The 576,716-nt window shown below is 40.4% G+C and overlaps 1 protein-coding gene, 1 long non-coding RNA gene, 1 other non-coding gene and 1 pseudogene across 15 annotated transcripts; 2 read left to right on the top strand and 2 right to left on the bottom strand.

Moving 5' to 3' along the window:
• Positions 1-65,638: 65,638 nt before the first annotated feature.
• Positions 65,639-65,711, top strand: TRNAS-GGA. Its single transcript has one exon. It is a non-coding gene; the product is annotated as a tRNA-Ser (tRNA).
• A 59,986-nt stretch (positions 65,712-125,697) lies between these two features.
• Positions 125,698-502,272, bottom strand: NEBL (nebulette). Of its 13 annotated transcripts, none has more exons than XM_044928163.2 (30): positions 293,495-294,610; positions 289,050-289,203; positions 244,379-244,533; positions 241,889-241,960; positions 233,662-233,766; positions 231,347-231,457; positions 225,249-225,359; positions 213,344-213,445; positions 212,314-212,415; positions 202,440-202,553; positions 200,542-200,643; positions 196,669-196,773; positions 194,822-194,929; positions 192,092-192,202; positions 189,338-189,448; positions 186,422-186,532; positions 179,299-179,409; positions 179,021-179,131; positions 174,734-174,838; positions 172,739-172,831; positions 169,625-169,717; positions 166,474-166,566; positions 165,278-165,370; positions 163,496-163,588; positions 162,180-162,284; positions 161,028-161,199; positions 159,545-159,637; positions 158,196-158,345; positions 132,813-132,919; positions 125,698-131,042 (listed from the first exon to the last, which is right to left on the bottom strand). In XM_044928163.2, the coding sequence occupies exons 4-30, from the start codon at positions 241,925-241,927 to the stop codon at positions 130,866-130,868; spliced, it is 2,928 nt and encodes a 975-aa protein (XP_044784098.2). In that variant the 5' UTR covers positions 241,928-241,960; positions 244,379-244,533; positions 289,050-289,203; positions 293,495-294,610; the 3' UTR covers positions 125,698-130,865. The 13 variants fall into 13 exon arrangements, with proteins under 13 accessions (XP_044784098.2, XP_025120218.3, XP_006058706.3 ...); XM_025264433.3 differs by having other exon boundaries at positions 244,432-244,533; XM_006058644.4 differs by lacking the exons at positions 244,379-244,533; positions 289,050-289,203; positions 293,495-294,610 and adding an exon at positions 242,050-242,253.
• Positions 153,582-154,177, top strand: LOC102389872 (annotated as a pseudogene).
• Positions 502,273-519,673: 17,401 nt separating the features above from the next.
• Positions 519,674-523,266, bottom strand: LOC123329090. Its single transcript, XR_006544237.2, has 3 exons — positions 523,180-523,266; positions 520,582-520,790; positions 519,674-520,499 (listed from the first exon to the last, which is right to left on the bottom strand). It is a non-coding gene; the product is annotated as an uncharacterized LOC123329090 (long non-coding RNA).
• Positions 523,267-576,716: the final 53,450 nt, after the last annotated feature.

Genomic DNA, 576,716 nt, shown 5'->3' with positions numbered 1-576,716 from the left:
AATATGAATATTCATGTTTTCTTCAATTTACAGGAAGTTTTCTTAAATATCAGATTAAAATACGTAATTCAAAAGTTCTCTTTTCATGCTATACTGCTAATCTGTATTTTATATTCAAATTATAACTCATTGGCAGAATTTAATATTTGGGAATGCTAAATTGTATGACATGAAATTAAAAGACACTTACTCCTTGGAAGGAAAGTTATGACCAACCTAGACAGCATATTGAAAAGCAGAGACATTACTTTGCCAACAAAGGTCTGTCTAGTCAAGGTTATGTTTTTTCCAGTGGTCATGTATGGATGTGAGAGTTGGACTGTGAAGAAAGCTGAGCGCCAAAGAATTGATGCTTTTGAACTGTGCTGTTGGAGAAGACTCTTGAGAGTCCCTTGGACTCCAAGGAGATCCAACCAGTCCATCCTAAAGGAGATCAGTCCTGGGTGTTCTTTGGAAGGACTGATGCTGAAACTCCAATACTTTGGCCACCTCATGCAAAGAGTTGAGTCATTGGAAAAGACTGTGATGCTGGGAGGGATTGGGGGCAGGAGGAGAAGGGGACGACAGAGGATGAGATGGCTGGATGGCATCACTGACTCGATGGACGTGAGTCTGAGTGAACTCCGGGAGTTGGTGATGGACAAGGAGGCCTGGAGTTCTGTGATTCATGGGGTCACAAAGAGTCGGACACGACTGAGCGACTGAACTGGACTGACTGATATTGTATGAGGTTTTGTCCAAGCTGTTTACATATGCTATTATATGAACATATATGTTACCTATTTGTAAGCCCATGACATAGGCATTAACATTCCCATTTTTATAGATGATGACTAAGATTCAGAACTAGTAAGTGTCAGAACTGGGACTTGAATCATGTCTTTTCCTTCTGCAAACCATATATTTTCCTGTACATCATCATCACAGACAAAACAAGGGCATACACAAATTACATAATCACGTGGAAAGGAATACACATATATCTATGTTTAGATATTCGCTTATCTGAATTCAAAGCAATTTGTGAAAAAATGTTAAATGGCCAGTCTAAACAAGCTTTTTTCTTAATAGTAACCTACAAAGTTCTCTCCTAGGTAACCTATTTGTTGGCCTTTAGTAAAAACTTATTTTAAAAAAAGAAAGATGCAACAAGATGAAGTTCTAGATATATCTGAGTCAGAAAAAAAAAAAAAAAAAATTTACACTTAGCTAGTTCTGATAGCTTACAGTGAATGATGTCAGATTTGTGATCTCCGAAGAAGATTTAGCTTCGGTACCAGGGACCAGGCTTGATTACTCAAGAGCTTTTGTGTAGCAGAGTTTTATTAAAGTAAAAAAGGGACAGAGAAAGCATCTGACAGAAGGGGTCAGAGAGTGCCCCTCTCGCTAGTCTTAGCAAGGGAGCTGTATACTTTTTAAATTGGTTATTACAATAAATCAAAAGAATGTCTGAAGGTTGTAAAGATCTTACCAGATCCACTTCCACAATTTACATTTTAAGATGACAGAATTAAAACTAACAATAGAAAGATCTTATCAGACGTACTCCCATATATACATTTTAAGATAACAGGATTAACCAGAAGGTTCTCAAGCAGGAGAAACTGTCCTCAAGCAGGAAACATTGTTGTTATATAATCCTTAGTACAGATTTTAAGGTAAGTTGTTTTGTTGTGTGATTATCAGCTCCAGGATTAAAGAAAAAAGTTTTATGTGACTAAGACTAAGGAATGTAGAGAAAAAAAATAAAGACCTTTGTCCTTTTCTCCTCCTTGAGAATTCCAGACCCCTCTATTCTCCTGGTGGGGGGTGCGGGGGGAGGGAGACCCCAGGCTTCTTATCAACCTGCCTAGGAATTGACTCTCTCATTTCTGTCTCCTGATTCCACAGATGAGAAAAACCAAGACCCAGGGAGCTGAAGGCAGGTGTCCAAGATGATTTAACAGCCTGTTAAATTTGGAGCTGGAGCTTCTTAGAGATTTGAAATCATCTCTAATAGGAGAAGTTGTTGTTTAGTGGCTGAGTCCTGTCCGACTCTTTTTCAACCCCATGGACTGTAGCCCATTAGGCTCTTCTCTCCATGGGATTTCCCAGGCAAGAATACTGGAATGGGTTGCCACTTGCTTCTCCAGAGGATATACCTGACCCAGGGATTGAACCCATGCCTCCCGCACTGGCAGGCAGATTCTTTACTACTGAGGCACCAGGGAAGCCTCTAGAGGAGGAGAGACAGGTACTAAGAGGAGTTTGGCATAATTTGGAACTATTCTCACCTTACAAGAAAATTTGCCTTCTTCAATGAATTTTGATCCTCAAGAATTATATAGAGTAGAGGAACGTGTAGTACCTGCCAAACTTTTCATGTTTATTGTTTTAATGAAACTTTTTAGTGCTTGAAAGACTCCTACCTCTATCTTTTATAGAGATGAAAGCAATGATGTCTACAAAGCTACCCTGCACAGTTCACTCATGGGTGTCTGGGTGGTTTGTTCGGACCATCACACAGTCCCTTTATTGTGCTGTATCACACTGTCCCTTTATTCATGGTGGGGGGGGGGGGGGGTGGGTAACTGTAATATCATACACAACCAGACAGAACAAACCATATTATGGCAGCAGGCGCTGAGGCACTGGAGAATCTGAACACTAATAGAATGAGATGCAGTTTATTTAATATTAGCAAACAAATGTTATACTATGTGCTTCTCTTAGGAAGTCATATGTCTTCTCATTGGGGGATAGTTCGATATACATCCCTTATATATATATTATTTATTTATTTACTGCTTTTGAAGCACTGGTTTCTAACCCTTTTTTTCATAGTATCTAAGGGGAAGCTTATACTATATAGTCTTCTCAATTCAGTCTAGTATGAAATGAAATTGCTGCTTCCATGTTTGGACATACCACAGACATTTTTTAGTCTCTTTGTGTATGACTCAGACTTGCAGTACTTATCTAGGTTTAGACTAGGGTGATGGCAAAATAGAGAAATGAAAAATCACCGATTTCTTTTAAAATGAGGTAACTGTCAGTTCAGTTCAGTTGCACAGTTGTGTCTGACTCTTTGCGACACCATGAATAGCAGCACGCCAGACTTCCTGTCCATCACCAACTCGCGGAGCCCACCTAAACCCATGTCCGTCGAGTCAGTGATACCATCCAGCCATCTCATCCTCTGTCGTCCCTTCTCCTCCTGCCGCCAATCCTTCCCAGCATCCGGGTCTTTTCCAATGAGTCAGCCCTTCACATGAGGTGGCCAAAGTATTGGAGTTTCAGCTTCAACATCAGTCCTTCCAATGAACACCCAGGACTGGTCTCCTTTAGAATGGACCGCTTGGATCTTCATGCAGTCCAATGGACTCTCAAGAGTCTTCTCCAACGCCACATTTCAAAAGCATCAATTCTTCGGTGCTCAGCTTTCTTTACAGTGCAACTCTCACATCCATACATGACCACTAAAAAAACCATAGCCTTGACTAGACGGACCTTTGTTGGCAAAGTAATGTCTCTGTTTTTCAATATGCTGTCTAGGTTGGTCATAACTTTCCTTCCAGGGAGTAAGCGTCTTTTAATTTCATGGCTGCAGTCACCATCTGCAGTGATTTTGGAGCCTCAAAAAATAAAAAGTCTGACACTGTTTCCCCATCTATTTGCCATGAAGTGATGGGACCAGATGCCATGATCTTAGTTTTCTGAATGTTGAGCTTTAAGCCAATCAAGAGGCTTTTTAGTTCCTCTTCACTTTCTGCCATAAGGGTGGTATCATCTGCATATCTGAGGTTATTGATATTTCTCCCAGCAATCTTGATTCCAGCTTGTGCTTCTTCAAGCCCAGTGTTTCTCATGATGTACTCTGCGTAGAAGTTAAATAAGCAGGGTGACAATATACAGCCTTGACGTACTCCTTTTCCTATTTGGAACCAGTCTGTTGTTCCATGTCCAGTTCTAACTGTTGCTTCCTGACCTGCATCCAGGTTTCTCAAGAGGCAGATCAGGTGGTCTGGTATTCCCATCTCTTTCAGAATTTTCCACAGTTTATTGTGATCCACACAGTCAAAGGCTTTGACATAGTCAACAAAGCAGAAATAGATGTTTTTCTGGAACTCTCTTGCTTTTTCAATGATCCAGCAGATGTTGGCAATTTGATCTCTGGTTCCTCTGCTTTTTCTAAAACCAGCTTGAACATCTGGAAGTTCACAATTCATGTACTGCTGAAGCCTGGCTTGGAGAATTTTGAGCATTACTTTACTAGGGTGTAAAATTGTGTGGTAGTTTGAGCATTCTTTGGCATTGCCTTTCTTTGGGATTGGAATGAAACTGACTTTTTCCAGTCCTGTGGCCACTACTGAGTTTTCCAAATTTGCTGGCATATTGAGTGCAGCACTTTCACAGCATCATCTTTCAGGAATTGAAATAGCTCAACAGGAATTCCATCACCTCCACTAGCTTTGTTCGTAGTGATGCTTTCTAAGGCCCACTTGACTTCACATTCCAGGATGTCTGACTCTAGGTCAGTGATCATACCATCGTGATTATCTGGGTCGTGAAGATCTTTTTTGTACAATTCTTCTGTGTATTCTTGCCACCTCTTCTTAATATCTTCTGCTTCTGTTAGGTCCATACCATTTCTGTCCTTTATTGAGCCCATCTTTGCATGACATGTTCCCTTGGTAACTCTAGTTTTCTTGAAGAGATCTCTAGTCTTTCCCATTCTGTTGTTTTCCTCTATTTCTTTGCACTGATTGCTGAGGAAGGCTTTCTTATCTCTCCTTGCTATTCTTTGGAACTCTGCATTCAAGTGGGTATATCTTTCCTTTTCTCTTTGCTTTTTGCTTCTCTTCTTTCCACAACTATTTGTAAGGCCTCCTCAGACAGCCATTTTGCTTTTTTGCATTTCTTTTTCATGGGGATGGTCTTGATCCCTGTCTCCTGTACAATGTCACGAACCTCCATCCATAGTTCATCAGGCACTCTGTCTATCAGATCTAGTCCCTTAAATCTATTTCTCACTTCCACTGTAGAATCATAAGGGATTTGATTTAGGTCATACCTGAATGGTCTAGTGGTTTTCCCTACTTTCTTCAATTGAGTCTGAATTTGGCAATAAAGAGTTCATGGTCTGAGCCACAGTCAGCTCCCAGTCTTGTTTGTGTGGACTGTATATAGCTTCTCCATCTTTGGCTGCAAAGAATATAATCAATCTGATTTTGGTGTTGACCATCTGGTGATGTCCATGTGTAGAGTCTTCTCTTGTGTTGTTGGAAGAGGGTGTTTGCTATGACCAATGTGTTCTCTTGGCAAAACTCTATTAGCCTTTGCCCTGCTTCATTCTGTACTCCAAGGCCAAATTTGCCTGTTACTCCAGGTGTTTCCTGACTTCCTACTTGGAGCTACCGAGAGGAGCTACCCCACATCCAAGAAGCCTCGGCTACGCCAGTGCAGAAAGGCCAAGAGGAGCCACTCCACATTCAAGGTCAGGAAGGGTGGCCTTGAGAAGATACCCCTCATCCAAGGTAAGGAGCAGAGGCTGCGCTTTGCTGGAACAGCCATGAAGAGATAACCCACAACCAAGCTAAGAGAAACCCAAGTAAGACGGTAGGTGTTGTGAGCGGGCATCAGAGGGCAAACACACTGAAACCATAACCACAGAAAACTAGCCTATCTGATCACATGGACCACAGCCTTGTCTAACTCAATGAAACTAAGCCATGCCATGTGGGGCCACCCAAGATGGACGGGTCATGGTGGAGAGGTCTGACAGAATGTGGTCCACTGGAGAAGGGAATGGCAAACCACTTCAGTATTCTTGTCTTGAGAACCCCATGAACAGTATGAAAAGGCAAAATGATAGGATGCTGAAAGAGGAACTCCCCAGGTCGGTAGGTGCCCAATATGCTACTGGAGGTCAGTGGAGAAATAACTCCAGAAAGAATGAAAGGATGGAGCCAAAGCAAAAACAATACCCAGTTGTGGATGTGACTGGTGATAGAAGCAAGGTCTGATGCTGTAAAGAACAATATTGCATAGGAACCTGGAAGGAATAAAGGCAATTAGAAGTGGTCAAACAGGAGATGGCAAGAGTGAACGTCGACGTTCTAGGAATCAGCAAACTAAGATGGACTGGAATGGGTGAATTTAACTCAGATGACCATTATATCCACTACTGTGGGCAGGAATCCCTTAGAAGAAATGGAGTAGCCATCGTGGTCAACAAAAGAGTCCAAAATGCAGTACTTGGATGCAATCTCAAAAACGACAGAATAATCTCTGTTCGTTTCCAAGGCAAACCATTCAATATCACGGTAATCCAAGTCCATGCCCCAACCAGTAATGCTGAAGAAGCTGAAGTTGAATGGTTCTATGAAGACCTACAAGACCTTTTAGAACTAACACCCAAAAAAGATGACCTTTTCATTATAGGAGAGGTAACTATAGAGCCCATTAATTCATTGGTGAAGTAAAGAAAATAAAAGATAATACCTAGCCTTCCAGCTTGAGCAATTTGGTAGATAGTAATGAATTTTACTATGACAGAACTAGAATAAAAGTATTTTGGTACAAGAGAAATGTCAAGGATTTCATTTGGGGCTCATTAAGTTTAAAGACATCTACATGAAAATATTGGGAGGCAGTGGCAAGGGAAGTTTCAACTGGGAATAAATTTGGGAGACTTTAACATATAAATGATATTTGAAGCCAAGGAGAATGGCTATAATGAACAAGTAAAAGTAATGAATTTGGTCTAAATTTTACATACCACCTGGTGCCAAGGTCTTTATCCTTTTATAATGTTGATTTGCTTTTCAAATGTCTTCCTTGGTGGCAACTAACTGGGGGATTTACCATTTCTTCATTTCACTTATGCTACATACTTTAGACAACAAATCTCTTAATAAATGGGTTATTCCTCATTTTTCTAATGCCAGTGGTTTATCATTTTCTTTTTTCTTCAGTGAAGAATATATGGTTTATTTTATATTTCATTAAATAACAATCCTAACATGAATTCTCTATTGCAGCATTGTTGTAAGAGCTTTATAATTTATTCATTTATTTAATTTTTGTTTTTGTCCAGGCTGCATGGCATGGGGGAGATACACACAATCTTAGTTCCCCAACCAGCCCCCTGCAGTGGAAGTGTAGAGTCTAAACCACTGGACTGCCAGGGAAGTCTCTCTCTGTATATTTATTCACTAAATTCTCACAGCAATTCTTAAAGATGGAAACAATTACTATTCCCAGTTTATAGATGAAGAAACTTAGGCTTACAAAAGGTTGTATAACCTGCCCAAGATCTAATTGCTTAGAAGTGCTAAAGCCAGAACCCACTTATAGAACCAGTGACTTTTACATGTTTTTTTTAACTAGGGGAATTATTTTTAATATTGTATCAAGTAGCACTCCACAGTCACAAAAGAAAGAAGAGGCCAAGCTTAGAGACTCCATGACTCAGCACCTTTCTTCTCCCATCTGTTTCCCCTCTCCCTCCCTCTCTCCCCTGAGGCAGAATCTGAGGACCTTCCATGGAAACCTAGAGTTCATTGACCTAACATTTAAATGTCATTCCTGTTCATGTAATCACATTTAATCTTTTGATTTCTGTTTCACAATCACATCATATCCAATTTAGCATGAATTCTTTCTAATCCAAATATCTTATATTTGTAATTGTCCCTGGCCATCTCTGTGCAACGTTAAGTATTTTTCAAAATGTCTGCATTCTGATTTTTTTCTACATTCTTAGTAGGACTGAGATGAAAACTAATTTTAAAGAAAATTGCTCAGAATTAGTCATTTCCTCTTCTAGTAAGCAGTATTTACCAGAGCTTGTAGATTTCTTTTCTAAACAAAACATATTTACCTCTCTCTCTCATTTTATAATTATCATATTGTCATCACAATATATAATAGTAAAAGCAATTTCAGAATTACAAGATTCTTTATAAAGATTTTATTGAGTATATTTTGCTGTTGTTGGGCTTCCCTGGTGACTCAAGTGGTAAAGAATCCACGTGTCAATGCAGGAGACTGGGTTCAATTCCTGGTCCTGGAAGATCCCACAACTAAGTCCGTGTATGACAATTACTGAGCCTATGCTCTAGAGCTGGAGAAGGCGATGGCACCCCACTCCAGTACTCTTGCCTGGAAAATCCCATGGACGGAGGAGCCTGGTAGGCTGCAGTCCATGGGGTTGCTACGAGTCCGACACGACTGAGAGACTTCACTTTCACTTTTCACTTTCATGCATTGGAGAAGGAAATGGCAGCCCACTCCAGTGTTCTTGCCTGGAGAATCCCAGGGACGGGGGAGCCTGGTGGGCTGCCATCTATGGGGTCGCACAGAGTCAGACACGACTGAAGTAACTTAGCAGAGTAGCAGATGCTCTAGAGCCCATGCTCTGCAACAAAAGAGGAGATAGTTGCTTAGTCATGTCCGACTCTTTGCGACTCCTCTGTCCATGTAATTCTCCAGGAAAGAACACTGGAGTGGATTGCCATTCCCTTCTCCAGGGGATCTTCCTGACCAATAGATCAAACCTGGATCTCCTGCATTGTGGGCAGATTCTTTACCTAATGAGCCACCAGGGAAGCTGTAATGAGAAGCCTGCACACTGAAAATAGAGAGTAGTCCCTGCTCACTGCAACTAGAGAAAGTTTGAGTGCAGCAATGAAGACCCAGTGTAGCCATAAACAAATAAATCTTTATTTTGCTGTTGTTGGTCAGAGGGGAGTATTGAAAATTTTTACTGAGAAATTATTTTTCAGTGAAATGAATTATTGTTACTGTTTCTGTAAGAAGAGAAAAGCAAACATGTAGAAACCCAGCCAAAGAGGATAATATAGTTTAAAAGTAGAGGATATGTTGATGAATGGCAAAAACCACCACAATATTGTAAAGTAATCAGCCTCCAATTAAAATAAATTAACTAATTTTTAAAAATAGTAGAGGATATGTTAAAGTATATATATTCTTAATTTCTTATCCTCGGAGAAATTTCTTATCCTCGGAGATAACCAAAGAATGGCTGGAGTCATGTACTTACCTCATACTCTTACTGCTTCTCAGACCAGCAGTGTGTATGGTGAACTTAGACATTAGAAATTTACTGAACATAGGGTCACACAAACAGATTGAAGCGGGGAAGAGAATCAGTCAGCCAAATAAATGCAAAAATTGCAACACTGCCTTGAATATCTTGACCCTTTCAACAAAGTTGGACTTTCACCAAAAGAATTCCAGCAATAATTACAAGCCTCCCTCTGATTTGAATATTTACATACAAGATTCTGATAAGAGCTAATTATACTTCATTGGTATGAAACAAAATAGAAGGAACATATTGCTTTGACTTAAAGACAGTCTAGGAATTCCCTGGTGGTCCAGTGGTTAGGACTCAGTGCTTCCACTTTAGGGGGCACGGGTTTGATCCCTGGTCAGTGAATAAAGTACCACAGGCCTCCCAGCTCGGCCAAAAAAAAAAAAGAAGGCACTCTAATGTCTAGAGGAATTTACTGAACCATTTTGTCATATCAGTAAGAAGTAATACAACTAACAAGGCAGCCTCTCAGAGTACTAGCTTATTTTTTCTTTCTTGGGGCTGAGCTTATTCAAATTCTTTAAACCAGGCTGATTTACTTTAAAGGGGACCCTCTTTGCTCACCTGTGATGAAGACTGTTGATTTCACCTTTCCAGGCTTGTCTTTATTCTGAGCACCAATAACCATGCTGGTTAATGTATCAATAAAACTTCCTAATAGTTAGGATTACTCCTAGAAGTTTATCTATGAGAGGAAAACAGTTCTTTATATGACTTAATTCAACCTATTTCCCCGAGATCTCACAGAAGATGCAGTCATGTAAAGGGGCAAAAAATGTGAATCAATTATCCAGTGCACATGCAACTCTGTCAGAAGCAGCAGTCAGCAAGTTTATTAGCTGCTCCTCACACACAATTGTATTGCCTTAGTTTTGTTAGCAGCTTGGGGGTAAAGAGGGATATTCAGGCAGTCATGAAAGTGAAAGTGAAAGTCGCTCAGTCATACCCGACTCTTTGTGACCCCACGGACTATACAGTCCATGGAATTCTCCAGGCCAGAATACTGGAGTGGGTAACCATTCCCTTCTCCAGGGGATCTTCCCAACCCAGAGATCAAACCCAAATCTTCCACAATGCAGGTGGGTTCTTATCAGCTACCCATGACAAGAGGCAGTCATGGGTCAAAGCAAATTTGATAAGCTGAGTTTTAATCTCTTATCTGTGCAGTTCTCAGGCTTCCCAGGTGGCACTAGTGGTAAAGAGCCTGCTTGAAAATGTAGGAGACTTAAGAGATGCAGGTTAGATCCCTGGTTCAGGAAGATCCCCTGGAGAAGGGCATGGCAACCTTGCCAGTATTCTTGCCTGGAGAATCCCATGGACAGAGGAGCTTTGTGGGCTACAGTCCATAGGGTCGCAAAGAGTTGGACAGGACTGAAGCGACTTAGTAAGCATGCATGCATGAGCAATTCTCTCACAATTTCCTGAAGACCTGCTGCTGTTGCTGCTGCTTAGTCACTTCAGTGGTGTCTGACTCTGTTCAACACTATGGACTGCAGCCTGCCAGGCTCCTCTGTCCATCAAATTCTCCAGGCAAGAATACTGGAGTGGGTTGCTATGCCCTCCTCCAGGGCATTGTCCTGACCTGGGGATCGAACCCGGGTCTCCTGCACTGCACACAGATTCTTTACTGACTGAGCCACCAGGGAAGTCCTCTAAAGACCTAGGACAAATATTAATTTATCCTTTAGTATTTGAGGAAAGTTGCTTGTTGCTTTTTTAAAATTTTTATTTATTTATTTTAATTGAAGACTAATTACTTTATAATATTGTAGTGGTTTTTGCCATACATTGACATGAATCAGCCATGGCTGTATACATGTTCCCCATCCTGAACCCCCCTCCCACCGCCCTCCCCATCCCCTCCCTCTGGGTCATCCCAGTGCATCAGCCCTGAGTACCCTGTCTCATGCATTGAACATGGACTGGCGATCTGTTTCACATATGTTAATATACATGTTTCAGTGCTGTTCTCTCAAATCATCCCACCCTTGCCTTCTCCCACAGAGTCCAAAAGACTGTTCTATACATCTGTGTCTCTTTTGATGTCTCGCATATAGGATCATCATTACCATCTTTCTAAATTCCATATATATGCATTAGTATACTGTATTGGTGTTTTTCTTTCTGACTTACTTCACTGTGTATAATAGGCTCCAGTTTCATCCACCTCATCAGAACTGATTCAAATGCATTCTTTTTAATGGCTGAGTAATATTCCATTGTGTATATGTACCACAGTTTTCTTATCCATTCATCTGCTGATGGACATCTAGGTTGCTTCCATGTCCTGCCTATTGTAAACAGTGCTGCGATGAATACTGGGGTACACGTGTCTCTTTCAATTTTGGTTTCCTTGGTGTGTATGCCCAGCAGTGGGATTGCTGGGTCATATGGCAGTTTTATTTCCAGTTTTTTTGCTTTTCTTTTGTATTTACTCTACTAATTGAAGTATGATATGCATGCCTCCTCAACTATGTCCTCCTCAACTTTGCAATCCCATGGATTGCAGCCCTCAAGTCTCCTCTGTCCATGGGTTTCTCCAGGCAAGAACACTGGAGTGGGTTGCCATTTCCTTTTCCAGGGGATCTTCCCGATCCAGGGATCAAACCCAGGTCTCTTGCACTGCAGGCAGATTCTTTCCCGCCGAGCCACCAGAGTGAAAGCGTTAGTTACTCAGTTGTGCCTGACTCTTTGCGACCCCATGGACTGCAGTCTGCCAGGCTCCTCTGTCCTCGGGTTTCTCAAGGCAAGAATACTGGAGTGGGTTGCCATTTCCTTCTCCAGGGGATCTTCCTGACCCAGGGATGGAAACTGCCTCTCTTGTATCTCCTGCCTTGTAGGCAGATTCTTTACCAACACTCACCACCTGGGAAGTCAATTGAGGTAACATGCTATCTAAAATAAAATAAAGCAGACCCTGAATTTTTATTCCCACCTTAGGTACATTTTTAATTAAAATGTTGCCCTTTTTTCATAAGGCTTTGGTAATTAGTCATTCCCTTTGTAAAAGAAAGGAAATAGTTTCAGATATCTCAGATGTCAAAATAAGAGATTATGCTTCAACTAATTCTCCAGCAAATTCTCCTGTTCTCCTGCAAAGTGAACTATGCATCTCCTGACTATGCATTGACAAGATATCCTTAGGGATACTCCAGGTGACTGGAATATAGGTTCAAGGCCACACTGAAGTAATAGGAATAGGAATTTAGGAGTGTGCTCACTTATGAAGACTCTAGCCCCAGAACTCTGACCTGAGGGAGCTTCCCAGGAATGTCTAAGAGGAATGGAAAACCCCTGGTCACTAGAGCTACAGAAATATGTGGAAATAGCCAGGTACATAAGCAAAGCTCTTAGGCTGATTGAACAAAGAAGAAAATATTTTATATAAACTCTTCATTCATTCATTCATTCATTCCCTCATTCAACAAATATTTGTTAAGACGTTGCTAGATAGCAAGTTTTTTTAAAAAAAAAAACTTCAATTTTTTAAAAAAAAGTTTATGTCTCTATTGTCAAATGCTTTCAAGTGTATTTATGAGTCTGTGCACTGGGAGATGTTCCACGGGACAATATGTACCAATATCTCTTTCTTTTCCACTGCAAGAAAAAATACACAGAAGGACTCTTTCATGGCTTCTGGCCAGCACAGCAGATCTGCTATTGCCCATTATAGAACTCAAAGACAACAAAGAGAGGTATTGTTTTTTTTCTGAAATGAGGGTATATCAGGGTGTGCTGCCCCAGAGGGAAAGCCAAGTGCTGACTCTGTTGGTAGCACTGCAGGGTAGGCTATCGGAATGGATATTGTCAACCCTGAAAAGATAAGGAATGTCCCCCAGATAACACCATTGTGCGTTTAACAAAATATATTTTGCTAGATAGGAACTCGATGTAAACTATGATTCTGGAACTGACAGAAAAATTCTCCTACTGTTTCTCATGTTGTCATATATAATTTGTCAATAATGAAATTATTTCACTGTGACTTTGATGTTCATGTATCATCTCTGATTTTACAGTCCACTTAAGAAGTTCCTTTAAATCACCAATACAGGAGGTTGGCAAATTCAGAAAGGGTCTTAAAGCATAAGTCCCAGATGATGTGTGAAAGCTTCCCCCAACCCCCTAAACTTTTCTCTGGATTCATTTCTGTCCTTTCAACTTCTCTCCTGTGATCATGGAATCCTTATGCCATGTTCATGGTCCTGATTAAGGAATTTCTGAACAAACCTCCATAACTGTGAAAATCAACCATTGCAACTTGAAAATGTTTTCCATTTGCATCACTCCAGTGTAGCTAGTGAAAGTCCTTATACCTCTTGTTCCAAGTCACCTTGGGCCCAAAAGAAACTCTGATTTGAAGGCAAACACCAGAGTTGGCTAGATCTCACTAGAGATTTAAGGACAGCAGCCTCACTCAGGCTTTTCATCTTCTTTCTCCTGCCCAAGAGAGTGCCTGCCTTCCCCAGAGGGCAAAAATCATTCAAATCAAGAAATATGAACACAGATGTCAGCACTTGAATTTTCCTTCAGCCTTCATTACAAATAACCAAGGATTAGTAAAATGAGCCATTTAAATGGAAAATGTAGGTTTTGAAGCAAAGCCAAAAATATTATTCTCTTTGCGGATGTGTTCTGTTGGTTGTTAAAATTATTTCCCTCACTCCCACAGGGCTTCCCCCATAGCTCAGCTGGTAAAGAGTCTGTCTGCAATGCAGGAGACCCTGGTTTGATTCCTGGGTCAGGAAGTTCCCTGGAGAAGGGATAGTCTATCCACTCCAGCATTCTTAGGCTTGGAGAATTCCATGGTGTCACAAAGAATCAGACACGACTGAGCAACTTTCACTTCACTTCACTCACATCCACAAACTCTCTCTAATGTAAGGAGACTGCCACATGGGATTAAATGTTAGAGTGATATGTCTGACAGAAAATTCTTCCAGGAGATAAGGGATACAAGTGTCATCAGAACAAAATAAGAAGGAGAAAAAGAGTTAGCTTCACCGGGAACACCAGCAAAAACATTGTAAACACACATCATATGGCCTCTGCTCTTCCCTGCTTGTCTCCCCAGGGGTACTGGTTGGACTGGGCAGTGGAGTTTTTAAGTGTCTGGTGTTAGGAATGAGGAAGGTGTATGCTCACATTTTAAGACTCTTGACAAAATATAAATTTTTAATTATTAGGAGATATAAATGTATATAGGCAAAGACTTCCCTGGTGGTTAAAACTTTAAGTTAAAAACTTCCAGTGGTTAAAACTTTGGCTTCCAATGCAGGGGGTGGGTTCGATTCCTGATCAGAGAGTTAAGAACCTGCATGCCCCTTGAGCAGACCACCAAAACATAAAGCAGAAACAACACTGTAACAATTTCAATAAAGACTTTTAAAATGGTCCACATCAAAAAATAAAGTATTTTTTAAAAATTACATATCAGAAAAAGGATATAGACAAATACGTCATTATTTAGCTTGAGCACTGAATTTTCACAGCGTCATAGCACGTAATACATTTGTCATTGTAGCTACAGATATCTGTTAAAAATAAACTTTCAAAATTCCATTTGAATTCACACAATTGACAAAAACAGTGACTTCTGGAAGAAAAATCTGCTCCCACATTTAATAAATACTTGATTTTGAACTGGTTAAATAACATTGTAAGTCTCAGTGTCCTCATTTGTAAAAAGGAAATAACAGTGCCCATATCAGAGCATTATTTTGTGTGTTATATGTGCTACTCTGAAAAATAAATCTGTAGCTGGATGTCTAACAAAACAAGCCCTCGAGAATATTAGCACTACCTGAGAAAAGCATTAGTGACCAAACAAAATAGCCTGGAGGTGGAAGAATGAGAGAAGAGGTCCTGCTTTAGAAAGATGAACATCAAATATTTAAAATCTGGGTCAACATCAACTCAGAAGGGACATAACACAATTCATAAAAGTATACCCCAAAGAAGTGTAGACTGAAAATATGTTGGTAAAATGTATCAAAATGACAAATTTATGCACTCGAAATATATAATAGTCTCTTAGAGAAAAACAGGGATGCTTTGAGGCCTATGCATATTTATTTTCAGAGATTGTTAATGGACAAAAAAAATATGACCCCTTCTTAAATTCTTTTCCAGAACTAATGTTGGGAGTTGAGAGCTCACTGAATGCACAAGAGCAGCATTTTTTGGTTCACTGATAAGAAATTGCATGAGGCAGAATTTCAGTGGAGAAAAGTTATAGTCATTTATTCATTAGGTCAGCTGCCATTTACTGAGTGCTGTCTGTGCTTGCACTCACTGAAAGACACAGAAAATTGAAATACAAACAAACCAAAAAAGCCCCCAAATCAGTGAACATAAGCAAATATGGCTCACTTGTTTCCATATGTTGGAATCACCCTTATCAGTAGTTATTTAGTAAACATGTGTTTGCAGATATCATTTCAAGATACTAATTTCAATTCTTTTGGATATGTACAAAGGACTGGGATTGCTAGATCATAGAATACTTCTATTTTTAATTTTTGGAGAAATCTCCATACTGTTTAAAGACTTACCTGGTGGTCCAATGGTTAAGACTCTGAACTCCCAATGCAGGGGGCCTGGGTTTGATCCCTGGTGAGGAAACTAAATCCCACCTGCCACAGCTAAGACTCAGTGTTAAAAAGCAGAGACATTACTTTGCCAACAAAGTCTGTATAGTCAAAGCTATGATTCTCCACTAGTCATATAGGGACATAAGAGCGGGACCATAAAGAAGGCTACTGAGTACCGAAGAATTGATGCTTTTGAACTGTGGCGTTGGAGAAGACTCTTGAGAGTCCTTTGGACTGCAAAGAGATCAAACCAGTCAATCCTAAAGTAAATCAATCCTGAATATTCACTGGAAGGACTGATGCTGACTCCAATACTTTGACCACCCGATGTGAAGAGCTGACTCATTAGAAAAGACCCTGATGCTGGGAAAGATTGAAGGCGGGAGGAGAAGGGGCCAACAGAGGATAAGATGGTTGGATGGCATCACCAACTCAATGGACATGAGTTTGAGCAAGCTCCGGGAGTTGGTAAAGGACAGGGAAGCCTGGCATGCTGCAGTCCATGGGGTAGCAAAGAGTCGGACACGACTGAGCAACTGAACAGCAACAACCATATTTTTTCCCACAGTGGCAGCACCAACAGTGTGAAAGAGTTCCAATTCTCCATGTGCTGACCAACATTGATTTTCTTTTCTTTTTGTATAATAGCCATCTTAACAGATGTGAGGTGATATCTCATTGTGGTTTGATCTGCATTTCCCTGACAATCAGTGATGGAGAGCATCTTTGCATATACTTGTCAGCCATTTGCCTATCTTCACTGAAGAAATGTCTATTCAACATAGAGAAACAGAGAGTAGGATGGTGGTTGCCAAGTGACTGGGAGGAGGGGGAGATGGGCAGTTGTTCAAGGGGAATAAGTTCCATTTCAGCAAGATGAGTGAGTTCCAGATATCTACTGCACAACCTTGTGCCTATAGTTAAGCTGCACACTTAAAAGTTTGTTATGGGGATAAACCTCAAGTTAAATGAAAAAAATAAATAAAATGAATAAGATTGATTGTGGTAAAAGTCATGATGTCAAAGGACTGACAAATAAATGATAGGCAAGAAAGTAGAGTGAGGAATGTGGTCAAAGGTTCTGAGATGTTTTGATGAAAAGAGAGAATAAATATTAGAGGATTGAGAGTTGGGATGAAGTGGCTACAGATCAAGGAGTTTGAGGTGGTTGTTACTTTCAGGTGTTTTAAGCAAAAGGCGCTGAAATGGAGAAAGTGAGCAGGAGTCAGGATTCAAGTACAATTCAGTTACTATATAAACTGGGTGAAAGTGAAAGTCACTCAGTCATGTCTGATCTTTGCGGTCCTGAATTCTCCAGGCCAGAATACTGGAGTGAGTAGCCGTTCCCTTCTCCAGGGGGATCTTCCCAAACCCAGGGATTGAACCCAGGTCTCCTACATTGCAGGCAGATTCTTTACCATCTGAGCCACAAGAGAAGCCCAAGAATACTGGAGTGGGTAGCCTATCCCTTCTCCAGTGGATCTTTCCAACCCAGGAATCAAACCAGGGTCTCCTGCATTGTAGGCTTCTTTACCAGCTGAGCTACCAGGGAAGCCCCCATAAACTGAGTCAGTTCAGTTCAGTCGCTCAGTCGTGTCCGACTCTTTGCGACCCCATGAATCGCAGCACACCAGGCCTCCCTGTCCATCACCAACTCCCGGAGTTCACTCAAACTCATGTCCATCGAGTCGGTGATGCCATCCAGCCATCTCATCCTCTGTCGTCCCCTTCTCCTCCTGCCCCCAATCCCTCCCAGCGTCAGCGTCTTTTCCAATGAGTCAACTCTTCACATGAGGTGGCCAAAGTATTGGAAGAGTAAAATCATTCAATTCCTTAAGAACTGATTCACTTTCTAAATTTCTGTAATGAACTATATGTCCTTCTAGTCTTCTCTTAGAAAGGGTCGTTGTTAAAAAAAATTTTTTTAATTAAAAAAAAAAAGGGTCATTGTTCATTTCAGGGGAATCTGGGGTAGCCATTTGGTGTCTGCCTCCAATGAAGGGGACCTGGGTTTGGTCCCTGATCTGGGAATTAAGATCTAGCCTGCCACTGAGGGCATGGCCAAAAAATAAACAAAAATAAATATGTATGTTTCTATCCAGGCTGAGTAATGAGAGTGAACACAGCTCAGGGTTAACTCTGTGAGACTGAGCTAAAACCTTTGCCCAAGGCTCCAGAAAACCCATTTCTGGAAGATAATCATATCCAAATAACTATTTCTCAGGGTGAAAAAAATGTAATTTTTCTCCTCTTGGGAGTAGGCATTTTTGCCTATTCATTCTTTTTCCTAATTATGGGTTTCATTACATTTCATCAATTTGCAGGCTTATCTCTGGTTGAAATATGTCTGTTTGTCAGAGATCCAATTTACTGCGTCTGGGATTTATCCTGGGTTTGCTGACCTCTGGCAAAGCTCTGCCAGGACTGGGTTCCCTCCTTCTCACTAAGTCTGCCTTGACAGATTGCCTTAACTGAGGGATCTCATAAGCATGGAGGATGTCCTTGCTCTGGGAGGTTTCTATTTACTTTTGGTCTTAGCGCTGGGTCCCATTCTCTCAGATTCCCTGGAGCCTTCGTCTTTTTATGTCCTCATGGTTACACCTTGGTTACCAGCCGACCCTTTGTCCCAACTGCTATTTACTTAGAGAGTTTAAAGATTTATCAAATGACCTAGATAAAGGATTTCAGCTAATATCATCTGTTTGTTGTCTAAGAAAAGTATGACTTGTTTCTGACCTAACATGACTACAGATCACGATTATGAATGTATCATCTTGGAAGTGTTTGAAGATGACTTTAAAAAGAAAGAAGTGTTAGAGGTCAGTAAAGAACAGACCATTGTTGACAGAGAGACAAGGTAATTGGAATGTTCTGGAAGGTTCAAATCACCAAAAATGAGCTGAGTTTGACTTTAAAAAGATAAAATAAAGATGAATATGCTGTCAGCCACGTGCTCTAAAGGTAACCCCACAGCATTGTGAATGGAGATAAATGACAACCATGGTCAGATCATTCTCAAATAATAAGCAATTTTTGGTTAACAGGCTCTAGAAATTACATTTATTTGTTGTTCTAGGTTAAAAAGAGGCAAAGCTTCAGTCCCCTTTGAGCTTACATTCTAGTAGGGAAAGATTGGCAATAAAATAAGCAAGGGAATGTTTTATGTGTCGAGCGGTGATACAGATAAAAGTCAGGGAAGGGAGGTTGGTAGAGAGGGGAGTGTGGTGGGGGAACACCTCAATGAGAGAACATTCTGGCAGAAATGTGAGAGAGGGAAGGGACTGGCCATGCTGGTATCTGGGGTAAGGACATTTCAGGCAGAAAGGTCAGCAAGTGCAAAGGACAAGCACAGGCAATGAGGATCTGGCGTGTCTGAGGAAAAGAATGAGTGAGGAAAGAGATAGGAAATGGTTTGAGAATCTAGAATAAATGTTTAATCAAGTATCTTGGTACCACAGCCCAGCCAAGTTGTTTCATAAAAGTAACCATTGAGGCCATCCCAGGAGACTGTTGTGAAGAAAAGGAGGAGGTGGAGGGGGACACGGAGCCTAGAGATGAGTTTTTTGGATAAGAGGACTACTAACATGTTTTTAGACTAACAGAAATGAAAATGTGGAGATGGGGGAAATGACATGCAGAAGAGAGAGAGGAGAAACGTAGGAACACATTTGTCCTTAAACGCGTGAGGAGAATGGTTCCCATGCACAAATGGAAGGATCGACCTTTGAGGGGAGCCACGAGTCACCCCCGTCCCAGGAAAAGGTCTGGGGCTGAGACTCAGGTACAGGCAGTAAGTCGATGCAATAGTGGAGCTTATAAAGGTTGTCTTCTGAACTCTCCTATTTTCTCAGTGAAACAAGAAACAAGGTCACCAGTGAAAGGTGAGAACAGAGAAAGTGTTAGAGGCTTGAAGATCCAGGGAAAGATATAAAACACTCTTCAAGAAGAATATGAGATTGAATCTCTAAGGAATCTGAATAGGATTTTCAGATTGCACTCAGGATTCATTTAAAGTTAAGTGTCCTGAATTGAAGGTGTGATCAGCCTGCACAGCTGTGTTTTTCTGCAACCATGCTCAGCAGAACCATGGCAGGTGATGGGCAGGCTAAGAGCTGGAATTGATCAGACCACAGGAATTTGCCTGGTGAGTGCAATGAAAGGAGAAAGGGGCAAGGGAGTAGACAGTTCACATGGGGGAGTGAATATGATGATAAATCACAGAGTCTAAGCTCCATAAGACAGCAAGTACAGATGTGAGGGTGATGAAGGACAGCAAAATTAATGTAGGATCAGTGGATGACTTGTTAGGGGCAAGGAATTGCTGATATTGGGATCCTGGAGGGAGTGAGCAGGGAAACACAGGGAGGGGACTGGGAGAATAAAATATTGGAGTTACAGAGAGGCCAGAGGGGTCAGTTCTTGAAAACGGCAACTGATATGGTGTGCTTGGCTGAGGACCGTGTCATCGGAGGAGAGGAGACCAAAAAACTCAAAGGCCAAGGTACAATACTTCAGAGTTGACCTCTATGGATATTGAAATAACCATAAACACCAGGACACCATTGGAGAGAGTGACAGGGAGTCAGGGGCTGAAATCAAGGAATGAGGGAGGTGGCTTGGGGGTTGGTGATGACTAGCATGAAAGGATCATGGGTTGAACAGCCTGAGGATCTGGTCACCATGGGCAGGAACACAGCTGGGCCTAAAGCTCTGCTGAGGGGTTTTAGGAGGAGAGGCAGAGCATAATCTGCAAATGACATAGAAGCAAGGAGTCAAGTTCTCTCATTTCTAGACCTCCTGGGAGGAGGGCTGTGGGAAGGGAAATGGCCATGACTCAAAGCGACTGCTGGGGCAGACACAGTGTTCAGGGAGCTAGGCCTGGTCTCAGGTAGAGTGAGCAAGTGATGGTAGGTGTCAGCAGAAAGGCTGAGGATGGAGGCCACAGAGCAGGTGATGTCAGGAAGGGGGCAGGCAGGTGAAGTGAGGGGAAAAAATGATGGGTGATGATCAAAGTCTAGGGGTTCGAATTCCATGCTTCCTGTGGGGTCTGACAGGAGTAAACATAAAGAGTATAATGAGAAGAGTCTTGATGTTCTCAAGGCAGACAGTTCATGTGGCTCATTTGCATTGTTAGGAAGGCGTGGATGCTACTGTTAACTGGCAGGATTTATACTGGGGAACTGAGTCTGGGCAAGGGGACAGAGCCTCAGGCCCTGTTTCCACTCCTATCTCTGGTGACATGTTGGTGGGAGGGATATCTTATCTGATCTGAACATGGTGAATTCCTGGTCCCTCCTGGCTTGCTCGGGAGCATCCAGAGCTCTCCAGGCCAGTCGATTTATTGATTAGGTTTTTTTCTCCTCAGTCCATGGGCTGGGTCTCTTAACCCAATTTGACTTGGACTCAGTGCCAAAGGCTTCCATGAACAGTCTGGGTAATAGTCAATGTCCTTAACTTTGCCAGAACAAATCTGTCTCTCTCAGCAGAACTTCTTCCAAGACTCCTGTTGTGTCTTCATTTGCCCTGAGTTAAAATGCCAGAGTCAGGACAGCCTGGAGCCACAGCCCTAGACCGTGGGAGGAAACCTGGGCTCCAGTCCTGCCTTTGCCTCTCGGGGACCCTAGACCTGTCGAGTTTGAGTCCTTGGCTGTTAAAGGAAAGCATGGAACTGTGAGAATGGATTCAGCTCACACATTTTCTAATGATCCCTCTGCTCAACGTGGCAGGCACACTGAATGATCATTTCTCAAAAGCCTGTTCAAGAATGAAGGAAACTAGAGGAATGAAGGTAATTTTTTTCAGTGATGTGCATCAAAAGAAGAATGTCAGGTACTTTTGAGATGGTCCTTCCCATGGACTGGGCAGGTCAGAGATATAAGGTCTTCCAACCCAGGATCATTAGGAATGGTCTGGAGATTGAGAGAAACACTGTGGACCTGGTCACTGAGAAATGGGAACCAATTTGAATGCCTATTGAGACCTAGAAGGAAGTAGAAGTAAGTATCATGGGCCAACTAGAATACAATAGGGCATAGTGGGGACTGTGATAAAATAGAATGAGTACTAGCTTTAAGGAAAGCCATTAATTCGCTGCAGCTGATTGTTTTCTTCCAGGAGCACAGGTCTTGTACTGTCAGACCTTGTTTTTTTGAAGCAGCCAGAATCTTGATTTTATATGAAATTTCCTTATTTTTCAAAATTTTCAACTAAATCAAAACATTAAAACTATTCCATGGTGGTGGTGGTTTAGTCACCAAGTCATGTCTGACTCTTATGACTTCATGGACTCGAGCCCACCAGGCTCCTCCATTCATGGGATTTCTCAGGCAAGAATACTAGAATGGGTTGTCGTTTCCTTCTCCAGGGGATCTTCCTGACTCAAGGATTGAACCTATGCTTCCTGTGTCTCCTGCATTGCAGACAGATTCTTTACCCACTGAGCCATTGTGGAAGTCCCCGGGGTGGGAACTTATAGGCAGATTTGACATTCAGCATAACAAGGTACAAAGAGTATTCTAAGATTATCCAGTAAGTCCCCTATATAGGAACCCTTAGGTTGTAAACTTTCAGAGATATGAATGTGCCCCTCTGTTGTGCTGTATTACTGAATGCCAGCTGTTGTGCTGTGTTACTGTACTTTTCAAGATACTATACTGTAAGATTAAAACTTTTATTTATTGTGTTTGTTTTTTCATTTATTATTTGTGTGAAAAGTATTATAAACCTATAGTGCTGTATCGGCAGTACTATATAGCCAATTGTGTTAGATGGGTCCCTAGGCTAACTTTGTTGGACTTATGAACAAATCAGACTTGCAAACAATGCTCTTGGAATGGAACTCCTTCATATGTGGGGGACTTACTGTACATGGGAGAAGGTCAAGTTTAATCAAGGCATCTGGAAGACTGTAAAGTTCTCCAACGTCTCTAGTCACAGGGTTAGTGAATCATGCAATCCTTGGCACAGAGTAGGTTCTCCTTAAATATTTCTTGAGTGAATAAACATACAGTCAAAGAACTACAGCCACTGCTGAGTCCAGTCATTTTCAAATGTCTTCTGGCTTCTATGCTCTAGTCAGTTTTTCTAGGAAACCAACTCTCTGATGGAGACTTGGCTACAACCACTTCAATAAGAAGATGCTGTCAGGAGCAACACCTTCCTGGGATTGAGGGAAGCAGGAGGAGGGGGTGGAGGGAAGTTGGGAAGCAGTCATGACACAGACCCAGCCCATCCTCTGAGTTCTGAAGCTGGATTGGAACTTCTATGAGCTCCCCACTAAGGCTGGGGGCTGGGTCTTGGTCATCAGACATGAGCTGCCCCTATGATTGGGCAGGAGAGGGCATCAGCTCTGAGCTGTCATCAGCCAACACCCTGGCGGCTGGGACAGTGACTGCCTGGCCCTAAATCGAGCATCTGGGCAGTGCACGGTGGCATCCACCGCACTTCCCAACTGTTGGGTATATAAAATCGCACACAGAAATGTAATGCAAAGCAAAGTCAAGCAGAGTCGCTCTGGTTGTAAATGGGATGCAGACTCTTACCTCACCGTGGCCTTTCCTCTCCCCATTTCCTTCCTCCATGGTGACTCTAAGAACGCAGCTTCATCTCTGACTATGGAAATAGCCCTTAGAAGTTACTCACTTAATTCTCAAGAATCCCTTAATCTGAGACCCTAAAGAAGCCCCTTTGGGGGACCAGCCCCACCTCCCAACTAGAGCCCAGCCCTGCTCCCCTTTTACATCCCACCTGGGCTCTCAGCACCCCAGCTCATCTCCTGGGGGGAGCCACACGACCTCAGGAGAACCTCTTAAATAGCGCACATTGCCTTCTTAGGGAATATTCTCTGATAGGAGTGAAATGATCTGAAAATCATGATCAAGGCTTTCTTTCACTGCAAGTGATTCATCCCTGTGGAGATTGCTCAGGTTTTCTTTTTCAGAGAAGTCTCCCCAGTATACTTGGCTTCCTCTTTGAAGAACAATATAATTATAGAAAAGAACAAAGAACGCCATGCAGATTAAAATGACAGGTTCTTAGGCCTTACAGACACCCCGGTGCTGATGGAACAGCACAAATGTCCCCAAGCTCACCTTTTAAAGAGCGCTTTTTCAGAACTGGAAACTTTTTCAAACGAAGCCTGCTTGCTGACTGATTTCTCTTTTCTTTCACTTAACCACTTACCTTCCTCACCTCATGCTAAAGAGCTCATTAAACTGCCTCAGACCTGTTTATTTTCCCCAGAAATTGCCTCTCTCTTAGTCCCTCCACTGAGTTCCTTTGATATCTTTGTTTGGATGGAGAATAATGCATTTGAGTTGCCGCTGTGACATTTTTAAAAAGTGCTGCTGGCTGCTCAGAGCGGTCTCTCCACCACATCCGTCACTTACAAGGTCTTTCCGCAAAATGAGGTCTAGTTTGCATGCACGATGCCTCTCTTTTCTCTTTCCCTGGCCATCATTTCACCTCTCCTCACCCTCACCCTCACGCACTCAACCACACACCCTCCACTCACTCAGGGCAATCTTAGAGCAGAATACCTGCCTCCTTGTCCCAGCAATGGACCAGATTCTTGCTCATTATCCATAACAGTGCATTTGGCTGGGTGCCTATTTATTCCCTCTGCTTACTCAGCTAAAATATGTTGTCTGGAACGATTTCAACCATCAAATTCAAGAAAGCAATCTGAGGGTGGTGTTTGAAGACGGAGACATATTATTGACACATGCTACAAATCCACAGTTCACATCGTTCCCATGAGTCTTGTGCCAGTTTCTCTCTCATCAGGCACCAAGATAAGAAAAGATGACACCCCACAGCACAAAAGCAGCCCATCAAACAACCAAGACGCTGACATGCTCAGCAGGACTACAGGAAAGCTGCCATCTCACCTGTCAGATGTAACCTTTTCTTCTCTGTCCTGGGCTTTTCTGAAAAGGTAGGGAATGCCTGCTTACGTTTGTGAGGTTGGTGCATTAAAAACTCTGGAAAATAGCTCACAAAGCATTTGATGGCTTAAGTGGGACCTTTTTTTATCTTAATAACACAGGCTCCTTTCCCCCTACAGAATACACCTCCCTACCAAGGCCATCTTCAATCTCTACAGAAGTCCCCAACTCCACCACCTCTTCATGTGGTCACTGCATGGGCACCTTCCATGCCTGCTCTTTAGTACAAAGGTCTACACACAGCTGATTCCCTCCCCACAGAGGCCAACACTTTTGATTTCATCAATAAATCATTTGTAATCAAGACATTCAAGCTCAGGCTCAAACAGGCCAGAAGTTCAGCTTCTGGAATTGACAGGAATAAATTTGTCAGATGTAGATTCATACAGATAAACAGTAGAAAATAAGGACCTCAGGAGTTTTTTAAAAACTGGAAATTTGACCCAGGAAATGAAATTAAAGTTGAAAGCTTATTAAGGATTCACTCTTCCCTTTCTCAGCCCCTATACCTCCAGCTTCTGTTTCTACCATAATCTGAAACATATAATCTTGAGAGTGATAGCCATCTGTCTAGTCCAATTGGTGTAACTTAATTGGAAGAAGAGAAACTTCTCTCTATATTCCATCAACCACATAATCAAATTAACTTCAGAAGTCTCATGTAGAAGAGAGTGGTTACTTATACCCGAGTTCATAAACACATGTCACCTAGAAACTCTTACAGAGACACATGTACTCTGACAGTCACCAGGTCCAACCAAAGGAAACACAAGAGAGGTGCTTTCTTTGTGTTTTCAAAAACAACAGTTGATGCTTTTACCTACACTAAAAAATCATGAAATAAGATGGTCTGTTTATAAAATGCATTATGTGTAAGCATGGTCTGAGTGGTGTTTATAAACCAACCCATTTTGAAAAGGCCAAAAATGAAAGACATTTCGAACTGGAAGGGATTATATAGCTGAATCCCTTAAGCTACAGAGGGAATGTCTACCTCTACTTCCAAATAAAAGTCACAAGCCCCCTAGGTAACAGGGGGCTCCATCCACCTACTTGAACTGAAATTTGTCAAGCGAGCATGACCAGCCTCAGCCAATGAAGAGTCAAAAGTGCAGCGACAGGCCACACCAGGATGAAAACTTTCCTCTGCTTTCCTCACTCTACCTCCAGGGAGTTTCTCTAGTATGCTGCTCTCTTAAGAAGGAAAGGTATTTGTTTTTCATAATATAATATAAAATATTCTGCTTGGTAAATGAGCAGGAACGTGACAGATACAGATTATTAAATTACCAACAAGAGAATGCTTACTTGGAGACCTGAGCTGGTCAGAGAATTCTCATATCCTGTGGTCTGATGGTAATCACTTCTTTTAACACAAGGATTGAATATCAGTTTGGAAGAATCAGAAAGCCAGATCCAGACTGTTTTTTGTGTGTTTTGTTTTGTTTTGTTTTAAAGCAGAGACAATGGTAAAGTGCTCTCCTATTTTTAAGATGCATTAACTGAATCTATATAGCTTATATTTATTTTATAGTTAAATAGCCACTGTAATTCTCATGTCTTCTAGCAATTTTCTTTTGCTTTTTATAGATTAGGCTTAACAACAAAGCCACCTAAATAACGATGTTGTGATTTTTCTATTTAAGAGTTTGCCCAGATCTAGGTTGTTTAGAAATATGAGGTTTCCTAAGTAGGGTGAGAGTCTGAAATTAGTAAGTCCACTATTTAACATGAATGGAATCTTGAAATCAGTACTCTAGGTGGGGAAATACCTTCTTGCTGGTGTGACTTCCTTATCACAATTATTGAAGGATTAATACTACTGATTGTTATTTAAATGACTTTTTTAGGATTAGAAAATGAATAGAAAAGTAAAAAATGAACTTCAGCTTGTCTCATGCAAAAAGTGAATATAAAAATATGATATGCATTCAGGGATCCGCTGATCACTGGCATCTGAAATTATGTCAATGAAATGTAGAAAATGTTGTGAGTCCCTCAAATTGTCAAGACCCAGCCGGAAATATTATTGTTCAAAAACCAAGAGTAGGATGGAAGGTGCCAGGTCAATTAAATTTGACAGCAGGTTTAGGAGTTGATGGACAGTTCTGGCCACTGTCTCTTTTGGCTTTTGCCAGATTTTTTGCAAAGTTTTAAAATAAAACAAGGCTATGGATATAAGGGCAAAGGGAAACTATAAGGAGAAACCATAAAAACTAAAATTTATAAAAACTGAACTTATAGCCTATAAAAGACAGTTCAGGAGAAATTTCATTCTTGTATATAAAGTCTTAACTGGCCTAGTGAATGCTAAACTCAGTTACTATTTCTTCAAAAGACAGATATGAAAGCTTCATGCATGACTGCAAAATAAAGAAAAATAAATTTGAAACAGATGTCATAAAATCACACCCAACTCTTGTTTTAATTATAGAAAACTCATGAGTTTGTATATACAAAAGCTTACTGGAAAAAGATAGCAAAACATGAACATTGGGAGATCCTTTAAGAAATAATTACTGTAACCAGAGTCCTGAGGGGAATGGAATATTAAAAGAAGATAAATCTTAGTGGACTGCATAGGCTTCCATTAGTCCCTGAGATTTTTTTAATTTTCCTAAACCTTAAAGGAAGTACAGTAGAAAATGATAAATTAGAAGGGCCCAGGATGAGGATGAGATGGTTGGAAAGCATCACCAATTCAATGGAGATGAACTTGAGCCAACTCCAGGAGATAGTGAAGGACAGAGAAGACTGGCATGCTCAAGCCCATGGGGTCATGAGTGACAGTGACTGAACAACAGCAGGCAAGTTAAGTGTTTTTTTTTTTCTCTCTAAAACTTGATTCCTACTGAAAAACCAGTGTTCAAATCTCTGTACTTTTAAAATGTTTGAAAGGATTGAACTCCCCCCACCTCCAGGAAAATCCAATGGCCCCAACTCTTGCCTAAGTTTCTTTCAGCTGCTCCTAATAGCTTTTTAGTATTGGTTTCATAGCTTAAGATACCCAGAATATTTCCAGGGAAAAAAAAATCAGTAAATGTGCAAATCCTCACTATAAAATAAGGAGAAAAGTGTCTAGGACAAAATGTTCCATCTATGTACTAAATTTCCAAGCAGTAGGTTTTGATATCAATATTTTGCTTCTGACGGTTTAAGTGTTTCAGACAAAAATTTACTAAGTTAGATTTTATTTCCCACGTGGAAATTCTTTAGTTAATAAGATTTACTTCTTTGTTTTGGTAAAGTTTTTTGGTGAAGTTTAAATTAAAAATTACATTTAATGACTGAATAGAGGGTTAGATAGATGAGCAACAAATCAAGTAGGATAATGGTAGAAGCCAGGCTGTAGAAAATGAGTGTTCACTGTATACTTCATTTCAAGTTTACTGTGTATTTGAAAAATGTTATAGTTAAATGCTGGGAGAAAAGAGTCATAGTTGAGAAGGAACGACCTTTCTCAACTCCACCACTACCACCACCAACAAAAGATTTGTTTTCACCAGCTGCAAGTCAAACGAAACAGCAACAAACTTTCAAGTGAGTCCATGACCGATGATTAGTTCATATCCTGTAGAGAGCTAATCACCAGAGGGTTGAGTCCAACTTAAAGACGCAGTTAGCAGATATTCTAGGTCAGCAAAAAGTTTGAATGTGTATGTGGACTGAATATTATTAATTTTAGAAAAAGTCTTAGCCTATCTGCAAAGCCCATAACCCTAGAGATTGGGCACTCAGAGGACCTCAAGGTGTCTTAGACAAGAGCAGACAGGTCTAGACAAATTAGGACCACAGGAGTCTAGAACTTCTCTCAGCTGCCCAAGTACCTGTGTTTCCAAACCTAGTTCTCTTCCCTCTTTTCCCATGGTTAGCAAAGTCTCTACCAGTTGAGACATCCACCAAGCGCCACAGGCTTTGGCAGCTACAAGAAAAGGCCTGAGGCCAGCAGGAGCCCAGATGGGGTCTGCGGGTAGGGAGCATCAGGTTCCTCAGTGGGTCCAGATACATGGACACCCTGCAGCCCCGGTGAGCCAGGAGAAGCATCACAAGCAAACAGCCTTGTGCCTCCCAATTCTAGGGCTGGCTTCCAGCCTCAGATTTTGTCATTTAGTCATCTGGGGGGTGGGGCAGATGAGAGATTTTAGGTATGCTTTTTCAGGTAGAGAAAAGGCAAGTCCCGTAGTTCAGTGATTCTAGGTTACCATGGAGCAGCAGTTCCCACTGTTTTTGACCTCAGGAACCCTTTATAACGTTTAAAAATTATGAGAGCCTCCAAAGAGTTTTTGTTTATGAGGGTCATCTATCAATATTTACAACACTCAAAATTAAAAGGGGGGATTTCTTAGATATTTATTTATTACATGATAATAAATTTATTACACATTAATGTAAATAGCATCTTAATGTGACATGTAGCCTCTGGAAAACTCTATTGCTATTCACTCTTGAAAGAAATAGAAGGGAAAAAAAATTAGGAATATCTTAGCATAGTTATTAAAATAGTTTTGACCTTGTGGTTTGCCTGAGAGAGTCTTGGCACACCCCCTCCAAGTAGTCCCTGGAACACACTTGGAGAACCACTGACATAGAGGTGATGGCTAAGACTTTGAGGGTTCCTGACAGTAACTGCCATTGTAAAAGCTGCCCCCAGAATGGTAATGGTAGTTTACACACATACACACACACATGCAAACACAACTTTGTAGTAGTAAAGGAGAGATGAATGACCTACGTACTTTGTACAGGCTCCCAAAATGGCTTAAATAACTTTGACATCATAGGCAGACTATCCTCCAAATTTTAATTCTTCAAGAGGTTTTGCTTTCTTCCCCTTCTGAGCCTTTAAAGTTGTTTATTTTTTTAAGCAATTTAGCAGCTTGGAAACAGTTACAAGTGATTTCCTCATGTTATTACCCCCATTATATGGGCAAAGAAATTGACTAAACCCAACACAGATCATCAGGGGCTGGAAGGTTGGTTTTTTCTTTTTTTTTTTTTTTTTTTTGGCTGCATGTGGGATCTTAATTCCCAGACCAGGAATAGAACCCGTGCACCCTGCATTGGAAGTGCAGGGTCGTAAACCACTGGACCACTAGGAAGTCCCTGGAAGACTGGTCTTTCCCTCTGATGGGCATCTAGGCATTGCTTGTAGGTCTCCATGCAGGTCTCACTGAGCCCGCATGAGCTCTGCAGATGCATCAGGAACCAGCTCCTTTGCTCATACCCTTTGGGTAGCAAGCTCCAACTTGTTCTGAAGGCCAACCAAAATTGTTTTTGGCAATCTATTAGTCCTTCTCACTTAACACCTCAGAAATTCTAAGTCCTGTTTTTAAGAAAAAACAAACTGAGCCACAAGGAGGAATCTCCCAGGATCCCATATAATTAATTGGCCCAGACAAGAGTAATAGACAGATCGTCTTTGATTATCACCATCCACAATCCAATTAATAGTCTCCTATGCCTCTCTGCAAAGTAGACTATGTTCCTGACTCAATAAGTCAAATGTGCTTGTATTTCACGTTAAAACTAGAAGGGCAGTTATTTATGTTATACTTCTCTTCTGTACTTCACTAAAACAATGCCAAGTTCTGTAATGATGAACACAATTTGTGTTTAAATCTGAACCAGAAAGTTGTTCAAGAGAGAAGGAGACATTCCTTCAGTGTCTCTTCTGTGCATTTACACAGTGCTCTCTCCTCAGTGACTCCTCAAGAGGTAAACACTATGCTTCTTCCCCTCTACAGAGTTAACTATTTAATTTCAGCACTATTTGTCTCATTCATTCATTTAGCCAACAAATACTTATTAGACATCAATCATATGTGTTAAGCGCTGGGGATACACGGCTTCCATGTGTCTTTCTTACAAGGTTATTCGCACCCGAGGGGAATTCCAGAAACCTGTGTGATCTTGGTAACACCATTGTGCCTTCTAAACCTAAAGCCTCGCCACCACTATCTCCTGAGAGACCAATAGAAGAGCCCTGCCTGGTTTGCTTCACTCACCCAGATGCCTGCTTCCTTCTGTACAAGCCTCGTTCACTAGCTGCCTCCCATCTCCATCTCCTGAAGTGTTAGTGCTAGTCCTCAGTTGTATCCAACTCTTTGCGACCCCGTGGACTGTAGCCTGCCAGGCTCTCTGTCCATGGCATTCTCCAAGCAAGAACATTGGAGTGGGTAGCCATTCCCTTCTCCAAGGGATCATCCTGACCCAGAAATCAAATCTGGGTATCCTACATTGCAGGCGGATTCTTTACCAACTGAGCCACAAGGAAGCCTTCTTCATCTCCTGAAACCTTTCCAAATCCAAAATCCAAATCCAGCATGCCGTTGTACAAAGTCTGGTTGCTTTTTCCTAACCTAAAGGTAGAGTAAAGGCTGTCCTTTCCTGGAAGGATCTCTCCTCTGCCCAACGTGCTCCCAAAACAGAAACTGGTTGCAGGACTTCCCTGGTGGTCCACTGTTAAGACTCCACCTTGAAATTCAGGGAACACAAATTCAGTCCCTGGTCTGGAAACTAACATCCCACATGCCATGGAGCAACTAAGCCCCAAGCTCCAGTGCCACAACTAGAGAGCCCGTGTACCAAAACAAAAGATCCCGCATAATGCAGTGAAGATTTTGTGTACCCCAACTAAGACCTGATGCAGCCAAATAAATACATAAATAAAACTTTTTAATAAAATATTTTTAAAAATTGGTTGCATTTATGAAAGTATCTTCTGTCTCTTACTCATCCAAGAAGCCCTCGTCTTTGGGAAATTCAATTCTTTCACACGTATTTGAGTCCATCGCTATTCCATGGTTTTAAAGAAAAATATGACTGGGGGTGGGGGGAGATTTCATCTAAAAATGTCTTGTTGTTTCAGCAGAAATAAAGGTACTCCTAACTTGTAGCTAGAAGTGGAAACTAATACTTCTTAATGATGGTTTAAAATGTAACATAAGGAAGATGATGCACAATTTACTTCTGGTAGCCTCATAAAATGACCAAGCGTGCTACAGGAACATTGGCTATTTCCCCAAAGGGAGAATAATGACATATGGTACTCCTTCAAGAAAAATAAAAAGGAATAAATGCTGCCTTGCATTCTAGTAATTGAAAAATAGCTTCATTGCTATTGCTGACACTGGAAATTTCATAGCATCTGTCTAAAGTAGAGACCTCTATTGTTAGGTATTAAAATAACCTTTACTATAAATGGAGTTGGTTATAGGCAGTAACTGTTTGTAATCAAACTTCCATAAAGATTTTTGGTCAGTGAGCAGAAAATAACCACAGCTACACAATGAATGGGACAGACTCTAAAGCTTTATGATCTGTTTTGGTCAAAGCTCTCCTTACTCAGCTAGCATTAGCATCATGGATTCTAATAACAATGCAGTATTGTTATAAGTCTATCAATATGTTTTACAAATAGTTCTGAATATTTAATGGTTTAGAAATCATCTTCCAAGAAGGTGTCATCTGTAGTCATTTGCAGCTGCTACAACAAAGTACTCCCTCCCCTAAGCTGGATGGAGCTCCACAGAACTGGTTTTCTCTGTGACTTGGAATACTAGATTAGACCATGTAAACATTTTAAAGTATCCTGAGTCTTAGAGTCTGCTCTCTTGCCTTGAGTGTCCAGAGCCAATCAATCATGTAGTCTTCCTCAGCAAGGAAAAATGGAGTTTTCATTTTTAAGCTTTTTATTTCTCACTTTTTTTCAGCTGCACTGCATGACATGGTTCCCCAATCAGGGACTGAATTTGTGCCTCCTGCATTGGAAGTCTAGAGTCTTAACCACTGGAGCACCAAGGAAGTCCCTGGAATTTCAAATCATTGTTACAGATGAAGACTTCTTCCTATGACTCCTGTGTGTACTTTATGAATTACTCATAATTATTTCTGTGAATTTGTTTGAGAAAAGTTCTAATTTTATAGGAATATTGATCTAGGAATAAGTGCTAGGCAGAAGATCATTTTAAAGAATATACCTGCAATGCTGGAGACAAAGGAGATGCGGGTTCGATCCCTAGGATGGGAAGATTCCCTGCAGGAGGGCATGGGAACCCACTCTGGTATTCTTGCCCAGGAAATCCCATGGACAGAGGAGCCTGGCAAGCTACAGTCCACATAGTTGCAAAGAGTCGGACATGACTGAGCACACTTGCAAGAACTATCATTCTGCTGGGCAAACACATGGAGGAAACCAGAATTGAAAGAGACATGTGTACCCCTATGTTTATCACAGCACTGTTTACAATAGCCAGGACATGGAAGCAACCTAGATGTCCATTGGCAGACAAATGGATAAGAAAACTGTGGTACATATACACAATGGAATACTACTCAGCTATTAAAAAGAATGCATTTGAATCAGTTCTAATGAGGTGGATGAAACTGGAGCCTATTATACAGGGTGAAGTAAGTCAGAAAGAAAAACACCGATACAGTATATTAACACATATATATGGAATTTAGAAAGATGGGAATGATGACCCTATATGCAAGACAGCGAAAGAGATACAGATGTAAAGAACAGACTTTTGGACTCTGTGGGAGAATGCGAGGGTGGGATGATTTGAGAGAATAGCATTGAAACATGTATATTAATATATGTGAAATAGATCGCCAGTACTGGTTTGATGCATGAGACAAGGTGCTCAGGGCTGGTGCACTGGGATGACCCTGAGGGATTGGATGGAGAGGGAGGTTCAGGATGGGGAACACATGTACACCCATGGCCGATTCATGTGAATGTATGGCAAAAATCGCCACAATTTTATAAAGTAATTAGCCTCCAATGAAAATAAAATAAAATAAAAAGAAGTCATCATTTTAAACAGAAATTCTTGCTCTGTGATCCAAAAAGAAAACAAAACAAGTTGTTAAAAAATTCTCTTATCTCTTATGTTGCTTATCAAACTGGAGTCCTTTACCCTAATTACTTATCTCCCACTTTGCCAGCCCAACACCAGTGCTCACACACATTTGATCTCAGCACCCTGACCTGGCAGGTCCCAGTTGGGCAATACTGACACCACTAACCCAAATGAGAAATGTCTGAATTAAGTGAGATCATCTCCCTGTTTCCCTCACCACACTCTTCACTCTATCGTTATAGTATTTAGTAACAGAGGAGTAGTACGAAATTGAGGAATCAGCTTGGATTTTTTCCTAAATAAAGGTCAACACACATTTAAATAAAGGTTGTTGCCCTGAAAGATATCATCACATGAGCCTTTGTTCCTGCCATGCCAAGATTTTTTGAAACTTCTCATTATGGTTATTATTATTTTGGCCATTCTGAGCAGCGTGTGACACCTTAATTTCCCCAACCAGGGATTGAATTAGCATCTCCTGCAGTGGAAGAGTGGCATCTTAACCTCCAGACCACCGAGGAAGTCCCTGAGAACAGCTTTTAAAGTCCATGCCACCATAGCAGCATTGGTGGAGCACAGTTTTCCACGAATAGTGGATTTGGTTTTTGAGAATCAATGTAACAGGACGATGTCATTTGTTTTGGAAAATACCTTGCTAGAACACTTGTGAGTGGAAAGAAGCTTTATACTGCATAGCCTGCAGCAGTGGAGTAAAACGCCCTTCACAATAGGATGAAATCTACAGAAAAATTCCACTTCACCATGAGCAATGCACTTGGGTATTTCCTATTTGATTACATTTTCTTAAAATGCTTATTTCCCCTTACAGAATGGATTTCTCAGCCCAATAACTGGTCACAACCTGCAGCTGAGAAAAGAATTATTAAAACACAGAGAAAGCTAATCTACTTTGAATAAAAAATTCACAGGAGTTTGGAGGCAAAAGGGAGGAGTGGGGAAAAGAAAGGCAGTGAAGACCGAGGAACATGGAAAGAGGTTGGAAACTGGTGAAACTGGCCAAGGAGAAACGCCCAGTGACAAAATGCACGACGACTTGTAAGTTGAGGGTTAATTATCTGTGTTAAAGCATCTAGGGACAGCAAGGTAATTAACCATCCTATTGCTACAAAACGTCATTAAAATTGTGCTGCATTTTACAGTTTTGTGTTTGAGAGAGGTCAATGAGAATGACATGTGCATAAGGCAGAACAAGAAAAGCTTGGAAAACATAGCAAGATCACTCAGAGACTGATGTGGTTCAATGAAGTTAAGCTCAGAGCCAGTAGAGACCACATAAAACAACTTTCTAGCTCCCCTAACTGTCCACTGCAAAAATAGATAAATACAGCAACCAAAAACACAGAGATATTTCAAGGACACTGGACAGCTTAGGACTTGTACAGTGGTGTGTGCTCAGCCACTCAGTCGTGGTCCAACTCTTTGCGACCCAAAGGACTGTAGACCGCCAGCCTCCTCTGTCCATAGGATTTCTCAGGCAAGAATACTGGACTGGGATGCCATTTCCTTCTCCAGGGGATCTTTGTGACCCAAGGATCAAACCTGCATCTCCTGCATCTTCGGCATTGGTGGGTGGATTCTTTATCACTGAGCCACCGGGGGAAGCCCCTTTGTAGAGTGGAAATAGTTTTTATCTGAGTCTCAAAGGCTAGGATGATTGCAGGTGGGATCAAGGTTGCACACCCACAATTTTATTCAGAGTCAAGTCAGGTGATTAAGGAAAATTGCCAAGCTGGATATTTCTATCTGAAAGAAAGAATCTCACAGGAAGCATGCTGTCTGTTGAACACTGTTGCAGTGAAAACATCAAATATGGGGACTTTGCCTTGGCATAGATCTTCTTAAATACTTCAGAACCTGATGCCCAGTCTGCCCTTGTGAAGACAAACTCTGCAAAGTCTCTGAGCTCAAAGAAGCAAAACAACCCTGTCTTCACTTGTTTTAACATATGGACTTACTCAGATGTCAGATATTTGGCTTTGATATTTGGTTTCTTGATCAGAGTGAAAAGAATCTGTTATATTCAGTATTTATTCTTGCCTTCCCTGGCCCCTGCTGTAGTTTAACCCAGCCCGATGGCAAGTTCCTAAATCAGTCTTGACCGAAGTAGGCCAGAGATCAGTAGGCTTTCATGGACCAATCGGTGCCACCTGAAACTGCTCTCACTGCAAATAAATAAGAGCCCAGGGAGACTGCTGTGAGCCCAGGTCATCTGCCTGCTTACTGCACACGGGCCGTCAGGTGACTTTCACTCTTTGTCCAAGTCCATCTGACAGGGCTTCTGCTAAATTCTTAGGGAAACCTTATCAGCTTGACTTGGCCCTATGCCTCTCTCTAGTCACTGAATCCTTTCGCTTGTATTCCTAGCGCTGCAGGCAGGAACCCTAATAAATTGTGTGGATACACACAGACCCAACTGACACTGACTGACACTCAGCCTAAGACCCTGGACCCGCAGGAACGGACCTTCTTAAAGACCAACATTGATCCAGGTCAGATCTAGACAATCCTCTTCTGCCCATCCGCCCATTCCCAGCCTCCTCCAGGCTGGCCCAGGACTCCCGTGTGTCTCACTCCCCGCCCCTCCTCCTCTCACTCTCCCAAGCAGGAGCCTCATGACACCCAGCCTGTGTCATGAGGTCAACATTAAGTCAGCAGAGATGACTCAACATTAAGTCAGGTCAACCTGTGTTTGGAAAAGAACAGAGATTTTTAGACCTTTTCTGTTTCTCTCCCAAGATATGGCCGGATCTTCAGAGAAATGTTTTTTGCGTTCATCATTTTCTTTCAGACCAAATCTGCTTACCTGACTCTTCAACAATTTGAAGACCATCTATCAGAGAAAGCCAAGTCTCCAAATCCAGGAAAGCCACCTCATGCCTCAACATAGACGTCTGCCCTTCCCCCCATGAAACCCCTCAGTCATCAGAAGCTCTTGCTCTTGGCTTTGCAATTGTTCCTTCTACCTAGTCACGGTACTACTCAGATGTATTTTATGCACTTTAATGAACATTCTTTGCTCTAAAGAATGGTGATTTATTTTTATGCAGACATGAAATAACATATATAAACAAACATAGCATAAGATTGGCCAATGGGCTTTTCTAGTGGCTCAGACAGTATCTACCTGCCAACTCAGGAGACCCATGTTCAATCCCTGGGTCAGGAAGATCCCCTGGAGAAGGGAACAGCAACCCACTCAGGTATTCTTGCCTGGAGAATGCCATGGAGATTCTGGAGAGCCTGAAGCCCTGGAGAAACCCTGGAGAGCCTGGGGTGCTACAGTCCCTGGGGTCAACACTGCGAACCAAAGCATGCACTGCCCACCTATGACATGATTTATACTCCTCTGGTGGGAGGAGTCACTTACCTCTCTCTCTAATTCACACTTTATATATCTTGAAATTCAAGTATATTTAAATTAATTTTTATCTAAGAAATTTAATACCCTCTAATACCCTTGGCGGAGAAGGCAATGGCACCCCACTCCAGTATTCTTGCCTAGAAAATCCCATGGACAGAGGAGCCTGGTGGGCTGCAGTCCATGGGGTTGCTGAGGGTCAGACACGACTGAGCGACTTCACTTTCACTTTTCACTTTCATACATTGGAGAAGGAAATGGCAACCCACTCCAGTGGTCTTGCCTGGAGAATCCCAGGGACAGGGGAGCCTGGTGGGCTGCTGTCTCTGGGGTTGCACAGAGTCAGACACAACTGAAGTGACTTAGCAGCAGCAGCAATACCCTTGGAGATGACTGGTAATGCCTTAGAGCAAAACTATACGGTAGGACACGACAATTTTCTCTCAACCATGTTACCAGCTCACAGAGACCCAAGTCCAAATGTTAATAGAGTAAATACTTCAGAATCACAGACCTGTCTATATTTCAGATGCCACAGATAAGTTGGCATTCACGGGACCCTTTGTCTTCACAGAAATTCCTCACCAGTTTTAAAGAGGCAATAATTCTGTTTTTGTTTGAAGGCAAAGTTGTGAATTCATTTTTTTTTAAATTCCTTAAGGAAAAGGAATATCACTGATATTTTCAAATTTCTTTTTTAAATGGAGAAGAAAGTTAAACAGCATATGTGATGGTGAAACAGAAGCTTCTCTCAAAAATTCCTTACAAAATTAAAGAGGTACCTTACTGTCAAATTTCATTTTAATTTTCTTCCATAACAGCATAATAGTTCTCAAATATATTTTTGTTGGAGCCCCTGCTGTTTGCCGAGTCTCCTTATTGCAGCAGGCGCGTCTGGGTGACGGCGGCAGAATTAGTGCAAAGAAACATTTGAAAAACAGCAAGCAGCAGAATCTTCCCCCACCGCCCCCACCCTGCTCCTGTTGACTGCAATTCACCTGTCAAACTCACTTTACTTTCCTGATCTGTGTGCTGTTGACTTTAGGAAAATTAGTCTAAGTAATTTTAAAAATTATTCCTGGATTTCAAGAACAAGTGACAGAATTTGATATGAATGTTAAGATGACTTTGGGGAATTCCAAAGCCATCATGGGTTGAGAGTTTATTTGTTTTTCTCTTGAAGGAAATTCTGAAGCTCAGGAAACCTGACCTAAAACAAGAGAGAGCGAGACAGTAGCACATACAGGAAACTATGCTCACCACACCCCACCCCATCCCGCTCTCCTATAGAGAAGTCTAGATGAAGATTTCTCCCTAATTGCTGCCAGAGAGAGGCAGGTGATGCAAAGGAGTGAATGTTCCTCCCCTCTATTCAAATAAACCACAGCAAGATACAGGTTAAAATTGCTATCTGGAGAGAGTTTAACAAGTTTCAAATGTTATGGCTGGCTGCTCAGAGCGTTCCCACAAGGTTGCAATTACCTTGATGAGGTCACTACGGCCCAAGGACTGGTCTCAGGCTAGCAGGTTAGGAAACCTGATTTCCCTGAGCCCTTTCAAAGTAGCTCTGCCACCCCTCAGAGGTAAGCTTGCCTTAATCAGGTTCATGGAGTCTGAATGCCTGTTTATGGTTATCTAATGAGAAGCAAGCATATGGGAGACTGAGTTATTAGAGGGTTTCATGGCAAGCACAGAGGCAGAACTCAGGAGCGAAGAGGATCTTAAAATGAGTCTCACAGTGAATAATGTCTCAGACTCTCTTACCAGCCACAGGAATAGCTCTGCCAATGAATCCATATGTCAATGGGCTGAAGTCTCCTCCTCCCTGGATGGTGTTTGAACATCACGGCATTGATTTGGGGGAGAAATATCTTTTGTCTCAGCTATCAGAGTGACCAACCCTTTGGGCTCAAACATTTGTTGATAATACTTTGGTTTCCATTCAGTCACAACCACAAGCAAGCCCACCCACTGTGTTTGACTCCCAAGCCCTTGAGAGAGCAGGATAGATGCCTCTGGTGCATAGGGCTTACCTGCTATGGTTCCCATGCACTCACAGCAGCAATTAGGTCAATTAATAAGCCCACTGATAATTAATGAGTACCTACTATGTTCCAGGAATTCTACTGATAGGATGGTGTACAAGACAGGTAAGTGTCTCCAGTCCCCAAATCCTTTTGTCTGTCTCTGGAGAGCAAACTACTCCATGTAAAAATAATTTAAACCATAAATGGCTGTTACAGACCATACATGCAAAAAGAGTTTTAAATATGGAGGAATTATCGTTGAGTTAAAATAGGAGTGGCTTCCTAGAAAAAGTAGGACAGAGCTAGAATCTGAAAGCTGAATGGAAAAAATAATAGAAAGTGATTTTCCAAATTGGAAAAGTAGCATTAACAAAGGAAATAATATGGAAATTAGTACAAAAGTCTGGAAAGTATTGGAACATAGTAGGCACTCAGAAATATATATTCAATAAATGAATGTAGTTAAGGGTGCATAGTTAAAACACCACAAGAAATAAGATCATTTAGTAATCTGGGAAAAAGTAGACCAAGTCTTGAAAGCCAGGAAGAGAAATATATGCAGACTTGATATCTTATTAGATATAAAAAATACTGGAGATTCACCTAGAAAAATTACTTTCCAAGTTTCTTTTTTTTTCTTTCCCAATTAAAAAGCCAGCATTTTTATCATGGCATAATTCCATTTGCAGAAGTGCTACTCAAAACTCACAGTGCTTAGAATGAAATTTCCAGACAAATTACAGGTAATGATCCAAGTAGATAGTTTATATAATAACCATTCGCCTACCATGTTCTCTATAATTCTTTTTAAAATCAAAAGCTTTTCTCAACTTTAAAATTATGAGGGTGGGGAAGACCCATTTATCCTCATTTTTCTCTTTCTTTCCCCCTTCTTTCTACATGTCTCATTCATTTATCCATTCAACAAATATTTAGTGCTTATGATTTTCCAGGCTTGTGCGAAGAACACAGTATGTGCTCAAAGAGAAAATTGACAAGATGCTCACCTCGTGGAGAAAATTGACAGGAAGAAGTAAGGAAAGAAGGAAGACTCCACAGCAAAACTGTGATGAGCAAGTTGTGTGTGTGAGTGTGTGTGTGCAAACCTCTGTGCACGCACACATGTGCGTGCTGGCAGGGCATGGTGGTGAGAGCCTAGTGTTCCAGGCAGAAGGCCCTGAGACAGAGAAGTCCTCCACAGGCTTGAAGACCCATGAGGAGAGCAGTTTGCCTGGCGTGTGTTGGCGTGGAGGACAGAAGATGTGGGACCCCAGGCACAGCCCATGAAGCACCTCACAGGCTGAGTTTAGAGTTTAGTCAAAGGGTGAGCAGGCCCAGGACTGTTCCCACAAATGATGACCCAGGTTTCTAGGTAGAGGTCTAAAGGACAGAGAGTAGAAGCAGAGGAGTGGAAGGAAGGGCTGGTGCAGGATCATGGTGAGGGCGAGGCGGCTCGGCCTGAGAAGGGCAGGTAGAGAGGAGTGCACAGACTTCAGGAAGAGTTGGAGGCAGGAAAGATGAGGCTTAGTGATGGACTGGAGTTCAAGAGGGAGGAAAAGGAGAAAACAGGATATCTGCTTCTCTCTCCCCACCTCCTTCTCGTATAAATCCCACAGTCTCGTCATGAATATTTTATGGTACATATTTCTTGGTGTCCCCCTTCCTGCCTTAGGTCAAATGAGGGTTGAACGGCAGTCAGCCCCAAACAAATAAGCATTCTTATTTTAGACAGTGCTAGAAACAAGTGGAAATATCTGGAATACCACTCTCAAATGACACCTTTAATTGTATCAGAAAGAAGCATAGGAATGATGGCATCATCAAATGAGAAACCATTATCTTTCACTGGGAATCAGTCAGAGAGACCACAATTAAAGTTACAACCTCTGCTGTGGATTTAATTAACAGGAGAGAGATTTAATCATATAAACCCATGTAATGTGAAGGAGTCCCTATACATACCATCTATGAGTGGAAGTTTAGTCACTGAATCCCATGACAGTAAATGCTTAACAAATGAAGCTGAGTAAATGGGGGAAGGGAGGGCGTGTGTCATGGAGTGCAGCCCCCAAATCACAACTCACAAGGCCCTGGCCCAACCTCCTTACAGCACCAAACTCAGCTCCCACGTGAAGGCTTGTCCATCTCCAAACTGCCAGGCACGATACAAAGTGATTATAAGGAAGTCCCCCCTTTGAATACACAGACTGGCTTATGAGTAGGAGTTGTTAAGCATTTTCTCAAAACCACCCTTAGAAGCAGACGTCTCCCCCCACCTTGTAGCAAGGTGAAAAATTAAGTTACAGCAAGTTGAAAAATTAAGTCTGCAAGTTCCTTCATCTCCTGAGTCCTTGCCTTGACACAGTCAATACTGGAAAGACTTGTTCAAGTCTGATCATTAAGTGAGCAGTGACTTAAACAATTGTGCATGGGAGGTTTGTCCATTTCAAGCAGTAGAACACAGAGCTCCCTAACATCCTGTTAGGATTCTAAATCATAATTGTGGCCAAAATACATGCTAGTCCAAGCCCAAAAATCCTTCTCATACTTGCAGTTCTGAATTAAAAGTGTCTGTCTGAATGCTATTTGGTTTATGAATATATCCGTAGTAACACAAGTAAAACTTCCTTTAAAAGAAAATTGTTTCTGGGCTTCCCTAGTGGCTTAGTGGTAAAATATCCACTTGCCAATGCAGGAGACACAGATTCAATCCCTGGTCCAGGAAGATGCCACATGCCATGGAGCAACTAAGCCCATGCAGCACAACTACTGAACCTGGGCTCTAAAGCCTGTGCTCTGCAACAACAAAAGTCACCACGTTGAGAAGCCTGCACACCGCAGCTAGAGAGTAGACCCCGCTCTGTGCAGCTAGAGAAAAGCCCACACAGCAACAAAGATCCAGCACAGCCAATAAATAAATTTTTTTTAAGTTGTTTCTGTGTTATTTTCCTCTCATTTTTAACTAGCACTATTCTCATGCGAAGAGTTGACTCATTGGAAAAGACTCGGATGCTGGGAGGGATTAGGGGAAGGAGGAGAAGGGGACGACAGAGGATGAGATGGCTGGATGGCATCACTGACTCGATGGATGTGAGTCTGAGTGAACTCCGGGAGTTGGTGATGGACGGGGAGGCCTGGCGTGCTGCGATTCATGGGGTCACGAAGAGTCAGACACGACTGAGCGACTGAATTGAACTGAACTGAACTGATGAGGTTAGTTACCGTCAGACAGTCCCTTACTGGCACACCACATGTATCTTAAAGTTCTATTTTTTGTTCAGGAACCATATTTATCTTGGAGAGAAATGTCAGAAATTCAGAATCTCTGCAAAGAACATCTAGGTCATGTCTACATAAAACACACAATAGTACTTTGGTCCCAGCCGTGGTAGGAGCTGTATCTTAGTCTGACTTCCAGTTTAAACTGGTTCCACATCCAGGCATAAAGCAGAAAGAAGACTTGAATTATGCCCTCCCCCAAATGCTTACGTGACCTGCTGACCTCCAGTGCCTTAGATGTGACCTCATTTGGAAGGGGAGTCATCACAGGTCTAACTGCTTAACATGAGGTCATAATGGAGTAGGCCCCTGATCCAGTATAACCAGTGTCCTTATATTGATAAAAGCAATTCACTGCCGTATAAGGTGTCACAAACAGCCCATGAGAATCCGAATAGACTGTATGCATTTTATCTGTTTATTATACATGCATACATATTACATAAACATAAATACATAAATAAAATCAATTTGTTCAAAATTTTAAAAAGCCATGCTCACAGGGTGAATGCCCTGTGAAGGTGAGAGTTATGCTGACAAGAGCTGAGGAACTCCCAGAAGCTAGGAGGTAGGGCTAGAAGCTAAGGAGGCTTCCTTAGAGTCTTCAGAGGGACCACGTGGTGCTTTGCTACGGTGGCCCTGGAAATCTAATACACAGGGACCTCAGAAGTATCCCATGGCATTACCTTCCTTATGAACTGCTGTGTTCTCTACTGAAAAGATCCCTTTCTTTCCATACTATGCTTTTTTTCCTTCCTCACCAAAACCTCACCCAATTCCGAAGTACCTCCTTGCCTAACACAGGGCTTCTCCATTCTGAGCACACATTAGAAAGTCCTGGGGGATTCCTGGGTTCAGTCTGGGTGGACATCACCATACATCTTCCCAAAGACTTGAAGAGTCAACTTCAAGTGACCAGGCAGGCAGAATTCAGGTAGGAAATGCCCTGGGCAAAGCCACTGACACGTGGTGGAGCCCAGGGTTCCAGGAGAAAAAGAGGGGTGGAACTCATGGGGTAATCTGGGTGGAGCTGCCCAAGAAGGATTTCTAGATTAACTTATGTTCACCTCAGGATTTCGGAATGACAGCAGAATGGTTGGGATAAAATCCTCGGAAGATCATTTATCAGATGAAGCAAAAATTATCCTGAGGTTAATGGGGAGAAGGGAGAATCGTATCAGGAAAGTTAAGTAATGTATGTTTGGTAATAGAAGAGTCAGGCTTCCCTGATAGCTCAGCAGTAAAGAATCTTCCTGCAATACAGGAAACATGGGTTCGATCCCTGGGTTGGGAAGATTCCCCTGGGAGAAGAGAATGGCTACCCACTCCAGTATTCTGGCCTAGGAAATCCCATGCACAGAGGAGCCTGGTGGGCTACACAGTCCATGGGGTCGGAAAGAGTCGGACACAACTAAGCAACTAAACAACAGCAGAAGAGTGGCCTCGAGTTGAAAAAGACCATCCCAAGCACAGTAAAGTTGTCTTATCTATGAGCCTTCCAGCCTCTCACCCATGGATTCATGGGGAAAAGTATAAAACAATAAAGTGTTTTATAAATATAAATAAAAGTATAAAACAAAAGTATAAAACAGGAATACAAATCAAAACATCGATAGCACCAAAAGTTCAAGTCCCAACAGCATCAGTGCCCAGCAGTCAGGCAGGAGATCCCACACTCCTTGGAGGAGACAGCATCCTGACACTGGACACAGAGAGCATTCTGAAGTCTTCTAGAAGCTGTATCTGCAGCAACCAGTTAGCTACACCCCCAGGAAGCATCAGGGGATCCCACAATGAAGGGCAGACCACAGTGCCACAGAGCAAGAGGAATCGTGCTCATAACACATCTGAAACATCATTTAGGAACTAACTCAGCTTCTCTGGAGGAACTTAAGGAGGGGCTATGGGCAGGGCAGGGCTATAAGGGAGGAGCCAGAAAAAATATATGTATTTATGATTCTTCTTGCGGTCCTGATTTTATTCCCAGGAAAGGGCTACAGCTTTCTTTTTCATCACTGCTGACATTAATGGAGAGGCAGATCTGAGCACGTGTCAGTCACAATAAACCCAGACTGAACTGGGAGGACTCATGAGAGCTCTGATGATCTGGGACACTTTACCTAGTGAGTTCATACCATTATTATTTAAAAATCAATTTCATGAATGAGTGCCTATTTGCTAACACTCTCACCTAATCAAGGTAGAAAAGATATGAATATATGATTGATATGCTTCAGTTCAAATTATTGCAGGAAAGAATAGCACAGAAGAGGAGAGATGCAACTGGAAAGAAATGGAAAGAAAGTTACAGGTAGTTCTGAAAGGAAAGATGGTGAGATGCCATCAAGACCAATAGACCCAACCAGTAAAACCAGTAAAAAAAAAAAAAAAAAAAAAAAAAACTTAAAAAAAAAGTCTAAAAGCCACACGAGAGACTTCCAATTTCTCTAACAAAGAGAGCAATTTCCCTTTTTATTAAGAAGTGCTCCAGCTATGATTCCGGGAAAATTGAATCTCAAAGGAAGTTGTACAAAATCAAATAAATTATTTTAAAAAACCATAAAAAGATGCAAAAACTCTGAAATTCCATCTGGTCCCTCACTCTAGTCAAAACACTAAGCTTTTGATTTTGTTTGCAATACTCCCCCTGACCCTGAACCATAAAAATTCTCTAAAAGCATGACAAGGGCATCAAATAGCCCTCCCTCCTATGTGAAGGAATCTTCCTTCCTTAGCCCCAAGGACTTTGAATTTTCCCTCATATTACCCATCATAAATTCTGTCACTATCTGTCACAGATGCCCTACTTATGAGGCTAAATGCTGAACTGTTGGCTTAAGGTCTTCTGACTGAAAAATGGGTGTGTGCTTCTCACTTCTGACCTGCTGGGTTTGGACACAGCTTCCCTATGAGGAAATGCTGGCCACCATACTTTCACAGCTGCTAAGGGTGTGGGACCCAGGCTGGCCACGGGCAGAAAGGGGCAGGGGAAGGAATGCCACCTGGAGCAAGCATGGGGATGTTCCCAGTTCCATGTAAGGTGCAGGTGGAAGGGGAAATGCTGCTCAGGAAAGCATAGAACACTTGAAACAATGCATATGGAGGGTGAACAGAACCCTGAGGATTACATTAGAGTCAAACCTACACTGACCAATCAGAACATCAGTCCAGGAGATGGGATACAGAGAAGGAATGTGCGACAAACTAACCATTCTGTCTTCCTTAAACAAGAAAGGAAGGAAGGAAGGAAGGGGGAAAGAAAGAAGAAAGGAAGAAAAGAAGTAAAGAAGGAAGGAGGGAAGGAGGAAGAAAAGAGGAGGAAAGAAAAGAAAAAAAGAGCCCTTACTGTGTATCTTCTCTTTACCAGCCTAGAAGCTTTGTGTCACATTTTACTTTCTGTAGTGGGTATTATTAAAACACAGGCATATAAAAAAAATCCACTATGAATACCACCTCCTCCTCCATGCCAGCGTATTCTTCTCTGTTGGGAATCTCACTCTCATATTTAGAGAAGAAAAGAGTAGGCATTTCTGGGGTGTGATGTTGCTCACTTAGCGAAGGTATGAAATGAGCGAGAGGAGGAAGCATCTTCACGAAGTGCTATGTCACATGGGAGGTGGGGAATGCAAAATGACTTCCTGCATCACAGAGAATGTTTTCAGCTCAGTCCCAAAGTTCAAGTTACTCTTCCCAACAGAAGAAGAAAAACTAAGAACACAGTTCCCATCTCTGCTAAGTGCCTGGATCAAAGATGCCATGCAGCAAGAGACCAAGATAAAGAGAGAAAAGCGTGATACCAGGACATCAGGGGCCACACCGTTGCTGGGGTGATAAGTAACAGCAGTGGGTGTTTTTGCAGAATTCTGGATGGAGAAGAAACCACCTGGAAAGCAATGGTCAAATCTTTCTATTTTGGGTGATCTTCGAGATTTTTGGCGTAAGTTCAGACTAAGTCTTCTGAATTTTTTAAAGCTTAAATATAGTTAGTTATATCTCTCTGCATATGTCCATTCAGATCAGATCAGATCAGATCAGTCGCTCAGTCGTGTCCGACTCTTTGCGACCCCATGAATCGCAGCACACCAGGCCTCCCTGTCCATCACCAACTCCCGGAGTTCACTCAGACTCACGTCCATCGAGTCAGTGATGCCATCCAGCCATCTCATCCTCTGTCGTCCCCTTCTCCTCTTGCCCCCAATCCCTCCCAGCATCAGAGTCTTTTCCAATGAGTCAACTCTTCGCATGAGGTGGCCAAAGTACTGGAGTTTCAGCCTTAGCATCATTCCTTCCAAAGAAATCCCAGGGCTGATCTCCTTCAGAATGGACTGGTTGGATCTCCTTGCAGTCCAAGGGACTCTCAAGAGTCTTCTCCAACACCACAGTTCAAAAGCATCAATTCTTCGGTGCTCAGGCTTCTTCACAGTCCAACTCTCACATCCATACATGACCACAGGAAAAACCATAGCCTTGACTAGATGGACCTTTGTTGGCAAAGTAATGTCTCTGCTTTTGAATATGCTATCTAGGTTGGTCATAACTTTCCTTCCAAGGAGTAAGCGTCTTTTAATTTCATGGCTGCAGTCACCATCTGCAGTGATTTTGGAGCCCAGAAAAATAAAGTCTGACACTGTTTCCACCGTTTCCCCATCTATTTCCCATGAAGTGATGGGACCGGATGCCATGATCTTCGTTTTCTGAATGTTGAGCTTTAAGCCAACTTTTTCACTCTCTACTTTCACTTTCATCAAGAGGCTTTTGAGTTCCTCTTCACTTTCTGCCATAAGGGTGGTGTCATCTGCATATCTGAGGTTATTGATATTTCTCCCAGCAATCTTGATTCCAGCTTGTGTTTCTTCCAGTCCAGCGTTTCTCATGATGTACTCTGCATATAAGTTAAATAAGCAGGGTGACAATATACAGCCTTGACGTACTCCTTTTCCTATTTGGAACCAGTCTGTTGTTCCATGTCCAGTTCTAACTGTTGCTTCCTGACCTGCATACAAATTTCTCAAGAGGCAGATCAGGTGGTCTGGTATTCCCATCTCTTTCAGAATTCTCCACAGTTTATTGTGATCCACACAGTCCATTAGTCAGTTTCAATTCAGAATGACACAAGTCGAGTCTGGCGCAGGACTTTCCAAACAGAATCAGCAGAACATGAATCATATAAGTTGAAATAAGAGAATTCCCCAGATCTACTTGGCTGATGATGCCATCAATTTCTATTGAGGAAGAATGGAAAGCTTAGAAGATTTTATCAGAACACCAATGTGTATTACATCTGGTTCACAGCATAATTGTACTTTAGTTAACTGTATGGTGAACCATTATTCTCATTCCATAGTTAATTCTGTTTCAAATAAGTTTATTGGAAACTTTTTATGGACCATTAAGTATGTTAGGTAGGCCTTGGAGATATGAAAAGTCTGAGTCCAATCATTCTCAAAATCCTTTTATCTTTGTACAACTCCTAGTTAAATCCTCCTCCAAATATTGCCATAACAAGCCAGATGGAGCCCAAAAGGCCAGACACAACTCCAATGGGCAGAGAAGGTGTATAAAGTAGGTCATCATCCCAGCTGAAGAATTCTGCCTTGAATCTTTTATCCAAGTTGGGGTACTACATGTCAAAAATGCATTTGCTTTATTCCTGATTGAATATGTCTATGAACTACTTTTCTGGCTGTTTGTGGTAACCATACAATCCACTAAAATGGAATTTTAAACGTTCAAAGGAACTTTTGAAATCAGATACTTCAAGTACATTTTGGACCTTCTGAAATGTTCAGGTGGATATTTTTGAATTGTACTCACTAATGCACGCTCCTCCACTAAAAACAGAGCAGTCGTGATTGAAGTAATGTTTAAATGATCTAATGACCCAGAAACCTAGAGTTTTATAACACCTTGCTTTCATCTCTGGGCAAAATGATAAGCATTCATTAAAATAAAAATCTAACTTAAATAGCTCAGACAATTTCAAGCTGTGAACATCAGCCATATGTGCCAACCTGGGCAAGTTCCATCTCTGTGGGATTTTGTGAGTGGAAGGAGGAAATGGATTATCAGACAACCAGACAGAGGTTCAAAAAGATCCTGACATGGCAAGGCAGCCTGCATCCATTTCAGCTTCCTTAGAGACAAACAGAAAGAACAAACAAAAGCTTAGAGGTAAGGCAAAGAAAGCACATTGCAGGCTGAATGGTATATCAACTCAAAGACAAGATTCAGTTAATAGCAAAACACATTTTTTTCCCCTTAGGAACAAAAACACTCATTGAGAAAAGAAGTAAAAGTATGGTGTTGGTACCTCGTAAATGTGTAACCACCACAAAGGGTTTGAACCCAGGACAATTTCTCACATCTATACATTGCAGTTGATATAAAAACAAAAGGATAAGACAATCCACATGGATCAGGGGTAACTTTTCCTTTGTCTTTGGCCTCCAAAGAAATGTTTCAGATAACGTTTACTTCTGCTTTCAATGACTCACAAACACCAACATAGGAATTGATCTATGAAAAGGGTCTGAGGAAGGCTGCATGGAAACTTGAGAAGAAAGTGACAGAAAATCTTAGAGTCTTATTATGTGTTACTCTGTAGGGAATCTTGTTCATTGGGTTTCCTTACTCTGGGCATGAGAATCATGACTGTACGAAATCCATAGGGCTCACAGTGGGTTTAATTCATTAGAAAAGTGGCTTCCATGACACTTTCAGTAACATCATTAAACTCCCCTAGGTACCAAGTGGATACAACTATTTCCACCTGTCTTCTTGGGGTCCACACTTTTAGCTCTTCAAACCCAATCAAGTAACTTACACAGTGATAGGTATTGATAGAGGAGAAGCTGAAGCTGCTTTTGACTAATCCTCATCACTGACTGGTGAGAAATCATTTTTTTAAAAATGTATTTTACCAAACTGTGTGGTTGCTTTCTTTACACAAGGTATCTTGTTCTAGGACCTCCTTTAAAGGTGTTGGCCAAACACCTTTCTTTGCTTTGACTTGAATCTACTTCCAAATATATGTTTTGCCAAAATAAATGCTTATAAAGTCGGTTGTCAGCTAAGAAATACAGGCTGAATTAATGAGGTTTTCCTGTTTCCCTGCTTCCCCAGTTGAGTGTTTATCTGTTTCTCAATTTCCTAAAAGGCGTCATTATAGATTCTTCAATAAGTTAGAGATTCTCTGCAGCTTTTCATTGACCTAAGTGCATTTCACATTAAAAGTAATGAAATAACATGAATACTTACATTCACACAAAAATCTGCACATGAATATTTAGAGAAGTTTCATTCATAATTGCTAAAAACTAAGGACTATCACAAAGGTCTTTCACCTGCTGAGTGGATAAACACATACATACAATGGAGTACTACTCAGCAGGAACCTTTTATCACTACTGAACCCTGTGAAAACATGGATAAGCCTACTATGCATTATGCTATGAGAAACAATCAGACTCAAAAGGCTATATACTCTATGATTCAATTTCCTCTGAAAATGCAAAATCACAGGCACAGAAAACAAAATCAGTGATTGCCAGAGGCTGGAAAAGGGTTGAATACAAAGAAACAAAGGAACCCAGGGGAATTTAAGGGATAGGCAATGGCACCCCACTCCAGTACTTTGCCTGGAAAATCCCATGGATGGAGGAGCCTGGTAGGCTGCAGTCCATGGAGTCGCTAAGAGTTGGACACGACTGAGCGACTTCCCTTTCACTTTTCACTTTCATGCATTGGAGAAGGAAATGGCAACCCACTCCAGTGTTCTTGCCTGGAGAATCCCAGGGACGGGGGAGCCTGGTGGCTGCCATCTATGGGGTCACACAGAGTCGGACACGACTGAAGTGACTTAGCAGCAGCAGCAGCAGAGCTATTCTTTGATTATGTTGATTATACAACTGTATGCAATTGTCAAAGGATGAGATTTTACTATATGTAAATTATATACATCCCTCAATGTTTGCTCCCCATCAGCACCTGCTCATGGCTTGTCTTCTTAAGATAGGACTTGTATAGGGACATGAGTTGCTCCAGAGACCCCTTCCAAAAACTGTTGTAAATGGAAGGTATGGTGCCATACAAAGTGTTACAACTAGAAAGTGAGTTTCTAGGCAGGCCTTCAAACTTTGCCTACCTACAAAGTAGGTCAATAATGGAACTCTTGGTTCCATTCTTCATTCCATATGCTAGTCAGAATATGGAAATAAGTGGCCAAGAAGCATGTGCAAAAGGAGATGGTAGATCTGGATCAACTCTTTCCTTCCTCGCTGCAGGGCCAGTCCTAGACCAACTTTTGAAATCAATGACTTGAGTCTCTGGCCTGCTACTCTTTCCATATTTCTTTCCCAGTCTCCTTGCCCCTTGTCTCAGGTAACTATTGTCTTCAAGAGATAAAGGGACCATGCTCAGGTCTGCCCTCCTTGCCAGCTCCACCAGCTGGGTTTTAGGAGAGAAAAGACTTCATAAAATTGCTTCACATTAAAGTATAAACAACAAAAAGAATCTTTTGATCCTTCCAAGTGATTTATAATTAAAAAGAAATGCATCACTGAGTCACAAGGCAAACTGGTAATTTATCTAGCTTAACACAGCTTATTTTACATAAATAAATTTTAGCCTAATATAAAGTTTCTCACCCAAGACAGGAATCTTTTTAGCTCAAGTAAATCACAAATTTATAACAAAGTAAAAGAAAAAGCTAGTAAAAGAAGCAAGATTTTATGTTCTACATATGTAAACAAAATTAACTATTTGAACCTAATTAATTCTTGTTGTCGCAAGTTGAATCATTTGTAATTTTTTCTATTCTTGTTATCCATCCTACTATCTTGGCATAAAAATGTGGAAGGGTTTACATATATAAATTCTTAACACTTACACATGAACCCATGAGACAAAAATCCAGCTTTGCTGCAACAAGTCCAGTCTAAGTGCAGTCCTATCCAAATACTTATGCTAATGGCATAGCATAACGGTTAGAGTGTATAACCAAACCACAAAACCACATAACCAGCATTCAGTTGGAAACACTTCTGTCTATTAGCTGGAAATTAGAGATTCTTTCTAAACCCCAGTAATATTATATATAAAATAAGGGTATAATAGCATTTACCTCATTTGTGGTGACAATTATATGAAGTAATAATGCGTACAAAGTGCTCATTCTGCACAGCCTGAGCACATGCTAATTATTCAATTAATGTTGGCAATAATTATGATGATTGATAGTGATGTCAGTTACTAGACTATAATTGTTGGGAGAATATCAGAAACACTAATTTTTGGAATACCCCAGAATCCAAAAATTTCAAAATGATAATGCAGATCATTCCATAAAGATCCTTACCCAATGTCCTCATCTGTTGGAGGAAGAAGTTGAGTGCTTGATGGACTGGGTGTCACAGAAGACCACCTTGAAGTGTCTGTGGTTCTCATTATCAATGGCACTCAAAATCAAAGAGCTTTGCTGAACTCTTAAATTAGATACAACCTCATAGAAGTCCTCTTTCCTGAAAACAAAGCACAAGCAAATGAATGGTTTCCTAGCTGATTCTAGTTTTCCATCAATCCCTTCAAATGTCAAAGTTAAATCCTCAGTAGGAGGATTTAATCACACTGAGGGTGGAAACAGAGAATGTGGCAACAATCCTGCTTCTATTAAGCATAATAAAGTCGTTTTTAGGAGTGAATTCTATTGAAATGCCACTGATTTTTACTCCCCCACCTGGCCAAGTAAATAAATGAAATTAAGTTTTATAACTAGCTTTATAAGTCCTAGCACAGAGTTCTTCTGATTTTCAAAATTTAGACACATTCCAAAAATCCAGAGGAAATAGTCAGAATAAATACTCTTAAAGAAAAGGAGAAAACTAAAAATAATAAAATATATCTATTGCTTTAAATTGTATTAACTCTCTATTCTTAAAATAATCATTCATAAATTATAAGGTAATTCTTAGTGCTTCCCTTTTTTCCCTGGCTTCAGGAAGTCAGGATTGAGCCCAGTACTAAATGTGACACAAAGGTTTAGCAATATCATGACCCTGGGTCTCTGGTTTGATTTGTTACACATACATTTCTTCTCTTTCCTTCCTTCTTTCTGATCACCTTATTCTCCATGACCTTTGATCTTGTACTGTTTCATTTATTCAAATATTAATTGAGAGTCTACTTAAGAATGAGATGTTGGTGAAGTGAAATGGAAAGCTGTTATCGGCTGAACTGTGCCTTCCCCAAATTCACACATGCAAGTCCTAACCCCCAGGGCCTCAGAATGTGACCCCATTTGGAGACAGAGACTCTACAGTGGTCATTAAGGTAAAACAGCACCATTTAGTTGGGTCCTAATCCAATACAACTGGTGTCCTTACAAGAAGAGATCAAGATACAGAGAAGATGGCTATCTACAAGAGACCTGCTGCTGCTGCTAAGTCACTTCAGTTGTGTCCAACTCTGTGTGACCCCAAAGACGTCAGCCCACCAGGTTCTCCTGCACCTGGGATTCTCCAGGCAAGAACACTGGAGTGGGTTGCCATTTCCTTCTCCAATGCATGAAAGTGAAAAAGTGAAAGTGAAGTCACTCAGTCGTGTCCAACTCTTAGCGACCCCATGGACTGCAGCCCACCAGTCTCCTCCATCCATGGGATTTTCCAGGCAAGAGTGCTGGAGTGGGGTTACAAGAGACCTAGAAGAAACCAAATCCACCAACACTTTGATCTTGGACTTCTAGCCACCACAACTGTGAGGAGAATAAATTTCTGTGTTTAAGTCACCCAGTCTGTGGAATTTGCTACATCAGTTGTAACAGGCTAATACAAAGGCACAATTCCTACATCAGCGAGCTCACGATTTAGAGAGACGGACAGGTAAGAAACAGCCAATTGCAGTGTGGTAATTGCTGTGACACAAGGAAGCATGAGAGAAAAAAGTGATGCCCATATTGAAGGTGGAGGACATCAGAGACTTCTTGGAGGAGGAGAAAAGGAGCTACCAGGCATTCTAGAACAAAGGAACAGCATGTGCTAAGACAGTAACAGAGCTATAACAGAGAAAGTTTGAGAAAATGAACACTCTGTTATACTACAAGGTGGGTAGAAAATGGGTGAGGAAAGTAATGGAAGAGACTGGAGACATAGGAAAGGGTCAGATCAGAAGAGGCACGATTGCCTCGCTGAGGAGGTTAACCTTGTGAGAGCAGAGAAGAGCCACTGAGGAATTGAAGCAGGCAAGACAGTGGATTATAGAGAAGTGATCCTGAAGACAAAACAATCTGCTAAAGGGTAGTTCAACAAACCTAGGGGCCAAATAATGAAGATCTGTTCACTAAAGGGACAAGATGCCTCCACCAGTTGAAGGTCATCAGAGACAGTCTCCAGGTTTATGGCCTGGGTGATGGGGCACCGTTGACAGAACAGGAATAGTCTGGAAGGTTAGGGTCAGTTATCCAGACCAAGCAGGAGAAGGCATAGGTTAGGCAATGAAGCAGATGGTTGGAGAAGCAGGTCTTGAGTTGAGAGCACACATTGAAAAGATCGGGCTAAGTGCTAAACCAGATGCAAAAAACCCACTTAGGCCACTCAGGCTGCTATTACAGAAATACCATAAGCTTGGCAGCTTATAAGAAATAAACATTTACTTCTCAGAGTTCTGGGAAGTCCAAGATCAAGGCGCCAGCAGATTCAGTATGTGGTGAGAGCCCACTTCCTAGATGGTAGCCTTGTGACTATAACCTCACTTGGCAGCAGGAATGTGCGAGGTCTGTGGGATTTCTGAGGACTCCACTCTTGTGACCTAATCACTCCCAAAGGCTCCACCTCCAAATGCCATCACATTAGGATTTCAGCATATGAATTCTGAGGGGGCACAAACACTCAGACCAGAGCAGTCACATTGTATTATTCCATTTTCATGAAATTTCCAAAACAGGCAAATCTATCAAGACACAGAGTAGTTAGTGACTGCTAAGGATTTGGGGAGAAGAGATTGATTGTTAATATGTACAGGACTTCTTTTAGGGGTGATAAAAATGTTTTGAAGTTAAATAGTGGTAAAATGGCAACCCACTTCAGTATTCTTGCCTGGAATATTCCATGGACAGAGGAGCCTGGTGGGCTATTGTCCCTGGGGTCCCAAAGAATCAGACATAACTGAGTGACTGAGCACAATGGTTACACAGGGCTTCCCAGGTAGCTAATTGGTAAAGAATCCACCTGCCAATGCAGGAAACATGGGTTCAGTCCCTGGGTGGGGAAGATCTCCTGGAGAAGGAAATGGCAACCCACTCCAACTTGCCTGGGAAATCCCATGGACAGAGGAGCCTGGAGGGCTACCTTCCTGAGATCTCGAATGAGTCCAGACACAACTCTGAGACTAAGAACAAACAAAAACAACAGTTATACAACCTTGTAAATAAAATATACTAGAAACTACTAAATGATACTTGTTTAAAGTGTACAATTTGTGTTTGTGAACTTATATAGAATTTATACTATGTGAATATACTTCAATTAAAAAAATTGGGACATAGGAAAAAAAAGTATCCATCATAACATATAAGTGATTGTTGACGTCATGGGTATGAATGAGTTTTCCCAGGAAGACTAGGAGAAGAACAAGTTATAAATTATGCTTTTATTATAAAAATGCTAAGTCTTTTTCGAAAGTGGCCAAAACAAACAAGTAAGCATGAGGCTTCCCTTATCTTTGGGGGAAGCTGAACTCTTTCAAAGTATATGTGAATTCTTCATGCTGCTAAGTCGCTTCAGTCGTGTCCGACTCTGTGCGACCCCATAGACGGCAGCCCACCAGGCTCCCTTGTCCCTGGGATTCTCCAGGCAAGAACACTGGAGTGGGTTGCCATTTCCTTCTCCAATGCATGAAAGTGAAAAGTGAAAGGGAAGTCGCTCAGTCGTGTCTGACTCTTAGCGACCCCATGGACTGCAGCCTACCAGGCTCCTCCATCCTTGGGATTTTCCAGGCAAGAGTACTGGAGTAGGGTGCCATTGCCTTCTCCGTGAATTCTTCATAATTTATTTTAAAACTTGGGATAAAATGTGAGTGACAGCAGCATATAAAACCAAGGCTTGGGGTGTCCAATCCCTGCCTGGCCATGAGCTTTGTCCCAGTATTTGCTGAAATGTGCTGTTCATTTCATGGCAAATGTCCTCTCCAAGTGACAAATCTGAATACAAAGCTATAGTGTAATTTTAATATAATATTTTATTCATTTAGCTATTGGTCTGTATCCCCACTAATGGTGGGTTAGTCACTCAGTGGTGTCCTACTCTTTGCGATCCCATGGTCTGTAACCCATCAGGTTCCTCCATCCATGGGATTTCTCAGGCAAGAATACTGGAGTGGATTGCTATTTCCTTCTCCAGAGGATCTTCCTGACACAGGGACCGAATTTGCCTCTCCTGCTTTGCAGACAGATTCTTTACCAACTGAGCTGCCAGGGAAGCAGAGAGTCTTCAAAACCGTGATTGTTCAGTATTATTTATTGTTTTGAATTAGCTTCTAGATAAATGTTTGCTATGTAAAGAAAGATGGTGGATGATGGTTAATTGCACAGCTATGTAACCTGTGGAGGTAAATTTCTTAATGTCTTTAGGGCTGTAATTCTATTTAGTGAATATTTGTTGAGGGCAGTATGTTTTAAAGCTGTGGATTTTGCTCACCTGCCACCCATGATATTTAGCAGTGTCCAGAGACATATTTGATTGTCAAGTCTTGACCAGGGGTGGAGATGGGAGTTCCTATTCTGTTTAGTGCTAGAGGCTAGAGATGCTGCTAAATATCCCATAATGCACAGGACAGTCCTGATAATAACAATTATCCAGCCCAATATGTCAGTAGCTCCCAAGTTGAGACACTCTGCCTTAAAGTAACACGGACATATAATGGCCATAAAATTAACAGGAGACTATCTATGTTCCAGGATCATATGAGTCAATTCAGTATAATAATTTGTTGTAATGAGACCAGATTGAGGCAGAACTTTTGTAAACTCTTACCAATATTTTTAAAACTTCTGCATAAAAAAGCAATGGCCACAGGGCATTTCAGAACACACATATTATACATTTCATCCTCACATTATTTCCATCCATATCACAGACTGAAAATCAGTGAGAAACTACACAGACATGACAGTATCACTTTCTCATAGACCTACAGAGATCCTCTAGTTGGGCAGACTAATTTGCACTGAGAACACAGAAGTTTGATCTTTTTCTCCATTCATTTAAATTAGCAAATAAAGAAGCTAGTAAAACAAGTTTATGCCCTGCTCAAAGTTCAGCACTGTTTTGAAAGTTTCACCTCCTTATGAGGGCTTCATAAAAACATGAAATCAGCTTAATTAATCTTGACCGTGAGAACTATAAAAATTATTCCCAACAGGAGTTCCCATAAGCCCTGGGGGATATGCAAGGTTAATTTAACTATTTAACTACCTTCCTCCTGGTCCAGAACCCTGAGACTTTCTAGCTATTTCCTCTTTCCTAATAATGAAGGGGACAATGAGCACTGCAGATAATGTGTGAGTATAAATAGACAGGTGACAGAAACTTGTACTGTTTTATGTTTGACAAAGATAATTCATCACTCACAGTTTCAGCTCCTTGGGAATGAAGCAATCTGTCTGCTTTCCAGTCTCAGGGCCCAGGAGGATGTGAAAATATTTCTTCTCCAATTTTCTGTCAACTGAGATAAGCCCGAGTGTGAATGTTGACAGTTTGGAGAATGAAGACAAAGCCTTTTTCCATGAAGGAACTACTTTCCTTAGTCTCCCTTCCCCTCTAGAATCCATTAGGCTGGAGTCTGCTAGCCTTCAGGACAGAGAGACAGGATTATCTGAGGTTCAGGTTACAGTAAATTCCCTACATGCAAACCCTCAAAGATAGGAACATGCATTCATCTGTCCAATCCCTTGTTGGTTTATGTGTCTATGAGATTACTTAGTGTAAGATTAAAAATGGTTTCTTTATTTATTGTGTTTGTTTTATGCTTTATTTCTGTGAATTTTTACAGTACAGTTCTATATAGCCAACTGTGTTTATTGAGTCCCTGGGCTAACGTTGTTGAATAAATTGGACTCATGGACACACTCTTGGAATGGAACTCATTTGTATAAAAGGGACTTACTGTATTTCCACAGGAAAAAAAAGGGTTTTATGGGTCTTAGACCCAAATTTTTAATCACTCTGTTTTTTTATTTCTGATTTATCATGACCAGATGATCACTGACTATAGGACACACTTTATGTGTTTTATGAATATAAACATGAATAATAGAACAAAGAATTGATGATTCAACTCACAACTGACTATGACAACTGCCCAAAGTAACTGGAAGCCAACTGCTTACACAAAGAAAAGAAAGTTACTTGATAAATGAGCTTAACGGTAAATCCAAACTGCCTCTGTCAGTCTATTAAAATGAAACAAATGACTAAGCATTCTATAGATGAGAAAAAAATGATACAATTTCATTCACTGATTAATTTTAAACAATCCTAGGAAATTTGCTCTCTGCAAAATGTTTTTGTAAACTGTAGTGAACACAAAGATGAAACAAAGGTAGGCTCTGTCCGTGAGGAAGATATAGTCCAGTTTGGATATTACACATATAAACATGTAATTATGAAGTAAGGTAGAGAAAGATGAAAACTGAGACAAAAACCTTTCAGCTACATTCAGACCTTGCAGAATGAAGTCCAAACTCCACTGTTCATCAAACAAAACCCTCTATGGTTTGGCTTCCGGATACATTTCTTGCCTCTTTTCCTGATGTTTCTCTATATGCTATGGTTACTTCCACCAGAATGAACTGCTAGCACCAGGCCTTCACACGTGACTTTTGTCTCTAGCTGGAATATGCCTGCCACTTCCCTTTTTGTCTAATCAACACTTTGCCTTCAAAATTCAAAGCAAGCATCATCTGGCAGGAAATCTTTCATGAAGACTCTTCTACATGACCCCTGAGGTCTATGCTTCCCTCGCTGTACTCACCCCTGCAACACAGTAAACACACTATTTGTCTGTCCAGCTAATTCCTGGAGTGCCAAACGCAGACCCTGAGCAGTGAGAGAACTTAAGATAAGGAGATTAAGAGAGATTTTCTTAGCACATAAGTTGTACCTAAAAGAAGGTAGGGTTCAGATACTCATAGGTCAGAAATGTATATTACACCCAGATTGATGTAATGAAGATAAGAGAAAACTTGTGCATGAGACACATGCAAGTGTGGAAGCCATCCTGCCTTTACAGAGCCTTCACTAGGTGCAAAGAGTATACAAGTTGCTTTATTAATCTCATTTCATCTTTACAGTGGCAAGTAGCAAGCACTATGTCTAGAGCATAGTATTCACCTATTGGAATAATGGGAAATAAGTAGGAAAGGTAGACCCGGGCCATACTCTGAAAAAGTCGTTCTGAGCAGGAATATTATCAACTCCTGAGGAGCATGTGGACCTGTCTGGTTGTCAGAGTAACAGGAAGACCATGCATGCTGAACATGCTGTGATGCATAGGGCAGCCCCTCCCAATGAAGGATGGTCTTGTTGAAATGTCACTATGGACCAATGGAACAAGCTCAGAGATTTTATAAGCCAGACTAAGGAGTTGGAACATTATTGGTAGCTAAGGGGAAGTGGCTGAAGGCCTTCTAGCAGCACAAAAATTCTGAAAATAAGACTTTGACCACTTGCACCTCCCTGTGAAGCTCTGGTCACATCCCAGAGGAAACCCAAGGAGGACTGACTGTGAAAACAGAATTACTCACTTCTCCTTCTCAAGTGTAGGTGGAGATCAAAGCCTCCTGGCCAAGAGTTCACTTGGAAATCTGCACCATGATATTCCTCCTGTTCCAGATGTGCTGAATGAAAAAAACTGAAACCCCCCAGGAATAGTTCTGGAGCCTATGCAAGCTTTTCAGAGAGATTTAAGCTTGGTTTTTTTTGGGGGGGGAAAGTTTGATTCTGAGTTGAGATTGAAAGGGAAAGATATTTTTATAGTTTTTGGAAGAGACTTCAAATGAGCAACTTTTCAAAAAGAATGCATCACTAAACAGATCTTAGAAGTCAAACCCCGATCCAGAGGTGTCACAACGATGATGGTTTAATTCTACCATTGGTCCCAAGAGGCCCTTCCAGAAGAGATAGCTATTAGCCTTTAAGTACAAAACATATTACCATCCCAGGCCTCTCATATGAGAAGCACAGGGCCTGAGCAGTGTTTCTAAAGTAATTAGGGACCACATTTTGGAAGGAGATACAGTCCTGAGTACCTAAGGTCTGGACGCTTAACAGTGGAGAGTTCAAAAATAATAGCTGTGCTCTCCTAACTTAGGACTCAGAAAATTGGGCTGAATATGGGGATCAGGAGGATAATTTAGTCATCTGACATCTTGGTAGACAAATTTACATCTCTGAGTGGCCCTGATGGCCCATTTACAAAGACACTCTGGGCTAGTACAAACCTCACCTATCTGTACTCTGCAGATATAAAACACCCCACCTGAGGGACAACAATGTATGGACTATGTTCTAGAATTCCATGCTGCAGTCTAGATTTTGCATTTTATATCTGCCAGAATGTTGAGGTTCTGTCTGTTTTCAACTCTTTTCCTTGGTTCTTTGCATCACCTGCTGCTACATATTTACTTACCTGGGCTTACAAAAGCACTCGGATACAAAAATTGAAATGTCACTCTATTCCTACCCAGATCCTGGGAACAACAGCTGGCTCAGTCAGCTGCAAAATACCAGGTGCTAATGACTGTAGTGAAGGTGAACAGAAGATTATGGATGTGAACTGCTGTGGCTAAGAAGTCAGATTTCCTCTTTTGTGTATTTTTTAAGAGTTCTGCCTCTATCTGCAAGTGCTCTTGTTGTTGTTGTTGTTCAGTCACTAAGTCATGTCTGACTCTCTGTGACTCCAAGGGCTGCAGCACACCAGGCTTCTCTGTCCCTCACCATCTTCCAGATGAGTTTGTTCAAACTCATACTCATTGAGCCAGTGATGCCATCCAGCCCTCTTGTCCTCTGTTGAGGGACTTTCCTGGTGGTCCAGTGGTTAAGACTTCGCCTTCTAATGCAGGGGGTGCGGGTTTGATCCCTGGTCAAGAAGCTAACATCCCATATGCCTTATGGCCAAAAAAACAAAACATAAAACAGAAGCAGTATTGTAAAAAATTCAATAAAGACTTTAAAAATGGTCCACATTAAAAAAAAAAAACAAAAAAAAAAAAACACCTTTAAAATATAAGGAAAATTGTTTAGCAGAAACATTCATTCAATTCCCAAATTTCAAAATGTTGAAAGGGAGCAGTGATGCCCTTCTTAACCACAAAGGCATAATGTTTTTAAATGTGTATTTAGCTTTGAGGTAAGTTGGGGTGTCTGTATTTGAACAATAGTGCACTCTGATGTTCTAGGAATTCACGTCACTAAAAGCTGTTGTAGGGCCACTGGAGGAACTAAATGCTTATCCATCTTCCTCCAATCTCTGCTTCCTTCCCCATTTAGTCATCCCTGCAACAAGAACAGGCTTTTTCTCAGACTAATGGAAAGTAGAGATCAAAGCAGGAAGATACATGTTCTCCAGTCTTTCCAGAATTACAGTTGTTCTTAAGCTTCAAATAGGAGTCTTTCCTTATTAGACTCTGCGCTCAAAGTAGATAGTATACAGTTTGCCTTCAACCAGGACACAGTGCAAAAATCATTGGTATGAATTTGTAAGGAAAAAAATTTTAATGGTACACTACGGGTATATTGAAATGTCAGTATATTGTGAAAATGAAGTGTTAACTTTGATCTTAGTGGTAAACCAAGTAGCTGTATGCCACTAAAAAGAGCATAGGAAAAAATTCCATCATCTACCAGAAAGTTGATGTGTCTCCTATCTCATTGTGTGCCTACTGGGTCATGAAGATAAGCACAAGACAGCATGTGTGAAAACCACCCAATGTAGGAAAGCAAGATTTGCCACCTGGAATGTCTCTTTGGCATGTGGATTATTTCAAGCTGAAAACAATCCAGACCCAAAAGACTCAGGGAGAAATTTTGACCTTACCCCTAACTGCCTAAAAGAATTTAGATTGAGAACCTGTTCCTAGAATACAGCTATAACCAGACATGTCTGCAAAGATTCTGGGCTGACATTTTCACCATTACTATTCAACATAGTTTTGGAAGTTTTGGCCACAGCAATCAGAGCAGAAAAAGAAATAAAAGGAATCCAAATTGGAAAAGAAGAAGTAAAACTCTCACTGTTTGCAGATGACATGATCCTCTACATAGAAAACCCTAAAGACTCCACCAGAAAATCACTAGAACTAATCAATGAATATAGTAAAGTTGCAGGATATAAAATCAACACACAGAAATCCCTTGCATTTCTATACACTAATAATGAGAAAACAGAAAGAGAAATTAAGGAAACAATTCCATTCACCATTGCAACGAAAAGAATAAAATACTTAGGAATATATCTACCTAAAGAAACTAAAGGCTTACATATAGAAAACTATAAAACACTGGTGAAAGAAATCAAAGAGGACACTAATAGATGGAGAAATATACCATGTTCATGGATTGGAAGAATCAATACAGTGAAAATGAGTATATTACCCAAAGCAATTTATAGATTCAATGCAATCCCTATCAAGCTACCAATGGTATTCTTCACAGAGCTAGAACAAATAATTTCACAACTTGTATGGAAATACAAAAAAACCTCAAATAGCCAAAGCAATCTTGAGAAAGAAGAATGGAACGGGAGGAATCAACCTGCCTGACTTCAGGCTCTACTACAAAGTCACAGTCATCAAGACAGTATGATACTGGCACAAAGACAGAAATATAGATCAATGGAACAGAATAGAAAGCCCAGAGATAAACCCACGCACCTATGGTCACCTTATCTTGACAAAGGAGGTGAGAATATACAATGGATTAAAGACAATCTCTTTAACAAGTGGTGCTGAGAAAATTGGTCAACCACTTGTAAAAGAATGAAACTAGAACACTTTCTAACACCATACACAAAAATAAACTCAAAATGGATTAAAGATCTAAATGTAAGACCAGAAACTATAAAACTCCTAGAGAAGAACATAGGCAAAACACTCTCTAACATACATCATAGCAGGATCCTCTATGACCCACCTCCCAGAATATTGGAAATAAAAGCAAAAATAAACAAATGGGACCTAATTAAACTTAAAAGCTTCTGCACAACAAAGGAAACTATAAGCAAGGTGAAAAGACAGCCTTCAGAATGGGAGAAAATAATAACAAATGAAGCAACTGACAAACAACTAATCCCAAAAATATACAAGCAACTCCTACAGCTCAATTCCAGAAAAATAAATGACCCAATCAAAAAATGGGCCAAAGAACTAAATAGACATTTCTCCAAAGAAGACATACAGATGGCTAACAAACACATGAAAAGATGCTCAACATCACTCATTATCAGAGAAATGCAAATCAAAACCACTATGAGGTACCACTTCACGCCAGTCAGAATGGCTGTGATCCAAAAATCTACAAGCAATAAATGCTGGAGAAGGTGTGGAGAAAAGGGAACCCTCTTACACTGTTGGTGGGAATGCAAACTAGTACAGCCACTATGGAGAACAGTGTGTAGATTCCTTAAAAAAAACTGGAAATAGAACTGCCTTATGACCCAGCAATCCCACTGCTGGGCATACACACTGAGGAAACCAGAAGGGAAAGAGACACGTGTACCCCAATGTTCATCGCAGCACTGTTTATAATAGCCAGGACATGGAAGCAACCTAGATGTCCATCAGCAGATGAATGGATAAGAAAGCTGTGGTACATATACACAATGGACTATTACTCAGCCATTAAAAAGAATACATTTGAATCAGTTCTAATGAGGTGGATGAAACTGGAGCCTATTATACAGAGTGAAGTAAGCCAGAAAGAAAAGCACCAATACAGTATACTAACGCATATATATGGAATTTACAAAGATGGTAACAATAACCCTGTATACGAGACAGCAAAAGAGACACTGATGTATAGAACAGTCTTTTGGACTCTGTGGGAGAGGGAGAGGGTGGGATGATTTGGGAAAATGGCATTGAAACATGTATAATATCATATATGAAACGAGTTGCCAATCCAGGTTCGATGCATGATACTGGATGCTTGGGTCTGGTGCACTGGGACGACCCAGAGGGATGGTACAGGGAGGGAGGAGGGTTCAGGATGGGGAACACGTGTATACCTGTGGCGGATTCATGTTGATGTGTGGCAGAGCCAATACAATAAAATTGAATTTAATTAAAAAAATAATAAAATAAAAGAGTGACATGTTTCTGGAAAAAAAAAAATGATTCTGGGCTGAGTGTAGTGGGGGAAACTTGGCAGGGCCTAGAAATCAGGGTCCTCTCTGTGTCCCATTGTCTCTGCAGGCTCCGCAAACATTTGTTTACCAAACATTTGCTTTTCTATCTCCATAGTGAAATAGAACCCACTTGCCAATGCAAGAGACACAGAAGACATGGGTTTGATCCCTGGGTCAGGAAGATTCCCTGGAGGTGGGCATGGCAACCCACTCCAGCATTCTTGCCTGGACAATCCCATGGACAGAGGAACCTGGCGGGCTACAGTCCACAGGATCACAAAGAATCGGACACAACGGAAGGAACTTGGCACACATGCATGCACGCTCCATTTCCTTCCTCCCCCTTGAAGTCCCAAACCACTACCCCCAACATCCTCTTTTGTCTTTAACTGAAGATGGTATTTAAGGGAGGGCTTCAGCCATTTTGGCGAGGTACTCAGTTTACCTGGTCTCTCTCATGTGTACATTATTAAACTTTTGTTTGACTTTCTCCTGTTCATCTGGCTCAAGTCAATTTAATTTTTAGACCACTCAGAAACCTACAAGGGTAGAGGAAAATTTCTTCCTCCCCAACACAAGCATTGTTGTTAACATTCCCCTGAAAATCCTAAGGATGGGGCAGAAATCCTGAGATAACACTATCTTCATGAAACAAAGATCAGTGACACAAAGGAAAACCATGGTGTAACAGAGCCTGCCTCTCAAGGTGGAGAAAACTTAGGCATGTGAAATGCAAAATGACATAAATTGTTGAAACTTCTACGGTGCTTGCCTAACATACAGTCCAGCCAAATAAACACAAGGAGATAGAGGAGGCTGTGTAAACAGTGTTTACCAACCATGTCTCCTCAAGATGTTGTGGAAATAAGTTACAGCTGTGGCTTTGGAGGGACGAGATTTGCAGCCTGGAGATTTCAAAGCCGACTTATTTGATGTATAAATCGGGTTCAAAGAACTTCCATGAAGTGGGAGAAGGTGCCAGGGACGCACCTTCTGGAAACAATTGAAGACCAGACATGAATCTATAGATTGAGAGATATGACCTGATGAGAAGAAAAAACTAAAAAGATTCAAGGACAAGAACATGATCCCAGAACCTTGACTGTCACATTACTTGGTAGAGATGTGACTGGGAAAACCCTATAATTTCAAAAATCACAAAAACAGAGTAGGCATAAAAGTCATATTATAATTTCTCAAATACAGACCTCAGTTCAACCCAGTTTAATCCAGTGAGCATTTAGGATGATGAGTGAGTTAGTGTAGCAATTATTAAAGATTCTTCACTGAGCTGTGGCACAAAATGCAAGGAATTCCTCCCTTTTTACCTCTCTCCTTTTGAAAAAAAAAAAAAGTATTGCCATCTTTGGGCTTTAAAACATACATTTGAAATGGATTGAAAAAGAATCCAGTCAGAAAGTGTCAACTTGTGAATTAGATTTAGTAACATTTGCTAATCTTAGCTTTGATCTGGGAAAGTAAGGATAAACCTAACCTCAAGATGGGAGAAGGCAATGGCACCCCACTCCAGTACTCTTGCCTGGAAAATCCCATGGACAGAGGAACCTGGTAGGCTGCAGTCCATGGGGTCGCTAAGAGTCGGGCACAACTGAGCAACTTCACTTTCACTTTTCACTTTCATGCATTGGAGAAGGAAATGGCAACCCACTCCAGTGTTCTTGCCTGGAGAATCCCAGGGACGGGGAAGCCTGGTGGGCTGCCGTCTATGGGATCGCACAGAGTCGGACACGACTGAAGCGACTTAGCAGCAGCAGCAGCAGCAACCTCAAGATGAAAACTTTGGATCCATCTGCAGGAGAATTATGCTGATCTTCAGTGGCCTCCTGGTATAGGAGGCTAAACAAAAAGTCCAAGTTAAAGTGATTTAAACCTATGACTCTTTTAATTAAGTAAAACACTTTAAGTATAACCAACAAATATATAAGAAATTATTGCAACTTACAAATTCTGGTACGTTGAGACTGTGATAAGGTTCTGCTACCAAGAATAGCTCCCAAGTAGCCAAAATCTTAGACAGCATATAGAACATATAGGGCTTCCCTGGTGGCTCAGAGGTTAAAGCATCTGCCTGGAATGCGGGAGACCCAGGTTCAATCCCTGGGTCAGGAAGATCCCCTGGAGAAGGAAATGGCAACCCACTCCAGTACTCTTGCCTGGAGAATCCCATGGAGGGAGGAGCCTGGTAGGCTACAGTCCATGGGGTCGCAAAGAGTCAGACACGACTGAGCGACTTCACTCACTCAGAACATATAGACTCCGTGGTGGCTCAGACAGTAAAGAATCTACCTGCCATGCAGGAGACCTGGGTTTGATCCCCTGGATCAGGAAGATCCCCTGGAGAAAGGAATGGCTACCCACTCTAGTATTCTTGCCTAGAGAATGGGGAATTCCATGGACAGAAGAGCCTGGCAGGCTACAGTCCAAGGGGTCACAAAGAGTCAGACATGACTAAGCACTTGTATCTAAATATTAAGATTTCCTGGCTACAGGTAAGAATTTTATCTGGGAGAATCATTCATAAATTTATGTTCACTAACATCACAGTGTCTCATTGGCAGGTGATGAAATAAGGTTTTCAGAGGGAACAGGGTACAAAGCAGGGTGGATGGACCAAAGGAGGCCTCAAGCAGCAGGAAAAGAAAGAAGAGAGAGCTTGGAAGTAAGAGGAAAGTTGTTCAACAGCAGAATGAAAAGCCGCGAATAACTAACTTTCCACCAAATGGATCCTAGGCTCATTGGAGACCAGAGGCATGCTTCCCAGAGCTCAGCTAGCATGCGATAATATATCCCCACCTGCGAGTCTAGGAAAGAAAACTGAGCCGCTCCATAGGCAATGAAAGTAAAAAGCAGCAACTAAAAGAGAATAGAGTGGGTAGTAAAATACAACAGCGATTTGGGGGAGAAAAGCTACAGTTCGGTATGGTTGTGCCATTTGTGAGTAATATGATACTGACGCACATGCAATAAGAACCTCACCACTTCCAACATGTTCCTTCTCCCAGGATATTGCGATACTGGAGATAGAGACCCATCAGCCATCCTTATTTACCACTTGAATAAATATTCATGAAGCGCTTTAAAGTAATCCTTTCAGGCTTCCACACAGGGGTGCTACAATTAAACCATCCCGCAAGTCGTCTTCCATAGACAATGCTGTACTGAACATCTGTTTATACTCTGGATGTTTTGCAGTTGAATTTTCATACCTGGAATATTTACAGCTTGGCTCTAAAAGGAAGTGCCCCTCCACTTGAGATCAGGATTCAGTACTGAGTTCTGAAGAACAAAACTTCTCAGTAAGCTTCAGAGAATCCAGTACTGTTCATTTTGCCTCCTGTAGCCTGTCGCCTAGAGTTGAGAACTGCCTAGCTGACTTCTCCTTGTGGCTACAAAAACAAACTTTCAATCAAACACAGGTTGACGTAATCATTTGCTTAAATTGACCAAGCCATGGGATGACAGACTTGCATCTGTAAGGGGTAACATGTTTGCAAGAACTTGAAATCTTAAAGAATTCTGCCATCAGCAAGAGTTTTGACAGGAAGTGGGGTGCAACTGCCAAGTATTCAAAATCGACACCTCTGCTGTTCATCTTTCCTTTTTTTTTTTTTTTTTCTGAATCATTGTTCCCAGCACTGGGTACTTTTTCTGATGTCTAGTTTTTCATTCACATTAGAGTGATTTTGTTCTGTTGATTTGTCTGGGGTGGAGAATCTCCCCTGATCTCTCTCTCTTTTTCACACTGGTTTCAGGCACACTTCTTTGAGTTTGAGTTGGGTGTGTATTCACAATTTCCCATGGTACCTGGCACCTACTTTTTGTTAGCACATAAAGAGGATTTTCTCTCTCTTGCAATCTACATCATGCCTGTTCTCACTTCAGCTAATACCATGTCAGCTTCAGGACTACAGAAAATGAAGGATAAGTCAATGATTTATACTCAACTGCATGGCTTTAACTTGGGACCTTTTACTTTATTTTTATTCCATTTCTCTGCTTCAGTCATCAAAGCTTTCTGGGTAGCTCAGCAAAGATGCAGTAGTCGCCATTTTTATTCAACTTAATTCTTATTTTGTGAAGATATTCCACCCCCCCCCACAAAAAAAAGCAAAATCAATCAATCAAAATAAAATTCTGACTTCAAAAGGTTGCTTCTTTTCCTATTTCTTTTTTTTAAATGTTTTTCCACCACCTTTTCACTTTCCATCATGTAGTGGTTTCTTCTTCTCCCTACTCTATCTCCTTCTTCATCCACCTCAACCCCCAGCTGTCCATTTGGAAAGGTTCAGATAAATGACTATCTTATCTCTCTGAGGATTTTCTCTTAATAGAAAATACTTCTTAGTCCAAAGGAAAAAATCTCTAATGGAAGAAATTCCTGAGAATAGGGGTTGGGAGGGATGGGAGGGACTTTGAAGGAGCAGAAGAAAATTTGGGGGAATTGTGGGTAGGTTCCTTATCTTGATTGTGGTGATGGTTTCACAGGTACATGCCAAAATGTACCACATCATGCATTTTAAACATATGCAGTTTATTGTATGTCAATTATACTTCAGGAAAACTGTTTAAAAATAAACATGATGCTGGAGAGGATTATGGACTATTACTCAGCCATAAAAAAAGTTATAATAATGCCATTTGCAGCATGGATACACTTGGAGATTATCACACTAAGTTAAGTCAGATAGAGAAAAACAAATACCATATGGTATCACTATATATGGAATCTAAAAAAAAAAAAGAAAGAAAGATACAAATGAATGTATTTACAAAATGGAAACAGACTCAGAGACTTGGAAAACAAACTTGTGGTTACCAAAGGGGACATGTTGTGGGGGGTAGAAGGAATATATCCGGAGTTTAGGATTAACATATATACACTACCATATATAAAATACATAACCAACAAAGACCTACTGTAGAGGAAAGGGAACTCTACTCAATATTCTGATAAGCTATATGGGGAAAGAATTTGAAAAAGAATATATATATATATATATATATATATATGTATAACTGATTCACTTTGCTATACACTTGAAACTAACATAACATTGTAAATCAGCTAGACCTCAATATAAAATAAAAATATTTTTAAAGGAAAAAAAACCAGAACAAAACCTCTCGAGTGTCTCTCTTCTGTGCATAGTTCTCTCTCTGGCTCCACCACTGGCGGTAAGCTCTCACAGAGAAGAACATGGGTTTAGCTGTGCATTTCCCAGAGTGTTGGCTGGTTCACTGATGGTGTTCATTCAGTATCTACTGAATTGTACTGTGACGTCTGATCGTAATGGTTACTATTTCTGGTGTCTATTGTTTGCCACCACTTTTTACTGATTAACTCTTTAATCCTCACACTAGCTCTCTAAGTTGAGTCCTGTTACGATTCCACTTTGCACTTGAAGAAACCCAGGGACCCACTCCAGGACCCTTGCCCTCTTTAATATGACACAGGTACTGCCTTTATGGATTACACTTAAAATAAATGAGAATCTTCAGATATCTGAAGCGAAGACCATAGAGCCTGTGGTATGGAGAAGCCAGAAAGTTTAGGAATAAGGTAATGGATACAAAAGACCAAAGGAACAGTACTAAACTTGGAATTAGAAAATTTGGTGTTAAGACCCAACAGGGCCACTTCAGAATTACTGCAAGGATTAGGTGAGAAAATGAGTAGAGAATTACCAACGTCAACTGAACAGCATCATGACCGTGCTCTAGGATAAACCCTTTTGGATTATGATAACCCTAAGTAGGAGACAAGTTTCTTAACAATATCTAGTTCTCACTGCAGCACATTTCCTTTCTATTACAAAGATAAATTTAGTTTTCACATACCAAGCAGTGTGATCTAGAGGATGACCCTTACTCTGAAGGCATGACCAAAACATCCATTTGATCTAAATGAAAAGTTGTTCTTCTCAGAGAGACATCTAAATAGACCTTCTGCAGTCGCTGTGATAACTTGTTAGCTTAAAACAACTGATTTTTTAAAAGATAAAGATGCTTCCTTGATAGACTTGTGTCCTTTGGTCTTCATACGGTCACTGATATTACTATCATCTGCCTCACAGATGAGAAATGTTTAAGTTACACATTCAACGTCAACTTGTCTGAGAAAATTAAAAATCAGTATTTAGTTTTTCAGAAAACATGTATATCTTTTTCTGACATTATTTTTTAAATATTTTTTTCCATTACAGTTTACCACAGGATTCTTTCTCTTTTTTAAGTCATTTTAAGTCAGTTCTGGATGGTTTGTTGTAAATATATATATATATATATTAATTGACAAATAATGAAAGAAATAAATAGTGGTAGATTTATCCTATAGAATGAATGAGTTACTGGAGTAAGAACACGCAGACCACTCGCTCAATTCTCTGTGGTGGAAATGTTTAGCCTCTAGCTCTCACACAAATATAATTTCCCATTTTCCACTGATTTCATTGACCAGCAGCCTGATGATTTTATACACCTTGAAGGTTATAGCAAAGCTAAAGGACAACTAGCTGATACACCAAGTAACACCAGGTAACAGGCAGCAAATACTTCTATCATTATCTGAAACAAGAAGGAATTGAGTTATTTACCCTTTGTGTGTCCAAGAGCACTTGGCTTTATCATTGGATGTCCTGAAAAATTAATGTCCTTAGAAGGATATTATTAGTTATCTTGAGTCTGGAAAGACTCATATAAAAAGAGAGATTGGTTACTGTTCGTGATCTTTCATATTTAACCATGCTTTCAGGCTATTAACGGGAAAACTATTCATAGTTTAACTATTAACATAACGTGGGATGAGACCATAGCAGAAGATGAAAGGATAAAATGAAGGTCTATCAACCTCCACCCTTACTACAAATGCAGCTATTAATAGTAAGATTAATCATATGCCATATCAATGAATCTATTAATAATCTTTAAAATATATTTGAAAGAATTTGGACACAACTTGGAAGAATCCCAGGGCAACTGATACAATTCAGGATTGATTGTGCCTGGCAGACTAGGTTGTGTGATCATCCTGCTACATAAGCTATTTAAAGAACAGTGAAATTCTTAAAAAATGAAGAGGAAGGAGGAGGGTATAATGGAGGGGGAGACTATGACTACATGAGGAAGAAATGATATTTCCAAGTCAACTTGGAAAAATGAGGCTGTTTTTTGACACTAAAACATGCTGTTTTTGTTCTGGTTTAGGCTGTAACCATGTGGTGGTGTTTCTTCCTATCCCTTTCCAAAAATGATTTGTGCTTACTTAACTGCCAAAAGGGAGGAACAAAATATTATATAAAATCCCTCTGGCTTTCACATATTGTGGTCTCTTTCCAGTCTTTTAAGCCTAACATATTAAAAAAAAAATCAGAAACATTTCTGTGCTTTACAACAGGGGTTCAAAGCTAATTTAATATTTTTCATCATCATTCTATTTTTATGTTGATAGTTCATCACATACAATAGATGGAAATGTTGCATAATTCCACTTCCATGTAACAATATTCATAAGTAACAGGTTTTATTTTCAACTGTGAATTTTAAACTTAATTACTCCATGTGTGAGAAGTAATATTTCTTTTTTCTTCACATATTACTTGTCATTCCCAAAGCTATTTCTAATGAAAGAAAACTCCCCTAATCCTGAAAAAAACACAGAAGTCACCTTCTTCACCTCTTTCTCTTTTACTTTCACATATTCAGCATTTATACCTACACTAATTAATTTGTGTGTCCTTCATTAAATGTGCACTGATCGGAGGCAGCAGTTAAGTGCTAAGAAGATCAAGCAATTTCTTCCATTTCACTGTAATGCATCCACCTGGAACAACAGCCATTTCCTGATCTGTGGAGTTCTCAGCTGACAATGATCACCCTTGGCTCCACACTGAGGATGGTCATTGAACTGGACCACATGGTATCTCTGCCCCTCTGCCTGGCTCCTAACCCAAGGGCAATGCTTATACCCTTGGAATTGGAAGTATGGGAATGGTGCTTATGAGAAGAGGAGATGTGTGGTTCTTAAACTGTGGGTTTCTCAGACTGTAACTACCACCCTTGAGCACAAGTTCAAAAGTCTGAGCTGCTACTTTGAGTTCTCCTTCTGTTTCTGAGTAACATCTGTTTGGTTCAACTCTGCCGATGGTATTCTTGTGTTTTTGAATGGACCCTTTTTCACCAAGCCCTTTAAGATATCAGTAAAATATAAAATATACAAACAGCTCATACAACTCAACATGAAAACAAATAAACCGATCAAAAAATGGGCAGAAGATCTAAAGGGACATTTCTCTGAAGAAGAAAGATAGGTAGCCAACAGACACATGAAAATGCGCTCAATGTCACTAGTTATTTGAGAAATGCAAATCAAAACTACAATGAGGTATCACTTCATGCTAATTAGAAAGGCTATCATTAGAAACTCCACAAATAAAAAATGCTGGAGAAGGGGTATGGAAAAGAGAACCCTCCTACACTGTTGTAAGTTGGTATAGGCACTGTGGAAAATAGTATGAAAGTTCCCCAGAAAATTAAAAGTAGAATTGCCAGACAATCCAGCATTCCCACTCCTGGACATATATCCAGACAAAAATCATAATTCAAAAAGATACCTTCGCCCCTATGTTCATAGCAGCACTATTCACAATAGCCAAGACACATAAACAACCTAAATGTCCATCAGCAGATGAATGGATAAAGATATGGTACATAAATACAATGAAATGCTACTCAGCCATATAAAAGTATGAAATAGTACCATTCTCAGCAACATGGAAGCAGCTCGAGATGATCATACTAAGTGAAGTAAGTAAGAAAGGAAAAGACAAATACCATATGATATCATTATATGTGGAATCTAAAACATGGCACAAGTGAAACAACTATGAAATCAAAGCAAAATCAGGGACATAGAGAATAGATGGCTGGTTGCCAAGGGGGAGTGGTTAGGAGAGGGTAGGAGCAGGAGTTTGGGATTAGCAGATGCAAACTGGTACATATAGATAAACAACAAGGTCCTACTGTGTAGCACAGGGAACTATATTCAATATCCTGTGATAAACCATCAAGGAAAAGAATATGAAAAAAATTATAATCATTCACACACATATACATGTGTATATATATGTGTATATGATGGGTTATGATGTAAAATATAATTTTTTCTACTCTGAGTATGAATCAAAACAAGTAGGAGGAATACCACCTCCTTGGTTAACTCAGGATATTTACTAAGAAAGAATTTATTTGAAGGCCCAGTTGAGAAGAAGAATGAGGACTTACGCTATAGGAAGGAGGAGAACTAAGGGCAAAAGTATACATTGTAAAGGACAAACATCAGCTTAGCCAGTGGGAGAACAATTCCTTCCCAGTAATGAAACACCCAATCGCTCCTAACTCATGGGGACATGGGTTTCCACTGAAAAAATAGTTGGTTGGTCACTTGGATGAGCTGTAGAAATAGTGATTCCTGGATTTAGTAAGTAGTAACTCTGTATAGCTCAGTTGGTAAAGAATCTGCCTGCAATGCAGGAGACCCAGGTTCGATTTCTGGGTTGGGAAGATCCCCTGGAGAAGGAAATGGCAACCCATTCCAGTATTCTTGCCTAGAGAATCCCATCGACAGAGGAGCCTGGCAGGCTACAGTCCATGGGATCACAAGAGTCAAACATGACTTGGCAATTAAACAGAGAGAGAGATAGCTCTGTATAATTTCTATCCACTCCTTTGGATGTCTTCATTTTTCTACAATGATCACCAATTCCCAAGTTGCTGGTTTTACTATTGAACTCTAAGTTTTTAAGCTATTAAAGATGTTTTTTAAAACTTTTTTTTTTCTTATATAACTTGACCCTTTTTCTGCCTTTTGATATATACCCTTATCTTTAAAATAGCACTTTTAAGGTTTGGGACTGAGAAATTTCAAAACGGTAAAAAGCAATTGCCATAGCTGAAAAGTAGTCCAGGTTATGTTTCATTTTATTTCTTTTTCCTTTATGTTACCAAAAAAAAAAAAAAATCACATGTCACAAAATAGGCAAGAACAAATAAAATAATATCAGTTGCAGTGGGAACACTTCGAAATTGATATTTGGCAAAACTAATACAATTATGTAAAGTTTAAAAATAAAATTAAAAAAAATAATAACCTTATTTTTTACTGAAGATTATAAAGTTAGAAAGTTAAGTCACTCAGTCGTGTCTGACTCTTTGCAACCCCATGGACTGTAGCCCACCAGGCTCCTCCATCCATGGGATTCTCCAGGCAAGAATACTGGAGATTACAGCATATTTTAAAATGAGAAACTCTGTAAAGTGGTCAGTATTAGTAGGCTTGTGTTTCTCAATGGGGAAGGCATATAAATTCAGCACAGGATGTTATGTTGGACAAAGAAGCCATAAAATTAAATAAAATGAGTACTTGTGTGGGTTTTGATTTCTAATTTCAAAATCCAACATGCTGAATTTATGGCTTCTCAGATACAGGCCTGGACCTTAGTATCTGGTTATAAAAGATTTAAACATTTTGGATAGGGATAATCACCAATAAGTAGGATGAAATGCCAGTCTGGGTTTTACAAGGATCATTTTGGTAAAGAAAATTTACAAGTAGAGTTCACTTGAACTACACATGCCTTCACAGTGGAGGAGAGCGACTGTAGGGTGTGTGGCTTGCTTGCCAGAGAGAAGGTAACCTTGGAACACCAGTCTTCTGTTCTTTCATTCTCTTTATTCCATTCTGTTCTACTTAGGTTAACGTCCCTAATTGCCAAGAGGAATCAACTAATTCAAAATCCCCAGAGAACTATACCCTACATGGGCCTTCAGGGTCCCCCATGGGTGAACATAAAGCCCACGGAAATAAGAAATGACTTCCTGAGACTAACTGGCCATTCACCCCAGAATGACAAGACTTGGAAGACGTGTGTAGGATCACAAGCTTTAAAAGTTCAAAATTCATTTTAAAGTCGATTCACTCAGTAATTTAAGTGCAGTTAAGTAAGCTACGCTGATAAATTCAATTTCATTAAGCACGCAAAACAGATATTCTTCTATATAGTTAATCACAGGGGTTGGAGTATGTACTAAAGTATTTCACAAACCTAGAAATCATATTCTAGTGTGGAAGCCCAAATTGCTCACCCCATCTAGCTTTCCATCAGCAACAAAATTTCCAATATAGCTTAAAAACTTAGGTGGCATAATGCATAATATGTATGAGACTTAGAACATTCTCAATTTCTTTTTGCTTTCTCCTTAATGCAGCTGCCAGTGCTCCTATTATGTAGAAGAAAGAGACTGAGTTGGTGCAGGTGCCAGTGGTCTAGAATGGCTAGATTTTAAAAACTCTAGCAATTAATTTAGGCTAATTATACCTTAGGAATGCAGTGTCAACCACTTGTCATTGGCTAACAGGCTCCAGACCTTTCACCCCCACAGACAACCACTCCCTCCCGTCATGCAGCTGCTAAGTCACTTCAGTCGTGTCGGACTCTGTGCAACCCCATAGACGGCAGCCCACCAGGCTCCCCAGTCCCTGGGATTCTCCAGGCAAGAACACTGGAGTGGGTTGCCATTTCCTTCTCCAATGCATGAAAGTGAAAAGTGAAAGTGAAGTCGCTCAGTCGTGTCGGACTCGTAGCAACCCCATGGACTGCAGCCCACCAGGCTCCTCCATCCATGGGATTTTCCAGGCAAGAGTACTGCAGTGGGGTGCCATTGCCTTCTCTGCCCTCCTGTCATAGGATCTCATTATAGTCATGATTTTTATAAGACATCGCCCCATCTATGACCCTGGCCTTTGCCATTGGTAGGAAAGATATCCTTAGTTAGGCAGGGTTTTCATATGTTCCACACTTTTCTCATTCATTAAAACCCCTGCTAACAGAGAAGCATATATTTTTCTCTGATGTCTCTCTGTAGTCATCATCCCTTTGATGGCATCTCTCATTTGCAGCTTCTATACCATATTCCTTAAATTTTCTAATATCATTTCATAAAAATTCCTTTTTATTTCCTTTCAGTTCCACTGCCTGCTTCTCAGTTCATGAGCACTTTTTACTCCAGTTGCTCCCTAATGAAGGAATCTTTTCAGTCAGACTACTCTCTAATCTCTTAGGCCTCAACAAGATTTTCAGAAGTTCAGGCTTAAGTGATGCAGGCCATTCCAGCTTCCTTTTTTGCTTAAAGCAAGGAAGTCTGCTGTGTTTGATTATGCTCCCAAGTTTCTACTGCACTCGTGAGTTTTAACTCTTCTTTCTAGTGCACCAAGATGACCCAGTTTCTAAATTCACTTCCAAAAGAACTAGTACTAACTATAACAACCCTATTTTGATTTCATACCTCAAATCTATTCTTCTTTTAAATTGAAGTATAGTTGATATACAAAATTATATTAGCTTAAGGTGTACAGCATAGTGATTCAACATTTTTATATATTTCATTTAAAGTTATTATAAAATATTGACTATATTTCCTCTGCTGTACACTAAATCCTTGTAGCTTATTTATTTTATATATAGTAGTTTGTGCTTCTTAATCCCTCACTGCAATTTTGCCCTTCCTCTCTTCCCTCTTCACCACTGGGAACCACTAGCTTATTCTCTATAACTGTAAGCTGTTTTGTTATATTCGTTTGTTTCATATTTAAGAGCCCATATACTAGTGACAATATACAGTATTTGTCTATCTCTATCTGATGTATTTCACTAAGCATCATACCCTCTAGGTCCATCCATCTTGTTGTGAATGGCAGGATTTCATTCTTTTTTATGGTTGAGTAATATTCTATTCAGAGAAGGCAATGGCACCCCACTCCAGTACTCTCACCTGGAAAATTCCATGGATGGAGGAGCCTGGTGGGCTGCAGTCCATGGGGTCGCTAAGAGTTGGACACGAGTGAGCAACTTCACTTTCACTTTTCACTTTCACCCATTGGAGAAGGAAATGGCAACCCACTTCAGTGTTCTTGCCTGGAGAATCCCAGGGATGGGGGAGCCTGGTAGGCTGCCCTCTATGGGGTCGCACAGAGTCAGACGCAACTGAAGCGACTTAGCAGCAGCAGCAGCAGCAGCAGCAAGATTCCATTGCGGAGATATATATGGACCCTTAGGTTGCTTCCATATCTTGGCTATTATAAAAATTTTGCTATGAAAATTGTGATGCAAGTATCTTTTCAAATAAGTGTTTTTATTTTCTTCAGGTAGGTACCCAAGAGTGGAATTGTTAGAGCATATGGTAGGTCTATCTATTTTAGTATTTTGAGGAACCTCCATACTGGTTCCTATAGTGGCTACATTAATTTACAACAGTGTGTTGGGGCTCCTTTTCTCCACACCCTCGCCAACATTTGTTATTTGTAGATTTTTTTTTTTGATGACAGTCATTCTGACAAGTGTAAGGTGATATCTCACTGTGGTATTGATGCATTTCTCTGATGATTAGTGATGTTGAGCATCTTTTCATGTGCTTGTTGGCCATCTGTATATCCTCTTTGGAAAAATGTCTATTCGGGCCTTCTGCCCATTTTTAATATTTTTTAAATATTAAGTCGTATGAGTGAAGAACCGACTCATTGGAAAAGACCCTGATGCTGGGAAAGATTGAAGGCAAAAGGAGATGGGGGCAGCAGAGGATGAGATGGTTAGATAGCATCACTGACTCTATGGCCATGAATTTGAGCAAACTCCAGGAGATAGTGAAGGACAGAGGAGCCTGATGTGCTGCAGTCCATGGGGTCACAAAGAGTTGGACACAACTTAGCAACTGAACAACAAACATAAGCTGTTTTCTCTCAATTCTATCAATAGTTATTGTGGGCAGTACATGCTACACCCTTTGGAAAAATCAAGAGAAGAGATAACCAGTCTCTGACTCACAGATATTACAAGGTCATTCAGGAAACCAGACTCATGCACGTGAATGGTATCTATATACAATGGAATGTAATTAAATGCCAGCAGGTTTGAGCTGAAAATTAAGAGGGCCTGGTTGAGTGCTCTAAAGACAAGCTGATATTCAAGCAAAGCTCATTAACTAATACCAGTAATAATTTATAGCCAATCTCATTAGAAAGTGTATGTCTGGCATTCCAAGATAATGATTTTTAGAACATAAAAATATATTGTCCTGGCCACTAATATCAACAGAGGCTATAAATGTTGACTTCCTCTTTTTATTTTTTTTTTTTGGTCATTTGTTTTTATCTTAATAAATAAAACAAAATCAAGAAACAAAAAAATTTAAGACACACTGCATCATAGGAGAGCTGCATAGAGAGCAGGAGGAAGTTGAGCGAAGTGAGGGTCATTTCCCCTCCTGGGCCCTTGCAATTGCTGTAATTCATAACTATTTGAGATCCTGTGATACTCCGACTTTATGTTTCCATGAAACAAGCTTATCAGCAAGCTTCCCTTCAGTGTTCACCTCTACAGAGGCACTTTCTTTCCCTAGATTCTTGTCATTGTTCCTGTCAACTGCTGGTGAGAGATCAACAGCCCCAACATAACCTGCAGGCTATCTGCCAGGAGCACAGGACCAGCTGGAAGCGAAGAGAACAGGATTTTTTCTTCTCGGATAAGCACCTCTCCTTTGTTACTTTATCCTTAGGTCTATGAACTCCTCTGGCTTGGAAAAAATAAAATAAAAAAGAAACCCTCTTAAGGACCTTAATATGAAAAGAGGCCAAGAAAATATTACCATTCACCCACCTGAAGTAATATCCAGTTATTATAGTACAAAGACAGAGAAAATCTGCATCGGGTAGAAATTTCATTATCCTACAGGATATTAAAATCCTGATATCAAGGTTGTCAACAATGTGATAACAAATGCAGCTCTAAAACTGATTGCTTCTTGAAATGTATCTTTAAAGATCATTTATAATTCAGTAATATCTTTACTACTCTGGCTGCTAATATTGATTAGCAGTCAACTGCATTCATCAACTGCACACAATGAAAAACTCCAGGAGGAAGAAACACAAAAATGAAGAGAAGCCAGAAGGAACTTTTGCAGGACATTTTTTAAAAATAGAAAAATCACTTGGCTTTTCTTCAATTTCTGGTTCCTCTGTGATAATAATAACCAAAAGGAAGGTACAGTTTCATCAGAGCAGTAAAAAAAGATACAGAGAATATACCAGAAACATCCTCTAATACTAAACTTGACTTCTATATTCTAAGTTTAAAAATATAATAAAACCAAAGTTTATAAAGAGATCTTCTGGCACCTTTAAGAAGACACCCCTTATGGTAAAAGTCAGACTTGTTAGGCAGAGCTTTCTTAAAAGATTCCTACAGGCATTTCCCATACTATAAGAGCTGAACGCCAGTATTATTGAAGCCTGTAGGACAAAATTGTAGGAAAGGCCAGTATGCAACATTCAAGCAAATAACTCAAGAGAAAGACCTAAAAATGCTCTGCACTATTGACGCAGAAGTGCCAGCCATGTCCACCAGAATGCCTGTTTCTAGATGGTTTCTACCCCACTTTTCTTTGGACACACTGGTTGCCAGACAGCACTTTAGCAAACCCCAGGATATGGATACGTGGAAAACTGGGGAGATGGTAATGACTAGGTCACCCAATCAACTATAGCTCCAGTTCAAATCCCCCATTGCAGCCTTAGACCAAGAATGAATCCTTTTAAGTCACCATATCAATAACAATTGACTCACCTAAACTTAAGGATGGTTAGTGCTTGAGCATCACTTGCCTATGTGTTCCTATTACCAGGTCCCATTTTTTACATTCCTGTCCAGAAACAATTCTTGGGAATTCCAGATGAGTCTGTGCCCACCTGGGTCATGGGAATGCTACATAAACTTGAACAATTGAGTAAGAGGGTCTAATTGAAGAGAGCTTATGGAATGTAAGAAATCATACAATTAATTTTCATTTAGTTTAAGGACAACCATATGTGCCCATATAATCAATCCAACCTGCCATGGTGTGGAAGTGAAGAAGTAGAATATTTGCCATTTTTCCTCCTGCTTGTTCTTAATCTTAGCTCTCAGGGATTCCTCTCATCTTTTCTGACCTCCAGATCCCAGTGACTATTTTGGGATTTTTCTAATCCTTTTGTCCATTTCTCTCTCAAGACCCTATGCTCAGCAATTTAGATAGGCTGTTTCTGTTTTCTCTGTGCTTTTAAAGTGAAGTTAATAGCCTCTGTGGAAGAGGTTAAAAGGAAGACTACTCCCTTGGCAATAATAGGTTACTTGTTTACATTCTTTTCCTTTTTCAAAATAACACTTCCAGGTCCTCTGCTCATACTACAATGATGCAAGGGAAAGATGAACATTTATAACATACATAAAATTTTAAAAATGAAGACTCTATCAAGGTATTAAGTTTGTCTTGTCATCACAGAATTTTGGCTGAAGCTTCAGACTTGAGAATATAAAGTATTTGGTGTTCACATATTCTCAAGAAAGGGGATGATCAATATAAAATGTGGTAACAGGTGATTAAAAAAAAAAAAAACAAACAAGAGACTTTGCTGGTGGCCCACTGGCTAAGACCCCATGCTCCCAAGGTAGGGGGTCCAGATTCAATCCCTGATTGGGAACCAGATCCCATATGCCACAACTAAGACCCAGAGCAGCCAAATAAATAAATACAATAGAATAAAAAACAGAGAGGTGACCTCAGCTCCCCTACCCCAACCTCAAGCCAAGTAAAGAAGGCTTCCAGAGAACTGCTCAAAGAATGTGGGAACATTTTCTAGAACACAAACGTCTCCTGACTGTATGCATGCCAAGCTATGTAAATACATGGGTCCCTCTCTACTAAGGGACCTAGAAGAGTGTGACGACAGATATCTTGAAAGAACCTAATATGTGTCCCTTTGAGTTCAAGCAACACAGAGACTTCTGCCTGACACTTACTTGGAGAAATTCTAAAGATCAGAAGTTGTCCTGGCTGGATTGTCCTGCTAGCAGAGTAAGTAGAGAAGCTGTCGTGAAAGCAAAATGCCTTCCAGTGATGAATTTACCCGTGGAAAAGAGTAGACCTCACAGAATTTAGCTGGACTTGATTTATCTTGAAAGACACACTGCCCAAGATGTGTGCCAAGGAATTAGGTGAGCCCAACAGAAAGAGGCTGTGAGGGATGAGCCGTAGAAGGTTAAGTAAGAAGATATTAGTCAGAGTATGACAGGAAACCTCAGGAGGGAGGATGTATGGAGAAATCTGTCTGAGTTATTAGTTACCTGTGGTTGTAAAAAAACAAGAACGTAAACTTTGGAAACAAGGCACAGTTTCCATGGGTCACAAGTCCAGACATGGCTGACCTGTGTGTTCTGCAAGGCTGCAGTTAAGAAGCTGGTTGGGACTGTGGTCTCATCTGGGACTCAACTCGGGGAGGATCCACTTCCAATCTCACGTGGAGGTGGACAGCTTCAAGTTCCTCATGAGGGTCCTGTTGAGGGCTTCAGTATCTTGCTTACTATTAACTGGGAGCTGCCCTCGGCTCATTGTTAAATTGCCTTCTCCACAGGCAGCTCACAACATAGCAACCAGTTTCAAAGCCAATAGGGGAAAGAGTGTTTTCTCACACGAAAAAGAAATGTTTGTTATGAGAGAAAGAGTCGGTCTTGAATGTTTACCACGACCAAGGGCATTTGGGAACCAAGGGAGAGATGCAGACAATAGCAGCCAACTGAGATTTTAGCTCTCCCCTCTTTCTCCCCATTCATCCAGTCCTGGAGGAGTCAGGACCAGCAGCACGATGGACAGGAAATGAAAAACCCAGGATAATAGTTTAAATGTCAAGCCGTAGTCCCTTCCCCACTGTAGACTTCTAATCCTATGTCAGACTGGGAGCTGAGAGGATGGGGAAAAAGTCATGATCAATAAGGCTACATTTCTTTTTTTTTCTATTATGGCTAAATAAACATTAAAATCTGAACCTAAGACTCTACATGAACACACAGAAGTGAAGGAAAAATCTATAAGATCATCAAAGATACCATCCTAGGAATGTTGTTGAGGAAAAAAATCAATGTGCTCTATAACTTCACTTCTATTAAGTCCAGGTTGTTCATTAAACTGTTTTTCATGAGCTTATTATATAGGAGGTTTCAAGAACCAGTGAGAAATATTGGACTCATCTAACTGGACTCATCTAACAAAGAAAAAGGAAGAGAAGTAGTAATAGAAGAATGAGGAGATAAAATAGGAAGAGGAAGAGGTTGAGGAGGAGAGCAAAAAGGAAAGAAGGGAGGAAGCAGAGAGAGGGAGGGAGGATGGAAAAGAAAGAGATTGTCTTTCCTTTAAAAAACCAGAGGAAACTGGTTTCTATGAGACATCAGCTCAGACATCAGTCGGGCAGGAGAAAGACTAGTGAAAGACAAGTCATTTACTGACTTGTACCCAAACAAGTCTAGCTTGTTCCTAAAACAAATTGCCACTGCCTTCAAAGAGTTGATATTTCAGTAGCAAGTGAAACTGAATACTATTAAATCATTGAATTATTCCCTGATCTCTCTCTTTTGGATTATATTTACTCCTATCTAAAATGCTATTCAAAAGCCAATCAGATAACAGCTCTAAGTAGCCTTGTTCATCTGAAGGATACCCTATCATTCTTTTTCAATTTACATAAATAAATTAATTTTTCATTTACATAATTTAATTTCATTAATCAAAGGGGAAAAGAATAAAAAGTATCAGATGTCTCAAAATGACTTCTGTGTATCTCTCATCACCTCTAGGCCCAGTTCCCAGTCCTGATTCTTTTTTCAACTCACTAAGCTCTGACTTCTGTTGGTAACCTCTGTTTTTCTAAATTATCATGCTTTATTATTTTTGCATCTTAATTTTCTAAATGTTAGACATTATGATAAAGAATTATCTTTCTTACAATATTCTAACAACACCATCCTTCACTCATCTTTCCATTATATCAGTAAGTTAAGTAAATCATTATTGGCTATTGATTTATGTGAATAAATATATATGTAATATTTTTTCCTGAAACACTAAGTGTAAATCCATGATTACAATGTTTTCCCTTTTTTCTAGTTTATAGTTGCCTTAAAAAAATACCCTTGGTCTAATTATTTTTTGTGTTTTTTCTCAATACAGTGGATCCTTTGGGACTTCACTGGCTGTTAAGGTTAAGATTTTCTGCTTCCACTGCAGGGGCCATGGGTTCAATCCCTGGTTGGGGAACTAAGAATCCTGCATCCTATAAATAAAAAAAAATAAAATTAAAACAATTTGACCACTAATATATTTTAAATAAATAAATATAAGCAAAATGGAGCCTTGGATAACAGATTTGAACTGTATGAGTCCATTTACATGTAGATTTTTTTCACTAAACACTTATGGTACCACACGATAGTGGTGGATTGCAATTGGTTGCGAGGGTCAGCAGTAAAGTTACAGCTGTAAAGCTGTAAACGAAGATTCTCAACTGCACAGAGGGTTGGTGCCCTTAGTCTGTTAAGCACCAATGCCTTTGATCTCCTGTTGCATCAACAAATACCCTTCTTAGGAGCAAAATAACCCAAGTAACTAACTGCTGGCTAGTTAACTTTCCAATCAATGAGGAGTTTTTCATGAATCATACTGTGTATCACAGATGGAGACCTAATGATTGCTGTATATTTTGTACCAAAAATATTTTAATGCCAAAGGAAGATTTGGGAAGCAAAAGTAATACCAAACGAGTTTCTAATTTTAAAATTCACTCTAGAAATTATTCAAATAAATTAATAATCCAATAAGACTTTTGCAAATAAGTTAATTTACCCTTGAGTTTCTAATCTAATGTATAAATGTACCTGCTAGAAGAGAAACATTTAAGAAAAATATCAAAGGATAAAAGGATGACCGTAAGCAGTAGCTTAGGCATGATCAATAACCTAAGAATATTTTCAGAATGTTGTGAAATATTGATAGCTTGGGGAAGAATTTTCCAGGCACAGTTCTAAGGGTAGAAAGACAAATTCTCTCAACCTCATGTGACCTTCAGAAAGCTTCTTCACATTATTTGGACCCCTGGACTGGAAAACTGAGTTCATCCAGAATCAGCTGTCTCATTGCATGCTGAGAAAACATTGTGGTTTTCAGCAGGCTTGGCATCCAAAATATGAAGTGGTTTGTTTTCAGTGAAGTCGTTCTCCCTGCCTACCTCTCCCATACACACAAATAAGCAGTTAATCATCATAGAAAGAGCTCATATGTGTGTGTGTGTGTGTGTGTGTGCATGTGTGTGTGTTCAGTGCACAAGGCAGAGTATGCCAAACCTTTCAAATGCTGCATTTGTTCAATCATCTGGAAAAAAACAAAAGAAGTAATTTCCATTTTCAGTTTAAATAATGCAAACTCTCTCATCAGAAGACGACAAATGGTTTATGAAACACTGTCTCTGACAAACACTACCAAATCACTCCCTGTTTGAGAATAAAAATACATGCTGAGCACAGGTCAATCGTCTTTCCAGCATGAGCAAGGAATGAGCTGAACTAATTTCCACACCACAGTTTGTGCCTCTCCCAACAGTAACTGGGTAACAGCCACGTGCTGACTGTGTGGATTTTGCAGCTAGCTCTCCCCCACAAATGGCAAAGCATCCCATTTCCAGAGACACATTTGATTTCACATTATTTATGCTCAGCCAGATTTCCCTTTCATTCTCTGCTCAGATGCCTTCATTTTAATCTTGAGAGTTCTTTATGATCTTTCAGCATACATCTATCTATCACTACAGCCTCTCAAATATCACAGGACCTCTGCTGAAGGGGATGTTTTTGAAGAATTAACTCATTCAATCACTCAACGTTTTCCAAGCCAGTTATCTTGCATCCTAATGCCAATGAGCATATGCCACATCCAGATTGATGTGAGGTGTGCCTTCAGTATCAGGTACATTCATGTCCCCCAGTACCTCCCACACCATGACTTCTCCTGTCACTCAGCATCATAGCGATGGAGACTGAGCAGCCAGTCTCTCGCTGTCTGTTATCCCCACCCTCAGGAGCCCACATTCTTTCATGCCATTCTCCACATTCAGGATCAAGGCAGAAAACTGAGAGGACAGGAAGATAATGCCTTATTACTTTGGAGAGCCTGAAATCTATCCTGAATGGTACCTCAGTGTTGGAGCTGGCAAGAAGCTAGACCCCCATGGAACTTCCCTGGCTGTCCAGTGGTTGGAACTTCACCTTCCAATGAGAGGACCCAAGTTTGATCCCTGGTCATGGAGCTAAAATCCCACAATACTCACAACCAAAAACCAAAGCATAAGACAGAAGCAATATTGTAACAAATTCAATAAAGACTTTAAAAATAGTCCACATTAAAAAAAAAAAAAAACCTTAAAAAAAAAAGAAGAAACTAGACCCTAAATCCTTGTGTTTGAGTCAGAGTTCTCCATAGAATCAATAGGATGTGTAGATAGATGATAGATAGATAGTTAGATAGATATATAGATAGATAGAGAATTTACTTACAAAACTTACTTATGCAATAGAGGTTGAAAATTTCCAAGACTGGGGGTTAGCAGGCCAAGGACCCAGGAGAACCAATGGTATTGATTTCAGTCTGAGAGCCAGCAGGCTCAAGACTTGAGAGGAGCTGACATTTCCATTCAAATATGAAGGCAGGAAAAATACTGATGTCCCAGCTAAAGCATCCAAGCAGGAGGAGTCTCCTCTTTTTTGAGGGAAGGTGTCAGGCTCTTTGTTCAAATGAATGGATGAGGCCCACCCGCAGTAGGGAGGGCAATCTGCTTCACTCAATTTACCCACCCTGTTCAAATGTTCAGTTCAGTTCAGTTGCTCAGTCATGTCTGACTCTTTGAGACCCCATGAATCTCAGCACTCCAGGCCTCCCTGTCCATCACCAACCCCCGGAGTTCACCCAAACTCATGTCCATCAAGTCGGTGATGCCATCCAGCCATCTCATCCTCTGTCGTCCCCTTCTCCTCCTGCCCTCAATCCCTCCCAGAATCAGAGTCTTTTCCAATGAGTCAACTCTTTGCATGAGGTGGCCAAAGTACTAGAGTTTCAGCCTCAGCATCAGTCCTTCCAATGAACATCCAGGACTGGTCTCCTTTAGGATGGACTGGTTGGATCTCCTTGCAGTCCAAGGGACTCTCAAGAGTCTTCTCCAACACCACAGTTCAAAAGCATCAATTCTTCAGTGCTCAGCTTTCTTCACAGTCCAACTCTCACATCCATACATGACCACTGGAAAAACCATAGCCTTGACTAGATGAACCTTTGTTGGCAAAGTAATGTCTCTGCTTTTGAATATGCTATCTAGGTTGGTCATAACTTTCCTTCCAAGGAGTAGGCATCTTTTAATTTCGTGGCTGCAGTCACCATCCAGCTTCCATCCAGCTTCATCCAGCCTAGCATTTCTCATGATGTACTCTGCATAAAGTTAAATAAGCAGGGTGACAATATGTAGCCTTGATGTACTCCTTTTCCTATTTGGAACCAGTCTGTTGTTCCATGTCCAGTTCTAACTGTTGCTTCCTGACCTGCATACAGGTTTCTCAAGAGGCAGGTCAGGTGGTCTGGTATTCCCATCTCTTTCAGAATTTTCCACAGTTTATTGTGATCCACACAGTCAAAGGCTTTGGCATAGTCAATAAAACCTCATTTGATGAGGTTCAAATGTTAACTTCATCCAGAAATCTCTCACAGACACACTCCGTATAACATTCGACCAAATATCTAGGCACCCTATGGCCCAGTCAAGTTGACACACAAAATTAATCATTACACCTTGGTTTACAATCTCAGTGTAAACTAGCATCAATTGAGAGCTAATCCCACACTGTTAAATATGGGGAAGTAGCCAAACCACAGCAGGAGGCCATGGGAAAACCATGCCACAGGGTCTTGGCATGCATCCCTCATTCCCGCAGAGCAGAGATGGAGCAGGCTGTGTTTTCCAAAGATGCACATGGTATCTTCCATAGATTTGGCCCTCTTACAGTGACATTTTGACACTCTTTCCATTGAGAGATGAGTATATGCTGCCTCCACTTAATTTAGGCAGGCTTGTAACAAGGGCTCCCATGACCTAATGTGACCTCTGAGGCCAGATCATGAAAGATGATCCATCTACTGCCTGGCTCCCACATGGCACTTGCTGTTGGACCCAAGCCCCATGCTGTGAGGATGCTCAAACAGCCACATGGAGAATCAATGTCTAGGTGTTCTAGTCACTGGCCCCAGATGAGATCCCAGCTGAAACCAGCACTAGCTGCCAGTCATGTGAGCAAATCAGCCTGAAGATAATGCCAGTTCCCCAGTCATCAAGTCTTCCCAACCGAAGTCCCAAATATCATACAACAGAGACAACCTATTCCCAGAGGCTCTTTCCAAATATCAAGCCAACAATATACTAGCTTAATAAAATGGTGGCTTTCTGTCTTTAAGTTTCCAGTAAGTTGTTCAGATCAGATCAGATCAGATCAGTCGCTCAGTTGTGTCCAACTCTTTGCGACCCCATGAATCGCAGCACGCCAAGCCTCCCTGTCCATCACCAACTCCCGGAGTTCACTCAGACTCACGTCCATCGAGTCAGTGACGCCATCCAGCCATCTCATCCTCTGTCGTCCCTTCTCCTCCTGCCCCCAATCCCTCCCAGCATCAGAGTCTTTTCCAATGAGTCAACTCTTTGCATGATGTGGCCAAAGTACTGGAGTTTCAGCTTCAGCATCATTCCCTCCAAAGAAATCCCAGGACTGATCTCCTTCAGAATGGACTGGTTGGATCTCCTTGGAGTCCAAGGGACTCTCAAGAGTCTTCTCCAACACCACAGTTCAAAAGCATCAATTCTATGGCGCTCAGCCTTCTTCACAGTCCAACTCTCACATCCATACATGAACACAGGAAAACCATAGCCTTAACTAGACGAACCTTTGTTGGCAAAGTAATGTCTCTGATTTTGAATATGCTATCTAGGTTGGTCATAACTTTCCTTCCAAGGAGTAAGCATCTTTTAATTTCATGGCTGCAATCACCATCTGCAGTGATTTTGGAGCCCAGAAAAATAAAGTCTGACACTGTTACCACTGTTTCCCCATCTATCTCCCACGAAATGATGGGACTGGATGCCATGATCTTCGTTTTCTGAATGTTGAGCTTTAAGCCAACTTTTTCACTCTCCACTTTCACTTTCATCAAGAAAGTTGTTGTTCATCATGAAAGTTCACCAGTAAGTTGTTACAGTACAATAGCAACTAGGGGCTTCCCAGGTGGCACTAGTGGTAAAGACTCCACCTGCCAATGCAGGAAATGTAACAGACATGGGATTGATCCCCAGGTCAGGAAGATCCTCAGGAGGAGGGCATGGCAACCCACTCCAGTATTCCTGCCTGGAGAATCCAACGGACAGAGGAGCCTGGCAGGCTACCGTCCATGGGGTTGCAAAGAGTCAGACATGACTGAAGCTATCTAGCAATAGTAACTAGACAGGAGGCCAGGCCATCATTTTCTTCAGTGATTTCCATCCACAGGAATCTGTAATTATTGCTATTATTCTCAAAATTACTGTGAGGATACTTTCATTAGGAGGAAAACTCAAAACAACACATTCTACAGCAAGTTTCTGAAGAGGTCATGGCCATGAAATCCATTGACAAGAGTGTGACTTCAATATATTGATGCTATGGCAATGAATAACAAAAAACCAAACTGGATGCTTTCCATTGAAAATTCAAAACCACACAATCTTTTAATGAGGAATACCTAAAGTGAATTAATTAGTGAAGCTAATATTTGTGGACCCATATGAACATTTTTTATCAGTACCCTCAATTTATTAATTACCATAGAATTAGAAACAGAGGAAACAAAATATCAACATTCTTAGCTTTGGTCAAGTATAACATTTTATGGGGCTTCCTGGTAGCCCAGCTAGTAAAGAATCCACCTGCAATGCAGAAGACCCTGGTTCGATTTCTGGGTCAGGAAGATCTGCTGGAAAAGGGATAGGCTACCCACCCCAGTATTCCTGGGCTTCTCTGGTGGCTCAGCTGGTAAAGAATCTGCCTGCAAGGTGGGAGACCTGGGTTCGATCCCTGGGTTGAGAAGATCCCCTGGAGAAGGGAATGGCTACCCATTGCAGTATTCTGGCCTGGAGAATTCCATGGACTATATAGTCCATGGGGTCTCAAAGAGTTAGACACGACTGAGTAACCTTCACATAACATTTTATAGTAAATTTAACTTTATTTTGCTTAAAGTATTTTCTTTATATTTCATTTCAATTTCAAAATAATAATACTTTCACCAGCAGAGGCACAGCTTGGTTGAAAGCATATGGATGTCATTGGTTTTCCAGGTCAGTGAGAAAATCACATATTCAGAAAGTGAAGCCACATTTCTCCAGCTTAGTTCAATAAAAGTTTATTCAGTACCTACTAGAAGACATCAGTGGGATGGCTCCATTTTCTCCAGCCATGTTCACTTGACCACAGACAGCCTAACAGTGTTTCCCTGCACTGATAGATCTGACTGGCTATGTTGGAATTACAGAAATTCATTACTCTCCATACCTATCATGCCATAAGATGAATAGTTTCATTTTCATTTATGCAGCTCTCCTAAGCTAACACGAAGAGCATCACAGTTCTTAAAACTGTCTATGCCAAGAAGCATAAATGAATTTTTCAATATCATTTTTTTCTGGCCAAAAAAAAAAAGCCATGTGCTAAAAAGAACACTTTAACGAGACAGACTGAAGAGAAGTCTACCTCTTCTTCGTTTTTGTTGTGAATCCATGATTCTAATATACTTAACGGTGCCACTTTGGCTCAATAAATGAGCCATTGCCTAAGTTTTAACAAATATTAGAAAATATCAAGTTACAGTTAAGATTTTTGTTAGGAGAATCTGAGTCCCAGGATTTTAATTCCTTATCCAAGTAATAGAAGATCTGGGCTAAACAAATGTGTTTTTAGACTTTCCAGCTCCCAGAGAAGCTGCTTACATTTGGGAAATCATGGAAGCTGCATTAGAGAGCTAATTAAATACCCAGAGCTAGTTTTAGCTTTACTGCTATGACTACTGAGACCCTTACCGTTTTGTCTCTGTGATTCTTCATTGATTTGGGTCACATTTCTTGGCTTTTATGATTTTGTTTGAAAGAATAGAGAGGAAATAAGCTAATATTTACCAAATGAATAACATTTGTTGAGCACCTAATCTGTTTTTGGAGAGAAAAAAGTTAGAGCAAGTTTTCAAAATAATTCTGTGGGACAGAGATCATTTCCCCACAGTCATTTGAGTCATAATTGGCAGAACTGGGACCTCAGCATAGGTGTCTCTGGCCAGAGAGTTCATTTTCTACCTTCAATGCAAAAGGACATTGGAAAATACTGAAACTGGTATTGATTTCAATGTCATTTCCTCTCTTCAAAATATCTCACCAACAAGCTTATTTCTGGAGCCCAAAATTCCACCATTGATTGATCATATCAACTCATTGATATGATACACTGATGCCCATTAAAATAATAATAGCTATAGAGGGCTCAGCAGTAATGAAACTGTCTGCAATGACTCCATCTGCAATGCAAGAGACATGAGAGACATGGGTTCAATCCTTGGGTCCGGAAGATATCCTCTGGAGGAGAAAATGGCAACCCACTCCAGTATTTTTGCCAGAATGATCCCATGGATAGAGGAGCCTGGCAGGCTACAGTCCATGAGGTCACAAGGAGTTGGATACTGAATTTATATGTTGAATACCCAAATTTTACATAATACTATAAATCAACTATATTTCAATAAAAGTCATAATAAAATTTAAATAAAAAAAGTATTCAGGAAGGGGAATAGGAATATAATTTGCATCCTAATTCATCCTGCATAAAGAGGAAATAGGACAGAGCCTTAGGTAGCAAAGTTTGGCCCTAACCCTAGGTTGACAGCTGTTGAGGGCAACATGTTGATTGAAAACACAAAGAGCCAAGATATGGCACTTTTGACAGTACGCTTGAAACCAACCATCTTATCTGCCCAGCTCATGAACAAGACTTCATCTTTTTGAGGATACAGTGAAGTGGAAATAATGACCCACTTGTATTTGGAGACAGAACAAGAATATATTTTAAAGTCCTTTATCGAATGGAAAAAAAGAACAATTCATCAGAAAGTTATGTTCCCACCATCTACATACACATAGACAGAACAACTGCCAACCGAATTACAGGGCTGAAAAGAATTTGTGCAATCATTACATTTTTTCAAAGCTAAAAATACACTTTCCCCAGAAACAAAAATAATAATTGAGTAAAAACTTAAAGCAAAGAATCAGACTTTAGAGATTGTACCAATTTCAGATGATGTCAGATTTAAAGATTTTACAGTTTCAGGGAATTAATTAGAATCATTCAATTTTATATGCAATCTGAAGCTCTTACATAATGTTTCACTCTTGAGGGGCCTTCTTGCTTGCTATTTTTTTAATTTTTACATATTAATGTCCTTGTAGAAACTTTGATGATTTAAGAAACTACTAGGGTTCTGCATTTACAGAATTTGAGAAGTGTAATTCTTAGACAACAGCTAGCATCTCTTCCTATTTAGGGCCACACCACCTAATCAGTGACCAATATTATGGGAGTTCAATTGCCTAGGAAGGAAACTTCACTTATGTCTCAGAAGATAGAGTCAGAAATTCATTTTCTTTCATAGAAGCCTGATCAGTCATTCTGCAACAGGTATCAGTTCAGTTCAGTTCAGTCACTCAGTAGTGTCCAACTCTTTGCAAGCCCAAGGACTGCAGCACGCCAGGCTTCCATCTCCATCACCAACTCCCAGAGCCTGCTCAAACTCATGTCCATCAAGTTGGTGGTACCATCCAACCATCTCATCCTTCATCATCCCCTTCTCCTCCTGCGTTCAGTCTTTCCCAGCCTCAGGGTCTTTTCCAAGGAGTCAGTTCTTTGCATCAGGTGGCCAAAGTATTGGAGCTTCAGCTTCAGCATCAGTCCTTCCAATGAATATTCAGGACTGACTTCCTTTAGGATTGACTGGTTGGATCTCCTTGCAGTCCAAGGGACTCTCAAGAGTCTTCTCCAACACCACAGTTCAAAAGCATCAACTCTTTGGCACTCAGCTTACTTTGTGGTCCAACACTCACATCTATACATGACTACTGGAAAAACCATAGCTTTGACTAGATGGACCTTTGTCAGCAAAGTAATGTCTCTGCTTTTTAATACTCTGTCTAGGTTTGTCATAGCTTTTCTTCCAAGGAGCAAGCATCTTTTAATTTCATGACTGCAGGTATAGCCCCATGTGATCTCCAAGAAGATAGATTAGACTATTCCCCTAACCCCAAACTCAGCTGAATCAGGAAGTCCCCCTCCAGTAAAGTATGAGTCAGATAAGACTACAGATGCTTCATGAGTGTGAAAAGAACCAGAAGAGTTTAGCCAGTGTCATGGGATAGCGGGGCTCACTTAACTCACAAACTGGAAACAACTTGATTTCTCTTCTTCACTCTAAGATGCTCTGATGGCTCTCCCTTCCCCACCATGATGTGGAAAGAATCTATAATTTCTTCTAGATACCCTAGGTCCTAATAAACAAATGAATGTGAACAAATAGTATATAACCACATACTACAATGTTCCATTTGTCATCCCACCTATAGCTCCTTCCATTCCCCATAGCTCAGAGCTTATCCACATTCAAAAACCTAGAGTAGGAGTATTTTTCCTCCTCCCTCAACACCCTCCCCAATCAAGAGCTGTTAGTGGTTTCTCTAAGGTTGGGGTGAGAGGAATCTAAAAGAGTTAAGGGGACAAAAGGTCTTTGCAGAATGGTCCTGGAGTGGTAGATGTTAGTGTTCTCTGTGTGTAAGATGCTCAAGTGGCAACTCTTCACCCACATGGCTGCAGGTGGCTGTGGGGCTATGACTATGTCTCAGCCACCTATTAGCAAGCCCTGCCCATGGAGATGCCAACACTGGTCTTTAGAATGTGTTCTTCTCAGCTAAAAATACAAAACCAGAAAAGTCTCATTTAATATTCTTTTATATCTTTAAAACTGCATGGATGCTGGGGGTAGGGGGAAGGTATGGAAGTTGTCAGGTGACAGGATGCAAAGACAGCAGCCTTTCCCTTAGCATCAGAACACCTGGACTCCTTCTCCAGAAGAGTCAGTGGCTGCATCAGCCTGACCAAGTCAGAATAATTAACTTATCTTGGCCTCAGTTGCTTCCTCTATATTCTGTATTTGGTTGGATAAGGAGATCTCAAAGTCCTTTCCCATATCTACCTTCCTATGGAATTGCTGCTGCAAATACTATATAGCCCCCAAATATCAGAAATTTTCCAAGACATACAAGAGATTTCCACAGAGTATCTATATCTCTAGCATGTCAGAACCCTTGTCCAGGTGAATGTAGGCCACTGGAATCCAGATTTCTTGTTGTTTTCTGAAACCTGTCTACCTACCCCATTCTGCTTCACCTTCATGAACATCTTTAATCATCAGTATTCTCTTTGCCCATGCTCTGCCATATTTACATAGCTTTTACATGATATTATTTTTTAAAAGCATGTTTAAAAACTATCCAACTGGATTCAGAGAATAAAAATCTCCTGTGGATTCAGGCTGTCAGAAAACATAAAACTTTGCAATGCTCAGACCCCAGGGTTTTCTGACCTGAAACTGTCGATCAATCCATTTCCCTCTGCCTTCATCCAATTCTACCTTTATCCTACTGTAATTCATTAATTATCAAAATAGGAGAAACTATCGCTCATTCTTTTTAATTGCTCATCTGAAGAGTTTCATATAAGAAGCCAAGAACTCAAAAAAAAAAGAAAACGAAAACAGATACCCTTCAATGGCATTTAAGATAGTGCTAGGTAAAAACAACCCTTGAGAGACAAGATTCTCACTGTTAGGATTTTTTATTAAATCAGACTATATGTAATGTAGCCAGCTGGGTATGTACCATCCTGGGAAGACACCTATTGCTAAATCTCAATAATCCTAAGTAATGAACTAGATATCAGAAAACATACTGGAGATATTACCTAGCCATATAAATTCAGGCTATATTTTATACAAAGTAAAAACAAGTGTACCAAGCTATTTTCAAAACATCTGTTGTAGGCAATAGAAACTACCCCAAGCCATCAAATTAGGAGTTATGACCCATCTGCATCATATTGAATAATTTATTTAACTTTTCTGCTGCCTTTTCCAGTTTTCTCAACAGTTCATCCAGTTTATCCAATAGGTCCAGCACTGGTTGGTCCCTGTTGAAATGCTGCAGCACATTTGTCAAAATCAATTGACCATGTAAGTGTAGGGCTAATCTCTAAACTTTATTCTATTCCATTTGTCTATAGAATGCCATTATTATGTCTTTGTTGCCATAATTTTAAGTCTTGAAATCAAGTAGTATAAGTCTTCCAGCTTTATTATTTTGCAATATTGTTTTGACTATTCTAGGTCCTTTGCATTTCCATGCAAATTTAGAATCAGCTTGTCAGTTTTGCCCATCAAATGCTGTATTTTGAATAAGCAGCATGTCTAGATGAAATTGGGGAGAATTGATGTCTCAACATATATTGAGTTTTCCAATTCATGAACAGCAATATTTCATGGTTTTCAGTAAAGTAAACTTGCACGTCTTTTGTTAAATTTATCCCTAAGAATTTAAAGATTCATGCTATTGCAAATAATTAAAAATTTTTTTCCATGTATTTGTTATTATTTGTAGAAATATGTCTGATTTTTGTATATTGACCTTGTTTTCTGAGAACTTGTTCATTCTAGTTGTTCTTTTGCATCTTCCTGAGGGTTTTTGTCATATGTAAACATCATCTGCAAATAAAGGTAGTTTCATTTCTTCTTTTCTAATATTTATGCCTTTTATATCTTTTTCTTACTTTATTGGACTCTAATCTTCAAAACAACATAAAATAGAAGTGGTGACAGCAAGCATCCTTGTCCCATTCTAGATCTTAGAAGAAAGTATTAAGTTTCCCTTTTAAGTTTTCGGTGGATGCCTTTTTCCAGATTGAGAACATTTCTTTGTATTTCTACTTTGCTGAAAGTTTTTAATTTTAAATAGGTTTTGATTCTTTCAAGTGCCTTCTCTAACCCTATTTGAAATCCTATGACTTTTTTCTTTATTCTGCTAATTTTTGGTTTGGATGCATAGTGGTTTTTCCAGGGTGGACATAACAATGCCATAGACTAGCTGGCTAAAGCAACAGAAATTTATTTCCTCAAGCTCTGGAGACTTCAAGGCCCAGATCAAGGTGTCAGCACAGTAGGGGTGGTTTCTTCTGAAGTTCACGAGGTAAGGATCTGCTCCAGGATTATCTTCTTGGCTTATAGATGGTCATCTTCTTCTTGTGTCATGACAAGGTCTTCCCTCTGTGTCCGAATTTTATCTTCTTACCAGGACCCCAGTCATATTGGATTAGGGTCCCCCTAATGACTGCATTGTAATTTAATTCCCTCTTTAAAGACCCTACTTCCAAACAGAGTTACACCCTGAGGTCCTGGGTATTAGAATTTTAGACCTACAATGTATGATTTTGGCAGGGAGACATAACCAGCTCCTAGACATGATGCATTATCCTTTGGCATGTTGCCTAATTCTATTCACTAATATTTTGTTAAAGATTTTTGTATTTGTAACCATAAGAAATAGTAGCCTGTAATTTCAATTTCTTGATGTCCTCCTTAGATGATCAGTCTCCTTTCAACTCAAACAAGTTAATAAGACAGTGCTGAGAAGAGCAGAGCTAGAGAATGTTCAATGTCTATAAAATAAGCACCGAGAGGTTTAATATGCAAAATGGCATGACCAGGTCAGCTGCACTATTGCACATGGAACTACCATGTTTTGCTCAGTAAACTGTTATTAATAACGACTGTGTGGCAGGATCCGGGATTCAAAAGCAGACTAGGCAAATTCTTCACCCTCAACGCGCTTGCAACAAGACACAGAGAAAACTATAGATTCAAAACAGCATCTAATCAAAATTGTGAAGTCAAACACATAATTGAGAACCAGTGCAGACTGTACAAATGTGAGAATAAAGACACTAATATGATTCTAACTAAGAAAATAGAAATGGAGGAGAAATCCTGAGGCTCCAAAAGTAAGACTCGAATGAGACAGACACAATGATGACACAGAAGTAGAAACTTTGCAGCCTTGCATGTCCGTGATCACACACTTCACGTCCAGCATTTCCCCATCTGAATGTCTCCCCAGCTCCACATCCAAACCCATGCACTCTCCAGGCTAGCCTTCCTTATTTTCAAAGAAAAATTTTTTGTTTTTTAAGATTTTTTTTTTTTATGTGGATCATTTTTAAAGTCTTTATTGAATTTGTTACAGTATCATGTCTGTTTTATGTTTTGGTTTTTTGGCCCTGAGGCATATGGGATCTTAGCTCTGGAACCAGAGCTTGAACCTGTATCCCCTGCATTGGAAGGTGAAATCTTACCCACTGGACCATCAGGGAAGTCCTTATCCCTCCTTTTTTATGAAGGCTCCCTTACACTCCTCAAGAGGAAGTTACTCTTACACTTTGCACTCCCTACCTTTTATTGTGTACATGTGGTTTCACCATTATTGGAAATACTAAATTCTTATAAGCCTATCTATGTGTCTCTCAGCATCCAGGACATAGTCCTACATTTGGGCACAATTCACTCACTCTTGTGTTCTATCAAGTCAACAGTTTCCATGTCATTACAAGTCCCATAGTCTCAGTATGAGACAACCTAAGATCAGATCAGATCAGATCAGTCGCTCAGTCGTGTCCGACTCTTTGCGACCCCATGAATCGCAGCACACCAGGCCTCCCTGTCCATCACCAACTCCCGGAGTTCAATCAGACTCACGTCCATCGAGTCAGTGATGCCATCCAGCCATCTCATCCTCTGTCGTCCCCTTCTCCTCTTGCCCCAATCCCTCCCAGCATCAGAGGCTTTTCCAATGAGTCAACTCTTTGCATGAGGTGGCCAAAGTATTGGAGTTTCAGCTTTAGCATCATTCCTTCCGAAGAAATCCCAGGGCTGATCTCCTTCAGAATGGACTGGTTGGATCTCCTTGCACTCCAAGGGACTCTCAAGGGTCTTCTCCAACACCACAGTTCAAAAGCATCAATTCTTCCGTGCTCAGCCTTCTTCACAGTCCAACTCTCACATCCATACATGACCACTGGAAAAACCATAGCCTTGACTAGATGGACCTTTGTTGGCAAAGTAATGTCTCTGCTTTTGAGTATGCTATCTAGGTTGGTCATAACTTTCCTTCCAAGGAGTAAGCGTCTTTTAATTTCATGGCTGCAGTCACCATCTGCAGTGATTTTGGAGCCCAAAAAAATAAAGTCTGACACTGTTTCCACTGTTTCCCCATCTATTTCCCATGAAGTGATGGGACTGGATGCCATGATCTTCGTTTTCTGAATGTTGAGCTTTAAACCCACTTTTTCACTCTCCACTTTCACTTTCATCAAGAGGCTTTTGAGTTCCTCTTCACTTTCTGCCATAAGGGTGGTGTCATCTGCATATCTGCGGTTATTGATACTTCTCCCGGCAATCTTGATTCCAGCTTGTGTTTCTTCCAGTCCAGCATTTCTCATGATGTACTCTGCATATAAGTTAAATAAGCAGGGTGACAATATACAGCCTTGACGAACTCCTTTTCCTATTTGGAACCAGTCTGTTGTTCCATGTCCAGTTCTAACTGTTGCTTCCTGACCTGCATACAGATTTCTCAAGAGGCAGATCAGGTGGTCTGGTATTCCCATCTCTTTCAGAATTTTCCACAGTTTATTGTGATCCACACAGTCAAAGGCTTTGGCATAGTCAATAAAGCAGAAATAGATGTTTTTCTGGAACTCTCTTACTTTTTCCATGATCCAGCAGATGTTGGCAAGTTGATCTCTGGTTCCTCTGCCTTTTCTAAAACCAGCTTGAACATCAGGAAATTCACAGTTCACATATTGCTGAAGCCTGGCTTGGAGAATTTTGAGCATTACTTTACTAGCGTGTGAGATGAGTGCAATTGTGTGGTAGTTTGAGCATTCTTTGGCATTGCCTTTCTTTGGGATTGGAATGAAAACTGACCTTTTCCAGTCCTGTGGCCACTGCTGAGTTTTCCAAATTTGCTGGCATATTGAGTGCTTTCACAGCATCATCTTTCAGGATTTGGAATAGCTTAACTGGAACTCCATCACCTCCACTAGCTTTGTTCATAGTGATGCTTTCTAAGGCCCACTTGACTTCACATTCCAGGATGTCTGGCTCTAGGTCAGTGATCACACCATCGTGATTATCTGGGTTGTGAAAATCTTTTTTGTACAGTTCTTCTGTGTATTCTTGCCATCTCTTCTTAATATCTTCTGCTTCTGTTAGGTCCATACCATTTGTGTCCTTTATCAAGCCCATCTTTGCATGAAATGTTCCTTTGGTATCTCTGATTTTCTTGAAGAGATCTCTAGTCTTTCCCATTCTGTTGTTTTCCTCTATTTCTTTGCATTGATCGCTGAGGAAGGCTTTCTTATCTCTTCTTGCTATTCTTTGGAACTCTGCATTCAGATGTTTATATCTTTCCTTTTCTCCTTTGCTTTTCACTTCTCTTCTTTTCACAGCTATTTGTAAGGCCTCCCCAGACAGCCATTTTGCTTTTTTGCATTTCTTTTCCATGGGGATGGTCTTGATCCCTGTCTCCTGTACAATGTCATGAACCTCATTCCATAGTTCATCAGGCACTCTATCTATCAGATCTAGTCCCTTAAATCTATTTCTCAGTTCCACTGTAGAATCATAAGGGATTTGATTTAGGTCATACCTGAATGGCCTAGTGGTTTTCCCTACTTTCTTCAATTTAAGTCTGAATTTGGCAATAAGGAGTTCATGGTCTGAGCCACAGTCAGCTCCTGGTCTTGTTTTGGTTGACTGTACAGAGCTTCTCCATCTTTGGCTGTGAAGAATATAATCAATCTGATTTCGGTGTTGACCATCTGGTGATGTCCATGTATAGAGTCTTCTCTTGTGTTGTTGGAAGAGGGTGTTTGCTATGACCAGTGCATTTTCTTGGCAAAACTCTATCAGTCTTTGCCCTGCTTCATTCCATATTCCAAGGCCAAATTTGCCTGTTACTCCAGGTGTTTCTTGACTTCCTACTTTTGCATTCCAGTCCCCTATAATGAAAAGGACATCTTTTTGGGGTGTTAGTTCTAAAAGGTCTTGTAGGTCTTCATAGAACCGTTCAACTTCAGTTTCTTCAGCATTACTGGTTGGGGCATAGACTTGGATTACTGTGATTTTGTATGGTTTGCCTTGGAAACGAACAGAGATCATTCTGTCGTTTTTGAGATTGCATCCAAGTACTGCATTTCGGACTCTTTTGTTGATCATGATGGCCACTCCATTTCTTCTGAGGGATTCCTGCCCGTAGTAGTAGATATAATGGTCATCAGAGTTAAATTCACCCATTCCAGTCCATTTCAGTTTGCTGATTCCTAGAATGTCGACATTCACTCTTGCCATCTCTCGTTCGACCACTTTCAATTTGCCTTGATTCATGGACCTGACATTCCAGGTTCCTATGTAGTATTGCTCTTTATAGCATCAGACCTTGCTTCTATCACCAGTCACATCCACAGCTGGGTATTCTTTTTGCTTTGGCTCCATCCCTTCATTCTTGCTGGAGTTATTTCTCCACTGATCTCCAGTAGCATATTGGGCACCTACTGACCTGGGGAGTTTCTCTTTCAGTATCCTATCATTTTGCCTTTTCATACTGTTCATGGGGCTCTCAAGGCAGGAATACTGAAGTGGTTTGCCATTCCCTTTTCCAGTGGACCACATTCTGTTAGATCTCTCCACCATGACCCGAGACATCCTAAACCTGACAGCAAAGATACATGAATCGCTTCTCTTCAAATTTCAAAATCTCTTTTTCAATAGACTACAGAGCCTACATCAAAGATGTTTAATGAAATTGCCAGTTGTGGCAAAAACACATTTGCAAAACTATATTTTTCATAAATTTTAATATATTCTAATGTTTGCTTGTGACATATAGATGTAAGTCACTATTTTATTATGGTCATAAGCACCTGCCTTTTGATTTATGAGCTTTCAGTACTAGATAATCAAATTGGTTGGAGCTAACAGTGCTTCAAAGTCCTGTGCAGTCCTGAACCTCAGTAAGGGAGCAGGATACTGGTAATGCAAACCACCCTCCAGGAAATCGCTGCATAATGTATGGCATCTGTCTGCCAAGTGTGAGATGGCAGGAATGGGATACACAGAATAGAAACAGATTCTCAAATCTCAATGTGCCATCCTATGAGATGGGCATCTGGCTTATTGTGTCTTCTTTGAAGTGTGATTACTTTGAGAACACAGCTGAAGAAAACTCAAAGTAATTGTGTTTTGAAACAGAGTCAGGTAACTTGATTTGGTATCAAGAGTCATTATCCAGAGACTGGTTTCCCAAATGACTTTTCTCGACTAGATTATGATACTTCAAGTGACTGACTTAATATGCCACAGTGTCTGTCTTGCCTGCTGTAGACTCCTATGGTCTAGGTGGTGTCTGCATCTTCCAAATGTCTGTAATCTCCAGCCAGGAAGATTCGGAGCTACCATGGCCTAATCTGTGTGAACAACTGTAGTGAGAATTATAGAACATCTGATTCTCCTATCAGCCTCCTCACTAACCAGCTGTCTCACCTTGGGACAAACATTTAAACTCTATTAAATGGATTTCCTTTCTAGAGGAATTCCCATATTATAAACACCTTCTAGAGAGGTATAGTGGTGTTTACAGTGTACTATTCTTGCCAGATATATTCGATCAGAGATGGCTTCTCATGCAATTTTGCCTGAGATGATACCAATTCTTTAGGATACAGGTTTCAGTTCAGTTCAGTCATTCAGGCGTGTCCGACTCTTTGTGACCCCATGGATTGCAGCATGCCAGCTTCCCTGTCCATCACCAACTCCCAGGGCTTGCTCAAACTCATGTCCTTCTAGTCGGTGATGCCATCCAACCATCTCATCCTCTGTCATCCCCTTCTCCTCCCCCCTTCAGTCTTTCTTAGTATCAGGGCTTTTTCCAGTGAGTCAGTTCTTCACATCAGGTGGCCAAAGTATTTGAGCTTCAGCTTCAGCATAAGTCCTTCCATTGAATATTCAGGACTGATTTCCTTCAGGATTGACTGGTTTGATCTCCTTGGAGTCCAAGGGACTCTCAAGAGTCTTCTCCAATACCACAGTTCAAAAGCATTAGTTCTTCAGCACTTAGCTTTCTTTATGGTCCAACTTTCACATCCATACATAACTCCTGGAAAAACCATAGCTTTGACAAGATGGACCTTTGTCAGCAAAGTAATGTCTCTTCTTTTTAGTATACTATCTAGGTTTGTCATAGCTTTCTTCCAAGGAGCAAGCATCTTTTAATTCCATGGCTGCAGTCACCATCTGCAGTGATTTTGGAGCCCAGAAAATAAAGTCTCTCACTGTTTCCATTGTTTTCATATCTATTTGCCATGAAGTGATGGAACCGGATGCCATGATCTTAGGATACTGGTTTGGGAAACAACAACCTAGCCAGATCCCACAAACAATAGGCCTAACTCATGGGTTCTATACATAAGTCATGATATTAGTATTCACTAAGCAGGATGATGACGCTGGGAAAGATTGAGGGCAGGAGGAGCATGGGGCAACAGAGGATGAGATGGTTGTATGGCATCACCGACTCAATGGACATGAGTTTGAGCAAACTCTGGGAGATAGTGAAGGACAGGGAAGTCTGATGTGCTGCAGTTCATGGGGTCACAAAGAGTGAGACATGACTGAGTGACTGAACTGAACTGAAGCAAGATTGGGTCATGAAGTGCTCAGCTATCACAACTTCAAGGGCCAGCCTACTGATCCTTTGGTTTGTAGAGCACATGAGGGATTCTGTGAATGCCAACCTTCCAGATGCATAAGGAACTGGGGTCATGAGTAAGAGTGAGCAGATGACAGAATAGGATTGCATTAAGTCTTATTTCCATGGCCATTGTTGTAGAAGGCAATCAAAGAAAAGACTCTGCCAGGATTGAGACAAGTAAAATTTTCTGTCCTCCTTGGTCAAGCTCTGTACAGGATGAAGCCCAAGGCCAGACTTCTTTGGAGAGACAGGAGGACATGCTGGATGAAACAAGGACATCGGGTTCACACACAGCTGGGAAGAGGAGGGTTCTGTCATGTGGTCCAGCTGGGTGATGACACCATGCTTGTGTGTAAGGGCAGGACTTATGGGGCAAGGGTCGCCTAAGGAGCAAGGCCTAAAAGATTCGTACCTGCACAGCAAGAGGAAAGAGCTGAGGGAGAAGAGGTTGGCAGATGATCAGGGCCGATGAAGACTGGACCTCATCCAAAAGACAATAGATTTCAGCAGAGAGAAATGATACAAGTAAGATGTGATTAGGGAAAGAAAGGACTAGCTTCTCCATGAGAAAATTCAATGCAGGGGAAAGGGGGGCACCACAAATCCAGAACGGCATCCGGTTTTCTGGATTAGGCAATTGGGTGGATGAGGCAAAGACAAGAAGACAGAAAAAAAAAAAAAAAAAGGAATCCAAGAAGCAAAGTTGTGATCAAAGTCCAACACAGCTCTCAGATTCCAAAGCAGCAGCTGCCCATGGCAGTAGCCACAGAAAGAATGACAAAAAAACAACCATGTCTTTTGCAGCTTTATGAACACATCGGCAGCTCATCAATGACTTTATTTTTTTTTTTTACTTTACAATATTGTATTGGTTTTGCCATACATCAACATGAATCCACCACGGGTGTGCACGTGTTCCCCATCCTGAACCCCCCTCCCACCTCCCTCCCCATACCATCCCTCTGGGTCATCCCAGTGCATCAGCCCCGAGCATCCTGTATCCTGCATCGAACCTGGACTGCTCACCAACAGTGCTGCATTGAGTGTTCTTTAAACGAAATCATTTGGATAATGGGGTGAGGTTGGAATCCTTCTAAAAGACTCTGGCCAGGCCAGGCATGTAGAAAATATTTGAGGTGTTATAGGATATTTTAAAAGTCAGCTGTCTGCTTTACCTGCTCCACACAAGAAATTCGATGAGCCTGGAAAAGTTCAGCTTCACAGGCCAGAGTGCTGCAAGACCCACAAGGTGGAAGTCACTGAAGGTAAAAGAAAATTTCAGGCAGTGATTGCTAGGTTTAGTAATAAACAGTCCAGTGAAGGACACTGAGACCTTCAAAATAGCACACTGTGGTGGAACTGGCAGTGACTACAATTTCTACACAGTGCTATTGGTTTTAACAAAAAATTATTTCTTAAAGCCTGCACTTAATGTCTGTAAGTGGCTATTTAAACAGTGCTGTGTTTAAGAGCCTTTGCCCCTCCTATGCAGAAAGCCTGGGCTGTGTGTTACAGGGAGGGAGCCCCACCCATGGAAAATTAGAAATAAAGAAAGCTGGCTCACTTCCTCCCACTTTGACTGTTTTGGGACAAAATGGAATCATGCTAGATAGACGTGTTGTAGTCTTATTCAGAAGCCCTAAACAATTTCTCAAACGTATGGTTTCTTTCTTTCCCTTTGCCCATACGTCTACTGTATGTTTTGACTTTTGATTTCTTGAGGTTCTGTTATGTTTCTTGTTTCTCTCACTCAGGGACCTAAGGTGCCATCAGGATGTTTTAAACTGGTGGGCTTCTTTTCTCGCCATTCCTTATCATCAAGCCGCTGAAGCATCACTCCCGAACTGGTTCTGTGTGATTTCCTCCTCTCTGAATCTGCCAACCAAATGCCCTCCAGCTAAAGTCACATCACATCACACAAGTTAACAGAACAAAGTTGAGTCGATCCCAGGTCAGAACCCCTTCAGTGCAGACGTTGGGTGTATTTACCGAGCATTTACCAGACATCACGTCATATTGAAGGAAACGTTCCTTCTGTATCATGGTTAGCAAAGTTATGGGAAAATGAACTTATATACTACATTGTTTTTTGGAAAACTAAGTGTGACAACCTAATTGAAATGCAGTATTTAATAGAAATATTTACAGCTTCATACAGGAACTTTCAACCAATACTCTTAGAGATTTCTCTCCCTTATTACCCACCTCCATGAAAGTTGTCTCTAATGCATCTGATAATCAGACACACACACACACACACACACACACACACACTTCTAATTTAGGACATGAGGACATAGAGTTATTCCTTATGCTTCAGCAGTTAACCCCAGTGAAACAACCAACACTTTATTTCTAATTCCCTGAAAAACATAAAGCTGGCAATAAATCTATAAGCAAAAGCAGATCTACATTAGCAAAATGAAGCACAGAAATAAAGCAATTATTTAAATAATTTATCATGAGCCTGGGGTAGGTAGCTGAATTACTTAAATGAATATTTCAGGGAGAAAATGCATTTTTGTATAAAAAGAAAAAAAAAAGGTTTTGAAGACTCTCTCTTGGCTCATTGCACAGAGAACAGGAAAATCATTACAATGATGAAGTCTATGTGTACATGGAAGTACCCCTGCTGGAGCTTTGCTTTGAAAATGTTCAAAATGTTACTGTGATTTAGAATTTGGGGGCATTTGGCTAAATAAATAAATAAAAATCTGAGAGTACAAAACAATGGTACCAAACACCTGGGCTTCGGTTCTCTCCTCCATCCTTTCCTGGGTCCTACAATGTAAAGGCTCAAGAACCTTCCAGGTGTAATTTCCTTCCCTGTACTCATCTCTAGGTGAGTCCAAAGTCAACGTTTGGTCTCTAGGTGAGTCCAAAGGTAAACACTTACCTTGACTGCAGGAGACAGAAGCAAATTTTGTTTGCAAACAAAGTTTCTCAAGATGAGATACTTCTTCCCTTCCTTCAGCGCTCAGCCCATCTCAGAAGGCAGGTTTTTTTGCTCTGACTTGGCCTCAGTCAGTTCCTCTATTCCTGCCACACAAGAGCCTTGGGTCAGGCCCTCTGAACTGGCTGGGAGGATGCAGGGCAGGGTACCAGGCTCTCTTGCCAAGCAGGGGGATTTTAGAGCCTTGCCACAAAAATGTAGCTCATAGACCACCAGCAGCAGCCACATCTGGATGCTTGTTAGGAAAGAGGAGACTCAGGCCCTACCTGCACCTGCCAATTCAGAATCTGAACCAGCCCCCAGGACATTGATCTTGAGGACATTGTGGGACTGGGAGAGGAAGGGGGAGATGTTGAGTAAACTGGCAAAGGTGGAAGAAAAAGGAAAGAAGGATCACAGAGGGCTGCCCGAGTCCAGACCTCAGAGGTCTGAAAAAAAGCAAAAGGACTGTGAACAAACCAGGTCGTTGAATCACAAGCCCAGAGCCTGCTGACTGTTACTGCAAGCGGACGGTCAGCCCTCAGGACTGCAGAATTATGGCCACAAAGTGCTCAGAGGCCTGGCTATAAATCCTCCCCTGCATCCTTGTTAACCGTGTCCTTCCCTGGAGGCAGGTAATGTACATAGAAGATGTCCAGTCCCCTGGTCTTTATTAGAGGCTGGAGGATGTGGGCTGGGAGTGATGTGAGTATAGACAAGAATGCCCAGTTTATACTCTTTCTCACCTGAGTTGAACATGATGCAAACATGCTGTTTCCATGGTGGGGACTGTGTTAGCTTCTATTTAAACATATTATTGCTGCCATTAATTTGATTATTTTACTGACTGGTTTTGCAGAGCTTTGCATCCTGAAGCTTTTCTTTTTCTAAGCAGAAAGCTCACTTGAAGATGAATGTACAGATTCCACACGTGGCTGAAACCAATTTCCTCTTTATTTGTTCTCAGAAAAGATGGAAAGCAGCTGGCAGGCTTCTTCCACATGTCCTTAAAGAGCACAACTGAGTCCTAAGAATTCTCTTACATCTGAAACCCAGCAGGATTCTATGGGGCTTCTGGGCATGGAAGCCTTTCTGCGCCCTCCCCACCCCCCATCCCCCGCCCTCCCTGTTTCTTGTTTATAGGGAATAGGCTTCAGCCTCCATGACCTTCCCTGAGTGTCAAAGGACAGGCTCAAACAGTAGCTAATGAGGGAAGGGAAGGGATGCGGATACACTCCAGTGCTCTTGCCTGGAAAATCCCATGGATGGAGGAGCCTGGTGGGCTGCAGTCCATGGGGTCGCTGGGAGTCGGACACAACTGAGCGACTTCACTTTCACTTTTCACTTTCATGCATTGGAGGAGGAAATGGCAACCCACTCCAGGGTTCTTGCCTGGAGAATCCCAGGGACGGCGGGGCCTGGTGGGCTGCCGTCTCTGGGGTCGCACAGAGTCAGACTGAAGCGACTTAGCAGCAGCAGCAACAGCCAAGAAACAATAGTGCTGCTTCTTGGGACAGGAGCCTGGTTCTGCCTCAAGACATAGCAATATCTTGAGCTCCTCGGCAGAACTAGAATCCATAACAAATGGAAGATGTTAACTACTTGATGGAGCATTCTTCATTCCAGAGAAAAGGTTACAGTTTGATAACCTCCTGAGCCACAGAAACTCATCAGGAGACCACCTGAGGCCAGATTAGAGGAGTGCAGACCCTGCACAAACCCTGATCCTTATCAGCAGCCCCACCCTTGAACCTTTGCTGTAAAAACTCCTCACCAAATCCCTCTGGGTTGGAACACACCGTTTTGAGGCATTAGCCCCTTCTGCCCAGCGAAGCGATAAAGCTATTCTCCTCTACTTCACTCAAAACTCTATCTCCAGGATTCCAATTGGCACCGGTGCACAGAGGCTGAGTTTCAGCACCATTTTCAGGCTAAAGAACCCCAGGCCTAATCCCCTTGTCAGTAACATCAATAAGACCATTTACTGCCACCAGCTATGTGTGAAGTGTGATGCTGTTGTCTCCTAATTTCATAATAGACTCAAGTTCCCGCTGAGTTCTAGTCTCTGCTTCAAAAGCTCAGCCATTTAACTTCTCTTTTCCTGACCAGACTACCTGCCTTGGCTGCAAACCAGGGTTGTAATAAGTATCAGATGAGAACACCCCGTGGGAGGGAGCAGTTCATCATGTAAAGGCTCACTCTGCTCCTGTGGAGCTTCTGTTTCCGCCTGGAACTTCTTCCATAAAAATGCCCACGCAGGATTCAGAGGCAGCTGGTACACTGACTAATGCGTGGCCGCTGGGCTACCACTATCAGTAACTACCTCTCTGTGCAAACAAGGCAGCCCTCCCATATCAGACAACTTTCCCTCCCAAAAAGCATTATGCTCTCCTGCTCATGATACTTGTCAAACTTTAACTCCAGCACTGCTCTTCACACTATTAGCCACACACACCCCCACTGGAGCCATCAGCGGGTCCTCCCCAGAGCCCCCCTGGGTCAGAGTCATCTAAACACCATCAGTTACTTCCTTCAGCTAGCAAGGGCAAGGGAAGTTAATTTATTTGAACATCAGATGTCCTGGAGAAGTCTGACTGCACTTTAACACGTCTAATCCATACTTGAAATGCTGCAGAATGAGATTCGGGATTCCAAATAACCAATCTGGGGACGTAAGACTCAGATTCAACATTTGCTGTTGTTCAGTTGTTAAGTCATGTCCAGCTTTTTGTGACCCTATAGACTGCAGCACGCCAGGCCTCCCTGTCCCTCACCATCTTCTGGAGTTCACCCAAGTTCATGTCCATTGAGTCGGTGATGCTATCCAACCATATCATCCTCTGTTGCCCCTTTCTCTTCTTGCCTTCAATCTTTCCCAGCACCAGGGTCTTTTCCAATGAGTCAGTTCTTTGCATCAGGTGGCCAAAGTATTGGAATTTCAGCTTCAGCATCAGTCCTTCCAATGCATATTCAGGATTGATTTGCTTTAGGATTGACTGGTTTGATCTCCTTGCAGTCCAAGGGACCCTCAAGAGTTCTCCAGCACCACAATTTGAAAGCTCTGTCTATGTCATAGTTTTCCTTTCAAGAAGCAAGCATCTTCTGACTTCATTCAACATAATGCTTTTTCACCAATGCAGATTCAACATCCCATAATGCTTATTAAATAGCATCTTTCTCTCCACTGAGTCCTGTGGCAGATATTTCACCTGTATTGGATATTTCATCCTTACAAGTAGCCTTATAAGAAAAAAAGTATTACCCCATTTCTACAGTTAAGGAAACAGAGGCTCAGGGATGCTAAATGTCTTGTCCAGAGTCATGCTGCTACTTGGAAAAACTGATGTTCAAGTCCAGGAATCCCAATTCCCATCCAGATGGCTGCCTACAATGCCACACTTGCCATCAGAGTCATGTGGAAGAAACATTCACAGCACTCTTCACGGAAAGCCTTACCTTTATTACATCTGGGAGCTTTGTAGAAGTATCTTGAGATGCTTAAAAAGGAATGTCACTTGCTTGATTTAGCTGAATATCTATTTTCCTGTCACTACTTACCTCATAAGGTTGCAAAACACATGAAGTCCCGACTGCAGTGCTTTATAGTGTTCATCTAAAATGACTAAGAGTTATTTCATATTTGGCAGAGATTAGTACATTCTGTCAGCCTGAAAGAATTTTTGGCCAACAGGTTTTATTTGGATCCACAGTTGTTAACTATTAGAGATGTCTGAAGAAACACTCAGATCGGGCTGGTTGAAATATTTAACTAATGGCCAGAGTTGACTGAAACTGAGAATCTCTAGTTCTATCATGCCACGGGCAACCAAAAGCAAAGAAGAATTTAATTTTCTCTCATCATTCAGGACATAGATTTTGGGAAGCAGATTAAACCTTTCTGTTCTAAGATGTGCTAAGTGGATGATACTGTTTTGCAGATTTAGACTCTCCATCCTGTTGAAGTATTTATCATTTAGGAGAAAAAGCCCAATGAGTTGTATTACTTAGAAATTTCATTTAACTCCTGGCAACAAAGATCAGAAAGACAGTGATTTCTTTATTTTCATAAAAGAAATCTGGAGGCAGGCAGTTTAGGGCTTGTGTGGCAGTTCTACCATGTCATCAACAGCCCAAGGTCCTTCTATCTCTCTGTCAACCATTCCAGTAGCTTCTACTATCAACATGGTTTCTTGGTCCTTGCTAGCTGCTGGGGCTCCAGCTAGTGTTTCTACATTCCAAGGAAGCATGAGGAAGGAAGCAGGGCAAAAGAGGACCTAAGAGCTGTCTGTTGCCTGCTTACAAAGCCTTCTCAGACTTACACAAAGCTTCCTATCTTCAAGGGAAGCCAAGTTTCTTTCTTCTTGTTCTTAGCCAATAAAAACTGAGCTTTCTTACTAAAGAAAAAACCGGGGAATGGGTATTGAATAGTTGACTAAGTGTCTCTTGCAGTTACCAAAGATAAAAGACTCCCTGTTCATTTGGAACCTTCTTTGGGTGGATTCCAACCATGGATTCATAAGCTTTTAGAAAGATCAACTAGTCCAACACCTGCCTTTTAAAGCTTAAGAAATGGAGGGCCAGAAAAGTCACTGGACCTGGCAGAGACAGTAAAGGCAGTATGCATTAGAGCTTGGACTAGAAATGAGGCCAGAGATTAGGGTGCCAGAGGTCAGGTACTTGGTGAGGGCTCTCTTCCTGTACTTCCTTAATGGCCATTCCTTGTTGTAGTGTAGGCACAAGGAGAGAGAGATGGCCCTATTTTTATAAATGCATTAATCCCATTTTAGGGGCTCCACCCTCATGACCTTATTTAACTTTAATCACCTCCCAGAGGTCCCACCTCCAAATTCTATCACATGGGGGATTAGGGTTTCAACATACAAATTAGGGGTGGGGAACTGGACACAAATATTTGGTCCATAGCATCCACTCACCACTAACTGCTCCAGGCTTCTACCTCAAGGCAGCCCTCTGGGTTTGAGGGCTGGCAGATGGTGTGGAAGGACACACTAGAAGCCACGCCCCCTGAAATAAGATTGGTTACAAAGAGAAGGGGCGGGGCTGAGCATGCTCAGTGCCTTCCCCCCCTCTACTCCGTCCCCTGCAGGTACAAGAGGAAGCAAAGCAAAGAAAGACCAGAGGCTGTCATCTAACAGTCTACTCCAAATGGAGCGTCTTCCACATGAGACTAGAGAAGAAGATCCTCCCCCTCAATACCTGTGTTTATCTGTATCCTTCATGCTTCCTTCATGGTGTTCTACACAGCAACCCAAGGGCACCCTCCCTGACCTACTGTGAGACTCACTATGCTGTTGAGTGTGAAAGAGACTGAAAAGTAAGACCCCGAAAGGTAAGGAGACTTGTTCCACATCACACAGCAAGTTGGGGACCAGCTGAAAGTGGCCCCACTTTTGGAGTTTTCTCTACTTTTGGCTGCCTGTCTTACAAAGCAATTGTATACCACCCAGCTAGAGACCTGCTGGAGCACTGGAAGAGCTGGCAAGATTTTGCTGGATTTAGAGGGCTGCCCTTGCAGTTAACAAAAGTCTCTGAGGGTACAGGATACTCAGGACAGGATACTTTGTGACAATGGCTGGTGAGCTGGAGAATTAACTCAACTGGTCAACAAACATTTTCAGTCACCTTCTGGGTGACAGACTATTAGTGGGATAAAGTGGTTACAACAAACAAACATACTACTAATAGTTGAAAGCTGTCTGAGCCTAGTAGGGAAGGCAGAGAAGACAGACCCTACCGTGACTAGTGCGATGACAGGGGGGCAGAGGGGACAGGCTTTTGGAGCAGAAAGCAAGCAGGGGTGGGAGACCATGCCTCCTTCTGATCATTGCAAGTCACTTAGAATGACAGGATCACACGATGCAAGGGAGGGCTGGAAGGGACAGAAATTTCCTAGGACACACGCAGATTGATGTACATCTATTCAGGCCAAGCGTGAAGGGCCCATCAAGGTCTGAGGTCATCAAAGGTCGTCTGTCACAATAAGAATAAACCTAGAAGCACCCATTTGAACATTATTCTTCTGAACCTCCTTTCCACTCTCCTGCTCCTGTGGTAAAGTGTTACTGCCGACAACTAAACAGAGCCATCGGTATGACTAATTTCCCACTGAACGGTTTCTTTTATGCGGATGTCGATGTGCACTTAGCAACGTAGCTTATGTGCTTCCGCAGATGGACTCCTATTTGCGCTCAGCGTTTTCACTTACACTTTGTTCATAGCTCTGGCTCCTTTCTGAAGCAGGCCGGCTGTAAGCTGGAAGTAAATTCAAATCAACTTGGCAGGTTTGTGAGCAGCCAACTGAACAGGTTGAATGGGAATCCATGTTGCTTCATTCTTAGTCTCCACTTGGGATTTCAAGTCCTCAAAATGACTTTCTACATGTAGATTTTCAAAAAGTTTAAGCCTCTAATCCTTTTCCAAAAGTTATACTGCCCAGAACTTCACAGAAGAAGCTGATTCCTCTCCTGCCTCACCCCTGTAGCAGCACCCAAGACACCCTCACAGACCCTCACATCCCCCTGGGAGACAAGGTGAAAACTGCTGATCTCTGAGTGGTCTGATCTGGGCAAAGATGAGGGTTAGGGGCAGGGGCAGGGCCCCTGTACATAACGGTCCTCTCAGGGCCTCACTCCTCACCCAGGCTGTGGGTGTGCCAGCCACCTCAACTTCCTCCCAAACCTCCAAGTTCCCTGGTTAAGAGCACTAGCTCCGGCCTCCAGGCCTGCTGTGGCTAAGCCAGTTCCGAATGAAACTACAGGAGCCCACTCATCTGAGATTCCCAAGATCCAGTCAAAGACAAACTTCCCTTAAAAATAGCAAATGCAACACAACTTCTGTAATTAACTGTTCCCTGTATCATACAGTTTCCAGGCCTGCTCACTACCTTGAGAATTTTCTCCTGGATAGAATCCAGTTTTTCAGAGTCTAAGAAAAAGAGAAATTTAAGAGGACAATTAAACTCTGCAGAACTGGAGAGCAGAACTATAAAGTTTTTGTGTGTGTTTTTTTTTTTTTTTCTTTTTGTGGGAAAGACACATAAAGACAAAAATATTAGAGGTGGCTTACAGTGTCTAGGCATTTCACATATGTTACATCTTCTAGTCTTTAGGTAACAGCTAGAACAGAGTTAGATCACTAGTAAGACAAAAAGTCTCTGGTGATTTTTCTGTCTTATAGCAAAGCCAAAAAGCAGCAACAAAATGGAAAAACAAGATTCAGGCCTGGGGATCTTCTTGGATTCTTCAAGGATCAAACACCTTCTCACTCACAATTCCATCATTCCTAACAGGTAGCCCTCGATTTCATGATTCAAGGAAGCATTTCCTTTCAGGTGGCAATATTGAAAGAGAGAAGGAAAAATAGAGATGTCCAGCAGGTGCCCGGTCTTAAGGAAGGTTTGTGGACACCAGCACTCAGTTCTTCTATTGGGTCCCATTGGTTAGAACCTTGCCACGTGGCCATATCTGAGTACAAAGAGCCCATGAAATGAATTCTTTTGTTTGATGGCCATTGGCTCAGCCAAAATTTATTTTATTCTGGAGGAAGGGGAAAATAGATATTTGGAGATGAACAGCAGTGCCTACCACACAGTCCAACAGCTCCACACACAGGTATTAGTAAATTCATGGAGCATATGGGGAAACCAGGGTTCATGATGTTCAAATAACTTGCCTGCAGTCATACAACATGCTACATCCACTACCTAAATTAGAAGATTTTATAACAAGACTGTTGTATTTCCCTTCTACACTCCCATAATAAGAGTGGAATGACATTTATATAAAAACTTGTCCCATTTTCCAGCAATAGTATCACAGCCTTGGTTTTCAGGATGCTCTGGTGAATTCAAGGAAGTCAACTTTCTCTTCTATTTCTTTTTGCCCCTGCCACCAGCCTAGTACAACCACATCGCCCGATTATTGCCACTGCCTCCTAATCAGATTCTCTCCTCTTCTCTGCCACCCCTCCAATTTATTCTCCACACAGCAGAAGGGTGGGCTTTTAAAATCTCAAATGTAATCATTTTATTTCACTGCTTAAAAACCATTAATAACTTCTCATGGCTCTTTGGATAAAGACCAACGCCATCCATGAGGTTCTAAGGCCCTGTGTGCTCCAGCCACCTACCTTCCCGGTTGTTTTGCTCATGACTCTCCTGCTTTCCTCTCCAGGCTACTCTGGGCTTCTGTGGACACTCCGTGGGTCCTCCTACCTTGGGGCCTTACACAGGCCATCCCCTGTGTCCTCAGTCTCTTCCCCCTGTATCTTTGTCAAGTCCAAAATAAATTCCTCACGAGTTTGTTAAGCTCTACTAAACTTGTAATTAATTATGGAAGAAATAACACATTTATGATGTCTGATCTTTTCATTCAGGAAGAAATTCAGGAATAGGGTTCTCCATTTATTCATACTTTTATATCACTTAGCCAAATCCTATCATTTTCTTCTTATAAATCCATTAATTTCTTGTAGAATTATTCTTAGAATTTGTTGTGCTTTGTGTCTGGAGGCTTTCTTCCCATGCAGAAGGAGAAGATATCCAGTTTCCTAAGTTTTATAGAATCCGTGTTCCTAAAGCAGAGACTAAGGAGAGGAGGAGAAAAGAACAGGTCTACCTACATGTAGGCAATTATAGATTATTGATTGCCATTTTCATCAGCCTTGAATTGAGTAAAATGAGCACCTTGATCCTGGCGTCTAATGTGGTAGGCAGTCCTAGCTTCAGTTTTCTTTGTCAGTGTTCATAGGTCCTTCAGAAAGACTTTGCAAGAGTCAGTGGGGGAATTCACCAAATGTCATTGCGCAGCAATTTTTTTTTTTTTTTTTCGTTGTGAGCACAGTTTTCAAACAAGTCCCAGCCATCCAAGAGTACTTTTAATTACTCTGTGTACTTTGCCATATTATCCACAGTGATATCGTGACCGATTTTTGTCAAACATTTTCCTAAAACCAAGAAACACTAAGTCTATGTTACTCCCCTGATCTCTCAGCTCAGTAAAAAATACTTTCATAAAAGATGAGGTTAGTTTGGCATGATTTGTTCCTGGTGACTCCATGTTTTCTAGCAGTCAACACATTCCTTTCAAAGTGTTCATAAGACATCTGCTTTAAATTCATCCTATAATCTGACCAAACGTTGACCAAAGTTAATAGTCTGTAATTCTGGGGGTCCACCCCTTTTCATAACTTATGACATTTACTTGTCATTAGCTTTCTGATTCTTCTCTTGTACATGATTTTTAAAAGATTACCAGTGGTGACTCCCTGATTGCATATTTGAACTCCTCCAGCACCCTGGGAGGAAACTTGGCTGCACCTGAAGACATGAACTTATGACATGAATCAAGGCTTGCTCTCTATTTCCAGTCATTTGAGACTGCAATTCCTTTATTATATAGGTTGTTCTACTCTGCTGGAAATCAGGGACTCTCCAGAAAACAAGCAGCTGTGGGGATGTTCTTGTGCTTACCAGGAAAATTGTCTTAAACCAGCACAAAAAGCAAAGTGTTTCCTGACTTGTGATCAATCCCATCCAGACTTGTGGTGGTATGGTTTACTCTCTGATCTTCATGCTGTCGTTGTTGTTGTTGTTGCTGTTGATTTGTGCAGTTGCTCAGTCATGTCCGACTCTGTGTCCCCATGGACTGCAGCACATCAGGCTTCCCTGTCCATCACCAACTCCTGGAGCCTGCTCAAACTCATGTCCATAGAATCTGTGATGCCATCCAACCATCTCATGCTCTGTCATCCCTTCTCCTGCCTGCAATCTTTCCCAGCATCAGGGTCTTTTCTAATGGGTCAACTGTTCCCATCAGGTGGCCAAAGTATTGGAGCTTTAGCTTCAGCATCAGTCCTTCCAATGAATATTCAGGACTGATTTCCTTTAGGATTGACTGGTTGGATCTCCTTGCTGTCCAAGGGACTCTCAAGAGTCTTCTCCAACACCACAGTTCAAAAGCATCAGTTCTTCAGGACTCAGTCTTCTTTATGATCCAGCTCTCACATCCATATATGACTACTGGAAAAACCATAGTTTTGACTAGATGGACCTTTGTTGGCAAAGTAATGGCTCTGCTTTTTAATACTCTGTCTAGCTTTGTCATAGCTCTTCCTCCAAGGAGTAAGCATCTTTTAATTTTATGGCTACAGTCACCATCTGCAGTGATTTTGGAGCCCAAGAAAATTAAGTCTGTCACTGTTTCCATTCTTTCCCCATCTATTTGCTGTTCCTGGTTTCTCAATTTCTGAGCTTTGTTACCTCCTTGTTTCCTCTCATTGGAAACCCCGTGCACTAAGCACATTTGGATATTTTGAATGTCTGGCTCATTTGTATTTGGTCCTCCTGCCTGAATTGGACCTGCAGGAGGACCTTAGGCCACACAGTCCTGCCCTGTTGTTTCTAGGTGTAACAGTCAGCTCCTGAGTCTCTGTGCCACTCCCTTATGACCAGTACTGTTTCACTGTATCTTCTCCCCATGAATTCATACACACTGTGCACCAGGGTCTTGGGTATCTTCCCCCAGGCTCCATTAGGATTGTTACAAATTTGTCAAACCAGAATGCACTGCAGCACAAACTATTGACCCCATGGCCATACAGCATCCTATTTCCTTACCCCTTCCCTGATCAGTTCTTGTCAGAAAACCCTGGGTAGCTTCTTTGCACCCACATGAACTGAACCTGGACACAGGTAGAAAGTTAATAAATGCTTATTGAAGTGATTTAAGTAATAATGATCCATTTACATTCACTTTGCAAAAAACTCTGTAAGTTTTGCAGCTGCCCATTTTCACAAACCGGGTTGGTCCTTCCAAAACCACAACGGAAACACAAGAGATCCATCCCACATCTGTCCCTGATCTATAGTGAGACACAGCCCTGTCCTCTGCTGTCCTCAGGCAACTGCCCAAGCCCCTTAAACTGGATGCAATTCAGGCCTGGAACATCCTAGGCATCCTCAGGGCCCTTTGGCTCAGGCACATTATCCTCATGCCCAGGACCTCTCTGAGCCCCAGGAAGGGACACCCAGACAGAGGTCACACCACTGCTCTCCAGGTATCATGCAGGATATTTACTCATTGTGGGTTCAAAGATGACAAAAGCACCAGAAGCAAGCCAACCTCCAAGATTCATGAGAAAACATGGAGGCTGAGATATTCCTGTCCAGCCCCATAGGACTACTAAACTCTGGTGAACCAGACACACATTTCGTTCCAACACACAGGCTTCCTGTGGGGACCAGGTTGTGCCTTGGCTTATAAGCCCCTGCCTCCGTCTTCCCACCTCATCCTCAGATCAGCCAAACGATCTTTAAGCATCGCCAGCAAGTTGTGTGTCAATGTAGTAAATACGGATAATCAGGAGGATGCTACTTCTATCATTTTTGTCAGTCTTCACTTGCCAATAAGGATTCGAGTGGTACAAAGAATTAAATTATTTCTAAATAAAATAATTTTATGACATCTATGTAATAAGTTTATGAAAGATAATTTCCTATCACACTGATTATACACATATTCAATTTTAGCCTAGTGTAGCAAAAGGTATTCAGAAACAGTACACAGCTGCCCTCTTGTGTCACTTTCATATAATTAAATCTATTAGTGTCTAAATGCCAGGATTCAATTAGCTATGCATTTTTAAAGGTCACCACGTACCACTACTTTTCTACTTCTGAAATTAATAACCTAAATGTTAATTCACAAGGTACAGTATGTAAAAATATGCCGGATATTTCTATCAACTAAACAACTTATTGGCATAAACATCTAAATATTTTTAAAGTAATATAATTACTCTGTCCAGGTCCTCTTGTAACCCAATACTGGAAGTCTTTACCTGCGTTTGTATTTTCTCATTATACTTAGTTAGTGCTCAATTAATATTTAATCTGCTCTCACTGAGTGCATGGATTTGCACTAATGTTTTGCTACTGGCCACGCAATGGCCACCTAGAAGATGAGATGGAAACGAGTTCTATTTTATAACAACTGACAAGGGCACCTCCCAGAGAAGACCACTATGGTCTCTGTTGCCATTCACTAAGCATCTAGTATGAGCTAAGTCTGTGCTAAGTTCTTTACAACCAGGATGTGAAGAACCTGCGTGAAAGGGAAAGCTTATCTCTGTTGAACAGATCAGGAAACTCAGGCGCAGGTGGCAGGCAGTGCCTTCCAAGAAGCTTAAGGTGGTGTCATTCTTCAGCCTGTAACTCTGTCAACCCAGATGACTGCTCTTTGCTTTGGCATCCCTCCATCATAATAAGCCATCTCTGCAAGTTCATGGTCTGCCAGCCATACAGCATCCTGAAAACAATCTGATTAAAGTGAGAGGAAGCTTAGACAATGAAGACATGTTTATCATCAGTGTTGACAAAAATGGATGCTCTGTTTCTTTATTAAGTTGTTGTGTTTCCTTACTAAGTACTATATGCTTCTAGCTCTGAATAATGTTTTCTATATTAAGCAAGAATGAATATAAAAAATGGAAAACAAGCCATGTTGTTACAGGACAGTTAGGAAGTGGGCTTTGCATGGGTCAACACTGAATTGTGGCTACACACAGTAACCAGGGAGAGGATCCAGTGGTGATGCGAGAGGACTGACCACAGTCCTTAACCTCCTGGGAGAAGAAGCATCTAGAACTTACAAAATCAAAACAGAAATGAGATGCAGTTAAGCAAACATAAACTGAGGTCTAGCGTTCTGTGACTATAACCTGGTATGGGAAGGGGAGATTCTGGAGAAGACTTGGAGGCGAGGAAAGGGTGAGGGAAGTGGGATGTAGGGCATGGAGGAGCCTGCACCTCCACATTGTATCAGTATAGAAACCCAGCTCCTCCTGTGGAGCAGCGGAGCAGGAGGCGAGCTCCCTCCAGAGAGGGCTTCAAATGAAATTGATCCTGCTACATTGACTCTACCCGAGAGAGAAGGAAGAAGTGGGAAATCATCCTTCTGCAGACTGTAATTTAGCAACAGGGATTTGGAGCCTATTGCAGTGAATTTCTTGGCTCAAGATCACTGCCAGGGGTTGGAGTCAGAGCAGGAGGGGCCCAAGGGCACAGCCACACTGCAGAGCTGAGCTTTCTGAGGGAGTGTGGGGCAACAGGAAAACCAGGCGAGTTGAAATCCCAAGTCCTAGGCTCCTGTCCTAGTCTATAACTAACTTGCTGTGACTTTGGGTCAGTAGGCTCACCTTTCTCCTTCCTAGTTTCTTTATTTTTCAAATGTCTTCCTTGGGCACAGTCCTATTTTTGAAATTTTCTAAACTCAATCCCTTCCAAGGTACACCTGTTTGTGTCTGGCTGCCCGCTAGTATGGATTTTTTTCATTCTTATTATGGGTTGAATAATACCTGTAATCCCACTTCCCTTTGTCTCCTCAAAATTTATATGTTGGATTCCTAACCCCCTGATATCTCAAAATGTGACTGTATTTAGATACAAGGTCTTTAAAGAGTAAGTAATTTAAAATGAGGTGATGAGGATGGGCCCTAATCCAGTATGACTGGCATCCTTACAAGAAGAGGAAATTTGGACAAAGACCCAGAGGGAAGAGCATGTGAGGACACAGGGGGAAGAGGGCCATCTGCAGGCCAAGGAGAGAAGCCTCTGAAGAAATCAGTCCTGCTCAGACCTGGATCTTGGACTTCCAGTCCCCAGAAAATACATTTTTTGATGTTTAAGTGACCCAGTCCCCAAAGAATTGATGCTTTCGAACTGTGGTGCTGGAGAAGGCTCTTGAGAGACCCTTAAACTTCAAGGAGATCAAACCAGTCGATCCTAAGAGAAATCAACCCTGAATATTCGTTGGAAGGACTGATGCTGAAACTGAAGCTCCAGGTACTCTGGCCATCTGATGCGAAGAGCCGACTCATTGGAAAAGATCCTGATGCTGGGAAAGATTGAGGGCAGGAGGAGAAGAGGGCAGCAGAGGATGAGATAGTTAGATAGTATCACTGACTCAATGGACATGAATATGAGCAAACTCTGGGAGACAGTGAAGGACAGGGAAGCCTGATGTGCTGCAGTCCATTAGGTCGCAAAGAGTTGGACATGACTTAGAGACTGAACAACAGCAACTGCTTTGTTATGGCAGCCTTAGCAGACTAATGTGATTCTATACTCTTTTCCTAGTCATCCATTCTCCTTTATTTCCAGCTTCTTCTCTGCATTTTCTTACTTCCACCCCTGCAAAATCTTCCACTCTCTGCTCTGTACTGTGAGGTTTTAACACGCAGCAATTGTGTAAGTAAAAATAATGGCATATACATGCACCAGACATAAAACAGTTTCTGTAACTAAAAGGGATACTCACAAAAATTAAAACAAACAATAGCATTCAATGTCAGAAAGGACTTGATGCAACAAACCCACAAACTGTCGGTGGCAGTATAAATTAGAAGAAATTTCTGGGTGGCAATTTGGCCACATATACCTGTGCATGGTGACTGGTGGTGAAAAAAAAACAAAAACAAAAACAAAAACAGCAGGGAATGAACTGCAAACAGCCAGTAAGCATGTGAAGAAAATGTTCAACCTCCCTAGCAATCATGGAAATAAAAGATATAAAAGAGGAACAATCTATTGATACTAGGTATCCAAATTGTAAATTGTGCTAAATGACAAGTTTAATAACAGTATTTATTAAAAGCCTTCAAATCATACAATCCTTTTGTCCCAGCAGTTCCATTTTAATGGGATTTACCCTAAAGGATTGGAGAAGGCAATGGCACCCCACTCCAGCACTCTTGCCTGGAAAATCCCATGCACAGAGGAGCCTGGTAGGCTGCGGTCCATGGGGTCACTAAGAGTTGGACACAACTGAGCAACTTCACTTTCACTTTTCACTTTCATGCATTGGAGAAGGAAATGGCAACCCACTCCAGTGTTATTGCCTGGAGAATCCCAGGGACGGGGGAGCCTGATGGGCTGCCGTCTATGCGGTTGCACAGAGTCAGACACTACTGAAGCAACTTAGCAGCAGCAGCAGCAACCCTAAAGGATATAATAATGGAAATAATAATATGAAAATATTCGCTGCATTATTTTTAAAGGGAAACAATGTAAATGTCCAGTAAGAGGGCTAAGTAATTTATACATATGATGGAATATTTTTCAAAAATTATTCAATGATAAAAAATTTTCATTATACAATGTCAGATGGGGGAAAGGTTCACAAAATTATTTATAAGACAATTACTGTTAAAAAATGTATGCATATATAACAATAAATATTCTACAAGATACACATCAACACCACAGTTTCTGATAGTAGACTTAGAAGTCATTTTTTCCTTTACTCTTCTGAATGTTTTACAGTGAGGATGGATTACTTTTTTAAAATTTATTTTTATCTGCAGAATAATTGCTTTACAATGTGTTGGTTTGTGCGGTACAACATGAATCAGCCATAAGTATACATAGATCCCCTCCCTCTTGAAATGGATTACTTTTTAAATTAGAGAACCAACACATTCTTTTAAAAGCAGGAACCAGAAGGGATGGAAGAGAAAAGAAAGACAAGGAAGGGGAAAACAGGATGACTCATAATTGGGAAAAAGGTGACTTGTCACAAGAATCCAAATCCAATGCCTGCTGGCATCACAAGTGGACAAACATTTAGGTGTTTAAAAAGTGCTTGTGGAAATGACACACAAGCTGGTTAGTAGTCCAGAGGCATTCTAACTACTTGAACAACAAGAGGTTTGAGTTTGGACCAGATGGCAGCTTCCCTCACCCTACTAAAGTCCCCCCAGGAGAAGAAAGGGCTGGACATGGAACAGAACGCATTCTGACTTCAGATCAGTGCTCTGAAAACCTTGTTCTCCTTTCATCTTAATTTGCAGTTTCAGAGTCTTAAAGGAAATGAGATACTGCCTTCCCAACCTGTGATAGGAGAGTCTGGACACCATCACTTCTTCTGCTCCTCCAAAGGGTCCTTGCCCTAGTTTGGGTGATCAAAGTCAGGCACCGCCTGGGATCGCTTTCCTCAGCCCACAGCTGTGCAGCAGAACTGGTGTTGGGACATTAAAGGAACAACACGGGCAGCTTCAGATAAGCACTCACTCTGCCCCTCCCCATGTGAACAGATTGAGCGGATATCAAGAGCCACAGCATGTGAGGGGAGGGGCGCCGTGATGGAAGATAGAGGAGCTGGCTTTTTATCCACTTTTTATCCCTTCAAAGTCCAGCCACTTGACTATGACAGGGTCACCCTGGGCTTCTAATCAATACAGCGAGACAATCATGCCAGGTCTTCCCGAAGCTGGGCATTGGACTGATGGTCTCTGCTCCCCCTGAAAATCTGTGAGTCTAAAGGCCATGTGCCTGGAAGGGCACATGTGTTGCCCGTGAAAGTGCATCCCACCCAGAGATGTGAGACACCCAGATTCAACAGAACGCAGGACCTACTCAGCTCTCCGCCAATGAACACAGCTTTCTCAGACTTAAAAGAAAAGGGAAAAACAAAAAAACACATGAAGTCTGGGGTTATCAGACTATCCTAAGCTCAAAGACTATATCCCAACTTGCACTCATGCAAAGTGAATTTTCAGCATTTTCAGATGCTTTCTGGAATCTATCTTTCTCCCAGAAAAGTTCAGTGATACAGCCGAGCCTGGCATTATTTTGTGGACATGATGAGAGTGCATGGGAAGTGGGAGATAAAGAAGGCCGATACAGAGAGACTCTACCTCCTGATACTGGAATAATTTTGAAAGACTAATTCCACTTGAAGCTAACACTTCGGGTTTTCATCCAAGTGAGGCCTTGGGCTCTTCACCTGCCCTTGCCCTGGCTACGTCCTTCCTTCTCCTTCCTGTGATGCTATTCTTCCACAGGTCTTCTCCCACTCACCTGACATGGGCATGTCTGGCATAGGACTTCTTTTGGCTAATTACTCCCCTCCACCCCAATCAATCACATGTAGATCTTGGATCTGTGCAGAAATATAATAATAAACTGACTCTGTCAAATGCTTAAGGAGTCTACATTATGAAAATACCATTCTAGGGTCTCTGTCATGAACAAGTAGCCTATCAAGACCAGAAGGCCCATCTGAAGCTCTGAAAATGTTTCGGTATTCTTCAAACAGGAAATCTTTCAATACTACTAAGAGGTTTCACACTATAATGAAGTTCTCATGCCGAAAGTATTTCTTCATTCGCCTGTTTTGAAAAATAAATCCTCACAGGAGCCATCCTCTCCTCCACTGTCATAGCTTTTTTAGGACTTAAGTCATGGAAGATGGAAAAACTCTCCTGTGCCAGTTCCTTGTTTTTCCGGGTGGAGGATGACTGCAGGCAGAGAGAAGCCCTGTTCACCTGGACTAGGGGATGCATCACACAAAACAAGTTTGTTCCTCTGGGTTTTCAAGCACCTCTTCTCCTGACCCCATTAAAATGAATGTAAAATAGTGGGCATATGGTTTGTGAACAAAAGAAACTTTGTATTACAATACCAATTATGATGCTGTAGTTGGATCATCAGAACAACTCTTTTTGGAAGAAAAACAGCGCAATGAAGAGATGGAGAAGTTCAGAAATCACTTTGCAGGGCACCATTTTGAAAGTCAAAACATTTCTTTCTAAAAGAAAGTGTACATGCAGCCAGGAAGTATTTATAAATATAAAACGTATTCCCACAGCAAGCCTTATATTAGGCATTGATGAAGGAAGACAACACATCCAAAATATTATCGATCATGAATTTAACTGGGGCAAGGGTACCCAAGATAAAATGTGCAAACATATCGTCAGACTTTTGAAAGAGGCAGATGATCAACAATCTTGCCAGAATTCTATAAACAAAGCTATGATTTACCTCTGAGCGAGGATCTATTATAAGTAATCATCAACAATTGACTTGCTTTGTGGGTGATTTTTCCCTGTGTTGCTCAGTTAATGTTGTAAATCTAACTTGTATCACATATTAGATGGAATGACAGTTTCCCAAATCTGTGGAATCTAAAACAGGAGAGAACAGCATTTTAATCAATGGTTTTGCTGCTCACTGTACCACCATAAACTCCAGTAAGCACATGCTTTCTAAAAATATTCAGGGAGGAAATAAGGACACAGGAAACTCTACATAATAACCAATTATCCAAAAAATGAAGTGAAGCATTGCACATCTATAAAACTTTGTGTATATAATTCACTCTTTGCAACTTGCTGACTTTCTAAGTGGAATGAAATCATAATTAGAATAATCAATGGGTAGTGCATACACACCTATTCATGCATATCTGTAACCCAACTTTTGTTCATGAAAATTTAATTGTATGAAAACTACAAAAATCTGCATTGCTACTTAAATTAAAATTGGGCAGGAGACTGGAGTATATCTTCCATTAGCTGCCAGTGACTAAATTTTCCCACATGTCTAAGGCTTAGATGGACGGAGCTCCAAGTTCAAATAGCAGCTTCTCGGGGTCTTCCACGCCCTTCCCACCACAGATCACCCCTGCCCAGCTACAAGAACTGGGGTAGGACTAGGCTTCACTTTCACAATACCTCTCAAACCGCAATGAAGCAATTTGCTGTTTAAGTATACACGACAATACACATGTGGATAAATGTATATCCTAGGTTGGTTGTTTCCCCTACCAGTATAGTAGGAAAGTCTCTGTGTTCTATTCCTTGAATCACATAAACACTGAATAAATATATGTTAAATGAATAAGTTACAGTCACTGCTTCATCTACCTTAGTCAAAAACTATCACTGAGGAAACTTGGAAGAATTAGGTATTTCTGAAAGCTCTGCAGAAACAATTCAGCTTTTGTCCCTGGGACATCAGTGCCTGTGTCATTCTCTAAGGGAGCCCAGTCATTCCCATGTTCTTTACCCAACACTTAGAAATTGAGAAGAATATTTTTCCAAATCCCCAATCCTTTCTTTGTACAAACCCACTGGTTGAAGTTAAATTCTTTTGTTATTAATTACTGATACCTTTCATAGAGCCCAGGGAAACAACTCCTAACTAAAGTGATTTTCAGTAGGATATATACAGTGAAATATGCCACATTATAAAAGAAAACAAAATGATTTAAGACAATGTTGCAACATGGCAACTGCAAAAATACAACTGGCATTTCAATCACATTGACCACTTGTGGCGTCTCATTTGGGGACACCCCACAAGTGTTACTAACATTCATGCAATCTGTTCTTTATCAAGAGGAGGTGGGGTCCCACAGGCAGCAAGACTAGAATGGAACCATGTGCTTCTGATATGGAGAGTGGTCACTCCCTCTGCCACAGGGGATGGGGCTGCCGAATCTCAGGGGCTGCCTTAAACAAGAATCAGCGTCTTCCCATCTTTAGGGCTCATGCTACCAACAATCATGCCCTTCACTTTTTGCTCCATCTGTTCTAATCTCTTCTCTCCATCTCATGCTTTCTACTCACTCACAGCGACACGTACTCCTGACTTCCTCCTTCTTTCTCTATGGCTCTTAGTTTTCAGTAATCACACCAGTAAACCAACCAGCTCTATACTGTGAACTCAGACTCCCCAGGGAGATGTGGACAGGTTCAGTGACCATCCTCCATGTTGGGTAAAGTTCTTGTGCGGCTCCTGTCAAGGGCTCCTGGGCAGCCTATAGATCGGTCAGGTCACAGCCATCTATTTGTCTGTCACCAGAGTGACAAGATAATGAAAGTTAATTAGGGCCTCGTGGCCTTGGATAGCAACCCTTTGGAAAAAGTGGGCTATCTTGACTCAAGAACCAGAAACTAGTCCATTTTAAGAGCAATCTAATCACTAAATTTGGGATGCATAAAACTTCCTTATTTTCTCAAATGGAATAACAGGTGATCAGATTTTGCTCATTTCTCTATTTTAGTCTACTAGTCTCTTTTATGTTTGCAACTTTAAAAAAAAATAGTGAAAGCACAGATCAAAATGTCATAGTATAAATACAAAATCAGTAACTGGGTCCTTTGTTCTAATATTGACTTTTCACCCTTTAAACCCATTTTCTCATTCTATTTTTCATCAGAACTCTGCTGCTCCCAAGTACAAATATAAATGGACAAAGGCCTGAGAATTGTGCTGAGAACTGCAGAAAGTAGTTGAAGTTCACATTTGGACCATATCCAGTTTTCTGCCATCACAAAACTCTATTCAATCTCTCTGCATAGAAGAAGCAGATTACGTAAAGAAAAGAACAAAACTTTCCTTTTATCTACTTTTCAATTTACTATGTATGAGTATTTTTGTAAGAAGTTACTTTGCTAGATTTCTAGTGGTCATGTATGTCTCAATTATTTGTAAAACTGGCTTCACAAGGTTTTAAGTTAATAAAAATATAAGATTACCTTATTCTAAATCTAAATCATTTTAGTTCAGAAAAAAAATCTTGCTAAGTTGGTCATTTCTCTGTGGCTTGAGTTCCCAAGGGTAAAATTTATGAGCATAGTGGGGGAAATAAAACTTTGAGAGAAAAAAAGTATATTCTTCAAATAAATAAATAAGCTGATTTACCATTTGAAATATTATAAGTATGTTTAATGATGAATAGCATACAAATATTTCATCCTTTTGGAATATGAAAAACAGAAAATTCAAGATTAGGAAGAGTATTCTTTGCGCAAAAGCACTAATTGTGTCATCAGCAGAGTTTATCGGTTTATAATTAGGAGAATTTAGGCACCATCAAAGAACTGTTACAAAATAACACAATAAAGCTAAGACCCTAGTCTCAGTAGATTTACATGAGGGCAAAAAAAGGAACAAACTCACTTTTTCCAACTATGGGAAAATTAGGAGGAAAAGCAATTATCCTCTATGATAAATGAGCCATTCTGAGTTGGGAAATCAGAGCATCTCCCTGTTTCATGTGCCCAGTTTGAGCATTTTCTACTCTTTGCTGCAAGCTGTTTCTTTCATCTTTCAAGCACAAGAAAATTAAAATCGTACTATTGAGGACATATGAGGAAGTCGGTCTTGGAAGCAGTGAACTACGATGATGAATTACTGCAGCACTTTGATATAAAATCAGAAAGAGACTCAGCTTGAAAAAGCATACTATTGTTTTCATTTAAAGCTAAGTTTATGTGTAGGAGGAAGACACATTCTAAACAGCTCACCAAGGTAAGTGGTCTGAGGCCGGCACAGACCTTTGAGGCGATTTGACGTGAGTTGTCACGATAAACCCACACCCAGGGAATTATCAATGAGCACTGCTCTAAGAAACCAAGGTGAGAACTGACAAGTGGAACCATTTTGTTACATCCTGCATTTATTTAAGCAAACCGAATGTGTAGAGATAGGAAATTAAAGCGTTATAATGTTTTACAAATACAGAAAGAAGACACAGAATAGTAATACCCTGGAGAGAGTGCATCTGAGAACGAGGCTTCATCACAGGAGAACACTTGCAGGGACCACTTGGGAGCCATGGCCGATGCATCCGTCTGTCATTCTTGTTCTGACATCGTTCAAATGGTTTCAATAGATAAGTCAGCAATCTGCTCTTACACGAATAATACTAATGATCATGGTAGCCTTGAAGGGTTTGTGAGTAACTGTCTGTACATACACGATGCTCGGCTGAACATGTTATTTCAGTGCTGCTGTACATTATGCGGGGGAAATAACAGCATATTACACAATTACTGTGACATCCACTGAAATGTGAACTGGTTTGCATAGGTTAGTCCTTTGGGCAGCACGATGTTGCTCTAGTCCACCAAGGCTTAAAGATTCACAGTGTAGAGGAAAAAATATGAATTAAAGCATTTCTACTAAAATATATTTTAATAGCTGGTGTTAACAATTTGCATAACAAAAGCCAAATTATATTAATAACGTATCATTCTGTAAGCTCCTTCATTTTAAAACATGAAGTGTTTTCTATAAAACTGTAGGCTCTCAAAGTTAGTACAATCTTGCTAATTAATCATCAACCACAATTCTACATATTTTGAAGCAAACAGAAACCAATCTGCACAAGGATTCAAGTTCATGTTTTAATCACAGGTCAAAGAGCGAAGATTCCACAGCCTGCCTGTAATACACTTGGTGCTGCTTATAAATGCTCAGCCGTTCATTGCATGAACACTAAAGAAGGGAACTATGATGTCGTTTTCTCTTTTCCTTTAAAGTAAATTGTTCTTAACAGCAACTGGATTACAAAGAAATGTATACTATGCAAATTGAATACCATATATCAAACACAAAAAGCATATGGAATTCCCATGAAGATACTGAAGTAACAAGGACCACTAGGGCGTAGATTTGCCCCAGGGGTCCTTCCAGGCTTGTGGATCCAGTAGTCTAAGCCTCAGGGAATGATGGCCACAGAAGCAGCATACAATGTCTTGATTTTCTTGAATCAGTGATAGTGGACAATTGTCTGGAAAGAACCTTTAATGGGCGTGGAATACTTCAAAAAGAGACTTCATATTGGCATTCTACACTTGGTTTACAGAGCTTCTTATTAACGAAAGCTTTCTCGCCTCCATGTCAAGTTACCCCAAACAACCATACTCTAGCCACTTTCAGATTATCAGAAGCAAATAGCTAAGGTATAATGGATTTATGAAGTGAATTTCATCTGGTGTAATGAATTCAGCCTCATAACATAATTCTTCTAACTTACAACAGGTATTTTAAATCTCAAACCTAAAGTTTATGTTTATGCATCTCAACTATATATAAATCCACAAAGAAACTTTCAGAAACAGACGAAAGAAGTTGGTATTTTCTAAAGTTCTAAACCTCTAGAGGTAAAATACAATCAGTTATCACCTTTCCTAACCGTCAGGAGCATCTCACTTCTCCACCATAAAAATACCAATGATCATATAATAAAATATTACTATAGAATAGGCAGAAGCTTACTTGCTTGCTTGGTTTTCTTCCCAAGACCATAATGAATAAACAAGGGTAATCAAAAAGGCACCGATATTTTTTATCTCTATATAATTATAATTTTGGTATAAACTATATTCACTTTATATAGAGGGTGTTATTAAAGGATCACACACAATTTCTTTAATCTTTTCATTAAAAAACATTCCACTGGAGATGGGAAAACCTGAAGAAAAACACTGTGTGTTTAGGGAAATCTTCCTCCCAAATCCCAGAGTGTTGTCGAGCTCAACACAGACAAGATAAGGAAAGAAGACTGCAGCGAGACTGGCAAAAGTGTGTGTTCGCCATCCTCAAGTAACTAACGAAACTGGCGGCAAGAGGGGGGCCGGTCTAATCGCATCCACATTCATAAAAGGTGCTCCTGGGCACTGTGCTTGCAAATTCCTATGTGGTCTCTGAGGTGGGGAAAGCCTGAGAAGATGCAGGGACAGTGTGGAGATCTGACAAGTGGAGAATTATTTCCAAGTGGGCTACACTGTGGATGTGTAAACAGTAAGAAGGAGACGTGGAGACGTGCCTTGTCACAGGTTAGAAATAGAAAGCTTTCCCAGAGAACAAGAATTAGTAAAAACGCTGACTACAGAAACACACCACAAGTGATATATTCGGTTGCTATGCTATGCTCAAGAGAGAGATGATCCATGTAAGTTCTGTTTTCGGAAACTTTTCAAAGCGTATCAAACTGCCCTTGTGCTTTTATCAGGTTTGAGAACACATCACAATTAGAAAATCAGGTGCATGCTCTCTGTGCTTGGGCATTTACAGCCCTCTTTTAAAAGACTTGTTTTTTTAAAACCCTTCTTGAGCTGTCACATTATATAGGATATAACTGTTGCCAAATTGAAAACAAGAGGGGCGGCATGTGGAAAGGGGAAAAGGTGTTCGAGAATGCAGTCTTGAAAATGATGCTGTAAAAATAGCACTTTGGTTTTACACATATATTGTTTTCTGTATTTCTGCTGAGATGCTTAATATCCTGACAGGCTTTAATAACAGTGACAACACCATCTAATTATAGCATTAGGAACGTGTGCAACTTGTCCCTCGGTCTTTATTGTAAAATAACTGCCCTCTAGTTAAATTCTGATCAGTTCTTAATTCCTAAAGGCGGGAGGCAAAAGTATCTTGCTATGCAAACATTATGTGAAGCTTAAAATTTGGGGAAAATTACTCCCCAAATAAGTATTGACTTTTACATTCAGTGAATCTGATTTTAAAATAAGTGGAAGAGAAAAACAATGAAACATCAAGCTGTTACTTTATGACTACTTCCCCATTATAATCATCATTTGAAATCGGTTTCCTCTGAGCTTCCTATAAATGTGCTACTTATCAAAAAGTGTACCCATCCCACATTTAGTCTGCAGATTTAATCAACAACTACTCTCTTATAATCACAAAAAATAGTCTGTCTGGGTGAATAATAAATATTTATTTAATGGTATAATAAAACTAAGCAAGCTTGTTGCCCTCAGTTTTAATGCAAAGGAATTTTTGCAAGAATATTCCAAGTTCTGCTTGTTTTCGTAGGTTTGTGTATAAGACACCAAAACCAGTATGGGGTTTAATCAATTGAATTGCAACTGATCATTTCAATGACAGAAAATTAGGCAAGCTGATTATGTGGTGATCTGTAAAACCCCCTCAAATAACCTCTAGTTATTTGCCTGAATTTTTCTCTTCTCAGTTTTACATCAGTGTCATATAGTATGTTGCTTGAGTGTAATAAAGCTTATCTAATTACTCTTTTAGCCTGATAAAAATGAGACTACATATTTCAAAACTATGTGCTTACTTTTCAAAGGTGTAAATGAATTAATATTTGCCTTTGGACTAATAAACATTTCAAGAAAAGATGTTTTACAGCTTATTTTGTTAATTTCTTTGAATATATCATTAAAGCAGATATCCCCAAGGCCCATATATTTGATACATGTTTATAATTACATTTTGCTTTTTCAGTTTCATCATAGCTGTAGAGTCAGACCCTACATGACTGCTACCCTGTTGCAAGTCTCTCTAATGGCACAATCAGAAAAACCCAGAGTTGCTGATGGGCATGAATCTCTCCAGTGATCTTGACTGTGGACTCCAGGTAAAAACTTGGTGATGTGATGGTCATGTCTGTGAATCCAGCAAGAGCCTGCAAAGTCACTCATTTGAAAATTAAAATGTGACAACAATTTCTTTTTTAATGAACAACTTGTCAAATCTCTGGTGACATCTCCCTCTCACTTCCAAATGTGATTTAGAAAACAAAATCCAGAAAGTGGAAAGGAAGTCTTTTCATTAAGCAATTTCAGTAGCTAGATTTCCATCCCAGAATCTGAATAGTGTTTTCCCAAATAAGAAACCAGATCACCTGTCTCTCTGTGTGTGCAGCTGGTAATCTTTTGTTCATTGGTTTCTCCCAGCACACTTCATATTCCAGCTTTGTCACTGGCTTCTAGGAAGTTTTCTTAACTTTTAAGTCAACAGTGGCATTAAGTTAATGGAAGCTGTTCAATAAATGCCTAAATCACTTATTTGCTAGCGTATGCATCTATGTTCTAAGGTGTAAATCCTTCAAAACTAGAGTGCAATGCGGCAGGAGAATCTCAAGCAACTTCTCAGGTTATGCTTGTCTGCTGAGCTGGCATCTAGAGGGTAGGGCTTTTAGGTATCGGCCACACTTTTTGTTTGAATAACAGGAACAGGGCAGTGCAGCTGCCTATGTTACAGAAGCTTGAACCTACATGACATGCAACAGGGTAAAGGCTATTAGTATTAGGGAAATAACATAGATGACCTTAAATTTTGCCCTTTGCAGAGCAGCTGTGAAGTTATTTGGTCCTGACATTCTATGGAGCCAAGCGTGTACTTAGGTTCATAGAATGTAAATGGAGAATAGCATATGCCTCAGTACAAATGAGAAATAAACAGACCCAAGTCGGCCCAAGGAACAAGGAAATTTCTTTGTTCATTGAAAGTTTCTAGATCCCTAAGGCCACCAGTCAATATAATTTTAACAGAACTGTCATTCTTCCACTGCTTACATTTATTATATTTAGGCAATTTTCACTTGAATTGGAAATCACCTTGTGACTCAAAAGCTAAAATGGTTTTTAAATTATCAGCTGTGTTATTGAATTAAGAGGACTGGCTTCTGGTGATTCCAAAGTGACAGCTAAGAAGTTTCATATATTTGTGACATTTAAGGGACAATCAACATCTCTATTAAAGTTTACAAAAATATGTTTTCCCAGAAGGGTTCAATAGCCAATCAAAGGAAACCATTACCACAACGAGCAGCGCCAGGTCTCCAGACCTAATTATTTCTTTATACCAATTACCAAAAATGCTGCTGTTTTTCAGCCCAGAAGTCATTCCTTCTTCCTGCGTGTCTAATTGTCAAAGGAAGGATAGATTATTGTAAAATAACTGCCAAGTTGTCTTAAAAGTATCTTCTATCTTTTAAAAAGATTGGGTTTAGTATACATTAGAACAAAGCTCAGAGGGCAGGGAGAAATGATTAATTAACAAACTCAATGTAATTCGCTGGAAGCATTCCGGTTTTTCCAGTTCTCTGCACCGTGCCATACATCCAGCCGTCGTCAATGGGCTGCACATTGACGATGTAGTCACCATCTCTGAAGGAGACTTCATCTTCATCCTGGGCACTGTAATCGTACATGGCTCGGTAGGTCCTCTGAGAAAGGAAAGATGAGGTCACACAATGGACACCAAGACAGTCAAGGCTACAAATGCCAACCGCGACAAACCAGCCCACACATAAAGGAACTACCAGGAACTTTCTAAGCACATCTATTTCTGGAGCCTACTGTCTGTCCTGACTGTGTTCATTTCAAGCTTACTAGTCTGGCAAAAGGGGTAATATTGTGGACCAGAGCAAGCCACTAAATACAACAGCTAGCTGTCAAAAAGTAAGCTTTGAGCACTTGGAACTCCGCTCCGTGTTATGTGACAGCGTGGATGGAGGGCAGACAGTTTGGGGGGTATGTATGGCTGAATCCTTCCGCTGTTCACTGGAAACTATCACAACATTGTTTGTTAATTGGCTATACCCCAATACAAAATAAAAATCTTTTTTTAAAAAGTAAGCTTTGAAGCAGTAAAGCCACTCCCCCAGCTTCAGATAAGCCCAGAGTCCTTAGATTATGTAGATTCTCCCCTAGTCCACATTCTTCAGAGAACAAAGCCCACCATAGTGGCAGACAGGCCCAAGTCACTGCCAAGTCATTACAACCACTGGTCCCCTGGCAGAGGTGATGAACTTTACTTAAAAATTTTGTTTCTATTTTAAAATACTTAAGAAAAAGAAAAAGAAAAAAAATCCATAATATACTCAATAGGATTTTGTATCACATAATAGGAGACATTTAGCATATAAATGTCATGAATATTGAGATACATATAATTAAATCCTTGTTATAATGAGTTGAGTTTTACTATATTTGTTTTCATTTGAGGCCAAGGATTTAGCTAATAATATCAGACAACCTCAAAATCAAGTGCATTAGTAGACTGAGGAAATTGGCTGAGATGCAAGAATTTTAGAGTGATTAAAGATTCCTTGCTGCTGCTGCTGCTGCTAAGTCACTTCAGTCGTGTCCAACTCTGTGCGACCCCATAGATGGCAGCCCACCAGGCTCCGCCGTCCCTAGGATTCTCCAGGCAAGAACACTGGAGTGGGTTGCCATTTCCTTCTCCAATGCCACTCGTTAAAGGAAATAAGTCATAGACACGTGATGTATAGCACAGGGAAATAGTTCAATAATATTATAATAATTCTGTATGGTACACAATCTATAAGAATACCAGATCACTATGTTGTATACCTGAAACTAATATAATATTAAAGTCAACTATACTTTTACAAATATATTTTTAAAAGGTATCTTACAAGCTGTTTAGAAGGGCCACCTATTTCTAAGGACACAGACTGTGTCAGGAGCTTGAGAAGCCATTTCATCATAACATGCCAAACTGAACTAACTGGTCTGGAAGTCTGCTTCCAAGTCTTCCATTCAATGAATGAGTCAGCACTCCAAGATTTCCAAGAGGAGAACTCAAAGACATATGTTGACCGTGTTGTTTAGGTTTCCATGGCCATTTTGATTAACTATTTAACATGACCAAATATTTGTGCTTTTTTATTGAATGAAGACCATGGCTGACTATTTCCAATCATGAGGTAACAATGAGGACAGAATACCGGTAGAGTCTTACTATGTTTCATTGTTTACATGTTTTCACATCATGCTTTCCCTTCTCAATGGTTTATCCTCTACTTCCTTCTACTTCCTTAGAAGAAGCTATATAAATGGCAACACATCATCATTTACATTTTATGTAAAAAATGAACCCTATTCAATCCAACTGTACTCCATGTGCTTTTATATTCTGGAGATAAACTATGAAGACCAGGGAAGGAGGAGCACTTCAAACGGGCACTTACTAGATTTGGTGAATGCTGCATTGACCTCACAGATGACAGGCTGGTCTGGTGCATGTACCCATACCCTTGAGAATGGCTTTGCTGGTAGGCTCCAGGAAGAACGGGTGCTGGACATTAAACAGACACACACACACAAACACAGAATCCTTAAAACGAGCCTCAGAGTACCCATCCCAAGCCCTCAAGTAATCCCATGCTCAGCTAGACAATTCTGGAACAAAACGCCATTTTCAGTGTCATGTGAAATTTGAGCAGTGATGTTATAAGTGATCTCTAGGGTACTATAAATTTCAGTCATTAAGGGCATATATATAGGTAATCAGTGTACCATGCAATCAAATATATGTTAGAAATGCTTGTAATGCTCTATTGCAGATGCTATATATTAAAACAACACAAATAACAAAAATTCCCATAATCTCTTTAAAAAATCATGTTTTCACTTGGCTGTATGATCTCTGTAGGCATTTTCCAAAATAAAAATAAGAAATTTAAAGGAATTTATAGCAAAGACTTACTGTATAGCATAGGGAACTATACTCAATATTTTATAATAACCTAGAAAGGAAAAGAAATCTGAAAAAGAATAGATTTACATGTATATGTATAACTGAACCACTGTGATGTAAATCTGAAACTAACACAACACTGTAAACCAGCTATATGTCAATTAAAAAAAAAAGAAATTTAAACGAATTTAATTGGATTTTCAAACCAGTGACAGGATATAAGTATTTTCACAAAATATTGAATACTTAATAATAGATGCTTTCAGTATTTTGAAATACACTGCTGAATGTTACCTTTACAAAGATGGTAAACGTAGCATATGTTTAGAAACAAATGTTTGTTAAGCAGTTAATAATAAGTCTGTACATTTTAAAGAAAATTTTATTTAGAATATATGGATCATATATATGAATCATATAAGAATCATTTTATTTTGGCTATAAGTCAGTTGAATAATGTTACAAAACCTTAGGAACCAAACCAGTTAAAGAATTTCATAAACATTAAACTTCTACATTAAAAAAGAGTATTCACTTAGTCTGTGCTAGTCTCACACTAATTAATGACATTCAAAAGACATAGTTTCTGCTTTGAAGAAATCAGAATTCTAGAGAAACTAATACAGAAGCTAGATAAAACCACACAAAAATCAGTAGTGTGTATTTGTAACCAGAATCAGGGGCTATACATGAAGGTATTTTAGTAGGCATTCCCTTCATCATAGTAAAACTTGTATGATACAAGTCCTATAAAAACCCACAATAGATTGTCCTGTTTGTTCAATCGGGTTGAGTATATAAAGTATTTACTCAGGACATTATAATAAAAGAATAAAGCAGATGTAATTCTTGGGTATTATGAATAATTACTATTTTATAAGTGGCACACTCATTCTAATGATATATGAGAACATAAAACTTTAAAGAAGTTTAATCATCAGAAAGTTACAAATCATTAATGTATTCTCCATATCATAGTGATATTAGGTTAAATGGAGATTTTTAAAGTAGTTCTTGAATTAATGAATATTATAATGTTGTAATTGTGTTTATTCAATGTCTTTCTAGAGAAAGCACTTAACTTGGATTGCAGTATATTTTAAAGTTATCAAACACCAAATACTTAAGAAAACAGTACTTTTTAACATTATCAACTCAATTTAAATGTTTAATGTTAATAGATGTCAAGGATGTTGTCAAAATTCACTCATGAAGAAAAAATAATTTCCATAAATATCTAGACCTAATTAATTAGCTGAGTAAAAAAGCTTTTCCTTGTGTTGGAAGCAGAAAGCACTGACCACTTATTTATTTTCTCCCTTGACTATCAGAAAATATTTAAAAGACTCCATGTGTGCAAAGAGCTTACTACCCTTCCTGTCACTTGGTAAGCCTGCATGGATGTGAACAATTTTCACTGTCCACTACATTCAAAGCATGCAGGCATTAGAGAAGTGACAAAACCAGTTGTCTTCCTATAGATGTGATGGTCTTGGACACTTATCCTTTGCCTAATTAAAGAAATGGCTCAGGATACTTAAGGCATTTCCTTAAATACATATTAATCAGTGACTCCAACTGCATCTGAAGGCTAGCACTTCTGGACTGGGTTTTTACCCATTTAAACAAGTCGTTTCTTCATTATTATCTTGATCTATATGTGAATCAGATCAGATCAGTCACTCAGTCGTGTCCGACTCTTTGCGACCCCATGAATTGCAGCACGCCAGGCCTCCCTGTCCATCACCAACTCCCAGAGTTCACTGAGACTCACGTCCATCGAGTCAGTGATGCCATCCAGCCATCTCATCCTCTGTCGTCCCCTTCTCCTCTTGCCCCCCATCCCTCCCAGCAGATTAAATAAGTAACCCTTTAAAATTAATTAAAATTAAAAATTAAACTCTCAATCCTTTATCACACTATTTAACTATGATCTTTAAATTTTGATGTACAGAGTCAAGCACAATCATTTTAAAATATTTTGGGAAAAAAAATCAAGAAAGGACAATGATGAAAAAATTCTTAAAGATGCTATCTCATAGGCTGTAACATATTTAAATTTGCACAGGTTTAGCACCCATCAGTAATGACAACTCAAGAAATATCATTTAAAAGTATTCTCTAGATTCAGAACCATAACTTGAAAAGATACATGTATTCCAATGTTCACTGCAGCACTATTTACAACAGCCAAGATATGGAAGTCACCTAAATGCTGATCAACAGAGGAATGGACAAAGAAGATGTGGCACATATATACAATGGAATATTACTCAGCCATAAAAATGGAACTGTGCCACTTTCAGAGGTGTAGACGGATTCAGAGACTGTCATAAAGAGTGATGTTAAGTCATAAAGAGAAAAACAAATATCATATATTAACACACATATGAGGAATTTAGAAAGGTGGTACAGATGGATTTATTTACAAAACAGAAATAGAGTCACAGATGTAGAAAACAAGCTTATGGTTACCAAAGGCAAAAGGAGAGAAGACTAAATTAGGCGATTGGGATTAACATATACACACTATCATATATAAAATTGATAATAAAGACCTACTGTGTAGATCAGGGAACTCTACTCAATATTCTTTAAAAACCTATATGAGAAAAGGTCTAAAATCTAAAAAATAATGAATATATGTATAACTGATTTACTTTGTTGTACACCTAAAACTAACACAACATTATAAATCAACTATACTCCAATAATAATTGTTTTAAAAAGTTTTCTCTAATTTTGTCATTTAAAAATGGAGTAAATTTGCTGCTGCTGCTGCTGCTAAGTCACTTCAGTCGTGTCCAACTCCATGTGACCCCATAGACGGCAGCCCACCAGGCTCCCCCGTCGCTGGGATTCTCCAGGCAAGAACACTGGAGTGGGTTGCCATTTCCTTCTCCAGTGCATGAAAGTGAAACGTGAAACATGAAAGTGAAGTAGCTCAGTCGTATCCCACTCTTAGAGACCCCAAGGACTGCAGCCTAACAGGCTCCTCCGTCCATGGGACTTTCCAGGCAAGAGTACTGGAGTGGAGTGACATTGCCTTCTCTGGAAGTAAATTTATGCCTACTCAATTGTTCAAATCTTACCTCCAAAAGGAATCTGTAGCTACTGTGAAATACAGAGGGAGAAGAAAGTATTTATCCTAAACATGCATGGGTTGGAAAGAACAGAAGAGTTTAGAATGAGAAATCTCAGAGTAAATACAAGCTATCTTGTCCTTATGGTCTCTCCTCACACCTTTATTGATTATTTTCATCTCCCTCTCTGGCTATATTATTTAACACAAGTCCTTTTGGGGTTATCAAACTTGTTATCTACCTTATACTTGGTACAATAAAAGATTTTGTTTGGCCCTGGAGTACGGAATGAAGCAGGGCAAAGACTAATAGGGTTTTGCCAAGAAAATGCACTGGTCATAGCAAACACCCTCTTCCAACAACACAAGAGAAGACTCTACACATGGACATCACCAGATGGTCAACACCGAAATGAGATTGATTATATTCTTTGCAGCCAAAGATGGAGAAGCTCTATACAGCCAGCAAAAACAAGACCAGGAGCTGATTGTGGCTCAGATCATGAACTCCTTATTAGCAAATTCAGACTTAAATTGAAGAAAGTAGGGAAAACCACTAGACCATTCAGATATGACCTAAATCAAATCCCTTATGATTATACAGTGGAACTGAGAAATAGATTTAAGGGACTAGATCTGATAGATAGAGTGCCTGATGAACTATGGAATGAGGTTCATGACATTGTACAGGAGACAGGAATCAAGACCATCCCCATGGAAAAGAAATGCAAAAAAGCAAAATGGCTGTCTGGGGAGGCCTTACAAATAGCTATGGAAAGAAGAGAAGCAAAAAGCAAAGGAGAAAAGGAAAGATATAAGCATCTGAATGCAGAGTTCCAAAGAATAGCAAGAAGAGATAAGAAAGCCTTCCTCAGCGATCAATGCAAAGCAATAGAGGAAAACAACAGAATGGGAAAGACTAGAGATCTCTTCAAGAAAATTAGAGATACCAAGGGAACATTTCATGCAAAGATGGGCTCAATAAAGGACAGAAATGGTATGGACCTAACAGAAGCAGAAGATATTAAGAAGAGGTGACATGAATACACAGAAGAACTGTACAAAAAAGATTTTCACAACCCAGATAATCACGATGGTGTGATCACTGACCTAGAGCCAGACATCCTGGAATGTGAAGTCAAGTGGGCCTTAGAAAGCATCACTATGAACAAAGCTAGTGGAGGTGATGGAATTCCAGTTGAATTATTTCAAATCCTGGAAGATGATGCTGTGAAAGTGCTACACTCAATATGCCAGCAAATTTGGAAAACTCAGCAGTGGCCACAGGACTGAAAAAGGTCAGTTTTCATTCCAATCCCAAAGAAAGGCAATGCCAAAGAAAGCTCAAACTACCGCACAATTGCACTCATCTCACACGCTAGTAAAGTAAGGCTCAAAATTCTCCAAGCCAGGCTTCAGAAATATATGAACTGTGAACTTCCTGATGTTCAAGCTGGTTTTAGAAAAGGCAGAGGAACAAGAGAGCAAATTGCCAACATCCGCTGGATCATGGAAAAAGCAAGAGAGTTCCAGAAAAACATCTATTTCTGCTTTATTGACTATGCCAAAGCCTTAGACTGTGCAGATCATAATAAACTGTGGAAAATTCTGAAAGAGATGGGAATACCAGACCACCTGACCTGCCTCTTGAGAAATCTGTATGCAGGTCAGGAAGCAACAGTTAGAACTGGACATGGAACAACAGACTGGTTCCAAATAGGAAAAGGAGTTCGTCAAGGCTGTATATTGTTACCCTGCTTATATGCAGAGTACACAATGAGAAACGCTGGACTGGAAGAAGCACAAGCTGGAATCAAGATTGCCGGGAGAAATATCAATAACCTCAGATATGCAGATGACACCACCCTTATGGCAGAAAGTGAAGAAGAACTAAAAAGCCTCTTGATGAAAGTGAAAGTGGAGAGTGAAAGTTGGCTTAAAGCTCAACATTCAGAAAACGAAGATCATGGCATCCAGTCCCATCACTTCATGGGAAATAGATGAAGAAACAGTGGAAACAGTGTCAGACTTTATTTTTTGGGCTCCAAAATCACTGCAGATGGTGATTGCAGCCATGAAATTAAAAGATGCTTACTCCTTGGAAGGAAAGTTATGACCAACCTAGATAGCATATTGAAAAGCAGAGACATTACTTTGCCAACAAAGTTCCGTCTAGTCAAGGCTATGGTTTTTCCAGTGGTCATGTATGGATGTGAGAGTTGGACTGTGAAGAAGGCTGAGTACAATAGAATTGATGCTTTTGAACTGTGGTGAAGACTCTTGAGAATCCCTTGGATTGCAAGGAGATCCAACCAGTCCATTCTGAAGTAGATCAGCCCTGGGATTTCTTTGGAAGGAATGATGCTAAAGCTGAAACTCCAGTACTTTGGCCACCTTATGCGAAGAGTTGACTCATTGGAAAAGACTCTGATGCTGGGAGGGATTGGGGGCAGGAGGAGAAGGGGATGACAGAGGATGAGATGGCTGGATGGCATCACTGACTCGATGGACATGAGTCTGAGTGAACCCCGGGAGTTGGCGATGGACAGGGAGGCCTGGCGTGCTGCGATTCATGGGGTCTCAAAGAGTCAGACACGACTGAGCGACTGAACTGAACTGATTAGGACTATAAAAATATAACTGAGAGCTCAGAAGAATCAACTTACTAAAAGCAAATGCCTATTTAAAAGCAGGCACAAACGTTTTTTATTGTTTTGCTACATGAATGTTTTTTATGAAACATAGGTGGAATAAGCAAAAGGAAATTTCAAGCAATAGCTCTGGAAATTGGGTTTATTCCTTAATAAAATTTGAGTAAAAGATGAGTATGAGATATTGTTCATGAAAAGATGGAATTCAAGCAGTTTTGCAAAAGCAAGATATTAGGCTAATTTTGCAATGAACCAGAATTTCTTAAGAAAGAGAAGAACACACAGCGCCTTCCTTATGGCACTCATGGTCAGTCCCCACGCACACTGGTACAGATGATGGTAAAGGGTGATGGCTTTCCGTCCCAAGAGTCTTGAGGTTAAGCAGTTTCTATTTCAAAACAATAAAGGCCAAAAAACAATAGCTTTCATGATACTAAGGCATCCACAAAACACGAAAAGTGTGACTCAACTTCCATTTCACATTGATAAACCAGAGATTGACCAGAGATCTGGAAGCTGACTAAAGCTCTGCAGATTTGGGGCTCTATTTGAATGTCCTGTAATATTTATAAGGGTTTCCCAGGTGGCACTAGTGGTAAAGAATATGCCTGCCAATCAAGAGACATAAGAGTGATCGGGAGGGTCCCCTAAGGAGGGCATGACCATCCACTCCAGTACTCTTGCCTGGGAAACTCCATGAACAGAGGAGACTGGAGGACTATGGTCCATGGGGTTGCAAAGAGTCAGACAAGACGGAAGCAACTTACCATGAATGCATGCATAGTATTTATAAAACCGAAATCTCTCTTCTAGTGCCCAATAAATTCTTCCATAAACAGCCAACACTAATATTTTCTATTTAAGGTCTAGTCTTACAATGGAAGGAAAGAAAATCAAAGTAAAGAAGTAGACAGGAAGACCATAAGACAGAAGGTGAAAATGTATGAAGAAAAATCTTTAGGAGCCTTCAGAAATCTGAAACTAGAAAAATAAGGGAATGCATGCAAACACACGAAGATTAAATGAACCAAAAAAATTTAATGAAGAAAAAGTAGAATTACCTCAATTAGCAGTAGAAAAACACACCCAAAAATGTCCCATCTGGGGGAGGTACCCAGAGTGAGCAGCAGAAGAAAAGGAGTGTCCTCCATGTGCCTGGGGCTTTATATATTGCCACATAGCAAAACAGAACAACCCTCTAATACAGGTGTCACTGAATTTCCACTTTATAGAATAAAAATCCAGAGGCTAGGAGGTTAACCAGGAAGGCATCAGAATAACTATCTCTGCACAGTGACCACAATAAAAGTCTCAGGTCATTACAGACAGAGTGGAGGTTTTGACAGCCTCACAATAACTATAGAATAATAGTAGATAGCCAAATTTCAAATGCAGAACATAACAATAAATGTCATGCTGTACTGGTGTCTTGGCCATGTATAAAACGATCTGGGCTGGTTTAAAAACACCGGACTAGGTGACTTAACCAATATCATTTCTTTCTCACAGTTCTGGAAGCTGGGAAGTCCAAAGTAAAGCATCAGCAGATTCAGTGTCTGGTGAGGATCTGCTTCCTGATTCACAGAAGGCTATCTTTTCACTGAGTCCTTTACATGGCAGGAGGGGAAGAGGGTGATGGAACTGTGTGGGGTCTCTTTTGTTTTTATTATTTACTTATCTATATGGTGGGGGGGGGGAGTCTCTTTTATATAAGGGCACTAATCCCATTTACGAGAACTCCACCCTCACAAACTAATCACCTCCCAAAGGCCACATTATCATCATATAGGGGGTAAGGATTTCAATATATGAATCTGGGGGGACACAAGCATTAAGTCTATAGCTACTATAGACAACATGCACAGAGAAAATAAATTGGGGGTTTACTTAAAGGCATTTTTAAAAATCTAGAATAAGGAGAAAATCAGCCCTCAGGAATTTTCCAGTAAAGAATACAAGATGCAATGAAATCATCATATTTTCTAACCCCTGACTATGGTTTTTATCAGCTAACACATGTCAAAGAATTTGATTTGGTTTTATTTTCCCCTGGTGGCTCAGTGGTAAAGAATCTGCCTGGCAGTGTAGAAGACCTGGGTTCGATTCCTGGGTCAGGAAGATCCCCTGGAGAAGGGAATGGTAATCCTCTCCAGTGTTCTTGCCTAGGAAATTCCATGGACAGAGGAGCCTGGTGGACTACAGTCCATGGGATTGCAAAGAGTCAGACACAACTTAATGACTAATCAACAACAACAAGGACAAAAAAGATCTCTATTTAGACAAGCACAGGAAAATTGCTAAATTGAATGAAAACACGAATTTTAAAGAGAAAGAATGCAGATGCTGTTAGTTTTGAAGTAAATATTAAACAATAAGCTTGATCCTATCTGGGGCTTCCCTGGTGGCTCAGATGGTAAAGAATCTGCCTGTAATGCTGGAGACCTGGATTTGATTCCTGGGTTGGGAAGATAGGGTATGGCAACCCACTCCAGTATTTTTGCCTAGAGAATCCCATGGACAGAGGAGCCTGGCGGGCTACAGTCCATGAGGTCGCTATGGGAATAAAAGGAAGAGACAGAGAGGATTCAGTTACTTGCAGTGAGTTTTAACCCTGGCTGCATATTAAATTCACCTGGAGTATTTTAAAACCAGGCTGTTGTCCATGTCTTCCTACCACCCTAATTAATTAAATCAGAGTCTCTGGGGTGGGAGTGGGAAGGAGTGGACACTGGTGTTTTATTTTTTAAATCTTCCAGGCAATTCAAATGGGCAGCCACAATAAAGAGCAACTAAGCTACCGCCGGATTCCTTCTCCACCTGAAACAAATTTAGGGGCACATGTGACCTTATTTATGCTACTCCCAAATTCCCCCTCTCCCCCTGCAATGGACCAAATGTCTGTATCCCCACAAATTCATGTGTTGAATCCTAATCCCAAAATGTGGTGGTATTTAGAGATGGGGACTTTGGGGTGATTAGGTCATGAGAATGGAGCCCTCATGAATGGGATAAGTGTCCTTATTTGTGCGGGCAAATATTTAACCCAGGACTCAAGGAACAACTGGGGATTGTGGGAAGAAAGCTGAGCCATAAGCAGCTCACTGCAGGATAACTGAGGGGCTAACATGCGACACTCCTGGTGAGGCCAATGACAGAGGGGTGGACAAAGTCCCCAGTTTTGGGGTGTTGACCAGGGCAGGGCCATCTGAGAGGAAATGCAGACTTTGCAGCCAAAAAATGTTTTTCCAATAATAAAATTTCCCTTTCCTCCCCAGAGAAGACTTGTTTCCTAGTTGGGTTGATACAGATACTGTCTCCCTGTGGGGCAAAAGTTGGACAGGTTTGCTAGATAATCTGTGATTATCTTACATGACTTCCAGCTTTCTGACCTGAGCCCTTCTCAGCTGCGACACACAACCTCTGTGTGCTCAGCATCTACCTGGGCTTGCACCCATGACCTGTTGCCATATCTTCCTTGGAACTCAGAGGGTGGAGGGGCACAGGGAATCGGCATCCTTGCCACATGAAGCCCATGCTGCCTGCTGTGTTGTGGGTATAAAGGCCTCTTTGTTTTCTTACCAGCTGGATTTATGGAAGTGTGGCAAGACAGCCCTGCAGCCACACTGTGCTTTGGGATTGCTTGATCACTTGATTAAACAGTAGCAATCTGTGATTATATTTTCTTTTGTGTATAATTTTTTCCTGGAGGTAACAGTTAACCTCTTTTATTATTCACACTGTTCTAAGCATCTGGAATACATTTTTTAAAACTATCTTTGCAAAATCAAAAATTATCTCTCAAGCCAATGCTACATTCCTAACAATTTCTCCTCCATGTCATCTTTAATTTTCTAGTTGTATGTGAATTTTATTACCATAAGGTAATGTAAATCTCTTTTAGGAAAATGCAGTACACTTGAAGATGTTTAAGCACCTAGATGTGAGCCTCTGTGAAACCTAACAGGGGAAAGATGTAACATAGGAATACAAAATATAAATACAATAAATTTGAATAATATAAATGAAATGCTTACAACTAGGGGGACTAACTCAGCTTGCGACTTTCTCAGGTTTTGCACTGACGGTTCTGCTTCCCAGGAGCCCTCTTGGTCTTGGGTAAATTGGCACGGTTGGTCCCTCTCCTTAAACCATGCAGGGCCCTGCGCCTAGGGTGTTACGCACACAAACTGGTGGACTCGTCACCACTTTACAGATAGTAAATGCCCACTTTACAGACAGGAAGTCCAAAGGTTAGCAAGATTCAGTAACTTGGTCAGAAATATCAGAGCCACATAGGAGCTAGTATTTAAATGCTAACAATCTGACTCCAGAAACTAAACTCTGGGCTGTACCACATCAACATGATCATGGGCAAAATGACAAGGTAGCAAAAGAGGAATCTACAAATATGCATTATGAATTCAGAAATGTGGAAGAGCTCTACGGTGTGGAGAGGAGCTTCTAGATGTGGAGAGGGCATGACCTTAAGTCAGAAGAGTCAGCATCAACCACATACCCCCACCAGTGGGGCAGACGGGAGCAAGAGGGAGGGGAAGAAAACAGAACGAGGTCTAATGGGGAGAAGCACAAGGCAGCTTCGTATGATCTCAGAGGCAACTCCAGTTGCCACTGACTTTTTGTGGTAAATGTAGGGTACAAACGCCACAAGAAGTTCCCATGTCTGTGGTTGATGAGGTGTGCCTGAACATCCCTGGAACAAATTATAGTGAGAATAATTCATTCAGTTTTGGAAAAGCAAGCTGAAATCACAGACAGCAGCATCACTTCTGAAGCAGCAGCTTTGAGATATCTCTAAGGGTCATTCTGGCCTCTGATTAGTCTCTGGGGTGTGCATCTGAATGTGTGTTTAATCTTCCTGTCGCCAGTACTATCCTGCGTTACCCAGGGTGACTGTCATTCAGTCACCTCGCCCCGTTTGAATAATTTCAAGTCTATGTTCAAGTCACATCTCTTAATATGACTTGAACTACTTTTCCAGTAAGCAGCAAAGACCCCCATCATGATGCCACCTAACAATTTTCAAAACCATCCTGTAGAAACAGCCTGAAAAATGTGACTGCCTCAACTCATCATCAGCATAGTGACAAATCGATTCCCACAGACATATCAAGAATCTAGCTGAAAATACAATTAAGCCAGGAGACGACCTAAACATTTTCTTCCCTAAACTTAAATGACAGACTTAAATGTTGCTTCAATCAAATATATTGGCTAGTTAAATATTCCTAATTACCTGTTCACCACAAAAGGAAAAATATATATGAATTATGTACTTTTTAGAGCCATACATACATACATTTGGCCATTTTATTTATATATTTGGCTTAGTTGTCTCAAGTAAGAACTTCTGAAATATTGTTTTGGGATTCTGCAATTCCTAAATGTTGAAAAAGACACAAAATTAGTTATATGTTAAATTATCTTCCAGCTAAACGTAATTAGTCTCAAAAAACCAGAAAAGCAATACATTTTGATTTCAAAGCTAACTGTTTTTTCTCTGGAAAACTTCAGTCTGTGAATGACTGAACTGACAGAACTGAGCTGTGACATAATGTGGTTTGAATAGAAATAGAATGCTTTGGATTAAAGAATATCTGCTATTTTGCTTCAGAATAATCTAGTCAACTCATTCCTAAATTTACATTTGAATTTCAACTTGCATAGTTTTCTTCTCAGATGTATTTCTAAATTTTAGCTATCAAAGCCAGAATAATCTCCCCAACTATAACCATAACCCAAACCACAAATACAAGTAGGTCTGTCACTGATGGAAAAGGAAATAATTTCTGCCCCAGATTAGAGAGTCTTTAATAATATTCTCAATTATATTTATATTTAATAATATTTAATAATATTCTCAATATACACAAAATCCACATTGCACATATCTATATCTACTGCCACATGCACACAGTCCTCCAAAATAAGACCAAAAAAAAAAAAATGAAGGCATGCATATTGTGGATACGTATGTGGTTTCCTGACAAGAACTATACAGTTTGGGGCAGTTCTCTCATAAGATGAAAGCAATAAAGAACTTAAGGACAGCAGGTAGATGGGGACACTGTTTCCATTTAGGTAAGCCATACCACCCAGACCAGCCATTGCACACAAATTATGCCATGACTGAAAAGCCATCTCACAGCAAATCCCAATTTTCCTCAGTGACCACTACTGCTGATATTGTGTAAATCTATCTTACATAGCAAGATTCATCATTATTCAAGTACAATGAAAGAAAATCTCATTACACTATTGAAGAAGCAATTCTGTAAATACTTATTGGATTAATATATGTAATATATTCTTAAAGATATAAAACTGAACTATGCATTTAGTTTATTCTAGCACCAATAAGATACTCTTAAGGAGCATCATCAATCCATGAGGACTTCCTGAATAGTTTTACATTAGACTGCCTTAGTAACAAGCCACACTAAATATCACATCTAGACACGTCTCAGTATTGATTACATTTGTGAATAAGCAGGCATGTTTTTCAACCAATGGAAAAACATTTATGAAACTGATGCAATGTGCCTCTGATATGATTTGAAGATAGGGAGATGTGGAAAACTGAATGTCAAGGATTGTCTGGCTTTCCCAGAGCCCAAGCTCTACGTTCAAGGTGAGTGGTGGGGGCCAGAGAAATAGACAGGTATGAAAAGTCCCAGTCAGGTAGGAAGGTGAATAAAGGGTCACTGTGATCAAGGCATACATTTATAAGCACACTGAGACAGGCTCTAGGAAAGTGCCTGACAGAATAGTAAATAAATTCAGAGTACAAAGGTCAGGTATATGGTGTAAGATAAAGATCAAGAACCAGAATGTCTGAGAAATGCAGCATAAACAGAGTGTTTAGGAGGAGGGCAGAGATCAGACAATAAGAAATAGGAAATCTGGTCACAAGAGAAGCAGCATATAACAAGGAGCCTGGATGGCAGGAGCTAATGAGAAAAACGAAGGCCAGAAACTCAATCCATCGCCCAGCTGTATCAGCCTGTGGACATTTTAAGTAGTTCCTGAAAGTCACGATCCAACCCCTATGACCTACTAGCCTGGGGCTTGGGGCGGGAGGATGTGGGCACCTGGATGAAATAGGAAGTTGGGGGAGAACAGGGAAATTTGTGACTACAAAGATAAGATTACAACTTGATTGTTTTATGTGTAAGACAGAAATGTAAATATATATGTACACTCAATCTATTATCCAACTTGGACCTCAATTTTGATCTATATAAAAACCAAAACTACCACTTCCCATCTTCATTGCTAATGTTTAACAATACTTAATAATAGATAATAATAAAATACTAAACAGAAAGCAAGAATGCCCAGTCTCTCCTTTATGTGTAGCCATTTACGATTTATAAAGCTCTTTCAAAGCTTACTCATTTGACACAGATGCTATAGCCACATTTATATCCTTCTTGATGATCAAACCTTCTCTTTTTCCCAATCAACTTAGCTTCACAGGAAATATATTTTTAAAGCTTTATTGTTTGCTACTTCAAGTGTCAGATGGTTCTCCTTCAGACACATATGGAATCCTTTGATTTAATTTTGGCAAATCAATGAAAGACACATGTGTATCTTGGAACAAGTGCTATTCATTAGTATTTGATCCTTTCCCCAACTTCACACTCAGAAAAGGAAACTTATGACGTTTCTTTCATTCCAAGTCTATTGATACTAGGAATATGAGTCTCTCTAAGGAATTCGAATTCAGTCAGAGCCCTGAACCTTTTTCTTGGGGGAGCAACAGAACTAAAGAAGAGTTTCTAACAATCTACATTGTGTGCTTTTTTCTCAGGCTAGATCTACTGACTAAATGGCTAAATATAATTATGTAATGTTCTACTAACTGGATTTTATATTAAAAAGGAATCATTTGTTTTCCTATAGATTCATTTCACCATAGAAATTCAGTATTTCAATCAACTCCTTAAACCTTCCTAAACTTAAAGTGAAAGTGAAAGTGTTAGTTGCTCAGTCATGTCCAACTCTTTGTGACCCCATGACCGTAGCCCACCAGGCCCTTTGTGACCCCATGGACTGTAGCCTGCCAGGTTTCTCTGTCCATAGAATTCTCCAGACAAGTGGGTAACTATTCCCTCCTCCAGGGATCTTCCCAACCCAAGGACCAAACACTGGTCTCCCATACTCAGGCAGATTCTTTACCATCTGAGCCACCAAAGAAGCCCTAAACTTAAATGAAGATATTAAACCATCACTTTTTTGACAGATTCTAGCAGACATCTCAAAACTGGATGGGAAACAACACTCAAATACACAGAAGGGAAATAATATAACTGCGATTCTCTTATTGAATGTGCTTTATTTACAGAAGTCAGGCTGGACAGGATTGGATTTTTTTTCAGGGGATTAAGGGTTGTCAATCAGTAATCACAAAACTGAATTAGTGGCAAAAATAGAAATACTGGAAGGCTTATTTTACATGAAGGCAAAGAGTTTAAAATCCAGAGTGTATTTTCTTGTAGGCTGTTCTGGTTATCTAATTTTAAAAATGCTCATCACTGAAAACCAATAACATGAACTTGGACAGAAAACCATCTATAAATCATAAGACAGAAATCTTCAGTGGAAAAGAGAATCAACAGAAAATTAATGTGACTACTGGGCAAAGTATTGTGACTTTATGGACACTATTCATATTAAAAGATATTTAGAAACACTGCTGATGGGATACATACCCATCCCTTTCAAAATACACTAGCAGTTTATTATTGTGCCTGCGTTTAACATTTCTGTTCCCCATTTCATAGCAAATTGAGCTCTCCATGATGTCTATTGTCCTTTAGGAACTTAAGGCAGGTCCTAGTGGTCTTCACTGAGCCTAGGAAAGCGATGACTTGTTCAAGCTCTTCACCGAGTGAGCACTCCTGGTCCTGTGCCAGGCACCGGAAGGAGAGCCACATGGGCCATTCAATTCTCTGACTCCATGTATTTCATGATTGAACAAGAAGCTAGAGTACACCAAGAGAGGAGCCATAAAAGGCATGGATTTCAGAATTCTGATGGGCACTTCTACTCTACTGAGTCCCTACTGAGAACAGATGTCCTCAATAAACAAAACACTGAGAGCAAATTATTTATCTGAGAATGGAAGTGTTAATGTAGGAATAATTTCCTGATGTCGTGGTTTTGAAAGGTCATTAGCTGACTCAGTATTGTAATAAACATAGGTCTCAATGTTACATTCTGGTGATACATTCTACATGACTTCTTTTTAAAAAATTATAACCAGGATTATTATTGCACTGCCACATTCAAGTCAAATTAACTTTAATTAACACTAATAAAGACTAATGCCAAGTTTTAGAGATTTAACATACGCAGCAAAGCTGTTTCTTTAAATTTCGGATCAAATTTAAGTGGAATATATTTATATATTCTACAATGTACATGAGTGTCTAATATGAGGTCTAAATTGCACCTACAGTTTACAGTACTGTATTACGCACTCTAAAATATTTTACAAGGGTAATTCTCATGTTAAGTGTTCTTATCACAACACACAAATGTACACACAAAAGAACACAAGGAAATGTTTAGAGGTGGTATACATGTTCATCACCTTAATGTAGTGACAGTATCACAGGCATATGTGCAAGTCTGAACTCATCAACATTTATAGATTATATAGGTGCAAAATTTATATGTCAATTATGCCTCAATTCAGAGAAGCCAGTGGCACCCCACTCCAGTCCTCTTGCCCGGAAAATCCCATGGACAGAGGAGCCTGGTAGGCTGCAGTCCATGGGGTCGCTAAGAGTCGGACACGACTGAGCGACTTCCTTTTCACTTTTCACTTTCATGCATTGGAGAAGGAAATGGCAACCCACTCCAGTGTTCTTGCCTGGAGAATCCCAGGGACGGGGGAACCTGGTGGGCTGTCGTCTATGGGGTCGCACAGAGTCTGACACGACTGAAGCGACTTAGCAGCAGCAGCAGAGCTTAAAAAGAATTATAGAGAAAAATAAAGCAAAGCAAAGGGAGAGTTATGAGTGTGTGTGGGTTGAGAGATTTCAAGGTAGAGTGATCAAGGAAACCTTTTCTGATTTGTTGTTGCTGTTGTTCAGTCACTAAGTCATGTCCAACTCTGCGACCTCATGGACTGCAGCATGCCAGGATTCCCTGCCATTCAAGATCTCCTGGAGTTTGCTCAGACTCACGTCCATTGAGTTGCTGATACCATCCAACTATCTCATCCTCTGTCTCCCCCTTCTCCTTTCTGATTAGTTGGCATTTAATCAAAGACCTGAAGGAAGTCAGCAAACCACAGAAATATCTGGGATAGACTGCTCCAGACAAAGGTATCAGAGATTGCAAAGGCCCACATGTGAGAACACCTAATATCAATAGCCCAGAGGTCTGTGTGGCTGGAGCAGGTAGTCCAGGAGAAGATGAACAGGGGACAAGACCAAGGGCCAGATGATTTGACGCTTTGTAGACTGGATCTCGGTTTTTTAGACACAGTGTGATTGAAGCCATTATATTATTTTGAACAAAGATGTAATGAGATTAAGTGCAAGTTTTTAAAGGTCACTGGCAGCCTAGTGGTGGCCAGCCCGAAAAAGAAAGAATGAAATTATAAAGACCAGGAGCCAATATCCGCAATCTCTAGGAGACAGAATGGTGATTCTCTTGGGGTGCAGTGGACATGGTGAGACGTGGCTGGATGAGACATAAACACATTCTGAAGACAGAGCTGACAGGCTTACAGATGGATTAAATGTGAAGTGTGAGAGGAAGACAGGTAATGGGGGTGCCATGGTTTTTGCCTCGGTACTGAGGTCAAGTATTGTGTCATCAGCTGAGCTGGTGAACAAAGGCAAGAGCAGATGTTTGTTTGTTTTGTGGGGAAGATAGGAAATAAGATTTTGGTTCTAGACATAAGACTTAAGATGCCTAGTAAATATCCAGCTGTTGACTATTTTGTCTGGAGTCTGGGAGTCTTAGAGTAGGAAGGAAGGTACTTAGGTTTTGGTGTTTCTGCTCTTCTACACAAATGACAAACGTCAACAATAAGAGTAGTTGTGATATTTGAAATAAAAATCCACCAGGCTGTCTCTACACCATTAATCCCTCCAGAAGACTGATAAGACCTTGTGGTCATTTGATGCCCAAAGAGTCAAGACTCTTGGTAAAATCTAGATTATTCAAAGCAAAATGGATTCACAGCAAAGTGGATTAAACTTCCAAGGCAGAGACTCAGTGGCTTACCAGGCTAGGTAACTGGTCCTCTAAACAGCCTCTACATCTGCTGCACAATGAAGTCCAAGGAAACATGCAAAGAAACCATATTCAATTATATTCAGCAGAACTCTGTCTCTGAAGAGACAGTGGCTCAGCAGCACCCACTCTCTGGCTCTGGCTCATCCCTTAGATGCACAGTACCCAGGCTTAACGTATGCCAAATACATTAAGTTTCCAATGTGCTATATTCTCTCTCACATGCTACATTCTCTGCCTAAAACACTTCTTTCCCATCAGTCAGCCTGGCTGATTCTAACTCTCTATCACAATGCCTTCCTGAGCACAATGGGTTCATGCATCTGGTTCACCCACCAAAAAGCAAGTTCACTGATGACAATAACTTTATCTTTTATATTTGTGTTTCCAGAATCTCACAAATATGGGAGATACTGGATAAATGTTTGGTTAATGGACAAATGGAATTATGGGTGTTTAACCAGGGCCACTGGCTATCTAGTTGGTGTACTGCCCTCTTGGCACATCTACAGACCATATACTGAGAATCCCAGAAGGTATTGAAGCATCTCTTGCAACCTAACCTCTTTTGAGGACACATTATATGGAATGGAATGCTATAAAGCACAGCCTAACTGGGACTGTCCCTGAATTCAGAAACTTGTTTTCTATCACTTAAGGCAGGATGAGGATTCTGGTCCAATAAGATCCTTCCAGAGCAAAATGGAAAAGTTCACAAGGCTAAGACATTGAGGAGGTCGGCTTTGAAAAGTGCATCTGCTTTTCCTCCCCATCACACTCCCATCCCCTTTATGCTCCAGAGGAAAATAGAAACACATAAAATGCCTGAAGCAAAACTGAACTAGAAGAGTAAACACTGGGTGAGATGGCAAACACATAAAAATATAAGTAATACAAAACACTGTGAATTAAAAGAAACCAAAGAGATACAAAGCAGTACCAGAAGGCAAATACATGTTGCCGGCAAGTGACCTACAGACAAACACAAAGATCAAAGAAAACCTTGCAGTGAAATAAGCAGAAATCATCAGGATTATTCCCACTCGAGGAAATGTGTGTCAAATGAAAATAAGTTAAACTAATCTAGTACCACAAGGCAATAAAGATAATTTCAAATAATACCATTCAAGAATCAAAACAAAATTAGATGACATTTAAATAAAAGCCTCCTTTATTGAAGCAAGGCAACACAGTAGAGATGGAAAATGCAAGCCCCTTGGTAACGTAATATCTTAGAAAGTAGACCTAAAACTAAAGAAAGCCCAAAATAATCTCATAAGAAAATGAAAATATTCAGCAATCAAAGCAAGATGGGAAAATATCATGAGAAGCGCCTAACTACAACAATGATAAAAACGCAAAGGAGAAGGCTTCTATGTTAATGCTCATGAAAACCAAATGTGAATGATGAAAACATTGTACTTCCACCTCAAGGAAATGAGCTGATTGTTTAACCCTTTGTCCTAACAACCTAAATTTCCTGTAACTCAGAAAAAGGACCCTGAAATTATAATTCTCATAACTGTCCAGTCATTCAATACACAAAGTAAAGCAGGTCACCTTCAGGACATAAACACATTCTCATACATAAAAAAGAAGAGAAAGAAGAAAACAAGACTTTATTTCAATTATGGCACTTGGCTTAGGAAATGTAAAACATCTTAGAAAAGCTACTTGTTACAGAAGTGGAATCTGAGCCGGGTAAGATTGGGTGACCTCCCGAGACCCCAGACCGAGCAGTGCGAGAGTGGGATGAAGCCTCCTGCCCCTACGCAGCGTTCTGTCCACCACAGGATAAGCTACGATATACACCATCTCAACAGCAGGGAGTCAGCCCAACAGGAAAGGTCACCTTTCTGGGACTTCATTCTTTTTATCATATGAAATTCTAACCTAAATGGAAAGAAATCAGTAAAATCTGGAATAAAGAAAAAGATGGCATCTCTAAATACAAACAGTCTCTTTTTTCTCCATTTTACCAATAATAGGCATTGTTCTAAAGTCCCTTCCAATTTTCAGAATAGTATTTAAACAAATGTATGTGTTTAACTGAGGACACTAAAGGTTTTCATCAAACCTCTGTCATCACCATGAAAGTTACCTCCTTCTACAGACTCACTCAGCACCTCCTGACCAGGGCCCAGCACAGCATGCATTTCAAAGGGGACCCCAAATTTCAAAGCAAACAGGACCTCATGGATACTACTTCTTTGCCTCCCCACCAGAAAAGAAACTATCCTGGGAATGTTTCCACTTTCGGGTCTTTTTTTCTCTCTTTCAGCTATGCTTTAATGTCATTGAAACATATCAAAACAAAAATGGAAGGCTTTTCTTGAAGGCCTTGCATAACAGATTTTCATATTTTTTTTAAACTTACATTTATTTATATATGCAGTTCTAATTTTTCAGATATTAATATTTTGTACACCTAAAACTAATACAATTTTATACATCAATTATATCTCAATTTGTTTAAAAAATGGAGTGGAATGTGTGGAAAAAAAATATTAATTTGACCATTTCATTTATTCACCAAATATTTGCTGAGTGCTTATTCTAAGAGCTGGAGACAGAGTAATCATAGTAAACAAAACAGCCAATATCCCAGCCCTGGGTTCGATCCCTGGGTTGGGAAGATCCCCTGAAGAAGGAAAAGCTACCCAGTATTCTGGCCTGGAGAAGTTCATGGACTGTATAGTCCATGGGGTCGCAGAGTCTGACACGACTGAGCACCTTTCACTTTCACTATGGGCATCTATCCTAGTTAGGAGAGACAGACAAGCACATAAACAAATAAATATATATCTCAGGTGATGTCAAGTGCTATGAATAAAGAGCAAAGAGTAAAGGGCCAGACAGAACACGAAGCAGTGCTGTTTTATATCTGGTAGTTAGAGAGGGTCTCTCTGATCAAGTGATCCTGAGCAAAGATATGAAGAAAAATAGGTCTAGACAAGCAAATAGCTCAGGTGCAGTGGGAGGGAGAGTTCCAAGCTGGGGGCACATTCAGGTGCAAAGGTGGGTAAAAAGCAGGGAGACTGGGATGGGGAGAGAGGACGAGTGAACCAAGAAAATCAGGAAGTGGTTCAGGGCGGCAGTCAGGGCCCAGGTTGGAAGAGTGCCCTGTAGGCAACGGCAAGGATTTGGGTTTTATTCAGAATGAAATGGTAGCAGAAGAATGATGTGATCTAACTGGTATTAGATTTATGTGTTTCCTAAAGAACCTCATCCTTAGGAATCATCTTTAGGAATGCTCAGTGAGCTTGCAACGATTCTTAAAGACTAAAAACTGCTGAGTTTGACAGTACAGTAACTCATGTCAGTACATGTAACTCATGTTCTGGTGATACAGTTCAAAGCACCCTGAAGTGTACGCTTGGAATTCTCAGTGGATGCTGGATCCTAAAATTTGAATGGGTGAAAGCATGTCTACAAAGCAAAGAATGTGAACAGGAAGAAAAGTATGAAATTCCTGAAGGACCACAGAAAAGCAGGCTCAACAGAGAACAGCTGTTGCCAAAGCTGTTTGATGCATGTTACTTCTATTTTGGGGGAACCTTCAAACACCATCTAAAGGACAACCTTATTAAGCTTGTCGCTGCCGGTGGGGGCCAGATCCTCATTAGAAAGCCCAAGCCAGACAGTGACGTGACTCAAACCATCAATACAGTCGCATACCATGCCAAACCTGATTCTGATCAGAGCTTCTGCACACAGTATATCATCTATGGGGACTTGTCTAATCATCGCCCAGAAAGGGTTCAGCAAGGCAAAGTCTGAATGGCTCATTCCAGCTGGTTTATAGATGGTGTGATGTCCTTTGAGTTGCTCCCTCTTGACAACTGAACTCACACAGTGTGATAACCTAGTGACTGCACTGTTTTCATTAGTCATATTTTTACAAATAGGTAGACTCATTCATCGGAGAAGGCGATGGCACCCCACTCCAGTACTCTTGCCTGGAAAATCCCATGGTCAGAGGAGCCTGGTAGGCTGCAGTCCATGGGCTCGCAAAGATTCAGATATGACTGAGCGACTTACTTTCACTTTTCACTTTCATGCATTGGGGAAGGAAATGGCAACCCACTCCAGTGTTCCTGCCTGGAGAATCCCAGGGACAGGGGAGCCTGGTGGGCTGCTGTCTATGGGGTCACACAGAGTCGGACACGACTAAAGTGACTTAGCAGCAAAGAGCCTCTGGCTGCCAGGCGGAGAACAGACCAAGGCAGAGAGAGGGCTGGTGGCTTGGGGTGGCAAGAACAGAAGCTAGAAACTCATCTGGAAACTTCTGTGATGACTGGAGGCAGAGAGGGCAGCAGCTGAAATGGGGGAACAGTGGGGGCCCAGGGGCAGAGGTGGACCATGCAGTCAGATTCTGGATGTGTTCGTCCCAGGCAAGCTGATAAGATCTGTTAATGGTTTGGATACGGATGTGAGTAAAAGACAAGTGTGGAGGATGATTCCTAAGGATGTGAAGTTAGTATATGGAATGTTGCAGTCGCTACTTAGCAACACGGGAGGCCTGGAAAAGCAGCAGAATGTCGTGGAGAAGATGGGGAGGCATATTTGGACTTATTAGTTTAGATATGTCACTGATTGTTTGAATACAGACATAACGTACCAATCAGTAGAATATGATTTGCTTCACTTAAAATTAGAAGCATATTCTCAGGTATCCCCAAATCTTTCTGAATTAACCTAGATACACTGTGGGTATGCCACTGTGTTAATGTTATAAAAACTTACTGGTACATCTACACTTTTGCTTCATCCCTCAATATCAACTTTCCAAAGTTGGAAATGTCACCAAACACAAGCCTTTTAACAGGTGACTGAGAATGACAGGTTATAAACACCTCCAAGGAGTCAGCTTTTCTTACAAGGCATTATTTAAGTTATGGAGACACTCCTTCCTACCAAAAACCTTCCTTCTGCCACCTTTCATGGAGTCTGATGTTCCTCCACTTTAAAAAAATGTAATTATTCTCTCTTAACCATGTGTTGCTGCTGCTGCTAAGTCACTTCAGTTGTGTCTGACTCTGTGCGACCCCATAGACGGCAGCCCACCAGGCTCCCCCATCCCTGTGTTACTCTTACTCAAATTCCATTATAAATATAAGAACATTTATGTATACTTTCTTTCAATGGAGACATTTCTTATTCATTTTGGCATAGTGTAGGGTCCTCTTGCTAGAAATAATTAGAAAGTAGTGGGGGCTTGAGAGGAGGAAGAGAAGATAAACCAACAACAGTGGGGTTTTCGATGAGCCAACAGAATCGGAGACAAGTGCCAAACTCCTCCCTGGCACAGACGGAGCTGAGAAACCTGCAGGAGGGGGCTCAAACTCTCCTTATCCACACGGATGAATCCAAGACCTGATCACGGACACAGGCGATGACTTCCCATTTGTCTCCAGTGCAGCCTCCTCCTCTGGACTCTAACTGCCTGCTCAACGCCTCCATTTGAATGTCTCATTGATGCACCACTTCTGTGTTCTGTTCTGTCTCTGAGAAACATTATTTTCCCAAAGCCCATTGGCATAGTTCACTTCCATTTAGCATTCACATCTCAGCTCAAATCTTCCTTCCCTGAGGAAGGCTCCCGTGACATCGAGGCCAGATGGAGTACCCCCTTGTGGCCCCCACGTGCTCCCCTCCCAGCACTTACTCTGGTCATAATTATAGATTACTTGGGTAAGTATCTGCTCAATGTCAGGGTCTTCACCAGACTCTAAACCCCTTAGAGCAGATTCATATCTCTGCTGCTCACTGCTATGTACACTGCCAGATCTGAGCTCTTGGCTGATGCACAAAAAGCGCTCAAACATTTGGTGATTAAATGAATGAATGCTGTGTTTGTGTGTTCAGACATGAAGTTAAAGGGTCCCCGATGAAGCAAAGACTCTAAGGTGCATTGCTTTGGGGAGAGACATCAGTTCTACTACGTTGAACTGAGAAAGTTAAATAAGGTTGATGGAAATTTGTTCTTGTATTTGCTTTGGGTTTTATTTATCTTACCAGGCATCAATATTATTCTGTACCTGTAGAGTCACAGAGGACATGGAAGGGAGAAATCAATAGCCCTAAGCCAAAAAAATAAAGTTACTGAATCCTTTGTTAGATAAGCAGACACTGAAAGAGGCGCTCTCACACATTTATCTTACCTACAAGAAAGAAACACTAGTTCATAAACATTAGAAGCATAGAGGAAGGAGACGCTTAAAAACTTTCTACAAAGATCAAGCCAAAAAAAAAAGAAAAGTCAAACTCCTAGAAACAGCAGAACAGTAGTTGCCAGAGGCTGGGGGAAATAGGTAGAAATTGGTAAAAGGGTACAAATTTTTGATACACAATGAATAAGGTACAAGAAGCTAAAGAATAACACAGTGACTATAGTTGATAACACTGTGCTGTATAAATGGAATTTGTTGACAGAGTAGAACTTAAGTGCTCTGGCCAAAGGAAAAAAAGAAGATATATTTGTGAGGTAATGGATATGTTAATTAACTAATTGGGGAGAATCCTTTCACAACATACCATATATCAAATCATCATGATGGACACAGAATATCTTACAATTTTGTATGTCAATTATACCTCACTTTATCTGAAATTTAAAAAAGAAACATCTTTCTACCAAGCTAAGGCAAGTGTGAATGTACAATTTAAGATTATTGACTGTAATTGATTTTCTTCTCAAAGGGGTTTTTCCTATAAGTGCAAAAAATCGATTACTCAATTGCAAGAGATTTCATAGTTTCATCAGGTCCATAGTCACATTACTTTTCCCAAGATGTTAAACTCCTCCACTTCAAAATCTCCTGCCTTAGGGATTTCAGTGCTATGGCCTTTGGTTGTAATGGAAATTCAGTTTTCCTTTTGTTCTGTGTTCATTCCTCTCCCCTTCCCCACGGCACTAAAATGTAGCTGTACCTTAGTCTTAACCTTTAATAACAGTTAGAGTAGTTTAGAGAAGGCAATGGCAACCCACTCCAGTACTCTTGCCTGGAAAATCCCATGGACAGAGGAGCCTGGTAGGCTGCAGTCCATGGGGTCGTGAAGAGTCGGGCACGACTGAGTGACTTCACTTTCACTTTTCACTTTCATGCATTGGAGAAGGAAATGGCAACCCACTCCAGTGTTCTTGCCTGGAGAATCCCAGGGACAGAGGAGCCTGGTAGGAGGCCGTCTATGGGGTCACGCAGAGTCGGACACGACTGAAGCGACTTAGCAGCAGAGTAGTTTAACATCCAAAACAATTTCAATGACCAATTTCTAGACCTAAGCCATCAGCTTGGATCCAGAAAACAGAAGAATGTAGAGGACAAGGATAGTAATATAAGATACAAAGATTATTAACAATCAACAGTATTTTCCATTTAAAAAAAAATCTCATATCCCAAGTACATACCCCATTTCTTTTTGGCAAGCTCTAACTCTGTCTGCAACTGTATATGAATATTTAAACATATAAATTCATAGCACTCTCTTAGCCACTCAAATATAACCATAAGATTGATTTTCCTTAATGGAAATCAGATATGAACTCCACAGAACTCAAGTTTCCACTCTGGCTATGTATATCCATCACATACAACTTCTGTGAAACAGATTCACGTACCAGATCCCAAGACCCTGTTGTCATTAAAGATCCATTTTTAGTGAAAACAGTGAGGAAAGATACGAAAAACAAGCATGCAAAAAATGCATATTATTAGTTTTTAAAAAAGACTCAACTTTCTAAACATAATTTTAAATGTTCAAACATATCCATGCCATATGTTTGTGCAAAAGTGAAGAATTTGTTAAAGACACACTTGTGATACATTAAAAGAGACTTCTGACAGTGGTTAATGTTTGATACCTCCTTCATCAGATGGTCTTGTTACCTCACTGCAGCATGAAAAGCTACGGTAAATCTCGGATATTTCTGATTTGTCATCTCCCAGACCTGTACCAAAAGTACTGCTCGAGTAAGACCGAGACCGTTGTCTCCTATAAAGGTTCGCTTTTTCTATATTGGAGGGAAAATATTCATATTTGTGATTAAGTGACTTGAAGAACAAAGAAACCAAAATAATTACTTAAAAATTTAACAAGGAGGAAAAATAATCCCTCATTAAATTGCAACCCCAAAGCTCAGGTATTATAAATTATAAATTAAATTATAAATTCTAGTGTGATCATTCACACTCAGTTTGGTCTAAATTTTAAAGGAGAGATGAGGCATGGGAAGTTGACAAGAACTAAGAAAACACTGGCAAATTAGTAAATTTCTATCAAAAGTTTGGTTATAAATAGTTCTTTTCAAATATCACTAATGATAGAGCATTTGTTGCCTTTTCCTTATTTTTAGAAAATTTGGATGACAATTTGGCTAATTATGTGGATCAAATTACTATAAAAATATTAGAATTTCTACTTTGCCTTGGGCTTTCAATTTTGTTAATGTTAACAATTAAACTTGGAGTCACAATTGGGGGCAGAGAAGGACCTAAATGATAGATCTATTTATATGTTAAAAAAAGTCCCATAACTGTCAAATCTTCAGTTTGCTAAATGCAGTCTGAAAGCCTACAAAGATCAACCCTTGCTATTGCTATACCCAAATATCCAAACCATTTGGGTTTTACTTTTAATTATAAACATACAGTTGAAGTTAAAAGTCAAATAAACTTCCTGTGTAAACTACAAATTTTGCATTTTATAAAAACTCAGAGATAAATTTTAAGGATACTTGAAAACCTATTTTAAGACATTCACGATGCTATGTAGAAAATCTCTCCTCTGTTTTATATAAAAGTCATCAAAGAATTCCTTAAATTAAAGAACTGTATCTTTAAAATGTTGTGCTTTTCATAAAACAAATCTTTATGTTAGCAGTTTAGTGCAGTCCAAATAGCTGCATTTCAAAGCCCAGAGAACTTCTAAAATCATATTCACTAATAAAAAGGAAGTGTAAGTAAGCTCTAGACACCTTTAAAATAAACCTAGAACTAATCTAGGATATATTAAAAAGCTCTTTTGTAAGTTTTGTTTTCATAAATGATTAGTGGCATATTAAATAACACAGCAATTCTCTTGGTTTTTCGAAGCCCAAACTTAAAATTTTACATTACACAGAAGGCACAATGAACCTGCACAGCTCACAGCAGCTTCACTTTGAGGACAAAAGCCATGTAAATGGGGAGGAACTCAAAACGTAAGCAGTACCAGAAAGCATATGTAGACTTCTAGACTGAATATTGTCTTCCAGGGGATCAATGTCGAAGATGGAGCCAGGATCTGTGCGCCAAACTTTGAGGTCTTTTACCAAAGGAAGAAATAAACAAATCAAGAATGAATTTAAAAAAAATTCAGCACCCAGGAGAGTCAAACAAAAGCCTGAAAAGGGGCATATCCAAAAAGCAAGCATGTAATATAGGCAAACCCACCATGCAGCAGACGTCAGAGGAGAACGGAGGGATATTCACACTCACAGTGTGATTCACACTCACAGGATTTGCTAAAAAACCTTGCGATCAAATATAAGTTGCCTGGTTTATTCTTTGTTGACTTTCCACTGGGAGCCTGTGACTTATCACACAAGCACACCACACCACTCCCCACATCCCCAAACCCTCATCACTCATGCTCTCCACACACTGAAACAGGGAAAATGTTGGGTTAAAACTCCTGATTAAGGACATGCGAGTAATTTATAAGAGGCAACTAAAAGGTTTTTGTCTAAGAAAACAAAACAAAAATAAAAAAACTTGTCTTCCTACAACAAAAAAAATGTTGAACAAATTGAAAAAAATCAGTATCTTTCCTTTCCTTTCTTAAGCTTTTAGTACAAACCTTGCTCACTCTGTCACCATTCAACACTATGTTCCTAAGATTTTCCCTGGATGACAAGAAAGAACAGAAGGTTGAGGCTCCTTTCTCTCTGATTTGTGAGACTTTTAGACAGCTCTACTCTCCCAGTTCAGAAATAATATTCAAAAAAATATAAGCTACTCACATGGTAGAAACCATCAGAATCTCTCAGGCATGTCTATTTGACATCAAAGGACCTATATGGGCTTACTTCTGTTCTGTTACCCATACAGACAATGTCTGTATTGATGTACATGTCAATGATCAATGTCTTATTGATCAGTACATAAGCTAAAAGTGAAAGTGAAAGATGCTCAGTTGTGTCCGACGCTTTGCGACCCCATGGTCCGTCCATGGACTTCCCCAGGCAAGAATACTAGAGTGGGTAACTGTTCCCTTCTCCAGGGATCTTCCCAACCCAGGCTTCGAAATCAGGTATCCTGTACTGTAGGCAGATTCTTCATCATCTGAGCTACCACGGAAGCCCACATAAGCTAAAGGGAAACAAAATAATTGCTTAATCTTCATTATCACCTATGTCTGATATTTGGGCTGCTTCTTTGCGTAGCAAGTAGGAACACTCAAGACTGGAAGGTTATTAAAGACAGAGAATGTCCAACTACAGAATGAATTTGCAACAACACCTGGCAAAGGCCATGAATTCCCTCCAACGTGGTGCGAACAACAACACTTTGCCTTTGGTCCACTTTCACCTGGGCACCATGTCATGCATTTGAGGAGGGGTCTGATGAATAAGGAAGTGAATTCCATTAATAAAAACAGGGAAAGCACGATCTTTTTGACTGTGCAGACCTGCCAGGCAGGCCACTCAGCTTACCAACAATGATTCCAGGTCTCCTGTCCATCTCCACGATGTGAGGATGGACACCTTTATAGGCGGCATCGCTGACGACCTGGGTGTTCCTTCTCACTCGTTCTGTCACTGGGTCATCCACAACAGGAGTAAAGCCCCTTCCCTTTGTCTTTTCAAAATCTTCATGATATTTCACCTGAAAGAGGGAAAAACCATAGTAACTCCACTGAAATTTCCTGAATGCTACACAGCTCACAAAATTTGAGTATAAAGAAAGTTACTATACCAGCTGCATCTAGATTATTTTCTACATAAATGTATTTTTTCCAATTATTCCAAAAATAATTTATGAAATTTCAGTTTCATAGCATCAGAAATCAAGTGCTGATATTTTCACAATGCTTTCCATCATTGCAGTTAGCAGCTCTTTTAATATATAAGCTTGCATATAAGTAAGAAGTGCTGAAAGATTTATTTTTCAAATCCTAGTTACTTTCTAAAATGTACTCACTTAGGTATAAGTTAATTTCCTATCTCTTAAACTTTAGTATGCAATAAAATGATAAGCTATTTCTATACTATTATTTAAGAAAGCAATATTATTTAAAATTCAATTAAGAGAGCAAGTTACAAATAACTATATATATAATGTTTGTATATAGTTACAAAAACATATACTTCAAAACACATGTTTTTTGCATTCTGAAATTAGGTTAGGGTGATGGTTGTTTAACTCTAAATTATACTAGAAACTACTTTGTATACTTTAAATCGGTGAGCTTTATGGTATATAAAATATATCTCATGAGACTGTTTTTTAAAAAAATACATATTTTCATATTCTTTAAACATGCAAACACACCAAACTCCATCTTAATATTAATTGAAAAAAAAAAAAGTCCAAGCAAGTATCTTCCATAAAAAGCATTTATAGTAGCAGTCACGTTAGAAATAAAAACACACCCCAAAAAATCACTGAGAAAAATTATTTTATTAGACTAAATATTTCCCGTACATTTCAGTAAGATTAGAAAGTTCCCCCCAAAGGATGGGCCCGTGGGCCTTTCCATGCTCTGTTAGTTATCCAGATTAACAGTGAACAATGCCATCGGTGCATGGGGTGGTGCCACTCCTTAGTACATTTTCGTCACGGAGGGGGGACCTGTTGGACCCTACCATTGAAATACGATTTTGAGCTTCTTTGACATGTCTGAGACCAGGTGTATCTAAAATCAGACTTGGTCTACCTTTCATCTGTTTCTGGTCCTGGGTATATTTTACCTGCAAAGTAAATAACAGGACATACTTCACAAAAAGACAACTATAATTTAAAAATTACCTAAGTTTTTCAAGCTTTCCAAATGAGTGAGGCATATACAACATATTCTGAATTACTTCCCAGGTAACTTATTTAGTGAATTGCATTTCCTTCTAGAATAATGAGCTAAAATTTTACTCTTGATGGTCTCCTTTAAAGGCTACGGCAAAGATGACCGAAATCTCTCTACAAACTGAATACAAATGTGTAAGTGACCAACATCCACTAACCATGAGTCTGTAAAAGTGGGAAATACTTTATCAATAGGGAAAATCCAAAACTAAATGGAACCTAAATTTCTTTTTCTGTTTCTCTATTTCCCCATTTTCTGCTATAACACTGTGGAAGCATGCATAAGAAACATACCTCTATCAATATTTCCTTTTATTTGACAAGAGCAGATGGTAAGAATCATTAGGTATCCATCTTAGGTTCCCTCTAAACAGCCACAGCTTAAAGGTAATTTGTGTTGAATACAGTCAGCATCTCTGGGCAGAAATGCCACTAGAGAGCTGCACAGTTTAAAATCTAAATGCTGATTCCCAGGCATAAAGCTCTTTCTGACATCTGACTATCAGAACATTGCTTTTTGTGAGGCTGATTCTGTGTAAGATCAGGATACGGATTATTGCAGACATGAGGGGATATGTGCACTCAGAACAGAAGCCCTGGTATTTCCTGAGAGAAGGCGCACTCCCCAAATAAGACCCTGACAGCAACACGGAACTTCAGTGAGTAACCGATTTCTGTGTTAAATATATTTAAAGACTGTTTTTTCCTCTAAGTCCTTACTTTGGAGTAATGATTCATTTCTTATTTTGTTTTGCAGAGAGGACTTAACAATCAACATTCAATGGAATACATCTGTAAAATGATAATTGTTTAACTTATACATCAAAGACTACCACTTTCAAAGACATTGGCTAAAATAACATGACTCATTGTTTAAATGAACATAATTCAGTTTAAAATGAAACTTTAAATATAAGTGTTGGTCACATCTGGAAACATCAGTAGGGTTCAGGACAATGTAAAGTTAGACAGTGGCGGCTTTCAGATGTCATCTGAAATAACACATGTACTTTCTGCATATCTTACAAAAGCTTCTTGGTCTGCAAATAAATAATAAAGAACATGTCCTTCATGATAGCCCCAAGTGAATAAAACAACTTGCCGAACTAATATTTTCTTGATTCTTCTTTACTCTTTCCATTTCAGGAGTTACACTTAAAGCTGTAGCTCTTCCCATCTGAGATTTATAATAAACCTATCATTTTGGAAAACAAAAAACAGAGCACTGTGAATCAATTCAACTAAACAAGACTCTCATAGTACTTATTTTAAAGAGCTAAGCAAGGATAGGAAGCTGCGGGGGTGGGGAAAAAAGGAGGCTAGTAGAGGGCTTTGTTGTTGTTTACTCACTAAGTCATGACCGACACTTTGTGACCTGATCGACTGTAGCCCGCCAGGCTCCTCTGTCCATGGATTTTTTTTCCAGGCAAGAATACTGGAGTGGGGGTGCCATTTCCTTCTCCAGGGGACCTTCCCAGACCACAGATTGAAACGGTGTTTCTTGCATTGGGAGGCAGATTCTTTACCACTGACCCATCAGAGGTCTAGTCATATTTAAAATGCTTGCATCTTAAATCATTCTATTTTAATTCATCCTATGGCAGAGAATCACTGTGAATGTACTCATTATATGGGTGACCAGTCAGTAAGGCTATAATAAGCATTTCATCACAAAGGAGTAAGGTAAGAAATATCTTCACGGATGTTACTTTAAGATATTCTTACCCATATAGAAAGCTGCTGGACCATTATGGTTTCTTAGTAATTAACTGTGGCAGAATTTTTGCCATGATGCCTAAGCAGTAACCATGGTGATCCATAAGGCCAGCATGCTCCCCAGTGCTCCATCCCTCCTTCTCCAGAACCATGTTCCCTTTGGAGAGTAATGGAGTTACATCAACTGTGACTCTGAATACATCAGGAGAAGGTAAGTATCTACTTCTCCAAAATACAGTTGTCAGGGACAATGCCAAACAATTAACTGCCTTTCCTTTATAATCTGGCCAAAGGACTTTAAAGGTTTAAAGAATAAAAGATTTCTTTGTATCTAACAGATTTTCAAATTTCCTCTTCCAAAGAACACAATTTATTATTAATGACTTCAGAAAAAGGATTCTCTCAGGGACTTCCCTGGTGGTCCAGTGCTTAAGACTCCACGCTTCCAATGCAGGGGGCATGGGTTTGATCCCTGTTTGGTGAACTAAGATCCCACATGCTGCATAATGCAACTGAAAAATAAAAGTAAATTTTTTAAAAAATTTAAAAAGAAAATAAAAAAGTACTCTCTCAGCAAACTGCATCCATGGATTACATAACAGAAAGGAGTTAGAACAGGCCAAGAATTGGTGTCTGAGTAAAACTTGACAGCCCTGAACAAGTGCCCTGAAAATGGACCTGTTTCATATGACCTATTCAGCCAGGCACACTTCATAATTTTTTCCCAGCATCATCCAAAAATAAAGTGATGATAGCTATGAGTGGAAATGGGGTTGGACAGGCTACAGAACAAGAATACATTTATTAATACATTTGGAGTAAAGGGAGTGGGAAAGCTTATTTGTAGAGCCAAGATGCCAAAAACTGCCATGGCATCCCTTTGGAGAATCACTGAAACTGCAAGCACAAAGAGCAGATAAGAGGGATATACAATAACCTGCAGACAAAAATCACATTGCAGTCACTGGATACTCTGAGCAGGGCGTGCCTGACTGGACCCACAATGCCTAACACCCTGAAAACTTTCCAATAAATTGACAGTCAATTGAGAGCAGAGGCAATCAACTCAAGGTCATGAAAACTTTGTAAACACAATCCCTTCATTGACATGTTGACAATATGTTTGCTTTCTTAAGAAAAAAGTGACTAAAAGTGACTAAGATCACACATTGCTGAGGTTCCTCTGGTTTTCTTTCACTCTCTTCAGCTCTGGTGGATCAGAAATTGCAGTCGCCTGTTTAATCTCTCCTCTGTATTTTACCTGTGGAGGATTAATATGAATTTTAATAAATAGCAGAATGGTCTCCAACCAAATATCAACAGAGGATAAGCCTCAAAATTAACCCTGTTTTTTACATAATTTTTCCCACAGTAGGTGTATGTCAGCCTTTCAGTTCAAATCTACGTCTGGCTTCTGATTCTTCTGACTTGGCAAGCACCGAGTGCTGGTTGTACTTCTTAAAAATGATTTTTAATAAATATTTCTGTGTTCAATACCAAAACTAATTGCAAAGACCACGACTAAATGTAATAGAAATACAAAGGGAAGACACTGTAATGAAATCATCACAAGGGATATCCTTGCCGGTTCAGTAGTTAAGACACCATGATGTCTAAACTTCCACTAGCGGTGGCCACATGTTAGATCCCTGGTCAGGGAGCTAAGATCCTGCATGCTGTTTTATTTATAAGGTTCCCTGCCAGGACATTATGTCTCAGAACCCCAGTCAAATCAGGTCTTCCTTTGCCTTATGCCAATAGACAACTTTCTCTTTTCTCAGACTGACAACATACCCACTATGCTGCTCTCCGGCTCTTTAGATTTGGATGTAGTTTTAGAGATTTACCATCTAAACTATGAGGCCCATGAAGATAGGAAGGGGTCTTATCTATCTCTGTGTACCAGTGACCAGGATAATGCCTGCCACATTGCTTAATGAAAAGTTCTTCAATAGGGACTTCCCTGGTGGTTGAATGGTTGGAACTCTGCCTTCCAATGCAGGGGGTACAGGTTCAATCCCTAGTCAAGGAGCTAGGATCCCATATGCCTCATAGCCAACCAACCAGAACATAAAACAGAAGCAATATTGTAACAAATTCAATAAAGCCTTTGAAAAACAGTCCACATAAAACAAATATTTTAAAAAAAGATTTCTTGAATAAATAAGCATGGCCGAATAGTAGCAAAGCAGTTCCCAGCTTCCTGGACTCTCACAAGGGTGCCACAGTCCACACACCTCAGTACGGGATAGTAGAAAAGGAGTGACCAAGATGTAGAGGGTCTAATGCTTTTCAGAAAGCATTGTAAAGAATAAAAATAGCTAATGTTTGGTAAAATACAAGAGCAACACAGAAACAACTTGCCGTGCTCAGCTGCTCCTGGTTTCTCCTCACTCTCTCTATCTCGGGCGTCATGCTCACAGGAGTTGCTCTGTCACACGGCTCTTTGTACCTGAGCTGGGAGACAAACGCAAGATGGTGTGGGGTTACCGGAAGGAAGAGGGAGCTAACACCAAGCAACTGGTGAGAAGGAGCGTCACACAGCACTCATTAGCTGACATCTTGCTAGGATTTTACAGCGAAAGCTGCTTTGCTAATAGATGTCATCATCACAGTGATCCTGGAACTAAGCTTTTCCTTGCCCAAGTGTTTTGAATTATACCTGGGGTTGTTTTTCTTCAAACTGTATTATTTCTTGGTGGCCTCTCTGAGTTTGAGCCTATCAGTAATGATAAATGACCACTTCTGTGAGTTCATTTCTTCACAGTACTAAAATGACATTACCAAATGACCATTTTATATTTACATTTAAAAATAAAAATTCTGGATTCATCACTAGAAAGAAGGGTTATGCCAGTCCTATGCCTTCACCTCAGTGATCGGTTGTCACTATAAAAAGAAACCCTGAACCTCCTTCTCCACCAAGTTCCAACACTGGAAAGCCATGCTCTGACCAGCATCGTGGAGATATTTCTTTTTAAAAAAACATTTATTTATTTATTTGACTGTACCAGGTCTTAGTTATTGTAAATGGAATCTTTAGTTTCATCAAGTATGAATTTAGTTTTCTGACCAGAGATGGAACCCGGGCCCCTTGCAGTGGGAGTGGAGCCTTAGCCACTGGACCACCAGGGAAGTCCCATCATGGAGATACTTCTGACCTACTGCCAGAGTAGGGGATCAGAGTCCAACATTTGTGGTCAGCTTTCCCAGTAATTCCACAACATTCCAGGAAATAAATGAGGATCCAACACAGGGAGATAGAAAGCATGTCCACCAAATGAATTTCTGACAGGTAAAAGGAAAACTAGAGGTTAAAATTCCATTACAAAGAACTCCACAGGGACAGTCTTAATGACTTTTTGGAGCTTAAACTTAGTGTGAAGGAATTTTTTCTTTTTTTTTTTTTTGCAAGACATCACAAGGCCTGCAGATAAAATGGACTTGAGATGTACACCCTCAGCAGTGCATGTGCAAGTGAACAGATATCTGATAAGCCTGGAAAATAAATGACAAAGGGTCAGGCTCTTGCCAGTGCGACTTCTTTCTCTCAAACCATAGCATGCAGTTTGGGAGTTTAGGCAGATTGTGTGTCAGATAATTGCCTAAAGTGAGGAAAGGTCCAAAGTAATCTTTGTTGATGGCAGGATATAAAGAAAGATGACTCTGGGTAGAGTTCAGAGGAGAAACATTTGTGGAACAGCATCTCTGATGTAGAGAAACTGTTGCAGCCAATTTCTAGTGGACATAAGTTTGGAACATAAATTTGATATGGAGACGCTTCATATTGCATTCATCCACTCACAAACATGCTGAGTGCTTTACAGGCAATATCTCACTTAATATTCTAGTCCCTGTTTTAAAGATGAGAATGAGGCTTGGAGAGGTTGGTGGCTTAGGAAGGATATACAGCAAGTAAGGTCTGGAGCTAGGATCAAACCAACAGTCCAGAGCCCACATTGTTCTCCACTCCAGAGTTATTCACATTTCAATCATGTATACACCACTTACCGTATGCCATGCAAGGTATCACCTGAGCTGTGATTTCTAGTAGTTTTTAATTAAATTAACTCCTTATTTTCAAATAGTTATTTTAAGGGAGTGTTATGCTTCTATGATAAATTGAAAACTAGTAAACTCTTATTTAATTTTTGGAGGATAATTGCTTTACAAGGTTGTGTTGGTTTCTGCTGTGCAACAATATGCATCATCTACATGTAACATATATCCCCTCCCTCTGGAACTTCCCTCCCAACCCTCATCCCACACTTCTAGCTCATCACTGAGCTGAGCTTCCTGTGCAACTCTTCTTTCACAAAAAGGGACCTATTATGACAATCTCTAGGTCACACTGAGTGAAGCCAGTTGGAGAAAGACAAATATCATATGATATCACTTATACGTGGAATCTTAAAAATGGCACAAATGAACCTATTTACAAAAGAGAAATAGAATCACAGATGTAGAAAACAAACTTATAGTTACCAAAGGTGGGGGGGGGAGGGATTAATTGAAAGATTGTGAGTGGCATATACATACTACTATATATAAAATAGATAACTAATAAGCACCTATTGCATAGCACAGGGAACTCTACTCAATTCTCTGTAAGGACCCATATGGGGAAAGAATCTGAAAAAGACTGGATATATGTATAATTGATATACTTTGTTGTACAGCAGAAAGTAACACAACATCGTAAGTCAACTTTACTCCTATAATATTAATATTTTTTTAAAAAGAACACATTTAAGCAATTTAACTCATAAGTCAAGGCCTGCGCATAGGCAGGCCATCTGAACCAGGGACACTGGCACTGCCGGCAGCCTCCTCATGGCCTGAATTATGCTTTCTCTCTCCACCACCTCTCTCCTGCCATCTTCCACCCCAAGGACTCATCACACTAAACTTTCCCCTCTTTGAACAGATCTCAGATCATGAACACATTCAGTTTGCACTGCCAGGAGGGCCCTTCCTCATGAAATCCATCCCAAACTTTTATTAATTCTTTAAGATCTAGCTCAAATGTTACTCTTTTTCCAAAGGTTTTCCTCTCTCTCACTGACATAGCCTTCCTTCTCTGCATTTCCCCAGCACTTTGAAAATAGAGTTATTATTTCACATTAAATGAGATATTGCATGTAAAGAACCCCCCAAAGGTAGTAAGCACTCAACAGATATTAATTATTTTAGAGCACTTAATGCACAATCTTTATTTATCCCCACAACTGTTTCTCCTAGAAACCCTGAGAATACACACAGCCTCTAACCTTAAGGTGTAGCTCACTCATCTTTGAATGCCCCCAAGAACAAGAACAGAGTAGGCATTCAACACCATGTTCTTTAATAAGCAAACGCGCATGCTTGGTGTAATGCTAGCCCAACACAAAGATGTGTGAACTCTTATCTCCATCTTCCAGGAACTGGCCTTCCTACAATGGTATTCATTCTAATTCATTCTACTGTGCAAGCGCCATGCCCACAGAAAACAACACTTAAAGAAACGTGATCACACATTGCTGATGTTCTTCTGGTTTTCTTTAACTCTCTTGAGTTCTGGTGGATCTGAAATGGCTGTGGCATGTTTCACCTCTTCTTTATATTTTACCTGCATGATTTATTTAAAAAAAAAAAGTGAGTCTTATTCAACATAAGTTTTAAAAAAATAGTTAAGAATGCTTCATGTTTAACTATTACATAGCCTATTTTTTAATTTCAATATTAATTTTCCTTCAATGACAACACACATTTTTATTTCATCTGGTGTTTTCAGGATTCCTGTCTGTTAAAGAACAAACCCATATTTATTCCCCTATCCATCACTGCAGAGGTTTTTTTAACTAAAATAAGCATATACTGCTTATAAAAATAAATTTTATCATCAGGCAGATGCACCAAAAATTTTGGAAATTATCTTAATAATTCATTATTTTTCTATAATAAAAGCAATTTCTATTTATTATTTGTGTTCTCACCATGTTAAACTGAGTTAGCTACTAAGTCTTGAAAACACTGCTTATCTGACTGAGAGTACACAAATAATCTAGAATAAGAAAAAAAATGAAGAGAAAGAGGAAAGTGGGAGGAAATATGTACAAGCAGATTCCATTGAGTGCTGATCACTATAGAAGGGCCAGTAGCAGAAAGTCAGGAAGTGTCTTCTACCACACAGTCATGTTATGTGAAGCCCGCCTATATCCTGGCATTCACAATAGTCAAAAGCTCCTCAGTCAAGTCTACTTAGAGGAAGATCAACCAGATAAATGATAACACCGGCAAACAGTTATGCCCAGGACAAGCCCTTTAAACTTTATAAAATGATTAGTGATGCTATCCTATCACATGGTATTTTAATATGTCTAAAATGCACAGAAGATTGCAATTGAGATAAAGGACACGTATATACATACAAATATGGACACATCAGCTAGACTTAAGTGCCATATGTTGAAATTTAGCAAAGACTTAGATCTATGCAAAAGACGTTTTAGAAATCACTTGGTAATGTTTAAAATGATTAAGGCTGAAATTCATGCTGAGAGTCATGAAGAAAGTGAAAGTGAATTCGCTCAGTCCTGTCCGACTCTTTGTAACCCCATGGAGTGTAGCCCACCAGGATCCGGCATCCATGGGGTTTTCCAAGCAAGAGTACTGGAGTGGGTTGCCATTTCCTTCTCCAGGGGATCTTCCCAACCCAGGGATCGAACCCGGGTCTCCCACACTCTAGGCAGACGCTTTTACCATCTGAGCCACCAGGGAAGTCCTCAGTACCTAAATATCTTCACTATCATCTATGTTTTAGCATCTGTACATTTCATACGTGATATGAGTAACACCGCCAATATTAGGCCAGATCCAAAACAGTTAAATTAAGAGTACACTGAGACAGACTGTCTCCAAGTAGGACTCCAAAATAGTTCTTAAGAGAGAAAAGTAATACTCAAAAGGCTCATACTCTGGAGGTGGAAAATGTTGAGATCTTTAAATGTTAGAGAATCCTATCTTGGTTTGACAGATCTTGCTAATCTTGAAAGGGCAACTTTCCATTTGAATACTAAGCAGGAGTTTATGGCCCAGGCTCATAGAGATACAGAACTATGCATTTATTGTTTGCTAGAAGAAGCAGGGGGATGCCGGGAGAAGAAATGATAGACTGTGTGATTTTCCTAGGGTGAGACGCTAAACACGATTAAAGATGAACATTTTTGTTTTTCATACGACTCCAAACTAATCAAAATGGCACAGTCATTTCGCTGTAGGCAATAGAACTGTGCAGTACAGAACATTTATAACATTATACCCCAGTACACTGATGGGTACATTTCAGATGTTATCATTTGGAAGGGAAGGAAATGACCACTGTACATTTCTCAGCTGAACTAATTTCTCTGCCAGTGTTGCCTGACACAGACTCCTGCCACAGCAGATCGGCACTCTCGCCGCCAGGTCCCCTTCCCTACGCTTTCTTCAGGAAATCAGATTCCTTCCCTGTACAGGGCTCTGAGTGCACTCGAATTCTGCAGGTTTTCTGCAAGTTCATTTTCTGTAAGTCTGTTGACTACAACGCTCCCTTACCTTTCCTACTCTGTGTCCACAAATGTCAGTGCACACGTACTCTAGGATGCCAGGTAACCACCGGAGCTCCTGACAAAGGCATTTAATCCAGGCAGTTCGACTTGGATGACTTAAAGAAACTCTGCCTCCAAGGGTGAAGGTGAAGAGAAACGTCCGGGAAGGAGATGTAAGGAAAGAACCCTCAACCAGAAACTAAACAGCAAGCTCCTCACATCCTCGATGTGGAACCTAAGGATGTGGAGGCCCAACAGTGAGGGATGTGGGCATCCGTAGATGTTGGTGTGAGTATGTGTGAATGACTGTGTGTGTGTTTGTGTGTGTATGTGTGTGTGTGTGTGTGGCAGGGGCAGGGGGCGGGGCTCCTGCAACCACTCCCTGTGGGCACGGAGGGATGACTGTATAACAACTATTACCAAATACACCTATTGGTAAGGGTAGCAATGATCCATTCTAAATGTCAAGCGCTGAGTGAAGGTTTTAACCCATAACATTAAACACCTCCTCTACCCTTCCCCCAAGTTCAAAGGGCACTGGGGAGGGGGGCAGTAATTTATTTTACAAATTATAATGAAGGTGTGTGCTTTTCTTTGCTGGAAGCTCAAAGAAGTAGAAGGTAAATGGGGCCTTTGAAACCTTCTCTTGAGCCACCAAATAAATGTTCTAGTGCCTTTAATCATTCTATCAGGATAAAATTTCTTTCGTCCAAGTGGAGGGGAGGTATTGAAAAGTATCCTTCCTCTGAAAATTGTAATACAGCTAAAATTCTGTTCAAAACGATGAAAACTAATCCTAGATTTCATTACTGTACTATTAAAGTGATCTATCTCTTATGCACTATGATATATATATATCAAGATGAAATACTGCTTTAGGTTCAAGGGGAACAAGGCTACAGTTTCCTTCTGAAAGTTAGGTCTTTGATATTTGATGAAACAGTGTTTCAACAAAGTGAAGAAAAAAAAGAAAAAGGCAGCTAGTTTTGTAAAGAACTAAAAACATTTATCTAACTTGTGTTTGCTTTTGCAAAGGATAATTAATGCCACAGAGAACTTACTGAACTAATATTCTGCTGATTTTTCTTCACTCGTTCAATCTCAGGAGTATCTTTTACTGCTGTGCCAGCTCCTACTTCTTTCTTATAAAATACCTTTATTACAAGAGAAGGAAAAGAATAACTAAGCTTATTAGAATTCAAGTCCTAGATTCAATTCTTGTAAAGGAACATTTCTCAGGTTTTAAAGTAATGTGAATACAGCGTCTATTTATGAGAACCAATGTTACATTAATCAATTAAATAATCCATCATGGGAATAAATGTAGAACTTTGGTTTTGTATTCCACAGTCTTACAAGTAAACCTCTACTACCTGTTCTAGGGTATGCCTGGTACCTTACATGGCTGCAGATTACTTGCTCTAAGAATATAAGTTTTCTTCTTCAAATACAAATATATGTCACATGTGCAGCTGAGAAAAATTAAAGGACATATTACAAAAGCTCACTAAGCAGTTACCATTTAATTCAAAAATAGCATGAAGTTTCAAGCAACTGCTCTTCTTCAAGTGAGAGCAAAGACAGTCTTATTCTCTTCAAAGAAAATATTAGCTTTACCATCAGCATCAACACTAAGTCAGCCTGTTTTCCTTATCTTCCACTTATTCCTTAAACCTTCCCACATCTCTCCATCCCTACCGACGCCTACCCCTTTCGACCACAAAGCAAAAGAAAAAACAAAGTGTCCTACAGAAAAACAGACTAATTATAAGGAAGTCATTCGAGGCCAGAGCTACTCCCTCTCTTCTTTAATTAATTTTTAAATTGGAGGATAATTTCTTTACAGTACTCTGATGGTTTCTGCCACACATCAACATGAGCTGGCCATAGGTATACATGTGACCCCTCCCTCTTGAACCCCCCTCCTGCTTTCCTCCCTACACTATCCCTCTAGGTTGTCACAGAGCACCGCCTTTGGGTTCACTCTCCTGATGTTTGTTAACCAGTAGGTCCCAGTGGAGGTCAGGAGAGCAGGACATATGAGATGTTCCCCCGCAAAAGCTAGAAATCTGGAATCACAGGCGGTAAGGGCCACACGACTCTTCTCCCTCATCCTCTCTTCCAGCAAGATTTCTACATCTCTTGGCACAGCCTGCCTGTGAAGACCCTAGAGGTACCTGAACAGCATACCTGCAGAGTTAAGAGGTTTCCAACTTATTAGAAAGTAGAAAACATTCCAGAAATTTTCAGAAATAATAGAATTTATATTTTTAATAACATTTGCTTAACCACTAAGTTAATTCTACATTAAAATATTGGCTGTACCATCAATTTTTATTTTAGAATTCAAGTTCATATACCCATTACATATAAGCCCACTATCTTAATCAATGATGCTAATAAAATTCCTATTCCTCAAAACAAAAATATGAACGTTTAGGAATTGATTGTTGTTGGTTAATCACTAAGTGGTTTCTAACTCTTTTGTGACCCCATAGACTGTAGCCTACCAATTTCCTCTGTCCATGGGATTTTCTAGGCAAAAACACTGTAGTGGGTTGCCATTTCCTTCTTCACGGGATTTTCCTGACCCATGGATTGAACTCACATCTCCTGAAATGGCAGGCTGGTTCTTTACCACTGAGCCACCAGGGAAGCCCTTAGGAATTGGTTACAAACTAGTAAATCCCTAGATGTATTATCAATGCAATTAATCAATGACCAGGAAGGCAATCATTTCATATGACTATTTTTATCTTCAAAATAAAATATGTGTGTAAGATTAAGATCTCTTTCCTAAGTGAAATTTTACAATTCAGTTAAAAGTACCTGTTGCTTGTACCTAAAAAGGAAATTTGAATCTGTAATTCTAAAATAATCATGATAAATTATAAGTTGTAAGAACATTTGGTGTTCTTATGATTTTAAAGAAGGAAAGATATGCATTTGACAGAAAATTCAAGCAAGGCAGCAAAAAAAATCAGACTGAGGAACAAAGGCCCCCTTTCAAAACATCATTTCAAGATGACAACTGGAAAGAGACAATGGCTACTCACCGCACTAATGTTTTGTTGAGTTGTCTTAATTCTCTGAATTTCAGGAGTATCTGCCACAGTAGAATAGCTAGAAAGCATCTTCTCTGCCTCATCTTTATACTTTTTCTAAAAATATAAAGAGAATGTGAATCTGAAGCTCTGTGTGCCGTATTCAAGAGAGACAGAGACAAAGAGAAAATGGTACTACTTTTTCCAACTCTGCTATACCTGAAAGTGAAAGTCACTCAGTTGTGTCCAACTCTTTGCAACCCCATGGACTATACAGTCCATGGAATTCTCCAGGCCAGAATACTGGAGTGGGTCGCCTTTCCCTTCTCCAGGGCATCTTCCCAACCCAGGGATCAAACCCAGGTCTCCCGCATTGCAGGTGGATTCTTTACCAGTTGAGCCACAAGGGAAGCCCACTTGCTCTACATTGTACCTTAGGATTCAAATCAGTTGTTGATGTGTTTGTGTGTGTGTGCTCAGTCGCTCAGTCTTGTCCAGCTCTATGATGTATTTATGCAACAGTAAAAATAAACAGCATATGCAAAAGGGGTAAGCAAACAGTCTAGGAAAACACATTCACCTTCTCTCAGGCAATGGTTCCCACTCAAGACTATTCAAACACCCTGGGACAGCCTGACCTCTATGAGTTCTAAGCCTAGAACCTACTCTCTTATGAGCAGTTCCAGTTCCTGTTCAAAATAGCCCATATAACTCCTACCATTAACCTGACTCTCTTTGTTTACTTGTCTTCATGCTTCTAGATTTATACTTTGCTTCCTACTTCAGATAAAGATACATTTGACTAAGGAAAAGGTACTAGTATTTTGTGCTAGAGATAAAAATCTCAATTTTCCTTTTGCTACTAAATGTACTACTATGAGCTCAGATATATCCTAGGCAATACCTTCCACTAGTGCCAGCATTTACATAGTAGTTCAGTTCAGCCCGGTTCAGTCCAGTTCAGTTCAGTCGCTCAGTCGTGTCTGACTCTTTGCAACCTCATGGACTGTAGCATGCCAGGCCTCCCTGTCTATCACCAACTCCCATAGTTTACTCAACCTCATGTCTATTGAGTTGGTGGTGCCATCCAATCATCTCATTCTCTGTTGTCCCCTTCTCCTCCTGCCTTCAATCTTTCCCAGCATCAGGGTCTTTTCAAATGAGTGAACTCTTCACATCAGGTGGCCAAAGTACTGGAGTTTCAGCTTCAGCATCAGTCCTTCCAATGAATATTCAGGACTGATTTCCTTTAGGATTGACTGGCTTGATCTCCTTGCAGTCCAAGGGACTCTAAAGAGTGTTTTCCAACACAACAGTTCAAAAGCATCAATTCTTCAGCGCTCAGTTTTCTTTATAGTTCAACTCTCACGTCCATACATGACCACTGGAAAAACAATAGCCTTGACTAGACAGATCTTTGTTGGCAAAGTAATGTCTCTGCTTTTGAATATGCTATCTAGGTTGGTCATAACTTTCCTTCCAAGGAGTAAGCATCTTTTAATTTCATGGCTGCAATCACCATCTGCAGTGATTTTGGAGCCCCAAAAATAAAGTCTGTCACTGTTTCCACTGTTTCCCCATCTATTTGCCATGAAGTGATGGGACTGGATGCCATGATCTTAGTTTTCTGAATGTTGAGTTTTAAGGCAACTTTTTCACTCCCCTCTTTCATTTTCATCAAGAGGCTCTTTAGTTCTTCTTCACTTTCTGCCATAAGGGTGGTGTCATCTGTATATTTGAGGTTATTGATATTTCTCCCGGCAATCTTGATTCCAGCTTGTGCTTCATCCTTTGCATGATGGCCACATCATGCAAAGAGTTGACTCATTGGAAAAGACTCTGATGCTGGGAGGGATTGGGGGCAGGAGGAGAAGGGACGACAGAGGATGAGATAGCTGGATGGCATCACTGACTCGATGGATGTGAGTCTGGGTGAACTCCGGGAGTTGGTGATGGACAGGGAGGCCTGGCATGCTGCGATTCATGGGGTCGCAAAGAGTCGGACACGACTGAGCGACTGAACTGAACTGAGGACATATCATAATTTGTCATACTATATTTGCATGATTATTTGATAATTAGATTACCTAGTAATTCCCCAAAGCCAAAAATCCAAGTCTAATTTTGCATGTAAATGGGTGTTCAAGAAGTATCTACTGAATGTATGAATGAGTTTGGCAACTTTTCTCCACTGAATCAAATGGCAATATGCCCGTTTTAAGAATTTATGATTTTTACTTTAGCTGATACAACTAGTGTCAACTTCTCCAAGTTCAGTGCCATCATGAGACACTGAGGACAGATGAACACACTTCAGGACCATCCCATCTGCTCTGTCACTGAAGAAGGCTGAGAAACAGGCAGTTCCTTGGATAAATACTTAATTCTGGCATCATGATACCCTTTAAATGGAGCAGGACCCCATGGGGACTTCCCAGGAGATATTCCACTCCCCCATTACCTCCACCTATCTCTTGTCTATAGAAACTTTAGTCAGAGAATAAATTTCATCAGAGAATTTAGAAATATGGAAACAAAGGAAAGCAATGAAACAAGGCCAAATAAAATTTAGTCATTAAACAAAGTCAAGGACCTTTAGTTCTTCCTGAAGAGCTATAGAGAATATTTTCAGCCATATCCTTTGAGCTGTTTTGTAAATGCTGAAACCTCCACCAGGTGGAAGAAGCTAACTACATGATGAAACAGACTCTCGCCGTGACATAAGCTGCCACAGTTTTAAGAACTGGACTCAAGGAAATGGGAACAAACCAATCTTGGAACTGAAGATTAATTGCACTTAAAACAATCAAGATGACACTGATTAGACCACCACATGATCAATTTCAAGACGACTGTCTGACTCTTTTCTGCTCACAGGCCCCCTCCCTTTGCCTCAGTTCAGTTGCTCAGTTGTGTCCGACTCTTTGCAACCCCATGGACTGCAGCACACCAGGCTTCCCTGTCCATCACCAACTCCCTTTGCCTATACACCCCTAAACTTCCCCTATAAAAACTCTTGCCCCTGATAGCAGGGGATAGTTGGTTCTTTGGGACATGAGTACACCTTCTCCCTAGGATTGCTGGCCTCCTCAGCAAAGTTATCTTTCCTTGTCTCTTGTTGAGAGTCACTTGTCTCTCAATATTGAATCCTTGCGTGACTAGCCCCTGAACCTGAGTTCTGTGACACTCTAATTTTGAACCAGTGGATGTTTCAATTCCTTGCTTATTAGTCAGAATTTTGACAAATTTGGTCAAATTTTGTTAAAAATTATTTCAACATAAATCCCATTAGCCAAATCCAATTTCTTCAGTATCTTTTTTTTTTTTTTTCATTCCCCTATACTACTTTTCCCGGAGAAGTCAATGGCACCCTACTCCAGTACTCTTGCCTGGAAAATCCCATGCACGGAGGAGCCTGGAAGGCGGCAGTCCATGGGGTCACTGAGGGTCGGACACGACTGAGCGACTTCACTTTCACTTTTCACTTTCATGCATTGGAGAAGGAAATGGCAACCCACTCCAGTGTTCTTGCCTGGAGAATCCCAGGGATGGGAGAGCCTGGTGGGCTGCCATCTTTGGGGTCACACAGAGTCAGACACAACTGAAGTGATATAGCAGCAGCAGCATACTACTTTTCCATTGGGATTCATTCTTTTTATAACAAATATTATAGCAAATAAATTATTCACTAATGAATAACTTTGCCCAAATCAGATTTTATCAATAACTTTTTTCTTCCATTATATACTTTCCTGTGTGGTCATTATTGCTCTTATATCCAGTTTTCTGGCAGATTTGTCACAGATATACTTGGCAAATTAAATTTTATCAACAAAACTTAGATCTTACATTAAATTTTGGTTAATCTTAATCTTCAATTTCACCTTATACTTTGTACAGTTTAACTTATTCTTAGTTTAAGTTGTTTATTTAAATTAAAATATGCATGATGAAGTAGATAAAAGAAAATTCTTTGTATTTTTTGCAGGATAAGCATTAGAACCAAGTTCACAATGGAATAAAAAAATGGAAATAAAAAGGTCAAAATGTCCTTGGACTCAAAACAGAGGGACCTAATAGGGATGCTCTGATGCTCAATAAGTTTTGTTGAGATGAATCTACAGCAGTTGTCCCTTTCATTATTGACAAAATCAAGTTTGGTTAGTGGTTACTTTATAATAGAGTGCATTGACTTTGAATAGAAACCCCTCAAAAAGGCACAAATCATAAAGACACACAGAGCAGAAGGTGCTGGGATATTAGAATATATTATCCTGAGCATCTTCATTCTCTACCAACCTGGCTATAGATTTCAGATGCCCTCTTGGCTCGAAGCATATCCGGGATATCCATGCTCACTTGCATTCCTTTCCCTTTAATTTCATTTTCTAAGTCTTTCTTATATTCTTTCTAAAAGAACAGAAAACAATCTTCAGAGTTTTGCATGGCTTTCCATAGCAATGCAGATATTTACATGTTTGAATCTCAATGTCACACATGTGGAAACACCATTTATATTTCTTCTGTATACAATTTGATGTGTTTGTTTTAAACTTCGTGTCCTGTTAGTTTCTTACCTGGCTGGCCATTTCAGATGCTTTCTTGGCTCTCTGGATATCGAGAGTGTCTGTGCTCACCTGCATGCCTTTCCCTCTAATTTCAGTCTCCAGATCTCTTTTATAATCTTTCTGCAGAAAATAAAACCTGAAATTAGGGCCTTACAATAATTTGAAAATCTGCGTTGGAAAACTTGATGTCATTTTTGATGTCAAGATCATGGCTTTTAGAAATAAACTGGATGTAAATTCACTTCTCTTTTTCTAGGAAATGACAAAGACTTAATTTGTGGCAGAACACAACTTGGAGTGACCACAAGGACTCAGGCAGCTTTTTTTCTACTAACGTGACTTAAGAAAGAAAACACAGGGAGGTGAAGGAAAATATTTTATATTTCAATAAAGTGATAAAATATTGGTTAATATATAATTTGATGAATATCAATAAAATATGAGTGTAAAAATGTCACATTACATAAGTTTTCATTTCTCTTGAGTATATAACCTAGAAATGAAATTGCTGGGTCATATGGTAACTGTTTAGCCTTTTGAGGAACTGCTAAACTGTTTTCCAAAGTGGCTATTCAGTCTTACAATCCTAGCAGCAATACACAAGAAGGGTTCTGATTTCTCTACAACTTCACTAACACTTGTTATAATCTATGTTTTTTTATCCTAGCCTTTTAGTGGGTGTGAAGTAATACTGTGGCTTTCTTTTGCATTTCACTGATGGTGTGAAGTAATACTGTGGCTTTCTTTTGCATTTCACTGATGGTAATGATGCTGAGCATCCTTTCATGTGCTTATCGGCCATTGGTATATTCTCATCTTTACTGGCAAAAGCCCCAATCCATAGTAAATAGACTATATTAAAGTATAATTTTATCTGTTATGGAAGATAATATATATGTAACTTTATAATACATGTGTTACATTGCTATTGACTAGTTGACAAAATGTTATACTTTGAAAACATTTAATTAAATATGTATTGATTTTAAAAAATTGTCATATCTCATTCTGTAGTGAATAATTGCTGGTTGCCTCCTGGAACCTCACTCCTGTTTTTCCTTCATTCGCTCCTGGATTTGTCACTGGGCAACTCGCTGCTTCCTGTTCTAAGCCCTCCAACTTGGCTGAGACTGGCCCCAGTGCAAGGACCCTACTAGGCTGAAGAAAATCGTTACACCCCACCCCTGGCCCTTCATGATTGGTACATTTAAGGAAAGGAACGTTTCTCTTTCCACACAATGTATCAGGAGACTTTTCTTTCCTTCTGGACATGAATGAAGAAGTTTGCAGCCCTGGGAGCTGCCATGCGCCTCCTTGCAAATGGGAGAAGAAAGCCTGCCCCAGAAGAGAAAGTCAGAAGCTAAAACAGAATCACACTGTGTAAGTCAGTCCTAGATTAAGCCATGCCCAAGGATTCCTCTACTGCTGGGTCACAAGAACAATAAAAATTATCTGCTTTTTTGAGCTGGATTATCTGTTACCTATAAAATGTCATGATTACATAGACACAACTGTCTTAAGACACTCTTGTCACATTTTAAAGCTACTGATTATTTTTATTCCTATAATTGAACATTTATATGTATGAATGTTATTCTTCAATGAAAATTATATTAAAAGGAAACTACTGACTATATCCTATTAAATTTCTTCAAAAACAATTACTTCCTATTATGCTGACATACCCAAGATTTGTGATTCCATGCTATAAAATAAATTTTGTTTTGCTTATTTGTGATGTTGTAAATTTAGAGAAGTTGTAAACAAAAATTTCAATCTAGAGAAATGGTATTTACTATCTACCCATAAGTCTGCTACCCATAAATCTGCCCATTTGCACTGACTTACAGTCTCAGTTTTACTTTCCTGAAGTGAAATAATAAAAAAGTTAAACATTCAGGTAAAAATGTTTAACTTTCAAACTAATAATATTAAATTATCACTATGCCTGTAAAAAGCTCTGTTTTTAGCTAAGGCCCAAAAGCAAAACACTTCATTTGAAAGATAATATATGTAGAAACTGAGGTACTGATCATAGATTACCACCAAAATTCCATGGTATAAATATGCCATTTAATATTTCCAATATGAATTTTCAAATCTAAAAGCATTCAAAAGCACATAAATAGACTACATGGACTGTAGTCACATCAGCTAATATTGATGCATAATAAAATATCTTACAACTTAGAAAAACTTAAAAGAAAAACATGATGACATCTATGTTCCAAGAGCCTGAGTCAGATTTTTTAATGCAAGTCACATGGGCAAGCCCACCAGCAAAGTTAAACTGTGAGAGGTCATCTGTGTAACAATACAGCACATTCACTTTATCTGAAAAAACAAAAGCTGAACTATTGCAAAGTCCTGAAGTCTAGTTGAAAAGGACTTGAGAACCTGTCATTTGAGCAAAATGCAACATAGCTATAATTATACGCAAATGAGACTGTGGATGACAAAGATACGGCATCACCAGAATTGGTCTGGGCCACAGTACAGCTGACTCTTCAAGGCCTGTTTTTCCCTGGGTTCTCAATAACCAAAATGCACCATTTTCCTAGTGAGTTTGAGTCTTGAACAAAGTTTGAGTCTTGATCATAGATTCATGGGTTTGAACTGTGCGGCTGCACTTGTGTGGTGATATTTTCAACAGTAACGAGTACAGCACTACATGGTCTGTGGTTGGTTGAACCTGTGGGTGTGGAGAAACCATGGATATAGAGAGCAGACCATAAGTTATATGGGAATTAATGTCCCGTGTTGTTCAAGTGTCAACTAAATGCAATCCCAAGGTATACAAAGACATCTCAATCAGTGTATCTCTGAATAAACTAATGTATTATCATTCTAAGGAAACATGCAACACTTCAACTTGTCATAAAAGGAATATGTCATAGAAGATTCTTAGGTAAAAGTGTGAAATGCAAAATTTCTGTTCTTTCCACATTACTTTCTCCAGAGAAAGTATGCTTTATTTTGGCTTCAAGTTCAGTCCCATGAGGATGATTTTGAAGACTCTTCTCCAGCTCCAAATTCCTCATCCCGCCCCCATAGTCAAATCCAGGACCTTGAACGAATACTGGATATTGCACTCTCTTCATAATAACAAAAATAACAGAAAATATAAGTAGTGATTTGATAGTTGATAGATAGTCAGTTACTCAGAAGCCCAAGGAGGCGACCATAAGGAAATACTAATAAATCTAAGAAAGGAAGGACAAGAAAGAGCCAGCCATGCAAGGACAAGGGGAAGGACTTTCAGGAAGAAACAGAGCTATACAGAGACTGTAAAACTTGTGGAGGTGCAGCCAGCCTGGAGCCTTTAAGACTAGAATAGATGAGCAAGGGAGAACGGTACAGGGGTTGAGAATGAGCAGGAGGGAGAGCATGGCACCATACCAGAGCAAGGAGTATGGTGCCCATACTGCACATGACTGGAAACCACTGGAGAGTTTTCAGTGGGAGAAATCAGAAAACTTAACCCTTCAAGGATTGTTCTGGCTTCTGGGTAGAGAATGAGGTCAATATTGGAAGAAGAATCTTGTTTAGAAGCTACTGCAATGATCCAGGAGATAGAGATTGTGGCTTGGACAAAAGTGGGGAGAGGTAGATGGATCTAGGAAATCATTATGGTTATGGAGTCAATAAAACTTGCTGACAATAGTAATCAAAGTAACTTCTGGGATTTCACTGATACCACTCGCAAAGAAAGGGGTGAAAGAAGGAAGCAGATCTAAGGGAAAAATGAGGATTTTCAGTAGGTTATGTAAAATCCCTGTTATAATACATTTAAATGTCACTGACATGTGGTAATGCCTAAGTGTGAGTGTAGTTGCTCAGTTGTGTCTGACTCTTTGCGACCCCATGGACTGTAGCCCATCAGGCTCCTCTGTCCATGGGATTCTCCAGGCAAGAATACTGGAGTGGGTTGCCATTTCCTTCTCCAGGGGATCTTCCTGACTCAGGGATAGAACCTGGGTCTTCCACATCACAAGCAGATGCTTTACCCTCTGAGCCACCAGGGAAGCCCTACAGGACATTAAAGGCAAATGGCTACATATTTATATCCATGTTACAGAACATAATTTTTCTAAAACAATGAGGTAGAATTATATAAAGTAACATGGAAAAGAAGATATTAAGAAGCAGAAGATATTAAGAAGAGGTGGCAAGAATATACAGAAGAACTATATCAAAAAGATCTTCACAACCCAGATAATCACGACAGTGTGATCACTCACCTAGAGCCAGACATCTGGGAATACAAAGTCAATGGGGCCTTAGGAAGTATCCCTACGAAAAAAGCTAGTGGAGGTGATGGAATTCCAGTCGAACTATTTCAAACCCTAAAAGATGATGCTGTGAAAGTGCTGCACTCAATATGCCAGCAAATTTGGAAAACTCAGCAGCGGCCACAGGACTGGAAAAGGTCAGTTTTCATTCCAATCCCAAAGAGAGACAATGCCAAAGAATGCTCAAACTACTGCACAACTGCACTCATCTCACATGCTAGTAAAGTAATGCTTTATTAAAATTCTCCAAGCCAGGCTTCAGCAATACGTGAACCATGAACTTCCAGATGCTCAAGCTGGATTTAGAAAACGCAGAGGAATCATAGATCAAATTGCCAACATCCGTTGGATCACTGAAAAAGCAAGAGAGTTCCAGAAAAGCATCTACTTCTGCTTTATTGACTATGCCAAAGCCTTTGACTGTGTGGATTACAACAAACTGTGGAAAACTCTGAAAGAGATGGGAATACCAGACCACCTGACCTGCCTCCTGAGAAATCTGTATGCAGATCAAGAAGCAACAGTAAAAACTGGACATGGAACAACAGACTGGTTCCAAATTGGGAAAGAAGTACATCAAGGCTGTATATTGTCACCCTGCTTATTTAACTTATATGCAGAGTACATCATGAGAAATGTCGGGCTGGATGAAGTACAAGCTGGAATCAAGATTGCTGGGAGAAATATCAATAACCTCAGATATGCAGATGACACCACCCTTATGGCAGAAAGTGAAGAAGAACTAAAGAGCCTCTTGATGAAAGTGAAGGAGGAGAGTGCAAAAGTTGCCTTAAAACTCAACATCCAGAAAACTAAGGTCATGGCATCCAGTCCTATCACTCCATGGCAAACAGATGGGGAAACAGTGTCAGACTTTATTTTTCTGGGCTCCAAAATCACTGCAGATGGTGACTGCAGCCATGAAATTAAAAGACACTTGCTCCTTGGAAGAAAAGTTATGACCAACCTAGACATATTAAAAAGCAGAGACATTACTTTGCCAACAAAGGTCCGTCTAGTCAAAACTATAGTTCTTCCACTGGTCATGTATGGATGTGAGAGTTGGACTCTGAAGAAAACTGAGCACCGAAGAATTGATGCTTTTGAACTGTGGTGTTGGAGAAGACTCTTGAGAGTCCCTTGGACTGCAAGGAGATCCAACCAGTCCATCCTAAAGGAAACCAGTCCTGAATATTCTTTGCAAGGGCTGATGCTGAAGCTGAAACTCCAATACTTTGGCCACCTGATGCAAAGAACTGACTCATTGGAAAAGACCCTGATGCTGGGAAAGATTGAAGGTAGGGGGAGAAGGGGATGACAGAGGATTAGATGGTTAGATGGTATCACCGACTAAATGGACGAAAGTTTGAGTAAACTCCAGGAGTTGGTGATGGACAGGGAGGCCTAGTGTGCTGCAGTCCATGGGATCACAAAGAGTCAGACACGACTGAGCAACTGATCTGAACTGAACTGAACTGAACATGGAAAAGGGTCCATGATATTCAGTGAGAAAAGCAAGGACAAACTACATTGTATTTATTTAAGGTTTTTTTCAGTTCCTTGTGCACAAATGTATAGTTATCTATATACACAGAAAAATAGATCTGAAAGGCTCTACAGAAAATTCCTAACAATGGCTATCTCTCAGGAGGATGACAGAATTAGGGGTAGAACTAGGGGCAGAAGGTTTTCAAGTCTCTGTTCAGCATGCACCCTCCCACCCCACTCCCACCATTTCTAGATGGAATCCCTTTTGGTCAAGAATTCTAGGCCATCCCTAGTTTCTATATCTGAAACAAAGTTATCACCATTCCATTGCCCTGGCCAGTATCTAACACTGGGGATGGAGGCAGATCTCAGCACAGCAGTAATTCCCCTGGTCATTATTCAGCTGCTTCTCAGCCTCCAGATTCCCTGGGTGGGAGTCAGTCCTAAGCCAGCTCTGCCTAACTGCAAATGTCACATCGTAGCTCTCAGGGTAGCGCTACTGGAGCCTCAACCCCAGCCAACCTTAAGGTATGGGAGCTGTACCCCTTAGCCTGCACCCCAACTTTCGCCTTACACGTGTTTCTTCTAAGTCATCTCTTCCCAAACACTCTCTGCTCCAGTGGCCCTTCTATATTTTCAAAATTTCTGGGGGAGTTCAAGAGATGTAGAACTGATTCTGGGCTATTTCATTCGAAAAATACATATAAGATCTGACTCCTACAACTTTGTTATTTTATATCTATCACATCATAGCATCTAAGACAAAACTTCAATATCCTGTTGTTCATGTATTACATGAAGAAGAAATGGTTTTAGATGAATGAACTTCAACACAAAATGCTGATTCTACAGAAATTTCAGACACACTGTTGAGGTCAACAGAGCATATTTTGAGAACACACAACCAACCAAACATAAATAGCATCATTTTCATGTTACAATCTCAATGTGTGATTTTCAAGTTCTGCTCACATAGCTGGAAATGAAATGCGCCAAGTAGCACATGATCCATCCTCAAAAAAAATGATATGAAAATATTAATCATAGAGTAAAATTAACATGAAACTTGTATTATGGGATAAAGTGAAAAACTGTATCCGTGTCTGTATCTGTGTGTTCTATTAAAATGCCCTTCTCCAAGTTTTCTTTGACATACTTGAAGTTAATGAGCAAAGCAGAAACTGTAAATTTTTCCAGTAAGCATGATGATTGCGAATGGTTTCCATTCCAAACTGCTCAACTAGTCACAGAAAGCTTTGAAAAAGTCCATGTATTAATCAGTTTGTTATTATGATTTGTCAAGTTCCAAAATAGGAGCCTCAAGGTCTACATCACTCACTCTCAATACTCACCTCACTCGCTATCTCAGAAGCTCTTTTGGCATGCTGAATTCCAAGGGTGTCAACGCCAACTTGCATTCCCTTCCCTTTAATTTCTGATTCCAGGTCTTTCTTGTATTCTTTCTATAAGAAAGCAATATTTTGCAATACTCAGACACTGAGGGGACAAAGACATATTTCATTTCAATGATACCAAAAATGGCTAAACATGTTTTTGTTTTTGTTTTTTAAAGAAGAAAACAGAGCTTACTTTGTACTATGAATGATCACCTAGACCTAAATTTTCTGAACTGCTTAGAACTATATTCACTGTCCTCACTGAAGAAGAGTTTATACACTCTCAAGACTTTTGCTATATAAGGCAATTGCCAGGTGACAATCTTCTCTGACAACTGTCTTGGGGCCAGAAGGATCGGAAGGCAAGTTTAATTGAGTTGATGTTTTAGAAAGAAGACTGACTTTGAGGTAAGAGCACTCATGGCCATGTGTGTGGTACTGGGACTGTTTCTTCACATTTCTGGTTTACTCATCTGCAAAATGAGGATTATAGTTCCTCTGTGCAGGATCACTGTGAGGATCATGGAGACTGCATATAGCCTACTGCCCAGAACAGAGTGGGTTTTCAGTAATTGATATTCCAGTTTTTTACTCCTATATCCACATCCTAAGGCCTGGTTTATTGGTGTTCCTGCCACTGTCTTGCCATCAACTCTCTTTGGATGAACTCTGCCACTGAGAGTTTAAAAAACCTTTCCCAAGTATTATTGATAAGTAATTTACAAAATTGAAATCTGAATGTCACTAGATATATTACCCACAACAGAAAAAAACTTATAGAAAATTACTGCTATAGATAAGTGTGATGACAATGTTAGTCAAAGACATCACAGTGGACACTGTTGTTTCTGACTCTTCTGGCAAAAAGTTCCACAATTTCCCATTAGGAATTGCCTCTAATCTCTCTCAATCCATCAACTCTGGGTGGGTTGTTCTGGGGTGAGTGTGATTTTTCCTACATATATTTTTAATTCCACTAAAATGCTTTTAATATTTCCTTTATGTAAAAACCACAAGCCAAAGATGAATATAAATCTTTTAAAAACACATATCAATTTAGAATAATTTATACTTAAAAACACCATTAAACTGCTAGAAAGTAAACTGAACAATGGTGACCGTGAGACCCATACTAGATCATCAGCACGTGACATTCCTCTGACTCCAGAGAGGATGACTGGGTTGAGTCTGGGCACAAGACAGAAGGTGACTCAGTAAGACTCAATCCTTAGACCTTAGTCGTACTGTAAGCAAACAGATGCTCACTTCCTACTGGAATTAGTGGCCACAGATATGAGTTATCCTGTCGTGAAGAGGGGGCTTCCCTGATAGCCCAGTTGGTAAAAAATCTGCCTGCAGGAGACCCTGGTTCAACTCCTGGGTCAGGAAGATCCACTGGAGAAGGGATAGGGTACCCCCTCCAGTATTCTTGGGCTTCCCTTGTGGCTCAGCTGGTAAAGAATCCACCTGCAATGCAGGGAACCTGGGTTCGATCTCTGGGTTGGGAAGATCCCCTGGAGAAAGGAAAGGCTACCCACTCCAGTATTCTGGCCTGAAGAATTCCACAGACTATATAGTCCATGGGGTCACAAAGAGTCAGACATGACTGTCGTGAAGAGGTGCCATCACATAGAAACAGCCTGTCAAGAGCAAAGCAAGAGTAAAGATAACAGAAGAGAGAGATGAAGGAAAAGGGACAGCATTCAAATTCCAACCTGAATGTGATCCTCAGATTTCTTTGTTCTTAAACCAAAACAGTTTCTTAATCAGGTTTGACTTGGGTTTCTATCATTTGCAACCTGACTAATACAATCACATCAACATCATTATTGTGATTATCGTTATCATTACCGTGGTTTATTGACATATGTGGATAAAGTCTTAGATTTCTTCACTGTTAAAGTCAGTGAGACTCTCCTCAAAGACAGTGTCATTATTTGCTACCAAAGTAATGAGATAACACAAGGATTAAAGGACTTACAGCACTTCAGAGGCACTTCATTCTTAAAAATTTCATGTACAGTGAGTAACAGCCACTTTCATTTTATAAAGAGGTTTAAGTAGACTCAGTAGCTAGCCAAGGACTGGGACAGCCAGTGAGCATGTGAACTTTTAAACTGTAGTTACTAACAGACCACCTTCCTAATCTGCTTTTCACTAGTTTAAAAGATGACATTAAATCTTATTCAATTATTTTGGTTAAGTATATAGAATTTTTTCTGAAATAAGGAAATGTTCATTTTTCTCATACCACATAGACAGGAGATGGTGAGCATCATTTTTTAAAAAAATGCATTGACTGCAAAAAGATTACTAGGACATAACTGCTTATTACCATCTTACACATAAAAGCTGCGGAATATTTCTATACAGTTAACTTTGGCCACCTCATGCGAAGAGTTGACTCATTGGAAAAGACTCTGATGCTGGGAGGGATTGGGGGCAGGAGGAGCAGGGGATGACAGAGGATGAGATGGCTGGATGGCATCACTGACTCGATGGACATGAGTTTGAGTGAACTCCGGGAGTTGGTGATGGACAGGGAGGCCTGGTGTGCTTCGATTCATGGGGTCGCAGAGTCGGACACAACTGAGCAACTGAACTGAACACACAAACAACAAGAGGCTTAATTCCCCTATTACTATCATCAGCCCTCCACATGAGAGGTTCCTCAGCATTCACAGATTCAACCAATCATGGACCGTGGAGGATTCCAAAATTTACAATTGAAAGTATGTATAACTGGACCTACCTGCACAGTTTAAGTCCATTTTGTCCAAAGGTCAACTGTATAATCTCTGAGAAAGACTTACAGACAAGGAAATCAGCTGAAAATTCATATATTCTCAATTGTTAAATAAATGAACTCACCTCACTAGTCATTTCAGATGCTCGTTTTGCTCTTTGAATATCAAGTACTTCGGAATTAAGCTCCATTCCTTTCCCTTTTATTTCATTTTCCAAATCCTTTTTATATTCTTTCTATGAAACAAGAATATTACTGTTTGAAATTTACTGGGAAACTCTTTAATTTATATACTGTTTTACATGTGTTTCCAGAGACCACAGAAAGAAAATATTTCTAGAAAGGAATGAACCAGATTTCTGAGCATTCATGCTCTTTATTTCCTACAGATACTTCATTTTCTTTTTTAGTCATGGTTGTGGAGTTTCCAATACTATCAATCTTTTTTCTTTTATCCTGTCTTCCCACATGTTTTGGTACCATATTGGAGCCATATTTTTAAAAGATATCTTCCCTTTTTTAAAATTTATTTATTTTTTATTGAAGGATAATTGCTTTACAGAATTTTGCTGTTTTCTGTCAAACCTCAACATGAATCAGCCATAGCTATACATATATCCCCTCTCTTTTGAACCTCCCTCCCCCCATCTCCCTCCCCATCCCCTCTTCCCTTTAAATGGTAAGGAAGGTCTTAAGAATGCATGCTTCTTACTAATTACTTGAAGTATTTCTTTGAAAGCTGTCTATAAAATATGAATCATTAAAAGAACATAATTGGAAAAGAATGAAAAATTACAAAATCAAAAGGACTGATGTAGCCAATTTTTTTGTTTCCATTTTATTCAAAGATTTGTAAAACCAAATAATTTCCTACAGATTGATAATATATAGTCTGAATTTCACCCATTTTAACATATTTTAAGTAGATCCAAATGTCTTTAATCTGTACATATAATATGGGTTTTTTTGTTTGTGCTAATGAATTTCTGTCTTCTTACTAATTGAATTAGGAAAACAATGTCTATCCTAATCCAATTCAGCTAAGTTGCCTTTATGACTAACTTGTCAGATGAAAGATGAAACTTCCTTTAAGGATAAGAAATCACGTTCTAGTTAATTCTAGGGTTCATTTGATGTTAGTTTCTCTTTGTCCAGTTTAATTAAATTAGCTGGTCCTCTGCTTAACTAATAGCCTACAAGACATTGTAATGACCTGCATGTAATTTTGGAAAGAGCTCTGGAGTCAAATGATCTGGATTCTTTTCACTTGTTGGTCTTGTGACCTTCAAGAGGACTTTAAGTAACTGAGCCTTGATTTTCACATGGACAAAATGAAAATAAAAATACTTGCTATACCAGTGTCGAGGACAATTGAGGGAATCAAATTAAGTATAAAAAGATACATTATATGACAACAGAAATGCAAAAACCATAAGAATGCAAAGACAATTTGAAGCTAAATGCTTACACATTTAAAACGAAGTCACAATTTCATTGTCATGAGTCTCTTTTTAAAATTAGATATCAGTATCACTAACTTAATTAAAAGATTTTTAATCATAGTCTCTGGGCTTTTTTCTTATACTGATGCATACCTTCTAAATCAGTAAGTCTAAAACAAGATTCATTCACAGAGAAAAATAAAAGAAAATGGCAATAGCATGTATATTAAAGTCATTTACAATTCTCAAAATAGATCTCACATTTTCATTTGTATGTAAATAATAAAAAGACTTTCTTTTAAAAAATTCATGTAAATAGTGCATATTATTTAAATAGAAGACAATAATAGCAGGAAGTTGTCACGTGGTCAGCCTTTAACTTCAAAAAATTTTATAGGAACTAGAAGTGAGAAGAGATAGGGTAGCAAGAATTCTCTTCCATGATATGCCTACTTCAGCCCAGCATACATTGCAACAGTGAATCACATTAAATTTCTACGAGTAGTTAAATGCGAAAGCCAGCTGGTATTTTGTTATTAAAGAAGTTCACGATGATTAACATCTATGCAGGTAATTATACTCTGTTCCACTGGTTTAAGACACTTCTTTCAGGGATAGTTTCTTCAGTTCAAAATGTAGGATGAAATGGAGTTCTCTGATGCTTTCTCTTAATGTAAGGAGAAACTATTTAAACAAAGAACTGAAACAGTTTCAAGTTACTTAGAAACTATTAAAAAAAAAAAAAAGCAGAAACGAAAACAAAACTTTTAAACTGTGAACATGATATTCTTAATTGTTAGATCTGAGGGCCTTAAGTTCAACAAATTTAATAACATTGTGAGCCAAAATGTACCATTAAGTTTAGGGGTTGGGGGGAAATGCTGCTGAGTATAAAATGAAAAAGGGAAATGAATTCTTATGCTGTATATGCTAAATATATTATTTTTTCCCTACTTAGAACACAAGCCACTTATAAATGTACCATTTATCCAGACCTTCACACATCACCTCATTTCTGATATCAAATGTCATGAGAATGCTGCCGAGAAGTTACAGGAAAAGCTGGTTCTAATATGTGGTTTATAATAACTAAATTTGAGAGAATCAAGCTAACCTCATCCACACTGAAAATATTTTTTTAAAAAACTAACTGCTATAAAGCTACTTATAGAGCTTCTAAGCTACAAGCCAAACATAAAATCAAAGTATTTTTCAAGTTTTTCAAGGAAATCTGGGTAATTTCATCCTTCAACATTAAATGGAAATAGTAACACTTTCCTGTTTTTAATGAAAACATAAAACTCTATTAGTAAAGGTCAAAGTGAAGGAAAGCGTAATGGATGAATAACTCAAACACTGAATTAGAGAATTAGTAGAGAATTGATCAGTGCATATTTTCTGGGCTATTTCTTTTGCAGAACTAGAGTAGGATCATACCTCCTTCAGAAGGTTGGTGATGTACTTTACATGTAAAAACTCTGGAGTCTTGTCTAAATCCATTGATGACCTTCCTTTAATATCCTTCTCAAAATCCTCTCTGTAAACTTTCTGTAAAATAAGACCACATAATTTTAAATTTAGAAAATACCAGTGACTGTTGAAAAGATAACAGAACAAGAGTTCCTGGAACAAAACTGATGTTTTTCTTATATAACTGTATCACCTCTGAGTCTTCTTACTAACAGGAAAATAACTCCAACCTTAACATAATATCTCAGATCACAAGCTGCCATCATTCATAATACAGAAAGGCAACAGTAGCGTATATTAATCATGCATTTACATTCCAGGATTTCTTGGTGAGAGGAAAGTAAATGAACTAGTACCGGGCAAAAATCAAGGAACCATGAGACCCGGATGGTACAAGGGTCCTCAGCGTGGGTGTTCCTGTGGCTGAACGGGGAAGTGGAGCACAGCAGGGCTGGGAGAGGATGCAGGTAAGCCTGAGACACCAGAACCTCCTTCTTCGTGTTGTTGTCAGAAAAGTAACATGATTTTTGGGACCTGTGTCTCTCAGGTACATTCACCTGACAATTTCATATAGTCTTAAACTTTCAGAGAAGCCAAATGGCTCATGAAAGCAGAAACCTTTATCTGGGCTGTGGATCACTGACAACAAGACAGAGGGAAATTAATTTGAAATCTGGCACTAGCAATGACGGACACGAATGAGCACTAACAGCAACTAGCAATGAAAGAGAAGGAGGTGATGTGAAGGATACATACAACACTTTATATACTGTTCTCAAAATGCAGACAAGGTGCTACGGACTGAATACGTCCCTCTAAAACCCATATGTTTAACCCCTACCTCCCCACCCACAGGATGACATTAGGAGGTGGGGCCTTCAGGACGTGATGAGGATTAGATGAGGCCATCATACATGAGAGACTATGAATGGGATTCACGTCCTTCAAAGAGTCACTAACAAGCCTGCTTCCTTCCTCTCCCTGCTCTCCATCATGTGAGGATGCAAGAAGGCAGCAGTCTGTACCCCAGAATTCAGCATGCTGGCACCCTGACCTTAGACCTCCAGCCTCCATAACTATGAGAAATAAGTTTCTATTGCTTAAGCTACCCAGTCTGTGGTACTTTGTTAGAGCAGCCCCAACAGACTAGAACAAAAGATATTCCAGTGAGCCACCCATTAAATGTGAGTTTTTGTAAGGCTTTTGAATTTTGATCAAGTTTACCCACTCTGTCAATTCACTTAAAAAGAAGTGACTGACTCGGGTAAAACAGTCACTGAACCATTCTTGATCAAATTCCCCTTTATTGGCTCAAGAAAACACGAGATATGAAAAATGTAAGTAATTATTTTCTCCTCTCTCCCCTGAAGAAGAAATTAAACAACTCTGAAATTCAACAAGCCACAGTATTCTGCATGCCCTTTGTCTAAGAAGATGAATCGTAACCTTTCAACAAAGCACATGTAATGTTTACTAAATTCCTAGGAGGGTTTTGCTCTCTCTAGAAATGATCATTTCTTGGGAATTTCCTGGAGGTCCAGTGGTTAGGGTTCGGTGCTTTCACTGCCAAGGCCGGGGTTCAATTCCTGGTCAGAGAACAAAGAGCCCACAAGCCACTCAGTACAACCAAATAAAAAGAAGAAATAAATGATCACTTTGCCCTGTTTTGATGTTGTTTTTAAAAACTAGAAAAGATTTGCCCATTGAGCATGTCTGGAGTCTAGCACTGTGGTTGTAACCAGCTGATAGTAACTGCCCACTACTTCTGTCCCTTTGAAGTAAAAACTTGGTTGTACCCACAGAAATTGGATGTGTCTGTAGACAAAACCATCTGTGTCTGGTGTCTGATTCCCCTCTGCCCACACTCACCCCCACTGCCCCCCTCAAAAAAAAAACAACAGAAGAAATCTCACTGGGGTAGACAGGAACCAGTGTCAGGTGACTATGTGGATGTGACCTAGCATTATCTTAAGTAGAGAAGTAAATGGATAAGTAGAAAAAAATAAACAACTTATAATTGATCTCTTCTCTTGATGTCTTGAAACTTCCTTGAAACTTTCTGATATCACTGATTATTAGCCAGGGGTAGGGGGAGAATCAGTTAAATAAATTAACAGGAAAAAGGGAATCATTTATGACTTTTACCCATTAGCACTTATTAAATATGTAATTTTAGGTAAGACAATTAATTTCAGTGGATGCATTATCAGTCTAGGAATATACTTACCTAGCATCATTACCTTGAGAGGATTAAATGAGCCAACATATGTAAAACATTCAGCCTGTCACCTAGCACAGAGTAAGTACTTAACAAATGTTAGCTCTATTCTCATTACAAAAAAAAAAGGTAAGTAAAGGAACCAGCCCTTCATTTTCCTTTTAGTTTTTATCTGCTCATTGTAATTTCACATGGATGCAGCCTGAAAGTGTCAATTTTATCATCACAGAATGCAAGAGCTCACCTGGCCTAGTATTCATATTTGCCAAATGGGAAAAACTGGGAAAATGAGGGCCAGGAAAAAAAAATCAATGACCTGGACTAGATGCCTGGGTCTCTAGTGCAGATTCCTTGGTCTGGCCAGTGCAGTATACTTTCTTCTGGACGCTCTAAACCTTAGGAACCACTGTAATGGTTCCTTTCAATGATAAAACATCAAATTTGCACTAAACAGCTGATAGCAAAACAAAAAGACTCACCTCACTCTGCATCTTCTGAGCCTCCTTTGAAACTTGATACGACGGTGTCTCAACAAATTCAAGCATCGATTTCCCCTTATTTTTCTCATACTCTTCTTTGTACTTCACCTTCATTGAAAAAAAGTATAAATGGCACATAAAGCTCACAAGCCCTTATACAAACAGAGCAAAGTAAAATAACTATATGTGCAAAATTGATCACCCTGTTTTCTAAAAATCACAATATTCTGGCCATTTAGGTTGATCACTAGGTTCCCTGTGGTTAATGATATACAAAGAAAGGAAACCGGTAACATATTAAAGTTTTTAAGGGATATGAATGGTTTACGATTAAATAATGTAGTTCTAGGACATGTATATGTAAACAGCTGGGATAGATAGATAGATATCACATGTGGAGTTATACATGTATACACACATGCCATTTTAATATACACACATGTATAGGTACATATACATATAGAGAGAGATAAGACACAGAGAGGCTGAGACAGAGGAAAAAAGAGACAAAGAGAGATCACTGTGATAACTTTGATGCCTATCAGTAAATCATGAACAAGAAGAAAACCAGAACTGTGACTATCTGTCTTTCTGACAAAGGAAGGACAGTGTTCTTTAGGACTGCTGAATTTTCCCATAGACATTGAGTGAAACACACACACAGAGCTTTTATGTGACTTCCTTCAGTTTTGCTAAGCATTATTTAATCATATCATATCATGAATTATTTATTCATTATAACCAACCCTTATCTATTTTGGTTTATAAAATGATCAGTATTTTCTATCTCCTAAAAAAAAAAACTAGAATTATATTCTGCAAGCTGCAAGAGTGGTTGGCTTTTTTAGCAATACACCTTTTTAAATTAAATTCATAGTTTTGATCATGATTCATTTTATTAAGATAGGTATTTTCACTAAAATCCTTATATATAAAAATTACTAATGAAATTGGTTCTTAAGATGCATTATAATAAAAATAATTTTAATGGTATTTAAATCCAAAAGAATCTTTTCAAAACAGAACTTTGTGGTAGCAGGACATATAACGAATTTTTTAATTCCTGTTTTTAGGAATATTTTTGTTTTAGAGAAGTATAATAGAATGATCAGTGAAAGTGAACTATGAAAGTGAACACTATGTTAGGGTAAAATTTTGTGGGGAAACTAAATAAAAATAAAAATGAAAAGAGAAAAAAATGTATACTTCCAACCTTAAAGGAGAGCTGGTTTGTATATTTTTTAAATAAATGAAGGTAGGTATCAAATCATTATGGAATTTATGTTCCATGGGGTATATTTAAAAGAGTGATTTAAATTTTATCTTATTAGATGCTGTAAATAATATTTTTTCAATTACTGAAATTCAGAATTTAAAAAGTTATCAACTTTAATGTATTCAAGGAAAAAGATATTTTTAAAAGTTTCTTTCAGAGAGTACATAGAATTTCATAGTTGAAAGAAACATGAAGGCAGAATACACTGGTAAGATAATTTCCCATTTTTAATACACTTACAACTGAGCTGAAAAGTTATAATAAACTTTATGCCTGGAAAATTATACTTTTGCAGCTCAAAATGACCAGTACACTATAAAAGTTTTCATTATTGTGAGATGTGACCATTAATTAATTAACTCATATCTTGTAAGTTTTTGTGTATAGTAACTATAATATTATGAAATGCCTGCCTGTTGACACATGGTTCAAGCTTCCCTAACCTAATAAACACAGAGAGAACAGAGTCTGAGACTTTTCTCATGATGCACATCCTTCCCAGCGGCTACATGTCCTCGGTGGAGGTGCCGGCAGTGAGTGCTGCTGAATCCAGGCAGGGGAGGCCTCGTACCTGACTCTGGAGCATGGCATTGCCTTTATGGAGCAGGTGTTCCGCAGCGTCCACATCAAAATGATACAGGCCTTTGTTTTCCTCAAAAACCTTTCTATATTCTCGCTAAAAAAAAAAAAAAAAAAAAAACACACACAAAAATAAAGTAAGACTAGAAGGGTCTGTTAAAAGCAACTACTACTTAGGAGGGCACACTGAAAATGCAAGCGAACAAGAGCTGCAAAGCTGCCACTAAGTTCCCATCTGCTGTCAACTGGCCGTGTAGATTGCCAACCCTGAGCTAAAGCGACAGTGGGAGATGGACCAGCTCTAGGTGGTCCATGTGAACAGCATCTAAAACACTCAAGAGAAGCAGAGGACTACTGGCTCTAAACACAGCATAAATAATATCTGCAGCACTGGGAAGTGACAGTAGAAAAGTCCATAACGTGTGTGAACAGGCAAAGTGGGCAAAAGAAAGGCAATTTGTCTTGCCCTTATCCTAGAACAGAAATGTATTTATTAATAACTGCATCTACAACAAGAGAAGGAAAGAAAAGAAGAACAGATGAAAGGAAAGCTGGAGTCAGGAAAGGAAAAAAAAGTTGTATGTAATGGATCATAAGGAAAATGAGAGGGAGAGAAATCATTCAACTAACTTTCCTAAAAGGACAAGATAAGAGGTGGCCAAAAGAGAAACCAAGGAATTTGGGTATGGTTGGTTGAATTTTTAAGGTGAAGAAAATTTTTAAGGATTAAGACACTTTTTAGACATACAGACAGAAAGGTGAATTTGGAAGAGAACAGAATGGATAAGAATGCCAAATTTGGCAAGTGTAGGACTCTAAACACAGCAGGCAGCAAAAAGACAAACATTGCTTTATGATTTTTACCACTGGAGACTGGACACTTAGTAATTTTGCCTTATTTGGAAGACTTTTAGAGGTACATGGTAACTCTCAAAGACTCAGGTATACAGAGACTTAAGCTAGAGTTGGTCACTTTAGACAGTGAGGATTTCAATGAAAATGGCAATTTAGTGTAGCATGGAGGGAGAAGTAAGCAGCATTAGAAAGGGAGCAGGAACAAGCTGGGACACTTAGGCCTAGGATACGCTCCAGTGATCCAGAGTGAAACAGGAGGCCTCAGTGCCAAGGATGGGAAGGACGGGAGGTCCAAGCTTTCCCTAGGGACACAGCAAGGTCCTCAGAGGCATTTTCAGTCAATTAGGGAACTAAGACATGCATCGCCCAAACTCTAACCAGAATATTTAAAGGGAGAATAGCACCCCCAGGAAGCTCATGAAAATGCTCACGTAGTACATCTTGACCGAAGAGAATAAGTTCTGAATTTTAGCTTCTCTGCTAATTTTTCTAAAAGATAGTTTCAAAGAATAACAACATACTTAGAGATGTTATGATTTAATTAGAAGTAATTTTATAAAATAGATATGAAATGCATGTAACAAGCTAGGATACATTCCATTACTAAGTTAAAATCCAGAACTAATAAAGTCTAGAATTGTATCTGGAATAATGTTTATAGATTGAGAAAAGGTCAAAAAATACTGCCCGTCACTTAATGATCTATTTTAGTTACGGAGAATTTCAGAAACTCCTGTTTTAAAACCAAAGAAAATCACCCTCTTTGAACTAAGATCTGCAAAAGAATGAGCAATGCTTGCTTTTTCTTATGTAAGAGTCTCTATTGCCTCCTAGTGGAAGTTATACAGAGTAACACAACATACACTTTTTTAATTTATGCAAAGTTACAAAAAAAAAAAAAAAAACCTGAAAGCTAACAGTGTTCTACTTCTCAAAGAAAAATATCCCCTCCAATTTAATCAGTATGGTTGTACAAACTAATAAGGCACTAATTTTACTCTGCACAGTAAAATTTTTCAAATTACGATTTATATCAAAGACATTTAGAGGTCTTTAAAAACCAGCCATTTATAACAAACTGACAACTAATTCTGGTAGAATGCCTGTTTAAGCATTCTCTTACTCAATCTTTTACTAAAATTAAGTTGCCTTTATAAATCAACAAAATTCTAATTCTCTTTACATTAAAATTTAAAAGGCAATTCCGACATATAATAAATTTGAATCAATGTAATATCGTGCAACTTTAATAAGTAGAGACTTCAGAGCAACACCTTTTTTGACTCAAATTTTCTCTTCATGAAGCAACCGGTCAGTTACAATTTTTCTATGGAGAAAAAATATGATCTAGAAAAAAATGAAGGTTTAAACTTTACAAGTGGTATATAAAACAACTGTAATATATGAATTTGATGGGTTTTCTCAAAGAGAAAATAGAAACAATTACCATTACTGTTTTTCACCACTATTATAAAATAAAGGGCAATATTTTCAAAAAGAAATATTGCCTATGAGTGGCCTACATTTTTCATGGTAATCCAAATTTTTGAATTACGACCATGACATTTTTGCTGACTTATTTATACATGAATCCTCACATCCGAAGGAAATTAACCCACACAGGGATGAGAAAGAGTCAAGGTCAAATGTGACTGCAGTGATCAAGCTGGATGAGCAAAGACTACCTATGAAGAAAGCAGAGGATTAGATCTCAGAAACATACGGATTTTTAGAAGCACATCTCTGAGTCGTGGTTAAAAATGTGCAACTGAAGTAGAGTCGCTCAAGAAACAGGAGCGTCTGTACAGAGGAGGATGAGCACTGAAATGGCAGGACAGCAGGAATTAAGTGTCCAGGGACCGAGTCTAATTCTGCACCTGACAGTCTCCCAACCTTCATCCCTGCTCAACAGATGGGAAGAATAATGGGTTGCTTTTCCTCCAAAGACCAATGATAATTCATTAATTTCCTCCATAAATATGAATTCACACAGATAACATTTCAAGAAGAGGATTACAAAATAATGAACAGAAGTTTCAACATATCAAAGCCAAATGTAGACATTTTTAAACCTGAACTGAAGTTGTTATCTCATTATTTAATGGTTTGGGAAGCAGGTTATAACTACAGAGTTTTCTCATCCATGACTGTGGGCACATCTCCTGAAGAAGACTGTTTTCACTTTTTAACATTCTTTGACGATATACTTTGCCATCAAATCTGTGCCTGATCCAAGACAGATATATAATAAATGCAGATAATTTTTGAGTGAGTCATTATTAAAATAGGCATAGAAATAACTTGAGGTCAAATTAGACTTCATCATCCTGACATGGGACATTCTGAGGCATAGAAAACAGAGGCACAGATGAGCCAGGGTCATCAGTAATGAGAGCCAGTGACATCAGGGTTCAGACGCACTGTGTGTTGTAAAGAGCATCAAGAGCCAAGTTCTGATGCAATGGGCCACTGGGCAGCGGACACGGATATTTTAATTAGGACACCCTCCCCTCCTTGTTGTGTTGAAGAAAACACGGAAACCTTCACAAGACTAAAAGTACAGCAGCAGTGCAAACACTCTTGAGATTTATTTTTAGAGAAGGCATAATTCAGACTAAGACAACTTTTATGCTACTGAGACCTTCTGAGTACCAGACACTCTGCTCTGGCCTGCATAAAAGATCGCTGACTTAAGGGCCTGACCTCCAAGTGACGTCAATCTACTACAAAGAAAGGGGAAGGAGAAAGACAGAAAGGATGCTCACATAAACACTTGGAAGAGTAGCTATTCCACAAGAAAGTTTGTATTGAAGAGATATTAAACAGCCAGCTTTGTAAAGCAACAGCCTGGGTGGGATTTAAGCAACAGACACTAGTTTCCATGAAGTTAGTTACTGAGGGGGCAGTGAAGGCCAGGCTCGCCTTAGCCAGCAGGTGCGCTCATAAGCACTTCAGACACGTGGGCGCCACGGAGTCACAGGTCTACACTAGCCAACAAACGGCCACTTACTCCGCTTAGCATTTTGCTGACTTTCAAAGCGTGGTCTAAGAACAAGTTTGGGAGACCTGAAACTGGATCATGCATATTCTGAATGTCTTTCTTGTACTTCACCTATGAAAATAACACGGAACAAAATACCATCTAGGAGAAGAAAATACTATGCTTTTGCATTATGGCCATTATTATTTTAAACACAACGAAGTATTATTTGGGCTTCCCTGGTAGCTCAGCGGTTAAAGCATCTGCCTGCAATGCGGGAGACCTGGGTTCGATCTCTGGGTTGGAAAGATCCCCTGGAAAAGGAAATGGCAACACACTCCAGTATTCTTGCCTGGAGAATCCCATGGACGGAGGAGCCCAGTGGGCTACAGTCCACGGGGTTGCAAAGAGTCAGACATGACTGAGCGACTTCACTTTCACCTTGTAAGTATTATTTAACGGTACTAAATTAAATGAATTCACAAGTAGCCACTAGATGGTGCTCATTTACTACTGGATGAATAAAAGTTCTTCCCAGGGACTTAAAAGTATTTTGATAACTCCTTTTATTGTTTATGTGCTCAGAAAGGGTGATGTTAACAGAAACAAGTAACTTTAACTGAAACTCTACTTTCAGAAAATAAAGAAAATAGAAGCTTCACTCTTTAGAAATTACCACTGTCTTCCAATTATATTTTGTGTCAATTTTAGAACCTTTGGTAGCTTTAATCCTATTACTATGTAGACCTTTTCTTTTCAATCAAATGCTTTGGAAATATAAAATGTTAATTACAGAAAACATCAAGCACTTACTGTGATGTTTAAACTTTTCTGTTTTAACACTTTATATGTATTAAGTACGTTCCACAAATTAGCAAGTAAACATTTAAAGTATGCTCATTTTACAGAGGAGGAAACTGAGACACAGAAAGACGAAAGTGTAGTATCAGGTGGTGGAGCAAGATTCAAATCCAGACAACCGATTCTAAACCTTGAGCTTTCAATACCATGCTGGAGGTTCTTTTAAGTATATTCCTGCCCTATTTGCTTTATGCTTGTACACAACACAAAAATAATCAAATAAGAAAAAATGAACTATTAGAATATTCCCAAAGGTCCTAAAAGACGGAAACACCCATTTCAATTACTGGTAACAAAATCTGGTTAATGAACACAAATTATAGTACCTTCTAAACAGGAACGAAAGTAAAATATACTAAGTCCCCCAGATACAACAGGAGTTGAAAGGCTTAAATGCTCTAAAAAAGGAACAGTTCAACAGTCTAACTTAATATTTAAAAAAGGTACTCTATGTCTCATTCAACTATAGTAAAGTAATTAATTTTTTCTATGTATCTGTTTTTATACTTTTCCTAATTCTAATAAAAAATTATCTTTTCTTATAAATTGAAACTTCATTTTTAAAGATATGAAATGAAAACAAATCTTTTGAAGAGGTTATTTCACAGAATTTACATAAGAGATAAGAAAGAAATTGTAAGCCATCTCAAGTACAACTTCTGGAAATTTCCTTGTGATATACCACTATGTTCCAGGTATATTTTACAATCTTCACAATTTCATGAGCATAATTACATTTGCTAACTATTGTCATAATCATTAATTTATAATACTACACAGTTTTTCTGAAAAACTCTATAATCTATTTCTACTCTTGATCAAATATAATACTAATAGTTTTGCTAATAAAACTATTCCTATTAATGAGTAATTAGTAACACTTTTTTTCCCCCCCCAGAAAAGCTTCAAGAAAATAGGCTTCAGTGTTTTCTAAAATTATTTGTAAATTACATGATCTTGATTAAGTATCACAATTACCACACAGCCAAGTCTATCAAAACAAGAATCATAACATACTGAAAATAATATTCTGCAAATTACCAATCATGAGGCAGAAAGCAACTTACATTGCTCGCCAGGGCAGTGGCCAGCTGACTTTGCCTAAAAGAAGCACTTTCAAGAGGATTGTAAAGATGTTTCTTATCCTTCATTTCACTATCAAATTTTTCTTTGTATTTAATCTGCCATAAAAAAAAAAAAACAGGAAAAATTACATAGCACATTTACCTTCAAGCTTTCAAAGCAACACATTTGATTTCTAATTAGATCAGATAAAAGCTACCTTAAAAATGTATGGCAGCAGAGTTTAAATACTTAGTATTTTCCCCCCATATAAAGCTTAATTAGGCATAAAGGGGTTTTTTTTTTTAATTAAAAAAACACCTCTACTTGAACATGGATCATAAATGCAATTAGGCATGAACTCAAATCCTATTAACAAGAATTATATAGAATCTTGGGATTTTAAAATGTCAGTTTCCATTTCTGCATTCCTAACATCTATGATAAATTAGAAATCGAGACCACAAATGTCTTAACATCTATCACATTTAGAAAATAGGTCCCAAATATCAGAATTTGAATACGAATTTTCCTAAAAGAATGACTGCAAATGCAAGACAGAGCTCCTACCATGGTTTTTCTCATCATTTCCCACTTATTAAAAAACTCATTGTTAGGGATTACGTATTCTGAAACATCCTGGGCCTATTTAATGTCATTTATTACTTCTCTGCTTTCACTCCACATTCGTGTTCAGTGGCAGAACCATCTCCAACTTTCACTGTGGATTTTTTTTTTTTTTTTAACTAATCTTAAGGTAACCAAACGTCTTCCCTTGTGGCTCAGATGGTAAAGCATCTGCCTGCAAAGCAGGAGACCGGGGTTCAATCCTTGGATCAGGAAGATCTCCTGGAGGAGAGAATGGCAACCCACTCCAGTGTTCTTGCCTAGAGAGTTCCATGGACAGAGGAGCCTGGTGGGCTACAGTCCATGGGCTGCAAAGAGTCGAACACAACTAGACAATTCTTTACTAAAATAAAACAAAAACAGCTAATCTCATTTATTTAATTATTTAGCTGCTTTAATTCCTGTAGCCAGGAAAGGATGCAGGCAGGCAAAAGCAAAAGTAAGCTGTTTTGCCCTTTTATATCTTATTATGATTCTTACACTATCTTATTTCTTTCTTTACAACATTCAGAATGCACATTTATCCATACATCCTAAGACTCTGCCTTGCAGAAACCTTTAGAAAAAAGATGGTTTGGGAACGGCTCATGTTACTCTTTGAATCTAGTGTATACTGGGTGATGGTTTCCCTCAGGGATACACGCTGATACCTCCAGGAGGGAGCCGGTAAAAATCCTGGTGGGAATACATCTGGAAAACATTTCAAGACAGTTCACATGCAACAGTTTCTGTTGCAGTTTCATTTGCTAGTAATACTTTTTGATCATCATATTACCTTATAATTTCAAGCAAAATCTCACTTATTATAATTAATAGGCGAGGCCTCCCTAAAACAAGAAAAGCTTCAAGTGTTAGATTATTTTATCTTGAAATCAGGGACACCATCACCAATGCAGTCAATTTAGATCTCCTTCACTACTGTCTAGAATAACTGGCACCAAAGCCAAGATCCTCCCTACCTGGTCCTCTGCTAAACACGCAATTCCACTCCTCAATACCCCGCTGCTGTGGCGCTTTTCACAACATTCTAATCTGTGTTTTTGTCTCTTCTAGGTTTTAGTGCGTGACAGGTATTCACTTGACTATGATCGTAGACTCTCTGAACTGACTTCCCCTAGAATGGCTCTCCCGATTCAGCCACATCCACCAACACTGTCCAGCGATCAAGGAAAACATTCTGCCCGATGCTGCGGTTCTAGGAACACTCTCAGCTGGTAGTTCTTTCCATCCAATCAACTGATCCTGCTGTGTAACATGGGCTCGCATCAAGTATCCTTTCAGTCACTCATAAGTCCCCAACCTCAGGCACCACAAGTGTCTTAGTTATGTATTAGCTAAATGGCAAGAATAGGTTCCATGATCCTTGAGCACAGAGAGCGCATCATTTTGCCTCTGTACCCCCTGTAGTTCTCAGCACCGTTACACTAAGCCCAGAGGCAACACGGAAGGAAGCATTACTTGGGAATGTCAGGTCCCACGGAACCCCGCTGCTATGTCAGGGATCCTGGTCTTTTACGCTAAGCCCAAGCAGAAGTGAGTTCAAGCGTGCATGTGACTCCATCAGATTTGGTTTTGGAAGAGATTACCAGCTCCAGGCCTGATGGGAGTGTGTCTGGGCTCACATCAGCATTCCCAAACTCAGGCAGGAAATTCATCCTAACTCAAAATAGGAATCCAACGCAGCCTCAATGTTTAATGAATACAGGAAGGAAGGAATCATCATCAGTGAACCGGTTACAGTTTTTTCAGAAATATACATTTACTCGGAAAGAGCAAACGCCAGGTTTAATAACAGTTGAGAATGTGTCAGACAAATTCCCAAGTTAACACCCCCACTCTGTTGTGTCTGCTCCTAGTGTAACTGTGCAGAGAACTACCGGGGGTAGCACAAAGGCAGAATGATGCACCCTCTGCTCAAGCATCATGTACCTATTCTTGCCATTTAGCTAATATATAATTGAGACACTCATGGTATACCTGAGGTTTAAGAATATGAATAACTGAAAGAAAAGTTGATGCAAGCCAGCACTGCTCAGCTGAATTAATTGATTAGATTTAAATACTTCAATACAAACAGAACCCTGAGTTTTTCCACCTGATGTTTTACAGGACAAACTTTAGTAACCTATTTTTTAAGTAGAATATTTTCATTGATTTCTGAAAGATATAGAAGATAAATCGGAAGTATATTTTTACAAGTATATTGTTGTGAATAGTAACCTATTGTTAAAGGTGGGTTTTCCCTGGAAATACAAGATTAGACTATTTTCTGAGTTTTGGACATAGTTGAATTATCCGCTCTCCCATTAAACAGTGAGCAGGAAATAGATTTCTATTCATTTTTGTATCCCTAGTACCCAACACCGGAGAAGGCAATGGCACCCCACTCCAGTACTTTTGCCTAGAAAATCCCATGGACGGAGGAACCTGGTAGGCTGCAGTCCATGGGGTTACTAGAGTCAGACATGACTGAGCGACTTCACTTTCACTTTTCACTTTCCTGCATTGGAGAAGGAAATGGCAACCCACTCCAGTGTTCTCGCCTGGAGAATCCCAGGGATGGGGAAGCCTGGTGGGCTGCTGTCTATGGGGTCGCACAGAGTCGGGCACGACTGAAGCAACTTAGCAGCAGCAGCAGTACCCAACACAGTACTTTGAAAGGATCTGGCACTTAATATATGTTCTTTAAAGAAATGTATAGATTAATGATGAAAATGATAAGCAATCAACCATCTTTTCACACTCACACCCTCAGGTAGGTGTTGGAACTATAATACTCTAATTTCCCAAATCTGTTCCCCAACACACAATCCCCACAGTCATTGCTAAACTGACTTGAACAACAATCTATTGAGAAGAGAAAAAAAGGTAAAAGGAAATGAAAAACAATAGATATAAAACTAATATATTGCATCTATATAAATATGTATTTAAAAAGTATGGTAGTTCCTGCCACACTTTTCCTCATTAACTAATTCATTTAGGAATTACTTATCTAGTGCACACTCTGCATCACTTACTACCCTTAAAGAGTGCTATACTGGAAGAGATTTGGGAATCAGAGGGAAACTGTCTTCAAATATTTGCAAAAATAGAAAAACAGCATTTGTTCTGCAACCAAAGGTAAAGTTGGTGTTGACAGGTAGAAGTTGTAGCCAACAAGATTTCTGCCGATTATAACACAAGTTTTTTATCAGCTGATCTGTCCACCAGTAGAACTATCTTCTGCTTTCCTGCTCAATTACTGCTCCCTACCTCCTCCAAACGGAGAAGGTGATGGCACCCCACTCCAGTACTCTTGCCTGGAAAATCCCATGGACAGAGGAGCCTGGTGGGCTGCAGTCCATGGGGTCGCTACAAATCGGACACAACTGAGCAACTTCACTTTCACTTTTCACTTTCATGCATTGGAGGAGGAACTGGCAACCCACTCCAGAATTCTTGCCTGGAGAATCCCAGGGACGGGGGAGCCTGGTGGGCTGCCATCTATGGGGTCGCACAGAGTCAGACACGACTGAAGCGACTTAGCAGCAGCAGCAGCACCTCCTCCCAATGTTCACCTGAATAATTTCTACACATCTTGCAGTTGCCCAAATGTAACTTCTTTCTGAAAGCCCTCTCTGACCTTCCAACCTAGAATACTTGCTGCTGATACGTTTTTGAATCACTCCACATTTACGTGGTCCCTCATCATGCATTGCTGCAATTATTTGTAAAACTGTCCCTGGCTGTTGGTCTCCCCCATTAGACTCTAAGTTCAGTGAAGGCATCATGGGCTGTATCTTTCCTGTTCACCCTTGAAAATCTAACCCCAAGGATGTAATATCTATTCAGTAACTGTTTTGCTTGAATGAATAAATGGATGGCTTACATTGAGAAGGGATTATTTCATTGAAAATCAGGACCAGGTAACTTCCATAGTGTCTCCAAATTTTTTAATAGCCTTGTAATAGATTTTTATGAAAACTTTATTCTTAAAGTTATGCCTGGGGCTATAGACCTTAAAATTTGAATTTTAAAAGGGAAATAACCTTTCCAGGTTATTTAAAGATTAATTATTTAAAGTGTACCTGTCCTCCATGTACTTCTAATGAGTTTAATAATCAGCAAAGTATTGTGAAATTTATCTTATCCTAAACTTCAGAACTCTGTGTTATCTGATTCAAAAGGTAACTAAAGAGCAAGAATGCAAGAGTTTCCCTCATTAATTAACCAAAAAGTAGAATAACTGAATTCCATAAAAAATACATTTACCAGACACTGACACTCAATTCTTTCTTATCTTGCTGTAAGGTCTGCACATAAATGAACTAAGAAAATAGCCAAATAATTCAAACAGGTCCTATCCACTCACCTTCTGACTGGTTCATTCACGAACTACACATACACAGAACATTCTCTCTTACCATCAATCCACGGTTCTCACATCTAAGTGTCCACCTGCTCACACACACTCGCATCTCCTAAGAGATAAGGATGCTTTCCTTTCATTATTATGGGTGACTCAACCATGGAACATGGTATTTTTCCTTCTGGTTTCAAGACCACTTGAGACAAGAGGAAATAGGTGTTGGGTGCCTTTGCTATGACTTCCCTGGTGGCTCAGACGGTAAAGCGTCTGCCTACAGTGCGGGAGACCTGGGTTCGATCCCTGGGTCAGGAAGATCCTCTGGAGAAGGAAATGGCAACCCACTCCAGTACTCTCACCTGGAACTATGGTTTTAAGGCACAATGTTACCCCTTACACATAAATCAATCACTTTGGAAACAAACGAAAAGTTCCACCTATGACTGATTTTACTCATATTATAAATATCATATCCAATGGTCCTGATCTACCAACTTTTTGAAAAATACAGGGTAGGCAAATGGGATGAAACTTAAAAGTTTAGTAAGGAGTTTCACAGACTTAGCAGAACTTTCAGAGGTTCAAACTAGGAGAAAACACTAGAATTGCTCAACCGCAATGACTGAATTTAACCTAGCCCCTCAAAACTGCATCCAGGCAGGGCTGTGTTTAAATGGCTAAAGTCTGATTTCCCAACTCAGTAGTTCAAAGCTTTCAGCACAAGGGGTACTGGGCTTCATGGCATCACCTATGGCTCAGATTCACAAAGGGCCAGAAGAGCAGAAAAAGAGCAGACCCTGAATGAAAGCTTTTCATCAGAGCCACAGAAGAAAATGATAGGAAAGAAATGGGAACCTGGACAAGCGCACTTAATTACCAGTGAACATGAAAGTAAACAACAAGACAACGCCACACATCCACGGGAGCAAGTGCCTCCAATTTTGGATGAAACTGAACTAAAGGCTGTGGAGGGGGAGAGTGAAATCAGATTTTTACGTAGAAGTCATCATAAATCAGTGTGTCTGTCTGAATTTTACACAAAATATACCCTGCCCTTATTTTCATGGCAAAATAATATTTTACTGACTTTGTATTGAATGTGAATGATCTAGAGAAATGTGTTTAATCGGTCTCTACGTATTTCTTGAAAACCTACTCTGTGCCATTAATGCCATTAAACTCTGTCCCCACAGAGCCTGTTGAGTGCTAGTGAAGCAGATATTTAATACACACACACATACCTTTATATGACTAATACACACTGTGTTAAGAACTATAAAGAAAAGCAGAATAAAGAGGAATAGAGCAATATAATTTAAATCAGCAAGTCAAGGATGTGACATTTAAGCCAAAAGTTTGGGGGAAGGAGGTTGGAAAGGTGTGTGCTTGCCCAGAATGGGAGATCCTGCAAGCCAATTAATACCCTTTACAATTGAAGGACAATACTTATTATTCAGTTTTAACAGCAATCTAAGAAGTAATGTTTAGGTTTAAAACCCACTCTTTTAAATACATCACATGCCATTTTAGAGCAAATACTGATTATTATAAATATAAATTTTTCTCTGATGTTATAAAACTAAAGGTATTTCATTCATCACATAAACAAATTTCAATTCATAAATTAAGATGATAAATGAATATGTTAACAAAACAACCACTCAGAAGAATTTGTTTTAAGATGATGACTTCAATAACTACTGCCCTAATACTTAAGATAGTTGTAAATATATCTCTTTATCTTGGCAGATGAGATTTCACTTTTATTGTTTACTGATTTTCTTTTCATTACTTGGCCATTATTTTATGTTCCCCCAGACTTTACAAAGGGAAAGTTTACAACTAAGGAAGCAAAGCTATTGAACAAGTTAACATAGGAATGAGCTTTGTTTCCATTCATTACCTTTTCTGGATTCAGTCCCACAGAGCTCAGTTTCCAGATAAAATGGGAGAATTGTGCCCTCTCGCTTTCTCCTTGTGTCTTGTCATCGGGGTGTCTTATCTCTCCACACCACGGGCACTGTCCATCATCGCCTACTCTCTCACAATCCTGTCTTGCCCTTCCCCCCGGCATCCTGCATTCTGCCTCTAGCTTCCCAGCTTACTACATTCCTAAATTATTTCCCTTCTGCATATTTGCTTGCCTTTGTGCGCCCCTCTATTCATAATCTGTCAGTAGGAGCAAGAGAATACATGATCTTCAAAGTTGTCAATGAAAATAAGAAACTACACTTTCTGCCTTTGCTTTTAGTCAACGCACCTGAAAACACAAAAGATCATACTGAGTTCATTCCAGAAGTTCTGAATATTCATCTGCCCAGTTTCTCCCTTTTCTGATGAGTTTATACACCATGAGATCAGCAAAAAGTTCACTAAAAAACGAAGATGACAGATACAATGTAACTTGCAACTTACAATCTGCTTAAATATCTGATCATTCAGCTGTTAAATGATTTGAGATTTTTTTTTAAGTCTGCCTAAAAAAAGTGCGAGCATGCTCAGTCAGTTCAGTCGTGTCTGACTGTGTGACACCATGGACCTTAGCCCACCAGGCTCCTCTGTCCATGGAATTTCCCAGGCAAGAATACTGGAGTGGTTTGCCATTTCCTTCTCCAGGGGATTGTCCCAACCCAGGGATCAAACCCAAATCTCCTGCATTGGCAGACAAATTCTTTACCACTGAGCCACCTGGGAAGCCCCTAAAAGTTTTTCTAAGGACTCTCAAATAAGACTGTGAAGAAAAAAATTTAAGACTGAAATCTAAGGACCAGTCTTACTATACTTCATTTTGTGCATGAATTCATTAAAAAAAAAAAAAAAAGTAGAGTGGAAAATTCTTCTGAATAGCTACAGTAAAATTATTCCTTGGAAATGATGCAGTGTTTCTATGGGTCAGGCAATATTTTAAGTTCCTCACAGTAGTTCATTTAATCCTCACAACAACCCTAAGAAGCAGTACTGCTCCATGTCATTTTACATGTCAGGAAACTGCAGATGGAGAAATTAAGCCACCTGTCCAAAGTCACTCGATGAGCCAGCAGCAAAACCAGGAGCTCAGGGGTCCAGCTCCACAGCCCTTTTATTAATGACTTGAAGGCAATGGCACCCCACTCCAGTACTTTGCCTAGAAAATCCCATGGATGGAGGAGTCTGGTAGGCTGCGGTCCATGGGGTCGCTAAGAGTTGGACACGACTGAGCGACTTCCCTTTCACTTTTCACTTTCCTGCATTGGAGAAGGAAATGGCAACCCACTCCAGTGTTCTTGCCTGGAGAATCCCAGGGACGGGGGAGCCTGGTGGCTGCCGTCTGTGGGATCACACAGAGTCGGACACAACTGAAGTGACTTAACAGCAGCAGTAGCAGCAGCCAAGCTGCACAGCTTTTCTACACCACCAATTGACCTCTGTGCCCCCAGAAAAGGCTGAAATCCTAAGTCAGAAAATCTAAAGCGATACTGGAAGAGCTACCAGGTGCGTGCCAACACCCACTTCAGCAAGTGTTGTTTGGACTGAGAAAAGTTCAGAATCACGGCCCTTCTCAGGCCCTCCAGAGCTAAGAACACAGCAGGTCTTCTCAATTGTCCAGATACTATTTTATGTTCTTCAGTTAGATTTTATAGTTCTCCTCATTTACGTTTCTCCGTTTTGAAATGTAACCCAATTAAAACATTTGCAACTTGAAGAAAGGACATTTTCAAAGTTGAAAACACTATATACATGCATAAAAATTACTGTTTGCTGTCTTTGTTGACTTTATAAATGTTACCTTTTTCCATTAAAAGAATTGTTATTTTTTATATAGTCAAGCCTGTCTAATTATTTCTTTGGAGCTTCTGGATCTCCAATTTTAAGAATAACTCTGTTATCCTTATGTAGTATATACAGTCTCCTGGATTTTCTTTTAAGATTTTAAAATTATTTTTTTGTTTACATTCATATCTTTAAACCATCTGGAATTTATTTTGTAGATGGTTTAAGATTCAGGTCCAATTTTATTTTTACCCTGAAGGATGGCCAGTTATGTCAGCACCATTTATTAACTAATACAACTTTTTCCCACTGACTTAAACCAAAACTTTTATCACATATTAAATTCTTATACACATTAGAGTCTATTTCAGGATTCCCTAGTCTAACCTACTGATTATTTTATCTCTTATATATCAATTCCATATTGATTTAATTTCAGTGGTTTTATACTATGTTATAGTAACTCACAATGTAAGTTCCCCTTCACTGGTCTTTACTTTAATACTTTTGAAGGCTATTTTCAGGCATTTCCTTGCCATTCAAACTCTAAGATCATTTATCCATACTTCAAAAAAATTACTGGATTCTAACTGAAATTGCATGATATTTAAGTATTACTTTGGGGAAAGTTGTAATTTTTATCTATTGACATGTTCAGCCAAAAATATGGCATGTCTGTACACTTCTTCAGATCCTTTTAATGATTTCAGTGTTTTCTTTATTGTCATTACCTAGTTTCAAATGTGTGATTAAAGCACTTAAACATTGAGAAAATTGTCGTTTTCCTTACTAAGTTAAAAATTCTGTTTATGAACATATAGATAGAAATTTAATTATTCATCTAATCTAATCTAATTGATATGACTATTGCTAAGTTCCAGAAATTCTAGGAAATGTGACAAAATGGCTGAACTCATTGGAAAAAGCTAGAATTTGAGCCAGGAGAAAAGAACACTTAGTTTCATGCTCAAAATGACATATTTTATCCCTTAGTGAAATTTACAATTATTGTAATCCTATCTGATATGGTTACAGGAACATTATCTTTGTATATGCTTGCCATTAAAGACATTATCTAAAGTAAAATATTTTTCAGTGCTGCTAGAAACAAAATCTCTGAATAAAATCCTTGTGAAATATCGCTAGATTCTTACTTGACTAGAAAGTTTAGAAGCTTCCACAGCATGTTCAAAATCTGGTCTTCCAATTACAGCAGGCTCTTTATTCATTACTCCTTGCCCTTTCTTGTATTCAGCCTAAAATGAATAAGAAAATGTCAGATATTTTTATTTTCCAGTGAAAAATTATACTGACAATAGCCAAAATAAAATTAATAAATGGTCAGCCCATAAAAAAATATTCTTTACAACTCGCCAAATTCCAAACTGCTGACTGCTAAGAAGAAACTGATTTTATAAAAACGATGTTTTTTTGTAGTAAAATAATTACTAAGCTTGAGTCTGTGAATCCATTCATCATCATCATTGAGTTTATTATATCCAGGAGGAATTTCTAGATAATTAAGACCCTGCATTCTGCATACATGTCTTTTATGTTTAGTCTTAGGAACTGATCTAACCCCGTCTGGTTAACATGCAGCTGAATTTAGTAAATAATTATTGATTTTTTAAGATGAATACAGCCTAGGCTACTTAATCATTTGGTTCAAGTTAAGTCATCATTTTTTAACCAGAACGTAAGATATGTTTAAGTAAAATGGTATTTGCCAAGACGGATGTCTTAGGGAAGAGAAAAACGCCATGATGCACAGGAAATGTGCATGGGTAAGTGCTGACCAACAAGAACCTGCACAATTAACAGCAACAAGATGGAAAAAAAAGGCCAAAGTGAAGTTCTTTGGGACAAGATGACAGATAATTATGGAACCAGATGAATGACAAACTTGACTCTCAGGCTGAAACACGTGAATGTTACCTTAGGCCTGAGTAGTATTTTTTTTTTTTAAGTATTACAACACAAACCATAGTCAAGTCAAGTTTGATCAATTTCTGCACATATCCAAATAATTTACACAAAGAGATAATTCAGATAAAAAATTGAGATGTCATTAATTCAGATTGATAAATTTCACTAATTAAATTAACCACCCAACTACCAAAGCCATGCTTTGTCTTCCACCAAAATAAGAAATCAATTCTGCTCAAAATAAGAAAGAGAGATTACATCGCTTATGATCTTGGAGATCTGTGTCGCCATCTTGATGTCTGGTCTGTCAAGCTCTGCGTTATACATGTGGGTGTCCTGTACATCTTTTCTATAAAAAATCTGATGGAAGAGACAGTTTTGGTTGACAAAAAAGAAAAAGGAAATGAGTAATGTCATACAGCTGCTAGCTTTAATGTCCCTAATGTAATTTATCCTCACCATAATCATCTAAGAAAGTCACTGATCATAACTTTTAAAAAATTTTTATTATGTGCAACATTTATTTGGATAACTATATTCTCTTTTTACTATACCAATGACTCATTGACATTATTGCATATGAACTGAATTCATACAACATAAAAAATATAATTCCAAGACCATAGCACAAAACCAAGCTTATAGGATTTTACATACGCTACCCTTATAAGCATGTCATTATGGATAAATGTATATAGGCATGATCACATATAGAGTGTCCTCAATCAAAGTCATTAACTTGTCGATCACTCAGTCTTGAGTCCCAGTGGATACAGGATAAGCTCCAGTACACAAATATAGAAAGTCATTTCCTGGGGTGAGGGTGTGTGAAACTCTGGAACTCTGCCTTGCACACTCCCAACCACACCTTTCTCTTCCTTTCCTGATTGGACTCTTCAAATGCCCCTATCTGGGAGGCCTAGTGATGGGTGCTAGTAGTTTTATTCCAGTAAACATCATTGCAATGACTTGATCCTCCAATAACAAAAGGATTCACATTAAGAAATAGCCATCAAAAAAAAAAAAAGAAAGAAATAGCTGTCTTCTGAATGCACATTAGATACAATCAAACCAAAGTATAGAAAACAGAGATTTAAAGAGAAATATACAAACGTTGCCAAATATCCTTCAGGTGACAGTTGTCATTCAGAATAACTTGACTGACAAATGGGAGGAGAGACCAGAAGCCAACTCATATAACCCCTAATGGGCAACATCTCACTGTCTACCTGCTTCTCTCTTTCCTGAGACCAGTCATGAACTGAAAAGATGAAGCTCTATTTGGCAAATTCACCAGTGGGTGGGCTGGTCAACTTGTCCATTACATTAGATTTTATTACATTTATAATGCAAAGCATGTAGTAATGGTCATTTTCAAAATCTGTCTTCACTTTTTCAAGACATAAAAGGTAGAACACAGAAATGTACAACTGAACATTTATAAAGAATGCACAATTAATTGCATTTGTACAAAACAGGTGTTTCTTTTTCTTTTCTCTTTTCTTTTGGCTGCACTGTGCAGCTTTTGGGATCTTGGGATCTTGGTTCCCAGACCAGGGATTGAACCTGCTCCTTTGGCAGTGAAAGCTTGGAGTCCTAAGGAATTCCCACAAATTTCCCAAAACATAATCCTTTTTTTTTTTTTTTTAATTTTTGGCTGCATCACACAGTTTGCTGAATCTTAGCTCCCTGACCAGGGATTGAACCCTCCTGCAGTCGAAGCATGGAGTCTTAACCACTGGACCTCTAGGAAATTCCTCAAAATAAGTCTTCTAATGTTGCCTGCAAACTTTCTGCAGTAGCATCGTCTAGAGTACTTATTAAAAATTTAGATTCCTGAGGTCCATCCTCAATCCTCTGTAATATAATTTTGCTAAATGGGGCCCCAAAATCTGCATTTTAATGAATTCCCCAGTTGACCACTAAAAATCAGTGTTCTAGATAATAGTAATGTATCTTGTTATCGTCCTTTCAATCCTACAGTGTTAAAAAAAAAGGTACTTTTTTACTTCTTTAAAAAATAATATCAAGTATAAGGAATGATAATGTGTTAATACTTTCATAGGCTCCCTAATGCATTATATTATTATATTTCAATGAAGCATGTATATACACTTCTATTTAAGATCTTGCATTGGCTTCACCATCAACTAAACTATGTTTATAATCATGAACCTGTCTGACAAGTGAACACAGCTTAAATATAATTAGCATAATTTTGGCAAGAACATCTGTTTTCTTCACTGCTTCTATTTTCAAAGGCTTAGCAAGCAATTTTAAGTCAGTTTTGTGCGCACAGGTAGCAAAAGATATAAGCTGAAAACTGAGTTATTTGGTTGGGTAAATTTAAAATCTTCAGGGATTTAAAATAAGCCAATTTTGATTGGTTTCAAAAAGCAACACACTCATCTACAAATGATGGCCAATCAACCTCAGGCTGCCCAGAGTTAAACACAAGCTGTGTAAACAAAAACGGACTCTCAGGTGAAAACAAACCAAAATTACTACCCACCTACAAGACTGTTTCTAAGTTACTACATTCAGATGAAAGCCATAGGGGGGAATGTCTTTTTGTTTACAAAAGAATGAGTGTAAAAATGGAAACCCTTACTTTTTGAAAAGAGCTGCAACCTCTCAGAAATCTATGCTTTCCATGGGTTTCCTAATTATATGCTGTTCAGCCTAATGACTGCGTGGAGAGAGGTGAACAGCACAAAGGCGGCAGGACTGGGGCAATGAATGGGGCCCCATCATCCATGTAAATTGCAAATTAGAGGCCGGCATATGTGACTCAAAACAAATATTAAGATTGACATGAGCCGCACATTCAAACTAGCGGATACCATGGAGCCACACAGGAGAAAAGCCCAGGGGCCTGGTCACTACAGATCTCCCAGGATATCAGGCTTGGGGATACTCCCCAGGAACAGGGGCTGATGCTGAGGCACACAGAGCCACAGGCTCCTGCTCTGTGCTCCCTGCAAGGATGTCTGAACATGGGTGGTATAGAGACAATGTGGCCTGAGCAGACTACTCACCTTCCTCCACCTCACCTGTGACTTAGGGCTGAGGGAAACTCATCTGACATCTCTCAAACGCCTGCACAATGTATTTTCTCCCTTCTTCAGCCCATCCGAACCAGGAAAGAATAAAACTGTTATGTAGCAGAATGTGTGTGTGTGTGTGTTTGTGTGTGTATATCAGAATATATATATATTCAGTTTTATATAAAATATATATGTATATACATATATTTTATATAGAATATATATGTGTATATATATTCATATGTGTGTGTGCGTGTGTGTGTGTGTGTATATATATATATATTCTGAATAATCCAAAACTAAATGCAGCATTTTCTGAATAATCAAACCTTAAATGCTTACTGAATTCTCCAGCAGTCTTCTCATGGCAAGATGGTGTTCTATATAAAACTGCTTTGAATAAGAAGAAAGATAGGGGTTCCTAACAGTCATCAACCCAGGACAGGTGCAGGCCTGAGGGCCCATGATTTATTTTACCTCATTTTACTTAATGTTTTGTTCCCTATCGTGTCCTCAGAGGACAAGAGAGAATGAAAAACATGGCAGAGGGAGGAGCAATGAAAGGGGAAGGGGCAAAGAGGGAAGAAGGAAGAAGATGGGAAGAGGAGGAGAGGAGGAGGAGAAATAAGAAGTCATTTTAGGCAGTTTATGATGTGAGTGAGTGAAAGTCGTTCAGTCATGTCTGACTCTTTGTGACCCCCTGGTCTACACAGCCCATAGAATTATTCTCCAGGCCAGAATTCTGGAGTGGATAGCCTTTCCCTTCTCCAAGGGATCTCCCCAACCCGGGGATGGAACCCAGGTCTCCCGCATTACAGGCAGATTCTTTACCAGCTGAGCCACAGGGAAGCCCTGTTTATTATGGACCAGGTACATATTAAGGACTTCACATTCACTGCCTCACTCACATATGTCTTAAATGAATGACTCATAAGGATTTATATTCATTAAACCCAAGTTGCCTTTATTACTCTTCTATTTCAATTTTTTTCTTAATTTAAGCTAGTTATTCTCACTAATGAACATTAGACTAATTCTAATAAGTTCCACAAAGGAAACAAATGGACTTTTAATGAACACTGCACTAAACCAACCAAATGATTTCAGGGAAAACTATATCTCAACAATATTTTAGTCTGTTCCCAGGAGGAAAATGTATATTTCTCCATTTCTTTAAATCTCTTATTATAGCTTTCAGTGAAGTTTCATCCTTATCTTCTATAGGTCCTATATAGGTTAAAACACAACAATTATGACAATATCACATTTATACATTTATTTTGTACTCAAGATAAACTGCTGTATATTTTGGCAGTATGTAATATTTTCAAAAAGACCAACTATGGTTTCTTCCTCAGGAGCACCTAGGATTATTACTTTACGTGCTTGATCTCTTTTTCTTGCCTTTTTTTTCCCCTCAGTGAATTTATTCTTTGCCCATTTCCATGAATCTGTATCATTTTCCTAAATTACTCCTTTGTTCCTTTGTAGTGGACATGTGTTCTTTATTTTTTTTTTTTAATCCACCTTTGGTTGTTGTTTTAGTCACTAAGTCATGTCCAACACTTTGCGACTGTGTGGGCTGTAGCCCACTAGTCTCCTCAGTCCATGCAATTTCCCCAGGCAAGAATCCTGGAGTGGGTTACCAGTTCCTTCTCCAGGGGACCTTTCTGCCCAAGGAATCAAACCCTCATCTCCTGCATTGCAGGAGAATTCATTACCACTGGGAAACCCAAAAATCTTCCAGGTACTTTTTATTTGGAAACTGCCCCTCCCCTGCTCCCTCCACGTGATTTGGTGAGGCGATCAGAAGCAGCCTTCCTTTCTGGTGACAGGAGTGGCCACGTGACAGGCTATCCAATCAGATACTCCAACCCTTTGGAAATTATGATTAAATAGAGGGCAGACACATAAACAAGTAAGGTCAGAGTCATTGATGGATCTGAGGCTGGGGGAGAAACAACTGCTGTCCTTTCCTCTGGGATTGGCCACAGTGAAGATGATTTAGTTTTGGAAATACCAGCCTTGAGACCAGCTAGACAGATTTGATCTGCAAATGAAGTCATGGAGAAGGAAGAAAAGCCAAGAGATAGGGAAAGAAGGGGGTCCTCGTGACACTGTGGAGCCTCTGGAGCCAGTTATGCCTGAAGGTAGCTTTACGCAAACCAATAAATTCTCATTTTTCACTTGAGCTAATGTGAGATGGATTTCTGTTACTGAATCTACAAACTCCAAATGTAGCCTCCATTTCATATGTTTCTCTGCAATGTCAAATCTATTCTTTATTGCCTCCAATAGAGATTTTAATTCTATCACCTGAAGCTGCTGCTGCTAAGTTGCTTCAGTCTTGTCCGACTCTGTGCGACCCCATAGACTGCAGCCCACCAGGCTCTGCCGTCCCTGGGACTCTCCAGGCAAGAACACTGGAGTGGGTTGCCATTTCCTTCTCCAATACATGAAAGTGAAAAGTGAAAGTGAAGTCCCTCAGTCGTGTCTGACTCTTAGCGAGCCCATGGACTACAGCCTACCAGGCTCCTCCATCCATGGCATTTTCCAGGCAAGAGTACTGGAGTGGGGTGCCATTGCCTTCTCCACCTGAAGCTAATACAATATTGATAAATAAATTATAGTTAAATTTAAAAAAATTTTAATTCTATCAAAATCTGTCATGGAATTTCTTCCTTATATTACCATGTTCACTTTCACTCTCAGCTTGCATTTTCATCTCATTTTATTGTCTTTTAATCTCAGTTTATTCCCCCCTAATAATCTTTCTACTTCTGTTTCATCAGGCCATGTCTTTTGCATGTTCCTTACATTCACGCAGGGTATGTGCCGGGTACTGTAGTTCTGCACACTTTAAACACATGAATTTAGTAAATCTTCACCCCACCATTGTTGTGCCAGCCTGTACTCAACTCAGCTCCATCAACACTCCCTCCCAAGGCTGGAACTAGTTATCCAGAAGAATCTTCTTTCTTGTACCATTCTTGGTTGGACTTGGCCAATAACAGAAACTTTCAATTAGATATTGAAAATGAAGTGAAATGGATGCCTTTATTATCCATGTACAGCCAGACTGAGCACTGAGCAAAGGACTCCCAGTGACTCTGCAGCAAGCTTTTCATGTTTTGACAACAGTGATCTGAGATTCTTCAATAGGTGAGTTCATAAACTAGACAAAAGCCAAACCTCCACCATGATGGTCCTTAGTGAAATGCAATTACTTGGAGATGTGAAGATTGAGAACTGAGGGATGGGAGGCAGCATGGAAGCCACAGACAGACACCTGTGGAGCCAAGGGCAATGTGAGCAGATAGAGTAAAAGAAATCAAATCCAACTGGCCCCAAACTTATTCATTCCCTTTACTACTCTGGAGAAAGTTAAAACAATTCTTGGTGAGAAGAAACTGCGGGATAGGATAGCTTTGTAGGATAGAAGTGAATAGCATGATCTGTATTTAGCCATAATCTCAAAACACCAGTTTAGTCATCCTCAAGAAATTCTTTTGTCATAAACTTTCACATTAGAGAAGCTCTCCAAGGTCATTAAGTAGGCACATAGACTGGAAATTACATCTTAATAAGGCTTATTTCTGTTTAGGTATGTTGCATGTAAAAAACTATTAAATAATTAAGTCCTAAACATTATTTTTAAAAGAAAATATAAATCTCTGAAATATAAGTAAACAGAGGACCTGATATTCATCAGAAAACACATTTTTTTCAATTTTCTAAATGATGGAGCTTCATCATTATTAGCAGTATTATCATTGTTGATAAAAGCATTTTAGAGATGATAAAAGTTTCCATGTTTATGATTAATTTTATCACCACCACAAGAACACATGTATACCTGTGGCGGATTCATTTGGATATTTGGCAAAACTAATACAGTTATGTAAAGTTTAAAAATAAAATAAAATTTAAAAAATAAATAAAAAAAAAAAAAGAAAGCAAACTAGATATTATTAACTATTCTGACTTCAGTTCAGTTCAGTTCAGTTCAGTCACTCAGTCATGTCTGACTCTTTGCGACCCCATGAATCACAGCACGCCAGGCCTCCCTGTCCATCACCAACTCCCGGCGTTCACTCAGACTCACGTCCATTGAGTCAGTGATGCCATCCAGTCATCTCATCCTCTGTCGTCCCCTTCTCCTCCAGCCCTCAATCTTTCCCAGCATCAGGGTCTTTTCAAATGAGTCAGCTCTCCGCATCAGGTGGCCAAAGTACTGGAGTTTCAGCTTTACTATCAGTCCCTCCAATGAACACCCAGGACTGATCTCCTTTAGGATGGACTGGTTGGATCTCCTTGCAGTCCAAGGGACTCTTGAGAGTCTTCTCCAACACCACAGTTCAAAAGCATCAATTCTTCGGCACTCAGCCTTCTTCATAGTCCAAGTGTCACATCCATACATGACCACTGGAAAAACCATAGCCTTGACCAGATGGACCTTTGTTGGCAAAGTAATGTCTCTACTTTTTAATATGCTTTCTAGGTTGGTCATAACTTTCCTTCCAAGGAGTAAGCGTCTTTTAATTTCATGGCTGCAATCACCATCTGCAGTGTTTTTGGAGCCCAGAAAAATAAAGTCTGTCACTGTGTCCACTGTTTCCCCATCTATTTCCCATGAAGTGATGGGATCAGATGCCATGATCTTCGTTTTCTGAATGTTGAGCTTTAAGCCAACTTTTTCACTCTCGTCTTTCACTTTCATCAAGAGGCTCTTTATTTCTTCTTCACTTTCTGCCAGAAGGGTGGTGTCATCGGCATGTCTGAGGTTATTGATATTTACCCTGGCAATCTTGATTCCAGCTTGTGCTTCTTCCAGTCCAGCGTTTCTCATGATGTACTTTGCATATAAGTTAAATAAGCAGGGTGACAATATACAGCCTTGACATACTCCTTTTCCTGTTTGGAACCAGTCTGTTGTTCCATGACCAGTTCTAACTGTTTCTTCTTGACCTGTATACAGGTTTCTCAGGAGGCAGGTCAGGTGGTCTGGTATTTCCATCTCTTTCAGAATTTTCCACAGTTTATTGTGATCCACACAGTCAAAGGTTTTGGCATAGTCAATAAAGCAGAAATAGATGTTTTTCTGGAACTCTCTTCCTTTTTCCATGATCCAGTGGATGTTGGCAATTTGATCTCTGGTTCCTCTGCCTTTTCTAAAACCAGCTTGAACACCTGGAAGTTCACGGTTCACATACTGCTGAAGCCTGGCTTAGAGAATTTTAAGCATTACTTTACTAGCATGTGAGATGAGTGCAATTGTGTGGTAGTTTGAGCATTCTTTGGCATTGCCTTTCTTTGGGATTGGAATGAAAACTGACCTTTTCCAGTCCTGTGGCCACTGCTGAGTTTTCCAAATTTGCTGGCGTATCAAGTGCAGCACTTTCACAGCATCATCTTTTAGGATTTGAAATAGCTCAACTGGAATTCCATCACCTCCACTAGCTTTGTTCATAGTGATGCTTCCTAAGGCCCCCTTGACTTCACATTCCAGGATGTCTGGCTCTAGATGAGTGATCACACCATCATGATTATCTGGGTCGTGAAGATCTTTTTTGTACTTAGAAATGAACAAAACCTAATATACCTATTTTAATACTAAATTCTAAAAGCACTGTTTCTGTAAGTCACATCAGGGAATTACAGGATAATAAATATTTTTCCAATTTTTTTTAGTGATTTACTTATCCTTAAGATTTTTTTCTTTCTGATGGAATAGAAATTTTGTCTACTGATAAGTTTTTATTAATGTTAAGAAAGTACATATATCATTCTTGGAAAGAGCATTATGTCTTGGTTTCCCCTGATGAAAACCTCTTTCTAATACACATTGAATTGATTACCAATATGGTATTTTGGGAAAACTTACCACTCTAATTTCATCACAAATCTACGCAGATCACATTATTTATAAAACTTAAAATGGCAGCTAGAATTTGTTTAACTTAACTTTAGAAGTACTGCTCTTCATGCCTCTGATAAGATTGATGAAAACTAATAACGTTACCGAGGTTTTCATTTCAAACCCATCTTAAGGGGAAAGTAACAGGATAGGATATCTCCAGTTTCTTTAATTACATTAGAAAAATTTGGCAGGGGTACATCCCTGAAGATACAAAAAAAAAATAAGTCAGATGAGGTGTTTTAATCATTTTTTGATAACAGTACCAACAAGATAGGTGGTTAAATGGGTTCAGGAACCTTGTGAATATGCCCTTCTGACCTAAATGCTTCTTAACATAAATTTCATATTGATTTGACCTTCTTAGAAATCTAACCTCATTTCATTGTTTTGAATTAACAATGATATCACCCTAAACTCTTAAATCACTCTTTAAAACTGAAGGAGGACCAAACAGAACTAGTATTTTCTGAACTGGCTCTTCAACAGAGCTCTTTACATATCATATCTAATTTATCACTTGAAAGAGCTCTCTGAGGTAGATTTCATTACCCCAATTTACATATGAAAAAAAACCCCCAGATTTGGAGATACGTGTAACTTGTCCAAGTTTATCCAGGCAACATGTGGCAAAAGAAGCCTTTTATCCCTGGCCCGACTCCCAACTCCTTTTCTGACCTATGTGACAGTGGAGGATATTATGAGAAATTATTCTTTCCTGTTTCATGATCATTGAACTTGGGGGTGAAAGAAAAGACCACTGCCCCCAGAATACTCTTCATCTTGGAACTCTCAGTTATTCAGAGGTGGAAATTTAGTCGGCTAGTCACAAAGAATCTCTTCCCAGCCTCCTTATTCACATCTCCAAAGGTATAAAGGACAGTCAGCTTCTGAAAGAAAAATGATTCCATCTGGCCCATTGATCAATGTTCTAATAAAAAGTCTGACCAGAATGGAGGTAGGAATTAAAAGCTTTGAACTGTAATTGTCCCAGTTTCTTGGTTCTCTAACAGACATCAGAAAGTTGACTTGATTTGGGTGGAAACATAAAAAGAAAAGCCAAGATGCTGACATGTATTGTTTCTAGGAAAATCAGATACACATGTGACAACACATTTTGTTTTAAATTAGTAAGTCATTAATATAGTGCAAAGAGACTTTCACATTATGAAAAGGTAATTCTGTTAGTTAAACTCTCTACAAATGAATTTCATTTTACTGAAGCCTTATGGGAGACACAGTTTTGTATTTCATGGAGATGCTGTGGCCTCACCTACTGAACCAAGAGACATTCTTGCCTTCCTGTGTTTTTCAAGACCCACAATTAAATTTCATATCGTAAGGACAACAAATGTATTATTCTAAGTGACTTGACTCTAGGGGAATATCAACTACTTCACAGGTAGAATACAAATATCATTCTCACTTTAAATCTGAGTAAACAGTCTTAAACACTTTCTAAATCCTATTATATGTACAAACTTTGCATGTAAAGGTTGAGCCGAGCAGGCAGAGGAATGTAGGTAAACACATCCTTCTCCCGTAAGTACACAGTGCTGAATGGAGGAGAAAGGGGCTTGCTACTCTATTCCCTCAATCCCTCAATCAAAGACCTTTTAAAAGAAAAGGCAGAGTTACAATAATAACCTCAGCTCCATGATAAGGAACGTCTGTATTTGAATTTCATTGAATTATAGAGTTAGATAGTGTCTCCTGAGGGTCTATAAAATGGCAGCCACCTCCCCAGACCACCATGACCACCCTCTAAACCACACCATTTACAGAAATTCAAAGTTTCTTCAGCTCAAAACAGTGGAGGTTCATGGTCTCAGCTTTTCTCTCCCACAAGAGCACTGGATCCATTGAGAAATCTAATGATAACCTATTTTGACCTATATTTTAAAAATTTCATTTAAAATCTTGACACAATAACCAGAGAGTGACCTTTAAGAGGGAGGCAGCAGATTATAACAGAAAGAGTGGACTGGGGAGTTTGATTCTTCAGTCTCATTTTCTTCATCTACAAAATGGGAATCCGTACATGGATTCTGTGAGAACGGGAAATGATCAAAGTCTTGGCACAGCTCCTCGTGCACGGCCGTGCTCACTAAGTGGTTGTTATTATGGCTGTGATAGTCGTTGTGTAAGCAGAAGTTCTTATAAAGCCTCCTGATAAAATGGCCTTGCTGGTAATTACAGACATGTAGCTTCTTCATCTCTTATCAATCTGAAACCATCTTAGAAAAGCACTTTTGGTATTGGCATATGTTTATACATTTGAATTAAAATGTAAAACCTCACTCAGTTCTTACTTAAGCATTGACCTACTGCAATTTAATATCAGATGACTGTTGCCATCCTACAAAGAGATGCTGCACAGCTGGGGCTCTGGAGGCACAATTCAGTAAAGAACTAAGTGATGGGGCTGAGCCTGTGTGAAATGACAAAGATGCTTCAGGTACTTTGCAAAGAAAAGGGAGCTTCCTGACCCAACAAAGGCAAACATTTTATCTTAACTGATTCTAACCCATAAAGAACCTGACAAACACTGCCTACATTCCTTCTAGAAAGCAAAGAATTCATGATAAGGAGACAAATAAGCTTCCACTGCAATTTCAGGAAAAAATATTCTTCTAGGCCCCCAAGACAGTAGTGCTAGCTAAGTAAACACATGAAAGCGTTGATGTACTAGCTACTTTATAGCCAAAGAAGAAATATGTTTGCTACAGGCTTGTTTCGTCTCTCTGGGCTTCTGCTTCTAAGCTGGCCATCAGGCATCTATTGTCTTCCTGCTCCTCTTGGGTCTTGTGACCATCTGCCCCCACACACATTCCAAAAGAAATTGTAGTGGGGTTTAGTCTCCCTAGCATCCCAGTTCTTCTGCAGTTCTAGACTGGAAACCATGGGAGCATTGCCATCATGACAAGGAAGCTATAGGAAAGGCTGCTGGAAACCTGATTTCCAGGTCTGCAAGAAGTACATGACATTTTAAAGGCATTCTACAAGGTTCTAATAACCATTGAGAGAATAATTCACATGTACTTTCTGAATGGACATGGAGAGATAAAGATTAAAAAAAAGATTTAAAGTCCTTTTTGAACAGGAATGTTGTAACATTTAAACTTCAACAACTTATCCACTAGCCCTGATGTGAGTTAACTACAATTTTCCAGAAAATCATGAGGAATAGCTTGCTTACATTACTCTGGTGCTTATTGACCTCCATGGCATGTTTGATCTCAGGCGGCTCCTTCATGTGGGCATAATCTGAGACTCCTTTGGCAGCATCATGCTTCTGCCTGTAGGCAATCTGAAGAAAAAACCAAATAACTGTTAGTTTCATTTGGAGGTGTATGAAATTTCTTACCCGTTAAATTTCAGTATTTTGCTAGGATTTTACGTAGTATTTGGTCAAATTTGCCTAAGCCTTTATAACACAATAATATACACAATACTTTAATCTTTGTGCTTCTGTTTAGACTAATTCCAACTCTGAGTAACTTATTTCAAAAGTTTTTGTCCACACGCTAAAATCCCCACTTGTATTCCTCTAGCTTAAATCTCATCTACAGTTTTGGGAAATCTTTCTACAACCAAGAGGTTTTAAGGTAATATATGTTCAAGGTTTAAATCCTGGGAAAGTAAATAACAAAACTAGGGAAACACTTGGATATTTAAAAGTGAATTGTTCATTTTTTAATTGACTGTTATAATTTTACGGAGGCACAACTATAATATTAAATAAACCTTATTAAAAGCCCTAACCTTTGGGAGAAAATATAATGCAAGTCTCATATATGTCAAGCCTTGTCCTCTGTTAGAGAAATAAGCATCTTTGCAATGCCACCCATCACTACCACATTAAATCTGCCCCACACCTGGTTGGAGAGAAGACATGAGAATAATCAGAAGTATTTCAGAAGTAGAAATAACCAAATTCAAAAACAGAGTTAAAAATTGAAGATCCCTAAGAAATCAAATTATGCCCTTCCAGGTAGTCTATTCCTATATTATCCTGTTTATTTCCTTCATAAGTTTAAATTACAAGCTTTCATTTTTATAAAATTACTTGTTTTCTGTCTTCTCTTACTAGAATGCAACTAATTCACTAAATCCTTATAACCCAGAATAGTGCTTGACATAAACTGCAATAAACATTGCTCAATGAGTGAATAAATTAATAAATAACTGAATAAATGAATGAGAATAAAACAAGAATAAATTAATGAATTACTTTTAAATTAAAATATATGTTAAAAGTTTAATGATAAGATGTTAAATGGAATTGGAATTACTTGGTGCAAAATGTGTGTGCTTAGTGCTCAGTACAACTATCCAAGTTCAAATCTCTTTTCTGACTTCCCCACCCAGGTTTTTTTTTTTAACTTCCAGTGAAAGAGAACTCAACCCAGGCATCACAGTTTCTAAATTTTGAAGGTTCTAACACAAAGTTCCTCCTTTAAAGAAACTCAAATCTATCTCCCCAGCAATGCAACTGTTTGGCCATACAGGAGGATTCTAGTTCACAGGACAGAACTGTAAATGTGGGAACCCAGCTCTCAGTGATTTCCACTCCCAGACTATCTGTGCAGATTTAGGCACTAAATCCCTGTATACTCTGCTGCTGCTGCTGCTAAGTCGATTCAGTCGTGTCCAACTCTGTGCGACGCCATAGATGGCAGCCCACCAGGCTCCCCCATCCCTGGGATTCTCCAGGCAAGAACACTAGAGTGGGTCGCCATTTCCTTCTCCAATACATGAAAGCGAAAAGTGAAAGTGAAGTCGCTCAGTCGTGTCTGACTCTAGTGACCCCATGGACTGCAGCCTACCAGGCTCCTCCATCCATGGGATTTTCCAGGCAAGAGTACTGGAGTGGGGTGCCATTGCCTTCTCTGCTATATACTCTACACACTCTCAAAAGTACAAATTCCAACTGTTCCACCTCTTTGTTAAGGTGTCCAAAATATACCAGATATGGCCTGACTGGTCCCAATTAGAATTCTTCAATTTACTCTAGGTTATCATCTCTAATGTGCTATATGCTGTTAATACATCCATAGATCATGCCAATTTTCTTTTGATTACTATGTTGAGATTTCTGTCAACGAATGCCCCTAAGTCTTGTTCACTCCTGCTTAGCTCTGTTCCTACATATGATTATTAAACCTCCCATATAGCACCACATGTTATTCCAGGGATAATTCATCTTGCTAGAGTCTGTTCACTGATTTTATCCATTGGGAAATCTAATTTTGATGAACATATCTTTAAAATGTTCACCAATTAATTATGTTAAACAGAAACCCATTAAGAACCTCCATTCAGGCTGAGAAAGTGCATCATCCCAGTTCCATTACATTCTATAACTTGGTGGCGGGAGGAGTTTAATGGGTGGCCAAGTCTCTTAAGCCGAGGAACAACTTTTATGAGATCTGCTATAAGTAAAAAGAACTAGCATATGCCTGTCTCCTTTCTGCTGGATGCCGGGTTGATTCTGTGTTTTTAACTGTGGAACTTGTGACATTATAAACATAACCAATGCAGCTGATCGTTTTGTGGGTTATCATAGAAGTAGTGAGTCATCAAGCACAATTTTAAAGAGCACTCTTTCTTAAAAAGGCTATGCAATTTTCTACTCACTGCATTAAAATAGTCATTTCATTTATAGCTGCTACTAAGCACCACTTTAGAATTAAGATTACATCAAATTGGAAGCAGCTGAACTTTAATTTATCATATTAATTTTCATCCTTAAAATAGCTAATGGAAACGCATGTTGAGCTAATCAATTTTCTAATAAATTTGATTTCTTAGGATGTGTCATTATTGTGTAGCATTTCCCCAGGTTAACACTGTGTTCTTCATACCTTGTGAGTTAAGGTTGCTATGGCCCTAAACACCTAACTAGGGGAAGATACTTGCAGTAGTCTTATATAAACTATATGTAAATATGTTTACACAAGGAATATATACATTTATCTTATATATTTCATCTTATATGTTTATATCTCATCTCTACATGTAAAAGATGTATTATATTTCTGATTTGCAGTATATTTCATAACTACTAGACAGGTACTGAAGTGAAAGTGGCTCAGTCATGTACAGTTTTTTGCGACCCCATGGACTATATAGTCCATGGAATTCTCCAGGCCAGAATACTGGAGTGGGTCACCTTTCCCTTCTCCAGGGGATCTTCCCAACCCAGGGATCGAACCCAGGTCTCCCCCATTACAGGCGGATTCTTACCAGCTGAGCCACAAGGGAAGCCCAAGAATACTGGAGTGGGTAGCCTATCCCTTCTCCAGCGGATCTTCCTGACCCAGGAATCGAACCAGGGTCTCCTGCATTGCAGGCAGATTCTTTTCCAACTGAGCTATCAGGGAAGCCAATCCCATAACACAGGCAGCCCTGAAGCTCCGGAAACAGGACCTTGTGGCCACTGTAGATACAAACATAAGCTCTCATAAATCTTTGCCGTTCAGATGCCTGAGCAGCCTGTATCACTTCTATGATAAGGGATTATTTAGCCTCAGCGTGAGACAGCCCCTGTGAGAAGGGTCTCACCACTTCATGGCATAGTCCATCCATTTCCAGAACCTTTCTTTGTGATCTTTGTAAAATTTTTAGTGAGAGTTATCTAACAATATGTCCTCCTAAAATCTCCACATCTGTCTCTCTTTTTTTAAAGGGATTTCTATGTATCAGTCATTTTCTATAAGGAGCATTAACCTTGTCACTTCAATCTCAATATAAGCATTTGAGAACGTTTGCAAATTGATTTGAAGATAATAATTTGTCCCAATATCAAAAGTTTAGGATACTTTTCACTAGAAACTGGAACATGCTTACATTTTAGAATTTGCCTCATATTCTAATTCAGGTTGCCACAAATCTGATACTATTTGGACACAGTAAAAGGTTAGTTCTTTAATTATCACAAATACTATTAAATTGTTCTACTTTCTTGCCTGTCATTATCAGGTAAGCTCTGAGAATTCCAATTTTAATAAAATAGATTTATGCGTATCTAAAGAAATGTTATTACAATTACATAAATCTTTGAAATAGACACCTTCTTCAGAATCCAGGTATTTCCTTTCTAACAAGTTCAAAGACTAATTATGACCTGGGGCAGTGATGCTTCTTGAGAGCACATATATTTCTTTCTTAGGGTGCATATTCTCCTCTGGAATAATACCTGTTACCAATTAAGCGACAATCTATTCTGGAAAAAAATAGGAACAGATTCCAAAATGTCCAATGTGGATTACTTTTTATGTTAAGTTCTATGTACACATAGTTGTGTACTATAGACATGCTTATGCCATAAAAATTTGAGAAAAGCTGTGCACTTCCAAAGCAATTAAGAATGTAAATGTCTGAAAATGTTACCTTCCCAAGTAAGTATAAAACTAAGAAAAGATTTTTCTTTTCTTTATTATATAACTGTTGCTTATTATTATCGCAAAAATCTTGTCAAATATCAAATGTTATAATTATTTGCTTTATAAAGAACTCTGTATGATTAGCAAGTGGCTGGGTCACCAGATGCTGGGTGGGAAAGGGCGGGCGGGCATATTAGTCCTGGTCAGCCATGCAGAGCCCTGACATATATTTTTAGCCTCATGTTGCACAGCTGAGATTAGCTTACTGCCAAGCTGGGTACACAGTGGACATTTAAGTCTGTGATAATGAAGTACTTAAAGATATTCTGCAAAGAATAACTATACTTGGTGTTGTTCAAGAGTAATCTATTTTCAGACTATTTTAAAGTTATCTATTCTGGAGAAAGAAGTGAACTTGTTTAATAATTTTTAAAAAGAGAGGTAGAAATAGTAAGAAAGAGGTGGTAATGGATATAGCTTAGAACCAAGACTCGAGCGAATTCACCCATGTTCATATGCCAGCTCTGCTGTTTGTCAGTCGTATGACCTTGGGCAAGTCACCTAACCTCTCTGTGCTTCAGTTTCCACATCTCCAAAATGAGGCTACCTCATGGAGTTGTGAGCATTAAGTGATAAAAATATATGTGAAATGAATAGAACAGTACCTAACACATAGTGAGCATTTTTATGCATTTATTATTATTAACCAAAAATGTAGCATGAAAAATATAAACTATGTAAAAGGAAACATTTCTTTTAAAAAAAAATCAATCAACTGAACAAAAATCCATTTTACAAGTATTTATTGAACATCCCTTGGGATTTCTTTGGAAGGAATGATGATAAAGCTGAAACTCCAGTACTTTGGCCACCTCATGCAAAGAGTTGACTCATTGGAAAAGACTCTGATGCTGGGAGGGATTGGGGGCAAGAGGAGAAGGGGACAACAGAGGACGAGATGGCTGGATGGCATCACTGACTCAATGGATGTGAGTTTGTGTGAACTCCGGGAATTGGTGATGGACAGGGAGGCCTGGCGTGCTGTGGTTCATGGGGTCACAAAGAGTCAGACACGACTGAGCGACTGATCTGATCTGTGTTCTAGGAGTCCCTAGACTCCTAAGCACAGAGATGGAGCAGGGAACAAGACAGATGAGATTCCTGCTCTCTTATGGATGAATAAAGTAACCAAAAAAAAAAAAAAAAATCACAGTATACTATGAAGAAAACATAGCAATAATATGAGTGTGAAAGAGGCGAAATATTCTATTTTGAAATTCTGTTTTAAGGAACACAATAGATTAAATGCATTAAGGATTCCTTCTGTGTTAATGTACTCTAAAAGGAAAATTACTCCTAAACTCTCATGGATTCAAAATGAGTTTACATAATGATAGTTCTTAAGTCTGTCTGCAACTTGCAGTCATTAAAATAGCCATTTCCACCTGGTGGAGGCTTTTTTGGGAGCCTGATATAGTCTAAGTGAAAACACCATCCAGGAGAAAAAAAAAAAAATCAGGAACCACTTGTCTAATTGAGGGAGCACAGATCTGTGGATCCTGACTTTAACCATTAATTCTTTATGTGACTTTTAATAAGCTATGGGTATGTTCTCTCACAAGTTAAATCAAAGACTAGTTTAATATTTGCTATAAGATTGTAATCTAAGTAAATTGTCTAGATAAGATTCGTATTTGCTCTGTTAGTAGTGGTGAATGGGACTAGGAAAGACTGTATCGTGTGATTAACACACTGGCAGGTCCTTGTCTCTATCTGTGACCACAAGTGACCGTCACTATCAGTGACTGCTGTTTATCTAAGAGCAACAACTCTTTATAAAATGCTAAACAATGTGTATTAGGTATATATTTGATTTACATAATTGTATAATAATCTAGGAGAACCATACCTCACTCTGTAGTTGTGTGACTTCTCTGGCAAAGACACTGTCAATTGTGGCTGGCATCTGCTTATAAAGAGAATTGGAAAGGTCCGCCTTAATGGTGCCTTTGTATTTTGCCTAGGGGGGAAGAAAGAAAAGAAAAATAAATATGTCTCAGTTTTTCCTTTACTGTGAATATTGAAAGAGAATGAAGACAGGTACTTTCTTAGGAAACAAATTAGTTGGGATTGACACATATACACTGCTATGTATAAACTAGGTAACTACTGAGAACCTAATGAATAGCTCAGGAACTCTACTCCAGGCTCTGTGGTGACCTAAATGGGAAGGAAATCCAAAAAAGAGGGGATATATGTATACAAATAGCTGATTCATTTTGTTGTACGGCAGAAAATAACACACTGTAAAGCAACTATCCTCCAATAAAATATTTTTAAGTATGTAAAGTCAACTTTAATTTCAGATACCAAACCCGATGGTCATATTTGAATGAATAAATCCAATTTATCATGGTAAAACCTTTAAATCAAACATGCAAGAAAATAACAACTGGAAGAGGGGAGTTGAAGGATGGGAGAAATGGGTGCAAAGTGGTCAACAGGTACAAGCTTCCAGTCATAAAATCAGTACATGGGGATATAAAATCTAACATGGTGGCTATAGTTAATAAAACTGTATGACATATTGGAAAGTCACCGAGAGAGTAAATCTTAAAAAGTAATCATCATAAGGGAAAAAAAGGAAATAAGACGTGTGACTCCATATGACAACAGACTTATTGTGGTGGTCCTTTCACAGTGCATACAAATATGGAGTCCTGAAACTAATATAATATTCCACGTCAATTACACCTCAAATGAAAATTTTAATTAAATCAATTTAATTAAATAATGGCTATTTTTCTACTTAAACCCATGCACATTTCTAAAAGTAATTCTATTTGTGTATCAATAATTTCATATATTTGAAATTGTTGTCTCATATTGTCAAAAAATATATGAGAATGAGACACTTCAGCTGTTCCAGAAAACACAAGTCATTAGAATTTGTCTAGAAGCTGAACACAAAGGACAGCCTTCCTTTATTCAAGTCTTCTTAACTTCTTCCACCACAATGGCGGGGTGCTGAGGTTGGGGAGCCTTTTTTTGCTGTTTTTGCACTTTCCCACATACCTCCCACTGCCTCTAAATGATCTCAGTCATTACTCATAAAGAGAGACACTCATTCACTATTTCCTCTTGGGAAGATTAGGTTCAAAGGAATGTAACAGATTGCCCTCTTCCTTTTTTTTTTTCCTCTGTAGTTAACTCCTTCAGGAAAAAGCCTCAATTAATAATTAAGAACACCAAGCATTTCTCTGTGAAGGAGAAATAATATTTAATAGCTTACACAAGTAAACAAAACTGTGGCTTTCCCCACTCTATCCACAAGTCCCTGATGTCACTCCTACTTGGAGCCAGATTTGAGTGTTGATTCATTGAGCATATAGCTTGTGTAAGCCTTGTGTTCCCATAACTCTTCAGATTTTCATACTTAAAATTTACCAGTTTTCTTCAAAATGCTTTCATGTTGGCAGAAATAATCCCAAGAATACCATGTTGCTCTTTTTCCAATAACTTACGAAACACTAGAGGTCAGTCATCTACAACACTAGCTAATCATCTTCTTTTCGAGTTTATCTCTTCAAAATGATCTATTCGCAGACACGGGCATTGCCTCATCACAGAAATCACTGTTAACATTGTGCTTTATAAGACAACATAAGCTGCAGTTCTACATGCGCTCAGAAAAAGATTATATGACTTTTCAGCTGGAAAATGAACGTAGCGCATTTCTTACTCTATGATTTAATAGCAGGTATCTCTGTTGAGCTGATCCTAACCAAAAATAGTTCAAATTGATCTGAAGTTACTTACCAAAGATACCACATTTTATGGAATCTGCTGATCAGTTTGACTTATTTTCAAAATGAGATTGGATCATTTATATCTAATAAGTCTGTTAAGAAATAAAATAATGGAACTTCTGAGACTATTTTGCCAGTACTTTCTATTGAATAAAAATATCTCCTTTTAATTTGATGTAAATAAAAAAAGGTTAGAGTCAACATAGATATCTATAATAAAACATATCAACAATAGATAGTAAGCTACCAGTTTACATAAGTTAATTGACATAATGCATAGAATTATATATACAGATATTATTAATGTCAACATTCAGTGGTATTATCAGAAACATTATTCTCTAATTTTAATACACAAACTTTTCTACATAAATAGAAAATAATATAAGCCATTTAAAAAGTTTTGATACCTTACCTCAGAAATAAAAGCACCAATGTGTTTTACATGGTTTAGCATAGGCGTGTCAGTCACAAACGTACACTTGTCTTTAGACTTTTTATACTCTTCTTTATAATGGATCTGAAAGAGAGAACATTTTACATAAGAGAAAGTAAACAACTCTAACGCTCCCTTTTTGAACAGAAGAATTAACCTGCACAAGTCTATTTTCTGAAATAAATACTCCAATGTGGAATGACGCTCAAAACAAGCCAAATCAAATAAACTGATATCCAGCCCAGAACAACAAAGGGGATGAGGCAGGGTAAGAAAAAGGCTGCTCTTTAGATAAGCAACGGTACAGTTACCATCAAGGATCTTGCGTGTTGGACCCACATTGACTGTGGGTCCTATTTGTCCAGCTTCTTCAGCATAATTAAGAAACATTGGTACCACGTATAAAATAGCTAACTCATGAGAACCTACTGTATAACGCAGGGAACTCTGCTCAGTGCTCTGTGGTGGCCTAAATGGGAAGGAAATCCAAAAAAGAGGGGATATATGTATACATACAGCTGATTCATTTTGCTGTACAGTAGAGGCTAACATAACATTGTTAAGCAATTATACATCAACAAAAATTAATTAAAAATAATTTTTTCTTTATTTTAAAAAGAAGCATTGCATAGGCTTCCCAGGTGGCCCACTGGTAAGGTAAGAATATTGGAGTGGGTAGCCACTTCCTTCTCCAGATTTCCCCAATCCATGGGAAATCCCATGGACAAAGAAGCCTGGCGGGCTACAGTCCACAGAGTTGTAAAGAGTTGGACACAACTTAGCAACTAGCAACAACAAAGTATTGCATGCATACTCAGCACACTCCTTTATCACTTGATTTCTTCAAACCATGCTAAAATTTCTCAATAAATAAATCTGGTTCTGTGCTAAGCATGGCCTTTCTCAAGATAACTTGAATACTGAGAACTAATACACAAGTTCGAGGGAATACGTACAGCAGATGTATATAAAATAGGTATTTCCAATTTACACATTTTCTGTGTAGCTATGTCATACCATACACACAAACTTTAACTCACATCTTAAAAAAAAATTCTCCATTTCACTCATACAATTGTCCTAATTTATTGTTACTTTAAGCCACAGACCCTAACAGGTAAGCCTACGGTCAAGCAGAAACACAGTTGCCTACCTCTGGGTTTAAAGTTAGGAGTCATCAGGACAGATGTGACCAATTAAGAAGAGGACGAAATTAAACAAACGGAGATTACTGTTAGCATCATTACCTAGACATGCTGGATTAGAGGAGGGGGCATAAATTGTGGCCACAGTGGGATTCTGGTCACTAATTAATTATGCTCAAATCAAAGGTTGACTATCCAATTTATGAGAACCCCATAGGCCTCCCCAACCTCCTCCCCTCCCCCAAGCATAGAACCCACCGAGAAAGCCTGTCACCTGTGGAGATCACTGCAGAAGGCCCCCTTGTGGTGGCAGGCAGGCAAATGGGACAGAGTCCAGAAAGGCTTAGCTGAGCAATCCTCATTTCCTCTTTCCATTTCACTAGTGAGAGGAATCACTCTTTCTCCCCTCAGGAGAGGCCAGGATTACTCTTCGAGAATATCCCGCATGGGCAGATAAGTCAAAAAGAAGTCAGGAACTATAGAGAGGGACCTGAAATGTAATCCCACCGTCACACTAATTGCCATCCAGTCTGAAAACTGGGCAGGCAAAACCTATGACTGTTTGAGAGGATGAAGGTAATTTGCTGAAAGTTGTATCACCCTGTAATAAAGTCATGTTTATCTGCCCAAGACTGTAAATACTTAGACTGAAAAAAATGTCATAGTTCAGATGATTAAATTACATGGCCTCCCTAATTACAGCCTAAAAGTGAAGTTTAACGGTATACACTACCTGGTTCTTAAAGAACATGACTAATGTTGATGTTACACTTTAACGTGACATAGAGATTTTACCATATTTGAACAGACCTAAGGGGCATTATTTGACCTGAGGTGTAACCAGCCACAAACATATTGAGTAACGTTATTTTAAATGCCGTATTTCACGGCGATGACTCAGATATTAGATGCTGACCACATTAAACATTTGCTTTATTCATGAAATCAACATTAGAACATATTTATCTTATCTGAGCACTGAATTGCTTTTTTTTTTTCTTCTCAAAGATTAGCCATAATTTTAGGTCTCTGCAAATCACCGTCCTCAGTCACTAGTAATTAAACCGTTAATGGCACTATGATAAATAGTAGGCTATTTTGATCATAAGGAGAAAAAAAGTATCTCCGTTATATAATTAAGCGTGAGATAAAATAAGCTATCATTAGGCTTAAGTTTGGCTCATTATTTTTATCTTTCGCCACCATCTCTTCCCTCTCCCATTCACATTCTTCACAGCAGTGGTATGTGCTATGGCTACAGCCTCTGATAAGCTCTGACTTGAGCAGAATGTTCAGGACAGGAGCTAGGGATAAAGGCGAAGTGTTTATTTCCTCTGCTCTGCAGGCAAATATCTTTATTTAAAAGATAAACACACACACATACATCTACTATATGCTTATTGTCACTCATATTGTATTTCTAATGAATTTTACAATATGAGAGACAGTAAGCATATGTTCTTAAATTTTTATATAAAGAATACCACAAATTAGTAGATTCGTATACTAGCAGAATTGGGAAAAAAAAAATGAAAGGGAACTACGTTGATGATTAATACTAAATCTTAGGTAAAATAAAAATCACTGAGTAGACAGTCAATTCCAAATCTAACAGATGGCCCCATCTATTGGATAGATTGCCTCTCCAAACCCTTTCTTTCCTAACAATAGAACTCAAGTGTATTTACGGGAGGAGATACGCCCCTACCACAGCCGCAAAGGACAAATTGCTCTGAGACAGGCATGGCTTTCTCATTCCCTTTGGCCAGCGATCGGTTGGGGAAGACAGGTGCCCAGCTCTGGCCATGAGATATTCTTGGAAGTCTCCCCAGCATTATTACTGGTAAAGCTCATACAAGGGGAGAGACTTGCTGACACAGCCCATTGACATGTCCACCTTCTGTCTTCCCCAACCACAGGAAAACAGCAGAAACCAGGCCATCACAAGAAATAAACCACCGTACCAATGATGGCAGAGCAGAAGGAAAGGAGCCTGAGAGACTGATAACATCAAGGCTGCAGCCCCTCCATCCAGGATTCATCTCAAAAAAATAGTCATCTATCTGTTAAGCCCCTGTGCTAGGATATCCGTGTTCTGTGCAGCCATCTGCACTCACAACCAACACACAATCCAAAGTTGATGACTTAATGTCAATAAGATGCCCTAAATAATTTACTTTCTCCTGACCTCACCCATTAATCCCATCATGTCTCAACTACAGTTCAACTTAAATTAGTTGAGTGTGCTTCCTCTTCTTAGCCTAGTTTCTTTCACTTTAGTATGAGACCAGCTAATGGCCGAAAGCGGAAGACAGATGTAGAAATGTTAGAGGGCATTTCCTTTTACAAGCATTCTTAACCAGAAGGAGCTAGGAAGTCTTTTCACAAATGGAACCACACTGGCTAAATGCAATGAACCCCGGAAGACAGAACTGCGGCTCCAGCACTGCGTGTTAACCGAGGCGCCCAGAGCCAAGGCTGCTCTCCCAGGTTTCTGAACACCATTGGAGCTTTCTCTGGAGGGGTAACCATGGAATCCCATGTTTTCAGCATCGGGAAGGGTTACCCACAATAAACAATGTTCACTTGCCTGGAAAATGTTCTTCCTGCTGCCACACAAATGAACACCCTAAAAAGGTTTGAATCAAAACACTGAGTCAGAGGCTTCTGGCAGATGCAGGCTCACTTGCTCTGCAGAGACTCTTTATCCTAATTTACAAGAAACATACAAAGGGTCCCTTTTAACCTACTATTTTTTATGACCACCCTACAAAAGGCTCCCAGATCCATGATGCTGACTGCTCAGTGTAGTCAGTGGGTTTGATTTATTCAAGGAATTGATTAGATAGCTGAGTAACAGGACAAAATACCAAAGAGAGGATATCTGGGGAAATAAAAAGCATTACATGGCTAAGAGAAAAATAAAAAAGGCTGCCTCAGAGAACCAGGTGTCTTTCAAGATTGGGCAGTGAGCTATGCAGAGGGGAAACCCCACAGTATGGGCAGAGCATGTGCAAAGCAGAAATTAGGCAAGGCAAAAAAAAAAAAAAAATTTTTTTTTTTTAAATTTTTTTAAATGCCTCATCCTGATCCCCAAAATGAAGCCATCTGATCTGAAAAACAGACATTTCTTTCTATGGAGAATTCTAAACAGTGCAAGCCTTCTAGGACTTATCACTAGGCCATTCTTACTTAACATTTTAATGAATTATCTGGCAAGGGCATGATACAGCGAAGTCTGCAGGTCTGCTGATGACCTCGCGCTCTTTTGGAGAGGGAGATGTTAAACTGAAAGAGACAAACTGCAGAAGCTCTCAAAGGGCTGTGCGAGAGGGTGGGCCACTACAGATTAGATCATCCCTAGCAAGGGAAAATCACTCGGACTATTAAAAGAGGATGGGCCCTACATGATCAGCTACAAGTCAGAAATTAGGACTGGAAATGGCTGAGGATGCTGTCCTTACTGAGGCTGATCTAACGGCTTTCTGCAGCCCCCCTTAGTCCAAGAAACTGTAAATATCATCATAAAACAGGCAGGAAACAGCATGCTTCCCTACTCACAGTCACAGCCTTCCACATCTGGACCTCTGCGCACAGTTCTCGTTATTACATCCTGATAAAGACACATGAAACCTCAAAGAGGTCCAGAGAGGAATGATCAGAATGATAATGAAGGGGATGCAGACAGACTGTGCCATGAAGAGAAATCCATGAAACCAACCTTCTCATCTGGAAAATGGAGCAGAGTCGTGAGGGGCTACCAGCCAGGCGCTGGACTTGGCCAGATCTAAACCTGATTCTTGTCCCCATCCCTGACTAGTCAGGTGGCCAAGGACAAGCTACTCAATGCCAGGTTTCACCACCTCTGAGCTAAGGCTCACGGGGCCTATGGCACCAGCTCACTGTGGCATGACATACAGTATTGCATGTGGAGTGCCTGGCACACAACAGAAAGAAAGGACATCGTGGTGGCCATGATTTGGGAGTCAGATAGACCTTGTTCCAAATCCCAGGTCAGTGTCTCACTAGCTGTGTGATTTGATCAAGAAAATGTGAGCCTGGGACTTCCCTCATGGTCCAGTGGTTAAGAATCAGCCTTGCAATGCAAGGGACGCAGGTTCAATCCCTGGACAGGGAACTAAGACCCCACATGCTATGGAGACGCTAAGACTGCAGGCTGCAACCAGAGTCCATATGCCGCAATGAAAAATACCGCATGCTGCAACAAAGACATGATGCAGCTAAACAAATATAAATAAGGAAATGTGAGCCAGCCTCTCAAAGCTTCAAGATGTAGGACTCTACAAAGCTGGCAAACAGAAAACCAAATTCACATGGTGACAAGCTGCAAACAGATTGCCTTCAAACAAACAAAAAGGCTCAGGTAAACACGTGGATTTCCCCCTTGGGATATAAAGGATTATAAAACAAGACTAAAGTCCTTGAAGGTTTGTCTTTAAGATTGAGACTGGGGCTAAGACTGGTGGACTAAATTAAATGTGAGCACGAACAGATGGACACTATCAGAGACGTAATAAAGACTTGACTGGAACTCCAATCTAACTCAATTCGTCCTTTCTATATTTGCTTTTAGCTCCGTATTGATGCAATTTCAAAGATACATTTTAGACCACCCTCTAGTCACGCAGACAACACAACAAAGAAAAGAATTTCAAATTTAAGTTAATCTGCTCCATATAAAAACACTGATGACACCAGGTGTGAATGAACAAGTTATTACTTAATAATACTATTTAATTACATTTCTAAAAACAATAGAAATTTGATTCAGTTCAATTCCTGAAACTCTTCCAGAAAGGGTAAATTAAAATCTGATTTTAAAATGATTGTACAAACCCTTGATTCTTTTTTTTTTTAAGAAACAAAGAAAGTAATTGTTCAGACTGTTGGTTGGTAAATATAAAAATTTCAAAAATTGAACCAGTATTTTAATAAGTATGGAATTCTCTTTGGAAACAAAATGTAAACATGTACACAGATATAAACTAGGCCACAGTAATATGATCTAAATATTTCAGTAGAACGGGCTATGCAACATAAACCTATAATAAACAGAAATTACTCTCACGTATTTGACTTCACCTACATGAGAGGAAAATAACATGGCTTTTGCTTTGTCAAAACAGTAAAGGCCATCGCCCCTCACTACAAGATTGGTTTTGAAATCACTGAGAAATGTTCTTATCACCTACTAATTAAAGTTGTCACTTTAGTAGTTTATATAACTTGACTCAGCCACAAATACACCTCAAACAAAACAACACTGGAAGACTATCTCCAGAGCTCTGGAACTTGAAGTTTTACACGGTCACATCACTAATATTTGTGTAATACATAATAATAAAGCTAAGGTACACTTTGCATGAAAGCTACAGGACAGATAACATGGCAGACTGGCTAAGAGACAGGGCTTCATGTTCAAGCCCTACTCCCCACTACTTCACTGTGTGATCTGGGCAAATTACTTAACCTCTTGGACGGAGCCTTCTTGTCCTTCACCTCTAAAACGGGAACACAAGAGAGCCTACCTCACAAGCTGCATTACCTGGCTTTAGTCCTCAATAAATCTTAGCTGTTGCTGCTTTTACTATCACTGTTGCTGCCATTATCATTTCAGTATTATTATAGCTTACAAAGAACTTTTACTTATAGTAGCTTGTGACGAATATTAAGAAATGGCACAAAGAAACACTCAATTTAAAAGTTAATTACATTACATGTCAAGTATACAGGAAGGAGTCTGATTTCCACCCTCCCAGCTCTTCTAACAAACCAGAAGGGAGCACAGAATCATATATAAAATGTGATTGGATGGATACAAAATTAATGTATAGAGACAATCGTTAATAACAGCTAGCATCTCGTTACTCACAATGTTCCAGACAATTTACTAAACACTTCAAATGTGTTATTATTTCTTAATCTTAGTATTTTACACGCTTCCCTTGAGGAACTATGTCCTGCCAGCCTGTTCAGGGTTACTGTTAAACTACTCAGGCAGGCTAATTTCAGAGAACACTGACTATATGGCCCAGGATTGATTTCCTCTGCAAATAAAAGTCTGTAAACTATTCTGATCATCTTGCTTAAGAACAACAACAGAAACAACCAGTTCTCTGCTCCCCTTTCTAGATAAGACAGGCACCTGCTCACGCTTCATAAGCCATCTTTCCTGTGTACCAGCAATTCTCTTATAACTGTTCTAGTGAGGATCATTAAATTCTCATCCCAAGATAAGAACACATTTCCTTTGCTTCTACCATCCTAGTTTGCGTATTTACTATAGGTAAATAGGTAGACAGAAATATATAGATTGTTGTTGTTCGGTCACTAAATTGTGTCTGACTTTTTGTGACCCAATAGACTTCAGCACACCAGGCTCCTCTGTCTTCCACTATCTCCCAGAGTTTACCCATATTACTTAATTCTGTAATCCCAGGATTCCCTCGATATACAACATAAACTGATCCCAGTTAACAAAGAAAGTCACAACAACAATGCTCCTTTCACTAATAGCATCATCCACATCCAGTTCAGAGTTCTCAACATGCAGTTCAGTAAACTGAATCCTAAATTGCTAATAAATGTTACATGCACATAGAAACATTCATGTTTCTCGTCTGGAAAACTACTGGATTCATCAGATTCCATAAAAGCTACTCAAAATGCTAAAAACCATTATTTAGATAGAGATCCTCTCAAAACAAATTACATCATTACACGAATTGTAAAAGGCTTTGTATTCTCAGTGGAATATGCTCAGAAATTTGATGCCTTATGATTTCATGCCAGAGTGACAGTGAAGTTCAAGAAGGGACAAGATTCTGGCTTAAGAACATGGAGACATGTCCCCACAGAAATTCTCTGTCTAGGTGACCTTGGGGAAACCGTTTAACATTTCTGGACTTAGTTCCATGATTTGGAAAATCACTGGGTTTTAAATAAATGATTTCAGGGTTTTCTCCTCAGCTCTCTGATTCTATGATATAATCATGCCACATATGCAAGGCAAAACAGATAAAAATTTTTAAGCCACTTACATCACTAATGAGTTCAGTGCACCTTCTGGCCAATTCCATACTCAGGTCTTCAATAACAGGCTTAAAGAATACCTGTCCAGGGAAAAAGGAATGGAAACATTGTTCTCATCATCAACTTTAAGGAATGAACACCACACCTCAGCAAGCTCCTTCTCACCCACCTTGTCCTCTTCATTTTCTTCTTCCCCTGTTTTTTCTTCTTCAGTTTCATCTTTCACATCCTCAAATACAGGAACCCTCATTTTTACGCTTTATATATATATATATATATATAATTCACAAGTGCAGCACCTTTTTATATACTGCAGCACCCTTGAGATCTTGGCATCTCTGTGTTCCGGCAGAAATGACCTTGCCCAGGCCTCCTCCCTATTTAGCTCACTCTTCACCCTCCTTATCACAGCTGCGTGTGAGTGGATAGAACCAGATCACTGAGGTTGGCAAGGACTAGCCTCATAAGAGGAAAGAATATTTTAATTGGCAAAATTCAATTTTGTGAACTTTTCAAGTCAACATTCTTTAAACTGAGACAAGTTCATTAACATTTCATGAATTCAATTCATTCATAAAATAGTTTGAATAAGACTTAGAGATTCTGGGAAAACCACTCAGCTATAACACTCAAGATAACACAGTGGAAAGCCTACTATCTCAAAGATTCCTCAACTCCATCTAAATAAAGCTTTCACTGGAATGTCAGACATACCCCAGAGTTGGTATGGTGAATCTGGATCATTAAACTCATTTCATTAAGTTAAATTAAAATTTTTATGAGACATATATATACTTTTTCAGTCTAAAAAAATACTTTATATTAGCTGATTAAAGGCTAGTAATTTATCTTGGAAAGCCCTTTGAACCACTTCGAAGAATCTATTCTGAGTTAATTATGGTTGTTAATCATACATTGCTATTGTATTATTTTAATTGTAAACATCATTAAACATGAGAAGCTATAGTTAACATAGGCTGATATATTATTTAAGAATTCTAGAAACATCATTATTTCAAAAAATAATAAGTACCCTCTTTCAATTTTGCCCATAGGGTCAATTTTTACACATTTCACTAGATATCTGTATATTTCTCAATGTGTAATACATGCTTGGAAAGGTTTAGAAGGATAAACTATAACAATATTTACAATGCAGTATGTATCACCAGTTATATAATTTAAAATGTATTTCTCAAAACAAACCCTTTAATGTCAACTGAGGTAGTTCTAAGACTATACAGTTGAATTTATCGATTTGTTTTTTTAAATCCTAGGATAAATTAATATTTATAAAGCTGTAGCATATCCATGTGGGACATAATAAAAAGTACCTTATGGTGAATAATGAAACAAATGATATAAAACATAACTTTAATCAAAAAATACATTCCAAGCAAAAAAGTATGATAATGTTTTCTCTTAATAGCATATCCAGTTGTTGTTTTGTTTTGTTTTGTTTTTCATTTTTGGAGTATAATTGCTTTACAATGTTGTGTTAGTATCATATTTAGTTTTAAATTTTTTAAATTGCCTTGATCTTGCCTAAAAATTCTGAAACGAAAAAATTATACAATCATCATGTATAGATGTCTCAAATTGTGCTGTATGAGGCTAAAATTCTGCAGAATACTCTGAAGGGGAAAAGGGGGTTTCTTAAACAAACATGTCTGGGGAAACCTGTATACTAATCTATACCTCTGCCACTTAGAGATCCACAAGGCATAATGACACATTAGAAGCTCCCACACCACACCTTAGAAGACCCACAACCAAGAAAACTATTTAAGTTTGCTTAACCCAGCAATTCCCCCAAACGAAAGCCTATTCATCTAATCTAATCTATCTACTACCTGCTTACATACCTACCTACCTATCTGTTCTTTTATTTGATACTGTATTTGATACTGCAGAAAACTAACATTCTTCTGTGAAATATTACTTAGGAAAACACTGTTGTATTCTGGAAAAAATGGTTGTGTTCTATTAAGAGTTGATTGTTTTATGAAATGACTTTTAATGCAAACTTAGTGGCATTATATAACCTACGTACCAGCCAAATGACAACATGAAATGCCCCAAGGGTTCTGAAACTGGAAACTTTAACTTTAAAATCATAGTAATGGGGACTTCCCTGGTAGTCCAGTGGTTAAGACTCCATGCTCCAATGTAAGGGGTGAAGGTTCAATCCCTAGTTAGGGAACTAAGATCCCAAATGTTGTATGGCATGGTCAAGAAAATATAAAAAAATAAAAATAAAATCATAGTCATGTCAGGCCAGTGTAGAGAATTCTATGAGGAAATTCTCTGTATGTTATATTTGTTCCATAAAAGAGAAGAATGTGTGGACTCTACTTGTTTCCCTCAAGCCTCTGCCAAAAGACTATCATAGTATTCCATAGAAACTATATTACAGTATCTTTATTTGGAAATAGGAAAAGCATATTTTTTATAAGCTTTTCTTGCAAACTTCTAGAAGCATAGGAAGAAAATCTCGCCAAAGCTGCCTAAGAGGCACTGCCTGGCTAGTGTTCGAGGTGAGAGTACTCACAAAGCGCACGGTGACGTCTCCTCTCTATGGTGAGATACCTTGGTCAGACTTCAGTGGCTGCTATTTTCTCATTTTCCATCATACAACAAATCCTCCACTGTGCTGGAAGAAAATAATCTGTTGAGATTATGCACAAAAGTTTGGAAATCAAAAACAAATGCCATATACAATGTGAACACAAATTTTCCATGTAAGGTTTTAAAATCAGAATTTTAAAACTATAAGAGTCCTTAAGAAGTCTATCCTGCTAAAGCCCTTTCTTTCATACAGAACAAAATTGATGTCAACAGAAATTAATTATTTGTCTTATTCACAAGGTTACCTAGTGGAGCATTAGGACCAAAATTTAACTAGAGCCCTACGTTTATTCATTCAAAGAAATGTGGTTATTCCAGGCACTGAATTTGATGTTAGATATGTAATGGTGAGTAAAATTTAATTTGTGCTAAAATGAGGTAGGAAAAAAAATTTTTTTAATCATTTAAGACTTGCTGTAGGAACTCCTTAATGGAATGTTTGGCAAGCTAGATACATTACTACTTTTGATTGAATGCATTTTTTTCCTTTTTACCTGTAGGTATAATATAAAATTCATGTAAAATTTTCTGTTAAACATTTTAAGCCCTGAATTTCATCACAGTAAAGGTCTCTTAATAGCTCCAAAATGGGACTTTGGGGATATGAAGGAAGTGTTCTTCATGGATAGCTATCATGTTTCAAAATTCCCCAATTTTCTTTCTTTTTTTTTTTTAAATCATGTTAAATGTTGTCTTTTAATACATATTTTCACCTTAGGCTTAGCCAAAAGGGAATATCTGTATAGCTGTTAAGCCCTTTTACTTTCCAAGCATTTCATTTCTGTCATCTACCTTTTACTTTCCTACTCTACCCATGCCCTGATGGAGGATGAGACCAAGGATGGGATCACATTATCTACTGCCAAACACCCCCTGAGGTCCAGGTCCGGCTCTCCCACATCCTCTAGGGAAAATTATTTCACCCCACTCTGGCTCAAAGTCTCCATCATTAAGCAGAAAAACTGAATTGCCCAAAGTTAATAAATGGAAAGCACCTAAAAATAGGAAAGCCCCTTACAAACACAAGAGTTTTCAACTATCGAATAAAGGTACACAGTTCCAGGGAAAGAACTTGATATCGCAAGATCGCCTCATTTGAAAGAGTAAATTCTAAACCTTCAATATGTTTTTAAAGGCCAGGAAGTCTTCATGCAGCATAACAACCCAAAGACAAGAGCTACCTTGTGTATTTGTAGTACAGAAGTCTTCCATATTTTTATAGTTTGATGTTTATGTATAAGCAAATCTATTTCTATAACAACTGACAGGTCCCAGGGGTAATTCGGGTCTCTGGAGACACAGACCCTGGCCAGGGAAGCAAGTCTACACCATCATCACGAGTCAGGCAGTGTCCGACTGTCTTCTTGTTCTTAAGGTCACGTACAATAAGAATCTCTTATTCAATCTCTTATTTTGAGAAGTGTTTCATATTTATTTCACTTTTTTTCTCCTTTCTGTTCTCTGCAGTGATGGAACATGTGGTTCTTCCCTAACATGGTGATGAGTGACTTGCAAATGAAATTCCATAATAAACAACTGAAATAGATTGAGATTCAGTTCTGTGTTGAGGGATATTTAGAGATAAACTGAATATTTCCAGTTTAAAAATTAATTCAACATATCTTATTATAACATATTCCCCCTACATGGTAAATGAGAGAGAAGCTTGCCTGCCTTGGCAGTCTTTTCAAGTACTCATTTTGCCTTTTTTTTTTTTTTAAATGACTATCCCCAGAAGGTTCTTGCTTCTCAGTTGAATCTCTGATTATTTTACTTTTGCCTTATGTGTTTCTTCACCGTTTGGCATCTATCTAAAAGAGAACTCTACTAATAGATGAGGGGGAGAAATCATTTCTTAAAACAAGAAATATAAGCTCTCTAGGGCAATTTGTCTTCTTTATATAAGAGAAGAGTCTTGCTTGTTATTAACCCAATCTATTTTTACAGTTAACACTCATTAAGTCTATCCTCTCCTTTTTAATGGCTATCTCATTACTGTTTGTTAATTAGAAATCTAAAGGATGCAAAGCAACTGAATAATTGTCACCATTACCAATTTTGCCATTAAAATAAGATTTTTTTAAAAACTTTATTTTATATAGGAGTATAACTGATTAATGGGGCTTCTCTGGTGGCTCAGTGGTAAAGAATGCTTCTGCCCATGCAGGAGACACATGTTCAATCCCTGAGTTGGGAAGATGCCTTAGAGAAGAAATGACAATCCACTCCAGTATTCTTGCCTGGAAAATCCATGGACAGAGGAGCCTGGTGGGCTACAGTCCATGGGGTCACAAAGAGTCAGACATGACTTAGCGACTAAACAGCAACAACAGTAACACAGCCGATAAACAACGTTGTGATGGTTTCAGGGGCACAGCAGAGCGACTCGGCCGCGTCCTATCCATGCTGCCACATAACTGTGATCGACATGTGCACACTTCTATGTTTAAAATAGATAACCAACAAGGACCTACTGGATAGCACAGGGAACTCTGCTAAAGTAAGATTTAATAGTGTTTTTCTGTATTGAACTTCCTATTTTTACAAACATAGATCCTACTCACAAACGAAAGCCACACATCTACACTTGCGTTGGAGGAAGAGAAGAACAAGAAACCACAAATAATCTTGGGCACAACAATTTGCAGGTTGGGGATGGTTGGGATGCCAAAATTTTAAATATCTATTCTTCTAAGTATATTGACAAGAGGGGGAAAAAAGAGTCCTCTTATTCCGAGTCTACATTAACATAAGTACCCAGTGAACCGAAAGAAGACTTTGGTTCAATTTGCTACTTACTTGAGTTATTTGTTCCAATTTAGTAACAACAAAGCCCAAACCATAAGCACTTCTGAAATCCTTCCCACCAAGAGAAGCCCAAGGTTTGAATGGTTTCTGTGTAGCTCGTAATCAGAACCAAAGTGTCAAGCAGGAAAAAAACAGCTTGAGTATTCTGAAAAAGTATGCCTTTCCTAGAGTTTTGTGTGAGAGGTGTCAGGGAAAAATGTGAAAGACTTTGAAATTGGCGGAAAAAAAAAAAAATTACATCTTTCCTTATCTAGCATTACCTTCTGGTTAATCTGGCTTTTCACTATTTTTAAACTACTTACCCACACCATAAATTATTGAAAACTGATAACAATGCTAATGATGTTTTAGCCATACAAATGCAAATTAATTGTGTCCTGGGGAAGAGTAATTGATTATTGGCTTCTTGATAGATCCTTTTATAGCTATCTGTAAACTCAATTCATCATTCCCCATTACTCATTTATGTTTGGTTCTTCAAATTCACCTTTTAACCTATTGTAATATCAATCTGGTGTCCTCAATTAACGAGTTAAAATCTTTGAAATGTGTTCATTTTATGTTTTACAAGAATCATGGTTTCACCTTTCCTTAAGAAAACCCTTTAACAGATGCAAATAATTTCATTTCTTCCCTTTGACATACAGTAAAAGTAAAAATTAAGAAAGTGATATTAGATAAAGCCATATTCTCTAAATTGTGAGCTATAGCTGTAAAATTTTTTGGTGTGTATGAAAATTAGCTTTTTGTTTTGTTTTGCTTTTTTAAAAAGGTCTGATCTCATTTGACTATTGGCAAATGCCACATGTGTGCTTGTATATATGTACATTCACACGCAAAACACACACACATAACACACACATGCACTCAAGCAGAGTTAATTCATCACAGCTGCCAGTTTCCTCTTGAAAAGCATACAAGGCTTCAATAAATGCAAAGACTTAATTACTTCTCACATCTGGAAAAACTTGAATATGAGAGTGGATTTATTGAAGAAGCTCTTTGCTTGGCTGTCAACACCATATCAAGAGCCAGAGTGTGGGCTTGATCAGTGTTGGCAATTCTTTAACCCTTCAGAGGTAGATGTCCTCCCAATTAATTCATAGCATGTCCTGCTTACATGATTTATGGATTTTATGAAAACACAGTAAATAATTTCCTAGTCATTTATGGAGAAAAGCTGTTTCTGTCATGTTTCCAGACGGGAAGAATCATACATTAAAACGTGGAAATAATGAGGAAGTCTTTATAGTCAAGGAAAAAGGGAAAGGCTTTGGAGTTGAGGCCATATTGAAAACAGTCATTGGAACAATAACTTGTGTAAACACATGTGAAACAATTCAGCCCTTTTTGGAGAAAGTATAACAATGTCTCTAAAACACAAGTAGGGAGTTACATGAGCTCAGAGCAAGAAGATCTAGCAGAAACCAAGTAATGGGCAGATCTCCCCCTAGAGAGAATACTTAAGCCAGAATTAGGCAAAGAAATGGGGTATATGGAAGACATCCAAAGAACATTTGCAGAGACCCAGAGATAAAGTTGGAGGAACCAAGATTTCAATGTCACTGGAGCATAAAATGGGAAGAGATGAGGGCAGTAGGGAGAACTCCATGTAGTATGTGTGTGGGAATCACTTACTAACACAGTGATCCTAAGTAGGTCTGAGTCACAAACTTAAAATAACACATTTCCTGGTCAACTAATCGCAGAAACATCTTTACACCTACTTTACACCTTCATGTGCCTTGAATTTAATTTTTACCCCTTCATTTTATCACTGGCCAACTGAAATATTCCTCTTACCTGGACTTTATGAAGACTCATACTGAAAAAATTATCCCCAACTGTATGAAGAAAAATACGCAAGGGAAATACATTTGTATTATATATTCCCCCCAATTTAATGGAAATTATGTTAAATGTTGTTTATAAGTTTCACGCTTCTACATTGCTATAATTACAATTTTATCATTAAAATGCACTTTTTTTCCTACTTTTTACTATACAAGCGTTATTGATCCTTCTACTTGAACCTTAAGCGTCCAATTACTGTACCTAAGCTGGCTAAGTATTTCTATCCTGAAGTCATGATTTCATTATTGGTTAAGACCAGGAAAACACCACAACTGACCCTTACAAGTTTGTAACTTTTGAAGCACTAACTCCTGAGTTTTGTTCCAACTGTTTTCATGGAGTTTTCTTCATGTGTAACTCAAAATATCAAAATAAGACCATAATTAAAGTAAATGTATCATTAAGACAGCTATAAAGTTAGTGATGTTTAAAACAATTGGTACTTTTTAGTGAGAACTAGTTTAACATATATTGGTGTTAATTTCTCTCTGAGGACTTTATATTCTCTATGATTTAGTATGTGTGTGTGTGTCCAACTTCATTCATTTCACAAATATTTCTTGTGTGCATTCTATGAGTCTGGCACTATTTTAATGTTCTCAGATAATGTTGGTGAAATGAGCATCTAAATATTTTGTAATACACTGTACTAGCTTTTGTATATATCTCCAGTATATTTCAGATACTGAATATACATGTGAAAATCAATATTCATTAGTATATTCAATTTAAAATACACCTTTTTAATACTATGATAAATTTGTTGGATTTTAAAAAGCTTCATTTTCAAACAATATTGTAAATCAATTATACTTAAATTTTTAAACAATAAAACTTCATTTTAAAATGCAGCATGCTTTTAAAAGCTTTTTATCAATGTTCAAATAATTTTGTAGCTATCAATTTTTTATCATTTTGTACACTAGTTATATCTACAAGTGGTTTTCTCCATATACCTTTTTTTTTTCTTAAATTGCGTACGCAAGATTTTTCTTCATAACCCCAGTATGCTTGGCCTACTTTTGATTTGCTCATAAAGTGACTTTTCCCAGGCAAAGTCTATTTATGTTGTTTTAACTCTTTCCAAAATCATTCTCTGGAGTATCTCTGTCCAGAATTGTAATGTGAGCCACATATGTAATTTTAAGTATTTTAGTTGCCACAAAAGAAACAGATTAAATTGATAAATGATATATTTTCTATAACTCAAGGTACCCAGAATTTTATCTTTCAACATATAATCAGTATAAAAAGTATTGTGATATTTTACCCTATTTATATTCTGAAATTCAGTGTGTTTTAATTCAGCACACCTCACTTCAGACGAGCCCTACTGGACAGTGGCTCCAAAGTGGACACCAGAGCGGTGCCATGATGCTATAAGACTGGAAATCACTAGCTATCTTTTTTTCATTTTTGATCATCTATACCTTGCTGTTTAGTCACTCAGTCGTGTCTGGCTCTTTGTGACCCAATGGACTATAGCCCACCGGGCTCCTCTATCCATGGGATTCTCCAGGCAACAATACTGGAGTGGGTTTCCATTTCCTTCTCCACATTTATACTTTAGATGTGAAAAAAAGGACATTTAAAATTAAACTTCTTAAGATGAGAATTTCAGAATCCTAATAAGCAAGCAATAAAAACTGCAATCTATTTTAGTTTCCAGAACTATCCAAATCAGAGTTCTTTACATGGGAATGTATTTAATTAGAAGTTTAAATTGTTATTATAAATAAAGAATTAACTCTTTAAATTATGTTTTAATTAACTTCACCAAAGGTGTATTTTCAAAATGCTATCTTGTTTCATTAAAGAGAATGACACACTTCAAAGTTCCAGCAGTTTTGGGGATAAATATTCACTCCTTAATATTTAATAAATAGATAATAATGTGAATGAATAATAGATATTCACTCTCTCTTTCTCTATCTAAATAACAAAAGCCCAAATGGGGAACTATCTCCATCAATACTCTCATTTTTTTTTAAACTCAAATTTTTAACTCACATCATGCAATTCAGGCCACCAATTTGCTCATCCATTTGGCCAGGTAAGTTCTTTTTAAACCATGTTGTAAAGCAGTGTCATAGTGAAGTATGAGATTTTAATAAAGAAGCTGATAGATCACTTAAACAACCTAAGTATTTTACTGAAATTAGACTTTATATTAAACACATGAATTTCTCAAATACTCAACAAAAAAGATCTGGAGCAATGAGGGGAACACAACATCTCTTATTTCTGTTCCACAGAGGACCCAGCTTCTTTCCTTAATGGAGCCAGCAAAATGGATATTTTTAAACTGTTGAGTCTTTAATAATATCCAAATGCCATGAAGCACTATGAATCAAAAATGCTGCTACATAAAATGCTATCCAAAGCCTAAAATTTCATTTGCGTTATCCCTCATATAAACTCTGCTGAAAATTTTGGAGAAAAATGAACTTCATATAAAAATGGAGGGAGGTAGTCAAGAACTCTTAGAAGCCCCCTCTGCTGGTTCCTACCAGGATCTCTGATAGGACATGAAAAAGTAATAGCCATAAGCAAAGCACTGCGTTACATATAGAATCCTACTTAATCCTCCCAACGTCCATTTCACAGATGAGACACTGAGATGAAGAATGAACCCACTTCAGTTCTCACAGTCAGAGATTCAAACCCATGTCTGCATTATTACTCAGACAGTATAAAACCTATTAGAACATAGAGCAATGAGAGAGCACTTTCTGATTCCTTTTAGCAATATTATTTTCTATTTCCTTTTTCAATTTCCAACTTCAGAGGGATGGTCATTACCAATGGTTCTTGAAAGGAAGAGTACTTCTGGTTTGGAGACAATTGAGTTAGAAGGAAAAGTAGAAGCAGGTCACAGTGAAAGCATGATGAGCATCCTTGACTTGACAGGAACCTAATTTGAGAAGCTTTCCTACTTTTCATTCATTAATGGTACACTTATAAGCAATAGTGATCCAGCAAATACTTAACAACCATCTCTCCCAGGGAAAGAATGGAAGGAAAGAAGGAAGTGTGGGAAGGAGGGAGGGTCGAGCATAGCTGAATGGGATGAGCGGTTACGAGCACCACACATGAAGCACCATGAGTAACCACAACAAAAGCCTAGAGTAAATGGACCACGGGCGGCCAGGCAACCTGAGACTAACCTTCCAAATTTCAAAACAGTCATTTCAAGATAAGCCATTATGCCCTAGTGCTATCTGTTCCTTGCTGCTGCTGCTGCTGCTAAGTCACTTCAGTCGTGTCCGACTCTGTGCGACCCCATAGGTGGCAGCCCACCAGGCTCCGCCGTCCCTGGGATTCTCCAGGCAAGAACACTGGAGTGGGTTGCCACTGCCTTCTCCAATTCTGCTCCTTACCTGCATGTCGAAATCATTCTAAACAATAAAATTTCAAATTTATTTGAGCCTTGCTTTTTCTCTTCTGATCATCATATACTGAGATCATAAAGTTTGTGTTTGTGGTCCTCTTCTTAATGATGATTCAGATGCATATAAGGTATAGCAACACAAAATGAAGGAAGCAGAATGGAAAATAATTTAACAGGCAGATTTTATTGCATCCAAATAGAGCCTACCCTTTCTGCATAGCTGCCTTGACACCCAAAAAGATCTGGTGTATTATCCTTTAATGAGATTTAACACTTAACAGTTCAGAAAAATATAGTAGGTAGTCATTGAAAATAGTGGGATAATAATGACTTTTATGGTAAGGGTTTTCTGATTCACACAAAACTGATGAAGATAACTTACACACACAAAAACTAAAAAATTCTCTAGATTTAGACTAGAATATTAGGAATAATTCATCCCCAAATTTAAGAGCAATCATAATTGTATAAAAGAAATACTGGCCTTATATGCACGCCTGAGCTGAAAACAAGAACTTCATTTACCAATATGGATAAATTTTAAAATGCATGTTCTCTAGCCATTTCTTATAAAGCTACATTTTTAAAGCATGAAGTAGATACTTTTAAGCTTTTCTATTATAAACTATCAAAAAAAGTGAACTTTAAAAAGAGTATTCCCACTTTGAAGGTTTTGTTTTTTATGTCAAAATTTTACTTAGGTGTAAAGTTTGCTGAAACAAAGCAGGTTATTTTGCTGACATACTTTAATAAAGTTACAAGGACATCTTGTTTCAAGATTTTTAATTAAGCTTTGATACTACATTACTATTGTCATAATCCTATGAAATATTTTTTCTTATAGAAATATTACTATATGTGCATTTGATCAAGGTTGTACTCAGTTTCTTATGTTATGATTTAAAATCACTGGATATGTTATTTCCTTTGACAATTATTTATGGTATTTATATTATTCCCTTGTACAAATAGTCATGAGTAAGGAAACCACATATTTTAATTTAATGATTAAATAGCTAGATTGTATAATTTCTTATTCATCTGTATGGGTTTTTAAATATAATAATAAATTTTATAATACCTTTAGTTTATCTAAATAAACTTTATAAGATTATTTTAGAGACTACCTGATTGCCAATTAAATGTGGCCAACTCAAAATGCAAATTCCTGTAAGGAGTAAATTATCTGTATTATGAAATCTAATCTACTGGGATGGAGTTGCCAAGACTTTGTTGTAAAGAAGATTATGCTTTAACTAGTTCGATACTTAATTTATCTTTTCATTATATCTTAAGTTCAGCATTTTCTTTTACTTGTCCAAAAACAATACTATCTTTGTTTAATTATTCAAATGTTTATAAGGACTAAATAGTTTTCAAAATATCATCAAAAATGTATCTTTTAAAGTAAATTACAGGTTTTTATAATGTTTGTATCTCAGAGACAGGACCAGGGTTGTATTTGGGCCATGATTTGATGAAGATCATAACTGACTCATGAAAAAGGTGGTAATGGGGCTTCTCTGCTTAAGTTTATGTTATACTAAAAAAACAGAACACATGCATCAGATCATATTCCACACCAGAATGATAGAACTTATTCTACTTTTTTTTTAACTTGGCAAAAACACTACAAGTGACGAGGCAAGAATGACTAAGGACAGGAGAGATTCGAAGCCCACTAACTGCCCACTGAATGAACTGCAGTCACAGAGGCATCACTTGGGAAGGAAGTGTTCTGATATGTAGAGTGGAAAATGTGCCTCAGAGGGAGCAGTCCCAAGATCTGGGTTCAAAACCCCACTCTGCTATTCACCTGCTGTGTGGTGGCTGGGGGGTGCAACTTACATCCTTGGTCCTTTATATTCTCAACTGTAAAAAATGGGCTAGCCTTTCTAGTTCTGAGATTGTATGATTATCTTATTACCAAATTTACCTTATCTACTAATCACCATGGTACAAAACATTCAAAGATGACAACATTATTATCAACAAATTCTTTGATCAAATTAGTTGTTTTGTTTTGCTTTTTTGGTTAAAAGAAACGGAAGTCACCTATGTTGAATAGCAGACACTAGGGTAAGTTCTTTACATTCGTTACATGTTTCATTTCCTGGCATACTCACCAGCTCTCTGGAAAGTAAATACTATCAGGACCCCTAAACTGAAGCTCAAAATGATGCAGTATTTGCTTAAAATATCATCAGGACCAAGATCTTGTACATATTTTTGCACTGCCACACCATTTAGATCCATTGTGTGAATTCAAGCCTGTGAAGTCATACAGCTGGAATCTACTTTTAAAAACACCCTGTGTATTTTGACTACAGGTCAGAACCTAATCAGGTATGATTGAGCGGCTGGCACAATACAGGATATTTATAAAGCCCATTCCCACACACATCAAAATGTTTTTAAATATTAAAAAGACACAGCTTTTAAACCAGTACAAGAACATTTTTATAGTCTAGTCTATAAACAGAGTATTTAACCCAAGGTACTTATATATAAGAAAATATAAGTGGATTCCATATGCACATAAAACAGTGATGTAGTCCCAAGGCATGGGAGTCACTGGTCGTGTAACTATGGTGAGTATATTCCTAGCCATGTGTTCCAAAATTGATATAAACATAATCAGTGGGAAACTAAATTCTGATAGAGCCAAGAGTATTGCTTTGAAAAGCTTTTAAGCATTTATCTTTCCAATGATCTCATGGGGAGTTCAAGCTAGCTTTTCAAGCAATGACACTGTCCAAAGCTCTAAAAAGCAGATATTTATCATAGCATTCAATCTGTTGCAAGAATTTCTTGGCAGTTTGACTCAGTATAAAGAAATAAAGTTTTCATCTTATCACAAATGGGGAAAGAAGTTGTTATCTTAAGTACTACCTTTCCTTACACTTTAATTTAATTAACATACTCTCTCGAGGTTATAATAATGACTTATTATTCTTCACGCTAATATTTGTTTCCTACAAATATGAATGCAAATATGTGAAAAAATAAAAATACCTTTTAAAAAATGACACTAGATGACCAATGCAAAATAGATGATCAACTTTATTAGTTTTGTTTTATATTTTCAGTTGTATTCAGTTCAGTTCAGTTCAGTCGCTCAGTCGTGTCTGACTCTTTGCGACCCCATGAATCACAGCACACCAGGCCTTCCTGTCTATCACCAACTCCCAGAGTTCACTCAGACTCATGTCCATCGAGTCAGTGATGCCATCCCGTCATCTCATCCTCTGTCGTCCCCTTCTCCTCCTGCCCTCAATCTCTCCCAGCATCAGAGTCTTTTCCAATGAGTCAACTCTTTGCATGAGGTGGCCAAAGTACTGGAGCTTCAGCTTTAGCATCATTCCCTCCAAAGAACACCCAGGGCTGATCTCCTTCAGAATGGACTGGTTGGATCTCCTTGCAGTCCAAGGGATTCTCAGGAGTCTTCTCCAACACCGCAGTTCAAAAGTATCAATTCTTCGACGCTCAGCTTTCTTCACAGTCCAACTCTCACATCCATTCACGACCACTGGAAAAACCATAGCCTTGACTAGATGGACCTTTGTTGGCAAAGTAATATCTCAGCTTTCAATATGCTATCTAGGTTGGTCATAACTTTCCTTCCAAGGAATAAGCGTCTTTTAATTTCATGGTTGCAGTCACCATGTGCAGTGATTTTGGAGCCCAGAAAAATAAAGTCTGACACTGTTTCCACTGTTTCCCCATCTATTTCCTATGAAGTGATGAGACCAGATGCCATGATCTTTGTTTTCTGAATGCTGAGCTTTAAGCCAACTTTTTCACTCTCCTCTTTCACTTTCATCAAGAGGCTTTTTAGTTCTTCTTCACTTTCTGCCAGAAGGGTGGTGTCATCTGCATATCTGAGGTTATTAATATTTCTCCCGGCAATCTTGATTCCAGCTTGTGCTTCTTCCAGCCCAGCGTTTCTCATGATGTACTCTGCATATAAGTTAAATAAGCAGGGTGACAGTATACAGCTTGACGTACTCCTTTTCCTATTTGGAACCAGTCTGTTGTTCCACGTCCAGTTCTAACTGTTGCTTCCTGACCTGCATATAGGTTTCTCACTATCTCCCAAAGGAATGCTTCAGAGTCAATGTCACTGATAAGTTTGAAATACAAATGTATACTACTCATAAATACATTATTTTCAAATAATTCAGTATTTTATTAAAAATATTAATGTTTGAACTATTATATATAAATGTTCAGCATTATGAGAATACAAAGCAATAAAATCTAGTTTTCATACTCAAGCAGCTTTCAATCCATGAGTAGAGATAAAACAATTAGAAAATACACTGAGGTCACCAGAGACTTACAGAGCACTGTGATAGCTCAGAGAATGAAGGAAATCACAAGTATCAGGGAGTCTCTCAAGTTTCATGCACACTGTCTTGGATCTGCATGCACGTTCTGAGGATGAATTAGTTTTTCATAAGTGAGAAAAGCGGGGCTGGAAGGCAAAGTATGAGAAAAGACAACAGAATGACCACACTATGGCCCCAATGAGAAATGAATTCAGCGTCCATGGGGAAGATGTAGGAGTAAGGAATACAAGAAAGGCAGTATTGAAGACAGCTTCAAATGCCAAGCCAATAATTTTAAACATAATCCAATCAGAAATGTTGCTTCACAAAGTTTTAAGCAGGGGGGTGACATAGAAATCCAATATTTAAAGAGGACTCTAATGGTAATGTGGGTAAAATACCCTGAAGTGGAAGGAAAGACAATATCAGAAGACTTCTGAAAAACAGTCCAGGCAAGAAATCAAAACCTATACCCAGGGTCATGAAAGCTAATGGAGATAAAGATTCAGAAGACACTGAAAATGCAGGCTGAGCAACAGACAAGATGTGAAACTGAGAGGTTGTTCTAAGGAATTTTTAGTTGTCTAGATAAAAAGGGAAATGGGCTCAGACACAAGTACATTGAATCTAAGATGGAATTGTTCAGATGGAGTATCAGTTATCAGTTAGATAGGCATAGCTGTCAGATTAGGGCACCGATTCAGTTCAGGAAAAGAGGTCAGAGTCCACAGAAGCGAATCGTGGAGAAAGAGAGAACAATTTTCAAAGGCATCTTCTAAACGAAAAGTAATTCACCCTCAAAGGACACTATTGGTCGTTCATGCTATACACAGGAAAAGGTACACTTCTGAAACAAGGTGTTCTGAGAGAAAAAGAAAAATTCTCTCTATTTCATTTTCTTAACAATTCTCAAAACCTAGACTACTTTGTTCTGATGGGACACTTCATTTAAAATATTTATTGAGACACTATTGGATGAATAAGAAATTTGGAATACAAAAAAAAAATAATCTGCCCTAAAGGGCTTTTAAAAACTTTTACTTATTTTTGTCTGGTTATAAAAATAATAAATGACAGCAAAAGAGACACTGATGTATAGAACAGTCTTTTGGACTCTGTGGGAGAGGGCGAGGGTGGGATGATTTGGGAGAGTGGCATTGAAACATGTATATTATCATATGTGAAACGAATCGCCAGTCCAGGTTCGATGCATGATACAGGGTGCTCAGGGCTGGTGCACTGGGATGACCCAGAGGGATGGGATGGGGAGGGAGGTGGGAGGGGGTTCAGGATGGGGAACACAGGTACACCCATGGCAGATTCATGTCAATGTATGGCAAAACCAATACAATATTGTAAAGTAAATAAATAAATAAAACTGAAAAAAAAACAATAAAAATAATAAATGTTCATAGTGTTCTGCAAATAGCAAAAAGCATAAAAGCCAAGTTTTTGAAATACTATGTCAGGAATTGTTGAACTATCAAATACTTTCTCAGCATCAGATAGCATTTCTTATTCGATTTTTTTAGTACAGACAGCACATTGGTTTTATTATATTATATTAACAGGTGTCCTAATATTGAACCATCCTTGCATTCTCAGATTACATACTGCTTTTTATAGATTATTCTTTGAAAAAATACAATTTTATAGCATTTGTTTATATAATAATACATAGACAAAGGCGTAAATGTATTCATGACTCGAGTCATTTATATTTACACGCTGGAGTTTCTTCTCAGGCTATTACCTCTTTGTGTGCTCTCAGACAATTTATGTATCTTTGAAATAGTTTTTCCTTGAAAATAGGATGGACTCATCAATAAGCTATAGCAAATATATCAATAAATTTACCTATGTGAACCACTCTCAGGTCCCAGGCTCTTATGAGACTATGACTCACATGACCTTATTCAGCTATAGCTCAGAAATACCTCACTCGGGGAGAAATGCATTGGCCATTCAATGAGCAATAAGGCAGGGTTTATGAGATTGAACCAAAAGACATTAAGCTGCAGATAATCAGATGGTGATGAGAGCTAGAGCTATAAGGTCAGGTAGATTCAGGTGGGGGCTATTTTTCATCCATATGCTAATAAGCAAGCAAAGAAATCTTGTGTTCAGAAAAATAGACAAAGAACCGTATGACCCCTAGAGCACATGATGAAGGAGATTTGCTTTCTAAGAACTTCACAGTTCCCATGAAGTTCAGCCTTACATGTTACAACTGCTTTCTATGAGAGTATCCTGCTGCTGCTGCTAAGTCGCTTCAGTCGTGTCTGACTTTGTGCGACCCCATAGATGGCAGCCCACCAGGCTCTGCCGTCCCTGCGATTCTCCAGGCAAGAACACCGGAGTGGGTTGCCATTTCCTTCTCCAATGCATGAAAGTGAAAAGTGAAAGTGAAGTTGCTCAGTCATGTCCGACTCTTAGCGACCTCATGGACTGCAGCCTACCAGGCTCCTCCATCCATGGGATTTTCCAGGCAAGAGTACTGGAGTGGGGTGCCATTGCCTTCTCCTATGAGAGTATCCTAGAGCCTGCCTAAAAATCCATTTTTTTTCTTTAGCTATTTCTTAGAATCAAACATCCCTAAGAAAAGATCAGGGACAGGAGCCTTTTATAATTATTTCATGATATTTTTCAATGTTTTCCTTAGCTATTACTTTGCTCAGCTTTTCTAATTCCCCTAGTATCAATTTCAGTAATCTACATGTTTGTTTCAAAAATCTATTTTATTTATTTTCCAGATTTATTAGCTTAAGGGCCTATTATGGGTTGTTAATTTATTGATAAGCTAATCACTCTGAACTAGAGGTAACTACACAGCCAGATGTTCAAACCTTAAAAGAAATGTATGAGAGTAAAAATAATGGAAATGATTTCAAATTTTCAGGACAACTTTAATAGCCAATTAAGCATACACTGATTAAACTAGCTCTCAAGATTTATTTTTTATATATTTTCCTAATAAAACTTTTAGTATAGACCTGGGAATCTATTAACGAAATATGAATAAAAATAAGTGAACTTGTCGTTATAATAATATTTCATCAACAAATACTTTTTTAGACATTTAACTATAAAAGGCACTTGAAAATGAAAGTCGCTCAGTCGTGTCTGACTCTTTGCAACCCCATGGACTGTCCATGGAATTCTCCAGGTCAGAATACTGGAGTGGGTAGCCTTTCCCTTCTCCAGGGCATGTTCTTAACCCAGGGATCGAACCCAGGTCTCTCACATTGCAGGCAGAGTCTTTACCAACTGAGCCACAAGGGAAGCGCAAGAACACTAGAGTGGGTAGCCTATCTCTTCTCCAGGGGATCTTCCTGACCCAGGAATTCGAACTGGGGTCATCTGCATTGCAGGCGGATTCTTTACCAACTGAGTTATCAGGGAAGCCCCGTATAAAGCACTAGGCTTTAAAAATTTCAAGGTCGATGTTTTAAATTAGACCTGCAGCTAATAGAATATATTTGGGTCTAAAGAGTAAGTGAACACTCTAATAAAAACATAATTATTAAAACTCATTTTCAAATGTTATATAACCTTATCAGTTACATAGCATATGTGTATATGTGTGCTCAGTCATGTCCGATATTTTGCAACCCCATAGATTGTAGCCCATCAGGTTCTTCTGTCCATGGAATTTTCCAGGGCAGTACTGGAGTGGGTTGCTATTTCCTACTCCAGGGTATATTCCCAACCCAGAGATTGAACCCATATCTCCTGCATCTCCTGCATTGGCAGACAGATTCTTTGCCACTGTGCCACCTGGGAAGCCCAGTAAGACATAAAAGATTATCTTTATATTATAATCCTTATTAACTAAGTCATCCGTAATTTTAGAAATAACTAGCTTTTTATTTTCTAGGAGAAGTGAAACATAATGAATTATAAGGTGATTAATCAGTCATCTAATTTGACTAGATGTTTGATGAGTACAGATTGCTGAATGTCAAAATTCTAGAACTACAGACCAGAATTTTGTTTATGGAGTTCCCAATTTTTAGTCTATACAACTCTGAAACAGAACTATACTGGAACAAATACAAAAGAAGGAAAGGTAGAAAGAGTAGCAAATTATCACATTTAAGGTATAAAAACATCAAATATAGGAGTATCTGTGGTCTTATTATGAAATCTTTCTTAAGCAACTCTGAATCAAACATTCAACTTTCAAATACTCCCTCAAGTGAAAGCTTCTAACTTTGTTTAGGGATAAAATATGTTCCCAGTTGAAGTTCCTCATGGCAATAGACTTTTATCCTCTACCACTGGAGTGACAGATCAGTGATATTTGAAACAGGAAACACACATCCTGTGCTGCATTGACATGCAGGGAAAATCATGACAATGTCTATCAACAACATTTTTTACTCTTGAACTTTAAGACAGAAAATTTTACTAATTGATGGTTCTAGTGTAGCACATGTATGTAATTTATAGGCTTCCCTGGTGGCTCAGACGGTAAAGTGTCTGCCTGCAATGCTGGAGACCTGGGTTCGATCCCTGGGTCAGGAAGATTCCCTGGAAAGGAAATGGCAACCCACTCCAGTACTCTTGCCTGGAAAATCCCATGGACAGAGGAGCCCGGTAGGCTACAATCCATATAAAATATACCAGGAAATGAGCTCAGAATCTTATTAACTGATAGGCACTGCATGGTGAAAAAGAAGAGTTCAGTGCACTAAACCATAAACGTCTTTTCTTTTAATTGGAGGAAAATTGCTTTACAGTGTTGTGTTGGTAAACTCCTTGATGACAGAAACTACCCTGGTTTAGCCTAATAATACATGTGTACCTAGAACAGAATATGAGAGTATAAACTTTTTACACAGTTAAAAAGCAGGTTGTGACTCCAGAATCTACTGTTGTGTTCTCTCCTAGCATAGAAACATACAAAACTGCACTTAAAATGCTTCCAGCCAATCACTGTCTCCGTAATAGTCATTAATACTGTTCTTACACACTGGCCTGATACACTCAAAGCATTTCTCTCTTGAAAATGTCTTCTCTATCATTTTTCATCTTTATTACTGACATGTCTATTGATATCTCAGCTGAATGTACAGTGTTGAGCTAGGATGCAATTTGAGGCAGGTTCAAGAAATTTCTATTTTATTTACTTCTGACTGCACACAGAGCTCCAAACTACTCACTCTTTAGCCACACATCATTATGCAAAGTGTACCTCATCTCTAACTCAGAATTTGAGACAACTTGGATCTGGGAAAGACTGGGAAAACAAAAAAGGTAGCTATGCAAATTTAATATAAACAAACTTTGCAGGGAGACTGTTCGGTCAACATAGGAAACTAAACTCCCTCTGAACCTTATGTAAAACGTTGAGCAGCAACCATGTCTATAGAAATCAATGTGTTTTTCTGTCTCATACTGGCCTCTGCCATAATAATTCTATTTTATTTTCAAGATACATCTTTGTGTAGATGCCAAGATCTAATGAATAATACCCAAAGGAAAAAAAAAAAGAAAAAATATTTTTAACACCAACTTCTTATAATCTGATATAAGCAATTTAACTGCATTAAGAGCAAGGTGGTATTACAAATGAAGTTTAACATGACCATTGAGGAAGCAAGAACAAACATTCCCATTAAAATATTAATAAAATAATAGGGTCCAAAATGGTATATATGGGACATAGTGGCATAGTGGTTAAAATATAGGGGCTGGAAGAACACATTATTACCAGCTCTGTGAGACTGTGCAAATTATTTAACATCTCAGAGCCAAGCATTCCTCATAAGAAATATTGAAATAATAAAAGACTGCAACCCTAGATGGGTTCTGTGAAAATTAAATAAGAGAATGTACTTAGAACACTTTAATCAGTGCACTTAAGTAAGTGCTTAATAAATGCTTAACGTTATTGTCATCCTCTCAAAATTGTTTTCACTTAACACTCTCATAATAAAAGATTTTGGCATTTAAAAAAATTCCAGAAAGAAATTGACCAAAATATTAATATATTTCTGGGAATCAGTAGTAGGGTTCTTTTCTAAATGTTCTAAACTGAACATATTATAAGTAAAATAAACTAAATCTTAAGTTATTTTAAATATTCAAAACTAAGAAAATATTTTGTAACAAGAGAAGGTATCCGACCTGGGTCTAGGTCGTTGCTAGGAGACAAGTTACCTATATTATCTGAGAAAATCAAATTTTTATGAGAAAATCATAGAGGGTATTAGCTGAGACTATGGGTTCTAGTCTCACTGCTGGCTATCTGGTAATCATTTTGGTAATTTTGGATGAGTCTATATGACCTCTGTAAGCCCTAATTCCCATCTTTGCAAAATGAAATAATAAAGTCATTCGAGTGTATTTTTAAAAATGTTTCTGTTTTGAATTTCATGTTTCTATAAACACAGGAATCAAGGCATCATGACTTTTGTTTAAAAATATTTTCGACACATAAAGCTTCTGTTATTAGAACTCTATAACAGTTCTAATATGCTCCTGGAGCATTAATACATAGACTAAGATAAATTATGCAGAGGCAGACACAAGTACATATGATAAAGGGTGTTCCAGCAATTGGGAAAAAGGAAGATGCCTCAGTAAATAATGCCAGAACAACATGCTATTCTATGCTAAGTCACTTCAGTCGTGTCTGACTCTGTGCAACCCCATAAACGGCAGCCCACCAGGCTCCTGGTCCCTGGGATTCTCCAAGCAAGGACACTGGAGTGGGTTGCCATTTCCTTCTCCAGTGCATGAAAGTGAAAAGTGAAAGTGAAGTCGCTCAGTCATGTCTGACTCCTAGCGACCCCATGGACTGCAGCCCACCAGGCTCCTCCGTCCATGGGATTTTCCAGGCAAGAGTACTGGAGGGGGGTGCCATTACCTTCTCCTCAGAACAACATAGGAAAATATTTAATTGAATCCACTCCTCATACCTCACACCAAGATAAATTCCAAATGAAATCTAAATGTACAAAATGAAAACATGGAAGAAAACAGCTGGGGCTTACTTTATAACCTGGAAGTGGGAAGCTATTCCTATCTCAAAATCCAGATCCAATGGGGAAAAGAGTAACCACATAAAGATAAATTTGACTGCATAAAAATAGGTAATAATTAAAACTTATACTTAATAAAATATTGTAAGCAAATGACAATAGAGAAAAAACTGTAATATATGATGCAGGAATAATAGCCCCAATTTATAAGGAACTTCTAAAAACTGAGGAGGAAAAGATCAATAGCCCAATTCAGACAAAACATGAACACACGGTTCATAGAAAAAGAAATGCAAACGGTCCTCAGCATAATAAAAATGTTTAACTTCATTAATGATATGAGAAGTACAAGTTAAAACAACATGAGATCCCATTTTTCACCTTTCAAATTAGCGAAAGCTCCAAAAGCTTACAACATACTCTGCTGATGGGAAAAACTAGCTCTTGTATATTACTGTTAGGAACACACAACTATTCAACACTAGTGGAGGTGGATTGAGCAATTTCTATCAAAATTACCTATGATTTACTCTTTGACCCATCAATTCCTCTTATAAAAATCAACCCCCAAAAGTAGTAGTAAAAAAATATGAGATAATGTATGTACAAGACTATTCATTACAAGACCAACAGCAAAGGACTGGAAATAACTCAAATGTCCAACAACAAGGGACTGGTTAAATAAACTACAGCCACACAAGGGAGCTGTCAGATACATAAGGCAGATCCCCATACACTGCTATGGACTGCTCTCCAGGATACATGAATACAGAAAAAACAAAGTACAGAAGACTGTGTACTGAATGTCATACGGGGAATATTATGTGCTATAAAAACACAGCTACTTACATATTTGGGGTGTCTAAGGTAGCTCAATGGTAAAGAATCTCCTGCCAGTGCAGGAGAGGCGGGCTTGATCCCGTAGGTTTGGTCCCATGGGATTAGGAAGATTTCCCCTGGAGAAGGAAATGGCAACCCACTGCAGTATTCTTGCTTGAGAAATCCAATGGACAGAGGAATCTGGCGAGCTACAGTCCGTGGGGTTGCAAAAGAGTCAGACATGACTTTGTGCCTCAACAATAACTTACATATTTGAGAAGAAAAAAGGAAAAGAAGAACCAAAACTGATCAGAAGAAAAAAATAAAACAATATTTACCAAGAAAGGGACCAACCAAGAAGGAAGAAATGGAGAAAAAAGTGAGATCTCTCCCAAAATACTTTATTTCATAGTTTTGATTTTGGACAATCAAAGATCCATCTAGTCAAGGCTATGGTTTTTCCAGTAGTCATGTATGGATATAAGAGTTGGACTATAAAGAAAGTTAAGCGCCAAAGAATTGATGCTTTTGAACTATGGTGTTGGAGAAGACTCTTGAGAGTCCCTTGGACTGCAAGGAGATCCAACCAGTCCATCCTAAAGCAAATCAGTCCTGAATATGCATTAGAAAGACTGATGTTGCCAGAAAGAAAAACACCAATACAGTATACTAACGCATATATATGGAATTTAGAAAGATGGTAACAATAACCCTGTGTACGAGACAGCAAAAGAGACACTGATGTATAGAACAGTCTTATGGACTCTGTGGGAGAGGGAGAGGGTGGGAAGATTTGGGAGAATGGCATTGAAACATGTAAAATATCATGTATGAAATGAGTTGCCAGTCCAGGTTCGATGCACGATACTGGATGCTTGGGGCTGGTGCACTGGGACGACCCAGAGGGATGGAATGGGGAGGGAGGAGGGAGGAGGGCTCAGGATGGGGAACACGTGTATACCTGTGGCGGATTCATTTTGATATTTGGCAAATCTAATACAGTTATGTAAAGTTTAAAAATAAAATAAAATTAAAAAAAAAATAATAAATAAATAAATAAAGATACACGTAACAACATGAAAAAAAAAAAGAAAGACTGATGTTGAAGTCGAAACTCCAGTACTTTGGCCATCTGATGTAAAGAACTGACTCATTGGAAAAGACCCTGATGCTGGGAAAGATTGAAGGCGGGAGAAGAAGGGGACAACAGAGGATGAGATGGTTGGATAGCATCACTGACTCAACGGACATGAGTTTGAGCAAACTCCAGGAGTTGGTGATGGACAGGGAGGCCTGGCATTCTGTAGTCCATGAGGTCGCAAAAAGTCAGGACATGACTGAGCAACTGAACTGAACTGAATTGATTTTGGAAAATCATGTAAACATGTTATATAACTGAAAATACAACCAAAAACTACAAAAAGCAACCTCCAAAATTTAAAACCAAACAGAAAAAAAAAAAAAAAAGGACCTAACTATGCACCAAATTAACTAGCATAACCACACAGAAAAGAATTCTTTCTAGTATTCTGACATGCTGCATTCAGTATACTTGGTATCGCTAACATTGTTATTTTGCCAATACTACATTTTCTTTCTTATAAATACATGTTTATTAGCCCTGTCCACTGAAAATGTTTAGAAGTAATGCTATGCATGCTTGCTCAGTCATGTCTGACTCTTTGCAACCCCACATACTGTAGCAGGCTGGGCTCTTCTGTCTGTGGGATTCTCCAGGCAAGAATACTGGAGTGGGTTGCCATTTCCTTCTCCAGGGGATCTTCCCCACCCAGGAATCAAACCCACATCTCCTGTGTCTCCTGCATTGGCAGGCTGATTCTAGCACTGCGCCACCTGGAAAGCCCAGAAGTAAAGACAACCCAGTAAAAATGGATGTCCGACTCTTGGTGTGGGTATCAAGATATTAAAAGACTATTTTCAATCTGTGATCATGAACAGACTGAGATAATCATCAAGAGAGTGAATTTATGCCTTTTTATAATTCAGGGAACAAATGTTGAGATTTTACCTAAACTGTTAAGAGAATCCAGAGTAGTGCTGATCTGTGGCAAATTTTTCAGGTTTAAGGTGAAATTAGAAAAATAAGAACAAATTCTCTCTCTCTCTTACACACACACACACACACACACACACACACACACACACACACACACACCCCTGTTATTCTCCATTTGCCTTAGGAGGAAAACCCTGAGCACTCCATCTCCTGGACTTCCTGGCAGGCTCTCTACTTGCAGAAGGCAGGAAAAGGAAGTCAGAGGTAGAGGAAGGGAGTGGTGGGGGTATTTCCTGCCTGACGCCTCGTTCCTGCAGTGGCCTATCTCTGGTAGGAGCTTCATCCTCACAGCTATGATACCACGATTCCAGTTCTCCACAGGCTTTAGTCCAACACATGGTCATGAGACTCTGGGCGCCTGTTCTGTTAACAACCTCAACAGCCCAGTAATATATTTACTGTCAAGTGGGTTTACTGTTTTTTTCTGCACCCTGACCACACACACACACACACAAACACAGAGTTATACCTAATATCCACATCTAAACATACATACATACTCTCCTATATTCTTATATCCACACACAACCACATATATACATACATATAAATACATAAATATGAACATATGTGTCTGTGTGAAGTTGGCAATAACCCTTACCACAATTTCATCTGAAAATGTACTTTTTTGGAAGGAAAAACAGAGTAAGTATTGGTCCTAAGTAGTTACCAAGATTTAAAAAAAAAAAGAAAAATTGGCTCCAAATCAAATGTCTGGACACCTTATGACAAGAGTATACACCAAAAACACAAAAAAGTACAAGGTTCAAGAGATAAGGTCGTGAACCTGGAGAGCCGACAGCCAGGAATGGCATCTCTGCTCTGCATCAGGCAGACTGTGACTCGGGGCCAACAAGCCAACATCTGGATGCCTTGCCAACTCCTCTGTGACACAGGCACCCAGAGAAGGGCCCCACCCACCTCACAGGGTCGCTGGGAGGCTCCAAATGCACTGAGTGCTTCAGAGACATTAAAAGCACCAGAGGGATAGAATGTATTTTGTTTCACCAGGATGTATACCGTGATGCATCAATAAATTCAGAGAGTGTCACTTTACATCCCACCTTCCCCCCACCAAAAAGCAAAGTGATTCACTTAAGAGCACTCAAGACAGAAACGAACCTTGACAGAACAATCTAGCCTATTCCTTCTAATCAGCGGGACCACATCAAAACTATTCTGGACAGATGGGTATTTAGTTCTATTTTTAAAGACCTCCAGGGAAGGAGAGTCCACAAACTGCCTTAGCAGCTGACTCGCCAACGCACTGTAGGATAGCTTATAAATACGAGGACAGCTGAGAAGGGTCTCCAGCATGCAGCCCAGCGTGTGTGCACTGAGCACTCACACACAGCTAAGGCGGATGCTGAAAACTGTAGCCATCCTCTGATTGCTCTTCCTCTTCTTTTTAATTATAATTGGTCCTTCAGAAAGCGAGTAAATTAAGTGCAAGGGAAAAAAGAGAAGGCTTTGTGTTGATAAGGAAGATTCTGAATCATATACAATAAAATGATCATACCAAACATGCAGAAATAGAACACTTCACACAGAAATAAGGGTGGAATGGAGAAGAGTGTTTTCCCTTCTGGCACATGGTAGCTCCTCAGTAAACATGGGTTAGATGACCGCAGCAGAGAAGTGTAATCTGCCTCTCATTCATATTCATGAGGAAGTGTTTTCTGGATAGCTGTTTGGAAGTGACCACAATACAGCTGACTGAATGCTGAAGAGTCGGTTAAAGCTTTTGCTCCATCCCCATCTTTCCGCAGGGTTCCTAGCTGCTCTCGAAATCTGTTGTTTACCAACTGACTAAGGCGGCCAGACAGCCCCAGGACACAGGAAGTCCTGCAGCCAAAAAGCCAGTGGAAATAACAGAAGGGACAAACGGGAGGATCCACCCCAGCCCCTAGAGTTAGTCGCTCAGTCGTGTCCGACTCTTTGCGACCCCATGGACACTAGCCAGCCAGGTTCCACGGTCCATGGAATTCTCCAGCGAGAATACTGGAGTGGGTTCCCATTACCTTCCCCAGGGGATCTTCCTGACCCAGGGATTGAGCCTGGGTCCCCCGCACTGCAGGCAGATTCTTTACTGTCTGAACCATCAGGGAAGCCCACTGGCCCTCTTCTAATTCATCTGCATAGAGAGGTCCCTCTTCTAATTCTGTACAGAAGCACTTCATACACTTTCAGATAGCTTTGCTTTGCCCCACCTCTAGGTCTCTGAGATTTGCAGACTTCTCTTTCAATAAAGAACAATCCTTGGAGACTGAAGACCAAATCTAACATCACTCCAAATCAATGACTGTCAGCGAGGGCACTGTGGCCCCCACGGGACATCTGGTAATGTCTACATTTTTTTACTGTTCCGATGATGGGGGTTCATATTAGCATTCAGTGGTCGGGGGGAGGGATGTTGCCAATTCTGTGTGATGCACAGGACAGTGGAGCCACAAAAAGAATTATCCCACCCAAGATGTCTACAGTACCCATGTCAAGAAGGCCAGTGCTAGATTAGAGCTGTTTCTGCAGTGTCTCTGAGGCCATGAAAGTTTTATGTATGAGTTTACAGTGACCAGCTTGCTTAGGCATCCACCCTTTAACTTACTAATCCAACAGATATTTGCTTTTTACTTGTTTGCCTGCCTGTCGCTCTCTACCAGGTATGCAAACAAGTAAAAAAAGCATTACCCTTCCTCTGAAAAACAGTACAAGACAGCTAGAGAAGAAAGTGCAAAACATAAGGTATTTTGTTGGAAACAAACTAGCAAACAAAAAAACTAGTAGGTATTCAAGCACATAACTGCATACAGCGTTTCTGTCATTTCTGATGAGCTGAGTGAGAATGTGGTCAGATAGGGTCTCCTGGAATAAGTCTAAAGTCCTCTTTTTTTAAAAAATAAAGGTAATAGACATGAAATTGAGAAAGAATGAGGGAGATAATTTAGTTTAGCATGTTCTCTGGAACACTGTAGAGTTTTCCCCATAGAAAGAGATTATAAAGAGTAGTTCAGTTCCAGGTCAGCCCAGAAAAGCTTATTTAACCATAATCCAGCTGAGGTAATAAAACCAGAGGAGTCCTGGGGTACAAGAGCCCTGAGTTTTGTGACTCAGAAGCGAGAAGGACACAGGGATTATTTGTCCCCCACTTCCCTAATTCCCTCTCCCACTGCCCCATCCCCCACCAATTTTCCTAAGGGTAAGAGAGTAACCCTAGAAATTTAACTAGTTCTCTTTTCTTATTTTAAAGGTAAAGAGCATAGAAATTTAAACTGTACTCAAAAAATTGTACACACACACACAAAAGTCCTCTCTCAAACCCAGGTCCCCAGCCTCCTTTCCTAGAGCCAAGTTACTCTTGAAACAAATCTTCCAGAAACACTCTCAGCATATACTCACACACACAGATACAAGCATAGGCAAGAATACCAGAGTGAGTAACCATTCCCTCCTTCAGGGGATCTTCCCACATTGCAGGGAGATTCTTTATTGTGTGACCCACCAGGGAAGCCCCTAATGTGCCTATATAATCTTTCAAATTTATATACAGAAATGGAAGCATACTACACAGTCTGTTCTTCACTTTCTTTTTAACCATAAATTTTCTACCTCATTTCTTTAATGGCTACAGAATACTCCATCGTATGGATGTACCATCTGTGTCAGCATTAGGATGGCTCCTGGGAACATTTTGAAAAAGCAATCGTTTACCCTTCCCCTCTTACAATCCAGAACCCCAGAGGTTTTCCTGTCCTCAGGGCAGAGCCGCCCAACACTGCACTTCCTCTATACTGACCAGTTCTACTCTGTCCCCTCTCCCAAAGCCTCCAGCCTCCTAAGCAGGTACCTCTCTCCACCAAACGCACCTCCCTCTTTTCATAGTGGTTGACCTCACTCACCAACTTTATTGTGAAGAAAGCAACCTGATTCATACTAATTATTACATATATTACTGACAAGTCCTTAACTCTCACATTTAGAAAAGTAGATGTTTGCTAACTAACTTTAACACCATTACTATAATTCCAGGGAGGACAATAACAAAAAAAAAATTTTTTTAAAGAAGCTAGAACAGAAGCTATCAAGGGCGTACAATTTTGAGCTGGGGGTTACCATATTGACTGCTGACTCATGTCAAAGAATCTTGACAGAGTTTCCTCTAACTGACCCTAGTTTGGGCAGTTTCTTCTTTCTCTCTGGCTAAACATCTAATTATTGTTCCAAAGTTCTTAGAATACTCTTATTCAGTAGGCTGTCTGTGATCAGTAGGCAGTACTGCCTATTCAGTTGGCAGGTGTGATCACTCACACCTGGGTAAAAACGGGTATTTATAACATAGGGACCCACCTTTCTGAGACCTGCCACCAGAAAATTGAGAAAGAGCAGAAAAAGAACACATTGTTTAGCTAAACTATTATACTTCTTATGAAATCCTATAGGCCATATACAAATACCAATATCTCTACATCAGATGCACAGAAACCTGCCCGAGTGGCTACTCTCATCTTGCTGCTACATTATAGACAAAAACAACTGCTCTTTTTTCACCAGGGGCAGAAGGGATGCAGACTCATTTCTGAAATTATACCCCTTTTGGAGAAAGACCCAAAGTAGATGCTGAAGTAATTTGGTAACACGGAACTCCAGGCATTGTTTATATTAAGAGCATTCTTTTGCTGTCCTTATGAAATTTGACTAATTTTTCAGAGGACTTAAACTTGTGATTTGATTATATGGAATTCTACTTCCTTAAGAGTCTCCTTTTACTTTTGCTTTAGTTTTCTATTGCAAGCTTTGGCTCATAAACAGTCAGCCAAATGCTCTGCCTATATACCTACATGGAAATCATCCACAGTTTGTCCCAAGGTTATGGAGTATCAGATATCATATTCTAGGGATTTCTAGCCAGTTCCATTCCCTAGAGACACATTACTCAGGCTTCAAGAAAGCAATCTGTCCCTCGTTAGCTGGAGTGGCCAGGGAGAGATTTTCGTTGGATCCCCATGAGCCAAGTGGGAATGTGGGTACAGCATGAGATCTTACATTCAGGAAGGGCTTGCTACAGCGCTGTTGACTGTACATTCAGCTGGGAGTTACACTGAGTAAGCTTTGCTAACAGCACTCAGGAGGGAGGGAGAGAAGGATGCACAGGAAGAGAGAATCACAACCTGTGAACATTCCTGCAACAGCACAGGCTCTCAGCTAAGACCTAAAAACCCAAAGATAAAAGAGACAGAGGCCCTTTTGGGGAAGATAAATACGTAAACAATTGTGAGTGAATGGGAGCAGGAAGAAAAGTTAAAGATGTTGAAGATCTGAACTTGGCAGTGGCAGTGGGTTGAAAGAAGAGATGAGAGAGACAGGAAAGACGTGGAGAATCACTTCACCATGATTGAGGATGACTCACCCGGGGTGATGGAAGAGAATCGGCGGAGTTGAAGATGACTGAGGTTTCTGACTTCAGTGTCTAGATGTGCAACAATGACATTAAACAAGGCAGGGAATGAAAAAGAAGAGGAGGAATGGATAATGAGCTCAGTCTGAGATGCACTGACCTTCAGATGCCCATAGATCACTGTAGTAGATCATAATTTTAAATGTATATTAACTTTAAATTAGTCCTATAAAAAATAAATAACTCTTTTCTTCATGAGGATCCCTAATGAAAGCTTAACAATTTTCAGGACAAAAGGAGTGCATCATCAAATGTGGGGGAATGGACTAAGGGCACGCCAGCACCTGGTGAGAGCAGATCGAGTGCACAGAGCAAACAGTGGCCATCATTAGTAGTAAACAAGAAACATGAAAGAGCTGACTGTTAGTCCTTGAGTTCAAGGCCAGGGAGAGGCCTCACTGTAAACTGTGTATCCTCAGTTCAATCAAAACAAAGTCAGTTAACAGTACATTAAAACCATACCCGGAGACTCATAATTTCAACTGCTTAAGTTCAAAACCGAATTCTGTCCTTTAAGTGTCCATGTAAATATCCTTTGCTAGTCTAAACATGAAATAACTCAAGAGAAAGAATGCACAAAATGACTTCCATGTGACGCACAGTCCAGGGCACAGCCTGCAGGCAGCCAGAGAGCCAGGGTTCAAATCCCAGTTCTGCAGCCCTGAGACCGTAAGCAAGTAGCATCAACCCTCTGAGGCCACATTTCTTGAGCTGTGGTGAGATATGAACTGCTCTTAGGCATGACCAAGCATACACCTAAGATATAAGCCTTTCTTACAGGCACAGCCCCAAAACAGTGGCACCCAATAGAAACATGATGTGAGTCTTACTTTAATTTTTCTAACAACTACTTTTTAAAAGAAAATTTTTAAAAATCAACTGAAATTAATTTAACAACATGGTTTAAACTCTACATATCCAAATTATCATCCTTTCAATATGTAAGCAATATACTTTGCTGTTAGCAAAGCTTGGTAGTTCCCACAGGCTCAAAAGGGCTTCCCGGCGGGCTCAGTGGTAAAGAATCCACCCACAATGCAGGAGCCGCAGGAGATGCAGGTCCAATCCCTGGGTTGGGAAGATCCCCTGGAGGTGGGCAAGGCAACCCACCCCAGTATTCTTGCCTGGAGAATTCCCATGGGCAGAGGAGCCCGGCAGGTTGCAGTCCATGTGGTCACAAAGAATCGGACATGACTGAAGCAACTTGGCACAGACACACAGGCAAAAAACAAACAAAAACAAAAGTGATACATACAACACAAATCTTTTCACCTTAAATTTACCTCCACCACCAGCCCCTCCCCGCAAAACTTCTCGAACAACTGGCCTCTATTCACTGTTTCCAATTCATCACCTCCATTCCACTGAACTACCCTTGCCAAGGTCAGCAACTCCCTTGATGGTGCCAAATTTAATTAGCATTTCAACATCCTCCCTTTATTTGGCCATCTTAACAGGATTTGCCAGTTGACCTCTGACTTTTTAAAAAAACTCTCTCCTCCTGGCTTCTGTTTCTCACTTACCTAATTTTCTGTCATCTCATGAGACCCATCTTGCCTTGTTCTCCCTCTCCTACCAGACTTCTAAAGGGTAAAGAGCTTGGTGCTTGGTTCTGGCTCCTCTTCTCATCTCTACACTTTCCTTCTGGGTGACCTCAGCCATTTTCCAAGGTTTGAAATACCATATGTACCATCCAAGGTTTGATGACTCTCTCAAATGTATACCTCCTTCCTTTCCTGTCCCCTGAGTGTCATGATGTAGAGAGAAGAGCTTAATGGCTGCCTCCACTTGGATGCTCATATCCAAATAGAATTTCTGCCTTCCACTTGTTCCTTCCCTAGTCTTCCTCACTTAATAAATGGCCACACCATTCAATCATTCGTTAGAACTTCAATTCTGGAGACATCTTTGTTTTTTCCTTTGCTCTTTCATTCTCAACATCTCATCTTCAGTATGTGGCTGAAGGAGCCTTACTTCCAAAGTAAAACTTGAAACTGTCCTCTTTTCTTCATTTCTATTGCCACCAGCTTCCCTGACAGCCCAGTTGGTAAAGAATCCACCTGCAATGAAGGTGACCCTGGTTTGATTCCTGGGTCGGGAAGATCCGCTGGAGAAGGGATAAGCTATCTACTCCAGTATTCTTGGGCTTCCCTTGTGGCTCAGCTGGGAAAGAATCCACCTGCAATGAGGGAGACCTGGGTTCGATCCCAGGGTTGGAAAGATCCCCTGGAGAAAGGAAAGGCTGCCCACTCCAGTATTCTGGCCTGGAGAATTCCATGGACTGTGTACACCATGGGGTTACAAAGAGTTGGACATGAGTGACTTTCACTTCACTTCACTTCATTTCTATTGTCACCAGCTTAGTCCAAACTACTCTATCTTAGCCATGCCCCATAATTATTCCCTGTGTTCATTCTTGGCCACACACAATCCATTTTTTCCATCCATAAGCCAAGGTAATCTTCCTGAAGATGTAAATCAAGTTGGGACGCAAACTTTCAACAGCTTCCTCTATAGTCACAGTTAAGTCCCAACTCTTTATCATGGCCCCGCCTGGACTCTCTTCCTTAACCCTATGCCACTTCCCCCTTTGCTCTCTCTAGCCTTCTCTTCATACCTGCAACATACCAAACTCCTTCCTACTGCAAAACTTTTTACACTAGCTACTCCTGTCTTCAGCCTAAATAGATGGCCACTCCTTAGAGGCTGACCAAGCAAATACTCACAAGGAAGACAAAATCCTCCTTGTAAATGGTTCCAAGCCTCCTCCAACACAGAGAAGAATATGTGATTTAGGCTCCAAATGCTATACTATAGGACTTTCCCAGAATGATTTAACTAGAAAATGTTCAAAGAGGTAACACTATATGTCTGTTAGAAATCTGGAACATTTTAACTAGCCATTTCTGCTATTTGAATAATGATAGCCTTGAACTCCACATATGAAGCACAGAAACAAAAATCTGCACCTTCACCCAGTTAATCATGGAAAAAAAACCTATCTGGGTTTCAAGAAAGGACAGTCTAACTCTGAGAAAGCAATTCCTTTCAAATTCACATCTAAGTCATTCAGAATTCTCTCAATCCTTTCTTTCCCATAAGAAAAAAAATTAATTCCCTGGCATTTCAGCTTAAAATAAGCTAAGTAAAATTTCACTGGGAAGATTTTGCTTAAGCATGACAAAGACACACCATCATTCTCAATCTCTTCCAAACAGCTGGTAGCTTTTAAATTCCTAGCCAATGAGATGCAAAAAAAAAAAAAAAAGAAAGAAATCTCTCACACATCTTTAAACTACAAAACTGATATTTCAGAATCAACTCTGTTTATTCTTGTCCTACCATGAACTGCTCACATCGGGAGCTGGAAGTTTACCAACAAATAAGTTTATAAACCAAGAAAAACATTTTTCCAGTTGACCCTAATAATGAGAAAGAGCAGAATTAGAACTATACAGAGACCAAAGAGGGATTTTTCCTTTAAATCAGCACAGATACAGGGAAGGGGGTCAGTAGATTACCAAGCAGTAAGGTCTGCCAACCCCTGTGCTTCATTGCAGTCTCCTAGAAATGTCCAGGTCTCCTTGGGGAAACTCCTTAGCTTGCCTGATGAGGCTGAACCCCAGACACCAGGCTTTCCAGTGTGAGAAAGATTCCAGAAGTCAGACTCACCTGAGATGACATGGACAAGCATATCAACAATGATCATGTTGAACGTGAAATTGGAACCTTTCCTCTCTACCCAAACCCCCCATCCATTCTTTAATCTTTTACATTCTCACATGCACCCTTAAAAAAAGTAAAGGAAGCCCTGTTCTAACTGAGCCAAGTATTTCTTGGAGTCAATTTCAAGCTAAAATAAAGAAATAAATAATAAAGCAATAGAATATTTCTTACAAATATCAGTTCATTGCTCATAGCATGTTTTTTGTACTGGCAATGTATGAGAATAAAAGCCCTTTGTGAAAACTGCTATATATTCTAAAATACATATTCTATCCTCTAAAATATCACATTGTTAACAAGTCTTTAGACTGGTTACACACGTCTATTAAATACCATTAAATAAAACCGTTTCATTTGTCAATATTCGTGCTTGTGCTATTTCTGTGCATGCCTTTTCCAGTCAAGGAAATTTTGTTAAAAGGACAAAAGTTGAAAACTGTAACCTCAGCAATCACTAACTTTGGGGCCTTATCCCCTGGTGCAAATGTTCATGCATATGCATATTTTTATCACATACTCAGACAGATGCCCTTGCATTGATTTGAATACTTGCATAAATATTAATGTGTACAAATGCTTGCATGCAGAAAACCCATTTATGAAATACCCAATGGCATAAATTAGGAACATTAGATACTAACTGTATTAACACTTCATGAAATACATGCACAAGTTTGAATGACCAAAAAAAAGGCACAATCCATTGGAAGAGGCTATATTCTCTCAATGTGTTTGCCGTTTTGTAGGTGTAAACTAGGAATTTACACAAACTAGTTGAAGCCTTTAGGTTACTTATAATTCACTATTTGCATGCATCTCTCCTGGTCTGAAAGCTAAAGTTCTCTTTCAGAGTAAATTTATAAATTGTTACCCATGACCTCAAATGAACTGTCAATTTTTAAGGTCACCAAATGGACTCAGAAACTCTTTCATAAAGAAGATATCTCAAAAGTAATTTTCACAAAACACCACCCTCAAAGCTTAGCTGTATATCATTATACATTGTATACTTTATACATCTGATTCATCCTTAGAGGTGTCAGGTAAATGTAAACTTTAAAATGTAACCCTCCAATACACTATGCCCCACAGTTTAGTAAATCTGGATACAGCACCATTGGCAGTAGGCTCCTGTCCTCCATCCTGCTTCCAATTTCAAATGGGGACAGGCTAAAATTCTTATCTGGGGGAGATGGGTGACTAGGAATTAACTTCCTTGGGACCATTTTGGACTTCTCGGTTCAATAAATGGCCAGTTGGATACACTATGGATTTCATTTTATTTTTGTACTTTTGGGAAAACACAGATTGAGTTTAGATTATTTTTTCATTAACTTTGAAAAATATCAAGTCTGCATTTCATACTTGAACTTCTTAGATCCTCTTTATCATATTATTGCAAGATCTCACTATCCACTTTAGATTGGACATTAGCCTCATCCATGACTGAGCCAGACCTAAGAGACAGGTCCACGGTTGTCACAAAGGCAGGAGAAAGAGTTTTCAAGCCAAGGTATCACTTCTTCTATGGAGAGTGCTTAATTCTCCCTGAAACTCAAATTCAGCTCTATGAGAACATGATGAGCATCTTAGAGCCTGAGAGGACACACAAAGCATTTGACACTTTTTCTGTCTCTACTAGGACCTTTGCCAACAAAGGTCCGTCTAGTCAAAGCTATGGTTTTTCCAGTAGTCATGTATGGATGTGAGAGATGGACTCTGAAGAAAACTGAGCACCGAAGAACTGATGCTTTTGAACTGTGGTGTTGGAGAAGACTCTTGAGAGTCCCTTGGACTGCAAGGAGATCCAACCAGTCCATCCTAAAGGAGATCAGTCCTGAATATTCATTGAAAGGACGATGCTGAAGCTGAAACTCCAATACACTGGCCACCTGATGCAAAGAACTGACTCACTTGAAAAGACCCTGATGCTGGGAAAGATTGAAGGCGGGAGGAGAAGGGGACAACAGAGGATGAGATGGTTGTTGGCATCACTGACTCAATGGAGATGAGTTTGCACAAAGTCCGGGAGTTGGCTATGGACAGAGAGGCCTAGTGTACTGTAGTCTATGGGGTTGCAAAGAGTCAGACATGACTGAGTATACGAACTGAACTGAACTAGGACAGATTTTTGATAAAAGGTTGTAGGGCTGAAAACGACCATAGCCACTAATACCCATTTTTTGCCTTTCTCCTTGACATACCACTACTCCATATTTCCAGCCCCCTGAAGTTAAATGAGTTCACAGGACTGAATTCTGGCCTGTGAAATACAGATGGGTGTGAAATACACAACTGCCAGACCAAGCCCCTAACACCTTCCATGATCCACCATGGTTCGTCTCTGTGATTGACTGCACGCCAGGTGTAGCTCATCTATAGTGGGGAAGTCCAAGGTCCAGGCAAGAGCAGAAACACTAGCCGGAAGGGGGCTGGATCACAGAATGACTCCATGGAGCAGAGCCCTTAAACACCACACCCGCCCCCCACCACCACTGCACTGGAGGAATAAACTTGATTATGCTCAGATCTGAGGATTGTCTATTTCAATGGTTCATCTACTCCAATTCATATACTATGCTACCATAGCACATACAATATAGCTACCATTTCCTTAATAGGTAAATCTTTAAGACATTGCAACATATCTCTTCTAGGAGCCAAATGGAAGGAGAGGAGATCAAGGAGTGTAGAAAAATAAACTTACACGCTGTGCATCAGCGAAGTAAAGTGTCACACAGTTTTATTTATTCATTAAAACATTTATTGGATGCTAACACATACTAGGCACAATGTCTGGTGCTGAGGTTAAATATATGACAGGCCACATGCCCTGGGCTCAGGAACCACAGCCTAGCTGACTGAGGAGAAAGAAAACTAAATCAGTTCTTCGCCAAAGTGTGATAAATGCTATAAAAGTCGCCCTGAGGAAGGAGCGACAATCCCCTCTTAGATGTGGATTTTGTATAATACACAACGTGGGTATCCATAACAAAGGTCATGAAACAAATCCATCTCTGGATGAAAAATAACAGAAATTTTGACTCTGCCACGGCTGTTCAATACAACAAACATCAACCGTGAGCATACAAGTACTACTGATACTAACTAACGCTGCCGATGATTCCTGGCATGTCTTTATCGGAGTCGCTAAGCACCGCAGGGGAAGAACAGAAATAACAGAACTGCAGGCGCCGCCCTCCCTCCACCATCTCCACCCTCTCCAACACCTCCACGAGCAAGCTCACCGCAGCACCCTGCCTTAAAATATCCATATCACCTGGACAAAGCCACGCACATTGATAGATCTCCTCCTGCAGATCAAATACCTAATTTGGAATCTGTGCCTTCTGATGAAGCAGAAACAGGACTGAAGTGTTAGTTTCAACCCTTTTAAGTTAAAATACAGAATTCCAGCAGAAATACGGGTTTTCTCCATCCTCCACCCACCTCCTCTATCCTTTTTAAAAGCAGGCATTTAAATAACCCTGAGGTTCATCATAATGCTTGTGAGGAAGACAAACATCACTAGGGATTTGTCTAAAAATTTTAGATTTCTGAGTCTAAACTGAGGAACAATTCATTTGTGAACTTATAACATGTGCTGTGCCGAGCTGCATTAATGAGAAGATCTTTTTTTTCACCTCAATACATGAGAATCATTAAATCAGTATGCACACTGCCACTGAAAGTACCAACTTCTACAGTCATCCATGAAAATTCTACAATAGACATTAGTTCCCAGGAAAATTCTGCCATGTTGTTTAATGAAGACGTTTTATACAAAACTATGAGTGACCATAACCAAAATAATATTTTGAGGATGTCCAAACAAAATAAAAAGTGGTTATACATGGTAACAAATTTGAAGACTGGAGATACTGTTTCCACAAAAACAAAATGAAATGACTCTTTAAACATTTTCATGCCAAAATCTTTTCTCAATTTTCAGTTTATTTCACAATAATAACAAAACTATCAGTCACCGAGCACTATGCCAAGTGTTTTAATTATAAGAGCTAATATTTAATGCTCATAATAATCGTGCAAGTGAAAGTATTTTTTAATTTCCACTTTACAGATGTGGAAACTTAGATACAGTGAAATAAATGAAGCAGACACTTTATGACTGTATTTGCTAGAGAAAAAGAGGTGATCAAAGGAGATGCTGTCATTCGAACCCCAGTCTTTTCTGCCTCTGAAACCAGCTCGTAAGGCCCAAAGTTCTGCTGAGGACAGAGCCTAGGAAATAGCAGGTAGTGATAAGGAAATACACATAGGAAGAATCCAAGCCCAGGTCAGCTTGTCTCTATGGCTCATGTCTTTCCTGGCCTGAGTCACACCGTTAACCGTGTCTGTTCCCCACCTCACTTTACAGTTAGATCTGACCTGAGAGCAAGAATCAAGTGAGAGCTTAAATTTGATTGACAGCTTCGCCTCTAGTCTACAAACATTCCAAAAAGCAGAAAGCCAGCTGCCTCTCCCTTGGCACGCTCGCACTGAATCCAAATAAATAATGCAGTGTTTTCCGTGTTTTAATCTTCTTTAGGATTACTGTTCATTATTGTTTAATTTCTGTCTGTTCTAATTATTGACTATTCTGTCCTTCAAAATGACCTTGTCATCCAATATTGTTCAACAGACTCCCACCTTTTGAATAAGGTTAAGTTGCGTCTTTTTCAGGGCCAGAAACATCAGTTCATTTCAAATATTCCTCTTAACAGAACAAAACCATAAGGAAGAAGAAAATGGGATCTTTCATAAAACAGAGAATGTTTTGCCCAGTATTAATCCCCATTTCAAAATATAACATTTTGGGATCCTCAGGGATAATCACCGCCACTTGGTTTTCAATGTGTGATCTGGAGGGATTTCAGAGAGCATCTGGCAAGTGCAGAGAAGCCCAGTGATGTATGCCCAGGGTCCCCTCCTCTACACACACATCTCCCTCTGACTCTCCCAAGCCAGACTACACTGCTTTCCCTGGGTTTCTCAATGACATTTTAATAAAATTATAAAAAAAAAAACAAAAAAGGAAAGCCAACCACCCCTCCATGTACCCCTCCCCACGAGCCTGGTTTCACATTTTTATTTAACAGTGCCTTTCTTCTGCATCATACAAGGGCTTTTCCATCAGGCTTCCATCAGGCTCAAGTGCTATCATCTCCATTTGAGATGTACGAGAAAAGAAGCATAATGATTGAGATATAATGCTCTGCTGAAATAGGTCATTTTAAAAGCTGAAAGAGCCTTAAGACTTTATCATACAAACCACATATCATAGGAAGTTATTTCTTGTTTCTTATCCACATATCTTGCTACAGTTCAAAACTAACTTCCTTCTTCCTTTGCTTTTAACTAGGATCAAGTCTTCCATTTTTTACACACATAAAAGCTAAGTCATTCAAAACTATTCAACTACAAGGATTTTGTTCCTTTGCGTTCTGACTGGAGGAGCCAACGGTGAACAATCTCAGACAGATATCCTTAATAATCTCCCAGAAAAGATTACTTCCGGACAGTGTCTTGAGGACAACAGGAACCCCAGGTCATCTCTTGGACCATCTATGTGTACAACACAGTCATCTGTGCTGATTGATATCTATGAGTTCTGGCCTAATCAATGAGCAAGAGGCAATTAAGTTTTTAGCCAAAGTGAGTGCACTCTGGTTTGTCATCTAGCTTTTAGAAACAAAGCAAACAAAGCTTAAACTTAACCTTTATTAAATCATAATAAGTCCACCCCAATTGCAGACATTTTAGAAACAAATTTTCGCACCCTATTTGTATGGAACTAATGTAGCATCTGCAGGCAATGCTAAAGGCATACATATTTATTATGGGTTTACACTTTCAGACCTGCCAACCTGACATTGTGTCTGAGACTAGCCATCCAGGCTTGTATCACAGTTGGGGCGTGAACACACCGCCGCCCTATTTACATACCATACAGACACCTGTGCTCAATGTTTGTCATTCAGTTCTAAATCCATGCCACAAAACTGCTTACGTTCTTTTTCTTTTTTAATTGGCATAGCTTAAAAATACAGAGATACAAGAAATCAAATTTTTTTTGTCCTGCAAAAGCCAAGCCCTACAAATACTACAAATATATCACCCCAGGCCTAACTACCAGACGTAACGGACTTCAGGATCCTCTGGTGACAAAACACACACAAAAGGTCCAGGTTGACAACAGGATTAGATGCAGCATTGCCAACATTCGGACAAATAATGACTCCAAAGTCTAGTGCCACTTCCTTACTAAAAAATATCTTTTAGTTACTCCCCCAAATCATCAGCATAAAATGAGTGTTTGCAGTTCCTCACCATGCAATTTCATTCTTGACTCCTTGTATACTTGGTCCTTTATAGGGGTAGTTTTCACCACTCACCACTCACTATCATCTCTCCCTTGCTTGTCTCTATCTTTATGCATTCTTTCAAACGCACCTCATTCCAGCTTCTTCTGTGACCACCTCTGACCACCACCATATCCCACTAGGGCTGGGTACCTGACTCTATAATACTCAAACCCCAAAACCTCCTCTCTTTCCCAACATGCCGACCTGGCTGTGTTGTATGATCTGGGCTGGAGGGATCCATGCTTAGATAGTGTGTTCCCAGCTTACAGCACAGTGTCAGGCACCTTCAGAGGTAGGGAGAACAAGAAAGGTAGGCACATCCTGAAACAGAAGAGGTCTTAATCAAGTATCACATGAATGATACCACGCTCACGCTGTCTGGGATAATGCATAGGCTTCCTGTACCCCAGCAGAGAAAGAAATGTTTGAATGGGAGATGCCACTCTGGTGATAAAGCTGTTTCCAGTGCTAACAAAGTTGGAACTTCTATATGTGGTCCTAATATCAACACGTGGCCTCCAAAATGCCATTTAAGGATGAGTTAGCTGCTGAATTAACAAAAAGAAGCTCCTGGGAATTCCCTGGCAGTCCAGAGGTAAAGACTTGGCGCTTTCACTGCTGGGGCCCAGGTTCAATCCCTGGTCAAAGAACTAAGGTCCCGAAAGCCACATGGTGTGATTAAAAATAGCTCACATCTTTTACATCTGCTCTCCAGATCGAACACATAATCAACAAACTCAAAATTCTGTTGTAGAGGGAAAATTTTGTATTTTTGAAGTCACACACACACACACACAAAATAAACCCTGGAATCAAATCTCCACCATGTTCTTTACTGGTTGTATGCATTTAGAAAATTTATTTATGCTCTCTGGGCTTGTTTCATCCGTGACATGATAATGACAGTTATTTCCAGGGATTATTGCAAAAAACAAATGCAATAACAAGTATGGAAGACTGTGCCTGGCACCAAGTGAGCCCTTCATGAGCATTTGTCCCCACGTCCGTCCTGGGTTCAGGGAGGAGGCATCATCTACATACAAAGAGGGGTGCAGGGGTGCACAGTGTCACAGTGACTGACACTCTCATACGTGAGTTCTGAACAGCTGAGTAAGAATAAACCTGCAGACTGCGTGTGCTTTAATGGTGCAAAAAGCCAATCAGGTTTTTCTCTAAAACCTGTACTCTGCTCCCATGTACAGGAATTGTGCTTTCATACCATCTTCTCATCATTTTGATGTGAAAAATCTGTGTTTTCAAGATGTGGTGGCCCTTGTGTCGCTGGTAGCTAGTCAGGGGAGATGAGCATAAACCTAAGGGAACAAAGGGGCCTTCAAAGGGTTCCAAAACGCTCTCTTCCATAAGCTGGGGTACTAGGTACATGGATGCCCATTTTATTATAGTAATTATTTAAACTGTACATAAGTTTCCATAGACAGTTTTCTTGTGTAATAGACTTTACAATTTAAAAGTGGGTGTCAACTTAATACTCGGGAGACTGGAATCTGGGTCCTAGGCATGGAAATTCTGACGGTACTTACTAAGGATACTACTGCTGCTACTGCTAAGTCACTTCAGTCGTGTCCAACTCTGTGTGACCCCATAGACGGCAGCCCACCAGGCTCCCCCGTCCCTGGGATTCTCCAGGCAAGAACACTGGAGTGGGTTGCCATTTCCTTCTCCAATGCATTAAAGTGAAAAGTGAAAGTGAAGTCGCTCAGTCGTGTCCGACTCATAGCAACCCCATGGACTGCAGCCTACCAGGTTCCTCCGCCTGTGGGATTTTCCAGGCAAGAGTACTGGAGTGGGGTGCCATTGCCTTCTCCATACTAAAGATAACACATTAATATTTTGTGAATTTGAACTGATGGATTTTATTTGAGCTACTGATGATATTTTAGAGGAATTACAGTTTAATAATTAGCAGTCCTTTTTAAAATGCACTTCAAAAATCTATTTCTAAATGACTGCAAATTTCAACCATGCTCACCAATGTAACTCAGAGTCCTGCATCCAAAGTAAAGGGCAAAATAGACTAGAGGTCAAGAGACCTTGGTTCAAGCCTCAGTTATTTTCCTGACGGTGTGGTCTAGCTGCAAGTTAACTTTCAAAGTATTTAGAAAACACAAACTCAAGGCCAGGTGGTACTCTGACACCCTCATCTGAAGTAACTGCAAAGTATTGGCTCTTTTGTGAAGACAGGCTAAAAGCTGCCAAACTGATACTGCTCCCCTCTTGTGCCTTCTCTCTGGACATTTTTTTTTCTTTTAGGCTGTGTCACAGGGCATGAGGGATCTTAGTTCCCCAACCAGGAACTGAACCCATGGTCCCCACAGTGGAAGTTTCAATTCAACCACTGGACTGCCAGTGAAGCGCCTCTCAGGACATTTTTTTACCCCCAGTTAGTTTCTGGTGTGCTTATGGTGGCAAATTATAAAATAATAACTAGCTATTTAATTTCAAAGATGTTACTGTAATAATTGCAGTGATGATCTAAGGAGCAATCTTTAAAAGTAAACACAGCACTCACCAGGTTAAGTGTCTTACAGCTGTGTTATGCTTTGGCATTTACAAATCATAGTCACAGACATTTGTACTGAGAAATCACACACACACACATGCACACACAGGAGGTGTCAGGAGACAAATGGGTAGTAATGCAGGAAGCAGATGGAAGGACTGTCTCATAGGCAGACAGAGCACATGCTTCATAAACATAAGTGAGGTGAGGGCCCCCCAAAAAACAGAAGAGTTTGATGAAGTTATCCAGAAGTCTGCGATCAGAAAAATCTAACAAACCACTCATCATTTTCAGGTTATCTGTATGTTCTGTGCGTTAGAGTTAGCATTGTTAGTGTTGACTTTTTAATATATTTCATTTAAGGGAAAGCACCATGTAAAGAACCCTCCTGCTAACGCAGGAGATGTAAAAGACATGGGTTCAATCAGTTGGGAAGATCCCCTAGGGGAGGAAATGGCAACCCACTTTAGTATTCTTGCCTGGAGAGTTCCATGAAAAGGGGAGCCTGGCAGGCTACAGTCCATGGGGTTGCAAAGAATCAGACATGACTGAAGCAACTTAGCATGCACACATGCACACACCATAATCTTTATAGAATTTAGACACTTCAAAGTTTATCATCATCTAGGCCTAGAAGCTGGAGAAGGCAATGGAAACCCACTCCAGTACTCTTGCCTGGAGAATCCCATGGACGCAGGAGCCTGGTAGGGTGCAGTCAGTGGGGTTGCTAAGAGTCAGACACGACTGAGCAACTTCATTTTGACTTTTCACTTTCATGCATCAGAGAAGGAAATGGCAACCCACTCCAGTACTCTTGCCTGGAGAATCCCATGGACGCAGGAGCCTGGTGGGCTGCCATCTACAGGGTCGCACAGAGTCGGACACGACTGAAGCGACTTAGCAGCAGCAGCAGCAGGCCTAGAAGCAGAAATAGTCATGGAATAGAGGTTGGAAGCAGTGCAAATAATTTTAGCCATCTGTCCTGCCTTGTACTAAATACCTCATAGTTTTCTGACCGGTAACATAAAACCTATGATCAGAATGCAATAGGTTAGTCAGTTTACTCTAAATAGCTCAGTGGTGTGGCTCATCTAATTACATAAGTGACATTACATGATTTTTATAAGTATAAAAAATGGTTTTCCTTCTTAATAAATAATGACCTACCCTTCACAGTACTTAGCAATTTAACACATCAAATGCCTTAGCTGCTGAAACATAAATGTGAAATAAAGTTATGAAAACATTTACAGTAAATGCCCAGGGGTAGATTGGAGCAACTTTGGGAGAAAATGAGGGAAATAAATGGTTAACTGCCAGGATACACATTCATGCTGGAAGACACAAAAAGGTTCACAGCAGCTGTTAAATTCATTTAGAGAAACTCACTTTATTTTTCCAACAGAGCTCTCACCAGCTAATCTGTATTACAACCTGCAGGAGTCTTAATATTCTCAGCAGGATCAAGATTCAGGCCACACTGATTCAGCTATTTAATCTTGCAAGAGAACAATATTTGGCAGGAAAAGACCCCACAGCACTGAGGGGACATCCCAGAGGTTCGTTGTCAGCACAGACTGGGCCAAGAACACCAAAGGTGGAAACCAAACAGCATCAGCCGATGTTTAGCCATTCCTCTCGGTAGCTCTCTATCACACCCATACGTGCCCTCTACATATGTGTGCTAACTGACACATTACACGTGTAGATATGGGTCTTTCAGATCCATGTATGTTTTTAAAATCAAAATGTTTTCTCAATATTTTGGACTTGAGTGTGAAGATTTTTTAAATCAAAACTATAGCTACAGAGGTTGGGAGTAGGAAAGAGATGAAAAAAAAAACGGCTATAGTTTTACCTTCAACCAGCAGATGAAAACCATCCTCTGGTGTTTACTTACCAATCTATGGCAAACTACATTTATAACCTCTAACATGATACAATGTATAACAGTTACATTTTGCAATAAAAATTAAAATAATTAATGAATTCTAATGAATATGGATTCTATTTTTAATGAATAGAGATTGTTCATTACAATATTGATTGTTCATAATATTGTTGTTCAATTGCTTGTTCATAACAAGCATATTTCCCCTATTTTTTATTATCTAATAAGTGTCTGTTACACTCGGAAGTGTGACACCTTCTAATTACAGTATTTTGACTTCATATTTGGAAATAGTATTTTTTATTTAAAAATATTCCAAAGTATTCTTGGACTGTTTTTGTTTAAATAAATTGAATTAAAAATAAAATAAACTTTGATGGTCAGAAAAATGATAAATGAACAAATAAATAAATATTCATTCACACACATACACACACACACACACACACACAAAGCCTTCAACTTCTTAAGCACTGAAAACCAAAACAGAGAGAACATATACCTGAACTTTCAAATGTATGCAAATATTTATGTGTTGATCTCTTAAGCCATCCTGAAATTAATAAGCTGATCAATACTCTTCTATAAATGAGCATTTTTTTATATTTTATATATAATACTATGGTTTGATTAATTTTGAATGATATTTTCTAGAAGCCCATACTGACAGCCAAACAGGGGATAGGGAAGACAAACACAGGAGACAGGAAAACTTAAAAACAAGACTGACAGCGCCTACTATACAAATGACCTGTATGAACCACTGTTCAAGAAAACGATTCCATAAAATTCTCCAAAAACTATTTTCAAACAGTGATGGTAAGGGTTCAATTCCTTTACCTCCAAAACCTGGTTAGTTAGCCCTCTGATATTAACACACTATCGGATACTTTATCACTGTGCTGCAAACATGTGCTCACCTTTTATAGGAGGACTGACAAACTCCATGAGGTCAAGGGTCATATCTGTTTTATTCCTCATATATTCCCACCTCCTAGCAAAGTACCTGGCAGATAGTAAGAGTAAACACTCAAAATGTCTGTTAAGTCAGCAACTGTTTGAAAAGTGGTTTCCTTTGTAGAATCTGGAGGGTGAAGGGATCTATAGATACACATTTGAAATCTGCACGTTTGAAAATACAATACTACTGTTTCAACAATCTATATTTCAGCGATAGTGTCTCTTTCTGCACCCTCACAAGTAGATTCTGGGTGTTTGTAACCTTATATTCATTCCTTTCTCCTGTTGCTCATCTTCTCCCTCATTTAGGACTTTACATTGCATTAAGGCTCTCCTTCTCCATGAAAGCGTTTCCCATACTTCACACATTCTAGCATGGAACATAAATGCATGCAAAAAGTAGTTTCTCGTTTTTTCTGCAAGCTACGGGGCCTGGTGCAATATGATGTCCACAGCAAATGTTTAATGTTTAACAAACACATATACAGCTAAGGGAACAGTGAAGGTAGCTTCTACTTCTATCTTATTCTTTATAACCAAGGTATTGTGTTCTGGAGGATTCAAACATGAACAGGAAATGCTGCTTGCCCTCAAAAGACCTATAACAATTACAGATCAAAAGTAAATATCTAAATCACTTTTGGGGGGGAAATAAATCCTATCAAAAATAACAAGTGCTAAGAACAGAATGATATTTTAAGTTTTTTCTTTTATTCTTCCTTCTAAATCTGTATCCTTTTTCACAGTTTACAAAACACAGGCAAATTCCAACTCTTTCATAATTCTAAAAGTGAAATGATCAAAAGCCTTAATTCAAACAAATTAAAAGTTGGCCTTGTTACAGTTAATATAGCCACAAGAGGAAAACTAAATCATAAATATGGGCAAACACAAAAAAATGATTATAACTTCTTGCTTCTTGTCTTTGGAAAAGCCTGGGGGTATGTTCCAAAAGCAATAGGTCCTTTTACAAGCAATCCTTCTACGAGCATCATTGCACAGGATTCTGTACAGAAGAAGAAAAGCCTACACAGCCACTCTGACAGCAGTAAAAGAAAAGAAAGCTATGGTAGGAAGCATAAGCAAAAAATAAAAGTAATTTTCATGAAATAATTCTTCTAGGAAAAAATAAAATGCAAATTAGAGAATGTATCTGCATATACTTGAAAAAAAATCATTGGTTCTAACTTCCAATCATGCAATTTTCTTTAATTGTCTAAACTTGGCTTAGGTTACCAATGAGTTTAAATTAAATCTCTGTATAATGTTTCCCTTGACTCATGACCTCCTAATAAGTTAAAATGACATTTGACTATTACACTTATTAACTGAAAAATACAACAGGTTTTAAACCTACCTCCAAAAATCCATTGAAATGATAATTATGTGGCATAATTATTAATGACAGTCACATCTGGGGATTTCACAAATGTATCTGGTAAGATGTCTGGGTTTTCCTCAGTAATCAGGATGTGCTCACTGTAGATATGTCCCAAGAGGTATAAGAAAATCTGGAAGAAAATGCAGATACTTTTTAAGTTTTAAATCTGTATAATGCACTGGAAATTGAGACTTTTATTTAAAAAAAAAAAGCCAATCTTTATTAGATTTTCCCTGTGGCATGGAATATTTCTTCTCTATTGTCACACCTCTGGCCTCCTTTTTCTTCACACCCACCCAGGTCAAACTGCCAGCACAGGACATGTGAAATCCATATTTTGAGCTATGTAATTCAACTGAGGCCTAGAAAACTTAAAAATATAACTACTACTATGATTTATCTTTGTTTCCATAAATGACTATGGCTTAAAATCACAAATGAAAAGAGGCTTGAAAGGCCCCAATTAAGGATTAGAAATAGGACCTAGAAGGAATTTTTTTTAAGTTAAGATTGTTCCATTTCAAAATAGGAAAAAACCTAAAAACTGAATGTACAAGTTTTCCTAGAATAGCAACGGGCAGTATCATCTACCTCCACTAAAGACAGAGGTTTATGGTAGAAGCTTGCATATCTAAACATATCTAAAATGTATATGACCTACCTCAAAATTACTCTGTGATTTTATGTAGATCATTTTTCATTATGCCCATTATGAATCGTGCCCCTCCCCCAACTCATATCTTAAAGCCCTAATCATCAATATGCCTATTTAAGATGGGGGCCTTTAAGAGAATAATTAAGGTTAAATGAGGCTTTCCAGGAGGCTCTAGTGGTAAAGAACCCACCTGCCAATGCAGGAGACATAAGAGACATGGGTTCCCTCCCTGGGTGGGAAGATTCCCTGGAGGAGGGCATAGCAACTCGCTCCAGTATTCATGCCTGGAGAATCCCAGCGACAGAAGAGCCTGGCGGGCTACTGTCCATAGGGTCACAAAGAATTGGACACGACTGACGCTACTTATGAGGTCATATCGGTGGGGCCCTGATGCAATTCAACTGGTATCCTTACAAGAAGAGGAAAATACACCAGAAGTCTCTTTCTCTCATGTACGTGCACCGAGGAAAGGCCACTGCAAGAAAGGTTCCTTCAGCAAGCCAGGGAGAGCTCTCACCAGAACCCAACCCAGACAAAGTTCGACCTGAAACTTCCAGCCTCTAGAACTGAGTAAATAAATGTCTGCCATTTAAGCCACACAGCCTATAATATATTTTGTTATGGAGGCCCAAAGAGACTACTGCAAGTCCTATTTTTTTCAGGTACTTACTCATCAAAAAGAGCTCCTTGACTACAGCCTTTTAAAACAGAGAAAGTCCTTGCATTTCTAATATAATAAGATTCTTCAATGCCACATTAGAAACCAAATGGTCCTGCTTTACCTAGAGAATACTACTATAATCTTTGGATAAAACTACATAAATCACTGAATATTGAAGTAAAAACAGGAGAAAGTAAAAAATAAGTGTTTATCAAGCAGCACAAAAGGAAAAAAAAAAAAAACAGACTCAAAGCAATCTTAAAAGCTAAGAACTCTCTTTCAAAGAGAGGTTTCAAGAAAAAGAAAGTGACAAGAAAGGTAACATGCAAAGCACCATCTTGGAGACACAACACATAAATTAAGAAAGTCATGGATAATCTTCATCTTCACAAAGTTAGAGAGGTAAGACACATATCACATGAAATGTTAATTAAAGCCCAAAAGTAGAATGCAATGTGTGAGTTCGGTGGTACAGGTGACAGGGCTATCGTCAAAGCAGTTGTGACTCCGAGATGAGATCTCTAGATAGCTAGAGGGAAGCTGCTGTATAACATACGTGGAGCTCAGCCCGGTGCCCCGTGTTGCCCTAGAGAAGGTGGGAAAGCGGGGTAGCGGGAGGGAGGCTTGGGAGGGAGGGGATAGAGGTATACACACAGATGATTCACTTTGTTGTTCAGCAGAAACTAACACAACATTGTAAAGCAATTATCCTCCAATTAAAAGAAAAAAACCACTGTTCTTTGGGGTCTGAAAGTATGTCTGAGAACAAGGGGTGGAAATGTGGTGAACGGTGTGAAACTGTTCCAAATCAGAGGAAAGGCTCGTGCAAAGCCCAGAACAGAGTAAGGAGCCAGGCCTAAAAGAAATGGAAGAATAGTGTTGAAGGACAGCGAAAGATAAGGTGAAAAATAATTTAGGAACAGACTGTGGAGGGTCCTTAGAGTCAGAAATTAAGGAGTTTAGAAGATTAGACTTTATCCTACTGAAAGTGGAGGTCCAGGGAAAGTTCTTTAGTGGGTCATAATTAGGGTCATGATGAAAGAGGTATTTTAGAAAGAGTCATCTGGCGACAGTGTTTAAGATACAACGGAAGGACCGCAAGAGCCTGAAAGGAGATAAAGCCAGTTAGGAGACCTCTGTAATAACTTAGGATAAGGCCTGAACACAGCAGGATTGAAGAGAGAGGAATGTTGGGGGGAAGGGGTTTCACAAAAGAAAGATCTTCAGAAATTGTTTGCTGAGTCCTTAATCTTTGTTTCCAAAAAGAAGTAATATGTGTTAATTCTTTTATTATGGGGGCCTCTCCCAAACTTCCTCTTTAGACAATGCCATTTTACAAGGAAAACTCATGTACTTGCCATGCACAAGTAATTACTGGTCTGGGATGTATTTGTTTTTTTAAGTGACTGTGGGTAAAAAATTGAGGATAAAAAGAAGAGATTAACCTTTGAAGTTCTGCCCTAGGTGGAAAAATAAAACAAAACCAGGTGTATGGGAAACCACGGATTTAGATGAGAAAGAACCAAGACATAATTTTCCATACATTTTTCTCATGAAAGTATAAGTATTCCTCATAGAAATACTTTCCCTAAGGAGAGGATGTTCAGAGGATCCAATTAGACTGGGTATGTCAAAGTGTATTGAAACAAATAAACCATTCCTACATGTGGTAGGTATTATAAGGAAAATATATGTTATTGCAGTATTGCTTTCTACATACTCAATCTTCGCTTTAAAGACAAAGCTGCTGACCTACCGTTACTCAGGAATTCATGGGAGTTACTGGTTGAGATAAGCTGAAGATAAAGCATGGATCATTAAAGTAACACACAGATTCACTCTGAGAAAATACTAGATTTCAAGGGCTTAAATCCAAACCACTGACCTCATCACTAATCATCTATGTTAATCAGCCCAGTTAGGAGTTACAACAAAAATACCACTGGATTCTTCTTTCAAACTACCTGGTGTACTAGATTTCACTACTCAAAATCTGAGGATTCCACTATTTAAAATCAGAAGATTTCATCAAGTTTTCATTAGTTACAAAACAGTTATGCTTCTTGTATGAGCAATAAGAGTAACAATCTATTCAACACAGTATGGTATTTACCTTTCTAGCCTTTAAAAAAAATCCCATTTTATGTTTGCTCAATATAAAAAAGAAAGAAAAATTCTATATCAGTTGTTCAGGTTCATATAAGGCCTAATTGCCTCATACACTATAATTTTGCTACCGGTTTACAATTAGCATGCATTTCTCATGCATGAGTTGACCCAATTACATAACAAATTTTGCCTTTGGGGATTTCTCTTGACTGCTTGTCTTCTGTCCACCATACAACTCAATTTCACACCATCAGCAGCTTGAACATGGCCATAGTCAGTCTCTGTCAAAGTGATTTATTTAAATTACAAACAGAGACCAGATCCCCAGACAATCAACTCTACCCTCATGCTCACCCTTTATACTCAGTGTACCTTTGAATCAAATCTTTTAATAGTCCATAGACACTGCTATTCAATTATTAGGCCATGTTTATCTCCAATAATCTAATATTTTTGAAGCCAACTCACAAAATCTTAGGGAACTAAATCAGCAGTATCCATGTGAGCTTATTAATGGGCATATAATTTATTTTGCATTCTAAGAAGTCAATGAAAAATTATGTAGCTATCTCAAAAAAAAAACTAAAAACAATTACATTTCAATATCAAATTACAGACAGACTCTTTCCTATAATGCTAAAAAAAAAAAAGAAGGGCTTCAACCTGAACTTTTCTTGTAAAGCAAGTAAGCATTTCTGGGTATGCTAAATGTGAAAATAGTAATAAAAGGGGTATTTGGGAAACAGGACAGATAACCATAATGATAGATGCTACAGGTAAGGGACTAAATATAGAACAGGTGAAAATTCTATTGTCTATGGGCCAGTGATTTAAGGAAAGGGAGTTCTAAAGATTCCCACTGAAGCCAACATACATAGGTGCACTTATACATGCACTCATGTGCACACACACACAACACACAACACACACATACTTGAATATTTCTTCTGTGAGTCAAGGCACAAATCTTGACAAATCACATAATGGTATACTTACCATTTTAGTCACTCTGTAAAATACAAGATTTGTCATCTGGGTCCTTTTTTTCCTTCCCCTTCATACAATATTTCTCCACCACCTGAAATAAATTAGAAAATAAACATCTTGATTTTATCTACAGCACTAAGATTGTCACAGTCTCTAGGGGTTGAACTTCATCATTTTATTTCACAATTTATCCCCAGACTGTCTCAGCTAATTGAAAATGCAGTTTATATTAGTGTGTAAACAGAAAAGCACATCAATACTCTTCTCCAGGCTGGACTGAGTCCCTTAGATGTCTGGGGGTGATTCTGCCTTACTATCCTGCTGCAGATTTCCTGAATGCACTGCTGATAAACTTGAAGGTGGTAACCACGTGAATTAGAAACTGCCTTTACAATTATGCCAGAACTACAAGGACAACAGAGGAAAGACTTTTTTTAATGTTTGAAGTCACAGGAATTCCTCAATTCATGTTTATAAGTTGTCATTTAAGAACGTTTTTCTAAATATCACTAAGTAAAGAAAATGTGAAAATGTACTAAGACATTTCTGCCATTCCTGACTTTATACTCTAGAACTGGGGAGGTGGGGTAGGCAATCAGACATCTTCTGGAATTTCATGGGAAAACTTTTTTATTTGGGGAACTAGTTCTTTTTTTCATTCCAACCACTCCATAAATTGTGAAATCTTGCTTCTCTTCTTATTCTTTCTGCAGCTATACTAAGAGAGAAATATAGTGGAAGAATTTTAAATTGCAGCATTTAATATATCTCCCAGATTCAATATGTTGGCATTATAGACTCCAAAAGAAAGAAGTTAAGGCTAAACCTGCTCTCACCCTTTTCATTACACACAATTTCAAATTTACAGTTGTATTTCATCCCACACCTTGGTAACACACACAGACTAAGTAGGCATTTCCAAATGATTTCAAGCCTTTGACAAATGAATATGAGAATGTCTGAAAAAAATTTTCATAACACTAACACAGTAACAAGCAATCAAAAATGCCCACTCATCCATAACATATTATCCAAAACACCTAGGAGTTGTCATTAAATCCACTGTATTATGTCTTTATACTTTCCTTAGTCCAAAAGGGATTAAAGGCAGTTCAGAAAGATCTGGACAATATTCTAAGATAAACCAAATACAAGTAAGGAAATGAAGCAAATGGAAAAATAAAGATTACGAATACCCTGACTTAGTTAACATACCTACATCAACCTATTTTAAACCCAGAGCTCAAATCTCATATCCCTTGTGATTTTCAGGATAAATCCACTCCATCCCAGCATCAGGAGAAGACTCTGGTGTCTCTATCTGACCTTCTTCCTCCCAAAACAGACACAATCTAGGCCACGTTCAAAAACATCTGTCTGGATTTGGCCAATATATTTCAGTGGTTTGGGTTTATCTGAAAATAATGCAGAAAACTGGACTAGTCAAAATACCACCTTTCAGATTAGCCCATGTTTCTTACAGAAAAAAAGATCCTTGAGTAATATGGAAAGCCTGGGAGGTCACAGCAAAAGTTCATGAAGTTGTACCCTCATAAATGAATAATAAACTCACTAGACCTCAGAATATTTAACAGCTTCTTTTCTCCAACAGTAAATCCCTCACTTCTTGTGCACTGTTGGTGGGATTGTAAATTGGTACAGCCACTATGAAAAACAGCATAGCAGTTCCTCAAAAAATAAAAATAGAACTACCATATTATCCAACAAATCCACTTCTGGGAATGTATCCAAAGGAAACAAAAACACTAACTCAAAAAGATATCTGCATTCTCATATTCATTGCAGCATTATTCACAATAGCCAAGACATGGAAACAACCTAAGTACCCACCAATGGATAAATAGATAAAGAAATTTCAAGATGTACGTAAGTATGTATGCACGCACACACACACACACACACACAAAGAAATATATTATTCAATCATAAAAAAGGAGAAAATCCTACCATTTTCAACAATATTGATGGACCTAGAAGGGATTATGCTCAGTGAAATAAGTCCAATAGACTTATTGACAAATACTATATGATCTCACTTATATGTGTTACCTAAAAAAAAAAAAAAGAAGAAACAAAAACCTGCACCAAACTTACAGGAAAAAAGGTCAGTTTTGTGGTTACCAGATGGGTGGAGAGAGGGCAAACTGAAAGAATGTGGTCAAAAGGTACAATCCTCCAGTTATAAGATAAAGTAGTATTAGATATGTAATGTACAACATGATGTTTGTGGTTGACATAGCTGTATATTATACAAGAAAGTTGTTAAGAGAGTAGATCCTAAGGATTCTCATCCCAAGGAGAGTTCTTTTTTTCCTTTTCTTTTTGTTGTATCTGTTTGAGATGATGATGTTCTCTAAACCTACTGTGTTAATCATCTTACAGTACAGGTAAGTCACACCATCATGCTGTACAGCTTAAACTTATACAGTGATGTATGTTCATTATTTCTCAATAAAACTAAAGAAAAAAATGAAAAATCCCTAACAGTAATATTATGAAATTTATATTTTCTTCCTGCTATCTAAATAGTAATATGCCTCATCATGGCTAAAAGAACTACTTATAAGACTGCTATGGTTGATAACATCACGACTGTCGCATGTGTGTGCGTTAGCTCCTCTGTCACGTCCGACTCTTTGCAACCTCATGGATTGAATCCCACCGGACTACTCTGTCCATGGGATTCTCCAGGCAAGATTACTGGAGTGGGCTGCCATTTCCTTCTCCGAGACTGTTGTATAAATTTGTCTCAAAAGATGTTATCTAAATTCCATACTTTTTAAAATCACCACTGTCTACCTTATAGGTTAAGATTAAGATAACTTTAATCTAAACAGTATTTTGTATATACTGCTATGTATATAATAAACATAAATTTATACATACCTGTGTTATAAGGGTTTTTGCGTAATTAAGAATGGATCTGCAAACAGCCTCTGGTATTGAATAAAATGTATATTCCTGCTAAGGATAAAGGTTGGTGAAATGATCAGTTCTTTTCTTATTAAATATGAATACTGACTTAATTTGAATATAAATTAAAAGGCTTACCTTTGAATCAACTGCAATCCTTATGTGAGTTGTCACAGGGATGTCTTAAGTAGAACTGTTTAGTTCTTTTTGAAATAAATTTGTGACAGTTGAAGATTTATGACGTAACTTTGTTTTATGCAACACTTTTTATTTTTTAAAAAAAGGTTCTCCAAAAATAATCCAAAATCAGAAACATTACTGAATGTAACTGCCAGTGAAACGTATCTCTAATTTGCATTTTAGAAAACAAAAATAGGGTTTTGATTTAAGGAAAGAATGAAGGGGAAGAAAAATGATGGAAGCAATCTTCAGTATTCGTGATCAGTGGGTTGTAAGGATGGGGTGGAAAAAACTAAGGAACAGAAGCCTTGAATCCTTAAAATTCAACTCTTTCTCTTCAAAGGAAAAAGTCCTTGATGAAATAAAACACCCATTTAAAGAGCAAACAATGGATAAACCTTAGGGAATGTGGCAAAAAAAAAAAAGTGTCTCTGTCTTTTCTTACTCCCTAAACAAATTTTTTAAATATCATATAATTCTGTTTTTGAACTTTTGACAAAATTCATTCTCAGACTGTATGCTATGATTTTATCTGCAAATTGTGACTATATGTAGATACATGACGAAGACAGCCAAATACCAATGAGTTTAAAACAACCTGCTAACTAAACATTTCCCAGAAATCAATGCTACATAACTTAAAACATTTAGACACATAAATTTTGGTGACTGTACATGAAACACACAAAGTAGACTTCTTGTGAAAAAGTGTATGTCTCGCATATTTGTTCATACTTTTATATAATACAAATGGTTGCTGATTTTCATTTATATTTCCTCTGGAGTACTTAACATTGAATTAACTTATTTCTAGAAAAAATGCATTTTGACACACTTCATATAATAAAGAAACATAATTACCACTTTAATAAGTACTCAACACTTTTTGGTCCCTAATATGTTTTGAACTTCTGCTAGTTTCAATTTTCTTTTCCAAGAAAACACTATTAGTGAACAAGACGCAGCTTTCAAATCCAAAGCAACTTTATATGTGTTTATTTCAGAAATTAGATGCAATATGCCATTTCAACAAACACCTAATTTAAAATATGAAATCTTGAATACACACATTGAGCAAACAGGAGATTTCTCCAGATACCTAACCTTGTATGTATATTCTGTATGCTTACTCACCACAAAAAATTAACTGATAGGCTTTAACATTTACCTATACAAGTTCTATTCTGGAGAAATTTTTTAATTGAGAATCATTTAAAATGAAATAAGACTCTGTTACAATAACATCTCTTAATAGCAATGACTATTATTTCTAAATACACAATTAATTAAATTGATTTGCTAGATAAGTCAATTTACTTGATAAACCAATTAAATAAATTAAAAGTGTATTCAGAAATACACAGGCATAACTCAGAAACATTGCATGTTCGGTTCCAGACCAGTTCAATAAGGCAAATATCACAACAAAGAGAGTCGAATTTTGGGGTTTCCCAGTGCATCTAAAAGTTATGTGTACACTATACTGTCATCTGCTAAGTGCGCAATAGTGCAACACGTCTAAAAACATGTTGTTGTTGTTGTTTAGTCGTGAAGTCATGTTTGACTCTTTGCGACCCCACGGACTGCAGCATGCCAGACTTCCCTGTCCTTCACTATCTCCCGGAGCTTGCTCAAACTCATGTCCATTGAGTCGGTGATGCCATCCAACCATCTCATTCTCTGCCACCCCCTTCTCCTCCTGCCCTCAATCTTCCCCAGCATCAGGGTCTTTTCCAATGAGTCGGCTCTTCACATCAGGTGGCCAAAGTGTATCTACCTTAATTTTAAAATATTGCTAAAAAATGCTAAACATTGTCTGACAATACAGGGTTATCACAAATATTCTATTTGTAAAAAAAAAAAAAATAAAAACACACATTATCTGTGAAGTGTAAAAAAAGTTAAGCACAGTAAAAGTAGGTATGCCTGTAGTCACTGCTATTAATGTTAGGCTCTTGATAACTGTGATGAAATCACAGGGAAGCAATTCATAGATGAACCTGGCATATTTTCTGAGGACACCAAGTACTGCTTGCATCTTACAGCAATAAGAACACTTCCAAGTTGTCCAATTTCACTTTCTCACCAGAAATACAAGTCAGGGTTATTAACATCACTGAACAAATGGTCACCTACGTTACTGATTTGTTCCTGAGTCCTCTTCAGCCTCTGTAGTTCAGGAGTGTCTGTAACGATGCTGAAGCCCCTCCCTTTGCTTTCTTCAAAATCTCTTTTGTACTTGACCTAACAAAATTAGGAGTGAAAGAAAAAAAGAAAGAAAAAGAAAAGTAAACAAAAGAATCATAAAATCCGCTCAGGATCATCAGAGGCCATATAAGCTGCTAAAATTGGAAGCAGCATCTCCAGGAACAGCTCAATTAGCAGGTGGTACAGTGACTAGCGAGACTGCTTCACTTGTGTCCCAGCAACCACTTTGTGGCCTTAGGCAAGTTACTCAACCACTCTGCGCCTCGGTGGTCTAATTCATAAAACGATGATAATGACAAAAATAACAGTATTTAAATGTGTTGTTGTTTAGTTGCTAAGTCATGTCCAACTCTTTTGCGACCCCTTGGACTGTAGCCCACACCAGACTCCTCTGTCTATGGGATTCTCCAGGCAAGAATAACGGAGTGTGTTGCCATTTCCTTTTCCAGGGGATCTTCCTGATTCAGGGATCAAACCTGTGTCTCCCGCTTGGCAGGATGATTGTCTACTTCTGAGCCGCCTGGAAGCCCTAGTATTTAAATAACGCTCTTTAATAGGTTGAAAGATAATATCAAATGTCTTAGTTCACACACTGAGCCCATAGGAAACAAGCAAGTGCTCCATAATAGTTATTATTATCATCATTAACAGTAGTAATAAAACGGAAAAATAAAGGTGGAAAGAGAAAGCTAAATCTTCTGGTCCCATGGCTTGTTTTGTCAGTGACAAAGTATCATTTTGAACCTGGACTGCACTATGGATGAGGGAGACATACAACATTATCAGCAGCAGCCCTGTCCTAACAAAGTTTTCATTTTATTTCATAAGGCAAAGCATATGGGTATGATTATACAGTGTTTAACTGCCAAATGTTGAATATGTAAATACTTAAGGAAATATTTATAAAACAGGCTACACCTAGAGATTAAAAGGCTTCAAGCACATACATGCCCTTGGCAGACTGTGTACTGAGGTACCAAAGTCTTTTTCAGTCTTTAAATATATTTCTTTCTAATTACAGCCCAGTGAGGCTGAATTTTACAGTTTCCTCAGGGAACTAGAACAGCCAGTGCTTAATCTTACTAGGGTCCCATCTCCTATTATTAGCATAGTGACATTAACTGTGACGCCAGTTAAATATTCTGCTTGTTAATGACTGAGACGGTTACATCACTTGAACTGTTCTCATTTCTTTAAAAGCCTAACTATAAAGAAATATGGAAACATATTTTTGATAATTCATATAATCCCCATTTCACTTTCATAATCACCAGCTTCAAATAAAACATATTAATAATTAATGCACCTAATTTTAGCACCTAACAGATGATGCTGTGAAAGTGCTGCACTCAATATGCCAGCAAATTTGGATAACTCAGCAATGGCCACAGGACTGGAAAAGGTCAGTTTTCATTCCAACCCCAAAGAGAGGTAATGCCAAAGAATGCTCAAACTACCACACAATTGCACTCATCTCACACACTAGTAAAGTAATGCTCAAAATTCTCCAAGCCAAGCTTCAGCAATACGTGAACCGTGAACTTCCAGATGTTCAAGCCGGTTTTAGAAAAGGCAGGGGAACCAGAGATCAAATTGCCAACATCCGCTGGATCATCAAAAAAGCAAGAGAGTTCCAGAAAAACATCTATTTCTGCTTTATTGACTATGCCAAAGCCTTTGACTGTGTGGATCAAAATAAACTGGAAAATTCTGAAAAATATGGAAATACCAGACCACCTGACCTGCCTCTTGAGAAATCTATATGTAGATCAGGAAGAAACAGTTAGAACTGAACATGGAACAACACACTGGTTCCAAATAGGAAAAGAAGTACGTCAAGGCTGTATATTGTCACCCTGCTTATTTAACTTATATGCAGAGTACATCATGAGAAATGCTGGGCTGGAAGAAGCACAAGCTGGAATCAAAATTGCTGGGAGAAATAGCAATAACCTCAGATATGCAGATGACACCACCCTTCTGGCAGAAAGTGAAGAAGAACTAAAGAGCCTCTTGATGAAAGTGAAAGAGGAGAGTGAAAAGTTGGCTTAAAGCTCAACATTCAGAAAACAAAGATCATGGCATCTGGTCCCATCACCTCATGGCAAACAGATGGGGAAACAATGGAAACAGTGGCTGACTTTATTTTTCTGGGCTCCAAAATCACTGCAGATGGTGATTGCAGCCATGAAATTAAAATACCAACCTAGACAGCATATTCAAAAGCAGAGACATTACTTTGCCCCAAAGGTCCGTCCAGTCAAGGCTATGGTTTTTCCAGTAGTCATGTATGGATGTGAGAGTTAGACTATAAAGAAAGCTGAGTGCTGAAGAATTGATGCTTTTGAACTGTGGTGTCCCTTGGACTGCAAGAAGAGCCAACTAGTCCATCCTAAAGGAGATCAGTCCTGGGTGTTCACTGGAGGGACTGATGTTGAAGCTGAAACTCCAATACTTTGGCCACCTGATGCGGAGAGCTGACTCATTTGAAAAGACCCTGATGCTGGGAAAGATTGAGGGCAGGAGGAGAAGAGGACGACAGAGGATGAGATGGTTGGATAGCATCACCGACACAATGGACATGGGTTTGGGTGAACTCCAGGAGTTGGTGATGGACAGGGAGGCCTGGCCTGCTGTGGTTCATAGGGTAGCAAAGAGTCAGACACGACCCAGCGACTGAACTCAACTGAACTGAATAATTAATGTTTAGGGTAGCTAATAAAAAAATGTTTCTGCAAGTGTTACTTTCTGTATAAATTTGAAAAGTCTCCTTAGCTGAGCATGGAATGACTGTTTTTGTTGAGTCATGTTTGTTTTTAAATACTCTGTGCTCCCAGGCATTACTGTCCTTGAGGCTACTGGAAGTTTTCCTTTATCTGAAGCGCTTAAAAGAAAAAAAAAAAAAATCCTAGATGACAATAAATAAAAAGATACACATACTCTCATCACTTTTAGCCTAAGAATATCTAATTTTTCCTCCACATTTTCATTTAAATGTCTAAAAGTACTAAAATCCTTACTTTATTTCCATAAGTAAAAGGTCAAATAAACTGCATTATTTTTCTGCTACAGAGAATACTGAGTGAGATTAGCCTTCTAACCCTCAGTCTCCCAGCATGTGTGAAGATGCACACAGGCACATTCTCAGGGTTTTGTGCCTAACTAAGCAGGGAAGCCATTTAGCTTTGCTTGAAGTAAACACTAGGGCGCAGAGCAGTTATAAAAGTAAGAAAGATGGCAACGTTACAATAAGAGCAAGGGGAATGAAGAAGTAAGAATAAAAATCTAGAAGCCAAGTTTTAACATCCATTTCAGAGAAGGCACAATCACATATTCTTTTTGTGATGAGCTTGGAATTTTGTTTGTTTTTTAATGGCAATTTCCAAAGGAAGAACTGAAAAGAAAACCCATTAAATTCCAGAATCATAGCGTTCAAGTTAATTACCATTTAAGAGTCCTTTCCACATTCACAAGACACATAAGAGTCATCTGATTAGGGCTTGCCTCGTTAAGTGATTAGTTTTAAAGAATATACAATTATCTCCATAATTGATTTGCAGAGTTTTTAGATGTTTAATCCTTTTTTAATGGAGTGACCCACAACCATACTCAGCACTAACACAACCACCAGTCCACGCAGTAAATCTTGACAGCTCACAGGAGCTTTGGAGCCCTTCATCAGTCCCTCTCTTTTCCATACTCCCAGCCACTTATATCCTCTCTCTCTACTTCGGTCTAATTTTAAATATTATATCCAATGGTCTGCAGGTATGCATAGTCTGATTCTGAGAGACAACTGGATACAAAAATAGTAGATGCCAGGGGCCAGGGGCAGGGGTTGCAGGGTAGAGAGTGGGGAATGGGGAGTTAGTGTTTAACGGGGACAGACTTTCAGTTTAGGAAGAAGTTCAGGAGATGGATGATGGCGAGAATTGTACAACAGTGTGAATGTACCTAGTGCCACTGAGCTGTATGGTTAAATATGGTGAAAATAGCATGTTTTATGCGACATTCACCACAGTAAAAAGTTTTTTTCAATTTAAAAACAATAAAAAGAGCTCAGAGAACAGACAGAAGAAGATTCCTCTTTTCGGTTGTAGATGTCTCCTTTGCCCTCACAACATGACCCCATCCAACCAGTGAGTGCCTGCACTCTGCACTCAGGAATCAACTCATACACAAAATTCAGTGTGTGTCCAAGAATCCAAGACCTGGGACTGTGGTAGAAACTCATAGGAAAGGGCTACTCTTTCTCCATGGTCTGGCTCATTTCGTTGTTGTTCAGGATTATTGTTCAACCCCACAGATTACAGCACGCCAGGTTTCTCTGTCCTTCACCATCTCCCGGAGCTTGCTCATACTCATGTCCATTGAGTCAATGATGCCATCCAACCATCGCATCCTCTGTCATCCCCTTCTCCTCCTTCCTTCAGTCTTTCCCAGCATCAGGGTCTTTTCTAATGAGTAAGCTCTTTACATCAGGTGGACAAAGTATTGGAGCTTCAGCTTCAGCATTGGTCCTTCCAATAAATATTCAGGATTGATCCTTTAGGATGGACTGGTTTGATCTCCTTGCAGTCCAAGGGACTCTAAAGAGTCTTCTCCAACACCACAGTTCAAAAGCATCAATTCTTCAGCACTCAGCCTTCTTTATGGTCCAACTCTCACATCCATACATGACTACTGGAAAAACCATAGCTTTGACTAGACAGACTTTTGTTGGTAAAGTAATGTCTCTGCTTTTTAATGTGCTATCTAGGTTTGTCATAGCTTTTCTTCCAAGAAGCAAGCATGTTTTAATTTCATGACTTCAGTCACCATTTGCAGTGATTTTGGAGCCCAAGAAAATAAAGTCTGTCACTGTTTCCATTGTTTCCACATCTATTTGCCATGAAGCAAAGGGACAGGATGTCATGATCTTCACTTTTTGAATGTTGAGTTTTAAGCCAGCTTTTTCACTCTCTTCTTTCACTTTCATCAAGAGGCTCTTTCGTTCCTCTTTGCTTTCTGCCATAGGGGTGGTGTCATCTGCATATCTGAGGTTATTGATATTTCTCCCGGCAATCTTGATTCCAGCTTGTGCTTCATCCAGTCTGGCATTTCACATGATGTACTCCATTTAGTAGGCTGTAAAACTGAAGTTGCTGGCCCTCATTTGGCCACTATGCAATGATGATGAGGCCAACACAGAGGCGAGCAAAACCCCAAGAGTGATTCCCGACATCATTCAAGCACCTGAATCTAACTCTTCCTAAAGCCAGAACCACCAGGCTTACCAGATGAGTGAGCTAATATCTCTCTCTTCAATAACCAAAAGAATTCTGCGGGACGGAGGAGGGCTCAGGATGGGGAACACATGTATACCTGTGGCGGATTCATTTTGATATATGGCAAAACCAATACAATATTGTAAAGTTAAGAAATAAAATAAAATAAAATTTTAAAAAAAATAAAAGAGAAAAAAAAAGAATTCTGATTAATATGCCACCACCGCCATGCCTACAAGGTGTACACATGAGCAACAAGGTTCCCAGAAATACTGACATGTGAATTTCTCCTTGTTTACTTCTATGCTTTGGTTCTATTTATGACACTTGACTTGGGAGTTTATAAAAATAGGGGATCGTATCAGAGAAAGAGCCTAGACTTAACATCCCATCCCTGTCACTTACCAGCCACCTCACGGTCTTCTAGCTTCTGTAAGCCCAAATTTCCTCATGTTTAATTAGAGAGTCTGGTAATATCTTAACTAATAAGGCTGTAGGGACTAAATGAGGTAAATCACAGGGAGGAATTTTAGAAGGTATGAGGCGTTTTGTGTGTGTGCAAATGTCCAGTATTATCATCATAATACTGGTTTAACCTGACTTGAAAGGATTACCTAATATCTGTCATGAGACATCAAAAAGCATAGTTCTATAACAATCAGATAGATCATGGTTAATAAAGCCATATGATTCATGTCAGTGTATGGCAAAAACCACCACAATATTGTAAAGCAATTAGCCTCCAATTAAAATAAATAAATTTATTAAAAAAACAATCAGCTATTAGTTTACATTTGCAAATTTTACTATTATTCTAGGATAGATACTTATTTTTTATTGGATTTGTATGAATGATCAGACTCCTAAAAAACACCTTGGATGTGTCATCTGGTGACCACACAGGTGAAGATGAATCCTGAACCCCATCTGTGCAGGTGCTGGGTGACAATCTGTCTCTGCCAAGAGGAATGCCGCAGGCTCTGCAAACCTGTAAGAACTATGTGAAGAGGGCTCTCATAAGATCACTCAGAATTCCTTGTCACTGACAGAGTGATTCTTACCCTCAGCCCCTGGGAAGCATAATGCGTTTATTCATTAAAGCTCAGCACCAGTGGTGATGCTCTGTGTGCTGGACAGGTCCTCCCCAGTCCTGAATACCATGGTCTTTCATCTCCTCTTAGAGCAGTTATCACCCTGAACTGCAATCACAATGGAGTCACAGTCCCTGCTCTAGAACACGTAGAACTCAGGGACAAGGGCAAACTTTTATTGAGCTTTGTGATCCAAAATTGTGGCATAGCACCTGACCTGTGCAAGTTGATTAATAAATAGTAAAGAAAGGGAAGAAGGGAGGGAGCAGAGGAGAAAGAAAGGGAGTAGACACAGACAAGGGAAGGTGGCCCAGATCTAGAAATCCAAGTGCTCTGTTCAGTCACTATGTCCAACTCTTTGCAACTCCTTGGACTGTAGCCCACCAGGGTTCTCTGTCCATGGGATTTTTCAGGCAAGAATACTGGAGTGGGTTGCCATTCCCTCCTCCAGGGGATCTTCCAGACGCAGGGATCGAACTTGCATCTCCTGCATTGCAGGTAGATTCATCCCACTGAGCCACCTGGGAAGCCTAGAGGTATAAGAGGAACCTCCTATTTGGGCACTGAACTTGGTTCCAACTGGCTGAAGAAACAGGCAGAGCTGGGAAATCAAGCTACGAAACACAGATCTAGATCTGATTTGGAAAGAAATTGCTATTCATAGTGCTTATCTTAGTCCATCTGGGCTGTTATAACAAAAAATGCCATTGACTGGGTTGCTTATAAACAGCAAAAATTTATTTCTCATAGTTCTGGAGGCTGAAAAATCCAAAATCAAGGTACGAACAGACTCAGTGTCTGAAGAAAGGCTGCGTCTTTGTTCACAGATGGCCATCTTTCCACTGTAGTCTCACGTGGAGTGGGGGGATGAAGGAGCTCTCTGGAGTCTCTTCCATAAGGGCACCAAACTCACTTATGAGGGCTTCACCTTCATGACCTAATCACCTCCCAAAGGCTCCAGTTCCTAACATCATCACATTGGGGATTAAGTTTAAACATGAACTTTGGGAGAATAAAAACATTCAGTCCATCCCAGCACTCCTATATATTAACTCACTCAACATGAACTCAACAAGTATTCACTGAACCTCATATCAGTTGCTATTACAAACTCCTGCTCTGTCCCTTTTCTTTCCTTCAGTATTGGATTAAAAATTATCATCTCTGGTCTCTTGTCCTCTATCCTGTTAAAAAGTATTTTATAACGATTCTACAAGTAACAATGGTGAATTATTCTAGGAATGTCATTCTCTGGAATGTCCTCCTCAAATATTTACCTATTTAATCCTTTGTTCATTCAACAAATACTTACTGAGCAGCTACTATGAGCCAAGTACAGTTCCAGGGGTAAGAACAACACAGCAAAGAAAGCAGTAACTGACCTCTGCCTTGTGGAGCTTACGTTACAGTGGAAGAGAAAGAAAAGACATGAGATTTATATAATTTGAATAAATGGTGCATGAGCGGTAAGTGCTAAGAGAGAAATAAAGCAGGAAGTGAGGTGAGGAGGGTCAGGAATGCTGCCCTTTTAAAGAGAGCAATCAGGGACGGCCTCAGTGAGAAGGTAACACTGAAGTAAGATCAGAAGGAGGTGAAGGCTGTATGTGAGCGGCAACATGCTGGGCTTCTGCTTCATGCTGGACTTCAGGCTCTTTCTGGCCAATGCATTAGCCCACTGAAGTGAGCAAAACAGAGGCAGCAGACCAGCAAGAAGGTAGGAAATTTTGGTCCTCTCTCCCCATACATGCACGTTCATGTCCTACTCTTTGTGACCCCATGGATTGTGTAGCCCACCAGGCTCCTCTGTCCATGGGATCTTCCAGGCAAGAATACTGGAGTGGGTTGTCATTTCCTCCTCCAGGGGATACTCCCAACCCAGGGGCTAAACCCACATCTCCTGCTTGGCAGGCAGATTCTTTACCGCTGAGCCACCTGGGAACCCCCTCCCTCCCCAGTTGTCCACTATTAGAGAAATGTTCCAGGACCACAGAAGTCAGGGAGACTTCCTGGGCCCAGCCTGAGAAGCTGGCCTCCTTGGGAGACCTAGCCAGGTGAAATGCATCTCTTGTCAGAAATGGCAGGAAGGACCCAGGAAGAGGGAGTACAGAGTCCAGACACGGCTGAATTCAGCGAAAGGACCCGCAGTGCCTGGGAGGCGATGCAGTTTGTTTCCCATATGCTGATCCCTTCAAGACTAAATAAACACATGTTGAAAATGCACTCTTAAACTCAAATGATCCATGTTGTTGTGCAGCAGAAACTAACACAACATTGTGAAGCAACTACACTCCAATTTTTTTTAATAAACTAATTAAATTTTTAAAAATCAAATTCAAGAAATATACCCAATGGGCAATGTAAATTGCCATATTTTTCTTCAGAAGTATCTTTAAAATGTATTTCAAATACTGAATGCTACTACAATTGACATGCTACATACACATGTAAATGAATATGTACACACACACACACACACATTTCTCTTCCTGTATTACAGATCAGAACCCTAAATCAAGAACCAAAAGACCTAAATTTAAACCCTAATTCTGTCCTGTGATCTTTTATAATTTGTTCAGTTTCTCTAACACTCTTCATTGTCTGCTATAAAATGGAAAAAGAAAAGGGAAAAAAAAGTAACGTGCTACATGGTGTTTGGAGGGTTAACATAAATAACGTGGAAACATCAAGCAGGGACATGCCCTTACTAGGTCCTTAGCAAATATTAGTGTACTCCTTCTTAATACATTTTAAAAATGACCTTTATTGCTTATGTATGATCGTTTCTGCCAACATGTGCGCGCTCAGTGATATTCTGTGTTTGGAGTCATCAGTAAGCAACACTCACAAGTTCAGACACAGAGAGCCTGGAAACCAGGGCGGTTTGGCAAAGCTTAAGAAAAAGGCTCACAATGACTGAAAAGGAAAACTTAAAAATCAAAACAGTGAACAGAGCTATCAACTGAATTATTTGCTAATTCTGAGATATAAGTTCTCTCCCCCAATGCCATAATTATTAATCTTATAACAAACATAAATACATGAAGAAAATGAAAATGACTAATGAAAAAGGTCATTCTGAGGCAGAAAGTCATTTCTGATGGAAAAAAAGCCAAGTGAACCAGAGACTGGTAAAATGCTGAATGACGAACCAAGAGGAGATTAAGTGAGATCTTAAGATGGGCATGTCCTACAGTTCAACAGGTCTACCCACAAGTATGTTTCTCTCTAAAGGAACCCTTGCCCATGAGCAGCTAGGAATATAGACCAACATGTTCAATATAACATTTTTTGTATCCAAAAAAAATGCAAACAACCTAAATATCCATCCACAGGAGATGAATAAATTATCATATATTCATAAAATATAATATTATCCAGGAGTGAAAATAAATGAACTACAGATACATGGATCCATATGGCTGAATCTCAGAAACATTTTGGTGAAGGAGAAAACAAGCCAGGAATACACACATATGGTGGTAAGTAAATGGGGGAAGAGATTCAGTAAGCATAACATCCAGAAGAGCTGTGAGGAGACCTGATCATGGAAGGATGCCCTGGGAGCTTCAATGTTCACGTGACGTTCAAGTTCTTCATTTGGAAGGTAGATCCATGTGCAATCCTTTTATTATCAAGATGTAAAACTTACACGGATGCTCCATATATTCTTTTGTACTGATCAAACATTTTACAATAAAAGTATTTTCAAAGAACGCAGGGACAGAATTTTAAAACCTCGGATGGATAGGGGAAGCTGAATTTACCAGAGGATAAAGAAAAATCATGAGCAAGAAAACAGAAAAAGAATCTCAGAGCCAGGAATCAGCTGATACTTTCAGTTAGCTTACAGACAAAGCTTGGGTTTTCCATTAAGTGGCCAGTGACCTAGTCAGCAGCCATCGTAGGCAGAAAGTTAGTCTTTCTAAGTTTCTTTGTCTTAATGAAGCTGTTTTACTATGTTGGCAAATACTGAAATGAAGCAAAAAGGCAGGAAAAGAGAACTTGAGAGAGGATTAAAAGGATTCCAAAAGTGGATTAATGAGCAATGGTAGCAGTACAAGAGGATTCTTGCTGAATCACAACAGACCAGAGAGCTAAGAATCCAGGGGCAGAAAAGGAAGCAAAAGGAGAATATTATTTAGCATTAAAGCAGCTTACTTGTCCAAAAAGGTTTAACAGAAGACTAAAATATACAGGCATATTTATGACTGATTCATATTATTCTGCTCTTTATTTCACACATTTTAAAGTCTCCATCTGATACAATAAAATCAATGACCAGTTTTATGATCTTTCATGCCACGATGGATACTTTACTTTTCTTCCAGGGGAGACTGGGGAGAGTCATGTCATTTTCCAACTACATGCAAAATTCGTAGTTTGATCTGCAAAATTCACTCAATTATGTACCATCTTGTATAGTTCAGTAGATTTCAAAGTACTGGAGAATGTGTACCATATGCTTCTTTCTATCTCATCACATTCTGCTTGGTGCTAAGCATATATTAAAAGCTTAATAACTATTTCATGATTGATTACTATCCAGTTTTGTATTTTTAATGCCTAAAATGCAGAAAATTGGCTAATCTTACGATGCTAGTTGGGAATAAAACAACTACAAAGGAAAATCTGATTAAGGCCTTTTTTTTATGGTGAAGTTAATTTTAACAAATGTTAAGTCAAATAAGCTCAAAAGTGAATTTGCTTTCTTGTAAATTAATCTCATAATTTGTAAATTTATGGTTAATTAAATAGAATTAAAATTTTAATTACCTTTTTAAACATAATTAAAAGGCATTAAAAATAATTTTCATAGATCTCTAAGCCTTCAATTAGCTTTCCACTCTATGTGCAGAGGTACTTACTAAATAATTACAGATTTGTCAGTATTCTAAATATATTCACAACCCAACTTCATCAGTTTTGTAGTTCCTCTACCTTAAAATCACTAAAGTCTAAAGTTTATTCTAAACAAATACTCTGAATACATAATAAAAAGCACATCTTAATTAATTTATCAGTAAGCTAAAAAAATTAAAAATCACGCCTAAGACATTAACGTGTAGCTTAGAGGTTAATAGCCCAGGTTAGAATTTTCACAAACTCCACTTCTTAATAGCTGTGTGACCTTAAACAGGTTACTTAACCTCTCTAAGCCTCAGTTTCCCCAAGTGCAAAAATAAGCATAATTGTGGTACAACACTGACAACACGTTTGTGAGAATTAGCTAAGATGATGATGATAATGCCTGCCATGTACTAACTCTCTATTACATCCAGGCACTGCACCAAGTGTTTATACATCACATGAGCAAAGCCAGGGTGGGAAGGCCGGCAGGTCACACGTAAGGAGAGCGCAGCACTCAATTCCCGTAAGTTCATGTTAACTCACAGCACCTGAGTACCTAGAGAACGCTTCCTACTGCACGGGCCCAGCACCATGTCACCTGCATCTGAGCGCTGCTTCAGTCTTTTGAAGATCAAAATAGAATGTGAATAAATAAATAGAAATGAAAATATGCTTTATCTATCTATATCATCTTCAGATAAATCCTAGCAGGGACACAATTTAGTGCTCATTTTTATTGCTGAAGGAAGGGAGTTTGAGGAGGTGAGAGAGCTAACAGGAGGCAGAAGTCTCTCTCTGGCATCTCCCGACGTTGTCTTTCAATTCATCAGACAATGAAAAAAATGCCAAAATGAAAAAATCCAACTGAAGACATATATTAATACAAACAATGTCCTATAAACAAGCAAAGAGGGAAGTGGAAGTCATTGAATATTTCTTAGGGTGCCAGAATATTTGCATAAATTAAAATTTTAGCCAATTCATTATCCGTAATGGAACCTGTGGTGCCATAAAAGGGACAAAAATTATCACCCCAAGTAAAGTTTTTTACAGTTCCTGTTTTTCACCCAAAGTGTGTTTTCAGGTATTTCTTTTGAAGGAAACAATTATTTGAATTTTCTATTACTGAGGACCAGGCCAGGGAGAAGGCTGTTGCCAGAGCTATGGTACAGGCGGACCTTAGGGATACTGTGGGTCCATTCCAGATCGCTGCTACAAAGCAAATACCACCATAAAGCGAGTCCCATGAACACAGAAGTCATGTTTACACTACACTGTAGTCTATTAAACATGCGATAGCAGTATGTCTAAAAAAACAATATTCATACTTTAATTTAAAATAGTGTGTGTTAGTTGCTCAGTCATGCCTGATTCTTTGTGACTCCATGGACTGCAGCCCACCAGGCTCTGTCCATGGGATTTTCCAGGCAAGGATACTGGAGTGGGTTGCCATTTTCTTCTCTAGGAGATCTTCCCAACCCAGGGATAGAACCCTGGTCTCCTACACTGCAGGCAGATTCTTTACCAACTGAGCAATACTTTATTGCTAAAAAAATTGCTAACCCATCCTCTGAGCCTTCAGTGAGTTATAACAGTAACATCAAAGATTACTAATTACATATCATCATAACAAATACAATAATGGAAATGTTTGATATATTGTGAGAGTTACCAAAGTGTGACATGGAGACATGAAGCTGAGCAAATGCTCTCAGAAAAAAAAATGGTGTCAACACACTTGCTTGACATGGGGTTGCCACAAACCTTCAATTTGTAAAAAACTCAGTATCTGCAAAATGCAGTAGAAAAAAAAAAGCACAATAAAAAGAGGTATGCCTGTAGTGGTGGGACTATTGGTTCAAACCAAAAAATCATATCTGCATTGACAGAGAAAACTGGCGTGCAAAATATATACACAAAACGCATGTTTCAGCAAGAATCTCACAATAGAGAAATGTAACTAATCTACCAAACTCTGCCTATGAGTTATGGATTACTCTGGGGAGTTCATTAAGTATTTGGTGATGATGATTAACTTTTCCAGGAAACTAAAGTACCATCCAATTAACTATTCAGGTACTAAAGAAGCAAAAAACAATTAATATTCTAATACCTGATTTAGTCCTGAAGAGCAATTGACTCACAGAGTCTAATTCTTGCTGATTTATGTTTCCCTGTTACGTTTTAAATAACATATAATCATTCAGACAATTCATGAATTTTGATTTCTGGACACGTGTTCTCTTAACTGTTAATCCTTTGGAGAGAGCCAGTCTCATCCCATTACATGATTATGATTTTTTTAAATATAAACAGTCTAATTCACACACAGAGTAGAATTTTATTCAAATTATTTTGAACCAGACGATATCATGAAAGGTTAAGTTAAGGAAAGAATAATAAGTTACAATAGGGAACATGCCTGTGCGCATATTCTGATTTATAAAATATTAGAAGCTGGGGCAATTTCCAGTTAGGATAAAGGTAATTAGCAAATTGGCCATTCAGAAAAGAAAGCTACCTTCAAACTACAGTAAAGAAATGAAATAAGGATAAAAACAGGAACCAAGAAAATGTAAACAAAGACAGCTGAAACTAACACAAAACAGTTATGAAAGTGAAAATAACCTGTTCTTAATCTCAGAGTCACAGCTGATGAAAGTGACAGATGATTTCCACCCCCACCCCCCGCCACTTTCTTACATGTTCCTGCTTCCTAACAGATTGATAATGTCATTAAAATTGGCCTTAACAACCCTCCCACACCTGCAATGGCATTATCCACCAGGCAACACTGACTGTTTTTCTAAAAGAAAACACGCTTCTTCCACTTCTACAAAACTGGGGAGAAAAGGAAAATAAAAACCATAACACAGCAAAAACAAAGGAAAAAAGAATGCAAAAGAAGAATAAATCTAAATACATTATATACTTACTATGCACACAAATGACACTGAGAATAGCTTCAAAGATAGACAGTTTTTGCAACCCAGAAAAACCCATGGATCTCAGCAAGGCTTTTTCTTTGTGTGTGGTATGGTAGAGGTTTACTGGGGTGGGGGGGACACCAATTATTTCTGCAAATGTCAGTTGCCCGGTAACTACATTTCCGTATGAAAACAAACTGTTTTATTTCATAGGTGAGGTTCAGGACACTCAGGCCAATATACAAGTCCTGACCATCACTGGTTGAATCCCTACCTCCACTCATCTCCATCAGCAGTCTTAATAAATAATAATAATAAGATTAAATCCTTAATACAGAATTTTATTTAAAACATAAATTTCCTAGAAATGTTTGCAGGTTATTAACATACTGATAATACAACTAGAAATGTAGTCCTAATTCAGGTCTTCCACAGGGAAGAAGCTATGAGAAATAAACACCCGAGTGGTGCTGAAGAACTAAGTGAAGAATTATGGATTCTTATGCTTCTTAGTTAAGAGTGAGAGCTTCACACTGATTACAGGCATCAGTTTTGAGAAATGCTGGCTTGCTGCCTCCCTGCTATGGAATAGCAGCTATGATTTATTAAAGAGCTATTGTATAAGGTATCAGGCATTATATTAGGCATCTGACAGACCATCCTGCTTCATCTTCAAAATCACTCTGCAAAGAGATATCTTTTTACCATTTTGTACGGATGAGAGACGTAGTGGACATTATTGTTTGGGTCCACCCACAACCTCCTTCTTCTGGGTAATGGTCCCAAGCCTCATCCACCCATGCAGTTCTTTTCAAGAACTGTCATTTCCCTCTAGGACACACTTCCTTAACCAACCGAGGATCGTCCCAAAGGCAGCCAATCATCTGGCCCAAGCTAGTCCAAGTCCATATGTTTCGGAGGTTTGCAGTCTTGGGACCCAAAGTGTAGAATGAGTCTCTCCCTCTGGCAAGTAAAACTCTAAGGTACAAAGCCTTGGAACTATCAACAGCCAGGCTGGCAACATCAGAACCCAGAGGGGCAATTACACCCCATCTGCCAAAAGAGAATCCTGGCCTGGTGGCATCTGAGTCCTGATCCACACTGTTCCTAATGTTCAAACAGGCACATTCTTGCCCATGGATCTGTATACTCTAATATCCTCAAAAGAAATCATCATTTTGTTCAAGTGAATGAGAGTTGCATTTTCCATTTCGTGAAGCCCAGAATCCAACCTAATACAAGAAACTAACTTAGAGATGAAGACACAAACCACATATATATACTATCACGTATAAAACAGATAGCTAGTGGGAAGCTGCTATATAACACAGGGACCCCAGCCTGGAGCTTTGTGATGACCTAAAAGAGTGGGATGGGAGATGGGAGAGGGGCTCAGGAGGGGGATATATGAAGGTGAAAGTGAAGTCGCTCAGTCATGTCCGACTCTTTGCGACCGCATGGACTGTAGCCACCAGGCTCCTCCGTCCATGGGATTCTCCAGGCAAGAATACTGGAGTGGGTTGCCATTTCCTTCTCCAGGGGATCTTCCCAACCCAGGAATCAAACCCAGGTCTCCCGCATTGCAGGCAGATGCTTTAACCTCTGAGCCACCAGGGAAGCATATATATATATTTTCTGCCATACAGTGATGTGAATCAGTCAATTCTGATTCACATCACTGTATGGCAGAAACCAATGCAACATTGTAAAACAATTCTCCAATTATAAAAAAAGACACAAGCCTAACATCACATTCTGGTGAGCTGCAGTCAGGATCCAAACCCACATCTGCTGCCTCGGAAGCCTTTGCTCTTCTTTTCCTATCATACCACAAGATAGTAATTTGAATACTTTGAAAACTTTAAAGATCTTCACTTTAGCTCAGTTCAGTCGCTCAGTCGTGTCTGACTCTTTGTGACCCCATGAATTGCAGCACACCAGGCCTCCCTATCCATCACCAATTCCCGGAGTTCACACAAACTCACATCCATCGAGTCAGTGATGCCATCCAGCCATCTCATCCTCTGTCGTCCCCTTCTCCTCCTGCCCCCAATCCCTCCCAGCATCAGAGTCTTTTCCAATGAGTCAACTCTTTGCATGAGGTGGCCAAAGTACTGGAGTTTCAGCTTCAGCATCATTCCTTCCAAAGAAATCCCAGGGCTGATCTCCTTTAGAATGGACTGGTTGGATCTCCTTGCAGTCCAAGGGACTCTTAAGAGTCTTCTCCAACACCACAGTTCAAAAGCATCAATTCTTTGGTGCTCAGCTTTCTTCACAGCCCAACTCTCACATCCATACATGACCATTGGAAAAACCATAGCCTTGACTAGACGAACCTTTGTTGGCAAAGATCTTCACTTAGATTTAAACAATTTTGATGTAAATAACCATTATTTCTTTAAAAAGACTATATTTTAAACAACAGTATAAATATCTTAATTTTTAAATTATCCTAAACGTCACATACATCAGGCAGTGTGTCTGTGTGTCTGTGTGTCTGTGTGTCAGTCACTCAGTCGTGTCCGCCTCTACGACCCTAGGGACTGTAGCCCACCAGGCTCCTCTGTCCATGGAATTCTCCAGGCAAGAATACTGGAATGGGTTGCCATACCCTTCTCCAGGGAATCTGAATCTTTAATGGTTACGAACATCATCAGTTAGATGTTCGGTAGGTATTCATCAAATGAGTGAGTAAAAAACTAAGGTAACCACTTCAAGATGAAACTTTAACATGATGACCTTATTAAGCATTAACTTAGAAATGTGTGTAGATGATTCAATACTTTCACTTTTAAATTCACTCTAATTTCCAATACAAAAAAATATCAGATACTAAGTAACTGAAGAAAATCCCAAAATGTAACTTAAATGTGATCATTTAAAAAGTATTGCATGTCTGCACATCAATTAATATATTATCTTGGTTATATTCCTATGAAGGTTCATGATTAGGTATCATTTTATGATGCTATAGGTATAATCCTATTCTTCCCTTGCTGATCTAAAAGTCTCCTCTTTGGTCAAAAAACATTAATGGAGTTTGGCTGAGTCCATTTCTCAAAAGGACAAAGGAGAACTTCCCTCGTGGTCCAGTGGTTAAGACTCCATGCTTCGACTGCAAGGGGCATGTGTTCAATCCCTATTCAAGGACCTAAGAGCCTGCATGCCGCACCACCGGTAAATAAGTACTATCTTTTTGAAAGAAGGACAAAGAGTCTTTCTTGTCCCTCCAGAACGAACATCTCAAGAAGAAATAGCATTTTTCCTTTGTGATGTGGGTTTTCAAGTTACAATGAGAAAGGGGAAAAAATGTAAATGGAAGAGAGCGGCCTGTTTGAGTTGATATGGATAAGTGTTTTAACATCTCTTAATAATTCTAATTTTGGAATGTTGTTCTGCCTGAGCCCATGAACGTCTCACTTATTTCACAGTCCGGGAGAGTGCAGCTATCTGAGAAACAGGAATAAGTTGGCATTGCCAGGGAGCCAGGTGGTTCCACTGTTTGGAAACCATCTGGTCTGAGTTTTCTCTTTGTCAGCACCATCAATACTTCAGTAGCAAGAGCTATTATAGGGATTGTGTGTGTTTCATTTCTTTAAATAAACTCAAACAAAACTACTCTGAATATAAATTCATTATTTCTTTGAATTGTGCTTGCAGAGCATAATGAAACCCTTGTCAAGACGAGTTACACTTGAATGCTTACATTCATTCCACAACTTCACAAAACCAAGTGGCAAAATACTGGAAGTTTGCCTACAACTCCAGCAGCCTCTCTTGATCATATTCACCTTTAAGGGGATAACTACTGTCCACATGCCTCTGGCAAAATGGAGAAATTTTTTCTGCTGAGGTAGATGCCAAGGCAAAGCTACATCTTCTATGTGGACAGTTTTAGATACCAGGATCACTCAGAGACAGTTATTTAATCAAAGAAGTAAAACACAGAAAGGCCTAAGAAACTTAAACCTATTAATCCTAGGCTCAATCGACTCTTCATCCAACAGTCGTTGCTGTTCAGTCACTAAGTCATGTCGGATTCTCTGCGACCCCATGACTGCAGCACGCCAAGCTCCCGCCCCTGTCCTGCACTATCTCCCAGAGTTTGCTCAGATTCACATCCACTGAGCCAGTGATGCTATCTAACATCTCATCCTCTGCTGCCCCTTTCTCCTTTCTCCTCCAATCTTTCCCAGCAACAGGGTCTTTTCCAATGAGTCGGCTCTCTGCATCAAGTGGCCAAAAAGACAGTATGCCAAATCAGTGAGCAAAATCCATCAAATCATGGCCTGGACTGCAGAAGACAGGACGATAAATGTACTGCAAAGCACAGGGCCCTTACCTCCACCAAAAAGAAAGGGTCATTGCTTACTAAAAATACCAGGCTCTCTGTAATACATATATGTGAACAGACACTGGCATTAATAAACCTTGTCTTCTAAGACCTTAATCTCAGCTTCAGTTAAAGATAAAGTTTCCAGACCCAGATGTTTTTATCAGAATACCCAAAGTCAAATCTCCCTAAATGCCAGCATCCACCTTCCAACGGCAGGCCTCCGTTTCACTGCCCTTTAGATAGAAGCTGGAAGTCACCATGTCACATTCACTTAAGAAGGGACAAATTAAAGAGGTTAGAGTACTGACCTAGAGTTAAAAGAGAAAGAAACTGAGGCCAGAAGAGGTTTTACTTTCTCCTATCAGCAGGTCATCCTCAACCCCCTTCTTTGCAACAATGTTTGACTTGTCAAAATTGCTTTGCTGCATCTGCACCTGACATCTAAATCATTTGACAGGCACATAACCTTATCAAATTTCTAGTTATAGTACAAATAGAGGTAACAAACCATATCCACTGAAACTGATAACAGCTCACACAAAGAACTGCAAAGCTGTGATTGCAGGAGAGGAGGGAGTCCCTACAGACATCCTGGCCCGGGAGCCCACCGAAAGGGGAGGAGGAGCAGCCAGAGCCAGACAAAGAGTGGTGGTGGGTTTGACTCCACCAAACCCAGTTGCTGCTCTCATTCTTCTGCTGAGACCGAAACAACCGAAAGGCCTCTCACTTGGGGTGAAAAAAAAATTGTGAAGAGAGTGGTGTCTGTCCGCTCCAACTAGCATTTAACTTAAAAGACAATTGGAACAAAAGCATAGAACGGTACTTTTGAAAGTCCCCTGCCAACCCCCATTTGCCCTAATACGGTGTCAGGTTGTTAGGTACTATGTCTCAATTCAGGAGACAATGCAAGCAACAACAGATATATCCCTGGCTTTGTCTGTAACTCAAGCCAAATGCTCATCTCTAGCATTTGCTCAGGAACACACAGGGAAAATAGTGTTTGCCAAAAAAGAATAAAATATTTTGAGGTAATGTTTCACATTAAAAAATTAATTTTAAATCATGGCCCTGAAACAAAAAAGCCTTTAAAAAAAAAATCTGTTTTCTTCACTTAAATGTTCCAGGCTCCTAATACTTCTGGAAAACACTGCAGAAGAAATTAAGGATGTAAATATGAAAAAGTATATATGTAATTAGAGAGACAATTCCCCAGGTAAAGGACACACACTGAAATCAGATTTAAATTCACCTGATCATAAATATTCCAGCTTCCTAAACAACTCCCTCGTCTGAAACCTTTTAATCCCAGGCCCAGGAAAGGCTCATGCAGGATTAAATACTCTAATCAGAACACCAAATCCTTTTCCTTTTCTAAAGGGAGAAGATACATTTTATCAATATCGGATTACTTGATCTGTGTCTACCCTACTCTCCACATTTCTAGGTGAAATTAACAAGTTGCTTTCCAGGTCTCCAGTTTCCTCTCGTTTCTTTCCCTTCATCTCATCCTACCCAACTCCCAGTCTCAAATGCTAATGATGTTCCCTCATCAGTATCTCAAATGCAACCCACTTCTCTCCATACTTTCACCACTACTATTTATTTTTTAAAAAAGAAATGGGGAAGATAAGCATGAAAGCCATAAAAATCCATAAAGTAATTAGACAAATTCTGCACAACTGAAATTTCTATGGATCATTGCATGCCTGGTATTATCCACAGAATGTCACATGATAAACTCGACAAAAATATGATGGATATGTGAATATTCAGTAGGCAGTAATAGTCAATCTAAAATATACAGGATGCACTTGGGTGTATTTAAAATATGATTTTTATGGAGATGCAAATGAGACTAAATCTTGGTGTTTCTTATTTACGAAAACCTGAAGTCAAGCTACGAAACTATCATTTCTTTAGTGACATTTGAAAACCAAATACTGATGGAAAATCAACAGGATTATTTTTTACCTGAAAAGAGAAAGATTTTGGCTGGGATTAGATTTAAATTCACCCAACCATTAATACCCCACCTTCCTAACCATGGCCTTGGTCTGAAGTCTTTTAATCCCTGTCCCAGAAAAGGCTCATCCAGGATTAAATACTCAGAACACCAAATCTTTTTACTTTCCTAAATGAAGAATATTCAGCTTATTAACATCAGGTTTGTTGTTGTTGTTCAGTCACTAAGTCATGTCCAACTAAATTCAACAACAAATTCAAGTAAGTAAATACAAAACTGCTAGAACATTCATTCCAGGCTATTTCATATTATCATAAAAGGCAAAACAGGTAAAAAGAAAATCTGTGCTTCAGATATTATGTAAATTTATTTCTTAATATAGAAATTAACAGAGAAATGCGTTTAAAACTATTAACAAAAATGATTTCATACACACACACACACACAAAACATCACCAGAATTATCTTTAATTAAAAAGAGAAAAGTATTGATGTAGTCTCAGCCAAACTATCGGAGAAGGCAATGGCAACCCACTCCAGTACTCTTGCCTGGAAAATCCCATGGACGGAGGAGCCTGGTAGGCTGCAGCCCATGGGGTCGCGAAGAGTCAGACACGACTGAGTGACTTCACTTTCACTTTTCACTTTCATGCATTGGAGAAGGAAATGGCAACCCACTCCAGTGTTCTTGCCTGGGGAATCCCAGGGACGGTGGAGCCTGGTGGGCTGCCGTCTATGGGGTCACACAGAGTTGGCCACAACAGAAGCAACTTAGCAGCAGCAGCAGCAGCAGCAGCAGCCAAACTATTGACCAAGTGTGAGGGTAGGATGAGTCTAGACATATAAGGACTCAAAATTTATCAACCACATACCTTTTCTCAGAAAGCTACTGGAGGATGTGTTCCACCAAAATAAGAGAGTAAACCAAGAAATATGACATGGGATCCAAGGGTTTTCTAAAAAGGCAAAGGGAAAGCCGAGAGTAATGGTGAAGGAAAATCCTAGGGCAGAGCTATTAAATGAACCCAGAGAAAAAGCAGTTCAGATTAGAGTTGGGGACAAAAAGCTCCAGGAGGAATGTCTCAAGAAGATTATAGAATCGATAGATTACTGAATGCATGCAGATCTAGTGAAAGAACTTTTAAAACTATCAGACTGTGGAGATATAAAAGAAATTAGCTACTCTAGGAAAAAAGAAAAATGGTTTTCAAGAAAGTATAATCATAGTACATTCACTGGCTCAGCCAGGAACAATACACAATCTAATTACACTCATATTATTGTCCTTTGCTTTACTGCACTTCACAGACATCACTATTTTTTTTTACAAATTGGAGATCTGTAGCAACCCTACTTCAAGCAAGACTATCAGCACCACTTTTCCAACAGTATTTGTTCATTTTGTATCTCTGTCACATTCTGGTAATTCTTGCAACATTTCAAACTTTTTCATAATTTTCACATTTATCACGGTGATCTGTGATCAATGATCCTCGATGTTACTATCACAGCTCCCTGAAGGCTCCGTGACAGTTAGCACTCTTCAGCAAAAAAGTATTTCTTAATTAAGGTCTCTACATATTTTTAGCCACGATGCTACTGCACACTTCAGCATAGTGCTAACTTTTACATGCACTAGGAAACCAAAAATTCGTGTGGCTCACTTTGTTGCCATATTATCGTGGCACCCAACCCACAGTATCTCTGAGGTATGCCTGCAAACAAAGGCTTCCGAATATCCAAAAAATGTGACATGACTATATTGGGTGGATGGGAGGGGGTAGTTTAACAAAGAATAAATCTAATTCCATACTGAAAAATTAATAGATAATCTCTAAAAAAAATTAAGCTTACAAATAGCAATATATGCATAGAATAGACAGATGCTACAAAGAAAAACAAAGGCTTACAAGTGGCTGTCTCTGAAGAGAAGGAATTAGAGGGATAAAGATATACAGAGGGGACTGCTATATTTTACTATAATCAAAAATTATATATTTGAAACTCTGACAAAAAATTAAAATAAAATACAGATGCCATTCAAAACAATTTTAAAGGAAAAGAAGCAAATTTCTTTACTGCGCTGCTGGAACTATCTTTTCAAATCTGGACTTATAGTAATTTCTCTTTGAGAAATAAAGTCATCACGGCAAAGATAAAGGCAGATATGATGTCACTATTTCTATTATTGATAAGAATGGTCCATACTTTGCATATTTATCCCATAATCTGTCACAAATAAATACTCTCAATCAATTACTGTAACAAAAACTCAGGCTTGATTTCACATGGCAAATCTCTGCGATAAAGGGAGTAATGGAGATGTGTATGTGATGTTATGATTATGAGCTAAGATAGACTTGCTTTGTTTACATGTGATAAAACCTACGGCATTAACAGAAAATACAGCAATGTACAGTGTCGGGACTGGTAATGGCCATAAGAGCTAAAGGTCATCTGTGAACAGGCTTAGTGTTACCTCTGTCCAGCTCTAGTGATCACTAAGCTCAGAAAAGAGAGAACCAGGAAAAAGAAGGAAAAAATTGAGGGCTTGAGAAAGCAGGGGAAAAAAACTGAAGAAGAAAGCAGAAACGGAAACAGGCAGATGCACTAAGATCCACAGCACATTCATCAAGGTTCTGGATACGTAGCGTGGATGGCACGGCCATCGTGGGCAGCAGGGAAGTGACCACCATTAACCAGGGCCCTCAGCGGTAAACTCCGCAATCCATCAGCGAGGCCCACTAACACGGAGAGAGCCTCCCCCACCTTGAGGACAAGGATCTCTGCACTGCTAACATCACCCTGAAACCTAGAAACGGCTTTGGTCAGAGGCTTAGCAAGTCCTGCCTCAGGATCCAACTCTTCTTGCTGCTTTTGTTAGCAAGAGCTGGTATCTATTTAAGTATCATTTTTTTTTAAATCATCTTATGCTGTTGTTCAGTCACTCAGTCGTGTCCAGCTCTTTGGAACCCCATGGACTGCAGCACACCAGGCTTCCCTGTCCTTTATCATCTCCTGGAGTTTGCTCAAACTCACGTCCATTGAGTCAGTGATGCCATCCAACCATCTCGTCCTCTGTCGTCCCCTTCTCCTCCTGCCTTCATCTTAACAGATGGAGCATATTTTAGATTTATCATTTCTCCCTTCTAACAGGCAAGAATTTCCTATTTCCCCAAGTCTGGTCAGCACTGTTCATACAATCCACTGAAGTCCCCTACCTCTCTGAAATCCTGTGGATCCCCTAACTTTAACACACAGGTGATTTCATTTACTGTCTTACTACATGGGTACAACCTGAGGCCTCATGTGTTGGGAGAGAAATGGGCTAGAGAACACACGACACTCAAAAACAAACTTATCAGTTCAGGGATAGGTCCTATCAGCGGGACAGCCTGCCCAAAGTGGCTTCGAATACCAATACCAGCCCCCTCCACAAAAGGCATTTTAATACTGGCTTCACAGATAGAGAAAATTGGTTTCTTTCACTCCTTTCCTAGTATTATGAAATGAAAGGTTCTATGACATATCACAATAAATGCAGAATCGCATAATGATTACTTTATGGGGTGGAAAACACAAATGAACACCTCTATTGTGGTCACTCTTTGTTATTCCCTGACCACCCACCATACATCACCCCTTCTTTTGATACAACACCTTTCCTTTCTTTTGAGAACCCAGTTTTCCCCAGCTCTCTCCAGAGGTGGATTATGTAACTTGGAAATGGCCAGTGTAGTGTACCCCCCATCTCAGTGATTTTTCAACCATGGATATAATATCCAACCAGGACCAGAGAGCGAGCGAGCTCATTGGTGGGGGCCTTTCTGTCGTTGAACTTGTACCTACAGAGATGTAGGTTAAAGGCATGGCAGCTGTCTTTCAGCCACATAGGTGAGCCAGCCTGGACATGGAGCTGTCACAGAAGACACAGGACTGAGAGATGGAGGGAAACTGGTTCCCAGTGAAACCCTCTGAGCCCCTCGAGGAAGCCCTGCCCTAAAGCCAGCTTCACCCCTGGGCTCTTGCAGCATCTGAGCCAAAAATAATAATACCAGGTAGGACTGAGTTTTCTGGCACTTGCAAGAAAAAAAGTCCTAATTAATATGCTCATATACATTTGCTAGGAGATAAAATTTCTAAGAGGGTTTAGAGCCTTCCAGATTACTTTCCTCTCACTATCGTACCTTTCGTTGGGTGAGCTGATTTAACACAGCTGTTTGTGATTAAAGCCTGAACAGCAAATCACCTGCATGTGGTTTGGGAATCCAAAGTTAAAGAAACAAAAAAGTCATAAAACACTGTTTAAATATTTTTTAACAACTCCTCAGATGGGAGTCCCTTTCCCCCAAGTGACTGCTGTTGGTACAGGACAGTTAAACTTGAGCAAGAATTCTGTATTCCAGAATTGGCTGGGATGTCACCATTTGAGATGCTGGCAAAAACCATACTTCAGAGCAAACAATATATCACTAAAATGTTTTTTAAAACAATTTTCTGAAGAGGAGGTAATTCCACAAAATGATTGAAAACAGTGTACTTGTCATTTAGCTGTGTACACCCACTGTGTCTGTTGAAAGGTGTTTTCTCCATTATGCAGAATTTTTAAAAACCTAAGAACAGGAAGTTGCAAGCATCTCACTTATAACCTTTTGAATTACTCAGCACACAATCAATATTTGAAAGTTCTCACTATCTCCTCCTCCCCAAAATCTTTCCTATCTTTTCTTCTTTCTAGCCGTTTTGATATTTTCTTTTTTCAATCACAGTTTTGTTAAGAAATGTCCAAATAAAGATAAAATAAATTCTTGGGATTTCCCTGGTAGTCAGGTGGTTAAGATTCCACACTGCCATTGCAGGGGACACAGGTTTGATCCCTGGTTAGGGAACTAAGATCCTACATGCCTTGCAGTGTGGCAAAATTTTAATTAATTAAAAAGAATAACAGATAAATTCTCATACTAGATCGATCATGTCTTAAGTAAATAAGAATATCAAGTTTCACATGGATCTAAGCAGATTGACAATAAACTTAGGCAGGTTCACAGTTTAGGAACTCATAGTACTCACTAGAATGTTTTTACCTATACAGTCATACCTGGCTTTCTGAGGGGGATTGGCTCCAGGACCCCTCGCAGATTCCCAAATTCACAGATGCTCAAAGTCCCTTACAGTCAGCCCTCTGTATCCACAAATGCAAACCCACAGATACAGAGGGCCAACCATAACCTAAGTAAAGAACAAGGAAAATGCTAAGGCTGGAAGCTGATATCCTAGGTGGTAGGAACCCCCACACCCTGGGAACGGTGCAATGGGGAATGGGTCAACCTGGTGAAGGTACCTGGATTCTAAACTTGGAGGGGGGCCTAACAAGCTTTGTGACCCTAGCAGGTTCCCTGAGAATCCTCTCTCTTCACTTGTAAGGTGAGAAAATTAAATAGATGATCCCAGTAGGTCTTGTAGAAAGCTAAGCATTTGTGCCTCCATTCTATAAAACCATCTAGAGAATTAACCATAAAAGGTGGTGAGAATGGTTATCCTGAGACAGCTTATAATAAGCTGCTGCTGCTGCTGCTAAGTTGCTTCAGTTGTGTCCGACTCTGTGCGACCCCATCAACGGCAGCCCACCAGGCTCCCCTGTCCCTGGGATTCTCCAGGCAAGAACACTGGGGTGGGTTGCCGTTTCCTTCTCCAATGCATGAAAGTGAAAAAATAAAGTGAAGTCACTCAGTCGTGTCCGACTCCTAGTGACCCCATAGACTGCAGCCCACCAGGCCCTTCCGTCCATGGGATTTTCCAGACAAGAGTACTGGAGTGGGGTGCCATTGCCTTCTCCCTTATAATAAGCACCAAACAAAAATAAAGTGAATACGCTTCTATTCTAATGCAAAAGTGTGCACCAAACGTCAACCAGGCTTCATTTCAATATATTTTGGGATTCTTTTCAAAACTCATCAGTGAAGTAAAGGGAGTTTTCTGATTAACCTTTGGCTAACCAGAACACTGAACTTGGAAAAATACCTCTTTCCTTAATCACTCCAGTTCTCTATAGCAATAAACATAACAGTTCTCAAATTGCAAAGAGCTGTGCCCAAAATATCTGTTCCTAAGTCTTCACAGGCATCCAGTGATAACTAGTGCAATCTAATGTGCACAGGGTAGAGAGAAATTACAGTAATTGGCTTGTCCAGGGATAGAACCCGAAACTTGGCCCCATTAACGAACTGAATGGGCCAACTGGGCAGCCCCACCACAAACTAATAAGACATATGCACTTACCTCTGCTATGAGAGGCTCCAGAAAAATGCAACACATGATACACACAGCCAGGAAAAACTGCCTAAACATATCAGATGCTAAGAAATAGTGTTTTCTTATGGTTAACTGTAAGTTATACTTTAGTTAATGAAGTCCTAATTTAAATGCCTCAGGGAGCTGGTATTTAAAATTCTTTTACAGCAATTACATTCTTAAAGAAAAAGTAATTTACCTTAATTTATTTATTTTGTAAATCTATGTCATTTATCAAAAACTAAAAATATTAAACAGTTCACCCAATTAAATTTTAGTCAAAACCTATAAAGAAGAAAAAAAGCACCTTTTATGGATGCTTTCCAGGCAAACATTTAAAAATACAAACAGAAGTTTAAAAAAAAAAAAACTCCACAAACTTCTAAAAAAACAAAAAATAAGTAAAGGTTATATTAAAAATACGTACACAAAGAACACATAGTAAAAATCTAATAGCAAACTTGTGAAAGCTACAGTGACTTCCACCATCACTTTAAATCAAATTATCGTGATGTTATTTCAACTTAATAACAAAATTATTTGTTTGCAAGCTATCTGAACAATGTAGTTGTCATTTTGTTTGACAGGGTCCAAAAGACAAAACTAAATAATCTAGTGGAATGGAATGTTATTTGTGTTTTTCATATAGGACAAAATAAAATTTTGAACTAAAACTATTACTTCTAGGGAAGTGGCAAACTGTTAAAAATTTTCAACTTGACCAAGAAGGACATCTTTTGTTTCATTAGGTTTTGACAATGAAACATTTTTACCCTATCAAACTTTAAATGCAGCTTTTCTTGAAGAAGAAAGAGAAGAACTGAGGGCTCTATTAGCCAGGGTCACTCCTTTCATCTAAAGTTTACAAGAAGCCCTGGAAAATCTCCTCCTGTGCATTGCTGAGCTCTGGTCCAATGCAGCCTTTCTTACCCTGGCTTTATGCTCTAAGGAAAACGCCCCCCATTTCTATAATGTCATCAATCTCCCCTAGATCCTGCCATCCCCATGGGCAAGGTGATCGAGGAAGGATGGTGCCTTCACCCAATGAAAATTGTGCTCAAAAGATTTTTTTTTTTAATTGGGCTCTGTGACATTCCAATAAGATTGTTGTGGTTCAGTAGTTAACTCGTGTCCAACTCTGCTAACCTATGGACTGCAGCTCACAGATTATCCCCACATAAAATACCAGGACATGGATCAACTCTATTACAATGAAGTCTCAAACTAAAGTGCCAATTAAATATCAGATGAACTTCAGCAAAATTTCTCCTTGAGCCCTGCTGCTATTTCAGTTAGTCAGGAATACCCAAAGTGTGGGAAAGACTGTTATATATGACAAAACACAAAACCAAACAAAACCAAAAACCATTTTCCATAATTACAAGCACTCATTTCTGCTAAATATACAATATTCAGGGTGGAGATCAATACTGAGTAAAGAGATACATGTAAGCGATGACTAAATTGTGGGGGTTTTTTTAAGCATGCATCCATATACAAAAAGACTAGAGGGAAAATAAAAATGTTGATAGATCAGATTACCTCTAGGTGATTTCAGAATTTTTTCCATTATTACTGTTATAAAATTATTTGTACAATATATTAAAAGTACAAATGCACATCCCTTCAGGTAGAAGGTAATGGTATATTCTGGACCCAGTGGCACTACAAGCAAGGAGAGCTGACCTTGCTCTACAAAGCAAGTGAAAGGCTAAAAGGAATCAGAGAAATCATCCATTGAAATTGACTGTCCTCCTGCAAAGCTCCAATATATATGTAGTTATGTATATGTGCTTTCTCCAAATAAGTAAAATATAACCAGATAATCACATATGTTATTTATGCAAAGCAATCCACATATATACATATGGGTTATCTATATAATACATATAATATGCACATATATATATATATATTTGCTTAATATATCTTAAGGGCTTCCCAGGTGGCTCAGTGGTACAGAATCTGCCTGCAATGCAGGAGACACAGGTTTGATCCCTGGGTTGGGAAGATTCCCTGGAGAAGGAAATGGCAACCATCTCCAGTATTCTTGCCTGGGAAATCCCATGGATAGGAGGAACCTGGCAGGCTAAGTCCATGGGGTCACAAAGAGTCAGACAAGACTTAGCAACTAAACAACAACAGCAAATAGCATATCTACCAACTCACATATCATATATATAACTAACGCAAAGCAAGCCAACAGTTCAGTTAATTCAGTTGTTATAATAACCAGATGAGCCTACTCAAAAACAAATACAAACTTTAAAATAGGGCTAACAGTAATGGAAATTCACATAGTACACTGACCTGAGCAAAATAATTAAGCTCAACATAATTCAATAACTATTCTCTTTTCAAAATTTCCAAAGTACTTTTGGTTTAGATCCCAACAGAGGCAACTCAATATAAGGATTAGAGGAAGCCCAAGACCTGTCAAATTTCCAAGTGTGCTGGCATTGCAATAGTTTGATTAGCCTAAACGATGGCTTAAGAAAGATTAAATTAAATGATATATAAAATCTCCTTCAAAAATAAATTCTGTGGTTCTCTAATTAATATATCAAAACACAGATACACACACACATGATCTCTGAGTTTTGAAGTAAACTAGCATTGAATCATAATGAGTAAGTCAACATTTCATAATTTCATTACATATGTTTAGATCAATGACCTAGAACCTTGTTTTCTCTTGAGTATTAATTTCTATGATATATCTGAGTCAAACTTATTTGAAAATTTAAAAAAGAAACACAGGAGAATGAAAAGGGGAAATAATACTTTTTCCAAACATTAAAATGAAGAAGGAGAATAAATCCAAGCATCTGCTTTATATTTAAAAGAACTTCTTTTTATTTCATTTGATTATGGGGAGTTATTAACAACCCCCCCTGCCAAAAGACACTATCAACTTACTATCTTGGAGATCTATATTATCCAGCCCAAAGCAACAGTATTCATTTTTAATTTAAAAGTTTATTCCTGATACTACATTTTTAAAGTATTGGTTGGACTAAATATTGATTAAATGGATAAAAATCAATCCACTTTTTTTTCTTTTGGCCACACCCCACAGCACATGGAATCTTAGTTCCCCAACCAGGGATTGAACCTACATCCCCTGCATTGGAAGCACAGAATCTTAACCACTGGACCACCAGAGAAGCCCCCCAATCTACTTTTTCTAAGGTATACTATACCATGCTGCTGCAATTATACATACACTATCTACAGGATTGGTATTAGTGTGGCTATAAAGAAGATCACTACTTCCTCATGATAGCCGTAGGATTAATTCTAGCCAATCCCTGGCTATTTCCTTTAGATGTGGTTTTCCATGAAGCTCCTCAAGTGATGGCAATATTTTCTCCCAGGCCCCACAAAGCTGGGGTGAGTGGCCCTATTACTGCTCATCGCTGCTTCCAGGTTTTACTCCTCTCTCCTTCCCTGCTCTTTTAGGGTACATGGTGCTGGGTGACACCCCACTCCACCCTTTCTACAGCTATCACACCAACATATCATCTCATTTAACCACTGACTCACTATGGCACCCTCTACTTCCACTCTGTCAACATTCTTCAGGGGCCTCAGCATCACCCATGCAATGCATTCAACATCCGGCTCCTCTCTCTTTGACCAACTCTTCTCTGTCCTCCACGCATCTCATCCTCCCACTCCCATAGCCAAAGCCTGGAGCACGATGCCAAGAGCCGTGCCACCTCCAAAATCTGTTTTAAGCCTCCCAATCAATCACCAGCACCATTTACTTTTGAAGTCACTCTTCTCCTTACTTTAACTCCAACAATTCTCTAACCTCATCAGGACTTCCAATCTTCTGACCCTACCTACTGCTTACTGTCCATCACTTTCCATGTCTTCATACCTTCTACATAAATCTCAGATTCTATAGCTCATCATTACAGTCTCTTCCCAGCAATTACCCTCAAGTATTTTTCCCCTCTCGTCCTTTGATGTACTCTTCGGGCAAAACCCAGCCCTGGTGAAAACCCAACTCTTTGGCTACTCTGTGTTGCATACAAAAGGCCCAGTGTAGTAGAGGAAAACACACAACTGTGCTGTCTGAACGCAGTTTAATATCTGATGATTTCAACTGGACCCTCAGCTCTGTCTGGCGACCTTACAAGCTGTCCCAAGGTCATCACTTTTTCACTATTCAGAAAAACTATTTCTGAACTCTTCCACAATATTCTATACCCACCCCCTGCCCACCGGGGGCCTTCTGTTTTGTTCCATTAATGATTTCTCGGTCCCTGGGCCAGTTATTCTCGGTTGATTACTTTTATTTCACTGCGGAAATGGAACTAATCAGAAGAAAACTTCATTTTCTCTATTTCCTCACCAAAAGTCTTATTAACTTTTCTGTATCTGTGCCCACAGGACTCTGCCTTCTCTCTCATACAGCAGGATTAACCGTGCTGACTCCTAGATAAGGCAACCCCTCCACTCATGCACTGGGTCCTATCCCTTCTTGCTCAGTCAGGGACTTTGCTCTTTGCCCCGCCATCATCAAATTTTCTTTCTATTGAACCACTGCCTACAAATACACTGCATACCTTAGAACCCTGGGTTTCTGCTCCTTTTATAGCAGCAATCCTCAGATAGTCGTAGAAGCTCACAACTCCTATTTCTCTCCTCTTACTCGGTCATGATCCCATTCTAAGCAAACTTTCCTTCCACCACACCATCAAGACTCTTCAGTTCAGTTCAGTCGCTCAGTCGTGTCCGACTCTGCAACTCCACGAATCGCAGCACGCCAGGCCTCCCTGTCCATCACCAACTCCCGGAGTTCACTCAAACTCATGTCCATCGAGTCAGGGATGCCATCCAGCCATCTCATCCTCTAATGTCCTCTTTAATTTCTGCAATGCTCACTTAGTTATTTAGCAGAGCACTGTTTAGCCACATTGTACTTGTGTCTTTTACAGTTTTCTTCCTGTAACTGATTTCTGATCCTATAACATTGTGGTCAGAAAAGATGCTTAATACAGTATCAATTTTCCTAAGTTTTCCAAGGCTTGATTTGTGACCCAAGATGTGGTCTATCCTGGAGAATGTTCCATGTGCACTTGAGAAGAAAGTATTCTGCTGCTTTCAGGTAGAATGTCCTATAAATATTACCTATCTGTTCTATTGTGTCATTTAAAGCTTGTGTTTCCTTATTTTTTTTACACAGAGTGGAGAGCTAGCTCTCTGTCCACCACGTGAAGACACGTTGAGAAGACGACCGTCTATGAACCAGGAAGCATGTGCTCTCCAGACACACCATCTGCCAGCAGCTTGATCTTAGACATCCTGGCCTCCATAACTACAAGAAACCGACACGTGCTACGTAAGCCACCCGTCCTGTGCTATCGGTTATAGCAGCCCAAACGACAAGACACCGGTCTTCAAGCCAAAGAAAACTCAGAGTACTGAGTCTAGGTAGATATAGAATTTATACAAATTAAAATGACTCACCAAATCGAGCTCAGCCAGCCCAAAGAATGACAGTTTTCTTCCTGTCTCACTCTCAGGGTGACTTGCTCACTAATCCCTGGCTCGTTTTACTCTGTCAGTGCATAATCCTCCTGCAGGTTACTCATCTCCTCTCTGGTGTTCTAATTACCAGTCTGACTGCTCCATCCTCTTCACATTCTGCTGGACTTCTTCAAACAGCTTTCTCTTCTTCCTCCATTCCACGCTCCCTGCCACACACCCGGGTGCTATAGTTGGCACATCTGAAGCATGCTGTCCAGCAAATACACGCTGCTCCATAGGACAAATTAGCATCCTAACACAGTCTTACATGTGACAGCTTTTCCCAAGAGGGACACAGGGGCTATAAATTAACATCCAAGGCATATAGAGGGATGTGGGATATTTCCTCACAGGTTCATTTAACAATTTTCTCTGAAGCCAATGAAATGTTCTAGAATTCATTCCATTACTAAGTGGGGAATTGAGTCTCTGACTTAATGAAGAGTTTAGATAACAGATTTTTAAAGGTAGATTCAAGACTGCCAAGCCCTAATGAAAATCAAACAATGCTACCTAGCTTAGTGAAAAACAAGAATGTTAAAGTAAGTAGAATTGTACATAAATAGATGTTTCCAAAGTTTTGAGAATTTTTTTAACTTCGTGTTACAAACACTGCCATGTTGTGAAACTAATAAACCAATTTAGTCAAATCGATTACCACAAATTTTGAGTAAGTAGAATTTAAATCAATGAGATTTTGATGTAAAAAAATTTTTACTTGATATCTGACTTTCTGGGATATTTTTGAAACGAGTCACCAGTCCAGGTTCGATGCACAATACTGGATGCTTGGGGCTGGTGCACTGGGACAACCCAGAGGGAGGGTATGGGGAGGGAGGAGGGAGGAGGGTTCAGGATGGGGAACACAGGTATACCTGTGGCAGATTCATTTCGATATTTGGCAAAACTAATACAATACTGTAAAGTTTAAAAATAAAATAAAATTAAAAAAAAGAAATATATATCTATAAGGTCAGAGGTTCTTTGCAATTTTACTTTATATCACTTTATAAAAAAACTGGATAAACTATATTTATTTTCACCTTTTAAAAATTACTATACTAATTAATAGTAATAAAGGTTGGTTTTAAAACAGTACAGATTTATATAGACTTTTTTCAAGCTTTATGACTGTGTAGTATCTTCTGAACAACCTACCTAAGTTTCGGTATTTTTCCACATTGTAAGTCTTGCTTTCCTAAGGAAGAAGTTATAAATTCACTTCCTCAGGCTCGCATGTGGCTAGGATACAGGCTTGCAATCTAGGCACCACCAACCAGATGTAACCATAAGAGTCTTTGATGAAGAGAAGAACTTGAGGAAGCAGAATCTTCTTTCTGAAAAGGGTGATGACAAAGGTTCCCAGGCTCGGGGCAGCAGGGACGTTAGTAGCAGAGGTTTGAGGGTCCAGTAGCCCATGAAGGGGAGAAGGCAATGGCACCCCACTCCAGCACTCTTGCCTGGAAAATCCCATGGACCGAGGAGCCTGGTGGGCCACAGTCCACGGGGTCGCTAAGAGTCAGACACGACTGAGCGACCTCACTTTCACTTTTCACTTTCATGCATTGGAGAAGGAAATGGCAACCCACTCCAGTGTTCTTGCCTGGAGAATCCCAGGGACGGGGGAGCCTGGTGGGCTGCCGTCTATGGGGTCGCACAGAGTCGGACACGACTGAAGTGACTTAGCAGCAGCAGCAGCCGCCCATGAAGGCAGCAGAAGCTGTGAGGTCGCATCACCAGACATACCAGGGTCCCTGCTGACACAGTCGTGGTTCACTCTGGGAGCACTGACCCTGCCAGCTTGGTCTCCAGGCCTCTCTGTCCTGTCCTCACCATCTTTGAACTACCTAATATGGTCTACTAAACTTATTGTCTCCCTAAACTATAATGAAATTAATCACATGTAACTAAAAATTCTTTTACAGCAAAATTTTTGAGTTTTTTAAATTTCCTCTTTAAAGCCATCAAAAAGCCAACATAAACTTTAAAATATGTAAAGTCCCCCAATACATAATTAACTAGGAGTATTAATTAGATTAATATATAAGCTTCCCTGGTGGCTCAGATAGTAAAGAATCTGCCTGCAATGCAGGAGACCCAGGTTCGATCCCTGGGTCATAAAGAGGTCCTGGAGAAGGGAATGGCTATCCACTCTAGTATTCTTGCCTGGGAAATCCCATGGACAGAGGAGCCAGCAGGCTACAACTCATGGGGTCACAAAGAGCTGGACACAATTGAGCAACTAACACTTTATACTCATGCAACCTCTGGTCATGAAATCTAACCAGCAAAGGACATCACTGCATGGTAGCCAAAGGACACCACTAAATCATGGATGATGTTAACCCACACCCTATGAAGGGTGTGAAAATGAGGACCTTAACGTAAAAGGAGCTTGTTAACCCAAATGTTAACCCACACCCTATGAAGGGTGTGAAAATGAGGATCTTAACATAAAAGGAGCTTGTTAACCCAAATGAAATTCTTACAAAGGCAGGGATTTATTTTTTAGTATGCACATCTATCAGCTGTCTCCAAAATTATGGTTCATAATGAACTTGCCCGAAAGTCAGTGGCTTACAATCCTAAGCATTCATTTTTCTTGCTCACAGGTCTTCATGTCTCAATCTGCTTGGCTCCAGGGGTTGTTGCTTCGGTTCCATGTGCCCCATGACCCCCTTAGGCCAGCAGCCATCCAGAACACATTCTTCTCACAGTGAATGCAGGAGCACCACAGGCCATACCAACCACAGAAGCACATCTAAGATCTCTGCGGGCATCATGTCTGCTTAAGTACACGGGCATGCCCAACATCAATGGGGCAATGGTACCTCCTCAAATGGAAGCCCCTACAAAATCACATGGAAAGGTGTGGGCATACAATTCTAAAAGGGAGAGGTGAAGGATGGAAGAAAACACTGCAATTAACTGCCGAAGTCATCCACTCCCTACTCCAAGGCACTGCCACCCTCATTAGCTCTCTAAGGAGCAAACTATATTCGCTTATCATGGTTTACCAGGCTTCAGCGTCACATCACTCACTCACCGCCCTCACTGTGGCCAAAAGCAACGCACATTATGCATAAAGACTAGGCCAGCACATTGTCATATTAAACAATACCCACGGAAACAACTGCACCCATCTCACAACAGAATCGTCTCCCAGCAAACACAATAAATATTACATATCTCCAATTACCAAACCTCAGAAGGCAAAGTGATTCTTCTCGTACGGTAATTTAAACTGTCTTTCAGCCCAGCCAGTTAAATCATGTTTTCTCACATTTTGAACTGTGCTGACCTAAATGGAATATACTTTGTCACTGAGTCATTTATTTGATGTCATACCTAATTGCTCTCTTTAGTTCTTCCATGTGCAGTCAATTTATCAGACAAAATGTATTTGAACTTGAAACTGACTCCATGCAGGAGGAGCTAGAGGCAAAGTATGGCTAACACATCTGCAGAGGGATCTTTCACTGAACTTAATCCACAAGATCCAAAAAGAGAATTGCGTCTTTAATATGCCTTAATTAAAGCACCGACAATCACTGTGGTAATTAATAGGAAGATGATCAAGCATAACTAATTCAGGGTCTTTTTAAAATATTTATTTATTTATTTTGTCTGTGTCAGGTCTTAGTTGAGGCACATAGGATCCTGATCTTTATGGCACTCAGGATCTTTAAGTGCAGCATGTGAACTCTTAGTTGTAACATGTGGGATCTCGTTCACTGACGAGGGATCAAACCTGCAGCCCCTGAATTAGAAGCAAGGAATCTGAGCTACTGAACCACCAAGGAAGTCCCTAATTCAGTGGCTTTTTGCCTTCAAAATTCAGACTACAAGATAATCAGTGTCACTGCTCATAATCTAAGAAGCCAAACTCGTAGTAGTAATTAGCAAGTGGTGCTTTATTACAAACACTTCTCCTAAAGCCAAGCACCCACACTCATCTTGGGTTGGAAAAACTTGAGGGTGCTGGAAAGCCCTCACCTTTGAAACAAAGGCTGAAAGTCAGGGAAATGCAAAAGGAAAACGTTCCTGAAAATAAATGGTTATTCCCTTCCGAAAAATGCTCAGCACCTCCCAGTGAGGAAAGAGGAGCCCTGGGCTGACCAGCCTGCAGCACAGATATCAGAAGAAATGATGTTTATAGTCCCCAGGGGTGGGGAAAGCACCGCCTTCTTGAGAAGGAAACATATTAGTAATTGCATCAGATGTGAAGGTGGCTGCTTGACCATCCTGCCAGCAAGACAAAAGGAGCAGGACAGTCACTGTCGTTTTGGTGCAAGGTTAAAGCTGCCACACAGAAGCAAAAGGGACCCTCAGCTCAGGCAAGGCCTAAAAAGTGAAGATTCTTGAGTTCAGTGCAATTACGAAGGGACTCACAGCAGCACCGCATTGCTGAGGAATACCAATGAGCAGTGCTATGGTAACCGAGGAGACAAATCTATCAGGAAGATAAATAGGAAGATGCCGGGGAAACGAAATGAATTCCCAAGTTTTCTGTTCTATATTTTTGTAAACTGTTGCTAATAACCTCTACCTATCAAAACATCCTTGAATTCTTTTTTAATTTCCACAACCTACTTTTATGGTTTATTCTTGAGCCATTTTCACACATTCTAAAGCTGACACAGCTGTTCAGGAGCTATCTCTGCAAATGCTGCTCGGTTTGAAAATAATTATCTCTGAGTAGATAAGGCTAGCTATGAGCTAGATGCTGTGTGCAGCAATTCTTCCTGCTGTCTCAACCCACTTACTCTTTGTGGTACTAATTCTTTTTCCTTTACAGTATATCAAACACACACACAAATACACACACACACTTCCATTTTTAATCTTAAGAAGGAAGCACTCCCCTTTCCATGGCCAGCTTCCTCTACACCACTAATCCCTGCCAGAAGGCTTGGACTACAGCTCCCTCTGGCTCATAACCCAGCCAAGTCTAACATGGTATCCATGGGCCATTCACACTTATCATGAGCCTTGGGAGTTTGAGATTTTTAGAGGAGTCTTTCCATGGAACAATGAAAAATCAGTTCATGTACCACTGAACTGCATCATCATGGCCCAGAGCTTTAGATTAGGTAATACCAAGCCATTTAAGGTATTTTCTTCCTATAGGAGTCTGTTGTTGTTGTTCAGTCGTTAAGTTGTATCTGACTCTTTGTGATTCCATGGACTATAGTATGCCAGGCTTCCCTGTCTTTCACTATCTCCCAGAGTTGGCTCAAACTCATGTCCATTGATTCTGTGATGCCATCCTACCATCTCATCCTCCTTTCTCCCTTTTCCCCCCTGCCCTCAATCTTTTCCAGCATCAGGGTCTTTTCCAATGAGTTGGCTCTTCCCATCAGATGGTCAAAGTACTAGAGCTTTAACTTCAGCATCAGTCCTTCCAATGAATATTCAGGATTGATTTACTTTAGGATTGACTGGTTTGATCTCCTTGTAGTCCAAGGGACTCTCAAGAGTCTTCTCCAACACCACAGTTCAAAAGCATCGATTTTTCAGCACTCAGCCTTCTTTATGGTTCAACTCTCACATCCGTACATGACTACTGGAAAAACCATAGCCTTGACTATACAGACATTTGTCAGCAAAGTGATGTGTCTGCTTTTGAATATGATGTCTAGGTCTTTCATACCTTTTCTTCCAAGGAGCAAGCACCTTTTAATTTCACGGCAGCAGTCTCTGTCTGCAGTGATTTTGGAGCCCAAGAAAATAAAATCTTTAAACTGTTTCCACTGTTTCCCCATCTATTTCCCATGAAGTGATGGGACTGGATGCCATGATCTTTGTTTTTTGAATGTTGAGTTTTAAGTCAGCTTTTTTACCCTCCTCTTTCACCTTCATCAAGAGGCTTTTTAGTTCCTCTTCGCTTTCTGTCATTAGGGTAACCTCATATCTGAGGCTATTGATATTTCTCCCCACAGTCCTGATTCCAGCTTGTGATTCATCCAGCCTGGCATTTCATATGATGTACTCGTCATATAAGTTAAATAAGCAGGGTGACAATATACAGCCTTGTCATACTCCTTTCCCAATTTGGAACCAGTCCATTGTTCCATGTCTGGTTCTAACTGTTGCTTCTTGACCTGCATACAGTTCTCTCAGGAGGCAGGTGAGGCCATCTGGTGTTCCCATCTCTTTAAGAATTTTTCAGTTTGTTGTGATCCACACAGTCAAGGGTTTAGTCAACAAAGCAGTGGTCAATGAAGGAGAGAGAAGTAGATGTTTTTTCTGGAATTCTCTTGCTTTTTCTATGATCCAACAGATGTTGGCAATTTTATCTCTGGTTCCTCTGCCTTTTCTAAATCCAGCTTGTACATCTGGAAGTTCTTGGTTCATGTATTGTTGAAGTCTAGCTTGAAGGATTTTGAGCATTACCTTGCTAACATGTGAAATGAGTACCATTGTACAGTAGCCTGAACATTGCCTTTCTTTGTGATTGGAATGAAAACTGATCTTTTCCAGTCCTGTGGCCACTGCTGAGTTTTCCAAATTTGCTGACATATTGAGTGCAGCACTTTAACAACATCACCTTTTAGAATTTGAAATAACACAGCTGGATTTCCATCACCTCCACTAGCTTTGTTTGTAGTGATGCTTCCTAAGGCCCACTTGACTTCACACTCCAGGATGTATGGCTCCAGGTGAGTGACCCACACCATCATGGTTATCTGGGTCATTAAGACCTTTATTGTATAGTTGTTCTGTGTACTCTTGCCACCTTTTCTTAATATCTTCTGCTTCTGTTAGGTCCTTGCTGTTTCTGTCCTTTATTGTGCCCATCTTTGCATGACATGTTCCCTTGGTATCTCCAATTTTCTTGAAGAGGTCTCTAGTCCTTCCCATTCTATTGTTTTCCTCTATTTCTTTGCATGGTTCACTTAAGAAGTCTATCTTATCTCTCCTTGCTATTCTCTGGAACTCTACATTCTGTTGGGTATATCTTTCTCTTTTTCCTCTGTCTTTCACTTTTCTTTTCTCAGCTATTTGTAAGGCCTCCTCAAACAACCACTTTGGCTTCTTGCATTTCTTTTTCTTTGGGATGGCTTTGGTCACTGCCTCCTGTACAATGTTATGAACCTATTTCCATAGTTGCTCAGGCACTCTGTCTACCAGATCTAATCCATTGAATCTATTTGTCACTTCCACTGTATAATCCTAAGGAATTGATTAAGGGCATGCCTGAATGGTCTAGTGGTTTTCCCTACTTTCTCCAATGTCAGCCTGAATTTTGCAATAACAAGCTCATGATCTGAGCCACAGTCAGCTCCAGGTCTTGTTTTTGCTAACTGTATAGTATGTCTCCATCTGTATAGCAGTCTGCTTTACAAGCGAATACACAAAAACTGCTATATCTTCTCACGAAACCGAGATCCACCATTCAGAATGCCTTTCGGCATGAACAGACTTTGATTTGTTCAACAAAACACTATGATTTTCAACCTTGTTCTTGGTTTATGTCATTGAATACATAAGAATAAGCTGATGTGCCTAATCATATTTAATAGCTTACGATCTGTCAAAGGTTTTTATGGATTAAAAAAATTACTTGTTTTACAGTAAGTCTCCTATATACACACCTTCAAGTTGTGAGCTTTCAAAGATGCGCCATGCGTTCGCACATCCAGTCACATAAGTTAGCTCATGTGTCTGATGTGCATTGTCATGTGCCTGCCTCCTCGGCAAGAGGCTGTGCTCGTGTGTACTTTACACAGCACGGTACTGTTGCTGCGCAACATGAGGAGCTTACTAATGAAGATGATGGAACTGGAGGCCCGGAGAAAGGAGGGAGAGAGACAAGAGGAAGAAGTAACTGAAGAACCAAGGAGATTCACAATGCAGGAAGTGGCAAGGGGGTTTTCTTTATCTGAGGAAGCACTGTTAGGTTTTGAAGTACAGGACGTGAACACAGAATGGTATTTGAAGGCTGCAGCAGCCATTCAGAACACAATCCAGGGCTACTGAGTCATCTTTGACAAGAAAGAAAGAGCTACTCCCCAGTCATCACTGAATCATTTTTTCAAGAGGGTTGATAGAATCGAATCCAGCAATGAACCAGAACCTGTGCCCTCAACACCAAGCATGAGGGAAATTGCAGCTTGCCCCCCCATCTCCTGTGGCTGACAATCCTTCAGCTCTACCACCTTCCACTTCCCCTCCCTCCTCCTGTCGGTAACCCTTCTTGCCTCTTTGCTCGATGCCAGCCCCTGTATGCCAGCTGTTGTGCTGAACTATTGTACTTTCCAAGCTACTGTACTGTAAGATTAAACATGTTTTATTTTGCATGCTTGTTTTTTTTTGTATTATTTGTGTTAAAAGTATTACAAACCTATTACAATACAGTACTATATAGTCGACTGTGTTAGTTGGTACGTAGGCTAGCTTTGTTGGACTTAACAAATAAACTGGACTACAAAAATGCACTCTCAGAATGAAATTTGTTCATATATAGGGGACTTATTGCATTTTATTTCTTTTTACTGCCTTCTTAAAATTCCACTAATTCAACAACTCATCAAAAGTAGGTGAGTCGACACTCCTTTATTGAAAGGGACAATCCAGGTCATGAGAAGTAACTGATTGATTTAACTTTTCTCTAATAATCTCTCCTGAGACTATCATCAGTCTCTAAACTCTCAAATTACTGCTGCTCCTTGGATATTTTCCATAAACTAATAGATTATTTAACCATCCATGATAAATTATTTAATAAGTAATTTCACTATTTTTCATAAATCAGGATTTCACTAAGTTTTAAAATGATGAACAAGTAGTTCCTTTGTCCCCTCTTTTCTTTTTGAGCTTTGCCAGTAACACCTAAACAGGAACACCTATACATGCCCTAGACCATCTCCATAATCTGGTTCTCCTTCATTTTAACCCCCTCTACCCTGTCCAGCCCCATGGGACTTCCTGTTCTTCAGACACACATCATCACATCATCCTGTATGATCCTTTCAACATCCATGTGTGTGGTTACCACAACTCCACTTAGGAGAAACAAACTCAAAAATTAAACTACTTCCCAAAGCCACATAACTAGCAGGAAACGTAAGAATTTTCACCCAGACCTGAATCCATGCTCTTTCATTCTATCTTATAGGTTCCCCTGTACCAAGTTTCAGGAGTGAGTTTTCTCGAGGAGGCGAAGACAATGAACAGGATTTGGGGATGTTGCCTCCAGAATGCCTGTCTTGCTCACAAGCCCCATCTCACTTTCAAAATTAAGGAAAACAGCTGTCATTTTCAAAAGTGATCAGTATCACCCTACGTACAGTGAAGTGAAATATGTAGTATCCCGGACAAAGCGACTCTAGTTAATGTTTGCTAGGTGCCTGCTATGTGCCAAGACCTGTACTGGGCCTGCTTGCAGAATATTTTATTGCTAACCTCATGCTAACCTTTGACGAGAGAGAGAAAAACCACCTTTTTAAAATGAAGTAGATAAGAGTGTAAGAAAACTGTCCAAGACCACAGTGTTAAGTGATGGAAAGAGGTTGAAACCCAAGTTTGAAAGTGAAAGTTTTAGTCGCTCAGTCATGTCCGACTCTGTGCAACCTCACGGACTGTCCCAGACCGCCAGGCTCCCTTGTCCATGGAATTCTCTAGGCAAGAATACTGGCGTGGGTTGCCATTTCCTTCTCCAGGGGATCTTCCCAACCCAGGGATCAAACCCAGGTCTCCTGCATTGCAGGCGGAGTCTTTACCACCTGAGTCACCAGGGAAGCCCCCTTCATTTTCACTACTTTAAATCACTCCAAAACCCTTATTCTTTCCTTCACATTCCACTTGCTGTTGGGGGTTAGACTGTCTAATGGCCAGCTTTCTAGCCAAGCCATTAAACTGCATAAGGTACCTTCTTAAAAATGCCATAGATCACCTAAAACCACCCCCAAATTACCCAAAGTTTCACAGGGTTATTTTTTATATATCACTTAATGTCATTACTAATGGCAAAGCTAAAGAAATTTAAAGAGCAGTTATCCTGTTTTTTAAAGATTTAAAGAATTTAAAGAATCAGAATCAACACTGATTCAATATTGAGGTTCTTTTCAGCTCTCTTTCTCTCTCTAAACCTCAAAACACATTTTGAAATGTGTGTGCAATCAATCACTATCTTGGCCACTTCACAAATGTTCAACTAGATAACAATTTGTTATGTGTAACCATAACAACACTTGTGTAACTTATCTATGCATAATCAATGTTTTCTTTTCAAAAATCAGTCCTTCTACATTGCAACTGCATGTGGTTTTAGAAAGCTTCCATCATTAATAATCGGCTTTCTCCTGAATATCAGTTTCATCCATCCGTATGGAAGTCAGTTCTCCTTAAATAATCACTGAACTCTTCAAGGCAGTGCTAATCCTGAACTCACTCTCAATCCTGTATTCATTCAAATGTTATGGTGTGGGGTTACAGAGGCAAAGGGCCCCTGGGCAATCTATCCCTGACCACAGGCCTGACAACAGTTCCAGCTACTCAAGGGCCTCAGTCACACTGGACTCTCTCTCTCCCAGTGGCACCACCAAAAGGGTACAGCATAGGGAGGTAAGTGGCCACAGTCTCCATCAGACAATCCCCCCCACCAAGAGCACTGGATTGGGTTGCCATTTCCTTCTCCAGGGGATCTTCCCAACCCAGGGATCAAACCCAGGTTTGATCAAACACCAAGTCAACAGTCAATCTCAGTAAAAGCAGCAACTTGTTATATGAACACAGCATCCAGCCACATGACCTAAGGGCCTCTCCCCCACTTCCAACTGGTTTGTTCATTGAAAGGTCCTCCCAAAGAAACTCTAGAGCCCAACACCTTCTACCCTCACATCCAACAGTCTTCATTCTGTGCCTCCTTCAGAGTTCGCTCTTCTGTCCTTTCCTTTACCTTGATGATCTGCTTGATTATTACACACTTTCATCACAGCACACATTTCCTAACTTGGCTCCCTCCTTCAGAACTCTCCCCATCCAATTCACTTTGCTGCCTGACTAACCCTGCTGCAAGGTCATGTTCAGCAAACCACTCCCCTGCCCCAAGAACTGGTAGCTCCCCTGCTTGATACAGCCCAGACTCCTCAGCATACGATTTAAGTGCTTTACACCCAGACTTCCTCTTCTGTATCTTCTGTGAGGTTCCCTGGTCCACTGATGATCAGTAAACACATCTGTCACAGTCCCAGCTTCACCCACAGTTTACCAGACCCTACTGTTTCTCCCACCACCTGTCAAAATCCTGTCCTCCATTAAAGCACTTCCTCCTCTCAAAAGCCATGCTTCCTTTCTCATTATACCCATAAATATCCTCTAAAGTATTTTCCATTGAAAGTGATCTTTAATCCTCTTTGGCACCAGCAGAGCACAGGCCGAAGCTCACACAGGCGTGCAGGTGTGCACATAAGGACACGCCTAGTGAACCCTGGCCAACCCACGGCAGTGGCCTGGCCCCTCTCGGAGCGTCCCCTGCTGCTGCTGACTCTATTCTGTAGGCACTGAGCTGGGGGAGCTTCTCTCCTCAGAGCCGAGCAAAGTCGGAAACCACAACTTCAGAGCTCCTGGAAGCAGCACCATAGCAGCCATGGAGCAAATGAGTGCTCTGGGTTGCTGAGTTGTCTCAGAAGAGAAAGACAAAGGACAAGACAAAATGGAAAACACCTTTGTCAACAAAAATTAGCTCCTGAAGAACTTACGAGTAGCCACCAATTCTCCAGCACACTGTGTATGAATGTGTTTAACCAGTTTCTTGCCACTATTTGGTGAAATATAGCTAACTGAAACTCAGATTTCTAATATAACAGTATTTTCTGTGATCAAGCCTAATGAAAAATGTCTTTGAACTGTGACTGATTTACTCTTCTTTCATCAGTTTCATAATAAATTAAGTGGCAATACTCTGATCAGTCGAAGAATAGAAATAAAAAGTTTAAAAATTAGATGCATGAGGTATGAACCTGTATAATAGATGAGAATTTAAAACTCAGTAAGCTGAAATTTGAGAACTACTCTGACAAGCTAAAACATGAGAGCATTTATTCAACACAAATTAAACAAAATATCAGAGCTGTTCAAATAATAACTGGCTAAAATCACTGACATGTAAACAAAAAGTTATTGCATAATTTAAACAATTAAAAGTATTTAATAGCTCCAGGAACAATATAAACCAAATTGAGTGTCAAAATAACCACAAAAGTAAATAAAATGAAACCATAAGACATTTATCAGAACTTACAACTTTAAAATTCAAATATAAAAATTTTACCTCATGAAGAAAAAACTTGGAGAATTTTAAACCTAAAATGGCAGGGCATTGCAATGATATGGCATTGAAAGCACAGAAATGTCATTCATGAGAGGCTACACTGAGAAAGCCTGGCGTGGTAAGGAATAGCTTGGGCTTTGGAGTCAGAAAGACGTAAGGCCGACTGCTGACAAGGGCTCCAGCTAGCTGTGTGACTCCAGGTGGTTCACTCAACCTCTCTGAGGCACAGCTTCCATACCTACAGCATGAGAATGAGCATGCTTACCTAAGGAAGTTATCATGAAGACTTAACGACACACTCTACAAAACACATCTTAATCCCTCACTAAATAATGTCTCATGTTGTCTCCACTCACTCATTCATTCATCTAGAATCTGTGGGGAAAACAAAGACGAGATCTCTATCCTTGCTGGAGCTCTTACAACACAGGCATTTGGAAACCACAGGCTCTGACGGCTACAAGAATTGTGCAGGTGAAAGAGAGCAGGAGGAATGGTAGAATTAATAGAAATGTTATATCTATGTCTCATCCCTAATATCAGAATAAACAAATAGATAACACAGCAGATGGCTGTGAGGAAAAAAGAGAAATCACAATAAAGCACACAGCAACAATACTATCTCTCTGCATACTATATTCCAAATCCAACTGGCTTTGCTTCTAGCACTCTGCAACATGTTGACTCGGATACCCTGTAAAAGCCACAGTCTGATTCTGTAATTGGCCCCAGTTAAGTCACTTAATTCAATCACCTCCTTTTCCATTAAGTGAGTCCTATCTGTCCAGTACATAGATAAGGAGAACAGCAGCAAAGGTGAGATGGCAGGATGACAATGAGGGACCCAGGAGTTGGTCGCACTCACGACAGGGTCCGGAAGCTGACAGCAAGGCAAGGTCAGTGTCTGGAACCAGTGATCATGCTGGATATTCAGGTCAGATAAGGCCCGGGGTCAGAGCCAAATAAAGAAGCCCAAGCAAACAGTATTTCTCTTTCCCAGGCTGTTGTCTGAACTGCTTATTCCCATCTGCAGTTCCCAACCCTGGGCCTGCTATTAACCATACAGAAGCCATGGAGAAGTCTAGGTGTGTGGGGGCAAGAAATGGGGGAAGAGGTGCCTCTCTGAGTGAATACTTCGGCAATTTATTTCAAGAATCATTGATTGACTGCCTAATGTGTACCGGAGCCTTGAAATCAAAATAAGAACTATCAGTGATGCTGTGCACTCCTACCCAGACAAGAAATACACACCAAACGATTATATGTCCGGGATTTATACACCCTGGATTTGAAAAGTGCACGTGTTTTGCTTGCACTCATTCAGAGAAACGTCTAAAGCAATGAGGGACCACGGTTCCGTGTTCTCTTACAGCCTCTGCTTTAACTGCCTCTGAGGCCATTAAGCTTTCACATTTATTCAAACATAAACACGAACATTTCCACTTCGATGTCTTTTTTTTCCCTCCCATAATAATCTGTACTCTAATTCAAAGAAATGCAATTTCATCGTTGGTTCACCAGGCTGATGTTTGAGAAAAGATCGTGTGATGCAGACCATAATGACTAAGGAATAGAATGAAGCCTCCACGGGCAGATGACTTCAAGCAATACCGTCATTTACTATAAAGTGCTTCCTTCCCTGATGAAAGGTTGGGGGAAATTAAGCTCTAACTGCAGCCATGAATTGTTATATGCTGGATGCCAACTGTCACCATCCTCATGAATGGTGAATCTCTTAACTCAGAAAAGACTCTGGCCACTAGGCAGAGGGGGCTGAGGAGGGTTGTGGCCATCATGACAGAGTTATTCAATATTATTGTTCTGCTGGGAAGTGCCAGTTTTACCCCAGCGTTATCTATATGAACAGCCACACAGGGTTCATAAGAGCCACCGCTGAAGCAGGTGGTTTAACTGAGTGCCTGGATGCTGCATGGTAAGAAGATTTTGGTTTGACTCATGTCCTCAGTCAAAAGTGACTCTTCCTGGCCAAAGACAGCCTGTCACCTCCCTGTCTACGAACAATTGCAGGACGCTGATCTCCTGCAAACAACAGAAAAGGGAGAAGCCATTCCTGGATAAATAAGCAACTCACAGGTCAGCATTTGCAAAAGAGGGAGTGAAACAGCTGCCAGAAAAAAATCAAGCAGATTTAGAATCTGTTTAACTCTAAACTCTGAACATTTGGAGATGGAAGGGTCAAATACTTACTGCAAACAGGGGGGAAAAAGCCCTTAAAACAAGAAAGTCCTATCCCAGAATGTATCTAAGTAAGCAAAAGCTTCATATGGACACCAGAGCACAAATCTCCAGTCCTTCAGGATGCTCTGCCTCTTGGGAGATGGACAAAGATCTGGAAGGGATGCCCTAAAGGGAAAGCCAAGTGCAAAGAAGAAACTTACAATCCCGTCAATGTTAGTGTTAATCACTCAGTCGTGTATGACTCTTTACTACCCTGCAGGCTCCTCTGTCCATAGCATTCTCCAGGCAAGAATACTGGAGTGGTTATCCATTCCCTTCTCCAGGGGATCATCCTGACCCAGGGATAGACCCAGGTACCCAGGTCTACTGCATTGCAGGCAGATTCTAATCCCCTGGTGGGATTAACTAGTTAATCACCTACTCTGTCCCTATCATTCCATAGTGAAACTCTTTTCTCTCTCACTCTCTCATGAGTATACAGTGGAGTTTTCCAGAAGTTATATGATCTCACAAAAAAGATTAAAGGAAGAAACAGTATGAGAATACAGCTGCCTATTATCAAGCCAGACAATAAGATTGGCAAATATGTAAAACAATGTCACTCTTTTCACTACCATTTTTTAAATAAAATTGTTACTTATGTTTAAAAAAAGCAAGTGATCAGATGGTCATGGGTGTCCCTGTTGGAAGCCAAAGGTAGAAGACAAGCTTGGGAAGAACAGAGGAAGGGTGAAGAGCCTGCAAAGCATCCTCTTATTAGCTTCCATGGATCCCACTTTCTCTCCAGAAAGTCATGGGCAAGATGGCAAAAAGATGAAGGTTGTCAGGAGAAAGCAAGGGTAAAGTCAGACCTGGACACCAGGGCTAGCTAGCTGACCAAAAGCTGACACTGCCTGCCCACCACATTCCATGGGGAGAAGCAGGACTTGGCACCGGAGGACAGCTCGCATGTGTGGAGTAGGCACCTGTGTCAACAAACACTCCATGGAACAGGCTCAGAGCAAGTGGCAGCCCAAGAACCTGCAAAGTGAGACCCAGACAAAAGATTTTTCCTACCCAAAGGTTTTCCAAGCTGCAAGGTGGACATAATTTCATGGTCTACCAGAATAAATGATTTGCAGCATACTGTACAGCATTATCATAGATACTCCAGGGAAATAAAAACCCAGGAAAATAATACCACCATTGGTAAAGCCCTCTCATCAGTAATTAGGAAGTGACTAACAGCACTCCACATACCGACTATACAAGCTTACTGTTCCTTGACAGCTCAAGACACTTTCAACCCTAAGTCTTTTATTTTTCTTTTTAATCATCATATACTTTGTTTTCCAGTAGAAAATATGAACTGGTTTCCTTGCTCTGTTAGATAGCAATTTGATGTATCCATTCTCCCATACCCACTACAGCAAATATCCAAACAGTTCCTAACATAACTATTTTTCACATATGGATTGATCCAAAAACACACACAAGAGAAAAAACAATGCCAGTTTTTTTTCTTTGTAGGTAGTAATCAAGGTAATTTGTTTGGTTAGTTGGGTTTTTCTAAGCAATTATTTTCTTATCCAGAGGAAAAAGGTACTAGCTCAGTGTAAATGTCAACTTCTAAAAAGAAGTATGTACCTTTTAGACAAGAGGAAAATAGCTCTGATGTGGGAAGGAGGGAGGGGTTTTTTTTATGTTGATGAAACATTGTTCTTTTAAATGGCAATTGACAATACTCTTACTAACATTAGTCATAAAAAATTATTCACAAATAATTGTAGCAGAGCTTTGTGTCCCAGGCAGGAAAAAATGTCTCACAGAACTACAGATGACTTTGTAAGATAAACACCAGAATTTGTCATCTGGTACTTATTCACCATCTACTGAAAGAAAGCCTACAAAGTTATTCTAAACTGTAGAATATTTCCATGTGAAAGATCCATTCAATGATATCTGTAGTCTCATAAATGAATTTCTAAAGATTATAAATCTGCAGAAAATTTAAAAGTCAATCATCAGGCTCATTCCCCACCACTACTCAGTGTTTCCCCTCTAGTGTATAATGTCTCAGGTTGATGAGCTTAAGACCTTCACAAATATTTTCACTGTATGGCTTTATTTTTTCCAACTTATCTGTAATATCTGATGTCCTCCAACAGTATCTCTAAGTTTTGCTTCCCTGTTTTCCTAGCCACTATCCTGATTCAGCCCCCTCACTTCATCATGCTGAACTTCTTTAATTTCTCCAAGCTTTGAATTTCATAAAATCCCTAGACCATAATTCTTCAATAGTTTTCCCACTACCCTGACTGAGGACACCTCATTTCCTTCTGGAGCTTCTCCACCCTCCAGAGCACAGACCCATGACTAACCGCCCAATCCGCTCCAGCTGACGTTTTTTGGACGGAGATACTGTATGGATTATGCTCACCCCTTTCTGCACGTCTTGCTCCTGTTCAGCTATATCTCTCTGCCATCTCATGTGTCTGCTCTCCAACAACCCCTCCCCGTTCCACCATCACCTCTTTTAAGTTGGGTTCTCTAGTATTGTTGAAAGAGCCTTTTGTTATGGAACCATGTCATAGCATGCACGTTTGAACTACTTTCTGAATTAGATTGTTCTTCAAAGGCAGATACTATGACTCTTCTTCCTGTACCCTTCTGGTATTTAATACACAGCCCCCAAACCAACTCTACTCAATCAATGAATATTGACTGAGGGATGATGTTATGGGTGTCTAGCATTGACTTGGATTGTATATATCCTGCTGTGGAGATAAAAGGTTCTCAGACAGGGCTTTCTAATCAGAATAGTACTAAGGTCATTGCCTACATGGTACATGAGAAATGCAGGAAAACAGTCACTCAGTTCTGCTTTTTCATAAGAACTAGCCTTTGCTTCCGTTATTTTTTGACATTTCAGATAAAAGCATTGAGGAAGAAACCGGTGTAAAGGGATAAATCTCAGATGTCTGAAAAACACTTTCAGTTTTTGATTGTACTATGAATATGCATAAATAAACCAGAAGCAGCCCAAAGAATCAAGAATTCCAAAAAAATTTACATCATGTGTGCAAATCCTGGTTTTACTCCTGTTGTTACAAACAAAATGCATTGTAACCTGAAATTCTCTCTTATTTGTGTGTATATACTGACCCTAACCCTAATTAAAGACATTTGAGTTTGACCATCAGATTTGTTGATTTTTCAAACCATTCTAGTCTTTCTCTGACCTACATTGATTTCTCTACATTCAGAATGAAATCATATGTTTGGTAAGTGCCAATGTTGTCTGAAATTTCTCTTCACAAAACCTCCTTCAAAATTCAGACACCACTAAAGAATAAAAAGAGGAAAATAAAAAGCCATTTTGATATTAGAAAAATTCTTGTTCTTGTAAGAATATCTGCTGAATCAAATACCTAAAAGTCCTAAAACTGAAGTAAAACATCCCTTCTTCTATCTATGTTCCCTGGACCTGGGTCCTGAGCAGCGGCATTACCTTTCAGAAGCCTGGAGCTGGGCAAGACTCCAAGTCAATCCAACAAAGTGCCAGTATGAGAAACCAGGAAATGTGGACCGATTTCTGGGGCAAAAAAACCTAAGCATTCCACAACCATGTGGGAAAGGAGACCAAGGATATGGGAAACTCTTGGCAAAATTCTGGGAAGAGATACCAGGAGGGCTCATTATTTGCAGCAAAATTTGATGGAACTGGATCCCAAATATTAATGTATGTAAGAATTATTAGACGGGGCTCTTAATAACACTGTGGATTTCTAGACTTTCCTTCTTAGTGAGTCTGGGGCCAGGCCCACAAATGAGTATTTTCAACACACTCACCAGGCAACTGTGATGTGGGAAACCGCAATTTTGAGAGACACTGATCTACAGGAAGCACCTTTCACTTCCTTCGCCTCTAAAATCCTTACAGTACTATCCTTTCTGGAGGTCTCTGGGCATTTCTGAGGAAAATAGGGAGAATTAGACAATAGATCCTTTAATGGAACAAAAGAAGAAACATCAAGACTTTATTATTCAGGGATTTCCCTGGTGGTCCAGTGGTTGAGTCCCCACTTCAAATGCTGGGGGGATGGGTTCAATCCCTGACCCGGGGAACTAAGATTCCACATGCCATGTAGCCAAAATAAATAAACAAATAAAATTTTTAATCTACTTTTTTAAAAAATATCTTACTCCAAATTCTTAGGTTCTTACTAACATGAGAGCAGCACCTGGGCTCTCTATCTCACACCCACAAGCAAACGAGCAGATAAATAGCAGATTGAGGGGAGGAAGTTCAAATGCAGCTGCAGTCCCTGAGTTCTACAGACAGGCACAAGCCTCAGTTCTTCGAGTCTCCCCAGCAAAAAGCCGAGTACATGACATAAAATAGACATCCAACAAACATTTGCTATAGACCAAGTAACTTTAGAGCAGTAAGTTCACCTCTTAAGTCATCAGGGAGATCCCTAGTAACCCCACAAAACTGAACTGAAAATGTCTGGTGTTACCAGCTGTGAAGGAAGTAAAACAATGAAATGCTAACTACATACAAGCAATTATGTTTCAAAATCACTGTTTTTTTTCCATAGCATATATAGCCACCAACAGATATATAATGGAGATAGGTAGATAGATATAACAGAGATAATTGCATAAGAATGCATTAATGCTATCATATACATTTTTTAATTATTTCAACTTTTTTCCCCTTTGGCTCAGCATGGATAGGTTTCCAGAACAAACTCTAACACCTTAGTGTATGTTAGTTCATATTTTTCTCTCTACATACATAATCTTAATCAGACATATAGAAATACAGACACAGACGCACAGAGGGAGTGTTTTGTATCAGTTACTGATACACTTTTCTGTATCTATAGTTCTCTTGGGCAATATCAAAAGGACATCCCAAATTTTAATGCCTGCATAATATCGTTTGGTCTGGGTTATCCTAATTTATTCTACTACCACCTTGTTGATGGGCTTTCAGTTTCCAGTTTTTTGCTGCCACAAACAATGCTGACCGAGAGATCCTTGCCCATATGCCTTACATGTTGATATTTCTTTTTCTACAGGAGAAATTTCCAGGAGCGGACCTGCTGGATCAAAGAGTATGTATATTTTTAAGGTTTAACAGTTGTTGCCAGACTGCTTTCTTTAAGGAAGTAACATTTCACATTTCCAAAACAGTTAATATTTTAATCAAGATAAAATTGTGCTTAGAGGGCAGTGAATCCATAACCTCTCTGTGCCAGCCTCTAACCTCTGCCCAGCCTCTATATTCAGCCTATTCTTCTCAGCTCCTCCCACTGGCTGACTTGACCACACTCCCTAAAACCTGGGGCTCTGATGACCTTTGCTGACTCATGAGCTCCCTGCAATTATAAAGTTCGCATATTTGTACTTCTATACATTTTCCAAAGGAGAATTTCAATGGCTTTCATCAAACTTCCAAAGGGGTCCCATGACCCAAAAAGAATGAGGGGCCACTGCTCTGGAGTCTGCAGAATAACAAGAGGATTGGGATATTGCTGATGACATGATTTAATTCTCCTGATGATAATCACCCCAAAAGTGGATTTTATTGGAGAAGCTTTCCTGTGTCCATCAAACAACTAAAAATATTTTATCAACATTATTTTAAGAAGGAACAACCTCTACAAACAGTTTACAAGAGGGCACAGGTGCTGTAGAGTTATTTTCAAAACCAGATTATTTCTTCTCCAATATATAGCTTCTCAGAGCAGTTGGTATTTGATCTATGTAAAGGGAAAGAGAGTCGTTCTGGGCTTCCATTCAAAGAAAAGGTAAATATCTCATCAGAGAATGTGAGGGGAAGACTAAACAGAGTGCAGGAAAAAAAAAAAAAAAACAACTGTTTACAGAATTTGGGAGAATATCTGTTGAGGAACTCAATAAACACCTCTAAGTCAGGGGTCATGTCCCCCTCTTCAACACTGCTGGTTTCTGTCCACACACACCTTCACCCCAAGAGCAGGCAGTGTCTGGTCAAAGGAGGTATTCAGTAAATGTAGTTTAAACCAATAAATAATCGAAGCAACTTTATAGAGAATTAAATTACAGGAAGTACGTGTGGGTCCTTACATGAGATTACTTTGCTAGCAAAGGTTTGAAATCAAAAACGTCTTGATTTTTCTTAATTTGTAAGTAATGCCAAGAAAGAGTTAGAAAAGCATCTGTCTACTTCTCAAGAAAGTATCTAATTCTTCGTTCTTATAAGACTATGTCATGAAATTACTTTCTTTGTTTCTATTTAATTTCATACATTATCACCCTTATCATCAAACAGTATAAATATAATCCAGAACTGCTTAGCCGCATTACCAAGTAATAACCACTACATTAATAAGACCTCTAGCTCCTGATTTAAAATCTGAAACAAAGGATAAAGAAAATAGATATAAAAAACATTAAATTAATTAACAAACTACACAGAGAGTAAGGCCTGTCAAAACAGGTAAAGCTTTAATGATGTCTCTGCTCGTTATACTGTGAAAAGTGAGTGATCTGCCCTCTGGAATAGGTGATATTTTGAAAAAGCTCTCATTACCTTCCTTCCAGTAATAATACCAGCTCTGTTATTCCTTTTCGCCTCAGCTAGTTCCTAAAACATATGGAATGACTAAAAGACACAGGAACTGCAGAGCTCATTTACATGATGGAAACTAAGATTTCGAATGGTGCAGCTGTTTCAGAGTCCGGCAGTGAATTAAATCATACTTAGTCATTTGATAACAAAAGAGAAAAGATAATTCACATGCTCTACTCTTGCAGGTTTTCGAGGAGACTATTTTCCAAACATTGTCTCTCTAAGTCAGCTTTATTATATTATTATATATATGTGTGTATATCTGCATATTATACACATTATATACATGTGTATACATATATGCACAATGTATATATGTATGTTGTGTGCATATATACACATACATACAAACATTTTACATGTATTATGTGTAATAATATATGTAGTATATATACATACCTAAGACTTAAGTGGTATTCCTGTAGAGAATAAAATATTCTAGAACAAAAATTCTCTCAGAGCCTTGGAGATTATCCAGTTCTAAACAAATCTTTAGAAAACATATAGAAGAAACATAGATAAGATTTACTTTGGTTTTAGTTTTAATGATTAAAAGTATTGCAGCCATACTAGAGATTTTTTAAATCTGTATAGAGGCTCTGAAAAAGGGAAAGTGGTAGTTGCTCAGTCATGTCTGACTCTTTGTGATCCCATGGACTATAGCACACCAGGCCCCTCAGTCCATTGAATTCTCCAGGAAAAAATACTGGAGTGGTTAGCCATTACCTTCTTCAAGGGATCTTCCCAAGCCAGAGATCAAACCCAGGTCTCCTGCATTGCAAGCAAAATCTTGACCACTTGAACCACCAGGGAAGTCCTGTATAGGAACTCTAAGATTATTTAATTAAAAATAGGATCCTTAGTTTCACTGTTCTTCACTTCTGTAGTTTAAGTATGTGAAATCTGGTATATTTAGTTGCTTGGTGTCTAAAAGTACTGTGTGCTTAGGAAGCTAAATCTGTAGCTAAAGGGGCTTGTTAAATTTTCCTTAGAAGATGTTTGCAGAGAATAGATTCACTTGAAATATAATCAATTTCATATTAATAGGAATTCAGAGCACCAGTCAAATGGAGCCTAGATATCCCTTCTAGGTAGGATCAAATTTGGGTTACCTTAACTTCTGATCTACTATCACCCTTATGCTTGACCACCAGAAATTAAGACAGGCAGGAAAGGATGAAGGAAGGGAGGGGAATTCTAATTTCTCTCCTCACCCTCTAAAAACAGTACAACCAATATTTTTGGAGGCTTAAGTAGAGATCTCATTTCAGAACACAACACAGTAATTGTTCCAAATGAAAGCTTTTTTAAAGAATGAAGCCTTCTATACACAATGGAGTATTACTCAGCCATTAAAAAGAATACATTTGAATCAGTTCTAATGAGGTGGATGAAACTGGAGCCTATTATACAGAGTGAAGTAAGCCAGAAAGAAAAACACTAATACAGTATACTAATGCATATATATGGAATTTAGAAAGATGGTAACGATAACCCTGTATGCGAGACAGCAAAAGGGACACAGATGTATAGATCAGTCTTTTGGATTCTGTGGGGGGGGGGGATGATTTGGGAGAATGGCATTGAAACAGGTATAATATCATATAAGAAACGAATTGCCAGTCCAGGTTCGATGCAGGATACAGGATGCTTGGGGCTGGTGCACTGGGATAACCCAGAGGGATGGTATGGGGAGGGAGGTGGGAGGGGGGTTCAGGATGGGGAGCACGTGTACACCCGTGGCAGTTTCATGTTGATGTATGGCAAAACCAATACAATATTGTAAAGTAATTAGCCTCCAATTAAAATAAATAAATTTAAATTTAAAAAAGAAAGAAAGAATAAAGCCATCCTAGTCATCTTTCTGCACAGAATTTCTCAAGCCAGTTTCCATCTGTACAAGGACCATGTAGAACTCCAGCGGGCAGTCCTTCTGAAGACAGCAGATGCTATAAGCAAAGTTCTGAAATAACATGAAATAATAATTAGACCAAATAATTTCTGGCAAAAGAACACACAGGGACTTTATGAGAGCTGAAAGACTCAGTGCGCTCATCAGGCCTACTGTGTGCTGCTGGCTACTACCAAGAGGACCTTTCTGAGTCCAACAGTGGACAATAGATTTGGTTTTGCTGATTCCATGATGAGACAGTGACCTCGGAGGGAAGCAAGGGTGAAGTGCTGGACCCAGGCGGACTCATTTTCTGCTCATTTTCTCCTTTAACTCCTCTGAGCTCAGTGGCATCTCCTTACCCGCCTGCTCCCTGGGCCCCTGCTGGCGTCCTGCCAAAGGCTATGGCTGGTGACCTCATGTTGTCTTCTTCCCCAGCTCAGAAAAAGCCTGCTGGTATCGGCCCCATATCTGTCTGTCCTGGCTTCTCACCGAGGTCTCACTGGTCCTGCCTGCCCACACACCATCCCTGGCTCCTGGGGCCCGTTATTCCTTCATGGCACTGTCCATGCCAGCTCCACAGCAAGCACCCTCGGCATCTCTCTACTGTCTCTACACCAGAATATCCATCCTCTTCTGCGCCACATGAGAGACTAAGACACGGAGAAACAGCACTCAGGTTCCCTCCCTGCCTGCACGCCGCATAAGCCCAAGTATGCCATGGAGGCAGGAGGAGGTCTGCAGGATGTCTTGTGGGGTGGTCTTCCCTGCTTCTCGCCTTTCTCCACCCATCTACCATGCCTCCCCCATCTTCCCTCTCAGAGACTTAAGCCAGAAGAGCGAGGGGAGGTCACGTCTCAGCCCCTGATTTTTTCCCACCTTCCTTCTACAAGATACCAAGGCCAGAAGGGAAGACAGGCGTCCCCTTCACCTGGGACCATATTTCCTCCTTCTCAAAGTGGGGATTGCTCTTCTCCTTTCTCTGGAGCCATAAGTGTGAAATAGTAGGGCAGAACATGATTTATAGAAGACAAAGATGAAAAACTACATTGATGTTATATTTTCAAGACAGTCTCCTCATCACAGCTGTTACACCATGACCTCAGAGCCACAGTATTGATAGGCTATATATTCAGATGCCTAATTAAAGGACAAGTCATCTGACTCTGGCACAGAATAAAAACAAGTAGCTTGCTGCCTGCCCTCCCAGAGAACTGCACCTCCACCCTCCACCCTCCACCATGGGCTGTGGGAATGATGTGGGGGGCGGGGGCAGGATGAGCCCAGGGTACCAAAGAACCACGCTGCTGGGACTCTGAGAACAGATGGAAAGAATATGGGTCATTTCAGGAGGATGAGGAGGAGACCAGGCTCCAATGATGAAAGGCTCTAAAACTCCATCATGACACAGCAAATCAAAACATCTTGGTTATTTTGCTGTCCGTCACTACTGACATTTTTGCCTCTTACATCATTTTATCCAGAAGTGAAAGAGAAAAACAATCTGACTTGTGGGAGATAGTGGGGGCGAGAGTTAACATCTGCACAGCATGTTATGTTCCCTGAAAGAAATGTGCCACATCAAGTGAATTAATATTTCTCCTTTGAAGTACTGATTCACATTCAGCCCTTCCTATATGTGAAACACAATCTCTCATCATTTTCACTGCCTTGAAACCTTGAAAAGAAACATGCCGAAGCTTCTCCCTGTGAACTTTTACCTTTACATACATGAGAAAGCGCTTATTGTGCGAAATAAGAAGGATCACCGGAGGATCAGAACACAGCATCAAATGGTGAAGAATCAAAAGATGGGAACTATAAAGCTGCCAAAATTAAGTTCAAAGAAAACGGAAAATTAAAAAGCAAATATGAAAGGCTTCTTGTCCGAGAGCAGCGGAATGTAAGCATTACCCACAAAAACTATCTGGAGAGACAATCTTCTGTTTAGAAGTCTGAGCTTGTCAGATGAGATAAGGAATGGTAAGAGGACCCAACAAAGAGCAAAGAATTGTCAGCTAAGATCGTGAAGTGGGGAAAAAAGAAAAGAGAGAGAGACACACTTAGAAATGGGATCCACATCTGGGCAGGAGGCAGCAGGCCACTCTGAGATCCCCTTATGTATCTGTCTGCTGAGAAGCACTCAGGCCTCTAACACCCTGAAAATGTTTTTAAACATAACTATAATACACACTGCTCGCTCTGCAGCTCTTGTCACAGTTGCGATTTTTCCGACGTTCGTTAACGTTTGTTAATTTTTTATTATCACCCTCTCCCCTACTAGACCATAAATCTCTGGAGAGTAAGTGCTTTATCTGGTTTTGCTCACTACGGCATCCCCAATAGCTAGCACAGAATTTGGCATATCACTGGTGCAGATGAAAAACTCAGGTCAAATTTCTGATCAGGTGGGAACCTCTGGGGTGAGATTTGACACACATACAGAGAATGAACTCCAAAATAGCTCTTCAGTTCTCTTTCGACAATTAGTGATGTTCCCCAGTCATGGACCCGTTGCTATGAAGGAAGTCCATCCTCAATGATACCTTATTAAAAAGCAATTGCTACCTGAGGGGAGTTTTGCATTAGGTAATAATTTAACAACTTCCTGGATGGACAGATGACAGATAACTGAGAGAAAAACCCTCTGGAAATGGAAGACAGAATTAGGAGACATAGAAAGGTGCCAAGGGCAAGCTAGAGAAAGGGAATGCTGGACACAGCCTTACCTCCTTGACCTTCCAGAAGTATGTATTAGACACATGCCTTCGTTAATTCCACAGAGATGTGTAACTATTCCCTATAAAAAAAAAAATCACGCTACCATCTCACCTTCCTACTATCATATATCCTGTTCCCTATGCACCATGTTTTGTATGCCTCCACAGAAACATGGAAGATTAAAGAAGAATCATATGTAAAGTCCTAGCATACATATGTCATAAAATTTAATCTTCAAATAAACCTTGTGTTATAGATACCATCCACATTTTAGACAGAAAGAACCAGATGCAACATGTCATAGGTGTTATCACTATTCCTTTACTTGACCTCCACAATCTCCCTCCTAAACATTTGTATCTAGCTCATCCTCTGTCATTCAGCAAACCACCATAGATTTCTACTGCTAGTCTCTTCCTATTGGGTATGAATCTGTTATGTGACAAACTGCAACTAAATAGCAATGATACCAAACTTATGTTAATATCACAGTAAGATATTAATGGAGAAGGCAATGGCACCCCACTCCAGTACTCTTGCCTGGAAAATCCCATGGATGGAGGAGCCTGGTAGGCTGCAGTCCATGGGGTCGCTAAGAGTCAGACACGACTGAGCCACTTCACTTTCACTTTTCACTTTCATGCATTGGAGGAGGTAATGGCAACCCACTCCAGTGTTCTTGCCTGGAGAATCCCAGGGACAGCGGGGCCTGGTGGGCTGTCATCTATGGGGTTGCACAGAGTCGGACACAACTGAAGCGACTTAGCAGCAGCAGCAGCAAGATATTAATAAGATAAAAGTAAGAGGATACAGTGTCCCAAACTGCTATCCTCACATTGCTTTGAAATTTTCACTTAATTCTGTTAAGAGAAAAACTTTAAGAATGATTTAAATAAAAAAATCAACACAGATTACAAAACGAAGGCCCAAAGGTTCCAGAATCATTCGTAACTGACTCATCATCATCTTCAATTTCATTTTATCAGGACTCGTAAATTACACACACTCCATTTAAGAATACAGTGAACCCCAATTCTTCATTATTTTCAGGACTGCAAACAACTAAGTCAAGTGGGAAAGTGTCTTTGTTTTAGCGTTGATTTTCAGAACTCAGCCCCACAGAGGCCCAGGGTTTCCTAAGACACTCACCCCAAGGCCCTGGAAGCGGAGGATGGGGAGAAGCAGAGGGAACACAGGGAGGGGAGTTTGCACCCCACCTTCCCTTGCTTCAGCCACAACTGTCCTGTTTTGCTCTCTTCCTAGGAAGACTTCCCCTCAAAATTCCATTTGAAGAACCATTTCCCCAGCTTTAAGAAGTCTTCAGACTCCTGATGAAAAATGTTCAAAACATCTGTCCATTTTCTTCCACTGAGAGTATTCTACACAGCCTGAAGAAAGAACACTTGCTACATCATGTGAAAATAAAAAGTTAAAAAATTCTCTCCTAAGGGGCCTTTTCACCTGAAGTTTTTAAAAAGTTTAGGGACTGCCCAACTTACAAAAAGTTTGTGTTCGGGAAGTTTAGTTTACCAGGCAAGTCTTTGGAACTCAAGGCTCACTTCCCCACAAAAAGCAATGACATTCTGCTGTCCCAAGGCATGCAGAGAAAGCCGGATGCTCCACAGGTAAAGTACAATGTTACTAATACACTGGAAGGAAAAGTTTACACTTTTGCACCTTATTGAATGGGTTCCTGCGGGCCAGTGAAGGTGCCTAACCTCCAGTTCTGTTATTTCTTGGAAGCAGTTCATCCTGTGAGATGTGCTAGAAAGGGAGCTAGTGACAGCGGAATGCTGCCCCTCCTGAAACTGCAGAGTTCCAGGGCTGTCCACGTCCACTGGGGTCAGTGGCTGGCCACGTGGGCAGGCACCAGTCATCTGCAAGCTAGATAACGCCTGCAGCCACTGCCTGTCCCCAGTTCCAAAAAGCTAACTCATGGTTTCCTTGTTTATTCTCTGGTATTTCGTATCATTTTATTATGACAATTGGCACTTAATACAGATCCCAAAAAAGCTTGAGAGGATCTAACACTCAGGCAAAAAAAAAAAAAAAATGGGGGCTGGCAAAATTCATAACCCTCTCAAAAAGAGGACGACAGAGGAGGAAAAAAGGAAAAGATAACAACATGTAACCATAAATAACTTCCTAAGTTGGACTGCAATTGCTTTTGTTTTTCCTTCATTTTGGCTCATTTGGTAAGCTAATGAACTACAAGAAAAGGATTAATTTTAACCAAACAATTACAAAGGATTTCAGAATTTCAAAACTCGGAGTAATGAACAGATGAGTAATGTGACTCATTTAGCATCATAGGTTATCAAAACAAGTAAATAAAATATTAATAACCAATTTTCCACCAAAACTGTTGAGCCATTCAGAATTCTTGATATCAAAACTCAAAGGAAATACTCTACCACAGAATCAAATCATTTAATATGCTAACTTTAAATGAATTGCCAGTCATGAATACTACCATTAGGGCAGGTATCTTTCCATGTCTTTGCAAAAGGTAGAAATACTCTAGAAGTGCTTGCATCTCTCACAAACGAGGAGGTGGGGGGGAGAGAAGAAGGGGGAGAGGAGGAAGGGGAGGGAGAGGAGAGAGAAAGGACTTCTTCCTACGTGTGACTTTTGCACTTTATGCAAAATTCCACCTTTACATACACTGCACTATCAGCGGGCACCTCAAGTATTTGCTTACACATCTCCTTTTCCAGTCACTGTCCAAGTAATGTGACCAGAGTACTGGTTGAGACTGTGGACACTTGGGGCTCACAGATCTAGGTTCTATGTCAAGTTCAACTCCTTGCTGTTCGAAAGGGCAAGTTCTCTAAATTCTTTAAAGCTTGAATGCTTCATCTAAAGAGGGATAATAATAAATTCCTGTCTCATAGGGCTGTTTGAGAGGAAATGAAATAGTGCATGTAAAATTATGTGCCCTGAATGCAGCAAGACTGATGATGGTGATGATGATGATGATGATGGTGATGATGGTGATTTTCCTTCCTTTCCTTCCCGCACACCTAGCACAATTCCTTGCACATAATAAGTAGTCAACACATGCTTCTTGAATCAAGTTGAACTTCTCCATGCTGTCTGTCTGATGAAGTCCTACATTTTCTTTCTGGAGAAGATGATTTTTGAGGAAAATCATACAGAAAATCTGATGCCTTCACTTGCCCAGTACTTGGAGACCACATAGCACTTGGTACCTCCCTCTATCAACTGTCCCACCAGCCCAGGAACTACATTCATGCTCTGCCTTGTTTGCAGCCTGCTACCTATGTGACGGAGAATAAAATCAACCTTTCATGAATCAATGAGCTCCTTTTTTCTTTTGCTTTTCCAGAGTTAGGCATGTGGTAAGAAAACAATAAATGCTTGTTCATGGACCAAGTAGATGGCATCTGTAGCCACTAACTGAACCCAAAGGGAGAGAGGTGTTCTCTCAAGGAAGGGGACAAGGTTCATATCAGATTCTCTGTCAACCTTCAAGCTCCATTCAGACCCCACCTCTAGCATGAAGCATGACCAGACCAAGCCATACTCATCCCTCACCTTCTGAATCCTCATTGTAAATGAAACATGCTTGCTTGAGTGGAGGGGGGAGCATGTTAGTCCTGTTTCCTCAGACATCCCATGAGCTCTGGGAAGGGAGGATTAACTAATTATAAATTCTTTTGCACAGAACAAGGACATGTAATAGGCAGGAAACAAATATTTGATTTCTTGATTTAGTTCTGTTTTCCAATGTGCTCGTAGTACTTCTCCAGAATCATCTAATTAATCCTAACTTGAGGAGAAGAAAGGCATATTGGATCTGCACAGACGGGAGCCAAGTCCTGGCACCCTCTGTGGTGTGAATGAGCAAGGGGTGTTCTTGCCGGCTTTGCAACAGTGCCTCTCTTTGGCCGGCACTCAATTTTTTGAACTAATGGCTTAGCACACAGAAAATTAGCATTTTACATAAACCAAAAACTAACTGCCAACCAAGTCTTCATGGCATTGTTAACCAACAGTAAACTGTACTCTGAGTTTTTTCCCGTTAATTAAGTGGACTGAGAAGTGGTCCCAAGTCCCCCGAAAAAGAGGGTGGAGGGAACTACGATCTCCTCTGCGATCCCCTACCCTCATGAACGTAAATTAGATCCACTGCAACTGAGAGCTGACTACTCTCATTGCAAACAGCTACAACTGACATTTTCAAAGAGTGTTAGCTAGACCCCTTCCTCCTTCACAAATTCTGCTCTTCTCCCTTTTCACATTGAGGATTCTCAGGGACCATGGTAATAATCATCAGCCTCCACAGTCATATCATCTTTTGTTAACTTTTCAAAATGCTTTCACGCCTAACTCCTTGTTGGACACCTGCAGCCACCCTCAAGACAGGTAGGCAAGATCAGATAGACTGTCTCACTTTACACAAGCACAAAGAATCAGAGTGGCTGGCCCAAGGTCACAACCAATCAACAGTGGAAGGGGGACCTCAGCTCAGCCTTCTCTCCCCGCTCCTCAGTGTTATTCTTCCTCGATGCAGACCAGCGGGCCCTCACGTGAGCCACGGAGCATGGTCCTACACGATGGCAGGCAAGGAAATGTCTCTGAGCGAAAGCGCCCTAGGCTTCTCAAGAAGAGACTGCGTGTCCCTGAAGAAAACACTGTCACTCGAATCCCTGGTCTTAACTGATGTGTTTCTCCATATTGAAGGCATATTTCCATCCAAAATGGTTGACTGGGAGCCAATCGTGGTGTTCTCATCTTTGTTCATGCTGTCAGCGTGACATATGAAAGAAATATGAATCAAGTGACAGGATGAAAACAAAGCTAGCGGCTGGTGTGAGATACACAGACAGGGTGTTAGCCCCACACTCTCTGCAACTGGGTCAAGTTAACACCTCTTTCTCCCCTACATATGCAGTGTGGAAAAGCTATTTATAAAATGTTTTTAAATATTTAGGACCAAATAAATCAATATTGTTGGAAAACACTTCCTCTGACCAGAACTCATTTGCTTTGCCCAAGTCCCATGTGGATAACAGAACCAAGAATATCAGGGTGATCCAAGACCGGGAATAAAACAGACGTTGGGCACTTGCTCCTGGAATGCCCGCCCGGGCTCGCTTTCAGTCTGCACACGGGCTGGTGACCCGGTGTGAAGAGTCCAACAACTGAACAGTGGTCTTATGAATAATATTAAGAATCAGTAGCAAAAAACAGGCCTTTCAGAAATTACCTGACTCTGCAATTCACTTTGCTGCTTCAGGCGAAGGTTTTCAGGTGTATCTGCCACCGTGGTGAAGGACTGCTTTGGGTAGTGTCTGTGGAGACATTTTTTTAAAGAACACAATTAAAATATTATGACAGCAAACAACGTTTTAACCCCAGTCATTTTATTCTGCCCTTCTGTCACAATGGCAGAGGCGTCTCTCCTCTTAGGTAAGGTCCTGTCTATCATGGATCCCAAGCCCTCCTCTGTTCTCAGGACTCTCTATGACCCACTTATCCCCACTGTCTCCCAGAATTTCACCCTAGGCTTCTCTATGAGCTTCTTCCCGTCAGCACCCAAGCATGCACAAGGCTTTCCTGACTCCATCTTCCCTCCACCCACACTACTCCAGTGTGAGGTTCCAGAGTTCATTCTCTCCCTTCTGCCAAACTTCCTGACAAAGAGGCCTCAACTCACTGTCTCTGCTCATCTCTTCCAACTCTCTCGTCAGCACTATGCATTTCAGTTCCTGTCTTCAGACACTCCTCTGGTTAAGGTTACTACGGCTTCTGGTGGCACAGAGGATCCCACAGACACCTCTTGGTCTTCCTCTTGCGTAGCCTCTCCTCTGACTTGAATCGTCCTCTTCCATTGGTGTCTCTGTGCCCCCACACTCCTGGCCTGACCTCTCCCCTTCTAGCTGTTCCTCCTCTGTCTCCTGGGACTCCTCTCTGCTCATCCTCCTTCACGGTTCTAACAGGCTTTTCTTCTCTTAGTGATCTCCAGGGCGATCTCATTTGTTCTCACAGCTCTGGGTACCCCCGATATCATGCCAATCACTCCCAAATCTACATCTCTAGCCCAGCTTTCTCTCCTGTGTTTCAGATCCACTGGCATTTCCACTTGTGTACCACCCATGCTTACCACAAACTCAGTCTGATATCCAACAGTTCATCACCCCACTACAGTCCCAAAATGATTTCTTTCCCCTGCGTTCTCTCTTTCACCCATTAGTGTCCAGCTGTCTACACCAGAAACCTGGAGTAACCTTGACTCTTCACACATCTAATTAATCCATTGCCAACTCTATTGATTCCATCTCCTAAATATGTCTTGATTCTATTTACATCTCTCTGTCTTCACTGAATGTTTCATTAAAGGCCACATTTATCTTTTAGGTAACGACCATGCTTGCCAATCTTGCCCTTCTAATCCAACTCCCCAAAGCAAACTTTCCAAAATGCCAACCTGATCATCTGACTCCTCTGAATAAAACCTTCCCAATGCTTCCCACTGATCAGAGAAAACAGTCCAGCCTCCGGTCCCCCACGGCCTCCACGGTCAGCCTTCTGCAAACTTCTCACTCACACTCCGCGCTCTAGCCGTGGAGCTCACCCTTTTCTTTCCTACCTCTATCCCCACATGCTTCTCCCTGGCCAGGAACTCCTCACTTCTTGGCTAACTCCTCTTTATTTCTTAGTTCTCGCCTTAGATTGCACTTCCTCAAAGAAGCCTTCTCACAAATGTGTCCTGGAATGTACTTTTCATCCCATTATAATTTTTTTCATATTCATTTGTATGTTCCTATTGACATATCTCTGTCTCACAGTATAAGGAAAGTCCCGCAGCAGCAAGACAGACTATCTTTCCCTTGTCAGAGCACACTCCACATCTGTGGGGGTCTGTCTCGGCATGAGTATGATTTCAATAAATATTTGTAGAAAGAAGAAGAGGCAGGAGGGAAGGAAGGAGAGAGGAAAGGAGGGCGGGAGGAGGGTAAGAGAGAGAGGGTCAAGCCATAAGACCATAGCGCATGGCAGGCTACAGAACAGTTTCACTGCATTACATCATATACGATGGCATGTACGCAAACACACAGGCCCTCCTGGTGGTGAAGTGAAGGCGTCTCCTCCCATGTGTGGCTAAGACATGAGTGAGTGCCTCCGCTCCTGGTGCCCAGCTGGCACGGAGGGTACATCTGGCTCCTGTGACTCTATCACCACAAAAGCTGTGGAGCTCAGAGCCATCCCTCAAAGAGCTCCCATCCTTCTACTTCCTTCTCCCTGGACCCTCTTCTTGGTAATGCCCACCCTCCATCTATTCCTGCAGCTTCCCAAAAGTCCTCTAAGCCTCACTATTTCACCATAATTTCCTTGCTTTGTAGAGCAGATACAAACCTAATTTAAATTTGTTCATGATAACTCAGGGTCATCTAAATAGACATGATAAGACCATGATACAAAACAGTAGTGCTTTCAAAGTTTACAAAGGTCAGGATGGCCTAAATGACATGAGATCGCTTTTATGCCTGTTGACTGGCAAGAGAGTATTTCTCATACACAGAAGTCAGCCTTCCACGGTCTTCTGCCTTTCTGGTTTCCTTCTTCTAACTCAGACTAAGAAGTAGAGAGCAGTCAAGTTTAATGAAATGTTGGTAAAACTACAGTTACAGATTCAAGTGAGGAAGCTGTGATAAGGCAAGGTCTCCCCTCCTTATCCTGAAGTCATAGACTTGGTGTCAGCCACATACTGGGGGCTACTACAATTAATTTATTGAAGTATAGTTGACTTACAATATTATATTACTTTCAAGTGTACAACATAGTGATTCTTTATTTTTATAGATTACTTGGGAGCAACTGTGCTCCAGACAGGTGAAGCTCAACAAACAACTTCAGCGTGACTGTTTCAGGCCATTTGCAACTCCACCTTGGAAAGCTGAACTAAGCTGGACTTCAACATGTAGCCACTATGTATGTACTGCTATATGTTAAAGCTAAAATAACAACTCAGCACATTTCCTTTTTCAAAATACATTCTGCAAAATAAAGTTTCACAGAGATTTTCAGGACTTCCATAATGTTTAATTCACAAAGTATATGCATTTTAATGACTTTTAAAACTGTAATTAAAATCTACTCTCAAATGTGTTACAGAAAGTTTAACCAGTTGAGACTGTATTGTACTAACTTACAGGTCAGCTCAGTTTAGGGGAGGATTTGGAGAGGACAATTTTCGCCTGTCATTTATGTTTAATTAAAAAATATGTTTAAAAGTTAAAAATTATGTCTTAAACACAAAATAACTATTAAACAGAATTTTTAAGGAAACATAATTTAAAAACTAAACAGAATTTTTATTGAACAGCATCCTAATATGGAAAAATGAACTGGCAGTGGTCGGGGGATTCAATTTGGCATTTGGTCCATACCAGGCAAAAATGTCTACTTGGATACTTACAAAACATCACTTGCCACACTTATCTCTCAATTTAAAGTAACCATTTCATGAAAATAATCTATTCTCACCCTTTGACTTTATAATGGAAAAAGTGATAGATCTGAACTTATACCTGAATGCAAATAAAATACCACTTTAATATGTTTGAAATCAGCAACCCAAACTAAATTCTATTTGGAACAAGGTTTTACACCTTTGAAAAGAAAAACAAATTGAAAAGCTTCTACTGTTTTTCTTTATTTTTTTTTAAGAGGACATACTCTGCTCACCTGATAGCCAAAGCAACACATTTACTGATATACAGTACAACTATATTGAGGACTATAAACAGATTGCGATGCTTTGCATTTTTTCCAATATCTTCCCAATCCTAAAATTTAATGATTTTGTAATTACGGGTAATATAACTTTCTCTAAAGATGCATTACAAGAGAAACTATCCAAAGTTTTGACAGAGAAAAAAAATTCAATCCAGTATTAATAGCCAAAATATAAAAAATGCTGAAGAAACATGGAATTCATATCTGAATCTACTAGGAGTCATGAGTAGTATAACAGATTAAAACCTAAGACTTTGGAGACCAAAGTTATCTTCAGAGCTAGCAAAATTCAAGTGAGTAAGGTCTTGGGGGGAAATGCCTGACAAGCAAAAGACAGTGGAGTGGTCTCATGAGTTGGAACCATGAGACACAGACGTAATAAATGTAATTACAGAGAGGGCTGCACACACTGTTTATATTAAAAATAATAATTACAACATCTAGAGAAGCCTAATTAATTTTGCCAAACTGGACACATCTGAAAACCCTGGATTTCTCAACGTCATGTTCATATAGCAATGTCCATCTAAACTAATCCGATGATATTCTGCTCTGAAGTCATAGTCTCAACTCCCACTCACCCAACACCCCACTCCCAAAAGAAAAACAGACCCAGAAAAACAAATGAGGGCTGAACGATCCCTCGTGGGATCACAGGAACAGAGAAGCAAAGCATTTTAACATTAACTGATGGATATAGTTCATTCTAACTCTTCCCAAGTACTGCATTTAAATGATTGTAGAAGGGCTTCCCAAAATAACTGCCTCAAAACGAAAGCTTCAGGAAAGATCATTTCTTCACTAGGCTTAGAGGAAAAATGACATTTTTCTCCTTGTCCATTTAGGGATCAGAACATGGGGCAGAAGGCATGGGAGCATGAAAAATGAATGTTCAAAGGGAATAATTAAAAAAAGTAAAAAGAAAAAAATTACCAAAGATGGAGTGGGTGAATTGGTACTTTAATAAATTCCCTGGATAATAATATATAATCATGGAAATATGAGAAATAACACATTTCTCATATGTGTTACGAGCTGGTGGAAAGATCTGAAGAATATCATAAAATGTTTAAGCATCATAAATAGAAGCCTCCTAGCTGAAGTAAGCAGGAATTGGACAAAGTGTATGTGTCAAGATGAGGCTGACACCTGCAACCAATCCATGCTTCCATGAAACGCTACATTAAAAATAAATAGAAAGAGAAAGAATCAAGCTAATAACAGAAGGCTACAACTGAAATGGCAAAGTTAGGTCACAAAAACAAGACTTCTGAATTTTTTCATCTCTGTGAGATTTGGTTGATAATATAGGAACACTATATGCACCCCACTCCAGTACTCCTGCCTGGAAAATCCCATGGACGGAGGAGCCTGGTGGGCTGCAGTCCACGGGGGTCTCTAGGAGTCGGACACGACTGAGCGACTTCACTTTCACTTTTCACTTTCATGCATTGGAGAAGGAAATGGCAACCCACTCCAGTGTTCTTGCCTGGAGAATCCCAGGGACGGGGGAGCCTGGTGGGCTGCCGTCTATGGGGTTGCACAGAGTCAGACACGACTGAAGTGACTTAGCATAGCATAGCATATGCAAACAGGAGACCAGAGCTGGGCAGAGTGAGGAAAACCGTGTAATAAGCAAACGGCGCCCTCCCGGGGGCTTCCCTGATAGTTCAGCAAGTGAAGAATCCGCCTGCCATGCAGGAGACCCAGGAGAAGTATGTTCGATCTCTGGGTCAGGAAGATCCCCTGGAGGAGGAAATGGCAACTCACTCCAGTATTCTTGCCTGAAAAATCCCATGGACAGAGGCGCCTGGTGGGCTATAGTCCACGGGGTCACAGAGAGTCAGACGCGACTGAAACAATTTAGCAGCACAACCTCCACGGAGACAGTAATAAGACAGAACACCATCAAGAACCCAGAACCTCTCACTTTTTACCCAGAGCCCAGGGTTCATGAGAGCGCTGGAGCCAAGCAGCCTGGGTTCGGACCTGGCTTTTTCCCCTCCTGTGTGCCTTTGGGCAGGTTTCTTGATCTCTCTGGCTTCAAGTTCCTCATCTGTAAAATTAACACAATGATAGCGCTTCCTAGGCTTGTTGCAAAATGAACACCTGTAGAGCATTTCAGTGTCTGGCTCAGAGTAGGCACTCAGTTAATAACAAAAAATATTATCATTACCATTACTTCTACTATCACTTTCTCTTTGCTTTACTGCAAAGCAACTTAACCTCTGTGTCTCACTGCCTTCATCTAGGTAACAACGATAAAACACCCCGAGCTCTCTCATGAGCTTCTTGCTAGAAATACATGAAATGGAAAGCTTCTATAAATATGAGTTATGAGTAAACCACTTAGACATATAAAGCTAAGATCATCGTGAATTTATTTACCGTAAATTCTGTAGTAATGGTTCTCAATCACTGTCCCTGGAGGACAGATGGCAGCAGGCAATGCCTGGAGACATTTTTGGTGCCACAACTGGGGAGATGGTGAGGAGGCACATGCTTACAGGCATCTAGCAAGCAGAGGCCAGGGAGGCTGCTAAACATCCTACAAACCACAGGACAGCCCCCACTCCAAAATGTCAGCAGCGTCGAGGCTGCGAAACTCTACATAATAAATACAGATTTCTAACATTATAGGGGGCCACTAATAAGACTGCTAGCTGTTTCCAGCCAAACTCTGGTGTTTTTTTTTTTTAATTTTCATCTGCCCAGCAAAGTCAAATGGCCTGCCATCTCCCCCTAAACCTGTCCACAATCTGGGTCATTTCCTCCTCCTCACCAGCACTCAAGCCTACCTACCCTCTCCAGTTTTTTGTTTCCTTGAACACTGTCAGCTCTACTCAGACTAGGAAATCTAAGAACAGAGCTCAGGTGTCAAAAGCATTTGTTATTATATCATTATTTCATGAAGGCCCCTGAGCAGAAGAGTAAATACAGCAGGCCCCAACGCTATTTATGAAAGGCCAGCTTTCAAGGTCGACCCTCAGCTGGTGTCTAAGAACTTGGATTCCATGAGGGGGTGGGGGGGGCGGGATGGGAGGGGGGCGTTCCCACCACCACTAGCTGGGAATAGTGGAGTACTGTGCCTAAGCTGTTTGCACAGACAATACGGTGAAGCAGAATCCTCGCTTTCCTTCTGGGAGTCTGGAGTTTGGGTACATGCCAGACAGAAGCGCCTATGTAAACAGCCCGCAGGTGAAAACTCTGGGAGTGAAGTCTCTAACGAGCTTCAGCTGGTTGGCAACATTTGACACAGAGGGGAACTCGGAGCAGCCCATGTTGACTTTCTGGGAGAAGACTCTAGAAGCCTGTGCTCAGTTTCCTCAGGACTCTGCCCCATGCGGCTTTTCCCTTTGCTGCTTCTTTATCTTTTCATTATAATAAATTACAGTCATGAAGCCTGGGAGACCCCCTAGAGAATCATCAAACCTAGGAGGGATCTTGGGGACCTCAGGCCCTCTTCTCGTTAACAACACTCATGAAAGAGGAAGGGTATTCACATTTTTAATATATTATCTGCTTTAAGAAAACGCAACTTCATCTCTAAAAACATTTACTTTTAATATTTGTATATTTATTTATTTTCGGCTGTTGTGGCTCTTCACTGCTGCACAGGCTTTTCTCTAGTTGTGGCAAGCCGGAGCTGCTCTCTAGTTGCAATGCACAGGCTTCTCGTCGCAGTGGCTTTTCTTGTTGCCGAGGACAGACTCCAGGGCACGCAGGCTTCAGCAGTTGTGCAGCACTTGGGTTCATTAGTTTCAGCTCCCAGGCTCTAAAGCACAGGCTCAGTAGCTGTGGCGCACAGGCTTAGGCGCTCCACAGCAAGTGGGATCTTCCTGGATCGGGGATTGAACCCCTGTCTCCTGCATTGGTAAGCAGATTCTTTACCACTGAGCCACCAGGAAAACCTTCTTAACAACAATTAAAAGGCAGAAGGTCTGACCTCATGTTATTAAATTGGCTCTTCAATTTGACCTTTCTGAGTTAGGTGAGGGCCTGATGACTTTTCTCTGGACCATTTTTTTATGCTCTGATTTTAACCAAGGAGGTAATTTTATCCAAAGGTCAAGATCTGAACTGTACTGGATAGTGGAGAGATGACAGGTTTGTACATAATTTCAAATATTTCTTCCAACTATGAACAACTCCATTTTGTAGCAATAATAACTGTTTCACATCACTCAAAATTATCTTTAAAGAATGAAAAATAAACATTTTAAAATAATCAGGCCCACCACCAGGGTTCTCTATGAAGCTACTTACAAAGGATATGCTTCAGCAAGAAACCTGTGGCGGATTCATTTTGATATTTGGCAAAACTAATACAATTATGTAAAGTTTAAAAATAAAATAAAACTTAAAATAATTAATTAATTAATTAAAAAAAAGAAAATAATTCCAGAAGGATAAGCTAAAATGCAAAACCAGAATGGTGAGCAAATAAAATGCTAAATGCAATGCACCACACACATGCATATGAACACATACACAAACTCGGTATGAAACAAGACAAAGTAAAAATACCCGACAAAAAGACAAGAGGGTAGTATGAGAATAAAGCATTCGGAGGTCCTCTGTTCTTCAGGAGAAAGGTTAAGACATTATTGAATTTTTAACTGTGTGTAAATACATGTGATAAAACCCTAAGGGTAACCACAAAGATATATAGCACATAAATTTAAATCCTATAAAAGAGAAAAATCAAATTTTTTAAAAGTGCCAAAACTCTAACAATAAAATTAAAACCGGAAAGAGAACAGAAAGGAAAAAAGCAGCATAGAATAAATAGCAGCATAGAAAATAAAAAGCACAAAGAGAATAAAAGCAAATATAGCAAATAAAAGCAAAAGAGAATAAAAAGCAGCATAGAAATTTAACAGTTGGGAGAAACAATTCAATAATCACAAAACTGTAAATGGGTTACATCTGCTGGCAAAACAATCAATATACAGTCATATTTTTAAACTTCACTATAAAAATAGCAATCTCAAAATGAGACAAAATATACTTTAAAAATAAAGGCATTATTAAGAATAGAGACACTACATAGTGATAAAGACTCAATTCACCAAAAAGGCATCGTCTTAAACGTAAAGTTTTTAAAATATGTGTGTGTGTGTATGTGTGTACATCTATATGGAAAGAGAGAAAGGGAGAGAGAGAGATTGTGTGCAGATGCAAAATTGATGACAGGGAAAACTGGCATATTTACCAATATAGTGAGAGATTTCTATACCCCTCTCCCATTCATTGCTAGGCAGACACAAAATGAGTAACTATATTAAATATGTGAAATATGAAATATGTGACCACAACACTATTAAAGTCTTCACACAGGGCTGGTATTCAACCTCTCTAACAACCAGTAAGTACATCGTGGGCACCCAAGAATCAAAACGGGTCTCAGAGCCGGCCCAGCCATGAACCACTGGCAGGACTCACCAGTGTGAACCTAGGATCACCAGTCTGCCTCTAATGCAGGAAAAAGTAGGAGGCCAACATGTCCCATAAGGAATGACAGCAGAATCATACAAAGCAAGGAAAAAACTGTCTCAGCTATAACAGCAACTCTTCCTACGTGGATCCTGCCCTATGGGATACAGCTTCCCTGAGGACGCCTGCTTTGGAGCCCAGATGTAGTAAGAAAAGGAAACAGCACGAAACTGGGGTGGATGAGAGGGAAGAGGAAGAAGGAAAGAGAGAAAGACTGTAACCTAGCCTGGGATCTGCCATCACATACTAAACACGAGAAACATTGCTAACACTGCAATGAGCTCCAGGAAGAAAGGGCATGGAGCAGGGGGCCCAGGAGCCACGTGTTCTGCACAGAAAGGTTTCCAGGGCAAAGGAACAACAGAGACAAATGCAGCTTGAGGACACTTGAGCCAGGCACAGCTTTGAAAACTGGATCAAACCAGACCTACTCATGAAGGGATGGGGCCTCAGGAAGGGTGAGATGGAGCTACTCGGACAAAAATAGGAATTGGTGTATGTACAGCTACATTGTGCTGTGTTCCCCCCAAACTAAAATGTTAACAGATTTGTTTAGGGAAGATCTCCTCCATTGCCTAAAAAATCTGAACTGAAGCCAGCTCCAAATTGCCAAGGGCCTTCCTGTGTAAGTGCTTTAGCTGCCTGAGCACACTTTGCCAGACACATCAGGGAGTTTCTCCCACCATTTTCTTTCCCACCTAGAGCCCCAATCTCAGAAGCCTGAACACCCAAAGCCACTCACTGGATTTCTCTTCTTTTCTTTTTTTTTGGCCACTCTGCACATAATGCAGGACCTTAGTTCCCTGACCAGGGAGCAAACTAGTACTCTTTGCAGTAGAAGCATGGAGTCTTAACCACTGGACCACCAGGTAAGTCCCCTGGGTTTGGTTCTTCAAGGGTGAAGCATGTGGAGTCTCACATACCTAGTCTCCATTTTTATTTCTTTCTCCAAAAGAATATCTTAAAACTTACATTCACTTTATTGTAAGGATTTTGTTTGTTAAAGAGCAATCATGGAAAATGGCACATTGTGTAAAAGAAGGCGAAAACCTGGAAGTCTTTTTCCCTTGAATAAAAGTTGTTGGAAATTCCATAATTATTAATAATTTGCAAAAACAATCCTATTTTGATTATCTTTTCAGATGTGGAAAATTAACACATTACTGACCTGGGAATTTTTGTATAAGCAAACACCTGTGGCCATAATACATCTCTGGTCAATAATATGTTAGGAAATTTTCATATCAAATATTTTAAAACTTAGATGATAACATGAGTAAAAACAATTCTACAGTATTTTTTACTAATATTCCAGTTTGAGTGCTGCCAGAAAAACTAACATCTAATGGATAGAGGCATTTTAAGATAGTATCATTTTTACAGGTTGGGGTCAATCTGGACATTTCCTACCTAATAACACCCCTTAAGTATAAATTTGTTAGTGTACGATGAATGCTATTCAACATGAGCTAAAGACATATTCAAGTTTAAATGCTTCTTTCGTTCTCTTGCTATGTCGCTGATGTGATGTCTATTCATGGATTCCTCTCCATAGCCATCATCTCGTTCTTAATTCTACCACAATCTTCTTCCCTGTAGCACCTCCATAAACAACTCACAAATGATGCCACTGGTTGCAAAACATCAAATTTATGATTAAAAAAAAAGATGGTGAATTAGAGCAAGTAAATGGGGAATGCTCTTCAGAAAGGAGGCTTACGAGAGCCGCTGGTAGATCACATAAAAGCGAAAAATGGATTATGATAATGCAGGCCTCCTGTACATGACATACAAGCCCAGCTGAAAGGAGGTACAGAAAGCAAACCCCTGGCTCTCTAAAGGGCAGTCAATAACCTAACGATTTACCAAATTCTCTTTCTGGCTGGAAGGGTCAAAAACCTGCCACCCTCTGATTTACTTCCTCGGCGGGACTCCATTGTAACCTCCATCATGTGTTTACAAAAGAAGGCAGGATCAAAGGGATTACATGGTAAACCGACCACACTATGAAATGCTTATCAGCTATTGGAACATGTCACCTAGATTTTGAATTATTGTGTAAAAGGTGAGAAATTAATACACACACTCACACTCACACACTCACACACACACACACACACATCCCTAGATGCTGTTGAGAAAAATACAAGCTGGTGGAGAAGAGTCTGTGCCTATGCTGTTGCCAATACTGATGGTAGGAATGGACAAACAGGGGCGCTCGTGCGGCTGGGCAGCTCTGTGATCTGCGCTCAGGGACACTGAAAGGCACGGTGACCAGAGCCAAGAGGAACACATGCAGAACTGGGACTCAAGTATCTGAGGCACTGCCACAGTCTAAAAGATATTAAAAACACCAGTGTGGGAAGGAGAGGGTGGGACGAATTGGGAGATTAGGACTGACACATATACACAACCATGTGTAAAACAGATAGCCAGTGGGAAGCTGCTGTATAACACAGGGAGCTCAGATCAGTGCCCTGTGACAACCTAGAGGGAGAGGATGCAGTGTGGGGCTGGGAGGAAGGCTCAAGGGGGAGAGGATACATGTAAACATACAGCTGAGTCACACTGTTGTACAGCAGAAACGCATTGCAAAGCAATTATCCTCTAATCAAAAATCAATAAAATAAAAAACATTAATATTTAAAACAAAGTTCATAGAAAAACAGAACATTAAAAACACAAGAATGATCACATTATCTTCCATTGCTAAAAATAATAATAAATATAATTCCTATGATAAATGCTCTGTATCCATAAAAATAATTATTTGAAGCCTAAAGATGGGGGGGAGCATAAAATAATTCTATATTTTGGAAATATCTATGCAAACCTAAAAATGTGATATTATATCCAGTTGTGAATTTTTTGATAAAAATGTTATAGTCACAGAAAAATTATGGCCAAGAAAATCAAATAAATTGTAGGAAACTAAGAAGATGAAAAAGAGCCACCACTGGCAGATTGGTGTAGACTTCACCTGCATGTTACCGCCCCCCCAGGCTCAGGGCAGACATCACTAATTCACACCATTCTTCCTGAAGGGAAGTCTAACCACAAAACAGATCAACTCTTCTTTAAACGCACTTTTTTATGGCTATTGATTAAACAAAAATACAATAATAATTAAACGAAAATACAATAGGTCATTACATTGCCACTGTGTTCAGTGCCATGGATGAAGAGAAAGATGTGCAGCTTTAACCCTTTTCCATCACAGGTTAATGGTACAGGGGAAAAAAGAGGGAGTTTGTGAAAGGTCTGGATGAAGTGCTCTATTTTTTAAAGAAATATAGTTATTACCTTCCATATATTTGACTCAAGTGGCAAGCCAAGCACTTCCCACACAAAGTCCAGTGGAAATATTTTTCAAATGTACCTAAATACAAGTACAATAAATATCCATACATACAGAGAGAATGTCAGTTGTTTAAAAACACAGAATGTAGAGAAGAAAGATTAAAGACACCTAAGTTGATGGTCAACAGAACAGAGTCAGAACTGTCGAGCACATATAAGGGGGCTCTGGAACTGTCACCAGGGTCAACATTGTATTAGAAGAACCAGCCGACTCCTCAGGCTATTTCTTTCCCTTCCCATTTACTTCCCATTCAGAGCAGGAGCGGTAATCACCCTGGAAGGAGAGGTAATCACCCAGTAGACACTGGGCCTATCTCTAAATAAAGTGAGTGACCAGCTTGTGGACAAATCCTGTCTTGAGGTCTGAGACAAGGAGAACAGGCCTTGATGTGGACACTGGGTTGGTGAGTTAAATATGCTAAAGCACTTAATCCAGCCCTCCTTGCCTTTGCTTGTTTGTTTATGTCTTGTTTGTTTGTTCCAAGAATGAGGGATTCTCCATCTTAGCTGGTCCTATCTGGCCACCTTAAGGATGCTGGCCTGCTGACTCCACTGGCAACCCACAGCACCCAGAGAAGGCCGCCATCAGCATTCACACTCTAGTAAGACCTGCTAGGGAAGCAACCATCCCAACTACAGTGGAGATATACCTACACCATACTGAAATCCATCCTGAATATTCACTGGAGGGACTGATGCTGAGGCTGAAGCTCCAATACTCTGGCCACCTGATGCGAAGAGCTGACTCACTGGAAAAGACCCTGATGCTGGGAAAGACTGAGAAAAGGACAACAGAGGATGAGATGGTTGGATGGCGTTACCTACTCAATGGACAGGAGTTTGAGCAGGAGATGGTGAAGGACAGGGAGGCCTGGCATGCTGCAGTCCAGGGGGTCGCAAAGAGTTAGACAAGACTGAGTGACTGAACAACAACACCACCACCCTTCAGCCTCCTCCTCAATCATAAAAATAGACAGACAGACATCAAATCCCAACTGAGTAAGATAATCCAACAGTAAGAAAGAAAAGAACAAAAATGTAAATGTGAGGGAGACAGTGTGTGTGTGAACAGAAGAGAACCCAGCAAGCCCTGAAGGAAACACAATTTATGCATGAGAACTCTGAAAATCATTCAAGAGGCTATAATATCATAGTATGCTGAATATTACAACATAATCAAGTTATATCAACAAAAAACAAATTATTAAGGAAAAAAGAGAAACCAAAAACACCAAAGAGCTACTAGAAAATCAACAAATAAAAATTTACTCATTGAAATTAGTGACTCACATTGGCCGGGGACGAAGGGACTGAGTTGGCTACAAAGGGTCAACCGGAGAGAATTTTGAAGTGATCTTCAGCTCTAAAGGAAAACTAGGTGCCCAGCAGCACTTAGCAAAAGAAAACTCTAACATGCCCGAGTGAGATTTCAGAATTCTAAAAATAAAGAAAATCAGTAGAAATCCTTAGGGGTAGAGGGGAAAGTTTGCCTACAAAGTTATAATATCACCAGTTTTATGAGCAAAAGTATGGCTTTGAAATTTTGAAGGTAAACAATTTTATCAATACAGCCTTGCTGGCTCAGACAGTAAAAAATCTGCCTCTGAGGCAGGAGACCTAGCTTTGATCCCTGGGTTGGGAAGATCCCCTGGAGGAGGGCATGGCAACCCACTCCAGTATTCTTGCCTGGAGAATCCCCATGGACAGAGGAGCCTGGCAGGGTACAGTCCACGGCATCACAAAGAGTCAAACAAAACTGAGCGACTTTCACTTCACTCACTCAAGCTATGAGACAAAAATAGGACATTTTCAGTGAAGCCAACTCAAGTTTGCAATCAATGTACTCTGTTTTTCAAATATTAAAACAGGACATTTTCTACGAAAACAATAAAATTTGAATGTGAATGTGAAAGTCGCTCAGTCGTGTCTGACTCTTTGCAGCCCCATAGACTGTATAGTCCATGGAATTCCCCAGGCCAGAATACTGGAGTGGGCAGCCTTTCCCTTCTCCAGGGGATCTTCCCAACCCAGGAGTCAAACCCAGGTCTCCCGTATTGCAGGCAGATTCTTTACCAGCTGAGCCACAAGGGAAGCCCAACAATAAAATTTAAGATACACCAAATTCAATGGCAGCTAAAAATGTGTTTTTTAAAACCCTGACAGGAGCTCACAGTAAACAATGCATCTTACCCCACAACCCAGTATACACACAGGTGTATACAAGACGGAAGTGTCCAAACAATATGACATCCGTCCTGTCTGATGATCTCTAACATTTTCTACTTTGTTCTAGCATATTCCGTCAGCCTTTTTTGTTTAATGTGGGTCCCAGCCCACTAAATCAATATCCTGGCCCAGGAATGGATCCAATCCACAGCTTGAAAAACACAGAACTTAAAGAAGCAAGAAAAAATAAATTAAAAATCACTAAAAAAAAAAAAAGTGAGGATCCACTCAACCTCAAAGTGTGGGGTACTCTGGTGACTTCCAGGATTTAAAGGCACAGAATCACATGGTTGGAGAGGACTCCTGAAATGCCAACTGATTTTTTTTTCTCCCAGTATTTTCCCTCTGTCTCCCCAAACTCTTGCTCACTCTGATTCATTCCAGAGTTCACAGTCTCACTGGCAGATGACAGGAAGAAAACAGAAAGGGCCGGCTAGTCTCTGCTTTTGTATTACCTGATTTCTGAGACAATTAAGGAGATGATGCTAGGTGGCCCTTGAGGGGGAAAATAATCACGGAGAGAAGAGCACCCTTAAGAGAACCTCAGGGCTTCCCTGGTGGCTCAATGGTAAAGAATCTGCCGGCTGATGCAGGAGACACGGTTCAATCCCTGATCTGGGAGAATCCCACGTGCTACGGAGCAACTAAGACCGTGGGCCACAGCTAGTGAGCCTGTGCTCTAGAGCCCGTGAGCCGCCAACTCTACTGAGGCCACCGCCGCAGCTACTGAAGCCCATGCGCCCTAGAGCCTGTGCTCAGCAGCAAGAGAAGCCACTACAAACAAAAGCCCGTGCACCACAACGAGAGAGCAGCTCCCGCCTGCTGCAACTAAAGAAAACACCCAGCAGCAACGAAGACCCTACGCAGCAGCCATAAATAAAGAGAATTCATTCAGATGACGAGGGGAAGGGAACACATAAAACAGAGAGGGAACTATGCACCCAGGCCCGGCTCAGAGCCCCCAAGTCCAGGCAGAAAGGGCCACAGGCAGCCCTGAGAGCCAGTGGCCTCTGGAGTCTGGGGCCACAGTGGCCCAGTGTGTTCTTCCAGACAGGACACAGAGCCACTGGAACCAAGAAGGCTGAGGACAAAGGAAGACGAGACATCTTGGGGGTGACCTGTGTGAGCCTGGCCTTGAGAACCAGGTCATAAGGACCACTAAGGTCCTGGCAACAACTTCCCAGTAATTTAGCCACAATCGCAGGGAAAGGGGGATGAAATCACACATTTATTTAACACTGGGTTTTCATCACCCCACCAGAGTGAGGACGTGAGTAGAAATTAAGTCATCATAGGAAATTAAAGTTACATTTCTGGTACATTTTAGTTCTGGACTGGGACTTAATTATATTTCCTTCTTACTGAACCAAACTACAAATATATCTATTCTCCCAGGAAGATTATTTATAAAACCTCACTTCCAGTGTTGTTTTATAAGATTTAATTTTGCAGGATCAATCTATAAACAAAGCACAGAAAACTTAATTATAATTATTGCATAAATATTAATATTAAAAAGTTTTAATTGCTTAAATGGTAAATATCAATCAATAAACACCAAAACTTTTCCTCAATAATTTTGAAGAGTTTAAAGCGATCCTGAGTCCAAAAATATTGAGAATCATTGGTTCAAACTACTATTAGTGAAATTTTGTCACTTTAAGCCATAAACATTCTAATCAACAAAACTATTTACTGGACTGAATAAAAGTTACACATTCAAGAATTCTGGGTTTGTTTGGGATTTTTTGGCCATGCCATGTGGCATGTGGGATCCTAGTTCACAACCAGAGATCAAACTTGCACCCCTTGCATTGGAAGTGCAGGGTCTTAACCACTGGACTGCCAGGGAAGTCCAAGAATTCTGGTTTTAGACCAACTTTTGCCTGCCCATGAAATCCAGAAAATTCAGACAAGAAAAACAGTTTGAATGATTTACTCAACTGAAAAAAAAAACTTAATGACTTTCATCTGAATTTTCAGATTCTAAATTAGTGATGTTCAACTTAATATAATGGTGCTTATTAATTATTTGAAAATATTTCAATCAGTTCAGTCGCTCACTTGTATCTGACTCTTTACGATGCCATGGACTACAGTACACCAGGCCTCCCTATCCATAACCAACTCCAGAGCTTGCTCAAACCCCTGTCCATCAAGTCAGTGATGCCATCCAACCATCTCATCCTCTGTCGTCCCCTTCTCCTCCTGCCTTCAATCTTTCCCAGCATCAGGGTCTTTTCCAATGAGTCAGTTCTTTGCATCAGGTGGCAAAAGTATTGGAGCTTCAGCATCAGTCCTTCCAATGAATATTCAGGACTGATTTCCTTTAGAATTGACTGGTTTGATCTCCTTGCAGTCCAAGGGACTCTCAAGAGTGTTCTCCAACACCACAGTTCAAAAGTATCAATTCTTTGGTGCTTGGCTTTCTTTATAGCACTCTGCATTCAGATGGGTATATCTTTCCTTTTCTCCTTTGCCTTTTGCTTCTCTTCTTTTCTCAGCTATTTGTAAGGCCTCCTCAGACAACCAATTTGCCATTTTGCATCCCTTTTCTTGGGGATGGTCTTGATCACTGCCTCCTGTACAATGTCATGAAACTCCATCCACAGTTCTTCAGGCACTCTGTCTATCAGATCTAATCCCTGAATCTGTTTGTCACTTCCACTGTATAATCATAAGGGCTTTGATTTAGGTCATACCTGAATGGTCTAGTGGTTTTCCCTACTTTCTTCAATTTCAGTCTGAATTTGGCAATAAGGAGTTCATGATCTGAGCCACAGTCAGCTCCCGGTCTTGTTTTTGCTGACTGTATAGAGCTCCTGGAGACACTCTGACCGGGAGCTGACTGTATAAAGCTTCAATATTTTCAATGGTTAATATTAAATGATTTAGACTTTAATTATCTTATTGAGGATTTGATTTTAAAATAACTGATTTTTTCTCTTACTTCATACCTCAAAGCCCCACCCCCACAGCCTCTACGTTCACTTGTCTTTTCTGGACTCTGAATAACTTGCTAGCTTCATTCTAAAGCTACAGATGCTTCCTCTATCAAAAGCTTACAAAGATACTCCGGCATCAATACCACAATAGCACTGTGCAGACAGAATAAAGACAATGCCATCCTTTCCATTAAAACTGAGGGAAAATCCAGACTACGTGGGAAAAGCCATGGAAAAATGGAATTTTTTATTTGAAAGAGAAATTGCTTCTGCTGACAACAAAAATATTAAATTTTAATAAGTTATACTAATTAAGTTTATGGCCCCTTATTCCCCCTTATTATCTTCAGCCTGTACATAAATTATTTAGTTGACCCTGAACAACATGAGTTTGAACTGTTCAGGCTGACTCATACATATATTTTTTCCATAAATATATTGAAAAAATTTTGAAGATTTGTGACGATTTGAAAACATTCAGAGATGAACTGCATAGTCTGGGAATATTAAAAAAATTAAAAGTTAGGTATATCATGAATGTATAAAATATATGTAGATATTGATCTATCCTTCAGTTCAGTTCAGTTCAGTTGCTCATTTGTGTCCAGCTCTTTGCAACCCCATGGACTGCAGCACGCCAGGCCTCCCTGTCCATCACCAACTCCAGAGTTTACCCAAACTCATGTCCATGGAGTCGGTGATACCATCCAATCATCTCATCCTCTGTCGTCCCCTTCTCCTCCTGCCTTCAATCTTTCCCAGCATCAGGGTCTTTTCAAATGAGTCAGTTCTTTGCATCAGGTGGCCAAAGTATTGGAGGTTTAGCTTCAACATCAGTCCTTCCAATGAACACTCAGGACTAATCTCCTTTAGGATGGACTGGTTGGATCTCCTTGCAGTCCAAGGGACTCTCAAGAGTCTTCTCCAACACCACAGTTCAAAAGCATCAATTCTTCTGTGCTCAGCCTTCTTTATAGTCCAACTCTCACAACCATACATGACCACTGGGAAAACCATAGCCTTGACTAGACAGACCTTTGTTGGCAAAGTAATGTCTCTGCTTTTTAATATGCTGTCTAGATTGACCTATCCTTAGATGGGCATAAGTTGTTTTAGTTTAGTTTTCTTACTGCTTTACCATTTTGTTTAATTTTCTTACTGTTTTCTTACTGTTTTATCATTTTGCTTTCAAAGAATTACAGTACCATATGGTTTGCCTCTTTCTCTCATAAGTGGAGAAACTGTTTATCATCGCAGGTAAGTGAGTTTTTTTAATGTAAGGATGTTCCCAGTTATGTGTTATGGATTTGACTGCAACACTGTATGCCACAGAGATTTTATAATGGTTCATTCATTAGTGTATAGTCTAGGCTACTGTGAGCAATCCTATCAATAACACTGGTGATCATGAAGCGATCATATTGCTGTTTCTTCATTATCAATGCATAGAACACTGCTGTAAATAAATATGAAATTCTTTTTCACATCATATTTTCACTTTTGACGTCAAGTGTTATAATACATACAACATCTACAGTGTAACACATCATATAAGACCATCTGGGTGTTGGAACTTTTAGACAATTCATCTTGTGAACAGATGACATAAACTTACTCTATCAATAAACACATGCAGTCCCATGAATGTATTTTCTCTTCCTTATGATTTCCTTAATAATATTTTCTTTTCTCTAGCTTACTTTATTATAAGAATACAGTATATAATACATATACAAAATATGTATAACATACAAAATACCTGTTTATGTCAGGAGTAGTTAAGAGTAGGCTATTAGTAAGGTTTTGGGAGGAGTCAAAGTCATACACAGATTTTTCTACTGCACAGAATATGGTGCCCTTAACCCTCGCATTGTTCAAAGGTCATCTGTAGTTTAAAATAACTAGAAAGAAACCTATACAGAGAGCCATTGTGCATTCCCTTTCTTGTAAAAGATCAAACATTATAACTACTTGCAGTTTTTGAACACTTACTAGAGTGTCAGGCATTACTCTAAGGACTTGTACTCAATATCTCATTTAATCATCCTAACAACCCTATGAGGTAAGTACTCATCAAACAACCAGTAAGTGTCAGACACAAATCTAACACAGGTCTACCCCACCAGTGGTCTGCCCCGCTAGAGCCAACTCATGCTACCTTCTGAGAGTAAATCATTAATTTTTCAGGAATGTTGTGGGCAAGCTGCTAATACAGCCATTTAAAAAAAATTAAATTATATAAACAGAGTTAAATAAATTATAATACAACCTAAAGTAATAAATATTCAAATCTCACCAGTTCATAATTATTCTACCACACTGTGTATTATTATCTGTGCTCTTGGCATCATTTGCATCTACTGTGCTGTAAAGGAAAGCACTGTATAATCTGCTCTGTTGTGTATCTCTTTCCAACTCCATGTTCTGTGATGTCTGGTTGGTGACTTGAAATTAACCAGGGTGGGAGTCTTTTCACCACAGAAAATGGCAAACACTGCAAATTTGACTTTTTGTTCCCAGAGAGTCGATTGTTACACATTTACCAGCACAGAGCAGACCACAGGCTCTTAACTCTATAATTTTCTTTTCCACCTGATAAGCATTATACATTAATTTTGATTAACAAAAACAAATGGCTTTCACAGACAGGCGTTGCTTTTACTTAGAAAATTAAACCACATGAAAAGTAAAAGTAGTTCACTCCATTGAAGCATTTAATTAAGTTCTCAGAGGAAGACTTTGCCTTTCTGGCTCAAAAATAACATTTCCCAGGAAATGAAGGGGCAGGGGAGGGGGAGAGGCTGCTCTGTAAACAAACAAGAAAGGCATGCGTTTCCACCAGTACCTTCCTATAAGCTATAACCACTTTTACAGAAGATTCAAATCTGACAATAGTTATCTTTCCAAATGTAGTAAAATTTGTATCTTAGAAAGCGCCTGAGATTACAGCTCAGCAGTACCCTCTCCTCACCCGGTACTATTACCCTTCCATCCCCTGATTCCCAACAACAGATGGTGGAGCCATTTTTGATCCTTTTCTTCTTTCAGTAAAATGAAGCAACACCAACCAGTTGTCAATCTACAAAAAGACAGCACTTGACATTGACTAATTTAGAAGCAGCCTTGTCAGAATTTTGAAAGCCTGCAATCATAAAAATCCAAGATCTCCAAGTGTGCTTTCTATGCACAATGAACAAGATAATTAGCTCCTTTCCTTGAAGGCTTAACTTTTCCATTTAGAAGGGACAACTGTTAGATATCATTCTCCAAAATTTAACTTTCTCTTTAACAAAATAACATTCATGTGACTCACATCTATATATACACACATACATGACTAAAGGAATTATGAATTTATTAATAAACTAAATTTCTATTTTCTCAAAAAGAATTCTAGCTGGGAATATTTTAATATCATCGCCTTTCCTACTGAGAGGGTTGCATATGTTGTAACTGTTACTCCTCAGTAAAATATCTGCCAAGCCAGAACACTGAGGTCTTGTCTCTCAAACCTTCATCCTTTCAACAAGTAATGATTAAGTATCTAATAATAACACTGTTATATTTATTCAACATAGATGCATCAGGCTATGTAATCACATATATTATATATATATATATATATATATATGATGTATTTGCTTCTATTATCACCAATAAGATATCATAGTTGTCAAAGTTCAAGGTGGGAGGAGAGAAATGTAAAGTGAATTATATACACACCCGAACCACTAGTCTATATCCACAATGTGAGTACCGCTACCTGAAGGTCCTTTCTACAGAACTGTTTTAAAACAAGGTAGGAAATATAAGAAAGCTAAGGTTGGAGAACATTGCTGACCAATGTTCCATAAATAACGCTCCATGGAAAACAGACTCCATGGGATGTTGTTAACAAGTTGTTGTTCAAAATAAAGGGGTGAGGGTACTCTGTCATCAAATAAATTTGAATCGACCAAGTTAAACAGGTTCTTTATTGCAGGACTGCTCAGATTTGGCTCTCATTGGCCAGAAACATCTCACACAACTGGTGTTCCTCAGGATATATCCTGAGAAATGCCCATTTACGCAGCACTTTGGCCTAAGTATGTATATTGGAAAGGAGAGTTTAAAACACTAGAAAATAAATTCACGTAAGTGTTCACAGACTCCTTGGTCAGCACTAAGATTTCCAGCCAGATGCCTTTGCTTTTGATTTTCTTTGAATGTGCTCTGCCGAATGGCTGATCCATCCTTTCAGACCCTGTTCACATGCGCCTGTTCCATAAACCCTTCTCTGATCTCCCAGCCACACACTCAAAGCAGCACTTGTGTAACTTGCTTACGACAGAACGTGTGTACATCCCATTACCGCTAACTGTCTGCGTGCTTCCTGGTGGGAAGGAAAGGAACTTGAGAAAACTATTGAATGGAGAGATGAGTGACTAAAAGACCGATTAACTGAAAGAATGATACACTGAACAGCTCATTGGAAACTGGTGGGAAAAAAAAAGGTATGACTGATCCAAAATAGACATTTTCAAAAGAGTGTTAATTATAGACTACTTTGCTCAAATGGAATTAAGCTTTTCACTTCCAATATACCTGGATGCTTAAAGGCTTCCATAAATTGTTAAAATTTAAACTATATCTTTAAAATTATTACTTTCACTCCATACCAGTTGTTTAAAGTCACTAACAGTTTTTACAGTTTCTGAATTGTAGGAAATACTACAGTAAATCAATAGAAACCAAAAATGTATGCTCTGACCACTCAAGTACTGAACAAATCATAATTCGTTGGAAAATTCAGTTTACACATTTAAATAAACATGCTTATCTTCTTTCAGGTGTCAAATCCCAGTCTTGCATCATTAACTGCTGAAAACTGAAAACCCATCCCAAATGCTACTGCAATGGTCCCACAAATTCAGAAGACATCAAAAACACTGTGAATGTCCAACTTCTTTAAAAAAAATCCTCTTTGGCCAAGAAATAAAGGCAGACATGTGACTTCTCATTTGCTTCCTGCTTTTAAAAAATTTGGATTCTTTTGTGCCAAGTTATAACCTCATTTCAATAATTTTATCACTTGCTACTTTAATAAATAAAGGGGAAATATCCAATTTGAATGGGGAAAAAAGTATACATACAATTTTAGTACATTTTTTATAGCTTTCTATGGTCAAGGAAGCATGATTTACCAAATACTAATTTTATGCCTATGTCTGTCAAGTGGCCTTTTCAGATACACTAGAAGTTGATCACAAACGACATCCCTATAATGAAAAAGCCGCAAATCTAAACTGTGTGGAAAAGCAGAACATAATTTTAGTCACTTTTACTTAACACTGTCAGTTAAATACACATACACTCCACACACATACACAGTCTTGCTGATTTACTCAGGAACAAAAATAAAAGACGGATGAAAGTTACACACACCGACTATGGCCATGGACAAAGTGATGACTGAGCCAACCCTTGTCAAAATGTCCGACAATACTTGAATGAATCACACCCTATCTGGAAGCTCTACACCCAAAGACAATATCCAGTCAGGTAGTGGATGAGGAGAACGGGACAGAAAGCAATAAAAGTATATATCAGAGTTAGCAATGTTCTAGTTATTTCAAAAGAAGTCTCTATCAATAATAAACTCACATTGATTTATTAGAAAGTAAGTTTCCATAAATTGTTAGAAATTTAAGGTTCCCTTAAAATTTAAGTTTAATAACACTTAAGGCCATTCAATAACAGATCTCTTTGTATTTACTACTGTTCCAAATGAAGTTATAAAAAGAATTTTTTTTAATATAATCTTCTTTTTGCCACAAATAAGATTGATATAAAGTAAATATTGCCTAAGTACCCAGTAGGGACTCAACAACATAATGGATGACTTCTATGGAAATCTGGCCCCTAAATAACCTAAGCAACTATTGTATGAATCAGAAGAGATGTCTTAATTCTCTGTGACCTTGACCAAGTCACTTCATCTCAAGAGGCTCCTCTCTTCATACTGTAAAGAGGGGTTGTAATATCTTTCCCACATGCCTGAGTGATGTTGTCAAAGGCTATCAACTGAAATAGATCATGAAAGGATATATAAATTTCAAGTATTATTCACTTTGCCAAGAGGCCCACTTTTATCCCACAACGATGCTGTCATATAGCTTATAAGCTTCCTTTCTTTGTGAGGCATGCAAACACTGTAGAATATTTATGCAACTGATAAATCCAGAAACTACCCGACAAAAGACTTCTGTATGTCACAATATGCAAAGTGAGCAGCTTTCCAAGATAAAAATTTCCATGGTGGCAACTCCACCAAGAGGAACATTCTGCACTGAATTCTTACAGCATCCCTTGTCATTTGCATGGGCACCTTCAGTCTTGTTTTTCCCTCACACACTGTTCTGAAAGAGCTAGTATTCCATCAGTCACTGTGACAGCCCCACATTACAGATCAATGTAATTTGTTTATTGACTTCTGAATACCAAATTCCTCCGAGGAGAGTCACAGATCCGCAACATGCTGGGGAAACATGGCTGGAAAACATGTAAATACAGACATGCCCTGACGGCTGTTGATGGCTGCCACTCAGAGTATCTCCCAGAGTGCACTTCTTCCTTCAAGGGCCACTCTACTCAGACGTGGTAAATTTCTTCCTGTGGCAGTGTGGAGGGGGGAGGGGAGGGAACAGGTAAACAAAAGTGAACAACAGATCTTAGCGCCACATGAATTTTTAAAACACCAAAGTGGTAAAGATGTAAACGCTGCTGTATTAGGTTCTCCAGAAAAAGAAGACTCAGTAGGATTTATATATATATATGTGGGCTTCCTTGGTGGTTCAGTCAGTAAAGAATCCATCTGCAATGCAGGAGACCCAGATTCGATCCCTGGGTCAGGAATGTCCCCTGGAGAAGGAAATGCCCATATATATATATATATTATATACACACACACACACATATATACACAGACAGATTTATACACATATGTAGATAGATAGATAGATACATAGGTAGATAGATAGATACATGGGCTTCTTTGGTAGCTCAGTCAGTAAAAAAAATCCACCTGCAATGCAGGAGACCCAGATTCAATCCCTGGGTTGGGAAGATCCCCTGGAGGAGGAAACGGCAACCCACTCCAGTATTCTCGCTTGGGAAATCCCAAGGTCAGAGGAGCCTGGTGGGCAACAGTCCATGGTGTAGCAAGAATTGGGCACGACTTAGCAACTAAACCACCACCACTACACACACACACACACACACACACACACATAAAATGAGAGAGAGATTTTAAGGAATCAGCTAACGTGATTGTGCATGCATGCACAGCCATTCAGTCCTGTCTAATTCTTTGTGACCCCATGCACGGCAGACCACCAGGCTCCTCTGTCCATGGGAATCTCCAGGCAAGGATACTGGAGTGGGTTGCCATTTCCTCCTCCAGGGGATCTTCCTGACCCAGGGATCAAACTCTTGTCTCCTGCATTGGCAGATGGATTCTTTACTATTGTGTCACAGGGGCAGGAAAATCCAAAATCTGAAGGCCAGTTCAGCAAGAAGTGTTGAATACTGCAGCTGGAGTCTGAAGGTAGTATGGAGGCAGAATTCCTCCCTACATGGGGATATTCCCTACATGGGGAACTCAGTCACCAGCTGACTGTCATCAATTAAACATCTGCACACAGAAGCTCTTGGCACACAGGGCTAAGTCTGAAGAGATGCTTGAACCAAGATTAAATGGCATTTTCTTGAAATGGTGTGGATAACCCAGTGAAATCCCCAAAAATCAGGAAAAGCAGTTTCATTCCAGACCTGGAATAGGATGGATGTTACAGAATGGGTCCTCTCTAGCCTACTGTCTATGGAAAACCACCTGCTCACGTCCAACGAGAGCTCGAGCCACAGCTAAATGTGGCCGCTCAATACCCATCTGCTCTGGCCTTGCCCTCTGGTGACCTCAGTAAAGGAGCTGGGATCACCATAAAAAATTCACTGACAACATTCTTGATCCTCATCCATCTTGACCATGTACAATACAAGATTTGCAGTTTGGAGATTCCTGAGAAGGAAAAAGAAGGGGATGAGGTATTATGCTAACTTCTTGGTTATAATCTCACCTCCCACTTTTTTAAATAGTGTCTATACTTCTAGGCATTTTTCACATTGTCACAACCCTCACACACTTCAAAAGTCTGGCAGGGAATACACAAAAATACTAACAACAATTGTTTCTGGAGGATGGGAATTTCGGATAGTTTTTTAATCAGTTCAGTTCAGTTCAGTCGCTCAGTCGTGTCCGACTCTTTGTGACCCCATGAATCACAGCACGCCAGGCCTCCCCGTCCATTACCAACACCTGGAGTTCACCCAAATTGACGTCCATCGAGTCAGTGATGCCATCTAGCCATCTCATCCTCTGTCGTCCCCTTCTCCTCCTACCCCCAATCCCTCCCAGCATCAGAGTCTTTTCCAATGAGTCAACTCTTCGCATGAGGTGGCCAAAGTACTGGAGTTTCAGCTTCAGCATCATTCCCTCCAAAGAAATCCCAGGGCTGATCTCCTTCAGAATGGACTGGTTGGATCTCCTTGCAGTCCAAGGGACTCTCAAGAGTCTTCTCCAACACCACAGTTCAAAAGCATCAATTCTTCAGCGCTCAGCTTTCTTCACAGTCCAACTCTCACATCCATACATGACCACAGGAAAAACCATTGCCTTGACTAGATGAACCTTTGTTGGCAAAGTAATGTCTCTGCTTTTTAATATGCTATCTAGGTTGGTCATAACTTTCCTTCCAAGGAGTAAGCGTCTTTTAATTTCATGGCTTCAATCACCATCTGCAGTAATTTTGGAGCCCAAAACAATAAAGTCTCTCACTGTTTCCACTGTTTCCCGATCTATTTCCCATGAAGTGATGGGACCGGATGCCATGATCTTCATTTTCTGAATGTTGAGCTTTAAGCCAAATTTTTCACTCTCCACTTTCACCTTCATCAAGAGGCTCTTTAGTTCCTCTTCACTTTCTGCCATAAGGGTGGTGTCATCTGCATATCTGAGGTTATTGATATTTCTCCCAGCAATCTTGATTCAGCTTGTGTTTCTTCCAGTCCAGCGTTTCTTATGATGTACTCTGCATATAAGTTAAATAAGCAGGGTGACAATATACAGCCTTGACGTACTCCTTTTCCTATTTGGAACCAGTCTGTTGTTCCATGTCCAGTTCTAACTGTTGCTTCCTGACCTGCATACAAATTTCTCAAGAGGCAGATCAGGTGGTCTGGTATTCCCATCTCTTTCAGAATTTTCCACAGTTGATTGTGATCCACACAGTCAAAGGCTTTGGCATAGTCAATAAAGCAGAAATAGATGTTTTTCTGGAACTCTCTTGCTTTTTCCATGATCCAGCAGATGTTGGCAACTTGATCTCTGGTTCCTCTGCCTTTTCTAAAACCAGCTTGAACATCAGGAAGTTCACGGTTCACATATTGCTGAAGCCTGGCTTGGAGAATTTTGAGCATTACTTTACTAGCGTTTGAGATGAGTGCAAATGTGTGGTAGTTTGAGCATTCTTTGGGATTGCCTTTCTTTGGGATTGGAATGAAAACTGACCTTTTCCAGTCCTGTGGCCACAGCTGAGTTTTCCAAATTTGCTGGCATACTGAGTGCAGCACTTTCATAGCATCATCTTTCAGGATTTGAAATAGCTCAACTGGAATGCCATCACCTCCAACTAGCTTTGTTCGTAGTGATGCTTTCTAAGGCCCACTTGACTTCACATTCCAGGATGTCTGGCTCTAGGTCAGTGATCACACCATTGTGGTTATCTGGGTTGTGAAGATCTTTTTTGTACAGTTCTTCTGTGTATTCTTGCCACCTCTTCTTAATATCTTCTGCTTCTGTCAGGTCCATACCATTTCTGTCCTTTATCGAGCCTATCTTTGCATGAAATGTTCCCTTGGTAGCTCTAATTTTCTTGAAGAGATCTCTAGTCTTTCCCATTCTGTTGTTTTCCTCTATTTCTTTGCACTGATCGCTGAGGAAGGCTTTCTTATCTCTTCTTGCTATTCTTTGGAACACTGCATTCAGATGCTTATATCTTTCCTTTTCTCCTTTGCTTTTCGCTTCTCTTCTTTTCACAGCTATTTGTAAGGTCTCCCCAGACAGCCATTTTGCTTTTTTGCATTTCTTTTCCATGGGGATGGTCTTGATTCCTGTCTCCTGTACAATGTCACGAACCTCAGTCCATAGTTCATCAAGCACTTTATCTATCAGATCTAGGCCCTTAAATCTATTTCTCACTTCTACTGTATAATCATAAGGGATTTGATTTAGGTCATACCTGAATGGTCTAGTGGTTTTCCCCACTTTCTTCAATTTCAGTCTGAATTTGGCAATAAGGAGTTCATGATCTGAGCCACAGTCAGCTCCTAGTCTTGTTTTGGTTGACTGTATAGAGCTTCTCCATCTTTGGCTGTGAAGAATATAATCACTCTGATTTCGGTGTTGACCATCTGGTGATGTCCATGTGTAGAGTCTTCTCTTGTGTTGTTGGAAGAGGGTGTTTGTTATGACCAGTGCATTTTCTTGGCAAAACTCTATTAGTCTTTGCCCTGCTTCATTCTGTATTCCAAGGCCAAATTTGCCTGTTACTGCAGGTGTTTCTTGACTTCCTACTTTTGTATTCCAGTCCCCTATAATGAAAAGGACATCTTTTTTGGGTGTTAGTTCTAAAAGGTCTTGTAGGTCTTCATAGAATCGTTCAACTTCAGCTTCTTCAGCATTACTGGTTGGGGCATAGACTTGGATTACTGTGATATATGAGTGTTAATAGTTGGGGGAGAGAGAGTAAAGCTGTTTTTGCTTTTCCAATACAAAAATAAGCAAATCCCTTGGATTCTTTGTAAAACTCATTCGATGGTCCCTTACTATAACAATCCCCAAGGAAACATGCACATTAATTTAGGAGTTCATTTTTAAAAGTGTCCCTGAGATTTCAGCAAAATCAATGTGAGAGTTTGTAAGTACTAGAAAGCAAAAATCAACAAATATGCTTACACACTAAGGATATCAGAGTAAAATGAGCAAAACAAGAAAAAATGGAAACTTAGGCTAAAATATTGTTTTCAAAAGAGCTTCTAACCAACTTGTGAAAGATACTGCTGTGGCTGATGAGGTAGACACAGCACAAAGGTGCTTATGGATCCACTGATAGTTTATCTTGTTTATGCTGGTTTTGGTTTTCTGTTTGTTTTTATTGTTATTACTATTAACAAGAAAAACAGAAAGTATCCCTTATGGCAGAGCAAGGTCAGATATGTTTAGTAACTATATTTCCTGAAAAATATTTACAGTTTTGAGGACTGGCAAAAATTCTCTGAGACCTCAGGAGACATTATAAAAAGGGTGATGATGTTCAGCTGGCAGTGATTTTTTAAATCCGCTAATTCACATACAGAAAGGAAGCAGGGCTGGGATCGGGGGTGGGGGGTTGGTGTTAAAGTGACAGCTGCCTTAACTTTGGTGTCAATGCTGGATCGACACACAAAGGGCACACAGTGGGCATGTGACATATGGGAAAAGGCACTTCCCTCTGCCTTGCTTCACTAGCTTCAGGTAACCACCAGCTGTCTAGCTGTATCCTGGCTTTCCCACCCACCAGCTCTGTCACTTGGACATGGTGTTTCACCTCTCTAGGTCTCAGTTCCCTTTAGTAAGCACCTAACAGAGTTGTTACGAGGATGATGTGAAGTAATAAAGTCCTTTAAACAGGTCTGGCACACGGTAAGTGGTTTGTGTTCAATAAACTACAATTTACACAACTGCTTCCACCACCCAACTCTACGACACACCCACAGCCCAAACGATCCAATCGAATTAGCCCCCAAAGTAGCCACAATTCCTATAAGGGAACTCAGGGAGACTCTCGTATGAAAATGAAAAGAAACTACTAGAAAGGACTCAAAGTAGATGCACACACATTAGCACCAGCCAGAGGAGCTTGGCTGCAGGCTGCCCTGCGGCTACACAGACAAAGCCTTTGTTTGTCCTGAGGCTTAGTTGTCTCTGGGTGATTCATCACATTACAGACCAATGAACCATGTTCAAACCAGCCGCAGTAGCGCTGGAGCAGTTAGACAGGAAGCATAGAGCGGCTTGTAGTCACTGCGCTCTGACGTGGCTAGACACTGTGAAGACATCTCCACACCATGAGGTAAGGATGACTCTCTGTTCTTCACAGCAGAGAATATCCTGCCTCATGAAGCTCGTGACTATGGGCCCAGAGCTCACGCCAGGAATCCCTGCTTCCCATCTGGACTTTCTCCTACATGGTGCTCCCTCTTGTTCATAAAAACCAGCATAGATTTCTTCAGAGAAGAAGGGGAAATTGGCTCAATTCTAGAACCCAGTATTTGCCAAATTTGAGAAAGTTTCAGTGTTGAAAACTGGATATGCAAACAACACTATGGTGATGACCCTCTGGCACTTTAAAAGCAGGGAGCAACTTCCCTGGTGGTCTAATGGCTAAAACTCCACACTTCCAATGCAGGGGGCCCAGATTCCAGTCCAGGTCGGGAACTAGATCCCACATGCTGCAACAAAGATCGAAGATCCCGTGTGCCGCAACTAAGACCAAGCACAGCCAAATAAATAAACATTAAAAAAAAAAACAAACAAACAAGTGTTCATCTTAAAAAAAAAATCATTAGGGAAAAAACTCTGGAGCAACAGGAACAAGTATATGCAGCTGGTGGAAGAAAAACTTAGTACAATTGCTTTAGAAAACAAAGTAGCACCATACTCAGACATGCTGGAAATATGCACAGACCTAGCAATTCCATTCACAGGTATATTCTCTAGACTCAGACTCTTTCACATTTTATACCCACATTGTCTATTACGAAACTGGATACACTGTGCCCTGGAATACTACACAACCATTAAAATCACAGCAGCACAATTCAATCCCAACAACATAACACTGAGTGGAATTAAGCAAGTCAGGAGAACACACAGTTTCATTCTACTAGTATTGATATACAGTTCAAGAAGAGATAAAATCAGGAAATATATTCTTTATGGAATTATCCATATCCAGAATAATTGCAAAAGAAAGCAAGGAAATTATAAACATAAAATTTAGGACTGCAGTTACCCCAAGAAGGAGAAAAATGTGGTCAAAGAGGATGTCATGGACTGAATGTTTCCGTTCAGTTCAGTTCAGTTGCTCAGTCATGTCCGACTCTTTGCAACCCCATGAATCGCAGCACGCCAGGCCTCCCCGTCCATCACCAACTCCCAGAGTTCACTCAAACTTACATCCATCGAGTCGGTGATGCCATCCAGCCATCTCATCCTCTGTCATCCCCTTTTCCTCCTGCCCTCAATCCCTCCCAGCATCAGAGTCTTTTCCAATGAGTCAACTCTTCGCATGAGGTGGCCAAAGTACTGGAGTTTCAGCTTTAGCATCATTCCTTCCGAAGAAATCCCAGGGCTGATCTCCTTCAGAATGGACTGGATGGATTTCCTTGCAGTCCAAGGGACTCTCAAGAGTCTTCTCCAACACCACAGTTCAAAAGCATCAATTGTTCGGCGCTCAGCTTTCTTCACAGTCCAACTCTCACATCCATACATGACCACAGGAAAAACCATAGCCTTGACTAGACGAAGCTTTGTTGGCAAAGTAATGTCTCTGCTTTTTAATATGCTATCTAGGTTAGTCATAACTTTCCTTCCAAGGAGCAAGCATCTTTTAATTTCATGGCTGCAGTCACCATCTGCAGTGATTTTGGAGCCCAGAAAAATAAAGTCTGACACTGTTTCCACTGTTTCCCGATCTATTTCCCATGAAGTGATGGGACCAGATGCCATGATGTAAGTTTTCTGAATGTTGAGCTTTCAGCCAACTTTTCACTCTCCTCTTTCACTTTCATCAAGAGGCTCTTTACTTCCTCTTCACTTTCTGTCATAAGGGTGGTGTCATCTGCATATCTGAGGTTATTGAGATTTCTCCCGGCAATCTTGATTACAGCTTGTGCTTCCTCCAGCCCAGCGTTTCTCATGATGTACTCTGCACATAAGTTAAATAAGCAGGGTGACAGTATACAGCCTTGATGAACTCCTTTTCCTATTTGGAACCAGTCTGTTGTTCCATGTCCAGTTCTAACTGTTGCTTCCTGACCTGCATACAAATTTCTCAAGAGGCAGATCAGGTGGTCTGGTATTCCCATCTCTTTCAGAATTTTCCACAGTTTATTGTGATCCACACAGTCAAAGGCTTTGGCATAGTCAATAAAGCAGAAATAGATGTTTTTCTGGAACTCTCTTGCTTTTTCCATGATCCAGCAGATGTTGGCAATTTGATCTCTGGTTCCTCTGCCTTTTCTAAAACCAGCTTGAACATCTGGAAGCTCACGGTTCACATATTGCTGAAGCCTGGCTTGGAGAATTTTGAGAATTACTTTACTAGCGTGTGAGATGAGTGCAATTGTGCGGTAGTTTGAGCATTCTTTGGCATTGCCTTTCTTTGGGATTGGAATGAAAACTGACTGTTTCCAGTCCTTAGATCCCCCCAAATTCACATGCTGAAATCCTGATTTCCAATGTGATGGTAACAGGAGGTGGGGTCCTAGGGAGGTGCTTAGGTCAGGAGCCCTCAGAATGGGATTAGTGCCCTTACAAAAGAGGCCCCAGGGAGAACGCTCATCCTTTTGGCCACAGGAGGATGCAGCAGGAAGACAACTATGAACTAGAAAGCGAGCCTCACCGGACACCAAACCTGCCAGTTCCTTGCTCTTGAACTTCCCAGCCTCCAAACTGTGAGAAACAAATGTTTGTTGTTTAAGCTACCAGGATGTGATATTTTTGTGACAGCAGCTGAATGAACTAAGACAGAGGGCTGCATGCAATAATGGCCACCCCTTTTGTAAGCTCAGCAACTTATATGCAGATGCTAAATTTTATGAATCTTTAAAATGTGCATTTAATTTATAGTCTTTTGCATGCATAATGTATTTTCTATAATAAAGTATTGTTAAAACAAGCAGAAAATATCAACTTTATTAAATGCTAAATGCAAAGTAGTCTTATACACAGTCACAAAATAAAGCAAAATAAAACGAGATGGAAAGCTGACATTCCTTAAGTGTCTACATGCCAGGTACATATTAGGGGCTTTAACGTAAGTAATTTCATTTTGAAAAGCACAAAGCTTATACGAAGTTTCAGAGAAAAGTGAGATGACGCCAGATGGGAGAACAATTTGCTGAAGAGGGTTGCTATTTGACTCTTGCCATAAAACTGGGTAATACCTTTAAATAGGTAGCAATGGTGTGACTGGGCAGCTTGGGTAGAGAAAGCAACACTTTGAAAGAGGGCAGAAGAAGGACACTGGGGATGTCCCAGCAATGCCAATCAGTCCAATCGAAGACCCTTGTCTTAGCTTCACATGTTGCCAGAGATACAGGTTACTACAAACTGGTTCCCAAATCTGAGATCTGTTAAGAGTCTGGTTGACCCCAATAGCCTCTTAACTCCCCAAATCTGAGTTCCCAGTAAGACTCTCTTAGAAATGCCTGTAGTCTTAATTTATTCACAATATAATATGACACGAAAAGAATGTTTAAAACTAGACTTAACGTTGTTTCTTCAAATTTCTTCAGTAAATCAGATACTCTTGAAAATCAGCTTGCTCTACCACCAAAGGAGAAGTTCTAACTTTAATTCTATTTCTACTGGAAGATACATCAATTAACTAAAAAAGGGACAAAGTTCAAAAGATGTTAACAGTCAACTTCAATCAGTGTTGTGTGTCTTCTCAGAAATATGACTAAAAACAGCTACTATCAAAGTGAATAACATTCATTCTAGAGGCTCTGGGACCTGGCCACAGTGCCACAGGTCATCCACTCTCCCCATTCTGGTCAAGAGCCAAGGTTGGTTCAAATAGGCTAGACTCGTCTCCCTTCATTCCGCCTGTGATCCTGATAGCAGCACATTCTCTCTGCTCCAGGAGAAACACGTATGATCCACCCTTGCTCTTCTAGACTTTTGGAAAGTGCATTAGCTAAACATGGCATTTAACAATTCTTTCTGATAAAGTTTTATTACATGTTTTAAAATAATCAAAAATAATTTCAAACACACACAAAATGGCTCCAACCATGTATAAAGATGAGGCTTTAAAATATGGAGAGGAACTTCCTGGTGGCCCAATGACTAAGACTCTGCACCCCCCAATGCAGGGGGCCTGGGTTCAATCCCCGGACAGGGAACTAGATTCCACACGCCACAACTCAAGATTCTGCATGCCGCAACAAAGACAAGATCCCATGTGCCCGCAACTAAGACCCAGTTGCAACCAAATAAATAAATAAAATACAGGGAAAGAGAGGCATAAACAAAAAAGGGGGAAAACTATATACCATAACATTCCATATTTGAGAAACTAGAAGTCTTTTTGACTCCTTTGACCTAAGGAGAAGTCCTTAGGAAATGACAAAGTATGCATTTAGTTTTATAATACTCTTAAAAAATAACTTATTCTAAAAGAATCAACATTAGTTTATGGCAAGCTTATCAAATGCTACATTAAATACAAAATTATCTCAGTCCAAAACCTCAAACTAAACTTTCTTAAAACATTTCAAAGCTATTATACTATCAGAGTTGCATGTAAAGATTAATAATTTTGCAAAAACTTAAAAACATTTCAAACATCCTTTAAGTAATTGCCGAGCCATCAGCTGTTCTAGACCTGATTGTGTTCACTTCAGAACCAAAGATTTCCTTACCTATGGGTGTAAAACATTTGGACCAGGACTCAGATGCCCTGGGTTTTAGGCTTAGATCCCATACTCCTATGCACAATTGGTAACTACAGGAGCTAAGCCTTAAGCCCAGGACATCTGAATTTGGGTGGGTCAAAGGCACTAAGCCTTGTCTTTCTCTGCCAGTTTGCCTATATGTAGAGTGCTTATAAGGATAAAACAGCTAAGCCTTAAGCCCAGGACATCTGAACTTGGATGGGTCAAAGGCACTAATCCTTGTCTCTCTCTTCCAGTCTGCCTATATGTAGAGTGCTTATGAGGATAAAACAGATGGATATAAAAGTAATTAAATATAAAAATGTGAAATGGTATTATAAATCATTATGATGTATTTAAAAGACCATATATTGGAAAAGCTCTGCTATCACATCCCCCTGTTCACCATGCTTACCACTGACCACTGCACCCAGCACTCGGGGTAAGTCCCCTCATGAGGCAGCCAGAGCGCCCATGCCTGCATCCACTGGTGCTCTTACTGCATGTGTGGCAAGGGCTGTTTACCAGACTGTCAGCCCCCCAAGACCTGGTACCCCTCAAACTCTGTGTCTCTGGTGGTGGGCACAGAGAGACGCTCATTTGTGGGACATTAATGATGAAAAAAGTTAACATTTAACAAACAGGATACAAAATCCAAGGGTATTAAAAGGCAAATCTCCTTCCAGATTTCCTTAGACACATTCAGAGGAACTAGGGAAATACTTTCTAGTACTGAAAGGTAACTCAAATCCCTTCTGACTACTTCAAAGGGGAAAGGGGGATAAATGTCCTCTTGATAAATGTTAATCTCAGAGAGTGGGGGATATATAACCCTAATAATTGCATATTTTCTACCAAATAATGTGCAGTCAATATTCTCAAATTAGTTTCAACACATAGTAAAGCATAATTCTCTGGGCTGGCCAGACATCTGTTCACACCAAGTTATTTTACTAAAACCAAAGTCAATTGCTGCTTTGATTAAAACCCTCCCTTGTCTTAACTTTCTTCAGTCCTCTAGTATTAGGAAAATGAAAGTGAACATTAATTGAGAAAGAAAGTATGGTTCTCTTATTGGAAACTGTATATTTTGGAATAAAAGCGAGTCAAAGACCAATTGCATTAAGGTGGTAACACCAACCTTCAGCTACAATTTTGGGTGAGCAAAATAAAATTGTACACTCATCAAACAAGCCAGACTAGAGGGTTTTCTTTGGAAAGTTTTAACGGAAATCCTAGTCCTTGTTTTATGTGAACTCAATGTACAAAAACGTGATATAATAGCATTTGAGTATTAGGACATTAATTTGTCAGATAGCATTTGAGTCCTGCCAAACACAAACATTTCAAGTCCTCATGACATGCTCGTCACTCTATTAGGATCTGATGCAGGTCATCTAAAAATAGCAGTAGGGGATGCAGCCAGATCTCCCAGGCAATGCTAAAGAGGTGCCTCTAAATGGCAGAAACTGTAGTTTAAAGAGACAGTAGAGCTTATTAAGCCCCTGAGAGCAAAGCACAGTCAGAGAGCTACCATCTCCTAGGGCACAACTCCCTGTACGTGCTCTGTGGTCATATCCATCTGAACTCACTCTTCATGCACTTAAGGCAATAATCATTATTATAAACAAAAGGGGGGTTTCATACACAACTAATGGGGTAAGATACATCACAAGACACAGAACTTTAGCACGCCCTAGAGATCATCTGGAAAGCAGTTCTCCAACTTGGGCGTGCATCAATATCAGCTGGAGAACTTGTCAACAAAGTCATCCTCTGCATGGCTATTAGATTCCACATCCTCTTGCCAACTCAAAGACATCTCCTAGAAATTGTCCCCCTCTCTCTGTAATATTCCCCCTCTCTATTGTTCATTGCACACTGGTATATTAGCATGCTGCTATCTCTTACCCTCCCCACTCCACTGAAACCACTCATTGCAAGGACACCAATGACCCCACATGATCAAGCCAATGGTCAGTCCTCAGTGCCCATCTTGTTTGCTCCATCAGCACCATCTGACTGAAGTTATCCATCCTTCCTGTCTGGAGCACATTCTTCACTTGGCTTCCAGAATACCATACTCTCCTGGTTCTCTTATCACCTTGCTGGCTGTTGTGAATTGTCCCCCTAAAAGATATGTTGAAGTCTTAACCCCCAGGACCTGAGAATATAGTCGTATTTGAAAATAGGGTCTTTTCAGATTTCCCATATATAACCAGGTTAAGATGAGGTCATTAGGGTGGGCTTTAATCCAACATGACTGGTGTTCTTATGAAATGGGGAAATTTTGGACGCACACAGGCACAGAGGGAACAGGAAGTGAAGATACACAAGAAGAAGATGACCACATGACCACAGTGAAGCATCTACAAGTCACCAAACTTCACAGGTTGCCAGCAGACATCAGAAGCTGGAAGAGGCCAAGCGGGGGCTCCCCCCTAGAGCCATCAGATGTAGCATGGTCCTGCTAACACTTTGATTCAGACTTCTAGCCTCTAGAACTGTGAGATGATAAACTTCTATTGTTTGAACCCACCCAGGTTTTGGTACTTTGTTATGGCAGCTGTATGAAAGTAAGACACTGGCTAAATCTCCTAAGCATCTATAGCTCGTTTCTCATCTCTCTAATCTTGGGGTGGCTCAGGGCTCAATCACTGTACCTCTTTTCCTTCCTGTATATACCCACACAGAGTAGATCTCAACCAGTCTCATGGCTTTGAATACCTTCTCTATGCTGACTCCAGCCCAGACTTGATATCTGATTGCCAGACTAATGTATCCACCTGCCTTCTTCACACATTGTTGATGTCTGATGGACATCTAAAACCTAACCAATCCCACACCAAACTTGATTCTCCCCAGAAAACCCTTGCCTCCTCCAGTCTTTCCCATCTCCATAAATTACTACTCAATGAACCATTTCTCAGACCAAAAAAACAAGGATATTTGTCTCCTTGTATTTTCTATAACCCACATCTCAAAGGCAAACCCTGATGGCTGTACTTCCAAAACATATTTAGAAAATGATCTCTTCCAATCTCTTCCAGTCTCACTACCAAGGCACAAACCCCATTATTTCTCACCTGGATTACTGCCACTGACCCCTGATGGGTCTTCCTGCATATACCCCTGCCTTCTACAGCCTATCCTCAACAGAGTAACCAGATAGAACTTTTAAAACATAAATCAGATACCATCATTTCTCAGTTAGTGAAAGTCAAAATTCTTAAAATCTTCCAAAAGACTTTTTATGATTTCTGTTTTTTCCAACCTTTACATGCTCTGCCCCGTACTCTCTCCATTCATTGTTCTTACTTTTTTTCAACACATCACTATGCTTTACCTCCTTTCTTTATATCTGTTCTTCCCCCAAATATCACAGCTCACCTTCTCACTTCAGGTCTATTCAAATATCCCCTGATTGGACCATCTCTTATCATCCTGCATAAAACAGGAATCCACCTCTCAACCTACCATTCTCTTTCACTGCATTACTGTTTCCATAGCATCGAGCACCATGTGATTTGTGAGCTACTCACCTTTAAAAACAAACAAAAAAAAATCTGTGTCCTTTCACCAGAATGAAGTTCCATGACAACAAGGGAATTGCTATATCCCCAGTTTCTAAACTGGGCCTTGGACTTTGCAGACACTTAAAACACTTGTCTTGAGTGCACAAATAAATTTTTTAAAAGGTAGAAATTCCTAACATGGAGTGACATTTGCTTTTTTATATAAACAGCTTTTTCGCAAGTTCATCTATCTGAATTTCTCCAAACTCTCATTCAAGACAACATTCTCAGTGCCTGTAACCAGGAATCATAATGGAGAGAATCCAAGAGTGCTTTTCTTCGAGTGTATATAAGCCAAAAAATGTCTTAGTTTCCTCAAAACTGACAGCTCTATTTCAGCACCCCAAACACTGTAGCCATAAGAAAAATAAAAGTTCAGAGATCCTAGGAAGAAGTAACACTCTTCAGATTTACCCCAAAGAAGGCACACTAATGTCATTCTGCTCTTAAATGATGCTTTGCCCCTAAAGTTGGCTGGGTCCTCCTTGGCCTCACAGTCCTCAGGTCTGAGCTGCCTACACCAAGTGACTCTTTGGCATCGGTTCCTCCTCTGCAGAGGTTGTACCTGAGTCAGCTCTGCTCTACAGACAATAATCTGTAAACCACACTCTCCACGCACAGAAGCTAAAGATGCAATCACACAGCCATGTGAGTCAAGTGTCTGCTTCTTCAGGTTGAAATGACCATCCCAAAATGTGCTTTCCCAACATGGAAAATGCAAGCCCAGTGAAAGGAGCCAAGATCTACAACAAACATATCGAAGTAGTCAGTGATGAAGATTCTGGTAGGGTTCTATATGTACACAGCTGCTGCATAATTTGTGAGGTTTAATTTTATCAGACTGAGTTCTATTTCACGTGCCAAGTTTTTTTCCGTTAGCATTTCAGCAGGTGCAATGTGACAAATCAATACAGCTAAATTCTTAGCCACTGAGCTAAGAAAACTCTCTATCACAACATGTTAGGGTGAGAGACAGCATAAGCTAGGGGAAGGGGAAGAAGGAAAAGGCAATAAAGAGAAAGAGATGAGATTTTTTAAAGGAATCTGTTATGTATGCCCAGGAGTGCTGTTAGAAATTGTGTTCCTTTGTTTCCATATCTGAGGGATTTAGATATGTGTGTTATCCGGCCAACTCCTAAGTCCCCCACTGGTCTATTACAACACAACAGAACTAGAACTTGAAAAGGGGTCTCTGGAAGGTAACAGTGCTGTGCCATCAAATTTTTTTAGTGCTTTGAATATTTGAGAAGAGTGTATCAGTGGCCAAGCTGTGGTCAGGAAGATGAATCCATAACAGTGATTTTGCTGCAAAGGAGAACCAAAAGTTGAGTATACAAAAGATAAAGTGTCAGAAACAAAGGTTGCACAAGAGGCCACAAGTATATGAGAGCTGGAATGATTTCACCTAGGGGACACCTGAGACATTACTATATATTCTCAATTGCTCCAGGGACTGAAGAAGGACTCCACAAAACCCCTGGCATTTGAAAAAGACTCTCAACCACACACACAGTCATGATCTTGCTCCCTTATACCTTTCCACGTTAGTTCTGACTTCCTAGGGTGTCCACCCTGGCACATATCACATGCATGGCCCTGTCCTCCCAAATCGCTCCCCAAGGGCCATCAAGGACACGGGCTGTGGACTCTGTCCTGCGTGGTACCTAACGCTCTAAGTTTGCAATTAATATCAAATCACTAAGTCATTAGATACCTAATATTTTAGACTAACATTAGAATAACATTTAATTAAACTTAATAAGTAAATCATAAAGAGTAACATGAAGTTGGAATATCTCTTTAATGAAATCTATAGAAACACGACTGAGATTATCAAAATTCTCTATTCAAACCCAGAGCACCAATGTTGGTTATATTTTCCCCCTGAGTCTCACTGCAAAACAGAAATGCTTTTAAGTATCTCCAGAATTACAGTTTGGGGATTTTTTTCCACTCGTGATTTTTGTTTTGCTTTGTTGTTTAAAAAACCACAGCAAAGATGGAAGCTTAAAATAGAAAACTAGTACCTATTAAAATATATAGTAGAGGTCAAAAAACAATTTGAATTCAAATGAGATTTCTAAAAATATATAAATATTTCCTTTCTGATTTCTACAGATTTGTTCAGTCCTTAAAAACTTCTATGCTATTTTGAGATTTTTACTGCAAAGCCAAGATAAGTGCTGATTTCTATCTATTGAGGGTGTTTCCTACTCAGAAAAACAATTCAAGTCAACCGCCACAATAATCGTAAAAACAATGGCCAAGGATACAGAAAAAGAAAATTCATGAGTTCACATTCAGTACATAGGGCTCTGACCCAACCTTAAGAAAAAAATTAACAATATACACAATCCCCTTTAGTTTTATTGACCATTTAAGGCAACTGAAAGTTTTTATTAACTTTTATTAATTAGGTTATTCCAATTCTTCATTAAGTGTTATTGATGTTTTTAAAGTAATAATTTAGGGAAATGCATTTCTAATTACTATTTCTAAAAATACTGCAAACCATGTTCTTACCACATCAAAATTAAGCAATTACCTATAAATGCCCATAATTGGAAATGCAGTATAAATTCTGTTCTAACAAACCAAGACACTGTGTCTTAAAGACAGGATAATTAGCACAGATACTACTAAATGGATGCTATGGTGATCGGTGCCATAGAGATGTGCAGACAGATTTGGGGGTGGGGGTTTGTGGTGGACGGGGGTGGGGAGGAATCAGCCTGAGCAAGGAAATTGATTTGTGCAAGCAGAAAAATAATCTTTAAGAATGAGATAGGCAACTGGAGTGAAGAAATAAGCCACAGAGGGGCTTTTTAACTGGTATTAGGAAGGTGTGTCATTACAAATATTTAGTACAAATATAGGTAGCTCTCCCTGTGTATCTGAATCTGCCTGATAATGACTCATTGAAAGAGTTTATTCCTGGAAGGCACTGAAGTAAACATGCAAGTGCCTTTAAGGAATAGGGAGAAACTTCACTCTGAGTGAAGAGAAAAATCTGACCCACAGCATTTGCTTTAGTTTCAGAGAGACACAGAATTCTTTCAAGTCTGTTTTGTTATTTACATCATGAAATTGATCACATTTTTCTGCTTAATACACTCTACACACAAATGAATAAAAGTGCTGTTTTGTTTTCTTCAACCTTGGCAGTAATTTGGGAGGATCTGAGATGACTTTTTAAAAGCACGTGTTACAGGACAAAAAAGTAGGTACACAGCCTCAATTTCAGAAAAAGGAAAAAAAACTGGGATTATGCAACTGCTTTTCCATGCACATTGCCTAAAATGAGTTAAGTACTTAGCAGGTGTTCAGAAAGTATTTGTTTAAGAAGAAAGAAAGATGGGAAGGACTGGAATGTTGCCTTTTGAATTGTAGGCAGAAACTGTTCTAAAACATGTTCATGTCTTGACTGATGTTTCTTATTGCACAAGCTGCCCCATCAATCACTAATGTCTTCACTCAAATCCAATGGCATTTATTGAGCACCTACTATGTATGAGGATTGCCCCCTTCTACATCTGTCAGTCAGGATTAGTCTTTAATCCTGCAGCTGCAAAGCCCCAGGGGAGGGAGCAGATGGGACTAGTAATAGGGCCCAGTAACACTTTCACTCCATCTGGCACGTGATTCCTGGAACAGTCACTGGAAAAGAAATTGCACTAGGTAAGAACATTAACAAAGCTGGGTGATGGGTTTCAGTCGAAATCGCATGTGACAAGTCACTCTTCTGGTCTTAGCATCAGCAGCTGCACACCTTTCTTTCACCCGGTACCGTGTTAGCCCTCCTCTCTCTCCTTCCACACCTGCATCCTCAATTCATCCTCCTCTTAGACTAATAGCTCTGCCAACTCAAGATCCATCAATCTTTCCACATCAGCATTAAGCTGTGTGGAAAATGAGAGAGTGCAGAACAATCTTCCTAAGACTTGGGTCACTTCCCTCCATTCTCATAGGCTTAGATAACATTTAAAGTCCATTAGGCTTCTCCTCCCTATCTTATAAGAAGTGTATATGCTTCTTAAAGATGCCAAATTTCCTTTCCCCCAGACTTTCACCCACAATACATACTATATATTGCCGTTCTTGGCAAAATGTTAATTATTAGTGAACTTTTCATGAAAACAGTAGTCATCACCTAGATAAATGAATAAATTTGCTACTACTGTATTTCCCATAAAGACGAGAGCAATTCAATGTTGATCAATCTTATTCATGCTAATGTTTATAAACAAAAATAAAGGTTAAGAATTAACAAAATTTACTGATTAAAAGAGGCCCAGTTTAAAGTGGAAAAAAACAGGAAACAAAACAATATACATCTTCTCTAAAACAAATCTAAGCTATTTAGCTAAAGGAAAATGACACTGATCCAGAAATGTAAATGGCTGGTAGAGAATCACTAATAAAAGAGTTTTATTTTAAGCCTCTGAATTTCCTCTAAAAAGCCAAGATTTTAATATTCTTGGCTTGGATTTACCATACTAAAAACACAGTTATACAAGGGAGAACAATGAGACATCCCTTGTTAAGAGTTCATTTACTAGGTCATGTGTGCATTAGAATCTTAATTCTGATCTACAAAATCATTAATCTCTTACAATTTAACTAAATATTTGTATCCAAGGACTATTTAAGGACACTTCAGAATTATTGCCATCATGCCCCGTTTGCTCCATCTTTAGAATGTTTAGAACACACACCAAAATAGTTTAAAGGCCTATGTTTCTGAAATTACTTTTAAAATTGAATACATCAATGTTTGAGAGTGCTATTTTTAAAATTCACTTTCATGATAAACTCTATATCAAGTCCCAAACTATAATTCATGAGAAACTTGAGAAACTTCTAAAAATGAACTACATGTCCAACAACTGCCATGAAATTGGGGAGACAGAGTCTCCTCCAATAATGAGCATCTATAAGGTTTCTGGGTTCAGGACAGGGACACAAGTTCACCTGTGGCTGATCCATGTCAATGTATGGAAAAAACTACCACAATATTGCACAGTAATTAGCCTCTAATCAAAATAAATAAGTGAATTTTTTTTAAAAAAGAAGGAGCAGGAGGAGGTGGGGAGAGTAGGTACAATGAACAGAATGTATGTACCCAAGAGACAAAATAGAATTTGAAAGCACCACACATGAGACTGTGGCTTAGAAAGATTACATTTACTCCATACGACTCCAAAAGGCAGAAAAGGGCCCATTAGCCCAAAGGCAACAGAGGAGAAGGGAAATTCTCAACTTAATGTGAGAAAGAAGAGCTTCCTATTAAAATGGAATATACTGAGACTTCCCTGGCAGTCCAATGGTAAAGAATCTGCCTGTCAGTGCAGGGGACATGGGTTCGATCCCTGGTCCAGGAAGCTCCCACATGCTGCAGGGCAACTAAGCCACAACTAGTGAACTCGCGCTCTAGAGCCCACAAGCCACGACTACTGAGCTCACATGCCTAGAGCCCCTGCTCCGCAATGAGAAGCCTGAGCGCCACAATTAGAGAGTAGTCCCTGCTCACCTCAACTAGCGAAAGCCCACACGCAGCAATTAAGACCCAGCCCAGCCAAAAACACCTAAAGAGATAAACACATATTTAATGGAATATACTCACTTATGGAGTAACAAACGTATTCTCTTCCAAGGATTTAAGTAGAAGCTGAAAGACCATTTAGCACAGACACTGAAACTGTGAATTTCTCTACTAGGTAGGCAACAAGACTAAGAGGCCGGCTCCACAATGCTCCACCTTACATATGTACGGTCAAATGTGTTGAACCCTTCTACAAAGGCAAAAAAGTGTAGGTGAGCACTTTCAAATAAATGCATTATACTTTACATGTCAGGGATGTTTATCTGCAATCTGATGCTCAGCATCCATTTTCCCCCGTCTGTTAGCATCAATTTGCTCTTCCCTTTGGAATGATCCAGTCCCTCTGGTGTGCATGTGGCTGGTCGAACCCCCACCCCTTCAGTTTGTATCATCCTCCTGGCCACACAGATGGACACGTGATTAAAATCAGACTCCAGCAAATAATTGTGGAGTGTGCATTCAAACTATTAGAGAAGGAAAGTTCTTTCTGCAGAGCCAGCTAGGATGTAAAGCTGAAGCTTACTAAAAGGCCGTCTTGCCATCATCACAAGGAAAGAGGCTACCCAGAAAAAGTTGAGAGAGAAAAGCTGAAACCTGATGATAACCCCAGGACCCACTGACACCTGGGCTCTTCAGCCATCAGGTAGCAAGCCAATACATCCTCTCTTCTGCTTTAGGCTAGTTAGTGTTGCGTTCCTGTCACTTGCAACCAAAAAGTCCTGACCCATGTCAAAGGAGGAAACAATGAGAAAGGGAATTTGAACATATAAATACTAGCTAATAATGTAATTTGCTTCAAGTTTCAACCTTTAAAACCTAAAATATTTAGGGTATCTCTTGGTACCATTTGAACTTTCTCATTTTTATCATTATTTTCCAATTTGTAGTAAACGAGCTTTTCTCCCAGCTTTCTGCCTTGGTTTCCCTTAATCTCTCAAGAGGCTCTGTATTGGTTTCTCTCAATCTCCCAGGACAGAAATGCCATGGGGCACTTCCAAGAGTCATCGGCCATCCTGTTCATGCAGAGCAGCCAACTGTCCCTTGTGGCATCACACTCACACAAACCAACTGGAAAATTTCCCCTCTAAGTGAACAGAATGCTTAAAAAAAAAAAAAAAGGATTCCAGAAATAGTTTGTCAAGCTGTCCAGGTTTGCTGTTATGAAACCAGAACCCAGGCCAAAAGAATTAATCTCTTTGCTCCTTGAATCAGAATTTTCTCAATGAGTGTTAGGTCCATTAACCGGGGTGTCCAAAATCTTCTCATCACTCCATATTTAAGTCTCTACATTAATGCTTTTTTGAGCATTTCTAAATCTACTTACATTTTATAAACAAACTAAGAAATGCTTGATTGTACACATTTTAATACATCCTGGCATGGATCACTGGCAACCATAATTGTTTCTATAGAACAAAATAAGGTACAAAGAGACTAAAGTGTACATACTTGCTTTCATATCTGATGACTATCTAATAAAATTAATCACACCATCATTTTTTACAGAAGACATAAACAAGTTTTCCTAAAGAATAAATCTTATGACATTTTGCTCTGTTAGTGCAAGTCCTGTAAATATCCCCTACCATGTACTTATGGCAGTTTAACCAAAACGCAGGCACTCAGAAAAGAAACGAAGCATCAGATTTGCCGCACACAGTGCCACGTCCACATAAAGCCTCACACTTTGGACAGGAAGGGAAGAATAATACTGTATCCACTGGGAACTGCAGGGGGACTTTTCGGGAGACAAAATGGCATTACTTGAGTTGGAATTTGGCCAGGACACTGGGGCTAAATACCCGGACTCTTATGAAAAGTGCCCTGGGATTGTTAATGCCCTCCAGTCATCAGGACCTCAGTTTTGTGTCTTCTATGAAAAGAAAAGCTGATTAGATCATTTAAGTAAATCTCTCGGTGGGCTTCTTTAGCTTCTGATTATCTAGGTATGCTTTAATCACCGTCAGACTGCCCTGGTGAAAATTAATGACAGATTAATGCGAGACACTCCAAGATATCAAACCACCTAAATATATACCTCGATAATATATCACATATATATTTTTCATTTGTTCCCCAGGGGATTAATTTAGAGCCCCAGCAATTCCTACTTGGACTAAATCACGCTGTTTTAAAGAGTACATAATATCCCAATTATCCTGTTACCCTTATCTTTATGAGTCTCCAAAGGAGGGAGAGCCTAAGTGGGGTGATTAGATTTAATACCACAGCCCTGATCCAAGGTCCTGTTTCAACAGACACTCTTTTTTTCCCCAACAATTACTCTGAACATTAAATCTTCTATGTTATTTACTAAAACACTCACCCATAATAAGACTTAAAACACAACTATTCATCTCCTTTGCCAAAGAGAAATCTAGACTATTTAAATTTCTTAATGGAATAAAGCACCTGAAAATCTTCATTTTAGGTAATAGGTAATATATATTTACCTAAATAGGTATTAAGGTAATAATATTCATAAATACTTTCCACTGGTGTACATTTCTTGTATTGTGTGAACAAAATGTCTTTTTATAACAGGACTGGGGGGAGGACCCTGGAAAATATTAGCAGACGAGTTCTTCCTCCTCCCTCTCTTCATTGCTAGTGCCTACAAAAGCCTGAAATGAAATAAATTCACTCCCTTCTTCCCCCTTTCCCTCTAAATCTTTATTTTACACACACACTCGTTCTTCTGCCTAAATGAGTTGGTTTTCTCCCCCTCCCCAGGCTTCACAGAAGGATGTTTTAAGGACCTCTTTGGCCCACAGGGCAGCTTTACCCAGTCTCAGTTTCTTCATCTGTAAAATACAACAGCCAGACGAGATCAGTGGTTCTAAACCCAGGCTGTGCATTCGAATCACCCAGGATGCTTCCAAAAACAATACCCCCTTACCTCAGGCCCCCGAGATTCTGATTTGCCTGCTTTGGGTTTAGGGATCCAGCATCTAACGTTTTTTAAAGTTCTCCAGATGATTCTAACGTGCAGCCAGAGGTTAAAAAAAAAAAAAAAAAAAAAGACTGAATTGGTGTCTCTAGGATTCTTTCAGTCCTGAAGCTCCCTGTGTCCATCTTTTCGTGTACGGACCAGGCAGCTAGCATGTCCAGCACACTAATGGGCTGTTTCCTAGTGCTGCCCAAACAAATTACCACAAACCTGGAGGCTTAAAACAAAACAATAAAACTGTCCACAGTTCTGGAGGCCTGAAGTCTGACATCAAGATTTCGGCAGGGTTCATTCTTGCAGGGGGTTCCGAGAGAGAATCAATTCCATGACTCTGTCCTCTCCTCCTCGCATCTGGGGGCTGCGGGCCATCCTTGGCTTCCGGCTGCATCGTTCCAGTCTCAGCCTCCATCTTCTCGTGGCCTTAGGCCCTGTGTGTCTTCTTTTTCTGTCTCTTAGATGGATGCTTCTCATTGGACTTAAGAGCCAACCCTAATCCAGGATGACCTCAACTAGAATTGGACTTAAGAGCCGACCCTAATCCAGGATGACCTCAACTAGAGAGCTGTACCCTCCTTACATCTGCAAAGACCACGGTTCCAAAGACAGTCACATTCTGAGGTTCTTGATGGACATATCTGGGGGCCACCATTCGACCCACTCCCCTGGAGGTGCCACTTTTATCAGCAGCCAATAATAAAATCCTCTGAAACAGGTGCTGGGTCAATGGAAAGGTGCACTGCACAGAGGCAAGACAGGCCACAGGGCTTTTAGCTGCCATCACAGGGAGGACAAGCGACAGAAGGGGGAGCACATGAAGGGTATGCCATAGTGGCTCTGGGTCAGCTCCCACAAGTAGCTCAGCGCTCAGCTGTCAGGTCAACTCTACTCCAGTTACAGACAAAATGAGCTGGTACCTCCCCTGTGCTGGGACAGAGGCTGGGACAAAGCAGGGCATGCAAGTGGCCTCCGTAAGAGGGACCACAGAATCTGGAAAGGCCTTCCTCATATGACTGCTCAAGAGGTGGTGCATTCCTCAATCCTGGAGAAAGGCCCTCATTTATTATACTCAATAGTCTCCCTACTTTCTTTCTCCTGCTGCTGCTGCTAAGTCGCTTCAGTCGTGTCCAACTCTGTGCAACCCCATAGACAGCAGCCCACCAGGCTCCCCCATTCCTGGGATTCTCCAGGCAAGAACACTGGAGTGGGTTGCCATTCCCTTCTCCAGTGCATGAGAAAGTGAAAAGTGAAAGTGAAGTCACTCAGTCGTGTTCGACCCTCAATGACCCCATGGACTGCAGCCCACCAGGCTCCTCTGCCCATGGGATTTTCCAGGCAAGAGTACTGGAGTGAGGTGCCACTGCCTTCTCCATTCTTTCTCCTACTATCCTCCAAAAACTCGTCAGATCGAATGGACTTCCATGAATCCTGTTATATGTAGCAAGGAGGAAAAGAGAGGACAACACTATAAAATGCCTACTACAACTATAATCCTGTTTTTATGCCAATTCATGTTATTGCTGTCTTTCAAAACTATACTCAAAATCCTCACCCATTTATAGTTTCACCTTACCCCCCAGGCCTATGGATCATTGCAGTTCATTTCCTCTAGCATAAACATGCATGATTTTAACTGCGTCAGCTTGTATGTATAAATATGTTTCCTCCACACATCATGTGCCTTTTTAGACCCAGGTGCAGGGAGACTGGTGGCTCATCACAGGCGGAGATCCTGCCAACAACTTGTATAGGTTCCTCCTAGAAACCAATATTGTCCTCCTCGTGGCAGGTGTTGTTAACTGAGAGAGTACCAGTGCATCTCCAGTCAAATGCTGCTTCTCATTTATCTGCTTTACTTCTTTTAGGATTATCACCCAAAAAAAAAAAAAAGAAGAAAAAAGAAAATAAGATGGAAGAAAGGTTTCTCTATTCTGAAATAAGGGTAGAACACCCTCTCTCGAAATACAGTAACATTTGGAATTACAAACACACAAAAGGACCTAGTAACAGCTACTTACATAAATAAATGCTAAGGGGGAAACACCTCTGGAACACCCACCAGTTTCTTCATGTCTTTAAAATGGTTGAATACTAACTGGGCTGTGTTCCTGGCTGATAACAGGAGAGCTGTAAATACAGAGCCTGTTTCTTTTTCTTCAGCCCCTTGAAATAACAAGACCAGCTCCATCATTGACTTGATTACTTGGGTCTCACACCGTTACATCTGTGACCTGTGATATTATACCACATGGCAATAATGTCACATAACCAACCAGTCACACCGAGGGGACATAGCAGGAGCTGTTTTACCCTTGTGAACCAGTCCTCCCTGGAGATGGTGTGGTCACCCAAAAGGAAAAGATTCTGTCCCTGCTCTCCAGCACAAACTGCCTGTCCGGAGGGTAACCCTGATTTTCTTCAAACATTAGCTTCAACAGTTGTCTACTAAGTTACATCACTCAAATGGCAGATTTTTCTCAGCCCAGAGCATTACCATCCACTTAAATCAACAATCCACTTAAATATAGCCACCCTAAGAAAATATCTGCAAATCCTGCATCTGATAAAAGACTGATATCCAGAATATATCACAACTCAACAACAAAATAACAAAGAATCCAACTTAAAAACGAGCAAAGGACTCGAACAGACATTTCTCCAAAGGAGATCTACAATGGCCACTCATCACACGACAGGATGCTCAACATCATTAATCAGAGAAATGCAAACCAAAACCACAATGAGATACCACTTCACACACATTAAGGTTGCTGTTATTTAAAAAAAGAAGAAGAAGAAACTAACAAATGTTGGCAAGGATGTGGAGAAATTGGAACCCTGGTGTGCATTGTGGGTAGGAGCATAAAATGTGCAGCCACTGGGAAAAATGGTATGACAGTTTCCGAAAAAATTAAACACAGAATTACCATATGACCTAGTAACTCCACTTCTGGGTATATACCTAAAAGAATTGAAAGCAGGAAGTCTAACAGATATTTGTACCTCACTTGTGCTTTATTCACAATAGCCAAAAATGGAAAACCCAAGTGCCCATTGATGGGTGAATAAACAAAGTGTGGTGTATACATACAGTGGAACACTGCCTAAAAAGGAAGGAAATTCTGAAACATGTTAAAATGCAAATGAATCTTGAAGACATTATGCTAAGTGATTTAAGCCAGTCACAAAAAGACAAATACTGTGTGACTCCATGTATATAAGGTACCTACAGTGATCAATTCATAAAGACAGAAAGTGGAATGGTGGTTGCCAGTGGCCAGAAGGAGGGGAGAATGAGGAGTTATTATTAATAGGTACAGAGTTTCAGTTTGGGAAGATCAAAAAGTTCTGGAGATGGATGGTGGTGATGACTGGACCACAATGTGAACTGCGAACGTACTTAATGTCACAGAACTAGACACTTAAAATGGTTTAAATAGCAAACTTAAAGTGTTTTTTATCATAATAAAAATCATATATACAATAAGAGCCATCCAAGTCCAAAACTGACCTACATTATAATACTAACTTTTAAATTAAGATTTTTAGAATCCATCTTACTTTTTGTTCTGTGCAGTACTGAAAAGTCCAGTTCATCTATCTTTCTTTTTTAAAAAAAGAAGGGGGGAATAAATAAAAGCTTCTTCCCTCGCTCATCCCCTTCACATCTGCTGCACAGTAAGGTAAATTGTTTTTGATAGTAAAAATAAAACCACTGCCATTTTCGCAGGATTCACCCGATGTTCTGCTGGTTCCACTCCCCGTCCCCATGTTCTGCGTCTCACTTCTGTCCATTCAGAAATCCCCCAGCACCAGTCCCTCCCCTCAACACTCCCAGAAGGTAGGAGGAAATCTCTCTCCTCTGCGGTTTATGCCTCTTAGGTGCAACAGGATTTTATAAAAACCTTTTAGCAGCCCAACCTATGGGCTCCCTAACACCATTCATGACCACAAGAAAGTGCTTTAGCGCATGGAAAAGCAGTACTAAAAATTGCCAAACTATGGAGTAAAATGAATACTGCAGAGTCAGGGTCATAGCAGGGACACTGAGAGACTGATTCTAGAACCTCTTTTCACAGATACTCTTGAGAACCAGGAGTGGAGGGGAAGATGAATATAGAAAATACGTTCTATCGGTGAAAAAATAAATAAATAATGGGGAAAACAACAACCAGGGCTGGAAGCTTATCTCACATTTTGCATATAAATGTAGACCTAAAAATAAACACAGCAGCATAAGTACAAATATATTCTTGTCTTAAAGATGGAAGAATGAACAGGGATGAAGTAGGTTTCTGCATATCTTGAAAATATTAACATTTTGTGTTACATACAAAGTATTGACTTCCCTGGTGGCTCAGATGGCCAAGAATCTGCCTGCAACGCAGGAGAACCAGGTTCGATCCCTGGGCCAGGAAGATTCCCTGGAGAAGGGAATGGCAACCCATTCCAGTATTCTTGCCTGGAGAATCCCATGGACAGAGGAACCTGGCGAATTATGTCCACGGGGTCGCAAAGAGTCGGACACAACTGAGCGACTAGCTCTTTCATTTTCAATTTCTACAAAGTATTTGAACAAGTAAAACACATTGTTTCTTAAATAATAAATTTTTCAAATGATTACAATGAACACTTTTACAAGCAGAAAAACAAATCTTCTAAATAAAAAATGAAAAGACCACAGAGTATAATAAATGTTTTCCTTTCCTAAATATAGTCCTTTTTAGTGTCAGTGCTATTTAGAATTATCTATAGTAATACTTATCCTGGACCTTCATTCCTGGTCAATACACCTTGAGATACTTCTCAAATCCCAACACACACAGCCCAGTGCCACTGTTTTTCTCAATGGCCTGTATACGCATATGCAGAGGTCTCTACCTCCCATGCTCAGTTGGACAGGCCTTCAACAGCTTCATTTGCTTAGTAAAGAAGAATGATCTATCTGTACTATTCCGCAGGCCCAAGGAAGGTTCATTTTCCAGATCATTCTCTCTATATCCAGCCAAGGAAAATATACTTGATCTGCTTTTTAGAGAAAGAAAGAGACAGAGATGGCTACTTGGGCAATGCACTGGAGAAGGCTGCTGTCTTAGTATTTCCACTTGCTGATTAGCCTGGTGCCACTTGGTGGCACTGTTGATCCCAGTTTGCTCCCTGATCCGGGGGATGGGTGTATCAATTGATCCAACCATAATAAGCACGTGTGATTCTGGCTCCAAGAGGAACTTTATTAAGCCCTGACAGCCTTAATAGAAATATCAGAATGTCTGTATTCCTATCACTCCCAAATCTAAATGGTAAGTTCTGTGGCAAATGCCCTTCTCTTGGAACCTTCCCTTGCTATTCTGTCTAGATATCCCACTTTCCTGTCAAAGTGCCTATCTCAGCCTGCCTCTGAGAAACCTTCATTACAAACTCTGGCCAGAGTCTCCCGTAGGGTGTGGCAATCTTGGAAAGAATCTGGGGCACCACCCTTGTTTGTAGAAACATGAGTGGGCCGGGACTGGGAAAGCAAATGAGTTGGTGGAAAGGAAGCAGTACCACCATCTTGATATTTTTTTTTAATAATATAAAATGCAAGGAAAACAACACTTTGATAGACTTTCATTTATGTGATTTATTTGGTGGGTGCTTTCATTAAGCCTCCCAACACACCTGTGTGACCATCTGAATGGGAAAACAGGAAATGGGAGGTTCATAGGGGTAACTGGCTCAAGGGCGGGAGTGCAGTTAGAGTTCATGGCTTGAGGACTGGCGCTTCATCCCCTTCTCCAAGTCCAAATCCCACACTGTCCTGACATGACAGGGGCTCTGAAAGATCTCCCATGGTCAGTACACACAGAGGCCCAGCAACCTCTAACCCAACGCTAAGGACTGAAGTGGGGCAGCTACCCCTTAAGAAGATCTATGTCTCCTGTCTTCACTTACCCACTCCCCCTATGCCCCACAGACACATAACCACACATATTGATCTGCAGATTCCTCCCTTTGTTCAACTTTGCTTTCTTCCTTCAGGACTGCCAAAGTTGTTGAGTGTTTTAAAGATTTCAGTCACATTAACATTGGGAGGAGGCAACATACATTGACATACATGGTCATTATTCTGTCCTCCCAACCCCTCGGGGAAGCTCTCTCTGGTCTACTCTGGTCTTTCCTTTTTTTCTATAATGAGGGGATGTGACGGAAGCTTTGAACAATGACAAGATAGACTCCTCAGGGGAGGAGCAGAACATGGATGTTTTATATCAATAATTATTATATTATTGAACAACACGCATCACACTCTTTAGTGATGAGAACAACATTCTGTGACATTACAGCTACTCTGATCATAAATCACCAGCAGTGAAGATAAAAGCATAGGGAGGTATTTCTGGTGGTTGTGACCTTACCATCAGCATTCAGTTTACAATGCATATGAAATACAACTATTAAAGAATGATATTAATCTTTTAACAAACACAACTCATAAGTACAATGACAGAATATCATCACCGTCTAAACTGGTGCTTCAGAACATTATAAACACATTCTTGAGCCTGCTCAAAACTCTGTGAAAATTCCCCTTCTGATATTGCACTCAATACCTGAGACATGTACTTTTTAATTCTCCTCAACTACAGTAAATACTCATACTTTGAGGGTGGATTTCATTTTTGGAAACAGCTGAGTCATTTGGAACTAAATCGGGCACATAAGCTAGAGAAAACTGAACCAAAAATAAGATTCATTGACTGAATTATTCAACAACTATTGAGTTGGACACTATGCAGTATGAAGTTAGCCTCAGCTCATAGGGGGCTCATGGTCTAATGGGGAAGATGAACCTGTAAATAAATAATTGCGATGAAAATAATACAATTTTCCCAAAGCTGTTTAAGCAGCTCTGGTTGCTGTTAAGTAGGATGATGACAGGAGAGTAACAAGGCTGGGTTTCTGGATTGGCTTGTAAAGCAGTTATAAAAGCAGTCCCAGAAGGAGGTGTTCCAAACCTGTTTGAGCAACAGCAACTTCAATGGCATGAGTATGTGACCTCCCAACAGGGCTTCTCCAACAAAGGATGCCTGCCCAGAGAGTAACACTCTAGTATGTGTAACTTTAAAATGTGATCTAGTATCACTTCACCATCAGATCTACCAACCCCAGAAAAACTGCACTTATAGATTATGATACTGAATGATAAGTCTTTCCATTTGTTTCCTGAAAGTGAAGTTGCTCAGTCGTGTCTGACTCTTTGCGACCCCATGGCCTGTAGCCTACCAGGCTCTTCCATCCATGGGATTTTCCAGGCAAGAATACTGGAGTGGGGTGCCATTTCCTTCTCCAGGAGATCTTTCTGACCCAGGGATTGAACCCGGGTCTCCCGCATTATAGGCAGATGCTTTACCGTCTGAGCCACCAGGGAAGTTCCTAAGTTGGCCTAAAAATCGGTGTGGCCACCATTAAAAGTAGGGGAGAGCTACAGTGCCTTGGCACAGGATGGCAGAGCCTCCCACAGGTGGGTGGTTGGGGGGACAGCCAGCAGCAGTGACAAGCAACTTATTACATATTGGGGGGGGGGGTGTCAAATAAGTAAATATATAGAAGATGACAGGAGCCAAGCTTCTCACTGGCAAAGAAGCCGGTTACAAACATGAAAAAGGAGAAAAGTGGAAATGAAGATACTGCCATGAACTCATAGGTAGAGAAATTAATGATATTTAACACACACACACACACATATATATGTATATATATATATTTCCTAGCCCTGACAACTAGGAAGATTTGGAAGTAGCAACACCCCCACAGCAATAAACATACCAAAGCCCTAATGCTTGGTTTCTAAAACCATTATTCACTAAAAGAAACCAGGGATCATTGAATCAATAGATGACTCCAAAGATGGACAGGGAAAATATCAGATGAACCTAAAACATCTTAATGTGTCAGAACCTAAGGAGATATGCAAAGAATGACGGAATTGTGTCAGAAGGACACAGAAACCTACTTATATGGGGTCACACTAGCCATATGTGGGACCATTGAAGGATCAAAATAAATAATGATAGTGATGGATTATAGCCCTCTGAATAAAAGAGGAAATTATCAGTCTGTGCTGATAAAAATACATGAGTGAACAAATTAAAAGTCTGGTGAGGACTAGGATACATATCTAGTCTCGGAGGACTCTTAACAAAGTTCATATTAATTAAAAGGGAAAGAAGTAATTTTACAGTGGAGAAGCCTGGCAAACACGACCTTAATCAAGTGACTAAGTGAACATCATCAGTAATGAAACAAATCAAAAATATGTGTAGGAGGAAATGAATACAGCACCATGGCCACGTAAACCCTGCCTGACGTGTGTGTGTGTGTGTGTGTGTGTGTGTGTGTGTGTGTGTGTGTGTGTACTGACCAGGAATGAAGGTCCAGGATGATAAATATTACTGTGAAAGTGTTAGTCACTCAGTCGTGTATAATTCTATGAGACCTCATGGACCATAGCCTGCCAGGCTCCTATGTCCCAGGAATTTTCCAGGCAGGACTACTGGAGCAGGTTGCCATTTCCTTCTTCAGGGGATCTTCTCAAACCAGGGATCAAACCCACATCTCTTGAGGCTCCTGCACTGGCAGGCAAGTTCTTTACCAGCTGAGCCACCAGGGAAGCCCTTGCCTGCCAATGCCTAGCCTCAATACAATCATGAAGAAACATCAGCCAAACTCAAGTTGAGGAACAGCAGCTGACCTTCAAAAGCATGGTGAAAGTCACTGAACAACTAAGGAATTGCTGCCGGTTGGAGGAAGCTAAAGAAACATGACGAGGAAAAGCAAAAAATGACTCTGGACTGGGCCCTTCTGCTATAAAGGATATTATTAGGACAGCTGCAAAATAGGAATGGGATCTGAGGATTAGATGACAGCAACAAATCAATGTTAGTTTCCTGATTTCAATAACTGTACTGTGACAATGTAGGAGAACGCCCTGGTTTATAAGAAAGTCACACTAAAACGCCTGGTGGTGATGACATGGCATGGTGCCAGCAACTTACTCTCAATGGTTCAGGGGCAAGAAAGAAAGAAAGGTTTTCTATATTATACCTTAAAATTTTGTAAGTTTGAAATTTTTCCCCAAACAAAGGTTTAAAACAAAAATGCGAAAAGAGAGTAGAATAAATTGTTTGACGCTGCAACTGGCCACCCCCTTATCCCACTCCACTGCTTGGTCCTATAACAATGAACCAGCATAGGAGGGAAGAATACTGTCCCCATCCCTAAGGACTTGAAAATACATCTATCTAAAAAGGGGGAATTATGAGAAATGCAAAAGGGATGTGCCTTTTTCTTGTTGACTGCTTCATGGACCAAGGACCAGAGTGATGAGAAGAAATATTAACACTCACCAAAGGCCATCAGAGGTCCTTAGGGTATAAAAGCTTTGAAGATTCCTTAGAGCATAATAAGACAAAGTAAGTTAGGAGAGCTTATCTGGGCAGACCTGGAGCAACACAGCATAACTTCAGGGCAAGCAAGAGTCTATTTAAGTTGGTTGAACTGTATAGCTATTGTGTTTGTTCAGGAAGTTTCCCTGTTCCTCTTCTAGGAATAGATTCCACTCCTCCCCACCACTGCCCACAATAGTCATCTGTTTAAGGGATACATATGACCCAAAATCTGAGTTCTTCCTGAAACACGTATACAATGCTAAAAGAAAGATGCTCTCTCTTCGTACTGTGGTCACAGCTCTTCCTAGGAGACTCCAACAGATCTGACACCTTTCCAGAGACAACATTCCCTTCCCTACTGAAGCCACTATGGACTGAGTTTCTCTCACCTGTCCCCACAGCATCATGACTAACACAGCTGCCATCTTGGACAAAGACAGTCTCTGGTGTAAATGTAAAATCTCTGGTGTAAACCTGAATTTCCAGCACCAGGCCCCACATGTGCAGCTTTCCAGGGCCAAACCAGCTGCTGGATGGATAAACCAGCCACTGAGGTCCCAGACTGATGGACTCGGAGACTACACTCTGGAGTCCAGAGAATGGAAATGGTCCTGAGTCATCCTCAACTCTCTCTGCTCCTTTAATTTAACCACAAATGGCCAGTTCCACTCAGTGCATCAGTTTACAGTCTGAGCATTGGATGCAGTTGTGTACATCCTTGCCTTGTTCCCCAGTTGCCTTATGTTTGTACTGCTCCTCTCCTTAGTTCTTGCCCAGAGAATTCCATTGACAGAGGAGCCTGGCAGGCTACAATCCATGGGGTCACAAAGAGTAGGACCTGACTGAGCAACTAACACACTTTTTCTCCTCGGTTATACACTTTCACCGCTTATAAAGGTATAAGCGGGCAGAAGGTATAAGGTAAGAACCTAGACTTCCTTTTTCTCTGCCTGCAAATCGCTGAATAGACACTCAATAAGCATAACTGAATGGTCATCCAAGGATAAAAAGATCATACTAAAGCTCAAGGCTCTAAATGAAAAAATGAGACTAACAATGGCTGAAGAGTCTCATTACAAACTCACGGCACCTTAGTCAGGATAGACTTCCAAGAAACACGGAATGAATGAAGTAGCCTAGCTGTCTCCCTCCTGTTAAATCCCTAGCAACAATCGCCAAAGCTCTGGGGTCACACACACCAGCCCGGAGCACGCCTGTTCGCTGCCAAGCCTTGATGTGACTTTAACCACCTGGTCTGGTCATGGTTCTTGGTCAACTCATTAGGAAGCCTGGTGGGGAGTTTATGCATGGCTAGCTCTGTCACACATGAATGCTTTTTAGAGAAGAGACCAGTGGGTTAGTGCCGAAAAATGTGAAAGGGTTATACCCATCTGATCTCCTCTCTGCTCCAGCAGCATCACCGTGCTTGTCACCCTTGCTGGGCCTAAACAGATTCCTCACAGCCATGAACCACCACCGTGAACACTTGGAAGACTAATGACCACAGATTTGGAAAAGCTCACCCTCTAAAGCTGCTCAACTTGCATGGGAAGAACCATTTTCTTTCTTACACTATATCACATTCTATTCTTGAAATCTCCGTATATCTTCCAAAAGTATAACGTACTTCAGAGACTTTATTAAGCTACATTAGCTTTCTTCTCATTGTTTTAGAAACACTGAATTTTTACAATAGCACATTTTCAGTGCATATGTTTTAAAACACCAAAGATGTAAATGTTCACTTAAGACATGAAAATTGTTTTTTTCTCCATAAAGATTAAAATGTTTACATTTGTTAAAGTAAAATTTTATTCTAATATAAATATGAAATACATATATACAAATGAACTTCATGACAGCCAGAGAACAGGATGAAAGGAGGCAAAAATATTTCTTCCTCACTGGCATCACACTCTACAGGGTAGACAAGGCACTCGGACATCATGAATAAACATAAAAATGTTTTAGATACATTGGGGGCAGGCAAAAATAGAAATCTGCACTTTTCATTTAGGATTTTCTTAAAATGGGCTATTTCTGTACTTTGCCTTATTTTCACAATACTCCTTTGATAAAATGTATTTTGAAAAAAATCCATAAATATTTGTTTTTTACTACTCAGTATTTAGTATTCGACTGGTGCAGTGATACAGAAAAGAAACAAAAGAGATGGGAGCAGTACTGTTGGCTGTGCCTCACCATAATTTTCACAGAAATTTAAAGGTTCAATTCTATGCTATTTATTATTGGGACCAACATAAAATAGAGCTCATTTGTATTTAGTGTTTTGTGTTTAGAAATATCCCACAGTCAATATTAGCTTATGCAAAACTGCACAAGTGTGAAAGGAGAAATCAATGCCATGGTAGATTTCTAATTTTCTAGCAATTGCATTAAGACCCCATAATTCAAATACCAGGATGCTACTTCTACAAGGTTATCAGTGCTCCTTAGCTGTTTCCTCTCAAACATGAGGAAAAAAAAATCGTCTTTAAAACACTGATACCAAAGAATGGCCTGGTGATTGTGTTTCTGAAAGTGCAAATTAGAAATCAGACTTCTAGTAAAGTCTGATATTCAAAAACCAAGAATAGTTGCCAGTGTGCTAAGGAATCTAGTCACACCTTGTATAACTGCCAAGCCCAGGGAAAGTGGCAAGTCAACCTCATCTCCCTCTAGAACCACATGCCCGCCCTCACTACAAACATGCCACACACTTTCACACCTGGGCAACCTGGTGCTCACTATCTGTCCCCCAACTCCCAGGGTCAGTCCTAACCAACTTGTTTGTCTGCTAAACCATCCATCTAGACTCCCAACTATTTCTTTTGCAAGTTGTTGTCATTCGATCATGTCCGACTCTTTGCAACCCCATGGACTGCAGCACTCCAGGCCTCCCTGTCCTTCACCACCTCCCGGAGCTTGCTCACACTCATGTCCATTGAGTCGGTGATGCCATCCAACCTCTGTCGTCCCCTTCTCCTCCCACCTTCAATCTTTCCCAGCATCAGGGTCTTTTCTAATGAGTCAGCTCTTCGTATCAGGTGGCCAAAGTATGGGGGCTTCAGCTTCAGCATCTGTCCCTCCAATGAATATTCAGGACCGATTACCCTTAGGATCTTTTGCAAGGGATCTCTCTGAATCCAGCATCTACTCTCCCTCACCAAGAATGTGCCTGCCTCTCCTCTGAGTTTCTATCACATCTGGGTACACCAGGGAAACACATGATACAGTGTCACATTTATTTATTTTTCTACCTCTGGGAACTCCTGGGGGTCAGAGATAGTTAACATCTTTTTGTGACCCCAATGACTAGCAGTGTCTAATGTTATCAACAATAAATGCTGAACAACTGAAGGACTGGGGTTTCTGAAAACTAACACTGTGTTTTACCTCATTTCTACTTTTTGTAATTAATCTTCATAAGACAACTCTGCCCTGTTAGGGTATAATACATCTTAATAATTAAACTTTCTTTCTTGATGACTCAAGTTCATCCTCATTTTATAAACTATAACTGAAGCCCTCTGGCTACTGATTCATAGAGGATTGCCTGATGCAATCCTAAAAGCCTCCCTATGGCAGGGATTTATAAAATCTTGAATCACTTCTTAAGTTTTATCTGTCTCTCCTTTTTTTTCCCCAGACTTTCTCTTCACCCTGTTTTTCATAAAACTGCCTCAAGTCATACTCACAATCCATCTCTCTTAATTAGTAGCCTCTAATCTGCTAAAGGCAGAGGAATTTGATAACTAAGCTTGTTAAACCTGTGCAACTAAAACTGAATAGCTCTTGAATTGGCGCCTATAAAATAATAATGTCCTGGGGCCCCGGTATTTGGAATGCATGACAACCACTTCAGATGCTTGAGGTCCCAGGAATTACATGACATGCTCTCCACCCTGGTTTGCAGTCCTGACCTCCACATAATTGAGATTTTATAATAATTAAGCACCTGAGATATGATTTGCCATAATCCATCATTAGAAGAAAAAATTCATGTGGAAATCACCCCAGAACTGGAAGCTTAAAATTAATTTAAATGGCTTTTGATATATTCTGAAATAGGCTAATCAATTTCTGTACTGAATCTGACCATTTATAAAAACAGAAAACACCACTGAACTACTGTACATAGATACCTTCTATCAATCAGGATAGACCTGATTAAGCTGTGTGAACAAACAACCCCAAATTATCAGTGTCTCCCACTGACACTCATGCCCCATGTCTATCACAAACTACCTAAAGGCGCACATTCTCAGAGGGGGATCCAAATATCTATCTCCGTTTTGTCACTCCTGATGGACAGGAAGAGATGCAGAGCACCATATACTGGTTAATAAAACATCTGCCCAGAAGTGACACCATCGCCTCTGCCTTCTTTTCACTGGACAAGTCAATGGTCACTCCTGAGTCCAGCCAGGTTGGAAGGAGCAATCCTTCTGCAGGGAACGGAACCATGGTAAAGGAAACTGGAATATTCAGTCAACAGAAACACCATCGATGAGAGTGACTATAAAAGAAGGGATGCGGATACCATCACAGGTGTTTCCAACAAAGAATAGTGATAGCACCCTCTTCCCACAGAGAACGGATGTGACTTCAGAATCTCTCTGACCCCAGCATTCCAGAAAATTGACTGAGGATGGCAAGTGAAATACAGTATTTGCCAACTCTTCTCTAGAGTCAAATAACCCATAGTTAGGGGTTAAAGAAAGACTTCGCAGAAGTAACATCTGAAGTGAGGACAGGTGATGCCCTGGGCAGGTAAGGAGGGGGCAAGGCCGCTTGTAGCAGAAGTAGCAGTGCGTGCAGAGCTCTAGAGGTGGGATGGAATGGTTCTACATGCGGCTGACACAGCACTCCTGGCACAGAAGGACAGAGCTGGAACTCACATGGTGACAGAGGACAGAGAAAAAGTGAGACATGACAAGGAGATCCAACTGATCTGACTGGACCTTACAGGGGTTGAAGGAGAAGAAATCAAAGTTGACATGTGTTTTTCTGTCCTGGGGAGTCTGGAGGACACTGACATTCAGGGATGAAGCACAAAGGAGGAGGAGCAGGCCTGTGGGGTAACCATGAGGCCGCTCCTAGGCACATGAAGTCTGAGTCCCTTGTGGGACCCACATTTAGAGTGGGTAAGTGGGGTGTGTGCAGGGCACAGATGGGGAACTCAAGGTGAGAGCTGAACACCAAAAACGGACCATCAGCTTAGAGACGGCACCTGAAGTCTGGGGTCCAATGAGCCTGTTCAGGGGGCAATCAGAGTGGGAAGCACAGAAGACAGGTCAGAGCTCAGGGAAACAGCACTGAAGAAAGGAGAGAGGCGAGCATGGGGAGAGGGCGCTGGAGACAGACAGGCCAAAAAAGACGGACTGAAGAGAAGCCTCTGAATTTACCCTCAATGTGGGGCACGTGTGACCTGTGAAGAGCAGGGGAAAGTTGGGAGGTTAGGGTTAGGGCAGTGACTGGAAGAGCAAATGGGAGGTGGGAGGACAGAGACCGCCCTTAACTCCCCAACACACCCCAAGGACAGCACTGCCTTCCTCCCACAGCCCTCCCTCCCGTACACTACCAACTGTCCCTCAGAATGAAAGTCTCCATTAGGGTCAAAATAAGATGACCACGGGTGTTTTCCTAAAAAGTATTTTTACGGTTCTAATATTTAAGCTAATCTTTTGTAGAACTGTGACTTCTTTTAAGCTTAAAAATGACTGCATATCACATTTTACTGCCTAAAGGAAATCAGTCCTAAATATTCATTGGAAGGACTGATGCTGAAGCTCCAATACCTTGGCCACCTGATTCAAAGAACTGACTCATTGGAAAAGACCCTGATGCTGGGAAAGATTGAAGGCAGGAGGAGAAGGGAACGACAGAGGATGAGATGGTTGGATGGCATCACCAACTCGATGGACATGAATTTAAACAAGCTCCGGAAGTCGGTGATGGACAGGGAAGCCTGGCTTGCTGCAGTCCATGCGATCGCAAAGAGTCAGACACGACTGAGTGGCTGAATTGAACTGAACTGAAAAATAGAAAGAACACACACTGCCTCCACACTAATGACTCTCAAGCTTGTACTTCCAGCCCAGATCTCTGCACCCACTTTCTGGCTGTCCCATGGATGTCCTGCTCGCCACTCAAACTTAACCTGTACAAGGCTGATGACTGCAGCCCCCCAAGGGCACTGTAACCCCCAGGAAAATTAAATTCCTCTCGAGTCAGAAAAAAATATTACTTAAATTGTTCAAACAGCATTTTAAGTCAACTATACTTCAATAAAATAAATTTTTTAAAAGTTGTTCGGGTTTCCTTGGTGGTCCAGTAGTTAAGAATCTGCCTTGCAATGCAGAGGACAACACTGGTTCAATCCCTGGTCTGGGAAGATGCCACGTGCCACTGAGCAACTAAGCCTGAGAGCTGCAAATACTGAAACCCATGCACCCTAGAGCCTGTGCTCCAGGGCAAAAGAAGCCACCATAATGAGGAGCCCTCACACTGCAATGAAGAGTAGCCGCCGTTTGCTGCAACTAGAGAAAGCCTGTATGCAGCAATGAAGACCTACCACAGCCAAAACGTAAAACAAATAACAAATAAATCCTAAAAAGTATGTTGTTCAAGAGCCACTATGTTCTGTGGTGAACTGTTAACAAAACAGTATCACCCCAAGAATCTCTGCCTAGTAAAACTGCAAACATGGATTCTTGTTATAAACAAAGATAATATGTCTATTTTCTCAATCGCAAGTACTTGATCATTCCTTCCTTTGTTTTTACCCCTCAATTATAAGAATCTATTTTTATAATGAACAAATTAGTCACACTTAACATTTTTATTTTAGTTCTTATCTACCTCAGTGACCAGTGTTACACCAAGTCACCTGGGGTCAAGGGCCAGCTATTAGGAATTAGAAAGTTGAGAAGCCTCCCCGTCCCCATCTAGTTGTGTTATTAGCCATTTCCCACTTGGTTCAGAAATCATGGTTCATGGGTATTGGTCCCTGCTGTTCACTTCCGGAGAAGGCAATGGCACCCCACTCCAGTACTCTTGCCTGGAAAATCCCATGGATGGAGGAGCCTGGTGGGCTGCAGTCCATGGGGTCGCGAAGAGTCAGACGTGACTGAGCGACTTCACTTTCACTTTTCACTTTCCTGCATTGGAGAAGGAAATGGCAACCCACTCCAGTGTTCTTGCCTGGAGAATCCCAGGGACGGGGGAGCCTGGTGGGCTGCCGTCTATGGGGTCGCACAGAGTCAGACACGACTGAAGCGACTTAGCAGCAGCAGCAGCAGCTGTTCACTTCCTTCTGTTCAGCCTAAATACATTTCTCTACTGAACTTTAGATATACATATCCAACTGGCTAGCAGACACTTCAGACTCAACATGACCAAGTTCATTACACTTACACTTACACACACACACACACACACACGTGTCCCACCACCATCTGATCAATCATCTCAACTAGAATCTCAGCATAACTTTGACTCCTTCCTCTCCTCTATAACACAAGACCAATTCCCCCTCCTGAATCACTCAGATCTATCTGCATATTTCCATTCCTACCTCTACTGTCTGGATCCAAGCTTCCATCCCTTCTTTCTTGGCTTCCTAAAATAGCCCCTAAACAGAAGGAAGCAGGGAAACAAGGGAGGACTTCATGACTAGCTAAGAAGACTTTATACGTCTCCAAGTGCAATTCTGGTGTTGCTGGGGGAGAAGGATTGCCCCTAGTAATATCTCAGTTATAACTTTTATCCCTTTAGAACATTTGAACTTAAATCCTTATTTTCCTTAAAAAAAAAAAAAATCTCAAGAATGGTTAATGTGGCTATGACATTTCAATCAATGAAAGAACAAAGGTTCAAGAATCATAGCTAAGTTTTGTGTTTTTTCTACTTCAAGGAAATGGAGTATGAGACTAATAAGCAGCCTACAAAATACAAAACAAAAACACATCTTTATTCAATCAGCTTTCAAGTATCTTCAAGTCTCTAAAACTTTCCCCAAATTTAATCATTTAGTCTCCATCCCTCCAACTGAGATTGTACCTTATCCTTATATTGCTACTATAGGATACTATAGTTCTTCTTCATCAGGTATTTGCCACTGACATTTTACCCATAATTAATATAATCTTGGGCTGGCTTGGGCTTCCCTGGTGGCTCAGAGGGTAAAGCGTCTGCCTGCAATGTGGGAGACCTGGGTTCAATTCCCCAGGTTGGGAAGATCCCCTGGAGAAGGAAATGGCAACCCACTCCACTACTCTTGCCTGGAAAATTCCATGGACAAAGGAGCCTGGGAGGCTACAGTCTATGGGATTGCAAAGAGTCACACACAACTGAGCAACTTCACTTCTCTTCTTGGGCTGGCTCAGTGGTAAAGAATCCTTCTACCAACAAGGAGACTCTGGTTCAATCCCTGGATCCAGAAGATCCCTTGGAGAAGGAAATGACAATGCATTCCAGTATTCTTACCTTGATAATCCCAAGGACAGAGGAGCCTAGCAGGCTACAAAGAGTCACAGAGAGCCAGACATGACTCAGCGACTAAACGACAACAAATATAATCCTATAGCATATAATTTTTTCAATTTGTTAAGGTCAACTAGAATTCTTTCGTATTTTACAGAGCATCAGTGACTCCATGAAATCTGCTAACTTAATGTCATATTCTCCAATTCTTAAACAAATTACCTTTGGATATATTAAGCAGAACTAGTCCCTTTGTTCTACCCCTCTTCGTATCACTTCATTGGTTGTGGGAACAAAGATAGATGTTCATGGAAGTGACATTCATTCATTCATTCATTCATTTATATACCATTACTTCAATCAAGAGAAAGTATCAGCTTACTAAAGTTAAGAGGAACATATCTACTATTGTCCCAAGGTTTACCTGTTCTATGCATAGAAGGCAGTTAGATTAGTCAACTGCTATTTAGTTTATGCAAAACTCAGTTGGTAACTAGTTTCCTCTATGACAGTAGTTTATTTGACAATTTGATCTGATGTGCCTTTTATCTATCATCTATGTATTCAATGTTAGAGTTATCTATAATTTCCATGGTCAAATCTATCAATATTTTGGCTGTCTTTTTAAGCTAGTCATAACACTTAACATATTTTAATTCTCAGGGACTTCTCTCTATCCCCACAATTTAAAAAATACTAACAATGACACCTGCCAGTTCCTTCAGTGTGCAGCGTGCCCGACTAATACAAATAGTTCCAGTTCTTCAAAGCACTCTTTAACTCTTTTTCTATTTGGACTCTCTTTACTTTCATCAAAACTGGGAACTGCTCCAGGCCCCTTCACATCTGATATCTCTTATGAAGAGTGAATTGAATAAGACATTAAAAGCCTCTGCCTTTTCACCAGCTTCTGTTATCAGTTTTCTGGTCCTGTCCATCAGGGACCCATGCCAAGCAACTGGTGAAATTATATGACAACAAAGTCTTCCTGAAACTTGCAGTAACTAGCCCATATGGACAGGGTCCAAAGTGGACTCACAGTAAGATTCTCTCTGATGTGGGGAAAGTTTGTAACATGAGAATAGGACGGAATATGGATTGCTTTCTTCGATTTATTGCATTTTATTTTTTCTCAGCTACTCATGCATCTTCCAAGAGGATGAAAAAGGAGGAGAAAAAATTTCAGACCATCTCTAGTCATTTAAAATCAGCCAGTCCATTTTATCATTTTAACACAGACAAATGAAGATTCCTCAAGATCTGGTCTCTTTTCACCTGGCTGTGTCTATCTTGGTGACTCAGAGGAGTAGTATGCAAAGAAACGCATGGACCCTACTGGCCCAGAATGTTTGAGGCATTGTATCAGAGGACCATGAGTGAGACAACATCTTGTGGGTAGAAAGTAAGAGAAGTAGGTAGGAGAAGGTGGCTTCTGATCTCTCTCAGTTTGCTTTGGTCTCCTCTTCCCATCACACAGCGCTTGGAAAGAACTAAGGACCCAGAGCCAAGCTCATCAGCCCTCTACCAGCAGTGAAAAAACTCCATCAGTGTTTATACAGTCTGCAAAGCCCGTGAAAACTGAATTACATTTCCAAAATGCCACTCTTGCCAACAAGCTGAAATAGGAGAAAGAATGTGCAACTTTCTGTGGTCAAAACGTTTTAAGAGCTTTCTTCAAGATTAAAGAGTTGATAGAATCAAGAAATGGGAAAAGATACGTAGGCCCTCTTTGGCTGCTGTATCCATCAATCTCTGCCTTGATCAGACACATCTGAGTTCACCCAGTAGAAGCAGAGAAAAAGCCTTTTTTCCTGAAAGATCTACTGCTTCATACACAAATCAATATACACCTTGTGAAAAACTTGTTTAAAATGTCCTAGAGCAGTTTCCTAAGCCTCTACAGCAGGTGTTTTTTCATACTGCATGAATCACACCAAAGTTCTTGCTGACCTTCTTTTGAACAGAGACTTTTTTTTTCTCAGAACCAGGAAACATTGTCTCATTTTTGTGAAAGACTATTTTCCATTCCAAGCTTTCCACAGAAAATTCTATTTATCTGTGGTTTGACACTTTAAGCATCATTACTCAACTTAATTTGCTCTTATGAGTTCTTAAGAGTCTAGAGAAGATCAGCAGTCTTCTAACTGCTTAAAACCTGTTTCTTCTAATACATCATTCTTTGGTGGTAGCATGGTTTTACAGGTCTCTTTTAACATCAGATGATACAGTATGGTCACCTCTTGGCTTCCAAGCCTCATGTATTGAAAGTGAAATTCACTGAACCAGATTCATTAACTGGAAGAATGATAATACTGCATGAGAAACTAGAATTCTTCCTCATCAGCTACTCTTAAGTGTTAACAAAGAAGAGGGCCAGCAGACAGAACCAGTAGCTAGAATAGCACAGGAAAACTCCTTATAATTAAGTAAAAGGTATCCAAAGTATAAGTGTCCCTGTGATTTATATTACTGCAGCCAAAATTGGACACTGTGAAGCACTGTGGTTCGTGGACCACCTGCATCAAAGTCGATGCTAGTGTTTGTTTTAAAATACAGGTTCCCAATTCCAATCAAAATAAAAAATTTTTTTAATTCACATAATTTAAAAATAAATAAAATAAAACACAGGTTCCAAGGCCTCGTCTCAGAAGGATACCCCAGTGGTGTTCATCTCCTGGCCACTGGTAAGCTTCATTCTGTCTCAGCCAAAGTCTACAGAGGTCAGGTTTTGGAGAAAGTGACTGGAAAGACTCGGATTTGGTTTTCTCATGCGTCCCTCCCCTGCCAGTCCTCAGAGTCCTCTACAAAGAGGCCAGAACTGGGCATGAGTTAGATAGAACACTTAGTCCTCAAAAAGTTTTGCTGAGTGTACTATCTTAGATTAGCCTCAAGTAGTCAATAATATATATTCTTAAAGGGTCTAATGGCACCCCACTCCAGTACTCTTGCCTGGAAAATCCTATGGACGGAGGAGCCTAGTAGGCTGCAGTCCATGGGGTCGCAAAGAGTCGGACATGACTGAGCGACTTCACTTTCACTTTTCACTTTCATGCATTGGAGAAGGAAATGGCAACCCACTCCAGTGTTCTTGCCTGGAGAATCCCAGGGACGGGGGAGCCTGATGGGGTCACACAGAGTCGGACAAGACTGAAGCGACTTAGCAGCAGCAAAGGGTCTATAAAGGACAGACCATTTTTGGTCTGTAAAGAACAGCACAATTTTTTAGCACTATTCAATGTTGACTATATATCTTTTGTTTGTTTATTTGCTGGGTTTTTTTCTTTGTGATCGCAGCATTTGGGATCTCAGTTGCCCAGCTAGCGATGGAACCCATACACCCTGCAGTGGAAGCCTTTAGCCACTGGACCACCAGGGAAGTCCCTTGACAGTATGCTTTTTAATAAATGTATTTACTTTTAATTGGAGGATAATTGCTTTAAAATATTGTGTTAGTTTCTGCCATCAGTCAGTTCAGTTCAGTTCAGTCGCTCAGTCATGTCCGATTCTTTGCGACCCCATGAATCACAGCACACCAGGCCTCCCTGTCCATCACCAACTCCCAGTCTACCCAAACCCATGTTCATTGAGTCGGTGATGCCATCCAACCATCTCATCCTCTGTCGTCCCCTTCTCCTCCTGCCCTCAATCTTTCCCAGCATCACAGTCTTTTCAAATAAGTCAGCTCTTCGCATCAGGTGGCCAAAGTATGGGAGTTTCAGCTTTAGCATCAGTCCTTCCAATGAACACCCAGGACTGATCTCCTTTAGAATGGACTGGTTGGATCTCCTTGCAGTGCAAGGGACTCTCAAGAGTCTTCTCCAACACCACAGTTCAAAAGCATCCATTCTTGGGCACTCAGCTTTCTTTATAGTCCAACTCTCACATCCATACATGACTACTGGAAAAACCATAGCCTTGAATAGATGGACCTTTGTTGGCAAAGTAATGTCTCTGCTTTTTAATATACTGTCTAGGCTGGTTATAACTTTCCTTCCAAGGAGTAAGTGTCTTTTAATTTCATGGCTGCAATCACCATCTGCAGCAATCTTGGAGCCCAGAAAAATAAAGTCAGCCACTGTTTCCACTGTTTCCCTATCTATTTGTCATGAGGTGATGGGACCGGATGCCATGATCTTAGTTTTCTGAATGTTGAGCTTTAAGCCAACTTTTTGACTCTCCTCTTTCACTTTCATCAAGAGACTCTTTAGTTCTTCTTCACTTTCTGCCATAAGGGTGGTGTCATCTGCATATCTGAGGCTATTGATATTTCTCCCAGCAATCATACATCAATATGAATCAGCCACAGGTATACATATATCCTCTCCCTCTTGAACCTCCCTCCCACCTCCCACCCCTTTAGGTTGTCACAGAGCACTGGGTCTGAACCCTCTGGGTCATACAGCAAATTTCCACTATCTATCTATTTTACATATGGTAATATATATGTTTCAATGTTACTCTCTCAACTCATCCCTCCCTCTCCTTCCTCCACTGTGTCCACAAGTATGTTCTCTATGTCAACATCTCCACTGTTGTCCTGCAAATAGGTTCATCAGCACCAACTTTCTAGATTTCATATATATGCATTAATATACAATATTTGTTTTTCTCTGACTTATTTCACTCCATATAATAGGCTCTAGGTTCATCTACCTCATTAGAACTGACTCAAATGTGTTCCTTTTATGACTGAGTAATATTCCAAAGTATATATGCACCACAACATCTTTATCCATTTACCTGACAATGGACATCTAGGCTGCTTCCATGCCCTTAACTATTGTAAATAGTGCTGCAATGAACATTGCAGTACATGTGTCTTTTTCAATTATGGTTTCCTCAGGGTATATGTCCAGTAGTGGGATTGGTGGGTCTTGTGGTAGTTTTATCTTAGTTTTTTAAGGAGTCTCCATACTGTTCTCCATAGTAGCTGTATCAATCTACATTCCCAAGAACACTAGAGGTTTCCCTTTTCTCCAAACCCTCTCCATCATTAATTGTTTGTACATTTTTTGATGATGGCCATTCTGACCAGTGTGAGGTGACACCTCATTGAAGTTTCAATTTGCACTTCTCTAAGGGCCGCAAATATGCAGGTCAGGAAGCAACAGTTAGAAGTGGACATGGAACAACAGACTGGTTCCAAATAGGAAAAGGAGTATGTCAAGGCTGTATATTGTCACCCTGCTTATTTAACTTCTATGCAGAGTACATCATGAGAAACGGTGGGCTGGAAGAAGCACAAGCTGGAATCAAGATTGCTGGGAGAAATATCAATAACCTCAGATATGCAGATGACACCACCCTTATGGCAGAAAGTGAAGAGGAACTAAAAAGCCTCTTGATGTAAGTGAAAGAGGAGAGTCAAAAAGTTGGCTTAAAGCTCAACATTCAGAAAATGAAGATCATGGCATCTGGTCCCATCACTTCATGGCAAATAGATGGGGAAACAGTGTCAGACTTTATTTTTGGGGCTCCAAAATCACTGCAGATGGTGATTGCACCCATGAAATTAAAAAACGCTTACTCCTTGGAAGGAAAGTTATGACCAACCTAGATAGCATATTCAAAAGCAGAGACATTACTTTGCCAACAAAGGTTCATCTAGTCAAAGCTATGGTTTTTCCAGTGGTCATGTATGGATGTGAGAGTTGGACTGTGAAAAAGGCTGAGTGCCGAAGAATTGATGCTTTTGAACTGTGGTGTTGGAGAAGACTCTTGAGAGTCCCTTAGACTGCAAATAGATCCAACCAGTCCATTCTAAAGGAGATCAGTCCTCAGTGTTCATTGGAAGGACTGATGCTGAAGCTGAAACTCCAATACTTTGGCCACCTCATGCGAAGAGTTGATTCATTGGAAAAGACCCTGATGCTGGAAGGGATTGGGGGCAGGCGGAGAAGGGGATGACAGAGGATGAGATGGCTGGATGGCATCACCGACTCGATGGATATGAGTTTGCGTGAACTCCAAGAGTTGGTGATGGACACAGAGGCCTGGCGTGCTGCGATTCATGGGGGTGCAAACAGTCGGACACAACTGAGCGACTGAACTGAACTGAACTGAATAATGAGGAATGTTGAGCATCTTTTCATGTAAGAGATTTAGATTGGCTTCATCACATCAGTCTATCTTTCTTTGTCTCTACTTTTCACCTCACTCTGGGCCCATTTCTTTCATTCTAGCTGCCCCACCTGTTCTTCTACTCTTCTTAATCACAGTATCTATAACCAGAAAACTGTCTTAAAGACAAAAAAGTAATACCTCTCAGGTTATATATTTCATTTAACTAACTCGTAGGAGTTTTAAACTTCTCAGCTACCACTACTTTGGGAATTTTTGCTCACACATGGTCAATTCTTTACTGTTTCCAAATAAAATCCACCATAACTATTTGTTTGCTCTTAGTAAATAAAATGAATTCAATAACAGGGCGTATCCCTTCTCTTCCCTATAGCTATAGGCTTGCCTCCATTTCAGCCAAACTAGTCATTTTTTATATTGTCAGGCACCAGGGGCTCTGCCTGTTCTATTCTGGTTACATCATTACCAACAAAAGATTTACAAACAGGTTTCCATGGCAAGAAACAAGAACAAATGAAACAGTCCAAGAGAAATGTAAACTGGAAAGATAAGGCTAAACCCATTTCTGATGACATTGGAATGCAACCCTCCCAAAAGCAACCACTGAAATTACTGGCATTTCCCTGAAACATGACAGGAACCATACAATAAATGAAGACATTAGTTTTTATTGATATAATAGTTACAGCTCCATGCAAAAGAGTCTAATGACAGGGCAGTCACCTTCTGCACACAAATTCTTTTCCTTGTTTAATGGACTAGACAAGGATTGCCATTTTAATTCATGGTCCTCCATAAAATGAACACTTATAATAATCTCCTTTTGAATCTTTATGTTTTCTGTAACCTTGATAGCAAAGTGCTGCTATCAACAATTATCTGAGTGTAAACAGTTGTTAGAAAAGGCAGAAATTGGTAGTGGTGGGTCAGCTGAAAAGAAGTGGGTCCAGAAAAAGAGTGGAGTGGGTGTAGATTTATGAGAGTGTTGGGACTCAAGCTGTAGGCTCCTCTCAGGTGGATAGAGGACATGCCGAGAACACAGATATTGTACCGTATGAGAAAGGAAACATTTTCACTCATTCACACAAAAGACCAAGCCAAAACCTATGACTTTTTCCTCTTTGCAGCCCTAACCTCTTCCTCACACACAGTAGGCAGTCAATAAATGCTCACAGAATGAAAGAAATCATAATTCAGAGTCAGAAAACTCAATGATGTTAAAAAAAAATTATTATGCAAATAAAATGACATCATTTCACACAAAGGGGAGGTGAATGGATTTCTCTATCTCTCAGTAATGGGAAGCCACTCTGACCATCTTAATGCTTAGAATTGGAATAATTTCTTGTTTCTCAATTTCCTCTCTCTCAAAATTCTTCCCCCACCTCCATCATCAACCCATAAAAATGAATTCAGGTCTTTCAGGACTCAACAAGACTGTTACAGGAAAGCATAAATATTCTTCAATATGTACCGCCATAATTTGATTGTTTACAGAAAAAAAAAAAATTTGATAGCATCTTCCCTGGCCCACTTCCTCCACAGCCTCTCATCGGTGATGATTTAAATATTGTTTTGCCTATAACCACAGCCTCAGCAAAGAAGTCAAAGTCAAATCTGCCTTTGTCATAAACATAATAAAGGTCTGTTATAAGACATGATCTTGCTGAGTAAATAATTAAACTGAAAGCGATGGGTGTGGATTCAGTAATTCTAATCTCTTCCTGCTGCTGCTGCTGCTAAGTCACTCAGTCGTGTCGACTCAGCGACCCCATGGACTGCAGCCTATCAGGCTCCTCCGTCCACGGGATTTTCCAGGCAAGACTACTGGAGTGGGGTGCCATTGCCTTCTCCAAATCTCTTCTTGTATAACCTCAAAAGTTCTCAGCGCCCTGCCCACCAGCATGGCAGCCTCCCTCAGTCTCCCCCACAGGCTTTTTCTCCTTCTCTCCTGGCTTCCTATCCCCGTCTGGTGCCAGCCTGCGTTCTGTCCCTTCACACCAGCTTGCCATTGCTATTCCCGCCATCTGGAGTCAGTCTTCAGTATCTCTGTCTCATCAACTCTCCATCTATTTTAAAAAATCATCTGAAAACATATGTTTCCCCCACACACACCCCTTTCAATTTCCTCTCTGCTTTTATTTATTTCATCCTCTGACTTCCTTCAGCTCTGAAAAACCCATCTGATTCACTTCAGAAAACTGCTCTACAAAGGGCTGAAACTGCATTTGATATGAAAGATTGTAATCTCTCAGGTCTGAAATATCTCATATGAGTGGTCAGCACATGCTCCTCCATTTTATCTCCATGAAAATGATGGAAAGAGTGAGAAAGACTATGAATCAAGAAATGAGGGCATTACTAACATTAAAATTACTTCGAAGGCCACAGAGCATTTCCAAGTGTCCAGTGATGTTCGGCTCTAGCATACGAGCCACAGACAGACCAACCCAAGATCAACATTGAAAGTCATTGTTCTGAACATCTTTTCAAACACTTAGAACTCAAGAAGAGACTGCTTAAGCCACTTTCAGAGTGGCCAGCAAGTGAGTCAGGGAAAAACTTAAAAAGCCTCCCTCCATCCTTTCTATATCCCTTTAAATACTTTCTCAGTAACCTGGACCAAAAGAAAAAAAAAGGAGACAAAAAACCCTGAAACAGAAGATGAACGTGCTCAAGACACCCAATCGGTCAGCAACTTCCAGACTGCCTGGCCACCTGGTTCTACTGTCTTTTTACTTTCTCTAATTAATCTCTGCTGCCATGATTATTTCCTTTTAATTCTCCCGGCTAGTGTTTATTAATTATGTGTGGGATTCATGGTGCTCAACCATTCTCCACCATCAGCCAAAAGCCTTTCTGCACCATGCTGTTGGTTTTGATTCTTTCATCTTATTTGCCTTTTCTTTCTTTATTCCCCCCTCACCACAATGAAGAAGCTGAAAAATGAGAACCTCACTCTCAAACTCCACTCTATTGTCAGTTCCTCGGGCTGCAGCACTTGTGAGAGCTGGAAGAATCACTGTTGCTAAGCAACACTTTTGCACCCTGTGTAAAAGATAAAGAGCACCATGAACGGCTCTGAGGGCCAGGCAGTCCAGTCCCCCATAAACTCTAGGAGGCCGACCTCAGGACAATCAAGGAGAAATGTCAACTCTATTAATACAGGGCTTGGGGAGGGAAGTTCTTAATTTTTCTTTCTTTTTCTTTAGATCACGTCTCATTTTTTCCAAAAGAAAGATGACCTAATGAGCAAAGAAATGGATGAAAAACCCCTAATTTGAGTTTCCAGGATTGATCTGTGCCACACATTCACTCGCTAAACAGAGCTGCTTCATTATATACCCTTCTATGACTCGGTTTCTTATCCTTGGACAAGTGAAAATTAAAATCAGCTGTTTCACAAAACTGTATGCAACTGATTTTTTTTAAAACAGTATTACAAAGTTTTCAGCAATGATTAAACTACCATCTGTTATTAAACGGTAATAACACATTTCCTGCCAGTCTTTCTCAGATGTCCCTTGTAGCAGTTTTTCTTGTCAGAGATTCCACTCCTGCCTACTGACCTTCCATGAGAATATTCTGTGGTTTTTAGGCAGAAATATTAACCATCAGAATGTAACTTTAGAGAAGAGAGAGTCATCCTCATCATTCACAGCCTGAAACAGAAGTGGGTGTGTTAGCAATGGGATGGAAGACTGATCCACACCCCTCAGGCTCTTCTCTCTTTGTCGCTTGTGAAGTGAACCAAGAATGGAAGAATTAGGTGAACGTTACAATATTGTGACCTTCTTCAACTCCAGTTATCTGTAAGTCTAAGACTCCTGTGATACTCAGATTCTTCCCTGTGGCTCAGACTGCTAGTCACTCCACAATATCTACTCTCTATTCTTCCAAAATAAGACTTCACGTCCAGCTCACTGGCAGCAGGTGTGACCGAGTGGCAGCTCTAGCCAAAACAATCTTCACGGAAGTGACAGATGAAACTTCCTGGTCACTGTTTCCATTTCCCATCACCCCCATGCCTTCTTGTTGGAGGGAAAGCAGACATGGTTAGTCACCGTGAAACATGTCAATAAGGCCAAGACAAAGGGATGGTGGACAAACAAGAATGAGCCTGGGTCTCTGATGGCTTTGTAGACAGGTAACCGAGAAATACACTTTCCTCTTGTCTAAGCTGCTGTTATTTGGCTTCTCTGTCACTTGCAGATCCTGTGTAACATGGAGGATGTGTTCCATCTCAGAGGGTTTCCTAGACCAAAGCAAGACAATAAAACAACTTTGTGCCCAAAGGAAACTTCCAAAAGTTTAATAAGTGGAAATTGTAATAAGATCTACCACTTAACTGAGTGCATCTTTCCACTATACCAAGAAAGCGAAGCAGTTCTCATCTATAATTCAGCTTAGGAAACATCATGCTTTCAACTAACCAGCGTATATTTACTAAGCACCCCATGTACCAAATAGATAGAAGCCACAAAGATGGACAGGACATGCCAATCTTCCTGGAACTAACATCCTTGGGTGAGTGTCGTGAGATGCAGCATTTAAATAAGTGTAACTGAATGATATGTGAGTATCCTGGACAAATCATTTACTTCTCAGTGATGACAGAGATCACCTCTAAGGTCTCATCTGCTCTAAATGTGTAGGCTTCTACCACAATTGTTAACATGCTACCTCAGCGTCTCACCAGTGGTATAAGTTGAGTTCTTTTTACAGCTTTAATGAGGTATAATTGGCACACAATATAATGCACATATTTTAAATGTACAATATAATGGGTTTTGACATATGTATGCCACAAAACCACCATCACAATCAAGATAATGAACATTTCCATCATAACAATTTCCTCATATCCCTTTGTAATCTATCTTCTCTTCCTTCCCCACTAACCCAAACTCAAGGAACCAGCAAATGCTTTCTGTTGCTACAGATCAGTTTGCATTTTCCAGAATTTTATTTTAAATGAATCATTCAGCATGTTCATGTTACTGCCTGATTCCTTTCATCCAGTATAATTATTTTAAGATTCACAGTCCATAGAGCTGCAAAGAGTCTGACACAACTGAAGCAACTTAGCACAGCACATGTTATTGAGTGTATTGATATTTTGTTCCTTTTCATAGATAAATAGTATCAAATTGTATATATGTATCAAAATTTATCCATTCACCTGTTGATGGACATTTGGATTGTTTCCAGCTTGGGGCAATTGGAAATAAAAGATACAAGTGTATGGATATTTGATAACAAGTCTTCATACACATATGTTGTATACATATGTTTTATGTCTCTTGGATAACTTATCTTAGAGTGAAATGGCTCTGGGGTATGTACAGCATCCAAATTTTTAGGAAACTATTAAATTATTTTATAAAATACTTCACATTTTATATACCCACCAGGAACGTTTGGGAGAAGGCGATGGCACCCCACTCCAGTACTCTTGCCTGGAAAATCCCATGGACGGAGGAGCCTGGAAGGCTGCGGTCCATGGGGTCGCGAAGAGTCGGACCCGACTGAGCAACTTCGCTTTCACTTTTCACTTTCATGCATTGGAGAAGGAAATGGCAACCCACTCCAGTGTTCTTACCTGGAGAATCCCAGGGACAAGGGAGCCTGGTGGGCTGCCGTCTATGGGGTCGCACAGAGTCGGACACGACTGAAGCGACTTAGCTTAGCAGGAACATTTGAAAGTTCCAGTTTCTCCACATCCTTTTTAACTCTTAATATGGTCAATCTTTTTTATCTTAGCCATTTCAACATGAGTGCAGTGGTATCTCACTGTGTTTTTATTTTATATCTACCTAATAACTAATCATGTTAAAAAAAAAAAGATGTTTCTCCAACTCTTCTATCCATATTTATTTGAGGTTTTTTACTTCTTACTATTAAATTCTAAGAGTTCTTTACATATTGTGGATACAAGTCCCTTGTGTGATACATACTTCTCAAATATTTTCTCCCAGTCTCTTTCTAATTTTCTCATTTAGTATCTCTAGGGGAAAAAGTTTTAATTTTCATGAAGTAAAATTTATCTTTCTTTTCCCTATAGTTTTTGCTGTGGGTGTCATATTTTTTAAATATTTGCCTAACTCATGGTCACTAAAAATTTTTCCTACACTTTCTTCTAGAAATTTGCCTTAACTCTTACATTTAAGCTTACAATCCACTTGAAGTTAATTTTTGTATGTAGTGTGAGGTAAGGTTTATGGTCCTTTTTGCTTTTTTACATATATGGCTACACAGTTGTTCCAGTATCCTTTGTTGAAAGATCTTTCCTTACCCAGCTGAACTAATTTGCCATCTTTATGGAAAATTATTGCAGTCCATTGCTCTATATATCTCCTACCTTTATGCTACTACCACACTACCTTGATCACTTTGGTTTTATAGTAAGTCTTGATATCAGATCGTATGTATCCCAATTTAGTTCTTCTTTTTTTAAGTTATGTTCTTAAATCAGCAGGTCTAATTCTACAAAATAAAAAGCCTACTGGGATTTCAACTGAGAAAATATTGAATATACAGATCAATTTGGGGAGAACTAACAAAATAATATTGAGCCTTCCAATCCATGAGCGTGGTATATCTCCCCATTTATTAAGCCTTAATGAATTCTTCTCAGCAACATTTTCTAGGTTTCAGTGTAGCGGTCTTATTTTTATGCATCTTTGTTAAATTTATCCCAAAGTACTTCATATTTTTTCTGTTATTGTAAATGGCATTATTCCAATTGCTCATTACCGTTATAGAGAAACACAAATAATTTTTGTATGTTGATCTAAAATATCATTCAATCTTATCAAACTTCCTTATTAGATCTAGTAGCTTTTCTTTTTTTAGATTCCTTTGGATTATCTACATAGATAAGCCATATTGTCTGTAAAGTAAAGGCAGTTGATCCTTCTTTTTAAACCTATGTGCTTTTTATTTTTATATCTTGCGTTATTGCCTTGACAAGAACTTTCAGTACTATGTTGAATAGAAGTTATGGAAAAAAGATATCTTTGCCTTGCTTCTCATCTAGGGGAAAAGCTTTCAGTCTTTAACCATCAAAAAAGACATTAGCTTTACATATGTCGTGTGTGTGTGTGTGTGTGTGTGTGTGTGTGTGTTTGTGCATGCCCAGTAGCTCAGTCATGTCCAACTCTTTGTGACCCCCTGGACTGTAGCTCACCAGGCTCCTCTGTCCATGGAATTTTCCAGGCAAGAAAACCAGAGTGGGCTGCCATTTCCTCCTTCAGGGAACCTCATAGATGCCCTATATCAAGATGGCACTCCCTTCTATTCCTAGATTGCTGAGCTTTTATCAGGACGGGATGTTGAAGTGGTTAAATGCTTTTTCTACATCTATTAAGGTACTTTGGCCACCTCATGCGAAGAGTTGACTCATTGGAAAAGACTCTGATGCTGGGAGGGATTGGGGGCAGGAGGAGAAGGGGACGACAGAGGATGAGATGGCTGGATGGCATCACTGACTCGATGGACGTGAGTCTCAGTGAACTCTGGGAATTGGTGATGGACAGGGAGGCCTGGCGTGCTGCGATTCATGGGGTCGCAAAGAGTCGGACATGACTGAGCGACTGATCTGATCTGATCTGGTCTGATGGTTTTATTTTTTTATTCTGCTGGTATGAGTAACATTTACAATTTTTTAACTTAGAAACAACCCACAATTACTGGGATAAACCCTATCTGGACATAATGTATTATCTTTTTCATATATTCTTGAATTGGTAAGTTTGTTAAGAACTTTTACATCATGTTTATGAAGGATGTGTGTGTGCTTGCTAAGTCACTTCAGTTGTGACCGACGCTATGTGACACTATGGACTGAAGCCCGCCAGGCTCTTCTGTCCTTGGGATCCTCCAGGCAAGAATACTGCAGTGGGCTGCCATGCCCTCCCCTAGGGGATCTTCCCAACCCAGGGATTGAACCCATGTCTCTTATGTCTCCTGTATTAGCAGGTGAGTTTTTACCATGAGCACCAATTAGTCTATAATTTTCATTTCTTATAATTTCTCTATCTAGTTTTAGAGTTAGGATAATGCTGGCCTCACGGTCTCTACTATTCTCTGAAAAAGTTTGTGTAGAATTGATTTTTTTCCCTCTCAATTGTTTGCTGGAATTTACCAGTGAAAGCAACTGGGTCTGGAGCTTTCTTTGTGGGAGCATTTTTAAATAAAAATATCTTTTTAATAGAAATACGGTTATTCAATTAGCCTCTTTTTGAGTAGTTAGAGATTCATCAATTTTCTTTTCAGAAAGTAAGTTTTTGCTTTTGTTGTGTTTTGCTTTTTTTTTATATTTCATTTATTTCTACTCATATTTTATTATATTTTATTTCTTTCCTTCTGCTTGCTATGGCTTTAATTTGCTCTTTTTTTTCTAGTTTCTTATGGTTTAACCTCAGGTCATTGATTCTGAAACTTTCTACTTACCGAATATATGCATTTAATGCTATAAATTTCCCCTTAAGCACACTGCTTTATTTTTTACTCACAAATTGTAACACATTGTTTTAATTTTCATTCAATTAAAAATATTTTCTAATTTCATTTGTGATCTCCTCTTAATCAGTAGTTTTTTGGAAGTATGTTACATAGTTTCCAAATATTGGAGATTTTCCAGATATCTTTGTTGTTCAGTCGCTAAGTCATGTCTGACTCTTTGAGACCCCATGAACTGCAACATGCCAGGCTCCCCTGTCCTTCACTATCTCCCAGTTTGCTCAGATTCCTGTCCATTGAGTCAGTGATGCTATCTAACCATCTCATCTTCTGCCCACCTCTCCTTTTGCCCTCAATCTTTCCCAGCATCAGGGTCTTTTCCACTGAGTCAGCTCTTCCCATCAGGTGGCCAAAGTATTCGAGCTTCAGCATCAGTCCTTCCAATGAATATTCAGGGTTGATTTCCTTTAGGATGGACTGGTTTGATCTCCTTGCAGATCTCTCTTTCTGTTATTGATTTCTAATTTAACCCCACTGTGATCCGAAACATATTTTATATGACTTAAATCCTTTTACATTGATTGAGATTTGTTTTACGGCCAAAATATGCTCTATCTTGGTATGTGCACTTGAAAAGAATACACTTTGCTGCTCCTGGGTGCAATTTCTGGACTTTTTTCTATAGATTGCTTGTCTCCTCATTATGGGTCATTTTTTCATGCTTCTTTGAAAGTTGGTAACTTCTGATTGGTTGCCAGACAATGCGAATTTTACATTTTGGAGTTGTTTTATATTCCTTTAAATACTTTGGGGCCATGTGCTGGATGCAATAAATTTACTTGGAAACAACTTAATCCTTCGATGGCTTATTTTTAAGCTTTGTTAAGCAAGGCCAGTCTAAGGGCTAATTTTGCCACACAACCAAGACATTGGTCTTCTGAGAACTTCCAATCAATACCCTGGATGTTAGGAGGTCTTTACACTCTGGTAGTTTAGTCACTAAGTTGTGTCCGACCCTTGCAATCCCATAGACTGTAGCCCTCCAGGCTCCTCTGTCAATGGAATTTTGCAGACAAGAATATTGGGGTGGGTTGGCATCTCCTTCTCCAGGGGATCTTCCTGACCCAGTTGTCAAACCCGTGTCTCCTGCATTGTAGACAGAATCTTTACCACTGAGCCACAAGGGAAGATCCTTTACATTCTGGGTGGTGAAATATAAACTACCGAGCTCCAGGAATGAGTCTGTCTGATTCTCTCCATGTCCTTCCTTGGCAATTTTCTATTCACTGAAAACTCTGCAGATCTCTGGAGCTGACTTTTTATAGTTTCTCTCATCCAGGACCTTAGCCTGTGAATTCTAGCAGTCATAGCCTCTTCAAACTCTTCTCAACTGAAGGTAATAGCTGGACTCTGTTATATACTTGAAAATACATAATCCAGACAGGAAGCTATAGAAATCTTGTTTCCCTTCTCTGAAAGATGACTGTTTTGTGCTACTTGTCTAATGTCTGAAAACTGTTGTATGATATATTTTCCCTAGTTATTTTTAGTCTATTAAGTTTTGAGAGTTGGAATAGTCCCTTTTAATCTATCATCACTGAAAACATGTCTTATCTCTAAAAAGTCTCCACATCTCCTTAATCTGACTCTCCAATATCAACTTTAGAGGGTTAGTTAAGTTACAGGATGGTGGTTATGAAACAGGGTTTGGAATCAGACAACCTGGGATCAAGTAGCAACTTTGTCACTGCTCTCTGTGTGACCTTACACAAGTTATTTAACATCTCTGAGTCCACTCTGCTTATCTGTAAAATAAAAATATTAGAAGTATATACCTATCTTATAGAGATGTTGTGAGATTTAAGTGAGAAAACACAAATAAAGCATTTAACATTGCTCCAAGTAGACAGTAATTACTCAGTGATTGTTGTCATTTAAAATATTCATCATCATAATCACCTCATATGCCAAACAACAAAGGCAGCAACCGAGTGTCACTCTGGCTAATTACCAGTGGAGCCCGTACCCACCACATGCTACACCTGAACTGTCTACACTAGCTGAAGAATCTTGTCAAGTTCAGTAACTGACAAGAACATCTGGAGCTACTGGGTTATATTTGTTCCCCCCTAATTCCCTTCTTGTCATCTTTCTTTCTACATAGTTTTCTTTCAGTCAGGGTCAAAACACCACCATTTTAGAGACATCCTGGCCTGTCTTCCTCTGAAGGAGCAAAACGTTCATTTTCCATATTCATTCCAAGTACTCCATATACATTGACTCATTTTTATATTTACTGTAACAATAAAATTCTGAAAGCATACTTAAAAACCTAAATTGAAATTATCACAAGATAATAGCACAGCAGCAACTGTGAGTTTTTCTCTAATGTTCTATTAACTTATGTGAACGCTCTTGTTTGCTCTTTTCCAATCTCTGGGGAAAGATTTTTCCATAAGTGCAACTGGTTAAATGAGCATAAAAAGTAAGTGAAGTTCTGTCACATTTTTGAAAAAGTTATTATTTGTTATACGTATTTAGACAGCGTTTCTAGACAAGCCATAAGGTAGCACTATGCTAATCTCATCTACATGGGGCAGCTTCACTTTTCTAAATACATATGTTGTGGAATGAGTCTTAATAAAGTCACTGACCCAATCTGTCTTCCTACGAATGCATATTCTCTATAATGATACAACACTGTGTGTTCTAATTTAGCACAAGCTATAATACCCCAAACACAGAGAAACTTGGAGACATTATTTTCACAGCTTACAAAGCACTTTCACATACATTATCTCATTAATTCTTACAATAATCCTGTGAGCTAAGCACTCACAAGAGAAAGTCAATATTGAGAAAACAAAAGAGAAAGACTAAGACGTCCAACTGTAAGCCTTTATCCACACTAAATATACTTAATTCCAGACTATCTGAGTCAAGTTCACTCAAGAGTTTATGTTTGCAAATACTTATTTTCAATGGACTGTATCACCTAACTTTGCTTTGTTCAACAGTAATAAAATGTCATTTCCTCAGAACATGAGTTTAACAGCTCAACATTTTTCTCCATTACCTCATCCCTAAAATAAAAATTCTTCTTTCCCCAACTTTTTAGTTTGAAAAATTTCACATCTCAGAATGATTTCAAAAATAATGCAGTGAATATGCCTTCTATCTAGACTCACCAATTGTCAACATTTTGCCATATTTGCTTTACACATGCACACAAATATGTGTAATATATAAAATGTGTATAATACATAAAGCAAAATGTATAATATATTAAAATAATGCATTATATTTGAGTTATTATTGTTATATAAATTATATAATAAAAATTATCATCTATATTTTTATCATGACAATTAAATAGCAAATACTTTAATATGAATCTCCTAATAACAAAGATGTTCTCTTACATACACAAAATTATTGCACTCAGGAAATGTAACATTGATACAATGTTGTTTCAAACATGTAATCCATTTTCAAATTTCCCCAAATGACCCAATAAATGTTCTTAATAGCTATTTCCCTGATCTACACTGCATTTAGATGCCATATCTCTTTAGGCTCCTTAATAAAAAAATAGCTTCCCCTGCTTTTTTGGTAACAACTGGCATTTCTTAAGAAAACAAGCCCTCACTTTTGGATTGTTTCCTCATGATTAGATGCAGGTTAAACATCTGAGACAAGAATGCTACCTAATGACAGGCATGGCTATCAAATCAGTGGGCACATGACAGCCATTTGTTCCTCTTTTGGTGATGTTAGATTGCTTAAATTTGATCATACCCTGAGTATGGAGTATTCTCCATCCTAAAGGTGCCTTTTTCCCTTTGTAATCAAATAGTCCAAAGGGCAACCCTTTGAGAATATTCTGTTCTTCAACAATCTTTCACTTGCTGACTTTATCATCCACTGATCATTCTTGCCTGAATCACTTATTAATTACCAAGATTGTAAAATGAGGATTTTCTCTTCCATCATTCCTTCTACATTTATTAATAGGCACCCTTCGAAAATACTTTGTGGTTGTAAAACCACCGAGGACCACCTCTACGAGAGGGTGAGGACAAGAATGAAGGTGCTTGCTGGGGAGACCAAGCCCTCCAGAGGACGGGCAGGTCCTGAGTGAAGTCTGGCGCTAGTGCTGGATACACGCAACTCTGCATTCGGTGCTATGGTGATACTCTCTCTTCAGTAGATCAGGTTCAAGGGAATACGCCCATTGTGTAAGCTGTGGATGTTTACCATGTTTTTGTTTCAAGATGATGACGAAATACTGGCAAAGGATCTAAAGGAACTACATTTTTCAAGCTTCATACAATAACCTCTAGCTTCCTCCCTGAAGCAGGGGGAGAAACCATGAAAGTAACAGACAGAAAATTGGACACGGCTGAAAAACACAGGAGATCATTCCTAAAGTGTGCTTGGCTCTGAAACTTTTTTTTACAGTATAGATCAAGCACCTCCAAATCAAAGCCTTTCATCCCCCGTCTTGCATGGCTTTCGTTCAAAGAAGGAAAAGGCCTTTGTTTCTACCCACTTCTACCTCTCCTATGAAGAGATACTCTGAGCCTTTAATGTAAGTTTATAAACTTGGTCAGGCTAATTGTCTTCAGACTATTGTGTGTGTGTGTGTGTGTGTGTGCATGCTTAGTCGCTCAGTTGTGTGTGACTCCTTTGCAACCCTATGGACTGTAGCTCACTAGGCTCCTCTGTCATGGGATTTCCCAGGCAAGAATACTACAGTGGGTTGCCATTTCCTTCTCTAGGAGATTTTCCCAACCCAGGGACTGAACCCACATATCTTGGTCTCCTGCATTGGCAGGTGGATTCTTTACCACTGCACCACCTGGGAATCCCCTCAGACCACTTTAATGCCACGAAAATGCTAAAGCTGGTGCTTCCAAGGTTTAACACCTACCACCGAGTTTCATGTCAAAAAGTCAAAAGAATAGTTTAATTCAATATTCACAGTGTAATCATGAACACTCTGCCACTGATGCCACTCTTGGATGTCATTTGCGAGTGTTTATACTTTCTAAGGTGCAATAGAGAAAGCCAAAATCAATGTATACTTATTACCAATATATAACAGTAGGGATAAATTACTGAATAATTGTTATGAATCACTATAACAGGATAAAATCTTAATCTTAAAAGGGGTCACAGAGACCTAGTCCAATCTCCTACCCAATGCCAGGAGCATGTCTACAGTACCTGAAACAGCAATGCCATCTCTGTTTAAATACCACCAGCAAGAGACAGCCCAGGACACATGACGTTCATTCCACTAGTCATCAGCTACACATAAGACAGTCTGGAGACCATGGAGTTAAAAACCAATGTGTTTTGCATGTAAAGCTACCAGTATGCCAGAAAAACACAGTAGTAGAAAAATGCAAGTTTAATAATAGACTTCCTTTCAATACTAAGATTTTCCAAAACATTTAAAACAAACTCTTACCACCAAATTTGATATACCAATATTAAGCAAGTTAACAGGTAACATAAGTTTCGGGCCAAAGAATGCGGTGATTTCTCCCCCTGTACCTCTTTCCCTGAAACAGACCTTTCACAGTACCATTAAGTCAAAACTCTCCCATCTATGTCTTCCATCAGAGTCCCAAGGACATCAGTTTATTTCCTTCTGTCCACCACACTTGCTCTGCATATACGGACTCACTTGGTTAAAAATCCCTTCTATTCTCTTGATCTAGTCACAATCCAGAATAGAGTGGCAATGGCAACTGATAAACATAAGGAAATACGTATATACAGAAATAATTAAGGACTTTGAGCCTGGGTGATTAGAACAGTGCTATTACAGAAAATTCTTAAAGAGATGGGAATACCAGACCACCTGACCTGCCTCTTGAGAAATCTGTACACAGGTCAGGAAGCAACAGTTAGAACTGGACATGGAACAACAGACTGGTTCCAAATAGGGAAAGCGGTATGTCAAGGCTGTATATTGTCACCCTGCTCATTTAACTTATATGCAGAGTACATCATGAGAAATGCTGGGCTGCAAGAAGCACAAGCTGGAATCAAGATTGCCAGGAGAAATATCAATAACTTCAGATATGCAGATGACACCATCCTTATGGCAGAAAGCAAAGAAAAACTAAAGAGCCTCTTGATGAAAGTGAAAGAGGAGAGTGAAAAAGCTGGCTTAAACTCAACATTCAGAAAACTAAAGTCATGGCATCTGGTCCCATCACTTCATGGGAAATAGATGGGGAAACAGTGGACACAGTGACAGACTTTATTTTGGGGGGCTCCAAAATCACTGCAGATGGTGACTGCTGCCATGAAATTAAAAGACACTCCTTGGAAGAAAAGCTATGACCAACCTAGACAGCATATTAAAAAGCAGAGACATTTCTTTGCTGACAAAGGTCCATCTAGTTAAAGCTACGGTTTTTCCATTGGTCATGTATGGATGTGAGAGTTGGACTATAAAGAAAGCTGAGCCCCAAAGAATCAATGCTTTTGAACTGTGGTGTTGGAGAAGACTCTTGAGAATCCCTTGGACTGCAAGGAGATCCAACCAGTCTATCCTAAAGGAAATCAGTCCTGAATATTCATTAGAAGGACTGATGCTGAAGCTGAAACTCCAATACTTTGGCCACCTGATGCAAAGAACTGACTCATTTGAAAAGACCTTGATGCTGGGAAAGATTGAAGGCAGGAGGAGAAGGGGATGACAGAGGATGAGATGGTTGGATGGCATGACCAACTCAATGGGCATGATTTTGAGTAAGCTCCAGGAGCTGGTGATGGATAGGGAGGCCTGGCATGCTGCACTCCATGGGGTCGCAAAGAGTTGGACACAACTGAGTGACTGAACTGAATTACAGAAAAGGAAAAGGAACTTAATCTGGTTAGGTTTAGAAGTAAGAGGTTTGAGATGATGGAAAAATGCTCAGTGTCCAGGTATGAAATCCAGAACAGATATCAAATTGAGTCACTCAAAATGAGTCATTGATAGTAACATCAGTGAAAAATATGACACAGATCAATTTCCTAAGGAAAAGAGAAAAGAAGAAAAGAACAGCAGTGAAGATATCCTCCTTATTCTCCCCTCCAATATTTCTACCTTATATATTATTTTTTGATTTTCTAATTTTTTAATTGATTTATTTATTTTAATTGGAGGCTAATTACGTTACAATACTGTGGTGGTTTTTGCCATACATTGACATGAACCTCCCCAATAATATTCTTATCCATAACTTCTGTAATGTTAAGAATCAAGTCTCACATACCTTCTGTTACTGGAGTCATAGAAGATACTCAATAAAATCATTTTGGCTGGTTCTAATAACCACCCCAAACTATTTATGAAAAATCTAGTAGTAGTGGGACTTGACCAACACATACTTCTTAAACAGTGAAGTCCACCTTCTAAGGGTACGCTGGAGTATCAGTTATAATGCCTCTTTGAGGCCAACACCAAAGGACGTCTTTATACTACTTCATTCATTCAATGAAAACTACTAAAACTTCACTGTGTGCAAGGTACTAGGCTAAGATTCAGCTCTTGGGAGACAGAACACTAAATCAGACAAGGTCCTCCCTCTTATAGATCTTACAGTATTGTAACCATCTTCTGCAAGGTCAAAGATAAACTTATGTCTTGAATCATTTTAGGGTGCTCCACTGTAGTTGCTAATACAAATGCTTATAATGTGATAGCTATTTTTTGACTTCAGGAAACAGTCTAAGCTACCTAAACAGGCAGTAACATTCTTTGAGTATAACTGCTACTTTTCTTTGTAACTATAGATAAAACTTCATATTCATAAAGTTCTCCATCATCAACTTTATTCATACACTAAAACTACTGGTAAAAAGTTCACTGAATTTTTTATGTCCATAAAGCTACAGTTCAAATTATCCTGGCCTTCCCTGTGGCCCATAAATCCTCATCACTTGCCTAAATTTCTCCCTTCCCCTACTAAACAAATAATTCAAATTCTTCTTCCCTTCCATGTGGTACCTGCAATTCATATACACTACTATCTCCTTTCTCTGAATTCTGATAATTTTGTATATAGCCAGCCTCCATCAATTGAATATTTAGGTTTAAGTTTCCTTATGTTATTCAATAAGCATTTCAGTTAAGCTTTTTTTTTCCCTTTACGGGAATATACCAATAAATTCTTTAAGGGAAATTTCCACACTTATGTGTCTGTGTGTGTATGTGTGTGCGCGCACACATGTGCACTCAATGGCACCATTTTATGCAACTTTCTACTTAAAGAAGGCAGACAATATATGCAAATACTTCATATCTATAGAATTTCACAAAATACTTTCCATACTTGGACCTTTAATAAATGTTTTAGATCATAATATTACTTTCTAGACCAACATATATTCAGTTCTACTCACAACCTAACTCCTCAGGGAAGATTCTATCTTAATGGAGGATGAAGCAGGATGGGGGTAAATCTTTTAGCATATTTATATACCTATTACTGCTCTACTATTCTTCATAATTTAAGGTAGCATCACTAACAATGAAAACAGTGAGAGACTTTATTTTGGGGGGCTCCAAAATCACTGCAGATGATGACTACAGCCATGAAATTAAAAGACACTTACTCCTTGGAAGAAAAGCTATGACCAACCTAGACAGCATATTAAAAAGCAGAGACATTTCTTTGCTGACAAAAGTCTGTCTAGTCAAAGCTATGGTTTTTCCAGTAGTCATACATGGATATGAGAGTTGGACTATAAAGAAAGCTGAGCCCCAAAGAACTGATGCTTTTGAACTGTGGTGTTGGAGAAGACTCTTGAGAGTCCCTTGGACTGCAAGGAGATCCAACCAGTCTATCCTAAAGGAAATCAATCCTGAATATTCATTGGAAGGACTGATGCTGAAGCTGAAACTCCAATACTTTGGCCACCTGACAGGAAGAACTGAGTCATTAGAAAAGATACTGATACTAGGAACAACTGGAGGAGGAAGAGGAGGGGACGACAGAGGATGAGATAGCTGGATGGCATCACCGACTCAATGGGCATGAGTCGGAGTAAGCTCTGGGAGTTGGTGATAGACAGGGAGGCCTGGAGTGCTGCAGTCCATGGGGTCATAAAGAGTCGGACATGACTGAGTGACTGAACTGAACATCACTAACAATGAGTAAAAAAACAAAGACCAGGGAATTATGAGTTACTAATAGGGATAAAAAGAAGTCTAATACCAAAGCTATGGGAGCTAATAATATCTTGCCTTTCATTTGCAGACCTGGAGTAATCAGACCAGTCCCACAGAGAGGTAGTTTCTTCTTGAGAAGTCATGATACCCTCATGGCAATAAAAATAGCCACTTTAGGTTCATTTAGTTCAGTTCAGTTCAGTTCAGTCGCTCAGTCATGTCCGATTCTTTGCGACCCCATGAACTGCAGCACGCCAGGCCTCCCTGTCCATCACCAACTCCCGGAGTCCACCCAAACCCATGTCCATCGAGTCGGTGATGCCATCCAACCATCCCATCCTCTGTCATCCTCTTCCCCTCCTGCCCTCAATCTTTCCCAGCATCAGGGTCTTTTCAAATGAGTCAGCTCTTCGCATTAGGTGACCAAAGTATTGGAGTTTCAGCTTCAACATCAGTCCTTCCAATGAACACCCAGGACTGATCTCCTTTAGGATGGACTGGTTGGATCTCCTTGCAGTCCAAAGGACTCTCAAGAGTCTTCTCCAACACCACAGTTCAAAAGCATCAATTCTTCAGCATTCAGCTTTCTTTATAGTCCAACTCTCACATCCATACATGACCACTGGAAAAACCATAGCCTTGACTAGACGGACCTTTGTTGGCAAAGTAATGTCTCTGCTTTTTAATATGCTGTCTAGGTTGGTCACAACTTTCCTTCCAAGGAGTTAGGTTCATTAGGATCACTCTTTAAGTCAAGCAGAACCACTACCCAACTATATCATGATCCAAAGTTTCAAACAAAATAGGGAACCGAGTTTGGAAAAGAGTAATAAAAACTGATCAGAAATAAATAGGCCAAAAGAAATAAAAAACACAGGACCTGAATCAGTCTGCACGGATGCCTCAGTGTGGAGGAGTAGCTGGGGGCCACAAAGGAAAGACCACAAAGGAAACTCACCCCAAAAATATGCCTGAAAGAACCATCTTGTGCTGGTAAGGGAGAGACAGAGCCATTGAAAACAACCTTGATGCCTCTCATTTCTAGAATTAATGGAATCTCTGGGTCTCAAGACACTTACAAAACACACAAACTCACACAAACTCAAACACACACAAACACACATCATGCACATACGTTAGGTCGAAGCTACACTCGCTCATCAACAAGGTGGTCCCATCAGTTTGGAATGAAATCAGAAGCTCCTTTTCACATCCTAAGACTTGTATTAAAAGGGTGTTTCTTTTTTAAACAGTCTTATAAACTAGTTTTAAATTCTTTCAAAAAAAATTTTATTGAAGTATAGTTTATTTAGAATGTTGTGCCAATCTCTGCTGAACAGCAAAGAGACTCAGTTATACACATACAGACTTTTTATATTCTTTCCCATTATGGTTTATCACAGGAGGTTGAATGTAGTTCCCTGTGTTATACAGTACGGCTTTGTTGTTTATCCACACCACTGTTTCAAATTCTGCAGACATTTATTATGATGGGAAGAAAAAATTGGGGGAAGGGCACAGGGGTGGGGCAATGATGAACCAGGCTGTCCCAGGCTTCACTTGAAATCATCTAGTGTCACCTTAGTCTTTTTCCTACAGAATAAAGCCTCAAAGTAGGGAGAATGCACACATTAAAAAAGTGGAAACAGTCGCTGCAAGAAAACAAAGGTGGGCCTGCTAAATGCAAGTGTATCTGGATGGACTGTGAGTTTTGTTTCCTAGCCATCAAAAATAGTTTGGAGGATTTATGCCAAAATTAGAAATAAAACCATGATCTTTTCTCCCTGCACCCTGCAGAGTTGCCTTTGAAGTCACATGTGCTCCACAGGGCACAGACAGAAACTAAACTCAGGCACTTCTTAAGTTTCATTATAGGCGGTTCAGTATGAGACAGTGTCCTTCCAGCATTTATTAAAAAGTCATTTTCAGCTCCTTCTTCTCAGATATGATGAGGTTTTGTCTTATGCCCTGGAATTTAAATCCATGCTTCCCTCTGGTGATACCTTCTGGTCCCAGGGATAGCCGCGGGGACTTGGCCCAGCCGCCTGGATCTGGTTCATACACTGCCTGGATGGACGTGCTCCAGCTCCAGGATCATAAGGACTGGGGCTGACTTTCTGCAGCCACCTGGCAAGACTTGGCTGGCTTTGCAGCCTTCTGGACTTCCCTGAATAGCTCATTGGGGTGCTTCAAGCCCCCCTTATCTCCCCATTCTGCCTTACCAGGGCTACATGAAATGCAGCTATCCCTGCTTCCTGCCAGTGTCCCAACTAGAAGGTGAGAAAAATAATCACATTTGATATAATAACAACCATAATGCTGGTATATTTTGAATACAATCCATCTGCAAAATCAGACATTTCCTTGGTAAGCCTCAGGGCAACCTTAAGTTTGGAAATATTTATACTGTTTGTTTTGTTTTGTGCCTAGATACTGAGCTGAGAGTGGAAGTGGAAGTGTCCTGAGCCAGTGTCACATAAGTGGGAGCTAAACGATCACAGAAGAAACAAAAAAAAACATTTCATATGTTCCAATGCATTAATTCATCCACTGTGTGAACTCAAAAAGGAAAAAAGTCAAAATAGTGTATTTTCAGCATAAAAGAGTTTATTGTAGGCTATTAAAATTGGCTTTTTTTGGAAGGGAAGCTAGAACTAAAGGGAATCTTAAAGACCAACTAATCCAATTACTTAACGAAGTGGAAAGTGCTGCCCTGAAGTCAATGGCTCAGACTGCTAGGATGGTGTCAGTAAGACGTGCAAGCCATTTAGAAGGCTTGCCAAAGTCAGAACAACTTGAATAACAAAAAAAGTGACTGCAACTGATTCAAACACTTCAAATCTATAATGTCCATGAGTTTATAATGAATAGGTAAGTTGTCCTTCCATGTCCACCCTCATAACAGTAGAGGATAGTCACTGGTGACTACCAGTAAAAGATGCTAGGGCCCCAAATTAATCATTCTGACAATCGATAAAGAAAAGGCAAGGCTGAATAACATATCCTATTTTTTCTTTTTCAAACTATATTTCAGGATAACCAAATAATTGATGATGGAAAATTCATCCACATAAAAGAATCCAAACTAATAAATGCAGAAATAATGATGGAACTAGAAATTTTCCATTTTGACTCTGACATCTGAAATTTAGTCTTTAAACCAGGTCCTAAGAGATGGAACACAGAACAATTAAGAATCAATGAAAGTAGAGGGGGATAAAATTCCACAATCAGGGTAATTAATTAGTAAAAATATAAAAGGAATGAGTTATCTGGAAAAGAAAGTTCAAAACGGAAATGAGGCAGCAAAAGCAGCATCCAGGGAGACAAAGAACACTATCAACACCTTTCCCAAGCTTCAACTTAGCCCAGGATTGTTTAAAAAGAAGGAAAAAGTATGACAAAAGTGAGAATATACACAAAGCACAGAAATAATCCTATGGGGGAAAGGGGGTGGGGAAGAAGCGGGTCCTGTTCATTGTAGCAATCTTCACAACAGTCAAAATATAGAAGCAACCTCAGTTTTACAGACGGATGAATGGCTAAAGAAAACACGATGTATATACACAATGGAATATTATTCAGCCATGAAAAAGAAGGAAATCCTGCCATGAACAACAACATGGCTGGACCTTGAGGGTATTACACTAAGTGAAATAAGTCAGACAAGCAAAAACAAATACCATATGATCTCATTTATATGTGGAATCTGAAAGAAACTGAACTCGTAGACACAAGGAAGAGATCAGTGGTTGCTAGACATGGGGATTAAAGAGTGGGTGAAATGAGTGAAGAGGTTCCAAAGGTAGAAACTTCCAGTTTAAGACAAATAGATTCTGGCAATGGCACAGCACAATGACTATAGTTAATAATATTCAGTGGCTCAGTCACGTCTAACTCTTTTTGACCCCATGGACTGTAGGCTGACAGGCTCCTCTGTCTGTGGAATTTTCCAGGCAAGAATAATGGAGCAGGTTGCCATTTCCTACTCCAGGGATAGTTAATAATACTGTAGTGTATATCTGAAAGTCGGTAACAGAGTAAATCTTAAAAGTTCTCATCACACCCAAGAAAAAAAAATGTGTATGTGATGACCGCTGTCAACTAAAAGTACTGTTGTGATCATTTCACAGTATAGACATGTATCGAATCATTACGGTGCACATGAAAACTAATACAATGTTACATGTCAATTATATCTCAGCTTTTTAAAAACCTGGGGCTCAAAGTCCCACTTGATCCCCAACTCTAATGAACAGTATGAAAAAAGGACTAGCTGAGATTAAGGTTGACCACGGGCTACAGCCCAATATCAGATGAGCCCCATGCATATTAACCAGAAACAACAAAGTTTCCGAAACAACGACCTCGTGTATCATCCACAGTGAGGTCTCAGTGGGTTTTACTTGGCTCACTGTGAGGATTCTCTCTGTCAAAACAAATAAGCAGAAGTAACAAAGTCAAACAAACCCAAAAAAAACCCAAGGCAGCCAGAGAAAAGCACAGCACTGCACAAAACTAATAAAGGCAGTGAGGAGAGAGTCAACACTGCAAAATGTTGTTGCTCTGTAATACATTTTGGATCCTCCGGAGTGTTTGACAGGTCATGACATGGAACACTGACCTTGTGATTGAAACAGAAGCACCATCTTTTTTTCTCCCTACTGAACTAGTCATTTCTTCCAACAGCTAAGTATGAGAGAGGGAGTGAAGAGAAGAAAAACAGAAGAGAGGGAAATTCACTTGATGAGGAGCTGGATCCTAGTTTCCCTTGGTCCCTATTTTCCAAACGAAGTTCGTAAAATGTCCTACTGTTGAGCTTTTGAATGGTCAACAGTGACTTGTTTCCAGCTTTTTCCAGAAGAGCAGATACAGCTTCCTTTTTTATTTATTTCTTGTGTGTGTGTGTGTGTGTATATATATGTTTATATATTGGGATATAAAGGGACTTCCCTGATGGCTCAGCAGGTAAAGCATCTGCCTGCAATGCAGGAGACACACGAGACACAGGTTTGATCCCTGAGTCAGGAAGATCCCCTGCAGAAGGAAATGGCAACCCACTCCAGTATTCTTGCCTGGGAAATCCCATGGATATAGGAGCCTGGCAGGCTACAGACCAGAGTCACAGAGTTGGACACAACTGAACAACTAAATCACATCAGATCAGTCGCTCAGTCATGTCCGACTCTTTGTGACCCCATGAATTACAGCACGCCAGGCCTCCCTGTCCATCACCAACTCCTGGAGTTCACTGAAACTCATGTCCATCGAGTCAGTGATGCCATCCAGCCATCTCATCCTCTGTCGTCCCCTTCTCCTCCTGCCCCCAATCCCTCCCAGCATCAGAGTCTTTTCCAATGAGTCAACTCTTCACATGAGGTGGCCAAAGTACTGGAGCTTCAGCTTTAGCATCATTCCTTCCAAAGAAATCCCAGGGCTGATCTCCTTCAGAATGGACTGGATGGATTTCCTTGCAATCCAAGGGACTCTCAAGAGTCTTCTCTAACACCACAGTTCAAAAGCATCAATTCTTCGGCGCTCAGCCTTCTTCACAGTCCAACTCTCACATCCATACATGACCACAGGAAAAACCATAGCCTTGACTAGACGAACCTTTGTTGGCAAAGTAATGTCTCTGCTTTTCAATATGCTATCTAGGTTGGTCATAACTTTCCTTCCAAGGAGTTAGCATCTTTTAATTTCATGGCTGCAGTAACCATCTGTAGTGATTTTGGAGCCCAGAAAAATAAAGTCTGACACTGTTTCCACTGTTTCCCCATCTATTTTCCATGAAGTGGTAGGACCGGATGCCATGATCTTCGTTTTCTGAATGTTGAGCTTTAAGCCAACTTTTTCACTCTCCACTTTCACTTTCACTGAGATGTAATTCTAATGCCATAAAATTCACCTTTTTAGAGTGCACAATCCCATGGTGTTTAGTACATTCTCAAAAAATAACACCTGTATATAATCCCAGAAATTTTTCATCACCCCAAAAAGAAATGTTGTATTCATCAGTATATTCTCCATTCTCCCCTTTACCAAAGAGTTAAAATTAATCTGTCTAGTTTGTCTCTCTGGATTTGCCTGACAAGGACATTTCCACTGTATGGCATCATACAATATTCGGTCTTTGGTGTTTGGTTTCTTTCACTTAGTTTAATGTTGTCAAGGCTCATCACGGGACACCATGTATCAGTACTTCATTCCTTTTTAGGGCTGAATAAAGTCATGTGGGGCTTTCCTGGTGCCTCAGACAGTAAAGAATCTGCCAGGAAACCCAGGTTCAATCCCTGGGTTGGGAAGATCCCCTGGAGAAGGGAATGGCTAGCCACTACAGTATTCTTGCCTGGAGAATTCCATGAACAGAGGAGCTTGGTGAGCAACAGTCCATAGGGTCCCAAAGAGTTGGATATGACTGAACAACTAATCCTTTCACTTTTTCACTTTCAGTGGAATCATGTACAGATGTGAGAGCTGGTCCATAAAGAAGGCTCAGCACCAAAGAATTCATGCTTTTGAATCGTGGCGCTGGAGAGTCCCTTGGACAACAAGGAGATCAAACCAGTCACTCCTAAAGGAAATCATCCCTGAATATTCATTGAAAGGACTGTTGCTAAAACTGAAGCTTCAATATTTGGCCACCTGATTTGAAGAGTCAACTCCCTGGGAAACTTTGATGTCAGGAAAGTTTGAAGACAAAAGGAGAAGAGGGCAGCAGAGGTTGAGATGGTTATGTGGTATCACTGACTCAAGGGAGATAAATTTGAGCAAACTTCAGGAGATAGCGGAAGACAGAGGAGCCTGGCATGCTACAGTCCATGGGGTTGCAGAGTAGGACATGATTTAGTGACGGAACAACAACAATGTTCTGCGTATTTTGTTCATCTATTCATAATGTGATGGATACTTCCACTTTTGATGAATTCACCTTTTTTGATGGACTGTTTCCACTTTGGGCTATTATGAATAATAGCCCATGAACATTCATGTACAAGTTTTTGTGTGAATGCATGTTTTTTATTCTCTTGGCTATATAGCAAGGAGCAGGACTATTGGATCTTATGGTAACTCTGTATTAACCTTTTGAATAACTGCTGGACTGTTTTCCAAAGTAGCTACATTGCTTTACATTCCCACCAGTAAACTGTGAGACTTCTAATTTCTTCATATCTTCACCAACACTTGTTGCTGCTAAGTCACTTCAGTTGTGTCCGACTCTGTGCGACCCCATAGACAGCAGCCCACCAGGCTCCCCCATCCCTGGGATTCTCCAGGCAAGAGTACTGGAGTGAGTTGCCATTGCCTTCTCCTCCAACACTTGTTAATGTCCATCTTTTTGACTAGTATATTCCAACAGGTATGAAGTGGTATCTCACTGTGGATTTGATGTACATTTCAACATTTGATGTGCTTAAAAACTAAGCCTCTTTCCTTCTGCTTATTGGCCCTTTATATATCTTCTTTGGAGAAATGTCCATTCAAATCTTTTTCCCAATTTTAACTGGGTTATTGTCTTTTAATTCTTGAGTTGTAACAGTTCTTTATATATTCTAGATACAACTCGTTTATCAGATATATGATTTGCAAACATTTTCTCACACTTTATGAGTTATCTTTTCACTTTCTTGAGAATGTCCTTTGAAGCATGAGAGTTTTTAAATTCTGATGGAGTCCAATTTATTTTTTCCTTTTCTGACTGTGTTTCTGGTGTCATATATAAAGCCCCTGCCTAATCTACAGTCATAAAGGTTTATACCTGTCTTCTTCTAAGAGTTTTATAACTTTAAGTCCTGAGTTAATATTTTTAATGATTTGAGTTACGAGTCCTACTTTATCTTTTTGGTAGCTTTCATTTTGTGACATCTTCAGTGTTTGTAAGGCTGCAGCTCTCACATAATTTCTCAGTGCAAGTTGCTGCTTCAAGGTAAGAGAAGGAGGTTTTATTTTTTAACAAAATGAAATGACTGGGGAGGCAGTACACAAATCAGTAGTTCAAGTTCTGAAGTCAGACTCCATCTCAGTTCTACTACTTACATGCTGTGTGACTCTGAGTTGAGTTGCTCTCTTCTCTGTACCCAGATGCTCCCTATCTTAAAACCAAGAGAGAAAACCAAGAGTTGCAAGGATTATATGAGTTAATACAGGCAAAGTTCTCAGAACAGTTTACAGCTCATTGTGAGCATCAAGTCCATGTTAGCTATTGTTATCAGTAAAGATCCAATTACAGTAATCCTAGGGCTACAGTTTCCAAAGAAATATAGGTCTCAAAATAAGAGCACAGTAGAAGGAAATCAACCCTGAATATTCACTGGAAAGACTGATGCTGAAGCTGAAGCTCCAATACTTTGACTACCTGATGAGAAGAGCTGACTCACTGGAAAAGACCCTGATGCTGGGAAAGATTGAGGGCAGGAGGAGAAGAGGGCAACAGAGATGGGTGGATAGCATCACAGACTCAATGGACATGAGTTTGAGCAAACCCCGGAAGACAGTGGAGGACATGGAAGCCTCGTGTGCTGCAGTCCATAGGGTCTCAGAGTCCGACATGACTTAGCGACTGAACAACAACAAAAAGAGGCTGGATCAATGATGTGGCTTCCAAGACAACACCTCTGATTCTCCCCTATGGTGTTCTTGCATCCCAGAGGCCCCCTACCACTGGGGACCACTTTTTGCTGACAGTCATCTTTGTTCTGTGTACAAGTCACTCTCTGTTTTGCTTTCCACAAACTTTCAGGTTTACCTGCTGCTGCTGCTGCTGCTGCTAAGTCGCTTCAGTCGTGTCCGACTCTGTGCGACCCCATAGACGGCAGCCCACCAGGCTCCCCCATCCCTGGGATTCTCCAGGCAAGAACACTGGGGTTGGTTGCCATTTCCTTCTCCAATGCATGAAAGTGAAAAGTGAAAGTGAAGTCACTCAGTCGTGTCTGACTCTTAGCAACCCCATGGACTGCAGCCTGCCAGGCTCCTCCATCCATGGGATTTTCCAGGCAAGAGTACTGGAGTAGAGTGCCATTGCCTGCTCCTAAGAGGTGCAAAATTTTCAATGCCACACACCAAAAAATTACTTTTGAGTTTACTGGAGTGATATTTTCATCTCTTAGAGTCAAAGTATCTTTATAAGGGCAAAGTATTCTTTCTCTGTAGCCTTTTTGTGTCCAGGTCATTTTAGTAACAGCGTCAGAAATACTCAGTAACAGCAGAGTCAGAGGGCAAGTTTGATTCTCTCAATTCCTTTTCAGGAATTTCCTACATGTTTCATAAATTTCAGGAGATACCATCGAATCCATGTAAACCGACATCATGAACAACTGTAAGTCTTTCTTCCCCAAGGGCTATCTTTTTTATTTCAATTCCTAATTATCAGAGTTCGACCAAGTTTCCATTCAGAGGTGGTTTCCCATTTGTCAGAAACCTTCTAGAACATTGTCCTTCCTATCCTCACAACTATCCCATCAATTAGTGTGCGTTTGCTCCTACTGCTAAATCGCTTCAGTCGTGTCCAACCCTGTGCGACCCATAGACGGCAGCCCACCAGGCTCCTCCATCCCTGGGATTCTCCAGGCAAGAACACTGGGGTGGGTTGCCATTTCCTTCTCCAAGGCATGTAAGTGAAAAGTGAAAGTGAAGTCGCTCAGTCGTGTCCGACCCTCAGCGACCCCATGGACTGCAGCCTTCCAGGCTCCTCCATCCATGGGATTTTCCAGGCAAGAGTACTGGAGTGGGGTGCCATTGCCTTCTCTGAGTGTGTGTTTAGCAACTATAAATTACTTTTAATATGAGCAAATGCAAAATATTATTAGATGGGAAAACTTCTGGGATCAAATTCCATCCTGGGTGATTACTGAATTCTGACACTGTTAGAACAAATAGCAGCATATGTTCACCCAGGATTTGCTGTTCCCCTTCCACCTGGGAGGTATGCCGCTCTGATTCTACAATGATCCTTTGGCTTAAAACAGAATTCCCTGGCAGTCCAATGGCTAACACTTCACCTTCCAATGCAGGGAGGGAAGGTTCAATCCCTAGTCAGGGAGCTAAAGGGTCTAAGGGGTTTCCCAGGTGGCACCAGTAGTAAAGAACCCATCTGTCAATGCAGGAGGTATAAGAGTTCGATCCCTGGGTTGGGAAGATCCCCTGGAGGAGGCATGGCAGCCCACTCCAGGATTCTTGCCTGGAGAATCCCATGGACAGAGGAGCCTGCCGGGCTATAGTCCTTAGGGTCACACACAGTCAGATACGACTGAAGCAACGGAGCACACACACGCACAGGGAGCTAAGATCCCACATGCCTCACAGATGAAAAATCAAAACATAAAACAGAAGCAATGTTGTAACAAATTCAATAGACTTAAAAAAAAACAACAGAATTCCTCTTAAGACTTCCTTTCAGACTCTGTTATCTATGTGCACACATTTCAATATCTTACACCTCTTTCAAAAACCAAAAACGGGTTTATTCAGCTGGCTCATTTGCCCTGTCCTCCCTCATCTGAGGACATCACTGGTCCAGGTTCCAACACACTCAATTCACTTCCTCCCTGGACACCCCTAGTGCATTATTTTAGTTCAAACACAGCCATGTCTATAGATCCTGTTTCATTCCAGAGCCCAAGCTGAGAACAAAGCAGCCTGAACTCCACCTGCAGGATACTCCTCACTCAAGAAAACACATTTTCCTCTTCCAAACTGAATTCAGGAAGAATATACTAGAGTCACTCTAAGCTAACAGATGAGTAAATCCACTGGGCGAGGTGAGGCCACAGGGCCTCTGCCACCAGGACTGCCCATCTTCCCTGAACCCCTTTCTCTGATGTTTCCCCATTCTTAACCTCCCAAGGGGCTGTTTTAAGGTCTAATTCCTTCAGTCTCAGGAAATGCATATCCTAGTTACAGCCTCAGTAAAGAATGAAAAAAAAAAAAAATGTTAAGCTGGCAATGGTTCTTGGCATAATAATATCTGACAAAAATGAGGCGTTGATAAGTCACCTGGCCTCAGCCAGGTGAGGCACCTGCATTCAGCCTCCTGTACCTGCAGGAAATGAGCCTGAAGAGCCACAAAAAGTGCTCTCCACTAAAGAAAAGGAACAGCTCCAACTGACACGAGAATGTGCCTGTCGAGCTACACATCTGGCCGAGATGCCGCGACAGTCCTTCTGAGTGCTGAGCAGAGGTGTGATGGGCTGACACAGTGAAAGCTTCAGTGCTAACAGAGTGGTCAACCCTCCCAGCTATCTACGACTGTCCCTGTTTCAACACTGAAAGATCTATGTTCTCAGCAGCTACCCTACCACCATCAGCTCTCTGCAACTGGCTACTCTTACCCTTTTCTTAAAGAGATGGGTACCAGACCATCTTACCTGACTCCTGATAAGTAGGTATGCAGGTCAAGAAGCAACAATTAGAACTGGACATGGAAAAAAAAAAAAAGAACTGGACATGGAACAACAGACTGGTTCCAAATCGGGAAAAGAGTACGTCAAGGCTGTATATTGTCACCCTGCTTGTTTAACTTATATGCAGAGTACATCTTGTGAAATGCCAGGCTGGATGAAGCACAAGCTGGAATCAAGATTGCCAGGAGAAATATCAATAACCTCAGATATGCAGATGACACCACCCTTATGGCAGAAAGTGAAGAAGAACTAAAGAGTCTCCTGATGAAAGTGAAATAGGAGAGTGAAAAAGTTCTCTTAAAACTCAACATTCAGAAAACTAAGATCATGGCATCCAGTCCCATCACTTCTTGGCAAATAGATGGGGAAACAATGGAAACAGTGAGAGACTTTATTTGGGGGGGGCTCCAAATCACTGCAGATGGTGACTGCAACCACGAAACTAAAAGACACTTGCTCCTTGGGAAAAAAAGTTATGACCAACCTAGACAGCATATTAAAAAGCAGAGACGTTACTTTGCTGACAAAGGTCCATCTAGTCAAAGCTACAGTTTTTCCAGTAGTCATGTATGGATGTGAGAGTTGGACTATAAAGAAAGCTCAGCCCCAAAGAATTGATGCTTTTGAACTGTGGTGTTGGAGAAGACTCTTGAGAGTCCCTTGGACTGCAAGGAGATCCAACCAGTCCATCCTAAAGGAGATCAGTCCTGAATATTCATTGGAAGGACTGATGCTGAAGCTGAAACTCCAATACTTTGGCCACCTGACGGGAAGAACTGAGTCATTGGAAAAGACCCTGATGCTGGGAAAGATTGAAGGCAGGGGAAGGGACAACAGAGGATGACATGGTTGGATGGCATCACTGACTTGACAGACATGAGTTTGAGCAAGCTCTGGGAGTTGGTGATGGACAGGGAAGCCTGGCATGCTGCAGTCCATGGGGTCGCAAAGGGTCTGATATGACTAAGCAACTGCACTGAACTCTTACCCTAAACTGGGCCAGGACAAAAAAGGAGACCAGAAATGAGTAAAAGGTGAGGAAGAACAGGGCACCTTATCCCGGAGGCAGAACTTTCTGGATCTTAAAGGGTTTTGACTAGTTAGATCCAGTACCGTTCTCAAGGAAAGAAATCTCCTTCTTTTATTCAAGCACCTTCAGTTTTCCAGCGAGGGAGGCAATACCCTCCCAGAAGCTGTTGGGCTACAGACTTTATAATAGCTCAGTGGAAGAGACTGCAACCCAAATTTTCTAAAAGTTTGGTCTTTGGATCATCTGCATTAGAATCATCTAGTGAGGTTGATCAAATCTAGGTCCCTGGGTCCATCCCAACACCTGCTGGATCAGATTCTCTAGCAGTAGAGCTCAGAAACCTCCATTTGTTAAGAAAGCCCCAAATGTCTGTTGAATATTGAACTTCTCTATTTCTTCTTTCACACCCTCTCCCTCACCCTCCGTTAGGCTTCAGGGCTCAACCAGGACTCCAGTAACAGGAATCCTCAGAAGAGAAATCAGAAGAGGAGTGAACTTGATTTGGGGGCTCCCCACTTTTCTGTACACCTGCCCTTTTTCAGCTCCTAAATTTTCTCTCTCCTCCCTTTCTAATCCATTACCTTTGACTGTCCTCTGGTTAGACAAGGCTCATGAAGACTTGCTCTATTCTGAGCAGTCTCTGTGTCCCCAGATTACTTCCAATCTCTCCTCCCTCAACCATCTGATCTTTTATTCAATAGTACATTGCAGTTTGTTGCTAGGAAAGCAATCTGGATAAATTAATTCATAGTTAGGGCAAAATCACTGATATGATATCTTACTCTTCTTGGTAAGGAAGAGTTGCTTGTTACCACAATGAGTCACTAACTGTTGGAATTAATAGACATCTAGGGAAAGTATTTGGGGATTCATAGGGTTATTCCTTAAGTCAGTGCTTTCTGCTGACTTCCCTGACTGTCACAAAATCTTAATGTGGTGAGGAAAAGTCCTTCTACAATAGCCAATACATAACTCCTCATAACATATGCCTCCAGGGAAGTGATTAAAGCATGGTCTTTGGTCCCAGAAAGACATGGATCTAAGTCTTGACTCTACTCTAAGTCTTGCTCAGACATGACTGACCAACATATTTAATGTCTTACTCATAAAACCAGAGATTATTACAACACTTATTTCAGAAGATTGTTAAACTCAATAAAAATTTTTTCAAAGCATCTGGTATCTAGTACTTAACAAACAGTTATTATTATTAGCATTATAAGAATGAGTAGATAATGAGTATTCATCCAAACTCAATGAGTACTCGATGAGTATTCATCCGAACATCCAAACTCCACTGAATTCAACTACACAAAACTATTCTTGTGTGCTTAGTCTTTGTGGTTAATTGTTCAAGTCACCGTGGTATTCATTTACAGCTCTAAAAAACTGAGGGAAACATTGGTCATCATCAGCCTGGTTTTGCCTTTGACAAGTAGAGATTTGTGGAATTAGTCCAGGTTGCCAAACGATCCTGGCTCAGTGTCTAAGGATACCATGGCTACTGCTGCTCATTTCCTCCTGGGCTTTCAGCCTTTAAAACTCACTGAAGGTCAAGGTCACTGAGGTTATTGCCTCAGCCACTTCCTATTAATGGTACTACATAAGCAAAAGCAAAATGGAGCATGTAGAGAGGAGCAGAGCAATGGGAGAACCATGGGCAGCAGGATTTCTAAGAGTCGGTGGTCAGCTCCTCTTTGCCAGGTCCCTCTTCTACAGGGTAATGATGACTAAAATCATGAAGACAAGGAAGGACGAAGTATAAAACTGCCTTCTTCAAACAACAGAAACCAAGAGAGTCTTGCATTACTGGGACAATTGATGGCACTGTCCCAACTCACACTTAACACCTAGAAAATGTGTCCATTTACTGCAGCAAATTTCCAAGACTAAGGCAAAACAGACACATTCAAGAAAATAGCTTTCAGAGAGAGAGTTCATGGACTTTGGGCTCCTACCAAGTTCAACATGCAGTGACTCATAAGGTAAAACTGAGGGGCTCCCCCAGGAGACATAGAAAAGAAATTTTTCCAATAAATGGGCCTTCAACTATGCTTCTACCATAATTATAAGGTAAAAAACACAGAGCAAATGCAAGCAACGCTTGGCTTCTAGGAAAATCAAAAGAAGGGTCAGAGTTCAACAAGATGAGATGCCAGAGAAAGAAGTGAGGCAGACTGAAGGCAATGGATGATGACAAGAACACAACAAGGATGGCAATGTAGAGAATTAGAAAAGAGGATAATGGGACAGGATACCTGCCAAGAAAACAGACTACTATTACCCCAGACACTGGAAGTAAGCAAAGTGAAATTAGATTTTTTTAAAAGGTAAATAGCACATCATAATAAGCAGTAGCCACTATCCATGACTTCGATATTCTTATACAGTATCTATTCCTACTTGATCCTATCTGCTCAATTGTGATTAAGCCTTCAAATCTGCTCAAAAGCAATTCAATAACAAAATTCAGAAACAACATACTTTGTCATCTCTAGTTACAATATATACACAGAGCTCTCAGATGTTAAGAGCAGTGGCTGGCCTAGGAATTTTCATAATCAAATTACATAGCACTAGTGGAACTCTTTCTGGGAATCCAGGCCAATCTCTGAAGGCTATAATTCAAAGTAACGTGGAGAAATTAGAGAAAGACATTTTCATTAGCGTGAAGCTTTAGACTTGTGGCCAAAAATTTGAAAGGAAATGCAAAATCCAATCAGATAGAATAAAATGACTATATAATGCTGCCAAGAACTAAAGAAATGCAGAATGTAATCAAGCAGTAGAGGAAATTAGTTGCAACCTGGATAAGGATGCAGAAGTATGTCTACCCAAATCAGATGAGAGGATATAAGGCTATCAATACAGGAGACCAAGGCTGAAAAATCCATCTTATCAGAAGGGTGTGGACAGCCATCTGCTGTCATAGCAACTATATAGGATTTAGCCTTCTGTTGTCATAGCAATTATTAAATGGACTTACTGGCAGTTCTAAAGAAAGAAAGATAGTGCTAAGTCGTGTCCGACTCCTGGGACCCTATGGACTGTAGCCTGCCAGGCCCTTCTGTCCTTGGGATTTTCCAAGCAAGAATACTAGAGTGGGTTGTCATTTCCTTTTCCAGGGGATCTTCCCAACCCAGGAATTGAACCCAGGTTTCCAGCACTACAGGCAGATTCTTTACCGACTGAGCTACGCAGGAAGCAGTTCGAAAAGACCTAGACAAATGCCTCCTCAGTTCCAAATCTCTCTCAGATAAACAACTGCATGGTGGCCCAGTCACCCCAACCATTAGCATGGCAACCTCAGCCAACCTCACATAATCTTCTTCCTTTAGTGAGCATGCGTCTTGAATTAAGTACAGAGATACTGAAGTAAATAAAGGCAATAGTACTAATAATTTGTATTGAGTTCAGAATCATCTTTGTACATTAGGTATTAAACTATATGGAATGCTTGAGAACCTGCCATCTTTGGGAACATGCCAGACTGTAACAGACTTGTGACTATAAGTGAAAAATATAAGTGTTTTCCAACAGTATTAGGATAGAACAATGTGAAGGTCTTTCAGTTTGCTTTCTAGGCATTTAAAGCAATTAAAAAGAAGATTGGATATATTCATTTACAAATGAATCTTTACAGATTTAAGAAAATGTGATTAACTTTTAAATGAAATGGATTAATGGGAATTTAGTCTATCCAACTTGAGTTTGCGGGCCATAATTTAAACATCCAAAAACTGTTTGTTCTTATTTTATACATTACTTACTAGATTTGCATAAAGAATAACAAGCATTTTAAGTAAAATAAAAGCATAAATTAAAAATAAATCTAGTCTTCAACTTTAATAAATCAATATTAAGTAAAAGTTCATATCATTTAAGAAGAGTAGCCATTCTAGTCCTGCCAAAAATGAATGTGTGTGCTGTGTGCTTAGCTGCTCAGTCATGTCTGACTCTTGCCACCCTACAGACTGTAGCCTGCCAGGCTCCTCTGTCCATGGGATTCTCCAGGCAAGAATACCAGAGCAGGTTGCCATTTCCTTCTCCAGGGGATCATCCCAACCCAGGGATCAAACCCAGGTCTCCTGTATTGCAGACAGACTCTTTACTGACTGAGCTATGAGGGAAGCCCAATGAAAAACCTGAATCTAATAACCAGTAAACATCAAACAAATGTAAAACAAGAGGCATTCTACAAATGAAGGAAGGAAGAAGGGAAGGCAGGAAGGAAAGAAGGACTGGTCTGTGCTGCTCAAAAATGTCACTGTCATAAAAGATAAGAAAGAACTGTTTCAAATTAAAGACATCCAAAGGGACATGACAATTCAATAAAATGCATGGTTTGGGACTTTCTTTTGCTAAGAGTGACTTTGTTGTTTCAATTCGTAAAATCTGAATGAGGTCTGTATATTAGATAGTAGGATGGTATTAATGTTAATTTCACAATTTTGATAGGGCTTGTGGTATTTAAGTAGAGAGGTTCATTGTTTTCAGGAAATACAGAGTGAAGTATTTAGGGACAGAGACATCATGTCTGACTTAGCCCAATGGTTCAGAAAACAAAAACAGAGAAGAAAGAGAAAAGGATAAAATGTCATCCTTTGAGAAATCTGGAAAAGTTTACAGGAATTCTTTGTACTATTCTTGCAACTTTTCTATATATCTAATACTATGCATTCTAAAACTTCAAAGAAAGAAACACTAATATTAAAGAAATAGGTTTTTTTTTTAAGCCACTCTTTGACATCAAAAATAACCCACTGATAGTGAAGCACAAAAAGATGATTAAAAGCCAGAAAAGTAAATCTGAGAGAGTAAAATTGGATTGAATAAAATGGACAAAAGGGAAATTAGAGAAAGGATTATTTAAAGCACGTTAAGCTTTCCTCTACTTTGAACCGAAAGCCAATTATATCCCCTGAGATGAGGGCTCTAATGCCAAGAGCATGGGATGCCCACAGCAAACGTCTGCCCCAGAGTTTAACTCAACAGGGTGGCTGAGGCTCAGGGTTATCTCCCCCCACCCCATCCTCCTCAGCAGAACTCCTCTTCAGGAAAATCTCCCTCTTGACCTAAGAGTTTAACTCAACAGGGTGGCTGAGGCTCAGGGTTATCTCCCCCACCCCATCCTCCTCAGCAGAACTCCTCTTCAGGAAAATCTCCCTCTTGACCTAATACCAAATGCTTCTAGGTAGAAGGCAGGTCCCACGCCTAGGGATCCAGATATCAACCCTAGCCAGGCCAGGACCAGAGGATTATGAATCACTCTTTGTAACAGGACAAAAGACCTCATTCAGTGGAGAAACTTGTAGGAACAGTAATTCTCCTGGCGTTCTCCTTGGTAATACAAGCCCCCATTCCTAAGCACTCCCTACTGGTGGTGTTCCCAGTACACAGATATCTGACTTCAAATGTGCCTAGCCCTTCTCTGAGCCCACAACCAGACAGACAAACCAACTGCAGCTTCACCCTGGGCTGTACCAGCCTCAACTACTCAGCACAACCCGTGGCGCCCCACCACCTGTAACTGTGCAGACTCCAGCTGGTTTTACCCTGAGCGTGCTCTGGAGGCAACAGCCACCTGTGAAACAGAGACTGGAACACAAAGAAATCTCCTAACAAGATCAATTATTAAAAATCAAAATGAATGCCGAAAGGAAGCCATGGTATCCCCTTCTGTAAATTCTTCAAAGTCTTGGGAGAATTTTATTTACTCTGAGTATTTCAAATATTTCCATGTCTGAAACCAGGAGCCAGACTATATAGCTTTGAAATGGTTATACAGTGGTGACTTTGAAATTAAGTGTATGTGTCTGTGTGTGTGTGTGTGTGTGAGATTGAATTAGAGAAATACATAATAACTACATCAATCTTTCATCAATTCAACAAGTGTTGACTATGTTCATGTTATATGCATAATGGAAGCTGTGAAAAGAGGTTTTCAAAAATATGCAGAAATGGGCTTAAAATTCAAATGTGAAAATGCTTTGTAAATAACTACTTAGCACAGCATTTCAATGAAGTAAGTACCACCAGCCTCACTTTCAAGGTAAGAAATCCAAAAGAAAAAGAAAGAAAAAAATAGAAAAACTTCAGAAACATGTCAAATGGCTCCAGAAGTCCTAACAGAGTTGAAGAGTCCCCAGTCCTAGTTTATAATTTGGAATAATTGGGTAATCTTGGCAAACCACCCTGCTTCACAAGATCTTAGATTCAATAAGTGAATTGAACCAGATGGCCCCTAAGGTTACTTCCAGCCTTAAAAAAAAAAAAAAAAAAAGCTAGAATCTGTACCCTAGGATATGCCCTGTTGAACATACATCACAAGCCAGATGAGGATAAGAAGAGAAAAGTCTAAAATAAAGCCATTTCAGAAAAACTTTAGTTTACACAGAAAAGGAAATGGTTATGATTCAATCAGAAAGAAAAAAGTTCTGATTATTCAAAAGAGGTGCTGCAGAAAACTCAAATAAGGAGAAGACCTTTGTTCTGCTTCTCTTGTGATTATCAAGAATAGTAACACCCTCCAGTGTCTGCAATGCAGAGGCAGCTGAAGCGTAGGGTACTTGTGCCCTTGGAAGATGGAAAGGCAGCACCCTACAGGGCTGTCACTCTTGCTCTCCTCTGCCTTTGTATCCACCTCCCAAGGAACAAAGACACAGTCATCAGCCCCCAATCTTCACTTTTTCCCAGGATTAGGTAACTCAGGAAGGGCCGCTGGCACTTGCAGAAGCCTATGTTCAGCCCCTGTGACCCAGAGGCCTCCTTCACGCTGCTTCCAGCCATCTATCACGAAGGTAACTCACCCTCCCTGGCCTGCTAAGCCTCCCAAATAGCCTCTCTGCTCAAATAAAAGCAGACTGGACTAGGAGGAGCTGGCTATAAACCAAGCCCCATCATCAACTGGCTGTGTGACCTGTAACTAGCTATTTAACTTCATGTGCCTCTTAGCTCCCCTGTAAAATAGTGATTAACACTAGACCTATCATCTCAAAAGTATATACATACATGTTTTAAATGTATAAAATGTCCCTTTGAATTAATAAGAAAAATATGTATCTCCCAACAGATAAAGAGATAGCTAAAAAGATTAATCATAGAAGAAGGAAAACTGGCCAATAAATAGTAGAAGATGCTCATTAATAAATCAGGACTTGAAAATAACACAACTATTAGATACTACTTTTCATCCAACAGATCAGTAAAATTCTAAAGATCATATTAGCAAGGGTATAAGAAGATGAGTACTCTTATACGTGTCAGGTGAAAAGATAATTTGCCTTTTGGGGAGAATTTGATAGTACCCATAAAGATATTAAGTATGCATGCCTTTTGATCTTTTGCAATACACTCCTAGAAAAGTGTTCTCATATATGCTGAAAACATATGCATAAAGATGTTCCATGTAGCACTGTTTGCTTAAATGCTCATTAACTGAGGGATGGTTAAAGAAATTATGGAACATCTATACCATGGAATATTAAAGTGCCAGGTAAAAGAATTAAGTAGATCTACTTATCTGTGCTGGTATGAAATACATTCGGAGAAGGCAATGGCACCCCACTCCAGTACTCTCGCCTAGAAAATCCCATGGATGGAGGAGCCTGGTAGGCTACAATCCATGGGGTCGCTAAGAGTCAGACGTGACTGAGCGACTTCACTTTCACTTTTCACTCTCATGCATTGGAGAAGGAAATGGCAACCCACTCCAGTGTTCTTGCCTGGAGAATCCCAGGGACAGGGGAGCCTGGTGGGCTGCCGTCTATGGGGTCGCACAGAGTCAGACACGAAACCAGAATAGTGCCTGGCACACAGGAGCCACTCAGTATTTGATGGATAAATGAATACATATATACCTTTTCACAGCACTTTCATATATCTAATCTCATCTAATTCCTATGAAAATCCAACTACATGAGCCAAGCAAGGATTTCTGTCCCCAGAGGAAGGGCAAAGACATTAAAGTTCAAAGTGATCATGACTTGCCCAAGATGATAGACGTAAAGTACTGGTCAGTGCTCTTCAGTGACTGACACACACTCTGCCTGCAGCGAGGCCAAGCTGGGAGAAACCCCAGTGAGGAAGCGCCTAGTTTATAAGTAGAGGGAGGGTCACCTGGTATTACTCGTTGACTGGGACAGACTCCTCTTTTATCAGCAAAGCCATCCATGAGGTGAGGTTTGGCCGTCTGGACCTCTACTCTGGCCCTTTGGGCATCTAACAACAGGTCTGAAAGGAGGTCATTCAATACCAGGTCGTCATGGAAACTCTACCCTGCCCCCACTCCCCTGCCCCTGGAACAGAATGGACCAGGAAGGGAAAGAGGAGCATTTGTAAAGCGCCTGCTATGAGCCAAGCACAACAAATAGGAAAAAAATTCATCTGAGCCTTCTTTTAAAAATCACCAAAAGAAAAAGACAGTGTGCTATTGGTAAGCAAAGTACATAACATGCCTGCATCGCAGCTTAATCTAGGTCAGTCATGGCTGCCAAGGAAGTTGAGCTCACGTGAAGCTCACTCTGGTCACCCTGCTTGCCAGAGCGCAAGTCCAGACAAGGAGGGTCTGGGTACCACACGGCCAGCTGTGCCACAGCTGCACAGGGGGTGCTTACTGGTTCACATCAGGAATATGGATGTCAGACACAAAAGAAAAAATCACTGGCTGATTTGTAAAACATAAACACTCTGTCCCAGATGAGCCAGTGGACAGCCAACATATTCAGAAATGTCAGATGCTGGGCTCTTACTGAAATAGCGTCTTCTTCTGCTTTTATTCATCCTACTCTCAACATTATCAGAAAATGGTTAAAATGGTACTATGTTTGGGCATTGTTACCTTGCAAGTTTCATCTTAATTACACAGGCTCTTGGCAACCGTTGCTTAGTAACAAACACATTTGAAATAGATTTGTTGACTTAATATGAGACAATCTGAAAAGACCTTAGCCCAAAATTCACTGATGGAAAAACAGCAATGGTCTGGCAAAGCAAAAATACTTTTTTAAATTAAAAAGTACTCGTAAACTTAAGGTTTTACCAGATTCCAAAGACATTACTGAACGTCTACAGTAGTATCATAATATTTTATGACACTTCAGTACCGATCTATTATTTTCCAAAGGACTTCAGATGCAGTTATCTGACTGAGAGGCTAACTGCAGCTCTGCAAGACAGGCCTTAAACTTGGACTTTTAGTCAAACCAGGCTCCTTCACAGAAGAGCAATGGTGTCTGGGTTTCCACAGGTTCAAAATATCCTCCATGGCATAGTTTTGAACACCACCACTTCTTTCAAGATTTCTGGAAGTGTTGAAGGCTTCTGGTGAGTTTTCAAGTCAGAAGGAAAAAAGCAAAAGAAGCTTTCCCTCAATCTTTCCAAGAATATTCTTTTACCACCTGTTAATAAAATCTGCGATAAAAGTGGAAATGGAAATGCAGTTCAGGACTCTCTCCTACACACAAGGACAGAAACCCCAACCCTGCTCACTCTCCTCAGCGAGCGCCCTGCACACTCCCCTGCCCCCTGATGATGCCTCACTGGCCACCGGCCATGTCCGCCTCAGGAGCTGGGCATCAACATCCACTCTGCCCTGCTTTTACTATCTCAGGAAGAGGGATGCTCACAGGTGCTTTAAGTCCCTCCTACCCCTTGCATCTTATGGTATTTTCCACTGCCCCTGTTTCTGCTCCAGCCTCTTTTCTTCCTTTTTTTTGAAAAACTTCTCAAAAGAGGAGCCTCCATTCACTGGCTTTCCTTTCTCACATCCCACTCAACCGTCAACCCACAGCAATCTGACTTTAACTCATGATTTCCTCTTCCAGTCACCATTTCTGTGGATCCCAGAAAGACTTTGATGAATAGCAGTATACTTTTTAGAAATCTGTTTTTCTGATATGTTTGACTTTGCAAAAATAGTGTTAGATATTAAACTATTGGTTTGACCATGACATTTCTCCCAGTGCTTGCTTCATTTAGCTCTGGTGAGGACTTTACGCTAGCTTCAAAACCCACTAGTCCTCTGTTCTCCATGAAGACATCCCCGGCTGCCAAAATTTTCTTTCTAAAAGCTCCCTCATCTGATGATTTCTCATCTCTGCTCAAAAACCATCCTGGCACTCCAGGTCTGCCAACAGCCTTCCTTCCAGTCTTCTCTACTACTTAAGTCCACCCCAACCTAATCCATCTGCTGGGGTGAGTCCTTCAAATTTATCACAGTCCAAGCGTACACCCCTATGATGAGAAGAATTAGCTTCCACTGAAGGAGGAAAGAGAACACCCACCAAGCAGACACCTGTCCAGGACATTCTATCTGGTTGCCCATCACATCACAAGTCACTTCACCAGTCTCCTTCACTTACTTGGGCTGCCTGGCCCCAAGGCATTTGAACTCTCAGACATAAGCCTAAATCTTTCTCAGTAGAAAGAGACCTTTCTATTGCTTCCTATACTCAACCATTCATGGATTTCATCATCAAACAAATCCCTATCAAGAGCCAAAATGTATCACTGTGCCAGGCATTGTCTATAGGCAACAATGATTCATTAATAACAAAAATAATGAAACTTTCCCTTATCTCATGGAATCCCTAGAATAACACATTATTCAAGTAAGTATAAGATAAGTGCTATGGAGAACTATATATGGCTAGAAAAGTGTACAATAGAGAGACTAACCAAAGTTATGTGGTAGGGGGCTGGGTGAGGAAGAGGTACTTAAGGAAAAGGAACATATGGTAACAGTCCTGCTCCTTCTCACATTCTTTACCCGTGATGTCACCAAAATGCAAGTTCACATGCCCAACACACAGTGAGGCTAAACAACAGCAAAATGTCAGAGTTTGGAGCAGAGAAACGTTTATTGAGGGTCCTACAAGGATATGGGGGCCCATGCCTTCAAAACCCCAAACTCCCTGAAAGCTCTCACCAAAGACCTTTTCTAGGAAAGCTGAGGGAGGAGCAGGTGAGTTGTTACAAAATTCTCAGGGGTCAGATCCTTTGTTCCTGAAGTGAGGCCAAAGTTCAGGGAACGATGTTCCTGTTAACCTCCACCAAATGAATGTTATTCTCTGTTCTGACAACAAAGGTCCCAAGTCATGACTTTCATTCTCTGAGGTCCAGTCCTGGCTGAGAGAAGGCAGAGCTCAGCTGGTGGCTCCCTCAGGGCCAGGTCCCCAGACTCTATCCAGCTGTCATGGCCAAGGGAGCCAGGTGCCCAGGACCAACTGTCCCCCAGGTTCCTCAGGTTGCCCAAATGGCAGGGGCCAGGTCCATAGACTGCATCCTATGCAGACGGCCACTGCCATGAGGTCACAGAGGCAAAGATGGGGGAGAGGGTCACCACTGTCTGAAGGCCTGGGCCCAGCCAGCAGGTGGCCTTGTGAGGGCTCCAGAGCCCTGCAGGACGGAACCCCTGGCCTGTTCCCTGGGCCCTCCAACTTACCCGCTGCTCTGAGGCTGGGTGAGCTGCAGGTCCCTAGGGAGGAGGCCAGGATCTGCCTCTACCTCACTCTTCCCCTCCATGGTGGTCTCCACCATGGAGGACCACCACTCACTCCATGGACCGCTTGCTGAATGCCTCCCTGGGGAAGGGAAAGGCTACCCACTCCAGTATTCTGTATAGTCCGTGGGGTTGCAAAGAGTCGGACACAACTGAGTGACTTTCACTTTCATTCACATTTTCACTAAGGGTCCTTCACTGACAGTTGGTTGCATGTGGGAGGGACCTGGAGCCAACCAATGGCTGAGCAAGACCACTAACGTTGCTCAATGACAGTTGGTCGCTTATGGGAGGGGCCCACTGTGGCACTGACCAATGGCTAAGCAGGGCCACTAATGGTCCCCTGGTAACTGCTGCCTGGTAACAGAGAGGAGAGTGGGTAACGGCCCACAGCGATGGCCTCTGCTAAGGGCTGCACTTGGCCACACTCTGTTACAGGGATACAGTCATCCCTCAGTATCCAAGGAGGGCTGGTTCCAAGACCCATTGTGAATACCAAACTCCATGGGAGCTCAAGTCCCATAGTCACAGGGTTCCACTTCCGAGGGTTCAACATACCTGAACAGTGATTGGTGGAGTCCACCGAGGCACACACTGCAGACACAGAAGACTGACTGTACTCACCATCAGGAACACTCCCTACTAAGTTACCCTTTCTTTCCAGTGTGTTATATTGACTTCTGAACAAAGAAACCCTTTGCAAAATCAGAGCAGTCATTGGTTTTGAAAGACTAAAACAACAGGACCTAGGTTTTAAAACACATCTTTACAAAAATATTTTTCTACATCTCAATACCCTAGTTTATTCACAGCTTGCATTTTTCTTAAACTAAGGGTTTAAATCTCAGTGCTGTAAGCATTCCCTTCTCTTCAACTTCCTACAAATTCCATTCAGCACAGCTGCAGCCATAAAATTTAATTTGCCACTTCCCCAAAATAGTCGCTTTGATGTAAAATAACTTTGCCTTCCTGCTAATATTTTACAAGGAATTAAAATGAAATGATGGACTAAGAATCCCCCCAGTTTGGCTTCAGTTTGGACTAAGAATTCCCCTCCAGTTTGTGCAGACCTGCACAACTGCAGTCTGTGGGGGAAAGTCATTCATGACTGCTGGAGAATACACATGTCTCCAAACACATGCACTGCCAAGAAACGGAACCAGTGGGGATGTGTTTGGCAAATACAAAAATGAGATGTGAAAACTTCGAACAGTTATCTGTGTTAATCCGCTTCCGTATTCCAAGGGTTCAAAAGATAAGAGTCATCATGTTCTCCCAATTATAACTTCTGTGATAGCCATTGTTTGCATACCTTATGTACAAAAGTTGCCACCAAAGCCAACAGATTGGCAAATCACTTTATGGTATTTATTATGAGCCCACAAAATGAAAACTTTCTTCAAACGTTTTCCTAGGTGCCTTAATTGCACAAGAAAATTGATAGGAAGTAGAACCATGCCAGCCTCTAGCTGCAGAACATGGTTCCGTTGTCAAAACACATGCGTGCCAAGGTGGTACTCTACATTTTGAGAGAGGTGACAGGAACGTTTCTTCAGCCACGCCAAGGGAAATTAATGACCACCACTCAGAAATATACAGTCTGTTAGGGCAATGCGTTCAGCCCTGGTCATCACAGAAGGGCAAGAAAGGTGAGGATGGAATGAGGGAGGGTGAGGATGGAATGAGGGAGGGCAAGGAAAGGAAAGAGGTCATCTGCTGGGAAATCAACAGGACTCGATTATTCTATAGGATTTTTCCAAGTTCCTTCTAGACCAATCCAGGCCTATAGTACATTCAGGAAATAAAAGGTCTATTTTTGCAAATAAAACAATGTCCACAAATATCCACCTTGCTTAAATCAAAAGCAGTAGTCACCCATGATAATGGAAACCCCCTGCTCTGTCGCTTTTCTGGAACCCTCATGACCTGCCAACTTCCAGGGATAAAACTCCCTCAAGGACTGAGGCCTCATGAGAACTCTGGGTTAATTTTTACCATAAATTACACCCTTGGTTACACTAAAGACCTAAAGACAACATCAACACATCCTATGTGTGACTGTCCCTTTTCCTGGGATACACATCCCAGGAAAAGCCCTTTGGGGGCCTATTTGTACATTATTTTCACAACAGCCAGAGCAATCCTGTTAAAAAACCTCAGCCACACGTCACAATACTCTTCTGCTCATTCTCTGGCCTCCCCCAAGTTTTGCTCAAATGTTAAGGATTAGATTTCCCTGACCAATTGATTCTAAATTACAAGCCACCCTCCAACCCCCATCAATAAATATCCAACATTAATCCAGAATAGAAAACTCCAAAAAGAAAAAGAGAAGGATGTCACTTCATCCAAACATTCAGCTGGTCCAGCCAAGTGTGGATCAGGTGACATATCTGGTTCCAGACACAAACTCTATTCAGAACAGTAATTCGGCTTCCTGTTCCAAGAGAACAAGGAGATAGACGCATCAAGTTCCGGTCCAGGAATCCAATGACCACAAATATTTTCCTATTTATTCTGTTGAAGTGAAAAATGACTTCAAAGAAAATATTAATTGGGAGATTGGGATGGACAGACATAACTACTGATACTATGGATAAAATAGATTAATTAATGGGGACCTACTGTACAGCACAGAGAACTCTATTCAGTGCTCTATGGTGAGCTAAACAGAAGGAAATCCAAAAAAGAGGGGATATATGTATACAGAGAGCTGATTTACTTTGCTGTGCCCCAGAAACTAACACAAAGTTATAAAGCAACTTTACTCCAATAAAAAATTTCCAATGAAATCTTAAAATAAATAAATACACCCTGAATCCATTTTCTTACTTTCGACAATCTGAATAGAATAATCCAACAGAAAAGCAACACTGCCTTTTGTACTTAGAACCAAGAGGGTCTTACTCTCCTTAGTCTCAACCTCCCTTTCCATCCTTTGTGGTTTTCTCTAGCCTAGAATCCTACATCTCTGCTAGTCCCAAATTGTGACCCCACACCATGTATTTTCTGTCTCATAAATGCACACCATCAGTGGCTAACAGCTAACATATATGGGTCAGGCACTCACATCTTCAAGTAAATCTCTCAACAACTCCAGTAGGTAGCTGCTATTATTATCATCAGTTTACAGAAAAAGACACTGAGTCTGCAGAGATGAAGTAATAATTGATTGAGTCCAGAGCTCAAACTGAAAAGTTCAATTTCAAAACTTGGGCTCTTAATGACTACACCATACAACAAGTTTAGTCATTCAGTTGTATCCAACTCTTTGCAACCCCATGGACTGTAGCCCACCAGGCTCCTCTGTCCCTGGGATTCTCTACACAAGAATACTGGAGTGGGTTGCCATGCCTGTCTCCAGGGGATCTTCCTGACCCAGGGATCGAACCTGTGTCTCCTGTATTAGCAGGCAGATTCTTTACCGCTGAGCCACAGGGAAGCCCCACTGGAATGAGTAGCCATTCCCTTCTCCAGGATCTTCCTGACCGAGGTCTTCCTCATTGCAGGCAGATTCTTTACTATCTGAGCCATCAGGGAAGCCCTTACAGAGGCTGCTGCTGCTAAGTGGCTTCAGTCGTGTGCGACTCTGTGCGACCCCACAGACGGCAGCCCGCTAGGCTGCCCCGTCCCTGGGATTCTCCAGGCAAGAACACTGGAGTGGGTTGCCATTTCCTTCTCCAATGCATGAAAGTGAAAAGTGAAACTGAAGTCGCTCAGTCGTATCCGACTCTTAGCGACCCCATGGACTGCAGCCCACCAGGCTCCTCCATCCATGGGATTTTCCAGGCAAGAGTACTGGAGTGGGGTGCCATTGCCTTCTCCATGTATTATAAATCTCAAAATAAAAGTATCATAGTCTTCTCTGATCTGTGGTTTCCCTTTCCAAAGTTTCAGTGACCCGTGGGCAACCACAGTCCTAAATTATTAAATGGAAAAATCCAGAAGTAAACAATGCATACGTTTTAAATTGTGCGCCATTCTGAGTACCATGATGAAATCCTGAGCCACCTGGTCTCACCTCCTGGGATGTGAATCATCCCTTTGGCCAGTGCATCCCATCCATTAGTCACTTAGTAGCCACCTGGGTTATCAGATCACTGACTCTAGTGTCACAAAGCTTGTGTACAAGTGACCCTTACGTCACTTAATATTGGCCCCTAGGTGCAAGAGTTGGGATGCTGGTGATTTGAATATGCCAGGGAGAAGCCATTAAGCACTTTCTGTGAGAGGTGAAAGGTCCCGACTTAATAAGGAAAGGAAAAAAATCGTAGGTTGAAGTTGCTATGAGCTACAGCAAGAACAAATAATCTATCTGTGAAATCATGAAGAAGGAAAAAGAAATCTTCGTGTTTTGCTGTTGCACCTCAAACTGCAAAGGTTATGGCCACAGTGCGTGATAAGTGCTTAGATAAGATGGAAAATGCTTTAAATATGGGATATTCTGAGAGAAATACCCACAGTCATATAACTTTCATTACAGTGTATTATTATCATTGTCCTATTTTATTATATTGTTGTTAATCTCCAACTGTGCCAAATTTATAAGTTAAACTTTATCATATATATATATTCATATATATAGGAAAAAATATAGTTTCCATAGGATTCAGTACCATCCATGGTTTCAGGCACCCACTTGGGGTCTGGAATGTATCCTCCAGCATAAGAGCAGACTACTGATGTACAAAAATAATACGCAAGTCTCTGAAAGATGCAGGACTGCATTTATATTTATTAAATGGTGCATAGTATAATAAAGTCACATAGACTAAAACAGACAAAATAGGAAAGTTCATAATGAAGAATTCATGACACGTGTTTCAGAAATGTTTCACTGTTTTTAAAAAATGTTTGCTAAAAACTGACTGTGAAAAGAACAATTTCCCAGTTCAGAAGAGAATGCCTGATATTATTCATACAAAAAAGAAATTCTCTTTAAAGCAAACACTCAAGTCAAACTTAGAAAGGGAGCCACAATGTAAATGAGAGGTTTCCCTCTCTGCCTGCTACACTCCTGACCTTGCACAGCACCTGTAAACAGAGTATGAAAACAAACAATGCAACTCTCAACATGATTCAGAATGGTAAAGAGATGATACATGTGCCATCTTTCTTAACAGTATCATAAAATAAATCTTTAAGATTTTGACCATGAGGATTGTTTTTTAATTGAAGCTTAGAGCTAACAGAAAAAAAATTATTCCCCTCCCAAACTCTCATTCAAAATCTGAGTCCTACAGAAAACCTAAAATAATGTGAAGAGGCATATTCCAATTTGAAAAATATACTTTTGGAAAAGAACACTTTTGAAATCATGAGCACTGTGCCCATAAAAAGTTAACACTTCAGCTTTAAAATGCACACTCAAAACCCAAGTAACTGCTGCATTGCTAAGGCTCAAACAATCGCTACACTTGAAAGGAAGACTAGAGCAGTGGACTGGATAAAGTATTGGCCAGTTCTAGAAAGAAGAGAAAGATTGAGCAAGAGACATTTGGAAAAGCAAGTCAGGTGGTCATTCCTGCTTCCATTGATGTAGTGCTGTGCCTTGATATTTATAAAACATTTTTTCTGTTCCTCTCATAATCAATCCCTCCGTAGAAATTAGCTGCCCCACTGCATGAGGCCAGAGGTGGACAGGGCCCAGGCCACCAGCCTCTCCTGACTCTCAAAAGCCAGCCGGGTCACTGCACTACGGTCTCAGGCCAGGCCCAGCAATCCTCTTTGAGGGGGTCAAAGATTTTTAGAAAAATTAGAAAGGTCCATCGTACAGCATGGCTGAATTCCTGGCCATAAGTGGTGAAAACAGAAAGGACCAACAGAAACTATAAAGGAAAACAAAATTAGAGGCATTCCTTTATTTACGAGAGGAGAAAAAGACACCAGGACAACTGGAGAAAGGTGGGCTAGGTCTTTTTGTTAAGGCCCTAAGAGCTTTCCATTCAGCTTCTTGTGGAGCAAAAAGCAGCCATGTGTAAATAGACAAAGAGTTACCAAAAATTAACTCAAGATAGAAACATCAACAGGACTTGGGAGGCATTGAAAGTTAATATCTGATTATGGGGAGGAAAAAGGAGGAGTGTGTTCGGGATTTGTTTTCAAAGTCAGGGGGCAAGGGTGGAGGAGAAGTGCTGCTTTTCAAAATACACATGAACTCGCTGGGTGGATAAGATTTCTATCGGGTGACAAGGTTCACCTGGGAGACTAGGTTAAGCAGGGAGCACGACTACTGAAAACAAAGCAGCACCCACACAAGCCTTATCACAGGATCCACCTGTCCTGCAGGCCTGGACATGCACTTTTCAGGAGCCCAGTGCCTACACTTAAACGCCAACATGACAAAAGTCAGCCCACTCCACTACCTCTTGAAACACAGATGAAACTCTTCATTACTCAGTAAAATAATAAAAGGGGTTTTAATAAAGAAGTTCTGAGAAAGTTTCATGATCAAATTAATAATTAAATTCTGAAATGAAAATATAAATCCTCAATGGTAGAAATATTACGATGATAAATCTCCACACTGGAATTTTTCACATGAAATAAAAGGTGAAGTCATCGTAAAGGAGATTTTTTTTTTCCTCCTCCTTTTCAAAATAAAATAATGAGAACGGTGTCATTTTCTATGAAATTTTAAACCATATTTCTTCTGGCCTTTTCCATTGGAAACTGAAATTCATTTCTCTATAAATATTTTAATGCCATTTTCCTGTGAGCAGGAACAATCCATCAGAGAACAATTTCATAATTGTTTCGCAAGCTTACAAGGCACACAATGTCACAAAGTAAAGGTCCCGGGTGGACAAGAAGAAAGCCTTGAAAATAAGGGTGAGGTCTTGAGAACATGGAGGCAAGTGAAGAGGCAGATACTGGAGCCAAGGTGTATAATTCAAACGAAGACTAAACCAAGTGCCTGTGTGGGAGGAGGGGGAATATACTCACCATAAATTTCATCTGTGAAAATTAAGAGTATTGAAAACCTTTTTAAAAAATCTCTACGTTCACTCTGTATATATTTCTCTTCTTACCAAAATAGTAAGGCTTATTTTGCTTGACTTGACTTGTGTTAGTCAATCTGTTAAGGGCTGAATTTCCCTTTAAAAGGATATGTTAAGAGACTTTCCTAGTGGTCAGTAGTTAAGAATCTACCTTGCAATGTGGGGGGATGTGGGTTTGATACCTGGTCCAGGAACTAAGATTCCACCTGCCGAGGGGCAACTAAGTCCATGAGCCGTAACTACTGAGTCCTTGTACAGTAACTAGAGAGCCTGTGTGCCACAAATAAAGGTCCCACATGATGCAATGAAGATCCCATGTGCTGCAACTGAGACCCAGCACAGTCAGATAAATAAACAAATATTTTTAAAATAAAAGAATTTTTCAAATTTTTTTCCTAACCCCCTAGGACCTCAGAACATGGCTGAGAAACATGTACAGAAACATCAGAGGGAATCAAGTTAAAGTGAGGTCATTTGGTGGGCCCTAAACCAATATGACCATTGTCCTTATAAAAAGGAGAAATTTCAACACAGGCACCTTGCCAACAAAGGTCCATCTAGTCAAAGCTATGGTTTTTCCAGTAGTCATGTATGGATGTGAGAGTTGAACTATAAAGGAGACTGAGGGCCAAAGAATTGATGCTTTTAAACTGTGGTGTTGGAGAAGACTCTTGAGAGTCCCTTGGACTGCAAGGAGATCCAACCAGTCCATCCTAAAGGAAATCAATCCTGAATATTTACTGGAAGGACTGATGCTGAAGCTGAAACTCCAATACTTTGCCACCTGATATGAAGAACTGACTCCTTAGAAAAGACCCTAATGCTGGGAAAGGTTGAAGGCAGGAGGAGAAGGGGACGACAGAGGATGAGATTGTTGGATGGCATCACCGACTCGATGGACATGAGTTTGAGCAAGCTCTGGGAGATGGTGAAGGACAGGGAGGCCTGATGTGCTGCCGTCCATGGGGTCACAAAGAGTTGGACACAACTGAGCGAGTGAACAACAACATCTGGGTGGGCCCTAACCCAATATGACCGCTGTCCTTGTAAAAAAAAAAAAAAAAAAAAAAGGAGAAATTTCAACACAAGCACAGAGAGAAAATGATGTGAAGAGACACAGGGAGACAATAACCATCTACAAGGAAAGGAGAGAGACCCAGGACAGATTCTCCCTCACGCCCACCACCCCCAGAAAAGCCAGTCCTGGGGACACCTTGATTTTGGATTTCCAGTCTCCACAACTGTGACACAATACATTCCTGTTATTTAAGCCACCTGTTCGTGGTCATCCACCCGGCAGGCCTAGCAAACTAATACAGAAGCCATTAGGACTCTTAATGCTGATCCTCCCAAGCATCTCTGAACTTATCCACATGAGAATTCTGCAAGGAATTAATGTCAAATTTATTAGGCTGTAATTTCTACAATCTGTCTCCTCTTCCCCTTTCTAAAACTTGAAATATTTTTCCATCTCCAAAGCGCTCTTGTGTGGATAATTTCTCAAAGAGAACAATAATTATACTCATTATTTCTCAAAGAATAATGAGTGTAACAGATACTTAGATGATATCAACTCTGTCAACTGTTTACACGGATTATCTGATTTCTTCCTTACAATGACCAGAAGAGTAGTAAGTGCTATTATTGTCAATATCTGAGACACTGATCATTGACAGGTGGGCTGACAGGACGTCATTTTACAAATGAGGGCCCAGCGGCAGAGCCCAGGGAAGTAACTAACCTAGCTGAGCACCCAAATCCATCTCATAACTCCCCATCACATCTTCTTTCATCGTCAAGGGTAAGGGAGCCATGATTTCAGTTCCAGGACAACGTCCACAGGGCCTTCTCAGGACCCTATGATGCCATTCATCCGGACCTAGAGATTCATCTGGATCTAGAGAGTCCAACTTCTTTTACTACCATGAAGAATGGCTTGATGTCTTCTTCCTCACCCTATTCTCCTAGGCTTTAATTTCTTAATGATTCTTATGGGTCTTTTTTAGTTTTAAATATCTTCTTCTTGGTTGAAAAGAGGAACGCTAACTAGGAATTGAATAATTCTACTCTTTCCTATGTCATTTTTATTATTCCAGTATCTTCCCCAAGCCACAGTTCATCTTTTCTCTTGAAACATGTGTGTGCTCAGTCGCTCAATGTTGTCTGACTCTTTGCAACCCCATGGACTTTAGTCCTCCAGGCTCCTCTGTCCATGGGATTTTCCAGGCAAGAATACTGGAGTGGGTTGCCATTTCCTTCTCCAGGGAATCTACCCAACCCAGGGATCGAACCCACATCTCCTGTGTCTCCTATATTGGCAGGCAGATTCTTTACCACTGAACCACCTGGGAGCTCCTTCTTGGAACATAAAAGCTTTTAAAATCCTTTCGTCTCAAGAATTTTTCACAAGCCATGGCTCATGTCAGCCTGTAGCTTTCCTGACCCTAATCTTAGACTGTGGGCGCATTTTTAAATTCCCAGTTTCCCATCTTTTAAACTGTGTGTCGTGCTAATCAGAGTTCAAAAGACTCCAGGGGTGGTGCCCTAGGTTGTTTTTTTGTGTGTTTTGGTTTTGGTTTTAAGAGTTGTTCCTCCTTTTCTCCCTCACTGGAATAATTAACGTTTTCAATCAGAACTTTATGTTTCACAGTCTTCTAGTTAACGGAGCCCCCTTTCTTTTTATTCCTTCTTTCATTTATTCACTAATTCTTTATTAAGGCCGACTGTGAGCCAAGGACCATGCCTGCCCCTGGATGCACAGGGAGGACTGAACTTTACGTGGCTGCTGCCTCGTAACCCGGGGCTTCCTGAACTCACACGCCCCCTCTGCTTCTCATACACTGTGAACAGGTTTCCTGAAGTCTGGGGTGTGGTGGGACCAGCAATCTCTCCTCTCACTCTGGTGAGCATCAAGGGAGCAGAGACCACTTGCTCCAATACCCTCACAACCACTTACGAGGATACCTCCAGCCCACCCTTCCTCACTTTCCATGTTAAGTTGGAAGCAGCTTGAAAACAGGGAAACTATAAACAAAAGCAAAGCGAACAGTCAACTGATATTCTTTTAATCTTTGAACAGCTGTCTCAGTAAAGCCTCCCTTTAGACAGCATCCAGCCTCTGTGCCAAAGTGTACGCACGTGGAGAAACCATCAGTTATCTTTTGTACCTGTGTCAAGTGGCCCCTGGTCTGCCATAAACTGGCTTCTCCTTCATTTCATCCTCCTCCAAAAGTTCTCCATCACTTTTTCACCTTCCACTTTCTTTCCTTCTATACACGGACCCACCTATTAGGTTTGTTTCTTTTTAGCACAGCAAGCCCCACCAGGACTTACTTAGCCTGTCCCCACCACAGACCCACAATACCTCTGGATCCAGTGAACCATGGTTAGCACCTATGCTTTGGTATAGATGGGTAAGATTATCGCTATATTCCCCTGTTGGTCTCTTCCGAGGATTATTCAATCCTTCCTCATCCTCCACACAGGTACTTCTTTTTTTTTTTTTTTTTCCTTTTTATCTTGTTCAATAGACTGTATTGTTTAAACCCAAGGGTTACAACTGTTTCATAGCTGTCTTTACATCCCTCAGAATTTTGTACATGATTCAAGATTGCCTTGCACTCTGGATCTGAGTTCCACAAATATTTGTTCAGTTGAATTATTCAAGTGTAGTGTGAGACCCCATATTTACATTCTCTAGATGGAGACACCCCCTGCCAGAATACCTAAACCAATAATGATAAACACCGAACTGAATACAGATTCTTTATCCTCATACAGAATAAAACGGGGTGTCGTCAAACTATAAATTTAACTTCTACAGAGTCTGCCCTGAGAGTAAACACCATACACAGCATCCCAGCACCATTTTCTTCTGGGGGCTTTCCCCTCTCCTCCACGCTTGGTCAAAGTACAAAGACATTTAGACATGGAGAGTGGGTACCCCACCACCATCTTGGATATGTCTGACTCTAGAAATAAGTGGCAGATATAGACCAAGTTTTATCTGAAGAGACCTGGAGAGAGAGAGAGAAAAAAAATCGTTTCTATATACTGAGAACCTGTAGGTATAAGGTGCTGTACTGAATTCTCTGTAAATAATGCGCTCAACCATCACCGCCTCCCACTTACAGATAAGGACAGAGTAGGAAACTGTGACAAAGAACTCTTGAGTGACACTCCCCAGCTAGTGAGTGGCGAGGCTGGGATCTGACGTCAGGCCATCTGGCTCCACAGTTATTACTCTCTGTGCTCTGCCGCCTCTTCAAAATGATTGCTAACCTTTCCTCTTCTTTTCTCTTTAATTTCTTATTTCTATATAATTTCTAAAGGCTCTTTTCCATTTACAGTTATTACAAAACATTGGCTGTATTTCCCGTGTTGTACAATACATCCTTGAACCTTACACCCCATAGTTTGTACACTGGGATCTTTCTTTCATGTTACCACCTGTTCTCTCCTGCAGGGAATTTTTTTTTTTTTTAACTTTAAACTTTTTATTTTTGTATCGAGTTCTGTATAGCCAGTTAACAATGTTGTGATAGTTTCAGGTGAACGAGGAAAGGATTCAGCCATACATACTAACCATTCTCCCCCAAACGCCCCTCTCATCCAGGCTGCCACATCACATTAGGCAGAGTTCAGGGAATTACTTTTTAAACCCTGAGTAGCACTCTCTCCTGACCCGCCAGGCTACACCAGAAAAAGATGCCAGCGTTAGGAGGTTTACCATCAAACAGAGGACTGCTATATCCCATTCAGCACAAATGTGCTTTTAAAGTCAATCCACAAGTGTTTATTCAGTGGCTCTTACATACTCATCATGGCAGGAAGAAAAAACAAACTGCTTCTCTTTCAACATCTGTCCAATTGCCATGTGCAGGACACTTCCTGGGCAGTAGCCCCCATGTACAAATTATGGGTGCTTGCGCTGACCACTTATCTCCTCAGGTACATAGACCAGGAGGCACACAATCAAACCAGCTTCCTCACTCTTGGCCAATTAAACCCAATGTTACATAACTACCATTTAAAAAAAAAAAAAAAGACCACAGAGGCAAACCCTCTAAACTGGATTTTCCTTCTTTAGCAGCCTCCAAGGAAGAACTGTTCTAATATGGTGCTTCTATTCCTGACAGGAATAACCCTTAATTATGATGTGCCTTAAACATCTAGACACTTTAAAATAGAATTTCACTTAATGTTAAGGAAACCAGAGAACTACGTCAGTGGCAACACAGAAGAGTTTAACACAGCGAGAGAGACAGAGAGAGAAGAGGGGTGGGGGTAAGGGGCACAGAGAGCATTCCAGCTTTGGCATGGGGGGAGGGGGAAGAAGCACAGATCACTGCTGAGTTGTTTTTGAAGCTCTGGAAATCTGGAAGAAAAGGCAGAATTGAAGAAAGTCACTAAAGAAAATTAAATGCTTCCATGAAGTGAAGTGGTAGTTATTCAGTCGTGTCCGACTCTTTGCAACCCCGTGCGCTATAGCCCACCAGGCTCCCCCGTCCATGGGATTTTCCAGGCAAGAATACTGGAGTGGGTTGCCATTTCCTTCTCCAGGGGATCTTCCCGAACCAGGGATAGAACGCAGATCTACCCTCACTGCAGACAGACCCTTTACTGTCTGAGCCACCAGAAGAGCCCCATAAAACAATGTAAAGACTTTTTCATCTAGCAGGGATGAATTAATCCCTGATTATATTTTGTTTCAGGGATTAAATAAATCATACTTATTTCTGGAAAAAAAGTATATGGATAGGCAAGTGAATGAAAACATGGCCTGATGTCCAGAACACAGGAGTGAGGGACTTCCCTGGCAGTCCAGGAGTTAAGACTCCACACTTCCCAACACAGAGGGCATGGCTTAGATCCCTGGTTGGGGGAGATCCCACATGCCATGTGGAGTGGCCAAAAAGTATTGGGTTGACCGAAAAGTTCATTCTAAACAAATTTAAAAACAAAGAAAACACAGGAGTCACTCCTGAGACCTTTGGAAAAACATAGTTGTGACCAAGTGATTTCACCAACTACCTCTGTAGATGGCACTCCTCTTGTCACCTTTTGACTGCATGTCAGTGACCACTAATCTAGCTATAAATTTCCATACTCCACCTAAACAGAGAAAGTAGTAGCTGTTGTTCATGTGTATTGTCAGCCCAAGCATGGCAGGTCCACTGGGATCACCGCACAGATCCTCATGAAAAAAAAAGTCTGTTTCTTCCTATTGAGCCTGCTCTCAGTGAGGGATGCCTGAGGTTGAGCTGTATGGCTCAGACAATTAAAGGGGCTTACGGCACCCCCAACAGAGCTGCTGCGAAATCTGCACTACGGAGGGACAGTAACCAAGCACACAGCAGGTACCAAAGGGTACAAAGGCAATTGGGACCATTCCCGCCCTCAAGAATGTAATGTGCTGATAGGAAAGACTTGCTTCTTTATAAAAACCAAACCTAGAGAGTTATATCAAGGGTCCTTCCACAAATAGGTCCTCCCACCCACCTCCTGTGTGCAGGCTGTCAACGGTTCACATGTCTTCCCCAGCCTCTACTGACAGACTACATAGATATGGTGGGTTTGAGATGGGCCTTCTCATCATGATGGGATAAGAACATTCATGATATGAAAGGGCAGTGCAGTCTCAACAACACAAACAGGACATCCGATGAGGACCGTGAGAAGCAGGCCTGTTGTATAATCACGAATCTGAGTAGCATTAGTCCCTGGTTCCTGGAACACACTCTAAAGAGTTGGAATTTCACAAGTAATTGGAAATATCTTTGACATTCATGAGCCCAGGGTTCCACGCCTGAGTTGTGCTAACAGGATGATCAGGATGGGGCTGGCCGCTCCAGAAATCATGTGATTAGAGGGCTGAAGCTTTGCGTTGGGTGACGTGAGTGGACTTCCTCTAGGGAGGGGTAAGGAGCTGGAATCAAATAATCTCATGGCCAAAGAGTCATCATCCTGTACAATGAAACCTCACTAAACACTCTGGACACCAAAGCTCCAGATCTGGCTGAGATCCCTGGTTTGGGAATGCACGGATATGTGGGGAGGGCAGGAGGAAAGCAGACTGCTCCTGACTCCACCGCGCAAGGGCAGGTCCAGGACCCTCCCACACCGGGTCCTATGTGTCTCCTTGCTGGACTGGTCCTGCCTGTGTCCTGATAAAACAATAATCTTCAGTGTTTCTGAGTTCTGTGAGTCGCTCTAGCAAACTATGAAATCTGAAGGGGCTGGGGACCCCCTCTCCAAATTTGTAGCTAGTTGGTCTGAGAGACGCCTGAACTTCCAGAGGCATCTGAAGCAAGGGCTGTCTTGTTGAGGATGACACCCTTCACTTACACATCAGAATTGCACTTCCAGGACTGCCCTGGGGGTCCAGTGGTTAGGAATCCTCCTGCGAAGATTCCACATGCTGCGGGGTAACTAGGCCCATGCACAACAACTACTGAGCCTGTGCTCCTCAACAAGAAAAGCCACCACAATGAGAAGCCCGTGCACCACAACTAAAAAGTAGCTCATGCAACAACAAAGATCCAGTGCAGCCAAAAGTAAATTAAAAAAAATTTTTTAAAGAACTGCACTGCAGCATTGCAACATATTCTCAATTCCTGAAACACACGTGAGAAATAATCCCTTCAAGAAGAAAAGCTCTTGCAGCTGACCTAACTCCCCACATCCAACCCAGCTCCAACACCAGCTGAGAACTTCACAGCCCAATTGCAGCAGGAAACCAGCTTGAAGAGGAAGACAAGCACAGTTCTAGTACAAGGGAGGGTTCCTGATAAGAGATAAAACTGAGATATAAAGACTACAGTGGGTACACAGAGAAAGAGTCCAGTAATTAACTAAGCAATGTCAGCAAATTTGGAAAACTCAGCAGTGGCCACAGGACTGGAAAAGGTCAGTTTTCATTCCAATCCCAAAGAAAGGCAATGCCAAAGTATGTTCAAACTACTGCACAATTGCACTCATCTCACATGCTAGTAAAGTAATGCTCAAAATTCTCCAAGCCAGGCTTCAGCAATACGTGAACCATGAACTTTCAGATGTTCAAGCTGGTTTTAGGAAAGGCGGAGGAACCAGAGATCAAATTGCTAACACCCACTGGATATCGAAAAAGCAAGAGAGTTCCAGAAAAATATCTATTTCTGCTTTATCGACTATGCCAAAGCCTTTGACTGTGTGGATCACAATAAACTGTGGAAAATTCTGAAAGAGACGGGAATACCAGACCACCTGACCTGCCTCTTGAGAAACCTATATGCAGGTCAGGAAGCAACAGTTAGAACTGGACATGGAACAACAGACTGGTTCCAAATAGGAAAAGGAGTACGTCAAGGCTGTATACTGTCCCCCTGCTTATTTAACTTATATGCAAAGTACATCATGAGAAACGCTGGGCTAGAAGAAGCACAAGCTGGAATCAAGATTGCCAGGAGAAATATCAATAACCTTAGATATGCAGATAACACCACCCTTATGGCAGAAGGTGAAGAGGAACTAAAGAGCCTCTTGACGAAAGTGAAAGAGGAGAGTGAAAAAGTTGGCTTAAAACTCAACATTCAGAAAACTAAGATCATGGCATACGGTCCCATCATTTCATGGCAAATAGATGGGGAAACATTGGAAACGGTGGCTGACTTTATTTTGGGGGGCTCCAAAATCACTGCAGATGGTGATTGCGGCCATGAAATTAAAAGATGCTTGCCCCTTGGAAGGAAAGTTATGACCAACCTAGACAGCATATTAAAAAAGCAGAGACATTACTTTGTCAACAAAGGTCCATCTAGTCAAGGCTATGGTTTTTCCAGTGGTCATGTATGGATGTGAGAGTTGGACTATAAAGAAAGCTGAGCACCAAAGAATTGATGCTTTTGAACTGTGGTGTTGGAGAAGACTCTTGAAAGTCCCTTGGACTGCAAGGAGATCCAATCAGTCCATCCTAAAGGAGATCAGTTCTAGGTGTTCCTTGGAAGGACTGATGTTGAAGCTGAGACTCCAATAGTTTGGCCGCCTGATGGAAAGAGCTAACTCATTTGAAAAGACCCTGATGCTAGGAAAGATTGAGGACAGGAGGAGAAGAGGACGACAGAGGATGAGATGGTTGGATGGCATCACCAACTCAATGGACATGAGTTTGGGTAAACTCCAGGAGTTGGTGATGGACAGGGAGGCCTGGGGTGCTGCAGTTCATGGGGTTGCAAAGAGTCAGACACGACTTAGCAACTGAACTGAACTGAACTGAATTAACTAAGAGTGCAGAATGGCTTCACAAAGGTGGTTATGGCCATGTGCCAGATGAAAGGAATTTCATTTTTTTAAGATTTTTTTTTTTGGTGTCTTTTTAAAGTATTTTTTTATGTGGATCACTTTTTTAAAATCTTTAATTTGTTACAATATTGCTTCGGTTTTATGTTTTGGCTTTTGGCCATGAAGTGTGGGCATGTGGGAACTTAATGGCCCAAACAGGGATCAAACCCACACCTCCTGCATTGGATGGAAGGTGAGGTCTTAACCACTGGACCACCAGGGAGGTCCCAAAGCAATTTTAAAAGAAGGGAGGATAGAACACAGCGTAAGAATAGTGTAAGAAAAAGGTCAAATCACCATGTCAAGTTTAATAACAATGAAAATCTAACTTTTATACCTCTTTATTGTATGCTTGAAACTGTGGCTTAACTTATTATTTAGAATGATATGCTATTAAGTCGCTTCAGAGTCTGTCTGACTCTGTGTGATCCCATAGACGGCAGCCCATCAGGCTCCCCCATCCCTGGGATTCTCAAGGCAAGAACAGTGGAGTGGGTTACCATTTCCTTCTCCAATGCATGAAAGTGAAAAGTGAAAGTGAAGTTGCTCAGTCGTGTCCGACTCTTCGCGACCCCATGGACTGCAGCCTACCAGGCTCCTCTGTCCGTGGGATTTTCCAGGCAAGAGTACTGGAGGAGGGTGCCATCGCCTTCTCCAAGAATGATATGCTAATAAACCCTTAATCCTATGAGGCAGAGTCTGTTACGATGCCCATTTTACAGGTAAGAATACTGAGACCTCAGCTAAGAAACGATGAAGGCATCAGAGCTGGCAGTCCAGTGTGGTTTGAGAGGAGTGTGAAAGGAAGTGGAGAAAGTATGAAAAGCCCTGGGTTTCTATCAGAAATCTTTTTTGTTTTTCTGTAGGCAGTGGGGAGCTGTCAGAAGTGTATGTATAAGGGAATAATATGGCCAGAACTGTGGTTTCAAAAGATAAACTGCAGTGACAGAAAAAGCATTCAAAAAGAGAAAGACTAGGGACTTCCCTGGTGGTCTAGTGGTTCCAATGTAGGGGGCACAAGTTTGATCCCTGGTCAGGGAACTAAGATCCCACAGGCCACATGGTGTAGCAAAAAAAAAAAAAAAGTGAGAAAGACTAGAACAAAGAGATCAGGTAGGGGACAATGCTCTGATCACTGATGAAACAGTATGAGAGCCAGAAGCAGGGCGAGGACAGAGAGGATAAATGTGGGGAGGGACAGAAGGAAAAGGGTATGTAGACTATGACAGAGATACCTGGGGCTCTGGGTGGACGGTGGGATGAGAAGCCAGGAGAAGATGACGCAGGCATCCAAACAGACCATCAAAAATACATGTTTATATGTCTTTCTGTACTGATGTGTGCGTTCGCTGCACCGTTCCTGATGCTCCTGTGTGTTGCCCGAACTTGGTGCAGTTCACACTCTTGATCCAGTAACACATCATGAAGTCAGATTTCAAGACCGAATTCAATCCCAGCAGTCAACCGTCTAACTCCACACCCCAGGTCTTTGACCCACAGCCATGCACGGCCATCCCGTGTCTCTACCTCTCTGTGAGGTTGACCTGCCCCTGCTCTGGATGGAAAATGAGTATCAGAAGAGTTGATCAAGGATTTCTGTCTAAAAGGCTTTCAGATTGCAGAGATGAAGCAGAAGTATACCACCAGGCCACCCATCTACAAATCGATCTCAGGCTGTTCAAAAGCACACACATCGAACTAGGTCTCTTCTAGCTCCTCCTACGGTTCGATGGGAATGAGTCGGCAGAGAGTGTGGAAAAGTAAACAGAAGCTGAACATGATGACAAGCTCTCAAGGACTAAGAAAAACACACAGCTGATCACAGATACAGTGAACCCTGGGTTTCCAGTGCCGGAATAAACGATCCTTGCCGTTCAGACCTGGTCCTTCCCCACGGCTTCCTGTTTTCTGGTTATGTTTGTGCCCCATGTCTAGCTTTGCAAGAGAGGCTACAGAACACTTTGATAGATTAGCTGAACATTAGAATCAATAATCATCCTCTTACTATATATAAAATAGACAACAAGGATCTACTGTACAGCAAAGAGAACTATATTCAAATCTTGTATTAACCTATAATGGAAAAGAATCTGAAAAAGAGTACATATATATATGGCTTCCCAGGTGGCACTAGTGGTAAGCATTCTACCTGCCAATGCAGGAGACAAAAGAGACTTGGGTTCAATCCCTGGATCGGAAAGAACCCGTGGAGAAGGAAATGGCAGCCTACTCAAGTATGCTTGTCTGGAAAAGCCCATCGACAGAGGAGCCTGGCAGGCTACAGTCCATAGGTTGCGAAGAGTCAGGCACAACATAGTGACTAAACCACCGCCACATTCTAAAACAGAATCACTTTTCTGTACACCTGAAACTAACAGTGTAAATCAACTATATTTCAATTAAAAATAAAACCAAAAAAAGTATCCTTTTACCAAATCCTCAAAATGTTCTGAGTACTCAGCTCATCAACATTATTCTAGCTCCCACTTCCCCCACTGTAAAAAGCCTAGCTCTTCTAGTAACACTGACTAGAGGAGAACAGAACCAGAAAGGAAAAGAAAAAATCTGACTTCCTGTGCCTCTAGAGACTGAGCTATGAGGGGGCCGTGAAGTTCTGGAGAATGGGGGTGTCATGTGTGGGTGTGTCTGCCTCACTCACCCTCCTGACATTCCCAAGAACCAAGCGTCCTTTAAAGCACTCATGTGAAAACGTTTAAAGAAAGACGTACTGAAATGCACTCTTACACAGGCCCCTGACACATAATCAATACCCCTTTAAGCGCACACATCTATATCTTGCATTAACCTTGCATCTCACTGTGATTTAGGAAGTATCGCTGTGCTTTAGCCCCAAATCTTTTCTAACCTGACATCACTCTGTAACACACAGATCATCATAAAGAGACAGAAATACTTCCAAATGTGGCAAAACTCAGGGCGTGACATGTAAATAGAGCCTTCTACAATGATTTCAAAGGATACTAAAATTCATCCGATGTCGTCAATGGTTCCATAAGGTCCCTGAGAATCAGATCAAGTTGCATGGACACTGGAACCTTTTTATTTAGTTCAAATAAAGCATCTCCTTCCCTCATTTTCAATCATCCAGTTTTAGCAAAACGAAATATGCAAAAGGTCTCATCTCTATGCAGTAGGCAATGGAAAAGTCAGACAAGGCAGAATTCTAATTGATACAAACTAGAAACTCTATGTATCACAATGTCCTCCAACAGAAACTGTTGCTTTTAACAATGTGACATTTTCCTCCTTTCTTTAAAAGGGAAATAAGCAACTTTCAATTTATTATAAATAAGGGAGGGGACCAATGGCACCCCACTCCAGTACTCTTGCCTGGAGAATCCTATGGATGGAGGAGCCTGGTGGGCTGCAGTCCATGGGGTCACTAAGAGTCGGGCACAACTGAGCGACTTCACTTTCACTTTTCACTTTCATGCATTGGAGAAGGAAATGGCAACCCACTCCAGTGTTCTTACCTGGAGAATCCCAGGGACAGGGGAGCCTGGTGGACTGCCGTCTATGGGGTTGCGCAGAGTTGGACATGACTGAAGTGACTTAGCTTAGCTTAGCTTAGGTGTTATCTGATGTGCTGAGGTTTACAAATATTTTCCCCTTTTCATTTCTATAAACGCTCCTCTTAGGTAGAAACTATCCCATTTTACAGATTATAATTAAACCCAGAAGAAAATTAATGAGCATCCATACAGAATCTTTTAGAAAAGTATATTTTTGAAACCGAGCCCATTAGCACAGAAAGGAAATTCCATCACGTTCACTTTGGATTGGCAAAGGTGAGTCTATGCCTCCAGTGGGGAGACTTTATCCTTTGGTATTCAGATCTAGTGAAGCTTGGCCACCGGACCACCATTCAGGTTCTATAAGGTCTATTCTCAAGCCAGCTCCTCTAGATGCCCAGGCTCAGAAGGAGCTCTGCTGGACCACATCCTGAACTGGGGGAGGAGGCCAGAGACCACACTCTGGGCTGCAGCATAACCATCACACTCACTGAAGCAGCCAATCTCTATTGAGCGCTAAGTGCCAGGCTCTGCAGATACGGGGGGAGCAAGACAGCTGCCCTCAGAGCCACGTCATGCAAGAAGAGGGCTCGTGGTTGCTCCATAGGATGGTGAGGGCTCTTGCGGCTGAGCTGAGTCCTGAAGGATGGCTGGCTATGGGAGAGGGTGTGGCTGCACAGACAGAGAGAGTGAAAGCAGTGGCTGTGTGAATTCATGCCCTTTCCACACAGCACTGTACGTACTGGCAACTTCCAATGCTCTGTGATGTGTGGGGCGTTAAGAATAGGGAACTAAGCTAGGGTTTCTCAAATCTTTTTTGACTACATCTTCCAGTAAAAATATTTTTTACATCATGATGCTATACACACTTTACACATATGACTTGAAAAAATCTTTGCCAAAACACTACTCTTTCCACTACTCAAATGCATTCTGATATTTTCTCTCTTCTCTTCTCTCTCCCCTTCTCTCCTTCATTCTTTAAGTTCTAGATACAATCCTCAAACGGCTGGCAACCCATAGTGTGCAAAGTACTAGTATAAACCTTCTAACAGGTGTGACTATCATTTCTTTGAACAACACAAGTTTGAACTTCAAGGATCCACTTATACATGGATTTTTTTCCAATAAATACTACAGTGGAACCTGATCCCCAGGTGGTTGAACTTGAGGATCCAGAACCACCAATGCAGAGACAGCTGACCATGGACTTGAGCGGCCTCGGATTTTCGTATCTGAGGGGCAGTTCTGGAACTGGGTACTAAGGAAATTCCTCTTCTGCCTTCCATCCTTTTTTCCTCCTTCACCCCTCAATAAAGCACCACCAAGGAAATAAGAGCACCACAGTTTCCTGAAGGTCTGTGATGTGCCAAAAACCAGGCTGGAACCTTGACATGCCCAGTGTCATTCATTCTCACTCAGATCTGCAGGTTAAGCATTACTATTCGCATTTTAGGAGTCAGAGATGACTGCGCGCGTGTGCACGCACACACACGCGTGCGCACACACATACACACATATACCCATTTCACAGGTGAAAAGACAAGCTCAGTGACCAGAGAATCAGTGGACCATGATAGAGCCAGGATTCGAGTTTAGTTCTGTCTGGCTCCAACTCACCAATTGTCCCATTGTGCCTTTCATGAAAAGTTCTTAAGTAATTAAAGCTAACCTAATAGCAAGAATTTCCTAAGTCCCCTTGAGATAATTCAAGTCCTTGGAGTGTTATGGAACCAGGTTTGGGAGGCATCAGCACAGATAAGGCAAATATGTGATGGAAAAACCTCTCAGGTTTAAATTCAATTTCCTTCTGTGTCCTCTGAGGTCCCCTTAGTAAAGGCACTGGTGGAGAGTCACCAAACAGAGAAAGAGGAGATGAGAGTTGCTGGGTGGCTGGCCTGGATAACCCCTTCACGGCAAGCTGGCTGAATGGAGCTGACCATTCCGAGGGGCCCGTAACCAGGAGCACCTAGCCCGGCATCATCCAGGCTGCAGATAGTCCATAAATATTCACAAGACAGAATGCTAACACAGGCAGAGTGAAAGTAAACACAGCGAACAGCTCCTGCTGGCTTATTTTTAAATTGTTCCAAAATTATGTTAAGTGAAACTATCTGGTGAGAAGGAAGCTTCTTTGGAAGGATAACGAAGCATATTTAGTACAGACACTTGTGTTCCTTCAGGGCCTTAACTGAAGATACACTTGACACAGATACAAGGGATATTAAATGTGGGCAGGTCACGACAAATGGGCAGCCCCCCAAAAATCCCTCCAAAAGTGATGATTGGGGGAAATTATTGGCAGTGTTCCACTAAGAGATGGCATCATAAACTGGCCCTTCCCCTGACCTAAAATAACATGCTGCTTGTGATAGTACATGAAATGGCCAGTCACTGGCATTGCTAAGTGACGATACTGCTCAGAATATCGTAAGAACCAATATGTTCTTTACAAACATATAATAAATGCAATTCTGGCACTTACAATACATTAAATTCTCTATTTGACAAACAGCCTTAAGGGGTTTATGTTCTCTGTAGGGCTTGTTGGGTAGCAATACATTTATAGTTTAACTTGGCATACTAATTCACCTACAGATATGAGCTGTGTTTTTTGTCTAATCAGCTAGTGTTATGTTCCCAGCATTTATGAGCAATAAAAATATCGCCTAGTCCTCTTTTCTTTGCAAGTTCCGTGATGGGAAGCAATCTTGAATGTGCAAAAGAATCCACTGCCTGCTGACAAAACATAAAGGCTTGTGGAAACATGACATGTGCTCAAGTCGATCAGTTTGTTTTTCAATATTTTAATAGGGTACACTGCTGCACTGGGAACTAAATGTGTATCATGCCTAATCTTACAACTAGTGTGCACTATACTTTGATCTTTCTATCAAAAGATCAAAATTTAAATAGTATGCAAATTATATTTTATACATGTTCTCCTTTGCATGAAATCAAACAGAAAACTTGTTTCTTCTCTAAACACATGAGAATATAAACAAGCAACACATTTAAACTAAAGAAAATACTCACTACTTTATTCCATTAAAAAAAATTGCCCCTGGGTATCAGTTAAAATGAAAAGCCTTTATGTTTTCCTTAAAAAAACCCTAAATGTCTGCTTATGCTTTCAAATTTTTTCAGCATATTTTAATATTTACTTTAAAGGTTCTCAAGTTAATTACATGCATTATTTTTACAAGAAATGCTACTTAAGTCCTTTTCCTGAAAGCTCTGACAGGTTATGTAAAACAACAGAAATGACAGCAGAAATTAAACACCTGATGGTGAATCTCCAGTAATCAAGAAAAGCTGTCATTTTTATAACAACTGAATGTAAAGTATGAACCTTAATTGGATCCTGGATTTAAATTAAAAAAAAAAAAAAACACAGCTACAAAAGATATCCTGAGGATAGTGAAGGAAATGTGAATATGAACAAGATTTTAAAAGCTATTATGAAATTTTTGTTAAATTTTTAAGTGTGATATTGGCTCTGCAATTCCTTAAGAAAAATATCCTTATTCTTAGTACCTGTGTGATATCATTTTTAGGGATAAAATATCTTGATGTATGAAACTAACATGATGCCTAAAACTGATGAATGGCCCAACAATAATAAATATATCTAGACAGATAACTAGATAAACACATGAGGCAAATACTGCAAAATGTTAAGAACAGTTATATCTCAGTGGAGGGTATACAGAAGTTCATTGCCTTATTCTTTTAACCATTTTGTATGCATGAAAATCTTCACAGTAAAAAGTTACAGGGGGTGAAGAACAGTCATTTTCATTTAAGTATGTATATATATTCACTCCTGAGCCATACCAGGGGCAGATAAAATATTACTTTACATGGACATAGAATGTTTCATTTTCCGGTAGCAGTATGCTTCAGAGAATCAATTTTCCACCAATGACCCAGAGAAATGATGGCAGCCCCTTTGGCCAAGACCACAGGGAACAGCTGATTGACACGCAGCACCTGATTTACAGCAAAGCTGGGATCTCCAGAGGGTAATCCACGCTGACCAGTGAATTTACGTGGCAGCCTGTGCCCTTGGAAAAATAAGGGTCAAGAAGAGGGGCCTACCAGCCTGGAACAGCAGGCAGAACCTGCAAGCTTGCCAGGCTCATTTTCTGGGAGACAGCATATCAAGCTGTGACATGAATGTAAAACTAAATTAAACATTTAAGCCGTCAACTCTACTCACTAAAGATGGATTTCTGTCTTCCCTTGTCTCGCTGCTCTATGAAGTGGACTACCAGTTCCGACATTAAGCAAAACATCTGAGATGCTGCCAATCCCCAAAACTCAACCTAAACCTAATAACAAAGCTAATAACTTACTTCTAGTAAGTACATAAGAAATTTTAGAGAGAAAACCTGTAAGCATTCCATTTAGATACACCTAAAGTTTTCAAAATAAGACTCAGACCTATGAAACAACACAGCAGTATATTTCCTATCTACAAAGAGAGGGTTTTGGTTTGGGGGGGTCCAAATTTCCACAGTTCTGGGCATTAGTTCACTGAAGTCAGGGGACCAACCAGCCAACCATGACTTGCTGCAGAATCTGATAGTCTTTTCTAACTGGAGTGAACTGAAACTCAGCAGTAAGCTTTGAACTTTCAAGTGACCCAAAGCAGTCAAAGACTCCACTTCAGTTACACTTCTTTTTTTTTGCCCTTTTTTGTTTTTGTCATCTTTTTTCTCCCTCATTCAGTTCTGTATGAGTGTGAGCATATGTGTATGTCTATAAACATATATTTGTTGTTGTTTTGTAGTCGCTGAGTCGTGTCCAACTCTTTTGAGACACCACTGCAGCCCACCAGGCTCCTCTGCCCATGGGGTTTCCCAGGCAAGAATACTGGAGTGGGTTGCCATTTCCTTCTCCAAGGGATCTTCCCCACCCAAGGGAACCCAAGTCTCCTGCTTGGAAGGCAGGAGATTCCTTATCACTGAGCCACCTGGGAAGCTCATATGTATAGATATATCTTACATACATATATATATACACACATAAATATATTATGCATATACATATATATTTGCTGCTGTCTTCTCCTTTTCTCTTTCCTGGCTTTCCTCTTCCTGTCTTTCCCCTTCCCCTCCCCATTCCTCCAGGACCACCAAAGTTTATCACTGGGTTAAACTTCAGACTGTGAAGCTATAAAGAATCCTGATGTGGCCCGATGGAATCAGGCCACAGGCTGGAAGAGTTACAGGGTTCACTTTCCTTTAACCAAAGAACAAACATCCTGCTTATGGGTCATAGGGGTGGGATGGCAGAGTTGGGGGGGCCTCTCCATTCTAGTTACTGCTGCCTGCTTTTAATCTCCAACCAACCCTCCATAGCTCTAAGAGAAGCAGGCGACCATGACACTGGGACCTCATTTATTGCTCTCTGTTATTCTAGTAAGAGGCATGATACTGGAGGGCTGAAAACATCAATGGTTTGGAACTATCTGTGGACTTATTCAAATCATGAATTCTGTTCAATGCTATAGTTTCATGTTTCTGGTCTATTTGTAAACACTAAACTAGGACCAAAGGGAATACAAAGAGATTCTTAATTAAGTTATTCACCAGAGAGGTATGAGTACATTACATCCATTTACCAAAAATTTACCATCTATGAAAAAATCACTCCCATGAGTGACGCAGGAATGAACCACAGGCCCTCCATCTCCAGGAGACCTGAATGAACCTGCTTTCAAAACTCCAGGGAGAATGAATCTCTGGCAATATTCCAGCCAGAAGGCTAGGGCTCCTCTGCCACCTCCAGGCTGGATAAGCCCCCACAAGGGAACTGGGAAGAAAAAGGTTCAGCTATCAGGGCCAAAAGCCCATAGTCGAAAATAGTCTGAGTGGGAGGATGCTCAAAAAGTGGAGAAACACAGGCAGAGGGTGGCAAGGTAGCCATTTGGACACACTGGGCTATGTTGACCATTTGCAGGCTCCAGGAGTGATCTGAGCCCCTTACCCAGGCTCATCCTCTCAAAGCCTCAACTCCTTCATCTGACAAATGGGAATAATAACAACCCTCTAAGCTATAAGGTCTGTAATGATTAAATGAGTCAGTATGCACAAAGTGCTTAGAATAGGGCCTGAGACATGATAAGCACTGTATAAATGCTCCCTAATCACTATTACCATAGATTGGTAGCATGCCAACAGTAAAGCCCACCAAAGATAACTTACCAACTTTAATCCCCACCAACAGACCTACTATTAACCAGTTGGAAATACCCAGGTCTCAATTCTTTGCTTCCCTTTTTAAGTTCCAGCATCTCCGGAGTGGTCTCAGCTAAGGCCAAAGGAGCAAGACTCCTTTCTCCAAGTGACTAGGTTGGGGCAGAAAATGTAGCACGGCCATACCATATGATTAAAATGGAAACTGGCATATGAATAAAATGCAAATCTGACATGCATTTCATAGCTTGCATGTTCTCAGGTGTGTAAGTTCCTCAGCTTCTAACCAATGTCTCTAACTCTGCAACACTGAATCGCAAGAACTAACCTTCTGTTTGAAGACACACACAAATTTCCCAGCACATTAAAAAGACGAAAATGCAATGACCTTCAACAAAGTACATGGCCCCAGAGGATGTGGCATAAACAGATAACTGGTCCCGCCACACCTGGGTGACAACAGTAAGCCAATTCTTCAGAACAGGCAGATCCACCCACTTCTCTGCTCTGCCGCTGTGCCCGCACCTGGCGCACCATGTTGACAATACTTACGCATTACAATAGGGCTTCTTTTCATAGCCTTTGTAGTTGTTCATGTTGAGAGCCATCTTGCAGACTTCACAATGGAAACATCCTTTATGCCAATACTGAAAAAAAATAAATGTTTAAAATGTCAGTACAATGCCAGTTCTTTCCAGGATGGGTACAGAAAAGAGACATTTTTAGTCCTCCTATCTGAAAATACTACAATAAAATGACTGTAGGTACCAGTGGACTTCCCGGATTTTCAGTTAAGTAAATAACACAGGCAGTTATTAAAACTGAGTTTTAAATGACTCCCCACCGCAATTTACAGACTCAGATGGAAGAAATGCCAAGGGCTCTGCCCGGATCACACTTCTGTGAGCAGCCAAAAAGGAATTCTGCGCCTGGTTAATGGAGAAATAGAAACTGTGAAGTGGCCTCAAGGAAAATGAATCCAGTTCAAAGTGCCTAAACTGTCCGGGGCATCTTGTTCAACAGTGTCCACCGCAGGTCAGGCAACGCGATGTGGCAAGAGGCGCACTATGTAGGTACCCCTGACCTCCCCATGCCTGTCCAGCTTCCACTAAATTGCGAGAAAGATGGACCCTGTCTGGAATGACTATAGGGATGACGGCGTGCTCTTAAGAGGCATTTGTGTGACCACAGGCAAATTTCACTGGGACCGCCTTCGGCCGGGTTCAATTGTCAGTCGCTTAGGATAGAGCCAGGGTCTCTCTCCTGGGCTGTTAAACTCCATCCACTCCCGGGAAGGGTAGGGGAGCAGGGCTGCAGGGGCTGGGCTAAAGCCACTTCCTCTGGAATTCCCAACCGGGTAGATTAGCCCACCGTGGGTCTGGCTCGCCGCGCTCAGCCCGGGCTCTCCGGCGGGGATTATTCTTAGCAATGCGGCAGCTGCTGCCCCATGACATATTAATTACTATTTGCCTCTCCACCTCGCCGCCTTCGTGGGAGGCGCTGGGGCGGCGGTGAGGTGGGGATCCGGTCGGATCCTTGAGGTGCGGGTGCAGGACAAGGAGGGGTCCGAGTGGAGGTGGGAGGGGTGCGGCCAGCCGAACTGCCCCTGGGGGCCCAGTCCCGGCTCTCCCGGCCCCGCGCCGCGCTCGGCCAGGCGCCCTCCGCAGTCGCTCCGCCGCCGCCGGCGCAGCGCCGCACCCCCGCCGCCCGCACCCCGACAAAAGCCTTTCCCGGTTCCAACATCACGGTCGCCACGCGTGCTCTCCGGCACTCCTGCGGGCGTCTTCGTGTGCCCTCACCCGATGCCAAGATACACACACACACACACACACACATACACAAACACACACACATACACACAGGCACAAACCCACTCTTCTCTTTTCAACAGAGATGCCAAAACTTCTCCGAGCAGGTGCAGCCCGGCGCCCGGCAGGTCTCGGCTGGCCCAACTCCCCCTCGCTCACCTTATCCAAGCAGTTGACTTTCTCGGTGGGATACACGACTTTCCCGCAGCGGGCGCACTGGGGGTTCATTGTCGCGGTTCCCGGGGGCGGCGGCTGGGCGGCGGCGACGGCGGCTGGGGGCTCCGAGGAGCCGCTGTGACATCCCCCGGCGAGCCCCGCACCGCCTCGGGGCAGGCGGGAGGGCGGCGGGTGGCCGGGCGCGGGGCCGGGGGCGAGCGGGCGGCGCGGCGCGCGGGGAGGCGGCGGCGGCGCGGGTGGGTGCGCAGCGGGGCCTGGCGCCGGGGGGGTCGGCCGCGCTCTTTGGGCTCGGGCTCGGCTCCGGCTCGGGCTCCGCACCGCTCGCTCTGCGCAGTTCTCACTCCAGGTACCGGTGACTCACACAGACACTCGCTCCCGCCCCTCGCGCTCACTCGCTCCCCCGCCTCGCCGCCGCGGCGCAGGCCAAACCCACCGGCGCGCCCCGACCGAAGTGGCAGGGAACGAGCACGTCGGGCCCCGGGGGAGGGCGGGCGAAGCGGGGGAGGGGGGAGGGGGGAGGGCAGACGCCCGGAAAGCTCCGCAGACAGCGCGACCCGGAGGCCTGGGAGCGAGCCTCCGGCCGCTGCCGCAGCAGGGACGGCCAGGTGGGCGGCGGCGGAGGTTTGGGGGACAACGGGGGGCGGGGAGGGCTCAAGCCCGCGCACTCCTTGCCCCCCATTTCTCCTCTCTCCTGCCCCAGCCGGTACCCCCCACCCACTCCCAGGCAGACTGACGTTCTTGGTACCCAAAGGTCGCGGGGAGCGCGGGGCGGGGGTACGCCCACCCTCCTCCTCCAGCCTCGGGTCGCAGGCGGCGGCGCAGGAACGCCCTCCGCAGCGCCCAGTCCCCGGGCAGAGAATGGTCCAGGATCGCGCAGCGAAGACATACACACACACAAGGCCCGGGAGCCTGGAGACCTGCGGGGAACCTGGGGATTCACGTTCCCGAAGCGCCCTGGGCTGTGCCGCGCCTGTTCCTACGGGTCTTCTCCCCGAGAAAGCGTCCCCCGCGTGCCGCGTGAAGTCCTCGGAACCTGGATGGGGTCCTCACTGGCTCCCCACCACTGCACTTTTTATATCTATTCTTGGAGAATGATTGGTCATTTTAGACCCAAATCAAGTCTTTCCTGATTAATTAAACGGTCGTCATTTATTTAGCTGTATTTTTGCAATTAAACAGCGTAGGGTCTACGAAAAGTTCTTCACCTCCATTAAGGGATGCAATTACAAACTCATGGTCCTAACCAGAAGGGCCAGAAATCAAGTTGAAGGCCCAGTGTAGGATATCAAATGGAATTAGAATCGGTTTGTTGTTGTTTTAATAAGGTCATTGGACTCGCTTTGTAAAACGCAGCAGAATGGAGGAGCTATTCGGCCTGAGTTGAAAGCCCAACCTTCCCATTTACTGTCACATAACTTTACGTAAATAGCCTCTCTATGCTTCAATTTTCACATCTGCAAAATGGGAATAACATCGCGCAGCAAAACAGCTCCTGCTCTCCTAGTGGGAGGATTTTATGAGTCAGCAGTTCTGAAGTGTTTCAACCTGCCTGGCTCTTGGTAAACACTATGGAAGTGTCAGCGAGGATTATCACAGGCCGGTTGTAACAAACAAGCAAACACATTCCAGTTGCTGGTACACAGATTAAGATTCAGCAATGCCACTCAGCAACTACTGTAGCAAATATTAGTTGTTAAAAAAAAAAATCATAGCTGGAGCTTTTCGTGAAAAAAGAAAGCTACTAAGCTCTGAGCTCCTCAGGCAGGCATGCTGATGAAATACCATTCAGATTGAGGCTGTGCTGTTTGACTTTTCAAAAGAGATCATTTCTTAAAAGAGATCCATCCACCACCGCAGCAGCCTTTGAACCACTCTTTGCCCTGCTCACAAGTCAACCTCGAAAGCAAGTAAAACAATAATTTGCTGTCAGAAAGGATCCCTTGTCATTTAAGAACACCTCAGAGCTTATTAGAAATGCTTAAGTCCATGGGTGAAAGTGAAAGATTTTATGCTAAGTAAAAGAAGCCAGACATAATGTCAGTTACACGTGGAATCTTAGAAGGGGTAAAAAAAAAAGGTAGAAAGTGGAACTCAGAGAGAGTACAAAGTGGTTGTCAGGGCCTGGGCACTGAAATTGGGAGAGGTTGGTTAATGGTTATCAATATTCAGTTATGAATAAGGCCTCAGGATCTTACCTATAACATGGTGACAAAAGACCCACTTCAGACCTAGAGATACATACAGACTGAAAGTGAGAGGATGGAAAAAGATACTCCATGCACATGTTATCATAGAACTGAAATTTGCCAAGAAAGTAGAACTTATATGTTCTCATCCAAATAAAAAGAGAAAATATGAGAGGTAATGGATGTGTTATCTCCATGGGGATTTCCTTTCACAATGTATCAAATCATATGCATCAAATCATCACACTGTACATTTAAATATCTTACAATTTTGTTAAGTATACCACAATAAAACTGGGAGGGGGAAGGACCTACATTGAATTGAAAAAACAAAAGAAAGGAAATGACTGAGGAAGAAAAAGGTAGACAGTAATTTTTTTAGCACTTAGATGTTCATAAGTGTACATCATAAAATAGAGTTTAAAATTCTGTTGTCTTTTAATTGGCAAGCAGAGAGTTCTCAGGAAGCATGATACTGATCTGTGACATTTCTAGCTAATTTATCAGATCTTTTAACTATGAATTATATAATTTCTTAGCCAACCAGCACTTATCACAATGCTCAACACACAGTAGGTACTTATTAAATGTTTTTTGAAAGTGTGTGTAAGACCAATGAATGTATTAAAAATGGAATTAACTATGGTGTTTTATTCTCTCAAAAGTAAATAGTAAATACTCAAGTTATATTTTCCTCTCATATGTGTTTTGCTTGCTATTTTCTGCATTAAGCCAGCTTCTAAGTTTCTTACTGCCATTTGACTGGTGTAAAAGGAGTTTTAATACCATCTGCCTTTAAAGGGCTTCTTTATTTCAAAATTCAAAGTACTGTAAACAGAGAATTGGCAGAAATCTGTCATCTGGTCCAGCCTTCCTCTTTCAAACAGATGAATGATTTAATTATCCACTAGGGAGACCTTTTGGCCCTTTCATGTCTTTTTTACTTGACTAGTCGAGAAATCGGTCCTTATGGTAACTATACACCAATATCTCTAATTAAATCCTTTTCTGCTGGCTTGGACATCCATAGATGTAAACAAAAACTTACCACCATGACCCCTATGAAAACATTTATATACTTAAAAAATTAAAATGTTTCTTTAGTTAAATTTCCCAAATCTGCTTACTTTTACCTCTGGGGCCTATTTATACAGATCCTATTGAAGTCCCTATAATTACCTATATTATTTAAGCTACATAAATTGAATTCCAAATTAAAATCCTTAAAGAGTAATTAATATTACAAAAGTCCAAATAGTGGCTTTGACAAACAGGATGCAGAGTATGGTGGATTGTATCGGTTCACAGTTTTTTGTTCCTCTTCAGCCTGGTTCCTGAAGGCAGTTCCTGTAGGCAGAGTGTATTTCTCCACTGCACTGATGCTGAGATTGATCATGTGACTTTCTTTAGCCAATGGAATTCCAGTGGGCATGCTGTATCAGAGTGGAAGCTTTACATCATTTGCATGGGTTGTCTCTGTTCTCCCACCTTCTTAAGCTTTGGCACCTGACTGTAAAAAGAGCGTATCCCAGGGAGTGCCTGCTTCTCTGACTTGTCCAAGAATTTAAAGACCTGTCTAGCCAGTACAGCCCAAATAAATTCAGTAACCCTAGTCATGCCCAGCAAAGCCACAGCAAGTCCACAACCCTCACGTAAAGGAAGAAATAATTGTTTCTGTGAGCCACTGAAATTTGAGGAGCTGTTCATTACTGCAGCAAAAGCTGACTGATAGACCAATGGCAGGAATTGAAGAGCATGCTTTCAGTTTCATCACAACAATAAGGAAATAATGGATTTACATACAAGATTCAGTGTGGGTTATTTTTTTTTTTTTCCTAAAATACACATTAGAAGTAAAGCTAGGACTTCCCTGGCAGTCCCAGGGGACACAGGTTTGCTCCCTGGTAGAGGAGCTAAGATCCTGCAGACCACCTGGTGTGGCCAAAAATTAATTTTAAAAAATAGGATAATAAAGCATCACTCTCATTACTGAATAATAAATGATTAATTCTCTCATTACACAGTTTTATTATGTGCCTTATATTTGTCAGGCTTCCAAGGTGGCTTAGTGGTTAAGAATCCACCCTGCCAAGCAGGAGACCTGGGTTTGATCCCTGGGTCGTGAAGATTCCCTGGAGAAGGAAATGGCAACTCACTCCGGTCTTCTTGCCTAGTATATTCCATGGACAGAGGAGCCTGGCAGGTACATTCCATGGGGTCACAAAGAGTGGGATAGAACTGAGCAACTAAACAACAACAACAATTGTATTTGTCAGACATTGTGTAAAGTTGTGTACACTTTTTTCAGTTGTCTCAAATTCACGAAGTTTTCTCAGCCAACAATTTGGGAGGTGAAACTAGAAAATGGTAAATTTTAATTCACAATTTCATTTGATAGCTGCATATGAGCCTTAGCCTAATGAAGCATTTCTGCAAAGATCTATGCACTTTTGAGAAATTATCTCATTTACCATTATAGTGGGAGAAGGCAATGGCACCCCACTCCAGTACTCTTGCCTGGAAAATCCCATGGACGGAGGAGCCTGGTAGGCTGCAGTCCATGGGGTCTCGAAGAGTCAGACACGACTGAGCGACTTCACTTTCACTTTTCACTTTCATGCATTGGAGAAGGCAATGGCAACCCACTCCAGTGTTCTTGCCTGGAGAATCCCAGGGACGGAGGAGCCTGGTGGGCTGCCATCTATGGGGTTGCACAGAGTCGGACACTACTGAAGCAACTTAGCAGCAGCAGCAGCAGCATGAGTCAATGGGGAAAATGGAAACAGTGAGAGACTTTATTTTCTTGGGCTCAAAAATCACTGCAGACGATGACTATAGTCATGAAATTAAAAGACGCTTGCTCCATGGAAGAAAAGCTATGACAAACCTAGACAGCATATTAAAAAACAGAGACATTACTTTGACAACAAAAGTCCATCTAGTCAAAGCGATGGTTTTTCCAGTAGTCATGTATGGATGTAAGAGTTGGACCATAAAGAAGGCTGAGGGCCAAAGAATCGATGCTTTCGAATTGTAGTGTTAGAGAAGACTCTTGAGAGTCCCTTGGACAGCAAGGAGATCAAATCAGTCAATCCTAAAGGAAATCAACCCTATATATTCATTGGAAGGACTGATGCTGAAGTTCCAATAGTTTGGCCACCTGATGCGAAGAGCCGACTCATTAGAAAAGACCCTGATGCTGGGAAAGATTGAAGACAGAAGGAGAAGGGGACAACAGAGGATGAGATGGTTGGATAGCATCACCAACTCAATGGACATGAGTTTGAGCAAGCTCTGGGAGGTGGTGAAGGACAAGGAAGCCTGGTGTGCTGCAGTCCATGGGGTCACAAAGAGTGCTGAAGTCCATGGGATCGCCCGACTGAGCAAATGAATAACAACAATGGATCAATGAGAAATGTAAAATAAAAACATTCATGGAAATTCAAGATTCAGAAGCTGTTATAGAAACAATTATTAATTTTCATTCACCCACTCAACATAAAATTATTAGTAAGCAAGATGTTAGGTACAAGGGGATGCTATGGAGAATAAGGCAAGATCTCTGCTTATAATTAAATCCAGTGAGACAGGGAAATAAGCAATGAATCACAATGCAATGTGATAAATGCTAAGAATCTTAAAATGGAGAGATAATCCTAGATTATCCCAGTGGGTCAATGTAATCACAAGCATCTTTATAAGAGAGAGGGAGAAGGTCAGACTCAGCAACAGAGATGTGACAGTGGAGGCAGAAGTCAGTGAGAGATTTGAAGACGCTACTCCACAGGTCTGGAAGATAGAGGAAGGGGCCACAAGGGAAAGGATGTAGGAGCCTCTCAGTTCAGTTCAGTCCAGTCACTCAGTCACGTCCGACTCTTTGTGACCCCATGGACTGCAGCATGCCAGGCCTCCCTGTCCATCACCAACTCCCAGAGCTTACTCAGACTCATGTCCATTGAGTTGGTGATGCCATCCAACCATCTCATCCTCTGTTGTACCCTCCTCCTCCTCCTTCAATTGTTCCTAGCATCAGTGTCTTTTCCAGTGACTCAGTTCTTTGCATCAGGTGGCCAAAGTACTGGAGTTTCAGCTTCAGCATCAGTTAAAAAAAGCTTAACTGAAATGCTTGTTGAATAACATAAGGAAACTTAAACCTAATATCCAGTGAATATTCAGGACTGATTTCCTTTAGGATGGACTGGTTGGATCTCCTTGCAGTCCAAGGGACTCTCAAGAGTCTTCTCCAACACCACAGTTCAAAAGCATCAATTCTTCTGCGCTCAGCTTTCTTTATAGTTCAACTCTCACATCCATACATGACCACTGGAAAAACCAAAGCTTTGACTAGACGGACCTTTGTTGGCAAAGTAATGTCTCTGCTTTTGAATATGCTATCTAGGTTGGTCATAACTTTTCTTCCAATGAGTAAGCGTCTTTTAGTTTCATGGCTGCAATCACCATCTGCAGTGATTTTGGAGCCACAAAAACAATAAAGTCTCTCCCTGTTTCCACTGTTTCCCCATCTATTTACCATGAAGTGGTGTGACCAGATGCCACAATCTTAGTTTTCTGAATGTTGAGCTTTAAGCCAACTTTTTCACTCTCCTCTTTCACCTCTAGAAGCTGGAAAAGGCAAGAAAGCAGAGACTCTCCCAGAACCTCCAGAAAGAACACAACCCTGTCACCATTTTGATTTTAGGACTTCTGACCTTCAGAACTGTGAGACAATAAATTTATGTTGGTTTTAGCCAATAAGTTCATTTGTTACAGAAGCAATAAGAAGTTAATATATCCTATGTGTGAATTCTCTTCTGTCTTCAGAACCACATTGAGTTTCAGGACTGCTGAGAGAAGCAGCTGGAAGTCAAGATGACTGTGATTCTTCACCATTGATGTCTCCAATGGAAAGATCCTAAGGCAAAGTAGTTTAAAGCACAACATGCCCTCCCACTCTCTCCCCCATCCTAATTAAAGGGCCTGTTTTACTGCAAGTCTTCAGATAATTGCTTCACTTCTCCAGTTAATTTCTCACATGTAGATACAAACATCCTGGGTTGCTCAAAAAGTCAACACATTTTTCTCCAGGTTCCTCTCCTCCTCTTTAGAGTAACTCAAGGAGTAACATCCATATATTCCTAGCCAGAACCCTAAAAACCCCAAACTCTTTCCTCTCTTCCTAACCTGTCCAAAAGAGTTGATGAATCTGTTACCTTACTCACTGCCAACTACCTTGGTTTAGCAATTTATCATATCCACTTTGGACTGTTTTATAACAAACCTCTAAGAAGTTTCATCATCATACAAGTCATGAAAGGGCTCCATGAATTGCGGGAAAATAAATTTCTATTGTTTAAGCCACCCACTGTATGGAGGTTTGTTATGGCAGCCCGAGATAACTAATATACTACCTGCATTCGTACTAAGTTGATTCAGTCGTGTCCAACTCTTTCCAACCCTATGAACTGTAGCCCATCAGGCTCCTCTGTCCATGGGATTTCCCAGGCAAGGATATAGCCGGGAGTTGCCATTTCCTTCTCCAGGGGATCTTCCCAACCCAGGAATCGAATCCATTTCTCTGACATCTGCTGCACTGGTGAGAAATGCAGGTGAGAAATCATTACAAGTTTCTAAGAAAGTAGATTTTATGAGTTCTCATCACAATAAAAAATTTGTAGCTGTGTATGTTTCAGATGTTAACTAGTTTTATCATGATCATTTCACAATATATACAAATGTCAAATCATCATGTTGTATGAGTGTGCAAGCTCAGTCATGTCCAACTCTTTGTGACCCTGTGAACTGTAGCCCACCAAGCTCCTCTGTCCATAGGGTTTTCCAGGCAAGAATACTGGAGTGGGTTGCCATTTCCTTCTCCAGCATTATGTTGTATACCTGAAACTAATATAATATTATATATCAGCTATAGCTCAATAGAAGTTAAAAGATTGCTTTCTGTCACTAAAATAATTAATTAATTAAGAATATTGTTGTTGTTTAGTCACTAAGTCATATCCAACACTTTGGGACTCCATGGACTGCAGCCCCCCAGGCCTCCCTGTACTTCACTATCTCCCGGAGTGTGCTCAAACTCACGTCCATTGAGTCAATGATGCTCTCCAACCATCTCATCCTCTGTCATCCCCTTCTCCATAGACCATAACCCACCAGGCTGCTCTGTCCATAGAATTCTCCAGCAAAGAATACTGGAGTGGGTAGCCATTCCCTTCTCCAGGGGATCTTCCCCACCCAGGGATCAAACCTGGGTCTTCTGCATTGCAGAAGGATTCTTGACCATCTTAGCCACCAGGGAAGCCACAATTAAGAATTAGATCAATGCAAATGCTCTTCTTACCCAATAAAAATAGTGATAGAAAAAAAAATTTTAATTCCTTTGTTGACTGAAAAAAATGCACAATGTGAGAGTTGTGAGTTAAATTTTATTGGGGGAAAATGAGGACTATAACCCCAGATACAGCGTCTCAGAAAGCTCTGAGGAACTGCTCCAAAGAGGTGAGGGACGGTCAGATTATATATGATTTTAGTGAACAGGGGTATATACAGTCAAGCACGTGTTTTGGCAGAGACTTGCTGCTAGTCACAAGGAACAGATGTCTCCGTTAATGATTTTAGTCTTTTCTAGACATGAGAAAATACAAGAATTGGGGCTCATTAAATCTTCTGAAAATATGTAACTATGTGAAGGGCTGTTCTACCAGTTTTGCCCAGAGCACAGAGTTCCTCCTTCCTGGTCTCCACCCTGAACTCCTTTCAGGCTGCATTGAAGGTCAGTGACTGCAGTGGCCAGCGACCTAATCCTTGTAGAGACAGATGCTGAGCGACAATTTTTATTTGACACCGTGTAGTAAGTTCTTATACTTTTTATACCAAAGCTCTGACTCACTAATTAGCGACAGTTTTGAATTTCAAAGGAAAGCAGAATTCTAACCTGCTTGGTAAGAATTGCAATTATGTTCAATGACAAATTAAGGGATCATCCTCCTTTTACTATAATTCAAAAGCAAATAAAATTTAACCATTATGAAGTCATATCAAATTATATGGTTTAGGGGCAGTTGATGGAGGGTTGTTTTAAGTATTTTTAAAAAGCCTAGGATTAGAGTGGTTGGTTAAAATTCTGTGTGGACCTAACAGAAAAGTGGGAGTGGGAAGCAGCTAAAAAGTATCTAAAGCTCAAAGATATTTTAATGGGAAAAAGACATATTAACTCTAAAAATTATGCAAACGAAGGTGGTGTTTCCTTTAGATTCTGGTTTCATGGAAAAGAGAGCCACTCAAATACTCTCAATGAGAGGAAACTCACAGTGATGTTCTACAAGCTATCCAGTCTTTCTGGCATAGCAGCCGAATCAGACTAAGACACCTGTCATTGGGACAATTCAGCTGATCTCCATATGTCTCCTTCTCCCTGTCACTACCAACTTGCTTATTCCCACCCTTATCCTGTCCATCTTACATGCTTCCCCATAGATAGCTTTCCCTGCTCACAGATCTTACTGACTCATAGTGTCTTCCTTATAAATTTGGCTGGCCATGGCCACACAAGGTCCTGACTGCTTCTCTTAGCATCTTTTCATCTTTACCTTCTACAAGCAACAACCTTATTCTTGCCCAATTTCAGATCAGAAAAACATGCCGATGGACTCAGGTCATGGTTTCACATCTCTGGGTTGTTGGTCCACCTGTTGCTGGACCCGGAATCAGATCTAAGCAGCTCCAGAGGAAGAGTCGGGGAGGGACTTAGACAAAGTCCCCCAGGGTATAGGACCTGGTAGGTATTTGGTGGCCTGACCCATCAAGAATACTACGGGAAGCTTGAGAACAAAAATGAGGGAAGGGCTAGACTTGTATTTTTAAATCTGGATCTGAATATAGATCAAAATCTAAACCCAGATAAGATGTGGCTACAGGGATTTTTTTTTCCTTTTGAATTATATTTATAATAAATTATCAGAAGTGTATCTGTGTGTGTGTGTGTGTGTGTGTGTATACACTCTTGTCTTTAAGACATACTATTCCCATTTCTAAGGAGCAACAGTAAATAAGAACAAAGAAGTCATCATGGCCTCAAAACAAAGCTCTGAGCCCTTAGCATTTGGAAAATGGCAAGTTGTGAGCAATCATTCAAAGACCTGTACATGTGCTGCCCAAGAGAAACCAACTGAGGGGCGCAGATGTGAGCCTCATGTGCAATCTCACAGTATTTAGTAGCCACATTTTAAAAAGTAATAAGGAGCAAGTGGAACATATTTGAGTAATATATTTTATTTAACCTAATTTATCCAAAATGTTATTACTTTGACATGTGATCTGTATTTTTTCTTAATTAATGACCGAGCTTACTATTCGTCCTTTTCATAGTGAGTCCTCGAAAGCCAGTGTGTTTTACACTGACAGCACCTTGCACTGTGACCGGCCACATATCACACACTTAATAGCCGCTGGTGGCCACGTGGACAGCATAATACTTGTTCAACCTGAGATGGGAAAAGCAGGTAGTAGGAACAGGGTCCGGCAGGGGTGAGCACTTGCTTGCTCTAGAGGGCTCCAGGCCAGAGTGATGGCACTGGGGACAGCGTCACCTTCTGCTGACGTCAAGCTGGGGCAGGGCAGCCTGGAAAAGGCAGCGAGGGGAGGTGCAGAAAGGGAAGAAGAGCACAGAGGCTGGGGAAGGAAGAAATAAAGTGGAAAGGGTGGGAGGAAAGATGGGAAAGGAAACCACGAAGGATAAGGCATGTGTTGGAACCACAGTGCAGGAGGAGCTTGAACAGCCCCAGAAAGGGCACAGTGATGCATGGGAGGGAGCTGCTGTGCAAGAACCTGCCAGGGTGCCCAAAGGGGATTACAGAGGCAAATAAAGAAAAAAACTCCAGGAGGGAGGCCTGCCTGCTGCCCTGAACCACAGTGGGGCTGAAATCACCAGGCCCAGAAACACAGTTCATAAAAATCAAACGCCCAGAAAAATCAACAGAGAGGCATCAAGGACGAATGCCCTTTCCATAGCTGACAGAAGTAGAATATGTTTTGCTTCATATGAACAAATCAACTCAGTTGATGAATGTATTTGAGGTCTTGGTAATGAGCTCCACGGGAAGGCTTCACAGGAGAAAATAATCACGGGGCAGGTTTTTCATGAGCGAAGAAATAAAGACCTGTTCTAATGGAAAGTGAACTAGCAGTTCAAGTGATCAACACTTTTTTCTTTCATTTTCACTTCGTTCATGAGTATCATGTTTCAGTGGAAGAGCTTTTCCCGTTTCAAACACTGCAGCAAAAGATGCTATGTGGCAAAACTCCATTAGAAGCAACCCATCCAGATGCAAAGAGGCCAAGATCTCGGGGAAAGATCAGAAAGGTGGTTTTCCCTTTCGTTTGCAATGATCACTCACCAAACAAAGAAGCTGGGCGTCTGCTCCTAACCATTTTTACAAACATGCGAGTTACAGACGGTGCCCATTAGCAGTAGGTACCAGAGCAAGTAAGTGCTCTTCAGCGTGAGTCATGTATATAAACGAAGTAAAATGAATGCAGCTGACTACATAGAGATGGCAGGAGGAAAGTGCCTTCATTATATAAAAAAGAAACCTGAACCCCTCCTGCTGCTGCTATAGCAGCTTCGTCCAATAAAAATAGGTATTAAAGCTCAAATAAAACAAAGCGGAGGCTTAATGCCATAACGGAATACCTCTTAAAATTAAAGTGAAAAGGTAAAGCATAATGTTAAAGAGTGTTTAATGACATGAAAAGATGTTTCTGATATTTTGTTAAATGAAAAAAACAGGTTATAAAAACATGTTCGCTATGATCTCATTTTTGTTAATTTTATATAAGTAAATGAGCACAGAGAATGCTGTGCTGAAATGTCCACAGGCGTGGGATTATAGTTGGTTTACATTTTCCTTTCTTTCTATATTTTCCAAATACTGTACAAATGTTCTACAATAAATATTATTGTATCAAAAAAAAAACAAAAAACCTCTTCCATGGAGCATAAAGGTGCTTTGTTTTTGAGATTGGTGTCTAACATTAATTCCAGCTCCACAGGCTCCACCCCACCCAGGCTCCATCAGGCTCCATCACAGCCATTCAAACCGGCAGCTCCACTTGTCATTCAAATGGTCCCTCATTAGCTCCATTAGAGAGAAAGGAAGAACCAAGGGGAAGTAATGACCAGTTTTCAGGACAGATTTTAGGGTGTAGGCTTTTCTTTCATTAACATTTTAAAGAATGTGCCTGGTAACACCCAAGCTTCTCATCCTACAGTCCCTGTTCCAGCTACTGACAAGAGCCCCAGGGCATGGAGAGGTCACCATCTCCCAGAGAGACTGCTAAGACCTGCTGGGCAAAAGCTGATGGGGGAGAAATATCGGTCTCACCCTCTCCTGGGACTCCCAGTGGTCAGGGAATGAAGGAGGTGGGGGCTTCTCAAAGTTCACCACCAACCTAAGCATACATAATTTCAACTTCTCTTTTGGCTCCATTTTCTTCAGACCCTATGACACATAAATGGCTTTCATAAAAATTCCAGCAGTATATGCAATAGATTTTGCTATTTGGAAAATTCTCATGTCTGACCTGTGTAGACCTTTCATTTTGTCTTTTTTTTTTTTTTTTTACTTTCCAACATTTCAGCTGAAAATGGAAAATTCAATTATATTTCTGCTGCTACTTGAATTCCCAGGAAAGCTCACTAAAGACATCAGAGATTTGGTCTACAGTGGTTTCTATTTCTGGGGAGTGAACTGTTATTTTGTAATTTCCATTTGCCTCTCTCTAAATTCCCATCATTTAATAAAACAGTGAAGCAAAAAGTGACTTTCAAATCTGCGAACTTCTGATAAAATTAGTGCACGCTTTTAGAACTTAGAAAATGTGTCTTTATGCATAAAAAGATGTTAGAGATGTATCAAATGTAAAATGAAAAAGCAAATGAAACATAATGTGCAAAACAATCCCCTTTAAAAATTGTTTATCTGTATGCATTAAAAGAATCCAAAAGAGTGTTTATCAAGGCATTTTTGATCAAGGTTTTTGCTGAATGGTAGGGTTTTTTCCTTCCCTCTCTCTCTCTCTTACACACACACACACATACTTGATCAGTTCAGTTCAGTTCAGTTCAGTTGTTCAGTCATGTCCAACACTTTGCAACCCCATGAATCGCAGCACGCCAGGCCTCCCTGTCCATCACCAATTCCCAGAGTCTACTCAAACTCATGTCCATCTAGTTGGTGATGCCATCCAGCCATCTCATCCTCTGTAATCCCCTTCTCCTCCCCCGAATCCCTCCCAGTATCACGGTGTTTTCCAGTGAGTCAACTCTTCGCATGAGGTGGCCAAAGTATTGGAGTTTCAGCTTCAGCATCAGTCCTTCCAATGAACACCCAGGACTGATCTCCTTTAGGATGGACTGGTTTGGTTGGATCTCCTTGCAGTCCAAGGGACTCTCAAGAGTCTTCTCCAACACCACAATTCAAAAGCATCAATTCTTCGGCACTCAGCTTTCTTCACAGTTCAACTCTCACATCCATACATGACCACTGGAAGAACCATAGCCTTGACTAGACGGACCTTTGTTGGCAAAGTAATGTCTCTGCTTTTTAATATGCTATCTAGGTTGGTCATAACTTTCTTTCCAAGAAGTAAGCGTCTTTTAATTTCATGGGTGCAATCACCATCTGCAGTGATTTTGGAGCCCAAAAAAATAAAGTCTGAAACTGTTTCCCCATCTACTTCCCATGAAGTGATGGGACCAGATGCCATGATCTTAGTTTTCTGAATGTTGAGCTTTTAAGCCAACCTTTTCAAGCTCCTCTTTCACTTTCATCAAGAGGCTCTTTAGTTCCTCTTCACTTTCTGCCATAAGGGTGGTGTCATTTGCATATCTGAGGTTATTGACATTTCTCCCGGCAATCTTGATTCCAGCTTGTGCTTCCTCCAGCCCAGAGTTTCTCATGATGTACTCTGCATATAAGTTAAATAAGCAGGGTGACAGTATACAGCCTTGACGTACTCCTTTTCCTATTTGGAACCAGTCTGTTGTTCCGTGTCCAGTTCTAACTGTTGCTTCCTGACCTGCATATAGGTTTCTCAAAAGGCAGGTCAGGTGGTCTGGTATTCCCATCTCTTTCAGAATTTTCCACAGGTTATTGTGATCCATACAGTCAAAGGCTTTGGCATAGTCAATAAAGCAAAAGTAGATGTTTTTCTGAAACTCTCTTGCTTTTTCGATGATCCAAAGGATGTTGGCAATTTGATCTCTGGTTCCTCTGCCTTTTTTAAAACCAGCTTGAACAGCTGGAAGTTCACGGTTCACATATTGCTGAAGCCTGGCTTGGAGAATTTTGAGCATTACTTTACTAGTGTGTGAGATGAGTGCAATTGTGCGGTAGTTTGAGCATTCTTTGGCATTGCCTTTCTTTGGGATTGGAATGAAAACTGACCTTTTCCAGTCCTGTGGCCACTGCTGAGTTTTCCAAATTTGCTGGCATATTGAGTGCAGCACTTTCACATCATGTCTTAATTTTTCTAAATGCATATGCTGTGTAGTATTTTTATTTAATAAACACAATTCAAATTGTAGCAGTTCATCACCTATGTTATGTCTATACACAGTAGGTACTTAAACATATTTTTCTAATTCTGTCCAAAAAAATAATAGTAGGTAGCATTTATTGAATATTTTTCATATGCCAGGCACTATACTAAAGGTTTTATATATATATATATATTATCTCATTTAAACCCTAAAACAACATTCTGAGGTTGGTATTACTATTCTACCCTTTTCAATGATGATTCAGACAGAGTTTAAGAAAGAAGACAAAGTCCCGGAACACTAAACAGTCTGGTTGCAGCCCTTGCTCTTAATCACCTCACTAGGAGGGGTGGTTTTGATTATAAAAATCTAGTAGGACTTTTGATATACCTGGATTAATAGCCACTATATCGATAGCTGTTTGCTATTCCTTGCCTTTGTTCTGAGTTTCTTTCTTTGTCTTTCACTCCTTTCTCTCTTGAGCATTTCATGATTCCCTTTTTTAAGCATTTCATACGATTCTCCTATCCTAGAGTATCAATTACATTTTCAAAAACTTTTAGTGGTTGCCCTTGAATTTCCATCACACATTTACAACTGACCCAAATCCTCTGTCAGATTACATTATACCACTTCAAGAGTCATGCAAACAACTTACAACAGAGAATTCCTGGCTCTTCCCCTCTGTCCCTTATATTAATAACATGGCTGTCAGTCATCTTATTAATACTTCTCCATAAACTAAACTCGCTGAATACATTGTTGCTATTACTATTTTGAACAAATTGTTATCAACTGAGAACAAAAAGATAAATGTTTTATATTACTTTGCTCTATTCCTTCTCTAACATTTTTCCTGTTTTATTTAGACCTGACTTCCTGACATACACAGGTTTCTTTCTTTCTACAGAACTTCTTTTCATATTTCTTGCAAGGCAGGTCCACTGGCAACAAATTCCCTCAATCTCTGATTGTCTGAGAAAGTTCTAATTCTTCTTCGCTTTTGCAGGATAATGTCACTGAATACAGAACCCTCGGTTGGTGGGGTTTTCTTCTAACAGATTTAAATGTTTCACTTGACTTTTCTTTCTGTTTGCATGGCTTCTGAATAGAATTCCAATATGACTTTTATCTCTATTTCTCTGTAGATAAGGTGTTTTTCTCTTCTGGCTCAATATTTGGTGACTAACTGACTGAAAATATAACAAAAGATCCTGGATCTGGTACCCTCTCAGATTAGTTGATAAGAATTTGGAAAGCAGGATTATTCAAAGCTAACTTAAAGCACAAATGATCCATTTGTTCACTATTAGAAGTGGATTGTGCCATGTAATTGATCTCTTAATGCAATTTATGAGTGTCATAATCTGCTTATACTAAGTATTTAAAGGGTAATTAAGAAGAGATTCATTAAGAACAAAAAATCTAGGAGTCCAAACTGATATTGATATAGAAATGTATTCATAGAGCATAGAATAACTATTATGATGCCTTTATAGAATGAAATAAAATGCTTATTTTATTAGCAAGTAAATAAAACTATAGAATAGATGTGTCCTTTTTACTAACCAGCTATGTATTTTAGTGTTTGAGGGACATGATATCCAAATGCTTCCAAATTACCATCTCAGATTTCAAGTTTCCCCTCTTTCCGAGGACTGAAAATAGGTACATTTCCAGAAAGGAACTGGGCACTGCTTTCTGGTAATTTTTTTCCTTTGTAATTATTTCCTACCCACCACCCACCCCCCCTTATAACTGATAATGCCTTGTAAGTATCTTCTATTGGCAAAGAAAACTTACAGACTACTTACAATAGAGGGATGCAGTTCTGAAGAGGTTCAGTATTGGTTCAGGAATAGGGACAGGTGTTCTTATAAAATTTATCAATTTCCCACCAGGGGCCCCTCCCCCAAGCATTCTTAAATCTGGCATAGCATCAATGAATACTTCTATAAAGTTTATAATATGCCAGGCACGCATCTAAACATTTCACATATATACTGGGTAATTTACCCTTCCACTAATAATTTTCTACGCTAGTAGTATCATTTTACGGAGAAGGAATCTGAGACATTTGGATGGTAAGCAACTTATCCAAAACTACACAACAGAAAAATGCAAGAACCTGAACTTAAACTCAAGCCTGCTGATGTTGGAGTTTGAATTACCCACTGTTCAATATTGGAATGAACTGACATTTCTTTTTGATACCTGGATACCAGGTTAGGAAGTCAGGCCCAAGGTCTTTCCCATCCATGAAAGCTCTTATCTTTGGGATATCCTGTCCCATGACCAGGACAACACCTGAGTTTACTGATTGGAACTTTCATTGTTATTATTTTGGCATATGTAAGAGAAGCCTGTTCAGCAAGCAAAGAATGAACCCAGCGTCTGCTGCTGGCTTTTGTAATCCTATTATGTAATTATTTGACTGTACGCCCAAAGCCTTGGACAATAGGTATATTTTTAAAATACTATTGTTTTTAGCTGAAGACATTCTATACAGTGAGTCATTCTTATTAAAAAAAAAAGAAAAAAATCCCATCAACTTCAAGGTCATTTTCCCAGCCCCTCCCCTAGTAAGCCCAATCTGCTTTCCCAGAAAACTTTTAATGATAGGAAGCTTCCCTAACTCGTAAAACTGGAAATTACACAGGAGGCTCTGGAAGAGTGACAGTAAAAAGTCTGTAAAGCCAAGTCTTTAGAATTTCTCTTTTATAGGCTTAGCAGGGGCATTACAGGGAAGAGGGTGATGGATTGCTCTTCTCAAAAAAGCCCCCGAGGTTTTTGTTTCTTTAATGACTTATGCAATGGAGGGTGTCTTATGGGTAAATCATCATTCCCATGTTTTCACAAAATCTACTTCTGTATTGGCAGGTTCTTCTAGGTTTTCTAGACCCTTCATTCATTCCTCCAGTTCAACAAAGGTGTATTTTTTTTTTTTTAATACCAGTCATTGTGATAAGCACCAGGAATGAAAAACAGTTAAAGGACAAAATTCCTGACCTCAAGGTGCTCACAGTCTAAAAACAATAAAACAGATAAAATATCCAAACATCCTCAGTACCAGTGACACACTGTAAGAGCCCTTTAAAAGGATTGCTTTTTCTTTTTAGTATTTATGAATTTACTTTTGGCTGCATCAGGCCTTAGTTGCAGCACTCAGGATCTTTCCATGCAGCATGTGGGCTCTGCAGTTTTGTGACATGAGGGTTCTCTAGTTGCCCTGCAGCATGTAGGATCTTAGTTCCCTGACCAGAGATTGAACCCACGTCCCCTGCCTTGGGAGGTGAATTCTCTTAACCACCGGACCACCAGGAAAGTCCTGGAGGGATTGCTTTCTAAGGCAACCTCACTCCAGAGATGGAAAATCTCCACAGTTGACCCAGAGTTGGGTGTTCAAGGATAAGAAGTTTGCTGGACAGTTGAGAAGGGAAAGGACATTCCAGACAGAGGGAAGACGGCATTCAGATGACCTGAGGAGGTGCCCATGCTCTCAGGAATCAGCAAGCCAGTCACCCCAGTGGGAGGGGAGAGTAAACAGGGAAAGAGGAGGCAAGGAGAAATATTGGGGGAGCGGGGGGCGGGGTTGGCTCCTGGAGACCTGGAAGGGGCAGCAAGCTAGGGAATTCAAGAAGTTGAGAGATCTGAGTAAATGCAGCCAGCAGCTGGACCTGGACAAAAAAAAATGATGACTATAAGCAATTCAGAAAGTCAGAGTCAAAAGCCCAAGATCTTTGACCAGCAGGGACATACCCAGTAATGTAGTGGAAAAGCTTCAGTGCCCATCCCCACTGTCATCTCCCTTTGTCCTCCCCCGATGGCCAAGCACGCAATCCAAGAGTGAAGAAGGGATGAGCTTGCTGTGCAAGCAAGGCTTCAAGCCAAGTCTTACAGAGCACTTTTCAGCCAAATTACTTGTCCAAAGCGCCTCTCTATAGAATTTTAGAGCAACCACTGAGAACCTGCAGGACAAAAGGAGAAAAAGCTGTGGATTCCACCACCAAAGGCTGAGTAATGATCGATAATAATTACAGCCAATATTCCCAGGTGGCGCAGTGATAAAGAATCCGCCTGCCAATGCAGAAGATGTGGGTTCAGCCCTTGGGTCAGGAAGAGCCCCTGGAGAAGGAAATGGCAATCCACTCCAGTATTCTTGCCTGGGAAATCCCATGGACAGAGGAGCCTGGCGGGCTATAGTCCATGGGGTCACAGAGTCAGACATGACCGAACACAGCACATCATAGCCAATATTGACTGAGGACTTTCTCAAGCACAGTATTCCACACTTTCTCTGCATTATGCCCTTAAATCTTTACACAATTCTGTAAGGAACCCTGTGTGGGCTGTCACTTATACTGTAGCACTGTTTATTTGTTGTTAAAAAGATTTCTTCAACATGAAAATTAACCACTACTAAAATTTAGAAGCTTTTTACATGCATGTTACTTTTCAATGTTCCTGATTCAAAGATAAAATGCCTAGTTATTGTATTTCTCCTCATTGAAGAAAGTAGCTTCTCAACACTAAACCATATTTTTAAATATTTAAATTCTACAAAGTTATAAGATCCATATTCATGTTTCTCTTCAAATCCAATGAATCCTTTGTCTTTTACAAAGTTACAGGAAATACTGTCAAATCTAGCAACCTTTTTTTTTTTTAATAAAAAAACAAGTTATTGAAACAAATAAGCATTCATACCAAAGGCAAAACGTGTAACTATTTTACAACAAATTATCAAATTGTATAGACTTCAATTTTCTCTTCACTAACTTGGAGCTAATTACTAGTTTTTATGAGTTGAGATAGAATAATTTGACTCGTATAACTTTACAGATAATTTTGTAATCACTGTTCTTATCGGAGAACTAAAGTGTAATAACTTATATGTTTACTTCAGGGAAGAGTATCTTTTCCAAAATCTCACAAGACCATTCTAGGAGCCAGCAGCAACCCTGGGAGTGAAACCAGGAATGGAAACTGTGTGTATTTTTTGAAGCTTCTCCTGAGATCTGCCGCTGCACAATTCAGTTATATGAGAAATACCTTTTTTTTTTTGCATCATATACTTTGGTTTTCAATTTTCATTTTAAATTGCTGGCTACCAAAATGATCCTAACAGAGCAAAATGGTCAGACCTGCAAGATCCAATTCAGGAAAATCAGATAAGAAGCTAATGACACGGTTTAAGAAAAAGAACGAGGTTTGTCCCATGAGGCACCACAATGGAGTTGAACTCAACAGGTGGTCAACAGTCAGACTGGCTCAGTAGGACCTGAGTAGACAAATGGGACCTCGGTGAAGAAGGAGAGGGCATAATCTAAGCTGAGTCCCATTTCTAAGTGCTCTTTACTGTTGTTCAGCCACTAAGTTACGTCGACTCTTGCAACTCCGTGGTTTGTAGCCTACCAGATTCCTCTGTCCATGGGATTTCCCAGGCAAGAATACTGGAGGAGGTTGCCATTTCCTTCTCCAGGGGATCTTCTGGACGCAGGGATCAAACCCACATCTCCTGCCTTAGCAGGCAGGTTCCTCCTGAGCAACCAGGAAGCACCCTTTAGAATCTCATAAATTATTAACTGATAAAATTAGAAATGCCCTATGCCTGGCTCACTCTCTTCACCCCCCTCAGGGTTATTGTCAAATTACTCCAACAGTCTCTCAAGAAGTGTCAGGTTGATACAGCCATCCTTATGAGACTGAGATCCTCAAATTTTTTGGAGAGACATCACTCAGCAAGATTAAACCACAAGGAAGAAAAGCAGATGATGACAAATGAGGAAATACACCTGGCTCAATTTGAGTGACAGCCATAAAATTACCCTACTTAGGAGGCTTTTTTTAAAAAACATAAATCTCCAAGTTGTCAGGGTGATACTTGGCATAAAAATCACAACATATCCAAATATACAACATATTCTAGTAATTAAATCAACTATCTGTCACCAGAAAGGACTTTTACTCTCTGAATTTATTCCACCCATGAACCTGCCAGGCCACTTCAAACGTGAGACAGGTTTCAATGACTAGCTAAACACTGGATGTCAGCCATTTAATTGCATAACTAATTCCCAGAGTTGAAAAACAGACCCATCTTCACTGCTTTTATATTGTGTGACCACACACCTCCCTCCCACTATCCTTGGAGTTAAAATAAACATGTTATTATTCTATTAGCACTAAGTAAATCAATATTACCAAAATATGCTATAACAAAATGAAAATATTGGTGCGATTTGATATCAAGTATAACGATTCTGGTAAGGATGTTAAAATTTCTTTCACAAGGGCTATATTTTGTGTCATACAGCCAAATTTTAAGTAATCAATTGAAATTATACCTATACAAACCTTCTAAAGAGTTGCCTGGGGATTTCCCTGGAAGTCCAGTGGTTAAGACTCTGAGATTTCACTTCAGGGGGTGCAGGTTTGATCCCTGGTCCAAAAAAAAAAAAAAAAAAGAGTGTTTCATTGCCTTTGTTTTGACACTACTGCTGCTGGCAATAGCTCTTCATTTTTGGATCTGAAAACTCCGTTGGCTTCAAAGACTGTTCGGCTTCTGTCCTGCACCAGGACTCTTCTTAACAACTGATTTGAAAAAAAAAAAAATTTTTCTCAAACCATTCATCAGTGTCACTTGGACCCAGTCTCAGAAGTGAGCATACTATGAGTAATATAACGGACATTCTTTAGAAAGCTCAGGATCTTGTTCTAATTTTTTTCATTAGAATCCTATTCTTCTTTAATACATGCCTCAGCTCCACTACTAAGGAAATGTACAACAGCATGTTCCATAAAGTGCAATTTTCTAGGACGTTATTTCATTTTCTCACATTTGCAGTTAGCAGTTATGGTGGATCTTGTACTTACCAACTAAAAGCATGATGAGGCTACATTGGCATAGATTTCACTAAAAATAATGACATATTGAATTTTGATCTTCAACTTGTGAAAAATGATTATTTCTCTTCTGGTGAATTTTATCAAATGGTTTTCTACAACCGTGGCGCCCAGCCCTGGCTGTGCATCAGAATCCCTGCGAGGTTGTTTAAACATACAGATGCCCAAGGCCCTGCTGCCAGAAATTCTGAATCTGCAGCTAGCACTTGTATATTTAAGAGCTCCACAGGTAATTGTGATGGGCAGCCAGCACTGAGAACTGCTGTTCTGCAATATGTCTAAAAGCTTTTCTTCTTAGGGAATGGAGGATAAAAGTGAAGTAATGCCTAAGTTTTGAAAGCAGCAATTCAATATTGACTTATATTTTTATGTAATGACTCAGATGGAGCAGGGGCTGTGTAAGTAAAATACAGATAACAGGGGGTCCAGCCTTGGGCTACTGCGGAGTCCTACATCCTGGTTATCACATACTTTGCTGATCTCCTCTAAACATAAGCCTCTCCCATGTTACACAGCTGTCTGCTGCTTGGATGTCCCCACGTCCTTCAGCTTGTTGAGATGTCCTTCTTCTCTGAGAGCTTAATAAAACTGACTTAAAACCATTTCTTTGAGACCTCTCTGGTGGTCCAGTGGTTAAGAGTCTATCTTCCAATGCAGGGGGTGCAGGTTTCAACCCTGGAGGGGGAACTAAGATCTCACATGCCTCACAGCCAAAAACCCAAAACATAAAACAGAGGTAATTTAATTTGCAACAAATTAAATTAAGACTTTTTAAATAGTCTTTATAAAAAAAAAATCTTTAAAAAAATTTCCTTTTCTTGAACAGGGAAAAACTCAGACTCCTTTCCCAGATCTTTGAGATTTACTGGGAGAGGGAACAGGAGTGGTAGAACCTCGCGTATTTCCTAGACTCTTTGGTCTTCACATCCACTCAGGTTGCTATCACAAAAGTACCATAGACTGGGTGACTTAACAACAAACATTTATTTCTCAGTTCTGGAAGCTGAGAAGTCCAAGATCAAGTCTCTCATAGATTCAGCATCTTGTGAGAACCCACTTTCTTGTTCATAAACATCTATCTTCTCACTGTGTCCTCACATAGAGGAAGGCACAAGGGAGCTCTCTGGGATCTGTTCCATAAGGGCACTAATCCCATTCAGAAGGGCTCCACCCTCTTGACCTAATCACCTCCCAAAGCCCCCACCTCCAAACCCCATCACATTGGGGATTAGGCATCAATCTACGAATTTAGGGTGCATGTGTGTATTCTAAGTTGCTTCAGTTGTGTCTGACTCTCTGCGACCCTTATGGACCATATGTAGCCCACCAGACTCCTCTGTCCATGGGATTCTCCAGGCAAGAATACTGGAGTAGGTTGATGTGCCCTCCTCCAGGGGATCTTCCTGACCTGGGGATCGAACTTGATGTTCAATTGAGTTGTTGGTCTCCTGCATTGGCAGGCGGGTTCTTTACCACTGCCACCATCTGGGAAGCCCAGGGGGCAGGCGGGGGTGGGGGCTGGGGGGACAGGGACTCAAATATTCAGTCCACAGCAGTTCCCAAGCTTCTCCTTCCTCCAGACTCCCCTCTCTGCTTCATGTTTTTGCATCTAGGCATGCTGTCCCTTTTCTGTGCCACCCACTCCACTCACTATAGCTTTGACACCAATATTCTTCCCCACAGCACCACCAAAAGTTATATTTTACTATTGATGGCTTAGAAAACTTTCTTTCAACTTCACAAATTTCTTTTGGTAACGTCAGGTAAAATTTTAGGACTGTCGTCAAAGTTGAGAAAAGAACCTCAGTCAGATTTTTTTTTTTTCACATAGATTCAAAAGAATATTCTACAGAGAAGCTTGTAGTTTCGTGTATTTCCAACTTGCTCCTCTATCGACATTTTTCTAGCACCTTTCACTGTCCTCCAGCGTCCTCTCATGAGTCAACATCTATCCCTGCATCTACAATCAACAATGCTGGCTCAGACTTCCCTGGCAGTCTAGGGGTTGAGGATCTGCCTGCCAATGCAGAGGACATGGGTTCACTCCCTGGTTTGGGAAGATCTCACATGCCTCGGAGCAACTAAGCCCAAGTACCACAACTATTGAGCCTGTACTCTAGAGCCCAGGAACCACAAGTCATGAGCTCACATGCCACAGTTATTGAAGTCTGCACGCCTAGGGCCTGTGCTCTGCAACAAGAGAGGCCACCGAATAACAAGCCTGTGCACCTCAACTAGAGAGTAGCCCCAACTTGCTGCAACTAGAGAAAGCCCGTGTGCAGCAACAAAGACCCAGTGCAGCCAAAAATAATTAATTAATTAATTTTAAAAAACACTGCTGGCAACCAGAGAAAGCCTGTGAAGTTCATAGAGAATAACACCCGTGCTAAGTACCTCATAAAGTTGTTTCACTTTCTGTAATGTAAGGACTAAATGTGAATAAATATGAACAGCACTTTATAAATGGTTTGTGTGTGCGTGTGTGTGTGTGTGTGTTAGCTGTTCAGTCGTGTCCAACTCTTTTCGACCCCATGGACTGTAGCTTGCCAGGCTCCTCTGTCTATGGAATTCTCCAGACAACAGTACTGGAGTGGGTTGCCGTTCCCTTCTCCAGGGGATCTTCCCGACCCAGGGATCAAACCCGGGTCTCCTGCATTGCAGGCAGATTCTTTACCATCTGAGCTACCAGAGAAGCCCCTTATAAATAGTAGCCAATTTTTCTGTGTTTATAATGGTATCATATAACTGGAGGCACTTTTGTCACTGCTATTATTTTTTACAAGGTAAAAAGGATGCCCTGAGACCCTTATCAATCCACCCACATTCTAGAAACACATATAACACACAACTGGCAATAAATTTGGACAGAATAGTTGATTCACCTTTGTTTCAGTTTCTAAAGCATATATTAAAATATATACTTTACTTGATATATATATACTTGAATATATATATACTTGAAAATGTTTTCTTTAATAAGTAATGGTATCATTGGTGAATGTATACATAGGGCAGTTTACCTTGCTTCCAAAGAATTTCTGCGCGGAAAACTCCCTACAAATGAGGAACAGCACGTTAGGATCAGTAGGTTTGGCAAGGCATTTATTGGAAGCATATTTGCATATTCATCTTAAAAATTAACACTGCCGAATTGGAAGTAAGATTCTTGGGAATCAAATGGAAGATTTGAAGATTCCTGAATAAAGTCATGACTGTAGATCTTTTTAAAAAATCTGCCCTGATTAACATGCCGCTTGTTCTCTCACAGGAAAGATTCTCGAAGAAGAATGCTACTGTGCTGTTCCCCCATTACCAACAAATTGTGTCTCTCTCCAGAGACATTCTCTGTACAGTCATTAGTCAGGCCCAGATGGCCAACAGCTCCCACATCAGAACTTCAGAAATCCTGAGCTAAGTATTTTCCCAGAGGATCCACAGTCATCTATATAAGTTAGTGTAAAAAGGACTGAGAAATTGCTTTTATAAAAAAAAGTTCTCCAACTTGTGGACTGAAACCCCGTGGGTGTTTATCTGGGGAGAAGAATTTCTCACTTCATTTCTCTTTTAGCCTAAGAGTGGTCAGTAGATAATTTTCTATTTTTGCAGAACTGCAGCAAATGCCTTATTACTCCCTTTGTAATTGAAACAGAAGAGTGGTGCTGAATGGTAAAGAATAAAAGGAGAAAATTACATCCGTATTTTCTATACTAATAACGGCTTTCCAACAGGTCTGAACACAACCTGTTTCCATATGGGGAAAAGAGAGTAACCCAGCAAAAATACAGAGACCCCTCCTAAAGAATGGTTATTGTTCTTTCGGACTGCCCAGTGTTTGAACCTCCTCCCCGAGTGTGACAGCCTGAAAACTCCGCTGACTGCCTGACATTCGCCTTTCTATGCTCCCTTGGAGCTAGCGTCCTGACAGGTAAACTGGCTTCCCTCCCAGTCGCTGACCCAGAGCACAAGAAGCAGGAAGTGTGCAGCCTGCTCCTTCTGCAGTGTCAGCAGCTTTGTTTCTGAAATAAGCCCATTGGTCCAAGGAACCTATCAAGTCTGATTCCCTCTGATAAGGATCTGAAGACAAGAAGTTTATTTGGGCTGCCATCTCCCAAAGTTTGACAAAAGAAGAAAGCCAAAGAGCCAGCAAACCCTGGTGAACAGGTTACCTTTGTGAGCCCCAGAGGTACAGTCGTGCTGGGACCTTTAGGAGACAGAGCAGAAGAAGCCTTAGCATTCCACTGCTGGAGGGTTTATTCTCACTATGGACTGAACATATGTGCCCCTCAAAATTCTTACATTGGAGCCCTAATGCCCAATAGGACAGTATTTGGAGTGAGGAGGTAATTAGGGCTAAATGAGGTCATTGGGGTGGGGTTCCGAGTGAAGAGAATTAGTTTCCTTGTAAGAAGAGACATCTGCAGTCTTATCTGTTTATCTTTGCTTTATTTCCCTTGCCTAAGGAAACATATCCAGAAAGATATTGCTGAGACTGATGTCAAACAGCAAGTTGTCTATGTTGTCTCCTATTAGGGTTTCAGGTCTTCCATTCAAGTCTTTAATCCATTTTGAGTTAAGTTTTGGGTATGGTGTGAGATAGTGGTCCAGTTTTCCCAACACCATCTATTGAAGAGATTGTCCTTTCCCCATGGATGTTCTTGGCTCCTTTGTTGTAAATTAATTGTCTATATATGCATGGGTTTATTAATCAATATATCAGTATATAATCTTTTCAAAATCTGAGAATCCTTTGGACTGCAAGGAGATCAAATCAGTCAATCCTAAAGGAAATCAATCCTGAATACTTATTGGAAGGACTGATACTGAAGCTGAAGCTCCAATACTTTGGCCCCCTGATTCAAAGAGCCAACTTACTGGGAAAGACTCTGATGCTGGGAAAGATTGAGGGCAAGAGGAGAGGGGGCGGCAGAGGATGAGATGGTTGGATAGCATCAGTGACTCAATGGACATGAATCTGAGCAAACTCTGTGAGATACTGAAGGACAGGGAAGCCTGGCATGCTGCTGTCCATGGGGTTGCAAAGAATCAGACACAATTTAGTGACTGAACAACAGCAACTATATCAATCGATGCTATATTGAAGTGGTACAACAAAGATGATTTTTATTTTCACCTTATATTTAGACATATTTATGATTATTCCTTACTAAGCATTAATTACTTACTTATTTTTATATAATAACACTACCTGCTCTAACTCAAAAAATATTATAATATAAAAAAGCTTGTCACTAAAAACTCCATAAACATCCAGTTAAGGAAAATTTTCATAGCAGAAATAACAACCTTCAGAACAATATAACATATAATTTAACAATGCACTACTAGGGCTGCTATGATTAATAATAGTAGGCACAAAATAATGCTAAGATTATGCATAAACAATTAGCCATCAAGTGTGAATCAATATGGGAATTCATTCAGTACTAAACGTACAAACTTAAGATTGTCTTCAGCATCAGCTGCAACAAGATGTCCTGGAATAAAACCAATTACAAGAGATCAAAAGGTACTGGCCAATAAAACAGACACAGGATTATGTAAAAATATTAAAGCGGTAGATATTACTGATAGCATAATTACTCCTAGCAGGAACACTTTTAAAATCTAAGGAGACAGAATTAACAAGTAGCTATGGCAGCAGAATTAAAGCAAATGTGTAAATCGAACACTACTAAATTAAATGCTGTTGTCCTGGCAACTCTAATGCTTTAATAAATAAGTCACTCAACATCTTACAGATCTTGGGATTTTTCATGTGCTAGTGAAAATTCAGAAGCTATTTTTTCCATGTACTTGACATATGGCCAAAAGACTTCTATCTCCAAAATAAGTTACAGTCATGGAGTTAGCTCCCCCAGGGCCTGAGAGGTCACCAGAGAGGTAGAACTATGGGTTGCTCCCTGCTATTCCTTATTCCCTCTGCCATCCTGACAAAGCCAGAGTTGGTTTGGGTAATGGACTTGCATACCCAGCCTGTGCTGGATGTCCCCTCCAGGTCTTCTCCACTGCACTTTGACCTGGGAGCCTGACCTGCATGGATTACGTCATGGGCACCCTTGTTCTTGGGCTTCCAGTCGGGTTTGGATAATGAGGAGCCTCTACAGAAGATCGGGGGGCAGGATAAGAGCAAGGTCAAGATATTGTTCCCTCTGGCCTCCTCCTTGCAGACTAGCTAAGATCATAGGACTGGAAACAAAGCCCTCTGACCACAGCCTATCTGTTCCTATGGTACATTTGTCTCTTTGCACGCTAAGTCAATTCAGTCATGTCTGACTCTTTGCAACCCCATGGACTGTAGCCCACCAAGCTCACCTGTCCATGAGATTCTCTAGGCAAGAATACTGGAGTGGGTTGCCATGCCTTCCTCCAGGGGATCTTCCCCACTCAGGGATCAAATCTGCATCTCATGTCTCCTGCATCAGCAGGCGTGTTCTTTACCACTAGCGCCACCAGGGAAGCCCACATTTGTCTCTAGGTTCTGGAAACCTTTCACCAACACAACCCACCTTCTGGCCGAGGGGTGCCAAGGACCTGCTCTTACTAGCTTCAGGATACTGTACCATATGGTTTCCTTACACCCACTCCCATTTTTGTAAGCAGTCACTTTATTAAACTCTCCTCAAATTACTGTTTCCTGCCAGGACCTTGACTCATCACATGCCTGGGGGAAGTTGGCCCCAGCCCCAGCTCCTGGAATGGTTTGTTTAAGCCATCAGCAAAGTCCATTCCACTGATTAAAGGAGGGACCCAAGATGTGTGATCCAATGAGAGCAAGTCTCATGATTCCTACTTGGAACTTGAGGCCTGAAGCAGCATCTCTTACAACAGGCAATATTGATTTAGTTGACCCCAAGGAACCCAACATCTCAGTGGCTTAAGACAAGTTTATTTCCTGTTCATATTATAGTACAATGCAGGAGGAGAAGTGGGGGACAAGAGGATGAGACAGTCGGATAGCATCACTAATTCAACGGACGTGAGTTTGAGCAAACTCTGGGAGATAATGAAGACAGGGAAGCCTGGCATGCTGCAGTCCGTGGGTTCACAAGGAGTCAGACACAACTTAGCAACTGAACAATAACAAACAATGCAGATCAGCACAAGGTGGGGAGGGTCTCCTCTACAAAGTCATCAGGGGCTCAGGTTGCTTTCACCTGCTGTCTCCATTATTCCTTAGGGCCCCTTGTTCTGCTGCAGACATGCAGGGAAAAGCGGGAGTGTGGACTCAGACCTGAAAGTCACATACGAGACTCCGACTCACATTCCATTGGCCAGAACTCAGTCAATGGCCCCCACCTAACAGCGGGGGGGCTGGGAAGTGTAGTCTAGCTATGTGACAGGATGAAAACAAAAGTCTGGTGAACCACCTGCCAGCCTCTCCTTCCCTCTTCCAGTAAGGGGTAGCTGTATCAGTTATGACTGCATCTGGCAGCATGTGGCTGAAACTGAACTACCATGACTTAACCAAATATGGGCTTTGTTTTTATATAACAAGGAATCTAGGGGTAGGCAATTAAGAGCTGCTCAAGGAGCCAGACTTCTCCTTATTTCTCTGCAATCCTTAAACAACTTTTATCCTCCTGGTTGCAAGATGGCTTTAGGTAATTCTGTCCAAAGTCCAGGCAAGAGGAAGGGGGAAGACAAAGTTCAGCGGATGAAAGGACTGTGTCTGACACGTGTGGTCCCTTTCTTCAAAAGCTCTTCTGGAAGCCCCCTCTAGCAGACTACCTCTTTCGTGGTCATGCTACCTTCCAGGAAGCCTGGGATAATGGTGCCAGGTAAAATATATGGGACATTCCATTCAACTCAAACTTCAGGCAAACCACAAGCCCTGCTTTGTGTAAGTATGGATGACTCATGCTGGGCATCCTGGTTTTGTTTGTTTGGGGTGGATTTAGTAAGTCTAACCTGTGAAGATGTGTATTTTTTTAATCTTTATTTATTCGGCTGTGCCAGGTCTTAGTTGCAGTGCGTGGGATCCAGTTTCCTGACCAGGGATGGAACCTGGGCTCCCTGCATTGGGAGTGAGAAGTCTTAGCCACTGGACCACCAGGAAAGTCCCTGAAGATGTGTATTTTTTTAAGGGCCATATTGCAATTTTGAAAAAAGTCCAGGTTCTGTTGATAAGGAAGAGGAAGAAATGGACACTGGGCAAGCAACCAGAAATCTATACCTTCAGTAACCATGTGACCCAATACTTGGCAGTAACACAAAAGCAGAGGTGTATTGGGTGTGGCTTTCAGGAAAGTTTTGTCTTTCCCTTGGTATAAGTGGGCAGACTTGACTTTCCTGAACCATGGACATGAGTGTTATCAGCTTAGCAGCCATGTTGAGACCATGAGGTAGCAGACACGAAGACACAGAGGCCGGGGGAGCAGAACGATGGAAAGAATTTGGGTCTGGAAGGGATGGTTGCGCTGCTGCACCAACCTGGTGGCCGTCTCCGCCCCCCGAGACTTAAGACCAATGATATACTACCATCTAAACCGTCGCTACTACACGGTTCATTCTTTGCGTCTCTCTCCCTCTCCTACTCCTTCCCTCTGTTTCTTTCCTTTTCTTTAGCAGAGCATATTCCCAGCTGATACATCTCTCCTTCCCCAATCATGGATGTGGAGCCGAGAGCTCCTATGCCTCTTTATCAGAACAAGAAAAATACCCTGAGAATTACACCAACACCCAAAAGAGAGTTCAGATGATGGAATTTGCCCCAAACAAAGCCAGAACCACCAGGATGAACTGATCCTAAGGCCCACCATTTCTCTAGTTACGAGAGCCAACAAATAAATGTCCTTATTGTTTAAGATCATCTGTGTTGGGCTCTCTGTTCCTTGGAGGGAGAACATCCTAACTGATAAGACCAGATTCTTCAGCATAATACATACACTTGGATTTGACAACATTTATCTCATTACACCAAGGCACAGAAATAAAATTAACATGAGGTCATATAATGTGGCAGGCATTTTTAAATAGGAATACGCAGTTTTTCAGAAGTTCAAAGTGAAAATCATACAATTAAATGTCTTTGTCAAACATGTTTTTCCCCTATTACTCTATGTGTTTTGTAAGGCCTGTAAACAGATTAAAATTTTTAGTATTAATTATTCCCACTGGTTCTGTAGTCATGCACTGAAGGGTCGAATTTTTAAGTTTCAATAATTGGACTCTGGAGACTCACAGAGAGGAAGAACATACGTTAACATGTCATATTCTATTCTCAACATGTGAGTGTCATTATCTCCCAACTCAATAATGCTTATAAATGTACAAGCTATGTATGAGCTACTGAAAGTCTTTAAAATCCTACAGCTTGACATTTATAGCTATCCTCGCCAGCAGGAGCTCATTGCAGCTGGGTTGCACTTACTGTTTCAAGTTTGCCCTCTAGGTTCTTTGGAAACACTGTAAAATATTGTGGCAGAAAAGCCAAAACCATGACCCACATCCTCCTTTGGGTTTTCTGTGACTGTCACTGTTTGTAACACATTGAGTGGGAAGAAAGGCCACAAGAGGAAGTAGATGAGGGATTAAGTGTCAAGGCTACATCTTCACCAAGTGATTTGGTCATTCTTATCAAAGTCATGTAGGGAGGGAAAATCCGGGAATGGAAAAACACAGTGAAAATAGTTATCTCACTGAGTGGACTGATGCATGCAGTCAAAACCCTTGACCCCCAACTGACCTAAACTGGCTCCTTTTTATTATTATTACTAACTGGAGTATAATTGCATTACAATGTTGTGTTAGTTTCTGCTGTACAACAATCTGTTTTATCTACCTGGCTGCGCCAGATCTTTGTTGTGGCACATTTGATCTTCGACTTGCATTTCAGCATGTGGGATCTTTATTTGTGGCAAGCAAACTCTTCGTCACAATATTTGGGATCTAGTTAACAGACTAAGGATCAAACCGGGGCCCCCTACATTGGGAGCATGGAGTCTTAGCCCCTGGACCACTAGGGAAGTCCCTGCTGCTGCTGCTGCTGCTAAGTCGCTTCAGTCATGTCCGACTCTGTGCGACCCCATAGACGGCAGCCCACCAGGCTCCCCTGTCCCTGGGATTCTCCAGGCAAGAACCCTGGAGTGGGTTGCCATTTCCCTCTCCAATGCATAAAAGTGAAAAGTGAGAGTGAAGTCGTTCAGTCATGTCTGACTCTTAGCGACCCCACGGTCTTCAGCCTACCAGGCTCCTCCATCCATGGGATTCTCCAGGCAAGAGTACTGGAGTGGGTTGCCATTAGACTGGCTCTATTAACATTCTTGCCTCCCTAATAAGGAAAACCAACTAGCTGTGGTCTCCACTTACATAGCAACACCAAACCCAATTACAGCAACTTCAGAAACCTATTGGAGTCCAGGTAAAATTTTGTTGTGTCAAAAGTTCCCTATGTCAACTCAGTTGGCCATTACCAAGAGAGATCTTTTTGCTATAGAGGGATCCTCCAGCTAACAGTTATTACAAGGATGGAAACTGATTTTTGGTATGGCTTCATTCATCCCTCAAGGTAGCTGGGGAAATAGAATTTCTTAGTGATGCTTGGGTCAGAAGTCTTTCAGAAATAACCCACCAAGTTAGCATCAAGTGTACTTGCTCTTATATAAGGTTATCCAATATAACCTAATAAATACATTTCAGGGTTAAAATTACCTAATAAATACATTTTAGGGTTAAAATTACTCAATTCTGTCTCATTCTCGCTTCCTCTCCACCCACCGTATATATTACGCTATATATCTATTGCTATTATTATATATATATTACTGTACATTTTATGTAAATACACAGTATTAAATACACACTTCCCTCGTAGCTCAGCAGTAAAGGATTCACCTGCCAATACAGGAGACACAGGTTCAATCCCAGGGTCTGGAAGACTCCTTGGAGAAGGAAATGGCAACCCATTCCAGTATTCTTGCCTGGGAAATCCCATGGACAGAGGAACCTGGCAGGCTACAGTCTATGAGGTTGCAAAGATTCGGACTTGACTTAGTGACTAAACAACAACAATTATATACACAGTACATATAGTATTATTTCTGTATACCTGAAAAATAATACCATATATGTGCTCTCTGTATAACACTATATATTTTACGTGTATCATACAGAGAAACTACTGAATATATTATTATATATTAATACAATATGTACATACCAATATAACAACTTGTAGATTTACATATACCTGTAAACAAAATTTTGTAATCTTTTAGAAAATTCATTGAATAAACTGAAGTACAAGTATCTCCCAAATAGAGCGATCCTTGCCCCAGAGTTCCTTACAAAGATTTCCAACACCCAACACATTTTTGCACACAGCTCCAACCTTCTACTCATCCTCAGAGTTATCAGAGGAAGGAATTAAAGGTAGATAATGGTTAAAGGACAGAATGAATGAAGTATCACCATCATTTCTCAAGATTTTGTGACACTTCCCACTTTCTACTTCTGTTCCTTTGGAGTAAATTAAGGAAGCTTTGGTAAAGGGGATAAAATTCCAGAGTGACCCAGGACAATCTTCAGATTTTCATTTCTGTGTCTCCCCTCCTTTCCTAAGGGCTTTCCAATGGCCTTGTGGCTACTGACCTTCCACTGGCTTCTCACATTTTATTCTAGTTTTGAAATAGTTGCCATTTTCATCCTTCAGAATAGCTGGCTTGACTACATTTCTCACTCTTTTAGCTGCTGTGTCAATACTTCAAAACATTCAGTCAGTTAACTCAATTCAGTCAAAAATTGTCACAATGTTTACATTGTGTTGACACAGCCCATGGCATTGGAGGAAATACAGCTCATTAAGTTCTTGGTGATTCTTTGTGGAGCAGAGCTACACACTGTAACAGAGCTACAAATGTAACCAGACCACCATGACAAAAGGCAGGAAATGATTTACTATTGGGGTGTCAGCAACATGCCAGGCACCATGTTAGAATTCATCCACATCTTAGCTCATTTAACCGAACAATAATCCAAGCCCTTCATGCTGACTATCATCCACAGTTGGACTGAAAATGATGGTCTATTGTGGAGTTCCTCTTTACACCCTAATATTCAACGAACGCAGGAAAAAAATATGGTTTTTTTCTTGAAGTATGGTTTCATGGTTTCATTTTCTTGAAGTATATTTTGTTTTGTTGCAAACTGATATGGCTCTTTTAGGATGCAGAGGGCTCAGCCTCCAAGTAGCCGGCACCCAGAGAAAGTGGATTTTAGAGAACTGGACACACATGCAGAGGTGGTGCTGGTGGAGGAAGGGGAGAGTGGAGGATGGGGAGGCTGGAGAAAGGCATGTGCTCACACCTAAAGACAGTGTCTGTGAAATGCATACTCAGGACAACCCATCTGAATACCTACTGTGTGCAGACACAAGTCTAAGGGAGTTTAAGGAAACAGAAGGAGACACTAATGAGTAGTGAGTAGCTCAGGAGTGTTAAGGAGCCATTTAGGGAGGGCTCTAAGGACCTTACAATGAGAATGTCCTGAAGCGCAGTGTCAGGGCAGAAGAAGGCCTGGGGCGGCCCGAAGAGCAGAGAGTAAATAAGGAAATCTCTAAAAACAGTCCAAAAGAAGCTGTTTATATAAAAATGGAGTTTATATTTTAAATGAACTATTCTATCTTTATTAGAAACACTTCTGTCTTTAAAAGCACTAGAGAAATATCCACACCTTATATACCTGCTTGTCCTCTCTGTTCTGTGCCCAGAGGGAGTCCAGCCCCGGGCTGGTACTGGCCTGAGCTGCTCTCATCACTTGTGAAAGAAAGGAAGGGGGAATCCTTAAAAGTCACCCATCCACCTCTCCTGGACTTTCATAAAAATCTTGATGTGGCAAGGGAATTGTCTCAGGTGGAATAGATTTGCCCCACAATTATAAAACTTGGCAGATTCGTGTCTTGAATGACAATCATAGAGACAGATAATTAGATCCTAATTTCTGCTCCGATGTTCTGCAGTTCTCAATAACTAATTGGTAATTTACTTGTGAATTTCTCTCTGCTTGTATCTCACATTCACACACCAAAAAGTCAAAGTCAAAGGCAATTTCTTCCTATCTTATGTTTTTCTCAAATTAAAAAATTTGTATCTCGCACACAGTTTTAAAAGGTATGAAATAAAGCATTCTTTGAAGTTTCCAAAGAGTTATTAAGATGCTAGTAAGCCTTTATGGATTTATTCTAAGGGAAAAAAGAGGGAGGGGGGCTGAGAGGAAGGAAGAAAAATGACTCCATAGTAAAATCTCTCTCTCTCTCTCTGTCTCACACACAGACACACAAATACAAATGGGATTGTGCGTGCCATGGGCAAAGGGGTCTTCGAATGCTTCTTTTTCTTACTGCTAATACATTCTATTTACAGAAAGATCAGAAACTATTCTTAAAAGGGAAAAAAGTAAAAGTCACTTCTAATTCAGTCTCCCAGAATTAACCATTGTTGGTATTTTTAGGTTGACCCTTGGCATTAAATTCTTTGAGGAGAACATCCTGTGTTCTTTAAAAAAAAAAAAAAAACTAATAATAGTAAATTAAAGGAGGGATCCAGCTGCCTCCCTGGACCCCTTACCTGCCCGTGAGTGGCAATTTAGTGTGATACCCACACCTACCCCCAGTTCGCCTCACCTGATCCTACCCTAAAACCTCTAACCCTATGAACAGACATCAGCTGCCACTTGGCCAAAGTCCTGATGCCCAAAATGGGAAGAAGGTCAGATCTAAATAATTAAAATGAAGTTTTGGTTTCTCTGTTCATTCACATTCACATAAAATTTTGCTAGATCTGTACAAATCAAGAAATGTGTACATTATGCCATTTACACCAACATAGATGGACCTAGACATTATCATACTAGGTGAGGTAAATCAGAAAAATAAAAATACCTTATGATATAGCTTATATGTGGAATCTAAAATCTGACACAAACGAACTTATCTAAGAAACAGAAACAGGCTCACAGACACAGAGAACAGACTTGCCAAGGGGGAGAGCAGGGGAGGGATGGACTGGGAGTTTGGGATTAGCAGACGCAAACTGTTATATATAGAATGGATAAACAAGGTTCTATTGTATAGCACAGGGAACTATATTCAATATCTTTTGATAAACCATAATGGAAAAGAATATGAAAAAGATATATATAAATAATTGAATCACTTTGCTGTACAGCAGAAATTAATGCAGCACTTCAAATCAATTATATGTCAATATAATAAACATTTTTAAAAGAATGCATATATTAGCTTATATAATATTATACATCAACTATATTTCAATTAAATACATACATACATATGTGCATGCTCAGTTGCTAAGTTGTGTCCAACGCTTTGTGACCCCATAGACTGAAGCCCACCAGGCTGCTCTGTCCATGGGATTTCCCAAGCAAGAATACTGGAGTGGGTTGCCATTTCCTTCTCCAGGGGATCTCCTCCCGATCCAAGGACGGAACTTGCATCTTCTGCATTGACAGGCAGGTTCTTTACTGCTGAGCCATTAGGGAAGGAAATACACATATATATAAATGTTAAAAGAATGTATACATTAAATTGTCTTATTATAGCCATTTTGTGGTGTTTGTGAAATTCACTTCAGAAGACTTTCTGGAGCAACTGCTTCTGGAAAAGAATGTCCATGCAATTTAAGGGACAGAACTTAATTTTTATGGGGCCTGAAATCTATATAATTTAGAGAGGTGATTTCTTTAAGAAAAAGAATATCATAAATGCAAAATGTAGCATAAAAACAAATATTTATTTAGAATGAGACAAGAATTCCCAGCCAATAACAGATATTTAAAACTAGACAAATACCACAAATATAACAAAATACAGAAAAATTGGTGTAATCTGTCCAAGACCTGGCTGACCCACCACTACAATATTTATCCACAGACCAGTTTCCAACTTTACTTGCTTCTCCTTTGCTCCCTGCCTCCTGGAAACACCAGGACCAGAGGACAGGTTTCTATCACAACTTGGTCTCTGGCCCCACAGCTTCATTTCACAATATCAGGCCAGTTGGCACAGTAGGCATGTTACCAAGTCCAAGCTTTTACTCTGCTCACCACAGAAGGCCAGTGAATCTGAGAGATGAGATGTTGAGGCAAGGAATATTACTTTATTCGGAAAACCAGCTGACTAAGATGGGAGACTAATGTCTCAAAATAACCATCTTACCAGGGTCTGGATACCAGGTTCTTTTATACATCAGAGATGATGGGGAGGTGAGGAAACAAAGTAAAAAGGCCATTAACCTTGAAAATATCTCCAAGAATGGCAAGCCTCAGAAACAGGGGGATGTGTTAATTTTTTCCTTCCTGTCATCTACAAGTGGACAGGGTTCTGAACAAAAGCACTCTAGTTTATAGGTCAAGCAGAGTGGCAGGATTCTCTGAGGCAGGCTATTATGTATGATTATAATAACAAAAGCAATGAAAAGCAAGTCAAATAAACAGTTTCAACAAGGAGTCAGAATTGACTTCTCCCTACAACAGGTGGGAGGGTATTTTACACTCATTGCTTCACTAGACAGCTGGCAACTGTTAGTCTATAGCCTAACTTTGAACCACATAAATATAACCCACTATGTATGCTAAGTCGCCTCAGTCATGTCCAACCTTTTGCAACCCTATGGACCAGGTTCCTTTGTCCATGGGATTCTCCAGACAAGAATACTGGATGGAGTGGGTTGCCGGGCCCTCCTCCAGAGATCTTCCTGACCCAGGGATCGAACCTGCATCACTCATGTCTCCTGCAGTGGCAGGCGAGTTCTTTACCACTAGCACCACCTGGGAAGCCCCCCTAAATGTATCCCCAACTCAACTTCCTTTAGCCAGATCTGCAAAAGGCCTATGGCCACTTCCAAGACCACTCAACTTGAGGGGAAGTATGACAAGAAGTCAGAAGAGACACAATGGTCCCAACCAACTGCAATGGAAATATCTTACTTTTGCTAATTTCACTAAAACAACTACCATTGGAACACAGTGCCTCTGGGAAGGGAATCACACCCTGGGGAGCCCTGTTTAAGCCTCATTAGCTTCTGGATAAATCCACTTCCACTCCATGGTGTATTCACACTTTTGATGAGCACTTTTGTCCAGCATCCCAGAAGCTGGCATCCCCAGAGAAGCTGAAACTGGTGAGGGGGTGGTCACCAAATCAGGTGATATACACACAATGGACTTGAGGGGCCCTGGAGAGAAGTTCTACAGCATTCTCCCAAGTGGAGAGGTGAGAGCCAGCCATAGTTCAAGGCAGAAAAAACAAACCAAACATGAGCCCCAGAGAAAAGTCACCAGGAACACCCTCCAAATTACAGCATGGATTTGCAAAGGAGCTGCTCTTCACAAGGGGTAACTCTATACAGTTCACTCATTGAGGAGCAGCAGCTGTTTATTTATTTAAGGGTGGTGAGCAGCTCTCCCAGATACCGCCAGGGAGGCCAGCAAGTTCTAAATACAAATCGTCTTCTAATAATTTGAAACCCTTAATCTTGATAGGATCCTCTGTTGGAAAAATGTAGCACTGGGGACTCTCACAACTCCAGCCTCTGTGAGTTATTGGTTTTATAATTCTAGATAAGGTACTTAGCTGCTCTGAACCTCAGTTTCCTCACGCATAAAATGGATTTAATACTACTCACCCTAGGATTGTTGAGGCTTCATGATAGATGTGACAATTATTCCACAAATGAAAATTTCAACCAATAGTAGCCATTATTATTAAGCTGTCTTTCCCATTTATTTTGCCAAGTTTGGTGACCTTGCCTGGTACACAAATATAAGTGCTTGCTTGTTAAATAGAGATTAAAATCAAATGTAGGCCATTGCAGAGTATTGAGTAGAGTTCCCTGTGCTATAGAGTAGGTACCTTTTAGTTATCTATTTTATATGTGTGGTCAGTCACTCAGTCATGGCTGACTCTTTGCAACCCTATTGACTTAGCCTACCTGGCTTCTCTGTCCATTCAGTTTTCCAGGCAAGAACACTGGAGTGGGTTGCCATTTCCAACTCCAGGGGATCTTCCCAACCCAGGCACTGAACCTGCGTCCCTTGCATCTCCTGCATTGGCAGGCGGGTTCTTTATCACTGTGCCATCTGGGAAGCCCATCTATTTGATATATATTAGTGTGTATATGTCAATCCCAATTTACCCCTGCCACCCTTCCCCTCCAAAAGTTCTAGTCTTTAAGTCAGTCCTGGTTACTTTGGAATTTATAGAGCCTTCAGTTATAAATATATACATAAACTTTGTTACTTGTAACTAATACCTCCTCTTCTCACTCCACTCCCACCCTCCCCAGATACACACCCTCAACTCACATCTTTAAAAAGGTTTTATTTTAACAAATCAAAGACTGATCAATATATAATCTGACCATATACTCTCAATTTTCCTGACAACAGGAAGCAGAGCCCCCCTACCCCACCCATGAAGCCATGACTTTTTCTCAAAGAGGAAAAAAAATTCAACTCATTGTTTTAGACCACTAAGATGTGAGACTGTTTGTTATCACAGATTAATCTAACCTGACCTGACTCTTACAAGTTCCATATAAGATAATATAATAAAATTTGTTGTGGATCACAACAAACTGTGGAAAATTCTTAAAGAGATGGGAATACCAGACCACCTGACCTGTCTCCTGAGAAATATGTATGCAGGTCAAGAAGCAACAGTTAGAACTGGACATGGAACAACAGACTAGTTCCAAATCGGGAAAGGAGTACATCAAGGCTGTATATTGTCACCCTGTTTATTTAACTTATATGCAGAGTACATCATGCAAAATGCCGGGCTGGATGAAGCATAAGCTGGAATCAAGATTGCCAGGAAAAATATCCTCAGATATGCAGACGACACCACCCTTTTGGCAGAAAGTGAGGAGGAACTAAAGAGCCTCTTGATGAAAGTGAAAGAGGAGAGTGAAAAAGTTGGCTTAAAACTCAACATTCAAAAAACTAAGATCATGGTATCCAGTCCCATCACTCCATGGCACATAGATGGAGAAACAATGGAAACAGTGAGAGACTTTATTTTCTTGGGCTCCAAAATTACTGCAGATGTTGACTGCAGCCATGAAATTTTAAAATGCTTGCTCCTTGGAAGAAAAGCTATGACCAACCTAGACAGCATATTAAAAAGTAGAGACATTACTTGGTCAACAAAGGTCCATCTAGTCAAAGCTGTGGTTTTTCCAATAGTCATGTATGGATGGGAGAGTTGGACTATAAAGAAAGCTGAGTGCCTAAGAATTGATGCTTTTGAACTGTGGTGTTGGAGAAGACTCTTGAGAGTCCCTTGGACTGCAAGGAGATCCAACCAGTCCATCCTAAAGAAGATCAGTCCTGAATATTCATTGGAAGGACTGATGCTGAAGCTGAAACTCCAATACTTTGGCCACCTGATGGGAAGAATTGAGTCATTGGAAAAGACCCTGATGCTGGGAAAAACAGAAGGCGGGAGAAAGGGATGACAGAGGATGAGATGGTTGGAAGGTATCACCAACTCGATGGACATGAGTTTGAGCAAGCTCCAGGAGTTGATGGTGGACAGGGAGGCCTGGTGTGCTGTGGTCCATGAGGTCACAAAGAGTCAGACACAACTGAATGACTGAACTGAATAAAATTTCACCAATTTTAAATATGTTTAAAAAAATAAATAAACTGGAATGTGTTAGTAATTCCTCTGAATTACAGAGATTTTAAGAAAAAGGTGTTACATCTAACAACAATCTGCTGTGATATTCCCACACCAAAACCATCCATTACACCATACCCTGGACCTCTCTCAGCCATCCTATCACTGGAGAGTAAGTGATGTTATTTTAAGTGGTTTTGCTCCCAGTTGTTTCCTTTCTAATATGTGTCTATAAAGTAAGTAGGAGGGGATATATCTAAATGGAGAATGGTATGGACAAAAGCAGATGGACCTAGCTTTCGGTCACATCTCTATAACACACCAGCTGGTAACCCTGAGCATGTCATGCCCTTCCATGCATTAAAAAAAGAAAGAAAGAAACAAGGATAATACCTGCCAGCACAGAAGCTGGTCGGTGGTAAACCTGGCTGGTACACAGTAAAACTCAGATGGTGGCCTGACATTGTCAGAAATTGTCCAGAGCAGAAGCCTTCCATTTTACACTTAACTCCCTTCACGTTGTTCTGCCTGGGTGGCAAGCCTGCAAATGGAGTTGGCAGACAACATGTTTCAAAATGAATCAACTCTTCTTCTTCCTCCAGTTCATGGTTCATCAGCTAATTCCATCTCTTGGGGTGGAGATCCCTGCTGTGGCATTTTTAGATGCACACATTCAATTTCTTTTTTAAATTGGAATTTTGATAGCCCATAAAAATAATTCAGATATACCTGTGAGAGTCTCACTCGAGTTTCCCCCGTGGGAAGCAGTGTTGGGAGATTATAAAGAACTGGGGTTTGGGAATGAGTCAGGGCAGGGGTTGAATCTCAGTTCTGCCTCTGACTACGACCTCCAGCAAGTACATAATTCTCTAATTCTCAATTTCATTATCTCTATAAGGGGTAATAATACCTGTCCTAGAGCATGGTTATAAAAGTGAGCTGAGCATGCATGCTGAATACAGCGCATTACCTGGGACACAGTAACTGCTCACTTAAAAAAAAGACCAAAAAATAAAGTTTCCTAGCATGCTGTGTTTCTGAGTTTTTGACATTGCTTATTAAAATTTAAGTTCCTGTCAAGAGAGTGGTGGTTTCAAGATTGAACATGTCAACAGTCTCACTGTTCCTTCTTGTATTGAGAGGACTCACTTCAACACCACTTGGATCTTAAATGTAAGATAGTCCACAAATTGGAAACCACTAGTCACTAGTGTGTTACAAAATGAAAACAAACTCCGTGCAAGTTGATTTCTTCTTAATCACTCAATAAAACTGAAAACTATAACAATCCTGTTTTGTGTTTCAGTCCAAAAGCAGCAGCATCCTTGGAAGAAAGGAAAATCAGTTGGTTCACTGTAACAAACTGCTGAAAACAGGAAGACTCAAGCTCATTTCCTTACTTTTATGAAGAACTCGCTCTGTGGCAGGCACTTCCAGGGGACACAGTGATGGGCAAGACAAAGTAGCTGCCTTCGTGGAACTCATATTCTAATGGAGGAAATAAGCAAATACATAAATAATAAAATATACTATTTATAATAGAGATTATTTGCTTTTGGGGGGAGGGGACTACATTGTTCGACATGTGGGGATCTCAGTTCCTTGACCAGGGATAGAAACCATGTTCCCTGCAGTGGAAGTTCTGGAAAGCCAGGAAACTCCCTAGAAGTATTTGCTTTAAAGAAAAATAAGAGAGGATAAGAAGATAGATGTTGGGGGAGGCAGCATTTTTAGTCATGGGAGAAGATGCAATTAGCTCAGTGATGCAAACGAGCAAGCTAGTGATGACCTGGAGAAAGAGCCTCCCTGGAAGAGGCAGCAAAAGCCTTGAGGCAAAACGAATTTGCCAAGTTCAAGGTAAAAAAGCCAACCAATGTGACCAGCAGAAGTGAGTAAGAAGAAGAATGGTAGGAAATGAGGTTAGAGAGCAAAGCAGCAACCAGATCTTGTAGGTCTCTAACCCATGCTGCAAACCTGGATTTGATGTTAGGTGCCCTAGGAAGACTACAGAGTTTTGAGCAGGAGAGTAACTTACAGTTTTAAACAATCACTTCAGTTTCTATATGAAAATGGGCCACTAAAGAGCCAGAGTGGAGGCAGGAGACCTATTAGGAAATTGCAATAGCTGAGGGGAGAGGTGATTACAGCTGAGATTGAAACAGTGGTGGTATTGGAAGCAAAAAGTGATCATGTTTAGAGTGTATATATATATATTTAATTTTACTTTTGGCTGTGCTGGGCCTTTGTTGCCGGCATGGGCTTTTTCTTGTTGCAGTGAGTGGGCTTTAGTCTCAGTAGTTGTGACGCTAGGGATTAGCTGTCCCACAGCATGTAGAATCTTCCCGAACTAGGGATTGAACCGTGCATTGGCAGAATTCTCAACCACTGGACCACAAGGGTTATATTTTGAAAACAGTACTTGCTAAACAACAGAATGTGGGATATGAAGGAAAAACAGGAACAAAAGGCAAGTCCTAGATTTCTGTCCTTAGCAACTGTGTGAGATGGGGCACCATTTGCTGAGAACACTGGAGGGCAAGTAGGTTTAGCTGAGAAAGTCCATAATCCTATTAGATATTAGTTTGAAATGCTTATTTGACATCCAAGAGGTGCTGAGTAGGCGGCAGGATATATAAATCTGAAGCTCAGGGAAGGAGTCTGGGTTGGAAACTTGAAATTCGCCAATAATTATGAGTCACTAAGCCATGGGACTAGAAAAGGTCAAACCAGTTTTAATGGATTCAGAGAAGCCAGCTGAACCCACAGGCACCCTCCTCCATGACCTGTGATTCAGCAGCACTCTCCCTTAATGCTTTAGAACTCTTGAAAGTCATCACTTTATTCGGAGGGAAGAGCCATGGAACAGCTGGCTTCGTCCAGAAGAGGCCAAAACGGCTTGACTGAGGTATAACCAACACCCAAGGCCTCTTGCACAGAGAGAAAGGAGCAGATCTACAGAGATCAAAGAACAGGGGCCTTGAAAAGGTCACACAAATACATCCAGAGGTCAGAACAACCGGAAGCATGGTTTTCAGAACTCAGCAATTGTTCTCCAAAAAATGAATGTGAGGTGGCATTCATCATTCGAGGCAGTAGATCAACTAGCATCTCTGAACTAAGAACAGCAAATAAAAACATGTGGAGTCACTAGAATTCTTAAAGATTCCCAGCTGTTAAAAAATAAAATGTTTACCTTGTTCGCACCTATAATTAGGGGTCAAGGCTGCACCAAGGCAGAAAAGGCATTTTACTACAACATGTACTGATTTATGACACGCCTACCTCATCTGAGATGGGAAGATCATTCATGCTTCCTGAAATATAGGTCATCAGTCAAATCTCTCAGAACATATTACAACATGGAAAAGAAATGACTTTTTTTTTTTAAATGATATATTGCACTGTCTCAAAGCCCTTTATGGTACAGAAGGGTTCAAGGCCACTGGCTTTGACATGCATGGCCCCAGAGTTTTTATTTGTATGATAAAGTAGAAGTTGTTCCTCTCCAAATCGATTTTCTCTTCACCTGTACAAGATTAGCGTTCAGTAATTCTTTCTACAGGTGTTTTGTATCAAATCAATTCCCAACGCCACTCACAGTCACCTAACAGAAAAGTTAGCATGGTTAGCAGCTGGGGGCAATAGCTGGAAATACCAAAAAAAAAAAGACTACACCAGATGTTTAACAACAGAAGTTTCCACTGTTGTTGCTTCCTGATGTTTTGTTGTTCTGGTGCTATTTACCTCAGTTTAGTCACTCAGTCGTGTCCAACTCTCTGTAACCCCATGGACTGCAGCACACTAGGCTTCCCTGTCCATCACCAACTCCCAGAGCTTGCTCAAACTCATGTCCATCGAGTCGGTGATGCCATCCAACCATCTCATCCTCTGTCATCTCCTTCTCCTCCTGCCTTCAATCAGTTACTGACATAAAATGTTTATTAATAACAAAAAAATAATCGCCTATCAAATTAAGTATAAACTTCAATCTGATATATTTGGGGCCACAAAATGAACCCAAACTCTTTCCAGTCTCATAAGCACTGCACCTCCTTCTAAACTCCACTAACAATGATAACAACCACAGCAACAATAACAATAGCTGACACTTTTCAAACATTTACCATAAATCAAGAGCAGTTCCAAGAGTTTCACATATCTTAAAGAATTTAATCCTCACCTCTTTATAGACAGAAGACTAGGGCTCAGAGAGGTTAGTGACTAACCAGCCCAAGGTCACACAGTAGAATGCAGCAGAGTTGGGATTTAAATCCAGGCAACCTGGAGCCTGAGCCTACACACTTAACCACTTACACCTCTGAACTAGATGATTTTGTGGGTCCATCTCTACCCTGCATCTTCAATACCCTCCTTGAAAAACATCCATTTTGTCAAAGCCCATTTCAAATCTTCCATGAGGCTTTCTTGGCTACACCCATCAAATTAATGTCTATTCTTCCTTGGAGTTTATGCAGCATTTTCTTCAGGTTTTCATATCTTTCTGATGACCCTAACTCTATTCTTTTTTATATATAAATTTATTCATTTATTTACTTATTTTTGGTTGTGCTGAGTCTTCACTGATGTGTGGGCTTTTCTCTAGTGGCAGCGAGTGAGGGCTACTCCCTACTTGCAGTGTGAGGCTTTCATTGCAGCAGCTTGTTTCCTTTCGGAGCATGGGCTCTAGGGTTCACGAGCTTCAGTAACTGCGGCTCCCGGGCTCTAGAGCACACGCTCAACAGTTGCAGCACAGGGGCTTCGTTGCTCCGCGGCAAGTGGGATCTTCCCGGACCAGGGATGGAAGCCACATCTCCTACATTGGCAGGCAGATTCTTTTCCATTGAGCCACCAGGGAAGTCCCTTAATTATATTCCACCTTTATTTATTGTTGGTTTTTTTTTTTTTTTTGTCTTAAACCCTTCAGTAGCCTGTACATCATTGAGCACAGAGACTAAATCGTCTTTGTCCCTGCATCCCAGACAGCAACCAGCAGAATCCCTGGAACATTGAAGCCTCTGGATAAATGTGTTTAGTTCATGAACTTTTCTTTTTCTTTCAGTCTAAATTTTCCCAGGGTGCAAAACAAAAACAAGTCTTGACTTACAGTGTGGTATCTTGTGGCCTGGCCTTGTGTTATGTCAACCTCAACACAGCTGAGAGAAAGCCAGATAGGTATTGCCTTATTTTCTATAAAGTCATTTCAGGGAAAAAGGTGACTGTGTGGATTGGTACTTACCACGTAACCCAGGTGAACAAACATCAAATAGTTGTGCTTCTAAAAGCTTCAGTCATAATCCAGTTTTACAATTTCATGAAGGTGAATATAGCTTTTTGTTTAAAATAAAGGAGAATGAGGGAAGGGAGAAGGTCCAAACTTTCAGTTACAAGAGAAATAAATACTAAGGATGTAACGTACAACATGATAAATATGATTAATGCTGATGTACACTATACATGAAAGTTAAGGGTGTGAATCCTAAGTGCTCTCATCACAAGGAAAAAGATGCTTTCTATTTATTTAATTTGGGATCTATATGAGTTCCCAGGTACTCATTAAAAATACTGAGGTAAGTCAAATAGCATTGCTACATACCTTAAAATTATACAGTGCTGTACCGCAATTAAATCCCAATAAAACTGAAGGATATTAATATATATACAATCCACAAACATTATTCAATTTTCACCAATTTTACTTTCGGGCACTTGTGTGTATATTTAAATGCAATGTTATCATGTATAGAGTCACGTGACTACTACTGTAGCCAAAACACCTAACAATTCCATCACGATGATACCTTGTTATGCTCTTTTCTTCTGTTTTTATTAAGATATAATTGACACACAGCCCTGTATACATTTAACATGTGACTGTTGTACTGTAATTATGCGACGTGTTAATTAACAGGAACTAGGTGAAAGGTGAAACGCTGAGCTGGAAGAAGCACAAGCTGGAATCAAGATTGCCAGGAGAAATTTCAATAACCTCAGATATGCAGATGACACCACCCTTATGGCAGAAAGTGAAGAGGAACTAAAAAGCCTCTTGATGAAAGTGAAAGAGGAGAGTCAAAAAGTTGGCTTAAAGCTTAACATTCAGAAAACTAAGATCATGGCATCTGGTCCCATCATTTCATGGGATATAGATGGGGCAACAGTGGAAACAGTGTCAGACTTTATTTTTGGGGGCTCCAAAATCAATGCAGATGGTGATTGCAGCCATGAAATTAAAAGACGCTTACTCCTTGGAAAGAAAGTTATGACCAACCTAGATAGCATATTAAAAAGCAGAGACATTACTTTGCCAACAAAGGTCCATCTAGTCAAGGCTATGGTTTTTCCAGTGATCGTGTATGAATGTGAGAGTCGGACTATGAAGAAAGCTGAGCACTGAAGAATTGATGCTTTGGAACTGTGGTGTTGGAGAAGACTCTTGAGAGTCCCTTGGACTGCAAGGAGATCCAACCAGTCCATCCTAAAGGAGACCAGTCCTGGGTGTTCATTTGAAGGACTGATGCTGAGGCTGAAACTCCAGTACTTTGGCCACCTCATGTGAAGAGTTGACTCATTGGAAAAGACTCTGATGCTGGGAGGGATTGGGGGCAGGAGAAGGGGAAGATAGAGGATGAGATGGCTGGATGGCATCACCGACTCAATGCACATGAGTTTGTGTGAACTCCAGGAGTTGGTGATGGACAGGGAGGCCTGGCGTGCTGCGATTCATGGGGTCACAAAGAGTTGAACATGACTGAGCGACTGAACTGAACTGAACTGAGGTTAAAGATTGGGACAAGACAACATGGCAGAGGAATAGGATGGGGAGACCACTTTCTTCCCCACAAATTCATCAAAAGATCATTTGAATGGTGAGCAACTTCCACAAAACAACTTGTGAACACTGGCAGAAGACACCTGGCACCCAGAAAGGCAGCCCATTCTCTTTGAAAGAAGGTAGGACAAAATATAAAAGACAAAAAGAGAGACAAAAGAATTAGGGATGAAGACCTGTCCTGGAGAGGGAGTCGTGAAGGAGGAGAAGTTTCCACACAGTAGGAAACCCAATGGAGAAGCTCTATACAGTCAGAAAAAACAAGACTGGGAGCTGACTGCAGCTCAGATCATTAACTCCTTATTGCCAAATTCAGACTTAAAGAAAGTAGGAAAAACCACTAGACCATTCAGGTATGACCTAAATCAAATCTCTTACAATTATACAGTGGAAGTGACAAATAGATTCAAAGGGATTAGATCTGATAGAGTGCCTGAAGAACTATGGATGGAAGTTCATGACATTGTACAGGAGGCAGTGATCAAGACTATACCCAAGAAAAAGAAATGCAAAAAGGCAAAATGGTTGTCTGACAAGGACTTACAAATAGCTGAGAAAAGAAGAGAAGCAAAAGGCAAAGGAGAAAAGGAAAGATATACCCATTTGAATGCAGAGTTCCAAAGAACAGCAAGGAGAGACAAGAAAGCCTTCCTCAGTGATCGATGCAAAGAAATAGAGGAAAACAATAGAATGGGAAAGACTAGAGATCTCTTCAAGAAAATTAAAGCTACCAAGGGAACATTTCATGCAAAGATGAGCACAATAAAGGACAGAAATGGTAGGGACCTAGCAGAAGCAGAAGATGTTAAGAAGAGGTGGCAAGAATACACAGAACTATACAAAAAAGATATTCATGACCCAGATAACCACCATGGTATGATCATTCACCTAGAGTCAGACATCCTGGAGTGTGAAGTCAAGTGATGATTAGGAAGCATCACTATGAACAAAGCTAGTGGAGGTGATGGAATTCCAGTTGAGCTATTTCAAATCCTAAAAGATGATGCTGTGAAAGTGCTGCACTCAATATGTCAGCAAATTTGGAAATCTCAGCAGTGGCCACAGGACTGGAAAAGGTCAGTTTTCATTCCAGTCCCAAAGAAAGGCAATGCCAAAGAATGTTCAAACTACCACACAATTGCACTCATCTCAAACGCTAGTAAAGTAATGCTCAAAATTCTCCAAGCCAGGCTTCAACAGTACCTGAACTGTGAACTTCCAGATGTTCAAGCTGGTTTTAGAAAAGGCAGAGGAACCAGAGATCAAATTGCCAACATCCTCTGGATCATTGAAAAAGCAAAAGAGTTTCAGAAAAACATCTACTTTTGCTTTATGGACTACACTAAAGCCTTTAACTGTGTGGATCACAACAAACTGTGGAAAATTCTGAAAGAGATGGGAATACCAGACCACCTGACCTGCCTCCTGAGAAATATGTATGCAGGTCAAGAAGCAACAGTTAGAACTGGACATGGAACAACAGACTGGTTCCAAATTGGGAAAGGAGTACGAAGGCTGTATATTGTCACCCTGCTTATTTAACTTATATGCTGAGTACATCATGCAAAATGCCTGGCTAGATGAAGCACAAGCTGGAATCAAGATTGCTGGGAGAAATATCAATAACCTCAGACATGCAGATGACACCACCCTTATGGCAAAAGCAAAGAGGAACTAAAGAGCCTCTTGACGATAGTGAAAGAGGAGAGTGAAAAAGTTGGCTTAAAACTCAACATTCAGAAAACTAAGATCATGGCATCCAGTCCCATCCCTTCCTGGCAAATAGATGGGGGAAAAAAGGACACAGTGAGAGACTTTATTTTCTTGGGCTCCAAAATCATTGCAGATGGTGACTGCAGCCATGAAATTAAAAGATGCTTGCTCCTTGGAAGAAAAGCTATGACAAACCTAGACAGCATATTAAAAAGCAGAGACATTACTTTGCCAACAAAGGTCCATCTAATCAAAGCTATGGTTTTTCTAGCAGTGATGTATGGATGTGAGAGTTGGACTATAAAGAAAGCTGAGTGCCAAAGAATTGATGCTTTTGAACTGTGGTGTTGGAGAAGATTCTTGAGAGTCCCTTGGACTGCAAGGAGATCCAACCAGTCCATCCTAAAGGAAATCAGTTCTGAATAGTCATTGGAAAGACTGATGATGAAGCTGAAACTCCAATATTTTGGCCACCTGATGGGAAGAATTGAGTCATTGGAAAAGACCCTGATGCTGGGAAAGATAGAAGGCGGGAGGAGAAGGGGATGACAGAGGATGACATGGTTGGATGGCATCACCAACTCAACGGACATGAGTTTGAGCAAGCTCTGGGAGTTGGTGATGGACAGGGAGGCCTGGCGTGCTGCAGTCCATGGGGTCACAAAGAGTCAGACATGACTGAGCGACTAAACTGAACTGAGGTGAAAGGTTTACAAGAATATCTCTCTATTATTTATTGAAACTATATGGGAATCTACAATTATCAATAAGAAATTTAAAATAAAAAACTGAAGGATAAATAAAATAAAGAAGGATATGAGAGGCAGGAAGAAGAAAAGGAAAAGCTGGGCTTTTTCTTTTAGGAAACTCAGCCCAAAAAAACCCTGTGTAACTCAGTGGCAGGTGGCTGACTAGCTAAAGCGCGAGGTGTCTCTGATGTTGGCTTGGCAGGTTCAGGTTACCAAGAAAACTGAAGGCTCTGGTTACCTTGACAACACAGGAAACCCAGGGCTACAGCATGTTTGACTAAACTCCCTTTCAAAGCCTTCCTGGATTTAGCACCATTTTATTAGATCTACACCCCTGCAACTCTTGTTTCTATGATAGCGTAAAACTGCACTAGAAATTTTTTTTCAGGTAGATACATGATTTGTTTCATAGATAAAGTTACAGAGCTTTAATAATTCTGATGCACCCAAATCTCCTATCTTGAAATGCCCAGGTTGTTATCTCTACCACTCAAAGTCTCTGAATAAGAGCCCCAATTCTGTTCCAATTTACCCCAGTAAGATGGCATAACCCATCTTACCTTTTTTTCTTTTTTTTTACAAGCACATTACAGTGCTCTTTGGCCTAATGTTTGGATGCTGAATACTTTAGTCTTAATTAAAAAGAAAAAGCTTCAGAAATTGTCATTTGATGAGATCAAGTTATTTCCTCGGGAATCAAGTCAGTTGCTGCTGATACTCAGTGAAACAGACACCTCTGAAACTCTGTCCTGACCTCAGCTACTCTCTGGCTTCCCCCTCAGCCTTCTCTAGCTCTCTGCAGGCTTGTGGGAAGGACCTACCTGCAAGACTTTCAAACGTAGAATCTCTGGAGTGCTACTCCTCTGAAAGTTCTGGGGTCTACTCTCTAGGATCCCCACACACACCACTCCCATCTGCCAGAGCCCATGGGGCCTTGACTCCTCTCCCTGGGTCACTGGAGGATGATCTTGGCCAGCCTGGTTAGAAGCCAGGATAGATTTCCCATTAAAACTGTTGTGGGTAGTGTATATATACCATGCATGCATGCTCAGTAGAGTCCGACCCTTTGCAATCCCATGGACTGTAGCCCTCCAGGCTCCTCTATCTATGGGATTTCCAAGGCAAAAATACTGGAATGGGCTGCCATTTCCTACTCCAGGGGATCTTCCAACCCAGAGATCAAACCCATGTCTCCAGCATCTCCTGCATTGGCAAGTGGATTCTTTAACACTGAGCCACCTGGGAAGCCTATAGGAAGTGTGTGTGTATATATACACACACATACATACATATATATAGGCTCAATCATGAAAAAAAAATGAAATTTTGCCATTTGCAAAGACATGGATTAACCTGAAGGGCATTTTGCATAATGAAATTAAGTTAGAGAAAAACAGATATTGTATGCTTTCACTTATATGTGGAATCTAAAAAATTGAACAAACGAATATAATCAAACAGAACAGACTCACAGATACAGAGAATAAACTAGTGGTTGCCAGTAGGGAGAGAGTTGGGGGAAGGGGCAAGATATGAAGAGAGGATCAAGAGGTACAAACTACTATGTATTAAATAAGATATAAGAATATAATGTACAACACAGGGAACATAGCCAATATATTATAATAACTTTAAATGGAGTATAATCTACAAAAATATGAAATCACTATATTTTACACCTGAAACTAATATAATATTGAAAATCAACTATTGTTCTATTTTTTAAGTATTGTAAGTGGTAGTTAATGGCAACCCACTCCAGTACTCTTGCCTGGAAAATCCCATGGATGGAGGAGCCTGGTAGGCTGCAGTCCATGGGGTCACTAAGAGTCGGGCACAACTGAGCGACTTCACTTTCACTTTTCACTTTCATGCATTGGAGAAGGAAATGGCAACCCACTCCAGTGTTCTTGCCTGGAGAATCCCAGGGACAGAGGAGCCTGGTGGGCTGCCGTCTATGGGGTCGCACAGAGTCGGATAGGACTGAAGCGACTTAGGAGCAGCAGCAGCAGTTAATATCTGTATTAGTGGTGATACCATAAAGTATGAGCTAAATAGAACTGTACAGACTGGCCTAATCATCCTTCTGGGGCTTCCGTGGTAGTTCAGCTGGTAAAGAATCCACCTGCAATGTAGGAGACCCTGGTTTGATTCCTGGGTTGGTAAGATCCCCTAGAGAAGAGATAGGCTACCCATTCCAGTATTCCTTGGGTTCCCTGGTGGCTCAGATGGTAAAGAATCTGCCTGCAATGCAGGAGATCTGGGTTCAATCCCTGGGTTGGGAAGATCCCCTGGAAGAAGACATGGCAACCCACTCCTGTATTCTTGCCTGGAGAATCCCATGGACAGAGAAGCCTGGCAGGCCACAGTCCATGGGGTTGCAAAGAGTCAGACATGACTGTGCAGCTAAGCACAGCACAGCAACCACCTTTCCACACCTGAGATCACTCTATCAGGAACATTTTCTAAGCTCAAACCAGCTAAGTTAGAAACTCTAGAAACTTAATATTCAGTTGGATTATGCCCATATTTATAGTTTTTCAATGTACTTTACATAGTAGAAATCCCTTTATTATTCTAAGATCATGAAGATTCATTGCAGAGAAATATAGCTGAGGAAAATCAATCACTTGTTCTGCTAAAAAAGAAGAAAACAGCAGTCATTATGTTTAATGTATTAAATATAAAAGTAACATTTAATATCTTTACAAGTTATTACTGGATTTATTTTTTCATGCTTTTAAAATTAATAACAAGTAGAGATAGAAGCTCAGAATTTAAAATATCAACTCTCAGTGTTGGCTGATTTATGATATCAGAAAAATCTTAAGGTTAGAAGAAAACATCATTAACGAAGTTCCATTTCCTGGATTTAGTGTCTTTAGTGATGTCCCCCCAGAACAGGGGGAGAGCACTCATTTCAGAAACAGAACAGGGCAAGAAAAACAGAATCAGAACTTCTCCAAATTGTCTACAACTTTTGGCATGTGCAGCATTTTTTTATTAAGCCCCATTTTCTGGGTTTTTGCTCTCATATTTCCTGCCCCTTCTGTTGCTTTATTTTTTTCAGCTTCACAGATCTGTGAAAAGGGGGATTTCTTCCCAGACTGAACCATGTTTCTCTATCCTTTCACATGCTTATTCCTGGGCATACATTCAAGCTTCTGTCCTGATTTTATATTAGCATCTCTCTAACACGCAATGAACTTCTCCTTCACAGAGTCAGAAGCTAGAAAACTCTGATGCCTGAGGAAAATAAAGAAGAGCAAGAGGCCAGGCCAGCCTGAGCCAGGCCAACAAGCTGCCTGTGGACCGAACTCCTTCAGCTCCCAGATTCTGTTCCCATGCAGCACATCTGAGGCTGTTCTGCCTCCTGCAGCATCTGGAAACATCTCTCCCTACACGGAGCCCCATGAATGGATGGATGTTTTGCAAAGCATCAGCACAGCACTAACACAATCACGGCTGACATCCCTGTCTTTATGCTAGAAAGATGTCCTTAGTGTATACTCGTGCCAAATGCTCTGATGTTGATGTTTAATTGTCATGGTCATAAGAAGTCATTTGTTAGAGGCTGGAAAGAGAGACTTGCCTGTGAAATTTTTCTCCACACCTAGAGAGCAAGATCCTGGATGAGGAGGTTCATGTCCTGTCCAGTATGGCCACCGAGAAGATGACAACCCTACGCAGCATCAAAGAAGAATTAAAAGACTAAGGCTGTGGGGTTTTCCTGATGATCTAGTGGCAAAGAATCTGCCTGCCAATGCAGGGGACACAGGTTCAACCCCTGGTCCAGGGAGACCCCACATGCCACGAGGCAAATAAGAAGTGTGCCACAAGTACTAAGCCACGACCCACAGCTACTGGAGCCTGAGTACCCTAGAGCCCGGGCTCCACAAAGAGAAGCCACTGCAGGGAAAAGCCCAGGCACCACAACTAGATAATAGCCCTCACTTGCCGCAACTAGAGAAAGCCGGGGCACAGCAACAGAGACCCCACACAGACAAAAAATATATAGACAAACAAAGAAAATAAATCTTTAAAGAGAGAAAAAAAGACTAAGACTGTAGATGGTGACTGCAGCCATGAAATTAAAAGATGCTTACTCCTTGGAAGGAAAGTTATGACTAACCTAGATAGCATATTCAAAAGCAGAGACATTACTTTGCCAACAAAGGTCCATTCACAACCACCCTGACCCCCTGGGGTAGAACAGGTGCAAATGTCATCCTGTGCTCCTTTCTCCATCCTGCCCCATTGAGGATGGGGCACTCCCCCACCCGCAGTGTAAGGATGTTCCAGCAGAAATACAAAAAGTCTATTCCCACTTACCAAGTACTCTTATGGAACTCAAAGAAAATAATTTGAGAGGAAAGGGTGCTTTTATGAAGATGTAATTTATTTTTAATTTTTACCTAAAATATTATAATGAAAACTAGCAGTCTTCCATCCCATCCCTTCCCATAACTTCACTGGCATAAACCTTGGAAGTCACAACTTTAAACTCTTTAAACTTATTCTTATATTTATTTTCTTATTACTAAATAATGTACGTATACTGCTGCATGGTGATTTCTCAATAGTGAATATTTTCTATGGACTTTCTGTTATAGTAGATAAGCATCCACACCACCACCTACCCCCTTTCCACTCGCCAATCTCCCAAAATAATTATATCATAAGTTTAGTTAAGTCAATAATTTCTATTTACACTTTTTTTTTTTTTTTTTTTGGCCTCACAAAGTGGTATGTGGTATCTTAGTTCTTCAACCAGGATCCCCCTATATTGGGAGCACAGAGTCTTAGCCACTGGACCATCAAGGAAATCCCTATAGCTGTGTTTAAATCACAGAGCTGTAAAGTAAAAGAAAAAAGTCCATTTTATGTATGACAATTTTTTAGCCTTGTTGAATATAAGTGAATTATTTAAAAGTCAGGTAGAGATATGTGAAGTTCTTTGCTTTTTTTTTAGCATGAAGAAAATTTAGATAATAGGAAGTATGGAAGTAGGCTAGTTCCAGGATTGGTTTGGAGACTCACTGACACCACCAAAGACATGGGCTTTTTCCAATTTTCTGCCTCACCATCCTCAGCAACTTGGCTTGTCTACAGGCTAGCACTGCTCCTGGTTGCCAGATAATTGTAGCAATTCACATGCAGCTCTTGAAGGTACAACCATAGTCAATAGAAAAGAGACTGCTCTTTACTTTGTGATTCCCTTTGTTTTTCAAAATTTTTTTCAATGCTGTGCTTTTTTCAGTAGTCACGTACAGATGTGAGAGTTGGACCATAAAGAAGGCTCAGCACCAAAGAATTGATGCTTTATAATGTGGTGCTGGAGAAAACTCTTGAGAGTCCCTTGGACTGCAAGGAGATCAAAACAGTCAATCCTAAGAGAAAGTAGTCCTGAATATTCACTGGAAGGACTAATGCTGAAGTTGAAACTCCAACACTTTGGCCATCTGATAACAGCCAACTCACTGGAAAAGACCCTGATGCTGGGAAACATTGACAGCAGGAAGAGAAGGGGGTGATAGAGAATGAGATGGTTGAATGGCATCACCAACTCAATAGACAAGAATTTGAGCAAGCTCTGGGAGTTGGTGATGTACAGGGAAGCCTGGTGTGTTGCAGTCCATGGGGTTGCAACAAGTTGGACATGACTTAGCAATTGAACAACAACAAAAATACATAATATAAAATTTACTATTTAAACCATTTTTAATTACACAGTTCAGTGACATTAGGTACATTCACATTGTTGTGCAACCATCATCACCACCCACCTCCAGAACTTCCTCATCATCTCATACTGAGACTCTGTCCCCATTAAATAAGTCCCCATTTCCCTCTCCCAGCAGCCCCTGGTAACCATGGTTCTACTTTCCGTCTCTATGAATGACTATTCTAGGTACCTTATGTAAAAGGCATCATGATTTCGTCTGTACTTTCATGTCTGGCTTATAGTACTTAGCATAATACTTGCAAAGTTCACCCATGTTATAGCATGTACAGAATTTCATTCCATTTTAAAGCTGAATAGTATTCCATTGTTTGTACATACTACATTTTGTTTATTCATTCACCCATAATTGACATTTGGGTTGTTTACACCTTTTGACTAACATTAATAATGCTGCTATGGATGTTGGTGCTCAAATATCTATCTGAAGCTTTGCTTTCAGTTCTTTTTGTGCAGAAATGAAATTGCTGGATCAAATGATAATTCTATTACCTAGTCATTGTTTTCCACAGTGACTGCACCATTTTATATTCCCACCAGGAATGCAGAAGAGGTGCCGATTTCTCTACACCAACACTTGTTTTCTGTTATTTTAGTAACAGTCATCCTAATGGGCATGAGACTTCCCTGGTGGCTCAGATGATAAAGAATCTGTTTGCAATGCAGGAGATGCAGGCTCAGTCCCTGGGTTGGGAAGATCCCCTGGAGAAGGGCATGGGAACCCACTCCAGGATTCTTGCTTAGAGAATTCCATGGATAGAGGAGACTGGCTACAGCCCCTGGGGGTTCCAGAGTTGGACCCAACTGAAGGACTAACACTAATGAGAGTGAGGTGATATCTCATTGTGGTTCCGGTTTGTATTTCCTAATGATAAATGATATTGAGCATATTTTTATATGCTTATCGGCTACTTGTAGATATTCTCTGGAGAAATGTCTATTTAAGTCCTTTGCTCATGTTGAACTAGATTGTTTTGTTTTGTTGTGGATTCTGAGGAGTTCTTTATATAGTCTGGATATTAATCCCTTGTCAGGTATATGATTTGTAAATATTTTATCCCATCCTGTGGGTTGACTTTTTAGTCTACTGACAGTATCCTTTCATGCACAAAAATTTTAGATTTTTATAAAGTCCAATTTGCCTACTCCTTTCTTTCGTTGCCTGTGCTTTTGGTGTCATATCCAAGAAATCACTGCCAAACTCAATATCATAAGGTTTTTCCCCTATGTTTTCTTTACGAGAATTTTATAGTTTAAGGGCTTACATTTAGGTCTTTGATCAATTTTGAATTCATTTTTGTATATGGTATTAGGTAAAGGGAAGATCTTATTTAAACACTTTAATTTTTATTTAGTACCATTTAAAATAATTATTAAAATATTAAATTTATCTTTATAAGCCCTTCCAACTATTTCCTGAGTTTATCTAAAATCTTGTAGTTTAACATACTTCTCACAAACAGTCTCAATACTGGAAAGAAAGTGTTAGTCGCTCAGTTGCGTCTGACTCTTTGCAACCCCATGGACTGTAACCCACCAGACTTCTCTGTCCATAGGATTCTCTAGGCAAGAATACTGGAGTGGATTGCCATGCTCTTCTCTGGGGGATCATCCTGCCCAGGATCGAACCCAGGTCTCCTCCACTGCAGGCAGATTCTTTACCATCTGAACCACCAGGGAGCTCAGTACTGCAATGCTGGCAGAACAATTCTTACCCAAAAGGTACATTCATACATTCCTCTAGGATCTGTCCAATAGAATTTTCCATAATGAAGGAAATTTCTTGGCACAGTCCAAAACAGTAGCTACTAGACACATGTACTTAAAATATGGCATGTGTAACAGAGGAATTGGATTTTTTATTTAATTTTATCTTAATTCAAATTTAAACAGTGGCTGCTGCTAAGTCACTTCAGTCGTGTCTGACTCTGTGCGACCCCATGAACTGCCGCCTACCAGGCTCCTCCGTCCATGGGATTTTCCAGGCAAGAGTATTGGAGTGGGGTGCCATTGCCTTCTCCTAAATAGTGGCTAGTACCTCATATTGTACAATGTCTATATAAAAAACAATGTCTAGATTCTCTAAATTTTTTCCCAGAAAGTTATATACTCAGACTATATTATTCTAGCTTTTCCCACAAAAGCCTCCAGCACCTCAAACAGATACTAAACCCTTAGTTTAAGGTTAGATGTAAGGAATGCCAAAAGAAAAACATCCTTAAATTTCCTACAGAATTCCTGTTAAAGAAATCACACTTCATGATAGCCTCTGTTCCTTCTATAAATGCCCTTTATGACAGAGTTCTCTCATATCCAGTATTTTTAAAGCATTTTTTTCATCTCTTGGCATTAAGGTATTCTTCCTTGTACAAAATAATAAGGTCCTTATAATCTTTCATCTTTCCCTTCTTTTCTTGGTTGCTAAGAAACCCAAGGCTAAGAGGAAGTACTTTTTGATGAATTGTAATTGTTCCTCTTAAACTTAGTTTTCTAGTTATAATCATTTTCTCCTCTTGCTCCCCCACTTTATGCTCCCATAAAATACACTCTCTTTGCTTGTGATCTTCTATCTTGATTGTAGTGATTTGGTAGTAGCTGTTTCTTTTATTTCCTTTTCAAGTAGTAGCTAGAGAGATATATTAGTGATGTGGCTATTTTAACCTCAGTGCTATTCAGATACAACTAGAAGATGTAACTTGTTCATTTTCTATAACCATTTCATCTTCTCATGAGCAACCATCCACTTGGGTAGTAGACAGGGTGAGGGAACGGCTCTTTAATCTGCCAGTTCGTGGTATCTCGACCTCATCAGGTTGAAATAATCCATTTCAGTTAGATCAGTTTCTGTTGGGTGAATTTTCAACATTTAGTTTTTCCTCTGCCTGCATAGTAAGTTGAAAAGTGTTCCCCCAAAAGTCATATCCACTTGGAGCCTATGAGTGTGATCTTATGTCTTCTTTTCCAAGAGATCTCAAAATGGGGGTCAAGTTATACAAAGCCTCCTCAACTTTCAGCTTCCCTCTCTCCTCATCTAAAACCCGGGATGCTGATCCAAGGAGGGAAGTCAGGACTCATGTTTCTGATGCTGGCTTCCTCATCCTGTGCTTCTTCATTCTACATCCTCGGGACTGAACGACGCCAGATTCTACCACTTCCCACGTATATCATAGCCTTGGCTTATGGAGAAGACTAACGTTCAAATCCCCCAGCTTTTGATGCATTAAAAGGAGCTTAGAAACTTAGAAAACACTTCCTCTATTTCAAAGTCTGATTTTCAATAGTCTTGCTGTGGATTCAAACATCCTATTTTGGATATCAAACACTTAACATTGATTCATTCTTTCTTTTTTCATTTCTGCATAATAATCTTAATCCTCCCCAAGGCAAGTAAATGCCCCTGGCAGAATAGGCGGAAATTCACAGCAGCACTAAAGGCAGACAAGAAAAGCCAAAAAGTATTAGTAGATAAATAGATGATAGGTAGATATAGATAGATGGATGATAGATAAATAGATAGAAATTTTATATTAGCCTCCTTACAGGGAGATAGAAAGAAAATAAATTCCATTCAAGTTTAGGTGAACTTGTTTTGGATCTTGTAATTCTTGTTGAGAGTTTTTAAGGAACTGAATCATCCAAATGGTATCGGTATGTAGACACTACATTTCTCATGTAGTATCTGAACTGCATAAGCACAGGGATTTAGGACCGCTCCAGGAGCTGCACCCACTGGGAGCTCCTGGATTCCACTCCGTACCCCTAGACTGCCCAGTCCTTGGGTGGGTGACTTTCATCCTGGAGATGTGAAACATGAACTGGATGCGCCAGAGTTGCCTGTCCATGACAGCAGGGACCCACTCTGCAGCAGGTTGCTGAGGTCAGTCCTGCTGATCAACCCTTAGCCACAATGTACACCATGGTGAGTTCCAGAAAGCAGGTGTCACTGGAGCCCTCCACCTCGGGGCCCATGGGACAGTCATCAGACTCCGCTCCTCTCAGGGGTCCCAAACAAATCAACTGGAGCCTGAGGGTGATTCTCCCAGGAGCTCCAGCCACACCACGCCCTACCAGACTATCCCACAAGCTGACGAGAACAATAGCTCACGGGCACTTCCCTACAACCCCTGAGAGGCACATACAGGCAGCCAGAACATCACGTTCAAGGGTCAGATATGATACCCAGCTGAGTGTGTCTATTAGGGATTGGAAAAAAGACCAGGGGAGCTGGGAACCAAGCTGAGAGCAGGAAGCGATTAATGTAGAGAGGCTAAGACAGCCAGAAGCAGTGATGCACACTGAGGAGCTGCTGTGCAATTTCATAACAAAGATCCATTAGAAAGTATGTACCAGGATGTAAGCTATGTTGATCAATGAGCCACTCGGATTTGAACTCCCCTGAACCTCCAGCCTGTGCATCGTGGGGCAGAAAGCACAGTGATACGAGGTATGCAGAGAGGTGGGACACTGACTTGAGTTGAAACTTGCATGGAACTTGCCTCTGAGGCTGAGGCTGAAGTGAGGGGATGCAAAGAGGTGCAGCAGGAGGTGAGACCCCTATGCAGCTGAGCCAGTCAGAAAAGAGAGGGATCGTTTGAGTGGGAAGGCTCCTGAGGGTAACTGGGCCTGCGTTGACAGGTAGGAACCCAGGCCTAAACCAATCAGCTCTGACATTTCCATGGCCACTGGGACTGCAAGTTCACACCTGGGGTGGGGGAGGACACAGGCAGACTTGGGTCTGATATTTGAAGGAGAGCGAGCCTCTCACCGGCTCACTCCAAACATGCGTGAGAAGCACACATGCTCAGTCGCTAAGTCGTGTCAGATTCTTTGTGATTCCATGGACTGCAGCCTCCCAGGCTCCTCTGTTCATGGAATTCTCCAGGCAAGAATGCTGGAGTGGGTTGCCATTTCCTCCTCCAGGGGATCTTCCCGACCCAGGGATCGAACCCCAGGCCCCTGCTGCATCTCCTACATTGCAGGCGAATTCTTTACCACCGAGCCACCGGGGAAGCCCATGAATAAGAAAGCACGTGGACAAAGGCGGGTGGTAACCACCTTGCAACCCAGACAGAGACCAAACTCGGAATCAATCCGATACCACTGAGAGGCAAAACAGGAAGAGAGAAAGAAACCTCGACCTTGGTGATATCACTGAATGACTGGATCCAACAGGTCTAGTCCTGCCTGAGGTCTGGGCCCTCCCGTTAGGCAAAGCAGCATGGTTCCTCATTGCCTGAACCAGTTGAGTTGGGTTAGGATGAAAAGAAAGGATTCTTTCGTGACTGAGGTCCCCAGAAAGCCTTAGAAGGAGACAGTCCATCTGAGGAGCCAGGCTTTTGCAGCCTCTGGCCCTTTGAGGACAACTCCAGATGGGAGTGGGCCATCCAACTCCAACTGCTTTAGAGCCACTTTCCTGAAGGCAGAGGAGGCTCTGGAGAGAGCCCAGGGCCCGCCATGTGCCAGAACAGCCAACAGGGCTGGCTGGCTCCAGACACAGTCTGACGGGCTCCTTTCTTCTATCACTACGTTCTCCATTTTCTTGTTGGCAATTAGAAACATTTCCTTCTAATTTAGATAATTTCCCCCTTTTCCTTTTGCCTGCCTTTAAAATACATCAGTGCCGTAATGCTGCTCTACACACTGCCCTTGATTTTCCATGTTCATTTATTCAAGTATTTGGTAGGTTTGCAGCCAAGAAGCCCTAGGCTCTGGAGCATTGTGTTCCTCTGTTTTCCCAAGCACTCAGTTAAAACCCGTGATGAAACCGGACAGGCAGGGCTTTCAGGCATTTTTCTGAAGGTTGAGCTCTACTCTTTGGCACCCCGACTTGTACCTAGTGGCCCCCGAGAGCCAAGAAGGCTGCCTTTCTGCGTGCCCCTACCTCAACCAGCTGCGCACAAAACAGCCAATCATTCAGATTGCAGGAATTTTCTTTAGAGATTCTTCTGAAAGCTCGAGGCAGCGAACAATAAAATCTTGCATCGTAACATGCAAAACACTAGAAGAACTAAGCTCTCCCCATGTTTAAAAATCCCACGGAGGTGTGCAGAAGTGCGGCCGTAGCCATGAAGACAGGAAGTATTTCCATTTAAGTCACTAAGGAGGGAGAGTTGATGGCACTGGGGCTTTGATCTCTAATCCTCTTCTGATCTGGCTTCCTTTGGTTCTTCTACTTGGGGGAATACTTGTTCCTTTGAATCACTAATACTTTCTGCAGGTCTTGGCTTACACCTATTAGGCTAGACACACCCTGAGGAAATGGTGGATGAGGTAGGTTTGTACACAAAGGAAGCATCAGAGCAACTAGACTTATGAGGCTCCCAGGCGCCTCTGCTGGTGCTTCTGTGCATGGAGGGTGACAGAGGATTGTCTAAAAAGGAAGTAAAATTGTTGTAGTTCTAACCTTCAAAAATGGACCCTGGGGTCTTCCCTGGGGGCTCAGGGATAAGGAATCCGCCTGCCAAAGCAGGAAACAGAGGCTCGATCCCTGATCTGGGAAGATCCCACATGCCATGGAGCAACTAAGCCCCCATGCCACACCTATTGAGCCTGTGCCCTAGAACCCAGAAGTCACGGCTGAGGAAGCCCACTCACCCTAGAGCCCATGTTCCACAAGAAGAGAAGCTACTGCAATGAGAAGCCCACGCACCACAACCAGAGTAGCCCCCACTCGCCACAACTAGAGAAAAGCCCACGCAACAGTGAAGACCCAGCACAGCCAAAAATAAAAAATAAATAAAATTATCATTTTTTTAAATGGACCCTGATGGGAATTCCCTGGCAGTCCAGTGGTTAGAATCCACACTTTCCCTGCGAGGGGCATGGACAGGTTTGATCTTCAGGCGGAGAACTAAGGTCCCACACACTGCTGGGTGGCCCAAAAAATAGGAAAAAAAAAAAATTGGACCCTGAGCAACATGATGGAAATGTTTTTATCCTGAGCACCCTGCCTTTAGCCTAAAGGGTAGAAGTGACAGTTCCAATACACACTAAATGCAAACTAAAAGAAGTTCCCAGTGGCCTCCTCCAAGCCTGAGGTATGCTCCCTCCTGTCTCCAGGGTGGGGCCAGGGTAGTGGGGCGACAGCAAGGAAATTACCCCACATTGGTTCAGTCCAAACTAGTGCCTGAGATAATGAGCAGAGGCTGAAGAATTCTGAAAGCCAAAAGGCCCTCTCTTTTGTGAGGCTGGCCCCAACTGAAGGCAGACAAAAAAGGCAAAGATGAAATAAAACGGACTTTGTCTTACTAACCTGGCACACACGCCTGCTGATCGGTGGCTTAGCTGGCAAATTGCAAGGACCTCGATGGGAGGTTGAAAACTCAACAAGTCACTGTCACTATGGAAACGGCTCAGATGAACCCCAAGAATGAAGAATCTCAGCCTGGGGAAAATGTCGGAGGAGGATGGATGTGGCCTGGAATCTGCCATCAGCTAAAGCTGTGCCAGGGAGGAGGTTAAAGTGATGGAAAAAATGCCTTTGCACAACACAAGAAGGTGCCATGGGGCACAGGACTTAGAAACAACTGTACCCTCTCTCCCCTGGGCTGGGGGAGGGCCGGGCTGTGTGAGTCTCCGCTGCCCACCAGACACAGCTGGCTCTGGGCCTGTGGCCCATGGGGCCTCTGGAGAGTGTTGGCCTTGCAGGGCCTACAGTGCCAGAGCTGGAAACCCAGTGAAACCAGGAGAAGCAGAACTCAGCTGGGATAAGACACAAAACTGGGCCTTTCACTCATTCAAAGCTGCTGGCAGTGATGTACAGAGCTGGATGCGCTCTCAGGGAGTGAACTGATGCAAGGTCACATTTTTTATAAGAAATTTACCCAGAAAACCCTCATTTGTGAGATAAGGCTCAGCTTATGTCTGAGTTGGGGGATGGGGGCTGAGGGCTGGACTGAATACCATCTGTCCTTCCTGCCAGCCTGTGATTCCGGAATAATTGCTGGCGAGTGTGGTGATTTCCAGTACAGCATGATTACAAACTGCTCTCTAAATGCACAGTGTAGACATTCTAATAGCATGTTGGAGACAATTACCCAGACAGGAGATTACACGAAGGCAACAGCTAACCAGAGCGGGGTCCTCCTCCAGTGTCAGGGGCAGGCAAGTCCATCTGAAAACAGTTCCCACGGTCCCTGGGTGGGGCTGGGTTGGGGAGGGGTAAAGAGGTGCTGATGTTATTCACGTCGAGTCTTTAGTGGGTGCACAGATTCAGTTCAGTATTTTATGCTTTCATAATAATAAAAACGATAATGTTAGGTAGTTAGAATAGGGAAAAGGAGTCCAAAATGGCGGTGGCTAAAAGACAAGGAAGAGAAAAGCCCACGAAAATTGAACAGAGGAAGGTCCAAGGACCGAGGACCGGAGTGAGGACTTCAGGTAGAACAGCAGTTATGACCAAGCCCAATTTGCATAGGGCAGGCCCAGGGGGAAGAAAAAACATAAAAAGAGGAGCCAAAGCGCTTTCTCTCTCTCTCTCTCTCCCTCTCTCTCTCTCTTCCCCTCTGCCCCCCTCCTTCTCTCCCTCTCTTCCTCTCCCTCCCTCCCCCACATGCTGGCGTGCTCCTCCACTCTCTTCTCTTCGTGTCCTTGGGTTGGCATGCCCTCACGCTTCAAGGATGGATTCTCCTGCTATCTTCTAAATAAAATAGAGCTGTAACACTGATTTGTCTAAGAGCTATAACATGGTTTGTCCAAGACCCGCCTGAGAGCTGTGACGCGCCGAGGGCTTTAATGTCCGTTACTCCAAATCTTTGTTGTGGCGAGACAGAACCGAGGCGCATACACTCGCCGCCGAGGAGCATATACACTCGCCTGACATCTATGGTACCGTGACTCAGGTTTAACCTGGCTGAAACAACCTCGCTGCGGCCCCCACAAGGAGGAGGTCACGCACAGCAGGAGCCCAGCTCAGCGAAAGCTCCGGTGGTTGAAGCCGAACGCGGAAAATACCCAGTGCAAGGGAACTGACAAGAGGCCCATCACGCTGGAGACCAGGACAGCGAAAAACAAACTCAGCAGAAAGCTCATGTGGCCCAGCCTCAGATTCCAGAAGATCTCTGGTTAAGGTAGGAGGTCCTTGCTCCTATGGCTGAAAGGACATGCCTAACAAAATCTTAATTCCTTTACAATCCTTGTTTCTTGTTTCCTTGAACCCCCGCAAACAGGCAGGCGGCAGTGGGCGCAACTGAGGGACTCTGGAGAGGCTACTCTTTGATATGTCCCAAAGGCACTATCTGCTGGGCCCCAGTAGCTGTTACCCAAGTCGGTAGGGGTTCTTCTGTCCTTACTGTTCTCTGTGCCAAGAATCAGGCCAATGAAAACTGAGCACAGGTCAGGTATTTAGCAGATTTTCCGGCAGGCTATGAAGGGGATCCCTTGGCACGTTTTTCCGACTGCTTTTCCCTCCTGTCCTTCAGCTGTCTCCCGGGACTCAAGCCCAGCCAAAACTAATGAAGCACAGGCTCTGATGTCTCATTGCAAAAGTTCATTGAGAGACAAAGCGATAAGTAAGAGGTGGGTTTGTTAGGATTCAGAAAGAAGCCACTCTTCAGGGTGCAAACCATTGCCCAGTGCAAGGGCTGGGGCCATGGAATGTGGCTTGGCTAGGTTGGGGGGGGGGCGCGGGGGGTGAATTCATATGCTAATGAGTGAGAGGATCATCCCAACCATTGGGGAACCACCCACTCCTTCCTCTTTTGACCGTGCCTTAGAGCTGTCCTGCCACCTCTGGGTGTGTCTATTGGCTTATAGATTGAAGATTAAGGTTTACTTAAATTTGATTTGTCATCTTGGACCCAATTGATTTTAATTGGTTTATGTTATGCCCTTGTGCTATGTCATTCTTTCAAAGGTTGTGCTCTGCCTCCTTCCCTCCTGTTTCATGCTCTTTTCCTCAGCCCCATCCAGGCCCACAGCATCGCCTCTACAATCTTATGGAGGGACAACCAGAACATAGCTGGCCTGGGAAGGGAAATACTGTATAATATCCAACCCCTTAATCCTACCCATTACTGGTCATGCTGGAGATCTTGGGGACGCCCAACTCCAGCCCAGGGGTCCCAGGAGGTCAACCTGCCTTGACCTGCCTAGGGATCTGGTCCTTGAAAGGTTGTCATGCCTCAACCTGCTTGGGGATCCGCCAGTCCCAGGGGTCCCAGAAGGTCGTCACGCCTCGACCTGCCAGGGGATTCCATCTCTAGGAGGCTGTCACGTCTCAGCCTGCCTGGGGATCTGAACCCTGACCCGGGGACACCTGGCTCTCAGGTTACAACAGTACTGGGTAGGATAAGCTTCAGAAAGACTCACCCCTAAGGAAGTCCACCCATGGAAATTGAAGGAGGCCTATTAGTTTTTCCTTTTCTTTTACTTCCCTGTCATGACTGTCTTTCAGATGGGAAATACCAATCCACTTCCCGGCAGACGCCCTTGAGATGCATCCTTGATAACTGGAAGCTGTTCGATCCTCTAACTCTGAGGAGGAGTCGCTTAAAATTCTTTTGTGCCACTACGTGGCCACAATATCCACTGGGGGACGAGGAACACTGGCCTGAGGATGGGAGTTTAAATTACAATATCATCCTGCAGCTAAAATTATTCTGCAAAAGACAAGGAAAATGGATAGAGATCCCCTATGTCCAAATTTTATTTTGACTAAGAGATATGAAGGAACTATGTCTTAAGTATGGGTTTGTTGTATGCCCTAAAAGTGAGCCTACTAGGCAGATGGTGTTAGGCACAGGCAACCAAGAGGAGAAACCCCCCGTAAAGGCTCACCTCCCATGCTCCCAAAGAAACTGGAGCCTCCCATAGCTCCCAAATTGTCTGGTGCTTCTTCCTTGTATCCAAACGTACCCCCATAATCCGGGAGCACCCCCTCCACAAAAGCCAGCTTGAATATGTCCCTTAGTTGAAACTGGAGGAGAATTCGGACCAACCCGGGTCCATAAGCCCTTCTCCCTCTTAGAACTAAGACAGCTCAAACAAGACCTGGAAAGCTATACAGATGACCCAGGCAAATATATAGATACATTCCAACATATTACCTTGGCCTTTGACTTTACGTGGAAAGACATCATGGTCATATTTAGTCAAACCTTATCTGACCCTGAACATACTAGGGTCTTAAAGGAAGCCCGAAGGTATGCAACGGGGTTTCACATGTCAAGTGATAGACACTCAGAAAGGGAAACTGCAGTCCCCTCCTCCGATCCTAATTGGAATTATAATGACCCTGAGCACATCTGGGAAAGAGATCATTTTCTAATCTGTGTGATGGCAGGATTAAAAGCAGCCCAACAAAAAGTAATCAGCTATGCCCAGGTCTCAGCAATAACTCAGGAGCCCAACAAGAACCCCATTGCCTTTCTGGAAAGACTAAAAGAGGCCCTCCAAAAGTTCACCAATCTGGACTTAGACTCTTACGAGGGACAGGTGACTTTAAAGGACAAATTCCTGTCCCAATGTGCATCAGATATCAGGATAAAGTTACAACAGCTACAGCAGCAGGACCCTGTTGCCTCTTTAGATGAGATGGTCCAGACAGCCACCAATACCTTTTATAACAGAGAACAGGAGAAGGAGGCCAAGGCCCAGGAGAGGGAGAGATGGAAAGAGACAAGGCATGCTCAGATGCTGGCCACCCTCCAGAGAAGCCCTATGGCAAACCCTGAGTCCTTGAAGGACAAGGCACGAGACAAATGCCTAATCTGTAGACAGGCAGGGCATTGGGCCAAAGAGTGTCCAAACCGTGACAAGTCTCCTAGAATGGCTTGCCACAAATGCCATCAACTGGTACATTGGGCACACTCTGCCCTGGGGACCTAAGAGCCTCAAGGTCAAGCACCAAGCCTTCCCTCACGATGGTTCAAGAGGACTGAAGAGGCCGCTCCAGCCAGCCCGCCTGTCACAGATAACCATCACGGGGCTGGAGCCAAGGGTGCAACCGGATGTGGCAGGTAGGTCCAAGAATTTCTTGGTTGACACAGGAGCTACCTACTCTGCCTTGATCTCCTACTCCGGAGCCTTCTCTTCCCAAACCTGTACCATTTTGGGTGCTACAGGAAAAGCAACTACTAAAAGATTCACCCGAACACTTCTTTGTTGCTGAGATGGACAAATATTTGCCCATCAGTTTCTGGTGGTCCTTGAGTGTCCTACTCCCTTATTGGGAAGAGATATACTCACTAAATTGGGGACCACCCTTGTGACGAGAAGTTTTCAGCCCCTAAATCTCTACAGTTCCTGGTTACTACTAAAGAACCCATTACACCCTCTCCAATAGAGAGGGACCAAAAACTATGGGAGGACAAAATTAACCCCCAGGTGTGGGACCAGGAAATTCCTGGACGACCCCACCGGTCTCGTCCTGAACCAGTCATCATTGTCCTCAGAGATTGAACTTGGTTTCCTAACCGGAAACAATATCCCCTCAAAAGAGAGGCTCGGGAGGGACTACAGCCTTTAATAAATAAATTCCTTGCGACAACATGCAATTCAGGTTCTAAACTTTTTGGGATATAAAGACTCCCTTGCTAAGGCACAGATGGTCGAGACAAAAGTCACTTATCTGGGAGTTCAGATTACACACGGGTCTAGGAGTCTGTCCTAAACAATTGCGAGCTTTCCTGGGGCTAACTGGGTATTGTAGAATCTGGATACCCAGCTATGGTCTAATTGCCCAGCCCTTATATGAATGCTTAAAGGGATGGGATGATTCAATCCCACTGATATGGGGAACTCCTCAAAAGAAGGCAGAGGCTATACTAAAACAGGTCTTAACTCAGGCATCTGCCTTGAGGTTGCAAGACCCAGAAAAAGCATTCCAACTTTATGTCCATGAAAGAGAGGGAATAGCCTTGGGAGTGTTAACTCAAAGGTTGGGATCTGAGCCCCAGCCTGTAACTTACTTATCCAAGAGACTCCATCCAACCACCCAAGGCTGGCCCCCCTGCCTTCGAAATCTTGCAGCTATTGCAATCGTGATAGAAGATGCTTTAAAACTCTCCTTTGGAGGCAAACTAACTATTTTTACCAGGCACCAAGTAAAACAACTCCTAAATGGGAGAGGCCACTTATGGGTATCTGATCAAAGAATCCTCAGATATCAAGTAATGCTGATGGAAAATCCAGGCCTCACTATATCCCCTTGTGAGGTTTTTAACCCAGCCACCCTCCTGCCTACCCCCAAGGGCTCTCTCCTCTTTCAATCTTGTCTAGAAACCTTGTACCACTGAACAAAACCCCAAGAGAGATTGTTGGAAGATCCTCTAACCAATCCTGAGGAAATCTGGTACACTGATGGAAGCAGCTTTGTCTAAGATGGAAAAAGAAGAGCCGGGTATGCAGTAGTCTCCAATGTTGAGACCATAGAGGCTAAGCCTCTGCCACCAGGTACTTCAGCCCAATTAGCTGTCCTCATAACCCTGACTTGAGCTTTAGAGCTGGGAAAAGGAAAAAGAATAGCCATTTACACTGACTCCAAGTATGCCTTTCTGGCGCTACATGCACATGTGGCTATTTGGAAAGAAAGGGGCCACTTGACCACTTGAGGGTCCCCAATCAAATATGGTGATCAAATTCTTAGACTCTTGGGGGCAGTCCATCTGCACACTGAGGTTTCAGTCTCCCACTGTAAAGGACACCAAAAAGAGAGCACGAAAGTTGCACGAAGTGGAACCAAGCAGCTGATCAGGCAGCTAAGAGAGCAGTATTACAGAACCATGACCTAATAGGGGTTGCCACCCTAGTTCCACAGACTAATTCGCCAGAAACTCCTTCATATACAGAAGGTGAGACTCTTAAAGCTAAGAGTGAGGGCTTTCAAGAAGATCATATGGGGTGGTTCCAAACGGAGGGACTCCTTTTTCTGCCTGGGAACCTCCAATGGAAGTTGGTTAACTCCTTACATGCCACCATTCATTTAGGGGAAAAGGCCCTCCAAAAATTACTAGAAAGGTCCTTCAGAGGAACAGGCCTCCAAACAACTATAAGACAGGTGGTCTCCTCTTGTCCCACTTGCCAATTTAACAACCCCCAAGGAGCTCGAAGACTCCAGCTGGCCCAGCCCATCCAACGATGTAGGGCCTACCCAGGAGAGGACTGGCAGATGGACTTCACCCAGATGCCAATTTCTCAAGGGTATAAATACCTATTAGTCACGATAGATACATTCACAGGATGGATTGAAGGCTTTCCCACCCAGACTGAGAAGGCTGAGGAGGTGGTAAAAAAACTGCTCCATGAAATCATTCCAAGATTTGGTCTGCCCAGGTCATTACAAAGGGACAATGGAACATCATTTACTTCTAAGGTCACCCAAGGAGTTTCAAAAGCATTGGGCATTACTTATTATCTCCATTGTGCCTGGAGGCCTCAATCTTCAGGAAAAGTAGAAAGAGCCAACCAGTTCTTAAAGTCAGTGATAAAGATAATCCAGGAGACCTCCTTGGGATGGAAGGAGGCTTTACCAATAGCTCTCCTCCACACCCGTATTGCCCCTAAGGAACAGGTTGGTCTTAGTCCTTATGAGAAGCTATATGGGAGACCTTTTGTTTATGTCAATGACCTCTTCCTAGATCCAGAGGTTCAGACCCTCCAGTCTTTTATCATGGCCATTGGACAATTCCAACAGGATATACGCTTGTGGGGTATGAACCAGGACCCAAAAGATTCTAAGGAGTCACCACTATATGCTCCAGGGACCCAAGTCCTAATTAAAGTCTGGAAAGATGGGTCCCCAAAGGCTCAACTCCAGCCCACATGGAAGGGCTCCTACCCTGTAATACTTTCTACCCCCACAGCAGTCAAGGTACCAGGACATGACTCCTGGATTCACTACTCACAAGTCAAGCCATGGAAGAAAACAGAAGAGGACACTCAATACACCTGTGAGCCCCTGGGAGATCTCAGATACCTATTCAGAACTACCAATGAGTGCCATTCTAATGAACACCCCCAAAATCTTGTTTCTGGGGATAAGATTTTTCAGGATAGCTCTAAAGAATAAACACAGCTTGACAGAGATTGTACTCCAAAACAAACAGGAGATAGATCTTCTGATCCCTGAACAAGGAGGGACTTGAGCCATCCTGGCAATGTGAATTTAGAATTGGCTAATGCCCCTACTAGTCCTTGTTATGCCATATTGATGCTGCTTATGATTGCTCCATGTATCATCAATTGTCTAACCTGTTTTGTCCCTGACCAGGTCAACAAGCTACAACATGCAGTGCCAGTTCAACAAAGATATAAAACTACAGCCGACCACAGAAAATATCACTCACCCTTAGATGGACACCGCTATAAGGACTCTGAGGCTTGAGACTAGCAAGAGAGGGAGGCCCAATACCCCTCGCCATCCCAGTTCAGCAGGAAGTAGCCAGAAAGACCTCGATGCCTCTATTCCCAAAGAATTGGGCCTCCCATCTCTTGAGGGGGGAATGTTAGGTAGTTAGAATAGGGAAAAGAAGTCCAAAATGGCGGTGGCTAAAAGACGAGGAAGAGAAAAGCCTGCAAAAATTGAACAGAGGAAGGTCAAAGGGAGGTCCGAGGACCGAGGACCAGAGTGAGGACTTCAGGTAGAACAGCACTCCTGACTAAGCCCAATTTGCATAGGGCAGGCCCAGGGGGAAGAAAAAAAAACATAAAAAGAGGAGCCAAAGTGCTTTCTCTCTCTTTCTCTCCCTCCCCCGAGCACTAGCGCGCTCCTCCACTCTCTTCTCTTCGCGTCCTTGGGTTGGCATGCCCTCATGCTTCGAGGATGGATTCTCCTGCTATCTTCTAACTAAAATAGAGCTGTAACACTGATTTGTCTAAGAGCTATAACATGGTTTGTCCAAGACCCAAGAGCTGTGACGCACCAAGGGCTTTAATGTCCATCGCTCCAAATCTTTGTTGTGATAAGCCAGAACCTAGGAGCATACACTCGCCACTGAGGAACATACACTCGCCTGACAATAAGATAATAACAACAGCAGTTGAACACTTACTATGTTCTAGCATACGTGCATGTTCAGTCGATTCAGTCATGTCTTTGTGACCCCATAGACTAAAGCCCGCCAGGCTCCTCTGTCCACAGGATTCTCCAGGCAAGGATACTGGAGTGGGTTGCCACACCCTCCTCCAGGGGCTCTTCCTGACCCAGGGATTGAACCTGTGTCTTCTGCATTGCAGGCAGTTTCTTAATGGCTGAGCCACTGGGGAAGCCCACTATATTCTAGGCATTCCTAAGTACTTTCATGTGTCATATCCCATTTAATCCCATTTTTATTCTATTTCCGGATTCTACATTTGAAGAAACTGTTCCCAGTCTTGCATTTGGAAGCTTGAACGTTGACTGGGGTTGGAGGTATATCTCCTTTACTCTGTGTCTTCGCTGAAGTGGTCCCATAGGGATACAGCTGGGAGCAGAGGTGAGAGCTGGAAAGACACAGATGAGACACAAAGGGTGTCTCCATCGGTCCCGGAATGCATCCTGGGACAGCACCGGGCCATCTCCAAGGGCTTTCAGGCAGCGTGTGTCCACCGTGTGAGGGTCCAGAGAAGAAGCATTTGCTGGACCTGAGTCCCAGAAGAAGCCTGGGCCATCGCACCGCACCCCTGCCCCTGCAGGAGCAGAGAGCGGACTGGAGCATGCCGACTGCCTCCAGCAGAGAGTGTCCTCAGCCCTTATTCCCATTCACTTGAAACATGAGCTATGTGTGTTCTTAAGAGATGTGAGCAGAAATTTAAGCCAAACGATGCTTCCTTTTTGGCCTGTGTCTCTTCTCAAATAATCCCAAACCTTTAGGAAAAGCACTGTGGTTAAAATCACTAAAACTCAACAAAAGAAAATCCTGAGCCTGGTTTTCGACCTTTGGAGTTCGAAGTGCCTTTAAACACCTAAGGATGGGGATCTGGGCCCTTCGCTGAGCCCAAGGAGATGAGGAGATGGGAGTCCTCTCCCCTGAAGATCCAGGACGAATGCCATCCCCAGGAAAGAGGAAAAGGTGGGAACCAGAGGGTCTGATTGGTTGCCACTCTCTCCCCCTCTTCATCCTGCCTCTGGCCAGCACTGTCCGGGGTCACCGCACCTGTCCTGGTCCTTGGATCTGCTGCCTCACCTCCTTCTTCTCTCCCTCCACAGATCCCTGTGGGAGGGTTCTCCCTGCAGGTCTCACACTCTCTAGATGCCACCTGAGAATTCTGAGTCACAAGCCACCATCTAATGAAATCAGGTCTGCAGGTGGCTTGCAGGGGATTGGCAGCCTAGCTGTTGCTCTGCAGCCCCATGTCCCCCAGACCTGCTTTTGGGGGCCAAGAGGAAGGAGGAGCCATCTCTGCAAAGTGGACCCTGGCGACAGACCGTTCAACAGGACCCAGAAGACAGGGCATGTCCAGGTCTAAGACCACCCACCACTGGATGCAGAGAAGCAGGAACTTGTAGGCTTGCACAGGAAACAGCAAAAGGCTACACACTGAAATGCAGGGAATTTGTAACCCACTCAGAAGGTACTATAGCACGTTAATTAAGAGCGTGGATTTTAGTCAGCCAGACCTGGATGTGACTCCCACCCAAATCTACAACAGACTAGCTTGATGACCTTGGATAAAAAAATCTCTGAACCTCAGTGATCTCATCTGGGGGAGTATATTGAAATATAGATTTAAGAATTACCAGTTGGGGGAAATAGTATTTAAGGTCGGAAGTTGTGTTTGGAAGGTTGTATATGAGTATTTTTATATTTAAAAAGTTTAAAGGCAAAAAAAAAGATAAAATCAATATAAGAAATGTCTGTGTCTGTTAAGTTGCTTTCAGCTTCAAATAATGAAGACTCCTAAATCAATGGCTTAACCAAGAAGCAGATTTTTTTTTTTAATCTCACATGACCGGGAATTCAAACTCTGAGCAACCTCTAAGTCCCGCCCATCAGGGCCCTGATTCAGCTTCTCTGTGTTGGCTTCCTCTTCAGGCTACTAGCACCGTGGCTGCTGCAGTTCCAAACACTTTAAATATATAATGGCAACAACCAAAGGAGGAAAAAAAAAAACGGGGAGCTGTTTCTCTGAGTCAGAACAAAAAAAAAGTTTTCCCAGAAGCCTCCAGCAGCTCTCTCCTCCCTTCTCATTGTCCAGTGATGGAGTGCTCTCAGGGGTAGGCTGCTGTTGGCCTATACCCCACCTTTATGCAAACTGGAGAAAGGCACCTCTTCCCCAAACAAGACGTGTCTTTGAGGGGCACCCAGCTGCTTGCTCTGGACAGTGCTCTCCTAAATGCTTTCTTAGTGGAGGGTGCTGACATGGATTCATGCTCCAGAACTGCATTGTCCAATATGGCAGCCATCGGTCACATAGGACTTTTTAAATTTAATCTTAGGTCAACTAAAATTAAATAAAATTTAAAAGTCAGTTCCTCAGTCACACCAGGCACATTTCGAGTGCTCAGTAGCTACATGTGGCTAGTGGCTATTGAATTGGAACACACAGAACATGTGGTTGTCATCACAGAAAGGTCTAGGGGAGATAGCCTCTTTATGATTCAGCCAGAGTCTTCAAGCTCCAACACTGTCATCAGTTAATAGATGGCCACAATGTGAGTGGTGCCATTGTGTGGTATTCACCCTGACCACATGCTCATTCCAAACCAATCACTGGCAAGGGAAATGACACCCCAAGGATTTGATTGGCTCAGCTTTTGGCCAATCATGACTCTGCTCTGGTGTTTCATAGTCACCCCTCCCATAGCGCATGGCTACTCAGAAAAGAGTGGAAGCTATAGAATTAAGACTGTGCCAGGGGACTTTCCTGGTGGCCCAGTGATTAAGACTTTGCCTTCCAATGCAGAGGGTACAGGAACAGGAGCTAAGATCCCACGTGCCTTGTGACCAAAAAAAAAAAGAAAAAACAGTAGCAATACTGTAACAAATTCAATAAAGACTTTTAAAATGGTCTACATTAAAAAAAAAAAAAAAGACTGCTAACCAGGGAGTAGGTGAATTGGGGCGTCTGCTTATAACTCATAGGCTGTTGTAAGAGTTAAATAAAATAATAGCTCCAAAGCAGTTTGTATGATGCCTAGAACATAATAATTATTTAAAGGACTTTAGTTGCCATAATCATTATTGATTATTAATTCCATCTAAATTGTGTTTGGGGCACTGCCGAAGCTGAGCTTCTCACAGGAAGGCAAAGAAACACTACAGGGGTTCCCCAGTTCCTACTGGGGACACTTGTCATCTGTCCTCCCCAGTTGGCTTTGCATGAGGGCACCCCCAAGAGTGTCTTGGCCTGAGTCCTCAGAGCAGGACTGGCTGGTCA

This window comes from Bubalus bubalis, chromosome 14, assembly GCF_019923935.1.
Source record: "Bubalus bubalis isolate 160015118507 breed Murrah chromosome 14, NDDB_SH_1, whole genome shotgun sequence".
Lineage (NCBI taxonomy): Eukaryota > Metazoa > Chordata > Mammalia > Artiodactyla > Bovidae > Bubalus > Bubalus bubalis.
The sequence above is the reverse complement of the archived record's forward strand: the minus strand, read 5'-3'. Positions and strand labels throughout refer to the sequence as shown.

What these genes read in the sequence shown, in the direction of transcription:
- NEBL (XM_006058644.4), bottom strand. Translation starts at nt 242,130, where the DNA reads ATGAGGGTTCCTGTATTTGAGGATGTGAAAGATGAAACTGAAGAAGAA. An exon ending in GCACTGAACTCATTAGTGAT is followed by an intron (nt 233,767 to 241,888) that starts GTAAGTGGCTTA and finishes TCTCTCTTTCAG; the next exon opens with ATCCATTATAAAGAAGAGTA. An exon ending in TCACCAACCTTCTGAAGGAG is followed by an intron (nt 189,449 to 192,091) that starts GTATGATCCTAC and finishes CTTGTTTCATAG; the next exon opens with AAAGAATATAAAAAGGATTT.